Source organism: Fusarium tjaetaba, assembly GCF_013396195.1.
Source record: "Fusarium tjaetaba strain NRRL 66243 chromosome Unknown NRRL66243_c0000109, whole genome shotgun sequence".
Lineage (NCBI taxonomy): Eukaryota > Fungi > Ascomycota > Sordariomycetes > Hypocreales > Nectriaceae > Fusarium > Fusarium tjaetaba.
In genome coordinates, this window is record NW_023501305.1 from 1 (window position 1) to 544,482 (window position 544,482).

The window sequence follows — 544,482 nt, forward strand, 5'->3', positions numbered from 1 at the left end:
GTCCTATCCCCGCTGGCGGTTCAAGCCGAGCCCCCCCAAAACCAACGTCACTCGCTCAATCATACCCTTATCCGTCACTGGGTCAGTGGAGGATCATCCTTTACTATCCCAGTCGGGCAGAGTGTGAAACACAGAGACCGTTGCTCTCGAGCACGCCAAGTTGGACCCTCCAACTCCTCGGTCCTTGGATTTTTAAACGGAGTAAACGGATCTGCCAAGACAAGGACAAGGGTTTTGGTCATTCATTCGCAGAAGGGGACGCGCATATCGAGCAGCCGAGCCACAGACCAGACGCAACTGTTAGCCACCTGCAGACTTTTTTGTTCGCTCTCCTCTCTCTCTCTCGCTCCCTTCGCATCTTGCAGTTGGAGGTTTAGTCTAGCTAGCGCCTGATCCGATCCCTGTCATCTGCTCTGCTTCTGCGGCTGCAGTCAGACATCGACACCGGACTGACATTGGTTTTCGTCAGCTTTGAAACCGAACCAAAATCTTTTTTCTTTCTCATGCAACCATCTCTTTATTTTTGTTCTCTCTCCTCTTTGTCTACTACTGTGCATTCGTTTCACAGTATCATTCGTTGGCGCATTTATAACCGCTTCTCCTGCGTCTGTGCATCGTCGCATAACGTCACTCAGGCCTCACAAACACTGGACTTATCGCCCGCCCGCGGTTCCTTGGTCTTTAGAGAGTGGGAACCGAAACCCGGGGCAACCACCAGCGCAACAGCAACAGCAACAGCGACATTCAACCATAAACCATCTTTTGCGCAACTGTAACCGCCAACCAAATAATACCTACACACTTCAAAATCTTTATGTGTATAGCGCCTCTCGTGCGCATAAACAACCGCAATCATGTCGTATAATCGCCTAGGCAAGTACATACAACCACCTTTATCCCTTCCCATTAGGTTCCTTTGATCATCGTCATCTGCCCCTTTCTCTCCCTCAATATGAGACAGTCGAGACATACCCCTCCCTCCCTCTTAGACACCCCTGGCCCGTTAGAATTGCATTGCATTACATTGCGATTCGGCATCTGTTCGCCTTTTCGCTCTTGATACTCGGCAAAGTTCAGACCTGACAAAGTGGCTATAATCTTATCATCATCACCTGCTACAAACTTTCCTCGTGGTGATAATAAGGTTCATTGCTGCTGCGTCTCTTTGCGAATCACCGAGGCCCCCATTCGCAAGTTTATTTACCTTCGCCCACTCACGTCGCCTTTCACTCCAGTTGCCAACCCAATCAACAACAAGCATACTCTTGAACATATAAGTCTAACTCCAATTGCCTTTAGACGACGATTACTATAACAACGAAATGGATCCTCGTTACGGGGCACAGCCTCAGCAACATCCACACCCTCACCGGACGCCTTCGCCAGGCCAGCCGCTCCAGCAAGGCTACCAGCTCGACGACAATCCCTTCGACGATGGCCGATATGGACAGTATGGCCCTTCCCAACAGCACCTTCATATGCCCTCGGGCCCCGACCAGCACCGGTTACCTACTCCAAGCGATCATCTGAACCTCAATGCAGCTGTAAGTCTTGGTGCACGTGTGTCAAGAATTGAACTGACTTTGTCGCAGCAATCTGTCGACAATTTGTCAGGCTACGGACCTCCTGGTGATTACGCTGTAAACCCTGAAGCGCATCACGATGCCTACTACAACCAACCTTACGAGCCTCGTCCTCAGCAGCAACCCTACGAGCAGGGCTACGACCAAGAGTACGACCAACCCTACGATGACCACAGGCCTATGCTGCAGCACCAACCATCAGATGCGCCAAGCGAACCATACCAAGATCAACCGCAACAAGGTGGTGGAATCAAGCGCTGGAAAACCGTCAAGCAAGTTCTCTTGTACCGCGGTAACCTGGTCCTGGATTGTCCTGTTCCTCCAGTTCTGCTGCAACAGAACCCCCACGGAGAGCGTGATGAGTTCACGCACATGCGATATTCCGCTGCGACTTGCGATCCCAATGACTTCTATGACCACGACTTCACACTGCGACAGAGGCTCTTCACAAAGCCCCGCCATACCGAGCTGTTCATTGTCGTGACAATGTATAACGAGGACGATATTTTGTTTGCCCGAACCATGACCGGTGTTTTCAAGAACATCGAGTATATGTGTAACCGTCCCAACAGTAAGACATGGGGTAAAGACGCGTGGAAGAAGATCGTCGTCTGTGTCGTCAGTGATGGTCGTTCCAAGATCAACCCCAGAACCAAGGCTCTTTTGGCCGGTATGGGTGTGTACCAAGAGGGTATCGCCAAGCAGCAGGTCAACGGAAAGGATGTCACAGCCCATATTTACGAATACACCACGCAAACGCACCTTCAGATCAAGAATGACGTTGTTCAGCTCGTCCACAGACGACAGCCAGTTCAAATGCTGTTCTGTTTAAAGGAGAAGAACGCCAAGAAGATTAATTCACACAGATGGTTTTTTACAGCCTTTGGTAGAGTCCTGGACCCTAACATTTGTGTGCTTCTCGATGCGGGTACTCGACCTGGTGGAAGTTCAATTTACCATCTCTGGAAGGCCTTTGATCTCGAGCCCATGTGTGGTGGTGCTTGCGGTGAGATCAAGGCTATGTTGGGTACTGGTGGAAAATACCTTCTCAACCCGCTCGTCGCTGCTCAAAATTTTGAGTACAAGATGAGCAACATTCTCGATAAGCCATTGGAGTCTGCTTTCGGTTTCATCTCTGTGTTGCCCGGTGCTTTCTCAGCCTACCGCTATGTCGCTCTTCAAAACGACAAGAACGGAAAGGGACCTCTTGAGAAGTACTTCTTGGGCGAGACGCTCCACGGTGGAAGCGATGCTGGTCTTTTCGAGTCCAACATGTATCTCGCCGAAGATCGTATTCTTTGTTTCGAGCTGGTCACTAAGCGCAACTGCCATTGGATTCTGCAGTATGTCAAGTCAGCTACTGGCGAGACCGATGTTCCCGATACAGTTACTGAGCTTGTTCTCCAACGTCGCCGTTGGCTCAATGGTTCTTTCTTCGCTGCTATCTACGCTATTGTTCACTTCCTCGACTTCCTCCGATCTGATCACACTTTCTTGCGAAAGTTTGCCTTCTTCATCGAATTCATCTTCAACACTATCAACATGATCTTCGCTTGGTTTGCTATTGGTAACTTCTTCCTCGTTTTCAAGATTCTCACAACAAGTTTGGGAGATGATTCGTTACTGGGGCGGACAGGAGAAATTCTGGGTGTCGTATTTACCTGGCTCTACGGTGTATTCCTGATTACTTGCTTCGTCTTATCTCTGGGCAATCGACCAGCAGGTTCTGGTAGGCTCTATACCGCCATGTGCTGGTTCTGGGCTATGATCATGATGTAAGTTCACTGACATGCTTTTGCTGCCTGACACTAACAACCGACCAGCTATCTATTGTTCGCTGCTATTTTCATCGCTGTCAAATCTATCATTGCCGACGTTAACGACTCAAACGGCTTTAATTTTTCAGAGATCTTCAAGAACAAGGTCTTTTACATGCTTATCATCTCGGTCATGTCCACGTTTGGTATTTGGCTGATCGCTTCGCTGATCATGTTGGATCCCTGGCACATGGCTACCTCTTTGGTTCAGTACATGCTTCTTACGCCCACCTTTACAAATGTCCTCAACGTCTACGCCTTTTGCAACACGCACGATGTTTCTTGGGGTACCAAGGGTGACGACAAGGTTGAGAAGCTACCTTCGGTCAACACCAAGGATGGTACTGGAAAAACGGATCTGCCCGACGAAGGAGATTTGAACGCACAATATCAGCGAGAACTTGCTGTCTTTTCACAGAAGCATGTTGAAGTCAAGACTACTCCTACTCCCAGCCAGCTTCAGGAAAAGCAAATGGACTACTACAGAGGTGTTCGTACTGGCGTCGTTCTCATCTGGATGGTGTCAAACTTTGGTCTAGCAGCGCTTGTTCTGAGCTCTGCAGGTCTGGATCGAATCAGCCCCAACAAGGATAAGGACCATGAAGCGGAACAGCTGAGCCGATCCAACATCTACATGTCTATCGTCCTTTGGAGTGTGGCAGGTCTGAGCGCGTTCAAGTTTATCGGTGCCATGTGGTTCTTGGTGGTGCGCATGTTCAGAGGTGTCTAAGCTGAGAGGCGCAGCGCAACTTAGGCTCGAACTTTTAGCGTGCAGGGAACGAGAAAGTTCGTTTAGCTTTCACATTATACCCATTTATGACGAGGAGTCCCTGGGGATTTGAGGGGCTCGGTGTTGTTGAATAACGTACGTGTATGTAAACAACCTTTGATGTTGGTCATGTCATGATGTTTTGACTCGGCTGCGGAGAATACGATACATACCAGGAAGGCGTTTGGTTTGCTTAGGCTAGGTTTATATCCTTAGATGTGCACGTATGAGGATGAATTTTACGTTGACTACTTTTTATACCATTTTGTTTCTCTTTTGCCGTGATGTGGTTGTGTTTTTCATCGGATCCATAAAAGTCCGACGGTGATATCATGAATCTCCTCACTAACATCTCTCCAACACCACCATATACCATCATGTCACGAACACCTTCACTCTTCAACTGTCTAATCCGTACCCACCATATAACATCCCGTAAAAAGCTTTCCCGCGTACGTCGTGCAGCACAGCAACTAAACGTGGATTGGTTGTATGTACGCAGTGGCGGATCACCAGGGATAATGTTTGCTGAGGGGCGCGATGAGGCTGGTTTGACAGAGTGGGTATCTACAGTACAAGCGCTGCGGTACAAAGACTTCAAATGTGTTGCGAAACCTGCGAGGGCTGAGGGCGAAGTAGGAAAGACGGGGTTTGATGAGACCGAGTCGGTGAGGGACTTTGGGAGGGTCATGGACGAGAAGGGCCTGGGGGGTTGGTGGAAGAGGGCGATGGGGTACGAGGGGGAGTGATTGACGCAGTTCATCGTGGCCATACCAGGACATGAGAGAGGAGAAGAGAACATCATCCGTTGGGCAATTGAGGGCGGTGAGAGACGCGTCGTACGCGCGGCCTTGAGGATCGTGAAGGAGGCTAAGATGGTGAGTTGAGGTAACTGATTGGTAATTGACTGATACTAATGCTTGTTCAGCTGAATTTGGTTCATGACAAGGCATTGATTGTTGATATCATCTTGGACTTCACTGAAATCACATCTGCAACGCTGAAGTACACGCCTCAACCGGCAGTTCGATCATGAGTCTCTTGATAGACACGGTATCCATGTATTACATGTACTACCAGACTGAAGCCTCAGGCCATCCACCTTTCCGGGAATCGATGGCAGTTACCATGCCATCTTCTCATGAACGACCACTCTTCCACAACTCAGCAGGATACACAGCCAAGCAGTCCGTACACTCTCCGCAACCTTCACAATCCGGCCCCCATTCCCCAGACTGCAAACTCAACCTCCACGATGCGGGCCTTTCGCCATACCAAGGACCAGTCTTCAGGTCAAACCTGTCCGGCCTGGCAGGAAAGTTCTTCCAATAACCACCATCATCCCTATTCATCACCGTGCACACATGCACACCAGTTTTGAGTCCTGCAGCGACAGACTTTGGCAGAAGCAGCTCCTTTAGCCCTGCGTCCATGGATCCCCTAGAAGGGGAATCTGTATCATTCTGAGCTTGTCGTTTTTCGACATCTGTGAGGTAAACAACCTTGAGGTTCTCAAGGACGCCAGATTCGATGAGTGCCGCAAGTGTTGAGTCGAGGATATCTGATGGAATATCGTTAGATATAGAGTCGCTCACATGCTCGTCAGATCGCCCCCAGATATAAAGAACTTCGGTACTAGCAGGGAAAGAGTCAGAGACGTATTCCGCAAGTTGCTCTGCATTGGGAGAACTATGCATCTGGTAAAGCTCTCCAAGCATCATATCGGACACTGCCAACGTGAACAGCTTCAAGTTTCCAAAGCCTTCAACTTCGAGCAGCTGATAGTCGGCGTACATACCGCACGGATTGTAAAGGATAAGTTTTTGCAGTGTCTTCCCATTACTGAAAGAAAGCGAGTCCACGAACGTGTCCACGCCGTGAAGATCTTGCCGGCGTTCGCTCGCAATCCTCAGAACGACAGATTCTAAATTCTTCGACGCATTTGCTATGGCTTGGTAATAGTCGGCAGAAAAGCCTGAAGCGCCATCTATGAACAGATGCTTGACGCTCGAAGTGCCGCGTGGAAAGTGATACTGGTCAACCACATCGCAGTGCAAGTAAGGTTCGTCGCCATCTGCAATGTAGTGCAAATCGTTGAAGTAGAGGCTTTCAAGGTTTGGTATGTAGAAAAGGGCTGCAAAGTCGCGGGCATCGCGGTGGAGACTTTTGTCATTCAACAAAGATTGATCTGTCTCAATACCAACTGCGATATGTCGCAGGGATTCAAAACCACGCAGCTCGAGTGGTCCATTCCGTGCACGACGGCATTCGTTGATGACTTTTCTCATCCACTTGAGAGTCGTGTGGCGATCGATATCGTTTTTGGCGAATCGCAGACTGTGAAGACGAGGACATGTTGCAATGAGGATGAGTTTGAGGAACCCGTCCTGGCCATCCTTTAGACGATACTCAATTGCCTCAGTGTCGAATCTTGGATACGTCCATAAGTCCATTGAAGTTTCGATGTATCTCTCTATGTCTTGCAAATCCAGCCCATACCTTGTAGGGGAACCGTCAGCAAGATCGCAAGTCCCAGGAAGTTTTGGAACCCAAGATCGCCAATCCTCCCAATCATATCGGCTACCCCAGATCTCCAGCTCACGAACATGCCATCTCTCGATTCTGGCTTTGGTAGTGTCTTTGAGTAGATCAATCACCGTTTCTGGTGACAGGTCTGATGTGATTCTGTACTTCGAGTAAGCTTCACGGTGAAGATCTAAAAGGCCCAGGCATTGAGAGTGTAGGGTAGCGCAGGTGAGTGCCACATCAAAGCATGTAGTTGGAGGGCTATACTCCAAGATCTGGTAAATGAGTTCCGTTGAGAGACGCAAGAGGCGGCATTCATCTTGTGCCATGGCGCTGGGTTGTGTTGTATATGGAGTGGTGAATGGAGTTGTAAGAAGGCGGAGGGGCTCGCGGGGGCCTTGCATAAAAACAATTGGGCCCCCAACGGAAGGCACCAAGACATGGAGAGAATGTCGCCGGAAGGAAGCACTGAGAAATAGGATCGTCCAATGAAAGCAAACACCTATAATCGAAGGAGCACTTGCCGAACTGTCAGTGAATCAGCGGCTTGAATATTGTCAGGCAGGTGCTAGGTAGGTAGGCAGGTTATGGAAACCAGGAAGTTGAGCCAACATATTGCTTCAAAGAAAGACACCTCCATTTCACACAAGCATCGAGCAAGTCAGCGAGAGCACAGTTTAAAGAAATATTCTATAACCATTAAATATATAATTTAAAGTAAAGTGCAGCATTCTGCACGGGATATCATACAGAAGCCAATCCGTTCTACCATCATCTAAACATGACAATTCCATAAGGTGATATTAATCCATTAAGCACCGACCCGTCCATTAGTGCCCGAATCAAAGGCCTTAAGCAGCAATCATGAAACCAGCGACACCAACAGCAGCAACAGCAGCGAACAAGTTGGCGCCACGAGGAGCAGCAGCGTTGGCCTGATCATTGTCATCAGAGCCGCCAGAGCCACCAGCGCTGCCAGTAGAAGAAGCACCAGGGGTGGCAAATGTCTCGAGAACAGTCTTGAGCTGGACAGTCTGTGTGGTGGTAGCAGCAGTAAAGATGACGGTTCCAGGAGTAGGGCAAGCGGCCAGGTTGGCATCGTTGGCGTCCTCCCCATCAAGGCACTTGTCAACAAGCTCCTGCATATCATCGGCCTTCTCGTTAGACCACTCAACCACGGCGGTCATGTAGCTCAAGAGTTCGGAAGACAGCGAAGAGGGAGCAGTGAGAGTGCAAGGGTCGGTGGTCTCAGCGGTAAGAGCCCAGGACTCGAGGTCCCTGTTGGCAGTGGGTGCGCTTCGGAGGATAGAGAGGGCAGAGCTCTGGCACTCCTCCTTGTCGTCACGCTCAAAGATGACGTTGACGGAGCGCTTGTTGGGGGTGAAGCTGGGGATGTGCTTGCCGACGTGGAGAGTCTCGAAGATGTGAACGACGTCAACGCGCTTGACTTGAGTGGCAGAGACGGTGGTAGCAGCCGCAGCGGCGAGTAGGGAGATGTACTTGGTCTGCATATTGGTGGTTGGTTTGTTATAAGCGAGTGAGATTATTCAAGAGTGAACAAGAGAGATACTTTGAGAGAGATGCTTTGTGAATTATGATCCTGAAAACGTGTGAGGACACAGGCTACTTATAGTTGACGCCCACGATGTGATGAGTTGGGACATGGCCGCTACAACATGCCATTTCCGCCTGGGCAAAGAGTCACCGGCCAGACCAAGGGAAATTTTGGGAGGCACAGTTAATGGGAACCGCGGAAGCATCCAATGAGGAAAATGGGATTGATCTTGGCGGAGGATTTAGAAGATCACCCCTGGCAAGGCTGAGTGGGCGCTCCAGGTTGATCGCGCCGCAGAAGCGAAGCGAGGATCCAGAGCATCTCCACTGAGTTTGTTGGTTCATTGCGGTTTAGGTCAATGCGTTGTCTAGCCTAAAGATGAAGAAGAGGTTAAATGCTTACACTTATGACTCTTCCATTGTATGCAACGTTCCTCGTGATTGCATAGTCTGGGCTCATATCTCACCGGCGCATTCATCAATCAATACACCGCTCGTCACCTCAAACAGGAGACAGAATGCTAAAATTAACCTTGTGTGCAGCACTCTTGTTAGGCTCTAGGCTAGCTCTAGCTGCCTGGCCTAGCCTGGCAAGGCTAATGTGGCGTATGGGACCTCGCTGTAGCCAATCGCTTAAGGCGGGAAACCTGCAACTCTATTCGTATCCTTTCCTCATCCGTCGGCCGTTTCCTTTCTCAGAAGGTGGCTGAGTTTTCTCTGATGCTGCTTATATCCGCTTCATTAACATCACAGCCATCGGATCTGCTTTTGATGGCCCATACACGTGCCTTAAGGGACATGCTCTTTAACTTCATTCTGGGGATTGGCGATTTTTGCCTCGCAAGGTGGGCGAAGCAAAAGCCTTGGCAAGGCAGGAACTGTCGATTTGCAACAGCACTGCTGCCACTGGGCCCTTGGCAGAATCTCGGCCAGCGAAGCACAAAGCCAAGCCTGAGGAACCAGTCAAAACCAACATCACAACACCACCAAAAATGATAAATACGATACATACCAAAAGCTGAAAACCTCAACAAGATGAAATCGAATGCGTAATCTGGGAATCGAACCCAGGGCTCCCCGACGCTGCTCGAATGGCAACGGAGAATTTTACCACTAAACCAATTACGCTGTTGAATTGTTGAAAACTCAATTGCCAACGTGATACTATGTTCGTTGCGTGAGAACCATAGCTAAGCTGTTGAGCGTGGAAACACTTGTGCAGAGATGAAGCAGACCAAAGAGAGGATAATTGTGCGGGAAAGAATCAAGTTACCTCATTTTTAATAGAGTTGACATTGGCTTCTCGATATTTCTTAGTTACGTCATTTTTTCTCACGCTCTTTTTATATCTCTCATTAATATAGTCCCGGCCTGACCTCCGCCGTGGCTTGCCAATCACAGTCCAAGCCGCCCTCTTCAACATCACTCGTCCTAACGAGTTGTCTAATCACAAGCCCCGGAGCTCTGAGATCGACATATGTGGTGTAACGCTTAGAGTCCTGAAGGCTTGTCTTAAGTATGCGGCCATTTCCCCATCTTATGGGCACGGGTCACACACCATTTATATAAATCACCCCCTCTTGAGCTCTAGTTTCCTGATTCTCTCCATCATCCAGCGAGACTTGTGGACCTCAAGCTACAACAACCCATAAACTCAGTACCGTTTTATTCTTGATTCAATCGTGCTGCCTTTACTGCATCGTCGAGCCGAGTCACGAAAAGCCTTCCAGGTGGACTTATCATTCAGAGCAAGGAATCTGACGCAAGTAAGACAAACGCCTCTTAAATGCCCCGTCCATGAACACCGCCATCCCAAATCAGGGAAGACAGTATTGGTGTTGGGAGAGCAGATATTAAGTTGACATTCTTTATTCCTGTGCTCACCACCTAATAGCATAACTCTCCGGGCCGATAGTAAATTCAATATGAATTATCAAAATGTTGACATAGAGGATCTGGACGTTCCTATCGAGGTCGCGATAGCTGCGCTTGTGGAGGGTATCAACAATGCGGAACGGGAGATAGCAATGTATTATTGCATCACAGACTTCATGTATGCTGCAGAATGGGATGACGCTATTGCTATCCTGGGGCTTATTAGAGCCGGCCATAGCAAGGAGGCAGTATTTCTTGCTGTTTGTGAACAACAAGACAAGATAGCAAACAGAAAGTAGCTGCCTGACTCAATCTATGCTAGAAGTTGTAGCAAATATCAAATCATGGACTTTGTAATACAGCGAACCGTGGAGCTAGCAGTAGAAATTTACACAGTAAACAATCTGTGGACAGTCCAAAGACATGCCGGATAGACTGGCCCATGATCAGTTGTTTGGAGCAGAGACTTGCCGATAACTAATGATAGCATCATTCAAGCTGTACAGTTGTGACGGTTTTCAAAAGTTTGTGTACCGTGACAGAAAGATAAGTGGATAGACATACCGACAAGTGACCTTGTATGATTTGTGGGTTTCTTTGACACCTACTTAGTGAATAGTGACACAATCTGTCAAAGATTTGCAATCACCAAAGCTCTCCCTTCAGCAGTTTTGTTTTACATTCTTAGTATAAATATCTTCATTTCAAAAACTTCAATAGAAACCTCTATCCCCTTTTTACGCAACTCTGGAGTCTGAGAAGTCATAGAACCCTTTGTATGAGGATACCACTTATTTCTAAAGACCAAGGTAGGCTCTTCTTCGATATTCCTTATAGCTAGGTAGTCACTTATCTGTCTTTATATACAGGTGTATATTCGAACAATCCGATCTCAGAATCTTCTATTCCCTTGACAGCAGATAGCAATGCCTTTCCGCTTGGTCAAAGCCAACGATAATTGGGATCGGGTACAGCATCACCCATATACCCATAACGGGGAAAAGCTCTAGCCTTTCGATATTTATCTTGGCCGCCGCCTTACTACATTTAAAGAAATGGGACCCTTCAACGCGGACATCCTCCGCCATGTCACTAGGACGCCCGCGCGCCAGTCAGTGTTGAGAGACGCTCACGAAATCTTCAAGGCTGCCATTATGGTACAAGATTGCTCTTGGGAAGAGAAATTTCTGCGAAACATCGAGTTCAACACTCTTGGTATTAGCGAGGCGCACGTACTGAAGAACACAAAACACAAGTACATGAGAGCATTTGTAACAGAAACAGAGTCAACAAATCGGGTTCGAAACCTGAGATCCCAACCCGAGTTAATCTACGGATGGATTCCCCAACGACATGGTATCGACGATGATAAAGTACCAGCTTGTCCCAAGCCAGAAGCAGAGGCTGTCGACGGAACAAAGATGCCCTATCCTTTTTTATTGGTCAACTTTGCCCCTGATAGCGAGCGATACAGAAATCGAGGTGGCATTGTTAGTGAGTCAGCATTTGACTGCCTTCAAGGCGCTTCCATCAGCGTCAGGATGGTTGATAGACTGCGACACCGCTTCGAAGTGTGCGGGAAGGCTGACGCAGGACTCAATAGCTCTGTGTTCAGTCTCGTGCTGAATCGGTACACAGCCTACATATATTTCAGTTATGCATGGGACGAGACAAGTGAGCATGTTCATCGGGTACCACATTATAATATGTAAAATGAGCTCCACCAACGGGAATTCGAAAAGGTTATTGGGAATATTCTTTCCTGGGGCACGACAACCCGACTTGGGAGCATTGAGAGAGCTATCGACATCATTCGCAGTAATAACCCAAGTTGGTATCCACGACATCAACAGGCGAACTGAGTCTTGTCGGAATATCGACTATCTTGTTCATGTTGACAATCAGTTGACCCTTCATCAGATCAAGCTAAAGTGGTTGGATAGGACACATGTGGTAACAGATATAGGCTGACATGGCGAAGAGACTTGTAATTTTTTTTTTTTTTTTTTGCAGCTAGGAGATGCAGAAAGAATTCAAGACCTGTCAGAGGCCATAAGGCATCTTAGATACGGAGCCTGCTATAGATTTCGTGATGAGGTGTAGGAGTGAGCACACGTATCGGTGCCGGAGTGGTATTGTATCTACTTGATTTTGATTGCACTTCTGCGGTGCCAAAGTGAAAATAAACTACTGGTTGTTTATCTAGTGGCAGGCAACTCTTTTATTGCACCCAGATTGATTACATGATGTGATTCTTATCAAGCTGGGGCTCTCTGAGAGTGAGTGCTTCAAGGATCAAGCGGTCAGCCCGTGCACATGCACTTTATACAGCCTGCTTTCCCTCTCCCAATGAGATGATGAGCTGTAAGCCTCATTGCTTTTTCTGGCATGGATGATATGATTTGGAGTCACGACAGCCAATGCTTTGTGCAGGGTTTCTCAATTCAAAAAAACGTCCAAGACACAGGCAAAAAAATCGACAAATTTTGAATTCAGTTTACCATAAGAAGCCGAACTGTCGCGCAATGAATTCCACATCTCCTACCCTTCTAATTATGTTTTTACCTGGATTTCCTTCATTCATAGTACCTTGAACCTCCATTACTGAGGTGCCTACAATATGTCTGACTCAGTGGATTCCACCAACCCCGGCGGTGCTGCTGCTGGGGATGCACCCCCAACAAAGCTTTCGTTAAGAGTGAGTTGCTTCCAAATGGACCATATCTCCATACAGAAACTCAGGGATACTGATACATTGAGCTTAGGAGGGTGATTCGGTCGTCACTGGTGTGTCTACTCGTGAGGAAGACTTGGCCCATGGCCCTTTACTGTTGGGAGTAGGGGGCGGACAAGAGCATCCGTCTATTGATCCAACCTGGGGAACGACTGAGAACTACGCTCCGCAAGCAGAAGTACTGCCGTTATTTCCATTTAGAGCGCCTCAGCCAGACCTTACAGAGGTCGTGTCAGCTTCTGAGCCTTCGCACTCAGGGCCTTCCTTCGCTGTTCCAACCCAGAGCGTCTCACACGCAAGCAATTCACGCCACGAGGAGGTGATACAGGGCCTGATTGATGAACCAATGCCCAATCGCTCATTGTATTGGATCCCGGAATTCTCATGGCAGGACGCCCGCCTGTGTTTTGATGATCAGCCACTGGAGCTGCCAGCAACACGCGGTGGCCAGTTCTCGAGAGGTGGCCCTGTCTCGGAGCATGAATTCTCCATATCTCAGAGGTCCTTTCCTCGTATAGGAGTGCCCAATGTTGAACATGACGAGTTTCAGATATCTGATATCACTGGCGTTGGAGGTTTCTTCAGTTCAAACGAACGCCAGGATGAAAGAAACTTTGATCAAATTTTGGAAATCAAACGCGCAGCAAGCTCCAGTTCCAGCGATACTTCTCACTCTGAAGCCGCCTTTCGAGGAGAATTCATTGACACAAGTCAGCCTGTTCAGGACGAGATCGCCATACAGGAGATTATCAAGAACATAGTGGAAATACTTGCCGACGACTACTACAGATCATATGCGCCACAGAGACGGACTCTTGCAGCCAAGCGTAAACAAGTTGATCGAAGCTCTACCAGTTCGACCAAGAACACCCGAGCAACAATTGGACGGAAAGGCGCCAAGCCAACAGGTCGCAGAGGCCAGACTATTGATGGAGATGAAGGTAGTGAGGATGAAGAGTCCGGCGGTAATGGACAAAACCCTCCCCTGCTGGCACGTCCCCCGAAAATAGCCTCCTTTGGGCCTGTCCTTTCATGAAGTGGAATCCCATAAAGTACAGAGGAAGTTGTGTCAAGAAACTCAGGGACATATATCGTCTCAAGAAGCACCTTCAAGAGAAGCACTTCTCCCATCATTGCTATATCTGCTTCAATGAGTTTCGGCCAGAGGATTTGACTCAGCATGAGAAAGTGTGCGAAAAACTATTCGGCCATCCGACAAGCCCACCCCCAGTTGGACTTATCACAAGGGATATGGCAACTGCGATAAATGAGAGGTCCAACACCAGGCTGACTTCAAAAGAGCAATGGGAGAGGCTGTTCAAGATTATCTTTCCACACGAACCGATTCCTTTGAGCCCCTATCTCGACGATGAGTGGAAAGTGGCCCACTGCTGCGACTACTTCGAGCAGCCATATGTGCAGTGTCAGACTCGTAAAATGATGCACGAGTCTGGGCTTGGCGATATACGGCAAGCAATGCCGAGGTTGTTTGAACAATTAGTAGTCTACTTGTGGGACTCTCTCGATATCGAACATGAGATCAGACCTTATGTAGCCTCCGAAGAAGAAACAGTTGATCAGGCACAACACATTTCGACTACGGAAGACTACATACCTGAAGAATCACAAACACCTGCATTGAGGGGCTTTGAGTATGATCAGGATCGACTCTACGCCATTCAGTATAGTGGGTTGATGGAAGTCGACAACACTACGACTCCGGCCCCAGAACCATTTGCTGACCAGTCAGAAACTGGAGTTGGGGAAGATCTTGATCGTCCTGGATTCATTGACAACTATGGATCTTCCTATTTAGATATCGCTTCAAACATGAACCTGGAAGAGGTTTGGAGTGATCCCTTTTCGAGGCCTGGAGCAGGGGATACTCCTTGGTACGGTGGACAAGAGGTGTTTGAGACGGGGCTCGATCAAATGAGAGGCGATGAGACTCTTTTCCAGTGATCTTAGCGTATAGTTTACTGCTCTCGATTTCGTTGATGCACTGGGTACTTGTTCTATTCTTATATTACTATTCTCGATTCGTTGGAATTAGAAGCTTTTAACGATGCGTGCCACCCACTTATAGACATGTTGATATTAATCCAACCATGGAAAAGCAAAGTTACAATCGAGACTCTGAGATGGCTCAGACAGACTCTCACTTGAACACGAGTCCTCTGAATCTATGTCGTCGCTTTCTTGGGCTCTGAGCCTTAGCCCCCAAAGTCTTGACTCCTCCGACTCGAGCCGGAATGCCCTTTGTTCTATATTAACCATGTCGTCCAGTAATCTCTTTAGAGTCTGTTGTGTTTCTATCGTCGACGAGCAGAACTCCATGTCTCTGACGCCTTCTAGTAAGCTTTTTGATAGGGACCGCCGTTGAAGGTATAATTGTTGTTTCTCATGTAATAGTTGATGGACTGCCATTGCTGTTAGAAGAGTTACAAGAGACCTGGTGTGGCAACTCACGGTTCTGTTGCGCATTGGGCCAGTGGCAAGTCTGACATAGAGCTGTGCATTCAGAGCACTGTGCTTGTCCGTTTAGTCGTACGCATTTTCTGCGGTTTCTCAGGCAGAATAGACATGATGATAGCGCTGTGGTCTTCGGCTTTAGCTGCTTTGTTGTTGTGCTTCTTGACTTGCGAACTCGAGGCTTGCTCGGTTGCTTTTTTGTTTGGGAAGTCATGGCGATGTGTGTGTATGTGATAGTAGACTGATTCTGGAAGAATGACTTGGACTTCCCCGCGATGTTGTTAACTAGTTAGAGCAGGTAGGTTAAAATGGTCGAAGGCGTATGAAGAATAGTGACTTGGGGTAAGAATCTATAGGTATATCAATTACCGAGCATCAGTTGCCGTATGATGTAAGAGCCGAGGCCTCTGCTACGGGTTTTGGTCTCAAGATTAACTGAGACTGTTTTGAGAGCGGCCGGCTTTAGCTCCAGACGCCGAAGCAGAGGCCGATGGTTGGCAAAAGGCAAATGCCTCCATAAATAGTCAAGCTTCTTATCGGCATACGAGCACGTGGATTGAAGAATCATTTGCCGTGATATTAATAGAAGTAAAAATATTGAATACAATTTTGTGGCTGTTTTGTCTTCAGATGCCGAGCAGCGCCCCCTTGACGCCGCTGGCTAGCTGAGCTCTCCAAATCTTGTGCTCGTTCAGCATAAACAACTCCCCATTTCGACCAAAGCAAAAGTTCGCAACGCCTCCAGAAATAATAATCTTTCCGAGTAAGACGCCGCCTGGTGACCAGACGTTTACGCCATCGCCACAGCCACTGTAAACGTTACCTTTCGTATCGCATTTGATGCCGTCGGGGATTCCGGTGTCTGCCATGGCGAACACTCTCTTGTTGGTGAGGAATGGCTCGCCGGAGATGGTTGATAGGTCGAAAGCATAGCTGTTAGAGGTAGAAAGTTAGCAAGATATAATTAATGGTCTTGTGCCGTCGGCGACTTGCATGGTCCTTGCTCGGGTGTCATCAGTAGTTCCGTCACCATGAATCCAGTCCGTATCAGTGATATAGACGACCTTCTCATCAGGACTGAATGAGATACCGTTTGGTCTGCCGAATCCATCTGCCACAACTCGTACTGACTCGTCTTTAGGATCATATCGATAGACCTGGTTTCGTAGCTGGGGAGCTGGTCTTATACCCTGCTCGTAGCCATAAATTGGATCTGTAAACCAGAGAGAGCCATCAGAATGAACAACCACGTCATTCAAGGAATTGAAATCTCGCCCGTAGAATGAGGTAACGAGCGCTGCGCATCTGTAAGGCGCGATAGGCTGCATAAATACAAGACCTCCTGGCGCAGTCAGGGATCCTTGCGAGCAGAATAATACGCCGCCATTGTAGTTCACACCACCATTTGCCATGATAACGTCAGGCGCGTTGACTTCTTCGCAGCTAATGAACTTCCCATCGGGGGAGAGTTGGACTTTGCTTATTTGGATCGTCTTCTGGCCGGTCGTAGGGTCTGGGAACTGGTTGCTCGTGATGAACAGGGCATTTTCTTCTGGAATGAAGACGCCAGCTTCGTGGGCAAATGGATATTGGTCATTCTCATGGATCACCTCGACCGTTGAAGAGGCGTCAAAGATGGCATTGGCCCCTTCGTTGTAAATCTTGAAGGACATCGTGCCGAGCGGTAGTCAGGGTTGTATTCCGAGGTTGAAGTGCTGGGGTTACGGGTAGCTAGACAAGCGGGATATGAAGAGAAAGATAGAACAACATAACAAACATCGGGGCATCGGGCTTTGGAATTTGGAGGTTGAGCTGGGTTACCTGCCGTTACCCCTCAGCGGCTAATGCTGGAATTAATTCCATTCCCAATGTGGAAATGTCTGCAGCGGGTGGCTCATATGCCGAAGCCACGCAGCGAGAATACGTAAACTCTGTGCATATCAACGATTATGACACCCAATCAAGCATTATTCAGTAGTAAGCGCTATTCATATACTTTAAAATGACATCATGAAAGATGTTTCAATAACAATGATTACTATTCGCTCCTTTATCCCCTTTGAAGCCGTCAACTAAATCTTCAAGACTATTTTACAACTCGTGAATAGTACATCCTCAATCCCCAGCTCTCAAGAGTAATTCTGAGTAAATTAAGCAGCAGTCTTGTTGCCAACAGTCTCCATCATGACAACAGCAGCATTGGTCTTCTCATCAACCTGGCTGATGATGTCCTCTCCACCAAAGAGGTGGTCAACATCCTCCAACTCGAGACCCTTGGTCTCAGGGAAGAAAAGGAAGATGATAGGAACCCAGAGACTGTTCAGGACGGCAAAGATGATGTATGTCCTCCAGCCAATGTTATCAATAGAGATGGGAGTAATTTGAACAATCATCTAGACAACAGTTAGCAGAGCTATGTGTTTGAGAAAGGTGTGACATACGTAGTTGAAGATCCAGTTAGCAGCGGTAGATATAGATGAACCACGCTGTCTAAGGCGAAGAGGAAGGATCTCAGAGCTGCAATATGTCAGTAGTGAAACATAAAACGTGGTATGGGCAGATCTTACGGATAGACCCAGACTGTGGCCTGGAAACCGATGGTAAAGGCACCCTGGAAGACAAACAGCATAGCTGCAGCTGCAATACCTGCGGCATGTGCCGTGGCAGTGTTGTTTTCAACCTGGTAGATCAGACCTGCCTGGACAGCCATAGTGGCAGCCATGACGCTGATCATAGATAGGAGCTTTTCAAGTCAGCTTAGTATACAAGGAGAGCATTTGGCTGTACTTACAAGAGGTCTTCGTCCAATGCGATCAATCAGGACCCAAGGAATGAAAGAGGCAACAAAGAACCATGTCTGAAGGAAACCTGACATGAGGGCTGACATGTGAGCAGAGAAACCGACGCTCTTCTCAAAAAGGGTGCTTGAGTAGTCTACAGATGATCAACACAGCTCATTAACATGATAAATAAGGACATAAACTTACAAATTATAGCATTTATGCCCCCTAATTGCTGGGCGCTTTGCAGGAAACAACTCAAAATAAGTCGTCTGCGAGACTTGATGCTATCTTCTTTGAGAAGATCCTTCCAGGAACCTGCACCAACAGATGTCTCGTAGGCGACAGTCTGGGTAATGACACTATGAAGAACCTGGACTTGAGGATCATCAGTAGAAGTGCCCTGGATTCGAGCAAGGACTTTGAGGCAGTCCTCAGGTCTGTCGTGTGCTGCCAGCCAACGTGGTGTCTCAGGGATAACAAACAGGAGACCCATAATCGCCAGGATGGGAACACATTGAAGAATGACGGGAACACGCCAAGCATAGCTGCCGGTGTGAGATGACAGGGCGTAATCGATCCAGTAAACGAGGAAGATACCAAAGTTGAGAGTCGAAAGCTGAGCGCAGACAACTATATAACATTAGGTGGTGATTTCTCATGAGCGAGGACCACAACTCACAGATACCACGACTTGACTTAGGACTAAACTCAGCCTGCATGACAGGAACAGTAGAGTTGACAGTACCCATGCCAACGCCTGCAACGATACGGCCAACGATCATCATAGCTCGTGTATAAGAGGCGGCTTGGAGAACGGCACCAATGATCAAGAATACGCAGCCGATGAAAACAGAGCGTCGACGGCCGAGCTTCTCACCCCAGATGGAAGAGAAGACAGCACCAAAGAAACATCCAACTAACAACTGTGAGTGACCAACATAGTCCATTGGGGAGGTAGAACGTACTCTCGTAAATGGCGACAATAACGCCGATCATGTCAGAATCGGGACTATCAAAGGTGTCTTTGAAAGCCGTAGTATTGACGAGACCTCCCATGAGGCCATTGTCATAGCCGATGAGCATAAAACCCAAAGATGTCAAGACACTGACGGTCAAGATGAGACTCTGGCCTTGCAACTCCATGATGAACAGTTGATCGAGTAAACAAACAATGAAATAGAGTGTTTGATATGCCTTGGATCGTGGAGAACGAAAATTAAATTCAAAAAGTAGAGACGGAGGATGGGTTAATAAAGACCAGCCCACATTCCCAAGCTTAATACGACTCTACTCCATGGGGACCCCATGTTTGCGGGGGAGGTTACTCTTTCTCCAGGATCCATTAGTTAGTGAGAGCTAATTTCAATTGCCGTCGGTGTTTGAAAAAAAGGAGTTGCCGATGGTAAATGGCTTCGGAATAGCGGCAGAGCTAAGCTTTTAGCTTCTCGCCCTTTATAAGATGAGCAAGTAAAGTCAATAACTAGCACTTGCATGATTTGCATAAACAAGTTTGGAATCGTACAAGGATGACGCTTCGATTGCAGACGATAGACAACAACCTCAAAGGCCGATTGGCTTTGGTGACGGGTTCAAGGTGAGTTGAGTATTTTGTTGGAGGTGTATTGTCAGCCAGACTAACGATTTTGTAGTGGCGGAATAGGTTCCGCTGTTGCGAGAGCCTTTGCTGCTCAAGGTTGTGATGTTGGTCTGCATTATGCTTCTAGTAAAGAAAAGGCAGACAAGCTTGCACAAGAGTTGAGTGAGACATATCCGTCTCAGCTGTTTGTGCCTGTGCATGCAGATCTTTCACAAAGAGAGTCTACAAGAGCTTTGGTCTCAAGCTTATTGAGCCAAGATATTGTATCATCCAAGCACAAAGCAGTTTCTATCTTGGTGGCAAACGCTGGTCTCGGAAGAAGGATCCGCGATGTTGCGGAGATTGGAGAGGATGATTGGGATGAGATGATGGAGGTCAACAGCCGAAGTCAGTTTGTCGTCACCAAAGCTTGTCTTGCAGGTATGAGACAGCAAGGCTGGGGGCGAGTTATACTGGTTGGAAGTATTGCTGCTCGTGGAAGTGGCCTCAATGGATGCCATTATGCTGCTTCAAAGGGTGCTCTGACGTGAGTAACACGGAAACTCTCGTGTGATTTCGCTGACAAGCCATAGTTCGATGGGTCAGAATTTGGCCACTTTGTTGGCACCCGAAGGTGTTACAGTCAATATTGTAAGTTCTTGGATGTGTCTATCAAACTCTATGAAACTAACGGTTTGTGTAGGTCTCGCCAGCTATGATTGGCTCCACGGGCATGATCCCACCGCCCATCTCAGAGTAAGATCTTCCCTTTGGTCCACTATGAACGTGGCTGATATTTGATTGCAGAACCTGGGATAAAGGGTGTGATTTGGAAGAGCTGAAAAATACTGATCCTGGTCTCGCTATCGCCGCATCCATTCCAGTTCATCGTCTCGGCTCACCCAATGAGGTTTGTGAAGCGATCATCATGTAAGTCCCGCTGAACTCACTGATTTTCATAGTCTAATACTTGCCATAGGTTGGCAAGAAATGGATACATGACTGGACAGGATATTCTACTTAGTGGTGGTTTGAAATAGATGACTAGACTCTGGCTTCGTGGGCAACTGGATCAACTATAAAATTAAGTAGAATTTAAAATAGATATTTCTCACAGTGTAACTCCTATAGATTAGAACCAAAGATTTTGGCTGCCAGTATGTCCTCTTGTTCCCGATCCCTCGTTAATATCAGATGCTTAAAGTCGGAGCACGAGGAATATCCACAAATTATTTTCTTAGGCGACCCATTCCCTTGAAGAAGCGAGCTCTCTAGTGCTTCAGTGTGATACGATTCAAAGGCCGGGGTTTTCAGCTTCAATAGCCATCACCAATAATTCTCAGCTTCCATGTCATTTCTAGAATCTAGATCCCCTAGTCACTTTCTGTAGCGGACTATTCCGTCTAGCTCAGTATCTTCAAGTCCTGTGACATCGGTACATGTCCATAGCTCAAAGCTTAACCCAAGCCATACCATTCTAGGCCTCGTAGGCCGATGTCGTCGTATGATTAGTTAACCAAGACCCTCATCATATTCAAATGCCGCGTTCCCCCCTTCTCCTCTCTTCTCGGTGTTTGAAATCCCTCCACTCCAACGCATGATGACACCGCCGACGGGACCAGAGACCGAGAAGAGGGTTTCGAGAGCCTGCGTGAGCTGCAGATCTCGCAAGACCCGATGTGACCTGTAAGTCATGCCAATTGCCGACTCTGGCTAGAGAAATCAATTGACGTGTGAGAAGTGATTCGACTGGCGTGCCTGGGGACCCTCCGTGTCGGCGATGCATCGAGAAGAATCAAGAATGTATCCTCGCTACTTCTCGACGCGGTGGTCGTCGTATCAAGGGACAACGTCTCGGTTACTCTAGATCAACAAATGATTCCCACCAAGCTTCGCCAAGCAGACCAATCAACCGGATGAATTCAGTGCCAGCACAAGGTCAAGAACCCCGTGAACCAGACCAACATAGTGAATGGCTGTCATCAAATCTTGGGTCACCTCTAGACCAACAGTCAGAGGATGATGAAGAGCCTACAGGTGATGCGGTGCGACTCAAGGGTCACTTCACATCGTCGGATCTCTTGAATCCTTCTGATGCTTTGGATCTGCTGGCTCATGTGGCTGATATGGAGCCCGAGGGACATGCACAAACGCAAGATACTGAAGGGGATCCCGAAAATTCGACAAGGATGGCAAACATATCCCAGGGTGTTTGTGACTATCCACCTGTTACCTCGGGAGCATTGACCCTTTCCGAGGCATCCTTTCTCATTGAACAGTCAGTTTATCTACACACATACTTTCTGATGTAGACTAACAAGAAAGCTACCATGACAACTTTCACATCTTCTTCCCTATCGCTTACAGCGCAGCCTTCGACTCCAGCCGTATCCTAGAACTCATCGAGCACGAACCATACCTCATCACAGCAATCCTCACCGTCGCCACAAAAGATGATCCCTCGTGGTCCAGGGCCCATAATGCCTGTGCAAGACACATGGAGACTCAAATCTCTAAGCTGATATACACCGGCTCTACTACAGTCGGTGCTGTAGAAGCATTGTTGATACTCGCTGAATGGGCACCTCAGCCACTGGAAGAGAACCTCATGATCGGGTGCGGCAAAGAGGACCAGGGATCTTGGATGCTTGTTGGTGTTGCTATTCGTCTTGCATATCTTCAGAACCTTGAGCAGACTGGTCTTGTACAGAGAGTCGAAGGTGCACCGGATCATCTCAGTAGAAAAAGGATAGCTTGGGCTGGTAAGAAATTTCATCTCCCTCACGCGGCGCTCTTCAGTCACTAACGGGAAGACAGCTTGCTATATGAGCGATCGTCAAGTTTCAATACGACTTGGAAAAGGATTCTGGTCTCGTGGACCAGGTCCATCCGTGAATCTCCGAGCCGCCGACTTTCCATATCTTCAAACACAAAAGCTGGGCAACGATAACCTCGCTCTACTTTTTCAAGCACATCTTGAAATTACTCAGTTATTCAGTAACGCACATGATATCTTATACTCGTCATCAAGTCATAGAGAGCAGCTATACATAGGAGGAGAGTACGTGAGATATATAGTAAGTAAACGTCGTCGACATTCTATTGCATCGTATAGCTGACTTTGTAGGACGACTTCTCCTCAGTCCTTCGCAGATGGAAACTCTCTTGGGGTGGTCTCAGCTTCATCCCCCGCGTCAAAGCGTCTCTTATGTTATCGTATGATTTTCTTCGTCTATATATCAATGCATTTGCTTTCCAGGCAAACCTAAATCGCATTGTCCGACGATCAAAGAAGAGACCATCGGGTCCTTTATTCTCGGAACTCGCCGCTGCCCCAGATGCAAGGTTCATTTACGAGTCTATCGACGCAGCAAATTCTATCTTATGCACGCTCAACAGCTTCATAGACCCCACTGAAGCTTTTAAGTATATGCCGCTCAAGTTTTATCTTTATGTTATCTATGCTGCAGTATTTCTATTCAAGGTAAGCATTTCTTAACCCAATTCCCGGATACCTCGGACAATAATCATCCACAGGCCATTTTTGCTGGAGCTATCAAACCGTCAGAAGCTCGAGGCGTGCGCCGTGCTATCTACGAGACTATTTCTCGTCTACAGAAAACTTCAAATAACCAACAGGGTCTTGGTCAGCGCTACGCCAGGTCTCTTAGACTTCTGTGGCTGAAGATGCTCGGAAAGTCGAGATCACGGAACCCCGAAGTTGAAGGACGATCAGACTCGTTGGCCTTGACCAGCAACGGAGCTTTACAGTCACAAGCGGAATCAAGCGAAGGACATATGAACTCTGATCCATTCAACAGCTTCTCTTGGAAGGATCTGCATTCTTTGGGGGAGTTTATATCAAATGATGGGACCTCACTTTTCAATGATAATTTCATCATAAGTCCAGAACAGGACTCGGTACAAGGGGCTGAGGGGCCTGAACATTTCAGCGGGAACTTTTATTCTGGCTCGCTGGGTGAGATCGATATCATATTCTAATAAACTACCCACGAGCATGCAAATGCAAGGGAACATAATCAAAAGTTTTGTGGCATTGTGAACTTTACGGCCTCGGTCATTGGGTTCACATCTCACATCACCAGCGGGAAATCTCTCCTATTCTCGTTCTTCTCGCTTTGCTCGGCTTATTGCATGGCAATGAGTCCTAGTGCTTATTCCATCTGCTGTCATGACTCCACCGAAGGCTCTTTCACCCCTCAACCTCACGGAGCCATTCTTGGTATAAAAGGGCTTCCAACGTCAGCTTACGGTGATCTCAAGCCATAACTCGACAGCTCAATAAACCAAACTCTTCAAAATGGCGGCGTCTCAGAGCAAAGACCTCCCTTCTTCCTCATACTTTTCAGCATTCGCGGCAAACTATCTTCAGCAAACCGGAAGAAGCACATACCGTGTCCTTGACCTGGCTTTCGATAGTATTCAAACCACAAAGCCTATCACCAAAGACTCGGTGGTTCATGATAATGCTGCCGGTCCGGGAATTGCAGCCTTAGTTCTGGTTGACAGACTCGCGGCTGATGAGCTGCCTCAGATTCTGGTGACGGATAATGTGCCCCCAATGGTCCAAGCCGCCAAAGATTCTTTTACTTCGCTCCCACATATCGAGGCGAAGGTTCTTGACTCTCAGAATCTGGAGGGAATTCCCGACGAGCACTTCACACACAGCATCCTCAATTTCAGTGTTTACACGCTGGCCGACCCCGTCAAAGGCGTCAAAGAGATATACCGTACGCTCCAGCCTGGTGGTCTAGCCGTCATCTCCTGCTGGAAACGCTTTGGTGTTGGTGAACTCATCCACGCTGCCCAAGCCATTGTCCGACCAGACCTTGCGCCTCTGAAAATGCCCCATCCTGAATTTTTTGAACCTGGTGTTCTGGAAAAGACGACAGTCGAAGCTGGGTTTGATTCTTCCAAGTTTAACCTTGTGGAGGATAGTATTGTCGTCAATGGACCTGAACTGGAAAATGGACTGAAGAAGTTTATGCTGGGAGATCTGATGCGTCCTGCTCGAGCGGGATATACTGTTGAAGAGGAGAAGAAATGGCCAGAAGCGGTTGAAGAGGGACTCAAGAAGGAAGTTGAAAGTCATGGAGGGATCAAATTTGAGAGCTGGGTTCTTCTAGCTCAGAAGTAGAGAGACTGGGTCTTTTAGTTACCAGACCTTAGTTTTTGAGGATTATCTGATCATGAAGAGCTATCATAGCCACCATTTCACCATCACGAATATGATAGGTCGACTGGGGATATATCTTGACTATCCCTGATCGAATACCATTCTCCCAAAGAGTATTGGGTCGATATAAATCATTCTTCTCCTTAAGAATGGCAAGATGAGATTTGATACCTTCTATATCATCCTTCCTGACTATCCATCCAATAGTCAACGGAGACGAACCTTTTAAGTTTGGCTTGCATTGGAATGCAAGTCTGGCATAAAAAAGATCATCCTTAGAGGGGAGAAACGTGAATGATTCTGAATCCCAGCTCTTGGACCCTGATGCTTCAAGGACTGTCAATGACATCGTCTCCATAGCGCAACCCAGAACAACCGTGGAGGGTTTGTTTCTGCCATATAGTGGAGAGTTGTGGCGAATGAAATGCTGAATATAAATATGTGTTGGCTTTATTGAGAGCGTACGTGTCGTTTCGACCTCGCGAACTAGTTGTTCTCCCGTGTTGATTCGAGCGTATTGGCCACAGCTATCCAACCGTCCAAGTCTGATGCCATACCATATATCTTTCCTCGGATTTGACTGATGAGTGATATCCAGGATGGCGTAGAATTCATCAGATCCTGCATCATACTCCACCAAGCGAACCTGCAAGTGCAAGCCTTTATTCGTCATTTCATATGGTATGTCAACTTGCTTTGGTAATATACCACGGCAGTGATCGCTGTCAAAGTTCCATGGCGAAGGAGCAAGAAGACCACTGAATGTTGGCGCTGGCGAAGTTGGCTCTGAGCGCCATGCGAACAGTGTATGGTCTGGCTGTTTCCTGATGATCTCCTCTTGTAGTCGTATGAAAGCATGCTTACCTTCACCGTACAGCAGGGGCATATGAACGTCGAAGATTCCCAGTAAGCAGTATGCCTGATCTTCCATACGAGTTGTTCGTCGCCTTGCTGCCCATGACATTCTCGTAGCAGCTGAGAAGGATCCAAGATCGCCGACATAAAGGACCTTCCTGGGAATACCAGTGATCTGGGCTACTTGGCTCGCTAGACTCGTGCCCTCAAGCTCTTGAGGATCTCCTTCTTCATCGGCAGTTGTATCCATACGAAAGAAGCCATTGACGAGGTGTTCTCTGTAGCGATTCTTCGATATCTCTCCGATCATGGTCCAGTTTGCATCGAAGAACTGGCGAGCTCGAGGAGCCAAGAGTTCTTGTAGTGTCCAACCCCGTGTAAACCACCGGGCTTCTGCAAGAGACTCGCCAACTCGAGCCGAGTGTTCCTTGTGGACCACGTCTTCAAGGTATATATAGCAGACAGCCGAGTTTCGATACCAAGAGAACATGGAGTTGATGGCTTCTGAGAGTTCTGCGCTGCTAGACTTGTCAATGCAACAGGTATCGACCCAGCAGTAGCCGAGCCCATCTTTCTGAGCTTGCTTGGCGCATAATTCGATCTTCTTATAACCCTTCTTAAGCTTCACGTCGGATGAGTTGGTGAGCATCTCTTGAAAGAGGACCTCCTCATTAGCTTGACCCCATGTATGCGATAAGATTGCATATTCGGGGACATTGCTATAGAACTCTTCCAGCCTTAACGTCGAAACGTTGATGAGATACATATCGTTGCTTCTTCTGGTTTGTATGTAAAAGAAAGGTAAAGGTAGAAAATCATGGGAGTCAGCTTGAAGAGCTGGTTAACGTTGCAAAAAATAGACGCATGGTATGCAAGATAGCTATTGGCTATACCACGTATAAGCGAGCAGGGTAATTCTCCGCATCCAAGCTAGAAAGGACTCGTGTACCATTAATCAGACTTAGTCTGTCCTTATAGAAGATATTTTCGAGTTCTTCTTGCGTTAATAGAGGCTGATGATCATTTCACCTTATCATGCTTGTTACGATATCTCGCGTAAGGTAGTTCTTAGCGCACACACTTATGAGCGATACTCCGCGAGAGTGGGGAGATGGTCTAATGGATCTGCATCACACCCATATATCTTGGGCCTAATGATCAATCAGATTCATCAGGCTAAACGGCTCGCTTTTGGTCTGTTGGTAACGTAAAACAGCAATCCTTGCGGGGTCGGAGTATAAGTTCTTGCAGTAGCCAACCTGTATCCTCACTTCAGGTTTTTTGAATTTCGAGTCTGCAGAAGCACCAAGATGCCTCCCATTCGGAATCCTATCCTGCCCGGATTCAATCCGGATCCTTCGATTATCAGAGTCGGTACTGATTACTATATCGCCACGTCCACGTTCGAATGGTTTCCCGGCGTCCAGATTCATCATTCTACTGATCTTGCAAACTGGAAGCTCATCACTCGTCCGCTGGATCGCAAAAGCCTTTTGGATATGAGGGGAGATCCAGATAGTGGCGGTATCTGGGCACCTTGTCTTTCACACGACGGCCAGAAGTTTTGGCTCGTATATACCGATGTTAAGAGAAAGGACGGGACATTCTGGGACTTGAAGAATTATATCACGTCCTCTGAATCCATCTACGGCCCCTGGGCAGACCCCATTCATGCCAACTCTTCAGGTATCGATCCTTCACTATTCCACGACGATGACGGTAGAAAGTGGTTTGTCAATCAAAGAAGAGACCACCGTTATCCAAAAAGAGATCATTTCTGTGGCATCATGCTACAGGAGTTTGACCCAGAAGCTGGAAAGCTTATTGGCACATTGAAGAATATCTTTGATGGGACTGAAATTGGTATAACGGAGGGACCACACATTTATAAGCGGAATGGGTGGTACTATCTTCTCACAGCCGAAGGTGGAACTTCATACGATCACTCATGCACTCTTGCTCGATCTCGTAGTATCTGGGGTCCTTACGAGCTGCATCCGGATAAGTACATTCTTTCCTCAAGAGAGTCTCCATCAGCAGAACTTCAACGCGCAGGGCATGGCGATCTTGTCGAGACACCAGACGGAAGAACATATCTGGTTCATCTTCTCAGTCGGCCGATAACAGAGAAAAGCCGGAGCGTTCTTGGACGGGAGACAGCTATTCAAGAAGCATTTTGGAAAGATGATGACTGGTTATATGTCAAGAATGGACCAGTTCCTTCGACACTAGTCGATGTGCCGGGTACACGAAATGAAGATTACCACTGGCGAGAAATTCGATACACTTTCGACAGTTGTTTACCTATCGATTTTCAGTGGCTTCGCACGCCAGAGCCAGAGAACATCTTCTCTACAAATGGAAAGCTGGTTCTTCACGGGCGTGATGCTATCGGTTCCTGGTTCGAACAAGCCCTCGTAGCTCGTCGCCAGACTCATTTCTCTTACGACGCGGAGACACTTATTGACTTCCAACCTGAGAATGAACGCGAGTTTGCAGGTCTCACTGCTTATTACAGCCGTTTCAACTTTTTCTATCTTCACATCACAGCTAATGAAGATGGCGAGAGACTCTTATCCATTATGAGCTCGGAAGAATCATGGCCTACGGGGTCACTCCAGATTCACCATCTTGATTCGATTAGTCTCCCACCAGCAGGAAAGGTCAAATTGGCGCTCACTATAAGGGAAGCAGAGTTGCAGTTCTATTACTCTACTGAGGATAAGGCACTTAAGAAGTACGGACCCGTCTTGGACGCTTCTCAACTTTCAGACGAGTGCAGCTGTGGCCCACGAGGTTCCGGGGGCTCTTTTACTGGTGCGTTCGTTGGTATGGCTTGCTCGGACTTGAACGGGAATGGCAAGTCGGCAGAATTTGACTATTTCGTGTATCATCCTGTAAAGGCATGAGAATAGGGTGTTTAGGGTTGAGGTTCTATAATAGCTAACAATGGTGAATACAGCAACCATCAACGTGATGGTTGTACTCGACCTAAAGTATGTGTCGAATGACGCAATTCCTAAAACTGCCGAGAGTAACAATCATCTTGACTTTGATCTCCATCAATTAGTGAAATCTAAATTCCCCGGAAACTCAAACATCGACGGATTCTTCCGCGGAGCAACTGACAAAAAGTCGGATCGCCGCGGTCGAAGCCGTTGCCCAGAACAGCAACTACTCTCGATGGAGCTCATTGCGGCGCGTCTTACGCACTATCAGGAGAGTGTCAGCCTTATCGGGATTCCGCAGCACACCAATTCGATACGCGTGTTGAAGGGATAAGCCTCACTCGCACTTTGCGATTGGCGAGCTCGCGAGTGGTGAAGGGGCGGATAAGCCGGAATCGGGAATATTGGGCGAGCTAAGCCACGACGACTAACATCGAGGCTACGTAGAGGATGATGCCGATCAGTCGAGACAACGACACCAAAAATAACGGATTTGTCTTATATAAAGTCTCAGTCTCCAATTAGGAAGACGATAATTCGAATAGACCATTCCATTGTATTCGTCACTACTACTGTATCATTGGCATCACCGCTTCCCTTCTCATCATCTCACAAACCCTGCTCAAATCTGACTTTGCAACCATCTCGATCGTCATGAACCATATCAAGAGCTTCCTATCAGGAAACTCAATGACAAACTCATCGAACCAATACTACTCAACATCCGAAAAGAACGCAAACTCCTACCAATTGCAAACTGCATCACACAATGATCCCATTCCCCCGCCCCCATACTCTTCAGGACCTACCTGTGATCAGCACACGCCAAGGCCAGTGATCCTAGAATTCCAGCGGCCGTCGCAGGAAGGCTACCGGGTATCTCGGCCAGAGGGCAGGAATGGCCAGCGATTTCTATATCGTCATGATTGAAACATTCTTTTATCACTAGGAGCGATGATACCCTACCAACCATTCTTTTTGTCTCTGGACGGTTCAAAGCTCTCTTGAAATTGCTTTCGGAGCCTTTTCGTGGATATCATGCATTTATAGCGACATACCCCGCTGTGGGTACTGCTTCAGGCACCCTCATCACTAAATCGGCGGAAAGACAGTGGGGTCCAGGGCCAACATGAAAACGGAAGGAAAAATCTGAAACTCGAAGGAATAGGAATAGACAGACCATCTCAATCTCGGTCCAGGATTGATCCGCATATAGGGTCGATGCTACAGGGTGCGGGACCCTAACAAGGCTATAAATTAGAGTGTAACTGTAACGTCGAAACAGGGCTGAAGTTTCGTATCAATTGAACTCTCGTCATACCCGTCCACTTTTAAAAAACTGCTCTGGAGAGAGAGAGAGAGAGAGAGAGGATCTCTTTGGCTCAGACACGATCATCATCACGTGAAATGCTTAAAGACCCTGTACCTGTAACGGCTGCACTTAAAAAAAACACGCCAACGGGCGTGCTAAGGACGCCATGGCACGCTGACAAGACCCCAAAGACCGCTGCACAGCGAATCTTAGAGCTTACATCAGATCTGAAATTGGACAAGTGGGGTATTGTACGCCATCCCCCTTACTACGTAGTGTACTATCGATTTCTCTCCCTGATCAAGTTTAACACGCAGCCCCTATCTTTATCTATATTTACCTGGGGAGATCCTTACTTAACACAATGTTTTAAGTCTCCCTGGGTCGCTCGTTTCCTGCATCAGTCAGTCATTCATTCATTCGCTTCTTGTGTGTTGAGAATAAAAAAAGATGGCCATCGCTGCCATGTCGGAAAAAACATCGCCTTACCGCCGAACGGCGATGGTGGCTGCATGCGTATTGGTCTTTTTTATCCTTTTTGAGACTTATTATCTTTATTCAGATGCCGTGGGTTCCGTTCAGGCCTCGCCCTCATTTGCTGCCTCGTAAAAAACTGACACTTGCCGCAGTGGACACCTTCACATGGGTTATCGTCTGGATCCAAATCGACCGGGGCTTCACCATCGGTCCATGCGCCCTCGAAGCCAAAGAAGAAGGTCATCAAGACGTCGCAGCTGCATTTCCTGCTGCCCGCCTCGAATCCGAATGATATGTTCTGCGCCATCGTCACCTCCGCCCTTGTAAACCGATATCCCGCCCCGTACATGGTTGGCTGGAAGGGCGAGGGTAAATACAACGCTTCCGCCGCGCATACGGCCAAGCTGTACTCGATCAAGAAGTACCTCGACGAACTCCCCCAGGGCGGAGACGACGACGACCTCGTATTCTTCGGCGATGGATACGATGTCATGGCCCAGCTGCCTGTTGAGGTTGTGATTGAGCGCTACTTCAAGGTTGCTGCTGATGCCGACCGCCGGTTGGCTGACCGTTTTGGCATAACCGTTGAAGAAGCCCACAAACGCGGACTGAAGCAAACTCTATTCTGGGGTGCCGACAAGATGTGTTGGCCAGCCCTACACGAGGCCCAGTGCACCAAGATCCCCGGATCCCATCTCCCTGGTAATGTCTATGGTCCCAAGACCGGCGGCGGTGATGTCACATATCGCGACGCCAAGTACTTCAATTCAGGAAGTGTCATTGGACCTGTCGGAGACTTGCGCAACTTTATCAACGCTGGTATTGCCAGTTTGGAGGAGACTTTTGACCCCAACTTTAAATACAAGACGTCGGATCAGATCTACCTCGCTAGACTCTATGCGCGACAGGAGCTCTCGCGCGCTGAGCAGCTTGAGAATGACTACATGATGGCCAGCATGGGCGACAATGCCACCGTTATCGAAACAAAGAACATCACTGAGTACCATGCCGCCATCGATTTCGAGTCGGATTTTGTGCAGACTGGATGTTTCGCCCATAGATGGATGAACAAGCTCAACTACAACAACTCGGACAACACAGCGACCATGTTCAAGGATGTTTACGATGTAGGCAAGAACTTCAAGCCCTATCGCATCCAGATGCCATCGAACGTGTACCACTCTCTCATCAAGGTCTTCAAATCTCTCCCCGCCGAGCTAGCCACAATGTCCGCCCGTGACTGGGTAGGCAGCCTAGACCTCGACACAAACGTCGCTACACGCAGCATTTTCGGCTTCTACCACGCCACATGCAGCAAGCGAAACCTCATCTCTGACTTCAAGAAGTACTGGTTCCACCCCTACGCCATGCCTCTGTTGCAGGCCGGCTTCAAAGCTACGAGGCAAGATGCGCCCATCACTGAGAAGCTCATTGACGGACGCAAGTGGGTTTACAAGACAGTATATCCCGATTCGGGAGCACCAGAGGATCAACTCGGCGGCGTCTTGACAGACTTCAAGAACGAGACATACATTTCCTTTTCGACCCTATGCGGCGACTATTTAGACATTCTTGAGCCTCGACACTAAAATATGAAATTGTAATGACGTTGGTTAACGGAGTAAAGGTGTATTGGCATAAAGGATCGGGGCAAATTGGGATTACCTACTGTATAAAAAGACTACACGGCTTCAATGTTTTTTATTATATCTTTAAGGAGTCAGGAAATCTGGTTAAGAATATACCACTAGTGACTTGACGAATCTCAGTATCGTATTTCGTGACTCAAAACTCGCCATGTGCTTCTGAGTGTACACAAGTGGGTGGCTCTTTAGCATGCCTGTCTCTGGTCAGATACCTTTACATCTCTCCCGGAGTCTATCGCTGGGTGCTGCTTTGTACATAGTAACTAATATCTCTTCAGAAAGTTAACGTCAAACCTAATTGTCTAATTACTGGAGCGGATGTCTGATCTCCGACTTGGCCATGTAAGTCAGCTCACCGGCCGATATCTGTGACAGCTTACGCCTCGGTCTGGAAGCTATGATGCAACAGCTCGATCATAATGGTTGGCAGATATCATAACACCTATATTATATGTTCTATAGGAGACGCGGGGGCGGATACGAAAACCGCAAAGAGGTATGTATGTAACATTGTGACCGACCCATGACCAGTCCGTTGGTACCGGTATAGGGCTCTCTAGGAGATTACATATTGGATGGCAACATATGACCATGGTTCATGGAAATAGACTTCTTGCGGGAGTAAGCAAGAGGGATACATCATGGAGAGAGCGATAACCAGCCATTGCTCAATCTTACGAGAGCCGCCCCGGAACGAGGACGGGAAGTGGGAGCGGACAAGGGCCGCTCGAGTCTGCTCATGTCAACGTCACCCGCAGTGAGATAAGCAACTCACAGGCGCTACAATTTCAAGGCTATCCAATTAATTAATTAATTAATTGATAATTATCTCTTATTCTAAATTACGGATCAATGGCGCGGGCTGTCTATTACCCGACCCATATCCATCTTCGCTCTAAATCAAGAAGCGGCTTGGACCAGGTGCTCATCACCCTTCAAGACGCCCTCCTCCTGCAGATCCTTCTTCAAGTCTTCCGGCGCCTCCTTATTCATTTCAACTACATAATTCCCCTCTTTCTTCTCGCATACCCATGTCCAGGCGCCGAATTTGTCGCAGAGAGCTTTGTAGAACTCTTGTTCATTCTTTACCAGCTCTTGGGGAATTTTATGGGTTGTGAAGGGAAGAGTGCGGCTAAAGGTTGTTTCGTACTCGGGGGCCATGGCGATCGATAATCTTTGTTTTCACTTTGGCGGTTTAGCTTAGTGGTTTGGTTAAGGTTGGTAAGGTAGAAGGTTGTATATATACAGTCGACGCGATATTTATACTCGATTCAAGACACTGAATCTCGCATGATACGCTCGCTATGTGATCAAGATACAGTCTTTCCTAGGTACCAATCACTTCACTATATGCTTTTATAGTAATCAAATTCACTGCTGCACTGCACTGCTGAATCAAGCGACTTTATTCCATCTTCTCACTATTAACAAGGCTAGTCTTGCTCCAGAGCTTCCTTCTCCTGCAGTTTTTTCTTCAAGTCCATCGACCTATCATCATTTGTTTCGATTGTGATCATTTCCTTTGTTGCGTCATAGCGATTGACGAATTTAAAGTCCCAAGCTCCGAAGATGTCAATGAGTGCTTCGTCAAGCTTGGTATTGTCTTTCACCAACTTCTTTGGGATATCGTGCTTGTAGATTGGAAGTGTGGGGTCAAAGGCCATGATGTGACTTGTTTTGCTGTTTGGCGGGAGTAGTTTATTTATAATAGTCTTTTCTTCTAGTGGTTGAGTTAGCTTTATTTAATTGAATAACTGTAATGTTGAATTTTCTGTTGTTTTGTTACTGGGAAGTTGGCTATTGCGGTCCTTTTTATATCCAACTTCAACAGACAGTGATTAACCATTGCACACTGCTCTACTCACTCATCTGGACCATCAAGCCCAATAGTGACAGAGTCTATCGGCTAGATCTGTGAATGCCTTCGATCAGGCAAACATCACTTCAGACAATCACTCTCCATATCAACCACAGTAAATCGCCCACGAAAAAGAATTGGAGAGTCGGGGGTCAATTGCTCCGTCATTCGAAAACGATAATGCAGACGATAATGAGATTGAGATTATTACGCCGGCTCCGGACCCACACTCGGAGCGGCAGAGCGGACAATTATGGGTCCAAGAGCGGCATCCGCTGCCAGCAACTTCAATAACGGCTTGACAATCGATGGCGACAGCAAGAGACTCTATAATGCTGATAAAGCATAACTGCAGATTGTTCATCACAAATATGTAGCCATTGCCATGAGATTGGCTATATAAGGAGGTCTTCCCTCGACCCAGACAGCACTCATCAACTTCACTCAACAGCTATCTATTGTATTCTTGACTTCAACTCCCTCAACTCCCTATCCCAACTTCAACAATGTCTTCAAAGCTCATCGCCATTCTCGGAGCCACAGGCAATCAAGGCGGTTCCGTCGCCGAAGTCTTCCTCTCCGAACCAGGCTGGAAGGTCCGCGCCCTCACCCGCAACACCTCCAGCGCCAAAGCCAAAGCTCTATCCTCCAAGGGCGCTGAAGTCGTCCAGGCAGATCTCGATGACCCTTCTACTTTAGAGGCAGCATTCAAGGGGGCTCACGCCATCTTTGCTGTCAGCGACTTCTGGGGTCTTTACTATAACGAGTCCAACAGATCCAAGACTAAGCCTGGTCAGGCCCTCAATGACTGGGCCGCTCAGCATGAAGAACAGCAGCTGAAGAATGTCATTGACATTGCTGCGAAAGTTCCTACGCTCGAGCGCTTTATTCTCTCGTCTCTTTCTCATTCGGAGAAGTGGTCAAAGGGTAAATATACTCGTGTTTACCACTTTGATGGCAAGGCTCGTGCTACGGAGTATGCTCAAAAGGAGCACCCTGATCTGTGGGCCAAGACAAGTGTCTACCAAGCTGGCCTTTTTCTAAGTAACTTTGTTCTTTTACCGCCGAACCAGCCTTTCAAGGTCAGTCCATGATTTATTCACTGTAAGCGAACCCAGCTGATGTAGGTCTAGAATGCGGACGGAGTCGCACAGTTTGTCTCAACTCTTGACGTAGACACAAAATTCCCCTACATCGCTCCTGAAGAAGACACCGGTCCCTTCGTCAAGGCACTCATCGTTGATGAACCTGCAGGCCACAATCTCATCGCCTACAGAGAGTGGCTATCCGCCAATGACATCGCTGCTGCCTTCACAAAGGCCACTGGTATCCTGTCAAAGGCCATCAAGGACGATAATTCTATCCCTCCCGGTGTGTCTGATGAGTTGCTGGGCGAAATGATTGACTGTTTTTCCTACTTTAATGAGTTTGGCTACGAGGGTCGAGATGACCCAACTGTGGTTCATCCTCGCGATGTCAGTTCATAAATTGCTTTCCTTTTCACACAATCACTAACTACAGTTTAGCTCAAGTCTGTACCAAAGCTTAGTACTGCTGAGGAATACTTCAAGAAGCAGGACTGGTCCAAGGTCTTTGGATCTTAAGGCATTAGCTGAATACTATTACATTCGCTGCAGAAGATGTAATATGGACATAGTTGTCGCAGAAATGTTCTTGTTGCCTATGTTATATCTCTAAGAGATTAGCTAGAATCGAATCATGTATACGCCTTGACCTCCTCTTGTACATTGTAATCACCCCACATCAGTGCCTTAGAGCATATCGCTACAATCACTCTCTACTTCCGGTCACTCCTTGAACAATCAGCCATCCTTCTTGGGAACCAGCTCTTCCTAGGTAGCAATTTTCTTCAACTTGTCAAATCGCGGGGTTCCGAAGCCAGTGGCGGGATCCCATCCTTTGACGGCGTCCCATCCCGCGTTGGGAATTTCGGGAGAAGGGAACCCTTCCAGACTAACACCGGGGCAGCCTGACGTCTTTCCTTCCAAGATGCTAGGGGCTGGGTTAGCAACTTTTCAACGACGCCAACTATTCGGATACTTACTCGGCAAACCCTGCCTGGCCAGTTTTGTAGAGCCATGGGTTCAGGAATCCCATCGCAGATTTGCCCTTCTTGAACCTTTCGTTGTTGAGCAAAGCAATTATCGCACCGACTGTAGGGGCGGCCGCACTATAGCCATTATGTCAGGTACGCTGGTTAGGCACGTTTGCGCGTACACACAACTTACCTGGTTCCACCTGCAGTGAACTGTTGACCGTTGACCATAACTTGATGGCCACTTGCGAGAGCAGAAACATCGGGGAATGCTCTTCCTTCCTTGTTGATATAGTTCTTCCATTGCTTCCATTTCTTCTCATTCTTCTTCAGATAGTCTTTTACGACCTTATCCTGGTACGCAAGGCGGGAGAAGAGATCTGAGAAGCCACCGCCACCAGATTGATCGTACTCAGTATCCAACCAAGCCTTTTCGGGGCTATTGCTCTCTGTGCCGCCAACGGATGTCACATATGGGCAGACGCTGGGCCAAGTCGGGAGGAACTTCGTAATGTTCTTTCCATCGTTTGACTGGCACGAGACACCAACGCCGAAATTGCCAGCTGCAACTAGGATTGAGACACCACGTGTGCCGATCTGACCGAATTTGTTGCAAACCTGTCGGGCATATGCCTTGGGGATATGTTGCTCGTAATTACCCCACGAAATTGAGACAACTTGTGGGAGCTTCTTGTCTGGCAGGTTCAAGAGGTACTCCGCCAATCCGAGCCAATTCTCAATGGACCGAGTGAAGTCTCCTGGCACCTTCTGCAAGCTGTGATATGAGTTAGTGGCGGCTATTTAGATGATCCCTAGGATACTCACTCCAAATCTGGATTGAAGTCGTAATTGAAGCCTCCAACAGTAAGGTGTTCTACAGGGACTTGGTGTGCCAAGGAGATGGCATACTGGGTGTTCAAATTCCCTTCGTTGCTTCTAATTCTGGCACTCTGTGGGTTTTCTCCACCTGCTGCAGATGCATTGCGGAAAGTAACGCCCTCGAGGTCAGGGGCAAAGCGTCGGAAGAACTCTTGGAGCTGGGCGTTTTGAGCAGTCATCTAACATACATCAGTAAACAGCCTACCAGGGCACCCAGTATACTTACGTTGAGGAAGCTGACGACTGTGTATAAGGAGCCCTTCTCCGCCTTTGGATAGTTCTTTGGCATCTTGTAGATTTCTCGAATACAGGCAGGCGTCAGTTCCGTCTTGCACTTCTCCAAGTTGATGGGTCCCGGGCCGCCATTATTACCGTCCTTTGGTGGCTTCTTTCCGTACTTGTCGTCTCGTTTCGTGAGTCTGAGCCCAGAGCCATCGATATTTCCTTCTTTATCGAAGATAGGAAAGAATGTGGTGGGCTGGATAGTTGCAATATGGTGGACGATCTCATGAGGAACTGAGTACTCTCTGGTTCTGACAATTCGTTCATTGTCGCGAGCAAAGACGGAGAAGCGGGTGCTCAACATGCCTTCGGCTTGGCTGACAGTCGTGCGCACATGGAGCCATTCGCCCTCGTCACGAACATGGTGCTCAGGGATTCCGGCATCTGTAAGCCAACGCTTGACGGACTGAGTAGCTTCTCCAGATGGATTGAGCAGTGCTTTGGCAGATTCCCGTGAGAGATATTTGCCGTAATTGGGATGGTCGGGATCTGAGACTCCATAGAGAGCAGTATCAAGCAGCTGGCTATCTTCAGGCTGGAGGCCAATAGAGAAGTCAATGATCTGATCAGGGTCTGGTGAGTCGGATTCCTGCCAGTCGGCAGGGGTCTCATCCAGAGATTCGAGGACAATTGGGCTTGCCAGAACAGAGGTTACACTAAAGAGTAGGCCCCAGACCTTGAGAGAATTGGTCACCAACATGGTGAGAGAAATTGAACTGTAAAGAAGTATCGATATGAAGATTCCAGGTCTGCTCGTCAAGTTGAGGTTGAGCTTGCTGAGATGATCAACTACCTATCGGAGGGAACTGGCTGTTTTTGTACCGAATTTGGATATTATATTATGACATCAACTTCAAGATATCAGTCATATATCACAGCTTCAATTGTGAGCATGTTGGTTTTGGGAGTTGTGGCTATTCTTCACGTTCCCATTCTGGAGCTGGGCGCTGAAGAACAATACTAAGCCACTTCATATTGTTCATGGCAGGTACCACCAACCAGCAGCACCACGATCCTTCCCAACCGTTCCGACAGAGCGGGTCCTGGTATTACTCCTTCCCAAACAGCGCTTTAATTTCTGAAAGGGGTGTTTCTCTTTCTTCATGCTGAATATCATTTGCCATATCAGGAAGCACGGAGCTTAAGGTGTTGACAACCCTCAGCCATCGAACTGGTGAACCATTGCTTCTAGAAGCGCGGGAGAAGCCTATACTACAGACAAACATTTAGGCATTCACATACAGTGGGATTTACGCTGGCAAATTTGCATCCCTTATCAAAAGGTAATGACTTCTAGCGAAGTAAGTTCCACAGGTTGCATCGAAGGTTGTGCGAACATGTGAACCAATCTTGACCTCGTGTCTTTCATTCCTTACATGAGGTGCTCACAAGCAAAACCGTTGGTCGTTGCGCCTCTCCTTGCGTTTCTCTGGTCGAATATTGCCCAAGCTTTGACTTGTTAGTCGACCACTTGGTGTCTTCCAGCTTGAACGAGACCATCACTCGACCAACGCTTCGCCTGTTGGTCCTTCAGTGCTTGACATTTTCTTGGCAAGGGGTTGGGCGTTGCTCGTCTATATCTTACGGGGGAGGGATTCATGCTTTCGTCAAAGCTAGACCATTAGCTGAGGGCAAACGCCAATGATGCCGTCCAAATATTGGAATGCGTTGGTTGATCACTTTTAGAGCTAACGGTGTCTCAGGCCAGAAACCCACCTTCGGGCCGCATCGGGAGTCTTCAGACCATCCGTTTCGAGAACGCATGAAGTATCTAGGGGAGGAAAGAAAACTCAGGACTGCCATTCAACCCTAAGTGATGGAGATAATTAGGTAAATCTAGCCTAAGCTTAGGGGACTCTTTGCTCAGTTTATTTTAACACCCAAAAGCAAGGTCCGGCGTTTTCTTGCTCCCTGAGGAGTATGTATAGCAGATAGTATTTGATCTCAGAGGCTATTGGGAAAGCTGAGAATGCATGTATCGGACTGGCCGGTTTTCTCATGAGAAGTTCTCGAAACGGCGCAACACACCATGGGCATTCCATAAGCACCACCAACAATCGGCGTTGAAGCTTGGCGAGCATTGGAACTCGGAGTACATTTAGACCTTTGTCAAGGCTGCATATCGTGAACTTGAAAGTCGTCTTTAGTGGTCAGGATGTGAATCTTGGTTGGCGTGGAGGAAGCATAGCTCGAAGCTTTGGGCAAGCAAGCTGCATCAGGGGGCAACATCTCTAGAGGTGAAGTTCGCATCGACGGAATGAGCTTCGCCTTGGTTAGAAAATTGGGTTCGATATGAGGCGACATTTGTGGATTCTTGTTGGGAGAACGAGGTCGTGAAATGCGATACTTCATTGTCAAACTTTTGGTTTTTATCTCTGCTCTTCATAGGTACTTCTATTCTGAGGTGGCTTGCAATGATTATACTTCGAAAGCGCTTGCTCACGTTTGTGTACGCCAATACACGTAGATAAGCGGCTGTCTCAGCTTCACAGAAACCTTCTTCTGGTGTCACCATGCAATTCGCTTCTGAGGCATCAATCCGCAAAGCATATGCAGCCTCAGGCCTTCACATGAAGCTTTTTTCTCTGCGCTCTCTTCCTCAGTGGAGCGCTCCTACCCACTGTGAATCAACAGGCAGCACCCTCAGCCTGCTGAAGTCCCGTTTTTTCATTGGCCCAAATTCTGCCACTCTCCAGATCACTCTGCCTCTCACCGCCTTCAGATCCAGTATATAATCTCGCCCTGCCCCTCCAAGCTACGCTTTTCCTTTCTTCTTTTCTCCTTAGCTCTCTTTGCCTTTTGGCTTAGATCAAGTGTAGTATCTGTTCTTTTCAGTTTAATCTCTGAAAGATGTCTAAGGACATCAATCGTGATTATTCCTATTTTTGAAACTCGGGTGGTCTCCTCTGTGCTTGCACATGATTCCACCCACAGTGTCCCTGGTATTACACTGTCTCCAGGTGACGCGAATGCACTTTTTGAGCTCCATGTTTTTCGTTGCTTGCTCGGGCTTGCCTGGGCAGTGAGGAAGAACTCTCCATCTTCGTGATCTTGTTGTCTTGTGATCTGTGATGTCGGTGACTGAAATCAAATTTATTGTACCTAGTCCAAGTAAACATGCCTTGACACCTCCATTTCTTCGCTGTAGATTCCTTTCGTGATAATCGCAACCTCGTGCTAGGCAAATACCCATCGCCCGTCATCTGAATAAACAAACGACTAGCGTAGCTCCAACCTCCATCTTCTCCAGAGCCTCACCCGCAGAGCCTCATTCACCCTCCATCAAACCGCCATCATGTCCTCCGACACTCCTCTGCTCGATCCCTCCATCTTCTCCCACCTCCAGGAGAAGCTCGATGAAGAGACCGCCGTTCGTGATAACCTCACCCAGATTATCCAGCGTCTCGAGCGCGCCGTTGCCACTGCTCAAGGTCTTCTCTCTCGCGTCCACTCTACACCCCGCGCTCGCTGTCAGTTTTTTCTTCGTGTCCCAGCTTGGAATGCGCAAAGCTGATTAAAGAAAATGCAGACCCAGCGCTTGTATCACAGGTTGAGGATGCTATCAAGGAAGAGGTCACTATTGTGAAGGAGCTGAATGAGGTAGCTAGCAAGCACCCATACTACAAGTACGTTCTCCCAGCCATGTCAACGAGCGTCAAAATCTGATTCGGCGATAGATACAACAGCAAGTGGGCGAGAACCGTTCAAAATGCCATCGGCACCGCTGTCTACACTGCCTGGCTCGGCGGTCTAGGCTCTGACGCCCAGCCTGCTTCACTCGGTCGCCTTCTCACTCTCGAGCAAGTTGGCGAGGTCTTCCAAGGTCCGCGAGCCATCTCCAAACTTAACTAGAAACCTTAACGCTAACGTGCCCCCAGTCCCCACAAACCTCAAGGACCGAGATGCCTTCCACTTTACCATCGAGGAGTATCTCCTATCTCTGACGGACCTCACCAACGAGCTTGCTCGTCTTGCTCCCAACGCTGTCACCCTCGGAGACTTTGAGCTTCCTCTCGTTATTAGCGGGTTCATCAAGGATCTCTTCGCCGGGTTCCAGCTTCTCAACCTCAAGAACGACATTCTCCGCAAGCGAGCTGATGCTGTCAAGTATGACGTCAAGAGAGTCGAGGATGTTGTCTATGATCTGAGCCTGCGTGGACTGGTCAAAAGGGCTGGAGAGGGTGACACAGAGATGGCTGCTGTCGAGTAGGTTATCGATATAGTTGAATATCCGAAATCTAAAAGTTGAGAACATAAATCAATGATTAAAATTGGCCGCAGTTATCGGGCTCGTCCATATACAGATGAGATTGTAATCACAGTTATGCAAACGACGTGAAATATGAAATGTTTTTATTTCCTTGTAGTGGCGCATATCACGCCCTCGGGTACATGCTGTAGGAAATTCAAATGTCTTGACCCCCGATTGGCCTTGGCTGATGCTGATTTTTTGGTTACATTAATAATACACCATGATATATCCCACTTCTTAAAAACTCCAAGCCAAGTTCAATATAGTAAACAAGCTTTATATAGCTCATCGTTAGTCGTGTCGAAATGTACACTTGTCTCCTCTAGCACACTTGCCCTGCTGCCAGAAAGTACAAGGCTTGGTGCCAATGAGTGCTTTGTTAGCAGGCTTGTGTGGCGGCAGAGTAGGCTTCTTTTTCCTTCCGTCTTTTCCATCCCGGTCTCCTCTACCACCGTGATGATCATCACGTTCGCGGTCATACGTCCGTTCACGGTCCCAACCTCGGTCTTGGTCTCTATCTCGGCTGTATCCTCTGTCTCTATCCCATTCTCGTTCCGCTGCGGGTGGTGGAGGCGGAGGCGGGACTTGCTGCCCTTGTGCCATTTGGGTGAGCATCATGTACTGCTGATATGATGGATCGTTGGGGTTGAGATATGAAGCAGCGTTGGGGGTCGCGGTCGAGGCTTGGCCTGAAGCCTGCAGCGGCTGGTTGATAGCGGCCAGGATAGACTGGAGCTGGGTATCGGGAATCTGGGGCTGCTGCTGCTGCGCAGGTGCAGTCGTCGTCTGTGGCTGAGGCTGCATTTGCTGCAACAAAGCCATGTAAGGCGCATAAGCCTGTTGTTGCTGAGCATAATAGGCCGCCCAGTCCTGAGGATTGGCTGGGGCTTGGCCAGACGAAGCACCGACAGCTGCTGCTTGCAAGGCGTTGGCCTCTGCTTCTGCGCGCGCACGTTCTTCGTCTGCTCTTTTTTGTCGGGATACCAGTTCTTTGTTGTGCCCCATTTGCCACTCGCGGACCTTCTCTTGATCATGAAGAATCCATTCTGGAGGCGAGTTGCTGGGAAATGGCATGCCTGAGAGAGACTTGGCCACACCTTCAATGGCACCTCCGCAAAGGCGAGTAGGCATGTCGGAGTAATGGAAAGCACGCCAGACATCGTTCATGACTGGGTTCAAGTCTCGCCAGCTCTTGACCTTGTCGGATTTGAGCAGGGCAATGACCTGATCCAACACGGCACGGCCAGCGATAAGAGGTAGAGTATCATTAGCTAGGGCCGGATGGGGCTGTGATTGAGAAGCATGTTGAGGGGATGTGCGAGCCACCGAAGAGACGCCTCGGAGGTTGCCCAGAATCGAATCGAGACGAGTCGCTGGATTATTCTTCGCCTCGATGCGTTGTAAGGCCGTGTAGAGTGCTCCGTCAGGTCCCATTTGCTGCTCATCACGCCATCGATGCTGGATCTCTTGGAACTTTGAATCATCAGGCAGATATTGTGCCTTCTGTTGATCAGTTCCAGAAGCCTCGAGTATCGGTGACTTGGGTGAGGGTGGGATGTCATCAGGGTCGGCATAGATAGCCATGAGCTCCCGTTGCTCCCTATCCGCAATGCGCTGCTGTTCGTCTGTTGTAAAGGTGACATTTCCGCCTCGAGTAACGAAGTTCTTATTTCGGACGTCTGTTGGCAGCCTAGAGAAGTCGATCGCGACTGGTCCCATCCAAGGTTGATAAGGAACGTCTTCATCATCCTCTTCTTCCTTTTGGTTCGCACGCTGTTTGAGTACCATTCCTTCAGATCGATCGTCAGCGGCATCTCGGGTCATGTTCGACTCTCGTCCTTCGTCCTCGGCTTCTTCCTTCTGGAAGACCCTAATCTGAACAAGCTCGGTTTCAGGCTTCCAGCTGACTCGAAGCTTGCGGCGAGCTTCTTTTCGGAGACGCTTGGCCTTCTCTTCAGGCGATTCCGAGGTTTCAGACCCATTTGTCTCCTTCGGTGCAACAGGAGCCTCGGCTTTTGGTGCATTGATTGAGTCCAGTAACGAAGCAATACCGGACAAGGCGCTCGCTGAGCTTGAGGTCGGAGCGGTTGTAGACCCATTTCGAGGTGCCGGTGGTTTCGTCTCAGTTCGTGATGGCTTCGCTTCGGCTTTTATCTTGTCGTCACTTATGACCTTCACGTCTGCTTTGGTTTCAGGCTTCGGTGCAGGTTTGGCTACTGGTCTGGGTTTGCCAGGCAGAATAGATGCTGCTGCTGCCTTTGCTGCACTGGTTTTGGATGCTGATTGAAGTTGAATCTTGGGCTGGGCAAGTTTCCTGCTAAGAGCATTGCCGCTAGATTCTACTGCAATCTTTTTAACCGTCCTTGTTTCAGCCTCCTCGTCTCGTCCACGCTTGGCTGAAGGCTCCGTCCCCGGTTTAGCCTTCGCTCTGCTTGACGCAGAAGTGCCTTGATAGCCTGTGCTTTCGGGCTCACTGGCCTTGAGCTTCTTGACTTTGACTGTTATCTCTGATACAAGCTCTTTGACCTCCGAGTCTCCCTTATCGGCAAACCGTTTCCTCACTGATTCAAAGTTTGTTGTCTCAGCGATCTTTTTCGTCATAGGAAAATGTGTAAACATCTCAAGGACAATCTTGGGGAGTTTCCCCGAGAAGTCACTCGCTTTGATACACATGATCAGCGCATTCACCAAACTTAAAACTAGCTTTTGGTGGCCGCCGAGGTTGTCCAATACCGCATCATCTGCATGCTCGATAGCGGCATCCAAAGCTCGGTAGAGTATTTCTTTCTTTTGTTCAAAGTCCTGTCGAACCTTTGCAATCACATCTTCCGGCTTCTTTTCCTTGATAGCTTGATCGAGTTCCTGCTTGGCACGGTTCATTTCGCTGCGAAGTTTGATGAAATACTCGCCTGCTTGTTGAACGCGGGATGCAATTAGGGCATTGGTACGCGCAACAGACTGCTCGATGTGCACCATCCCGATGGCATCCCAGGCAGCAGCTTCAGCAGGGTCGGCTGGGCGGGTAGCTGCGCGGATCTGGACATGGTTAGACATAGAACCTACGAAAGACTGTACCGAATAACTTACGGGTTTACCACGCTCTTCCTCAAGCTCTTTTTTTGCCTTTTTCTCAGCTTTGTTCTTCGAGGCCTCATCAGATTTAAGTTGCTCTTTGAAAGCATGCGGGTACTCCGTGTATTTGGGACGCCGTTTGCCTAAGCCCTTCATGGAACGATCAAAGTCATCCAAAAGCATCTTGGCCTCCATGCGCCTCTCGTCAAGCCCGCCTTTATCTGGAGAGGGGCGGTATTGGCTGGTGAAACGCCCCTGGACTTCACAAGGAAGACTGTAACCAAGTTCGGGGACCATCTGCCTTCCGCTACGGGGTGGCAGTGCTACAAGAGGGGCAAGCTTATCATAGCTCTTAGGTGCGGGAAGCTTAATTGTTCCCTCATGAACCAAATGAGGAAGCCCTTTGATAGCAGGAAATTTGGCTTGGGCGGCCTTGGTGCGCTTATTGAACTGGTAGATTAACTGGGCTTCTTCGGGCGTGGGAGTCGGAGCTGAGAGGCCATCGAGATCATCAATCTTTTTCACAGCAGGAGACCCAACAGGCGAGTCGACATATGCTGTAGTGGGCTCTGGAGTGGGGGTAGGAGTGTTGACTTCAGTCTTCACTGCCCGCTTCCTCTTCTTGGGAGGCGGTTCGTTCGTCACGGGTTGAAGGGTCCCGGGGGTGTCTTGATTCGTGCTTGGTTGTGACAGAATGTATTGCGTGTTGGCTGTGGGTGGTGATGTGGCGTTATTGATGAAGTGAGGTGGCTGCTGATGATGTATCGGCTGCTGGAAGTTCTGACCAGGCAGAGGCTGCGAGGTCGTGGGATAGGCCACAGGTTGCTTAGGGGTAAACTGAGGCTGTGGTGGTGGTGGTGGTGGTTGTTGCGGTTGGTTTTGTTGCATCTGCTGTTGAGGCTTAGGAGGTTGCTGTTGAGGCTGAGGTTGCTGTCGTGCTTGCGGATGGCTATGTTGGAAGTTCAGTTGTTCAGTCGGTCGTGGTTGAGGCGTCTGGCCGTTGACTGGAGGTGAAAAAGCAGCTTGGTTGTACTGTTGCTGATTCTGGACCGGGGATGGCTGGGGCGGTCGACTGAAGTTATGACCTGGGGTATAAGTAGACGGGATGCCGTCAAACTGCTGCACTGGTGTATGGCTCTGCTGCCTACTTGTTTGTGGCATTACATGCTGCTGAGAAAACTGCTGGATAGAAGGTTCGAAGGATGACTCATTTTGTGGCGCCATAGAATATGGGAAATTGGTAGAATGACTTGATAGTTGTCCAATGCCAGCCATGGCGTTATCCAGGTTCATTTTGCTGTGTTGACCGTAAATATCAGGGTGAATTCCACTGAAATCTGTGTCCATTACATCTTGTGACTGTTGTGGATATTGTTGGTTCATGGAGAGAGAGTCATGGCTTGGGTGGTAGCTTGCTTGGTCCTGTTGAGAGCCATGCAGAGTGCTTGAGAGGAAGGGGTGACTTTGATCAGAGTCGAAAAAGTTTGATGGGGAAGCCTCTTGAGGATTAAGTTGCGAGTAAGCTGCCTGCTCACTCACAGGCTGTGACCAAGGCTGATGAGGGTCAAATTGGCCGTTTTGGCCTGCAAAGGCATAGTTATTGTGCCATTGATGCTGTGTCTCATCGGCGCCGCTTTGGCCATTGTTTGACCAAGACTGCATCTTGTGATAGATGCTGTGTTTAGAAGAGGCAGCTGCTACAACAGCAATACGACCACAGAGACCAAGGGTCAATTATCCTGAACAGCTTTAAGAGCTATTGCATGGTATTAGCAATCATTGCTACCTTAAGATGGGGTGCGAGTGTGTAAACGCGAAGGACGTGATGAAGGAAATGAGTAAGGGCAGTCAGTTGAGCCTCGTGCAACAGAGCGAGGGTGTGGCTGGGGGTTGACGTAGCCTTATCTGAAAAGCGAGAAATAATGTACTGACATATGGAAATTAACCTGGCAAGTGACTTTATGCAAGTGTCTTGCTGTTAGGGAGAGGCTTTCGGCTATCGCATATGCAGGTGGCCCACCATAGAAATACGCTAGTCGATAAACGGACGGACTGACAAGGGTCGAAGTCTTGGAGAAAGGGACAAGGTGAATGAATCTGAAAGTCTAGAGAACGCAAAAACAACCATCAGCAAAGTCTGCAACAAGAACTAGAAGGTCAGTAGTGAAGTAAGTGATGTGAAAATAGTATAAGAGGATTCTCGTGAGTTTTCTGCAGGATTAAGGCGTAGAGAGCGTTGATAAAGAGCATCCATCCATCTTCCATTAAGAGGCCGTTAGGTGGTTTAGCAAAAGGGTGTATGTATGGCTGGTTGATCAAAGGTTGGACAAGAATTGAGTGCGACAGGCTCGTCGACAAAGAAACTCGAGGGGGAAAAATCGAGAATGATAAACTCGAACCAAAGTTATTAAAAAAAAAATTGGCTTTGTCGAAATAATGTGATCTCTGAAGCAATTCAGATTGCTTTGTTGGAAAATAGGTAGTAGGTAGTGGCATTCTGGAATGACTTTGGTGGTGGAGCCACTGTTTCCTTTAGATGCGTGTGCACCCGCATTTTAGTGTAGCGTAGTCCCTGTGATGTTGCTGTCTTGGGGTGCCGCTGAGCAGAAGTTGGAGCTGAAGACAGCGTTATTTCCAGCCCCTGTACCCAAGCAAGCGCCTGAAAAGACAGGCGCCTGCAACGTCGCAAAGACGATGATCAACAGCCATGACGCCCTTTTTGACTTTGACTCTGAATGAATGAATGAATGCTCTTTATATCATCAAATACTCGTGCCGCAGCTTTTTTAGGTGCGCGTTCGCCTGCAAACTGGCCAGATCGTAGATGCCTGGTTTTCGTCACCTGGACCTCTCTGGGTTACCCAGCCGCCACAGCGCTTCGCCCCTAGAAGACGATGCTGAGGAGCTTTTATCTCCAAGCAAGTCTCCACGACGGTAACCATCTCTTCATCTCGCAATTTAAATGCTGCAGAGAGTCCAAGTGGTGGTTGGTTCCATTGTTATAGAGAAATCACAGATACAATGCTGCTGCTTTGGTTCATGATGGTGGGCAGTATGACCGAGCCATGCAGAATGACGCGACAGAGGTAAAGTGGTTGATTGGTGCAGGGTAGAAAAGGGAATGGGGTCAAGTTTGGGCATACCCTTAGATTCAGATAAGGCTCCGTCAGTGCAGTAAATCTGTCCGTCTTCCTACCAAAAGATGCGGAGCAACTCTATTGCCATCTGTATATTGAGCAAGTCGCGTGGTGTTTACAGCATTATCGAACGGAGGTGTGACCTGTCGGAGAGGCAAAGAGAGCAGCACAAGGTTGACCCGTTGTTCGCCAGGACAAGGCGACTGACGCGGGCGCAGATCCGAAGGATGAGCACAAAGATGGGAATTAAAATACCAAGCGCAGCTTATATATAAACGCGTTTGACCTGCTGAACGCCAGTCAGCGTTTGTCGCGATGGTTGATGGTGGTTGATGAAGTGTCGTCGGATCGAAGAGAATGAAGAGAAGTCCCTGGCGATTTCGCATGGAGCTCAGAGAACGGACCTGGACGTGTTTGTCTATGATGTGGCCCCATATTTCAGGCACAAACACGATCATGACGGTGGGCAACTGAACTGGCAAGTGCCCCTTTGAGAAATCAGCGGGCCCAGCACCGTGGCACTTTCCATGTCCAATCGTATCGGCGCTTGAATCGGTCCGTGCTTCCAGCTTGCGCGCCATCGGGGAAGCTTTCCAGCAACCGTAGTATTGGATCGTGGCCTCAAGCTGCCATCAACCTAATTGATACGTTTTCTTGACTTGAAGATTGGTTTGAAGTTCTATACCTAGGATCCTCTCTCTAAGGCTACAATAACTTGTTTCGACTTACGTTGCCTCCTACAGTCGAGCCCTCTGTGAACAAGCGACCTGGCCATTCTCCTGAATTACATCCCACTATCACCCACCACCTAAAGCTCTCGACGTCCCGACGTCATCTGCCAGTATGGCAACCAAGGGAAACTCTCTGCGCGATCGCCAAATAGGTTTGCGATGCTCAATACTCAGTGCGCCCCTCGTTCTTTGACTGATTTTTTCCCAGCGTCGCTAAAGAAAATCCTCAACTTGAACGAGAGTGTCGAATCCTCCGAGACTGACGAAGCCCATGCCAATGGTTTACTCGCTCCTGTTGCGCCTATCCTCGATGCAGATGGCAACCCTATCTGGAAGGTACTGGTCTTTGATGATCTCGGTCGGGATGTTATCAGCAGTGTTATGCGCGTCAGCGACTTGCGGTCAATGGGCGTAACCATGCACATGTAAGTCGACGAGCCTCACGAAGATATACAATGTTTAACATGAGCTGCGCAGGCACATTGGCGGCGCAAGGCACCCTATCCCCGATGTCCCAGTCATCTACCTCCTCGAACCGAATGCGCAAAACCTCCAAGCCATCACATCCGACTTGCAGAAGGGGCTTTACACTCCCGCTTACATCAACTTCCTATCCTCCCTCCCTCGTGTCCTACTCGAGGAGTTCGCTACACAAACTGCTGCTGCTGGAACATCCGAACACATTGCTCAGCTTTTTGACCAATATTTAAATTTCATTGTCGCTGAACCAGATCTATTCAGTCTGGGCATGCAAAAAGAGCATACATATTGGGCATTGAACAGTGCAAACACCAGCGACGAGGAGCTTGATCGCGTAGTGGATAAAATCGTTAGCGGTCTATTCAGTGTGATTGCTACTATGGGTATGCCAGACATTATGTGTTCAACTCGACATGCTAATAAATCTTACAGGAGTCATTCCTATTATCCGATGCCCCAAGAACGGTCCTGCAGATATGGTCGCCGCGCGACTCGACCGAAAACTCCGAGATCATATCCTCAACTCAAAGGACAACCTCTTCTCTGGACCGCGAACGAACGCTTCATCCAATACTCACTCTTCCCGACCCGTACTCATTCTTCTCGATCGAAACGTTGACTTGGTGCCAATGCTTTCTCATTCTTGGACATATCAAAGTCTGGTTCACGATGTTCTCAACATGAAGCTCAACCGCATCACCATCGAAAGCCCTGCGGAAGAAGGAAACCCTGCCAAGGGTCCCACGAAGAAGGGTTACGATTTGACTACAAACGACTTCTTCTGGGCCAAGAACGCTGGCAGCCCTTTCCCTCAAGTAGCGGAGGATATCGATGCTGAATTGACCAAGTACAAAGAAGAAACAGCTGCGATTACGAAAAGGACTGGTGTTACAAATTTTGAGGACTTGCAGGCCGACACCAGCGCTAGCGCTCAGCATCTCAAGGAGGCGATAACGTTGCTTCCTGAAATGAGAGAACGTAAAGGCATCCTCGACATGCATATGAACATCCTGGCGGCTTTGTTGACAGGAATCAAGGACCGCCAGCTTGACAACTATTTCCAACTGGAGGAGAATGTTGTGAAGCAGACCAAACCTCAGATTATGGAAATTATTAGTGACAGTACCAAGGGTTCTGAACCCGCTGATAAGCTGCGATTGTTCATCATCTGGTACTTGAGTACAGAACAAGAAGTGAACCGACAAGAATTCGAGGGTTTCGGAAAGGCGCTCTCAGAAGCTGGCGCGGATGTGTCATGTCTGCCCTACGTTCGACAGTAAGTTTTTTTAAAAGCATTGATTTGTCTCGCGTATACTGATCAAGACAGGGTTCGCGCTACAACCAAGATGACACAACTCACTACCATCAACAACAACACTGCTCAGCCTGCTCAAACTTCAGACCTCTTCGGCCGCTTCTCATCTATGTCATCTCGTCTCACCGACCGCCTCAAAGAATCAGGCGTGCCCACTGGTTTGTCATCAAACTTTGAGAGCCTCATCAGCGGTGTGAAAAACTTCCTCCCTGTCGATCGCGATTTCACAGTTACGAAGATCGTCGAATCGATCATGGATCCTTCGTCAGCCTCCTCTTCAGCTATAGCCAAGACAGAGGACTACAAGTACTACGATCCTAGATCCGCCAATGCCCGAGGCAGCATGCCTGCACCAAGTGCCATGCGGTCTGGGGCTGGAGCTACTCCAGGTGGCATGCCTGGTTCCCAAGTGTCCGGACAGACAGCTAGCTTTGGTCAAAGAAGACAAGGATTCAGTGAAGCTGTCGTTTTCACAGTTGGTGGCGGTAGCATTGATGAATATGGTAACTTGCAGGAGTGGGTGAGTCGAACAGGGGGCGATAGGGCTAAGAAGAGGGTTGTATATGGCAGCACAGAGATGATGAATGCTGCCGAGTTCATCAAGGAGGAACTAGACACACTAGGAAAGGAGGTGTCACCATGATGCGTTGGCTTTACAGAATAGATAATGAGATTTCCGGATCATAAAGGCACAATAAAAGCTTGCAACTTGGCTCCAAACTATTCCTTGCAAGGTACTCTAAGACACCTCGTCGAGTAGTGAGATGGTGTGCTGTTGATGGATGTGTTCATGAATCACTGAAGACATTGTTGCTGAATCTATGTGTGATGGCTAGAATAAGGACGAGTAGCTAACAGAAGCAAGTAGCCAAAAGAAGACATTGCTTTAATCATCTTCTTTCATCAATCTCACGCCTCTTCTGACATCCTCAAAGTTGCATTTTACTGTCGCGTGCTACCCTAAACCTCTCCGAGTCGTTAAGCGGAACATTTTAGAACCGGGCTTGGAGAAGCTGATCTGGGGGCAACCTTGAACCTAACCGCCAAGGGTGCCTGAGCTACTGTAAGGTACGTACCGATCTAATGTGAGAACAACACCACCTGAATGGAAGAGACCCGTAGGTCCCGTCACAGCCTGGTTTGGTTTGGTTTGGTTCGACCTGGCCTGGCCCTGAACAGAACTGAATGCGCCAAAACATCAAATCTTATTGGCACTCTCTACTTGTCCCATTGTTTCCTTCAGCATCGGCAAACATCGCCAACTCGTATCATCAACAAAACACCACGCGATTGATCATTTCGTATCTCGATTATATTCGCAAGCCGCCCCCCCCCAGCGCGTTTCATTCGTTGACGATATCTCTCGCCCGATCGCGCGTCCATCACAGCCTCCCTCGCAATGGACGAGTCCCCCGTTAAGACAGAGGGCGCCACTCGTCATCGCGCTGGGTACAAATCATGGAAGAAGAAGTATAGAAAGATGCGCATCGTTTTCGATCACAAGATGCATGATGGCGAGGAGTTGCACAAGCAAGAAGACAAGGCTGCTGCATTGGTCAAGCGCTTGGCTGTTGAGAACGAGTAGGCCATCTCCAGTCCATCAACCATTTACCAGCAGACACGATACTAACCTACTATCAATAGCCGCTTATTGGATCTATTACTCGAAATCAACAATTCGCCTCAAATTCCTCCCGAGAAACAAGTCGATGTATCCCTCGAGCCTCCAACCCAAGCCGATGCGCTTGTCCATCCCCTGGATGAAGAACATGAGCTACATAAAGACACACCCAAGAAGAAGCTTGAGGACCTCGTCAAGAGTGTGCCTCATTCATCATACAGCAGCGCCAAGGAGACATTACCACAAATCGTAAACGATCTTAAGGCTGTCGACGGCGAAACTTATCCTGCCGATTTCTTATCTGCCGATGACATCGACAACTACATCTACGAAATCGACATGGCCCTCGACCCTGAGAACATGCTTCCTACACTCGCTCCCCGCGCTCATCCTGGCAACCACCATCAATCACATCCTCATCTCAAGAATCCTACAAGTGTGACAAATTGGCTGCGCAAACATGCCCCCAAGATTTTCCTCCAGGACGGAGAAGCACATGGAGACGCAGACGATGCTGAAGGTGGCCATACCGGCGGGCGTAAGACGCGTGGATCACGAGGTGAGCGCGGTGGAAGAGCCAGCACAAGGGGTAAGCGCGTCAGTGCTGCAGCTCGCTCAGCCGCAGCCGCAGATCGTGATGTGGACGCCAGCATGGATGAGGATCAGGAGCTTGCCTCAACACCTGCTGTGAGGGGCAAGCGCAAGAGAAACGCAGAAGATGACACGGGATACAAGCCTCGTGGCTCATCAACGAGACCAACGAAGAAGAAGCGCAAGAGCGAAGCAGCAGAAGGAACACCAAGCGCACGCAAGTCCAAGAAGGATAAGGAGGCGCCTCTAGCTTCTGCTGAATAGGCCCGGCATAGGGCTGATCAGATACGTCTGTGTCCAGACACGCAACGCACCCTTGCAATCAAAGGTGCTATTGTTAGAGCGAGAGTAGCCGCTCTCGACTGTATGGTCAAAACTTGCAAAATTGTATTACTACATATCGAAATCGAATAACGGAGCCCTACGGACAGAATCCGTATGTATGCGAAAATCCCCGGCATCAGAATAGCATGCCTCGACAACCGCGGTTTTCCTTCCGGCCAACCGAGGCCATCTCGATCGGGTCAACCCGGGCCTACGGGTGTGTTTATCCTCTGTACTTGTCAGTCTTTGATGTCAGCCTTTTTATACGATCCTTTTCATTTTTATATACACGTGCGGGCTTAAGCCGAGGCATTCCCCGCCACGGGGCTGCATACAGACGCTGAAGCTAGGAACACGCACATCTGTTTTCTTTGGAACGGGGGAAAAGGGAAACAGGGAGTTGGTTGCTATTGTTGCTTTTCTGAAACAGGGAATTATTTTGGAGATTGGGTGTCGGTTACGCTAGCTACGGACAACTACCGAGGTTTGACAGCAAGCAGGATGACAAAAAGAGGCGTCTGAAGCGGCATCTACCAAGAGCAGCTGTGCATTGATGTATCGTACATGTGAGAAGAGGTCCAGGGACATGTTTCGAGGTCCAATAGATTTGCTTTAAGCTCAATTTGAGCACATCTTATGACTCTTAACACCCTTTGATCCGCGACTAAAGGAGGACTAGGAGGAATGCACTATGGGGAACGAGTGGTCACAATGCGAATGGCCGGGGAAGATCTAGGTGAAGAAAACTATAAAGCTGGGTATCCCATCTTGTCTATATGCTAAGAACAAGCTTGCTTTCTACATGGCATCTGCTTTCCAATACTTGGCGGCATGATACATGCTGTCTCCTCCTCAAATCTTTGCTTTTACATATTCAGAAAACCCAACATCCTATCCAACCACAATGACGATGGAGGAATGCTTTTCATAAGTCGTTAGCCCACTGCATGTGTCTATGCAGAAGGTTCCGGTTCATGATTACTCTTGACGACGCCAACTTCCTCTCTTCTTAGGAAGTGAGTGGCCAAGAGATCGCAAGAGGTGACGCTCTTGTGGTTCTCAAGACTGTGAGATGCTATTCAGGTTGTGACAACATATTCGACGCCGATCTTTAAGAGTTCATGAAATAGCGGCTACTCTTTGCGGAGGCATAAGAGGCCAGGAAGGTGGAAGCGGAATTAGAGGCTAAAGGGAGGCTGTGAAAAACGACAGATGGCAATGTGTTTACAGCTTCTCCTTGAGGGTTCGCTTGAGGCGGCGCTCAACGGCATCCATGTACTCGTTGGTGGTGACATAGTCCTTGCGCTCAGACTTGCCAGTGGCAAGGGCAAGATCCTTAGTCATGATACCGTCAATATCGACAGTGTCAATGCAAGCCTGCTCGAGGCTCTCGGCAAAGGCAACAACCTCGGGGGTGTCATCGAGCTTGCCACGCTGGATGAGACCACGGGTCCAGGCGAAGATGGAGGCAATGGGGTTGGTCGAGGTCTCGTTGCCCTTCTGGTGCTCACGGTAGTGGCGAGTGACAGTACCGTGGGCAGCCTCAGACTCGAAAGTCTTGCCATCAGGGGTGATGAGAACGGAGGTCATGAGACCGAGAGAGCCGAAGCCCTGAGCGACAATGTCGGACTGGACATCACCGTCGTAGTCTGTAAATGTTAGCTTTCATGCGTCTCAAGTAGAAAGAGCCTGAACAAGCGTTCAAACCACGAGGATGGACTTACTCTTGAGGGCCATGATGTAACCGCCAGAGCTCTTGATCATCTGGGCGACCATGTCGTCAATGAGACGGTGCTCGTACCAGATCTTCTTGGCCTCGAAGTCCTTCTTGTAGGTGGACTCGTAGATCTCCTGGAAGATATCCTTGAATCGACCATCGTACTTCTTGAGGATGGTGTTCTTGGTGCTCATGTAGAGAGGGAGCTCCTTGTCAAGAGCCAGCTTGAAGGAAGCGTGAGCGAAACCAGTGATAGACTCGTCGGTGTTGTACTGGGTCTGAGCGACACCACCGCCGTTCTTGAACTGGAAGACCTCAATCTCTTGAGGCTGGCCACCCTCGGGGGTGTAAACCATGGAGAGCTTGCCAGGGCCGGGCAGGACAGCATCTTTGGCGCGGTACTGGTCACCAAAGGCGTGACGGCCAATGATGATGGGCTTCTTCCATCCAGGAACAAGACGGGGAATGCGGGGGATGACAATGGGCTCACGGAAGACGGTACCACCAAGGGCATTTCGGATGGTTCCGTTGGGGGAAAGCCACACTGGACATGCAAGTTAGCCGAATTCAATTTTGTTAAGCTGACTACTGCAGGTTTCATTCGCTTTTGCTGCTGCTTGTTTCCCCTCATGTTGCTTTTCCTGCATGCCTCATGTATGCGGGGTTGCGATTGGCGGGGTGAACATCGAGGTGCAACGCGAACTAAGACAGGGTCGGACTGGAAATGAACTTACTCTGCTTCAGCTTGAACTCCTCGACACGAGCCTCATCGGGGGTGATGGTAGCACACTTGACACCGACGGAGTACTTCTTGATAGCCTCGGCGGCATCGATGGTGACCTGATCGTTGGTCTCATCACGGTACTCAAGACCAAGATCATAGTACTTGAGGTCGATGTCGAGGTAGGGAAGGATGAGCTTATCCTTGATGACCTGCCAGATGATGCGGGTCATCTCATCACCGTCGAGCTCGACGACGGGGTTCTTGACCTTGATCTTATGGTGGGAAGCCATTGTGCGGACGGCGAAGGGAGAGATGGTTTGGATGGCACCGAAGGAAGCTCGGACAGGGCGGATGGCGGATGAACTAACAACGACACGGCGCAGCGAAGACGAGAGAAGAGATCGCTGAACTGAAGAGGCGAAGACAGCGGCGGGCATGATGGGCGAAAAAAAAAGAAGAGGAAGAAGTTGGGAGTTTATAAAAGAGGTATAAAAAGGGTCTGGGTACGGTAAGGCAGCCAGGTACGGGAACTGGACTCGGGAATCGTCGCCGGAAGTTTGGCTCGACTTGGGACTTTCCTTTCCTTGAGTCGCTAGTCTAGTCGTTACAAACTGTAAGTGCAAGTGCCCAGCGCGGGGTGTAACTGCAACACGGACGGGCAAGCGGTTGGTTTGGGGTCGGAAGTGGAGCGTGGAGGTCGGAGGTCGGGTTCAGGAAGGTGCTTTGGGTGTGGTTTTGCACCTTCTAAACTTTCAACCGAGGATAGGTTTTCGGTTGATGTGCGGCGTCCGAGAGGAAAACCGACGATGCGACGGGGGAAGGAGAATATGGGGTAAGTGTTGGGTAGGCAGGTGTGATGGATGCGTGGTTTCCCCCCCAATGAGACGGGGTGAATTTGATCAAGAGGCGCCGCTAGTCGAATTGGAAGCTGGGGAATTTCGTCAGGTGTTAGTTACAGATGCGCGCGTAAGCAGGAATGGGAAGAGGGGAAATGGTTTATGAGGCGATTCATGTTTTGAGTGTTTTCTTTTGCCTCTGGGCTCTGGGCCTTGAGGGGTGTGAGTTTTAGGACATGTATGTCCTGACGGGACCACGGCGACATCGATAGTGCATCTTTAATTCAGCAGAAATATGTATGATCCAATCCGAGATCAGATCTGTAGTATGTAGCTGCTGGAACTCTCAGATGAGGCGATTCTAGAAAAGGCATTGCGGCCTTCTAAAGTGCTCATGAAGAATATCGTTGGTCAATGACGATACAACCGTATCATGACACCTGTTGTGGCTGACAATTGACCACTGACAACGAGCGAAGCTAGCAACGACATGACATATAAAAGCTGCACTTACAAGACTCGATTCGATCGAAACGTCGTTTTCTCCTGGTGCTGAAGCTGTTGACGAGAAACAATGTTGATGATGTAGAGATGGGATTTCAGCCAAAATCGAGAGAGAGAAATAGGAAGGACAAAGGAACATTCAAATTCAATTCTTCCGACAACGGACTGTTCTCTTTTCCTTTTAGCCTCGTAGGGTCCAAGGCCGAAGACGGATGATGCGGTGCGGGATATCAAACGTGGCTGACATGATCTTTTTAGACAATCGCATGCTGTGATATGACAGGGGTCGAGTCTCTCTATCTAAAGTGTCTACATATGACGTTCTCGTCCAACATGAAGCTCAACTTGACCTCAATTGACCATCTCATGATGATTTTCGAGAGTCTCTAGACCCCTGATGGCCTCAATTACGTCCCCCCAACTCTCAGGGTGTGTCTCGAGTATTCCTTTTTCTCTTCCTGCCAGGTTCTTTTGGGGATGAGGCTCGGTACCTGACCGAGCTGGGGCGCCGCATCAAAAGCTGCAAGCAGACTACGCAGAGAGAAAAAATGCCCAGCCAGTCCCAGCCTCGACGGTTAACACTAGTGTCGATGGGTTCCGCACTTGGTCCCCCGCTCAGTGGGGGACGACGACTACCGCCGGACGCTATGGCTGCTTGGCTTTAAATTAGGCGCTACATCTCGTGCATGACAGCTGCTGTCGTTTTTTGCCTCATCTCGGTGTTACTGTCGCCGAGTGCGGAAGCTTCTCAGTTGCATTTTGATACGATTACAGGTGGTCGACCTCAAAACATGAGCCGGAAGTAAGCGGGTCCGATGCAAGCCTCAGATCTTCGATCTGGTGTAGGTAGCATGATGATGCTCTGAGCTTCATATTGAATGATTTATATGACCCTTTTGGCACACTCGATCGGGAATAACACCTCCCGGCCTCTTGTATCTCGGCGCGGAGCGCATCTCCGTTCTCCAACTCGGATCTCCGGTCAGGGTATCCACTCTCCGCGCCGTCATCGGGGGACGATATTCGGTTGATGTCCGAGCAAAGGGAATGAGATACCGACATTCGATGCCGGGTTTTAGAGTCGGGATATGTTGTGATTGCGAGCTTTCGAATATAGTTCCAACTCAAGGATTGCCTCTGGGTAAGCATATTTCCAACACGCTTCCTAACAGCTATGTGTCTGGTATATGTGCCGTTGTTGGAGTCGGATACGTACTTGTCCCTCGGGAATCCAGAGCCCAGTTCACGGGCCCTCCGACAGTGAAGGAATGAACTGGCATTTAAATACCTCATTCAGTCGAAACCAATGGGTACTACAGCAGCACTGAAATGCCCCTTCGTTCTGTCGTGCCTATCAAGCTCAGGGTAGGAGACTATCAACTCATATTTCATCAAGTCTCGGAAACAAAACCGGAAACAGGTATGCCACAGTGGCTGAAAATAATCATCAATATCCTTTCCGTTTATCATCCCGGAACCACTTTCTATTCTAATATACATTCCTTGGTTGGGCATCGTCCATCCAGCAACACTGCAAACATCCTGTATCAGCTCAAACGTCAAAGATCTCACCAACGCCCTCGTTTCCTCCCCTCCTGTTCTCGACAATATCCAACCTCCATCCTTCCCAATGCTTAAGTGATCTCTTAATCTCCTTGATCCGCTCGATCCGTCTCTTTGACTCCTCCTCTTGCGCCTTGCGGAATGCATCCTCGTCAAAGTCCATATCGTCGTCCTCAAGGAAATCATCATCATTACCACCTGCCAAGGCGTTGAGACCACTCGTAAAGAAATCACCAATGCCTCCTCCTCCAGGTCCTGATTTCCTACGCTGCGTTGGAGACATCGCATGACCAGGAGAGAGGTCGACATCATGGAAGCCTGGGCTAGTTGCCTCCAGTTCGCGACGTTTCTCAATCCATGCTCCACTTCGAAGCTCATGCACTTCGCTCTCCAGCGCTCGGATCTTTCTCTCAAGCTTCTGGCGTTCCTCGTCCTCAAGTTCATCAACACCTTCATCGTCTAATCCGCCGCCACCCTCCATAGACTTCCTGCTTCGGAGTTTTGCATTTTCGCTCTCAAGCTTCTCAACCTGTGCCCTCAACTCTGTGACATCGTGTTCTGCCTTCTCCTTCTCCTTCTTGATCGCCTGTAAGCGGGAATCTTGCTCCTTATGTAATGTAGTCAGGGTCGTCGCCTTCTTACCCAATGCTTCGACCTTCTTCTCCAGCTCATCGCGAGCGCTCTTTACCTCTTCGAGCTCGTGCTCGAGAGTCTTGATCTTGGTCTCAGCACTTGTTCGTTCGCTACCTTCGCGGACTGCTTTCTCTGCTGTCCTCTCGAGGTTGTGCTTGAGGTCCTGTAGTTCGCGCTGAGCCTTACCCGCTGCAGCCTCAGCACGGGCTAGTTTGTCCTCCAGAGCAGTAACTTGTTCCTTTTCGGACGATGATCCACTGGCGTGTCTTTCTGCCTGTGCTCTGAGCTTCGAGATTTCAATTTCCATAGATTCAATGGTTGCTGTCTTGGCCTCGAGCTCAACTTTCAGATCTGCCGGAGGTGAGGCCACAGACATGGAAGGACGGTGGCCATGACCAGGTCCTCGCGATACCTGTTGTTGGAGCTGGGTGTTTTGACGTTGAAGCGAGGCGACTTGGCTCTTCTGTGAAAAGGTTAGCGGATTGAGCGCCGCTGTGGTTGCACGCGTTAATACCTACCAAGCTATCCAAAAGCCCATCTTCTTTTCCACCTGCTTTTTCTGAATCTTCACCATCGGCCTCTCGTATGTCGGCCAATTCGTTTTCGGCCTTCTGCCATCGCTTCTCCGAGTCTGCTGCTTCTTTAGATAGGCGTTTGTTCTCCTTTTCTAATTCTTCAATCCTCGCCATGTGCTTTCTGTAGATATCTGGGGCAGTTTCGCCATCGGGACTGAAAGGGCTGGCAGGCGCAGCACCTCCTGAGGTAACGGAGCCGGCACGAAATGATGTAGATCTCAGTTTCGACTGTTGGGCGAGAGAGGGGGTAGCGGAAGCCGAGGTCTCTTCGTCACTGCTGCTGTCCTCATCGCTATCGTCGTCTTCGTCGCTGCTCTCCTGGGTTTCCACTTTAAGTGGCTGCGCGGGTTCCTTAGCAGGTAGCTTCTCTTGAGCCTTCTTCTTGGGTTCCTCAGTGGTTTTCTCTTCGCTTGCTGGGGCGGCTTCAGCCTTTTCAGCAACGGGTTCAGGCGCGGCGGTTTCGGCTGGTTCTGGTTTTGTTTGCTTTGCTGCTGGAGTGGCCTTCTTATTGTTCTTCTTCTTCAACTGCTCGACCTGCGTCGCAATGTTAGCGAAAGCAGCCAGGATAAGAAGGGAGGGGTAACCGAACACGCTTCTTGGCCGCAGCGATCTTCTCCTTGCGGGCCTTCTCTTCTGCGTCGGCCATGATGAGGTGTTATTTGGCTGAAGTGTATATTGTTCAATTCTGTATGGATTGTGTTGTCGTTCTTGTTGAAATGTGTCGTCTTGGCGCTAGATGCTAATGGAGATGTAGCTCCACGTTCAGGGACTCGATACAAAGGGAGCTCCCCGCCGTCATCACGTTGAAGCTTAGCTGGCCTGTGCATGCACCGTGTGCACGTGTCTTGGGCCACCAATTAGCACTGTATAGATGATCGTGTAAGTTCGCGAAAGACATTTCCTAGCATGAGATTGATAGTACCATGATATATTATGTAGGATCAATAATTCTGAGAGGGCTCTTGATATAGAAATGCTTAGAGTCTTATTGTACTGAACCTATATAATTCGCCCACGGATACCGCACGATGGCTTCGTGATGACAATCGATTGTATTTGCTCAATGAGTCCAACAATGTTACACTCGCCTCTCTCGAGCTGTGATTAACCCGAAAGATCAATCTTCTTAGACTTGTTTTGGATTGATTGAGGCTATGGATTCTCTGTCAACCAAAAGATACTCAATATTCGGACGCTTCCATACTGTGCAATCCAAAGTTGGCAAGTAAGCTTCCAATGCCAGAGATGGCAGGTACGATGTTGTTGATAACTGCCATATTGCATCACCTTTTCACGTGCCCCCATAAAATAATTAATCAAGGACGCATCTTCAGTAGCTAAGCACCAAAACTTGAACACACACTCAAGGGCTGATCCCATAACCCACGATGAACTGGACTGAAGGCGCTCTCGCCCGCCATTCTCGTCGAAAAGGCTGGGATAAAGACGCTGCCCGACAAAAACAATACTTTGCTAAAGCCAGAGCGAGAAAGAATGCACCAGCTACAAGCAAGGGCCTTGATATTTCATCCTTCGTACCTGATTATATTCCACAGCCACCGTCATCTCAAGGTCGTCAGTCGAACTCTTCGACCCCTCGCCGGAAGCAAAGAACACCAAGAGGAAAGCTTATACATAGACAGTCTGAGACAGAAAACTCTCACAAGGAAAGAAGCGGAAGAGAGAGAGAGCCACACATCGGAAATCAGGGGCCAGAAGCCGAGAGCTCTCTGACGAGTCCGCAAGACAAAGACAAGCAAGAGTTGGACATAGCAACCAAAAGACGCAGGCTATTAGAGAAGGCTGACTGGACCGGCGTCATTACTCAAAAGCCTGTAACGGTTGACTTCTCTCAACAAAGGGATCGATCCACAAAGTTGCTTACGAAACCAACCTCCAGGAGTGGCCACCGATCGATATACAGTCCTGACCCGAAGGATCAACTCAGCAAGAGAACCTTAGGTCGACTTTCAGAGAACGACATTGAGATTAATATTGGGAGTCAAAACCTGCGATGGAGTAGGGATAGCAACTCAGTTCGAAGCTATGCAACACGACAAGATTTTATATCCCGTCTCGATATCCCACAATCCGATAATGCAACGAGCCAAGCGTCTCTATCTTCCCACCAACAACCTCGCGGTCTTCATCATCAACGGGAGAGGTCCCCAAGAGCCCACGACTTTCAAGTATCTCAAACCCATAATGAACGAAGTAATCCACTCACGAGCCTTTCATCTGTAGCGCGATCCCTGGGTCAGGAGGAATGGCTAGCAAGACAAAATGATGAACGAAGATACGTTGTGCAAACTCATGCGCCTATCATCCATCAACCACAGCCAACTCGGCGACGACACCAGGTGATTGAAGCTAAGTCACCCGAGCTGGATGAAGGTGCAAGTACCATAGCTGTTTTTGGTACTCCAAGGCCTTCTGATAGGCCCACAGTCGAAGACATGCGATGGAACATGTGGTTGGCATCAACTACCAAAGGGAGACAGCAGCAGCCCGTTCAGTCAAGTCGAGATGAGGGGCCCCAAAGACCCATCAGCCCGAGTCTAAGCAACTATATGAACACCTTCAATGATAAGTCGCATTCAGAAGATCTGATAAGCAGCGAAAACCAAGGACAGAACTCATTACATGCGAACGAGGAGCCACAACCAAGGTCTTCGGAAACGTACCCATCTAGCATACCTGCATCTGAGAGCCAACACGAGCCATTGGATGACGAACAAGAGCTACCCGAGCTTCAAGCAAGAGAGCAATTTGCTGATAACCCGCCAGCAACAAGTCCTTGCGCTCTACCTAGAAGCTCGAGCTACGAAAGAAGTGAGAATAGTCTCAAAACGAGAAGCGACCTGGTTCTTCCAATGGGCTCCGTCATGCCCGTGACTCCCAATGTTCAAGACCTACTGGATCTCTTGGCTGCTAGCGAGGAACAGCAGGAGCCAAATATTGAGGACCCAACCCAACAAGAAACAACACCAAATGCTGACGAGGAAGACGAAATTTGGAAGAAGTTTGTTCTCGATAACGATAGCGCCGAGACCAGCCGAAAGGCTCGAGAGGAGGCACATGAACAGACCAAATGCGCACTGGGTTTCAAGAAGCCAAATGTTCCCCGAATGTTTGCAGAATTACCTTTGCCTTCAGAGCCGAGCGCACCGCCAAGCGATATCGCAGAACCCCCTTCAGCATCCCGAGGAGAAACACCGACAATGGAAGGACGTAACTTTATTTTGGCAGATGACCATTTTCAAGATATACCGGGCGCAGAGCTGGAAGCCCCGTCATCGGAGACCGCCGCAAGGGTAGATATCGCGGACGCGACCGACTCTATCATTGCTCAACCCTCCTCGCCTCAACCGCTGCATGCCGAGTTCAAGTTCCATCAACCGCAGCTCTTTGTTGGTCGATTGGCTAGTGACGTCCCCTCCACCAAATCGCCAGTTTACTTGGATGCGTCACGGAGCAAGGGAAGACGGCAACGATCTAGAAGGCGCAGGGATAAGGGGCGGCCTGATTTCCGCACCATGCCAAACTACAATGACGATCCACTCGAGGAGGATTAACTTTGGGGATTCGGAGATAAGATGATTAATGGAGAGTTAGCTGGAACCCTCAAATCAGCCACTTTCTCCAAAATCAGATCTATGTTTTTCGAAAGATGTATATAAACAGACCAAATCGACAAGACTCGTTCACTTCCCCCAACCATACTTCTTCCTACGCTTTAAGCTGATTTGGAACCTTGTTCATCGGGCTGGGTAAGCAGTTGCAACCTTGAAGATTCAGGGCATTCTAGCGCATCAATACAAAGTGAGTCAGAGGACATCCAGGGACTCCAGACGAGAAAAGCCGCAAACTACGTATGTGGTCACGAGCTGGAAATATAGTGCGCCATATGGCGCAATGTTACCTGGGGAAGACATCCGGCTGCTGCTGTGGAAGCCATCCACTACATTTGAGCTATGGCGGGGAACACGGTACAACATCCAGGTACCTTGGACAGGGGTCCTTTAGGATGGATCAGCCTTCAGATTGCAACTCGTCTCTTGTCTCGTCACACATGCTCAAGCCAGGGGAATTACCACATTAGATGTGTGTCACATTGAAGGGTAAAGAGATAACAACAATTCTAACATTTCCGAGGTAGGACACTGTAGGTATCATGGGATCATAGGTACATGTAAAATACAACAAGGGTGTATACAGAAAAAGAGATCCTCTAAATGCGCCAGAAACCAAGACTGTACAGAGCGAACAAAACTCCCACCGTCTATGTAAATAACACCAGCCTCTAATAAATAGGATCGACCTCATATATCATCATAAACGTCACTGCGTGATCATCCGTCCAATAACCAAGACGTCTTATCTCCGTGCCTTCAGTTGGTCCTGGACCCCAGTAAGACCCCAGAAACCTTAGCCAAGAAAGGAAACTCGAAAGAAGGAATGGAAGCATGACAGAAGCATCGTGCATGACACACACAGCCACGCTGAAATAATCCCCGCAAACAGCCCCGCTTCTAGAACAATTCTCTCAAGTCAGCCTCAGCGTGATGCAACCCCCCAGTGGGGATAAGATCTGCGGCGCATAGGCGTTTTTGCTGATCTTGAGGACGTCTTAGAGAGTGTGAGTGTGGATGGCAGGAATGAGGAAGGGAAAAAGGCCAAGGCTGAGAAAGCCTGGCTTCGAAGACTGTTGCAGAAAATGATTTCCTCCCTGCATGTCTTTGCCAAAGAAAAGAAAAAGATGCCTTGCGTAGGTTGATTTGCCGTCCTTGATGTAACAATATGTATACAAGAGCTGCTGGCTGCTCAGCTGGGCTGATGGCGAGATGGTGCCGAGTGTCGGTGAGCTGGCCAAAGCAATAATGCAGAGCTGGCGATCAGTACTATGCCAATGGTTTGTCTGTGTAAGCTTGGTCATAGAAGAAGCCCTGAGTGAAACAGAACTGTAGTTTCAAGCCATCCGATGCGATACTTGGTGCGTCGTGGTTGGCTGATTGTATGGGCAAGGCCGTATCTCTGCTCACACACCTCAAGATCGACTGCGGCGCTTCTCTTTGCGCTTAGACTCGCACGATGTCTTACACCCGGGGCATTCGTAGCCGTGCTTTGAGATGTTGACTCTGACAAGGCATCGGGGGCAGCGCCACCAAGTAGAAGGAGTGTAGCGACCTTCGAGCCACTCTTCGTTGATAGTGGCGCCTCGCTTCATGATGTCTTCACAGTGGTACTCGCGGAGATGGTCTCGGAAGTGGTCGCGACGGTGGAAGGGCTCACGAAAACGAGTGCATCGAGGATAGTCACATAGATAGACATCCTTGCTCGATTCGGGAGCATGCGTGTTCTTGTAGTGACGAATGAGGTCGGCAGTACGCTTGAAAGGGCGAGCAGTACAACCAGGGTGAAGGCAAGAGACTGGCCAGTCATTTTCACTTGAGAAACACAAGAGTTAGCAATGTACTATCTTACAATAGGAACTGGACTTACGATTCGCCCCGTGGCACAGAAGATTCTCCAGCCCTTGTCTGACCAGAGGCGTAATGCTGTTGGTAGCTATGGCTTTGCTGATAAACAGCATCGTCCATAGTTGGTGAGCCATGCAGAGTGTAGTAGCTATCTGTTGGTGACTCGGGGCCCCTGGTCGAAGCCTGGGAGTTACTGCCAGAACTACCATATCTGACCAAAGGCTGTGACTGATAATAGTCGAAGGAGTATCCAGTTGGTGACGAGGCCTGGTCCTGTGGTGACGAGGCATCATACCAGCCGTTGTTCCAGTAGTTGGATCCCATTGTGTATAATGAAAACTTGTCTCGTACTTGAGCAAAGAAGCTGATATAGTGTAAGTCGATCAGGGAGAAGGTAGCAAGCACGGGTGTTTAAGAGGACGAGCCGAGGGCTTGTAAATAAGGTTACGGAGGGAAGTAGATGATGTAAAGATAGAACAAGTATAGGCCGCAACCAAAGTAATATCTTGATGGCGGTCCTGGAAGGGAAGAGAAGAAGTTTGGTGCATGAGACTTGATGTAATGATGGTGGTTTAACAATCGAAGCAATGGAAGGGACCAGAGAGGTGGTTATATGCTTGAGAGAGTAAAGGAGTGAAGGGGGGGAAGACAACTAGTGCAGTCCGGGATGATATTGGCCAAGGTGAGGCTCAAATCGCACATTGATTAGTGAGGCGAAGGTCGGAGTCATCTGTGTAATACACAAAGCTAAAGGGCAATATGGACTTGAAACTGTAAGAGACGCCGATTTCCAGAAACAGCCGCGGTCGGAATTGGAAGAGAGTGCCAGCTTGTACTGCTAGAGCTCCAGAGTAGTGTTCAAGGATCAATGACATGGCCAGGGTAGCTGTCGGGGAACACAGCGGACTCCACCCGGGCCAACCTTCGAACAGATAGAAACATAGTTAGGTAACTTGATAGAAGGACAGCCATGATAACCAGTTCTAAGACCGATGACTGGAGAAAGGTAGGGGTGGCAGTACACAGGGCAGGCATGGGTCTAAGGCGAAGCAGCATCTGGCGCAAGCTGGCTCGTGATGCGTGAATCGACACTTGTCGTTTGGGTGGGAGACTAGGGTAAAGTCAAGCTGTACGGAGATAACAACAACAAGCATGGAGAAGCGAGTCAAGACTGGAGACACCCTATCAAGTGTGGTGTGCTCCTGGCCGGTGTCCCAAGGGGGAAAGGGGACTTAGATGGCGATGCAACAGTAGCAAATGTAGGTAGCCAGGATAGCTCACTCTGAGGTCAGCTAGAGGTCCCCCAGGAACAGCAATAGTTGGCTTGCATAAAAAGCTACGAGGTGGTGGTGCCCTATAGAACACCGGCTCAATCGGAATCTGCGAATGTCGCAGTAGCATGGAGGTACAAGCCCGGGACAAATCCAATGGAAGGTGTGTAATGAGTGCATTTGTCGGTCCAGGATATGTATCCATAAGCCGTGGAACGAAGCTTTCAAACTGCAAGCTTCAGATTAGAAACTAACCAGAAAGCCAGCCTTGACTACTTCTGTGAAACTAGGAAACTGGCCGAGTGCCTGTTTCGGTAAGAGAGAGAACGATGAGTCTAAGTGGTTGCGCCCAGCAATTGACAGCTAAAAGTGCTCAAGGGGGCAGGAAAACTTCAGACGTTTAGCCAGGGCGCAAAAATAAACCAGTCTAAAGGCTTGCTCAGGAATACTAAGCTTGCCCAAGTCTTTTCAGCGCTTAGAAAAGGGGACCTAGGTTTTCTTGTCTCCTCTGGTCATCACACTTAGTTCTGGGTGGGCAAGTTCCAACAGGGCGTGGCGATGCTCTGGGGCTGAAGATCATGGAACAAATGATTCTGGCACGGGCTGGCGGCAGTGGATGCGGGAATGATTTGACATGATGCGCATCCCTAACAAGGAGCTGTGCTTGACGACAGATAACCGAGAAACCGCACAAAGGCAGGACTAGGATAGGGGCTGTGCCAGGCCAGCTCAGCAGATTTCGGTCACTACCAGAGGAAAAGTTGGCTTGGCCAGTGCGCTTTTGCGTGCATGTGCCGTTGGAAGCTCACTTGAAGGGTCGTCGACAACAGCGGGACGGGACAAATTTGGTGCTCGGTAACGGGAGGATTGAGTGAGGTATTCGATCGACACGGCAAGGAATTCGTCCATACCGTTTCATCGGTAATCGGTCAATGATATTGGGTTGAAAGATGGATGGAACAAAGGTCTTCAGGACTCTTGACGAGGCAGAATCCAATGCAATATGCAATGGGCTTCCATCACCTAAGGTAAGGGAGGTAGGCGCCTTAGGTACACAGGAAAGGCACTGTAGAGTGGAGGTAGAATTCCATCCCAGTGGAGGGTAGCGGGCAGTACCTGCCTCCAGCTGTCACATCTATCGCTCGCACTCCTTACCCCTCCTGCTCCTGCCTCGTCGATGGCCCCTGCTACGGTAGTGGAAACCCCAGCCCAGGGTTGCTTGCTCCTTCTAAACGTCGGCCTTGTATTGGTCAAAGTGCCATCTGCCATCCTGACTTTGCCTGTCTTATCCATACCTAAAATCATCAAACATGCACTTTTATGCGGTGGCCTAAATCTAATGCTTCGCATTAGCACCAAGACAACCGCTGGGTATGGATAATAGCCTGTCGATCTCGGCGGCGCAAGCATCAAACAACTTCTCGATGCTCACGAGCACAAGCACAAGCACGAGCACGAGCCTCAACGCTATGGAGAAGTCAACAGATGCACCAATAACGCAGCGACCCCTTTGCCATTTGTTGATCAATTAACTCAATCAACAACGATATTTTGCTGCCTGGGCCCGGACCAGCTAAGGAATTCTGATTTTTGATCCTGGCACCTGTGAGCCAGTCCCAGTGCTCAATTGGCAACATGGGGCAAACTGCCAGCAACAGTAACCTTCGAGGTCTCCAGCAGAACAGAGCACAGACAAAAATAAACCCAGCATCGTCATTCTAGCATCTGCCACACATCTTTCTGATCCCACTTATCTGCTTGCGATACAAGGTTGGTGGTGGTCTGGGTTGTGTAATTCGCTGCGCCTATCAGAGCCAGGCGTATCATGGCCAATCTGACATGTCTTAAATGATTGACAAGGCGGTTCGATAGAACACCCAAAGTGATCAGCAAAAACAACAAGCGCCTGAACGAAAATCACCCTGGACGCCCTAAAAGGCCTTGTCTCTCCTGAAGTCCTACCGGATCCCTACCCGGAATCTGCAAGACAACGCTGGGGAAATCCCCGAGATACAAGTGTTAAACTTACCAATGTATCGTACCTGGCAAGTCAACACACCGAATAGTGTAGTTGAGCCCTCATGGAAAAGCTCAAGGAGTCTTAATAGTGAGGCTGACTGGAGTAGCAAGTGTCAGATGCAAGAGGAGCAGTTGAAAATGGTTCGCCCGCTATGAGATCATGATCGTTTTCGACAAGGTCATCAGACTCACTATGACCCTTTCCCCATTCGTGACAAGCTCGCCGGGAAGCCAATCCATGCCACCCGAGCCACGGAATTGACACTCGCTTGCCAGGGATCTCGTATCCGAAGCTTTGCGAAGTAAGTTGACAACCATGGAAGCATTCTAGAAACCTTCCTGTTGTATCCTGCATTGGTTTCGTTTCAAATCCCAGTCGACTTGTACGGTGACGCCGACGCAGTTGGGGGCCACAATCTTGTTACCCAAATGGCCACCCTTAACTTTGAGTCTTTGACGATATAGCAGCAAGCGCAGAGCTGTGCCGCAAGCTTGTCATTCGAAAGAGGGTATGGGTCACCGACAAGAGCACTGGATGGCGGACGCTGCTGAAAGTCGCCTCGGCAGAGTCTGATAGGCATAATGACGATGGCACAGAAAAGGCGCCCGCGTCACAGGCGACAAGGCAATCATTCCGCCAGCCCTGAACAACTGACGACGCAATTTGGGCAACCTTATCGTTGAGGAAGTGTGTCATCAATGATCAAGTCATACACATGTCAGCTCAGGTTTGACAATCCAAAGGAATTGCTAAGAGGAGAAACGAAACTGCAACTGTGTCGCCTGGGGCGGCAAGGGTCCTCATCTTGTGCTTTGTCCACTCGACTATTTTCCCATATCCGAAAGCCACGTTGTCTGCGATGACTTGAAATGTGCTACAGGTGTAGCATCGCCTCGATGGCGGTTATGCGACCAGCCCACGCCGGTTGTGTATAAATCGTCGAGACAACAAGAAGAGGAAACTTGATGAACCCAAAGAGTGTCTCACCGTCTTCCTATGGAGACCGGGTCTACCTACATTCAAGTAGTCGCGAAATCCAATGCTCTTAACTCATTCCTCGACTTTTGGGCAGCAATGCAGCAGCCCTCAGATATTGGGTTGTTCACCCAACTTGACCTCAAATTTCACCAGTCTGAACGCTTCACCTTGGCTACGGCTCAGGACGTGCCACGTCGATGCAGGCACCGTGCGGTCAGTCACGGAGGAATGAAACACCTCACATAATTGTACGTCACTAAGAGAGCCTTGCCCTAACGCCTACCGAGTCCGAGGCTGCGCTGGCTGAAAGAGAGGCTGTCGAGCTGCAGAGGGTCTAGACCATTCAGGGAACCAGTTCCTCTCGGGAAGACATTGATCACGGGTATAACGAGGCAAACGAGCCACACACATTTGACCATATACTTCGGCAGAATAGTAGTTCAGGGCGACAGCCCTGCACTCGAAAGGTTCGTATTCATATCTCAAACAATGAGGTTGATAACGCCCCGCATAGCATGTTGCATATTTACCTGTGCCAGAAAGCACATCAAAAGCTGATGATGAAAGCAAGATGAGGTTGCCGCCTAAGTCCTTTCTTACTCTCTGTGCTCTTAATACGCCCTCTCCAGGAGTTCACAAAACCAAGGTGCGTCCAACCAAAACCGATAGCTCCGTCCCATATTTCTCATACACGGCCAATGGACTTAAATCTCCATTGAAGAAGCACCTTCGATCAGACCTCATCTTCAAGGAACTTGTAGACAAACTTGAAGTCAGCCTTGCGTCGATTCATCCTGCGCATTTATGTCAGCACGCCTCCATTTGGCATTTCGTCAGTCCACTTACCATGTGCTCTCATAGTCGAAAAATCGATATGTGCCTTGCTCAAAGTCTTCGGTGATGTTCTTAGGCTCCTCATGTCTTTGAAACCAAGTCTGATACTGCTTATGGAATCGCCAACTTTGATCTTTCAGAGCCTTGGCTGCCATGTACTGTTGGGCAGTACCCTGCTTATAGTAGAATACATAAAACAGAGTGTCAGGGTCCATACGGGAGTACAACCGCGGGTCATCGAAGATAGCAAGTGGCTCGCGGGGAAATCCTGACCCTGTTGGGGGTACCGGTTGGTCGGGTCGGTATGACCGTGGAACATCGGCATCCACAATATCGGGGCAGCTGGCCTGGCTGGCAGTCATCATGCGCAGAGCGGATGGCGCAGATGGGGGATACGGCCGCTTTCTCGACGTCTCATATGTGTCAACAAGATCTTGTAACGATGCTGGTAAGTGGTAGATGCATTCTTCCTCTTCCTCGGTCTGCTTGACACCATTGGCTGTACCATTTGTCCTGGGAGCTACATCAAAGTCAGTTATTCGAGTCATACAAAACTGTCTCACACACGTACCCTTCGAAGATGGAGCGGCCTCGGGAACTGCTGCTTGCTTGCCAGCAGCCTTTGATCGCTTGGACTGTTTTATGGCGACAGGTACAGGGGCTGGCGCAGGTACAGGTTCTGGCTCGGCAGCAGCAGGAGCTGGAGTGGGCTGCTTTGACTCTGGTTGTTGAGAAGCGGGCTGGGCAGAGGATGTAGCAGGAGAGTTGGTCGCGCTGCTTCGGGCTTGCGGCAATGGGGATATGCTTGATGATGCGGCACCAGGGGGCGGAGGTAGCGGAGAGATACCAACGTTGTTCTTATCGCTCGCGGCGGCGGCAGCGGCCGCTGAAGCGTACTTGAGTCCTTCTCCGGCGGGCCTTGTAGGTACTGATGCTGGCTTCATAGCCGGCGTACCGGAATTGCTATTGCTGATAGTCGGTAACGGAGCATGGAGTGTCGCGAGTGCAGGTAAAGGTGACTTTGTCTGAGAAGATGTCCTCCGTACTGGGTCAACCTCCTTCTGCGCCTTTCTCGTCAGTGTCTTTGGCAAGTCATTGTCGGTCGTCAGGTCCTCTTGCACAGATTGCGCATCCAGAGAAGAGTTCTTCTCGTTGTCCGCGGCCATGCCGTAGGTACCTTCCTCGTCCTCAAGGTCGAGCTCCTCATACATCTCCTCATCCTCCATAAAGTCTTCGTTCATGCCATCCGACACATAATATCGAATGCTCTCTTCTAGGTCGGTCACTTGCTCGGGCTCAACTCCGCCGTTCTCCAAGGATCTCCTGATAAGTTCCAGCTTCCCCTGGTGCCACTTATGTCGTTCGATAATGCGTTCGATTTCGGCGATGCGTTCGGCCTTGGCGGTGTTGTTTTTGCCCTTCTTCATGGTCGCTTGTATCGACTCGCCCTCTGCTTCGAGTGTCTCGATTTGCTGTTCCAGCTCGTCGACCATGCCACTTAAGAATTCGCTGGCCTCAACCTTTGCCTGCTCCTTGGGATCGAGCTTGGCGGCAGCTGATAGACCTTCCTTGGAGTATGCTTTCGTCTTCATGGCCTTCTCCACGGCCTTGAACTTTTCCATTTGCTAAAAACCGGATAAAACCGTCAATAAAAATACTGGATGGCATTCCGTTGTCAGTGGCGGGGACCAACCGTCTCGATCAGCTTGCGATGCTCCAGCAAGGGAGCCTTGTCCTTGATGTCGTTACTGGCGGCCCATGTTTTGATTTGATCCCTCAGTCGCTGGAGCTTCTTGATCTCGCGTTTCAGGTTATCTTCTAGCTTGTCCTTCTGGGCAGGATTACTCGATTGTTCGATCTTTTCGTAAATAGCTTCGAATTCAGCCACACCCTCGGAGACCTTTTTGAAGCACTTGTCGACCTCTTGGGCCAGTTTCCTCGCCGCCATTATGAGTAGAAAAATGCAGCCACTCGGGCGCAACGTCTAGTCGCTCGTATAGATCTTGTCGCCCGACTGTTGTTGTCGATTCGGTTTGTTGTGCGTCTCTGCCAGCACCGTTCGGGAAGATGTGGCAGCGCAGGGAAGGGTTATTATGATATAACGGCGCGTCGCGGGGGGCGATCCGATGGTCGTCGTTAACTATAATAGGGTGACAATACAGTGTCCGTCGTCCTGAGCATCAATGCCGGGAGCCGATGGTAGATGAGATGTGGTTGTTGGAGAGTAAGGCTGGCCAGCACTGATTTGGTGGTTAAGGTTAGTTCAAGGTGGGAGGTGCAGCCATCCAATGAGACTAAAGAGCCGCGATGTCGTGATTGGCTGAGGGGCCGCGATTCACTGGGGCGAGGCGCGGTTAGCTACTGAAACGTGTTGCAGTGGAAATTGAGGGTTGAACAAGCATTTACAGGCTTGAAAAGGCTGTAATAGTGGAAGATGGTTAGTCAATCTGTAAGCATGACATGTCTGTGTAATATTGAATCGGCAAGCCAAACAGTGGGTGCAAATAGAGGCCAATATTGCAAGATGCACTCAATGACGTGGTTTTTTCGCTAAGCGTCTACCTTAGTACTACTGAGATACGGAGTACCTTGCTGGCAATTAAAAGTGCCCTCCACTGCCTCAGTGCTTTGCGTAAGCTAGAGCTTGCAGTCTGAAACTCTATGAATATTGAAAACTTTGGCGAAAATTCTAAACTTGGTGGCTTATATAAACCTATTGGCTTGAGATAATTTATGTTTTATCATTAAAATTAATCTTGATTGTTCTTTCTCTGCTGTGATACACGGTAAATCGGGACCGATGCCGATCCGACTACGGAGTAACATCTAGATACAAAGAGCTTGACTCAAGCCAGTCAAAACAGTCTGATATCTTACTCACTTTGCATCTCTCAGTCACAAAAAAACTCACACATCACGAGTATGAAGGGTACGTGCAGTACAGTGTAATCACCGAGATACATACATACACACACACACACAAAAGACAAATGAAACATAAGCTCACCAACAACTCAAATAGTCATATTGCAGCGTGTCCTGTCGGCGTCCGTCACCGTCGACAAGGAGATGATCTCTTCCATCGGCAAGGGAGTCCTGGCCTTTGCTGCCGTGGCCCCCGGGGACACGGAGAAAGAGGCTGACCTGATGGCTGCCAAGGTGCTCAGGATGAAGCTGTGGGATGACGAAGAGGGCGGCAAGGTAAGGGAGATCAAAACAGGCTGACTGGGCCGTTAATTTCGGTTTGTGGTTTCAAATCTGACGGGCTTTTGCAAAAGTGGAAGAAGAGTGTCGGCGATATTGGCGGCGAGGTTCTCTGCGGTGAGTCTTCTTCTCCTCTCCGGTCGTGTGAGGGTAGCAGCAGTGGCTGAGACCTTGATACAGTGTCGCAGTTTACGCTGCTGGCTAGCACAAAGAAGGGAGCCAAGCCTGACTTTCACGGTGCTGCCAACCCGGAGGAGGCACGTCGGCTATACCACTACTTTGTGCAGAAGGTCAGGGCGGGTTACATGGAGGAGAGGGTCAAGGATGGGCAGTTCCAGGCCATGATGGAGGTTGCTCTCGTCAACGACGGGCCGGTAAGTTTTGTGAAATACCGCCTTCTTTTCCTTGCATTTGGGGGTGTCTGTGCTAACCGTGGGGGATGCATCATAGGTTACTCTGGAGTTGAAGAATGGTGCCAAGACGGAGTGAGTGGCTTGCTATAGAAATGTGAAATATAGGGAGATAGGCTATTGAAGATACCTTAGACGGGACTGGACGGGTAGACAAAAGAGAAAGCGAAGATTTTACATCAGTTGCATTGACGGATCTGCTAGTCTACAGGTTCGGTATAGAGGCATGTTTTGGAATCAGCCCTGGCGTCTATAACCAACATGATATGATTCTTGAAGAGTTCAGTTCAGCTTGCCTGGGCTGGCACATGTTGGATATGTGTGTTACAGCATACAACCTGATAGGGTCAATTGTCGACGGGACTGTATCCGAAAGTGCAAGTATCTTACAGCAAACAACAGCCAACACAGCCATTTTTCATGTATTGTCAGTTTCTAATTGGATGCGTTAGCGGAAGGGCTGCATCATGTGCTGTGCAACCGAGAGCGGCTGAAGTTCCGTGTTTGTGGTTTTGAAAAGAAGCAATTCAAAGATGGTCAAAGCGACAAAAGTGTCTCTCCCTGAGGGGGCAAGAAAACACCAAACCTCGATACAAGGTGCCAAAATAAACTTGGCAAAGTTATCCTAAGCTTAGGCTATATTGCCTAAGTCTTTTTGTCATTTAGGATTAAGGTCCTGAGTTTTCTTTCCTCCCCTAGCTCTCCTCTGTAACGGACGGGATGGATCCAATATAGACAGGCCAGGGTTCTGGGACGGGGGAGTTTGGTCCGGGCGATTAAATCGGATTGGCCGTTGATTTCTTGCATCGGGATATCCCCAGTAGACGCTACAATGGATGTTGTGCGTTGGTTGGTGGAGGCGGGCAATAGTTGAGTGGGATATAGGCGAGAAAAGGTGAGATTTGATCAGTAACAAGACCTGTAAGTAAGCGGTTCTATAGGTATTTTGTGTAACCATATTTCGTCAGCCATGATTCACTCTCCTTTTGATATTGGGCCTTGTTGACTCGGATTACAATGCAATCAATGCCCTGAAGGCGTTATTGCAAGGAGGCTTAAGCCTCTTTGACCCCTGTTCTCTTTCATGAAATACTCCCCCTCCCCTCCCCCGCCTTGATGAGACCATTAAAGAGAGAGTTTTCTCTTTTCTCACTTTTTTACTGAGTGGAATTGGATTGCAAGAGAGAGAGAGACAGAGAGAGAGACAGCTTGGTCGAGGCCATCCAGTTGTCGTTACACAGATTGTTATGTGTCCTCTTTAATTGAAACACATTTCCAATGGCTGCATGACAGGTCATGTAATGTATCTGACCTTGAACTGCAGGGCGAGGTTGAGCCTCACTACAGAGAGAGTCTGTTTGGGCTTCAAAGTTCTCGGCTGAACCTGTCTCGTTTCAGTTGATGATATTTGTTGTTTTTATTAGCATCAGCTGATCGAATTAGTTGTCCCGTCTCATCTCCTTTGCTCATCACCGCTGTAGGAAAAAGAAAAGACACCCGCATACACAAATTGTCTTCTTGGTTATGATATTCACATCCCGTCCGTCCATCCATGCTTGGCTTAGTCTGAGGGATATCGGAGCTGGACCTTGACCTTGTCCTTGTTTGCGAGTGATTGTGATTCATGAGACATGATCTGATGGAGTCGATTGCATGAACGATAGCCTATCTATTACAGCTGTTGTAGAGATATATAGTGATGTTCCCGGTGATAAAGAGTTGAATTGAACCTTCAGTTGTAGCTGTCAAGTCAATTAATCACTGGGCTACCTACGGATATATACCCACTTATAAGCGGCACGATCTTCGGGCTCACTTGCATCGCGACTTTTCCTCAATTGGCAGGGTAGCTCCCCTCTTCTGTTACCTTCTGTTTGCTTCTGCTCTCAGCACCCAAATACTAAGATTAAACCCCCACGTTGTGATCCCCTCGTCTTACTCTTCAATCCTCTCAAACTCAATCTCAAGCATCTCTTCTCTCTTTCGGCGCCTTGATTTAATTCATTTATATTTCCCTTCTCTCTATTCACCCAATTCCTTCTCACAAACTATTCGCAATGGCTACCGAAGGCGACTCCCCCGCGCGACCCCGCGTCTTCTTCGATATCTCGCTCGGCGGCAAGCCCGTCGGCCGTATCACCATGGAACTCTATGCCGACCTTGTCCCCAAGACCGCTGAGAACTTCCGTGCTCTCTGCACCGGCGAGAAGGGCATCGGCAAGTCAGGAAAGCCCCTGCACTACAAGGGCTCCATCTTCCATCGCGTCATCAAGCAGTTCATGATCCAAGGTGGTGACTTTACTGCTGGTGATGGCACCGGCGGAGAGTCCATCTACGGCAACAAGTTTGACGATGAAGCTTTCCCCATGAAGCATGAGAAGCCGTTCCTCTTGTCCATGGCCAATGCTGGTCCCAGTAAGTTCCATGATGCCCCTCATTCTGGGCCATGACCATGACGCTGACGAATTACCCCGCCAGACACCAACGGCTCCCAGTTCTTCATAACCACCGTTCCTACCCCTCACCTCGACGGCAAGCACGTCGTTTTCGGCGAGGTACTTAACGGCAAGTCCGTCGTTCGACAGATCGAGAACCTTACCACCCAGTCCGGCGACCGTCCCGCAAAGGAGGCTCTCATTGCCGACTGCGGCGAGCTCAAGGGTGACGCCGCCGTCGCTGCCGACGTAAAGCAGCCCGACGCCCTCGGCGACCCATACGAGGACTTCCCCGAAGATTGCACGGACACTCTCGATGCCGTCGCCATCGTCAAGATCGCTACGGCCTGCAAGGAGTATGGCAACACTGCCTTTAAGTCAGGCAACTATTCTCTTGGCCTCGACAAGTACCAGAAGGGTCTGCGCTACCTTAACGAGGACCCTGATCTTGAGAACCAACCGCAATCAATCAAGGATGACCTCAAGGCTCTGCGCTTCTCCCTCAACAACAACTCGGCGCTCCTGAACATCAAGCTAGAGGCTTGGGACGACGCTTCTCGCTCCGCTTCGGCTGCCCTGGACGTCGAAGGCGTTAAGGACGCCGACCGTGCAAAGGCTCTCTATCGCCGTGGCCTTGCCAACATCCGCCTCAAGGACGAGGAGGCTGCTCTGCGTGACCTGAGCGAGGCTAACACCCTTGCGCCCAACGATAGCGCCATCACCCGGGAGCTCAACGCCGTCCGAACCAAGGCTGCTGCTCGCGCTGCCAAGGAGAAGGCTGCCTACAAGAAGTTCTTCGCCTAAGCGGCTGCAGAGAAGGCATACCGCAAAATAGAGAGCGTCATTTTACTCACTGAGAGCGGGATAGAACGCCAGATGTATTTGAAAATTATAGCCATGTTTCATATGGAATGAGGACGGAGGACATGATCAAACTTTCTGTAACATAACCCATGCGAGGAAAAAGCGGGTTACTTAGGAGTCGGCGCTGAATGAGAGATACCATCGAATTGCAAATATTGCAATACTCTATAACGAGATGACACATCATGCACACACGCTTTGTGATTGACGTTGTACATTTGCCAATTCCCATATTCATGCTTCGTAAGTCAGGCAAGGCGTCCACGCATCGATCATATATGGTTTCAGTGAAGAGGGGATCATCGTAATTGTGATTTGAGATTATGAGGGGAATCCAAATATCATATGTCTTTTTCTCCTCCAAAGTTTATATAAGGTATATATCAATCATGCCAAGCACGAAAGGTACATTGGAGTGAAGCCTTCTAACTCTACATCAAGATAAACCTAAATAAAACAAGTAACCAAGCAAATCCAGATCCATATAATACAACAACGAAGCGATCCCAACCGTCTGCTATGTGAGTATGAAGAAATGGCCCGCCATATCCAAGATCCGTAGTAGTAGTAGTAGTAGTAGTAGTAGTAGTAGTAGTAGTAGTAGTAGTAGTAGTAGTAGTGACAAAAGAAAGGACAAGTACAAATGAGAGGAGTATAAGAAAATATGAAAATGGTATTTAAAAAAAAGTTGTATTTGGTCATTCAGTCATGAATAACTAGCTCTCCCATCTAGTCATGAAAAGGTATATAATATGTGTATATGTATATGTATAGATGGATATAAATGGCTTTTTTCTTTTTTTACTTGAAATGCTTCGAGGAATCTTTTCCCTCAGGACTCTCACCACGGCCCACTATGCGAGTGATGCCGCTGAGGATCGTACGCCCTACACGTCCATTCTTAGACTTGATAGTGTTGCTTGCACTGGCACTCGCACTTCCGCCTGTGCTTGCATGCCGTTGCTTTCGTTGCTCCCAGCCTTCTTTGGGGTGATGATGGTGACGGCGGCGCTCTTTGCTTCGTCTGCGGTTGCGTATTGTGTTGTCATCGTTGACTTCGCTGCCTGAGCTACCGGGCGTGGGTTCGTAGACGTCGTTCCATGCTGTTGAGGAGCCGCCGTAGGAAATGGAGAGCGATTCAATCAAGGATGCTTGTTCGATGGATTCGGCGACGTCCTCTGTGGTAGCGCAGGTTGCTGTTTCAATAGAACGCTCAGTTTCGACCTTAGCGAGACAAGCGTCGGCGCGTTGTTGTAGAGCGAAGCACACGTCGTTGAAAGCGAGAAGTTCTTGATCTACCTCCTCTTTCTTGTCGTCAACCGGTTTAGCATCCACCCATAACTTGACAAGACTAGCCAAGTTTCTCGTGTCGTCAATCAAGTATGGAAGGCTGGGGAATCCCTCCTTAGAAGTAGGACTTAGACGGCCGAGAATAGTGACTGGTGTGCTGTAGCCAGCAGGAACAAAATTGGCATTGCGGTCGGCTGGGATACTGCACACTTGGTCGATATAATCACGAACAGATTGTCTCTGCACATTGAGGAATCGGTTCATCGGCTCCATCCACTCCTCTCGCTTTCCAAAGTTGGACAAGTTCGCTAGCTTTTGTAGTGCCTTTGCGATGAGTGTGAATGTTCGTTGGGCATGAGGTCGAGGGTGGTCGCGTAGAAGGTTGAATAGCTTTGGCGATAGAATAGCTGGACAGATGAAGCGAAGGAACAGAAAGCCAGAGACAGATGTGTATGTGACAGTGCGCAAGAAGTCTCCATAGCGATCTTCAGCAACGGCTCGAATGTACTTGAGTATATGTCGTAGCTCCGGAGGTAGTCGGTTGGCTGAGTTAGCAATGCACTTCCACACTTCAGTCGTGTAGTGGATGAGCACAGTCCAATGTTGCTCGAGATCAGATTCGTGGGGTATCTTGCTGGGGTCGACTTCGCAGTCTGGGTTGATCTCATTTATCTCAAACAGCTTCTCCTGTAAGATCTCCTCCAAATACTCCTTGCCCAAGCGGCGCATATGAAATTCAAGCGACTGGGTGAGGAGAGAGTTGCCTCGAAACAGCAGGTTCGCTTCTCCGGCAAGTGACTTGCTCATATCTCGTACGATGAGCTCACGATCAGTTGCAGCATCGATAGAATCGTTGGACTTCAGCCGGCTACTGAATCGATATTTCTTCATGGTGGTCTGGTTGCCAATGCCATCGATCTCATCCTCAACCAATGCCATGAGCCATTCGCTGGCGGAACCTGACACTTGGAAGATATTGAGGAATAACTCAGCCAATCGACGTAGCTGTCCCGGGAGAACCGCCGATACCTGATTCGTCAATCCGGCTGGGAATCGGTGTAACAAGTCCGTGAGAGGTTGGTATTCCTTCGACAAAAGCACGACATGCTCATCGTGATTCACTTTGACTAGCATCTGTCCAACCGATTGGTGCTTCTCGTCAAATATCTGAAGCCATTGCTCGCTATCCTTTCCGCGGTCTAGTTGGTCGAGCGAAATATCAACGGCACCTACCACAAACTCCTGCAGATTGCGTGTTCGAGGCAGTCCAACGGATGCTTGGAGAAGATTACTCGAGCTGTCCAGGTTTCCTTCCACTTTCTTTAAGACGATGGATAATAATGGCGTGGTTGGTGGTAGATCGGTGAACTCGCACTCCTCTCTCCAAAAGGGATTCTTGGTGGCTGTCTTTGTTGTTGTTCGTGCCCTCACTTCGCCATCTAAGATAACTTCTGCAAGGTAGTTTCCAATCAAGGGATCGGGTTCCGTTCGTCCGGGTCGTTCTGGAATTGTCGGCTCAGTCCCTCCGCCACCGCTGGGTCTAGCCTTGATCTTTGCTTCTGTAACCCTGACGCTGATTGTCTTTTCAAGCCTGAAAACTTCGCCCTCATACTCTGATTCAATATCCTCAAGTTCCACAATTTGCGATGTGTTAGGGTCGTCAAGCCGATATATGTCGGGTACGGCAAATGCTCGTAGTAGACAAAGCCAAACTTCGAAATGAACCCTGCTGTCGAGGGCTAGGTAAACAGGTCGGAAAATTGAGAGGTGAGTAGATGTAGAAGAGTAAATTGGAAATATGGCGATGCAATATTCTTCGTCGAGTACTGTGCGGTCAAGTTGTTGAACAGCACACCGGGAAAGCTGTGAAAGGTCGATGATGGAAAGAACGGTAACATCATTCTCTGTCATGAGCTTGAACTCGCCGCTGTCCTGTAGAATGCAGGAAACTCTCCTCCAGGATGTCGTGGGTGATCGAAGGTCTCTCGTTGAGGGTCGCTTGACAATCGCCCTTGGTGAAACGGCCAAACCCTTGTCCCAAAGCATCACCTTGCCAACCTTGATGATATTCGTAGGCTTGTTCTTTTCTTGTGACCAACCATGTCTCTTCAATTCCGGCCTCATGGGCGTCACCTGGTTGGCTGGTTTCCCATTGGCAAGCTTAATACCCGTTGGACGTAATTGCTGCCAGCATAGTAAAGCTGCAAGCCACAAGTCGAACTCTTCTGTCACCAAAGGACATATTAGAATTTCCACTGGAGGTGACAGGCAAACCAGCTCCAAGCATTCCTTGGTTAGTTCGGGATAATCGACAGGGAGGACCCTGCAGCCGCGCAGATCAGAAACAAGAGGGATATGAAAGGGTCCATTCTGCCCTGAGTCAAACATGAGACAGCCCTTCTCCTCTTCAATATAAGCTACGCCACTATGCCAAGGACCGCCTGTTTCGCCTTGATATTCGATCTCGCCGCGCATTCGACCGCATAGACTTCTCATAAGAAGCAGGACCTTGTTTGCGTCATCGGTGGCTATGGGTAATGGGAGTGAGTCGACGGTAGGTGGGGGAGAAATGAGAGGTGAGGTAGGCCTGGAAGACTGTCGCTTCATAAGTCTTCTTGACTTTTTGTCTTTTGTTGGTACTAATGATTCTCGCCCCGTTATCACAGCGTGATGTAGCGAGTCTAATGAACTGAGCTGTGGCCTTAGCTCGTCTGAAGGGTGTAATGACCCCGATGAGCTCACACTGCCAACCCGGTGTCGTTCTGATGTCGGCGGTGGTACACTTCTTTGTGCCAGCATAGAGGTATCCATAGTGCGTGTCCTTGGCCGCAGGCTACCGCTCGTATGCCGTAAATGCTGTCTGGGAGGGCTAGATTCGCTGCTCTCGTACGACTCGCTGAAAACTTCGTTGAAAACCATGCCTTGTCTTCTTGTAGGGCCCGGAGGTATAGTCCGGGGCGAACTCTGCTGTGAAGAAGCACCTCTCTGGGACTGTTGAGACTCAGCAGTGACACTGACAGTTGGAGGCTCGACGGGATCGGGTGTGACAGCGCGAACGGTGGAGGTGGCATTTATCAGCGTATGGCGAAAGGCTGACCGCAGGTTGGATGCGCTGGAGCGCTCCATCTTTGGGTCCCGGGGTAGGTTGAGGTCGGAGGTGGAGGCCTGGTTCCAGGATGTGGCATCACTGGAGGTGCCAGATCGTGAGTGGTCTTGTTCGTCCATGTTTGGCGGTCGCAATCCTAAGCCATTGTGTGTCCACGTCCACATACAAGCGCCCGTTCCGCATTGAGGAGAGAGAAAGCAATAGCAGTTGTGTTTTTTTGTGTGGATAGGTAGGTCGGTGCTTTTGGTGGTTGATTGATTGACTGACGGGTGGAGGTGTCGAGGGCTTTCTTTGTTGCTAGACAAGGGAGGGGATTTTAATTGATGTGATGAGTTCGAGTGCGTTGACCTCGGTAATTAATGGCTTGAATATGGCCGTCGATTGTAGCAAGATAGTGCGACTATCTTGGTTATCGTCAGATGCAGTATCTGATTGTTGAGATGAGGGATCTCTCGCAAATCAGTCAATGACTGGTTGCGGGGAGAGGGCTTGTTAGTCTAGAGTCTGGGCGAGAATGGCAATGGAAGCTGGGAGGGGAACACACCTAGCACACCTCTAGTCTACCTTACACAGCAGCTGTCCCAGTACCAATCCACTACAAATGAATTGGATATGCACTAATCGACCCGATAAAAAATGAAGAAGAAGCCAAGAGTAGGAATGATCCAATGAAGGAACAAGTAGAATAATAGGTAAGATGTGTGTAAATAGATGAGGATAAGTGCGGGTGCGCTCAGACAATGAATGAACGGGTTCGTTCTACTCTCTCTCGTCGGTTGTTTTAGAACAAGAATCGAATTGCGGTGAGTTCGATTACCTATGCTGCTTATAGAAGCAAGACAAGATATGACAAGGTCAAGGTCGAGTCGTCTCAGACAATGGGGGGAATTGGGGAGAGATTAACAAGGCTAAATTCGAGTTAAACGTCGCCACACACGCAACGCACTTCAGCGACACACTCACTTTAAGTTAGTGAACGCCTCTCCTCTGTCCTGTCTTCTGTAATAAATCCAAGCACCTCCACAGAGGAACCAATGACTGTGCCTGTCCTTAAGCTCAGGCTTAAGCGCAACTGGCTGGCCCTTGTATCTCCAACCACCCTTGAACGCTGTCTGTCCCAGAACTTGGCTTGACTTGACTTTGACTTGTAGGGGTCTTGAAAGGGAAGGGCTTTTGACAGGATGAAAACAACCCGGGTCTGCCTTGCTTGGGCGACATTAGACAGGAATACGTATTCTGCAACTGCCGGAAGTTTAAACCATAATATCGTGAGATAACCTCAGGGTTGTGCTCTTTTTTTTTCTTCCCTTTCTCTCCGGTTTGCATATGGCCAGGTACATTTTGTAATCAGGTCGACTGACCTGCTTCTTCTGTCTTGGATCCGGCTTCGAGAAGCGGGTGATAACTAGGGACGGTTTTCGCTGCCGATCACAGCGCAGAATGGAACGCCATGCAGCCTTTTCGGCTTTAGTTTTCGGGCGAGGAATCATGTCCAATCGTTTACTTGAAGAGAGATGCCGAGACAAGACGGGCCGTGACGATACCTAACAAGTACCTAAGCTATCGTACCTAATTCCGTCAAGTCACTATCAAGTATCTCAGCTGCTGACGAGTCTCTCTGTGACTTGTCTCAACTACGCTATGTACACCCAGTCCTCTTCAACTTCATCTCATTCCCTTTCCTTCCAGAATCTCAGACTCAGACCCGACGCAGTGGGGGAAAAGCAGAAGCAGCAGGGTCTCCCTGACAGATGTGCCCTGCAAGTCGGATCCCACTCTAAGACCTGGCCTTGTCCCGGGCACGCAACGCAGCACGCAACAGTGGAGGACAAGGACAAAGTGTGGAGTTGATTAATGGAAGAGAGCGGATCTTCTTTGATAGAGAGTTACAATGCTAAATTAGGAAGTGGCCTAATTCCTTTACCGTGATTGTATGATTACAATATCAGCACATATGATGTATGTAGACTACGTATGAAGGCAATAGTCAACTGAGATATTACTAGTATTGAGGCCGCCTTCTAGTGATCCAGTTCTCATTTCAGAAACGAAACCTTGCTGTCCTCAAGGCTTCTCTGTATCATGCACTGAGACTCTGTCCGACATGAGAATGGAACCATGGACCCGTCAGACTGGTTATGAGTTGTCCACCTGATTGATAAACCAACACCGACAGCAACACTAACAGCATCACATCTCACAGCGTCACATCAAATCCCCTGCTCCCAAGTTTCATCCCAAGTCGTCCAGCGTTTCCAGTGTTTCCATCAAATCCCGGGCTTTCACCCTGTCCCGCCGAGCCAGGATCTTCGGATGCTTTCCTCCCTCCCCAAAAGAGGACATTTTTCGGATGAGCTTTTCCAGTAAAGGTTCTTGTTGCGATTGTGCAAGTAGGTAACCCGACCCTTATCCTGGCTGCAGACCCGCTAGCTAGGGACAGGCCTTCAGATGATTAATGATGGTCGATCCAATCTCAACGTTCGTTAGGTTTTCGTGGAGAGAGCTGAGCTGACTGTCAATGACTCGAGTTGATGATGATTCTCGGTGTCAAGATGTAGAAATGAGTGCCTCAGTGGCACGCGGGACAGGGAATCTGAGTTCCTAGCATGACAAGGCGCAAGCCATAAGACGGTCATAACATGGGAATAGTCAGAATGTCACACGGCAAGTATCAGTCTTCGCCCGCAACGACGGGCTGATATCCCACGCATCTAGCTTCTAGCATCAGTAAAACTCAAACTTGAGCGCCGCTAGTTCAAGAGCTCTCTCGGAACGAGCTTCCTAGCACCAGACTTGATCACATTTCCCATCAAAGACTATCTCTGAGTGGTTCATGGTACGAGATCTGCAATCAAAAGCATGCCGGGGTTAATGACAGCCAAGAAGCAAGATCAAGCTGACAAAACCATCAGCCCAACGGGTCAAATCCAATGAGATGATGGGAATCCGTGTTCCTGGCATTATCGTAGAGAAACTAAGATTTGAGGCCTGCCCTGCCCACATAGATATCTTCTCTTGTGACCAACAGTTCTTGGCAAGGCTAATAAGGAACCCCCAAGGGCCCAAAGGTCTCCTCAAAAGCAAATAGGGCCGTCAAAGCGTTCTCCGTGGTCTATCTCCGATATTCACGATACTGGCTAGCTACCTGTGTGCTTACTCCTCTTTTCTCCTGAAAATCTTATCCGGATAATGTCTATGGTTACGGGAATAAGTCGACGCTGAATTGCCGTTCAAACCCCTGAGCTTATGATCCAACGCCCGCAGCTGATATCGAGCACACATACATATGCAAGAAAGATGTGCATAGAATATGAGGCTGTTGGTTCCAACAACACTGGGTTGGCTGTCCCGTCCCGCTGGCGTGGGACGATCCACGTGTGGCATCTAGAAAAACTCTCATCTCCATATTCTTTGCTTTTGTTAATGCCTGAGTTCTGAGATGAATCTTACGTGTCATCGGGGAAGCCCTGTCTTTTGAGTCTGTGCTATCCGTATTGCTTCTCCATGAGTCACCAATGTTACCATGTATCTGATCCATTGATGCAATCCTTGCTTACACCAAAGTCGCATCTTGCCTCCAAAGCAATTGTTTCTTTTTTCAGCATCAGTCAGGGGTCAAGACCATCGTCGACGTGTTCCAGCGTGAGAGAACCATTTTCGAATGCCGGGGACCAATCATTCGAGAATATCACGGTTTTCAACTTTAAAACTTACCTGACATTTCCCCATTTGTGACCTCCTTCGACCCCGGGTAATCAAGCACAGTCCATCTCTTGACCTAACCCAAGAGTCTTTCGAAACATCAGCTCACAAAGTGCAACAATTCAGGCAACACAAGTTTCCGAATCACACCGCTTCTATTAACGAGCGTCTATTCGATGAGCCTAATTGTGTTTCCATGCATAGCCTCTTATGGCTTCGTCATGATATTACATCCTTGTATCGTGTCGTGCCACGCAATCGGTCCAAGTGATTTATACGTATCAAAAAAGGAAACCTTGTTAATCCTCCAAGATATACGACTGTCAATCAGGGCATAGAATCCACATGTTGCTTCTTGAGGCCAGCAACAAGGTTACATCTCATATTCTAGAAACTTGTATACCATTGCTCATGAGACGAAAGCCCCACTGACCAGACCATGCTGAAGACTACCTATGATTTCACCAAGAGAGCCACAGACTCCTTCATCATGGTCCACAACAGCTGCAGTCACCGTTTCAGAACTTCCTCATGCCAAGAAAGGTCATATTCGTGCTTATCTTGTGCAGAAAGACTTCCATTGATCGACAACAAACGCGGTATTGGTTACACATAAAATGCTAACATGCCATCTCCCTTGTCTCAACGTCTGATGCTCAAACTTTTCATGGATATGACACAAAATCATGATTCACCGTGTCCCTTACCCGCAAGAAATCACCCAGGCGAAAGTAAAAGCAAACAAGATATGTTGAATACGTAACTACCAATTTGGGTAGTTTCTTTGTATTTTCTCGCGTCAGAAAAGAAGATGAAAAAAGACCAAGAAAGCATGATATATGCATGGTGCTTGTATCGCGCAAAGTCTCGACGCCTGGTAAAAACTCTCTCTTCCAACTCCCATTGCCAGATCCCAGTATCCTCATTCTCAATCCCTCCCAAAAAATGTCGATCCCCGTACGGTATCGAAGTCGAATAGAATAAAAGATAACTAAAGTCACCAAATTGTATAAATATTGCATTTGCTTTGTGGATATCATCGTTTCTCCTTCTCGAATAGCGTACTCCTGTCGTGCTGAAAATGCAATTAACGAAGGTGAGTTGCCTCAATTGGGCTTGCAGGACCGCTGCGAACATGGCTCAGATCACTGCTACCGGTTCGTCGTAGGGCCTGGCTCATTGTCTCGATGTTCAGATCACCCCCTGAAGGGTTGAGCTTGAGGTTGTTTGTGCTTGTTGGGCTACCAAGGGGTCTTCGAGTCGGACTCAACTCGATACCCTTCATACTGCCAGGGTTGCTTGTGGGAGGGCTTGTCTCGGGTCCTTGGCTCGACACGGGTGATCGAATGGGCGAAGGCGAACGGTTGACCGCCGCTGGGAGAGACGTAAGTCCTGCGAGGTGGATGCTGTCGCGGGAGCCCGCAACACCCGAAAGAGGGTTGTGTTCAGCCTGTACAACGTCGGCAAACGAAATGAATGAGAGCCGGCGGACATCGGAAGAGTCCAGGGAACCGTAGTTGGAAGCGTTGTCGGCCGAGACAGCCTCTCGGTCAGCAAAGGAAGCGAGCTCGGCTGCCCACTCGCTGGCTCCAAGGTCGTACGAGGGAAGAACATTGCTGGCTCCTGTAACTGTCACGGCGGCGGGTTGATGCGAGCTGTGGGTAACAATCTCGACTGTATCGGGGTCAAGCTTTTCGTTCGTGATGGCCTCGGACGCATCGTCAAGGACGGGAGGAATGTAATTTTCGGTCTGAATATGTGTAGGAATGGCTGGAGAGTTGGGCTTGAGCACAGTGCTATCCTGAACATCACGCTCAAAGATCTGTGATGTGGCTGGCGAAGAAAGTCGTGGAGAACCGGTGAAGCCGCGACCTGGAGACGAGGGAAGAGCAAAGCTCTGCTCGCTAGCAGGAGGCCATGACGGCTGTTTCGAGGACAACTTGGAAGCATCTCGAGATAGAGATGGGGTGGCAGGGTTGGAGTTCGCGTTGGAAGGAGTTTGTGACTCAGAACGAGACTCCGGTTGGGATTCAGACTTGGAGTTGGTTGTGTCGGGTTTGGAGTCAGACTTGGTAAGCACAGAGGACTTCTTCTTGCCGAGGCCGAACAAGCTACGCATCTTGCTCTTCCCGTCCTTCTTTGTATCTTCTCTGTGATCGGCCTCGTTGTTGAAATCGCTGGCTCGCGGGGTTGAGTCACCTAATCGTTGATCATCAACAGACTCAGTGTTGGCGAAACGGTCATCGCGGGTGATGGGGGCTGCTTCAGCAAGACTCATGTTGACAGATGAGCCCAGATGTTAACCGTTGGAGGTTAAGCGTCGTCAACGGTTTCGGTGATAAACTATGTACGGGAGAACGTTTGCAACAGCAAAAGATTGTATGAGACTGCCCAATAAGGTCGAGTCAGTAACGAGAGTCGTGGAATGCAAGTCTAGATCGGCAAGTGGGAGAGCAACGACAGATGACAGTCAGGCAGGCAGGCGGGCAAAAGAGATATTTAAGTAGCGGGCGTGAAGTATCGGAAGAGCAAATCGGGAAAAGCAGAAAAAAACAAAATCAGATGTGATGTGACCTTGTGTAACTGAGACTTTTTGACTTTTGAGTTTGGCGTCGGTGCTGCCCTTTGGACGGGATGGGAGAAACATTGAATATTGGATTAGATAGCACCTCATGGAACTTACCTAGGTATATCTGCCCTGTAAAACAGTCCGTAGCTCCCGGTACAATACTGGGGACTCCGTAAACAAAGACCCGCAACGGCCAGCGCTAGCTCTTAGAGACCTGCTAATCGCGGCAATGCCGTTGTCCGCTTGGCGCCGTCTCGGTCTGAGGGTCTGCGTGATGCACTTGAGTTTTTGTGGCTGATGCTCTAGAGATTGGCCGAGACAATGATTCCAAGATTTGGTCGATGAGTTGAAGAGACAGAGACAGAGAGAGTCGGAGATAGATAGATTGTGGGTGAGTTAGGTACAATGCTCGGCAGGGCAGAGCGGGCTGAGACTTTGGGCGCGCTATGGCTACGGCTGTAGCGTATTCGTAGGTGCCAAGGGAGGGAGAGAGAGAGAAAAAGGTCTGGAGGCGCAAGCAAGCGTAAGGTACTGTACTGTAGGTGCAGGTGGGTGCAGGTACGAAGACGATAAACTAAAATAAGTTTATTGCTTTTGTCGGATGTCGCTCGCCTCGTTGCCCGTTGTTGGTAAATTGCAAGGATCTTTCGAGATGGATCTTCTATTTATTGTTTGCCGAAATGAACAATGAAAGGGAGACAAAAGTCAGAACTCGAGAAGAGGGGGATGATGCATTAATGGATGAGACGAGCTTCAAAAGGCTAAAGAAAAAGGTATGTGAATGGAATTGATAATGACTGGGGGGGCTGACGGGCGGCGTAGGTGGCTTTACAATTCGTTTTGGAGGTCTAGTCAAGCTTCAACTTTTCCCAAAGATCAGCGCACTTTGATCAAGGCACGGGACCAACTGAAGGCGGGATGATTGCACTATCCAGGGCATTTATGGGGCAATTTATGTGAGTCGCACAGATGAAAGCCTCCACCGTCTGCAGGGACGAGAGATTTAATTCCATGGATCCAATGTAAACGATGGATGCTGGCCATGGGAAAGGGTTTTGAACCACGGGACCTTTGCCTGCCAACTTGGCCAACGGACGATGGACGATGGACGATGAGCAAGAGAGGCATTATTAGCAAAACCTGCTTTAAAACGGTAGACATCGAGATGCCATGCCGTAAAGGCGATACAAGGCCACAGACTGTGACCACGTTTTAGCATCTCGTCCTCCCAGATGCTCTTCTCTTTCTGTTGGGTCTCCATGTTGTGATCCTACGTTTGATGTTACGCCTGTCTGGTATCGTGCAGCGCCAATGCATGCACTCGACATGGGACTCTCGTCAATGCAAGTCAGGCCTGTATCAAAGGGACTTTCTCCCAATAGTACCAAGGTCAGCCCTGGGCTGCCTATCTCAGATGCTGAGGGACTGATCCGATGGGTTCAAAACATCCCTTCTCACCTTGAAATGACATGATATTGCTTTCGCTCTCTCCCTCGTACATACAGTCACAGCCTTGATAACATGTGATGCTATATCAGTCTTTATCACTCCATTTCCCCTTCAGCCTGCATATTCTCGCTCTGCCTTGGAACGAGTCGGTTGGGTGTCCATGGTCACCAAGTTGGTCACCTCTTATCACATCCCATTACTGTCAATCACCAACCCGGCTACAGCCCCGCTACCAACATGGACCTCGTGACGACTCCTTCAGGGCACTTTCTTCATCTTGCCCTGGCGGAACAGGCTAATAAGGGATAAAGATCCGCGCGTATCTGCATCAGAGTAATGACCAACGAGGAGGGAGAGGGGAAAAGTCTGCCCTGCTTTACCCACCGTTGATTGCTTTTTTGGTCCTAAACATCAACAACACCAAAAACCCAATCTGAGATGCATCATTGGGCTTCCAATCCAGCCCCGTTTTGGCTACTCCAAGCTTTGACAGGCCCCATGTGCCGACCCCGTTGACCCCTTTTCCCCTGCTATAATTTGCCACTGATAAGGGTGACTGATTGATCTTCCACAATTTCTCCAGTTTCTCTGGAATTTTCTGCAGATCTCCACGGCCTTGGAGAAATGAAACATGGGACTCGTCAGCATGAAGTTTCATCTCATTGCACTGGCTGCATGTAAGCGGGAGTTAATAGCCACGAGGGGTCAATGTCGAGGGGCATTCCTCCTGGTGAAGAGTCGACGTCATCAGCTTGCAAGTTTGGAGCTAAGAAGAGAGCCCGACAAGATGATCATGGGTCAGTCCATGCCATGTGACTTTGGAGCTGAGCCATACACGTGACTCGAGTCATTAGGTAAGGTGCCTTAGGTAAGCGTAGCTGTGCATGGCAGAAACTTCAGATCTCCGACTTCAGGTGGTTTGCAGGGTCCAGCGGTAACCACACGATACGCCAATTACCGTGGCCAATCGCTCTCAGCCCGGTCTTTGAGGTCCATACAAAGTCAAATCACTTATCCAGTCACTTGTGCAACTATTTTCTCGCCACGGGACCCTCGACGACAGTCCATCAAGTCACAATGGAGTTTCGAAGCCTCGTCCGACCAGCGGCCAGGCTATTCAGCCCTCGTGCTGCCCTTCCTACCGTTCCTTGCCGTGGCCACAAGACAACAAGCCGAACAAAACGATCATTAAAGATTGCTCCTCATGAATCCTTTCTCCCCGACCGAAAGGGAACATTCCCCGCGTCCGACTCTATCATCTACAACCCTCCTTCTTCCGAGGCCTCTCCTCTTCACACACCTTTCATTTTCCTCCCACATAGCGACCCTCGCCGTGCCGCTCTCACACGAATGCGACACACTCCCGGCTCCCCTCTAGAACCCATCGCACCCGGAAAACTTGCCCCAAAGATGGACTATCCTCGCCGCAATCCTGTATACAATCTCAAGGCTGAGGATATCCGGGAGATGAAGCGACTAAGGGCAGACGACCCCATCACATGGAGTGTGAATAAGCTGGCTGAAAAGTTTGGCTGCTCGCCTGTTTTCGTCAAGATGGCTGCTCCTGCACCCAAATCATATCTTGAGGGTCTTAAGCGCAAGCAGGAGAGGAGGGAATCACGATGGGGTGCTATTCGAACCGCCGCGAGAGAGGACCGCAAGAGGAGAACAGACATGCTGTACCGTGGCGAGTTGTAAGGAGTTTATTCTTCGATGTGTCGGTGTGGCACAGTCTACCAGACTTGTATAAACATGGAAAACCGTCTGAGTTGATGTAAGATTATGGTCACGGAGAATGAAGTGAAATGCGAATAGTGTTGATCCCGGCCCAACAGGAGGGTAAAAATCTGTATAATTGCCAAATACCAAAAACTCCTCGAATACAATAGCCTCTTGTATTTTCCCCTTGTCTCCCTATCTCGTTTATCATGAATGGCGTATGCCGGCGAGTTTTATGACATTCAATGCCCAACAATTCTCCAATTGTGTTCCATATGTACCCCTTGTTCCCAAATAGCAAACAATTAAAGCCAATCCAAGACGTCGATACACACCTTTATACGAGCATTTGTAGAACCAACCAAAACTATACGAAGCAACTTTTGTTTTAATCCAACTTCATCTCAGTCGATCTAGTGGTCGACGTCGATGTGCGACGGCTTCCTCCAGCACTTGAAGATGAGGAAGACGGTGGCTCATTCAAGAGATCCTTTTCACCAGGAATCACACGGTTACACCAACCGCACCACGAACGGCGTTCTCCTCTAACCTCTCGGCCGAGGATACGACTACCGCTGGTGCGCTCATCATCCCACTCAGGGACACAATGTCCAACACGCACCATACGAACACGTTTGCGCTTCACAACACCGCCAATGCCCTCGATCTCGTGGCGAAGGTAGCCAGGACCGAGGGACGGTGACGGTGTGCGCTCATATGTAAGACGGAGCTGGTCGATCAGAGCGTCAACCGGAGCTTGTTGCGGGGCCGGAGTCGGAGCCACATTGCCGTCCCGGGCGTCCTCGGCGTCACAATCTACCTGATGCTCAACTTCTTTGGCGGCACAGCAATCTGCTTCGCGGCCACATACGACGCCACGAACGCCCTCGCCAATGCCTGTTCCAAGACCGCCGAGGACCTCACCGTACTGGTTTCGCCAGCGCCATATACTAATCCCATCGGTCAGTAAAAGAGTAAGGTTACTTGAAATGTTAATGCATACCGCTGATAGTCATGATCTGCGGCACGAATGCTTCGCCCACACGGTTGGCAAAGCCAAACGCCCTCGTCGGCGCACTTACAAACGTCTCGCGACACCAACTCAGATGACAGTGGTACATCTGAATCTACTGGCGCCTTGATAAGAGTGGCTATAGGTGCGTGAACACAAGGTTTGCAGAGTCTCCTATGCCTCTCCTTGAGGGCGACGGAAGCCGGTGGCTTGATGGCGCAGTTCTGCAGAGTTCATGGTCAGTAACACGCGATTGGGCCAAAACTCGGCAGCTCGCAGATCGCTGTACATACCCGGCATATCACATCACCGCAACGACGGCACTCGCCAACCATATCGCGAGCGCAATCGCCTGATTTGCCATTGTAACTGCGCCCGTCTTCCATGTAGAACCAATTACCAGCGCGAGCGCGGTAGCGAAAGGTTTCGGAGCCATCAACGGGGACTTCTTCGTTTTGGCAGTGGAGGGTAGAGTTGATCAGAGTAGTACGGTACTGAATGAGGCCATGATGGATGAGTCGACAGGTACGCGAAAGAGCATCGAGGGTATTAAGGTCGATAGAAGCTGCGATGGCTTCGACAACACTATTTGGAGGGTTAGTGGGAGTTGTCATGACATGTCGAATTTGGTGTTAAACGAAGCAGCAGATATCATGATAGAGGTCAACAGCTTCAACCACGAATCAATCAAAGAAATTGGACAGAAAATTGATTGAACAAGGGATCGCACTCACGGATAACACTGAAAGGCGTTGGTAATAGGCGCCTGGAAGGTAGAAGAATCCATGGTGCCTAACGGCTCTGGGTTATACAATGAATGAGGCCAAGGTCCATTCCGGCTGTTGGCAGACAAAAACTGAAGTTTCCTGAGAAGAAGAAGATGCTGATCTTTTTGAGAAAGCTCACTCAGCTGGGGGTCGTCATGATGAAGAGGACCAGGAGGCGGAATGGGCGGCACGACCTCATGATGAGGTGCAGAAGCGGCACGAGGATCGTTGACGGTAAAGCCGCCAGGGCCCGCTCCAACATCCTCGTCCTCCTCCAAATCCACAAAACGCGCCATGGCTTGTTTTGGGGGTGTTTCTTTTGTTTCTTTTACTAGCGACTTGCGTCTTGGCACATGGAAAAAACAGTAGGTACAGTGTGAGTCCACGATCCCCAGGATCTGATAAGCAGAGGGGATAGGATGGGATGGGTAGGGGGGCGTCCGAGAATGATAGAACCGGATGTCGAAGGCCGGAAGAGGGCCCGGGATGCGGAACTTTGTCTGATCGGGGCTAGACACGGCAGAGAAAGGTATGCAAGAAGATAGAGAGAAAGATGGAGAGTAGGTATGAAAAGAGAAGGTGATGTTAAGTTACAGAATGGGACTAATGATGTCTGCAGGGGAATGAACTGGAACTTGAATTGGAGCTGGAACTGGAAATGGAACTGGGGCTATGTATGATGAGTGAGAAAGAAGTGGGTTTTGTTATGTTATCAATGTCACCAACGGAGGCCGGGAGTTGATGAAGCGGGGAGACGGAGCGGGACGAAAGAATCACGGAGGTAGAAAGGAAGAGTGAGTTATGATATGAGCTTGGAAGCAGCCATTGAAGCTGCAGAACAGAGTCGTTCTCAGTGGATCTGCGTAGAAAGATTGTGAGTGAGATTGAGGAAATGGGATGGAATGTGAGTGAGTGAGCAAACGAATGAGTGAGTGAATAGTGGCAGTGAGATGGATTGCATCAATGAGATTCATCAATGATGCGTCAGTCACTTGATACCAGCCACAGCTCGACCCAGACTCGAATCAAGTTAGATAACGACCACTAGTATATCTACGGTAAAGTCCAGGACCAATTCCTGAAGCTTGTCAGAATTGCCAAGAATAGCATAAACCCTCGAGTTCAAGGGCCCGATTCAAACCTATCATGGAAGCGAGTCTTGTCGTGTCTCGTCTGCCCCTCTTTGTTCCCGAAAGCTCAAGTGGATCTAGTGCTGTCAACTTTTTAACATCCATGTACAGTACAGACAATGCGTATGGTATAATCCGGCGGTGACGGCTATGTCGTGCTCGAGCTGCAATGTAATACTATTACACCGAATAAACAAAACAGTACAAAAATACCACACTCTCTTTTACGGGCTTGTGCAATGTCACGAGGATACCCCACGTGTTTTTTTTACCCGTCATGAGACGAGAAGAATTCACTTGTTTGCATCATGCCAATCATGCAGGGGGTTCACCGTTCAGTTCCCAACAACGCATCTCGTTACGTACAACAACGCTGTATTCTAGAAAAAATACCCAGGTCTAGCTTGGATTGCATCGCAATGTGCGAGCAGAAAATTGCGACACGGCTGTTTAGATCGTTCCGGTGTCGGGGCCCATGACAATCTCATCTTATCAATCTAATCTCTCTTGCAGCCTACCCCATACCATCATGACTTAGAGACCTATTAGGAATAGTTGGGCGGAGTTGTTTGACAAAGAGATATTCGGAAATAAAGGAGAGCTATTCTCTGCTCTATCTGAGTTATTTATTTTGCTTTGTATGTGTAAGTGGAAGGTAACGGCGTCATATACCCCGTGTAATGGAAACATGCCTATTTCTCTACCTGTCATCAGCAGCACACATCTCTCGTTGTATTGTTTTCGCTCTTTTTGTATAAATGGTTCTAAACATGGAATATTGCCGTCTATAAAACCTGCTTCAATACATTCCCTTAAAGGCAAGAATATTGTGGAATTTTGCAGGTCCTTTGATAGGTGCTCACTAAGATGTCATTGTAACCCTCAACCAACAGACTGTTGGAAATGTACTTTTGTATGATCCAGCCGCCAAACAATCCAACAGCCGTGAAATGACACCTCCTATATCCGCAAACGTCTCCCACGATAATATTTTGGGAAACGAAAGATGGAGTGCCCACCAGCGAGCAGGCTTCGGGCCATGGATGTACGAGGACCCCGAACATGTCTCAACATTCGAAATCTGGCGTCGGACAACGACCAGATTATCGGAGACTGTCTATCAAGCATAAACCGGAATTTCTCAAATACCCTGAAATTCCTAAAGGTATCAAAATCGACAACGTCTTTCCCAATATTGCCCTAATTCGAGGAAGATCAGCCTGGGCTGCTACAACGGATACGAATCATGTACCTCCATTTGTTCAAGAAGCAATATTTCAAGTCGCTTGGGACAACCGGCACAAAAAAATGCGACTTCAAAGCCCCTCGAGTGAGCATTGGCGACAGAGGCTAAGACAATATCCCAATATTGATCTATGCGTCAGCGTACGTCTATCAACACCATGGACAGAGTTGATCCATGAGGCACAACTATCTAAGTCTTGGCTATGCAATTTCAGCCAGGGCTCCGAAACACCCTTGAGCACTGGTTGTTCTTCTACAGAGGTTTATATTGGCGAAGTAGAAGAGGACGCTGCTCAATTGTGCAGTGCTGTTCTGTCAAACGATGGCGGCTGGGACCTCAACTATTCAAGGCTCGAATGGCAAGCCCCTGTATTCTCCTTGGTCCATTCGACCAGTACTGAACGGATCATTTACCATCGCTCAGAAGATTATGACACGAAGCTGTGGAGTAGTGCGAACTCCTACATCATCCATCGCCGCCCGTGGTTACTTGTCTGACTATTGTTATCTTTATGACATTAAAGATCAGAAGCTAGTAGCCTTGATGGCCGCTCTACTAATACCATTTGCCAAACATGATGGCAGGCATATTGACGATCGGTATTCGTTTTTCGTATGGTAGAGGCGGGAAGGAATTCAGATGCAGCAAGCCGTATCTTACGGATGAGTCTCAGTTAGACAAACTCCTTACCCTCAGCTGCAAGCCAAGAGGGACGAAAGCACTCTTGTGCCGCGTCTTCTGCGAACCTGATTTTGAGTACAACATATATGGCATCTGGTTACAAGGTTTCTTTGCATTCTTGAGCCGATTAAACAATAACAGTGCCCTTTTACGAACCCTCATCAGACGCGATCGGACACTGGTGCCCTTGTGGTTGGTGCCTTTATGACGGGTGCCCACCAAAATATGCTTAGGGCTCAAGTAGCTTGATAGAATATGGACCTCTATGTAGCATGGACAGGCATTCTATGCCTTCATTTCAAGAATCAATGCCGGTCTTTTCAAGCCTGGAAGGTCAAGTTTCTCGTGCAGACGAATGACGGTTACTATACCTAACTCATGGCAGTTCCTATACCAACCATCCCATTGTTGCCTTTCAACCATTTGAACTCACCAGGCTGACTGATACTAACTTTGGATGTCGGAGAGAATGTCCTTTGCTGAAGGGATCATTGTCTTGTGTACCTCGGATCTGCGTGGATATGCAGGGACTAAGCAACGAGGAAGCAACGCTCCGAATTGCGTCATCGTTCTGCTTCAAGGGTAGCTCAACGACTGAGCGTTGCGGGACTGCTGATATTGACTCGGAGGATGAGGACTCGGAGATGGTAACACGGAACATATCATGTGGATACGGGGACAGGGTGGCTCCAGGGAGCAAGAATACATCAGACCTTGACATACTTCCTGGATAGCAGGATATAAAACTAAATTCAGCAAAAGTATCCTCAATTTATCCTAAGCTACTCAAGTCCTTTTTATTTTTAGGATCGAGGCCCTGAGTCTTCTTTCTTCCCCCAGGATTGGTTCCCTGTTACTGAAAGGGAAACTCGAGAGCAGCCTTGGATGGGTAATTTTGGAGATGACGACGACGATAACGTTCCAAAGGGCAGCTACTGGTTCTATCGCAGGGATTACAGGCGTTGATAGATGGTTGTTGAGAGCATCAACTCAGAGATCAAACTCAACATGGGCAGACGTAGGATTCAAACAAAAACAAACTCCAATGATGCACGGCCCATATAGTGACGCAATTTCCGAGATATCCGCATTCAAGGCAAAGGGTATCACAATCTCAAGTTTCCGTAATTCGAACAATATCGAGCCGCGTCAAGAGCAGAAATCATGTTGATATTGATTACGAAGGATCATGAACCCCCATCCCGTTTCATGAAACAGAAACAAGCCGACCCAGGGAAATAGCAAACAGGATGAGAGGCTGCAGCTACGTAAATTAAAAATGTGGCGATCCGGCCGTGCAGTATCATAGCGGCATCTAATGACTGGCTCTCGCAAGGTAAATGAGCTCTCAAGCGTGGTGAGTAGCGCTGATACATTGATGCAATCCTGGGCTCGAATCAATTTATATGAAAAAGTCATCTCATCACCAACCGAAGTGCATCCATCCGCGTAAGTGTATGGTATGCGTGTGCCGTTATGAGCCTCAGAGGATTTACAGTCCAAGAAAGTTAGCTATAATCCCTGTTGACGGAAACACACAGGCCATGCTACTAAAATAACACTCTTTTGATACAAACACTCGGAACATGCCTATGACTACACCATGTCCCCCAGGGGGGCTGTGTTTGTTTGGAGGGAAAAGGGAAAAGGGTGAGGCGCAATTGCAGCATCTTCAGGAAGAGATTATGCTTGTTTTGAGTGTAGACGAAAGAGCGCCATTCGTGTGAAAACAGAGACAAAGTGCATGAACTCGAGAGCTCTTTTCGGGTCGTGGAGTCGTTTCTGAAACAAGGGCGAGGCAAGGTTGGGGAGTCATGAAACTTGGTTTTGATTCATCTACAGTAAGAGACGAAGCGCTTGGACCAGGGTCTCTCTCAGCATCACCAATCTCTTGATCTGTCATCCAAGGCTTTGGTCTCTAAAGAGGAAATATTTGCGGACGGTCTCTCCGATCTGTTACTTGGCATTGTTTTGTGTGAGAAGAGAAGTTGGGAAGAGGCTGAGTATCGTGTAAGTGGTTCAGGTTGAGATCGTCAAAACAACGATGCAACTGAACCGAGATCCGAAAGTAATAGTATCGATAACTATCATCATGATTTAGTGTAACACAATGTTTACTCGTATTTCTGATATTCCCGTCATATGGAAAAGCAAACGATAAACCCTTGTCTCCCCCATGTCTCTCGGAGTCTGGTGCGACGTTATAACCTCGCCCCCTTGCAACCTCCACTTTATGCATATTCCCATGCCTCGCATCCCTGCATACGATCCTTTCTAGCCTTGACAATTATTCCGTTAACCTCACCTCACCTCACCTCACCTCACCTCACCTGGATCTCATCACATTGTCACATCACAAACAACCGAATCTGTTTGAACGGCAAATTAAATTACTAGGAGGATCGGCACTGGACCGAATAAACAACTTCAAACTTAGCTCTTCTCTATTCACCATGGCCTGTCTCATCCATATTGTTTACCAGCAAGTGCTGGCCCGTCCTATTTTTGGATCTGGCGGGAATAGTTTCACCGTTATACAGTCGGCCGTATACCAACAAACGGTGAACGCCTGTTGATTCCAAGAGTACCGAGGCAACCGAATGGAACCATCAACAAGTCCCCATCATGGGACAACTATTTGGCTTGGCTACCATTGGCTCCCGGATAATTCATCATGAACAGATGGACGGTGACAGGGGCAGGCCAATCCCTCCACTATCTGCTGAGGACGCGAGCCTTGCATCTGGGGCCCATGCTATTCTGCGTCTATCATCCAGTCCACAAGGCAACTCGTCCTAGGCCCTCGAGCCTAATATGGTAATGTCTGTCCATGCTCAGCTTATCCACTTGCTTCCAAACCACGTCTCGTCTATACTGATCCTAGAATCTCGCTGAATCAAGGCACATGAGGGGGCGCCTACATATCCATCACGTCTCATGTTGAGACCACTTTAATTAAGTCCTGATCGATGTCAAGGATGTCCCGTTTGCTCAGCCACCCGTCAGAGTTTGACGCTGAGTGTGGACTTTGATACTAGGTATACTGCCAGGCGAGATGCCTTCTTAAAGACGAAGCTGTCGCTGCTTCTTTGGAGTCCAATTCTTCTTCATACTCAACTCTCATTCAGTCTCTTTCCGTTTTGTTCCCAGGTTTGGGCTTCTTTTCTCAGTCGTTCCCTTTGACAGGTGCTTTGGTCGCCTTTTTCCAAGTTAACAACAACTTTGCTCTTTGATAGAGTATTTACACTCATTGCCAAATCAACAAAACACGAAACCAATCTACGCCTTTCCGATTTACTTCCTTCACCATGTTTATGCGCAACGTTCTTATCGCGGCTGTCAGCCTGCAGGCTCTCGTGGAGGGTGTCATTGCCCAGGAGAAGGTCACACTCACCAGGACCGTTACTCGCCAGAAGCCCAAGACTTCTGCTGGCAACCCTTATGAGGTGCCAGATGTTCCTGAGGTGACAGTTGTTCCCACCTCTTACATCACCGACGGAACTACCATCTTCGTCGACGAGACTGTCACAATTCCTTGCTCTCGATGCACAGCTTCCACTGCTGGTGATGCTGACGCCGAGGTCACTTCTGAGGTTATCACTACTGTCATCACTAGCGATGCTGGCAGTGTTTCTGACCAGACTGCTGAAGTGACTGTCATTCCTACTTCTTACATCACTGACGGTACCACTATCTTCGTTGACGAGACCGTCACCATCCCTTGCTCTAAGTGCACTGCTTCTTCTACCGCTGATGCTGGTGCTGAGGGTACTTCCGAGGCTGCCTCTGAGACCGTCTCCGAGTCCGAGGCTCTCTCCACTGCTGATGCTACTACTTCTGGTGAGGCCGCAGCTGCTGGTACTTCCGAGGCTGTCTCTGAGGTTTCCAGCGAAACCGTTTCCGAGGCTGCCACTACTGAGGCCGAGACTCTTTCCACTGCCGAGGCCACTGACTCTGGTTCCATCACTGAGCAGACTGCTGATGTGACCACTGTTGTCCCTACCTCTTTCATCACCCGTGGTACTACTCGCTTCGTCAACCAGACCATCACCATTCCTTGCACCAAGTGTGCTGGCGGTAAGACCAAGACTGCTGCCACTGGAGTTGTTGGCGAGACCACCCTCGACACCTCTGCTGCTCTTGAGACTACCGGAGCTACCCAGGACGCCGCTGAGACCTCTGCCGAGACCTCCGCCCCCGTTGAGGAGGAGACAACTGATGTCGACAACGCTACTCAGACTGCCAACACTGCCACTAATGAGGCTGATGCCAGTACTGAGACTGAGACTCCTATTCCTACCACCATCATCCTCACCACTGGTAAGGGACAGAGCACTGTTTCCACTCAGCCCGGACCTTTCGCCAACACCACTGTTGCCGCTGGCGCCGAGACCACTGGTTCTGATGAACTCCCCGGTGCTGTTTCTTCTGAGGCCGCTACCAGCAGCGCTGTTGTCAGCAAGGTGAATAAGCCCGTCATCGTTGTCATCCGTGAGGTTACCATCTTCCACCGCACTGTTGTTATTGGTGCCGCCTGCCCTCCTGTCAAGCGTGGTAACAAGGGTGACTTCGTTGTCGGTACCGGTTCTGATGAGAAGACCTTCCCTGAGCTCGGCGAGGCTCTCACTGATGCTTGTGACAAGCAGTTCAAGGACTGCTCCGAGAACGCTGGAAAGAACTTCGAGGTCTCTGATTGCCAGAAGCAGCGTGAGATTTGCCGTGCCGATGCCTCCTCTACTGCCAAGGCCCCTACTCCCATCACCAAGGAGTCCACTGAGACCGCTTCCATCATTCTCCCCTCTGACGCCGAGGTTACTGGCAAGACCAAGCCTGGTGTTGGCGGCCATGTTGTCATCTCTACCCGAACTCTCACTGTCTCCGAGTCTTGTGCTATCTCTGATGGTACCCCTGTCATCGAGGGCCCTACATCCACTGGCGCTGTCAAGACCACCGAGACTGCCGCCGCTGAGACTACCTCCGATGCCGAGGCCGCTGGCTCTACCGCTCTCGGCGCCGAGACCTCTGAGGCTGCTACCGAGACTGCCCCCGGTGCTGTTGAGAGCTCTGAGGCTGTCACCGTTGTCACCATGACCAAGTCCGACGGCGAGATTAGCACCATTGCTATCACTCTCACCAACGGTGTCCCCACTGGCACTGGTGTCGTCCCTCCTGAGACTCAGGTCAACTCCTCTGCTGAGGCTGCTGAGACCACTGCTGCTGCTGAGACTTCTGGTGACTCCGAGGCCGTTGGTTCTACTGCCCTTGGCGCTGAGACCTCCGAGGTTGACGAGACTGTCACGGCTACTTCCACCGGTGTAGTTATCATCACCATGACCAAGTCTGACGGCGAGATCAGCACCACTGCTATCACTGTCTCCAACGGTGTCCCTACCGGCACCGGTGTCGTCACCGTTCCTGGCGAGGGTGAGAAGACCACCGTTGTCGTTCCTCCTGCTGAGACTTCCATTGTTCCTCCCGCTGAGACTTCCGAGGGCGCCATTGGCCAGGAGACTACCGTCCCTGCTGCCGGTGAGACTGTCATCACCAAGACTGTTACCAACCAAGTCACCTCCTACGTCACCGTCGGTGTCAACACCATGACCGTTGGCGTCGAGACTGTCACCCTTACCAACCAGGTCACTGAGACCGTCACCGTCCCCTGTGGTGCCGGCAAGGAGACCGCCAAGGTCATCACCTCCGTTGTTACAGCCTGCCCTGCCTCTACCACTCTGGCTACTACCCGTGCCCCCGAGCCCGAGACAGTCTACGTGACCGCGACCGTCGAGGCCGCCCGTCTTCACAGCGACGTGCCCGCTCCTGAGCGATTCCGCCGCATGCTCGGCTTCTGGTAAACAAGCGCAGCTTGGCCACAGTTTCCTTTTTTCAATTCAACTTCAGACAACTTTGGGATAAAAACAACACACAAGGGTTTTAGAGTGTAGGATATTTGGGAGGAGGAGTTCTTTTCAAAGGGTGGCGACTGTCATCCTCCCACGGTCACACTTCCGTCTGTGACTGGATATTCTGTGATTAGGGGAGGATGATGGTACGCAGAGGAATGAGAAATATTGAGATTTGGAGTTGAACTTTTTGTCCCTTTTGTTATCTTCATGTGCTTATGATTTTGCCTGCGGGCGTGTAACACGATGTATGTACCGCCCGGATTAGAGAATACAGAACCTCATTTCATAAGATTATGTGTCTTGGTCAGTAAAAGCATGGACCTGTTGTGTGACCTGTGTACTTCATAGTCTGAATGTATAGAAGGAGGTTTGATGATAGTCTCACCAGTATCCCGATATGTCCCCTTTCCCATACAAGTAATGAATAGTCACCGAGTCCAGTGGATGAACAAAGCGGGAGAGCATAGCTTGTTTATTTCATATGCTAATCAAGACTATATGATAAAGATCGGATTCTATGCCCTCACGGCAACCAAGCTCAAAGAGCCATATACAACCATTCCCACCTAAAAAGAAACACAAAACGCCCACAGAACTCGCCAAACGATAGCGTAATAAGCATTGTCGCCGCGAGCTCTGGTTCAACACACTATCCGCAAAGCGATGGCGTAGAAGCACTTTCGCTGCCGAGGGAAATGGGTAAACTCGTAGGACAGCGTGTACAAACGCTGATGGGGTATCATAATAAAGAGCAAAACAATGCGTAAATGTCAAAGTAAAAAGAGCAAAATAGTCCGAGGGGGGAATGCTCGGAGGGTCTGGGCTTGCAAGGGGAGCAGGGTGATAGCGCTGAAGCATTGTCACAAAGCTGTTTGAAAGACCAGGGGGTCCTCTGAGCATAAATCGTTGTCGAGGCCGTCATATTAGTGATATGTATACCAGATGGAAATCTTGGCGACGCCTCGGGGCGTAACGATCGGTCCCTAACGGATGAGTATGAGAAGTGAATGTCGTCAAGGCGCATCGTGAGTGAATTGCCATGTTGATACAGGCAGCTGAATCAGCAGGTTGGGCTGCTGCCAGCTGCTCAATTAAGAGACGTCAGCCAAGGCGATTGTTGAAGATGCAGCCCAGGCGGACGAGTCCAGGGAGTCCGGTAGACTTAAGCACGGTTCGACTTCTTCCAAGGAAGAGACCCAAAACCGCGCTCCTGGCCCTCTCGCCGGGCTGCACCATCCTCAAACTCACTAGACGAGTCTGACTGAAGCTTGCTGCTGGGTGGGTTTCCGAAATATGTGAGAAGAGCCTTCATCGCGAATGAGCTGAGAATGCTCATGCACAGAATTCCGATCATGGTGTAGTTGCTCTTGCGGTATTGGTGAGGGCCAGGGGCGGCGTCCTCAGGCCAGCCTGTGTAGAGGGCATAAGTTGTCATGACACTACCCAGATTACCGAGACCAGAGACCAGCGCAGTCGCAGCAGCAACTCCGACTTCGCCATGGCGCTTCTGGAAGATCTCAGAGCTCCAAGCCATGCAGATAGGGACAGTGGGACCAAGACCGAAACCGACCATAAGAAGACCTCCATATCGAGCCCAGCCGTTGTTGGTCGCCAGAGTAGTGGTAAGCAGACCGGCGATCTGGATGCAGACAGCAGCGGAGAAGAAGTATGGGCGAGATCGGTGGAAGCGGTCCGAGATAGGGGTGACGATGAGAATGGCGATGAGATCCATGATCCAGATTGGCGCAAACAGAAGACTCACTTCGACGCCGCTGGCCTCAGGTCGGATGGAGGCGATGATTACGGATCCGTACATCTGAGTGCCGATGCCGACGCCAACGACACCAAAGTACATCAAAGTCAGGGGCCAGAGACGCCAATCAATCAGAACAAGGCCTAGGTCCCTAAAGTTCCAAGGTCGAGCGTGATAAACACGTCGAAGGTCGTGGTAGTGAATAACTGCGTCTTGGCCCTTGAGAACCTCAGGGGTAGCGGGGAGCCACTTGAAGATACCAGTCTTGGGTCGGGTCTGGCCAGGTGCAAGAGGACGGTCGGGGAGCCACCACAGGAGGATAACGCTCAGAACAACACCAACAAGGCCATAAACCATAAACATCCAACGGAAGCCCACAATGCCTCTCTCCCCATCCATGAGTTGGAATCCTGCAGACACGAGACCAACAACGGCAGCAGACACTTGAGACGCAGTGAAGTAGTAGCCAATTCGCTGGCCGGTACGCGAAGGAGGGTAGAACAGGGTGAGGTAGAAAGCTATACCAGGCCACATGCCAGCAATGACGAGTCCAAGCAAGAATCGAAGTAGCTTCACACTCCAAGGATCATTGACAGCAGCGAAGCAAGTTCCAATGACACTAGTAGCAAAGACAATGCGTGCCATCCAGAGACGAGGGCTAAGCTTGCTCATGATGAGGTTGGAGGGACAGTCAAAGATGACATATGCAACGTAGAAGAGAGCGAGAGCAGTCGAGACATCCTTTGGAGTCATTCCAAGGACAGTCATGAGATCGTGTCCCTTGTCCTTGTTCATAGTTTGAGCAATACCAATGTTGGATCTGATGGCTGAGCAGAGGAAGTATAAGACCCAGAAAGCTACAAGATGATGAGTGAATGGTTTCACAGGTGGTACAAAGCAAACTTACCAGGAATGATACGACGATCAATCTTTCTGTAAGTTGATAGGTAAGTATAAATCAATTTGAGAAGAGATTGGTCACAAACCTGTAGATACGCTCTACCGTCTCAACATCATAATCACCCTCTCGGGCATTTCCCTCTTCCTGATTCTCAAGCCCAGTAGAAGCAAAATGAGGCTTGGACGCGGGGTCATCATGCTGGCCACCACTGGCGAGCGAGCTATGAGCTGACTCTGCCATTGGAAGCACGAGACTTGAAAGCAATGGAGGAGCGTGCTATAAGTCTGATTCAGATATTGCAAGTGACGACAGCAGATTTGAATAGGAAGAGAGGCAATGCCAGTCGAGAGGGTTTTAAAAGTAAAGATGAAAGAAGAAACTGATGTTGGGGGGAAGAGGGAATAGGAAGAGGGTGGAGGGGATTTATTTAATGGAAGAAAAAAAGTTGAGGGACCGAATCGATAATTGGATGAGATCCGTGGTTTGTGAGCCGATCTAGGCCGCTAAAACCGATGCAGATTTACTCTTGGGGGATACTATAGCCCACTAAATGCGGCTACTTGGAGCTAATTATCAACCCTTAACCCAACCCTTCTTGTCTTGTGTGTCTGTAGACTCTGTCAACGTGATCGGCCAGGTTTTTAGTCACTCCGGAGCTGAATGTGGAAGAGACGTGGACAATGTTGTATCAATTGAGTGATTGGTCACCTATAGAAACCAGATTAAAAGGTTTTTAGTTTAAAGAGGAGAGCTATATCTCAACAATTGAAGATATACAGCTCCAAAGCTCCGGATGCGACACGGCCCGGTAAGAGCCGCCTCGGTACTACCGCCGTATAAGAGCTTATTCGGCAATCTACCGAGTCCAACACCGACGATCGGAACAGCAATAGTCATTCAAACTTGTATAAAACGACAGCGTGATCTCTGTTAGCCTATCCTCGGCTTAAAGGCAGTGTCTGGTATTCTAGATATGCTCGGTGCAGTCCGGAGTACTCTCGGCTTTGCAGCCGTTGATCTGATGTCTAGGGGAAGGCAAAGTGCCTGCAGCTAGGATCTAATGACTCTTGTGACGACAGTCTAGTTCAATAATAGGCTCAATCCTGAAGACTCTCCAAATCATAACATCGCCTTATATGGATACTATGATAGACACCACAGCTAGGATTAGGGTACATACAATCCCCAACTGACAGCTTCGCCTCGTGTACATCAACCCTTGTACGCCTTCTCCAACTCAGCAATATCAAACTTCTTCATCTTCATCATGGCCATGGTCGCTCTTCCAGCTGCAGCTTTATCCTCAGATCCCATCATCTCCTTGAGCGCTGAAGGCACGACTTGCCAAGCAACTCCGAACTTGTCGGCCAACCATCCACACTGCTGGCGGGCCTCATCACCGCCTTCGCTGAGCTTCTCCCAGAAGTGATCAACTTCAGCCTGATCCTTGCAGTCGATCATGAGAGAAATGGCTTCGCTGAATTTCCATTTCGCAGGACCGCCATTGAGGGCGACAAAGGAACGGCCTCGGAGCTCGAATTCGACTACCATGACCCTTCCGGGTTCCTGGCCGTGTGTGTCTTGACCGGCGGGAGTGTATCGTTGGATGTTGTTGATCTTGGAATCAGGGGCAAAGATTGAGACGTAGTGGTTTGCTGCCTCTTCGCCTTGGTCCTCGAGCCAGAGACAAGTAGTGAGTTTTCCGAAAGACATGGTGTTTAGTGATGATGGAGTGTTTGATAGAGTATTGAATTGTGTGTGAGTATGGTAGGACGAGAGAGAGAGATTACATCTTCTTTATAGGCCTATGTCGTTGATTGAACCAACACCGTGAACTCTGGTGGCTTATGCCAGGAGTATTGTTCACATATTGAGGCGTAAGACTTGGGTCAATAATCACCAGGGGTTGGCAAATGGGGGAAATGCACAGATGAAGGCTTTCACATTGCAACACAGCAAACCGTCGGAGCACCGTGAACAAAGATATTTGCCGAAAGCCACTTCATCTAGAGGCGTTAGCTATCGCATTGTCGAACCAATTGTCTCTGTTGGGTCTGAGGACTGAGAGTGGGGAATGCTTCAGGTTCAGTAACACCAAACATAAGACGGAAGACAAATGTCCGACATGAGATTTTGCTGTTATCCATATTGATAACACTCCGTCTGCTTGGGCCTCAACTCCTCGAATTGTTCTGTGGGTAGAAGAAGAAGATGTTGGCATTGCTCATGGGCTAAGGTAAAAAGAAACCTTCAAATACGGTCCCTTTTATTTCTTCAATTGATAAGCTTTGCGTGGTTCTTGAGATCAGCTCTGATCATCACAATAAACCAATAACGATACGCATAATTCGTGTGGCTCATGGCCATGGTTCATCCTCGCAACCTCAGCATTAGCTGCTTTAGGCCTGGCCCTTGTCAGGTCAGGTCTGGTCAGGTCGCATTCTGTTGAATGGTTCAACCTGAGGTTCAACCTCATATTTCTGGTGTAAATGCACAAATGCCTTAGAACTCAGATCGTACCTTCCCGTCCCGTCCCCTAATCTATCTAAACCACAAAGGCGTCCGAATCTCCAAATACTCACCTAATTTCAATTTCCCCTCTCTCAACACCCAAAACCGTCACCACCAGGGACCATCTACGACTCAAATGCTATTCAATCCGCAGAATCCCTACTCGTTACTCGTTGCAAACTCACCCTCTCATATTTGGCGAGCTCATCGATCTTCGGTAGTCTCGCCAATGCCTCACTTGGGATTATCGTCGTCACCCCCAGCGTCATCTGCTTGTGCCACCCACATGCTGGTGCTCTGATACATACGCAACAACTCCACGCCAAAGTCTGCGATACGCTGGTAGTCGCAAGCCTGTCGCAAGCTAGCATTGATTTGGACCATCAATCTAGCAAGCCGCGACATGTCCCGCTCAAGACTCAGTGGTCTAGACGTTGATACATCAATCCCGTTTGATATTGTTCTCGTTGGACAAAGCTGCCCACTTTATGTTCGACCGTTGCCACCTGGAAAATAAGGTTGTGAGGCCTCACAACCAAAGGACCAACGCCAACCTGGCACGATGAGTCAGGCACCTATGGGATACCAACTTGGACGAGGCCGACCAGTCATCGTATGCTTCATCCATTTTTGGAAGCTGCCTTGATTTATCTGATCTCACGCCCAATAAGTGCACACTATTCGGAAACAGAAATCGTTCACTGGACTGTTAGCGACTTGAACGGTAGCAGCCTGACGCCTGTTGAGTCCTAAGAGCCAGGGTCTGCCAAGTCACTGCTCTGTGCACGTCGCGGACTTGAACGTGGAAAATCCTGGCAGATGATACGGAGCCTCCAATAAGCAAAGTTGGCTTATAATCCAGAGACTGTGAACAAGATCACGAGATCCTATCGGAATGCATCTGCAAAGGATCCATAGACGCGGCCCGCACAGCCTCATGCCTAACTATACTATCTTCAAGCGAAGATCAGAAAAGGCAACGAATACGATTAATGGGCGGACACACAAGGAAGTCTACTTGCGTGCTGTTAGTCGTCGTCGTAGCCTTGCACTTCCCCACGCCTCCATTATGCGACGCCACCCAAAGAGGCACGGCGCGTGAGTCACGATTTTTAACGCTTCCGCATAAGTCCAAGGACTTTGCTTATTATGGGACCTGCCGTATCGAGTCATCGTTACCCGTTGTCTGCCTGGAGTAACAGTCAAATACTAATAAAGTCGTGTTCGCAACAAACTTTCGCCCAACAATTCGGATCTGTCGGCGCCACAATACTTGCTTTTGCTGAGCCACGCACACGCGATGTCACGTGCTGCTTCTGACTAATCCTAGATTTCCAGTACTCCACCTTGTTCTACCCGTTGCCTTCCGCTTTTTCATACCAGAATTTTCAGGCCTCCAACCTACAAGCTTCATTCATCATAACCAGCCCGAACCGAGCGAGCAGCCATCGGCATAGCGATTTGCAATTACGCCTCCTCTACCACTCAACACCAACTCTCGCCTACGAGCCTCTATAAAGCGCACTCTCGCCCCCCGACCATAAGCACCGCTTTTAATTCACGCGCCTCTCGATTACAAACTCCTGCGACCGCGATTGTTGCGTCGCCTCCCGATTGTCGCAAAGCAGTATCAGTCACTCACAGGCACCATGAGTGTCGCATTCGAGCCTCGTAATTTTATTCATGATGGGAGCTATCCTCCCATCGGCGACGATCACGATCATGGTGCGGATCAAAGATTTACAGACAGCGATGTCGCCGAGCAACTCAGTCACTACACAACCGAGGCATCCATGCTCCCAGATACCACAGGCGTTCTTGGAGATGATAGAGGGATGATGACGGAGGATGCTGCTGCTGTTCAGGAAGCAACCCGGCTCGATCTAGGGCCCCACGCGTTCCCATCCCCGATTGAGGACCCTATGCAAGCACCATCACTCGACCCTCTACCCGACGACAAAGATCTTTCCCCGAGTATCGAATCTCCTCCTCCTTCGTCTTCTCGAGTGAAGTCCATCCCAAAACCCGAGAGAGATGCCGTCAAGGGCGCCGACGGCAAGTTTCACTGTACCTTGGATGATTGCAAGGAAGAAGTCCGAGTATTTTCGCGCAAATGCGAGTGGAAGTAAGTTCCCATCCAGATTTCGCACTCAGTAACGCTTGGCTAACTGTTTTATAGCAAGCACATGGACAAGCATGAACGGCCGTACCGATGCCCTGCCGAGGGGTGCGAAAATCTCCCTGGTTTCACATACTCGGGCGGTTTGCTTCGGCATGAACGAGAGGTTCATGGCAAACATGGAGGACCCAAGAATACGGTCAACTGTCCTCATCCTAATTGTAAGCGACACACCGGCAAGGGATTCTCAAGACAAGAGAACCTGAACGAGCACCTACGTCGGGTTCATACCAATCCTGATGGATCTACTCCTACCGAAATCGTTCAATCACCCGGCGACAACGACAGCGAAAAGACGGGCATGAAGCGCAAACGCCACTCGAGCGAGCAGGCCACGGAGGAATTGACCGAACTCAGGGAAGAAGTCAAACGCCTGAAGGAGGAGAATGAGAAGCTGAGGGCTGAGATGAACCAAAACTCCCAACATTCTCTGTCTATGATGGCCCAGATCGCCGAGTTGCAGGACGCTCTGCGTGAAGGTCTCGGACATACCCTGGTAGCTCCCACTGCACAGATGATCTAGGATCCAATCTTGCCTTTGGCAGTCCCCAATTTCAGTGGACCATAAGCAGGAGATCAAGGTCTGATGAGGATCACCACAAGCGGTCTGGACCAGGCAAAGTTCTGGTACCCTCAGGTTTCATTCCTTGACAGCTTCATCTACTTTCACTCAACATATACACACTCCACTCGGCGTTCGGCTTTATGCATGGGGTTCATGTCTCACATCAAGTATGAGTCCTGGCATGACTCTTTACACTTTTACTCTCAAATTTTTGGCACGGCGTTTATTCCAAGGTACTGGAATTGAAAGAAATGATATCCCCCTCCTGTTTGATACACAAATACAATGCACACGCACACTTTACATGATCAATGAAAGAATGGCAGATGGATTAGGGGCTATGAGACGGGACCGTATACCAAGCAGTATACATGAGATATGAACCAAAGGTGTCTGACGGTTGAGCTTTTTTATCTGTAATACCCCCTGTAATACACTAGATGGATGTTATTCGCATCCCTTTTCTTCTCAGATGAGTGCTATTAGAGTTCTCATGTTTCAAAACCAAGCTCTTCGTCCTCTAAACTTTCCCTATGGACTTTTTTCTGTGCTTGTGATGTTATGACTCTTAGTTTCCGGAAACTTCGGTAGAGTGGCAAAGACACCACAAATTGCTTCGTAAGCTCATACCGACGCGTTGCGGCTCAGCATGTCTTCCATTTTGAACCCCGAGTTCATGCACTATGTACCTCTACCCCATCAATGCATCCCTAACCCAAAATATACACAACTCCTGTCTTGCCTTATCTTCTCCTTCTCTTGGGTAGAAGTTTGAAACAGAATCCCAATCATGCAGCTCCGCTCTGCCCTCTTGATATATACATTCGAACCAGTTTTCATGCTGAGAAACCAAATGAGTACGAGGTAAAATTGGAACTTCTTTCAAGGCGACTTCATTGTGCGCCGACAAAACCCGCATCTGCAACCCCTGCTCGTTCTCTAGACGGCCTGCACGTAACTCGCAGGCACACTTCCCGTGACGCCCGCCTTCTCGACCTCGACCCAGCCATCGCCCGGGTCATCCTGCACAAGGACAAATCGTTCACCTTCGGCCATGGAGTGCTCTGACTCAGCCTGTGCCGTGTATTCGTATAGTGCTTCTACGTAGCGGAGCTTCTTTGCGCCGCGTTTGGGCGCTACTGCGGGACCCTTCTTCTTGGTTGATGGTGCTAGGGAGGATGTTGTGGAGGTGGAATAGGTAGATGATGGTCGGGCTGCGGGAGCGGGAGCAGCGGGTATAGTAACGGTGGTGATTTCAACATATGATGATGGTACGAGACCTTCCTTGTAGCCTGCGCGGACCTTGACCCAGCCGGAGCCGTCTATAACACAATTAGATATCGTCACTAAGTATCAGGGGCTCAGACTTACCATCAGGTTCCAACAGTACCACATCTCGACCATCTTGTACTGTAAGTTCACCCTCACCACTAGCTTCGAATGCATACAACATCTTGCCCTTCTTTTCCTCTTTTGCACCACCATTTGTCTCGCCGCCAGACCCTGTGATGTAAGCTGCTGGCGGAGGTGCCATGATTCTGTTCTTGCGCATAGTACCAGATGACTTGGCCGAAGACATGCTTGGCCTTCCTGCGTCTGGTGGTGTTTCCTCCGATGGGCTGAGCTGCCCAGATATGGATCCCGATAGAGATGGGCGTGCCGAGTGAGAGCTTAGAGACGTCATGGTATTGGAACGGGTGAGTTCGGGTCCATCTGAAGCATTAGAATGTACCGAAGTCATCGTGGCACTGGGCTTGAGCAGCTTGTTCGCGGCATCCTGGCGTTCGGCCTTGAGCTTCTTGCGCTCGTCCTTGGTCTGTTCGCCAGGGCAGTCAGGGGGTACCTTCATCTCACACTTGCTATGGCATGTGTAGCCGCAGTCTCGACAATCGAAGCCCTTTGCGCTCAGTCCCCAGATTCTCTCTCCACACAAATCACAATTCGTGGGTATCTTGAATGTTTGACTCTTGAAGTTGTGGTTCTTTGCACCCAACGTCACATCACCCACCACAGATGTGATTGTGGATGTTTCGACTTCGGCCGTCAGTCTTTGACGGTCAATAGAATGCAGATCTTCCTGCATTGAGAAGAGTATGCGAACAACTTCCACCTCGTCCTTCTTCTCTTTTCCTTCCCTTACTCGCTGCTTGAGTTGTTTGAGACTCTCAACCTCTCGTCGCTTCTTATCAACCTCCCTCCGTAATTCTCCTAGTTGCGACTTGGACTTGCCCAAGACATTGCGCAAGAAGACCTTTGCGGTCTCGTCAACTACCATCGTGCCATCATCATGCCAAACAGGACTGGCCTCGAAATGCTTGTCGGGGGGTTCGTTAAAAACTCCCATATTGTGTTGGATGTACATCATGGAGTCAAGATGGGGCAAGTTCCTCAGAATCTCGGTGCCTTGGTGCTGAACCATGCCATTGCTTTGTTGCAGCATGTCTGACTCGAGGTTTGTCGCAACAGTCCAGAGACTGTTCAGCTTGGTCGTTCGAAACTCGCTAAGATCCTGTAGACTATCCATAACCTCGGGGACATATTCGTGGTAATATTTCTCCTTCTGCTTATTGGTAACATTGATCGCAATGATATAGGTGTTCTTGGCGTTGTTCATCTCGAATAGCTGTTGTGTGTAGGCATTCTGAGCCTTGGCCTTGTCATAATGCGACTCGGTCTTCTTACGCTTAGACTCGACCTCTTGGCAGACAGTGTCGTATTTACCCTTTGTCTTGGCGAGTGAGGCATATGAAGCATCGCGCTCCTGCTCGAGCTTGGTAGCATAATCGGAGTGCCGTTTGCGCAATTCTTCAAAACGGCCGCCAAAGAACTTGAGCGGCTCGGCGACCTGAGAAATTAGATTATTGGCGTATCGGTCATGTTCGTTGGCGCGGGATTCGAGCGTCGTAAGCTGGGTTGTCCATGTGGTCAAAGAAGCACTGTAGTGGTCGCACAGTGATCAGCGTGTGCTTTCAAGCCAACTCATGAGAGACTGCGTCCGTACCTTTCGAGCGAGCCGGGCGTCATAGCAGGAGTGTCTCCTACACTGAGCTGAGCTGTCTTTTTGTTCTTCTTGTCAAAGTACTTCTTGGCAAGTGCTGTAAGCTTTGCGCTATATTCCTTCTCGATGGCTGCGCGCTCGCGGTAGAATTGCTGTATATCTTCAAGCCAGGCGATGCCGTGACCGAGCCATGCGTTCGCGGGTTTGAAGCCATCCTAGAACGCTTCCTGTTAGCCATGCGAATGGTGAGGGAGCATATGAAAGGAGCTTCGAATGCAGGCGCAAGACAAAAAGGAGACCACAATGATGCATTATCAACAGCAGGCTATCTTCAGTAAAGTAGGCAACTAACCTTGAGCTCTGAGCCAAAGGTGGGCATCGCGTCCACCTCAGCCATGATGGGCAACGTGTGTATTCAAATCGATCTCAGGAGCGAGGGGTAATCGGTCGGCGCGGATGAGACGGAGACATGTACGAGATCGCAGATTCGAGGCCGCAGGTGTGTCGAGAGAAAATGGCCTGAGTTATGGAAATAAGTTTGGAATTGAAAGTTATTTGTTAAAGTGAGGTTATAATGGACAATGACAGCCAACGATGGCGGGGGAAGATGAGGCGCAGCTTATGAGGATACAGTATAAGGCAACTAAATGGAAGGTAACTTCAACTGAAGAGTAGAACTAGACTAACGAAGAAGGAAGAAGGCGCCGCCGCACCGCGCCGCGTGGGCAGCCGATAGAGCATGCCCGTCCAACCCTGCAGGTATGGAGAGGGTGCAGGTGGTCAGTTTAGGCTCTAGCGTCCCTAATTTACAGCGTCGAGAGCCTAAAACCCCGCCAATGAAGAAATATTGGGGGCGCCCACATCATACGCCCCAGCTAGGAATTGATGGGCGGGAGAGACTTTTGGTGCAGGGCAAGCTCTGGACGAGATCCCTTTCAATTTAGGCTTGGGAAGGCTTTGCCGATTTCCGGTCTGAGCCGCATAAACCTTTGTCAGAGTCGCATTCATGTAGGTACAGACAGATTTGACGTCTTGACTCTCGACATTGTTCTAAAAATGTGTCATGATGGGTATGTCAGGGGTCGAATTGGGCATCACCATGTCCAATTTACATCAATGCAACAGACTACAAACAACATATATCCATGCTAGATATACTAGTGCTCTTGTCTGACAGCTTCGACACCGCAAGATTAATGCCCAGCAGCCAAGAAGTAATCAGACTCAGGGGCTAGTTATGATGACACAGGCGACGGGTCCTCTGCGACAATCTGCTTCAGAATATTTCGCCGATGCATCTCCAAGGGCAACACTGACCTCGAGGACCCAAAACCAAGAAAAGAGAGACGCGTAAAACTGGCTGATAATCCACTTGGCAGTGGACATAGTTCGGCGGGTGGTCGGCTCGGATGGAAGCCGAGTGACCCCCGGGGACAAGGTCCAGCAGTAACAGTAGCAGTAGCAGTAACAGTCGTAGCACGTCATGTAAACTATTCCTAAGAATTCCCCTATGCGAAACTAAGTTGCTACTATCTAAAACCGTTCTCTCAACTCTACTTCTTCATCATCAGTTGCTGTCCTTTCCAGTTATTGTCTGTTCTTCTTCTTATCAGCGATACCCCTGCCAAGACCAAAGCCTCAAATCTCTCTCTCTCTCTCTCACTCACCTAATCAACCATGGCACTCACACTCCAAACAGCCATTGACAAGAGCAATCCGCTCGCAGAGGCCATTATCGTGCCATCGAAGCCCAAGGCTCTCACCATCAGCTACTCCAACCTTGAGGCCGACGTGTCCGCCTTCCAGCGCAAGCTCGCCGATCTCGGCATCACAAAAGCCGCGCCTGTTTCTATCGCGCTCGTCAACTCGTACGAGTTCATCGTCTCCTTCCTCGCTGCTTCGTGGCAGCGCGGTATCGCGGCGCCTCTCAACCCGGCTTATAAGCAGGATGAGTTTGAGTTCTACATCGAAGATGTCAAGAGCGCCATCGTGCTTGTTCCCAAGGGAGCTTGGGCTGCTGGCGCGGCCAGTGTGAAGGCTGCTAAGAAGTTTAACGCTGCTGTTGCTGAGTGTTATTGGGATGCTGCCAAGGGCGAAGTTGCGCTCGATGTCAAGGACTATGGTCTTCTCCAGGGGAAGAAGGGGAAGATTCTCACCGCTGAGCCTGATGATGTTGCTCTCATCCTTCACACCAGGTCAGTTCTCATGATAGCTATGTTAAGCTCATAACTAATAAATTGACAGCGGCACTACTTCGCGACCCAAGGTGGTGAGTAGATTTACTTCTGATTCTCATTGACAGCTCATACTCACATCGACAGGTCCCTCTCACTCACCGCAACCTGACCCGAACCATGAGTATGCTATACTACACCCCATTTCACTTCATTTACTGACCCTGCCATAGACAACATCAAGAACACATACCAACTCACATCCAAGGACCGAACCATGCTGGTCATGCCTCTGTTCCACGTCCACGGCCTTCTCTGCGGTCTCCTCGCTCCTCTCTTCACCGGTGGTTCTATGGTCGTTCCCACCAAGTTCTCCGCCTCCGAGTTCTGGGTCGACTTCAACACCCACAAGGCCAACTGGTACACTGCCGTGCCTACGATCCACCAGATTCTGCTCAAGAATCCTCCTCCCAGCCCCAAGCCCGAGATTCGTTTCATCCGATCATGCTCCAGCCCTCTGTCACCCACCGTCTTCCAGCAACTTGAGGAGACTTACAACGCCCCCGTTCTCGAGGCTTATGCCATGACTGAGGCTGCTCATCAGATGACATCTAACCCTCTCCCTCCCGCCAAGAGAAAGGCTGGAACTGTTGGTATTGGTCAGGGCGTTGAGGTAAGGATTCTCAATGAGCAGGGCGAGGAGGTTCCCCAAGGCTCTGAGGGTGAGATCTGCATCATTGGTGAGAACGTCACCAAGGGATACCTCAACAACCCTTCCGCCAATGCTTCTTCCTACCACAAGAACGGCTTCTTCCGAACAGGCGATCAGGGCAAGAAGGATGAGGACGGATACATCATCATCACCGGCCGTATCAAGGAGCTTATCAACAAGGGCGGTGAGAAGATCAGCCCTATTGAGCTGGACAATGTCTTGACCCGTCACCCTAAGATTGGTGAGGCTGTCAGCTTTGCTATCCCTGACGAGGTATACGGTCAGGATATCGGTGTTGCTGTTGTTCTCAAGAACGGCGAGAAGTTGACTGCCGAGGAGCTCAAGGCTTGGGTCGCTGAGCGATCTGCCAAGTTCAAGGTGCCCAAGAAGGTGAGTTTTCCTTGCAATATGCTTAACATGTAGGGATGGAAGTGCTAACAGTGACTTAGATCTACTTCACCGAGATCATGCCCAAGACGGCAACTGGTAAGATCCAGCGAAGAATTGTTGCCGAGACCATGATGAGCGCTCCCAAGGCGAAGCTGTAAATGTTGTATTTGTTTCGCAGTGGCATTAGATTTCACATTTAGAAGATTACAGGAAGAGGGTTCTAGAAGAAGTTGGATAGAAATTGTTTCCAAAATTGATGAAGCATCGCTACTTTAAATGCGGCTAAAATCTATTTATCCCACGCTGTCTAGGATGTTTATTCCCTGGCCATGATCGTGACCAATGACCTCCGCCGTATCCCCCTCGTTTTATATCCCGTCCCGTAAGATACCGACCAACTCCTCCACATTAATCGCATAATATTCAGCATCTTTTTCCTTAATCGTAGTGTCCATCATGGTCCGCGACCTCGATGATATCATCGTCGTCGTTGATGTACAACCGACTATCATTCCTCTTCAGCCCGGGCTTCTCAGCACCCGGCGCCTGAACCTTTCTGTTGGTCACGGTGTGTCGCTCAACCCAAGCTGCTGTGCCATCGGCTGCCTCCCATCGCAGCGGTGACTTGGTGAGCGAGTCCTTGGCTTCTCCGTCTGCGGGCTTGGCGCTCGCAGGGTCAACGCCAGCTTCTTGTGCTGTGTGGAGTAGAGCAGCGTTGGCGTCTTGAAGATCGAGGAATACAGAGGTGACTGTGGTGTTGGACTCTGTGTCGCGCTGGAGGAGTATGTAGACTGAGGGAGCCATGATGGGTTGGTTCCGCAGTTTGTATGGGGATGGGAGGTAAGTGTGGTTTTCAGTTAGAATGTATGGCATAGGTTATTGTGTGATTTTGTGTGTAATTGTTTAGGTAAGTAGTGATATGTTTGTTCAGTTGTGTGAGTATGGTTGGGAAAAGAAAGAGAGAGGGTGAAGCTGAGATATTATATCACATTTAGATCCCACCTCATATGCACGAGCCTCCACCGACACAATCCAATTGCCAGGTGACCTAACTACCTTTAGCTCTACGGAGTACGGAGTATAGATGTCTAAACTGGACCCCTCCCCCGCCAACAATTGCGCGACTTCTGGCTTGTCATGAGTGGTGTGACTTCTCATAAGGCGAGAGGAGGGCCAAAATTAGCAAGCAAGACATATTACCTATTCAGTTCCTGTCGAGCCGAATTCACTCGCTTCATCTCGAGACCTGAGATCCCCGTGGGGGGCGAATTGCGCAGTACGGAGAACCAACGCCGAAGCCTTCGGAGCTGAAGCGGAGCCAGCCCGGGTTTAACATGTCCGGCCCGTCCGGTAGTCGCCGATCAAAACAAGTTATGATGTAAATTCTGAACCCATGATATGAAAATTTCTGTGTCATAATGTTGAGGACTGAAGGAAAGATACAATTTCTGCTTTTACTGTGGTCTTGATCCCCAGATACTGTGACCCCAGAAATCTATCATGGCACGATATATCCACCATGTCCATCTTACTAGCAAGGATATCGCATAGCATGATGACATACGATACAAGCAGACCTCAACAAACCGAAGAGAGGTCCCATCATAAACCCCAAACCATAAAACGGAAAGTATTACAAGTCAACTCTAGTGGCGTTGAGTTTTCGGAAAGTTTTTCAGTCTCGGGAACAAGACAGAATCAGGTTCGCCGAGTTTCCCGATGGCATCGGACTGCGTTGCTAAAAAACAGGGTCTCGTTGTTAGGTCAGGGTCCAAGCAGGTATTCGCTCGCTTAGCAGAGCTACCCCTGGAAACAAATACATCATCATTTGACCTCATCGATGGGGCACGGCTTCAGCTTTGTCTCCATCCTCCGTATATCGGCCATCTTTTGCTTTTTCATCATGAGTCAATTTGCTCATGAGAACAGAGCCATGGAATATCTATTTCTAATGAGAGGTATCGGAGCAGTCGGACATCTGAAAAGGGCAACGGTTTATATCGACAAAATGAACTGCTATTCTAGCAAATAATAAACTCTACACAAGTATACAAAAATAACCTCCCATTTACACCAACATCGTTGGCTGATGTCTCTAGCCCTGGGTTTCCCTTACAGACAAGTCTATCAACATACCAAACCCTGATCAATATATAGACAATGCGCCCATCACCTATGCCTCTACTAGTCACCTTTGGATCTCGTACTCATCGCCAACTGGAAGAGCAGAGTCGAGTTTCTTGATCTCATGCTTCAAATTTCGAGTCATAACTCCAACCAAGAGGAAGATCGTCGTAATCAGCATTTCTGGTACAACACTTAGACAGACTTGAACTGCTTTCGAGGTCAAGAAACCTGAAGTTGGGTGCGATATCTTGAGCTGGAGGTATGCGATACCATAGGCAAGGCGCAGTCCAAGGAGAGGAAGGTTGATAAAGACTGCATACATGAGCTTGGAAGTGTCAGTATCCACGTCTCGGTATTGGTGATGATAGGTATTCAACTTACTAGCTTCCCGCCGCGAAAGGAAGATACACGGTTGTGCGTGGATAATCTTTGACACTTTCCGAGGGACCACAAAGCCCAAATCGCGAGGAGACCCCATGCTAATGCGGTGAGTGCAGAAGCAACCTTGAGCAATGTCTTGTTGGTGGAAACAGAGTCGCCATTTTGCAACCCGATGACAGATACGATGATGAGGGCCATAGCTGCTGCAACAAGACCATGATACTTGATCTCGAGAATGATGTCAAGTTTTCTGTTCAGTCTAGGGTTTGTTCCACGACGGCTAAATGACTTTTAGTAAAAACAGGGACGTCAAGAAAATAGGAGTACTTACGCCTCGTGCAAGATCCCAGAAGCGGCCAGCAACAAAGGAGAGAGGCCAATACTGTTGAGTATAATCGATCCAGTTGAGCTGTTGGTTTCATGAAGACCAATGCCACCAGTCACAATTCTGAGTACGCAGAATATCTGGACGTAGAGCCATCCTATGAATCCAGTCTTTCCATGCTTGAAGAGGCAGTACAGAGCAGGTTGGAGGAGAATAATGTAAATGGCTAGTTTAGCCGCTGAGATGGAGTCTGTCATTTCGAGAGGATGATCGTTGGTTGTAAGTGAGCTGTGATGTCTGTATCGATCAAAACTACTACCAAGAGAACGAATATTGCTACATTATTATACTATTGCCGCAACTCCATTTCTGGCTGCCTCTTCAACACTGCCTTTCTTCATTATGGAAGCCAATTTCGACGTCGAATCCCAATAAGGAAATGAATTCGACGAGATCGTCTTTCGACCAATCATATGTAGCCTGGAGCAGATGTAAGCGATGATGATAAGTGTAGTGGCGGAGTTGCACTGGTTTCGACGATCTCGACTAACAACTTAATAAGGTTCTCACGTAATTTCATATCTCCTATACCATATCCCCCAAAACATTTATGTAGCAGCATATAGGAGACTACGGGTTTACGGCAAAGGCTCCTCGCGCCATGTTTCCTGCGCCTCGTAGTCTCCCATATTCCACCCAATAAACCCAATACTCCGGCAAAGGCAGCTTCTGTGTCGGAAAACTAGGACTACACCAACTCGTGAGGTTTCTCACAACTAGTGACTTGTACATACAGTAAAGTAGAACATCAAATTTGAGAGCTAGATGACCTAGAACCGTCACCCAGAGGCGAACAGATTGTGGCTGTAAGTGACGATCCTACCCTAAAGCGTAGGATCTTTACTTCGTCTTATTTTCGAGCAGGCCATACCAATATCAAATTAGTTATTTGTTCAGTTGGAATCCTCTTCCGAATCAGTTGCTTTTGAGAGGAGGGCCAATCGAGGCTTGGGAATGGGAATGGCGATGGGAATGACCTTCGTTGCTGCTTCATAGGTAGGTACCGTGGTGTACCACGACACTGTAGAAACAAAGCCGCAGAGAGAGCATTTCCGTAACAATCAGAAACGTTTGTATTCCTCACTTTCCTGCTATGCATATATAGGTGCCCCAGCGGAAACTACGAACCTGACACGCATATACGTTTACAAGTATTTCTGCTTACTATTCTCGTGATGTTTTAAACCTTGGTGTAGATCTCCGAGTACCTCACAATTAGTCCTTGAGTTCATCACTCATGCCAATTCAAGTAATTCCACTGAAAAGAACAAACCCCAGCATTGGAATTATAAGCCAAGACACGATAACCCACTCCTTCACCCCAAAGGCGCACTATCGTCGTCAACTCCTACGCCCTTCAAACTTACCCCGCCAATCACGGCAAACACCACCCCGCAACTCGGAGCCCATCTCCATATCACCTCATCCCTCGTTCGTTACATAAATACAACATCACCATAACCCAAAAAACATGAACTCTCGTTTTGCATTCTCACTCTCTAGAGCTAGAATCACACCTCGCTTCACTACATTTCGCACAATGGCTTCCTCATCTGTTACCGTCCCTCCCGGAAAGTACGAGTTTCTCGTTGTCGTCCATGACAAGCCCAATGTTCGAGAGAAGAGACTCGAGGTTCGAGGGTGAGCTTTGTTCTGACACTGTATTATATGCAGCTTGAGCTAACAGGCCGAAGAACCCACTTCAAGAACATGGTTCCTAACGTTGAGAATGGAAGCTGGAAGATGGGAGGTGTGTATTCTTCATCCAAACAGGCCTAGATGTTGGACCCTGACAAGGAGACTAATGTTGTGTCTAGGTGCCATTCTAAACAGTGTCCCCAAAGATGACAGTGTCGATAGCCTCGACTTTGCTGGCAGTACCCTTGTCTGCATCGCTGAATCCGTAGAAGAGGTCAGAGAGCAACTCAGCAAAGACATCTATGCTACATCAGGCGTCTGGGACATGGACAAGGTAAATAGAACGCGGATCCATTCCAAGGCAATTTGCTAATATGATATACAGGTCCAGATCTACCCCTTCAAGGCCGCCTTCAGAATGAACTAATGCACAAAGCCAATACCATTCCCGTAGAGCCACGATAGTGACCCTTCTCAAAACAGTGAACTGATACTATTCATGCTAGTTATCATGATCCGTTACCATGATGTCCCTGTTGTCCATCCGTCGATTGCTGACCTCGAATCTTTGTGATCATTCGTTCCCTACCGCTTTGCTAACAATACCAGCCCTCAACAACCCCTGCATACCGATGTCATTACCAGCCCGATGAAAGCGAGCCAAAGCTATTACCAAAAACCGTGAGGAAGAGCTATCTGACCTACAAAATTCCAATTCCAATTCAAGTGATAGTAAACGCCATCGTACACTGACATATCCGTGCTGCTTTGGTATGGCCTGCCACCAAAATCATACCTGGTCTAAGCTTCGTTGTCATTCGAGCGACTCTCGGCTGCTTCTTCGGCTGCAACTCTCAGTTCGTAGTTGAGATCAAAGCATTCGGCCAACAGTCCAGTAACACTGCCTTGTCCTTCGGGGATGTCGCCATTAACCACAAACTTGCCGTCAACTTTCATGTTATCTAAGGAGTTAAGCTGTTTCATGTTAGAGATACCCAGGTTATGCCACTATGTATCAACATACCTTCATGCTGTAGGGGTAAAGCTCCCGCACAGAGGATACACCCCCGTTCTTCTTAACCTCAACGAGGCAACGTTTCAGTGTCTGCAGTTGGTTGTAAACAGGCAACAGGGCTTCAGACACTGGTTCGGATGCCAGCATAAACGAGTAGATGTACGCATACGATCTTCGGATCAGATAGAGCAAAGTTCGCTGCGTCCAGAGATCAGCTGGTCGCCCCCGATCGTCCACCCAGTTTCCATTCTGTCGGCTCTCATCAATTCTGTCAAGTTGCCGTTGGAAATCGTACAAATCCGTCTCCCGAAGCGACCATGCTTGCGTAAGAGAAAGTTTCTCGAGGTCGTTGCGAATTTGGATGAGCTGGTCATAGATTGGTCGCCATTGCTCAGCTACTTCTCCTTGTCTTTGAAGTGTCAGTGTATATTCATGTAAAAATGTTGGTCATCTCACCTCTCAAGAACCATGTCCGACCAGCGGACGCAGCGAAGGTACAAGTCTTTTAGCACTTCACCTCCCTCCTCCAAAGTTCCATCCTCTGCGGTAAATGTGCCGTTGTTATGCTTTTCGCCAATTTCCAAGATTTGGTTCTTTAGCTTCTTGACCTCGGATGTGGAGAACTAGGCAACGTTAGCACATCTCGGAACATTCCATTCCATTCCAGCCTCGCTTACCTTGGACTTGGTGTTGGCCAGCGAGATCGATCGCAGGATCGAAATGAGCTTCTCATGAGCCTCCAGTAAGTAATCTGGCAGCCGCTCTAATCTCTTCTGAAGTCGCGACAAGGTTGAGTTGCAGAGCGCAACGCGGTTCTCGAGTAGTGCAAGCATGTATGGAGGGTGTCGCTTGTCGGGCGATGGGTCAGTGGCGGCATCTTTGATGCTTTTAGACAGATCTTCAAGTGTAGACTGAATGCTTCCGAGGTCCTTGGCTGAGTAGAGCTCAGCCTCAGTGAGGTGGTCGAGTAATCGTTTGACAGTTGAAGTCATAGCGTATGTTGCTGGTGCCTCATTGTTTCGTCCGATCGTCAGATAGAATAGGGATAGCAGCTGGAAGCAGCTCTCCAAAACCTTGTCCACTGGAAATAAACTTGTAAGTATACTGGGATTTGGATGCGACAAAGATGGTGACATACATCTGTTCTCCTCCTTATCGCCTGTTTCGGCGCGCACAATCGCCAGCTCCTTGACCTGATCCATGGTCTCATCAAACAATGGCATGACATCTTGAGTTCGAATGTAGTTTGTGCGATCCTGTTTCAGGAGCAGTAGGCGATCGCGGACCAGCTGTAGCTTCTCGAGAATAGCTTGCTCCCGGGGGTCCCGCGGCATTGGGATCGCTGGAGTCTCCATGTCAACAGATGCCGGTTCCGAGCTTCTTATGGGGGTGTCGTAGAGATTTGTGTGATGTAAAGGGATGAAAGAATGGTAGTTTGTCACTATTGAGCTTGGAAGTGTATTGGCTTGTTGATTGTGCTTTGCGCAGGTCTCCGAGACTCCGACGAGTGACGAAAGTCGACGAGTGGCGGCGGGGCTCGAGATCCAGGGAAGTTGAGTCGGCTTTTGGTGGGGAGGTCGTGATAAACTAACTCACGTAGGCGCGATACAGGTCACAAGATAGGTATTGATTAAGCAGTGGATGAAGAATGATACCAAGTTTGGAGAGAGAATGCGGAGACGAGAATACAATGGAAGACGAAATAGTTGATGATGGAAGAAGTTGACTAGCGGATTGTAGATCGTGGAGAAACGATATCACGGTTACACTTCAGTTCAGTTCAGTTCAGTTCAGTTCAGTTCAGCTGGACCTGCCTGCCCTTCCCGTCTTTGCCTCGACCAAGAACGGATGCTGTTACTTTTAATCAAGGCAACTGGTAGGAAGGCCTAGACCGACCCCTCCATCAGGTCCTGCAGTCACTTCACCTATTACCGTACGCGGTGCGCCCTACGTCTTCGCTACGGCATTGAGCCAGACGACAACGGCTAAGCTGGGCTGCTTGCTAGTGGGGGGGGGTTCCCAACAAGCGATGGTGGGCAAGGGAGGGAGAGTAAGAGAAGAAGGAGTTGATAGGGGATTGGTCTTGATCAGTGATAATCAATCAGACGTCAGTGAGGTTGGTAATTATCTTATTAACTCAAACAATCATAGGCCTGGAAAACATAGTGTTTATGGTATTAACATTGTAATGCTCTTATCATCATATCTTCACAAACAATGCTCTTATGATGTCTGTGTTTTCCAAAGGTGGGGTAAAAAGCGCCGCATTTCATTGCATTCTTGGAAACACATCTCATTGGTTCGTTCCCTCGCACCCAATCAAAGGCGTAACTCACTCTCTTGCACCCACGGAGCGGATTAATTTACATCGATCGCTCCTGCCTCCACTTTTCCTTTAGGTCTTGAAGCCCTCCAGCCGAATTTCGACCAGATTTTCTGTGGTAAGCCCATTTGGTGATATCCCGACTTCAAACTACAACCGACTCGACTTCGTGCAGACTTTACAATCTCCCACCCGCACGTCAAAATCATTCACAATGTCTCACGCCGAGCTCGCTTCGTCCTACGCGGCCCTGATCCTCGCCGACGACGGTGTTGAGATCACCGTACGTTTTAACCCCGCGATTCCGTCGACGCTTTTGTGTGTGTGCGTGTTTGAGGTTATTGATCGCTAACATCGTCATCACGACTTTTCAGGCCGACAAGCTCCAGACCCTCATCAAGGCCGCCAAGGTCGAGGAGGTTGAGCCCATCTGGACCTCCATCTTCGCCAAGGTACGAACCGAATAATTCCAGCGATTTTTATGCGCCCATCCATATCTCCAGGACTTCGATTTTCTGACGGATTTTATCTGAATAGGCTCTCGAGGGCAAGGATGTCAAGGACCTCCTCGTGAACGTCGGCTCCGGTGGCGGTGCTGCCCCTGCCGCCGGTGGTGCCGCCGCTGCTGGTGGTGCCGCTGAGGAGGCTGCTCCTGAGGAGGCCAAGGAGGAGGGTATGTCTACCCACGACGCTCGACGACTGACTGCGGATTGCTGACAACCACTACAGAGAAGGAGGAGTCTGACGAGGACATGGGCTTCGGTCTCTTCGACTAAGAAGTTACGCCGCTACGACTGTTTCCTTGTTCTTTGTACTTCGACTGCATGGCTTCGGGGTTATCAATCGATCGATCATACAGGATGGAGAGCGGGCACTGTAACCTGCGCCCTGGACAGAGGAGCTTCTTACATACGATGCTATGAGGAACGCACTCAACGGAGTTTCGCGGAGGGAGAATTGGTCAATTCACACGGCTCTGATAAAAAAAAGTCCCGCCATGGGTGGTTTGAGTTCAACTGGGTTTTCTTCAAAGTGTGACTATCTCGCCAGAGTGTTTGCGATTGTGATTGTGATCAAGACGAATCTTTTCGTGCTCTTGTCTGCTCTAACTCTACTTAAAGGACTTTTTCTGTTTTTTGTAGTACTACAGATTCATCTTCCCTTTCCCCTACCAACGCCGCGCCATGCACAATCTTTCATGTCTACGTCAGAAATTATTTGACGATCAGGACCGATGATGGAACCAATCCCGCTTCCTTCAAGGTCTTGGAGAAATCGATGTCACCCTCAAATGTCTTGCGAGGGAACGTAGTCGTAAAGCTAGACACAGCATTCCCCGTCTCGCTCTGTAGCTGTTGCGCTAGCTCGAACAATGTCGTCTCAGCGGGCAAGGTCTTGGTGATGTTTCCGCCATCGGTCTGTAGTCGAAGTCGGGCTTCGTTGTGGTTGCTCTTGGGCTTAGATGCGGCTGCGACAGCAGCAGCGCCACCAGGAGTAGCAGCTTCGACTTGAGGAGCTCGACCCTCGCGGGCTGCCTTGGCCTCCTCTGCCTTTCGACGTCGCTCAGCTTTGTCGGCCTCGATCTTTGCCTTGATGCGCCTCTTGGCTTCCTGGTCCTCGAGCTTCTCTTGTCGCTTCTGGGCCGCTTCCTTGACTGCTTGCTTGCGGGCCAGCTCTTCCTTTGCTTCCTGGCTCTCCTTGGTTGACTTTTGGCGAATTTGCTATGAGAATGTTAGGTTAAGTGAATGGTGTGACTGGATGGATTCTGTTACCTCGTTGCGCTTGTGATCTTCCTTGTCCTTGACAGATTGAAGAGCTCTCTTGGCGGCGAGACGCTCACGAAGTTGCTCAAGCTTGACCTTCTTCTCGTCCTCAGTCAGGGGTGCAATCTCCTCTGTTGACTCCGAGAAGTCAGTGTGCTCGCTGTAGTCTCAGTCAGCCAAGCATTCCCCAGAAGATGGTAGGGTCAGGTTGACATACGTCTTGGTCGCGTGATAGGTAGCCAGATCATGGTTCTTGAATCTCTTTCCACAATCATTGCAGATCAATGACTTGGCAGTGCCAGTCTCGAGCTCTGCAATCTTGGCTTCCGTATCCTCCTCGTCGTCATCCTCTTCCTTAGCAGCAGCAGCAGCCTTGATCTCATCAATAGGCTTGTCCTGGTTATCCTCAAGCCACTGAAGAGCGCCCTGGACTACCAAAGTTAGCCTTGAACGAGTCATTCGAAAAGTCTAACTTACGGCCTCCAGTCTTCTTGACGGCAATCTCAGCACGCTCCTTGTCAAAGCCCATATCGAGCAGGGTATCGAGATCAGAAGGCATATTGGCGGTGTTGTTTGGTAACAGTTGGTGATAGTGGGGTTGGATGAGGGGCAACTGTTAATGAGTTGAGTAGAGGAAGATGGAGAGAATGAAGGGACGGAGTTTTATTTAAGTATCAGAGAATTGGTGGGACAGGCAAAAAAATCCCAGTCGTGAATAAATTCAAAGTGGAATATGCCTTTGCACTGAGTTGTCCTTTGATGCTGAAACCAAAGCTTAGGTAAAGCCTGAGAACGTCATTCAAGCCGCTGCCTCAGTGACGTCGCCGGGATTACTACGGTTAAGCACGGGCGTAATCATGACTGATATTCCGATACAGGCAGTAATTTCTCTCTCTTCTCATGATGAATAGTAAAACTGAAGACATTATTTCCTACAGTTCAACATGCTCGAAAACTGGAAACCCTATGCTTGTTCAAACACGAACATCTACGAGAGACAAGCTTCCCAGAATCATCGCCTTACAAACTTTAAATATCCAAACGCATCTACCGATTCAAACAAGTATTATCATTAAGTGCGCTCGCTAATGAGCTGGGTATCATCATAAGTTCATGCCATCTATATCTAACATCTAACATCCAAACAAATCCTTAATACTCCTGCAGCCGGCTTCACCACTGAAGCGGCCAGCTACCGTGCTTTCGAGCATACGCCTCTCCAAGACGATTCAGCACATCTCGCGAAACATCTTGATGGTACTTCCTGCACCAATCGTTGACTTGGTTCCCATTGAGAGACTCTTGACGAGTAAGAGTCAGATATCGATGTAGGTATGCAACTGCATCCTCCATATCGTCGGCTCGGATGTTGTCGCAGAGACTGTTGAGTTTGCTGCACAACGCATAGTCCCACGGGGCGGCGTAAACTGCCAGACCACCGTAGTTACCGCGATGCTCGAAGATGACTTCATGCTGGTCCTTGGCCCATTGAAGAATATCGACCTGGATATTTCGAGGCACAAAGAATTGCATCGAGTTGTTGAACCACTGCTCTCCGAGAGTTCCCTGAGCCTTCTTGTTGGCGAAACTAGCAGCGTTGCTGAGTGTGATGTACTCTTTCGAGGCAGGATCGTGAAGAAGGAACTCGACGTCGGGAGTTGTCTCTCTGTGACGCAGATAAAGTGCGTTTACAGCACCACCAACGACAGCACAGTTCACGTATGTGCCACATTCGTTCAGGTACTTGGCCATGTGTTGAAAGGCGTCGATGATCTGCTGTCGACTCAACTCTGAGGTTTCAGGGAAGTCTTGGAAGATGGACGAGGGAGCCATGACAGAGCCAACTGAATGGCTTGAGATGGTCACAGGACGGATAGGTCGAGACTCCATCTCGAGGATGTGGCGAGAGTTGTTGCAGCCCATGATGAAGGTGGTGAGAGTTGTGCAAGGATAAGTTGAAACAATACTGGGGTTAATATCGAGTATTATACTGCAAGAGATACGAGAGATCTATCTAGATATCGTATAAAGAGGTGATCTTCTCGGATTCAGTCCACATGACTCTGGAGATCTGTTCGTATAAATACCAAAGCCAAGTGCCGAATAGCCCTACTGCAACCTTTTGAGACAGGAGCAGCACACACACACACACACACATTTGCGCCATAAGCGGTTGTTCCAGAAGAATTCAGTCAGCCGCAGAATGATTCTCTACTCCTACTGTAACGTAGGAGCACAGAAATGGAGTAGCCGCCCATGGCACCGCCTCGTGTCGATCAAATACGAGGGTCCTACCCGCAGATGGCCGTTCCTGTGAGCCTAGCAATCCACCTTTCTGTTGGATTTGGAGGACTGTGGTAGGCTGAGTCTGACTTATCCGTAGCGTCGGAATTCAATGTTTAGGATATTTTTAGACGTCTTATTCTCCCTCGAGTAGTTGCTAGGCTAAGGTAGTTTTGAGTGCGATCGATTGGTTAACATGTCGTGATATTTAGTCAAGTCGTCCATCGCGCCAGCCGCGAAAGTTCATCAATAGGACATTCCCGTGCCTGAGTTGAGCAACGGTTGGTGATGTTTGTAACACAGCCCAAGCCATATAACTACCGACTGTCACCACCCACGAGCTGACCACGTTCTTGTCAGCATTTAGAGTCAATAAACTGCACTGTAGGTTTCACCAATTTGAAGGATTTTTTTCGTTCTGGAGTTGCACAGCCTGTCGAGTCTCAAATGTTCAAGAAAATGCAGCGAACCTTGGGCAGCAAATTCCGAATTCCGAGGAACAACTCTCTGGTACTCAGATTCTCTGATACTCAGATACTATCCATGGCTGTTGCGCTGGAGGGAACCTCTTCAGCTTAGAAGAGAATGTGGGAAAACTCGAGACCTCGATTACGATTGACGAGAGTGCTGAGACAAGTCTTTTCAAAAAAAAAAAAAAAAACATGGAACGTTTTCTGAACAGTTCTTATGGTCCTCAGGTCAAATGGTCTCGAGTGTCTTTGGTTCAAGAGTTACAGATAACGACACACTCTCCCAACTCATTCGGCGAATATTGCAAAAGTCATCTTCGTTTGATGGCCCCAAACCATCAATGCAACTTACTCTCCACACGAGAGATCACTCTGCTCATCCCTTGTCTGTTAATGTTTCAATGAATATGGAGGTGGGTATCAAAACTGTTCGAGATTGTTTGTCGATGCTCAACAAAGAATAGAGAGTTCTGAGTTCATGACGGCTGCGCTAACGAATCTGCCAAGCTCTGACGCTACCTTCCGTTACCTCGAGTTTGCCTATCGTGCCCTTCGCTTTTGAAATAACTATTTCTCTAGAAAAAGAAAGAAGTAATCCATTTAATGGCTTGTCCCAGAACTATCCCAGCAATTGGCAACCATTGGCTGAAGTCCTGCTCTAGATATTAGTACTTACTTGAGTTTGTCTGAATGGGAACTTACATGAATACTACCGATAGCGCCTCGAAACTTGAGAATCTAATCGAGAGAACGAGAGAACAATCGAAAGAAATGTGTCCTTTTTGGTACCAGGAGAGCTAAAGAAATTAGAAAATTTAGTTAATAATTATTTAGGTGTTCTTAGCAGCTTTTTCCAGCTCTTTCTTTTTTTGACGCTCCTCCTTCATCCATTTCCACATTTGAGCAATCTGTTTGTCTCTTTGTGCTATAGTTTGACGAGTACATTGGCATGGTTGGTGTCGTCTAGTACGGATGTTCCTTGCAGGACATCGTTGAACTAGTGGTTGAATTACAGAGCGAATCGTATATGGTTGGAGTGCTGCTGCTCGGATAACTCCAAAAATAGCCATGATAATGGAAATGAAAGCGAAAGATTTATTTTAGTGATGTGTATGCGAATGATTGATGTTGCTGATGACCGGGATGATGAAGAAGAAAAGAAAGTGGAGAGCTGGCAGACTGATGGCGGAGTTTAAGCCCCCTGATGGCTCGTGCGCCCTGTAGCAACCACCTGAAGTTGAGCCGGCTCAACTGGGAATAGGGCGCGCCATAGCAGAAGCAATTACGTCGTAGGAGATCCCCAAGACACAAACCAACGTCAACCTGCCTTCCATTCCCCTTCCAGGTATCCAATACCTTAATCAACTCAACTCACCACACTCCACTGCTACTAATCTTTCATTTCGTCACCAATTTCTTCCTTCTCCCACGCGACCAACTTCCTCAAATCTTATCGACTCGCTGCAGCCTCGTGTTGCTATACTTTTAACTTACCTTTAATCAAACTCCCCCCCTTTGCTAATCAACCAACGACATTTCATACTGTACTCTACCTCCCGTTGCCACGTTTCCACTTGGTTACCGCCGAGGAACCATCGCGCGATACCACAAATCATAACAACCTCAGCATTTTATTACCGCTACCACGATAGCAAGCCAGAATGTCGGTCGATATCGAGCCATTTGAGCTGTCCTTTAGACGTGCGTGATCTGCGATGGATGATGACGGACTTCCGAGGATTGACATGATTGCTAGGCCCCTTCACCACCGAGGTCTCCCAGACCTTGACTCTAAAGAACCCCAACCCTACCCCCGTGGCTTTCAAGGTCAGTAGATCAGCGATTCTCATGCGACGGATTTACTGATAAAAAGAACAGGTCAAGACCACTGCTCCCAAACAGTATGCTTGCCCCTCAAACCAAGCCATTCCGATCGCATACCTGACGTCTCCTCACTAGATACTGTGTTCGACCAAATGCAGGCCGCATCGAGGCCGGCCAGAGCTTCGATGTCTCTGGTGAGTCTGCTCCTAAAAGCGCATGCCGGCAGCCGTTAACGATCACCTAGTCCTTCTCCAGGCTATGAAGCAGGATCCCGCTCCTGACGCTAAGTGCCGTGACAAGTTCCTTGTCCAGTCCGCCCCGATCACCGCCGATAAGGAGTTTGCCAGCGTTGCCAATGTCGTGCGTAGCAAATCGATCCCGAAATCCGGACTTTAAACTAACTCAATCACCAGCTTGAAACGACCGACAAAGCCCACCTTGTCGAGCGCAAGATTCGAGTCAACTGGCTCGCGGCTGGTGACGCCGACCAAGCTCCTAACCGGCCTATCTCCACGCCTAACAAGCAAGCTATTGCCAACGGTGTAAGTTTCGCCGACTCTGATCTAGAGGTTGACAACTAATGGTATAATCTAGATCAACGACACTCCCGACGTTTCGCGTACATTTTCTTCACCTGGAATTCGAGACGAGTCGCCCTCATCCTCGGCAGCACCCCCTCCCTACCAATCGCCCAAAGAATCCACCTATGAGGATGAGAAACCCAAGTCTACCTACGAGGACTCCGATGTGAAGAGCACTATCGCTCAAGCTACAACGGCCATCAAAGAGACTGCAGAGCTGACCTATGAGGAGCTTAAGGCTAAGCTTGCCCAGGCCGAACAGCAGCTTGTAGCTCTCAAGGATAGCGGTCTTCGACAGCGCAATGTCAAGTCCGCCTCCGGCGATGATGACAAACGACCTCTCGCCCAGACCGCCCAAGCTGTCACCCAAACCGTCGAAGGTGTTCCTGTGCAAATGGCGGCCATTCTTTGCTTGGTCAGCTTCTTGCTTGCCTACTTCTTCTTCTAGAATTAAGGAGAAGGTGACAGCCCTTGTATCTTTTCGACAAACGAAACTAATAGACAGGCTTGACGACGCTCATGAGAACTCAGCCGGAGACTTGGGATCCCCGGATGCATAAATCTTCAACGTACGGCGAGGCTAAAGCATAGGATCAGGAAGCATATCATACGATCGGCGTAACACTGCAGGATTCGCAGCTCAGTACGAATCGAAACCCACTTGGAAGGGTACCTTGGGGACAGTGGACCATGTCTCTGGGCCAGCGTGGTTTCGGTCAGCAGGGCTTTGAACGCATTGCAGCTGGGGATGAAAGCTTCGTCGAGGAGTTTAAAAGCGATGGGAGGAGGATGTGGCTTCCGAGGCGGGAGCTTTGACTGTACACTCTTACCTTGAGCCTCTCGCGGCTCTCGTATTTTCTTGTGTCGTATTATTCTGTTTGCGTTAACTGATAAATTCGGAGTTCTAACTTGTATCTCTCATCGACTCTCCTTTTCATCTTTCGTGTTTTCCGGCCATCTGCAAGCTTAGCCGCTCGATTATTTACATTTTACGGACTGAACGTCTGGAGTCGTTGCACATAAACCAAATCGTGATAGCTCGTTACGTCACAGAGTCGGTCTCTAAGCTTTGTGATCGCTCAAAAGATTGTATTTGTATTTTTGTCCATACCCTAACGCCATGCAATATCTGTGTCCTATGGTCTATTTGCCTGAATCTATGTTGCCTAGCTCAGACAAAAATCTACCAAAAGCGGCCGGTTTTCGAGTTGATCATGGCCTTGATAAGCCTTACCCCGTATCACAAGATGAATAAAAACAGCTGCATTACAACGAATTATATGTACTTTTGCCTTGCTTCTAAATCGACTCGATCTCGGACTGCTTCCAGTCGGCAACAGCACCGCCACCGACAAGGCGTCCACCCTGCTTACGCTTGACACGGCAACTCATGCCAACGTTCTCATCGAAGATGAAGCGCCAGATGGCATAGCACCAGCTCTCGTGGCGGGGCAAGTCATCATAGAATTCGTGAGCAATTTCGCGCACCTTATGAAGACGAGTCCAGGGCACTGCGGGGAAGTCATGGTGTTCGTTGTGAAGTCCGACGTTGTAGGTGAACCAGTTGAGGGGTCCATAGTAAGAGAAGGTCTCGGGAACGGGGATCTTGTTCTCCGGGTCACGAGCGGAGGGAGCAACGGTCTCGTACACGTAGTGCTCGGCGATGAAGTGACCAGCCAGGGGGTGAAGACTCCCGGCCAAAAAGGAGGAGAGCAGCAGGTAGAGGAGAGAGTTGACAGAGGCGTACTTCAGGAGAACGAGATCGAAGGCGACCTGGACAGCGATGTTGAGGGCGTGGACTCCAGTCAAAGGAACGCGGTAGACAGCCATGGGTCGCAGGGCGTAGAAGAAGATCTGGAAAGTGCAGAAGAAGGCCTTTCCGAGAATCGAATCCAGAACGAAGGCCTCGAAGGCAGTGGGAAGATCGGTATCAAGGCCATCGACACCGAGGGACTTGTGGTGGGTAAGGTGGTATGGCTGTAGAGTGTTAGCATTATTTCAGATATCGAAATGCGATCTAGGTCACATACTCGAAACGAAGCGCTATAAGGAATACCGATGGGAAGGTTGGCAAAGATGGCGATCAGACGGTTGAGACGGGCGCTTCGGAAAGCCAGGTTATGGGAGATCTCGTGAATGGCGAGGAAAAGGTTCTGGTTGGCAGTGGCTCCGAAGACGTAGGCGACAGCCCAGAACTTCCATGAGAAGAAAGGAGTCGACTGGAGCATCCATGCGAGGAAGACCTGGAGAGAGACGACACCGAGGACGACCCATTTCGTGAGAGGCTCAGGACCGCAAAGCTTGGTGATCTGTGGATGGAGGCAAGATTAGCGACATGTCATGACACAGCGGGGCCAATCAGCAGAGCACGAACCTCGGGGTGAGCCTTGATAATAGCGAGACGGCGAGTTCGATGAGGCTCCTCCGTGTATGTCCAGAAGAAATCGTGGCTCTTATCAGCACCTTCGGCTGGCGCAGGAGCTGGGCTTGGGCTATCGCCCTTTGCCCTCGAAGTGACCGTAGATGAATTTGTCGCAGGCATCTTTCCTTCGATGGTTTAGGAAAAAGTGAAAGAAAGTCTAAACCCGCGAAGAACGAAAAAGTGCAAGGACGGTTGAATGAAAAAAGAATGTGATACATTTGCCTCCTTGGTAGCTGCGGCGCGGGAAACAGGGGCCAGAGAAAGCTACGTGGAAGGCGGTGAAAATCCAGGTCCAAATGTTAATTGGTATTCTGACCAATGATGGGTTGGTTAGGGGCTAGATTTGGCGGGTGGGGGAGAAATTCAGGGGACCAGGCGGATGGTTTTTGAGGGGTTCAAGAAGGCGGGGCATGGTTGGGCAAGCCATTCAGAGAGGCGAATTGTATGGCGTGGCACTTGAGATGAGTTTATTTGTGTGTATCATGAGCGACTGAGCAGCATTGCCCAGCAGTGATAGCTCAGATAGCTTTATTTTACACTGCGCTCAGTTGGCTGTGCCACTGTTGCTTCTGACCTCAATTATAGCTAAGTAAATATCTAGGTAACTAAAAACCTCTTCATCCTTTGAACAAAGTTGTCGAACGACAAGAGGGGAAATGGTTCGAGTGGTGCCATTCGGGACCGTCAATTTCCGTTGATAAACACCAGGACCATACGATTATTCGGTATTTCTTGGAAACTCCCTAGCTCTATCTCTCGATCCTGTTGGCAAGATGCGTAATTGCGGCAATCTGGTAGGGCTTTTGCCTTGATAGGTGGACCATCACATTGAGGATGCAACAGAATGCGATTCTTGAGCCCCATGGAGTGCGAATACGAATACTATATTGCCAACGTGTCTTTTCCAAATACTCAACTTGCGTTTAAATATATATTGAATATACAAGGAAGGCTTCTTCAGCGTCACTACTGGTCAATGTTCGGGATGGCTTAGGAACGAAGGTTCCATCTGAATACAACAGATGCCAAGGTAGGCCAATGCTGTCAAATGCCTAGAATCGACATCTAGACTATACGTTGGAGTCAACAACAACTTTGCCTCACTAATTTTGATTCAACTCGAGCTGGGTTAGCAACGTATGATATGAATATGCTTGAAAGAAAAGTGCAACATTGGGAAAGCGCATGTGACAACAGGTTCTGGGCGTTCTTGGCAAGAACTGGTTGGTGTGGGCGTCGAGCTAAGGTTCAGCTCAGGCAGAGCCTCAGCCTCCACTTCAACTTTACTTCAACATCTACGACATGTCAATTTCTATCTCAATGATTCATCATGAGGCATCCAATTCTACAATGTTGTGTACTCCGTAACGGGATCGATCGTGGCTGAAAGCAGCTCACCATCGTCTCGATCAAGAAAGACCAACTCCGCGTGTATTGTTCCAGCTCGGGTATCATTGCATAACGTGTTTCTCTACAACTTCTCCCTTCTCTCCTCTCATTTAAAGACCGTTGGACGCACACGAGAATACGCCAGCCACGGTGCCAGCCTCGTACTGATCGATAATGCCCTGTACACTGGCATATGTACCAACAGTAAGGAACATAATACCAATCGCAATCAAGATGAGGTTGACAATGTTTCCGGTAAGGTCAGCGATCTTGCCATGTCGTCGCCCAATCTCCTTATCGGCTTTGCGCATTCTGAAATAAGCAACTCCCCAGAAAATGAAGCCAAACCAACTATCGAAGAGAGACGACATAACGGAAAGCACTGGAAGGTAGTGGTTAGCAATGACCGATGCAATAGCTCTTCTTCGGGTACTTACAAGAGTTAAAGAAGGGGATGATCATGGCGATGATAAAAGCAAAGATCCAGGTGACAAGAAGAATTCCACTCCAAGATCCCCAACCAACAAGAGTGTGGCTGTTCAAGTGCTTGGAGTTGCGGAAGAGTCGGAAAAAGACGAAGCGGGCCGATACTGAGGCATAGAGGGTGCCAAGGAAGATGATTGTAGGAATCATGAACGAGAAGGCCGCCTTCTTGTACACATTTTCAAGCGAACCAAAAGCCGGCGCGGTCACATACTGGTTGCCAGTATAAGCATATACGATGGCTCCAACGAGACTGAAAACGATGATCTCAGCAATCGTGCACGCCCACAGAGCCTTGGGGAAGTCCCGGGGATCTCGCATCTCTGCAATGAAGCTGGGAAGGGTAATCTGGCCGATGAAGGTGTAGCTGATGTTGAGAAAAGCGGACATTCCGTTGACAAAAGTCGTGCCCTTGACAGGGATAGCTGTCACGATAGGCTCGCCCAGCTTTGCAGGATCGTATCCAAATGGGTGGTCCTGAATACCAGCAAAGATGGCAGCGAGCAGCACGGAAATGAATGTGAAGAAAGCCGATGCTGTTCCGAGCTTGGCCATCATGTCGAACGTCCTGGGCAGAGAACAAACCCAGCTGATAAGAGCAACAATAACCGAAAACATAACGGTTCGGCAGCTACCAACATCATCGGCTTCGGTCATGGTGTTGAGGTACTTGGCACCAACCAAAACGTGAAGGCCTTGAATGAAGGTGTTGTTAAGAATGAAGCACACAGCAGTTGCCCACCAAGCCCACTTCTTGTCCCAAAATAGCATCTGTCCAATATCGCAAACATCGCGCATCTCCGGGTGGCGGAGGCAGAATTCCCAGAGAACAAGACTGGTGTAGAGAACGATGAGAGCAACAATAATCGTCAGGATAATACCAGGCACCAATCCGAGAACACTGTAGGACCAAGGGAAACTCATGATGGCAAGACAAATGTACTCGCTGAAAAGCAGACCAGCAGTTTTCTGCCATGAGCAAGTGCGGTACTGGATCTGCTCTCCCTGCTCCGCAGCCAGCTGTTTGTTGAGAATGGCAGAGCTTGAATCCTCAGAGTCTGAAAGATCACGCCTCACAAATTCGGGCAATTGGGCAATTCGAGGACCGGCAGTGACACCCTCGCCACCAAACAGAGACGCCCATCGTGACGAAGGAGTTTGGAGTTCAGATTGACGACGTTCTGGGTCAGGGCTTCCGCCTCCAGAACCGAGAGATGTCTTTTCAGCCATGATGACAGCGTAGGAGGAGAGTGTGAGCTTGTCAAGACTGAAGGTGTGTTGTGAAGTATTGAATTCAACCACGGCTGACCAAGTTCAAGATGTTACGGTATCGCAACAAGAACAAAAGAAGAAAGGTGGGCAGGCACAAATCACAAACTAGGCGACTGCTAGGTGTGAGCGAAAGAAAATGCTGGGAAACGAAATACCACACCAAGGTTGCGATCCTACGATCCCTACCAACTTGGTTGTTGGTCGCACAAACAAGGTTCAGAGCCTGCTTCCATCCTCGGCGTAGAAGCTCACTACTGAACCAGATATGGGGTCTTTAGTCGTCAGTCTCTTCATCGAGCCCCTCGGACGTCGCCCATATCGATCCTCTTTGGCCCTCTCATCTATCAAAGCTCACGCTAGGATAGCAATTGAGCACAAACTGCAACACAGCACACCACTCACGATGGATCAGATGTTCCACACACCGGAGTGTCGCCAAATGCCTACCAACGTTAGGTATGAACAGACAAATGAAGTGAAGCCATAGGCCGCAAATCTATCCGGAGCGGCGAACGGGGCCCCCACCCGGTCCACGCCATGTGCCGAACATCCGTACCAGACCTCTAACAACCCCGACGACCCAGACTGAAGCTGCACGTCAGCCAGTAAAGGCCCATTTTGGTCGCATCATCGCCCAAGGTGCAAATCCACCGGAATCTCCGTCAGGTCGATCCCAGATGTATTCCCTGCTGCCTGGCAGGGGCTCAAAACAAGGTGATTTCAACATTCCTGACTGGAGCACTGTCTTCCAACGCGTGGGGTCTTTGGCTGTGGTGCATGCGTAACGTAGCTTTTACGTACATGAGCGATGGAGGCGAGTCCGACTTTGCAAGCCTGTTCCTGCAAGCTGATACTGATAGATCGCACGCAATTCGGCCGCATAGTGAGCAACAATCAACTATTGATGAGGCGTTGACCAGGTGGATGATCGGATGTGATTGTGGTCAGCTGTGATAACATTGATCTGAGCTCAAAAGCGAAGGATGCTTGAGCCAAACCAACAACAAGCAATTGAGGTTCTGATCTTCGCTGCAGGCGTATGCAGGCCCAACGTCACATCAATGTCAATTCATCAGAATGTTTACTTGTGAACCCTTTTCTTGGTGAAGACTTCCTGAATGTTTCAATCGGTCTCTCTTTCGATAGCCGTTAAGCCTTGTTCTTAATCGCCGTTGCTCACGGGGAGATGATCAAGAATGGCCCGAGTCTCCAGGAATGATGCAATCGCTAGTGTCCAAGGAAACCAAAAATGGCAACAGGCTTGAAGTTTGCCTTGACCAACGAATTGCATCCCGAGGGTCCGAGCGTTTCACCCCTCTCCATGGAAATAAGAGTGGTACCATTCCCGTCTTGGTCGTTTACTTTAGACCCTGCTGTCACATCATCGAATCCCTAAAAGGCGTCATTAGGCTAGGAGAAATGAATTGCGGCTCGTCGGGCTTTCCTTGGGGTCGCGAAGTTAATGCCATATCTCCTTGAGCTCCCGAAGGCTTGTGGGTCCCGCGCTAGACGAATAGCAGGCTGCAAATCCAATCGCTTAGCTAATACAAGCAGATATACTGGTTGGCTGTCACGTCACTGGGACCCACAAGCCTTAGGGAGCTCAAGGAGATCGTATCGCCTTGTCATTCTCTCACGTAAGAGCGTTCCACCATTTACGCATTGCTCTGTTTTCATTTCATTTTGCAAATCTCGGGGAGTTCGGGGATTCTTCTCCACGACGCGAGAGCGCAATGTCCTGTGCGCATGTGGGGTTTTTAAGCTTATTTCGCGAAGCAATTCATGAGCGTCTGTGGTGTTTGTCTGATGTGATTGATATCCACAGCCAGCGAGGTTATCGCCAAGCTAGTGCCAAGGGCTAGGCGATCTCTGGGCGATCGACTGCCCAGCCAATAATGAAGCATCGCATTCAACATCAATCAATCGTTCTCATTGTCATATACAGAGAGAAGCATCCACGAGCTGATGTTTCACATCAATTCAATTGCTCAGCATATCTTTTCACAGATTGCAATACATACCATGTCATGTCGCCTGTATCATTCCACACAGCATACTTATACAGCGCAGCACCAACATACATCATTCACTCCAGCTTAGATTGCAATTTCATTTCAAGATAGGGATATCTAATACATAAGTCATTTCAATTCAATAGTCATATTTCATTCTATCTCTAAGGCTTGCAAAAAGAAAACATTACATACAATACACATTTACCTTATATAAAAATAAAATGTGCCAAATTGGCAAAAGAGTTCGGAGGCTGGTGTTAAGCCTCCTACATCTCTTTGTCGTCGGGGTTTGTCGTCGAGCCATTTCCTTCGGCCGGAACAGTTTGACCTGACCAGTTGCGCTGGCGCCTCCTGTTCCTCCACCACCTAGGGATTTTTCGGTTTTTTTTTGTCGTCGGGTATGTCGTCGGGGTTCGAACTCGGGGTGTCGTCGGATTTTCGAATTCCTTATCCACCAGGCGAGAGCAGTTTGTCCTGACCGGTTACCCCGGCGCCTCCTGCTCCCCCTTGGAGAATAGGTGAATTAGATCAGACTATATCCCTTCCTCCTCTCATGCCCTCCCTAGTGTGAGTGCGAGCGGTGGTGCTGTGAGCTCTGGTGAGGCAAGCGGGGTTGCCAGTAGCAGCCAGCGTGCTGCTGGGCGGCGGGTGCTTTGCCAGCTGGTGGGCAGCCTTCAGCGGCATTGTGAAGCTTCAGCGACGTGAAGCTCTTGATACCCCGCCCAACACAGCGCCGTGATGATTCCAAGGTGTTTTGAAGTCATCGCGATCATCCCCCACTCCCAAGTCATTTCTCAAAATGTGTTGAGGCCATCGCCACCACTCAATATGGTCACGACCATAGTGACCACCACAACCATAGGGACAGCACAATGCACAACAACGAACATGGGAATGGAATAGTTCTCAAGCTATTGAGAAATAGGAGTGTAAATGAAATGCACTTGCATCATACTGGTAAATCTTATAGCATCGCAACATTTGTACAGCTGTATGCCCCAACAACATCGTGAGACCTATTGACTTGATACAGCAGGCACCATGAGTTCGCGTTGGCCAAGATTACTCTCCCTCGCGTCAGGTCCACGCTGCAGTTTCCTCCTCATTACAATGGCAACACTTGGTACAATTGTTCTGAATATTATATCGACATCGCGTCGGGTTTTCGGTCGGGAGGGGGCAAGTCAACGTTTGATTTCAGATCATTTGGCACGAGGGAGTGCGATAGAAGGAAGACCATACTGCCTCACTGGAGCAGTGTTTTTAATTTCATTTCAAATCATAGGCAGGCAGGGCAAGGCAATTAATGGATGGAAACAGATGTCGTGTTGGATTTGGAAGAGAGTAACAAGACACGAGAATCTGCGCACTAGCGCAAGAACACAAAAATGCCACGGTCACCAAAATTCAAAGGGATCAAAAAGGACATTGTTGGGGTCGGTGATGGGAGGAAAAGGGTGACTTTCGACAGGTGGGTGGTTGTGATGATGAAGGAGTAAGAATGAGGAGGCTCTAACACGACGTGGAGACAAACTGTTACCTAAAGTGGATGCGTAGGGCTTTGGCGAGGTGGGGTCGGTTATAGACATATACGGATAAGTACAAGACGCGCCTTATAGTAAGCTACGCCTGATATGGAAGGCAAACAAGCTAAGCTGAATGAGCCTTATCTTGAGGTTGTGAATAATTAACTTGTTCATCAGTTGAGCTTGGTTTCATGACCTGGGTTTTGTTGAATCAAGAATTTGTATGCACGGTGATGCATCATCCTTAAGGCCTTGCAGGTTTCTGTGATTGATAACACTTAGACCGGAAGATTTGTCAGTGCTGAGGCTACCCTCTGATGCTGTCATTATCCCAGATCTTGCTTGCCCTGCTTTATGTAGGTACTGATCGACTCTTGATTGCGAGATGTGCTGCGAACCTATCATGTTGATGTGACGCTATGCTCCAGCCAACCCAGGTCATCCCAGCAGCATCTGTTTGGTCGATCAGTAAAAAAAACACGATGCATAAACCTGCCTTTCTTGAAACTTGAAACTTGGTCCGTTAAATTAACCAAAAAACAAGAGAATATCAAGATCATTAGCACGTGCCAATAATCAAACTTTACTTGATTTTAGCGGCGCGGGTGACTACTTTAGACCTGAGCTGCCTCTGCCACGTGAAGATAGCAGACGATAAGCAAAATTTGGCCGCTACCTCGATTAGCCACATTGCATTGCTGTGTGCGCAAGTCACACTCAAACATCAAGCAACAGCCGAACCCAGATTTGACAGACGGGAGCTCCAAATCACTACGTACCATTACCCTACCGCCGTGAATTTTAGACCGGCCAACCGCCAACTTTGGGGAACTGGCCGTTTATCTTGATCGTGATCTTGAACTTCTCAACCTCAAAACTGCTTCATCTTGTCCCGCTCGAGCTCTGCCGCTTGTCACCGACCTTCGATATATTGCACGCATTTTGACGAAATCGAGACGAACGAGCCTTATCGATGGGTGAATTCTCCCCTTGAAACTACCTACTCCGCACACCGGGCGACATCTTAGGCTGTCACGATATTCTTCGCTATCGCCTGACGTATCGCACTTGGATGCCCACCTGCTGAACGCAACCCACGACCTCGATACCCTCCCCTCGGCGCGGCCTACGCCTGCCATCTCTTCGCTCCGATGTGGTGGTTCTTCAGGGCGATATTCAGCTCTATCTTCCTGCTCAGCATCGTCCTCTCCATCCCCGTCGCTTTCGATGTCGGCGGTCGCGATAGTGGACTGGCCTACAGTCTAGCCCTGTTCCTTTTCTACTTTACATATTCCAGCCTCGAGCTTTTGACGCCAGAAAAGTCACGCTCGCGGTATTTCCTTTCTGGATTTCTACGGTTGTCGCAGTGGATCATCATCCCCGCCCTCCTCATCTGGGCGCTGGGACAGTTCGCTGTCGATGCCGACAACACAAATTGGGTGGAGCGAACAGTGGGTGGTCTGTTCAACTCCAAGAGCACAAGTTGGAGGGAATGGATGTTTGGCAAGGACGGCTTGGTTGAGACGATCACGCTGGGTGGATGGGATAATGTGCTACGGTATTCGGGGCCCGTGTTCCAGCTTCTGGAGGGCTTCTGCACCTTGCTGGTCATCCAGGCAGCGGGACAGCTCACAAGATGGCTTGTCAACCGTGGAAGAAGCGATACTTGGTTGGTAAGTTTTATCTCAAATCTTGAAATCTGACACATGCTAACCCTGGCGCGGATCGTTCTTCTGGTGCTCTCCAGCTCCATCATGGCTAGCGCCGTGTACTTCCTCTGGAGGGTAGCACAATTCCCTCAAATCGGTAACCTGGATGCCACTCTTATTGGAATCGCGATGACAACTGCCGTGTTCCTGTGCGCTTTTGGTATCGGCAGTGGTCGCGGCAATCCTATTGAGTCGTCGCTTCTGTTTGCCTATATTGTGCTCTGCATCTACCAGATCTTCACCGATTATCTGCCATCAGAAAATGCAGACCATACACAAGGTCAAGATGGCTCAGAGTCTGATATTCCACCTTTACCGCCTGTCATCATGGCATCTTACTCGACTTTCCTCCATATGCTGGGCTCATTGCCGTCCGCTGTCCACTCGTCATTGGCGCTACTATATGCTGCCTTCCAGACTATCACGCCATCAGTCATCATTTCGCTAACATACCGCTCTTTGGTATTCTACTGCGCTACCCGTATCATCCCCTCAATCCGCGAGTCGGGTGCGCGAGCCATGATGCAAGAACCAGATTGGGAGGACTCTGAGACTGCAAGTAAATTCTTGGGATTTCTCAGCTGGTTCTCGCCGTCAATTTTAATAGCAGTCTACACCAGTCTGCTCCTACAGCATTTCTCCACCAGCGATGGTCCAGATGGCTGGACTCTTCGAGGTGGTGATGTTGAGGGCAGCAACTGGCAGTGGGCCAACATCGGCCTAACCATGGTTTTGTACGGTGTCGAGCTCTACCTAGGCTCTGACGAGCATGACCACTGGAAGGTTGATTAAAAGTCACGGACTCTAGAGTTACAAAACTTCAGGTGTCTGCTCGGCAGACCATTACACAAGGGTTCGATGTACTTCTCAAGGAGTACTGAACCGTAGAAAGGACTTAGAAGACGGATGAAATGAATTTTCTTTTTTCGAATCAGCACACATTATTTTTTCGCAGGCAGCATAAGGAACTGGACTGGGCTGGACTGGGATAAGGCAGTGGACAACGGGACAGGCACGATACCGCACACGGCGTTGAGGAAGGGCTTGGCAGGTTTTTGTTTCTTTGTTTTCTGCTTTACAGCAGCATGGCGATGGATGATGATGTTGGTTTATTTAACCCCTTTTTTTATATACGTTAGTTTGCGTGAGGCAATAGCAGCACGACGTGAAGTAATAATTCTTTTGAAATTATGAGAGATGCAGCATTTAAATGTGAATACATGTTGTCAATCTTATGGTCACTGCATCAAAATGCCTGAGTTAGGTCTTGAGCTTGGTGACTTTCGTCAAGCGTTCCTTGTACTTATTGTTTAGCTTCAACCTCAAATGAGAGGTCTTCACAGGTTTACCACGCACAACCTTCCCACAACCGCACAATGCACCCTTTGAGACAGAAATGTCGATGAGATATATCCTGAATACGAATAGCCACTTACATCTTAGTGACTTTTAATCCTTGTCTATGATATGATGCTTCTCCAAATCATGGGGCCGACACCGGCTCGCTACCCTAGACCCACCGGCGATCCTGGGGAAGATCGGATATAGTGAATATCCATGGACATCACTTCAAAACAGCAACTTCAATCTCTACTCATTCTGCTCATACGAAGAAATTTCTCTCTGTTTTCGCCATGTCTGTAAAGTACGTCACCCAAGGCCTCCCGGCCGCTCCAGAAATTTCCCTCAAGACCATTCATATGGCGGGTTTGCGTGTCGATGTCTATGGTCTTGATGAACTTCCTCCCAATGTCCCCGTTTCATGCCTATGGCTTCTGCACCCTCGTACCAGATCACGAGACACTATGAATGATATTGCGAGACGCACCATAGGAGCTTGGGGCGCGCATGCTGGTAGCAACTCCAAGCGCGGCCTCATCGCCCTAGCATTTGATATGCCCAACCACGGAACTAGAAAGGTGAGCGAATCAGCGAACCATCCTTGGAAAAAAGGAAATCCGACCCATGCGCTTGACATGTTTTCCATGGTCAAGGGAGGCGTGTCAGATATGAGCGGTCTTATGGACCTAGTTTCCGGGTACCTTGGCCTTGAAATTGATGGCCATGTGTGCCTTGGCTGGAGTCTGGGTGGACATGGTGCCTGGCAGGCATTCTTTGGGGAGAAGAGGATTGATGCTGCTGTTGTGATTATCGGATGCCCTGATTTCGCAGGTGAGTTATCCTAACTAAATGTGAGGAACGTAAGCTGACAAGATAGGACTCATGTCTGGTCGCGCTGCTGGATCAAATCTCGACTGTGGCGCCGATTTTATCGGAAGCAAATATTTCCCCAAGGATCTCATCGAACTCTGTAGCAAACACGATCCCAAGGCTATTTGCTTCGGTACTTCGCCCATCCCATCTGCATTATCCTCTGCCGAACAGACTCGCCTGAGGGCTATTCTAGATGAGCGCATCAAAGGCAAGAAGCTACTTCTTTGCTCGGGCGGTGACGATGAGTTGGTTCCATACGCCAACACCAAGGAATTTTCGACGTTATTGAAGGAGGCTGTGGGCGAAAAGGGCTGGTATCGAGATGGTGGGTTGGAGGTGGATGATAGAGTATACGAGGGTATTGGACATAAGTTCAGTCCCAAGATGGTGGACGATGCTGTGCAGTTCTTGGTTAAAGCCGTGGAAAGGGGACCGAGGGGCAAGTTACATCTCAGAGAAGGGGAGAAAAGTGTTCTGTAGATTTGCGGTATAGACATAGATGTGATAGAGATCACCAAGGCCGCGCTGCCTCCTCGTCTATAACTTCGCTTCCGTTCTCCATCTTGATGATCAAACCACCGCGGTCGTCATCTCCACTTGGAAATAAACCCTGCCATACACTCCAAGGGTTCCTCTTCACCCTTTTCCCAGCAAGACTCTCCCCTCGTCCATGAGGATCATCCCTCCACTCACCCATGGCCAACGTAGCACCCTTCATCGCCTCTTCTTTATCTTGATCTTTCAAAGATGCTGCCATACCGGGAGGATCTATACCAATGAAGGTAACTTTGTTGAGAGGGAAGCCGATAGCTGTGCAGTGCCCATCGACAAGTCTCTCTTTCTTGAACCCATGACTTACAATGGTGATGTGAGCTGGCCATATTTTGTAGTGGGAATAGAAGAGTGTTAGGGAGAAGAGGACGTTGTGGTACGAATCAAGCGCGCGCTCTTCCAACCATACTGCATCGTTGATGTGTTCATCCTGTAGCAGTTCCCAATAGTTATTCTTGGCTGCAATGCTCTTGTAGCCAGCTGCCTCGGAAATTCTCGACTCTTTGCGCGTCGGCCCTCTATCGTGGTCAGAATATCCACAGTAATATCAGCCAGGTTACATACCCAGAAAACACCAAAACAGAGCCAGGGCGATTCTGAGCGAGGGCATCTATGCCAGCTTTTATATGCTGAACAAAAGTCGGAGTTTCGCCACGCTGAAAGTCTGCGATTAGCCATTCGCTTTCATCCTGGCCGAGGGTTGGGCCGCCGAGCCAAACTCCGTGGCAGCAGACGATGATAAGATGTGACGGTGACATGGCGGTGAGATAGAAGATGAGGGGATTCAGAAGTTGGGAACGTTGGATGTGAAGTGAGGGTCTGATCATGTGATATCTACTTCGTAAGCAAATCAAGCAGATACCGAATTGTGATTGCCAAAGCGTGAGGTAGAACATATGAAGTGGGTTACGGTGTTCACATTAGAAGACTGGAGCTTCATGATAGATTGAGATAGACTTTACCCCTCTACCTGGTATTGTACATATATATCCTACCAAATCTCCCCATTCCATTTCCCCTTCCGATGCGTAAATCGCTTTGTGATAGTACATTCGTGTTATAGATATTCAAACATTCCAAGTCATCATAAGTTCCACTACATTTTCCTGTCAGCAGCCACCTTTGCTTCAAAAGAATCGCCGCTTTCCCTCATCTTGGCCTGTTTTATCTCCAGTGCCCTTTGCTTCTCTGCCGCAGCAAGTTGATCCTTGAAGCTCTCCTTGTTGTCCTTCTCTGACCCCTTAGATTTGCCTTTGCGCTTCTTTGACTTGGGTTCGAAAGGGGACTTGGTTGGGGCCTTGGGGGTCGCTGGATACCCAAACACTTGTCGGTGACTCTTGTACTTCATGTGCGGTAGTGCACGATATCCCCTGATCTTGAACATGGCATCATCGTATGCCGCCTTGTGCTTGGCAGCCTGTGCCTCCAAATCTTCAAGACGGGAGGCAATATTTTCCACGGCCTTTTCAGGCTTATCTGTATCCTTCGTTTGGCGTTCCATATCCCTCTTGATGGCGGCGATAGACATCCGATATCCCTCTCCCTGCTTCTGATGAAACGCAGCCATCCTTTGTAGCTCTCTTGTCTTGACGGGTACGTTGAGTGGTTGTATAGGGCCGCCTTCGGGTACTAGGGCAAAGACATCACTTCGAATTGGTGATAGACGGTGGTGTCGTCTCGCCTGTTTGAACTCCCGACTCTCCTCGTATGTCAGATTTCTCTCTCGAGCAATCCTGGAATATCGGTAGAGTTGAGATCTACCCGGTCTTCTCGTACCTATGTGTCTTCTTCGACGAATGCCTTTGAGGCTCAATAATTGTCGAATCAGGTAAAGACTTCCAGTGACCACCAAAGGACCACCATCGCTCTTCTTGCAAGCCCATGGAAGAGCACCCGCAATATCAGGCTTTCCTGAATATACATTGCCAGGATCGAGTTGTTTCATCTTGGCGTATTCGGCACCGAACGAGGCAGGCAAAGGCTGAGGATCGTTAGGGCCTTGAGTAAATTCAACCATAGCAAAGTTGTCCTGGGGCTCGACAAGCCTTTCCATCATCTTGAAGAAAGGCTTGTCCTTGCTCTGGGACATACCCATAACCCAAGTCACTGGTTGGTCATCTCTTCGTAGGCGTTTGTTGACATGTTTGCGTAATTCTGTGATTCCCAGCATGTTGTGAGCACCGTCGACCAGGATTTCCCGTGGCTCAAGACCAGAAAGTGACGCGTCGACTTCAACTGTTTCTAATCGGCCTGGTAAGAAAGGCTCGGTTTCCATGAGCCTGTCCAAGTTGATCTCCTGCAATGGGAAGAGATGACGGAAAGCCATGGCTGCACACAACAGGTTCTGAACTTGATAGCTCTCAAGCATCCATCTTGAGTTGTCGAGAGTTAACAGTAAAGGCTCGCCCTTCCATGTGAGGATGATGTCTGTTCCTACTTCTCGAGCATGTTTTCGTAGTACATGGATGACAGAAGGCTTGTTAGTGTGGTCAACAATACAAGGAACACCCTTTTGCATAATGCCAGCTTTGACCTTGGCAATGTTTTCGATGGTATTGCCGAGGTACTCCTGGTGGTCGAGGCCGATCTTGGAGATGATTGTGACAGACTTTTGCTTCATAGCATTGGTTGCATCGGTAGCACCGCCCATACCGACTTCGACGATACCATAGGGGACACGCATTTTGTTGAATACTCGGAATGCTGTTGCTGTTTCGACCTCGAATGGTGTTAGACTCGGAGGGTCTTCTCCGTGCTTGTATCTCCAACCAGCAGAAATTCGACTGTACTTTTCCTCAACATGCTTCGTTTCCATATCGTACATTCGCGGATTCACATAAAGGCCATTTATTATGATTCCGTTGTGCTTCTCTGGAAAGGCAGGCGATGTGAAGCTCCCATAGCCGAGACCAGCGAGCTTGAACAGACCAGCAAGAAAGGTGCATATTGAGCCTTTGCCATTGGTGCCAGCAACATGAATGCCCTTCCAGTCTTGGTTCTCTGGTACGACACGGTTGATACGATCGAGGCCTAGTCGAATATCTCTGTAGCCTGGTGTTCTTTTGCTGGCCAAGACCCGATTGATACGGCTAAGGGCGAACTGGATTTCCTGAATGGAAGACATGATGAAGACTTAGGTGAGACGGCATCTCATCGGAGCCCGGCGCTGGGGAGGAGAAATGCCGTGTGAGGCTCCTGAGATGCTGATTGAGTCAGACCCAGGGCGAATTGGCGTATTTGGTGATGATTATGAGTCGAGTTTCGTTATAGACGTCACGACATGAGTGAGGCTCCAACGTCCATCATTTTTCACTTTGGGGCAATTCATGTCGACATGGGGTGGGGTGTTGAAAGCCACACTCACCCGCTCTCCGAACGCCGATGAAAAGTGGTCTGATGTGGCTCTGTGGCTGTGTAGTCTTTAATTGTTCGGTGGAAGACCAGATGCGGTCTGTTAGTGTCGATTGGCTGAAGCTAGTCTTTCACTAACAGTCCTTATCGCGACACGTTAGAAAGCACTATCAGACGCGCACGCGAACTGAACGCCCTGGGCTCTCAGCCTCAAGAGCTCTGGCCCCTCTGATTGGTCAAATAATTTCATCGCAGTCTCCCTGCCCTGGAGCTGCATCTTGAACCCCCCGCACCCCCTTTGCCTGTCGCCCACTCCGTTCTTTCATCCTCTCCACTGGTTAATTACCCGCTTCACGCTTCACGCATTTGTCGTCTGGCTTTTATCAACCTTGCTACTCTAGGCAGCATCGTCATCACTGTTCATCGCCTTTTCATCAATGATAACAATTTCTGGTCTTTGCAATCATTACGACTTAATTCTTTGATTCCTCATTTCGCAGTTTTCGCTCGTTTTCGTCACTGACTTTCCACTAAATCAGCCATGGGCCTCCCGTAAGCGCATCCTTGTGTTTTTCCCTACCCGTCCGTTACCTTCGTTGCCATCGCGCCAGCGTAGTGATGCCCCGGTCGATCGATCTTGTCGTTGTCGCCATCGCTTCACTATATCAACGCAAAGGCATGCTGCAAATGTCGCGAATGCGCACTTCCGTTGCTTGATAATGCGCGCTTCGTGCTTTGCATATTCGTCGCAGTAGTGACGGCCTCTTTCTCTCAACACCGTGCACTTGTTAACCTTGTCTTGCAGATTATTTGTTGCCCCCGTTGAGTCAGATCTCCCTTCCAAAGCTGCAGAGAAGAGCAGTGCGACGTCGCCACCCCGCTCCGCCATTCGTCGCAATATACGCACAGAACGAATTGAACGCCGCGCCGCGCATCGCCGTATCTTCTCAATTCGCGACCGCTTAAATGATGCCTCACTACAACAATCAAGTACTCTGACCGGCCGAGATGGTCGCTCTGTTCCATGGGCTGAAGCTGGATTTCCACCTGATTTAGAGACTACGAGAGGTCCTGATGGGCTGCGCCGAGCGAGACCATTTCGCGATGTGCTTAGAGAGATGGCCAGATCGGATGATCGTAGAAGGGGCATGCTTGAAGAGCGCATAAACTCTCTGTTTAGGGATGGCAGCAACACACAAGACCGAAACAACACCAATTCACAGCCTCCATACGACGATTGGGATCTGGGTTGGAATGAGGATCCTCGACCTCGTCCTGCAGTGGTAAGTTCTACCACCGATGACGTTTTGTCCCAATTGTGCAAGTCATATGGTTCTTACTAACAACTAACTCAGATTGTACCGTTGGCTGCGCATCCCGGACGAGCTTCTGAAGAGAATAGAGCTCAACCGCAAAGACTTCCTTCTGCTGTAATGCACCCCGTGCTTACCACAGATGACTCTGAAGAAATGAACCAGCGCCGAGCTCACCGCTCCGCAATGCGTGAAGCTCTCCGTGCGTCAAACAGGGTTACGCGATTCGCACCTATGCAGCGTGTCGACGGACTTGGCGACCGTGATAGGAGCCTTAGTCCAGAGGTCTGGGATACTCTTCTATCCACACTTACCCCTGACCCTGAACCACCTAGCGCAGGTTCCTCTTTTGCATCAAATGTTGCATCTCAGAGCGCCGGTGCTACATCAGGCACCTCTTTCACCACGCCCGACCAAGACACTGACGCACTGGCTGACCAGGCCTGTGAGTCGGGTTGCGAAGGCTCCGAAACTGAAGACATTGACCAGACTCTAAGCGTCCTGGATCAAATTAGAAGACGCCGGGCAGAGAGGCGACGTGTTCACGTAAGACTGCCTGAAGCTGGCCAAGACGCCCCAATTGATGGAGGCGCCCTTCGGGATGAAGGGGCAGTTGGTTCTGATTCCAGACAACGAAGATCCCCGGATGGACTAGTGCCCAGTAATAATTCCCAGAGGCTCAGGGCCTTGCGCCGAGAGCGCTCCCTCCGATCACGTTCTGCTTGGGTGGGACACTTGTCCGTGGGCAATTCAGACGATGAGCAAGGACCGGAACGAAACAGACAGAACCGAGAGAGCTCAACAGCATCAGGCAGCAACGCAAACGTCGAAGATGACTGGATGGGAATGCAGCGCATCGTGCGTAGCCTAGCACGACGTGAAGATATTCCCGATGAATGGTGGGCTGAGGCTGGCCTCAGTCGAACCCTGCCAGGGGACGGGGCAGAATAAAGAGGGCGCAATGTACCAGTTTGCATTCGATTTGAAGCGGGATATAAAATACCGGGATTACTTGCTATTTGGTCGGACGGCGTTAAAACGGAAAACCGAGCAGTGTCGGCAGGATTGTATCATAATTGTACGGTTGATAACATTTTTGGCTCGACAATGAGCAGGGAGAAGATCTAATGAAAGTTGACGTTGAATGAGCACATACTTCTGGACCGTTGCTTGTGCTACCACATACTGATATGATGGATAACTGCCGGGATTGCTGGTCCATAAAGCGGCCACGATTAGACGCACATCATCGTGAGATCCTGGTCGATCTATCTTGATGTGGCTTGAAGGACCTTGTCTTCGGGACGGCTACGTGCTGCCAACTTGCGATATGTACAGCTACGGTGAAGCAATACGAGAACCTAAGGTATCAAGTTGATATGGTTTCCTTTCGTCGTCCAATACTTGCTCCCAGTTAATGAAAGCACACTCCATTTGCGGGCATAAGCCTCTCCTGAGACTGTATAAGGGATTTGTTGAGCACGGCTGCCGACATGATGTATCAAACTCAAAGACAACCCTGCGGACAAACTATTGATCAAGGGGGAAATCGAATGTCATAACTCATAAATTGACATATATGGTATCCGTATTGGTGAATGTCTCAACTCCAATGTCTGTAGAGGGCGTGAAGTATCGTCATGGCAGCGTCACGTAATGCCGAGCCAAGCGGAGGCGCTCTGAACAAGAAATGAGATTGCAATCTCAGTTTAGTCTGCGGTTCAGCTTAAGAAGGAAAACAAGAAAAGATAGTCTCCGTGCACGATATCGATCGACGGTGAGATACGATATCTTTCCCAGCTTGGCATTGACGCCTTGTAACTTAACTCTATCAAGCAAGTCAAGCAAAGTCAAGTCAAGCTGAGTAACTTGCTGGGATGATATGAGACGCATTAACTAGTGGCCTCGAGGGTTGGATCGGCGTGGTCCTCGAGAGCAAGGTATTTCGATTGGGCTGTTGGTTGTTGCTGACAGGGAAAGACATACGTTAACTAAACTACTTAGTATTTGAGGCGTCGGAGGAGCTGGCTGAAAGAGAATAACCCGGACGGCTATAGAGTTTGTGCGACGGATGAGTTTCCAAGTTGATCGTTGACGGTGAGGCTTGTTTTGAAAGTGTGGTAAGCATATTCAGCCGTTGTTGGAGTTTATTAGAGGACGTACCTTGAGTTATGAAGTCGGTACTTTTGTTTAATGATAAGCGGAGATGAGATATGTAGTTGACTTGGAAGAGAATACCAGCCAGTATTGGTTGCGTGTGCCTGTGTATGAATGCATCCCACTGCCTTGGCTTACATGGCATGAACATGAACTGTTTCAAAAGGTGGAGCGTTCCTTGCAAATGAAGAATTCCAAAACATGCTAAGAACTTTGTCTCTTGAAACTGGTGCTGAGAATCGAAGTTGACATCATCATCGAGTCCTAACAATGAAATTGTTTTTATAAGTCAATCGTGTTGTTGCTTGCTTGCTTGTGTCGAGGGTGGAGAATTGAATACCTAGCGAGCTAGTGGGGGATGGCCCTGCAAGCCGAAGCTGGGCGTTGAAGAGCGCTGGACTTGCAGGCGGCACGGGCCCCCCGGGCACCCCGTCACGTACCTTAGTAGCCAGCATTGGATGGACAGCTCAAGGTAGGTACCTTAACCGACCATCGCATCACCTTACGGGGCTGCCCCAGGCCCTGGCCGATTCGGGTTGGGTTGCGAGCCTCCACTGCCTGATGAGAGTCTAGTCTAGTGAGATGGAGGTGAATCTGAGACGAGAAACAACACCTTCAGTCGAGTCCAGTCCAGCGCATGATTGATTGGAGATCAGTGGCTTTTTGGTCCAGCTCCGAATTTCCACCCAGTTTCTTACCTTACCTTCCTTTTTTTTTCTGGCTTTCTCCAAGTTTACTTCATTTTATTTTTTTTACTCACGACCCTTCCACTCCCTCTCTCTCTTCTCTCTCCCTCTCTTAACAACAAACTCTCACGCAATTCAATCCCTTGCCCTCCCGGGTTATTTCATCCTGTCCCTCCTTTAACCCTGGGCTGTTCTGTTAGCGACCGCACGAAACGAAACGACCGAACGGACGGACCTTGTCCATCCGCTGACGACGTCAACCAAGCTTTCAACGAGCTCAAATACATTCGCCAGACTCGACGACAACAGCTCTATACCGAATCCGATCTCGTATGTAGAAACGAATTACACTGCGCCGCTCCGCTCCCTTGCTTCGATATTCGCCGGGAATGATATCTCCGTCTTGGTCTGAACCTTGTCCTCCCTCCGCCGAACTGCCTCTGCTTTCACCGAGGAGGCATAGCCCAGCTTGTCCCGACCAAACCAGAGCATCGTTGAGTTAGAGAGCGCCTGAGAGATAATGCCCGAGCGGCAGTACCACGCCAATGGCCGCGCCGCCGTGGCCTCCCGCGAACGACCCTATACACCAGGAACGCCCTCACGAAAAGACAAGATACGAGAAAGCTCTGCCCTTCAAGATCCAGGGCTCAAGGACTACGTGCGTATATCCAACTACCGATATCACTGGCGCTTGATCCCGATCCCTGGAAAGTCGGATATCATGATAAGCGAGAGTAGCAGCAGGGTTTAGTAGAAAGTTGTCGCTAACGTTTACCTTTTCTGCTTTTAGCGTTTAGGTGAATGCCTCGGAAAAGGTGCTTTCGGATCTGTGTACAAGGCCTTCAACTGGGGAAATGGCGAGGCGGTTGCTGTGAAGCAGATCAAGCTTGCAGATCTTCCCAAGAGCGAATTGCGCATGATCGAGGTGGGTTGTTTCTGAGCTCTACCCTGAAGCTCAATGGTTTGTGATTCGGACGAACTGACATGAGTGAGTGCTGTTTAGAGTGAAATCGATCTGCTCAAGAACCTTCATGTAGGAATCCTGGTCTGAAATGGTACCATATCTGAAGACTAACAACAGTAGCATGACAATATTGTCAAGTACATTGGCTTTGTGAAGTCCGTTGACGCCCTCAACATTATCCTAGAGTATGCGATTCGATTCTCGTTCTGAAGCTCTGGAACTAACAAACTCAGATATTGTGAGAATGGTTCTCTGCACTCAATATGCAAGGCATATGGCAAGTTCCCCGAGAATCTGGTTGGGGTCTACATGACGCAGGTCCTGCAGGGACTACAATACCTGCACGACCAGGGTGTAATACATAGAGATATCAAAGGCGCCAACATCCTCACCACAAAGGACGGCACCGTCAAACTCGCAGACTTCGGCGTTTCAACCAGCACCCTCGCTGGTGGTCAAGATAAGGAGGCACAGGTTGTCGGCACACCATATTGGATGGCCCCTGAGATCATTCAGCTTTCCGGAGCGAGTTCTGCGTCTGACATCTGGAGTGTTGGATGTACGGTTATCGAGCTTCTTCAAGGCAAGCCGCCATATCACAACTTGGCTGCTATGCCTGCTCTATTCGCAATTGTCAACGACGATCACCCCCCACTGCCTGAAGGCATCTCTGCTGTGAGTCTCCCCCGTTCTATTTGGGTGTGTTTTTGCTGATCTTTGCCAGGCTGCTCGTGATTTTCTCATGCAATGCTTCCAAAAAGACCCTAATCTACGTGTAACTGCCCGAAAATTACTTCGCCATGCCTGGATCACAGGCTGTCGCCGAACTGAAGCACCTGTATCAAAAACACCGGCCAATTTCAGCGATGCTGTGGAGGAAGTGAAGCAATGGAACAAAGCTCTAAAATCCTCCGGACCAAGACTTCGACAATCGACTGGTTCTGATGCCGGGCCTTCGTCGAGATTTCTTGGTGGAACTCCAGCCAAGGGAGGTCTATCACTTGCAAAACTACGTCCTGGCGCAGGGGCTTTCAGTAAGCCTGAACTAGCTGGTGTGTTAAAGTCTCGCTGTCTGAGTATTCTGCCCAAACCTAACCGTATCGCAGATGATGACAACTGGGACGATGATTTTGCGACAGCTATTTCACCAAGCGCACTACAACTGCCTCATCTCAAGCCACAAGACAACTTCGGTGGTCTACTCTCGAGTGATCGTCTCAAAGCCTTTGCCTCAGTGAATGATGGAAGAAATGATAGTAATTCGTACGATGACGACTTTGAGGGCGAGTTGATGACAATAAAGGGGCCAGGCCACTGGCAAGACATTGATCCCCAGGAGCAGACAATCAGACCGTTACCGAAGAAGCCCACGAAGTCTTCGGAGCCTACGAAAACGCACAGTCGGAATAAGTCAAGCTCAAGCAAGGTCGCTGGTGCAAGCAGGACCAGATCGCCGACGAAATCAAATCTAAATACCAAGTTTGAACTTCCACCAAGGCCAGATATCATCTATCGGGAGCAAAGTATGGAAGACTTCTCTGATCTATTCGTGGATAATGATAATGTCTTCACTCACAATGCGAATCAAGCTGTCAGACGAGTAAGTTACATGTGTTTGTACCATGCGATCAAAGCTCACATAGCTACAGAACTCACGACAGACCGATGCACCACAACTCTTTCACCCATCTGATCTTACATCATTACCGAGGTCAATGCAGGAATCTAGCTCAGGTAGTATGAAGAAGAAACCTTTGTCTCGACCATCAGTTCTCCCTGACAGGCCAATGCGACGAACGCGATCTTCAATAGAAATCCAGAAGTTCGCAGAAGATGACGACGAAGATTTTAGCGACGTTTTCGGACCTGAATCATCAATAGCGGAGAAGGAGGAGAGTGAGAAGGGATCCGAGGATGGCGGCTTGATGCTTATGTCTCGCGTATCGAGCAATTCCTGGTTAGGGGACGACGAAGACGAAGACGATCCCTTCGCATCGATGGACCCAGGATGGGATGAGATGGATCTGGAGGCCAACATTGCAAGAGATCGACATGCCAGGTTAGCAGAGAGAGTTGAGGACTTGGTGAGGTCTCTCAAAACGACTGAGGGTGAGGATGCCCTGGCTGAGTTCTCGGAAGATTTGGTAAGTTCTTGTCGTCCTTCACATTCAGAGCCCAGTCACTGACATAACATAGCTTGCTTTGCTTTGGGAGAACAACGAGGTGAAAAATCTGATTATTAGCGCTCACGGGTTGTTACCGATTCTCGAAATTTTGGAGCCTTGTACCGTCAAAAGCAGGCAGTACATGATCCTGCAGCTCCTCAAGGTCGTCAATGCAGTAAGTTTTGGCATCTGCATTATACTTGTGACCAGCTAACTCTTCAGATCATCCTGGACGACGTGGAAATTCAAGAGAACTTGTGCTTCGTGGGTGGCATTCCCATTATTACCAAGTTTGCTGCGCGCCAATACTCAGATGAGATTCGTCTTGAGGCGGCTGCTTTTGTCCGTCAGATGTATCAAACGTCAACATTGACCCTCCAGATGTTTGTATCTGCAGGTGGTCTGAACGTGCTGGTCGAGTTTCTTGATGAGGATTACGACGTTACGCGAGACCTTGTTCTTATTGGGGTCAACGGTATCTGGAACGTGTTTGAGCTTCAAGGACCAACCCCCAAAAACGACTTTTGCAGAATCTTCTCACGAAGCAAGATTTTATATCCGTTGGCGCTTGTCTTACACCGAGTCCTTGATGAAGAGGGCGAGGACGAGCTTGGTGAACTCGTCGAAGGACGAATCGTCAACATTTTCTATCTCTTCAGCCAAGCCGAGAACTACGTCAAGGAGGTCGTAGCAGATCGGCAAGTTCTGAAGAGTGTACTAAAAGATCTACGGCGCATGACGCCGATACATCAGATCACAATGCTCAAGTTCATCAAGAACCTCTCGATGCTCTCCACAACGATTGAGTCGCTGCACTCAGCCGATGCTATCGAATTCTTGATTGATCTTCTGAGCTACAGCATGAAGAAGGGCCAGACACATTTCCGCGAAATATCTAATCAGGTTCTCAACACACTATTTAACCTCTGTCGCCTGAGCAAAGAGCGGCAGGAGGATGCCGCTGTTGGTGGTATTATTCCTCTACTCTTGAGAATCATGCAGACCGACCGGCCACCGAAGGAATTTGCGCTACCAATACTCTGCGACATGGCACACTCAGGGTCCAAGGGCCGCAGATACTTGTGGCAGAACAAGGGTCTCAACTTTTACGTATCATTACTCACAGACCAGTACTGGCAGGTTACTGCGCTCGATGCCATCTTGGTCTGGCTACAGGAGGAAACTGCTAATGTAGAGACTCACCTTGCTGATGGTAATTTCACACGAGCGATCATCAGCTGCTTCAGCACCAACAGGGTCAACGCTTTTGATTCCAACTTATTGGAACCACTGCTCAAACTTCTGCGCCTTAGCCCGTCAGTCGCGGCCTCGCTGGCGAAGCCCGAGATGTTTGCGGGCATTGCGCAACGTTTGACTCACAAGAAGGCGGTTGTGCGACTTAATCTCCTGAGACTGGTGAGGACTATCATGGATGCTTGTGAACCTGGCTTGGGCAGTGGTGATGGAACGAGATCCCTCAACAGCTCCCAAGTGCGATCTCTCATGGCTGCCATTCAGACTCTATCAGAGAAGGACTCGGCTGTCCTTGTACGAAACCTCGCTTCGGAGTTGGTGCGGTCCAACATCGAGCCAAGTGGAAGATCCGGCGAGGGAGCGTCCAGTGCTGTGCCAAGTTCATCATCATCGAGAAGGCCAGGATCCCGACGGGGTGCAAGCTATACGCCCCCTGGCTTACATTCGTCGGCATCAGTTCCGCAGACACCTACGCATAGGAGCCGTGGTAGTCTTGCGAGTAATACTTATATCGAGGTGGCGGCGAGTCCAAGGCGAACAGCTGCGGTCGAGCGAGAACGAGAGGGAGCACTATACAGGCCCCGAAGTAGGGATGGGCCAACAGGTATCCCCCGGCGTGTCAGCGGCGAATTCGTGTCTGCAAAGAGTCGCCTCCCTCGCACTTCACTAGCTACGTCGAGTAGCTCCAGAGCAGCTATTGGGATCAGTGCCAACGGCAACAGTCCGGCCCTGAGCTCCCGCAGCGATATTACCATGAGCGCCCGAAGCGATAGCAGCTTGAGCAATAAGGAGAACGTAGGCCGCGCGCCGAGCAGTCGCGATGGACTCAGAAGCAGAGATGGGCTGAGCAGTAGAGATGGCAGCATGGCATCTCCAGGGCTTCCAGAGGTAGCAGAACGAGTGGGCATAAGTAAGAGACGGAGTCGAATGCCTGGAGAGCCCAAATGGACATGACGAATTGAAAGGAAAGGAAATGAAAGGATGAAGACGAGAGATGAGCGGAATGCATGATATGAAGAGCATGATTGATAATTCAGGGGCTGTACATGATAGACATGAGGATGGGTAAAGAAGCAGCGAAACTGCGATTGCATGAACAAATAAGACAAAGACTAAAGAAAACAAATAAATGAAAGAACAAAAAGATACGAAGCAAGTCGCTTTGTCAATCAATCAATACTGACTGCCTTCTTAGCGACATGTTTCATTCTATTCATTCCCTTTTCGCTCCTCCCTCCAAGCACTCAACAACACGACGCAAGTTCACGATATCACACACAACACAACGCAAAAAAGCATCACACTATCGCCAGAAACAGCAAAAAAAGAATCTGGAGGGCCGTTGGGATTGCTCCCGCCAGGGCTTGAACCTGAGACCTTCGCATTACCGAACACTCGGATTGAAGTATTAGTACGACGCTCTAACCAACTGAGCTACGGAAGCCGTCCAGATGTGTTGTTGAAGACCGAGGTCGGATTGGGGATCTTGAGCCATTTCAGCATAGGCGGAAGGAGAAGTGATAAATCACGACTACTCACCACAAGAATATCCTATACTTAGGATGAGTCTGGCAAATGTTTAGACTAAGTGTGACGAGTATAGACCAGGCTTCCTTAGACTTATGTACATCTCCGAATCCGATCATTTATCGGAGAGGCATATGGTTGATTCTTATATCCATAATATGGCAACCCATCCTCACAAAGACATGTCATTATATGAACAACCAAACATCAAGTGGCTTTCAAATTGTGATTGTGCCATTGTAAAACTAATCTATGAATATGTCCTTCCCATGCCAGCTCACATAATGGTCCATGATAGCATACCAGGTTTCCTGGCTGCCTGCAGAGTATGTACCCCTTCACATGAAATGAACCAAGTCTCCTGGGACCCAGACCATGACCAGCAGAGAAAGACAGTATGTAGTACCTTAACGAATGCAAGAAAGCAAATGTCAAATTTGCCGAAACATTGTCCCCTTAGGAACGCCGGCCGTAAATCACATCAGGGGCTGGCTGATTGCCTCACAGAGGCCGCCAGTCCAGACTTTGTTCCCCGGTGATGGTTTCTCATCCTCATTGGTATAAAGATTCCTCATCAAACCCCCCCAAATAACCCATTCGTCCATCTAGGCTGAGACAAGATTATCCCCGGGCGATCCCCCCAATGTCGTGACGAAGAAGAAGAAAAGTCTGAAGGAGAGACTGTGAAATGAATTATAAAACTTCTGTAATGGTAAATTTCGCGGAAATGGGTAAGGAAAACGTGTTTCATCCACCCCATGCAGATGGTAACAGGACTCCCAGCGTGATCAGAAAAGACTAAACGACAACCATCAAAATGCAGTCCGCCAGTCCAAGCAGTCGTGTGAACAGAAAGAAAAAGTCCGGGCGCGTAAGTCGTGACAGTGATAAGGGTTCCGGCCGAAGCGTCACCTTTTAAGCAGCGGGGTTGCTCTTGGTGAGCACCAGTCTAGGCGCCTTACGCTGGCTATCAGCCGAGTCTTGTGCCTTGGCAGCTCGCAGAGCGCCGTTCTTGAACACATTAGCAAAAGAGCTGTTCTCGCTCTCCGTGTTTGAGGCAACGCTGTCCACACTGTCCACGCTCTTGCGAGCCTTCTGTCGCGAGCTGGGACGATCAGAGCCAATAGCTCCCCAGCTACCACTAGCAGAAGTACGCGAGCTAGGGCACTCCATGTCACCAGCTAGGCTGCCGGAACCACTGCGGCCGGAATCGGACTCGTTATCGGTGATAGGTGTCGACGACTCCTCGGCAGTCTCGGAAACGGGGCTCATGCTCCCGCAAGAACTACCAGTTCCTTTGCGGCGCTCAAGGCCAGCACGGACAAGGTTGTGCACAGCGGAACGACGAGTGCGAGCAGAGAAGTTCTTGCTCCCCTCGTGCTTAGCAGTGGGCTTGGCCTTGAGCTCGTCCAGGGAAGGAGGTCCACGTGGCTGACGGATAGGATGCTCTCCAGCACGGGCCTGACCAGGTCCGTATCCACCAGTCAGGGGAGTGATTGGGAAAGTGGAAGTCTTGGGCCCAGCAGACTTGGGAGCGTCAGAAGACAAAGAAGCAGCCAGAACACTGTTGACGGGAGCCAGAGATGAGGCCTTCTTGTGTCCACGGCGAAAGGCATTAGCAGAAGGTGGGGGAAGAGGGGCAACCTCAGTGGGGGACTCGTAGCGCTTGGGAGGCGAGTTGCTGCGGAACGAGAAAGGCTGAGACTCAACGGGAGGAGAAACCTGAACCGAGGGCGTGTTCTGCTGATGGTGGAAGCCACCAAAGCCGGGGGTCGAGGGTTGCTCGTTGTAGGGCGAGGTGACCTGAACAGCAGGCTGAGGATCTCCAACAAAATACTGGCCAGTCATAGGGTTGTAGTAAATCTGCTGTTGCTGCTGCTGTTGAACTTGCTGCTGAGCCTGTTGCTGGGCTTGCTGCTGTTGGTTGAAGGCAGCCTGGACGTTAAGTTGCAGGTTCTGGAGGTGCTGCTGCTGCTCATATAGAGCAATCTGAGTTTGTGTGATCTGGGGGTTGTTAAGATTCAGCTGCTGGAATTGCTGAGCAGCTGCCTGGACAGTCCTAAGCTGCTGCTGAAGGCGCTGCTGTTGCTGAGCCAGGTACATGTTGGTAGCGAGAAGCTGGGCATACAGGCCAGGATCGTCATGGTTCTGCTCATCCATAGCGAGCTCAGGGGGCGCCAGAACCTGTTCAACAGTGTACTGCTGGCCTACCATTGAGTTGTAGTTGTTCTGAGTACCGTATTGGGGATAGGCCGTTTTGGGGGCGCTGTAGGCGTTGTCCTGGCCCATGCCATAGGCATTTCCAGCCATAGGGTTCCGGGCATACTGCTGCGTGGGACCGGCGGTCGTGGGAGATTGAGGGCCGAAGGAAGCAGCAGTAGCGGACTTGGGAGCCGTTCTAAGGCCAGCAAGGAGGTGTGAGCGACTGGTGCGAGGGGTGGGAGCGCCAGGGTCCTGATCCTTTGTCTGGTTGATGAGGTCAACCGAGAGGGGCTTGGGGTTTTGGCCGCCGCGACGGGCAGCAAGGCCTCCAGTGGGCATGGAGAGGCCGTTAGCGAAACCGTTGGAAGACATTTTGAGCGAGACCGCCTGCGTCCTTGGCTCAAAGCGGGATTCGTAGATCTAAAGATTCGAGAGATAAGAAAATAGACAGAGAATGTGGTTCGACTAGTTCTTGCGTTGAAGTAGCCGTTTGAATTAGAAAGTAGCGTTTGTATAAATCAAGGTGAACAAAATTAAGCGATGTGGGTATATCGATAAAATCGACAAATGTTGGATTCCGATGAATTGTCGATGCAGAACGTATGCCGAGGAAGCGTCACGAGAAGCCAAAAGAGGCAAATCCAAGAAGCCGGGTGATCGAACAGAACAAAGTTGAGAGAGAGTCAAAGATTAAATCCAGAGTAGTCGATGGAGTAAACAAGTAAAAATTGATGAATGAAAGGGCGATGCGAATGAGCGATCGGTGAAAGGATATCGAAATGTCGAGCGGTAGATCCTCAGCGAAGAGCCGTTGAAAGGGATCGAGAGAAGCAAGCTTCAACGAGGTTGAGTACTTGCTCAGACCGTAATCAGGTGACAAAGGGGCCTGGAATGTGGTCGGTTTGAAGGGTATTCACGCTCAAGCGGCGAGTCGGGTGATTAACACACGACCTAAAACGCGAGCACCAGCTGGTTGTCTTTCCAAGACAGTTTCAGCAGACAACGTCCTCCAAACGATGCCTACCCAGATGTGAATAGTCCAGGTATTACCTTCTGTCGAACCTCCTCTTGTGGAATTGTGATAAAAACTTTTTGATGGTTTCGATTATTCTGTGAGTGGAAATTCTGTTGGCAGTCTGATTTCGATGACGGTGTGTCGAGATTAAGCTGTGGTGGTGACGATGATGTATCCGAATACCGAAGGCGGAATAGGCGATAAGGCAAAGAATCGACGAAAGAATAATACAGAGATTAAAATGTGAGTTTTGAGGTATCAATCACCAGTAGATGGATGCGCCTTCCAGAGCCTCAGGGTGTTTGGTCTTGTTCCTACAAATTTCCGTTGCGTTCCGTCTTGTCGTTGTGGTTTTTCCTTTTTTTCTCTTTGTGATGTGCAGAGCGGGCAAACGGACTGACTAATGGGCGAGAGCGCGAGCGAATGCGTGCGGGCAAATTGAGTGGGAATGGAGTTGACTTTGTCTCGCAAACGCGGAAGCGTGAAGCTTGCTTTGGGGAATTGCGATGTAGCCGAAGCGACGCGGGAAAGAGGGAGGAGGGAAAGAGGAGAGAGATGGAAATGAAGGAAGGGGCGCAAAATAGTAGGCGAAGGGGAGAGGAAGGAAGGAGGAAAAAAGGAAGTAAGTGGTGGAGTTTAAGTCTAATACGGATACTAGAGGAGAGGAAGGAAGGAAGGAGTGGAGATGGAGAGGATGAGCGAGAAGACGAGAAGGCGCGAGTGCCAAATGGAGAACGAGCGAGTGGGAAGTGTGGAGACCACTGAAGCCCTTTGCTTGGCGGGCGGGTGTGCTTGGGCGTGCTGTGCTGGGGACGAAGGAAGGAACGGAGGCGATACTGTATGTTCACTGTGCGATGACCCGATGAAGCTGCCACGATACAGTAGATCTTTAGGATCCTACTGTACTTCCCAGGAGGGCAGGCGAACCTTCCTGCCTTCCCACCGCCTTGAGCGATGTTCGTTTCAAAGACTGTGAATGGACAGAAAGCATACAGTGCATCACACGCAGATTAGAGGCTATCTTGGCCAGTGAGAATACGTGCCAGCCCCTTGGGCCAATTTTGGATATTCCCTATTCCATCATTTCTAACCCTCCATCTTCAGAGTCGACACGACGGTAGAAACGCCCGGCAGCAGTCTAAAGGATGCTGTTGGATGGATGGAATGAAAGCTACAGGGCTAAGGCACGTTCACTTAGCGGCCAACGCGCTACTGAGAGCCCAGTTGCTCACTAACAAACCAGGCAAGGGGGTCATGGCCTGTATCGACAGTGCCTGAACACAGTACGAGATCGATCACCTCATTTATGCCTGGGGGACATGGATTTATTCTGATGTTCGCTCGCTCGGCTGAGTTTAATCCATGTATTTGGTTTCGGGCACTGACTCACAAAAAAAGATATATTGATGACGAGGTTGACCCCATCAAAACATTCGCTTGACCGCAGCCCAGGGGGAAAAGTTAGGGTACGTATGCACACAAAAGCAAGAGTTTTATGAGAATACGAGTAGCTAAACGGAGCAGCTCATTTGAAATACCAAAATGGAAAGCTTCCACAGCAGTCAAAACCTCCCACCTTCCGGTGGTGGCCAATCGTGGCTCGAAATAACACCTGAAGATGCTAACTTGGTCGCGCAGTAGTCTCTGACGAGATAGCGCGTGACAATCCAGTCAGGACCTTAGAAGGACCTCCTTCTGGTGGGTATGGACTGGACAGCTCATCCACAAAGACGCCCCCCTGGAGCTTACATGCAAGTGACAAGGGGTCCTCGAAGGCTCATCATCTCCAATCAGAGGAGGCTGCGGGCGCCGCGACCGACATGAGGCAGCCTCCAAGGGGTAGACGACAGGGGGCACAGTCTCAAGGCGGCGTTTTGGCGTCCGATGCCGCCAATCATACGAGGCCCTTCAGGGGATTGAAGCATCGGATGTGATGGGAGAATGGATCCTTGCCGCTTTTTGTAACGGCCTGATCGGCATCCATCCATTCTTTTCGAGGGCCAGTCTCTTTGAAGCTGTGCCTCTTTGTTGGTTTGATTGTTGCTATATCTGGCTGGCAAGATCAAAGAGATCACGACACGTTGATGAAGGATTCGTGAATTGTCATGGTAGCATACCGACACGCAAGCACGCGCAAAAAGGTCTGAGCGTCGCTTCTTTACTCCGTAAACGAAACATGATGGGAAGCGAGACATCGGAGATGACAGCAGCCACAGGTTGATATATTCAGCGCCTTGAGGAATGAACCGAGTCCCGAGGAACATAATCCTCAATAGCCAAGAACGAGTGCCAGACTGATTGCCAGTCGCAATTAAGAATCCCGGTGGGCGACAGGGAAATACCTGGCGTGTTGGGAATCTCTTTGCTGTGAGTGTCAAAATCAATGTCAAATTGAAACCCTGTCACGGATCGCCCGCGGCGGGCTTCGTCCATGCAAAGCATGTCTACTTGCTTTTGTCGTCGTGACCGGACTCATCCAACAGGGCGGCTGTTGTTTATTATCGTCGGTTTGCTTATAGCAGGGTCTTACTATTATTCTTTGACGCCTGGCCTGCCTCAGCTTGCCCAGAGTCCGTATTTCGCAGGCAGTCGCTCTACCGGAGTGACCGTTAGCTCTGCCGTAGCACTGACAGCTGTTGCTCAATTCATCCACACGACGCCTACAGCACAGCACAGGGCCTACGGCCACCTATACCTGAATCTTGGGGAACGGACCATCCCGTCTTGCTTGAAAAAGCATAAACGTGAGTATCAGTGTTGTAGCACATCCGTTCTCCTTGTTTGGGCTATCAGTTCGGCAGGTTTATGCCCATCGCGGTCAGCATCGCCCGAGGCCCCTTGTCGGCGTCCAACTCGATTCGTATTTTCCCCACGTCTCGAGATGTTTCATCACCGCAGAACTCCTTGTCCATTTCCCATTTCGATCCATCGTCCTGCCCTACCTTACCCTGTCCGCTTTGGGGGCTAAGTTCGATGTTAGGCCCAGTACTAAGCAGACCCTGGCTCAACGCGACACGTGCCGTGAAAAGGTGACGCGCTGCCTATCTCAGGCGAACCGAGGTGATGGATTTTTTCTGTTTATTTGCTACTAAATTAGTGTCTGCATCTTCAACGGATGCAAGTGTTTGTTGTTGTTATGAATAGCTCAGTGGCTTTCTCCATTGTTTCTTCATTCTGGCCGAGCTGCAGCTTGAGAGACATGGCGCAAGTTTTGGAATGAGCTTTGATGCACCGTGGACTGGACCCTTGTCTTGAGCCATTGAGAAACGAAACACTACGGCACCGTAGCCACCGAATAAGTCGATGGGACAAGCGAGGGTACTGCCTGCAGCGGTGCAGCCTGTCCAAACGCAGGTACATGCAACCGTACGCACACGCACAAACACACACCGAGAAACTTTTTGGGTTTGTGTCAGTGTAGGTTAACTTGAACCCTATGCGATATGTGGTCGTGTTCGTCTCAATCTTATGCAGGGGTTTTGATGATAGGAGATGCGATCACGAAGAAGACAATAACCCAAAAATGAACTAGGTTATTTACCCGCTCCATGTCTTGAGCCTAGCTGGGGTTTACTAGAGGCATAGACATGTCTTGATCTCCCTTATTCTAAGCGGGGAGATACCCAAACTCATCCGTCATTCTTGACTGGCGCCGACATAGGAATGTGTGTGTTGGTTCTGTGCTGTTTCGGTGGTATAAGCTGCTGGTCAAATATGCAGTTTCGAGCTATAGGCCACCGTCGGCTCTCTTGGTTCTCTGCATATTTTTGACAAATACCATGCTCATAGTATGTATCTAGTATGCATTTTGGCGCCTGACCGCAACCAACACTGGCATCAATTATGATAATTTGGTCTCCCAGCCCACATCACGAACCATTCATTTATTGCCGCATATGCATCCCTCATCCTCGCGCTTACGTGCAGGCGTCCCTCTTCATATAGTACAGCTATACCAAGTAGGTATACAGTCGGTATTTCTTGCAGATCGCGTCTAACAACCAATATCATAACCTCCCAACCGCCCTTTACGCGCTTGCCAACGGCTCAGCACCAATAAATCAGCACCAAGAGACGCAAGACGCACAACATCACAATGTGCAACCGCATGCAGCAGATATGCAGCCATCATGTACGGATTACTGCTCACGGCGCTTACAAAAGGGGCTTCTGCACTGTTTACGTACCGTATGTATCTAGTATTTTAGCGTCAAGTGCGTGTAACCGAAGGTCTAGAGCTTTTTGGTTGTTGTGATTTGCTTGTCTGAGACCTTGCAGCCGCCGTCGCGGTTAAACCCGAGTCGTTGAATCGATAGCGTGGAAGCTATCGAATGAACCCAATTATTTTCATAATTAGAGGAGAATCTTTAATTACAAGGGTTAATTATGCTTTTGGCCGTTGAGATGGTGAAATTACTCCGTCTTCTCTCTGATCTGTCACAGGGACAGTTGCGGCACATCACCCCAACTCAACCAACCTACCCTGCATCAGAAGAGCTCTGAGTCTGAGATGTGTCGCGACTTCAACACAAACTTTTATTTGGGAGACATATTGAGTTCAAATTACCAATTCTCGTTCGACTCTGTGACATTAGCTGCTTCGCATTGCTCGTACGCCAGCGACTTGCAGAAGTTGTGTCGTAACTGCGCCAGACGTATGCAAGTTACACGTCCCTAGTAAACTCTATATAAATTGGCATGGAGCCTCACTCGGTAGATCGGATGGACACGTTGTCACCAGTTAAACTCTCGTCAACCGGTACTTGAATCAAACGAAGCGGATACCGGCAGTTCGGTAGAGTTTAGGCCAGATCGTCGGGAACGTCTTTCAGATGTGAATGAGGTGAGTTTCGACTGGGCTTACTGAGGCTGGGTTCGTGGAAGGATGAGAGGCTATCGAGACCACTTAAAGAAGACATGTGAAATGCAATTGAATAATCGTGTTATACAATGCTGAGTCCCGCTCAAGCCATGACTGTTATTCTGTGTTGCTGTGAACTGATACTTGGCTATGGTCTACGTGAACGGAGTGTTAATGAACTTCGACTCACCCACATGATGCGAGTCACGATCTCGAAATAGAGTCGACCGGTAATTAGCTGATACCGCTATCACTGATTGGACAAAAGAACAATAGTCGTGATCGTCCTCTTCATATTGTGATAGACTCTGCAAGTTGCCCTGTGTCGTATCAAATCAACCGCCTGATGTGCAACACTGAAGAATGAACAACATCATTGTGATCTGTAGCTCATAAGAACCCAGAAAGCTCAGGAAAAGAGCGAGCAAGTGTAAGAACGGGCCATAATTATGTTAGAGTCGAGTCTTGGGTGAATAAGAACCCAGCTAACGTTGGCTATTGAAGTCACCGAGACTAAGCACGTACCCTATATCTATCGTGAGGCCTCAACTGTCCGCTCTGTGAAGCGGAATCAGTAAAACATGGTCTCCAATCGCCATCAAGTTCACAGACCTTGGTTCGATATCCTGCAAAATATGCTCTGGAGCGTTGTTAATTTGGGCTTCGGTCGTTCCAACGACTTCTAGTAACGTTTCTCGAGGAAGACCATAGAGAGTCTCAGAATATACTAACAATGCCAATTGATATAACATCAGATTACTATTCGAACGGATAACTTGAGGAAACCTGTGAAAGGAAATGTCGAGACGGGGTTTGCGATTTGTGAATCTGAAAACATCAGCGCTGCAAGAGGACTTCAGATCGGAATTCTAGTGACTGCGTTCCGAATTCGTGAGGAAGGACATATAGACATCAGCGGGATCTTCACTTGGTGAGTGGGATAATTGACTAAGTGGCAAACTATAAACGCCAACATACTCATACTTGGCTGCCCACGATCTTCATTACTGTGTTGTGTTGCTGAGTTTGAGGCGACAAGTCCAACACATTCATATTATTCGGGTCAGAATATCTCTTGGAGAGAGGCAATAAAGACAAGAGAACAAAGTAGCATGAAGCCTACGTGTGCCATCTAGCACAATTCAAAAGTGGCATAATAGCCAGCATCAAAGTGGCATAATAGACGGAGAAGGATCTTGTTATCCTGGAGTATTACCACAGAATGAGAACCACGTGATGGCCAAAGTTCCCTTCGACACATAGTTTGTATCTGTACATACAGTACTTACTAGAATGTAATGGCCTTGCCTAGTCACCTCATACTGGTTCGCTTGCTCTTAGATAGCTACCCCCAGTTCAGCCCTAGGCCGCCAAGCATGACTAGAACCTTGGCGAGATCGACCTTGACCATTTCAAGTTCCATCTTGAACTGGATGATGAACAAGTAAGCCTCCCTCACCTAGTATCACACTCTTCAACAATGACGACAAGTCTACGAATGTCTTGATGGGAGTTACACTAGGAATAAGACACTGAGTCCCCGTTTCGCTGTTCCTGCTCATCACCACGTGGCTTGCTATCAAGGTAGTAACCAAGTCACATCATAAACTCCGTGTCAACTCGGACCGAACGTTGCTCTTCGGAGAGAAATGCATTCTGCAGAACCTCAAAGAGATGCACTACAACGCACCCTAAACAGATACACAAGCTGCAATGCGTCTCGACCAATAAGATCCTCTCACAAAACAAGGAAAGGAACACAAAGTGGCCATAGGTAATGTATACAAGCTGCAAGCTGTCAGTGACACCACAGCAGCCATGCCCGACCTCTCACGACGTTCCCCAATGACACTTGCCCCCTCGAATCTGCAAACAACTAAAGCATACGCGCTAGAAGCATCCAAAAGGGGCATCATCTTTCGATCATCCCAGCCGTCCACTTACAAAGCCAGGCCGAATCTGCGACCATATCAAAAAGAGTGTTTCAATATCCCAGGTCCTATAGCATATGCAGATGCACGAAACACGTCATGCGGACATGGTACAAAAGTCCCACAGCCGGGCTTTGTTATACATAAATCTTTCTATCCTAGACCAAGCGTATTCTCTCCCCACAAAAGCCATCAGCAAGGGGCTAGTTGTTTCTGACAGATGTTTCTGACAGAGCCAACTCCGCAGACTAGGACTTCGATTCAGTTTGGTCGTATCCCGTACCTAGCTCTCACTCCATGTGACAACTCAATCTCTCAATATCAGCCCTATAAACCCCCTCCCTCCCCTCTTCTCACGAGCACATGTCCTCTTTGCCCGTGATCACCCGCTCACCGCACACGACCTTGGAGGTAATTTCATCTCATCTGACGTGAGATCTCTAACTTGTTCCCAGCCGCCTTTATACTATCCTATCCTGAGCAGAAAGAAGCCACCCCTATTCCCTCAAGAGCTTACCGTGCCGGAGCATCATAGGCCAAGAGAACTCGGCACACATCGCCGATCATGGACGCAAGGTAAGCTTAGGGGCGGGCGGGTAAATCACCTGAATTCGGTGAAAGGTGTATAAGTCGTTGGTTTGATCTTCGGTCCTAGACCTGCATAGGCTGCATGACGCGCGAGTGTTCCCCTCCCGCACGAGGCTTTGCAACGGCTCTTAGTCTTTGATGATCTTCTAGGTTGTTTCTGCATTTGGTGATCCATTCGGGCGTCGGGTATCTTGTCTGGGATACGTCCGAGGCTTAGTCCTACGATAAGCACTTGCAAGGTATGGGCTGTGGCAGACTCCTCTGTAAGGCTGACGCGAGCTTCATGGTACAAATCCCGTGATATACCCTCGAGGCTGCTTACTTTTACGAGGACTTGAAGACGTGTTCGAATGGCGACCCGAGCAGTCCGAGTCGAAGTGTCCGTCAATTATGGGGCTTTGTTGAGGGCATTCGCGAGTGGCTTTGGGTATAAGATGAATGTGGGGCTTTGCATGAGTAGATGATGAGAACGATTCAGTCATCAAGCTACGATGCCTGTCTTTGCCAGAGAAATCAATAATAAGATAAGGTCGTTAACAGAAAACAGGTCGTTATATCATCATGAGCCAAGATCTAAACCTCGACATAAAAAACTTTATGAAATACATCTTCAGTTCCATGCGCCCTTAGCCTAATAGCCATCAAAGTAGGTGAGTACCTTAAGGGGTATATTATACTGAGCAGTGTAAAACAAAGATCCAACCCACATCCAAACCGAAAACAAGTGAGACAATGCATCGCTTCAAAACAGCGGCGCAGTCCGCGAGTCATTGAAGTAGGACATGAGAAAAGAAAAGTTTTGCCCAGAAGCGCAGCTGTTGCACCACGTCCACCTCTAACATAAGTCGTAAACGGTCGTTACACATGGGCCCCTATACCGAACCAAAAGTGCCAATCACATTTGGTCGGAAAAAGTCATCCGACAGTAGTACACATGGTCGTTACGAAACTGTCGACTCGTCATCGCATCTCCTCAGGCCGGACAGTTGCTCCGTAGAAACCGCCCCCGTGGTTGCCACCGGAGGCCGCACATGCAAGGCAGACTCCGCCGCCATAGACACGCGTATGTCTTGTCCACCCGGCGCCCTCGGAGTCGAGAACACCAATGATCTCGCCCTGGACGCCGATCTCCACGGTTCCTGCGTTGGGTGGGGCCGGTGGAAGCAACGGGCTTGCAGGTGGGTAGGAACTGGGCGAAAAGGTCAGATCGGCAGCATCCGACATCCCTTGGGATGACTGAGACACGGGAACTCCGATAGGAAGAGTCTTGTTGTAAGAGCGCCGACGGGTGACCGATGTTGAGGGTGAGTTGTCAGGCAGAACAGCGTTGGCTGTCGACGACATGTAATCAGGGTTAGGCTGACGAATAAAACTATCCTCGCCTGGTCGTGGACGGTCATCAAAAGTGAAGACGGCAGTGCTCAGCTCAGGCGGCGTCAGAGGTGGTGCAGGAGGTGGTCGTGACATGAGATGTCTGGACATGAGATTGTCTGGACTCTGCCAGTTGGGGTCGATGACCAGTTTCTTGTCTGTTTGCCGGGTGTGCAACATATCCTCAGGGGCCATATCCTCCTGGTTAGCAGGCGGCGTCATAGTCTTCTCATTCATAGCCCAAAAGGGTTGCGACTGAAGCCGTCGAGTATGCGACAACGATGAGATGGGTAGGGTTTGCTGATCCGAGCCGCGCATCTGTCGCAACCATAGGTAGAGTCGCAAAACGCAAAAGCGTGCGATGACAGCAACAGCAAAGATTGCGAGGCCAGCTTGAAGAGTCTGAAAGGAGGAAGACGTCTTGTTCAAGTAGTTACTGTGAGTTGACGTTGAGGTGGTGGTGTCAGGTGTAAGTTGTGTTACACCTCGATTAGTTACGGGCATGGTGCGTCGTTTATGTCAGTGATTGATTGATATATTCGCGGAAACTTAATTTTGGCGCCGTCGGTCACTTGGCGGGGCCAAAGGTCACTCTACTTTCTGCGGTCAGACGGTGACTTTCTGGGGGTATGCTTGCCCGTTGCGTTGACAATCCTCGTCTGGGTTGGTTGGGCGGAGTCGACTCTGTAGACAAGAAGGCTGGGCTGGGTTGAATAGACAGGGTTGTTGGTGGTCTTGAATCCGGTCGATCCAAGGCTATGCTTCAAACACCCGCGGTTAAGGGCGCTTGGTCAGAATGAGAAAACGAGTTTTGTTTGGAGAAAAGCGGCGCCCGAGTAAGCCTTGTGAGTCTCCGGACTTTGGTAGTGGCTTGTATCAGATAAATTATCTGGTTGATGACTCGATCACGAAGTGACTTCCGTCGCAAATCTCAACACTCAGTAATGCTGGAGCCAATTATGTCGATTTATACCAGGCGATCGCCGTCGAATTATTTCCCAGCAGTGCGAATATGGTAGATGACCTCTTGGTCGTCTTTCGATCACCAAAGTGATACTCGAGTTGTGATTGAATAGACAGGGCGTGGTGTGAAGCCTGTTATATGAGATGCATATAAGAGAAGTCAAAGGATCAAAGTGCAAAAGCAATACCGGCTATTTGTGTAAGGTTACGTAGCTGGGGGACTGAGTCTTATATGATGGCTGTTCATGAACTGATGGAAACTCTCGAGTAAGGTCAATGTAGCAAGCCAAGCCAAGAGCATCACTTGATGAACTTCGGGCCCAATGTCAAAGGATAGTACGACACCCCTCTTGGACCACACCCTGCTCTTCAAGGGTCTGAGCTAGGAATATGGAGAAAATGAACATGGATTCTCTTTGCAAAGGAGCGGAAAGAAATGCTTCAGACAGCCTCTTTCAAAGGGGCTACTAATCGAGACTAGCTGTGGCTTCGGTCCCGGGACGTGGGTACAACGTTTGACTTGTAGGGGTGGCTTTGACAAGTGGAGTATTGATTTCTGGAGGTGTTGGGAGGATTTGAAAATGACCGAGTAAGTGTGGCTCTGGTTAAGGTTGCCCGAGTTCTAAGAAGCTGTCACTGAAGACTTGGACAAGAGCTGCCAGTGGGACGAGCCCTTTGTCGATCGCTCCTTGCGACATTTTTGGCATGATCTCATGTGTAATTCAGAAAGGACCGGGGTTTTCATGATGAAACATTAATCGGGGGCAGGGAATGAGATCCTAGAAGCAAGCGTGAGATTGCAATGTCATCGCAAGCTGAGCCGGGCTGGATCGTGTCAATCAAAGTTGATCAAGGAAACTCGATGAACCGCGTGCTCCAAAAAAGTCTCCAACCATTAACAGCTGGGCATGGGGTCGTCGAATAAAGTCAGAGCAAATTGGTAAATGGGTCGTACTGGACCCCGAGGGCGTGTTGTAAGAGTCGTTTCCTGCAGTCTGCAGTCTGCAAAAGATTGGCATCCCTGTTTTCAGCCCGAGATTTCCAACGAAGGCGTCAGAGGCACAAAAGTCGCTTGGCCAAGCCGGGCGTCCCTGGGCCATGATGCTCCACGATCGCACTGCAATCTGCTTCGAGCCCCCAGGGCCCAAGCCCTGCAGATTAGTTTACTGACCAAACCCAAATCTGACCAGTTTGGCGAGGGAGTGACGCCAGAAGATGGGCTAAATTGAGCATTTCAGCTGAGGTGAGCCCTACTTGTAGCGACGCCATGGGCTAGAGACAGACCCTTGCGGCGAGCTTGTTCCAGGCCAGGGGTGTATCTAAGCGGCTATTGGTCGAGCCTTTGGCCTTTTGGGCAAGACAAGGCTACGTTAGTGGCATGGGAATCGGGCAAGTCTCAAGCCTCTGTAGAGAAGGAATCCCTACTGCATCTATCGAACCGTTTTCGAACGATCTAAGGCGGCAGCAATTGGCTTGGTCCGACACATATTGGCGCACGAGATCGACGAGAGAGTCCACATCGCGATAGGGCTTCTCAAGAAGCTTTGCGAATCTGGATCGTCAGGCCGAGCGGTGTGGTACATTTTTTCAATACTGGTGTAATGGCGCCGACTATGTCCCTGCATGAGGCGCTTCCAATGCAACCTTGGACAAACGATATCCGGAGAGTAGCAGTAACGGTCGCGGTCATAAAAGGTTATTGTGAATTCTTTTGCTTCTTGGGCACTTTCCGGGTCCACTGTCGGTGTAGGGCGCCTGACGAAACTGAACTGTCTCTCCCTGATGAGAGACAAGCAAGCCCGCCTCCGCGTACTGTAATCGATACTCCAGCAGCCAAGCCCAGTAGAAGTTATCATAGGAGAATCAATGGCGGGGCTCTTGTCATTACTCGACTGCCTATGCATCTGGTAGAAAAGGTGTAAGTGATATTGCATGTGGAGCTAACCACGATGGTTGCCATGAACTTTTGTTGGGCTGGAAGAGTCTATGCAACTCGAATTCCTTTTGACTGGTGAAGCGCCTCATCATGGGTTTCTGCGTCATTTCGGGGGTTGCTTTGCAGGCTGAAAGGGTCTCGTGTTGGTTGTGATATCTGTTAGTTTGATAGGGTTCTTGGTTTGAGAATACCTGTGCTGAATGATGATGATTAATGAGCATTTCTCCCCGATTTGATGCATCAAAAGACGTGTCGCGTGGCTGTATACCACCCATGCCACGCGGAGAGGAGATCGATGCCTGCTGCTGTGCAAGACACGGCACGACGCGGGACAGCATGTCATTGCAGCTGGAAGTGCTTGCTTCCGAACTAGAAGGTTGAGTTTTGGTCAATGCATCGCATCCATCGATGGAGATCCCCGTCCTCCCGATATCGTTGCCCTTGGGCTGGGCTGGGCTGGGCTGTGGTGGCAGTGGATGCTCTGGTCTCGGGGATCGTCCAGTGCAGTCTCGATTGTGACACTGAAAAGAACCGACTCAGCTGAAACGATGGAATTACGACACGTGATTGGATGCAAGAATGGAAGGAACGGGGCCGCCTTTCCTTGTTTGGCGCTGGGCTTGCAAGGGGCGCCTGAAACTTGACGTTCACACCCAACCACGGAAGAAAGGCGACGCTCACATCCAACATCCCATCCCATCCCCCATCCATTCTAATAGTACAAGCAAGTTAAAGGTTGCCGCTTAGATCTTGCTTTATCGAAAAACTCAACCAAGGACGTGACTCTGTTCGTCAATGTATTGCATGATGCATGATGCATCCGCTCTGTACTATCATGACAGGGATTCGCAATTATGATATCGCCGCGCATTATTGCCTGCCAAGCGTCACATTGCATTACAAGCGACGGTTGGCTGTGTCTGTCTCCGAATACCCTCTCTCAACCCGGCTAGGTTCTAACATTCATTCGAACCAGTTCGAACCATGTTTGATTACCTATTTCCAATACCGAACGGGCCATCGTGTGCTCCTTAGTTCATGATATCTAACAGGCCACACAGACGCATGGTTCAGGTTGACCGTCAATATAATATTGTCTACCACAATTCATCAGTCTCGGCCAAGCCAATGTCTCTCTTTTCCCCTGCTGGCGCTTTAGACCTTCTCCAGCGTTTCGGTAGCCAATCACAGACCCAGAACCGGCGACGGCGGTAACCTTGCCCAGCTGGACTGATTGTCAATACGATGGGGTCTGGGCTTCTGTCAAGGGCCATGGCAGTGAACTGTCAGTTGCCATCAAAGAATGTCGCGGGTAAATCGCTTACAAATAAATTTTATCAGGCTCTCTTTACCCTCCGCAGAAACTCGGATTCTTCAGCTTCCTGCCGAGTCAGTCGTGACTACGACGTGAACCCACCCCAGGGTAAACCGATACCCTACTGCCTTCTAGAAGCCACATTAGGGTGTCTCGTCGCATTGCAAGAGATGCGGCTGCGCCGCATGCAACGCAATCTCTTTTGCTACCAAAGCTCAGGCCGAATAGAAAAAAAGGTTCACCTTGAGGCCAGTGAAATACGAGGGTGAACCCCGTCTTTACAAACATCAATAAGATAACCCCGCGCGTTCCGAGTGCCCCATTCATCCAGAGAGTTGCATGCAATCCTACTCTGAATGGGTTTTCAGCCGTGATGGGATTCGTTTCCTACATCATCATGCTTGCTTGGCCATGGTGCACATCAAGCAACGATCTTCAGACACGCATCAGTAGCGTTTCCATTAGGCTATCTGGGGTGGTGGCCGGTATTTCCAACGTTCTTATACGATGATGACAAGACAAGGATGTAATGCGAGTCCCATGCTTTCTCTCCATGTGGGTGGTTGTCTTGCGTTCTTGCAGTATGTTTGTGGCTGTCTTACTACATAGCTGCGGATGCAACATACGCCGCATCTCAACACAACGTCGATTTTCGCAAAGTGTAATAGTCAGTATTCCTCTCATACAACCCTGGTCTCGGCAGGTACCTCTAGCAGAAATATCGGCCGCTCTGCAACTTAATTAGGCGGAATCCTTTCCTCCGTGGATCCACGCCGACATTCTGACACGGGGATGCAAACTCCGCCATTTTGTCCTGGCCAGCTCTGGGACTAACAAGAACTCCTAACCACTCTTGGTCAGTGTTCAAAAATAGCACCCTGTTCAGCCTTACGAGCCAGTCCCCACCACCTTGGTCAATATCCTTGTCAATGTCACATTCAAGTCCAGTCAATCCTCGCCAACCCTGCAAAACAATCAACTACTGGCGGAGAACCTCCCACGGATAGGGAAAGCTCCTTCAAATCATATCGAGCATCACAGATATATACCTTGTCTAGGACTTTTCTCTCTCTTTTCTTTCGAACCAATGCTTTATGCGTACAGGGTATAATACCTGTATTATTCCACTTCTTGGCCTCGAGTCATCCATCGTCATCGCTCAAATTGCCTTTTTGAGAGTTGGCAAATTGTTGCCTTCAGCCTCGTGTTTCGACGTGGGCCTTGCTGACAAGGGAATGACTTACACAAGTCTGACTGGCGCAGCACAACAAATAACACTCACGGAGAACAAGCTCGGCGCAATTCGACAGCAACGGATTGCTCGGCCTCATTGATTGCGCAAGATACGCGACGACTCTTGCCACTCTCAGAAGTCAATTACTCGCGTTCGTGTCCAGTTTCAGATACTGCGGGCGCGTCTATCCGTAGCAGCATCCCAATCATCATCGTCACAAGCGTTGGTTCGCGATGAACAATGACATTCGCTCCACCTGGGATGCCCAACCATGAACCAGCCATTACATCTCACCGCTTGGCCTAGGCGCGGATCTAACCAGCCTCTTGACATCCCATACCACTAAAGCCCAGATATCAAGCTTCATCATTGACTCCGCAACGCCCGATCATCATGGCCGTTAATTATGCTTACTTCAGAAAAACTCAAACTTGGCTGGATTCGAACCCACCTTGGTTATGTGTTGATTTCACATGAATTGATGTACTCACATGATTTAGACTCATGCGGTCAGCTACATTAGCCGAATCTCTTGTCTAAGGAAAAGCAAATAAATCTCAAGATCCTTGTCCTGAAGAGAGAGACGTAAGTACGGAGTAGAGCGACGACGACCGAGATCCGCTCGGGCGGAATATGAGGCCCAGCAACAGTGTACCAGACATCGAAAATCACAGCGTAATTGGTTTAGTGGTAAAATTCTCCGTTGCCATTCGAGCAGCGTCGGGGAGCCCTGGGTTCGATTCCCAGATTACGCATTGCAACAGTCACTCCAATGAGTGATCACATCTTTTGCTTGTTGACATACAATCCCTTTTTGCTGGTCTATGGGCAACTTGTTGTGTGCAAGAACTGAAGATACTGGCAAGACTGGTCTGTTGGTGATCTGGCTGGCCCAAAATTTTCCCATCATAGGTGGCCCCCCTCTGATTCGAGGAAGTTTTGTGCCGCAGGATATTTCTTTCAGGTGGAACGAAGAAGATGGCTTGCGCATGACCAAGCCTCTTTGAGAATATAACTCATGGATCACCGCTCCTGGAAACCAATATCAGCCGCATTATCGGTGCTGGAGCCCCTCCTGTTGGTGTACTATGGTCAAGTTGAGCAAATCGGTAAGGCACAGAAGCATGAGGCTGGCTGACAAGCCTCGGCGCTATCCTCACAACTTGGAAGTTAGTGAGGGCCTCGGTCCCGATAACTTGGAATTCCCCTCTATCGAATGCCTTGGCGTCAAGCCGTCTCCGGCAGTGCATCTTAGTTTGATTGACTAACTCTGACCGTTGACCTGGTGGTTGGTTCTCAAGTGTCACTGACCGACTTCCCCGGAAAAAGCTAGTTCTGAGTTCAAGAGCAAGTGTATTTCATAGGCAACTATCAACTCGCTTGCGCTCAGGTCTATCGTGCAAAATTGCATACACCCATCGCCCATTCCCTCGTAGAAAGTCTGCTTCTGCTAGATCCTCCCAATACTAACCAGCAGAGGATTAACCAACCCCGTAACTATGCGCGCCCCTAACCAATAAGGATATATATAAGTACCTTCGTCAAAACAAAAGAGCATGAGAATAGAGGAGCTAGATCCGCAACGGAGAGCCCAATGATGTTCCCTAGATGCCACCTGACAGCTCCATTGGTTCGGGCTCCATAACGCCGACCATACCATCCTCGTCCCGCTCTTCCTCCATCATCTCGATCAGGCTGTCGAGATTCGTGTCCAGGCTATCGCCCTCCTTCGGATCGAGACACCTCTTGAGAAGTTTCCTATACTTTTCAATCTTCTCACCCGTGCCCACCATGCTCAACGCCTCGACATAATCCGTCTCAGCTGTCCGCTGCTCAGCAAGCAATGTGCTTAGTTGGCGGGCGAGACTCAGCCTCTCTTCGTATGACTCTTCCTGCACGCCTCCATCGCCATTGATGCGGCTGAGCTCACTGTCCACTGACCGCTGAATATGTAAGCGGTTTTGGTGTGTGATGAGTGAAAGCACCTGATGCTTGGCTAGATTGGCTTCTTGGTTGTTTTTGGACGCTGCTTCTTCTGACTCGAGCTGCCCCTCAGCGTCTGTTATGTTTTGCCGGAGAACATTCAGATCTGCCTGGGTGTTGGCCAAGATCCGCTTCGCCTCTGCCTCTGCTACATCCTTCTCCCGCCATTCCTCTTCGTAGCTCTTAGCTAGATCCTGGAACTTCTCCATAATCAGGGGCGTGATCCGTGACTGGACAGTGTTTGCTGCCGCGGACTGAAAAGCCACCGGAGGTTGCCGATTCGCCTTCTCGAGCAGCGCATCCTTGAAAGAAGCATGCCGTTGAGATTCAGGGGCAAAAGGAGACGACGATCGTTGAGGTCCACGCTCTTTTTTCGTCGCGTTCAAATCCATAATGAGATCCTCTGCCCTGACTCCGTCGTTATTCGTAAGATCCGATGAAGCGTTGCGTCCTAACAGTGCTCTTATGCACTTCCTAGCATTCCGCTGCGCCGCAAGGTGTAATGCTGTATTTCCGTCGTTATCTTGAACATCCAGCAATTTCTGAAAAGCGCTTGGTTCTAGACCCTCCTGAAGTTTGTTGAGAATGTTGTCCAAATAGTATCTTGAGCATGATGAGTTGAATACTCTGCCGTTCTTCATAACAGCCGCATGATGTATCACTGTACAGCCCATATTGTCACGAGCATCGAATGTTTCGAATAGCTCTTTCATCACGACGGGAAAGCTCTGCTTCTCGTAACAGTTCGTAAAGTTTACTGAGTGCATGAACGGTGTCTCGCCGCGTATGTTTCTGACGGTGGAAGATGCGTTAAATCGCTTGAGTTGCTTGACAACATCAACGTCTCCCATCGCAGACGCCCAGTGAAGTGCCGTATGATCCTCCGCATCGATCGGCCAGTTAGGTTGAAAGTTGGCGGGTGGATCAGGCTTCACTGCTGGTTGGTCTGTCTTGCTGAGGAGGAAGTAGTCGAGAAGCTCGTCGCCGTATAGCGCATGCTGTTGCTCGGTAAGGTCTTGCAAATTGCTATCGTCTCTTCTACGCTTCCGTCCTGTGCCTGGCACTTGAGGCATCTCGAAACGTTCGTCTTCGGCCATGTAAGATGCTGATGCCACTGTGAGGTTATCTGGTGTATCTTCGTCGCCCATTACCGTATCGGGATCATCGTGAATTACAGGCGCAGGAGCAGGAGCTGGAGGGGGATCTGATAACTGTCAGTTGGCTCCTATCTGGTATTACACTCGACATACTGTTCCACTTCGGTAGCGGAGGCTTAGACTTTGGTCCCTTGGGTTTACTAGCATGCCTGGGAGCAGGAGGTGGGCTCTCCGCACCAGCGACATATTCAAAGATGGGTCGTAATCGATCGATCACACTGTGCCGCTCTGCTAATGCTTGTCCGCTCTCGAGCGGTATCCAAGTACCTGTACATTGGCGTTAGAGTTTAGATGGCGTGTCTGAGGAGTTGGCGAACCTTGGTATTTTCCATAACCACCTTGGATTTTCTCGTGTACGTCTTTTTGCACATCTCGCTCGAGAATTCTGGTTCGAGCTGGCTTGTCGAACCCAGCAGCCTTCAGGATATGTGTTGCATTGATCCAGTTATCGTGTCTCCTTCGCATGACATGTTCTTTGAGGTCACCACCAAACTGGAATTCGTATACAGGAATCTGAAAGAGAATTGATTAGTAAAGGCATTGGATGGATAGTACTAGTGGGGGATGGTAGTATCAGGGGCAAGCTCCATCAAAGACATTTGGTGCTCACGACACTCCAGCTTCAAACGAAGCTGTTGAGAAGAATGCACCAATAAAGTGACATAAAAGAGATGGCAGGCAGCAAAGACTTACACCACTGTATACAGCGCTGTAGACGCCAGGTCCAGAAGCAGCAGCTGCTGCTGCGTTAGCATTGGCCTTGACCATGTGGGCGGCTAAGATGAAGCAATTCTGGGATCATGCGCGATGGTGACGGGACGAGGGCGAAGAGGATTAATCGAGAGGGTTAGCAGGGCAAGATAGAACTCGTAACAATCATCAGCGGCGAAGGAGAGGTCGAATTGAACGTTGCAAATGGGCTTTGCAGTATCGTCAAAAGCTCTTCCCAAGGTCCAAGTTGCCTAGGTAATATGAATTCACGTCAAAGACGCGGTCCACGGTTGAGAAGACGCGCTTTCACGCGAAGCACTTAAAGTGCTGCTGCCTGAGGCGTTGAGATGGTCCCTCGGACTCACGTGACTCGAGTACTGCCACGGGGCGCCTCCTGAAGCTGGCAGATTGCTAGTGGGCGAGGCATTGGCCTCGACGGGATTGATTGGCAGGGGTACAACAAACAAAATAGACAATACCAACCAACACTCGGAACTTTCTTGAAAGACACTTTATGGATACGACGAGCTGGAGACGCACTGTGGGATTCTTTGTTTGTTAGCTAATGCGCGAAGCCTCGAGGCTATTACTTGCTGTGAGCTCAAAGGACGAACACTGGGGAGCTCAGAACAGGGACTCGTATGGTAACAACAAAGGAGTCCGCAACGATATATTATAGGGACGACATACAACACTCAGGGACAAACTCTAAAACCAACACAATATGGCAGACTCCTTACATAATGCGCCTATAGTCCTCGACAACGGATCTGGCACTATTCGAGCTGGTTTCGCCGGCGATGATCTACCAAAATGTTACTTTCCCTCGTGGGTTGGTCGACCGAAGCATCTGAGAGTTCTCGCGGGTGCCCTCGAGGGCGAGGTATTCATAGGACAAAAGGCCTCCACTGAATTGAGAGGGCTACTCAAAATTCGATATCCCCTCGAGCATGGTATTGTCACCGACTGGGACGATATGGAGAGGATCTGGGAGTATGTTTACGGTGAAGGATTGAAGACTCTCAGCGAAGAGGTTTGTTGCTAAAGTGCTTAGCTGTGCAATTGTACTGACATCTTATAGCATCCCGTTTTATTGACGGAACCTCCTTTGAATCCCCGAAGCAATCGCGACACGGCCGCCCAGATCCTCTTCGAGACATTCAACGTCCCCGCACTCCACACATCTATCCAAGCCGTGCTATCACTATACGCCAGTGGCCGAACGACTGGTATTGTTCTCGACTCTGGTGACGGTGTTTCTCATGCTGTACCTGTCTACGAGGGTTTCGCCATGCCCAGCAGTATTCGCCGAATTGACGTTGCAGGCCGAGACGTGACCGAGTACATGCAGACATTGCTACGGAAGAGTGGATATGTCTTTCACACGAGTGCCGAGAAGGAAGTTGTGAGGTTAATCAAGGAGAGCGTCTCTTATGTTGCTCATGATCCACGGAAAGAGGAGAGGGATTGGGTTGGCGTGAAGCCCAATGAGAGCAAGTTTGCCGAATACGTGCTTCCAGACGGCTTCAAGCTCAAGGTGAGACTCTTTATTCTCTACTTAATGTTGAGATATGCTAACATATTGAAGATTGGCGCCGAACGCTTCAGAGCACCCGAAATTCTCTTTGACCCCGAGATTATCGGCCTCGAATATCCTGGTGTACATCAGATTGTCGTTGATGCTATCAACCGAACAGATCTCGACCTGCGGAAATCTCTCTACAGCAACATTGTGCTCTCCGGAGGTAGCACGTTGACAAAGGGCTTCGGTGACCGTCTTTTGACAGAGCTGCAAAAACTGGCCGTCAAGGATATGAGGATCAAGATCTTTGCGCCACCGGAGAGAAAGTACTCTACCTGGATCGGAGGCAGTATTCTCGCTGGATTGAGTACATTCCGAAAGGTCAGTGATGTTGCCATGTTTTCTTTAAGTACTATACTAACGTGTGACAGATGTGGGTGAGCATTGACGACTGGCACGAGAACCCCGACATTATCCATACCAAGTTCACGTAAGAATGGCGTATGCGTGTCACCCTTTGACTTTGCATCTTTGTGATGCAGCCATAAAGACGAAACAATCAGACATGAACATGCATGCCTGAACTCATCGACACTGATTCTTTTTCGCCGCCTGGACCTTTATGATCGAGATGACCTTGACCTTTTGTGAACGCAAGCCCTCACAACCCGAACCAACCCCCTTTGACGCGCTGCTGTTGTTGATAGAGCGAAGCAGAAGCCTTGCATGGAAATGGAAGATATAGTGCTGTTTGGTGTGTAGAGACACCAGTGCAGTTGTAGACAACCTTTGCCAGATAGAGGAAGCCTAATGATACCCTGATGTGTTGAGATTGTGTTTAGTTTTGTGAAGTTGTTCTGTTAAACAAGGAGTCTCTGTCTCTGAGCATCATGCTATAAACAAGGGGACGCAAGAGATTTAGGACTTCTGGTCCGAGTGATGAAAAGACTTGGGTAAGCTTAGTATATCTTCATAAGCCTTTAATTCATCAAAGGCAGCAGTTTTCTTGCTCAGTGAGGACATATCCAGTCACGAGATTAAGGAGTAGGAGTAATAGTAATAAGTAGTAATGCTTTTATAATAGAATAGAGCTGCGCTCGGGGTATATAAATCTTCACCAGAAACAAACATCATACAGGCAAAGCCAAGAGTAGAAGGGCAGTTTCATATCGCCCCTCTCAATTGTCAGTGCCAACCGTACATCCGGGGTATAATCGTCAACCCATTTGCTCTGAGGTCCCCATTATATTTTCGTCCAAATGCCAAATCCCAACAACGCCAGTCGCTAATTCATATCTTTTCGTACAGACGCCCTCAATCATTCTTTTATTTTTCTTATATTTTGTCTTGTTGTTCAGTCTCGGCTGAAAGTGCTGCTGACACGAGCCCAAAGCTTGGACTTGGAGCTCATGGAGCTGCTGTCGCTAGCATCAGAGCCAGCATCGCTATCCTTGCGATGGAAGACATTGCCGGCGCCGCCGATGCCGACATGTCCAGCAGCCATTTGGTCACGGGCAGCAATGCGGTCGTACTCGTCGTCAAGAGACACAGAGGGTTGCTCGCTTGCGCGGTGGACGTTGCCAGCTCCGCCGATGCCGCTGAAGAAGCGGCGAGAGGGGGTGGTAGTGGTTGTGCTGGGGGTGACGACGGTGCGGTTTGATGAGGATGATGTGGTGTCCTTTGAGGCACGAGAGATGTTGCCGTAACCGCCGCGGCCGGAACGTACGAAGACGTTTGTGGAGGGGGAGGGCTCAGTGAGGATGTAGCTGGGCATTTTGATTGTGGTTGTGGTTGTGGATGTGTGCGTGTAAGTGAGGTGGGTTGTAGGTTGTGATGATATCTCAATGTTGAGGACGAGAAGAGGACATAGATGATTCAATGTCAAGTTGTAGATTGGATTGTCAAGAGTAAGTAGAGCTTGAGAAGAGAAAGAGAGGTTGTCATGATGGGAAGAGCTTGGGTAGTTATACGACGACTCAAGCTTATTCAAGGGGGCCACAACACAACACAACCTTACCTTGACCTACCTTCAGCCAAGCCCAAGCCAAACAAACCAAACACGGCATAACAAACGCAATTGCAGATACTTTTTCGAGCTCACCCCACAAATGGACCCATCTTTAGAATTTTTTTCTTGTTCCTTTTCTCTCTTGTTCCTTCGCTTCTCCCCGCATTTTAGATCGTCATGTTCAATAACCGTACCCGCCACTCACTCCCTTTGATCCCATAGCCGCCAGCCAGGAGACACCGTGATCATCAGTGACCAGTCTATGGAGCCTGAAGGCAAAAGAGTCAGAGCTTTTTTCTCGTCTCCTGACATTCTTGGTCAATTGCGCTTTGCAGTTAACGGCAAGCACTGTGCGTGTGATCCAGAGGCTGTTCCTTGCCCAGAGAAATGGCGCTGTCACGCGGTCCCCCAGATTTTCAACCAAATTGTGTTCCTGGATCGTCTAGAGTTTTTAGTATGTAAGAATTACCCCATAGAAATGCACTACCCCCGAGCTATTGGTCAATGCAGGGATGCGAGGATCCACGACTAGGACGTCTTGGAGTTAGCGTCATCTTGGAAGACGACGACGTGCTTTGGATATTGAGTCCCAGACCCAGATAATTCCTTGCAATTTTGCCTTGTGATGTCGTCGTCATGAGGGGGAAGCGTGAGTCCAAGTGTAACAGAACACGTTGTCGATGGGACTCTGTAATTGAATGGGGCTGTTGGTGGTGAGACCATCAACAGACTCCAAGCCATGCATCGTGAGTTTGGAGTACAGAACAGTTGGCTGTAACAACTCTCCACCTCAGAAACACAAACATGACCTCAGTCTGATGTACAAACACCCAAGGAAACTTACCACATCTTCATTCAAACATCTCTAGAGACAACCAGGCTAGCAACGGACACTCCCGCCCTAGATCTAGGTTGTTGTCCCTCAAATCTTAACCCAACAATGGTCTTTCTCGTTTTCGAGATCCAATTCCCATCTTTTACGAGATAGAAACGTTGATATCCTATCGTCTCACCAACTTGTGCTATGGATGCTCTGACCGAGATCTCAAAGCTCCTCCCCAGGTTATCAGATCCGAGCCCTGCTTGGCCTACGTCTCTTCCCCAGATCTTGTTCCAAAACGGATATGCTCCATCTGAATAGACTATTCTGCAGGTAAAAATAGACATAGTGAGTAACGGAGAGGTTCACCGACACCGAACTTTCCGACTTTCCGAGTATTCCGAAAATGTCGCTTATACTGTCCGATTTCGAGGTGTTCCGTAAGTGTAAAGTGTCTTCGTTCACCTTGCGCCATTCTGTATTTCAACGTGAAATGGACGTGATCTTGATGTGGCATGTTGCTGTCGTTCCCAAGTGGCACTAGAGATCGTATACTTGGTCATGTGCCAGTTTGTCAACGCCTCCGGGAGATTTTCGAGAAAGAAAGTTTCACACCACTGAGACCTTACGAATGCTTTCCAACGACAGTTGGCATTGAATTTGTAGTTGCAGTCATCATTCTTTCGAGGCTTCTCCTCGGTGTTATAAGACCTGTTGAGAGAGAGACAGTTCGTCTCAGTCCCACAACGGCACGACCCCGTTACCAATGATACCAAGCCTGGACCATTGACGTTTCAAGATGAACGTTGAAGCATCAAGTCCTCTTTCCATACCGCCTCCGTTTCATGCCAGTGTTCGAATTGCCGAGTATCCAGAAGCGAGATATTCTATGGAGATTATCAGGATCTGCGCAAGCACGGTGCAAAACATACCGACTTTTGTCAAACTCTATTGTGCTGTAATATCAGTATGACACAGTTTCTCCTGACGAATCCATCAACATTTCAGTAGATGCTCAATTCGGTCAACTAGACCTTGTTATTGATGTGCTTGTATCGGTCGTAGTTGTATAGCAAAGTGTTTGGGCCTTGGAGCATTAGTCAAATTGTGTGAATGCTCTCACTAGTTGCAAGACACAGAGTAAATGGCAAACATTATAACATTTAGAGAATAGATATCCAGCCTACCAGGCTATTTAGGTCAAGTTATACTCCATCCAACGCCCCAGAGATCATTTCTTCAGATTCCAAATACAAGGCTGCAAAAGAAGCACAATTGTGCATGCCGGACTTCGTCTTTCGGCATATTCAGAATTCGAGAAAGATCCTCTATTTGCCCATGCTCATCCAGCCAAAGATGCCGCATGCAAAGGACAGAACCAGGAATGTGATGATACCGGCACCAGCCCTGTCTGCAGTGGTCAAAGGCTTGTAGGTCCTATCAATCTTGCCATCTCCGACGTTGCCGGCGTTGGGGTTACCCTTGGAGGTACCTCCGGACTTGGCCGTGACAGGAGGAGGTGTGTTCTCCATGAGCAGAGACGAGACGGCAGCGAGGACGTTCATCTGCTGACCGGCACCTGTCTTGCCATCATAGACACCGCTGGCCCACTTAAAGCCGCAAGCACGCTTTGTGTCTCCTCCAGTGCATTGCTTGATGGCAGCTTCGGTTGATGTCTGGAGAACAGGAAGAATCTTTGGCTTGATGAAGGGAGCGAGATGTGTTGCCTGAGACATCCATCGGTGGACGTAGCCCTTGAATGAGTACATATCGGTGGTGCAGGTGCCATGGTTCTCGCAGGCAATCTCGACAGCGATATCCTTGGGGAAGAAGTTGCTGATAGTAGCGTCGACTAATTTGTCTACTCGGTCCTTCCATTTCTGCTCACCATTGGTCTGAAGAAGTCAGTAAATTGTCAGTAGTACCATGTTTAGGCCGACTTACATAATTGTACATGAAAGCAGCGCCTTGGAGGAAGACGCCAGAGTTATAAGAGAACTGAGCCTTGTTGATATCGGTACAGTTTGTTCCAACATGAGCACCGTCATAAATCTTATAAGTGTCGGGGTCAAGGAAACCAACGCCCTCCATCCAGTCCCAGGTCTTCTCAGCCCAGTCGGAATAAGTCGTGTTGCCGGTGTAGCGAGCAAGTCGGGCCCCCAGGTTGAAGAAGCATCCATTAGCAATACCTTTGAAAAGTTAGTACAAAATCGATCAAGGTATATGTCTCAAGAGAAGCGCTGACTGTTCTTATAATCGTAACCGTTGTTAGTTCGAGGAATTTGCCATCGAAGACCACCGTTGCAAGTGCTGTCGTGTCGATCGGGATTGGCCTGAGTGTTAAAAACGGCCTGAGCGAGGGCAAGCCATCCAGGCTGGTCTGAAGCAGGGTTGGGGAAGTCCAGCTCAGCAGCCAACATGGCAGACATTCCCCAGAAACCTTGATCGTCGTTTCCGAGGGACAGAGTAACGTTGGCGGGTTGGTAGTCCTGATCATCGCCGACTTGGAACTGCATAGCCTGCATCACCACCTTGTTGTAGGTAGAATCGCCGGTGCACTTCCAGTAATCCATATACGTCCCCCACATAGCACCGCCTTCCCACCAGTAGTAGTCACCATTGGGGGGAGGGCCAGGCAGAATACCAGGGATACCTCCAGGGTCGTCTCCGTGGTAGTATGTGAGCAAGTCAGCGGCGAGTTGCTTGGCTGACTTCTTGATGGCGTCTGTTGCTAAAGTCAATGTCTGTTTACCTACGAGCCAACCGTTGGGAGAGCCGCACCTGTGGAATCAATGCTATAGGGCGACTGGGCGTTAACGAAACCCGTTGAGGCCAAAAGCGCAACGGCGCCGGTTGAAAAAATGGACTTCATCGTGGGCGAATGCGAGTGAAATGAAGCGAGCGAGATAAGAGCGAGCGATGGAAATGGACGGGAACGAGCGGTAGACGCGCCCAGCGAGGGCTTGGTCGGAATATCGATAAAGCTGTAGAAATTTATCGTAAAACAGACCGAGCAGTCAAAGAGTGTGAGTCGGTCGATCTGACGGATTAAAAGGGACAAACGGTCGACGTAAAGTCTGCGATGAATCGATGTTGTTGAAGAAGTCAAAGTGCCAAGGAAAAGAAATGGAAACGGGCGACGGGGGTTAATGCGTGCGTTACAGTATTGCCGCAAGGTCAGGTAAGGTAAGGTACATGCAGAAGCGTGCAATGCAAATTAAAAGGGAGCGAGAGAGGGAGGGAGAAACAGAGGCTACAACCAATGAGATTGACGGTGGATCGCGAAGAAGGAGGGTGACACGAGCTGGTGAGTGGCTCAAACGGAGTGAGCGAGACCCGGGAACCGTCACATTAGCGGCGTCAGGTACCTATTTTTGCTGCGATGGGTGGGCGGGCAGCATGATTACGCATTGATACGAAGTGATCAGGGGCTGGGGAATGGCTCGAGCTGGTGGTTCGTTCTTGTTTTTGATCTTGCACTGTAGCTCCTTCCAGTACAGATCAGATGCTCGACCGTATTCCCTCTCCTTACGCTGTAATACGAATACTGTAAATTCTCAGTTGCTGCATTTAACAGTCAACAGATGACCGTTGGGTTCTGGAAGGTTTACGCCGTTGCAAAGAATGGTCTCCATTACAACCAAACGTACGACGCCAGCTCTGGCTGGAATCCAGACTTGCCGTGCCTTGCCTGAATGGAGGAGCCCGCCCTGCAAGCTTATTCCGCCCCGAATCACCCGATTCTTTCGCTTCTGCCGAAAACCTAATTGACATTGTTATTTGTCTTTGCTAGATGCCCATCTCCATGCTATTTTCCTCTTTCTTGAGCGCGCTTTTGGTGTCGTTAATGCTTCAAACACAAACCATGTCGTCGATATCTTTGTTCAATGCCAAGGCGCTTATCGGCACACTTTTCCGATTCGCGACCCAGGGTCTGGTATGCCAAGATGCCCAGCTGCCAAGTTTACCTTGTCCCGTTGTCGTTCGCGTGGTCTCCCGTCTCGGCGCCGAGATGATTGCCTTCAGGTAGAGTGACCACGTGATCCGTATTCCCGTTGATCGGGTTTTAACAGGCTTCAATTACAGTTGAAACCGTAGACATATAAACATGTGAGCTTGATTTAAGCAATCTACATCCATGCGCACCAACGCTCGACCCATCTACTACTTCTCCATATTCTCCATTTACTTTATCTCGGAGGATCGAGATGGTGGGGGGAACTGGTCCGAACCAACATTGCCCTTGAAAATCCCCCAGAAAATGGACGACGGACCCAGTATTCATTCAACAGTGCTGAGATGATCGACTTTGTCGAGATACAGTCGGACCGAGCAGGTTTCTGTCAGTGGCGCTCCTTGGAATGCTTTACCTCCCTCAATTGATACACATGGTGATCGTGACGAACCATTACGGCATTTTCGCCTCTAAAATCTCTATCGAATTATCCCTCTGCAGGCTACAAGCTTTGTCGTAAATGGGACAATTTGGAGATTAATAAATCTCAAGTACCGTCAACATTATAGTTCACAGTTGACTACTCGAATTTCCTATATCCGTATCGTAACCTTCCCAAAGACTCGCCAAAGCCAAGAGAGTGCAGTCCAGTCACTGACCAATTTCTTATGAAGTACAGGATGGATATAAGCTTGATTCTTGGATATAAGAGTTCTCGTGTTAAAATGGTACTTGACGCAATTTCAAGCACTGTTTCTCGTTCTACAAATGACTGAGAAAGAGGATATTGGGTCAGCGCTTGTAGCTCTGTACCGTGTCTAGTATTTGTCTCTCCGAACCATTATGGTCTGAGAGATCTCACAGTTGAGCGGCATGAAATCTCACAATGCTTTTCTTCGAAATACCCCAACATTGACCTACCATGAAAGCTGGCTCTATTGATTCGAAGGCCAGTTTGGTACGACTTCCACTTCCTCCAATCGACATATCATGAGCCCTTCGCCCGAAAACACACATTTGATAGATACTTCCACCCGTGACCCGATATCTGCTGTTGAACTACCTTCAAGTAATCAAAGGTAAGTATTATCTAAAGTTAATTCATTCCAAGTTCAAGGACTGGTCTCAGTTCCGACCATAGCAATAATGATTCATAAGCATTCACGAGAGAGATATCTGTTCAACCGGAGAAGCCATCATGTCCCTTATCCAACGCAGTTTAGAAACAATCTCATGGTAAATTCGGAGAAAATATCAATTTCTCAAGTATGAGTCCCGGGCCTATGTCATCTCTTGTTTGTTTGAAATTTCATACTTGCAGCCACGAAATCCAGGTGCGGTCTGTCATGTTGCCTGATGCAGCCGCTATCCTAGCTGATGTCGATAAATCTTCTACCAGTCTCATGATAGTTGATTACCTATCATGTGGTATCATGAGAACTGACGATCTCGAGCTAGAAGGCTTTGAATAGGTAGACGCAGTGATGTCGCCATTTGTGCTTGAAGTGGAACCGCTACTCGAGTAATTCCGCTCTAAAGCCGACCTCGATTCAGGAACAAGCTCGGTTCGGCGACACTTTATCCCATCTTGGCTTTACCCACCAATCAGCGACTGGACCCTGACGACGCTGCTTTAGGGGGGACGAGTTTAGTTACAGATAGCTGTCCTTTCTGATTGCGGCTGTCAGCGCAACGAAGCGACGACATAGAGAACTCCCAATTTCGTTCACGACAAATTCCCGGTCGATTTTCGAGCGAATCTTCCAAGACCACTGAAGCCGGTTCCAATTGGTTTCCAGTCCTTCGACCGTTATTTCACCGAGGCATGCGGCAATAGGCTCAAACTCTCTGCGCATTTGCTGTCGACCAAGCGGCTCTCGACCATAATTTGCGACGGGACCGATTTCGCGACCTCAACACATCGAAACAGCTTTTATTGTATATATTCGACCTAGCGGGACTAGAAGACTTTTGCAAAGATGATGAACGGAATGGAAAAGTCGGATTATGACGAGGACAGGTTTGGTCCTAAGGAGGGAAGCTTGGTCAGCGCTTTCGATGCATTCCGTACGTCTCTCATCGCTGCCGGGCTTATGTGCGCTAACTCTCGACAGCCAAATCGAAACCGCAATACATCCAAAGAACATCGGGAGGTGGAAAGTGGACAGTCGCCGTGTCCATCATCTCAATTGTCCTCATCTGGGGCGAACTCGGTCGCTGGTGGCGCGGCGCAGAGTCTCACAACTTCGAGGTCGAGGCTGGTGTTTCGCGAGAGCTCCAGATCAACATGGACATCGTGGTGAAGATGAACTGCGATGATATCCATGTCAATGTCCAGGATGCGTCTGGCGATCATATCCTAGCTGCTAAGCGTCTCAAGGCTGACAGGACACTCTGGAGTCAATGGGTCGACAACAAGGGCATGCACAAGCTCGGGCGGGATAGCCATGGCCGCGTCAACACTGGTTCTGGCTACGACGAGTTGGGATACGAGGATGAGGGTTTCGGCGAGGAGCACGTTCACGATATTGTTGCGCTTGGCAAGAAGAGGGCCAAGTGGGCAAAGACACCCAAGTTCAGGGGCAATGCCGATAGTTGTCGTATCTATGGAAGTTTGGACTTGAACAAGGTGCAAGGTGATTTCCATATCACTGCGCGAGGCCATGGTTATAGGGGCAATGGCGAGCATCTCGACCACAGCAGTAAGCCTAACGAATTGTGTTCCGTATCGTGTGCTGACCAGTCACAGAGTTCAACTTCTCGCATATCATTTCGGAGCTTTCATACGGCCCATTTTACCCTTCGCTGGTCAACCCTCTCGACGGCACCGTCAACACAGCTCCCGGCAACTTCCACAAGTTCCAATACTACCTCTCTGTTGTGCCTACTGTGTATAGCGTCAACTCGAAGTCCATCCTTACCAACCAATATGCTGTTACCGAACAGAGCAAGGCGGTCGACGAGCGATATATCCCTGGTATTTTTTTCAAGTACGATATCGAGCCAATCCTGTTGACCGTTCACGAGAGCCGCGACGGTATCATCAGCCTGCTGGTCAAGATCATCAACATCATGAGCGGTGTCCTCGTCGCAGGACACTGGGGTTTCACTATCAGTGATTGGATCCACGAGGTTATTGGTCGGCGGCGACGCAGCAACGGTGGTGTTGGTGTGTTGGGAACCAAGGAGGGCTTTGATGAGTAGATAGATGGATAAGGAATACAAGCATGTAGCATACAGCGCTGCTGGAGAGCCAAGCAGAAGGAGTTATGGCTTGGGGTTATATACAACTGATTTATGGAGTTTAGGTCAAAACATGGGATTTCGATTTTAGCATAAGAGAATTGATAACAGATTTGCATAAAGCAGTAGCCAATGTTTGTGAATTTGCCAAGATGGTCAGGTTGACTACCCTGTAAAGCACTCAGTGATAATTCGTCTGCTCGTAGCAAGGATGCATTAGTGAATGTGGCTTAGAGAGCGCAAAGCCAAACGCCTCTTCTCTACAACAAAGAACCAATCCTTTTATTTCCCATCCCTGGAGTTAAAGTGCTTTTGCCCGATCTCATAAGTCGGCCGTATTGAAAACGCCTCCATGCTGGTATGGGAAAAGGCAGAAGCATGGAACATTCCAGTCATGAGAACACGACGGAACTACGGAAAAGGCCATCAAACGGAGACCCTTCTCGACGATGGTCTGTCAGCATCTGATTGTGCATGTGGTCTTGACAAAGAGAGTCTGGTGACTCAAACCTCAAGAGACCGCGTAATCAATTGACCTTGAAAAGCGGAGCCTGATGACTCTGGAAATGTCTCTCCTGATGATTTGTTTTTTCATTGCTTTCTTTTTTTATTACTGTTAATAATATGATGGATCTAGGCTGAGGTGAGGTGACTCCGCTGGCAACTGAGAATAATAAGAACCAAGATGTTGATCGTTGATGGGTCAAGGGTTTTAAGAGGTGGGGTTCTTCCATTAAAAGCCTATGACGACACCGGCGACAGCCCAGTCTGAGTGGAGACAGCCCGAGACCTGTAGCTTGCTCACGATGATGCACGCTCTTATTGATTCGCACGAGATCGACCAAGGTTCACGGTTCGGCACTCCAGTCTCTAGGTCGAGAAGATGGAAAGCTTCGTCGCCTCATTCCTTTCGTTCCTCGAGTTCTAGGAAATGTCCCTGTCGATGAATGAAGAACTGGGCCTTGGTTTGAGGTGGGCTCTTTAGATCCCGACCGAGAGGGAGGGTGACCCCGTGCGAGTTTGGTCCTTCTTTTGTCTTTTGACTTTTCAAGTTTGTTGGGGTTTTTAATTGCGACAGGAGACAGGGCGGGATAGGCCTGGATCTGTCTAACTCGAGACGGGCGTTTACATGAACCGTTTGGTGTAACAAGGGTTGAAAGAGACGGGACAAAGAGTGCATTCAGCTATTGGGTACTACTATAGATATTGAATGCTTGTTTGCCGTTTGAGTCAATGCGTTTGGTGAGGCTCTGTGCCCAACTCGACTGGAGTTCGACTGGACTGGATGGACTCGATATTCTTGGTATCGTCTGTGGATCTTGGAATCATATTTCGGGCATAAACGATCCCTGACAGTTGATCAAGAAAAACTGCCCGCCCGAGATAACCCAGAAAAGAACGATTCTCTTCTCCCCATGACTACAGATTCTATCTGAGGTTGCATTGAAGTTGACTCTACCAAAGACCTGATTGGCTTCGGTCTCAGGACGCCCAGCATCAGCCGGGCAGAACAAGAGACCTTCTGCCACCCATCACGATATCTCGCCCAATCCCGTGCCATGCTCTACTGCATAAGCAGCATCATCTTCCATCATAGCCACAGCAGGCTTTCTCTCCCAACCCCTGCCAGAAAAGTTGTCCACTGAAGTTTAAGGGCTCCACGCACACTCACACGCTGGAGCCGGGCACTGATGTCCATGCCCATGCCCATGCCCTGTCCACGCTAACTGCGCCTGGATGAATCAGAATCAAAGCCCAGCCCAGCCATTCACTCATTCATTCCGGGTGCCCAGTTCTCTTTCTTCTCGCTCTCAGCAGGTTCCGTCATAGCTCATCTTGGTTACTTCCCAGCTTTTTCCCCCTCCACCAAACCACTTCTCTCCCGTCCCGTTCTTCCTCATACAAGCATACAAACAAGTAAACGAACCTAGATTTCGCTGTTGATTTCTCGTTAGGCGTTTTCTATACTAAATCTTTGGATTTACTTCCATTTTTTGACGAACTTCCCTCTTTTGGATCCTCATAACTCTATCGCACAGCCTTATACCCCCCCTGTCACATCCCGCGATGGGTGACGTCTACAGAGAGTCCCGCGTCTATCGTGAGAGGGACTGGGAGCGAGACGATGGCTCTTCAGACGACGAGCGCTATCGCAAAACCACGATCAGACGATACAAGGTCGCACCAAGCAGATCTGATCGCTTCGAACGAGGTTCCGAATTTGATGATGGACGCTCCCATTTCTCCCGCTATGGTCGCTCTTCTGGCGACTTAGCTGAACACGACCGACGCTCTTTCGTCCCGGATCGCCCTCGCTCTGCTTTTGAAGGAGCTCCCTCTCATGCTAGTTTTCACGAGGACCGTGGTCGAGACACGGCTCCTCGATCTTACGTTTACGAAAAGGAGACTGAACGAGAGACTTATCCTCCTCCACCCCCACCTATGCCAATGCCTGCGCCTTCTCAGGTTGGAGATCGATCTCGTGCGCCAGCTTTCGTAGAGACCAAGGAAGTTGAGCGTGACTGGGACCGACGATCTCGCTTTGACGCTTTGTTTGACGAGGACGTCAAGGTTGAGAATCAAATGGTTAGGACTGAACGCCGAGATAACGGCGATTACCGTGTTGAGAAGCGTGTTGAGGAACATATCGACGACACCCATGGATGCGACGTTGAGCGATACCGCAAGGAGACGGAATACTACACCCCTTACGACCCACCGCCTCCTCCAGCTCCTGTAATCATTCGACAGCGTGCGCCTGAACCACAGAAGATCATTGTTCAAGAAGCTCCTCCCCCGGCTCCAGTCATTGTTTCTCCTCGCCAGCAACAGCAGCCTGGCGTAGTTGTCATTCGTGAGAGAGAGCCTGAAAGACAACAAGTTGTAGTTAGAAGGGAGCATCGAGAGCACCGACACGAGCACCGACATCGCCCTTCGGAGGAGGAGTATTACTATCGCCACGAACACCGCGACTCTCGTGGAGACCGTGACTACGCCATTGAGCGATATGACCGCAGACGTCGTGATCACGGCTACCACAGTGATGACGATGATTATTACGTCCGACGCAAAGTTATTCGTCGCCGCGAAGGCAGCGAAAGTCCCCACCACAAGCGACATTTGGCTGAAGGCGCTCTTGCTGGTGCGGGTGTCACAGCTCTTCTCAACAGTCGCCGCGACAGCTACGGTGAACTGCCTGAAAACCGCGGCCGCAAGGTCATTGCTGGAGCTGCTCTTGGCGCTCTTGGCACTGAGGCTTTGCGCCGAGCTCGTAGCGCTTATGGCGATCGCTGGCATGGTGACGATGAGTCTCCCGACCGCTCCTCTCGACTTAAGCAGGGTCTCGGAATCGCTGCTGTTGCTCTAGCTGCTGCTGGTGCCGCCAAATACTACCAGTCCAATAAGATTGAAAAGGAGGAGGCGATTCGAGGCAGAAGCCGTCGCCGTGGTTATTACTCTGATGACTACTCGCGTTCTCGTTCGCGATCCATCATTCGAAAGACCACGACGACAAAGAGCACTAGCCGCGGTAGCCGGCGTCGTAGTTTGTCGACGGCAGCCAAGGCAGCTCTGGGAACTGTTGCTGCTGCAGGCATTGCCAAGCACATTCGCAACAGGTCCAAGTCATCTCGAGGTCGCAGCAGCAGTAGGTCAAGTAGCTCGCGCAGCCGCAGCCGATCAAGGAGCCGCAGCAAGTCTAGACTTCGCCGCGGTGCCGAGATCGCTGGTGCCGCTGTAGCAGCCAAGGCTGCGCACCACGTTTGGAAGAAGCGCAAGGAAAAGAAGGATGGCAGTGACGATAGCAGCGATGATGAGTACTACCGCCGAGGCCCCTCGAGAAGCCGGAGCAGGAGCAGGTCCAAGGCCAGATCCATTCGTTCAGAGCGCGGGACTGATCCTGAGCTAGGCCCCGTAGTTGAATACGGCACCGATCCCCTCGCGACGCAACCGCCGGCCTCAACGTCGCGAGGCTACGAATCCGAAGCGGAGGCAAGACGTCGACGCCGTAGACGACGCGACCGAAGTCGATCCGCGTCGTCTGCGGGATCCGACAATAACCGTAAACGCAGCAGAAGCCGACTCGGGGCCGCCGCAGCCGCAGGAGCTGCAGCCCTTGGTATCAAGGAATACAAGGACAAGAAGGACAGGGAGAAGAGAGAGCAGCGCTCTAGGGAACGAAGACTTGAACTTGAAAGAGAACGCGAGCGAGAAGATGAGCGAGACCGTCGTGGTCGAGCCACCAGATCTCCTTCGCGAACCCGATCCCGAAGTCGTTCCAGGAAACGTGAGCAGTCCTTGAGTGACCGTGACTGTGTTGACTGACCACTATGAAATAGGATATGACGACTATGATGATCGTCGACCTCGCTCACGTTCACCACCCATGGCTTCTGGTGGCGCTGGCTTCCCACCTTATCCTATGGACCCGACTCCTCCACCTGGAAATCCTTACACCAATATTCCGGACCGTGCTGCTGACTTCCAGCCGTACGTTCCTCAAGACTATACTGGCTACCCCCCGCCGCCTCCTGGACCTCCTCGAGGACTTTCCACAGGACCCGCCACCTACCCACCGCCAGGACCTCCTGGGCCACCACCGCCCCCTCCAGGACCTCCGGGACCTCCACCGGCTGGCGGTCCAAGAGCGCCTGACAATGTGAGTAATCCTGTCCACAACCTTGGCTCCAGAAGCCTTGATGAGGGTGCGTCCGACCGTACTGGGAGGGTTGTTGGCACAGGTGAAGAAACGGAAGCTGACTCCGCAACAGATAGTCTAGACTCGTCTGATGAGGGCCAACCGGCCAAGTCGGTAGTGTTTGGTCCTTTGTCACCGAAGAGCTCTATGACAATGAGGCGACACCGTGAGGAAACAGCAGCCAAGGAAGAAAAGGAGAGACAGGAGCAAGAGGCTCATGACCTACTTCAAGGCCTTGTACCCACTAGGCCACGTTCGAAGTCCACTCCTCCTGCTATGGAAATGGATGACTACTTTGGACGGAGACGTCGTCATCGAGATGATGACTCCAGCTCGGATGAGTCTGTCGAAGAACTACCCGATCGATTTGACAGACAGGGTAGGCCCCTGGATGGACGATCGAGTAGGAGCCGTAGTTGGACACGCAGACAAGGTGATTTTCAGTATAAACCCAGACATCGGGATGATTGGGACATCAAAGGAGCTTGGCAAGTAGCAGGAACGGATAGTCAAGCTGTGGACCAGATTGTTCGTGGAGTCACTGGAGCACTTGAAGGTAAAAGCGGATGGCTTGGTCTAATTGGGAATATTCTTGGAGGACTTCAAGAACCAGAACAACGAGAAGCTATTGAAGATGGAGGTCACGAAAGAAGAAGACGCAGAAGGAGACACAGAGACTAACGACTTGACGACTGTGATTTTGGGATGATTTCTTTGGAAGGATATGATTAATGGTCTGCTTTTCCAGTTGAACCTGAGCTTTATGATATGATGTTATGACTATTATACATTACGGCCGATATAGAGAAACACGGTTTGATGTCTTTTCGTATATGATGTCCCCATTCCGTCTATGTGTGTTTTGTCTCTAACCTTTCCAAATTGTAACCCTCTATATGCCCTGTGAAAGGTGATGCTTTTATAACAAGACGTGATGATGGAGCCGCACTGCAGCTGTGTAGCAATGTTGATTGAGTATTGCTTGTGGCTGAAGTGTGAGTCTTTGATGTATTATTTTGAGTGGAGTTTGTAGGAGAGCTGAAGCTCGATCCTTTGTATTACCTCGTTTGAACTGGGACGAATGGTAGAGGAGGCAAGCATCTTGTTTTGAAAGTAACGTATGTATATGCATATCGCTTCTTGCGACTGTCTTTGGTAGAATCGTATAAACCAATCAAGCAGCGCGAGCAGCATCAGAACCATGCTCGCACATGCAGCTGTATTTAGCGACGTTCAAGACGCCGCCACATTTCCCGCAGAGGATAACGTACTTGTCCGTGTCATAGTCCGTGTCTTTGACTGTGACAAGGTCCGAGCGGGAAACTTCTATCACGTCTGGCGTCGACGTGGTAGGGGTGTTGTTTCCAGGAGTGTTTGTGGTGGTTGAGTCTGAACTTGACATGTTATGTTCTAAGGAGTGGTCACTGTCATGATTGTCAAGGACAGAAGAAGGAAAAAAAGGAAGGGAAAGAGAGGAAAAGGAAGAAAAAGGCGAGATATGATTGATTGCATTGAATTTATATAGTTATCTGATGGGCGCTGCTGTTAGGCTGTGATGGCTTCATTTATGGAGAGGTCTAAGCCACATTAGTTAGAGCAAGGGTCCAATGTTGTAGAAGTTTCGCTTAAGCTTTGAGATGTAGTCGATGGAGGATTAGTTCCTTTAGGTATGCGATTGTATGATATGAGGTTCTGAAATACTGTGAGAGTGTTGGATTGTTCTGGGTGATTCCTTGTAAGTCGATGTTACATTCTGTGGGGCACATCTTTACCGTTGTCAGTAACTGGAGGTTTTGTTCCGGTTCCTGGACCTCACAACAACACCAACAGACCCTTAAGCATCTTGTACTTGTAACATGGACATTTCCATAACGTCTATAATATTCTGAAACATGCCGTTGGTATCCTTTCGTATCGACACTAATATATATATAAGCCCCCCTTCTTATAAATCATACAACTAACTCCTCATCCTCGACGCCGATCACCTTTTTCTCATTATAACTCATCTCTAGCGTGCGCTGCAGGTTCTGGTCGTCCGCTGTCTTTATGTAGATCGACGCCGCTCTTGAGTCGCCACTTCTCCCAGAGGCTCCAGAAATCGCTTTCCATGTTGGTGTCCATCTGATCGGGTAGTACGATTGCGTACTCGACGTATAGGTTTCCGAACTCGGTCTTGTGGTACACGCTGTCGCCATCCTCGTGCCAGATGGGCATACCCTCTCCAGCCACAGTCTCGACGTGGCCGGGCTGGACAACCTTACCACGGGGTCGACTTAACCGCACGACGTGGTTATCGAGATGAGTGAGGTTGCGAGTCCAGCCGCCCATCCAAGCTTCTCGAAGAGAGAGAACTTCGGTCCAGTACAGATCGTCACCCTTGCGACGGAAGAATGCGCCATCGGTCTTATCGGGATTGTTGTCATATGATGGAGCCCTCTCAGATAATGTCACCAACAAGTCGCCAGGAACCCAATCAGGACTCTCATCAGCTTCGTTTTCGTAGACAACACGAGAGTCGCGGGCGGCTCCACGCTGGACGTTGAGTTGAACAGTCGTCGCCTTCCTCTCAACCCGTTCACCCTGGCAGACCTTGCACTTGTGCTTGATGTTCTTGCCCCTACCGCCACAAGCATCGCATCTTTGCTGAAATTGCTGAAACATTCCGGGAGCGAGCTGACGCTTGACGATGCGTACACCATGACCGCCGCAAGTATGACAGGTATCGACTTGCCCATCTGCACTTCCGGTGCCTTCGCAGGCTTCACAGATATGTTGCTTCTGCCAGGAGAACTCGGTGGTGGCGCCGTTATAAAAGTCGCGGAGGGAGATTTCTACACGGACTTCGACATTGTGGCCTCGGGGCTCGCTGGATGCTCGTCCGAAGTGGCCGTGCCCACCGAAGAAGCGGCTGAAGAGATCGAAGGGATCATGGCCACCACCACCTCCTCCTCCTTGGCGGCGCTGTTGAACACCTTCGTGGCCGTATTGGTCGTAAACTTTGCGCATTTCCTCATCGCTCAAGACATCGTAAGCTTCGGAAACTTCGACGAACTTATCGTGTGCTGTGTCATCGCCACTGGAAAAGGTCAGTATTAGAAATCAAGCAGGGGGGTGGATCGGAGGGGCATACGGATTCTTGTCTGGATGGAACTTCTTCGACAATTGACGATATGCCTGCTTTAATTCCTTCTTCCCTGCTTGCCTGCTTACACCGAGAACCTGCAAAACTGTCAGAATCTGCATATTTATGGGCACATGGGAATTGTTATACCTTGTAATAGTCCTGGGCGCATACAGCTAGCTGGACCAGAGCTAGAAGGACCACGAGGGCCGCTGTATGGAACAACATCTTGTTCTTCTTCCTGCAGATATAAAAAAGAAAAAGAAAAGATGGAAAGAGAATTTATATAAACAAACTGAAACTTCCGACCTTGAGTGGTAAAGAAGGACAGACTTCGAGATGTTGCAAGGAGCTAAGGAGGGTGAGTTGAACTCGATGAAGAACGAACAAAGAAAGTCGCCTGAACCTCGAAACACCAGCGTGTTATCAAGTGCTATGCTACACTTTTTGGGACAGCAGCAAGCTTATCAGTAGACCCCTGCCAAGGGGACTCTTATCGAGGGTGTGTGACTGGCCAAGAGGCTTGACTCACTGTCGGATTATGCTTTCTCCGCTGTCAGGCATAATGCCACCCTCAGCTCTGTGCCCCACACAAGAGCATTCACTCACTCACTTGGAGATCAAGAAGCATCCTAGGGGAGGAAAAAGAAAAGTCAGGACCTGAATCCTGAAAGATAAAAATATTTAGTTAATTTAGCCTAAGCTTAGGAAACTCTTTAGTTAGTTTATTTTGACACCCTCTTCTAAACTCTTATTATTTCTTGCTTCCTGAGGGTATCCTCCTATGGTCGGTCTATAACTCAACTCAACTGTTAGTTTCCAGCATGGTTTTGTACTAAGCTTGAACTGGCTGCAAGACCCCCAGTTAAGAAGCCATACCTAAATCTAAATAAGCTACTCATCAACGTAGTCCTAAATCTATCCTAATGTTTGAATATCGACACTGGATGTTGATGCTTCGCCATCGACCTTGCTCGCTGCCTGTTACAGTAAACAACCAGTGAGTGCGAGACTCGACCTTTGGTGACACAGATCTTTAGCCGCCCCACGGGACCGGAGGTAAATAGGGAATGACTTTTGCATACCTTACTGCCTATGCTGCCTTCAAGGGGCAAGAAAACACCAGACAGATGAGGAGTCAAAATAAACTCAGCAAAAGGTATACTAAGACTATCCTAAACTTATACCAAGTTACCTAAGTCTTTTATTATTTAGGATTCAATGCAACCAAACTCAATACGAATTTATGTATATAAGGCAAGCCCTTGATTGACAGCGATTCAAGCTCCGAAGCGTCACGTGATCAATATTTCCATCGTCTAAGTTCCCCGGACCCACCTATTATTTCCACTTCAACTCGACAACACACACATCATGAGCGCCAAACGCTATGCATTCCTCCCTATGGAGGAAGAGGCGGGAGAGGAAAGGGGGGAGTCATCGAAGAAGTCCTCGAAAAAGAGGAAGACCGAAGATGACGCGGCACGGAATAAGGCGGCGCTGCCCGATATTCGAGAACGATCGCGACAAGAATATCTCAAGAAAAGAGAAGCCGAACGACTTGCTCTCTTGCGAAAACAGGTTGCAGAGGAGACGGATGAGTTGAGGAGCGGTGTGCGACTGTCGGAAAAAGAGAAAGCCGAATTTGCCAAGAACAGAGAGATCCTGCGACTGGCCGAAGAGCGACTTAACATTGATGATCATCGAGATGGATACTACATGCCCGAGGACTACATCACCGAGAAGGGAAGACTCGATCGCAAGAAGAAGGAAGAGGTACTATATAAGAAGCACATTGAAAGAGATCAGTTCGGGCGGGAGAAATTCGTCACAGAGCATGAAGAATGGGAACGGGAACAAACCACAAAGGTGAAAGCGCAAATCCAGCGCGCCGAAAGAGAGAACGACGATTACGACCTTGTTATGGACGAATCGCAGTATATTCAGTGGAAGTCGGACGCGAGAATGCCTGGCGACCGTCAAAAATTGACCCAAGAACAACAAGCCCTGATGGCGCGGATCGATGAAGCCGAGAAGAAGGCACTATCAATACAGGAGACACGAAAGAGCCTGCCCATTTACCAATATCGAGACGAGTTCCTCGCTGCGCTGGAGAAGTTTCAAGTTCTCGTCATTGTCGGAGAGACTGGCAGTGGAAAGACGACTCAGCTACCACAATATCTCCACGAGGCGGGTTATACCAAGAACGGCATGAAAGTGGGATGTACACAACCTCGTCGAGTGGCCGCCATGAGTGTAGCAGCTCGTGTGGCTGATGAAGTAGGTGTCAAAGTCGGTAGAGAGGTCGGATATACGATCCGATTCGAGGACTGCACCAGCGACAAGACCATCCTCAAGTACATGACTGATGGAATGTTATTACGAGAAATCATGACAGACCCTGAACTCTCGTCGTATTCAGCGCTGATGATCGACGAAGCTCACGAACGCACAGTACACACTGATATCCTCCTGGCGCTACTCAAGGATCTCTCGAGATCGCGACCTGATTTGAAGCTGCTGATTTCATCAGCTACCATGAACGCTGAGAGATTCTCAGAGTATTTCGACAACGCCCCTATCTTCAATATTCCTGGTCGAAAATACCCAGTCGACATTTACTACACACCCGCTCCCGAAGCGAATTATCTGACCGCGGCCATTGTAACAACATTCCAGATTCACACAACACAGCCCAAGGGTGATATTCTAATTTTCTTGACCGGACAAGATGAGATTGAAGCCGCCGAGCTTGAGCTTACTCAAACAGCAAAGAAGCTCGGCAACCGCATCAAGGAACTTATCATCTGCCCCATTTACGCAAACCTACCGTCCGATTTACAGGCGAAGATCTTCGAACCAACACCAGAAGGAGCTCGTAAAGTCATTTTGGCCACCAACATCGCCGAAACCAGTTTAACCATCGATGGAATTGTCTACGTTATTGATATTGGTTATGTCAAGGAAAACGTCTACAACCCCGCCACCCGTGCGTCGAACTTGGTTGTTGTTCCTTGCTCGAGAGCATCTGCAAACCAGCGAAGTGGTCGAGCCGGTCGTGTTGGACCAGGAAAGTGTTTCCGTCTATATACAAAATTCGCATACATGAACGAAATGGACGAATCAACTACACCAGAGATTCAGCGAACAAACCTGAATGGTGTTGTGCTTCAACTGAAGTCCCTAGGCATCAATGAACTGCTTGATTTCGACTTCATGGATCCTCCTTCTAAAGACTCTCTCATTGGTGCGCTGAATCAGTTATACGCTCTGCAGGCGTTGAATCATCGTGGCGAGTTGACCAAAATTGGCCGACAAATGGCCGAATTCCCTACAGACCCTTTGCTAGCCAAAGCAGTGTTGGCTGCCGGCAAGGAAGGCTGCGTCGAAGAGGTTCTATCCATTGTATCGATGCTTGGTGAAGCTTCTACGCTGTTCTTCCGACCCAAGGACAAGAAGATTGAAGCAGACAGCGCCAGGAACCGATTCACCATCAAGGATGGAGGTGACCACGTCACACTTCTGAACATCTGGACCCAATGGGTTGACAGCGGCTTCTCCCCCATCTGGGCGAAGGAGAATTTTCTTCAACAACGGTCTCTCACAAGGGCACGCGACGTTCGTGACCAACTAGCAAAGCTATGCGAAAGGGTCGAAGTCGAGTTGTCTACGTGTGGTGTCTCCAACCTTCTGCCTATCAAACGTGCCATCACATCGGGATTCTTCCTCAACGCTGCACGGCTGCAGAAGAGTGGTGACGGTTACAGGATGGTGAAGAGCAATACAGCCATGTGGATCCACCCAAGCAGTGTCATGATGTCCGTTGACCCCCCAGCGAAGACGGTAATTTATTTTGAGCTTGTCCAGACAACCAAGGATTATATGCGCAGTGTGATGCCTATTGAGCCAAAATGGCTCGGGGAATTAGCACCGCATGTATATAAAAAGGAGGATATGGAGGAATTGGTGGCGAAGAAGATGCCGAAGGAACGGAAATATAGGTAATAGGTAGCGGCGGCACATCCATAGCTTAGAGTAGCCTTATGACAACCTTAGGATTGTTGCTCTAAACAATAAACATAATACCCATAACTTTAGAGGAGTCTATGGCAAACTTGGGATTGTTACTCTAACTTGAGTAGTCTTATGGCAAACTTAGGATTGCTCTAGATAATGAATGCAATTAGGCAAATCCACACTAAAGATAGTCTAAAAAGATGACAGTCAGCATCAGGCTCTGGTTGTCCACACCAAGATCGAGGTCCCGAGTTTTTTTGCCCCTCTTAGTTGGCCTCTTCCGTTTCCTTATCAGGCACCCATTCGTAGAGAATATCTGTCCTCATGGTGTATTTGATCCCCTTGCGCACCGTTGCTCCTTCATGGAAAAGCCCTCTGTGTTGGAAGATGAGAACGCTTCCAGTTTTGGGGTTCACGTCGACTCTCTTCTCTCCCTTTCTGTCAAGGAATGAAGTTGCGCCACCCTCAAGTTCCGATGCTGGATCATTCTCAACAGAGTCATTGAGGTACAGGTGAACAGTGTAGAAAGTCTCAAACTCTTTTCCTGGACCTTCGGTATAGTAGAAAGGACCGTCGCAGTGAGCTGGGAGATATGTTAGCTGTGGACATGAGAGATGGCTGGTTACACTGACGTTTAAAGAATTGTCCCGGTGAATACTTCAAGAACCTCATCCTCTCGTTGAACCGACTAAATACCCATTTCCCACCCTTCATATAGGGCTGCGGCGGCACCACGGCCAGAAGCTCCCGCAGCCCCTTGGAGAGCATGCAGCGCTCCCATAGGCGATCAACAACAGTCTGCTGATTCCATATAATCCTATCACTCTCCCTGTACCCGGGCGCTGGGGCCTCCCATCCAGGACCGGCGCTTATCAAAGCAGGTTTCCAAGCCGGAGCACTCTCATCCGGTCTTGGAACAGACGCTTCAGCTAGAGAGAGAAGTTGGTTGCATTCTTCTGGTGAGAGGACATTGTCTAGCACGATAGCCGTGTGGCCATCGTACTGAGGAAGAGGAGAGTTTGCAAAGTCGATGGGATGAGTCGTTATTGGGGTTTCAGGCGGAGAAGAGAGGAAATCATCAGGGATGGGAATGTCGTTTGATGTGTAGTCTACTTTGGTGAGCATGTTCTTGGAAGGGTCGCGTGGTTTGAGGAAGGATTGGGATGCGGGTTTGGAGGTGAGACCTAGTTTTGAGGCGAGGTTGGATAACATTTTATAAGCACTATAACAGGGGTATCTTGAGAGGATGAGACATGGAATAAAATTAATGCTACTATGAGAAGAGGAATATTGATGCCTATTAAGTAGATCTTTCCAAAAAGGACAGTTTTATGGCAAGATATTGGTGGTTTTATTGTTGGTGTTGCTGCCTATGAGCTGGGCTGGGCTGGGAGGGAGTGGCTGTGTGGAGATGCAGCCACCACAAGTCCTACGCCAGTGACAGTTAGGCCTTCACTATAAGTCAAGGCAGATTAAGCAAGTTACTGTTAGTAGACTATTAAATTGAGGACAGATTGGTGATGGCGATGCTTGGGTAGGGCTATGATTAATTTGGTAGCCTTGAAGAATCATAGCACAGCAGACTGGGTCCAGTCTAAGTTGGGAGCCTGTTACAGCCGACAAGACCAAAACTGAGTCTGCCAAGGCCAAATATCTAGAAGACACAATTAACGGATTGTTAGTTACAGCCAGGTCCGTTGAGATACGGATATGTGGCCATTGCTTGGCTCTAGGATCATATTAGGCAGAGTCTCGGAGTCATATGTGCTATGAACTGACTGTAAGAACACATTGCATAAAAAGACGCGCATTGGCTGAATATCGTCAACAGTTCTGGGTGCATTTTCAGTCGAGCAGATGTTTCAGTCTATCCAAGATCTCATGCTACGTGGAAATGAGATCCATGCAAATGAACAGTCTGTATAAAAATGTTTATGCGAGCAAAGTAACTGTCTGTGGGTAAGCTCGTGAGAATGGTTATGATGACTATGAAGTGACATTTTCAGTGTTGAATACAGCAACAAAGACATTAATAGGTGAGAGGGTCACTGAGTGGCGAGATAGGCAGAGTCATGGAGTGATAGAGAGACAATCACACGGGAATAAGTTGCATGATCTCGGAGCTGAGCTGCTTTGCCTTTTGCTTATTAACCCAAGCAAGCTTCTAGAAGAGGACGAAAGCGAAAAAAGAGATCTTGGCGATTCTTGGCTCAGATGTTAATTCCCGGCTTGGCCAGACTAGGTAGACTAGACTTGACCCATGTCGAACATCATGAGAGCTGTGTAACGTCTCGTGAGTAGCAGTATTGAATATGAGAAGAGGTAGACATGGGCAGTGTTGTCATTGAGGAAAGAATTGCGTGCGACATTCAAGTTCATATACAACATGTCAGATGTAATCACAGGCCACTGAACCATGAGGTTGGAATCCTTCTAAGCAGAGATTTTCTGGAAAACTCGGCGAGGTAACCCAACTTGTGTATAAGCCGCCATCCGGCCGAGAGTGACCCTCTAAATCGCCGTAGTGACTTTTTTGGTGGGTGACTTTGTAATTTGATATCCGTATTCTCGTCCAATATAGTTAGATATGAACTCGAGAATACGTGAAAGTATTGGAGAAAAAGTCAAGAGTATAGATATACAATAGATATAATCATATCTTGTTATTAACTACGTGAACAGGCTGAATTCACTGGAGAAGTGGGCTCATGCGACGTTACCACAGAATTTTAGCGCTTAGCGACCTTACATAGATCCGAACCTAGCGACCTTCCCTTAGCGGGTTCAAGTTTGTCACTCTGAAGATCCCATTGACATGGTTCAGCAAGGAAGGGGATAGTAATAAAATACCACCCAAATACACTTTGCTCGTACGTAACTGCAACTCTCTTGACATTGGAGAGTGGATTTGCCTCTGAGCACGCAATTCCTCGTGCCTCGTTTTTGCGGATCTCCAAGTCAAATACATCCATCTACTCAAGAGATGAACTTGTATCTCTATAGATTCCAACTTACATGTCTTTACTCACTCTTCATTCACAGCTGTGATTGAGATACAGTCATAATGAACTTCTCACCAGAAAAAGAACATGGCAAGTCTCCTGACAATGACGTCGAGAACCTACCGCACAGCGACGCCCCGCGACCCACGCAACAGGATCTTCTGCAGCGCTCGCTCTCAGCGCGCCAGGTGCAGATGATTGCTATTGGCGGCACCATCGGTACTGGTCTGTTTCTCGGCACTGGAAAGTCCCTGGCCACGGGTGGGCCAGCGTCGATATTGATCGCCTATGCCATTGTGGGTGCTATCGTGTTTACGACCATGTTGGCTTTGGGGGAGATGGCGGCGTTTATACCCGTTGCTGGGAGTTTTTGTACTTTTGCAGGGTGAGTTGTCTTACGTCCCCATAGGAGGGTCAGTTGCTAATGAGGTAGACGTTTTGTTGATGATGCGTTTGGCTTCGCTCTCACTTGGAATTACTGGTTCAACGACGCTGTATCCACTGCCTCAGATCTCGTCGCCCTGCAGCTCGTTCTTCAGTACTGGACCGACAACTTCCCCGGCTGGGCCCTCAGTCTGATTTTCTGGGTTGTTCTCATCGGCGTCAACATTATTTCCGTCAAAGCATATGGCGAACTCGAGTACTGGCTCAGTCTGCTAAAAGTCATCACCATTGTTGTCTTCATCGTCATGGGCATTGTTGTTAATTGTGGTGGAAATGAGACGGGAGAGTACATCGGTGGTAAATATTGGCATATCCCTGGTGCGCCTTTTGTTGGAGGAATTGGCGGCTTTGCCTCTGTTTTTGTCACGGCTTCTTTTGCTTGTAAGTTTGTAATGTGAATCTCATTGGTATGAGATGCAGCTAACTGACTGGCGTAGATGGAGGAACTGAGAGCATTGCCATCACCGCTGGTGAGACCAAGGATCCTACGAGAAACCTCCCCAAGGTCGTCAAGAATGTCTTTTGGCGAATTATCCTCTTCTAGTACGTCCCATTCACCCACGCCCACTCACTCATCTCACTAACAGAACCAGTCTCCTTTCAATTCTTCTCATCGGTCTCAACGTCCCTTACAACTATCCTGACCTCAACTCCAAGGAGACCCGAACTTCTCCTTTCACCATCGTTTTTGAAATGACGGGCGCCAAAGCGGCTGGAAGTGTCATCAACGCCGTCATTCTCACTAGTGTCCTGTCTGCTGGAAACCACGCTCTCTTTGCTGGAGTGAGATTGATGTACACTCTTGCTATCGAGGGCCATGCCCCCAAGGTCCTTGGAAAGCTCAACAGGAACAGGGTGCCTTGGGTTGCTGTCCTTGTGACAGGATTCGTGGCTGGTCTTTGCTTTGGCTCGAGTTTCATCGGAGCAGGAGATCTATGGAATTGGCTCCAGAAGTAAGTCGACCACCAGAACGTAAAGCTCGATCATAGCTAACATGCACAGTATCGTCGGTGTATCTAACCAACTCAGCTGGATCTCTATCGGCATCACGTCAATCCGCTTCCGCCAAGCCCTCGCACTCCAGGGCAAAACCCATCTTCTCCCCTTCAAGAACTGGACGTATCCCTACGGCCCCTGGATCTGCGTCATTCTCAACAGTTTCCTCGTTCTCGTTCAGGGCTGGAGCTGCTTCAGTCCCAAATTCGACGGTGTCAGCTTCGTCAGCTTTTACATCGAGCTCCCCGTCATGCTGCTCATGTTTGTGGTGTGGAAGCTTGTCAAGAAGACCAAGTTTGTGGGATTGAGCGAGATGGATCTTGAGACGGATGTTTATACGATTGAGGAGAAGGTCACAGAGGAGACGGGGTGGAAGACCAAGGTGAAGAATGTGGTTACTTGGTTGTTTTAATGTGGCGGGATGTAATATGATTTGCAATTTCTTTTAGGATACCATGATGCATTGCAATTTGATGAATTTCTTGATCACTCTTCCATCTGGCGATTCAACATATCCGATTGAACATATGTGAAAGGTGTTTATTAACAAACAATAGTCGAATGGTGAGACCTAGTCTCGATGAGAAGTCAAAAGATCGCTCGCTCCATATGCGCCTTCACCAACACTTCACTCTCCATCACCACCCTCAGCATACTCCTCAGGAACTTCCGGCCATGCATCAACACCATCCTGTATAACCATCATCATACCACCGACCATGTGATTATTAATATGACAGTGCAGCAACCAAGGTCCAGGATCAGCAGCATGATATCGAACTACCACCCAGCTCGGCTCCTTATCCGCCGGCGCCGAAAGAAACGCATCTCTTCGAGGCGGATTAACAAGATTGAATTGGTCGGGAATTTCTTTGGCAGCTTCTTCGACAGAACTCCACCTGAAAGGGCCAGTTCCTGTGCCCAGCATGTACATCTTTGAACCGTGCTTGTGAATCGGGTGAGGAGGTTGGGGAAACATGGCTGCCACGAAGACGAGATCTACCCACTGTCCCAGTTTTGTCGAGATTGTAACGTTGTTGTGGATGTAAGGCTGGGGGTTGAAGAGTGTAGGTCTCTGCTCATCGAGATCCTTGGACATGAGACCTGTGCTGTTCAAAGCCCAGAGATACGAAGCACCTTTGATCTCCATGGTCAGATTAAAGGTGACATCAGCAGTTGGCGAAATCGACACTGGGGGATAAGGAAATGCCACCACCTGGTTAAATACCACGACATCCTCTGACACAGGGATGCCCACGAGGTTGATCCACGGTTCAGCCTCTTGTGCATAACCGAAGCCCTCGACTGAGAGGATAGCATGGCCGCTGATGATCTGCGGCGCACTATTCGAATTGAACCTCATTTTGAAGTCTCCGGACTTTTCAACCTTGACAAGAACGGAATATCGATCTCCGTTTGTGGCGGCGATGGCTTGGACTTTCTGAGGTTGAATGTAGGAGCCGTCCATGGCGTATACCCACATGTCGTGACCGTCAATGGAGAAGACGCCGTTGACAAAGTTGACTGCAGCAACAATGTCGAAAGCGACCCATTTTGAGGAAGAATAGTGTTTGTTAGAGACTCTGATGACTTCGATTTGGCCTTCTGTTTCTTTACATCCGGAGAATGTTCCTGGGAGCAGAGCATCTTCGTTGCCTAGGCCACCAGCGAGGGCATTAAGAGCAGACGCAGGGAGGCAGCTGCAAGTGTCAGTAATCAACAGTAAAATCTGCCTTGAGACTTACGATTTGTCAGTAAACTCAGCACCGCCTGGCACCAACTCAAGGTAGCCCTTCTGAATCTCATTGAGATTGGCTGCCACGACATTCTTCGGCAGACACTCGACTCTTCCCTTTCCATTAAAGAGGATCGAATCATAGCATGAATCTTCAATTCCAGCTGCCACAGTCATATCCCACTTCTCAGTAGAAGTAAGGTGCACAAAGTCAGAAATAACAACCGGCTTAACACGCCTCGTCGCCTTTTGGATCTCATACAAAGTCTCTTTATCATCGGAGATCAAGTGAAACGGGTTCGGTTCGTGGGGTCGTGGGTGGATGATGATAGCCCCGTAGAGACCATCTTCGATTTGGCCCCGATGATGAGAGTGATACCAGAAACTTCCGTATTGTGTAGCGTGAAACTTGTAAGTGAAGCTGCATCCAGGCTTGATGGGATGCTGTGTAACGCCGGGAACACCGTCAGTCCATGGTGTGCCTTTCATTTCCAGTCCTAGTCTGTCAGTATTTCGAAGTATATGTTACATGAGAGATATACCGTGGTAGTGAATGGTGAGTTCCTCTGGGGACTGATTGTGGACTTTGACTACCACCAAATCATCCTGGTTGATCTCAAGCACAGGCCCAGGAGACTGCCCATTCACGAGCAGCATCTTTCGTGAGAAGCCATCTGGGGCGTAGTCGTCCCATGTTATAGTGAGGTCAAATTTCTTGGTGTTGTTCCAGTATGTAGCTGATACTGAAGTGATGAACGATTGAAGGAGTAAGGGGAGAAATATAAGAGAAGTGAGTGAGAAGTACATATTGCAAGTACTGAGGCGGGATCTACGCCCAATTTAGGAACGACAGGATAGGTATCAAGTATGTGTCTTCATATTGACAAAGGTCCTCGGGTTCCGGTGCTGTAATATACTGAACTCGGAGACTTCCTATTCTCACAACATCCACCCGATGGTGAATGCACACTACGACAACATCATCTTACATGACAAGACCCTCTGCGCCACGAAGTTACATTTTGACTTCACTAATATCACGATTCAAACCAATCAACAGAATCAATTGTTGACTTTACCTGGAATTGTACAAGATTGGGGGCCATACCAAGACGGACACTCCCAGCTCAGTGGCATACCACGGAGTTGGCACCAGAATAAGCATATTTTCGCAAATTCGGTCAGCGCTAGGTCCAACACTTGGGACGAGTCTAGAAAATCTGTCAAGATATGGTTGGGTAGCGTGCGATGTACGTTGGCTGAGATAAGCGGGTGTGAGTGCTGTCAAGTTGTTGATGTTGGTTCATTCAATGCTGTATAAGAGGGCATACTGCCTGGTCAACATGACTTACGAAGTGTTGTTTTACTGAGAATAGTTAGATAGAAAACCTATGGAAATTCAGTAGAAATGGTGACTGAGTGCAAGTTTGTTCGTTGAGCTTGAAATAGTTCACCGATACTTTAGTAGGGCTGACACGGTTTGAGGCCTTGATTTTAGCTACTAATAAGCTTGGCTGTCAGCATCTACAGATGACTTGGTCTTGATCAACAGCCAATACCCAGCATTATTTCAAGAGGCTAGCTTCAACATTGCCAAGTGATTGGCCCAATGCTTGAAGGGCCAGGATAAGACTGACCAAAGTTTATATGGCCCCCAATTAAGAGATTTCGATAACTTGTTTTGGGCCCATGAGGACGCTGAGAAGCATACGTAGTGACCTGTTTATCCAGGGTTTTTCTCGGAAAAGAGAGAGACTCGGTAACCGCTGTTTTAGTTTATTGATTATGGTTTGGGCATGAGATATGATCTCTGTGCTCTTTGCTAGTCGTTGTATCAGCTCAGACTAATCCTACATGCATGTCATAGTATAGTAAACCTCTAGATTTGCCTGAGAGCTGACCCTAATTTTCGTCTCAATCTTCCATTGGCACGCAGGCCAGCCTTATATGCACAGCTTACTACTAGTCATCAAGGCCTAAAAGCTTCTTCATCGGATCCGACGGTTGTACAGTCATCTCCTTGTCGGGCTTAGACGACCATATCAGTCCGAACCACAAGCCCAGATCTGATCTTCCATGTCTCACCCCGTAGGACCGACTGAATAAGGCGTCGACTTGACATGTGCATGCTTCGGTTATCTTAGGGTCATTTTGCTCTTCGACGGTAGCATTTGAAGGCTCCCACTAACTAAGCATTACAAACCTGATTGAAGGCCACGGGTATCCAGAGAGGAAGATATGATGGGCTGCTGGGTTCTCGAAATCTTCTTGATGTTAAATATGGGGAGGCCGAGAAAACTCGCCATCATACACAACGAGCCATGGATCACTGTCTGCGGCTGGCCACTGCCCAGCTTCAACAGACGTACAGTAGACGAAGCCATACTCCGACCACATCTATAATTCACACTGATTTTTCAGTACACGGCGAGCACAGGCACGTTTTTCCATTCTCATCCCCTCTGGAGTACCGTAGCTGTCGATGGATGTCTGGGGACCTGAGCTTAGTGGTATTATCGTTGGTCCAGCCTCTAAAACTGTAATAGTGGAGGCTCTGCATCCTTTTCTGTCTGCTCCTGTGCATTTGCGTTCGTGCTGGTGTAGTCATGAATTCACTATATCGTGTCAGTGTAACTGTCGAATGTGAGCTTCTTCGAGGCGACCCTAATGCTAAGAAAAAGATTTCAGAGTTCTGAGTAACTGTACTATACGGCCTGGCCATTGCACATGCTGTTGATTGCTGTGCATCGTGATGGTTGAAGCTTAGACAATGCTTATGATCATGATCGAATAGTGAGCCAGTTGATGTGTTTGTTAGTTTGACCTGTATGAGTCTGCGGACAAGTCGGTAACTTGACGGGAGACAAGAAGCTTTCGGGTTCACAGCATGACCTTTTCCACGGAATCCGATCAAATTCCGCCATCGACAGATTCTCGTTCCCGGATAACTAATACAGCCCCTGGTCGTGAACTTCTCATTTTCCCAAATAGGAAAATAAGCAACCAAGCTAAAGGTGGATCATTGCAACCTTAATATGAACCTCACGACTCGTCGATTCGTTCAGACTCCTTGAAAAACAGGACCGAAAACCCATAAGCTCATACAAGATCGTTCATCTTTCATTGCCGTGTGAGTCACGGTGCAACGATCCATGCATTTCATGAAACACTTGTACATTGGCATTCGGATAGATTGCGGACTTTATCTCAAGTCCGGGTCGGATCATCGCTGGGAAACGCCACGGACGTGAGGGGGGTTCACGCTGAGGAGGGGAAATGTGCAGTTAGACCGTGAACTAGAATATGTAAGAAATAAGTATATAATAGCTGAAAAGTCCTCCTATAATTCATCAAATCATACCATCAGAAACAACAGTCACTCTCAAAGAATAGTCAAATCACTTCATCATGCCTTTCAGTCACGTTGCCCTCCCTGTTGGTGAACACTACGCCGAGATGCGAGACTTCTACAAGGCCGTCCTCGCTCCTCTTGGCTATGAACTCAAGTTTGAAGGCACAGGTGCCAAGGGAGCTCAGTACTGTAGTTTTGGCCTCAAGAACGGCGTTCCAGACTTTTGGCTCGGCGGCGGTGGCCCTGCGTTGAAGAAATATGACGGCAATCTTGAGAACAGAACTGCGCCGGTTCATGTCGCTTTTGATGGAGAGAATCAAAAGCATGTTGATGAGTGGTATGATATCGCCATGTAAGTCAAATACTAACCTGAAGATGCGATCAAGATGCTAATCGGGTTTGTGTAGTAAAGCTGGAGCTGCTGATAATGGAAAGCCTGGGCTGAGGGAGTATAGACCTGGATACTATGCGGCGTTTGTTCTTGATCCTGTTGGGAACAATATTGAGGTTCTTCACATGTCTTAAGCGGTGTATTAGATGTGAAAGGGCTGGCGTTGGTGTGTGGGATGAAGAATTGAATGAGTGATAGTATAGTTATAAAAGTGTTGTCTTCGTCAATTTCCCTATCCGTGTCCTTCCTTAATTACAGTGCCTAAGATTTAAATCGCTGAACCTGCGGGTTCTCCTGTGTCTCAGGGATGCCGTCCCTTATCAACCACCAGCCGATCACCTCAAGCGGATAATGTCCCGCACTTTCTCGCTCAGGATCCTCTTCGATACCCTTTTCAATATCCTTCTTGACCTCTCCCCAAGTCACCATGAGCGGTGTCGTATTTCTGTTACCATGTGACGCATTGAACAAAAACTCACTCAGCATCGCCGCCCGATCATTTCCCCGATTCCGGGTTGTCTCCCACGGGATCTTGACCCTCTCTGGCAGCGGCAGAAGCACAGCCGTGTAGCTCTGCGCCTGAAACGGCTCACGTCCCCAGACCATACCGCCCTTGTGTCGCAGCTCAGGAAGAATGTAGTTCAGAGTGCGCATGCCCGGCATGAAATCGTACAGCGACTCTATAGAAGATCTCCAGTATTCCGCCATTGTCTCACCAGCAGCTGGGCGGGGAACATCGCGAAAGAAAGCGCGCCATTCAATCCCGACGTTGAGGACTTTGTCATAGCCATGAATTGTGACTATTGAATTGTGTGGTTTGGCCTTGAGTGTGACACGCTGGTTCCGGTCAAAGTAGAGGATGTCTGTTTCTGGCCTGAACCACACGCCTGGGTTGTCTCCGTGGGGTGAGAGGAAGAAACCCTCACGCTGTGCAACAGCACGAGATTCTCGACATATTTGAAGAGCTACCGGGGGCGCATAATGGATGTGGAAGCGGAAGAACAGTTGATCGACTGTAGGATTGGTAGAAGGCTCTTGGGTTGAAGTCTTCTTTATGTGAAATAGACGACAGTCGGGGAGAGTGAACTTCCAGATGAGATCTCTCAGCTCAGGCGGTAGACCTTCGAGTCGAAACTGACTTGAGGTCGAATCCTCAGTAGAAGCCATGTTGATTTGAATTGCACTTTGGGGGCAGAACACGAAATGCTGATGTCTCGGAATAGTTGTTGTTGGTGAAAGGAGCACGTTTTATAAACGGGCGTCAGGCACCCGAATTCGGTGATACGAGAATGCGAGTCTGCCTTAAGCTACCTCAATTAGTCCAATCGGCTTCGTCAGCATTATCGTCACCTCGACAGGCACCAAAATACCAGCACGACCCCTCAAGTTAGGTTACACAATTAGTTCATATCATTATTCTATCTAATAGGTATCACTCAAGGCTGGGCTTCGTAAATGTATAAAGTGCTGTTATGCTGATCAGGCAGTAGGTAGAGCCTCAGCTTACCATCCTTGACGCTAACATCCATTGGATTCTGCGTCAGTCTCACCCCAAGCTTACTCTCCAGCTGAATTGGCACTTCAGCTAGAGGGACCATCGTTTTGACGTCAACGAGGGCAATGCCGCCAAGGTTGTAGCCGCCAATTGTCGCGACGCCTGAACACAGCATGATACTCTTTCCGCCATAGAAACCGCTGTGGCCTAGCCATTTGCAGTCTTGGTAGTCGATGAAATAACTTGGATTTCGTACGACTCTTTCGGGTTTCGGTGCTGCGTCACATCCTGTTTTGGCGCTCTTCAGATCCCATGTTGCAGCGTCTCGTGCGCCCCAATTCAGGGCCGTAATAAGATTGTCGCGCGTGTCGTGGACAATGCCGCCGAGGTGGTCTTTATAATTGAGTACACGCTCTGGCACCAAGGTTGCTGGGTCTGTCCGATATACATACGCAGTACTGTTAGGTCGGTACTGCGCAATAGTACCCCAGATATACTGCCCATCATAGTCAATTCCTCCATTATGATACTCATCATCCCCTTCTTTCGTGATGGTCGCATCAGCAAGTAACTTTCCCTCACCGTTGTACACCATCAGATGAGCTAGTCCTGCACCAGCTGTTCGGTCTGTTCCATTGATGATCTTGCCGTACTTTTCAGTCGGCATGGTCCAATGCCCTGAACTGACCACGTAACGGTCATCGCCTAAGCGTACCATCCCCTCAGGCTCAAATGTGTCGCCCTCAAAAGTGATGTTTGCAATGCTTTTCCACACAGTTGTGCGACTCAAAGACTGAAAGGCGTGTATAATATCCGGCCCATCTGAAGCTGCATGAGCTGGAGGTAGTGGAGTTGGAGCCAGGGCATCATCCGTATAAAAGGTGATGTTCCTTGCCATAGCCAACGCCGGACAAACCGCAATTGAACTCGTAAGCTTCATATCCGTCGATCCAAGATTAAAGAGAAAATGAATTTGAGGTGCAAGCATAACGATCGTCAGAACCAAAATGAGCGGAAGGATCAGTTTAAAAGCGATGCTGGCACACCACGGCTTCCCCGGAAGGCGATCGCGATGAGGATCTGGTTCTCCATCTTCACGCATGCTCGACGAATGTGAGGAGAGATAATGATGATTTGATGCTGTTGATGGTGCAGGAAATAAATAGAAACTCCTTAAATTAGACCAACCCGATGGCTCGGCGCCGTCACGTGGAGCTTCGCCGATCCTCCGCCGGCAGTTGGAGTCTTCGGGGCCCGGGGCATTTAGTGAGGGTCCACCTCCACTTCCGGGGGACTAAACTTTAACTTGAGTGACCTAGAGCAGTCAGAGACAGAAAGCATCCAAAGGTGTTAAAATATCTGGTCTAAGACACACTAAACTCATAAACAAGCTGTTCTAAATTTACCTAACTCGTTTTGTTCCTTAGGATAGATGTCCCAGGGTTCACGGAAAAAGTAGCCACTTAAAAGATATTCTTATTCTGTGATCGGCTCAGGGCCTTGACTATCAAAAACATCATCGATGCACATCTGAGATTGAGCGTCCAAAATCAGTCTCTGCACTCCTGGGATCTCCTGTCTTGGGCCAGAAAGGTTCACACGCAGAGAAGACGTCATCTAGGGCAGGAAAACTCGGGACGGCCATTATAGGCCACTTGAACTTCAAAAGCCTGGAGAGGAAACGAACATGTTCAAAGAGAAAACAACGGGGGCCGTCACATGCGGACCCAAGGATCTCCACCACCATCTAATGAATCTCTCGCCAATCATGCATGCAGCCAACACGTGTTGGCCCGTTATACCAGCCCGCGAGGCGTGTTTCGCATTGGGAGATTGGTCGATATCGATGATGAAATGGCCGGCCCCCAGGTTGAAAGCGAGACTATGGTTGGGCGGTGATAAGATCTCTGTACTAAACATCGCAGGGCTGATTGATGGAGTACCTACCTAGGCGCGGGTATTTAACTACACTCAGTCGCGCGCGTTGCAATTTCTCAACGGAGTCAGTTCTCATTGCTTCGCTTGATATTATCTGTCAGAAGCAATCACCGCTGTGGTAGTCTCGTCAGGCTGCGATTCTTATGCCGGCGTTTTGAATTAGCGATTCATACCATATTCACGATGGGGCTCTTCAACGACATTGACATTGAGCGAGACTTTCCGGACCATGGTAAGAGTTCTCTTTACTCTCTCAGTCACTTGAAAAGAAGCTAACTTGATACCAGAGGTCAAGTCAATGGTGAAGCGTTCTGAGTGGGCAGTTCAACAACCTCAAGGCTTCGTCCATCTCCAATACCCAGCCCAAGAACACAACACTATTGTGCCCTACAATCCAACTTACTACGGCAACGAGCAAACTTCAGCCAACACTTCCTACAGCACTCCCAGGCCTCAGATCTAGTCTGGGAATCATGCACGTATTTATGGCTTTGATCCACACGTCAGTGGACTGGCCGATCTACAAGCGGGATTGTCGTTGGATAGTAGTGGCTCTGAGGATGATAGGTCCGAGAGTAGGAGTGAAGACGAACACGCAACAGGCAAGTCATATCTCTTTTATAGTCATATCGTCAACGTCAACTAATTAATATCAGACACGATGGAGGTAGTGTGTTGCGGAAGATCTTGGAAGCAAGGAGCCAACTACAGGTCAGTTCATCTCCTCCCTTAGTACACCCCCAGGTTTTCTAACTTCTTCTTATCAGGAAACACTACAACCGTAAACACAACCGTCGTCTGAATTGCGTCTTCCAAAACAGCTGCGACTATCTCGGGGCAGACAAGAAGGAGCTTCATCGTCACTACTGGGTATCGCACAAGGAATATGCTCGAGCGAACAAGATCCCTGATCCGAGTGGAACTTGCGAAGCTTGTGGGAAATATTTTAGTCGGAAGGATCGTATCCCTCGTCATCTTTCACGGTCGCTTTCATGCCGTGTTAAGTTAGGGCTCAAGAAATAGTTGTAGCTTACTGTGGCATGGAGGAACGGTGCAGGGTGATGAGGGATACAGCTTCGGACTTTACTAGGGACATCACTGCGGTTGGGATACATGTTTCGTGTTTTTGTTGTTTTGTATTTTGTTTTACTATACCATTCGCTTCGAGAACTCCCGGCGCCTTACATGTGCTACTGCTTCATAACCAGCTCTAGATCAACTCCATCAATCTACACAAGACACTGTCGCCAATTCCTGCGAATTCCCTTAGTACAAATACATCAGTCACCGTGTTTACCAAACAATCTTTTCCCACTCCTTCTTCGCAGCATCTTCCTTCGACTCAGTGGCAGGCTTTGTAGGCGGAGGAAGCTCCTTCAGGTACTCAACCAAAAGCTTCGGGTGTAGTGCGATACCCTTCAGCTTCTCCTCCCATTCCTCCTGAGGCGAGCTCTCAATGATCTCTCGAATCTTAGTCGAGCTAGGCGCATCCTGAGGTCGTCGGTCCAGATCACATGGTATGAATCGGATAGTCCCCTTGGGCCGGGTTCGGTTCTGGCGACAAATTGAGATCTTGTTATCAAACCGAGCTCGACCATCCTCCAGACTGATCCAGGGCTCGCAGCCCGACAGTTGTCGGAGACTGTTGGGGTAGCGAAAGTCAACAGGGCGAGAGATGTCACTGGTGATAGCATCACCGCAGTTCCAACATTCAGGGTTATATCCGCCATCTGCAGTGATGGCATCTGGACCAAAGAGAAGAACGAACTTGAGGTCTACCCCGTCCCTTTTCAATGCATTGACAAGCTTAGCACGGAACCCTGGCCAGCTGGCTACAGAGTTGTCGTAGACCCATGCCCAGTCAACAGGAATGCCATCTCCACGCCAGAGGTTCTGTCGCTTCTCACGAGAAAGAACAATACCAGTCTCTCTCCTTTCCATCTTCATCTTTAGTCGCTCATCATCAGTGGTAACGATGATAGCTGCGATGATATTGAGGTCTGCGCCAGCATTATGGAAAACATGCTTGAGAAGATTAAGATGGCCCTGGTGAGGGGGGTTGAAGGATCCAGGGAAGAGGAGGATACGATTAACTCGGCCTCTGATAAGGGGAGGTTGTGTCGCTGTGCCGTTGTTGAATGGGCGAGCGGTAGTCTGCGATGAAGTCTTGTCAGCCACCTTGATGCGCTCGATGTAGTCAGCAAGACGACGTGGAGCCATTGTTGCGTCTTGAGAGCTTGGCTGGGGACTTGTGGAAGAGGAAGAACTCATGTTGAAGAGAATCAATGTGAGATACCTTGGTATAGGGGTATAGTCGGCTGTTCAAACGAACGCGCTGTGATTCACAGATGTGGCCTGCGTACAGAGTACGGAGCGTGACGGCTGAATTGGATAACTCTTGATATAGACACTGGCAATGAACGAACGTTTTTGGATCAGAACTTTGTGTCGTTTTTTCTTTGCTGTCTTAACCAATTCGAGGTGATCTTGTTGATGTTAGTAATGTATTTCGCGATTTATGAGTGCTGGTGAGAAGTCGTGATAACTATCGTAAAAAGCGATATCGGCAGATGAGTCGATGTATTGCTATTCAGTCTATTCGACAATTTATATACATGTTGGTGCGAGCTATTGCTGGCGGTAACTGAACAACAGTTCCAAAACGTCCTCTCTCAACACACTGTTGTTCAGAAAGGAGGATTCTTATACACACTAGGATGATTAAGAGAACGCTACGAGAATACAGGTAACAACCGGGCGTTGGCGTATACAATCTGAAATGTTAGATTTAAGCAATCATTTGCTCCTCTGAACAAGCACAGCATAATAAACGAAGATTATAAGTCGCGAGTGCTTGGCTTTTGAGTGTTGCGATGTTCTCTAGGGTAACCCATTGAGATGGCAGGACCATGATGTTGAACAGGGATATTCACCGATCAAGCTAAATATAGAAGATCGAGCTATGACACATGATCAATGAATTTTGCATCTGAGACTGACGAAAACATTCGCTTGTGCATAATCATAAACGAACAATGATTTATTTGTTCGTACGCGACCCAACAGAGCCAAACTGACAAGATGAGCAATCATTTTGTTTCCAATAGTCACAGAACGCCTCGGCTGATCAACAAACAACCAGGTCGCGAAACCCTGTCAGCATCTGAATCAAGCACGGTCGGTCATGGTTCGTCAATCAGAATCAGAACGGGATAGCCGCAGGCACAGCTGCATGGGATCGACACCGCACAAACACCACATACATTCACGCAAGCAAGCGCACAGCATGAAAATAAATACGATACGATGAAGGAAAAGGAGTCGGGCAGATGCATGAGAACTGAGATTTCCGCTGGAAAGAAAGGAAAGAAAAAAGAAAGATTTGCTGATCTTGTTCCTGAGTAAGAATCTTGCATGGGCGGAACAACGGGGATGATGCCGCGAATCGTAATCATCGTAAGGCGGTGAAAAAGGAAAAACAAAAAGAAAGAAACAGACAGAAAGAAAGGGTTTTGCTCCGCTCATAAATGGAAACAGGCCAGGGGTGATTGGATGCCGACATGCCAGCTCTCAACCAAAAGATATGGGGTAACGTCACTACAAGTCATGGCATGACAAGACGAGAACAAGACCAGCCCTGTATTTATGTACTGTCTTACAGTGCAGTAACACTAACTAACACCCAGGCATTAATGATCTGACGGGGGCATCTCACCCGGTCAAAGCCAACACATACGTCTTTATCGATTAATTACTGCAAGACCAGTCTCGGGAACGGGAGGATAAAACAGACGAGACGAACAAGACCAAACAGCGGAACACATGACCCCTGTCATGCTGCGAGGGAGGGTATTTCAGATGTCGTCTCATTCGTCAGATGGACCGCGGCCACGGCAGACAAGGCTTGGGGCGAACTGGGACTAGTGCTAGCTTGAAAGCTTTTTGTTGGAGATTTTCATTCTCTGGCGTCATGAGCATGATGAGATGGTTTGATCATGAAGAGGGACTCGAGAGTTGAGCTAGTAGACTAGAGTTGCAAGCTGAGCTGTGCACTCCAAGGCACTCTCATTGAGCGCCATATTGAGGGATAGAGTATGGAGCGGGATATTCCCTGAGCTTAAAATATACGTGAGACTCGAGTTTGCTTGCTTGTGATAATGAGAGAGAGCTCCAACCTCCAGCTCCCAGCTCCGAGTCAGCTGTCGCTGGGTTCAGTGTCGCATCACATCAAGCTCCCTGTCTGCCGTTACTTACTCACCTCACTGTGCATAGGTAGCCTTTCTGACAAACAGCTCTCCCCTTCCCCTCCCCTCTTGACCTTGACTCTCAAGTATGTACCCAGCCATCGGATTGAACCTGATTCAAGCACAAAAAGACCACCAACAGGGTCTTTTGCCCATCTTGTGTGTGCTGTGTGTGTCACTCGCCCATCCATGTCTCACTGTCCACTTAGCGCCCACCGCTTTCCCAAGATGGCCCCCTCCCCCTGGCGCATTCTCTCCCATGCCCCGATCCCTGTCCATCTTTTTCGGCGCGGGTCCTGGGCGTTCAAGCCATGATGAGCTAGACACGGTATTTATACAGTACGGTATCATTGTGCAGAAGAGGTGAGCGTGATGATATCTCTGGTTTTGCGACAGATGGTGAGATTATAGATAAGAGAATAATGAGGCCTGAGCTCATACTTGTCATGACATCGACTTATAACCCTGCTATTGCTTCTCTGTTAGTCTCGATCTTAGTACAAAATCGGACTCTTATTACACCCCAGCCGGGGCACAGCAGTGTAACAACAAAGTCGATCTATTGGGTGATGTGATTGTTTCTGATCACGCCTCTGTCCTGCTTTGAGCCAGCCAGCACAACACCTCAGTTTCAACTGTGTGTGGTTGACATGAAGAGTGGACTTTACTGTCACCTCGTGGAGCCATCTACTTTTACTCCTCCAACAAGATAGACATCGATATCTTCAACATTTGCACCATTTCTTGTGTCTCGTCGTCAGTATCACGTTGTTCTCGCATCTGGCACGTGTCGTCCCTTGCTTTTTGCGTGTTCGTGTGTGGTAACCGTATTGTATGTATGTCTGTACATCTCTTTTTTTGCTTACCGCTCGCATTTTCTGTCGCATAATCACAGCCGTTTTGCTTTTTCGCTTCTGAACTTTGCGCGCGCGCTCTTATAGCGATCTGATTCACTGCGGATACATGACATATCAGTTGCGCATTTTTACTTTTACTTTTACCTCACAACGTCTTTCTGTTTGTCTGTTTGTTTTTCACTCCCGCGCAAACTAAACCCGATTATCGCAGACACGACTGACAACTCAAAACGTTGAATACAATTTGTTAACCTGACTAGGTACTAGAGTTAGTGGATTCGACTCGACCTGACCTCTCTCCACTGACTGACTGGCATTTTTTTTTCTTTGGAGATTTCCTGGGGTGGGAACAGGATTGGGTGGACTCAGGGCCAAAGAGGAAAAGCGCCTTGTTAAAGCGAAAGGGAATTTTGGAGCTAAAAAATTGGCGCCATGGATCCACGGCATCCGCCCAAGCTTCCCTTTTCGCCGTCGCCGTACGCTATTGTTTCTCCTTTCCCTCAAGTTCCAGTTCCAGTTCCAGTTCCGTTTCCCGCTTCTCCAACAACAACAACAAAACAACCATCACCAACGCCAACACCTAACGGCGTCTTCACGATCCCTTCTGCAGGCAGCGCCTCGGCCACCGCGACTGCGGCTGTATTCTATCCCATCGCCTCACCTCCTCCGCATTCTTATCGAATCGCGCGCGCCGAATCTTATCATCATCCTCCTCCTCATGCTGAGAATTTGAGCCCCGATCAAAACCTTGCGTATGCCGCTCCTCACAGTCTGGCCCAACGACGACCCTCCGATACCTCCATTTACGCCCCAACGATCCGTCATACAAGCCACGAATCAAATCACGCGCGTTTCCAAAACTCTGCCGCCATCAACCCTCTTGGAACTCTCAATCGCGAAATGCCCCCTCCGACGTCGCCTCCACAACCGGGGGCGAAACCGCCGCAAAATCAACCTCAACAGGCGCACAGCATGAGGGGCTACGGGCCTCCTCCTCCACACCCTGGTCCTCCTGTTGCCGTCGGCCCCCCGATGTCTTTTCCTTCAGGTCGCGAACTTCCTGCCCTCGGCGCGCTGGCGAGATCAGGCAGCAGTAACAGCTCCATGTCGATATCGTCAATGTTGGGTGGTCCACCTCCAGCCATGCGCGAATCGCAACCTCAGCCATCGCATTATCCTCCTCATTCTGGGCCACCCGTCTCTGGTCCTGGCTTCGCGACTGCAGTGCATGCTTCACCGCGAATGCACTCTGCAACTTCCAACTACCCGCCATTCCGTCGACCTCATACTCCCGATCATCAGCGACCTTACGAGCCCAGGAACTCACCGCCTGGGCACTACCCCACACCTGAAGTCCCACGCTACAGCACACCGTCTGCCTATTCAAGACACCCCTCGGGCTCTGCAGATCATGCAAGGGAACCTGGCAGGCTACCACCAGGACCTCCTCCACGGCCGAGCAGCCAGCCTAAGTATCCGGGAATGCCTCGACCGATGGAGATGGGACGACCGCCAGGACCAGAAGAGGCATACGGACGACGAGATGAGATGGGCCGACCTCCGCCTGGCATGGAATACAACCCCGAAAGAGTTGGATTGCGACCTAACCCGTACGAGGACCGGTATAGGGCAGAGCGCGAGCGAATGGGTGAGGCAGAGCAACGCGAACGCGAGAGAAGAGAACGCGCATACTCTGGCAGCGATTCAGGAAGGCACTCGATACATCCTGGCGACTATGGGCACCGCGAACCACCTCGGAATCCTCTACCGTATAGCCGACCGCCAGATCGTGACCCGAGGGACATCAGAGATCCCCGCGACCCTCGTGATCCCCAAAACCGCGATCCTAGAGACATGCGAGAACGGGATCCTAGAGATGCACAATGGGGTCGCCCAGGCCCTGACGCTAGCTACCGAGCACCCATGGATCATCAGCGACATCCCGATTATCCCCCAGGCGCGCCGTATCCGCCTCATGGCCACTCTTATCAAGGGCCCCCACCTGATCGATACGCGCCATCCTCACATCCGCCAGCTCAGAATATGCCACCTGGACCGGCACCATACGAGTCCCCAGATCGAGCGCGTATGAATTTAATTCCTACACAACAACCACAACACCCCCATCGACGGCCAGAGGAAGGGCCGCCACCACCAACAATTGCGTACAACGGAGCTCATGGCCCTGGGCCATATGACTCTCCACGACATAGGAATAGTGACGATGCCTCAGCCCCGAACGGACAGCGTAACTTGTTAGCCATCCAGGAGATGAATCGAAAGGGTAGAATCTCGCCACTCCCACAAGCTGTACAAGGCGCGCAACTACAGCAACCTGGACCAACTGGCGAGCCTGGGATCAAGAGCGAATTCGGCCGCATGTTTGCGGGTATTGGCAACGGAGTCATGGGCGTCTCAAGTCCCATCGCATCTACAGCCATGCCCTTCACGAATGCAAGTCTCGCTAAGCGCGAGGACTCGGAGAACATAACACCCGATTCAGGTACAGAGGCAGGAACCAAGACCACCAAAGGCAGAAGGAGAAAGCTGAAGGACGATGACGGAAAGGGCGATGATGACAGCTCAGGACGAGCGACTCCAGCAAACAGGGGGGCTAAGCGTCCCAAGACTCACCAGCATCACCATCATCATCAGTACGTTGGCTTGCCGTTTTCTCTTGATTTCGCTGACCGTAATAGTTATCCGCATCACCACCATCATCATCCAGCCGACTCCGCACCATTAACTGGTACTATGCCTTTCAAAAACTTCAAGACTGGTGCTCCTCCTGGCGAAAAAGGCCTACCTGTTCCTCATCACCATCACCCTCCTCGACCTGTACACACACACCAGCACCAGCCAACGAAACAAGCCGCGACGAACTCGACCCCGGTCATTCCCCCGAAATCGAAAACAATTATATCATCAAAGGCTGTGTTGGAATCTGTCTCAGACCGACCCAGGCACCATCTTGGAGACTTCATCTACGATCCGGGGCTGAAACCAGGGCGATTAGTGCCAAGTACCTCTACACATCGAGCTTTTGCTTCCAACCCGAAACCATTGCCATGGGATATGATTAAGAACAAGGAGAATTGTATCCTGACAGTCAAGGTTGCAAGGATTCATCTCTCTTCCATTGCAAGAGAAGAGATAACTTCACGAGGATATCTATGGGGTACTGACGTCTATACCGACGATTCTGATGTTGTTGCGGCGTGCATCCACAGTGGTTGGATCAAGGGAGAATGGGCCGAGGACGTTGACAACGCGGTTTTGGACATTGATCAAGGAGTCACCGATAAGCGACGTAAGAAGCCAGCGAACTCGACCGTCGACCTCGACTCCGAAGACCTCATCACGGCCCCTCCCCCCAGCGGCCCCATGCCGATCCCCGCGCACCGGGATCTGCACGTCAAAGTTCTGATCCTTCCTCGATTGGTCAAATACTATTCTTCTACGCGACATGGGATCTCTAGCCGAGAATTTGGTGGAGACTACGGCCATCGCCACTCGGTGCACGACGGCATCAGTTATATGATCAAGGCTATACGATGGGTTGAGAACGGTGCACAACCACAGGCTCGACTTCGGGGCAAAGCTCGACGTGAGCGCATGCGTAAAGCTATGCGAGAGGTGAAAGGAAGTCTCGGCAATATCAACGGCATTGATCTCGACAAAGACAAAGAGGGACAGCTAAGAGGAGGAATATCTGCCACATGGAGAAAAAAGGAGCCCGAGTCATCCGCATCGAAGAATAATGACACCGTAGCAGAAGGCGACAAGGGGAATCAGTCATCTGCAGACGACGAAGAAGGCAAAGAAAAGAGCGACGAAAAGGCCCAGGACGTGGATATGGACGATGCCGACGAAACTCCAGCCACAGAGGAGAAGACGGATCAATGACCTGGTCGTCACGATTTGTCACATGTTGATTAAAGGCGTTGGTTAGTGTCATTGCATTGCAGGGCAGAGAAACCAGGGTCTTGTAGCATTAGAATACCCCTCTTATGATAATAACAAGTTTAATCAGAAGGCGTTGGCCTTTTGAGTCTAAGTCGCCTCGTCTCGTTTTGATACAATTTTATACAGTTGCCACCACGTTGTGAACCCAATTCCCCTTTTATAGGTACAGCTTTCGATGACCTTTAGAAATCCGTGACCCGTCCATTGTAAGACCAATCGCCCTCTCCGCCCCATCTCAAGGGCTCGTTCTTTGGGCCTCCAACCTCTCCAGTCTTGGGATTCGTATCACCCTCAAACTCGGGCGGTGCACCACGGAACAAGCCAACATTCACATCATCCGTCTTTTCGGGTGTGGTCGTGTGACGGACCTGCGACGTAGCAGGCGTAGTGGCAGCGGATGATACTTCTTCGGGCTGGAAAGCCGATGACACGGAGGCTGCGCGCTGGAGACGCTCGAATTCGGCTTGTTGGTCGGCGGGGAGTTTTGGTGGTGAGGGGCGGGTCTGGAAGGTTGAGGAGAGGCGGGATGTGCGGAGGGGAGTTAGGAGGATGCGTCGGGGGAGAAGGCGTGACATATTTGCTTGTGTTTGTTTGTGAAGTGGTTTGGTTTGGTGGGATTGAGTTGGTATGGCTTGGATATTGAGAATGCGATGGATGGCGAATTGATAGTGGAAGTGACGCAGATGGGATCGGGGAAGAGACGGACCGAGGTTAGATTGACATGATTGATCGGTCATAAAGTGGAGAATGATCGGAATGAAGAGGTACGTATCTTTGAAGTGGTGATGGCTTCATTTACGATTTAGACGCCTTGATCGAACACCTGGAACAGCTCATATGATGAGAATGGTTTAATGCAAGTACTTCTAGAAACTTAAAATTCCGTTTCCATCAGGGCAATGTTAATTGACCCCCCCTTGAATCGAAAGACATTACGAGATCTTGGCCATCAACACATTCGCTTCTTTTCCTTACGACCTTGATAGACTTTACACTGCTGCAGTCACGAGTTTCGAAAGAGGCATCGACCAAGCCAAAAGCTGCCTTGACCTCTGACACATCGTCTCATGATGTCGGCCACTTCGGTCGCCCGATCGGGTGGCTTCAATGACACGTGGGATTAAGGCTGTTCCTGGAGCCTCAAGACAAGGGGTTCTGCAGACACAGAAGTAGCCGAGACGCTAAGATACTATCGACGGTGTCAATATGTAGATGTGGCGTTGTTAGTTTGATGTCTGATGAGCTCGGTCTAGGATATCGAAGTGATGTGGTATCTTTCTTCGATTGTTGTCTTGGTAGGGACCGCAGTGAGATCTTTGACTCATTTCATAGACATGCTTATTCGTGGAGGTGCTGGCTGTTGTGCCTTGTCGCGGTGGTGATGAAATGGCTTCACTCAAACCAGGCGAAGATGAAGTCATGATATACGAGCCACAACGACACAGGAAAGCTTTGAATATCCGTTGATTCCGTTGAAATAACCTTCTCGCTAGCTCCTAAACCGCCAAGTCTCTTGAATTGTATCATCCTTCATTAGTATCGCCTCAACACGCGTCTCTCATCAACCTCGTGCTCCATCCTAATCCTATCATTGGCTCATCAACATCTTGACCCCCAAAATCACGACAACATCTTTAACAAGTCTCGCTCGGTCCTCAATTCGATCAATTTCACCCCTTGCATCGCCCGTTTCTTCACCAGAAAAAGCCAAGATCGTATTTGACATCTCGCCTATCGAATCATAGCTTTGCAAGGACGCACACTTTTTGCGGGAGCGCGGATAGTTTAACCGTTGCTTTGGGTGTTTAAAGGGAGCTTGGGACCCACGATCATCCGTCGACTGCAGCTTGTGTATGCTTTGACCAGTGCTTATCGACCTTTGCTGATGGTTGTCTTGTTTGATCATGGATTGAGAACATCGCTGTCGTGGAGACAGCAGCTAAAGTCTTGATACTCTATTATTGTTTATTACCTGAATGAGATGGCGGTGCTTCATCAGTATGATTACATCTTTGCTCTTACTGTTATCTTTGCCTGCCTCGATGCCTGGAACATTGGTGAGTCTTTTGACTGTCTTGCTGAATAACGCTGACATTGTAGGCGCCAATGATGTCGCCAATTCGTTTGGCACGTCGGTCTCTTCAAGATCACTAACCATGAAGCAAGCAATGCTCGTAGCCGCAGTTTGCGAGTTCAGTGGCAGTGTATCAGTCGGGTCTCGAGTAGCAGATACCATCCGAACAAAGATCGTCGACCCTCATCACTACGACAGTTCACCTGGCGTTCTACTTCTAGTCATGATGTGCACTATCATGTCATCCTCGCTCTTCCTGACATTTGCGACTCGACAAGGATTACCCGTTTCGACAACACATTCACTTATCGGAGGACTCGTTGGAGCAGCTACGGCCTCGATAGGCATCACGAAGATCAATTGGGGATGGCATGGCGTGTCGCAGATCTTTGCGGCGTGGATCATTGCGCCGTTGATCGCGGGCTGTATGGGGTTCGTGCTGTTCATGTTTACCAAGAAGTTCATCTTGACGAAACAGACAGCTGTTAGGAGGGCATTCTACTCCATTCCGTTCTATACCTACCTGACAGTAGGTGCACTCACGATGCTTCTCGTCTGGAAAGGGATTCATACTATCAACTTGTCTACTCAAGATATCTTCATCTCAGTCTTTGCTACAGCTACCGGAATGACTCTCCTCCAGATCTTCTTTCTTCTCCCCTTTCTATGGACGAGAATCATGCACGAGGATTGGACTCTCAAATGGTATCATGTCTTTCAAGGACCACTTCTCCTCTGGCGATCACCACCTCCGCCGACTCCAGCTGGATTCACCAAGCCTCGCATCAGAGACTACTACCAGGGACATCTCACGCAGGAGGAACTCAACCATTTACGTACCTCGGAGACTCTTCTTCAATCGATTCAGACGCCGGACGGCCAGTTACCCGACCTGGATCGCGACGATGAATGGATTCTCCCACCGCCAGCTCAAACACCCCCCAAAACACCCCCAGACCGCTTTGAACCTCGTGCTTCATCAGAATTCATACCTCCCCGACCCGACGGCTCATGGAACAGTCCTAAAGTAATGGCATGGAAAGTGAACCGGGTACTACTCCGCGGACTGGAGAAGGACGTCGTGGCCATGCAGAAGCGGAACAACATTCTCAACTGGGACTTGGAAGACATGCACGCTCGATCAGCGCACTACGACAACCGTGCAGAGTACATGTATTCCGCTCTACAGATCCTCACCGCCGCAACAGCGTCTTTCGTCCACGGGGCAAACGACGTCAGCAACGCAGTCGCCCCGTTCACAACAGCATACCAAGTGTGGTCCAGCGGAGAAATCCCCGAATTCGTCGCCATACCGATCTGGATCCTCGTCGTAGGCGGCGCATGCATCGTGGTAGGGCTATTGACCTACGGCTACCACGTCATGCGGACGCTAGGCAATCGTTTGACACTCATCTCGCCAAGTCGTGGTTTCTGCATGGAGCTTGCGAGTGCCATCACTGTGCTCATGGCGACGAGGCTGTCTTTACCCGTGTCTACTACGCAGTGCATCACGGGAGCTACGGTGGGTGTTGGGCTGGCGAATGGGGATTGGAGATGCATTAATCCGAAGCTTGTGCTTTGGATTTACATGGGTTGGTTGATTACATTGCCTGTGACGGGAGTCATGTCGGGCTGTTTGATGGCGCTGATCATCAATGCGCCGAGGTGGGACGGGTGATTACATCAAAGTGTTTGTATTTCTGGGCTTAGCGAGAATACCTATTCTATATGCTTGTTTGCGCTCATGATAAAATGACTATATTTAGAAGTATATACTGGAAACCTTGAATGTTTGAGACTCAAGCAACTCGCTCGTGATGGCTTCAGCATTGTTTGCTCATGTCCGTGCTAACGGCTAGCTTCCTGCAACAACCCTCGCGCATGGCACCTATTCCGTTCCAACATCTCTTCAAGTTGATTCCACAATTTAAAAACATCAGACTCGTCAAGTTCCGGATCGTGATCGCCCACAGTGTCCCACTCCTCAACGGGTGCGATGTCGTGCTTCGCCAGTCCAACCACGAATCTCCTCATTTTGACATCCGACCCGTCTGAGTGATCGGCAAAAGGGTCCCCGATGCGTTTATGCACTGGAAGCGCTGTGGTCGTAAATTCAAGTAGTTGTTTGGGCTGTGTGTTGAGGAAGAGGTTGATGATGTTGATCCAGATTTGCTTGGCGGGGGCTATGCAGTTCCGCAGACTGATTCTCTCAAGTTTCTCTGTATGTTTGGAAAGAAAGATAACGAGCTGGCTCGATATCTGAGAGTACTCCAGCTCTAATGTTGTCAGACACGGTAGATCGATAGACAGGCATGCCCAGTTTATGGGTTCTATGAGTTGCTCATTTCCCATGACTGCATTTGCCTTCCCAGTGAGTCGCAAGACCTGAACATTATGCAGATTCTTCAGAAACATCTCTGGGAAGAGAGTTATGAACGCCTGGTGTGCTGAAGTCATCTTTCCATACATGTAGCTCCCGCCATGCCCCATGTGTCCAACACCAGCAAGTGTCATCTCGAACGACGTTAGGCTTCTGAGAAGATCTTTCCACGTTTGTGACTCGCATGCACGATATGTTTCTCGTCCAGTTGGCGGAAGACTATCGATCTCAAGTTGAGAAAAAGAACTGGCACTTTTGCTTAGCGCCAATAGACTCTCTTCGATGAGAACTCTCCAAGGTTCTGTATCGTGTTTTCCATGCCATAGATGAAATTCCCAACGGTTCAGAGATTGTGGTGACAGTGCCCATTCTGATAACTCCCAGTGACTCAGGTCAAATTTAAACTTTTCCAAGGACGGGAAAGAGTTGAGAGATTGTAGTGCTGTTCGAGTCTCATCACTGAGCTTGATATCGGGCTTGTGCCTCCTGTCCCGAGCTGGCCACGGATGATGAGGTCTGTATCGAATTTCACGAACAATATCCCTTCGAGGACCAGATGCGAGAGCCAACAAGGCACTTCCAGAGTCTGAAGATTCGTTTAATTCAATGGTAGAGTAGATTCGATGTTCAAATGTTGACATTAGACGATGAGATACGGCGCAAAGTTTTCGCAGATCTCCATGATCGACGTGATTAGCGATTTCGAGAAGAATCTCGGGCGTAACTCGATTGAGTGTCATTTTGACAGTGTGTTTTAGCGAAATACCATGGAGAAGATGAGCGAGAGATGAGAAGAGTCTTAAGTGAGTGAGAAGTCAAATAATAAGCTTAGGGTAAACTGTTATCAAAATCTGACGTTGGATCGTGGCTCTTGGCGTATGAGGCTTGAGATGTGATGACACTAAAAGATAAGAATCTCTCTGACGACGACACGAGTCATGCTGTGGGTGCCATCCGAAATGACATCAATAAAAATTTGTTGAGAATCTTTCTAGTAAAGCCAGCGCATTAAACTTGATATCTGTGATGAAGTAGTCTGAGTCGTGGACGAGTTGCTCATTTGCTGTTGAGCCCAAGCCTTATAGGCCGGATGTTCGTGTTGTTGGTCTCTGGACAGACTAAGGTACTTTGCCATCACAGAGTGGACTTTCATATCACAATCTTGTAAATTGGCTACTGACTACCTATTGCCCTAAAATAAATGGCACTTGTATGTGTGAAGGCATGTATTTGAACAAGATCACACTGTCTTACACTGGCCTCCGACTAACCTGTACCATTCAACAAGCCCGTAAGTGTGGCCTGGTTCAGCTAGCGGCTGCCTTTGCCATCACTGCTAGATATGGTCATCCCTATCAAGGGACAAAGCCAGTCTTTCTCATTATATAAATCCTGATTTATCAGATCCCTCCGTCTTCAACTTTATTTACCCAGTCTACATATTTTATTTTATTTTATTTTCTTTGCACAATTTACAGCTCAGATAACCTCGTCACACTAAGATGTGATGAGATGTGATTGGAGTGCAGATTATTGGGACCAGGGTGAACCAAACTGTCGGGTCACTCGAGTGCCATCATGCTCACCCATCACCAAGGTGAACGTCTATTGCAGCCTTCATTACCGAAACCGCAATCAATCCGCTGTGATTTCTAGATCAGGAAAACTCATAATAAATCAACTCGCCCGATTGTTGTCGTTCACAAATATCTAAGAACGATGTACGCCGAGTTCACGAGTTGAGTTCGGCATTACTTTAAGCCCAGCAATAATGACTTTTTACGGTGTTCACGATGACCAAACCAGGCTTCAGGTGTTTAATTTTAAGTTTTCAATGAAAATCTTAAAAAGAATAGATAAGATCACCGACTTGCAAGTCATCGCGTTGTCTCATTGTCATCGATAAAATTACAGTATTCACAAACTCCAGAAATTACCACTCAGAACCCATCGTCATATCTCATCTCTCATATCGCATTAACGCTTTAATAATGCCGACTGCAATCAAAGCACCCGTGGTCTGGATAAACGGCTTCCCAGGTACGGGCAAGAAAACCATCGCCGACGCTATGAAGCAACTCGACCCTAGCATCACGGTGCTAGACAACCACAAGTTGATCGATCCCGTAGATGCAGTACTCTCCAGAGACCACCTAGACTACAATGTCCGACGCAAACAGTTACGTCAGGCTATCTTACAAATATTCGTACGCCATACTTCCAGCCACGACCGTCTCGTCGTCTTCACAGGTACACCCCCCTTCATGCCATGATCTAGCTGATACTCACACTCCCTAGACTTTCAATCAGACAACGAGCTGGGTCAAAGTGTGGCACAAGAATACGCAAGTGCCGCGAGGCATGCAGACCGCCCATTTCTTCCCGTGTACTTGACTTGTGGTCTTGAGGCAAACATTGAACGGGTAGACAACGCGGAGAGGGTGGTGGGCAGCACGACAAAGTTAGTCGACCAGGAGCTTCTGCGAGACATGAGGAGGCGATGTGAGATGTTTAGGTTTCAAGGGTATCCGGGTTTGATGATTGATTCAACGGAGAAAACGGCATTGGAGAATGCCAAGAAGATTCTCGATACAGTGGAGGGATGGCGAGATGTAGAGTAACCACAAGGGATAACGCCGAGGGAATATCATGTGTTGGTACGGCTACGAATGACTTCCCCGACTCGAGAAAATTAATCAAACAATGGGAAAGACGTTTGGTATCGGGAGTGAGTCTAGACTCGGTACGCTCAGACACTTTGATGTTTGGTGGTCGGGGCGTGGATAGATATGCAGACTCCCGCACAGGGGAGGCCAACACCCGACGGATACATCACAAAAATGATGACGCAGCATCAAACAATGGTGTTATCTAATAGTATTCTGTGCAGTAAATTGGTGAATGCAGTCCTCGGTGGCATTGGGTCACACGTTTCTTCCCCGGGATTGGGAGGCTGGATGCCCTCCCGCCTGGATGTTGAGTATCATATTGGTGACGACAACCGCGGGATCCAACAGATATGACTTCACAGAAATCATTACGAAATCTCATTTTCTCCGGAGACAATCTGATCACGTGTGAGAGTACTGCTCCTCCCTATCTGAAATACTCATTCTCTCCCTCCATTTCCTTCTTCTCTTCCTTTCTCCAGAGTTCACCACTCCCCCTATCTGTCACTATGTCTTGCCCTCTCGTCACCTTGGTGCTTGCCCAAGTCTTCTTGGTTGAGTACAAAGTCCACCTCAAGTGCCGGCAGTACTGGCATCGAAGCACCATCCCCTTTCATGATATCTTCTCCTCCATCACCCCCTCACTCCCTTATGACTTGGAGTACCTGTTATCCCTCAATGTACGAGTGGACTCATGGTATCGTCAAATGCCCAAGTCTATCTCTGTACGGCATGATGTTCTTCCTGAGGAACCATGGCCTCCATGGTAGCCAAAGGCAAGACATCAGACACGAGGACAACGAGTATATTGCCCACTTTGTTAGTTTGTCTTCTTTACCTCTGTATTGGGGCCGAAGACTCTTCGAACATATCAACCTACTCACTCCTTTCCCATCGACTGGACACTACCGTTCTATCGCATGACGACCCCCCCTCTGATCTAGGTAGTCAGACTTTGTTTCCTGCCCCTTTACCAACTCCGCCTACATTCTCCCGATTGCCCAATTTTGTACTTCGTCAAACCAGTGGTCGGGATGATAACAATGACGGCTCGTCTGACTGGGTGTCCCTGACGAGACGTCCATATTGTCCGACTTCGAGTCTGAGCTGCGGCATCCATTTTGCATTTCCCCTGGCGTCCGTGCGATAGAACACCAACCATGACAGCTTTGTTGCTCCAGCCAACATGCAACAAGACGACCACCAGGGCAATCTTATTGCTCCTCCCAAGCATTATAGTCCAGCTGGACAGCATGACTCTGCCTCCGCACCAGAACACACCTTAGTACCAACCGCATGCACTGTGCCAATGGGAACTATCCTTATGCCCTGAACCATGCCCTCTCACATAGAATGATTCCATTCGATACTGTAATGCGAAGGCCAACTTCCCAGACACTTTGCGTCTACCAGCACGAAGCCGATGCTGTTATTTCTGGAACCAAAGTTGTGGCACGGCAAGTTGTGCCCCGACGAGCCAAGCTGCCGTTAAGGAACAGAAAGGTGTGTCTCGGCTTCGGTTACATCCTGACAGACAAGGACTTCAACCGGCCTGCATGAAGAGGAGGCCACTCAAGTCGCATCCGTCCGTCATCTTGGAGCGTTCCTCGACGGATTACTTCCCCCCCGACACGCTTTCCAAACAACGAACCTTCCATGACCTAATTAGTGTCACGTCACAAGGGAAGTCGCTCAAAGACAGTGAAGCCGGAGGCGTGAGTAAACCTATTGAATGTGATTCATTCTTCCTCTGGCTTTGCCATTTACGAAAGATGTACAGAGACTTCCTTATTAATATCTGGAAGAAGAACTGCCATGTTGTTCCGGAGTTCAATGAATTGAATAAGGATGAAGAAGCGGTTCGCGCACTTCTCGGCGGTTTGCCCTACATCTTGACCGTCCGGGAAATACTTACATCCTAGCCTGCATAAGAGCTTTGAAAACAAGCTGGTGTGCGAGCTGCCACGCACTCCTCCGGCTTTTGTGAGGACGGACATAGTCCTTAAGTCATCATCTTACCACGGAAGTCACTTGACATGAGCTTTGACCAGTCGACATGACTTCAGTTCAATTGAATCATATGGGAGATATGATTGGACTGGTTTGAGATATTGCTCTACCGGCTGCTGAACCTATCAGAGGTCTGCATCTTTGGTACTGTTAACTTTGTGTGGTATTCTCCTCAACTGCCTCCTACCCAACTCAAGCCAGACGCTCGCTCATCTTTTACTCTGTTACCCCATGAACAAGATTCGGCTCTCTAGGGCATATCTCAAGCGCGTGATACTCGCTACTTATGGAAGGGCCCCTTCTGACTCGGACATCTTAGACGCTTCTATCAACGTTTTGAGGACCTCAGGGGGCAGAGACTTTATGATGAACAAGCGGCTCAAGAGAGCTACAAAAATGCCCTGGAACTCATCAAGCTTCAATTGGTCAAGATCATCAAGTTTGATGAAGCTTTCAACAAAGAAAAGGAGCCAACATACACTTCTCCCATCGCCAACCTGCACAATGGGTCCACTCTACCGCCCAGCAATCAAGACCAAACCTCAATGTTGATACCCAACTCCGAGTCTTTCCATCAGTTTCTTTCGAATCATATCGGAAAATGCACGGAGATATCTTCGAAGATTTTTATTAGCATCGTGCGGCCAAGGTGATCAACTGGAAGAAGCTCCAACTGCGACCAGCTCGAAGCTGTCGCAACAAACATGAATTTCATATACTTATAGTACTTTATTCTTGACATTCATCACCCTTAAGGCTATGTACAACCGCCTCAAGACTCTTTAGCCACCAACTATCCTCAAAGACAGCCATGACTCACCCGTCTGCCACCATCTCGTTGTTATTAGCACAATGGTCTGCCATAGGGACAGCATCAGGTGTAGGCCAGTATTGCGGGGATAGCGGGAGATGTGAATGAGCAGCATAGACAGGAGTACGGTGCTAGAGTTGCAGGGGCTAAGAGGCAGGGGGCTGCCTACTCCCATAACGCAGTATCGATATATTTGTCGTCATACACACTGCACCGCACCCGGCAGAACTTCCATGCTGAGAACTCCAAAGTATGTCCAACGCATCTTACCTCCAAGAGCACGCGTCTGCGCTCGCTGGACTTGAGGTGCTGGCTGCATACCTCCGAGACAATCTACCAGACGTGGTCCGTGGCGAAATGGAATCACGCTTTGAGGACATGAACAACTACCTCGCCGGGGGGCGCGGCTGACACCCGCCGCAAATGACAAGTGTACCAAATGGTACTACTTCCGTTTACTGGAGACCAACGGTTTTATCCCAAAGGGTGTGACCAAATCTATTGGGACACCCACCACAGGTCTCGGTCTCTTCGACAAGCTACCCAGCGACACCAATCACTCAGCGAAAGACCGATTTCAACACTTCCCATCTACTATGTGCGGGAAGAAGATGGAGATAAAGTCAATACCTCGCATTTATGTACGGGAACGAGACGAGATCACTACGGGTGTTCTTCAGCATGACACCAGCTCAGAGCCACCTCAACCAGCCAGAAGGCCTCGCAGCTCAGGCGGCATGGAGCTTGAAAGCATTCAGGAGCAGATATTAAAAAATGACCCTGAGGCCCTTCAGAAAACATATGAAGTCGTGAAACTTCTGCGTGACGCCAGCAAGACTCTGTCTTGACATTTCTGTCTTGACATCTCTCTCACGCCGGAGCCGAAAGGACGAGACAGAACTCCATTGACTATTGACGGTCTTTTTATGCTATGGGAAACTCTCAGAATCGCCAATATCTGAGACGTTCAACCAATATTGTCAGCTGGCATATATTGCTCATGACTTGGGCAAGTGGATGGAGAACCTATTCAGCAGAACCCGAACAGTGTCGAGGCGCAGAGACAAATGACAGAATCGTCTCAAAGGCGGCAGAAGCTGGAGTTTATCCTTGCAATAAGAACTTGATTCGTTGATCAGGTAGCTATATGACGTTCACCGCGTAAGTAATAAGTGCTTGTTCATTTTCCCTTCTTTCATCTTTACACCAAATTTGCCAGTTGAGGTAGCTGACGAATGCTCTAGAGACGAGATCAACGGCATGTTTGATCTTGTTATTGACCAAGTCATCAGTTTGGTAAACAGAAAACAAGATTATGCTGCGGCCGATATCGACCGGAAAGCGATGCTCAGTCGTCGCGGTAATATGTTGCTGGAGGAGCTCATGCCGACGACGTGGTGCTCTGTCGCATTGGCACAAGCACAAGAAGTAGGGATGCAAACAGCGACAGGAGTAATTGCAGCCAACGGCTGAAGAGGGACTGCCAAAGACAGCAAGAGAACCTCGCACAACGGTGTCAAGAATGTCAGAGACACCACTCCGAAGATGGTGACATAGAGTCTCTGTCGGCCACTCCTAACTCCTCGAAGTTACTAGTGTGGCACCGATGGTTCCGAGTGACAGAACTATCGAGCTTATGCTACTCAGCGAAGGTGGAAACGGCACGGTATCCCATGTTGATGATTTCCCCCGAGATACTTTTCACATGCGTGCCTGTGGGTACGATGAGACCCCAGGTGTCAACATCACTCGGTCTGGTATATCACCCAGCATCCAGTCCATCAGCTCAGGCCGCAAGCGGATCCGAAGGCGCAAGTCAATGCTGAGCGTAAAGCAAGATCTAAGCCTATATCTAGTCCAGCTAAAAAGCGCTGTCTCTCCACCACGTTCGAGTCTATTGCACTCTAGAAACAAGCCGAACCTGCCAGACGCCAGCCAGAGAAGAATAACCCCGAAGAGTTTCGTGGTAGATGCCAGGCTTGCGTTGTCGACGGTGTGCCCTGCATCAAAATAATGGGGGGCAGACGTTCATCGCCAGATGACAAAAGCTGAACAGACTTCTCTTTTCAATCCAGCACTTCACGTTAGACAACTCACTGAGCTTCTTTCAAGAGAGACAAGACTTATTACATGGCCGCGATAAGGTCTACTCACAATGTCTCTGCGGAATGACCTCTCGTGAGGCTCAAGATAACGCCAACTCTCAACCTACGCCGAAAACACGAAAGATCATTGCGTGTATACACTCATCGGTTCTCTTTCCACAGTACGATAGTATCAAATCCAACTTGGGATCTAGAAGTGTAACATACTGGGGTCAGTTGTGTATTATCAGGCCTCCCGATATTCGACAGTTGGCAACGAGTCAGATCTGCCTTTACACAGGTGGAGAAGATGGCTGTCAAGATTGAAAAGCATATGAGCGAGGAGAGGGTTGATATCAAGGCCCTTAAAGAAATGGGTGCAAAGGCACAGGAAAAGAATGCATCGACTTCACGCACGAGAAGGACGGCACGTGCAAAAAGTGTGGGCAAACAGTTACAGACCTGAAAAACCACACCCGCCGATATTGTCTCGGATGTGCCGCGCAGACGCCCAATCGGCCTGTAAAAGGAAAAACAGACACGGGAACACATCGCCAATCAGCACATGGCCCGAGATAATACTCAGCTGTGATGGTTCAGCACTACAACAGAGTCCTCTGACATCATCACGTTCAAGCATCACGCATCGAAAACAGTCTGATACATCAAACACTCAAGGCACCTGGCTACGAGTTGGTGATACCAGCGGACCCAGCTTTCTTCGCTATAGTGTCAATTATAATACGTCCGATAGAAGAGACCATAATCTCGAAACCGGACCGCATCTTCCACACCGCGACTTTCAGTGTGCAATCTTTTACTTCCGCCGGCAAGGCAGACGACAAGTGGAACGCGTACTCGCCACATCCCCAGGCTGAGATTGATGCATTTGTGCTATCGCGACCGGAAAAGTCTTCCAAGGAAAATACTGAGCTCATCGCAAGTATTTCGATCTTGAGAATTTGCCAAAATCTTTACTGCCTCGCTGATGCTGCCGGGGGAGGGTCTTTGTATAACAGAACCTAGGGTCGAATCGGTAAGCACAATCATGACTACGGTCAACTTTGCCGATGAGGACGAACGGAGCAACTGAGGCAATACATGGAGTTGCTCACAAGAAGTGCTATCTGAAGTTCTCTCGGAAAGATGGTCGATAAAAAGAACAACACCAGAGAGCGCAAGCGTAGCGCCACGACTGCTACACCAATAATCCCCGTCATCCAAGTTTGCTGTCTCCTCCAAGTAGAAGGATCCAAAGACACCCAACGCCCTTAAACCCCTGTGTGACTTGATCCAAGCATGCGTTTATGAAGGGATCGTTAACATCATCAGCAGTGGGACATGGCAGGGTTGTATAACATTGCCGGTCCTGCTGTGGCCATTCCGCTCCGGCTGCTGTCGCGGATTGGGAGGCTCGCGAAGCAGCCCGCCAAGCAAGGGTAGCAGCTCGGAAGGCAGGAAACAAGTAAGAGACTGATGAAGACACTTCAGCGGTGAACCCTTAGGCGATCAGTTGAGAGCGACGCCGTTTCTGGCAATAGGCAACTGTCGGTCGACCGCACGAACAACACCCCGTATATGGGAGAATCCAAACTCAGAGGCCTCTCAGGACAAGGAGGCTCAAACCAAGATTATGGAAGTTCGGAAAACTGACTAGCTCAGCAATCACAGACGGAACGTCTCACCAACCGCTGAGTGTTTGCTCAAGAACACATGTTATGCACTGTCCCTTGTCAGATGCTCATAATCACCAGCTGAGTAGCATCAATGGGCAGCAACCAACCATTCTTCCAAACAAGCACAAACACTTCTCTACAACGTCTTTGCCACTTCTCTACTACCTGAAATGTGGGCAATGATTCATAGATGGATGGATCTCTGGTGCCATCTGGGGAATCTCATCACCACATCGGTTTTATATATTGGAGAAAGGGTTCACACGGAGACGCCATCTATCTGACTTCAAGCAGGAAGCTTTTCTGAAGTAGAACCAGCGTAAGCCCCAAGTTATGTAATCAGACTAAAACAAGCTGGTCCCAAGTCAAGAGCTACTTCGATCACTGATTCAGAGAACTCATAGACACAGAGTTCGTGTGCGAGTACTTGGACGAAGAATCTTTCCGGATTCATTGGGTGTATGAAGTTTCCTCATACCCTGGAGTGACAATGCCATTGGCAACAGTGTCTCAGCATGACTCCAGATGCATCCGGCCCTATTCCACAGCTACCAAAGCTCATCCCACCTGCTGGCAGATATCACGTGCTGTGTTTATGTCGGAAACCAGAAGGTCTGATGGCAAGATGGCGAAAGCAAGTTCTTGCTAAGCTTAACCGCCAACTGGTCAGAGAGAGACAGCATCATGAGTTCGCATCTGGCCAAATACCGGCTCCATAAAGGCGACCTGAAACAGGTCAAGATTCGTGAAATCTTGGGTCGCTATCTCGGAGCCAGAAGCTCTCCATCCGCATGTTGATCGGCATGCCACCTTCATCCGTCCTCTAGGCTGCCTGCTGCGATGAGCCCCAAGGTACTCCTGGAGTTCTCCTACAGAACGAGCAGCTACCCGGAAACATAACTGCCTGGTGGCAACCCATGCATTAATCTCAACTAGGACAAAGAATGATCTCCACGACATGATGACTCTCAAGTGGCAATTTGTGAGAGAGTGTACCGCGATTCGAAGAGGCCAGAGCCTTGAAGCGCAACCTCTTGACTTTTTGACAGTACCATTTTGCTGATTGATGGAAAACGCGAACACGGCCAAAGGATTCGCCAGAGCCACGGGGATTCGCGCCACATCAAAGTCCCTCAACTTTGTAATGAAGAACCCACCAGAAAAAGGAAACAAGTTCCTCGGCGCGGAAATAGTTGTCAACGACAGCGCAAGCTGTGGTACCGTTGTACTTGCTACAAGCCACCAGAAACTCAGCAAAAGTCTTCCGGCTGTCTGAAAGCAAGTGCCAGAAAGAAACCAAGCACAAGGCCTCTAGCAGTAAGAAATAACCTTGTCTCCTTGTTGATTCCACCTTTGACGAAGCGCCGGCTGATGAAGTGAGCCCTGAGCTCATCGCTTGTGCATCTGGACTTGCCAGACGACACGAAGTTGCTTGTCGTGAGTGTATCAACGAATGGCGGATCAACCCTTCATGGGTTTGTGAGATGACCGAGTCTGGCAGTAAGTCTTGGCTCCATTGATACATCCAGCCCAGCTAAAAGTACACCGTTGCCATCAGACTTTGTACCCGGACAAATCATAATGCGGCCCAAAGGAAGCCTGCTGAGCCAGTTCTCATGACCGATAACAACTCATACAGCTGGGGTCGTGTAGGAGATCATAATATTGTCATTGCCTCAATCCCAGATGACAAGGGTACCATATCTGCAGCAATCGCGGTATCTGAATTGCTCGGCTTACTACCTTATATTCGGATTGGGTTGTTGGTTGGAATAGGGGGAGGTATCCCAAAGTCTGAGAATCATCCGGATATTCGACTTGAACCCAGCCTACATCAGTCTGGAGTGCAAGTGGGCCAAGTCCTTCATGGCTGGCTGCTGTCCGCGAGTTCACGCACTTAGGATTCCTTACCTCTGGCCAACAACGCCTCTTCCCTTGGCTTACCGACGCCATTTCTCTGCTCCGCGATGGATCAGATGACGCTACCATCCCCTGCACCCACACACAATGAGCGTGAAGAGGCAGCGCAGATCCTGACCGACATGTCAGACCAGGGCTCTCCTCAGCATCCGCAGGCACCTTATTCCTGCCTCTATCTACAGCAACCCCAAAAGACAATGCTCGCCCTATTCAGTAACCGAAGGAGGCAAACTGCCATAAGCGCAATCAAAGCAGAGAACTCAATATTAACCAGCAACTCTCAGAGCGATCATATCTATAATGACACCCAAATATCTATCTATCACACACAACTCACCGAACTAGCCTAGGCATGGACTGGACGGTCAGCCAGCAGGGAGATTTTGTTTCCTATCCTCTGGGCAACCGGTTCAAAGCAAGGATCCAAAAGCTTTCAACTGAGAACTCAGAGAGGGGTGAGATTGACGCGCGGGTAGTTATCAAAGACTCTGTTCACAGAGGTCGATGTGCTCATACGAGAACTAGGTCATGATTATCCAGTGAAAAGTTAGGCAATGCGATAGCGCTATCAGCCATCTGCAGATCTTTGCCTTGGAGATATCCTCCTTATACACGACCTTGCATCACATCTGGAGTCGGTAATCACACGCCCTCACAGATGGCATTGCTTCTATGGTCGACCCAGAAGTCGTAGATACACGTTTACGTGAAATCGTAGACGCAAAAAATGTCTATCTTGATGAACGGGATCATCGAGCGAACCATGCCCTCGCCTCGATCATGCCAGGTAGCAATCTTACTATCTGGCATGATGGTATGCACACCGACACAATTTAGCGAGCGACCCAAATGGCACTCGGGCAAAGGAACACGATCAAACACAGAAACATGCCAGCGCGTCAGAGAGACAGAGAGTGAGGCCAAAAAGCAAGAGCACACTCGATAGAAGAAGGGGAGTTCCATGGATAGAATGATCCAACAAGTCGGGGTTCTTCTAAGATGACACTGGGCCGCACAGAGATTTGGAAAAGGACCGGAGGGAAAAGTCGAGACTCAAGATCTCGAACGACGAAAAGCTCGACGAAAATGCGATTTATCACCTGGGTAAAAACATCATCACAGGACGCGACATTACGGTCATAGCCCCTTTTACCATCAATGCCAAGTTAACCCCAACTTAAGCAATCATCTCTAAATATAGAGATAGAGAGAGGGAAAGAAGCAGAAAGCGATGTGAGAAATCAAACAAACAAAGGAATCTTTCAGCTGTTGGATTCTAGCACGATTGGTATTTTGACGAAGCCTTCCATCATACAGTCGGAAAATCAGGAGTATATGAGCAAGACATACCCCTCCCAACTCGACAATGCCTGGTAAGATACAATTTGTAACCATGATGCCACTTCCATTAACTTTTTCTTACAGGGCTATACTTTGGTTTCAGTCAATCTAGATCTATGCGATCCAAAGTCAGCACCAGGCATACCTGATAAAGCAATCTCTTCGACGATCGGTAGAGAGTTTATACGTGGAGCAAGAACCTGCTCTTCTGACAGCGTTTAACGAATTACCCGATACTCGCTGAGATTTACCTTTCAATTGAGTCTACGAACATAAGCAACTCAACATTTCCAAGGCAGCATCGCACTTCACCTGGAAGAATCCACCAAGCATGCCCAGATAGTGTCACCAACGAAACGGACAAGAAGGTGAATCACCAGCCCCAGACCGCCAAGTCTATATCACCCACTGTTATCTCGAGCCAGAGTCTTTCGACAGGACACATACGCATTGCGACCTCCTATCGCCGTCACCATCATCAATTGCCTCCAATGGGGACGATGAATCTCGTTCGCGAGATGAGATTTATTGAAACCAGGACAGGAATTCCAGAGGTGCTTATACTATTCCTCGAGAATGTAAACCAATCTCGTACCAGGGGCATGGGAAAAGCCTGCGGGTAAGGATTCCAGGAGTATATCTTGTATAAAATTTACACCACACCAAAGCACAGGTCGTAGACCCGACGCTGGCAAATGAAACCATGGCGAGACTGTTTCTGCCCAAGACGAAGAGTCTCCTCCGGCAGTGGGAGGTAGACGTTGCCGGCCCTACCAAAAGGCTTTGGCTCCGAGCCCTGTGCTTTCAAAGACATGTCCAAACATATGAAGTGACCGTCACGATCGTCAACTTTATGAGCATCCAATCTTTCTGTCCGAGCCCACTCCTTCGTAACATGCCACGGGCTCGGAGACATTCTTGTCTCCGCTGCCATCGAAAGATATCTGCCCTACTCGCCGGTCGACGTTGCAGTTGGACTTCGACGCCGCCCGCCTCGCCTTGGACGAAGACGCAGATGATTTGTGGATATACACTGCATTTGGATGCAGGAGGAGCCACACGTCCTGCGCCGAAATGCACGCCAAGCTGGAATCGGATGAGGGAATCAAATTCGACGACTTATACCTGGCGTCGGGTACCATGCCACCAACCATCTGAGTGACTGTTTCGGGTACATCAAGCTGATGCGGCGTCCAGGGCTGCCACTGAACTATAACCTGGCCACCCACTTCAACGGGAACGTTCCATTGTTTCTAGCTATACTCAAACACAGTATTTCACTGAGGGCCATGCTTCATAAGGCTGACAACCTCGACGAAGAGGGTGACGAAGATGGCTGGATCAACGTGGAAGAACTAGACAATGCAGTTCTCAGCTGAGAGAAGTAGTCTACATCAGCCCAATCTCCCAGACCAGAATGGACACTTCAAGAACAAATTCACGCGGAACAGGAATATTTTGAATGTGCCTGACAGTGGAAAGAAGCACTGGACATTCTAAGCACTGCCGAAATCCAGATGCGAGCTGCAGAGGCCAGAGTGGCGACGCTCGAGGTGGTCCCTTGTGCTGCAGAAAACTCCAAGAGAGGGAGTCCTCGACCTTCAGGGCAAAGGTGCTGGGCAGGACGACCAATCCCTCTACGAAGTCCTTGAGGATCATCTTGACCTCATTCTTGGAGAGACTGTCAGCGCCCACATGCGCCCAACTGACCAGAGGCGAAAATTCAACGAATTCGGGCCTGGAACTATTATATTGGCTCCTCTCATTACCAAATCGCTTACATTTCACCATGTCATCCCTACTGCACTACTGATTCTTCAACTGCGGACAGCGCAAAACGCTACATATCCTACCTGGCACCAGAGCCAAGTCTTGCCATGCCCTTATCACGAAAAGGGTCGGAACAGGTCACTTCTGACGCCGGTCAGCCCCAAGCTCGGCATAGTTGTGGCAAGAAATACATAGAAAACTCCCAGTGCCTCGAAGACTGACGCACCGGATCAAGTGACAACAGCGTACTTCGCTGTAGGGCATAAATCAACCTCCCAGCACTATCTGTACTCTGGAAGAGCCAGTGCAAGCCGATCAACAAGCTGATAGTCATTAGCAAGATTCTGAGGCCCAGCACTGCATGCCTAACCATCGGCAGCTCATTCCTGAACGGAACTTCGAGATGGACGATGCTCAAAAGCTTGATTTCAAATTAGAAAAGTGATTTTTCTGTACAATTAAGCACCAAGCCAGGGCAATGTACCCAGGCAGCCTTGCCTACTCAAGGCCAGAGGGGCCAGAGAAAGTTCGACGGTGTTGGGTCATCCAATCACACTACACCCATCCCAAGACAAAGCATGTATGAGTGGATATCAAAAAAAGAACGCGAAGCGTTAGATTTCATTGCCATAGACACCGCAGCTATGTACTTCAAAGGTCTCAGATGATCGATTCTTGCCCAGCGACGCATGCATGTCCAGCAAACTCTGCGAACATGTCGACTGGCTCGAGGCTCTCCAGTCTTGCGAACAGCACTTTGATGAACTCCTCTCCGAAAACGTCGTTGAACTCTTCATTCCCTTTGCTAATAATTGTTCTCGTCGCTCGATTTTAATCGCAACCATCAAAAGTGTGCTGGCAATCTTGGTCAGCTTGGTCAGGACCTATAGAACCTTCCGCTGGCTACCTCGTTTCAGCCCCCTTCACGACTTTGTCAAGTATCCACCAATTCTTTCTCACGATTGATCTGTTTCGCCAGATAGACTGGATGAATGAGCGGCTACCTGGAGCGACGCATGTCCCAAAATCGAGAATGATGATCTGCACGCCTAGTAAGTCAGTTAGCTCGCGGAAAATCCAATTCTGACATCTCACTTAGCCGTCACCAAGATCTGCACCTACAGTGAGCATACCTCAGGAAACCAACCCATGGCAGGATGCACGAACTGGTGTGACTCAATCAAGCGAACCTTTACCTCATGTGCCCCTGCGCAACAACAGCAATGCGCTCTAAAAGCGACAACTATGACTTCGAGCACTACTGGAGAGGCCTTTCTTGACGACGGGTTCCTGGAGCTGGTCAAGGTCCAGGCTACCAAGACCGATATTGGTTTTCTTTTCACTCCATCAAATCTTCCTCGTCTTCTTCACCGGGGCCGACGACAGGAGCGATCCCTCCTGTAGGGTCAAATGGCTTGCACCAGAGAGTTTCGAGAAGACTAGTCATACTACAGACCAAGATGCTAACACTATTAGCCAAGGACACTAGAATGTTGTCTTCAGCAGACTGGTATCATCCCTACAAAATACACCTCTAGCGGCTAGACCTCGCCACTTGTTTCTGTGAGACTCCCCGCTGGGTGAGGGAGAACAAATGATGCACCTAACTTTGTCCCTGAAGAAGATAAACGTCAGCCCTTAGAGAAAAGACTGTGATATTAGCAGGCTAAGCTAAAGGGACATTTGAAGACAGCTGAGGTCGAGGTCAAAAAGCATCGTTAAGCTACTTGGAACTTGGAACTTAGTGGGAGAGCAACTATCGGTCAAGATTGAGTGGATGGATGAGGTCTTCCGGGGAGAGAAGCTTCATCGGTCGACAAGCTTAAAGGAATCTGCCGTATGTGATCTTGTCATCGTTCCTCAGGCAAAACCAAAATGAATCCCTTGTCGCCAGGATCCATAATCTGCGACCTGTACCTGCAGAAGCTCTCTCGACCGACGAGCCCACCAACTGCAACGTTTTCGGTATTACATCCTCCGACAGAACAAATCACATTGGAGGCACTGGGAAGAAGTTCTGTCACAAACGAAAGATCATAGAGGAAAGGCGTCGATCGCTGCCTCACGAACTGGAGCAAATGGAACGCCGCCGCCGAGAACACCACGACAGAAGAAGCACACCAGAAAGAAGCTGAGCTTCGATATGCTATCGTCCCTCTTGACTTGAAAGAGAAAAATAAGTCAAGAGACGCTCCATGAAGCCCATCACAAGCAGCCTCAGGGACATATTGGGCCCGCTGATACTATCCGTAGCCAACAACCCACATGTTGGCGCATTCAAGGCAGCCATCAACTATGACCTTGGGGCCAACCCATTGCTGTACAGCGACTCATACGAGCCACATCTTGAAATCTGTTCCCTAGGTCTCAAGACCGGCAGCTTTCCCCGACCAACAGCTGAGGAAACTCGCATTAGCTCTGTCTGGCGAGGGATCCAGCGTCCCGGATGATGTCACCAAATGTGCCTCTATCTCAAGTCGACCATAAAGACGAAAAAGTAGTTATCACCGAGATGATGAAGAGAATTGCAGAGATCCTCAGATGGTGCAACTGTAATCGAGGAGAAGAATTTCCCAGCATTATCGGACGTATCCGTGGCTACTATCTCGCTTTGAAAGAAGCAAAAGAGAAAATAAGGGTAGACTCTATCGTTGCTCATGTGGTAGATGACTAACTGCAGTTTGATCTCAAATTGATATTCGAGACGAACTGAGACGGACGACATAAGCTACTGTCATGAATGGGTCTGTTAAGGCAATCCTAGTTCCGGCAATGGGCCGAAACGATCAGGTCGTCGGCTACGAGTTTTATCCCTTGTCTCAAAAATGGCCCGGCTCATCGACAATTGGCAATTCATCTACCAAGGTCTTGACGATTCACGAATCTATACGAGAACTAGGGAATGAATTCTGCAATGGGCGTGATGAAGTGCTCAATATAAAAACAGAGGTTTCCACAAAGCTATCCGCAAGGGAGGACGAATCAATGACGAAAACACGACGAGATCCGAAGAAGATGACACAGACAGCCATATAATGCTTGTTCTGTCGGCTATTCAGATGTTCAACCGTGGTCCTGCACATTTTACGGTCTCGGAGGAGGGGCTATGCACTAATCTACGAGAGATTTCGGCGACCAACATCCATCACTCTCACCTTCGCTAATGAAAAAACGAAATATATCATGCTCGGCGGTTATATATAAGCTGAAACCGCAACTACAGGTAAAAAGCGGCCCAACATCCTACGTTAAATTCCCACTTTACAGTTGTCAACAATCCTAACGGACCATGCCTCTTGCTTACTGCCAATCTTCCATACCTAGCCTATTATTTCATGGCAGCCTTCTCCCGTACAGCTATCAAAACCGCGCATCAGATTCATGAAGAGCTTCCTGGGGGAAACCCCAAACGGCATATAGCCTCCAACAAATTATCTCCCAAAGGACTATCAAATGTGATCTGCCGTGGAAGAATACCTTTCTCGAAGGCCTTCTCAACCGATGGCCAGCTCCGAAGGTACAATCATCGATCTCGATACCGCCAATGGCCCAGAGTACGAGAACATTGCAGCCTGATCTGTTTATGCTAGCTGCAAGTCTGTCTTGCATCTGGGACGGACCAGTCTTTTCGGTCAGTGGCAAGGTTATCAGCGACATAGCCAAGGTACCAGACAATAGAACCGTTAAAGGGAGCGATTTCAGATTAAACGGGGCTTTACTGCTGCATTTCAGCCTGGGAGCTGGTGAGGTGATGTGCAGTGTACCCACGGATCTATGGAAACTGGGCTCAAAAAATGAAACCCCAAAGGCTGTCCAGACCCATTTCCTGACAGTAAAGGACCTATGGCGACAAATGCTAAGCCCGTGCGGCCATCTATATATCGAGCGTGGCAAACCAGTGCCACGAATGGATGCATGACTGCAAGAAGACCTTACAATCACGAGTGCTGGAGTCGCAACTAGAGGAACTGCTACGAGAAGTTGGAGAACTTGAACAGCATCTACCGAGACGGCCGTAAAGACGGAGGCAACAAGAAGTGACGAGCCGAGGAAGAAAGCCTATTCATCCATGAAAAGATGGCATTTGCTAGCCGCGGTGGCCATTTTCATCCCCATTTTCCGGCTCTCATGTGGACAAAATGATTCTTATCTACAAGACTTTCGTGACAAGAAAGTTGCGCTCGCAAACAAAGTCATTGATGGCTTCGTGAAGACACTAAACGCTCGCATTCCGAGAGAGGAACGATGGCCTAAACATTGAGAGGCCATGTGCTCCCCATGATCAAGGATTTGGAGAGAGAGGCGATGGCACTGAGAGAAGCGATAGAGGAGTAACAGGAGTAGAAGAGTGTTTCGTGGCCTTGACAAACCAGGGTCTACATGGACATGGGAATACAGCATTTCCGCAAGCCGATCTCTTCGCGTCTGTATACGGAAAACTCACTCTCAATGGCCAATTGACGCTCCAGCAGTGTCGGGGCCTCAGGCTGGTCTTTCCCCCTCTACGCAGTTCTCGCCATTTGGGATGGTACTTTCTTTTAAGAACTTCGGAACAGGCAGAGCAGCATGAAGAGTCACCTTGGTTAATTTCCCAACGAGTTGAGAATGCGATAAGACGAGGAGGCAAAAGAAACAGACGAACAAAAGATTTCTTGGGATCATGCACCGACTATGCAGCAGAGGCTCGCTTGGTGAAGAGCATTTAAAGGACCATGTGTCTCCTTCTCACAATGTGTCGTCACTATCATCAGGACAGCAGTAAGGTAACTACACTTGGTGTCGATACATATGTCTTCCGAGTGGCATATGCATAATATGAACTCCAGAAGAGGCAATCGCCCATGCAATTGGTTTCGGCGGGTTGCTCTCTGGCAGTGCCCATCCAATCTGGGTGGTATGCTATGGAGTGTTCTTGAGAACAAACAGAACAGGGTTTAATGCTTCTGTTCGTTGAATCATCAAACTACGACTCTTTCAAATTATTTCCACTTACACTCGGCATCATACACACGCAGACGGCGGACACGGACGCAGATCACGACCCTATCTCCTCTTGGCGCCCAGTTACTCACTTTTACAACGCCATGCGACAGCTGTGGATGCCCAAGGTACCTTAGGTGGACATGGAGAACATTTCAAAAATGCTTTGAAGTTCACGATCTATTTTTCGCTCGATCTGTTCTTGGCAAGTACATGCAAGAAGCAACACGTGGCTAAGCATACTCGAAAAGGCATCGAAACACGGACTCAAGTACCACTTCTTGAGGACTGAAAAGCCACACCTTGGATGCCAACCTTCCATCCATCATTCTCAACATCGGCACCCCTTCCGCTAATGTTTAACATGACCTTCTCTACATTATCTTTCCATACATCAACCCCAAGACGAGCGCCTATTCTACCAAGATCAAGTGAGAGATAACGGGGAACAGCCAAGTATGCCGACAAGGCGCAATCGATCCCCGACGAACTCAACAAATGGGGCATTTTTGTTTACGTGGCGCTAGAAGCTATGTATACCATTAGGATACAACCGTTGTTCAAAACCATTTCAAGTCAGAACATGATGTGAAGCGCTGGATTGAGTCTACCCAAATGACTACACGACAAGCTTCAATACAAAGTTGAGAACCTCGAACAACGTCCTATCCTTATTCTCAATACCATCACTATCACCTAGATCTCTCGATCACTCCACCTTTCCTACAATACCTCTTAAGTCAACAAGACTTAAGGGACAACAGTCTCGACGGTCTGAGATCTAATTTGGATGAGTCGGAGACAGATGACAGGAATATCGATATCAAGTTGTGGAAAGCCTCGATTGCCGGCATTGGAGAGTTTCTTGGGACGGGAGATTACTTCACTTAACACCAGGAAGACACTCAGCTGTGCCCGACAAGACCGGCAGTGGCATGTTGTTTGAAACGCTAGGCACTATCCCTAAGATATGTCAAGGTTCACAGCCACACAACTAGTAGCACAACCCATAAATATCTCCTATACTCCCAAGTCAGTATAAACTCTATGCCGCCTTTTGCGGTGTGAGAGCCCCATGCTACAAGACAATCCTATGCTTAAGGAAGCATGTCGGAAGAAGATCGGAGAGACAAGGGATGAATACCGCAAGACATATCTTATATCTTGTCAGTCTTGGGCTAAGAGATCCGGTTTAAGAGCAATGGAGACTCCAACGTACTGTGATTCCGCAACAAGCTCCGTACTGACGAACTTATCTACACAGAATCTCGTGATGAAATTGAAGATCAGCTTGAGCATGAATGCGATGGCTCTTGGAGACACATTAATCATATAAAGGAGAGCGGCCGTGGGGAGTGAGGCGACGTCGAGAGAGGTTGAAAAGATGGAAAGGGGGAGAGTGGGTAGTGAGTTTGACAATTCCCAGCACGAGAGATCCTCTCGACAAACATGAATTCGGAAACCCCCTGGAGAAGGCTGAGGACGAAATTTTGGTCAATGCACACGCCTGACAAATATCTGTCTCAGGCGTGTATTTCAGGTGCATTAGGTGCCAGGTCGACTGCAAGTCGGAGCTATATTACAGCATCTACATCTTGGCCTTCAACAAGTTCACGACCCTACGATACATCATCTCGATATCTATTTCATCTCTTATTTACTCGACCCCATTATCATCCTATTCAGATATAACCTTCAACTACTCATCCCGATCACACTTTCGCCGCCATCAACCATATACGTCGAGCCTCAAGGTCGACGATGACGATGAGGCACACGTTGAAATCTTCAAGGAGTGAAGTAATATCGGCTGCCTGCCCGTCAACCAGCTGAAGCTGGCAGGGCTGAAGTGAAAAGGATCAATAAAGACTTCTTGACGTCTTTGTATGGCGAACTTAGCACCAAGCGGTTCACACCAGCTTTGCTGGGAGGAAAACTTTCGAAGAGGCCGAGGTACTTTTCATCCAAACCTCCCAGGGCGCTTTGATATTCATTCTGGTGAGATAGGGCCTGTGTTGCTGGAGGATGTGGTGAGGGAGTTTAAGGGTGATGAGACAACAGTTATTGATCTCACTGCTGATGACGACGAAGGCGAAGGGAGTCTTTTCTCTTCACTGACCCAGCCAAGGCAGCGATCAAAAACTATACCGGTGCCCGATCGGTCGGACTGCCAATATCCCTCTTCATCAGAAGCTCGACTTGGCAACAGAAATAAGCTTGACTTCTTATTACGCGCTGGAGTACACATGCCTAGCATGCACAACAAGGATCTCGGCCCCCTGGGAGGGGTATTGAAGGACCCAGATCATACTATTAACTCCGCGATTGCAACATCCATTGCAATATACATTACAGCGACCTAGCCGTATGGGTGTTGGCCACTTCCATTTCTATACATAGATAAGTGTGGCTTACTTCCGAGCCTATTATCAGTGAGGCTGGTCTCCCGACACCAGAGCCTCAAGATGAACAACCAGGCGAGGCTTTTCCCCCACTATCAGTACATTAACCTAGTAGTCCACCAGAATTGTTGGTTCAAAACACGATTGGTCGAGTATGCAGTTGATATCGATCAAAGCAAAGGTTCTTTCACGCCATCAAAGATCATAACGACTCAGAACTGCATCTGAGCTTGCAGATCGATATGGCCCGTTTCAGTTGGCGACTTGCTGTGTGGTTAGAAGGATATGCATACACACGGTGGGGAGTCATCGAATTCCTCTCATTCGGCGAAGAGGCAGACAAGTCGCAAGAAGATAAGACATGCGACGAATTTGGAGATGCGCTGGAGTAAACAGTCATTTCTAGAGGTGGCATTTGCTCCTATCGACAACGACACGGAACGGGTCTTTTTCCAAGAATGTGATCACAACGAAAAATAGGTTCTGTGGTGCTTCTGCACAAGGGGTGGCTCTTTGCACCCCAGCCATACAATACTCTAGCAATTTGTCCGGGTAGTCTCTCGAATCGCTCAAGCGAGCTGGTGGCAAATGTGGGAGAGACGTTCACAAGTACAAGCTCGAACAAGCCCTGAAATTATGTGCCGCCCAGACAAGCTCAATCTACCTGGTACTCTCAGTGGTGCCTACTCTTGAAGATATCCTTTCTGCCGGGTAACGAGTTTAGAAGACTTGTGAGCCAGATCTACCTGGTTAGCCAGGTTTTCCACTCAACAGTCAACAAAATTGACATGAGATAGCTTTCTCCAGCCTTTGAGATCTAGTGCTTCACCATTGCCTTGCAATCTGACCAAGATACACGTCTCTTCCGCCGCCAATATGGCATATACCGATCTAGTATTTCATCTACAGTCCCTAAGTGCTGTTGGACAAGGTCTCGATAACCTAACCACGCCTTGGATTGACCTCTGCTGTAGTAGTGCAACAGAAGGTCTCAGAGATTGTGAGCAAATAATGAAATCTTGGTGTTGGTCTCAACGCTCCGATTATCCTTCACCCTCCAGCAGATAATAGAGGAAGATGAGGAAGAAGACAAGGAGGAAGATAAAGTCTATCCTAATATCAGTGTCAAGCTCGCCCCAATCCACCCCTCATGCTTTTTGAACGGTAAAGCGCTGAGTTTGAGAATCACAAAGAACTTGTAGCTCTACACAAGAAAGTTCCAAATCTGTTGCGCTATCGGGCATCGCCGAAGCCAAGGACGACTTACTGAACCCTTCGGAGACTATGGTGGTCACCAAGACTACGTCAGCTACGCACAAATAGGTACTAGGAGAAACGCTCTAACGGCTATCAACTATCGTCCTTCTAGCTCATTACAAGAGAACACCTTGCTACCTAGATTGAAGCTTGACCTTCATCTACCATCCTCAATACAACCGCCATTTTTGCCAAGATTTAACCAATCATGGCTAGGTAGAAAGAAACCCGATGTAATGAGCCCTTTGACTGTTGATCGGTCTGTCGGGGGATAGATAGCACTCTTCGATGGGAGCTCAAAGCTCGGTGCCCTTGAACCCTTGCCTTTTACCCAGGGTCTGTCAACATGAAGCGACCTTGAGAGCCATATGAGCTCCTATTCAGTCACAAGCTCAGACGACTCGTTTCTTCGAAAAGAAGAAGCAACAAGGTTCTGATACAACGGAGTATCAGAATTCCAGAAAGATATATACTTGTTCTATTTTTCATGGCAACAGCGAAACTGCATTTGAGAAGGAGAGTTTCTTATTTCAAATACCCAGATCCAGATCCAAACAGATCCAAAAACATGTTGAGTATTGGCGTCTGGGATCACCAGGCAGCAGTCATTGCAATCTGCTTTGCTCGACAGCGAATGGAAAGAAATGATGTCGTCGGGAGCTCACCTGTCGGCAATAATGTTGACGCGGGTGTTCTTAATGACTACCCGTATACGCCCACCACCATGTCATCTTGATGACCTTGTACTGACACCCTTCGCCAATGAGCCCTACTTGTCACTTCTCAGATCATATAAAGGATACACTGTCGTCAAAACTGACTGCGCTTTTTACCATTTTGTTGGGGGAGAGTTGACTTTTCGCTGGTTGAAGTTCTGCACGACAAGAACAAGGAAAATGTCGACTTGACTCGCAACGACAGCCAAGTTTCCATACGGATATCTGCGGAAAATCCTTATAGGATCACAAGAGATTACAGAGTTTGCATTCGTTAAGTGGTTCAACCTGAGAAATGTGTCTACTACAGGACAGGTATTGCGGGCACTTTCCACAACATCACCGCCACATTTCATTTGGTCATGTCTAGATCCCCCGGCAACATGAGCGCTTCTCGTTGCCTCATTCAACGTTCACAACAATGCAGCAAGAGCATCCGATGCTGGAGGAAGCGATTTAAAGGTAACTTGGTGAGGCAAGAACTTCCAACGAGAAGATTACCAACATGTTATCACCCGGCCATTTCCAAGTCGATTGCAAGAAGCCAGTCAGCCTCATCTACGTGCCATGGCAAAGTTCATTTTATATACTCATCTAGCTCAAGATTAGTCTCGTGACTGAGGTTGCTGCTACATCTGCAATACGTGTCAAGACTCTCGGGACATGCTGCACCTGGTCATAGGAAGACCAGGCAATTCTGGTGGCATGAGTCTCTTGCCACACACGAGTCTGACGCATGAACTTGGGCGACCGAATCTGTCTTCCGGCGCCGCTGGGCAAGGATACGACATGGGGGAGGCTTGTATGACCAGGAGCTCCGAATTCCAACATCATCAAGCTTATATGTCAAGTACACTGATCAAGAGCTGCGGGACGATTTCAACAAGCTCCCACACCTGTCATGAACCCATGCTTCAAGACGCGTGCCAGAGGCTTTGAGAGAGCTGAGATACGTTCTGTTTTCCATCGATATGGAACCCAATTGCAAAGTGCCTCACATTCACATATCTTCCTGAAGCCGCATAACTCTCGCCAGCCGAGTAACTCGCTCAGAAAGTCGTTCTTTTCCACCACAAAATACACATCTATCAACTTACCAGACAATGAACCTTTTTTATATCAACGGGCGTTTACTACAACGCCGAGAGCAGCGATTCTTTTGTATCTGACGTCGAGTCAACACTCTCGAGCCTTTCAAATACAAGAAGCCTGAAATAATAGTTTTGCCTTCTTAGTCTCTACACCAGACAAGCAGAAGACTTTCCCAACCCAAAAGGGAGCTTTGGGAAGCCAACGACACGATCTCCTTATGTCTCCGAGATCACACAGGATAAGACAATTTCGTGGGTCAGCCTGACTAAACTCCTCACATCGATCCCCTCAATGCCTAAAGATCTGGATTCACACGACGTTTAGGCAGCCGTCTCTTCAACAGCCTCGGATGAGCCGCCATTGGTGTGGAAGAAAGCTGAAGCTTGCCTCCTTCATGGCAATATTGAAAATCCCAGGACAAGTCCAAAAACCTTCTTCTGTCGCACAGAGAGAGAACTTGCCTCTTGGCAACGACCTTGAGCGCATTCTACCATTTCGAAGAGACCAGGGTTTTATTCCTTTTCAGCGTGCCTGCCCTATGGGACCCGGCTGATGTCTTTCGTGAACTCAGTATTGCGCCAACCCCAGTGCAAGCCTGTTGATCTACGAAAGGCATATTCTCACGAGTCAGTCTAGGATCTCTCGAAAGGATGGCCATCAAATCACAGTAAAATGGCCTGGTGGGATGATGGAGATCTTTCCCCAGGCTCCACACTTTCCGTATAGTCCATCTAAGGACGACTCACCAGGCCAATACTATCGGTATGTGAACTACGTCAGCGAACTGTACGCAAAAGTCAAAGAGCCAGGGGATAATTGAAGAACGCCAATTCCCAGGAATTTGACAATAGTGCTGTTCCAAGTACTCTATCCAAGTCGAAATGTTGCCAATAGATGAACGCTTTGCGCCTCGGAAGAAGATCCGCAGCAAAACAAGCATTGGAATATGCATGTCATGGCGATTTTGAGTCGACTGCTATACACAGCTTTACACAATACAAAGCCTTTTGGAACCAGAAGTTAAACTGTATATGACGTTACAAATCGTATGCTCTCTGAAGCGTAGTCAAAGTGAGGGTGTTTCTTCGTTGTCTTCTTCAGTTCCTGTTGTGTTCGAGTAATCCTGGTGTTCTGTTCATGAGGATACGGCCACTTTACTGCATGTTCAGTATCTACGGCTCACTCGTCTCAAGAATCAAGTACACTGAAGTGTCGGATGTCGACACAGGCGGAGACGGAGACGAGGAGAAAGATTTGCAAGCCAAAAAGCATTCTCAATGAAGAAAGCGATTTTCACGGCGAAGTGTCACTTCTGACGCAAGGCTTCACCGTGTTCAACGCCTCCTCAAAATATTTATTTTACTTGTGAGAATATAATGGCCATACCTAGAATCTGGATGATTTGAGTAAGAAGGGGCGAGGTCTTTCCATCAAGCCCAATCTCATATCTGATGCGATTCTTTCACCAGCTCCGAAAAGTTCTTTGGGGTAACTGAGGCCTTTGTATCGACCGACTTTCATGACTTTTGCCCTCTATCGCATCGATCCAGACAGTCTACGACATTGCACGATAAATTCTGCAGCAGAGTGCTCCTTCAATGCTAGAGGTTACACCACGAAGGAAGCGAAGTGCTGCCATGCAGTATCTAACCTCGATCCTTAATACACCAGGAAATACCACAACCGCTGATGGCGGACAACAAGAACCGAGTTGAGTACAGTCATGCACCACGAATATTCCAGGAGCAATTTTGTATCTAGATGAACGGAGGGCTGGCCTGCTAAATGTGGGGTGAGGATGAACAATGGTTTATTGAAGAGAAACGTGATCTCAAACCGGAGCTGTTATGTTGATTAGTCTCAGAAAGCCCCGATAATTTTATATGTGGCACTCTACGACAGTTTCTAAGTATAACCTACAAGGTCTCCCTAATTTCTTTGTACAAATTCCTTCCAATTACCGATGTTCAAGAATCAAGTCTAGACACCTTTTCCGTTCACAAGGATATGGTCAGTATCCACATGACGGAAGAGCAGTCCGTTCGAAAGTTTCCTGAGATTTCTATGCTATCAATTGTTCTACTCGCTTCCAAACCTACAATACAAAGCACAGATACGAGATGTTATAAGCACACTGCACTGTTCGCCAGAATGCCTGCCCGTTGACACCCAGAGAACCTTACCGAACAGTTGAGTTTCCGTCGACAGCACGTTGTCAATAGTGTGTTCGTCGAAGAGAAAAGTGTATAAGAATACTGAGATACTCCAAACTATAACTGCGATAACCAACGACTCTTCCAGGTCCTAAAGCTAATCAGATACAAGCAGATACAACACAAAATGTTTCAGCTCGTCAAGAAACTCTTCAAACGACAGAGTCCCAACACTGGCAATGACTCTGACAATGAACCCAAGGCAGCATTTCATAGATTCGGTCAATTGCCTCAGGAAATCCAAAACTTGATCTGGGCTTATGCTATATGTGTTGATGCTCCACGGGCCTACTTCGTGGATGTCAGGAAATTGCCCGACAACCCTCGAACACTAGAAATGGTACACTCTATCCCAGCAAATCTTGGTTGGTTTCCTCCTCCGCCGGCTTCAAACCCAAAAGGTGATTATGACCTGATGCGAGTTTGCCGTGCATCATACCAAGAGATCACCCGCTGCTGGAACTTTTATCGGCCGCAAGTCCCTGCCCGCATGATACTCGACAACTCGCATGACAATGCTCTGAGGAAGAAGAAATTAAGTAGCATTAACATCGATGCAGCCAGCGACCTGGTCATTGTCGAGAGATGGTGTCACAGTAGTGACCGTGTAAGTGGGATCCAAGGCGCCAGAAATTACTTGCCGCTTTGGATGTCCCTGATGTTCGACGGTCTAAGAGGCATCCAAAGTGTAGCTATACCGGTCGACAAAAATCTTAATTTCAACGACCATTCTCCGTATCTGGCATACGTGAAAGCCGCATTTCCTGATATCAAAACACTATATTTCTGCGTGCGGCCAGCTCAACTAGTTCGTTACAAGTGGAGCCACGTAGAGATGCCCGCCTTCCTGAGAACTCAACCACGGCCAGGTAAAGAAGTCTTCAGGGCTCGCGGCCGCATATTCTACGAGATCAGTGCTCAGGACATGAAGGACGCTGGAATCTACCCGGAAGACTTGGTTGAACTGTGGCTGACGAAGGAGTGGAGGTGGCAGCGGAATGGCATGCCTCGTATCAAGTTCATGACTTGGCAATGGATCCGGTGATTGATTCATTGAAACTTATGGACTTTGGTCATTTGAGGTGGTTCACAACATTTAGGTAGAGACTGGACAGGTTGTCGTTTGAGTCTGATGATGTTTTCGGAGTTACTACGGTCTTGGGCTTTTTATGGGGGGATGACGATGGTTCAAACATAGAATTAAATAATGATTCATAACTATACTTCCACTTCTCTCATAATATATCTTTTGCTTCAAAATAGTGACTCTTGTTATGTTCCGAGATAAATGTGTTCACCACTAAGTTACCAGCTCTTGTAAGTGATGCACGTGATGCGGCACCCGAACCGCAGAACAGCACCCCACGTGATCGCATGGAAGCTGCTCGGCAGTCCAGCAGCACCCTCTTTACGTACGTACCTCCCCTCCATCGCTCAAGTACACGGCGAAACCGGAGCCATTAACTTTCGCTTCGTCGCAACACATACAATTTCTCGAAATCAATTCCTCTCTATTACTCTCTTTCTAAACTAGATCCTCGGTTTAGGATCCCTCATAAAATAATACTCGAAACGCCAGTTCCTTTACATCCGAGGCATCGAGAGCCATCATGATATCGACCCCGCCACCCCGCTCCTTGCGCGACAAGTGTCTCGAGCTGCAGCAAAAGGTCGAAGCGTTCATTGCTGAGGAGGCTGAGACACAGACATTGCGCGATGTACAGGATCAGGTCCGCAAGTCGATAGAGGTCGTCGATGAAGCGTTGCAGAAATATCGGTGCGTCTGTCGGATGGGAAGGTCGGATAAGGGCTGACGGAATCAGACCGGAACAAATATCGTTATCATATAATGGCGGAAAGGACTGTAAGTCGCATAACGAGGGCCTGGGGCTTTATCAAAGTCCTTTTTACGGTCTTGCATGTATCAGCGACAGATACTAATCATCCCAGGCCTCGTTCTTCTGATCATCCTCCTCGCTCGCATGGGCCGACACTACTATTCTACATCCGACACCACCAACGGCACTTCCGAACTCACACCCCCCGAAAAGCTCCAATGCGTATACATCGTCGCGGCGCATCCCTTTCCCGAAGTCGACACATTCGTCGAGACGTCCAGCGAAGAATACGGCCTTGAGGTTGCGCGCTACGTGCTACCGATGAAGAAGGGGCTGGAGATATATCTTGAGGAACGACCGAGTATCAAGGCTGTCTTTGTGGGAACGAGAAGAACGGATCCCCATGGTGAGAACCTGACGTTCTTTGATCCGACGGACGCTGGCTGGCCGTCGTTTATGAGAATACATCCTGTTATTGACTGGCATTATGGTACGACCCTCTCCATGGCCCTGGGCTCTACTTTGCAAGTTTACACTGAATAATTGCTAACTCACTTTCTTACAGTTCAAATCTGGGCTGTAAGTCCCCACTACCGTCATGCGCCGAATGAACTAACATGTCCAGTTTATCCGACACCTCGGCATTGAGTACTGTCCTCTATACGACCAAGGCTACACGAGTCTAGGCGGTATAAAGGATACACATCCGAACCCCCATCTGAAGAAGCAGGGTCAAAATGGGCAAGGTTTCCGGCCCGCATATGAACTAACTCAAGATGACGAAGAGCGACTGGGCCGTGATTCATGAGGTGACTGTATTTGTAAGGCATGTTGATGTTGCATAGGAAGGCATTTTATAGAGCATAGACTCGTGGCGTTTTGGGTAAATCGTCTCAATATCTCATCACATTTAGCTACCATATTGCTTCTGTGCCTGTCAACCATGCGCATGCTAGACCTCGTCTACAGGCACCTGGTCCACATACTCCTCCAGCCTCTTATATGTCTCCTTCCTTATCTTTTCCGCTTCAGCTACATGTCCTTCTTTTTGCAGAAAGGCTTCTAGCTGCCACATATCATGTATAACCTGCGGCGAAGTGCTCGAGTAGCCAAACTCGCGCAACGCGATCTTGTTCCGCATTCTGTCCGCCACATTGACATCCAACCCGAGTTCTCTATCAACGTCCATAAGCACCTTCATCAAATAGGCCATAACCCTTGCTTGAAACCGCGTGTGGGACTGCGGTATCTCATCGCTTGATTGTTCGTCAATCTCGTCAAGAACACGACTCTTGAGTAGACCCAAACGCACGAGGCTTGCCATGTTTGACTCTCCAAAGGTCATTGTGCAGCGATGCTGTATTGCCGAGACGCAAAGCGCTTTTGTGATCTCGTAGTCTCTCGGCGGTTCAGCATCCTCTGTCGAGTTGGGATCGGTGAATAGAACAGCCTGTCGGAAATAGGAATCCTCGTGCGGAATCTTGCTTTTCACGGCTGAGAACCATTTATCAAGACCATCCAGTTGATCCTCGCCAAGCTTGATACAGGAGGATTCCCAGACTAGGCGGTAGTACATGGCCAACAGTCTCGAGTCGTAGTTGCTGAATATTATATCAGCATTCAAACCCCAAGCCTGCTCAAGAAGGTGCATTTTCTCAAGTGTCGCATGCTTCTCCCAAAGATACACCGCTCTTTGCAAGCTCTTCAGCATCTTGATGACCGGATACTGCATCTCATGGGTATTACTCGCCAGCTCGACTAGTTGCATAAGAAGCATGCCAAGAAGCTGTGTCTGACCAAGACGAACCATGTGATACATGATTTCCAAAACATTCCAGATGAACAGCGGTGCCTCGACCTGTAGCATATTCTCGATGTCTAGAAAGGCTTTTCGGGTCAAGCGGCCTGCTAGAACGCCTTTTCCGCGTTGAATGAGCTCAACGATGGTCCGAAAGGCGAAACTCAAGCCCTCGGGATCGTAACGGTTGATTTTGGCAGTTCGCGGTGAGGAATGGATGTTTTGTGCGTGTAATCCATCGATATAGAGAGATTCATAGAATGAATTACTCCAGTCGTGTATACTTGTGAGAAACTCAAGACTGCTTGTCTCCAAAGGATCTGGGCTTGGGGAGAGAACGAGGGACTGGCTATGGCACAGCGCAGCGTCTGGCCACTTTTGAGTCTCTGGTGTATTTCTTGGAGTCGGCATGTTGTTCTTGCAAGTGTTCTTCACATTTCTTGGTTTTGATTTATAGAACCCCCATTTTGTGAAGCGTCTCTTATACATCTGAACTCTGGTTCCGGTATGAGCTTGCGATATGTCAGACAGGTGGGTGATCTCACGATGCCTTGAAATTATGCTTCTCCTCCATGATCTGCATGATATGTCGAAGCTTTCTCCGATCTTTCATGTACAGTCTCTCGATAATGGGATAAACAGCTGTCCATTCTGCCTCTCCGTGATGTAATGAGATGGTCGGCTTGTTCGGAGGTGATGGCGGATCAGAGGGAGGTTTGGCTGCGAGCAAAGTAGTCTTGAGCACCATTTTTTAAGCATTAACTTGGAGCCCTGTAATCTCGAATGACGGCGGATGAGAGATGATGTATGTGTTTGAGATGTTATGCTGAACGGGATGAGAGGCATGATGAAAGCGGCGCATCTCACATGAGGAAGTTAACATGGCTGACTAAACGCGCGTAAACCAATAGGGTAGGTTCAAGCTGCAACCGATAAGATTCGGCAAACATTCTTCAAACACGGTAAGATTTTAGAACATGGTCCAAAATCATGTCGATCTCTTATTTATTTCAATAATTCATAGCGTCTTCTCAGTTTACTGAAGTGGCAATGAGCTACGTTATAGTGGTTTAACTAATTGATCTTAGCAAAATGGCTATGGACTTGGTGTAAGCCGCCATATGCATGCTTTTGGAGTATAATTATGATCGAAGCCGGATATGTCGAGCTGATATCAACACACGAATGCCAATAGACTCTTTTTAAATGCCAGAGAGACTCTATAGAGAAGGCCAATAGTCGACAATCAAGCTTTTTTTAGTTGTGTTCATTGCAAAACTCCCAGGTCTTGTCGTGCACGATTTCAGGTCAACATTATCCCTTCTCTATTATGAGTCGAACGAGTCTCATACGAGAAGTGGAAAGCCTAATAAACACGGTATCGACACTTCTGCTACCTTGTTGACAGGTAGACAGTGGATAGAAGCAGACAGTCTCTTCATCCTACAACGGTACTTACATAGAAAGGAGAACCAAGGGACAGGCTGTACGGAGTATGGGGACCGAGAAATTCGCCCGCAAGTTGGATGATGCTTACTATATGATTGCTAACAAGACCAGGTATCCTTTGCTTATATGTACCGAGTCAGGGCAGAAGATTAAGGTGACTTTATCCGTATGGAACAAAGGTTTTGAAGAACTCGAGATTACAGCGACTCTTGGCAGGGCAGACAGCCAGTTTTAAATGTCCACTTGATGGAGTACTTGTACGAAAGAGGTACTGTACAAGGCTTGATCGTGTAGACTGATCAGTTAGCTGAGATTTAGCCGGAGTTAATGATATGATACTTGACAGATTCACTCCCCAGCCGTGCTGTAATAGCCAAGGTCATTAAGCGAAATCATAGACGTGCCATTGAATACCCCACCGATAACCCCATCATCACGTTGAGATGAGACGAAAAATAAGCTATCACCAACGGCTTCTAGCGCCGGGTATCTGAAACATCAAAGAGTGGATCAGGATCATCTTATCTTGTCGGCATATCGTGGTACAACACAAGAAGCTGAGCCTTTTGCTTGTTCCAGTCATTCACATCACAGTTTATCTATCTACGATGTACACCAAAGATCAAGAAGACGCTGGAATAAAGATAAGAATGGTACCCAAACGATTGTGTCTGTGCTGGTGATCATCTGCATATTTAACCGCCATCCTCAGATTTTATCCGCCCTGTTCCTGAACTAATACTCTGTTCCTGGATCCCTCCTTTCATGGATAATTAATTGGTCAACAGCAGGGCAATATGCAAGGAACCAACAAGTTTGACATTGCCGAACACCCAATGCCAATTTACCCGGGTAATCAGCACAACCTGGGTCGATCTCTTGTCACGATACGCTATCTCCATTGCTAGTTTCGGTCCCTGGCCCGACAAAATATGCATCCCTGTCACAGACCTGAGACGAAGCGGGACGTGCCAGGGGACTTACACCACAAATGACTGACGGAAGATATTTTACCGTAAGGTTAAAGGACACAAGGCTCTCGTATGCAGATGGGACGATCTACATGGGCTTTAATGATATTGCAGCGGCTAAGCTGGAGGTCGGTCTGTCTACGTGGTTAAGCTAGCGAATGGATATATATCATGACCTCGGGTCCCGCATCTATACTCGCTTCTTCTTTATTAACAAACGCGAGTCGTTTATTAACATTCCTTCCTTCTTTTTTCCCTTCTTTCAGTAGTTCAAGAAAAAGCAAAATACACTCATTTGTTTGCCTTTTTTCAACCTACTATACACATTCCTTTTCCCAACAAAAATGCACAAGACTACACTCCTTGGACTTTTGGCCTCGAGCCCTGTCTCGGCCCAGCTTCACAGCCTGGCGCAGGCCGCTGGACTCAAGTACTTCGGCTCAGCTGTCGATAACGGATATCTCAGCGATGCGCCCTACAGCAAGCTAGCTGACGACGTTGAGGAGTTTGGACAGCTCGTTCCTGAGAACGGACAGAAGTGGGAGACTGTTGAGCCCAAGCAGGGTGATTTCGTTTATACGACTGCTGATGTTGTTCCGGATCTTGCGAAGAAGAATGGTCAGATTTTGAGATGCCATGCTTTGACTTGGCACAGCCAGCTTCCTAAGTGGGGTGAGTGATACTACATGTTTGGGTTGGGGTGATGTGCTAATGGATATAGTTTCTGATGGTGCTTTCTCTGCTGAGGAGCTCACTGAGGTTATCGAGGCTCACATTGCCAACGTTGTTGAGCACTACAAGGGTGACTGCTACGCTTGGGACGTGGTCAACGAGGCTATCGATGACAACGCTGAGTGGCGAGACAGTGTCTTCTCCCGCACTCTGGGAACTGACTTCCTTGGCATCTCCTTCAAGGCTGCCCGCAAGGCCGATCCTGCTGCCAAGCTGTAAGTATCCCTCTTCTCATGCTATAGATGTGTCTGACCGTTTAGGTACTACAACGACTACAACCTTGAGCAGAACGGTGCCAAGACTGACAAGGCCGTCGAGCTTGTCAAGCTTCTCCAGAAGGAGGGCGCTCCTATCGACGGTGTTGGTTTCCAGGGCCATCTGATCGTCGGCGAGACTCCCTCTCGCTCTGAGCTCGCTGCCACTTTCAAGCGCTTCACTGATCTCAACGTTGAGGTCGCCATCACTGAGCTTGACATCCGCCACGAGTCTGTTCCCGCTACCGCCGCTCAGCTCAAGACACAGGGTGATGAGTACGCCGATGTTGTTGGCGCCTGTCTCGACACCAAGGGCTGTGTTGGTGTAACCGTCTGGGGTATCACCGACAAGTACAGCTGGATCCCTGGTGTCTTCGAGGGTAACGGCGAGGCTCTTCTTTACACCGATGACTACGAGAAGAAGCCCGCCTGGACCAGCGTCTCCAGCCTTCTCGCCGCCGCTGCCACTGGAGCCCCTACCGCTAGCTCCGCTGCCCCCGTTGAGACTACTGCCCCTGCTACCACCCTTGAGACCAAGACCAAGCCTGTCTACACTGTCCCTGGCACCACGAACTACATGAACACCACCGCTCCTCAGACCGAGCAGACTCGTACTGCTCTTGCTACTGAGACTGATGATAATGATGACGACTGTGCCGAAACCGAAGCCCCTTTCCCTACCTATGCTATCCCCACCAACGGAACTCAGGTTTACCCCACCAAGGCTCCCGTCGACGATGACTCCGATGATGACTGCGCCGAGACAGAGGCTCCCGTCCCCACTCAAGCCCCCGTTCCCACCGGCGACTGTGACGAAGAAGATGGCGAGTTCGAGCCCACCGTCGCTGCCGTCGAGTCCACTGCTCGCGTCCCCGTCATCCGCAGCAGCTCAGCCTACACCTACAAGTGGAACACCGAGACAGCTGCTCCTCAAGTTCCCGCTCCCACAGGCACTGCCCCCGCTTATCCCGTTGGAACTGGCTCCGGCGGTGTTGTCAAGCACTACTACCAGTGTGGTGGTAAGAACTACAAGGGACCTACTGAGTGTGAGAAGCCCTACAAGTGCGTTGAGCACAACGAGTACTACTTCCAGTGTGTTTAAGGGGCATAATTAGATGGGATTTGGTTGCTCTATTCTTCATTACTACATGTACATAGTTATCTCTACATAATTTACTGTTCCTTGCTAGAAGCAGGAACTATTGCAAACTTCGCCTCATACTTGTAGTGAATTTGGTGACATGCAAGATCTCGCAAGCTTAGACACAGACCAAGATTCTGGATTCACTTCTAAGAAGGCGAGACGACGGGTATCCGATGCCATGGCACACGTAGGTCTTTGGTCGCACGACAGCTCCTTTCCGCATAGCAGCACCATTTTCATCCTTGGCAGATCACAGACTTCTACCTACAATATACCATGATTGTATCAAGCTGGATTGGCTCGTCAACACAATCTCCAACCTTGATGCGATACAACAGCACTCAATCCTCATTAATATTTCACGGAATCTAAATCCATTCGTCTGTTTTGGGGTCTTGATTTAGCGAGAAGTGAGCCCCCCTCTCTATTAGACCCTCAGAAATCCATCCGCGACCTAACGTTGAGAGTCAGTACCTTTCGTTGATCTTGGGCATTCGACTTACCTGTCGGGCCCAAAGCTTGACTGCGCCCATCACACGATGATGAGGGAACCCTGGCCTGATCCTCAAGACTTGGGATAAGAACTTGTTAAAGTTCGTGTCTTCCATATACACAGAGAAGTCCTCGTCGTCCATACTTTCGAGCTTTGCAAGGTGAGTATCCGTCACCTTCCTGGTCGAGAGCTCAAGCATATCCTCGGTAGTGAGATTCCCTATATCCGATTTCGGTTCCTATTTCCTATCATTAGCATTCTAGTCTCTTCCACTCAAGAATGACATAAATGAACTTACACCGTAGACCTTCTCGCGTACTTCTGCAACCATATTCTTCATGAGCCAATACTCGAGCATTATTGGAGTACCAGGTCGGATCCCCACAACCTCTTTCATGAACTTGTAGAATGATGGGTCGCGTTGAACCAAAGCATAGAACTTACGCAAGCCTATTTCATCGAGCTTGTCGAGGCAGGCTTTGCTTGGGTTGAAATGGTATAGACTCAATAATTCTGCGTCGCCGAGAATCCATGGGCTCGGTATGTAGAAATTACGATTCTATAAGTCTGGAATTAGATATTATGTCTAAGGAGCTTGGGGGACTCATACCATGGTATCCAGTTGTGCTCGTGTTACGCGGGGCCGCATCTTGACCGAAGGATGGAACTTGTGTTATAGAAATTGCGTAAAAATATTTTACAGAATCAGAATTTACGGGGAAATGCAAAAGTGTTGGACTGATATGTCAAGTCGTATACCTCGATATGGTTTCTCTTAAGGTTCTGTATACTTATTATATGTTTTGTGTGTAGGCCGGACACTTTAAAATATATGAGGAAGCTCTAGGCCTCCCTTCTCCCTCTGTTCTGTTACATCGGTTCGGGTTTCTGTCTTGACGCAAAAATAAATGTTCCAAGAAATGTCCCCAGAGATAACTCTCAGTTCTATAGTTCACTATTATCAGCTTCATGCTAAGGCTGATGATTCGTTCACGAGCATACACAAAACACTCACATTTCTAGATGGCATTTTATTGAAGTTTATTGTTTTCAATGAACTTAAACCCCGCAAGGCCCCTAAAGAGTGAAGTCTAATAGGCAGGGGGTGTGAGAGTGTTTGGATGTCATCTATAACGATCTAACACAGCCAATCTGTTATTTCCTAGTTCTTGTCATCGACTAGATACCTAGAACTGATAGAGAAGACATTAATTTTGAGTGATCAAGTAAAATAAGCCTCAGATTTCCAGTCAGTCATGGGATGAGATGAACCTTATATCTCTCGTTGACCTTCTAGAAGGTTCCCAAGGCTTAACTTTTAGGCACACCATGTCACTATGGGTCATGAATCGTCAGCTCTAGAAAGTTCTTTTCTTTAAATCTGCGCTAAACTGAAGCTTCTGGAAAGAATCATATCGCATAGTTTCGCCATGACTCATCGTGTCATAGTATTTGAGTCTAAAGTTTCTTACCATCCTAGGGCAGTGGGAGGATATTTCCCAGTTTCATTGACCTTGAAGGTTGGAATCAGGAGTGGCCATTGATAGCTCCATCAGTCCGCAAATAATGACACAAAAGATTTCAACCTTCAGCTACAAAGTCTCGAGTCTCTTCTCCAGGATCTCAAGTCTGTCAAACGAGTTCGTCGCCGCCGACCACTTCAGTAGACAAGTAATTTCTAAACGCATAGATAGAGTCTTAGACATTCAGCAGTTGGAATCATCTCTCAGATTAGTCGGTCAAATACTCAAATAGAATTTTACAGCGTTATTCAACTACAATTATATTGGATAAATGCATTATACTTTACATTCTGAGTCATCCTATGGCAGTGTCTTCTATCTACAGTTGAGACTTGTGCCCTGGTGGCTGAAGCCTCTTTTAAAACCCTGCCCTTACGCCAGTTTCTGATTCTTATATAACTCCCTCTCTTCCCACTATTCCCCATCCCTTCTTCTTCCTTCTTACCATTCTCCAAACTCCGCCTCCCGAGCCTTTTCTGTTCATATACACCCATTCCACATATACACTTCCACATATACACCATCCCACATATACACCCATCCCACATATACATCTATCCCACGTATCACCTACCACTACCAGAACAAGACACCACCTTTATAAACAAATAACAATGACTTTATCAAAGCAAGACATGAAGTACCTTGCCAACGGCAAGGTCATTGCCGAAGAGGCCCTTATCGCCATCGCGGCAGCTAAACGCGATGCCTTTGAGAAGTGGTGCGGGACACGCCAGTTCCAGCACTTTTTGATGAGAGCTCGGCTCGGGAGCCCATCAGACCCAATGACCCTCCTACGTCTTCAAAAGTGGGCAGCTGATGAGATGTTTCATCTCAGGGCTAGTTCTTCAGAAGAGAGCCTGACACATACTGGCGGGAACCTTGGTCAAGATACGACTTCCAAGGTTCCCACAAATAATAAGAACAGGGCAGATGTTGAAGAAGGCCCTCACTTTATTGGCGATGACCTTATCGCCTTTGTTTAAGAGTCTGGGCACGTCTGTCTTTCGTTTTTCTCTCGTTCTTTTAGCAGGAGTTCAAGTCTGGTGGTTTTAATCCCTCAATGGGATTCATTATGATTCACGAAACTATACCAGTGTTATCAATCTCTCGCATAATCTTCATGGATATTTACGTATTCCAATACATTTGAACACAAGTTCAGTCGTTGCGAACCATCAAGTTCTTTATTGAAAGGGTGCATTGACGTTATGATGGGACGGGTATAGGCGAACCCCACAACCTTAATTCTGGCGTAACAATGGATTCGTAGAGTCTCAAGTGCGACATGTTAGACGAATGATGAAGACATCATTGGCGATAGATGCATTGAAATGAGATGAATACTTCAGAGGACGACAGCGAAAATTCCAACATTTGTAAAACGTCAAGGGCAGTCAGTTCAGAGAAGAACAAGCTCACTAACACCGGGATTGCGGATCTCACCCGGCGATTTTCCCCAGTCAAACACGACAAAAAAAGGCTAGTGCTGGCATCTTTACTGGTCAGAGCATAAGAGGGAAAGAAAAAAAAAAAAAAACATGCGACGGAGACAGGATTCGAACCTGCGCGGCCGAAACCAAAGCATATCGTCATTTCGAGTGCTTCACCTTAACCACTCGGTCACTCCGCCGTCATCTTTGAACTTTACAGTAACTATTTGTATGATGAAGGGAATCTCTGTAACTGACCACAACAGAATATCTAGAATCATGAGCCAGAATTCCAAAACATCCAATCACTTCTTCATCAAAACTACCAAAGTGATTACACTTACGGCACTTGTCGTACAAAACATGATAGAGCAGCAAGGTATATTACCAAGAATCACCATACTAGCTAAATACACAGTTGGATTTGCTTCCCGATACCAGCTAATCTAGAGATCCCGGGCAGCATCGTCATCCTCGCAGCACAGGGCCTTGCTGCCAGTCCAACAGCAGCTACCATCACCACATTGACTACGTCCCCTCTCACTCCAGCCAGATTCACACTCGCCTGCGCAGTAAGGAGCTGTGCCCTCCCACCGACAGCCAGAAGCGCCAACTTTGTCCTGCTGCTTTACCAACTTCTGGACGGCATCCTCGTCTTCACAGCACAGGGCTTTGCTGCCTGTCCAACAGCAGCTGCCGTCACCGCATTGACTGCGTCCTCTCTCGCTCCAGCCAGATTCGCATTCGCCTTCACAGTAAGGAGCTGTGCCCTCCCACCGACAGCCAGAAGCACCAACTGGCTTGTCTGGCACTAATTAGTGGAGAGTGTTGCTGGGTTGTGCATGTAGCTTACCGAGTGCTGATGCTGTGACTGCAACGGCAGCTGTGATGGAAACAAGGATCTTGAGAAGCATTGTAGCTACTGACACTGAGTTGGGCGAGGTATGTAGGTGACACTTGTGTGACTTTAGATTTAACAGAGACAGACACAGAGGCAAGACTGCTTCGAAATTGCAGTGTATCTTTTCCCTTCTTATACCTTTCACTCTCCCTTCTCAACATCGAGGATCAAGACTTCATTGTCGATCATATCAAAGCGTATAAAAGTGGCTGGCTGAGTATGACAGTTCTGTGCATGTATCAGTTGCTTGGACCTCAATTGAGGCCAGCCCCGCATCGGTGAGGATCGCTCAGCGAATGGATCTCAATTGAAGATGAGAAAAAAAGCTGGAATGGTATGTGATCAGCTCTTGGACTTCCTGAAGTGTTGCTCATGCCTTGTTTGGGTCGATTGAGCTGAGAGCTGAAGACTATCGTGACGTTAGCCTTACCAGATTGTGATAGCGACGACCCGGCAGAGGGAGACTATTGATGAACTAGTGGGCGATCTGCCACGTCACACGGGCCGTCGGCAAGGGCCTTGGACGCGAGCTTAGGACCATAACTTATACCATATACATATTAGACGCTGCCGTATTATTTATTCACTTTATTCCTCCTCGACATATCTCGATGCAATATTTGTGGTGTTGACTTTTACCCCGCAACTTTGGCTGAAGCACGTGGGACAGCCAGCCACATCACTCGCTGGAATTACCCAATGAGATGACTCAATTAACACAAGCCATCAAAGACCAATTACTACTCTTCCATGGGAGAATAACCAAGTCAAGATGATATCTTCTGATGGAGTTATTGGTGTTCATGTCAACTTGGCCTGCAGTAGCTCAAGCTCAATAAAATTACCCATCCTCATCATCCCCACGTGTACCCCCAAAACCACCAACGGACTTACACCAAAAGCCCCTCCAAGATCTACACTCCAACTCCACGTGCATCGAATCCGCATCGTCGTTGGATCTATAAACCTCCCGATCCGATCCGCGTCGATAACGATCTTCCATTTTTGGACACCGAGGAGCCGCAAAAGCACTCACGCGAGTTATATCCGTCTTGGCTTTATTTGAATCAAGCTTAAAAGGAACCCAATGTAACTTTAAACCTTTTTTCTCCGGGCACTCGAGCATCTCTCATAATGATAGCTACGTCTTTTATTGTTCAGTTGGCTTTGTTGCCTTGTCTGGCTCTCGGTTCTTCGCTTGCGTCGAGGGCGAAGGCGTTTGACTATGATTCCTTGACGCTTCGTGAAGTTGGTGCTCGTAACACTCTTGTAAGTCGTCTTTAATGGTTAATGGGGAGGGTTGCTGAATTATGCAGGACTGGCGTGTTTGGCTGGAGAAAGATGGCCAGCCTATTTCTTTCTGGCATGATATTCCGTTGTACCCTGAGAAGGGCAACAATCGCATCGTGAGCTACGTTGTTGAGATTCCTCGATGGACAGACGGCAAGATCGAGACTCGCCGCGATGAGCCTCTGAGTACGGCCTAACACCACGAATCATGTTTCCTTACTGACCGATTAAAGACCCTATCTTCCATGATGACAAGAAAAAGGCCCCCCGTTTCGTTGAGAGTGTCTGGCCTCACAAGTCTTATCCATTTCACTATGGGTCAATTCCCCAGACCTGGGAGAGTCCGAACTTTGACCACGATTTCACTGGATACCCTGGTGACAACGATCCCATTGATCTGTTCGATATCACTGAGGCGTGAGTGCTGTTTCCCGAATGACATGGCAAAGACTGACTTTTATATAGCCCTGCCCACGTTGGACAGGTCAAGTCTGTCAAAGTCCTAGGAGGTCTGGCTCTGAATGATGTAAGTCCTGCCCACGGCTAATATAGACCGATTGCTAATTGATGCGTAAAGGGTGGTGAGACTGACTGGAAGGTCATTGCCATTGACACCAAGGACCCTCTCGCTGCTCTGGTCGACTGTAAGTACCATCATCTCTCCGATCAACCCAACCTAACAGTTTTAGCCGTCGAGGATCTCGAAAAGTATCGCCCAGGTCTAGCCAAGACCTTCTACAACTGGTTCACCGTAAGCTCCCCACCCCTTCTCCCCAAAATCTCACTAACACCATCAGTACTACAAAGTTGCCCGCGGCGACAGTGTTCTTGAGATCGTTGGAGGAGACTACCAAAATGCCAAGTTCATGGCCAAGACCATCAAGAGCAGCCACGGCGACTGGCAGGACCTCGTGCGCGGAAAGGTTGACTCCAATGAGATCAACTACAACCAGACCAGCACCAAGAGCTACAAGAGCTATGTTAAGAGTAAGGATGCTACTAAGAAGTTCGGTATTCCTGCCATGTCCAATGTCCTTCCCGCTGCGGAGAGACCGGCGAAGTACGATTTGTGGTACTACCTTGATAAGGACTACAAGTTGATTCAGCTTCCTAAGAACTGAGATAATGCGGCATGACTTGGTGCTGATGACTTTTATTAGAGTATTATAATTCTATAGAACATATTGAAACACATTTCTCATATCTTAATGCCTCTATCTCAATTGAACTTGACTGTCTCATAGGCGCTCTTGGCCCTGATCTTAGGGCCATACTTGAATAACACCCACGGGACTGGCAGCAAGGCCAATGCCACGAAGGCCAAAAGGCTGCTAGCCCAGTCAATACCCAGCTTCTCGTACACTATGTTCGTTAGCGACTGTTCTAATAGAGATGGACGTGGAAACTTACTCTGAATCGTGAACAGGGGAAATACTCCTGCAAATCCATACCGCGCCAGACTGTTGGCACTAGCAGCGCTTGCGACAACACTCCCGTGATATGTATCGGTGATATACTGCATAGTACTAACAAAGACACACAGATTTCCCCAAGCAAAGATGATCATTGAGGCTGCGGGGCTTGCCCAAGAAACACCAGGTCGTGCTGTCCAAGCAAACCAGAACAATCCGATTGGCAATCCGATACTTCCAATCATGGAGGGATAAAGACGATGCTCAGGTGGGATCTGATGAGGAGGATACTTCGGCGCTTGTTTCCGATATAGAAACACGTCGCAGAGGATAACGGTGATGAGTCCGAGAAAGCAGCCGATGACGATGGAGAGGAATACGAGACCTGACTCTTCGATGGAGAACTGATATACTCTTCCAAACGTATACGGCACGGCGGCGAAGAAACTGAAGAGTGTTCCAAACTCTGCTGCGACGTATAGACAAATAAACCCAGTGATCGGTTCGAGGAGAAGCATGCGAATAGGTCGAACAACTGCCACAAGGGCAAACATCTTGAGTCGAGAGGCCATTGGCGGCGGAGGATCAACCTTCATTCCCTTCTTCTTCATAAGTCGCCGCTTGATAACCGGATGAAACGTCTCGTGCGAGAAGGCAGTGATGATCATGGCCAGTATTGAAAAGAAGACCAACGTCCACTGTGTCCATCTCCATCCTTTTCGATTCACTACAAAAGAGCCTATAACCGGTCTAAGTAGAAAGTCAGTCAGATCCTCAACACTTCCTTTTCATAACTCACCCTAAGCCCGGACCCAAAAATGGCATGAGGATAAAAACCGCTGAAACAGGTCCTCTGTTCTTGGGCGTGAACGTCTCGGACAACGTCCCAGGCGCAACAGCCAATACAGGCGCCCAGCATAAACCCGCCATGAATCTCAGGAATCCCAGTCCTCCGATATTATGCACGAAGCCCGCACCCATAGTGAATAGTGCACCAAGAGGAACACTCGCTGCGTAGATAGGGTAACGACCTATAGTTTCTGATAACGGACCGCCGATCACAGGCCCAAAGCCGAGGGCGAGGACGTAGAGTGTTAGAGGTAGGAGGGCGACTGTGCTGCTGACGTTGAATTCGATCATGAGTTCTTTGCGAGCAGGACTCATTATTGATGTCCCGATTGATCTGAGATGTTAGTCTGGATAGGTACTCTTGGGATGTGGTGGACGTACGCTAGAAGACCTGCTGAGGATAGCATCACGACTTGAAGAGCCTTCTTCCACGCCGGCCAATTGAAAGGATTATGAGGACTATTATCCCAATCCAACTCATCAGTCTCACCCTGCTCCTTCGGTCTCGCAGCCTCAATCTCGCCCTCGGTCGCAGAGTCGTTCCCAAGCGACGCATCGCCCATAATACCAGTATCGTCAATTTTCTCCATGATGTTCAGTATGACTTGATCCAACACCTCAATTCCATTCTTTTCGCTTTCCTTTATCCCCCAGCCAAAACCCCGACGGATTTGTAAATACGGATGGCATTATAAATTGCGGAAATGGTGCCGCGTTGGGGATTTATGTGATTTCCCCGTCTTGTTTGTATGATTACTGATCGGCTTCTCGACGCCCGTTGGTCGCGCGCACCCTGTCGCTGCGAATAGCTCGGCTTTGGGATTAATGATCATAGTCGCGTCAGTAAGCTTGACCTATTAATTGTGTTGATTCGCCCGATTATAAAGCTTTTGGGGGTAGTATTTGATGTTGTATGCCTCGGTTATCCATCATGGGAAGTATGGCATCATTGTATTTGCGATATAACCAGCAGCCAAACACTATTCCCGTCGGTTAATGGTCTCTCCCAAGGGCGTATACGACATTTCATCATCTTTCTTCTCTACAGAGCTTAGAAATCACCTCCGTGCTATCATGTAAGAGTTAGTGTTGACTAGGATAGTCGCATTCGCATCCACGCAAGTCGCAAAGGCCTGAAAGTCCAATAGTTCATTAGCAAACCATGAATAGGCTTTGGAAACCCCGACGGAGAATAAGCAGCTCAAGCTTCGATTTCCCCGCATTGGCCTTGACTCGATGTAGAACTGCTCGGCAGTTGGTCATTGTTGGAGTTAGGAAGCACTATCTGACAGTCACGGGTAACAAACTCGACGGAAGAATATCTTCCTAGGAAGAGCACGCATCCATACACTTACCGAACAAGCTTTCTCGTGCAGTAGCTAAATAGGGCATGATAATAATGAAGAGCGAAGACAAAAAAAAATACGATCGATAGTCAGGTTTGTCTCCGAACGAAGATTTCTGAGGGTGAATGCGTATCAGCCCCCAGAAGTGTCTATGGCTTGAACGGATAGTTCAGATACCTCATCCAACCATTTTAATTGCCACTTACAAATAGATCGTCTCATCTGTCGTTTGTTGGGTCCCAATCTCACTACTCACTTAATGATTTGACTTGGAGAAGAGCTCTGGCTGGTTGCTGGCCTTTGGCAACATACTGAACCTCTGCTCAGTCTATGGCAGAAACATACCCTATATAGGTCCGAGAGAATCACATTTCATTTTCGATCACTTGGAACGAACTTTATTCTCTTCCTGACCCTAAACTCAATTGCGTCACGTTCAAGAGCTGATTTGTTTACACAGGGTAGCATCACCAGAATTATCACGCGACCTGAAATTTATGATCAACGTCAAAACTCATGCTATCCCTATTGTTCATAACGACATCATGACTAGCTTTTCTTTCTCATGCACATTGAACATACAAAAAAATTGTTTCCGATTTCAGGCCATTTGTTTAAAAAACCCCTTAACACTCCCATAAACACCCATTTCAAGTAACCCCAATTTCAGAGGGAGGAGAGGAGGTATTTGCCTACACCTCTCTCTCCTGGATGGTATAAGTTTTACAGTAAAATTATTAAAAAAAAAGATGATTTCAAAAGCCGTCCGTATCATGTCCGCCTTTTCTAGTACTCGGTCTCATTAAAGCATTTTCATTACTTATTTAATCCTTCTGGGCCATCAGGTCTCGCTCAGAGATGAAGAACTTTGGCTTCTCGTCCATGAACTGTTTGTGGAACATCTCTAGCAGCGCACCGGGGACCTGCTGGCCGATGACCACCTTGATGTGGTCCTTCTTGCCGGTCCAGAGATGCTTGATGAACTTTCCGTCGCAGCCAGATCGGCTCTCGGGGAAACCGTTGGCCTCAGTGCAGGGGAGATCCTTGATGTCCTTGGGGTAGTCGTAGCGGATGTAGGTACCGAAGCCACCCTGGTCGGTGGGCTTTCCGGGGCGGTTCTTTCGGAACTCGACACAGTCGGGGTGCTTGCCACCCTCGTTGGGGCAGTCCTCCCACTCCTTGAGGATCTCAAAGGTCTTCTCGTTGTTCTGGAGAACGATGAAGCCGGTGTTGAGGTAGACCTTGTCGAACTTGTCCATGTTGTTCTTGTGGTGAGGGTCGTAGGCAAGGGCGAGAGAGTTGGTATCGGGGTGGAGCTGCCAGTAGTTCATGAGCCACTCAAAGGGCAGGTCGAGGTGGTGGAAGACGGCATCGGAGTCAAGGAAGATGCAGGCCTTGTGCTTCTTGAGGATCTTGGACAGAATCGGGGGCTTCTTCCACGAGTTGCGGCGATCCTCAAAGGGATCGGTGATGTCAACGTAGTAGTACTTGTAACCGTGGTTCTTGGCTATTGAGGGGTTAGTGACACAGAAAGGTGACTCGGGTAGGATTTGTACGCACCATAGAGCCAGTGGTTCAGGACACCGAGGGACAGACCGTGGGTCTCGTCAGCGCGGTCCCAGCTCATCAGACCGGGGGAGAAGATCTGACCGGGCTCGTCAAAAGGTCGGTTGTCAAGATCGATAATGCAGAGATCCTCGCCAATCATCTCAGTCCACTTGGGCTCGGCGGGGAGCTCCATGGGGAAAGCGCCATAAGGAGCGTACTTCTTGTCGGCAGGGCTGATGCGGGCCTTCATAATGTAGTTGAAGTAGTAGTCGCCGAGCTCGGTGGAGGCGTTGGAAGGGTGGTCGGGTTTCGACATGGCGCCGTGCTGCTCGGGTTGCTCGGGCTCAGTCTTCTTGGGCTCGTCGTGGTGAGGCTCATCGTGGGTATCACCAATGATGGATGTCTCGGTGTCGGTAGCGCTATAGCGAATTCGTCAGTTTTTCGGTCTTCGCGGAGATTAGATTACGCAAGTCAACTTACACGTCAGCGGGAGGCTCCCACTTGTCGAGATGGTTATAGGCCAGGCTAACAAAAGCGACCAGGAAAATAACGGTGCCGGCCATAAGGACCGTCGACCGGTTTGTGCGCACTTGTCCAAACATTGTGGGCAAGCTTCAACGCTCTCGACGCGTTTATCTCAACGGGTGCCGAAATATAAAAGTCCAAAGGACGTTTAGGTTCAGGGAGAATTGAGTTGAGTGAGTGAAAGGTGCCGACAAGGACACAAGAAAGCAGAAACCCAGAACCAGAATCTCGAACCTCTCAGCGCACGCGACGTAAAATAAAAGAATTACGGGAGGTTGAAGAAGAAAGAAAGACGAACGTTGAAGAAGGAAGAAAGGCGAGGAGAGGAAGGGGAAGAGAAAGAGAGAAGCTGAGTAAAAAAGAGGAACCTGGTTTCTGATAAGGCCAGAAAATGAGCAGGGGGGAAACAGTGAGAGAGAGAATGGCCTTTAGGTGGGATTAAATTAAATAAAAAGCGGACAGGGGTGGATTGGGGGGATGGACGAGAAGGAGGAGGAGCTGGAGGTGAGGGAAGCGAGTTATGGAGGCGGGAAGATGAAGGCCCGGGCGTAGGTAGGTTGCAGGTTACAGGGGGTGACAATTAGCGTGTGTTTGCGCTAATGGATGGATCATGGCGGCTTTAAACGTGTTTTCGGGGAGGGGCTGAGTCCAAGTGGCGGGACACCCTCAAAAGGATCAACTCACTTTTTGCGGGAGCCAATCCAATGCCAAGTGAATCAGGGGGGCTTGGGACTCGAAAATTGTCTCCTTTTTTTCTTTCTTGTCTGTTACTGTCAAGGTTGGAGAAGTCATCTTGGTCAATTCATGCCAGCCCCTTTAAACAGTACCTTATAGTCAGCCACTAGGCTCTGTTCCTATGGCTGTTAGTGAGGTAAGCTTAGATCTGGTTCACTGCACAGAGTCCCCCTTTATTCTCTGCTAGAGTGCGTCATTACGTTGTCCAATCCAATGTAACAAGCCAGTTGGTTAACCTCCTAAGGTTGGAGAATTGAGTTTATAAGGCTTGCATCTCGCTGCTAAGGGATCAGCACTATCAAAACTGCCAACCACTGTTAACAAAAGTGCAACACAGCAAAATAACCAACAATAATCGACAACTCCCATATTCTTTGCCCCCCTGCAGAATACATCTCGATCAACTCATTGAATGGCATTCCCCCGTCGAGGAGCCGCTTGCATGGTCATCCATGTCGTGATCTAACCAATCAAACAATAGCTTACCTGCAACGTCTCGCTAGGCGGAAATTTGGCTTGGCTTGTAATTTTGAATAGAGGCCATAAAAAATCGCCCCTCGCATTGAATTCCTCCAAGGACAATGCCCGAGGTCATGGTTTGTTCAGCGGAGAACCCTTACCGTTAGAGAGGAATGAGGTTATACCCCCTTGCAAAGATTATCGATGTTTGGCGGCGCTGGGAGGTATTTAGGCTTGTTCTCCCTGCTGAAGGGCTGAGACAGAGGATTTACATGAGAGACAAGTCACAAGACAGTCCCTTGAATATGCATGTCTTGGAGGATCGTGGGTACTTTCTACGACTGTTGAGTTTTGTAGATAAACGAGGTATGTATTGTATATCGACTTGGGTTCATACAAACAAACGAACAAACGGATGCACGGCTGGCAGAATGAACCTGAACCTGAACCTGGACAAACGACCTGTCACTGATAACATTCATGGATTTTACTTTTATCTCCAGACTCCACCGACTCGGCCCTCCTCCGCCGCAATCCTCCTCAGCCCCAACCTGGAACGATTCCCGACGGGAATTAACAGCATTTGAACGGCCATGTTTGGTCTCATCCTCCCTCATGGATCTATCTGTCTTTGAGTCAGTGAACCCTTCAGCCATCAACTATCTACCACGTAGCATGTACTGCACTGCACAGCATTATTTTGATCAACGCCCTCATAAGGATGAAACTTGCCAAGCCGGTCAGCACTAGGCCGTTATCCGTTGATGTGCTTATCCTTCTCTTGGCGAGGTCGTATCTCTGCACCTCAACTTCGTATAAAGGAGCAGCGAGCAACGTAGCAGACATCGCGTGATATTTCTTGACCTGAGCAAGATAATGCCCTATTCTCCGGTGACACTCAAGTCTCGCGCCGGTCTTCCCGTCAGCCCATCTGCCGGGCCACGATCTAAACATGGAAACTCTTAGCCCGCCCGATGCATTAATTCCAATCAGATCTAATGTAACTCATGCAGACGCCTATCATTGGTGAATTATATAACCTTTTTACGAAACGTAACTTTTTCTTATTTTAAATATTAACCTTCTTCAAAAAGTCTATCTCTGAACTGCGCCGTGACCGCTAGACAGAGAAAATGCCCCGCCCCGTCGTGACAAAAGATCCAGATTTTTAATTTGCCCATCTTTCGCAATTTAACGTCGCCTTGCAAGGGACGCCCCGGGACTGTTTCCGATTTATTGGTCATGGCTCCCTGTATCTTGCCCACTTTCTGTTGTAGGATGTCGCTGCTGTAAGCTGACAGTGACAGTATTACTGGGGGAGCTCTTTTAGTATAAAAACTTATCTTGAAGCCCCTGAATCGTTCGAGAACAGAGTCTGTTGAGAACTCTGTCTCCTCGCACGGGGTCAAGTGGGATATCGCTTATCGGCAGTGACCATGACATGGATGGAGAAAAATGTATTCGCTTATTACGCATGTTTCTCCAGGTTACGCGTCGAGCTCACGTCAACGAGGCGATGAACGTCGCGAGACACGTAATGAATGTAACAGAATTTCTATACCAAATGCCGACCGATATCTACAAACTCGCTCTACCCAACGCTCAATACGCCTGACGAACCCAACAATCAATGACCCTGTGCAGAAATACGACGGCACCAATCCCTTCCGTGCGCCACTTGATAATTACAAAGCTTCGTCTCCATCACGATACTAATAAGTCCGGCGATAGAGATTCCACCACTGTCGCTGACAGTCGTTGCCCCAAGACTAAATTCTCTATCCTCAGGTGGCACGTTCTCCATGATCTCGGCGAAGCAGTTGACGTAGACACCTCCCCCTAGCAAGCCTTCCCAGAATATTATGATAAAGACGATGTAGACTGATGGGAGGAAGAAGTATACGGCGTGGAATGTGAGAAGAACAAGGTTTGCGACTTGCAGCATCGAGGGGAGGTATAAATGGTGGATACGTATAAATGGCGTAGATGATCGGGAGATAAAGACGCCGAGTTGATAGAGGAACCCGTACATGGGGTAGAAATCCCGAAAGTCGTCGAATGGCGATTCGTCCAGGGGGAACAGCAATGTTGGAGCAACGCCTTGGTTGATTGTGTACTCAGCCACGTACACCAGTAGCAGCGGGAGCATGTATGGGACAAACAACACCTTCACTTTCTTCAACCTGTCTCGCATCGTGAGTGTGTCTTGCGTGTTATGTGCAGAGTATGCAGTCGATGCGACTCCAGGCCCAGGAGCCAAGAGCGCCGACGAAGCAGTGCCTTGATCCATGTGGTTCACGTCCTCATCCTCGAGATCCGGGATCGCATCGTAGTCTTTCCGAATCGTGCCGTCCCTCAGAGGTCCAAGCGGCAAGATCACAAAGAAGCTGATGAACATAATCGCAGGGAAACACGCCGAGATTAGCAAACTGCTACGCACGCTCAATCCCCACCAATCCGTAAACATCACGTAGAGACCTGCACCGACCAAACCCGCAGCACCAGTCCCAGATCCCCAGCCCGCGAGACTCATCGGGCCGTAGAAGTGCGTCAAGCCAAGGAAGCTCAACTCACCGCCGCCAGCGCTTATACTGGCGAGGACTACACCGACGAGCTTGATGGCGACGGACTGCGTGCGTGGTGTTAGGGCTACCATGAGCATGCCAACCACGGACAGCACTATAAAGATGAGGACTCGCATGCGATACGGTATTCGGTGGATGAAGTACGGTGCGATCAACTTGGTGAGGAACGAGGGAACGACATCGGCGAGGAGGACGACGCCTTTGGGGATGGAACCGACGAGGTCTTGGGCAGCGGAGAGGATGATCACGTAGAGGACATTATTGATGAGGCCTGAAGCAATTGTTAGCTACAAGCCGAGGAGATTTGGGAGAAAGATTGTACCAAAAAGCCAAAAGGCTACAATCACCTTCGTGTCATGATGGCCCATGATAGCTGCAGCTCTCGCTTTGTACGCAGCCCAAGATGACGAAGGCGCGCCTGGCATAGGGAGTAATCCAGAGGCAGACGGTGAGATACCGGACATGGCGGCGACAATCAGCACTCTTGTATCAGCCTTGAGAGCACACACGACATCACGTTTTGCGAGGAAAGGTTGAGGTTGTAATTGCAATGTTGCTGATAGGAAGTCGTAAAAGTTTCACATTTAGCGGCGGTCACGAGATAAGGCCAAGGCCTCATGACGTTGATCATGCTTTAAATGATAGCGGCTCTAGCGGGAACCACAGTGGGGGCTATTTTATTCACCGAAGCTTCACCTCAACTTATAAAAACATCACGATGCGACAGCAGCACAAATATTAAGGTCGTAAATCATGGCGGTTCATATTATGAACATATCATATCGTACAAGCGCCCGCTATCAACCCATCCGTACCATTCATTCCATTTCCATTCCATTTTTTAAGTGTCGCTCAAGGTCGCTCGGCTTCTCGGCTAGACTCAATCACACTGTCGGGAGCAATGTTACCCTCAGCAGAGATGCTGTCAGGAACACTCTCAGGCTGGTAGTAGTCCTCGCCCTTGAATTGAGAGCCACCTGGGCCGGGAGGGTTGCGACCTACGTTTGCGCGCTGAGCTTCCTGGCCCTTGGAGGCGAGATCGTCAGCGGCTCCGAGGCCGGAAGTCTTCGTGACGTTGGCGCCGACAACATCGTTGTCGTTGTGGCCGCCGCGCTCGTCGTTGGCCTTGGCGAGCTTGTCGAGAGGACCGCCCTCACCCTCGTAGTGCTGACCACGGGCTTGTCTGGAAAAGTTAGAAATTGAAAGTGATCGTTTGGGTGGATGATGCTTACCGGCCCTTGTCGTCGACGATGCCACCCTCGCTGGGGGGAATGCGCTTGTTGTAGCCAGCGTTTGTGCTCAGCTCATCGCCAAACTCAACCTGAGCGCTCTCAAACTTGTTCTCAGCGTGGGGGTTAACACCAGCGCCCTCAACGTCCTGAGGACGAGCGTTGCCGGTCTTGGCCTGGTAGGTGTTAAGGTCCATCTCGGCCTCCTTGGCGATCTGCTCGTAGTTGGTCATTTTGAGGTGTGAATTTGTTTGTGACGAAGTAGAAGAAGAGTTTGTGTAGTTTGTTATGATGAGGTCGTAGTCAAGATTGCAATGCAGACAAATATTTGTTCCTAGAAGGTCCCTTATTTGTAGTGGTGAAGAGGTAACTGTGATGTCATTCATATGAAATCATATCCTTCACTCGATGATTTCATCGCGACGATTGAATTGTGGGAACTGAGCGAGCACAAGCCGCCTCTGACCCATTTCGATGGAGACGAAGGAATCTTTTGCCTTGAAAAGAGTGAGTTTTGCCTATAAATCGAGATCTATCGTGAAGGGGCCTCACACCACATCGCCTCGGCGGACAGTGCTTATCCAGGTGCTTCCCAGGAACCCGAGCGATCTCCGGAGAAGAAATGTAACTTGACTTATTAATCTCGAGCAGTAGATTTGTTCAATACCACACTATCATGTTCCTAAAAACTTTGTCGTATAACAAATGAAGCTTGTTATAAATCCATATATAAAGTTGTAAGAGAGATCGGCTGATAGTTCCTTCGCAGAGAAAGTGGACACCACCTCTGAAGCACATGAGGATATTAAGATACATGCTCGTACATATTCATAGTTTTAGTATTCTTTACATGCTGCCCGTGCTAACTAGACACTCGTGAACATCTCCCGCGTAATGCCATTGCTATCACACATAGCCCTGAAAATGCCCCCTTGCTCCCATAACTCCAACGGCGGCCCCAGCTCAACAATCCTACCCTTATCCATAACACACACTCGGTCGTACTGAATCACAGTACGAAGGCGATGCGCAATGGCAATCAGCGTCTTCCCTTCTAGACCAGTCGCCAGTGTCTCTTGCACGAGTGCATCAGTCTCAGGATCAACACTGCTCGTCCCTTCGTCCACCAGCACGATACGCGTGTTACGAAGGAGTGCTCGAGCAAGCGCAATCAGTTGCCGCTGTCCAAGAGAGAAGTTGAGGCCTTCGGTTTCGACGGCCGTGTCAAGTGTCACGCGCGTCTCTCGAGGTTTTCCAGAGTCTGGATCCTCCCTCTCCAAGACACTGCTTGTCAGGGCTTCTCCCTCGGGCGTGGCGAATGTCTTTTCGCTGTCTGGGAGGAGATGCGCCTTGCGGAGAGCATGCCATAGCTCAGTATCTGTGTGTTTGTTGAAAGGGTCTAGATTCGAGCGGATAGTGCCCTGGAAGAGAGTAGGATCTTGTGGAATGATCGCCAAAGCGCTTCGGAGCCGGTGAAGACCAATCTGGCCTATATCGATACCATCGATGGTAATACGCCCGCCAGAAATCTCTGTCAGCCTGAAGAGAGTTGATAAAATGGTGCTTTTACCAGCACCGGTGCGGCCAACGATCCCGAGTCTCTCGCCCCCAGCAATCCTCAGGCAAAAGTTGTCGACCACCAGTGGAAGACCAGGACGGTAGCGCATCTGCACAGCCTCGTACTCTATGGCTCCGTGCTCCGGCCAAGAAGGACGCACGCTGGCGCCGTCGAGGGGAGCTTCCTGGTGCAGAGAGTTTGTGTACTGGAATAAGCGTTCTGTATTCGACATGGAATTATTGACCTCGATCAGATACTTCACCACGACCTGCATCATGCCAACCATGGACATGCTGTAAGTCAGCAACAAACCCGAGATGCTGAGAGCAACAGGTAGTGCGTTGGTGACCACGAGAACGCCAGTGACCAAGTTCAGCAAGATGCCAATGTTGTCAAGCCGAACAGACAGCCAATTGTGGCTGGCGAACGTCAGAAAGTTGGCACTGTCCATGTCATCGATGGCTTCATGGACCAATTTGACGAACTGAAGCTCCCGATCATAGGCGCGAATACAAGCAGCCCCAATAAGAGCTTCATTAAGACGAGCAAAGACCACGCCGTCGAGTATCAGTTGGTGTCGCCTCAGCTCTCGCGCACTGCTCCTGTAGTAGGAGATACACCACCAGAGTGCTGTCGCGCCAAACACCAGGGCGATGGCAAACTAATATTTTTCAGTATGATGGTATTACAAGGGAGTAGTGAATGGTAACTTACGTAGTAGAAGTAGGCAACTATAAGAACATAGGAGCCTAAAAGCGCTGCTACGTTGATTAGCAGTTGCTGAACAGCTACGACTAGGTTGTTATCCAGAGCATCAATGTCTCTTGTGAAGCGATATATGATACGACCAAGAGGGGTCGTGTCGAAGAAAGACATGGGGGCCCTAAGAGTCTGCCAGAGCGCATTGTTCGACATTACCTGGCTCGATTTGATACATACCAAGCAGGTGATGAGAGAAGACGAGAACACTAGTACGCATTGAGCGAGACTCAGGCCAGCGTATATACCGATCTGTTCCGTAATCGTTAGTGAACCGACTCAAGCTTGTAGCAAAGGAAGAACTCCTACATTCTGACCGCGGGTAAGGCCGTACTTGTTGTCCACCCACCACGAAAGCCACAAGCCTCCCAAAATGCTTGAGGCTCGGAAAAGGAGCTGTCCAACCACCATTGCAAGGCCATTCCACAGCGATCCAGAAGCCCGCAACCACGAAACATATACAGAGAAGGGAACGCTATCAACAATCTTGGCCTCTTCCTGCATCAAAACTTCGGCTTTCGTCGTTGTGTTGTTGGGGCCCACGGAATCACCCTTCTTGTCTTCAGTGCTATCGGCCTCCTTTTGCTGATGTCCTCCAACGGCGACCAGGCTGGCGAAGGCAGGGTGAGATTTCATCAATTCCTCATAGGTGCCTATAGCCTCGATATGTCCGTCGACCATCCAGATGATCCTGTCAAGCCGGGATAGTAGATGCAAGTGGTGTGTTGCTAGGAAGCAGCATTTATCCTTGAGCAAACCGCAGATGGCCTCGTTAAATATATGTGTACCTACATGCGCATCAACAGCTGAAAGCGGATCGTCGAGTATTACGATTCCAGCGTCAGAGTATATCGCGCGGGCGATGTTGATGCGTTGCTTTTGACCCCCTGACAGGGTTACTCCTCTCTCACCAATTTCTGTCATATCACCATGTGGAAGGAGTTCAAAATCTGGTAATAAAGCACAGGCTTGTACCACATCAGAGTAAAGCTTCTGATCGAAAGGCTTCCCAAAGGTGATGTTGTCTCGCACGCTAGCGTTTTGGATCCAAGCATACTGTGGGCAGTACGCCCTGTCAGCGGCAAACTGCAAAATGCCACCCGTCTGCCTCATATCTCCCGCGAGAGCGCTAAGAAGGGACGTCTTGCCGGATCCAACGCTTCCGATGATGCCGATGAGCTCGCCTCTCTCACATTCTAAGGAAATATCGTTCAGCGAGAACGGCACGTCGCTATCCCGGACTGGGCGGACTTCTGTATCTGAAGTTTCGACTCCCTTCTTTTCATGCCCTGCTCGATGCCTTCTTATAGCTCTCGACAGCCGGTTTTTGTTCTCTTTAGCCTCACCCTCCTCGTTTGCTGGTGGGCTCTCCCACGTGAAAGATGCATTGCTGAGTTTGACAGCTGGAGCAAGGCTGGCGTCTGGAACGGTATGCGCTTGTACTTCTTCAGCAAGTAAGAAGTCCTCGATCCTCTTGATCGATTGGACTGCATCAGCAGCAAGGCTCAAGGATACGGGCAGCCAGTTGGTCGGAACACGCAGTAGGTACAGCATCGCCAAGGATGAGAAGACAACCGCTGGATCAAGGCTGCCATTCACCACCGCGTACACAATGAACGTGATCATGATGGCGAGTACAGGCAAAAACTGAGCGAGGGTTCCTACAGCGCACCTGATCAGGTGCATGATGCGCAAGGCTCGGGTTTCAGACGCTCTGATGTTTCCCAATCGGCTTTGAAAGAATCCCTCCCAGCCAAAGTACTTTACGAAACGAATACTCTGGAGGATCTCTTGCGTAAGTGTGACTCTCTGGTCAGTGACTATGTTGATGCGGTTCCGGCTTGCCACCAGCGGTCTCGTCGCGTATGTCACTGCGGCGAGACCAAAGATGAGAGTGGCTGCTCCTGGAAGAGCTGTCCAGCCCAGGTTGTAAACCAAGAGTGCGACTGTTAATATGAGCTGATAGAGGGAAAGCCATGAAAGGTGGAAAGCTGCCAACGCCTGCTCAATGCGAGCGGTGTCGTTGGAGACCAGGCTCATCACACGTCCGTTAGACCAGCCTTTCTCATCTACCCGACAGGGAATGTCATCGTATGGACTCGCGCCCTCACTCCCTGTTTGACCTCCAGCCTTGGCTCTATTGGACAGTTTCAGTGACTTATTAAACGCCATGGCTATCAAAGCACTGCGTGTCTGTCCACCGAGTAACATGCCCCGATAGTAAAACTGACTCGAGGCGAAAGTCTGAAGCATTTGCAAGATTACGATACCGATAACATATCCTATGCCAACTGCTACCGGCTTAGAGCCGCGTGTGTCGTGTCCGTCGGGGTAGGCATGCTGAACCCACTCAATAAGGAATCGCAGCGTGAAAGGAGTCATCACTTGTAGAGTCGACACGACGAATTGGCTGATAGCGCCGAGCCAAAAGTCAAACTTGAAGACGTCGTAGAGCGCCCATAGGAGAGGAAGGCGATTGCGAGCCAATACTCGTTTTCGAAAAGCGGTGTCAAGACTGGGCTGGAGCGTATCCATCAGCCTTGCGTCTGACACTGTCCAGATATCATTGCGTTCCAGGTGACGCCGGTATCCGATCTACAACACAAGTTCTAACTGTCAGCACGTAGAAACATTACAAGAGCAACATAGATAGACAGGTGGGTATAGCCTCACGGTCATGAGCGGACTGAGCCAAGCAAACCAAAGTTTGCTCAAGAAACCTGCATCTTGTTCCGCAGTCACCTTCCTCTTCTCAGGAATGTCAGGGACATGGTGTTGGCCGAATGGCCTCGGCCACTGAGAGCGCATCTGCCAGACTGATGCTGATGCCCCCAACGCCTATAGATATCACGTCCACAGGGAACGGTCGCAATGGATGGGAGAATAGGTGGCAGTGACAATACCCGCAAGACCTCAGATTGAGACCGACTTTGGCGCTTTACCTATATGGCACGGCACAATGCCATCATCACGTCACATATGTTTGCGACCACGTATTTCACGTGCCCGTCTCCCCAACAAGACATCGCTCATAAGTTCCATTGTTGGTTGTACGCTCGCACCGAATCGGAGGTCATGCTCCGGAAAAGTTGTTGGTTGTTGACAAGCACCTCTTCTGTTCCCTCATGAGAGGTCGTAGCTTGGAGCCCCCCCCCCCCTGCAAGGTCAACATCCCAGTCAATGCAAGGTCATCGTGCTAATGCACAGTCACTGATAACGGACCGAGCCGTCTTGGCCTTACAACCTACCCTGAACCTTTGTCAATATGCACGTCTATAATGCGTTTGAACCAAAATGATCTGTTAGTAGAGTTTGAATCCCGTGTCAGTAAGTACTTTAGGCATGTGCTTCAAAGGTCTTTGTAGTTGAGCTCCATTCATGTGATGAAGCTGGTGGATCAAAGCAGCTGCATTACCCATAATATCTGGATCAATTGTTTACCACTGGTGCAATGACAGTAGACGAACCGTTTCCATCACCTATCACGTCAAGCAGTACGTCAAGCAGCCCTCTAATTACATGCAATCACTGATTCGATGGCAAGGCGGTCAACATGCAATGCAGGACCAGCTGCCAACGCAGCTATACACGACGATTGACAGGTTCACGCTTGAGTCAGGAGAAGTCCTGACCAACGCGACGGTGGCCTTCACTGTAAAGGGTCGACTTAACACTCAGAAAACCAATGCCGTCGTCATCTGCCACGCACTTTCCGGCAGTGCTGATGCTGCGGACTGGTGGTCACCGTTTCTATCATGTCCTGAGAACCCAGTCCTTGATCCCAACAGGTTCTGCACCATTTGCTGCAATTCCTTAGGAAGTCCCTATGGCTCATCGAGCCCGCTATCTGTAAGACCAGACAGTGCATCTTATTATGGACACACGTTCCCGAAAACAACTATTCGTGACGATGTACGGTGAGTATACGCTCGAGTCTAGGCGTAGCTAAAGGCTGACTCGCTTTCCCGAATAGAATCCAAAAGATAGCCGTTGAATTGCTCGGGGTGCGATCGATATATTGCGTTATAGGAGGCAGCATGGGCGGCATGATGGCGCTGGAGTGGGCATTGCTTGGCCAGCATTTCGTACGATCTATGGTTCTCATTGCGACCGCGGCCAGGCAAAGCCCTTGGGCCATAGCGTGGAGCGAGAACCAGCGGGCAACCATAAAGTCTGACCCCAAGTTCCGCAGTGGGCGCTATGGTGACAATCCTCCTCGAGATGGCCTCGCGGCTGCCCGCATGGCAGCCATGATATCGTACCGAACGCACTCATCTTTCGAAAAGCGATTTGGCAGACGCAGGTTGGAGACTTACGCGGCGCCCAACAAGATGCTCTCGAAAGTCGACGGCAACCGGGTGCCATTCGCAGTCGATGTGCAGTGCGCGGCGCGAGATGATGGGCATTATGACAAGTCGGGCATATTCTTGGCGCAAAGCTATCTGCGTTACCAGGGAGAAAAGTTCAATGCTCGCTTCGATGCCAACTGCTATCTGCATATCTTGGACAAGATTGACTCCCATGACATCGCCCGTGGCCGGTACCCTGGTCTTTCAGACGAGGAGGCTATGATCAAAGTCCTCGGTCAGATTCGACAGCACACATTGGTTGTCGGTGTCCCTACAGATGGCCTCTACCCACTCTCTGAGCAAATGTTTCTGTCCCAGGGCTTGAAGAATGCAACCTTTGCAACGCTTGAGAGTGATGATGGGCATGATGCGTTTCTCATCGAAGGCGAACAGCTCAATGGATTGTTGCGATCATTCTTCGGTTCGGATCCTGACCTATAAGCATCCATAAAATAGATATTCCGCTTGTAATAATAGATCAGACTTCGTACCGCAGTCCTCTCGATTACCAGACACTGCGTTGGCATTGGCGATGGTGCATATTGTGACCGTGGTGATAAAAGCAATCCTCTCTATAGGTAATTTCCAAGTTTAAATCCGAAAGGTGCCATAAATCTATTCGAATAAAGTCGTCCCAAGATCCCGTTATCTAAATCTTGACGCTGAATACAATTGTCGAGACCAAAGCGAAGAGAAAAGCAGCAAACCCAAAGGGCAGTCCGAGCCAGACTTGGCCCCAACTCATGCCCACGCGGAAAGCCAAAGCCATCCCGGGACCTGCCACCAAGCTTCCTATTCCTTCTGCGACCGAGATGAGCGCATATAGCCGCCCAATGTCGCTTGTCGCGTTGGGGTGCCGAGACTCTACAAGGCTGGTTGCTAGACTGCGCATGGTTGGCGCAAAGCCTGAGCCCAAGGTAGATATGACGAGTCCTAAAAGGATGCTTAGCTTTCTAAACATGGCATGCTTCTGCAATTTTTGGCTTACCGATTATCATGCCCACTGAGGTCTCTGAGAAGAATATGATCAAACTGCCTAGAACCAAGAGGATGATGCTTGTCTTGCCGATCCAAAGGTCTCGAGAGGTTGCGCTCCAGCTTACGAGTGCGTATGTAGCAATGAGAGGCAGTATGACTGTGAACAGCGCAATGTTTACGCCTGCCCGTAGTGATATGAGAAATCCTGCCTAGATGTCGAAATGTGTTAAAAGGTCATTCGCGCCAATGGGTCTAGAGAGTATGAACTCACCTGCGCTAAAGTCCATCCATATCGCTTCGACACATATTGGAAGAGTATATTAGTAGCTTGGCGCCCGACCTTGGAGATGAGGAAAGTAAAGACAAGGGCGAACAGGACTCTGTCCTTTAGGACGAAGTCGAACGAGTCTTTGTTCTGAGTAAGCCAGCTTCCCAATCTGCCGTCACTCTTGGATGGTATCTCTGCTTGTTCATTGATTGTGTAATCCGAAGAGATGCCATTGGAGTCCTCACGAGATCTTTTAGATTCAACCACTGGCAGTGTTTCCGGTAAGCCAAGTGCCAAAATGACACTAAGTCCTTGGAAGGCCACTGCCAGCAGGAGAGGGATCCATGTGTTCTTGTGCATCAAGATCGAGGTGATTGGGGGGACAATCAGATCTGCGACAAGGTCAGTGCAGAAGCGATAAAAGAACACGGTACTCCTGACCTCTGCCGGCACAACATCAGCAACCACTGTAGTGAGTAAGGTTGTGCCCGTTGTTGGGCCACCTCCAATGATGAAGAAGAGTGATGATAGCCAGACTGCGTTCAAAGGTAAATGCAGGACCCCGACCTTTGAATTATGGTCAATACTATTAGAATGTGGATATAAGCTTGGCGGTACTCACAAAGAACAGCGTCGACGCCCAGGACAAGGTATACCCAGTCAAGGCTAATACCAGGATCCATTTACGTCCACGCAAGTCTGCTACATAACCATAAGGTATTGGAAGCAGGATTGCGGGAATGGCATCGAAAAAGTACTGCCAGCCCACCACCGAAGCAACCTTGTCCTGCACTGGGTCGATCTTGCAGAGACGCTCAGGGACGGACCCGTCACGGTCCACTAACGATGGATCGTGCCGCAGATAGTGGCGGGTACAGGCAACGGACTCAAAGAGCCTCACTCTTGGCGCAGCGTAGAGAGATTCGCCAACGTCTGAAATGACTGCGAGGACGATGCAGAGGAGGACGACATAGATCCACGGCCATGAGCAGCGAGTGCGGTGCGTATTCAAGCTCTCAATTGGCCTGGGCTCGCTGTCGGGTGTTTCGGACTGTGGTGAGAGGAGGGCTGTCCTTTCATTGACCTGGGTTTCGTGCCCATTTTCGCGATGGTGATCCATGTTTTACTTGATGAAAGTCATGAGGATGTAGGAAAAGAGAGGAGAAAAAGAAAGACGTGCTGTTGAATGAGAGCGCATGGCGACTAATGCCTTGACTAGGGCGGTGACTGAGACGGGAGATAAGACAAGCATGGGTGCAATTGAAGTGACATCACAGCCAACAGCGAGAACTTTTGTGGGTGTGTCAAGGGTGAAGTTGATTACAGCCCGGATACGTATCATCAACCCGCGGTCTTATGAGAAGTGTCACAGAGGTCACGTGCTGTCTTGCATACTCAACAGTTTCCCTTATTTGGATAACGCAATTGATACTTCTTCAACTACCTGGTACCTATTGTACTTATATCCTATCATTCCCTGTTTGCCACTATTGAGTAGATTTGGCGATACACCGACCAACGCTGGTATTGGCTGATGCTCCCCTTCCGCAATTGACGGGCTAGTACGGGGACCGACATGACTGAGTACACCAAGGCAGTCATCCATTCAGACCCCCAAAGGAAATTCCTACACACATGATACCCCAAATGGATAGCCTTCAAGAGAAATCCATACTAAACTACCCTAGAAATGATAAAACTCGCATTCGCGTTCTTCCCAGGCTCACCATTCAGCTGGCATGTGAGAACTGGTCGCAATCTCTTCACAAGACGCTGAGTCTGGATCTTGGCTGGCTGTATCAATGGTTAGCCACTGCTCGCTTAGTTCAACTTGTGTAACCCAACTTACAGGATATGCCATGGTCTTGATAGAATGGGTGCTTCGGGTCAGCACAAATGCCCCCGACCGCATGCGAGACACCACGCTCAGGAGAATATTCTCCTTCTCCAGCGTCGTCGATCCAACTGCCGCGTTGAAGTAAACAACATCATGCTCGCGGAGGTCCTGAGGAGCGTCTTTGATATCGCCCGCCTCGAATGTGCAGTGCTGCGTGTCCTCGCAAAGTCTGTCCAGGACCTTGATGCTCTTCTCTAGACGATCGGGGAGAAGCTCCAGACTGTGGATTCGTACAGTTTTGGCTTGTTTCTTGGCCCATTTAGTCACCCAGACAGCTGTCTCTGGCATTGCACCAGATCCCAGAATGGCTATGGACTCGGGAGCCTTGTCCATGACGGATAGGAGGCCAGACCACTCGGCTTTGAGCACATATTCATAGAATTCATGGATTGGGGTGGAGTTGAAGATCTGCCAGGCTAGGTGTCGCACGCAAGTCAGCGAGTGATGAATAGTCAAGTACTCAGATTCATACCATCAGTCGCGTTATGAGCAGCTGCAACCCTATCCGCCCACGTCACTTCCAAGGCGCCCTCGCACCCTCCCATGACATATCTAATATCTGGCATGAGGCCCAAGATGTCTGGATGAGCGAGAACCGCTGTCTCCAGCTCAAGATCGAGGGTCGTGAAGCCTATGACTTTGTAAAACCGTTCCCAGAATGGGACGACCTGGTCGGTCTTTTCGGGCGTGTCCAAGGGGCATAAGGCTTTTGCAGCCTTGATGTTTTCTACCATGGTCTTTACATAGACTTGAGCTTCGGCTTCCAGGTCTCGGCCCGGGCTTATTGAGTCAGTGGTCATCGTTGAGGAGGGTAAGAATTAGACAAGGTAAAACGATAGCTTGAGTGTGATGAAAGTTTACAGTTAATCGTTTGTAGACAGTCTGTAGATTGCGAAAAATGGTCGTTCTGTCTTCTTCTGCTTGTGTCTTCAACATCACAATTCCAGAGAGCTGATTTTTAGTCATAAGATATTCGTCTAGTCAGAGACTCAGTCTGCCTGCGATTGGCAGAGCTGCACAGTCATATACTCTCGGGGATCCTGCAGGGTCTTTGACCAGCAGTAGATCGCGGTCAGGAAGCTTACCATCATACCATATACAGACACGAATCTGCAGGGTCATTCGCCACATCAACGCCTCATCCTGCATAGAACCTTTGAACAGGCCGGTCGATTTATGGCTCTGATACTGCTCAAGTCGTCTGTCTAGGTGACTGCGTATTCTGGCCAAGTCTATATCGGTAAATCCATCAACATGAGTCCCTCGAGTACCTTAGACGAGGCCGCAAGAGCACACACAGGCAGTCACAGCACTAAGAATGGCAAGCACAACTCCAACGGGTCATCTACGCCAAAAGTAGTGTCAAAGGCTACACGCAAGTGGCATTTTGATACTCTTCAGGTCCATTCTGGTCTCGAGAATGAAACAGCCCATGGGCAATGCTCCCTGCCAATCTACAACTCAGCATCATTCCGCTTCAAGTCATCCAAGAGCATCGAGGATGCCTACAGCTTTTCAGATGGCCCGAGGAGCCAGTTTTACATGTACAGCCGACTTTCCAATGTGAGTACTCTCATCCCAACCCCGGTAAGATGGTGGCTGATGAATGTGAAGCCAAGTAATGTCGGCTTCGAAAAGCGCATGGCAGCTCTGGAGCTCGGGCAAGACGCTCTTAGCTTCGCAAGCGGCGCTGCTGCAATTCTGACAGTCGCGCAATCCTTGGTGACTGTTGGTGATAATGCTGTTGTGAGCGGTTCTGTTCATGGTGGAACATATCATCAATTCGAAGTCATCCTCCCTGCCATGGGTCTAGAGTGTCGCATCATGGACACAAATGACCTAGAAAAGGTTGAAGCGGCGATTGATGAGAGGACAAAGTTCGTCTTCACTGAGACCATCAGCAACCCCAAGTTCGCAGTAGCAGACTTGGAGGGTCTTTCAGCCATTACACGACGTGCAAAGATTCCTCTAATCGTCGATGCCACCTTTTCAGCTGCTGGCTTCTTCTGCCAGCCAGCCAGATTCGGTGTCGACATTATCATCCACTCAGCTACCAAATGGATCGGTGGTCATGGAACCACGTTGGGCGGAGTTGTCATAGAGACTGGTGTTTCTGACTGGCAGTCCAATGCAGCTCGCTATCCTCATCTTCACGCAAAGAGAGGCCGCGAAGGCACCGACACCAGCCTCTACGACCAGTTTGGTAATGAAGCATACATGAGCTTCCTGCGATGGGAGTTCATGCGCGATACAGGAGCTTGTCTCGGTGCGCAGGCCGCTCAGCAGCTCTTCATCGGCGTCGAGACCCTTTCGCTTCGCTGTGAGCGCCAGCACCGGAATGCTCTGTTCATATCGTCTTGGCTGCGCAACCACCCGCGCATCGCTTGGGTCAAGTACTTGGGCTTTGAAGACCACCCGTATCACCAGCTCGCCTTAAAGTACCTCAAGGGATTTGGAACTGTCATGACCTTTGGTTTCAAAGGGACAGTGGACATGGCATTTGATGTTGTTGATTCGTTTGAGATTATCTCGAATACGCCCAATGTTGGAGATGCAAAGACTACTGTAGGGCATCATTGGTCGACGACGCATAAGGGGTGTTCTGTTGAGCAGAACGAGGCAATGGGTGTGCATGAGGACCTATTCCGGTTGTCACTTGGTATTGAAAAGGTGGACGATCTCATTGCTGATTTCCAGCAAGCCTTTGACGCAGTGCCACTCAGAACCTAACTGATTCATTTTGTATTCATCATTCAATTCAATTGTTGTCATGAACTTGGGAAGCACAAAGGCAGAAGAGATATAAGATAGCCGTGTTCCTTTGAATAACAAGGTAGTAGAGAATCAAGAGTATCACACGTGGATGGAAAAACTACAAGTCCTGAAAGCTACTGCAGCGTACTGTACCGGGGAGAGCACGACTGTTGATTTCTGTAGAAAATGTGCCTTAGGTGACGAATTCAGGCATGTGTCATTAGAATGCTCACGGAATGGTATTTCGTAGGTGAATAGTCATAAACGCAACGACGGGCTAGTCAGAGGCTGACTGCCCCCGGAAGTCCTCTGGACGAATGCTGTTGGTGCTGCTGTTGGTTGTGAACAAGTCAACGTGTAGCATGACCATGCAGTGTCAGAATGCCCCGCATGGACAGAGCCCCCTTGGCCATTAACCAGCATCTTCGCTGCAGTGCAACATGATACGTACTTGCGGTGCAGGGATGGACATCAAACATAAGGTCTCCGGGAACAACTATCTGAATATCGATATGCAGACACACGTTTCTCACTTACCTACGACTTTTAGCAATGGCCGAACAAACACGACTCCACATCTGGCTGAACCTGCCAGACAATCAAGGTCAGTTTATCGGATCAGAGCACAGATACCCTTGCTAACAGGTTTGGTTTCTGTCAGTCTCACTTGAGTGTGAGTGGCGATATGTACAACAAAACGGGAACGAGGCTCAGCAATTCCATAATTTGTACCTTGCGCCCAAAGTTCGCAACTCAGAACCACTGGAGACCTCCCTTGGTCCCGGAGTGTGGATCTCGAACAATGATACTCAGTCGAATGCTTCTCAGCTTAGAAAGAGTCAAGATTCAGCCATAGCCGCGCTTCTCCAGGAATGCATCGCGCAAGAAGAAGGCATGTGTGTCTTCCAGGTTCCTAGAGTGAGCGGCTTTACAGGGCATGCCGACCCTTGGGCCTTTCGTGTGGCAGACTGTGCCCTTGTTTCCTCGACCAAGTCATTTCTCTCACCACTTCAGGAGATAATAGCTCCTTCCGACGCCACCACCAACAACATTGTTGGCGTATTCAAGGCCTTGGAAGCATCGATAGGGGCTATTATATCCCCTCTGGAACTGTGCAATGAGACTATCGACAAACTTGAGTTTGAAGTCACACGAAGGCTTTCCTTTCCTTTTATCTCGCCAGAGCCTATCCGCAAACGGCGCATATGCTTCCTGATATGGAGTCGCATAGCGGCCAAGAGAGCGGCATGGGCTAATGCGAAGGCGCTGGGTATCGAAGTCGTAGTCATGAGTTCTGGCCCGTGGTCCAAGGATGATAAGCCACCACAGGAGTATCTGATGGATGGCTATATCAATATGGACATGACGACCGACGATGGCTTCTGGAAAAGAATCGTCGATGCGGTCAAGGCATACCCAGATCCAATAGATGGTCTCATAGGGCCGTGGGATATGTTCATGGTGCCGACGGCCAAAGCAGCGAGAGAGCTCGGACTCTATACACCAGGACCAGAGGCTTACTCGATTTCAACAAACAAGTATCGCACGCGCCAGATGCTCGATCCCGAAGAGAAAGACTTTTTCACGGTGCAGAATCTCAAAGAGCTGGATTCGAGACTGCAGTCTCCTAAATCCGTCAACTTCCCGGTTGTATGCAAACCAGTCGCCGGACTGAGCAGCTGGGGAGTCTACCGCGCAAACAACGCCCCACAACTGCGTGAAGCCGTCGAGAAATCCCTCATCGTCAGCCAAGAGCTTCCCGATCTGAGGGTTGTGGTCGAACCATACATCGATGGGCCTGAAGTGGACTGCAACATCGTCCTCTTCAAGGGCCGGGTTCTGTATACTGAGATTGTAGACGACTTTCCTTGCTCCGCAGACCTCGCGGAGGATCCGACAGGAAAGCTCTTCACAGAGTCACAAGCGGCTGTGCCATCGAGGCTCCCTGAGAATGAACAGCGGGCCATCACAGACGAGGTTGTCTCGGCAGTTCGTAAAATGGGCTTCGACACTGGCGTGTTTCACTGTGAGGCGAGAATTTGCAACTCGTCCATGAAATACACTTTCACCAAAGGTGCAACGATTCCAGACCTTGAGCCTATAGCAGAGCCCAGAAGTTCCGAGGACACTCCAGTATATCTCCACGAGGTTAATGCCAGGATGCCAGGACCAATGAGTTCAGCCTCCAGCGTCATTTCACGCGGAATCGACTTTTGGATGCTGGGCGTTCTCTGCGCCGTTGGTGAATGGTCTCGATACGAAGCGTTTTCAGTTCCATTTCTGAATCCAGAGGTCACCGACCACACATGGCTCATCAACTGCATCGTGCCCGTCAGCCTGGAGCGCATCAAACCCCTGTTCCCCGATCATCCGGCAGATCAGCTTGGACATCAGGCGGTGGACAGCAGTCACAGCCCTATATTGGAACTGGCCAAGACCCACCCCCATTTGACGAAGCATGTGGCACGGCACCATGTGTATATAGAGCCTGCGACGAGATTGGGAGGCAAGGAGGGTGATTGGTTGTGGACTATGTGTATGGTGTTTCACACTCCGCATAGTCGGGAGCACGCATTCCAACTAGCTCAGGAATTCCCAGAGGTTTACGAGGCTTTTGTAAGGGACAGGTATGGCCATGGCTAGAATGATACAGCTGCACTGAGAAGTCAAGTTCCATGAGAGGTGGGTGGTGGGAGAAGCCGGCCTAGTAGGCATCTGAGATACATGGGGTTGGTGATGTGAGTAACGGTGTCCGTGAAGGATAGGGCTAGGAGGTTCAGCATTCGCTTAAAAGGTGTACATGAGTAGACTTTTAAAGCTCTTTGTAGGTGCCTGTATCTACACTGTCCCGACTGTATAGATTACTGGGCATCCCTACATCGACGTCATTTGATCAAGCTGATTCATCCGCCTCACTCTGGCTGCCTTGACGGTATCGGACTAACCGTTTCGCCGAAGCCGAGCCTCTCCCTCCAGCCTCCTGTTCGCAGTCCAACATTCACGCTCACCACCATCATTCAATCTCTCTCAACCTCCGCCATAATTATCGCCGCACCCGAATCCTTCGCTTTCTTTCCACTTTAATCCTCACGCACTTCACCCATCAGCATTTCACCCATTTTTCTTCCCGCCTCGCCTCGACCCGATCGAACCCTTTCTCAACAATGCTCACCGAGAGAAGCCCGTGAATCGCGCTACAGCCGTTGTAAAATTCCGGATTATACCCACCCAGCAAGCGCGTTCTGCCTCGCTTCGTGGAATAACCGGGGCTCGTAGAAGGGACCTGCTCAAATCTCGCAGTTCATCTGGAGTTTGGGGCGACCTAGCAGTTTCATCTGGAGGTCACAGGTAGCCTGGCAGCGAAGCCGGCTTCTCTTTGGTGTGCGTTGTCGAGTTTGGGGGCTGCAGGTAAGTTCCCGACATTTTTTGTACTGACCATTTAGTATCCTGGCAGTCAGCGGTATGTGATTCACTGCACGAACTATGGCGACTCCATCATGCGTCGATATTGAACAGACACCCGCCGTCGTTGAGTGGGAATGGGAGGGCGCGACGCGTTCCTTGGCCACTCCAGATCCAGACAATGTCCCGATACGATTCACAATACACATCGATTCGACCCACGACAAGTATCGCGCTCATTTCGAGATAGTTGTTCCTGTCAAATTTAAAGACAAGCCGAGTAGTGCGGCAGTTTTCTTACGAATTAGTCCTTTATTCATCACTTGTTTCCGCTTCTCTACAAATATTGCCGCTTTGGACTCTTTGAAAAAGCAACGGTTTAGCTCCGCCGCATGTCTGGAGTTTGAACTGAGCAACTTTATCGCCGTACTTGTCCCCAGCTACGTCAAAGAACCAGTATCAGCCTCCCGGCCACGCTCTGGCAAAGTTCTCGACTCTCTCTACGAGCTATCCCATGTCACTTCTCTCCGAATATATATCAAAGATGCTCTATTATCCCTCGACCAACTCAATTCCATCAGCGACGCAGTAACGAAAGCCCAGCTCGAGCCCTTTTCTGGCCCCGAATATGATATCTCTCGCATGTTCAGTGGCAGCGGCGCAAAGGCTACAAAACTCTCACCACCCAAACCTCCATCATATGAGAAGGCAACGAGCTCACAACCGCCGAGCGCTCCCTCATATCAACGTAAACGACCTCGACAGGACAGTCCCCAGCGGCCCGATAGCATCAGCCAAGTATGGGACAAGCTACAGAAGCTAGAGTCCTTATTTCACAGCAAGGTTGAAGAGCCAACAGCTGAGAATGCTAAGCTCCGGGACCAAAAGCCAAAACCTGACGAGACGCAAACTGAGACCACCCAGCCTACAGACCAGTCACAGGTGGTTGTAGAGCTGAGAGCTGAGAACGCTCAGCTTCGTGAAGAGGTCGAGCGTTTGAAGAAGAGGCAGGAGGGTCTTGAGGCAGAGGTCGCATCACTACAAAACGCGCAAAGAAGCGAGAAGGATACAGATGAGGTTGCAATAATAGAGATTCGAGACGACATAGAGTCACTGGAGCGTAGACTGTCTTGGGTTGAGAATGGAAAAGATGAATACTTGATGAAGCAAATAAAGCAAGAAATCTTTGACGAGTTAGCAACGCGTGTCTCGGGCGGCTAGGGCTTGCACCGAGGTACAAAATCAATCCAAAAGATCAAGACACTTTACTGATACTCATCAGAAGTGAACAATTAGCGGGATGCCAGGGTGATGTTACGATCACTGGTTTTTCAAAATCACATAAATGACAGGACGAACAACCTGCGAACATTTGTGTATGACATACGGCGTGACCAATCGTGCTCCATCGCAAGCGTAAACGACACGACCCAAAGGCAACAGCGAAGGGAAACCAGACGTTCAGGAGTACGAGCCATATACCATCAGGTTCAAAAGATTCATTGCTCGTTTATTGCCATGTCCTCCTCTAGTTAGGTTGCCAACCCGGATACTAAAAAAATTATCTATCTCAAAAAGTGACTGTTTTAGTTGCTCGATTAATGAAGCTCAGCTCCACCAGAGAGGAGAACATTGACGAGCTCTTCGTCCTGAGCCCTGACTGCTACTTCGAGGGCCGTCATGTTGGCCGAGTCGCGGGCATTGATATTTGCTCCGTGATTGACCAGCAGCTCAAGAGCACTCGCACGTCGGAAGCGTACAGCGATATGGAGGGGAGTTGTGCCGGAGCAGTCGCGCGAGTTCACGTCTGCGCCAGCCTTGATTAGCGAGAGGAGAATCCCCGTCGTTCCATTGCGGGCAGCGATGTGGAGTAGCCTAGATGGTCTACTGTTGAGATCGCTGGAGTTGGAGTCGGAGGTGAGTGAACTTGACGACGCAGGCGGTGCTCGCGGCTCTGGGTTAGATATCCCTGGGACTGGGACTGAGACTGAGAGCTGACGGGGGCTAAGCGTGTCCACTAGTGAACCACTAAAACCAGGCCAGTCCTCATCGAGAGAAGAGGGCCAGGGCAGGGCTGTAGGGTCATCCAGGGGGCCGTCTAGTGCCCAGACGCCAAGGTCTTCCGACGCTTCGGCCCGTAGACAGGCGGAGTCAGAACCAGAACCAGGACCAGAGCCAGAGCCCGAACCCGAACCTAGACCAGGACCAGGGTGTTGTGGCGGGTGCAATTGCGACGCCAAGTCCTGCGAAGTTGCTCCTGCAGTTGGCGTTGGCTGTACTGCGACGTCCGCAGTAGTGTCGCTATGCTGCTCACGTTGCCGTTGGCGTGCTCCTAAGGCTTGTGAGCACAAGGTAGTTGCAATAAGGTCGCAGTAACATACTCGATGCCCTCTTGGCGATTCTGTTGCGTTCGCGGAGACGCTGCGTTTCCTGCTGCTTGGGCGATGGGAAGAGGACGCAGGCTTCAAGCTCTTCCATTTCAATTGAGAGCCAAGAGATGGATGTTCACCCTGCTAGCGGCATAGAGCTTGGCTTTGGTGCACGCACGCACAGGACAGTAGAAATTCAGCTTCCAAGACCGCCAGACTAAAGTTAGAAACCAACCGCCGAGCCTCAAGAGTGGCGGTCCATACTAATAAACGACGGTGATGGCGTATAATACGGCTTCACGGCACAATCCTTGGCGCTCAGGAACGGGCAAAACACGACTCTGAACGTGCCGACGGAGGAGGTTTGCGCATTTTGGACCCCAAACACTCCAGGCGACAACATAAGAGAGCAAGGTTCTTGGCGGAAGTTGGCTACGGGTATGTTTGTTGCAGGCGTATAATATACCGAATGAGGCAACTGGAGTGGCTCATTAGATCATAGAGGTATCATAATCGCGTTTGTCTGCCGTGCCGTAGACATATACAGACTAGACGGATTCCTTCTATATCCCAAAACAACAAGAGGCCGAGACGCCTTATATCAGAAGCTCCACTGATAAGAGATGAGGCATGGGAATTAACAGGGCATAACTTGACATCTGCGATCCTACGCTAAACTACATCGAATCTAGCTGGTCGATCTTATGGAGTTCTCAGCGAATATATTCTCCGTAGCACGACAGGTCCCGACTTGGCTTCACAGTACCCCAAGGTGAAGTAGTGTGAGATCGAGAACCTGGCCTGATTGCCAAGAGAGCAAGCTTAAACAATAACTATATGTAAGCTTATGTTCAGTTGTATCAGTGAACGATATTGCTGGATACAGGTCCAGGTCGAGTCACAGACACACTTTTGTCCTGGAAATGAAGCACGTTGATGACCAATGGGATGACTGCCTGTGTCAGGACCTTTTGTTTACGCCGTTGCAGTTGGTGATGCAAGGTCAGAACAGCGGGCGCAACAGCGTATTATGACTGCGCGCCTCGCCTGTAGTAGGCATGCACTGTTTGCTTATGCAACCGAGATCAGCTTGTCATTTTTCTTTTTTGCCACAGGTACCTGAAGATTTTGATCCTGCTTACTGAACCGAGAAGTGATGACCATCAAGAGCACACTGAATTGAGCCAACGGTTCTGAAATTAGTCTTCGTTAGCACTATGGCGTGATTGATGATCCTTGGAGGCTCGTATGTAGCTCGAGGGATTGACACAGGCGGCAAATCACTACATTTCTGACACGGCTGCAGGGTGAGAGGATGGCAATAACTTGAGACTTCGACGTGGTGTGACCAAGGCACTACACGAGGCACCTGGATGATAGATGCCGCTTGAGACAGAGTATCAGGTCTCTTTACACCTTGAGGCATGGTCAATGTGGCATGAAGGTTACCAGAATGGCTCTGACCTGGTGTGTATATCATGAGCTAGTGTCATGAGTGTAGATGCCTCCCCATCATCGAGCTGTTGAATATCACCATTAGTCACTTCAGGCGACCACTCTCATATCCATCATCATGTCTCATTATGCATCCGAGGTCAAAGAAACCTCCCCAACAGATCAGCCGCAAATAATAGCCACTATCAAGTATCAGATCGATGATGGCGTGCGACATACCTCAGAACAAGCTTGGAACAGGGGCTACACCAACAACCCCAATGTAAAGCAGATTCCTGTACCATATCCTCTCCATGATCTACGCGCAGTAGCTTTCACCAACGGTGCAGACTGGTCTTGGTCGCATTCTGCAGAAATCCTGAAGGACTTTGGCTTCACCGCTATCAAGTTTGACCCAAAATGGGCCAAAGTCGACGACGAGGTGCAGGCTGGAGACTACGATGATTTGCAGACTTTAGAGGAGACCTACTTCCCTGAAGTCAAAGAATCGGTGCTCAAATTGACAGGGGCGAAGCATGTCTTCATCACAAACAGTATCGTTCGAAGAGGTGATGCGCCGGTTAAGAAACCTGCGAATGGAACCGGTAGCTCAGCGGTCGTCAATGGCAAAGACCAGAAGAGTGTACCTGATAATTACAAGGCATCAGATGAGACTCGACCAACACATCTTGCATCCTCTGACAACTCGAGGCCTGCGAGAGGAGCACATGTAGACTATACGCCAGTTGGTGCTCGGCGCTCTATCCGTCGCTGGCGGCCAGACATTTACAAAGCCGCGCTTGAAGCTGGGATCATTGATACCGAGGACAAGATCTGTGCATCAGCGAAACTTGACGCCCAAGACAAGGCGAGCAACGATATCATCGAGGCCAAATACAACGCGGACGGCAAGCTGGGACCGCGATACGCAGCCTACAGCGTCTGGCGGCCCATGCGTACAGTAACGCGGGATCCGTTAGCAATGGCTCCTCGATGGTCTTTTCCCCAGGACGGAGCATTAGGATTTCTGGGGTACGAGTCTAGAATGTTAGCTGCGCCTTCTATGGGTGGTGACTTTCTACGAGAGCTGGAGTCTGTGGTTATCAGCGAAGCAGATGCGAGAGCATACGAGGACTCGGGGGTGGTTGCGCGTGGAATGGAGAGTCCGAAGTGGTACTATCTCCCAGAGCAGAAGCCAGACGAGGTCATTGTGCTCAAGTTCTTTGATAGTGCTGCTCTTGGGGGAGGTTTGGTGTCTGGCGATGTTGGGGGTGCGCCTCATGCGAGTCCTGATCTTGGCGATGCTGCTTATGGGCCAGCTCGTTGGAGTATTGAAGTTAGATGTATCGCAATATGGTGAGGGTTTGTAGCCCGGCGGTATCTTAAGGGGTTCATGTAGTTCAGAGGTCACAATTGTTTTGTATCCCTATTAGGAGATGTTCAATTGACCTGGGTGTATTCAAAAAGACGCCTTGAAAACACATGTATCGTGCAAAGTTCAGGCTATGTGCGGTTATTAGGCCATAGATGTCAAAGTGATATCAGAATCATATCACTATCCAGTATCCAATGCTCACCCTCATACTCTCATGCTGCAGTATGGCGAAATAACACCAAGTCAACTCCGACCAATCCAAGTAAAACGTAGCCTGTATCCTGTTTACCTTACCCTTGGAGATTAGCTTATGCATGTAATACTTACCTAAGGAAAGGCTTGAAAGGGCAAAGACCTGCGTATGACCCTGCAGAGTCAGAGGCAACGGTACCAAAGTGGACGTGCTCCCTCGTATCTAGCCATACTCCCAGCAGACTTCTCTTTCCTATGCAGTCCATCTATCTTGCTATTCTTCATTTCTAAGACCACACTCGCCAGCTCTATCTCTCCACAGCCCAGCATGAAAGAGCATAACACAAATGGACACACCAACGGGACCTCAGAGAAGAAGCCATCACGGCCCTCAACTAATGGAATTGTCAAGAACAGGCCAAAATGGAGATTCGACACCATACAGATTCATGCAGGGCTGGAAGAAGACCCGAAGTATGGTCACTGCACCCTACCCATCTATAACACCGCCTCGTTCAAATTCGGCTCTTCAGCTGCTCTGAACGTAGCATTGAGTGACATATCAAGCTCTCAAAACCATTTGTATACCCGTGTATCTAACGTGAGTCTTTCTGCCAATGGGAATTCAACACTGTGTCTAATGCGGATATGTAGCCAACTCACGATGGACTTGAGAAACGCATCGCAGCCCTCGAGGACGGTAGAGATGCCTTAACTTTCTCATCGGGCAGTGCGGCTGTTTTGGGCGTCATCGCGTCGCTAGCAGGAATGGGCGATAATGTCATCGTATCTACGAGCATTCATAGTGGAACGTACCGCCAGTTCCGCAAGGCTCAGGCCCAGCTGTAAGTCTTTTGCTTGTTAGCATTAGGGGAAACCTGTAGGCTAAATCGAGCTCACAGCGGTATCGAATCACGGTTGTGTGATGTAAACGATCTTGAGCACGTCAAATCTCTTCTTGACGGCAAGACCAAATTCATCTTCACCGAGTCTCTCGGTAACCCCATGTTCTCCGTCCCGGACTTTGAAGCTCTCGCCGCAATCGCGCATTCAGAACATGTCAAGATCCCCCTCGTGGTTGATGCAACACTCACCGCAGCTGGTTACTTCTGTCAGCCTGCTAAATGGGGCGCCGATATCCTCATCCACTCCGCGACCAAGTGGATAGGAGGCCATGGCACTACACTCGGCGGTCTTGTTATTGAGACTGGGCGTTCAGACTGGCAGACTAATAAGATTCGCTTCCCAGGTCTCTATGGAGAGCTTCCGGGACTGAAGGGTGAGCAGGATGATTGGTATGCGGCTGCTGGTGATAGGGCATATATGCAGTATCTCAAGACTGAGTATATGCGTGATACTGGGCCATGTCTCGGTCCCTTTGCAGCACAGCAGCTATTCATTGGTAAGAATCAAACCTACATCTTCACATGAAGATGGTCTTACTCACTGTGACCAGGGGTAGAAACACTTTCAGTCCGCTGCGAGCGTCAGTCCAAGAACGCAGAGACCTTGGCCCTCTGGCTCCAGGACCATCCCCGAGTTGCCTGGGTGCGCTATCTAGGCTTCCAAAATCACCCTCATCACCAACTTGCCCTCAAGTATTTCCAGCGGGGCTTCGGCACGGTCATCACGTTCGGGCTCAAAGGCGGCGCGGCGGAGGCTATCTCCTTGATCGACTCCTTTGAGATGATCATCAACACAACGAATGTGGGCGACTCCAAGACGCTGGTTGGGCACCACTGGTCAACTACGCATAAGCACTTCACCGAGGAGGAGAATCTGTCTATGGGAGTGGATGAGGACCTTGTGAGGTTGTCACTTGGGATAGAGGATGCGAGGGATATCATAGCGGACTTTGAGCAGGCTTTTGAAAGAACTAGAGGTAAAGTTTAGATAGAACTGAAGCTTTAGTACTTGGTAGGGGATCAAAGGTAGCAGGAATATCTGTATTTGCTGGAGTGCCGTTCATGTGTACAAAGGTTTTATAGTGTCCTTATATACAATCATACATCAGCCAATATCTACTCCTTTGTCAACCGGATCCCCCTTCCAGCCAAGATGTCATTTCTCTCTGACTTCAGCCTATCCTCAGATGTCTTGAACAAAGACGGCATCCCAGTCTTCTCGTACACCAGCCCCTGAGTCATGGCTGCAATACCCTCCGCGGCCAAGAAGATAACAGGCATACCATGCCCGTGGAACCCAGCAATCACGAATACACCATCTCTACCAGGAACCTCTCCTACATGAGGAAGAGAATCAGTACTATACCCCATAATCCCCGTCCAGACACGATCGACACGCGCGCACGACTCCTCCCACCCGAGAAACGTCCGCTGCATGTAGTCCTCTTCAAAGTATCGCTGCACGGGCTCAATGGGCTGCATGTCATCAACGTTGTTGTACCAGCTCCCTGGGTCATTCTCATCGTACTTGTGGTGAGCGCCACCAACCACTATGCTATTGTCATCTAGCTGTACCATATAGCTGTACCCGGTCTTGTTGGAGATGGGGTCCTGTTCCATTATAGCGTAACTTGCGGCGCGGAGTTTCGGTAGTGGCTTGCCCTGGGGGCCTGTGATGTGGCATGCAAGTCCCTTGCAGGGCACGATAGAACTCGCGTATTCGGGGAGAAGTGCTGGGGTATAGGCGTTGGTCGCGATGACGACCTTTTGAGCTGTCATAGTTTCTCCCGAGCTCATTCTGAGGATATGGCCGTTTGATCCAGAGTGCTCAACTGACACAACCGTAGTCTGGGTCCTGAGTGAGAGCCCCATGGCGACACAGCGCTCTAAAAGGGCTGTGAGAAGCTTGTAGGGTGATACCCTAGCTGCAGGCGTGGAGAAATAGCCCTTTGCATCTCGGAATCCTGTGCGGTGAGGCGCATCGTCACCCTCGTAGAACTCCACCACATCCAGCAGGGTATCACTGAAAGGCGATACTTGCGTCAAGCCCTCATATGCCTCACGAACCATGGAGACTTGCCCGGGGGTTGTGAGAACAGCGAGACTCTCCGTCTCCGCAAAGTCGCAGTCTATAGCTTCCGACTTGATAAGGGCCCTTATCACATCGAGATGACGGGCTTCAAATTGCACAATCTCAGCCGCTGCAGAGGCGCTGTACCTCTTGGAGTTGCTCGCAGCTCCCATTAAATAGTCAGGGCGCAGGTGCCCTCCATTCCGTCCTGTAGCTCCAGAACACGGATCCTTTGCCTCGAGGAGGAGCACACTGGGTGGTGCAGAGGTCGTCTTCAGTATGTGATATGCCGTAGCGATGCCTGCATAACCACCGCCCACAATAGCCACATCACATGAGCTTGGGAGAGGTTCGCTTGGTGCAGGTACTTGATGCTTCTGGGCTTCATGCTGCCAGTAAGATGGCGGTGATCCCTCCACGGGGAGGCCTGGGATACTCATTGTGATGTGTGCCGCAATACCATAGACTAAGGATTAGAGCTGGGTACGAACATGAGAAGGCCAGGGTCAGTAGGCGATTACCTATACCGATGTCAGCTTATGACAGAATGGTGTAATGTAGTGTCAGAACCGATCTTTGACAGGAGTGACTTGCATAAAATGGCCAAGAGACAGGGCCAATGACCCTGCAGGATGTCGACTTATACCGACTTACACCAATAATGGTGCTGATTGGCGAACCCTGCATGAATGACACTGCATGCATATTCAAAGCGCAACCTATGTCCAAGGCGATGTATTCTTCGCTTACAGGGCATAGACTAATTCGGGGGACTTTAACGACATTCCAGCCCAACCGTTGGATAGGTAGCATGTTATATCAGAGGCTCAGAGGCACTAAAGTTCTATTCAAACCCTTGCCTCAGGAACTACTCGCCTATCTAAGTCGCCCAAAATGTCAACCACAGCCACAATCACCAAAACAACTAGAGTCCTCTCACCCGAGTCCGCTGACTTTACAACCATCTCGTATACAAGGATCAAACAAGGAAACGCCAATGAGTTGGCTGCTCTCCTAAGAGCATGTGAAAAGGACGGATTCTTGTACCTGGATCTCCGGAATACTGACGCGGAGGCTATACCAGTCATCAAAGAGGTACCATTGTTATATAAGGGCGTAAATAATTTCTTCCAGCTGGATGAGGATGAGAAGATGAAGTATGATGTCGACACAATCGGCCCCTGGAAGCTCAATGGGTTCATTCATCCTCGACTCTGCGGCATTCGTGCATTCGCTGACTTGTTGAGTGTAGTTACACCCCTTTCGGGAGGAACGCCGGCCTGGCTGGAGATGGGAAGAAGCATGGCGTTGAGGGATACACAGTAGGTTCTCTAACAAATTCGTTCATCTGTAAACAGTGGGTAGCCTAACACTATCAGTTTCCCCGAGATGGCATATGCAACCCCGTCGTAGACGATCATCCTCTTTCCCTACCACAGATACTGCAAGATGAAGCCCCCCTTTTGGCCAGCGTCATGGATAAGCTCCATGAGATTGGTCTAGGACTGCTAGATGCCCTAGACCAGATCAGTCACGAAGCAGGCACACCACTTGCACCCAAACACCTCCCCACAGACCCTTCAACCTCATGCATGACAGTCCAGCGATACCCCTCCCTCTCAATCGAAGGTCCCAACGCAGGCCTCAGCGCCCACACCGACGTCGGCAGCCTCACCATCCTTTTCTGCGGCGATCGCGGCCTGCAGACATTCAACCAGGACACGCAGGAGTGGCATTCCGTGGAGCCCCGCGACGGCTGCGCGGTCGTCAACGTAGGAGACTCGCTTCGCTTCCTCTCGGGGAGGAAGTTCCGGTCTGTGGTGCACCGCGTGGCTCCGTACCCGGGGGAGACGATCGAGAATAGGTTCTCGTGCGCGTACTTTATGAGGCCGAGAATGGATGTTGAGTTTGAGGATGAGAAGGGTGAGCGGTGGAAGAGCATTGATTGGCATATGAGGAAGTATAAGAGTTACCGCGAGGCGGGCAAAACGGCTTGAACTCGAGATATGCCATGTAGGATGGCTGATTTGCATATTTGCCCCTATCTATCACTAGTCTTTTCCAGCTAGAATACAGCTATTCATGATATCCGGCGATAGCACATTGGATGCTTTGTAGTTTCCCCAACAGTCTGCTGACGGTCATGAGGCTAAACAAGTGCTGGCAATGCTGAGTGGTTAACTGCTACGTATATATTATAACTCAAAGTCTTATGCCAGGTTCAAAGAAGTAAAGTCTTGACTTTATAATACTTGTAAACGTCTCAAGAATCTTCTGCCAAGCTTTGACTCTTCTTGTAAACATATCCATCCAGTCTGTAGGTAATTTACAGTGCCCAAGGTACCTGCTAAGGGAGGAGAGAACTCAGGGCGTGAATCTTACCTAGATGATAAACAGATTTAGTCAACTTAGACCCAGCTAGGTAAGGAGACTCTTTGCTACCTGTAGTACCTAAGCCTCTGGGAGCAAGAAAACACGAGACCCAAGTTTAGGGTGATAAAATAAACTCTATAAAAGGTATCCTAAACTTATCCTAAATTTATACTAAGTTACCTAAGTCTTTTTATCAGTTAGGTTCAAGGTCCCGAGTTTTATTTCCTCCCCTAGCTAAGGTACCTAGGTAAGTTTGGGATGTCTTCTCTTCCATGTCTTGATCCCTGGGGCTTCAATAGTAACAGTAAGGCACGTAGCACTTGCCGGTGACGTCCACTTTCCCATCAACATTTTAATTGCCACTGCCTTCATCTCAACTATGTACACAACAACATCACCATCATCATCATCATCATCATCACCACAATCGTTATATGAAGGATCTGCCAACTCATCATGTCTTTCACGAAGTTCCCCGACCTTCCTCCTGAACTTCGGGACGAGATTTAGGACATCGCCGCGCGTAGTCACTTGGACGAGCCAACCGCCCACTTCGCTGACTTCTTGAACGGATTCCTCCCAGTTCGGCAACTGCAGCTTAAAGCCACTTCGAACAAAGGCCTTTGGGGGCCTCTGAACCCGCCTGGAATACTTACAGCATTGATGAGCACCTGTAAGGCCTCAAAAGACAGAACGGAGAAAATTGTAAAGAGGTGGTGGCCCCAAAGATCCCTGTGGCTTCCTTATATGCAGATCTATACGAACCGCAGCTATACTGGTTTGCACTTCACTATTCCACCCAATGCATGGGCAGGACCAGGGGGCGAGTTAGTTGATGTCTCCAATGACCTTATCATTGTCCACCGACTTCCCGCCCCCGCGACTCTGAATACATTCCCCACAGTCGAGTCTATCGGCGGTCTTTACGAACATGATCCTTCCAGCAACCTTTATCCCTGGTCTTCAGCAGGCATCAACGCCTTCGACGCTAGATTTCCTCTTGGGTATCAGGCGGAATTCCTACAACCATTCCCCCGACTTCGAGTTCTGTACATCATCGTCAAGCCCGAGGATATCATTGAGCAGGCTGTCAACCGACAACAGTCCACCATGACGAACTATCATCGGGATTACACACAAACTGTACATCAGTTCCCTCCCAAGACATTCAACGCCCGTCGGAGAATTTACTATGAGATGCCAGAAATGACGTGTAATGGCTTGCAATGGCTCTACCAGACGATAAAGGATACTTCTGCTGAGGCGCGCCCAGAATTGCCCCCGCTTGTCATCCGGGTCATGACGTGGAGACATGCTCCAGGAGTCCGAGGGCGCTTCGATCCCAATTAATAGCAATTCATAATAAGCGTCTTCAAGGCAAGAAAATAGCGAGATAATAGAATATTCATGCTCCAAGATTGCAAAAGTTTAGAAAAGTTTTATAAGAGTAATCATAAATCCTAAGGCTATTCTAAGAGATTTAATAAGTAAGGTCTAAACTTTACAAACTTATGATTAATTCAAGAAACCTCTTCTAAAATTGGATAATTTGATACAAACGTTAATGCAGTGAAGTCGGCGATGTAGGTTAATAAACCTCCGGCCCGTGCGGGAAAAACGCGGACCTGACCCGACCCATAATATTTTTCTTCGCAAACCTCCACTCCAAACCAATCCGTTCCGGCGCATTTACGATCCGATTACCCATGATCAATTACGCCATTTTCTGAATCCTTGCCATTGAATCTCTCGAACCGTCACCCAACTCCTCCCGGCGATACCACCGCACATCATCTTCGTCATGGCAGACAAAGACGCTTGTCCCGTCGATCACAAATCCCGCGAAGCATGGCTCGCCCAAGCCCGTGAAGCCGAAGCCGCAAAAGCAAAAGCAGCTGGATGTCCAGTCGACCACACAGCGCAAGCACAGTCCAAGTCATGGTCTCAAACATTCTCGTCATATCTCCCTTGGTCCTCGAGCACACCTGTACCGCCGCCTACGCAAACTCCTCCGAACAATGGTCTTGATACTGATCGCGTTGTATCCACGATTCCACGAACCTCTGGCGGACCTGCGGCGTGTCCGGTAGATCATGGGAAAGAACCTGCAAAGCCTGCGAACCACGAAATGGAGACGGGTGTAGATCCCTCTGGAAACTGGGTGTATCCGTCGGAGAAGATGTTTTTCGATGCGATGAAGCGAAAGGGTTATGATGCGAGGGTAGCAGACATGAAGACCGTTGTGCCAATCCACAATGCTGTTAATGAAAGAGCTTGGAAGGAGATCAAGGAGTGGGAAGCGCCGTATCTCAAGGGCACAAAGTAAGGCTACAGCATCTATATTGGTGGGAAGGGAACTAATCGTGTTAGGTGTGATGGCCCCAAGCTCGAATCTTTTGCCAACAAGATGGATCGCATGACTCCCACCGCTCGCTTTAATACTATACTCGGCTACACGGCGCCGTTCGACCGACACGATTGGGTTATCGATCGATGCGGTACGAGGGTTGACTACGTTATTGACTTTTACGCTGGACGACCAGATGGAAAGGGCGGGCCTAGCTTCTATCTCGATGTGCGGCCGAAGCTGAATACATGGGAGGGTGTTAAGATGCGAGCCAAGAGATGGGCATTCCTTGCATAACGACGAACTGCTGTATAAAACTGTATGACGATGTATGAGTGATTCATTGGAGGCGTTTTGGAAAATGTACAATATGGGCAAAAAGCATAGACTTGGATGACTAGCATAAATCTCCATCGACTCAATTTTCATGTTCTAGGGTATTATTCCCTTTCGCCTTACGCCAATGACTTCCGATCTCACAACCTTACTGATCCTTCTTCCCCTCCAGCTGAGCAAGCAGACGAACAGGCGCACCTGTCTCAAAGGACTGCGCCTCGATGTTCCACCCCTTGGCAAGCATCTCATCCCAGAGCTCGCGCTTGTCGTACTTCTGTTCGTAGCCATCAACGGTTTCCTTTACGCGGAAGATCTTATCCAGCTTGTCGGTGTAGCCCTGGCTCTTCTCCAGAAGCCAGGCCATCTCCATGGCCATGAACCAAGCACTAATGGCGTGGACGGCACTGGCGTCCTGCCAGAGCATGATCTTGATGGGTGTGTAGCTGCGCTTCGAGTGATACCAGACAAAGAGTGAGTTGCGGGCCCCGTCGATGATGACGATGTTGCTGTTGGGGGCTTTGGCGCCCATGGCGTCCCAGTAGCTTTTGGCCATTTCGATACGTGCGATTTTCTGTCCATGCTGGTTTCGGACGGCGGGTCGCCAAAGAAGAATGTTCTCACGGCGGGCGACTTGTTCGGGAGAAAGTACAATTCCGGTCTTGAGATACTCTTCAAACAGGATGGTTGCGCGCTGCTGGTTCAGGTTGTCCATGCATACAGCCCGAACTCCAAGGTAATTCATCCAGAGATGAGCCAAGACGAGAACAGTCATCAAGAACAGAACGCTATGATGGTCCTCGACATACTTGACCACAATAGTTCCAAAAAGAAGGCCGATAAGACCTACGGCGGTCTCTTGGCTGGCCTCTTTGGCATTGAGTTCAGAGAGGTTGTCATGCTTTGCAAAGTGTACACTAAGAGCAGCTTTGCTCGCACCAGCAGCCACGCCACACAACGCCCGCAACGTCTCTCCAGAAGTCAAAGCAAGAATCTTTCCATAGGGCCCAAAGTACGGGCTGTACAGCTCCAGAAAGAAGGCAGTGTCGTTGAACAGATCAGCCAGGAAGCGGAAGCGCTTGGCGTCGGGCTCAATACGAAGACCGAATTGCTGGGCAAAAACGATAGTGGCGATGCGAGACATGGCGTCCTTGAGGACTGTGAGCAGCATGGCGAAGGTGGCGGATGAGTTGGCATCTCCGACGCCGAGACCTTGGAGGAGAGCTCGGTTTGCGAGGAGGGAAGTGATGGTTGAGAAGAAAGCTTGGAGGGAGTCGAAGAATTGGTAGTTCAGGTAGTCGGATGATACAGAGTGAGGATATCCGACTGGCATGAAGGCCTCGCGAAGAGAGGGAATGAGTGGGATACTAGGCTTCGACTTGGCAACGACCTGAAGCTAAGTTAGCCATGATACTCATATTCTCAAAGCGAAGGTAAAACGTACACGGTTGTCGACAGTGTGATTCCAGGTTCGGGAGACATTTCCTGATTTATCCAGCTCCACGATCTCAACGGGTTCGCCGCGACCCAGGAGGCTCGTTAGACCATCCATCGTGATGGTGTTGATGAGGTTGTAAGGATGAGAGAGAGTTGGAGGACGGTGAGCTATAGGCAGCTCACAGTGGTGTTACGGCACATGTTGCAGTGACACAAGCAGTGCCCCGCAGGGCGAAGACGTGTCAGTGCGACCGGCAGGTACAATGCGCGCTTAGAACTGCGGCGAGACTAGGATATATAAAACTCAAAGATGTCTCTTTGTAGGTCAGGTAAGCATTGATCCTACGGTGGAGACATATGTAGTCCCCGGAGCCGATTGAAGGCGTGGAGGTGAGTTTGGACGGCCCCACACGACGATGTGGAGGATCAACAACGGTTCAACTCATGATCATGATCGGCAGTGTTGGAATAATGATGAACAAGATCACTTTCAGAACGTAACAAGTAACAATGTTTCTTGTTTCGGCTTCAAACCTCTCTGTATATCATTCCAACATGCTATTTACTTCACTAGATCTTTTATATTCCCATCTATCGTCGAACAGCCTGGCCATCCTCTCCAACAAGAAACTCATCAGTCTTGATAGGTCCCTCACCAACACCAGTGGAAATAACTCTGCTCACGCCCTCCTTCAAAGTAGAAGCAAGACCACTCTCAAGCTCGACGCTAGACTTGGCGCTAGCAGCACCCTCCTTGAAACCGCCAACACCCTGGAGCGCTTGGTAGAAAGTACCAACCACGGTATCAGTGTCCTTCTCCTCGTAGTAGACAACACAGTTGGGACCAGCGTCAAAGGTGTAAGCGGCAATAGTCCTGCCAGCCTTCTCGTTGATGTACTCAACAGCACGAATGGCAGCGCGGGAGACGTCGTTCATGTAGAAGATGGGAGGGTATGTGTCGGCGCAAGTAGCGTGGAAAGAGTTGGAGTCGCGCATGGTGACCTCGGCGAACTTGGGAAAGTCCTTGTTCTTGATGGCCTCCTCCATGGCGGCCATGTTGGCGGGAACAACGTTTGCTATTCTCTCCTTGAAGAGGCCGGATGTAGCGACGGTCTGTTGCATGCCAGAGGTGGAAGAGACACCCTTCTTGGCGGCGCTGACAACGAGGATCAGAGCGCGCATGTCAGGCCAGTGTGAAGCGGGAGCGACAAGGTCGGCCTTGGAGTCGCTACCATCCTCCTTCTCGCCCATTCTCCACGCAACATATCCACCGAAGAGACTGCGGCAGGCAGATCCAGAGCCTTGTCTAGCGACGAGCGAAAGATCAGAAGGGGAGTCGGGAAGTTCGTACAGAAGAGCGATAGCTTGAACAAGCGCGGCGAAACCAGCAGCTGAAGAAGCAAGGCCAGCAGCAGTGGGGAAGTTGTTCTCGGACACGAGCTTCAGGGGGTATGTGGACAGCTTGGGGAGCGAAGAGTCGGCGGCCTCCAGAGCGGCGCGGCGGGATCGAAGCTCACGGAAGCAAGCTTGGGTTCGGGCGCCAGAGATGTCAGAGGACTCCCCGTTGAGAGTGAGGCTGTCGCCATCGGTGAAGGTGCTCGAGCACGAGGCTGTTGTGAGGGTTCGGAGATCGGCTTGCGAGAGGGTTACGGAGAGGGAGCTGTTGGTAGGGAGGTTGAGCTTAGCATCGCGCTTTCCCCAGTATCTGTACCATGTTAGTGACTGTCTTCAAGATGCGATGAGGGTGTAGTGTTTACTTGACAACGGCGATGTTGACGGGCGCAGTGGTGCTGGCGCGGTAGACCTTGGTATCGGACATTATGAAGCGGGGTATAAGGTAGACGGAGGAAGGTTTTGGAGAAAGTTTGAAACAAAGATTGGAGTGAAACAAAGCAGACGCTCAATTGATACGAGAGACGCAGGATTCAGGACTTGACGAAGAAGGAAAATTGACTTCACCGACTTGTTGTACCTATGGGGAAATGAGCCGTGGGACGGGTTGCTCAGAGAATTGGTCGGATTGTAACCTCATGGAGTCTAGTGCGGGGTCCAAACCCCTCTGGACCCCTGAAGCCCCTCAACACCAAGGGGAGCTCTTGGGGATCAGCCAATCCACTTTGAGCTTCCATTGGGTTTGGGAACTCAGCAGGATTCGATTTGAACTGGAGGATATCTATTAAGAATAGACTTTAGAACAGTTATTATAGGAACATTGAGCTAAGATACCAATTGACTTTGTTATGTTGTCTGATGCAATATCCGTAGAGAAAGGTAATTTGTTAGGCGAGATTGCAGATGATAGCGGCTTAACGTAAGGATAAGAGCCTTGGCAATGTATGTGAACTTGATCATGAGTGAAGACACAATAGTTGGATAGATGTATAAAAGAAAGCATTATGAAGATTCGTCACGTACCCGCGACAGAACTGTGATAGCATGGCTGCTTAGGACTGGATGAAAGAGTCGAGTCTCTGATGTTCAACTCGACTTAGAACTGGAGCAGGCTCGAGGCTCCAGGGTAGGCGACTCCATTTCACAACTCACAGAGTTAACATGATGCAATAATTATATATCAGGTCACATACCACAAGAAATGAAGTTCGAGTGTGCGAAAACAGGTTCCCTTCGTTTTATCTTTTGTTCGTTTAAAACGCTATTCGGCGTAGCTCTCAGTGTTAGAAGTGTAACTCTACACGGTAAATGCTTCAAGAACTATAACCAGCTTTTGAAGTCATGATCCACTCATTCCAGTTCATAAAGGTCAATTCGATTACTATGAAGTATTGAAACTTGTTATAATAAGCTTACCAAGTGGCTCGACTTTCCAACGTATTTCTTGTTTTCACCTCTTCAACATTGCATTGCCTGTAACGTTCTCGACAAGAAGCTCTGTGTAACTTGGAGGCGCACGTGGCAATGCATAAGAGGCTTGAAACCAGGAAGTTAACCTCCGGAACGAATCATAGTATGCCTCATAGAGCGCCATGTCTCTGATATCTGTGTTCTTGGCTGAGCTGAGAATTGTGGCAGTGATACTGCGTCAACGGTGAGCAGTGGGTTCTCAACCAATCAGAAACCGAGTGGATGAAGCTTCCAGGGACAGATTAAGCTTGGCTGGGGTCCTGACGTCACAAGCCGCAGCTGATCGATTGATCGATGAGATAGTGGTGACCGCACCGGGCAATGAATTCCAAAACAAGCAAGGCAAATCTTGGCTGTAAATGAATGACACGACCTTATTTCCACGTCTCATCCTCTGTGTCCCCCCTGTGCATGTGCCTCCCGCCTTGGCTAGAAAGCTTACTTGGACCTTCAACTGCTGCTCCCTCGACATACGATCTCTACCTTAACACTCTAAAGGTGCAGTCATGAATCACGCTTTGAGGCGCGCTGCGCTTGGAGTTTCTCCTGCTTTACGAGCAACACAATCACATATACAATTTGCTTCTCATCAATTACCAGCGTTGTACAGATGCGAGACGAAACAAACAGCTTTTAGACGCGCCTTCACAACGACGAGATGTTTCAGCCAAGAAGCTGCTGCTGCTGAGTCGCAGGAGGAGACAGCGCGAAAAGAAGAGCTGAGTGAGCAGGCGCGCAAGAGAGATATGAAAAAGGTGACATCTGGTGCCAGCGCTCAGACCTTGGAGAATGACCGACCATGGCATAGAGTGGACTCGGAAGCTGAGAAAGATTCCGATATACCTGACAAGACGGAAATGAAAAAGGGTAAGCTTGCTACAATCAATCCACAAGATGTATACTGACCCGCACAGGACGTCTATTGACTACCCCAACGCGTCTATTGAAGCTCATTCTGCCAATGCCCTTTCATCCTGAACAAGAACACGTCAACAGACCAGTACAGCAAGACGTCGAAGACAAGGGCGAAACAGTTGAGCCATTGGCTCTTCTCGTGCACCCGCACCAACCTCTTTCTTACCTCGAGCGATTGATACAAGCCGAAATCCCTCCGGTCCAGTACAAGGGCCGTGAGAAGCTACCCGACATCGTCTTCCGAGCCGAAGCAGACCAAGAAGAACAGCATGGAAAGAAGAATGACAAAAAGAACGGCAGCGGTAATGTTGCATCATATTCTGGTCTTGGCCATGAAGGTCCTTCCCGCAAAGAGGCGAACTGGGTGCGCTGGAGTGGCAGCACCGAGATCGGAGACTTTATTCGAGACGCTGCTCGCGGTCGTGAGTTTGCGATTGACGTTGAGGGCTTTGACAAGGAACTTCGAGTTGCGGTACCCAGCTTCAGAGACCGAACCTACTACATGCGCATGAACCTGAGACGCATGTCACGCGACATTGAAGAAATGTCAAAGGTCAAGAACGAATGCGACGCACTCGCGCACAAGGGAGCGCATCGATTGGCACAAGGTGGCTTTGCTGCTCTGGCTGGATGGTGGGGAGTTGTCTACTATGTCACTTTCCACACACAATGGGGCTGGGATCTTGTCGAGCCCGTCACGTATCTCGCTGGCCTGACAACTGTCATGGGCGCCTACCTCTGGTTCCTCTACATCAGCCGTGACCTAAGCTACAAGGCGGCCATGAAGGTGACAGTGTCAAAGCGACAAGCTGCACTTTACCAAGAGCGAGGATTTGATCAGAACCGATGGGAGCAACTGGTTCACGAGGCTAACCAACTTCGAAAAGAGATCAAGATCGTGGCTAGTGAGTACGATGTTGATTGGGATGAGAAGAAGGACTTGGGAGGCGAGCAAGTACGAAAGGTTCTCGAGGAGGAGAAGAAGGGCCGAGACGGTACCAAGATGACTGAGGGCAAAGACGATGACGAGGGACCCGGATCTGCCGAAGAGGTCAAGAAGAAGAAGCAGTAAACGATGAGATCTAGAAGTGAGTAGATGCGAAGTTTGTACACTAAACATCAGATCATGGCGAATGGCTTAGCATTGGGGGCTTAGAAACACGCGACAATTATTGATGGTGGGTGTGGTGACACCTTCAGAGGGAGACTGCTGTAAATTGAACTGGCTGCGATTTCGGATGGATTATGGAGTATGCATAGCGATAGGCAACAAACAATTGATTTAATGTTAGATTTATGACTTGCATAAATGATCTGTAACATGGAGATTCTGATAAACGAAAACCTCGAGATAACAATTTCGTATTGGGATTAAAGCCGCCGAGATAGAGTCAAGCATTCCAGTTCATGGCGGGGTATGATATGATGGATGGACTTATCATGACGTACAAGACTGAGTGTATGTCCATATTAATACTGTGTCAGACATAGCACTTAGGTACCTAGGCGCCAGGGGGCAAGAAAACACCGAACCTTGATGCAGAGTGTCAAAATAAATTCAGCAAAAAGCCCACTAAATTTAGACTGGATTTACCTAAGCATTTTTATCACTTGGGCCTAAGGTCCTGAGTTTTCTTTCCTCCCCTAGCTAGGGTACAGTGCCCATATTTACTGTCCCTCACCTCCAACCACGCCTATATAACATCTCTCCACCACCTCCATCAGAGCATCCAACCATCGCCTCGGCGTTTGTCACGATCGCCTCTTCAAAGGTCAGCATGTGACCCGAAAGAGGCAGTCTTCTGGAACTCTTCTCCAGGAGCTTTAGCACCGACCTAAAACCAATTCAAACATAAGTCAACTTTTCCCCTCCCGTCTCCAGCCGATCCCCCGCAAGCGCAAACACTACAGCGCCCACCATCCACCCCCCGATTAGTCTGCGGATAAGCCCCCGAAAAAGGAAGAAGCGCGCGATTATGGCTCCCCAGGTCATTCGCCTGCCAGACGGGCAGACCTTTACCGTCACACCTGTCTTTGCAGGTCTCGGCTTCAAGAGCCATGAGTTGAATACGCATCATAATGCGTTTCCTGTGGGGTGGACTGTTGTGCTGAACACGGAGAGCGATGATGGGTCTGATGATGATATAGAGAAGCAGGATGGCGAGAATAGAGAGAATGGTGTTGCGCTGGATGGAAAGGCGAAGAGGCAGATTCACTCTTTCGCTCAACCGACGCTGCAGGGCGATAACCTCTTCATCTCGTCCATCGCGAACCCTTCGAGCTCCGAGTTCAAACCCGCTGCGAGTCCCACACGACAGATTGCCATGATGCTGTGGATTACACTATACTGGTACTTTCACCAGCCCGAGCCTGCGCCGCAAGTTCCTGCTCAGGCGGCGGAGAAGACGCCTCAAGCTGCGAAACCTCGTGGTGAATGGCGGATCAATATTAAACGCGATGGAGTGCTCCGAGGTCGGAACTTGATCCCCAAGCTTGAGCGCATGGGACTTATAACGTCGGGGAGCAGTGCTGTTGGAACGAGTTTGGATGATAATGGGGAGGATTGGTCTGATATGTTTGTGTCGAGACGCATGTTTTGGCAACTTCCCGGGCGGCTTTTTCTCTTTTCTTTACAGCCTAACAGAGCTGGTGCGAATTACGATTCTGTCCCTGGATCACCCATTGGGAGTCGCCCGAATTCACCTTTACCTATGGAGCCGCCTTCGCCGTTCCACAAGACTTTCCAGCGCCATTCACCGCATTCATCTATGAATAGAATAGATCATGATCTTCCTGGTGGACCAACTCCAACATCGATGGCGAACCCGCCGAGTTTCCCTATTGGACCTTTCTTTTCGAGCTCTCATCTCCCGACTTACTACCCGCCGGCCCCCCTTCAATATATCTTTACGAATAATATCCGTCATCCGATGAGACCAAAGCCACCTAGGATGGGCGAAGTCTTTTACACGAGATTTGTCCCGAGCGTTAACCAGTACCTTTCATTCCGAGTTGCTTCCAGTTCACCAAATCCTGTCCCTTACCTTGGGCCCGTTGGGCCAAAACCGCCCGAGCAGTCTCATCTTTCTACTATGAATGATGCAGCTCTATTGGAGATGTGGATGAAGAAGCCTCGAGTGAGCGCCTTCTGGGGCGAGTATGATGAACAGTTTCTTACCAAGTCACTGAACCAACCTAACTCGTTCCCTGTGATTGGACAATGGGATGGCGTACCATTTGGATACTTTGAGATCTACTGGGTCAAAGAAGACATTCTCGGCCAGCATCTCGGTAGCGATGCGGCGGATTGGGACAGAGGTCTTCACGTGTTCATCGGAGAAGAGTGGGCAAGAGGACGAGTTCCAATCTGGCTGACGGGATTGGTGCATTGGTGCTTAACATCGGATTACCGAACAATGAGTATATGCCTTGAGCCAAGAGTGGACAATGCGAGGTGAGTTTGTTCCTTGAAGCATGGATGTTCGGCGCTGACAATGAGTAGGTTTCTGCAGGGTCTAGAGTTTACTGGGTTTTCGCGTGAGAAGCAGATTTCGTTCCCACACAAACAGTCTTGGCTTGTTAGACTGCGTCGTGAGCAGTGGGAGGGACCTGCGCTTTGAACATATGGATGTGGTGATGAGAATACGAGAGACGATTCATGATGGGGATATTGGGTACTAGGATGAATACATGAGACAACTTTGGGAATTGAACACGATTGTTATGACCGATGGCTGAACATTTTCTCTATTGGTGAACGTAAGATTTCTGTGGTCTGTCCTTGTTAGCTTGCTTGTCGGTACGGAACGCAAGTGCTTTGTGTTGAGGGAACATAGTACGCTTGAGGAACAAAGCATGTCGCGTCCCCATTGAACAGAACCTTGGTTCACTTACACACTCAAGAACAGCCAGGCTGAAGACCAACACCATATTTTCTATAAGATAAACTGGCTCTTCATGTGAAAGATCTCGACGTCTGGCGGCAGTTTCAACATCAACGCTTTCAACACAACCGCTTCAAGAAACTCACCACTGATCAAGTCAAAATGTCTCAACAAGGTAACACTCCCCAATCGCCCGTCACAATGACTGATGAGAACGCATCATTTATCCGCCAATCCTTCCTCCGCGGCGATCTAGCACCAGCCTTCAACCCTCCAATCCGCAGCTGTCCCCGTTGCCACGCATCATTCACCGGCTCCAAGACAATGTGTCTCCGGTGCCTCAAAGACATATACATAGAACAAGCCGCCTGCAAGAGCGAGATCGAAAGAGATACGTTTCTCTCCCGTTGCGGCAACGCAAAATGCAATGAGACTACTCATCACCTCGGCCCGGGGTGGTGTGTTCCCTGTAATGCAGAGGGGAAGAACGTGTATCAGGTTATTTGTCTGGAGTGTGAGCTTGTGATGGATGTGCCGTATGTCGTTAGGGATGATCAGGGGGGATTTGTGGATATGCTCAAGGTGAGGAGTTTGTGGTGTGTTAAGTGTAGCGGTTTGGCGGATTCGTGGGTTAGGATGGATGATTAGTTGTGCTGGCGCGACTCGAACCTGGCATGGAGGAATGAATATGTGAGTAATTAGCGCTTGGGATAATACCGCTGATGTGATATCGAGATATTATACGGCTTAGAAGACGGGTATCTCGGAAGTGAGCATGTCAGATATCTATGGAAAGGTAAGCACTAGATCCATCAACTTGGCGGACAGGCTATAAGAACGGATCTGCGTCCGATAAATAACAACAAATAATAATCCATCTTACTATCTTTAATTGTATTCGTGAATATGTCTACTGAAATCAAGAGTCTTGAGTCGCTTCAATGCGAATATCTGGTCCCCGACAATGATACATCACAACTCCCTCGTTGGTCCGACACACACATTAACCGTCCAGCTCTTATAGTCACCCCGAAGACTGAGCAAGATGTAAAAGATGCCATTCGTGTCGCGAAAGAGAACAAGCTTACAATCGTTGCTGCTGGTGGAGGCCATGGAACGTTTGTCAGCGTGGACTCAGCATCGTTGTACCTCGACATGAAGCTCTTCAAGAAGATTGAACTGAACAAGGATGAAGGAACAGTGAAAGTTGGCGGTGGAGTCCTCGTTGGAGAGGTGCTGAAGACTTTGGCAGACGCGGGTTACTACACTCCCATTCCCAATTCTGATGCCGTTGGCTTCGTGGGAAGTATGCTTGGAGGTGGGAACAGTGCTCAGATTGGCCGTCATGGATGGATGGCCGATAACATGGTTTCGTTCCGACTTGTTACTGCTTCAGGCGATGTTGTCGAACTAGATTCTTCGTCAAAAGACAAGGAACAAGCTCTCTTCAACGTTCTTTGCGGCGCGGGTCATGGACTCGGTGTCGCCACGGAGCTGACAGTCTCTGCGTTTCCACTTTCAAGTCTCAACATGAAGGAGAACAAGATCTGGACGCGGTCACTCATATTTACTGCTCCAGCACTAGACGTTGCTATCAAGACTTTTCTGGATTTGAGTCAACCCCCAGCAGAAGGATACATGAGCTTGGCCTTTGCACGAAGTCCTCCTGGTACTCCAGCAGCTGGATCTCCAATCATCTTTCTTGGGTATCAGTATTTTGGTCCCGCTGCGCAGGCCGACAAAGCAACAGCGTTACTCTTCGATGAGAATATTGTCAGCAAGGCCGTCGTGGCAAACACAGAGCTATTACCGTTCGAGAACGTCAATGCCAAAATGAACATCTACAACTCTCACCACGGCCACAAAACCATAGCTTCCTGCCGTCTTCACAAGACCACCGCCGAAGCTATTAAAGCAGGCTTCGAGAAATGGCGCATCGCAACAGAGGACTACCCAGATGCTCAACAATCAGGGCTTATAGTCTCAGCATACAACATTGACAAAACTTCAGCGATAAAGAATGAGAAGTTTGTGGAGGGCAGGGATAGAAACATCAATGCGTTTATGGTGATGGTGGCCAAGGAGGACAAGACACGAGAGGCATTTGGGCCAATTCTTGATGATGTGGTTGCGGGATTCAGGAAGAGTGACGTGGGGATGGTGCCGAGAAGTTTTCCGAATAATCTGAGGCCTGGGAAGGACTTGAATGATATGTTTGATATAGAGAGGTTGGAGGTTTTGAGGGATGTGAAGAGGACTTGGGATGGTGATGGCGTGTTTTGGTCGCCTTACTTCAAGACTGTTTAATTAGCATGACCCAATCTATGCCTTGGGAATTTATGGTTACCGTAATTAGAAGCATGTAACTAATTAGAAGCTATTCATGCTAGAAATGCTGAAGCCTGATGAAGGAGTTCTTGGTGCTGCCCTGGGATGATGGTGACTTCTGATTGGCCTCGTATTCCGTATTCTCGTATCGCGTATCCCGCGTGTAAGCCTTGATCCACTATATAACATGAACCTGAGATCTCATAACCACAAGACTTCTCTACTTACTCTCTCATTATTCCATTAATTGAATGCTCAAAATGTCAGTCCAGGCGGTTCGAAACCGTTCAACATCCTCAACACAACGCTTACTCTCTACATCCTCACGAACCCACCAAACCTTTCGCCTCTCAGATGGTCGAACACTAGGTTTTGCAGAATTCGGAAAACAAGATGGAAAACCTGTGTTTTACTTCCATGGATATCCATCCTGCAGACTTGAAGCTAAGCCCATTCACGAGATTGCTCAAAAATGTGGTGTTCGTCTCATAGCTCTCGATAGACCTGGGTTTGGACTATCGACGTTTAAAACTGGGTATCAGATCTTGGATTGGCCAACTGATGTGATGGAATTTGCCCAAGCACATGAAATCCCCCAGTTTTCTGTTTTCGGTCTCTCCGGTGGCGGTCCTTTTGCTCTAGCTTGTGCTTACGCGTTGCCGAAGCGTACGGTGACCAGCGTGGGACTCTTTGCAACTGCACCGCATTGGGCGGCTGGTACGAAACACGTTGAATATTACCGCCGAGTCTTCAAAGTCTGGGCGGAATATTCTCCATCAACTCTTCGGGGAGCATTATACATGCTATACCTATCTATCAGATGGGTTGTCCAATCCGGTCCTGTGTCCAGAAGACTCAACAAATGGCTCGAAGCTGAACACAAGAAAGAAGAAGCTGAGAGCGAGGAGTCAAAATCAAAATCCATGAGCTTAGAAGAGTTGGTAGACATGGTTCTCGACGAGCCATTTCGCCAGGGGGCTGATGCTGCAGTACACGAGATGAATCTTCTCACGTCGAAGGACTGGGGGTTTGAGCTTGAGAAGGTTCAGTATGATGGTATCCAGATGTGGCATGGGAAGAAGGATAGCAATGCGCCTATACAGATGATTCGGTATATGGCGGAGCGGATACGGGGGAGTGAACTGCATGAGTTTGAACATGAGACGCATTATACTATGTATAAGCACTTTGAGACGGCGTTGCGGAAATTGGTAGAATAAGGATCTGCTCAAAGACCTAGAGTGTTGGCCGAGAAGGAGATGAGACTGAGTTGGGATTGAGGTGATAGAGTGGAATAACTAGATTTTGTACAATAGAATGGATGAAGATTTCATCTCAGATGGCTTCCATACCTCTCTCATACATCACTATTAGAGTCCCCGTTCCAAGATGTTTGATAGTGTTCTTTCAAAGATTTATGAACCTGCGAAATATCAAACACTCTAACCCTCTGGTTCTTGTCCATCTTCTGCCCACAAGTCTGGCACATCAATTTTACGCCTGGCCGACCAATATCATTAATAACCGTTCTTCTCGCAGACTCTTGTGGGCTCTTTAATATGAATACTTCATCGGCTCCAAGCATTCGCTCTTCAATCATGTTTGTTGTGTTGGTTGTCTTTGCGATAGCCTCGCCGGCCATGATCGCTAGAACTGGTAGGCTTCTCATAAGAGGTGGCAGACCGCCTTGAATATTGGATAACCTGGCTAGTTTGGAAACTTCTGTTCGAAGAGCTTGTGATGATTTATTTGAAGACATTTTAGGAGTGTGAGGAGACGTTATGAAAGAGATGGATTCAGCTCGGCTTTGGGTAAAGAGGAACAAAAAGTGACAGTGGAAGGCGTATAGGTGCCTGGAAATAAATTCAAGAGAATATTCTCGACCGACAACCTGATTATGGGGGTCTAGCTACACCCTTTTGATGCTTGGGAGCCAAATCCATGTCCTGCCGTGGAGTAGTCTAGTCTTATACGGAATACGCAACCAATAGCAGAGTCAGCATTACGCCGGGTTTCAGAAGAAAGCAGCGACAGTCTTGGCTGTAGATAATAATAATGGAACTCGTTTCTTGTGTTTTGGTCTACCTCTGAAATATGCTTATTGGCTCGTCTTCAAATCAACCACCAGCTTCCCTCCACTAATCTCCCCCTTCCTCATCCTATCCAGCCCCCTGTTCACGTTATGCAGACCATCCTCGACATCGATAATTCTGGGCGGCACAAGCGCACGACTTGACAATAATCTCTCCAGCCAACTTGATAGCACCTCCCCGACTTCTGGTACTTCGTGGTAAAGCTTGAAAGGGATAGTATGGAAGATAACACCCGCTGACTGGCCTGTTTTCGGGAGGCCACTCATACCGACGAGATGAGCGGGGACTATAGGCTCAGCGGGCGGAGTGCTAGGCGGTGAAGTGACATTAGCTGCGCTTCGATGGAGCTCTTCAGGTCCAAGAGCGCGGAGCAAAACTTCAGCTGTATCTTTGCCTCTTGTGTCGATACCGAAACGGAGTTTGCCTCTAGTGTTGGCGCGAAGAACAGCAACAGCTCGCTCGGGATCATGGCTATCAACTAGTAGATCCGGTCGAAGAACAGGATTCTCGGAAATTCGAACTCCATGCTTTGCGTTATCAACGACCAAAGCGACCTTCAGTCCAACAAGACGAGCTAGTTGAACAGCGAGAACGGCCGAGGTTGAAGATCCGCCCCAGATAGCGATCCAATCCCCAGCCTTAGCACCCTCATTCGGCAAGATACTATTCAAGCACTCTCCCCTGATATCTTCCGGGAGTGCTTCTTCTGGTACCTCTCTCACGAGGCTAAGAATGTTAGGACCATCCTGAACCGATGTGAAATCAACACCAAGACAAATTCCTAGCGACAGAGCTGCCGCTACGTATGCGACTCCAAGTGTAGCGCCTTGCTTGATTGTGATCTCCTTTGGAATTCTGACAACGTTGAAGTCTGAGGCGACCACGTATTGTTGATATGTTGCTTTGCGGAGATCGCGGTAGTCTGTTGATATGACGATTACTTTGTCGCCTGATTTGATTCTTGAGGGGGTTTGGGGGGCGAGGACGACGGTGCCTGATGCTTCGCGGCCGGAGATGTATGGTAACTCTGGGATGGCAAAACCGTAGTCACTGAAACTTGTAAGTAGGCTATATTTATATCATAAACCCGGATTGGACTTACGGCGACTTCCAGTCAATAGGATTCAACCCGATTGTATCAGTTCGAACTAGAAGCTCGTGATCATGCTTCGTACTGGGGACGGGGTGTCCGTCGGTGATCTGATATGGTTGCCGTAATCCATGTAATAACAAAACTGTCTGAGAAGATGGTATAGGGTGTTGAATCTCAGAGTCGCTTGCTTGGTTTTGTGTCGTCAAATCGGTAGGTGGTGTATATCGAGGCTGAGAGTCTGATGTTGCCTGAGACACGGGATGTTCTTGCGACGAATCCGTAACGAATGAGAGTGGTATCCGCGCTCCGAAAGCCGGTTCGGCCGAAAGGGAGAGATATGCGCTCATGATGCTGATATCTATCCGTATGTATACACGCAATATCCGACTGATTAGGCGGCGCAAATCAACAAACACAACACGCCCTTATTCAAATAACAGCACTTCTTTCAACAAAGAAAATTTTAAATCCAAACCTTACGAGGGGTAACGAGCCTTTTCAATAATCTACCGTCCATTCGACAAAACAGGCAATCCGATCCTTTTCAACGGATGCAAGTAACCTAACAGACTCCCGAAGAGCATAGCGCATGGCGTCATGTAGGGTCCGTCGAATCACGCTTGGATATGTTATCCCATGCCCGCAATTCTTCCAATGACGTGACGAGCTTTTTACTCAAAGGGACGTCGTGGGAGAGACCGGTGTCGGGGTGAGATCCCCACACGGGGCGATGGTGTTATTTGGACTATCAATCACTCAACTCCAGGGATGTAACGTGCGGAATTAACGCGACAGTGAGTGATGGGAGAGAATTTATAATTAGAGATTATGATTGGAGGTATTGAAGGATTATTGATTGGTTTATTCTGTGCTTGATCGGGTGTATCCCGGTTCACTGTATGGCAGACGGGAGACAATGCAAGATGGCCAAGCATCAGACAGATTCAACGGAAACTTCTAATATTGATCATCCATTTCAAACAATCACATTGAAGAGGTCCGAACTCTCAAAGTGGTAGCCATTTGCTCCCTTTCCCATATTATTCGGCACTGTCTCTTAGTGATCACCAAACCACGCACTCACAAGTGAAACTCAACATTGCCGAGATACCGGCAAGAATCCGTGTTTAGCACTCAAAGTCTGCGGGGGATATCCATACAGATCGCCTCGTGGGTTATGCTCGGTTATAAAAAGGTTCCAGGTAACCGGCTTGTCGATGGTGCAACCCCTATCAGAATCACGCAATCCCAAGATTCGCCTATCTCGCAACTTTTGTTTTGGATACCCCGCGATGGCAGTAGATAACAAAAATGACTTTTAACTTAATAGTATCAATAAATCTGAGTTTTGAATGATTCTTTGGCTATGTTACTCGCTGCCATTGGATTTCGACTTTGGAGAGGCTGAGAATGGTGTGGTGATAGATCACGATTGGGACGGCTGAAGCTTCATCTGGATAGAAAAAAATCTATAATTAATTGAAAACTACCGAAATACATATAGGATATATTAGAGAATAACGCCAGGCGGCAATCTCTACAAGAGGGAACTCAAAGATAGTCCAAAATATCTACATAGCAAGAATTCTGACCAGAAGGATGACCAGAGTTGATACGAACTTCATCTGACCAAGTTGATATAAAGATCAGAGAATACTATATAAAGATGAGATCACTTCTGAAAGAATAAGCTGGGTTTCACGAGAATTGAAACTCTTGACTATGCGTATGTCTACCAGCATAATCTAAAAAAACGATAACACTCACTCTTAACTCTCACTTAGCAGAAGATACTATCGCGTTGCTAGAGGACTGAGCTGGAAACAACTCAATTATTAAAAAAAAAAATAACGGTTGTCAATCTAAAAATCCAGTATTCGCTACTAGGTTCTCTCTGCCTGAATAAGCTCACAGCCACAAGTCTCAACTGCAAATAACACTTCTTAGTATTCATTACACTCCAGGAGCGGCTATTATTTAAGAACGCTACCTGCTAGAATACTCTCCGTACTCACATAGTGATATGGTCTTCAGTTACTAAAGACAACCGGGGATGATTGCCTGTAAAACTTAATCTAAGATGTTGTTGAAGCTTATGTGCTGAATATTCAATAGCCATTGGAACTCGACGTATATCTATTAGCGCATCTAACTGAGGACACGAATATTTCTAAGAACAGATTCATAACTCATATCTAGCTAGATTACATATCGGACTCGCAAGTTTCAATCTGATAATGTGAGAGACAGGGTTTCACATTCGATCAAGAAAACGAATATTATATGGTTGTTATTGTGACTATCGATAAGTATTTCATATATCTCTACTGAACAAAAGGCTTCACAAGTTCCTTGACCTGCTCATCGGTAACACCCTTGACACCAAGCAGCTCATTATCAAGCTTGGGGAACTTGGGAACACTAGTGGGGTCCAAGATAGCCCTGTACAGATAAGCAGCAAGAGTGGGCCAGTCAAAGATACCCTTTGCGACATTGGCATCAGAAGCAGCAGTAGCATCGTCGATCTTGGCCTCCTTGACAGTCCACTGCTTGCTGGGGTTGAGCTCTTTGGCAATGTCGAGGAGCTTCTTCAGAGAGACGACGGTGTCCTGGATATAAACAACGCGATCCTTGGTCTCGGCAGGGTGTGTCAGAACACCAACGACAGCTTGGCCAACACTAGCGAGAGTGGTTGCGCTGAACTCAGTGTTACCGCCATCCCAGAGAGTAGCCTCTGCCTTGTTGAAATCAAGGAACAAGCCATGGCTCAAGCCCCAGTCAAGGAAAACAGAGTTATAAACAAAAGTATAGCTAATCTTGCCCTCAGCCGCAAGAGCAGTAAGCTTATCCTCGATATCAACCTTTGTCTTGAAGACAGGAAGCTTGCGAACGCTGGGGATGGCAAGGTTGGAGCCAAACTCAGAAGGGAGGAAGCGCTTGACGCCAGCGGCTACTGCGGCGTCGATGAGGAGTGTTTGGCTGGGGATGGCGAGACTGCCGAGGGTTGAGACGACGGCATCTTGGCCTTGGAGGGCGGATGTGAGAGAGTCGAGGTTATCGTAGTCGACTTGGATGACTTTGATGTCGGAGGGGAATTTGGAAGTTGAGCCGGCGCGGGTTAGGACTGTGAGGTTGAATTTGTTGGAGTCGATGAGGGCCTTGAAGACTGCGGAGCCGAGATCACCTGCGGCACCAGCGACAGCGATGTTTTTGTAGGCAGACATTTTATGTGAGTGTAATATGTGATTGGTTGATTGGAATTGCTGATGGAGTCAAAATGATAGTTGTTTAAGTGGATGATTGATTGATTGATGGATGGAATGGATGGTAATGGAAGAGAGATGGCTCTATCTATATATGTTTTTGAAATCAACAATTGTCGCCATGTTTGGCGTCATTTACACAGTTGCAATGCTTAATCATACCATTAGTCGTGCTGCAGACGCCATCGAAGCTCCGCTTAGTTAAACATAGAAGGTTCGGAAGTTTGGCGATCATAAGGCTGCCTGACCTGTCAAGCTAAAATGGATGCATCCCACTTCATTACATGAGCAATGGATTGCCCCAGAAATGTCTCCGGCACTTTAATCTTTGGCCCCCAACTTACAGAGCTGTTCTTCTGTATTCTAAGCCGCCACAGATGGCTGTGCTGTCTGTGTCTGTGCTGTGGTTGTGGCTGGATGGGATGGGATGGGATGGGGAGAATTGGAGGTGGGATGGACTTGAAGTGGGATGAGAGAGATGAACCGAGTGGGATAATGGATCTATCCGCGGGCTCCATTGAAACCTTAATTGTGCATATGACACTCTGACTGGTCGAATCTCATCGGATCACCCCAATTTTCTATCCCATCCGCGGAGGCCGAGCTGAGATATCCCACTTGAACCATCGGCAATCCCACTCACGATTACCAAGTCGACCTTCAAGGGATGGCCCCCAATGCAAGGCATACGTAACAGTGCGTCGGCTTCAGTTTTTTTTCCAGTCAAACTATTCGATAAATAATACACCGAGTTTTTGGCTTGCGATCCGACCCAATCCAATCCCACTCGGTTCGATACCCTCATATCAAATCAAAGTCTCTCATAATCCACCATCATGGAGATATCCCACAGTGATCGTGATAGAAGGTATGTAACGGCCAGCCACAGGTGGGATCACCGAGTGGATTTTGTATTCTGTATGTAATTGTACCATGACTAACAAGATCGAAATGATGTATCAGATCCTCCGCTGACAGTGCTGAGCCTACGCCCAGTCGACATACATGCCACTGTGGGAAGAGCTTTATCAGAAAGGAACATCTGAGACGCCATCAAGCGACCCATGGAGAGCGCAATTTCGTTTGCCCGATTTGTCAACGATCCTTCACACGCAAGTTAGTACATGTCTCGTATTCTCCCAGTTTACAGTGTTAATTAGTTTTTCTTTTTCTATAGTGACTTGTTACGACGCCACCTGACACGGCATGATATGCCTACAGCTCCAGATCCAAGAAGAGGAAGAGCTTGCGATGCGTGTCATGCGAACAAGACAAAGTGCGACGGTGGTACAAAGTGTACTCTCTGCGTCAAGAGGGGGATTAACTGCACTTATAAACATGCGTCCAAGAGTAGCAGCGGGAGTAAGAGTCCCAGCGAGGATATCGCCGCAGATCCTAGAACGGTGGCCAATGGTTTTACGTCGCCGGCCCTGATACAGAATCTCACACCAGGAACACCGCAAATCTCACCAAATGACGAGATCAAAGCGGGTTTCAAGCGAATCGCTAATCATGTTCGATCTGGAGAGATTCCGATTGGTGAAGACACTCCGGTACCTGCACTTGACAAAAATTGGATCGAGGGGAATTCAAAAGAGTACTTTGGGAGGTTTCATGATACATGGCCTATTCTCCATGGACCTTCTTATGTCACTATGGATACATCACTGCTAGTATCTGTGTCAATAGCCATGATCAGCTGTTGGCTCAGAAGTCCGGATGAGTTTGAGGATGTAGTTTTACAACTGCATGAGTCGTTGATGAGCGCGTTCTCTGATTGGATCGTGAGTAATTTAGCCTGACAGACGTTCCTAGATTAACATGGACTTTAGGCGAACCCCAGATCTCGACATGAATATGATGAACCATGGCCTTTTGAAACATATCAGGCTATTCTCATGAACATTATCTTTGCTTTTTATCATGGTGTACGTACTCTTTGTACCGTCACTGCGTATCCGCTGACCTCAATTTCAGAATGAGAAATTGGTGTCTAAAGCATCCTTATTACGAGGCACATTTGTTGTAGCTCTTAGAGAAGCAGAGTTCTTCAACAGCGACAACGCAGCCGAGCAACAACGCGTTCACTATCCCGGAACATTTGTCCCATGGCTCATGACTATCAGAGATCGTTGGAAGCGGTAAGTCTCTTGTCTCTCCCTCATTCATACAGTACTGATGTTTGTAGACTCATCGTTTCCCTCTTCAAAATCGACACGTACCTCTCAATAGCCCGCTTTCAAGCCCCAACCCTCTTCCGAGAAGAAATCGATCTCACAATGCCAGCAACTTACTCCCTCTGGAACGCCTACGGCCTCAACATCTTTTTCAAACGCATCACCCTCGAACCAACAGACCGCTCAAATTTCAAACTCTCAGAAGTCATCGCCAACCCCAACACCCCAGCAAAACCCCTACTCCTCTTTGAAGATATCCACCTCGCCCTCTGCGGGTTGCTGCCTGCAATTTGGAATCAGACTCAGATTGTTCGTCGTAGTACAGAAGCTGGCCGATCAACTCAGAATTCCACTTCCTCTCTTGCCTGGCAGCTTGAGGCGTGGAAAGCTGACATTGAAAGAGTGAAGCATCAATGTTGTCATGCTGCTGAGGTTGGAGAGTTTCCTTTTACTGCTTACATTGGAGACTATGATGAGGATCCGGCGAGGGCGAAAGCGTTGGCGATATCGAATATTAAATGCTTGATTTCTGAGTGTTTGATGACGTATCATCTTCAAGGTCTTCAGCTTTACGCCGATCCTCGGATGATTAACTCAGTAGCCATGGCCTCGATTGTATCTCCGGACCACGAAGCTGGTGTACGTCCGAGATTGCAAAAGCTTCATACCCAGCTAAACATCTGGGCCAAAACACCAGAAAGTCGAAGAGCTTTACTCCACGCCCTCGCCGTTCTTCGTCAATGCGAGTCTGATCTCCAAGCAAATGAGCCCCAAACCCAATCCATCGATCCAACATCTTATCTAGCCATCTCTATGAGCGCCTTGGTAGTATGGGCGTGGCTCATGTTCTCCGAAGCAGCATGTTCCTGCGTTCCGACGCTGAACCATATAAACATCGGTGATGATCCTTTGGATTTACAGAATACTGCGAGGTTGGAGACTTGGATTCAGGCAGAGGGTACAGCGGGTATGAATAATATTCCGCTGTGTAGATGTGTTTCCGAGGGGTGGATGGCGAGGTTTAACGCGCTTTTGCCGTTGGGAAGACGGAGATGGGAGATGAGTGATGAAGTTGCGCCGATTTTGAATTCTCTAAGCGCTGGACGCTAGAGATTATTGATACCCTTGCATTTTGCATTTTGGAAATAGACTTCAATAGATTTTTGATTTGGAATTTACTTTGGCTGACGCTGCTGGTGAAAAGGCGAGTTTGTGTATAGGCTCTAAGTTCTCTCTGCCGGAATAAGCTCTTAGCTACAAGTCTCGACTGTAAATAACACTCCTAGTCGATACCATGATAACTGCCCAACTGCTAAAGCATAAAGCGAATAAGATGAAAAACTAGATGAGGACTATTTGGCCGGCATTGGAGGCGTATAAGATGGTCCAATCCTAATGGGCTCATAAATGTGTAGAGGTAAAGGCACCAGATTTGAAAATCGGCCAAAGGAAGAAAACGGAACGTTTGAGAAGGAAGATTAATTTACATGGGAACTGATCCTGCAGATATTGGCATTTGTCAGCTCGTCTTGGTATTGACCCGAAGGGCGTTGCTATGACGTTGAAAGGACAGATTCCCAAGTTGCGTAACGTCAGCCGCCATGATGTATATAAGGTTCTGCAAGGTAAGAGCTTATATTGGGCAAAAGAAAGTATCGTGTTCTCATTCATCACCTGTGTTCGCAGCCTAAAGCTTAACCTTATGGGCGGCAAGTCGTCCTATAAATATGGCTCCGCAAGACGACACTACAGGCAGCATACTTGAACCATACCCTGTCCCATGCGATCAAGAAGTAAATATGGGGTCTACCACAAAATCCATCGAGTTCCGCAACTTAACACTCTACCGAGCAAATGGAACCTGCTCTCTTATTCCTCACGCGATTCTCCGTCACTACAAGATCCCCTTCATCGCAATCGAACTAGAGTTCGGACCTAACGGACTCGAGAGAGTTGATGGAAGCTCTAGCAATGCTGAACATCGATCTCTCCACCCAAGAATATATGTACCCGCTCTGCTTATTGACAAAGAATTCATCACCGAGATGCCGGCCGTTCTGAGCTTTATATCCTCACTTATCCCAGAAGAGAACCTATTTGGTATAGGCCCCATTCAACAAGCCAAGGTTTTGGAGTGGCTTGTATTCCTGTCTGGTAGGCTGCACGGCCTTGGATATGGAGCTTGGCTGCGTCCTGGGAGGTTCAGCGATGACGTTACTGCCCACGACAAGATTCGTGCGAACGGAAGGGATGTTATACATGAATCCTTCAAGAGGATAGATGAGGGGCTGGAGAATCGGGATTTTATTGTCGGAGATGCTTTGACTGTCGTGGACTTTAATGTCTACATCTTTGCTCGATGGGCGCATGAGGTTGGGATTGATCTGGAGAAAGAGTACAGTCATTACTATGAGCATGTCAGGAAGATCGAGAGGATGGAGGGTGTTAGGAAAGCTGTTGGAAGTGAGGAACTCGAGTTTGCATTTCCTTGACTTCACCCGTCACTGATGAGAAACTTGACGGCTACATAGGGTCTTACTTATGCCCCCGATACAGCGAGCTTCCAATTGAAGACATCTGGCATCTTGAGAAGGAGAGGAAATGTTTTAGCAAAGGGAGACATATGCAGGCTGTTGTCTATATCAATTGAAATTTAACTCTAAAACCTTACGGAGCATTCGCCTTAAAATCCTTTCGCATGCCGTCTCTTATGCTTCTTCAAAAACGCCAAAGCAGAAGACTTGTTAATATACAGATTCATCCTCGCCAAACCACCACAGTACGCCAGATTGTTTCCAGGACAGCCAATATTACAATCCGTCATGGAGACATTCTTGCCCTGACCGAAAGAAGGGAGAAGACCTTGCCAATTGATGTTGTTGCCGCACCAACATTCTCGGCCGTTCTCTACACCAGCATATTTGTACATCCAGCACTTCTCGAGACATGTATCGATCGTCATGGAGTTACTGTCGCTCATGACAAGTTGAGGCAGTAAACGACCGAGGAAAGGCTCAGAGACACATGAGTAGCTTGTGAAGTTCTTGTTGCCCTGGTCCACAGATGGAGTTGCAATAGTCTTGGCACCAGCCTTGTAAAGCTGTAAGCGAAGTGTGCCACCGCAATAATCTGTCTTGTCTCCTGCACAGGTAGCAGAGCAATCCTTCTGATTGAGGGCTTGATAACTTCCGAAGTTGAGCTGATTGCCACAGTAACACTCCCGACTGTTCTCAGTACCGAAGTAAGTGTAGCCGCTGCAGAAGCTGGCGCAGCTTTCGAGGGTCATGTCGTCGCTGGCGGTGGCCTTGGAGTTGAGGGCGCGGATGAGGAAACCTTCTGTCCAGCAGCCTTGGAAAGCCCATGTTCCGACGGTGTTGGAGATTGAGGGGCCTGTCGCTGTTGGATTAATTGATGTTGAAGTGGTGGAGGACGCTCTTGAGGTAGTGGAGCTGCTGGTGGTTGAAGTACTAGAGCTGGTCGTAGTCGTAGAAATGGCCCGCGATGTTGTGCTAGTGGACGAGCTTGTAGTCGAAGACGTTGACGAAGGTGCAATGGAAGTTGAACGAGAGGTTGTGGTAGCAGATGTGACGCTAGAAACACCAGCTGGGCCTCCCGCAACCAGAGAGCTCAGTGACGAGACCACTGAGGGACTTGAGGATACTGTAGCTGATGAGGAGCGACTGACGATTGAAGACGCCGCCGATGATGATATCCCACTGAGAGACAGTGCGCTTGGGGCACCTAACAAGTTTGAAGGCAGTGTGTTTGATGATACGGCACTCGAGAGCGACGAACTGAAAATTGACGAAGTTGTGCTGGTGGTTATAGTGGAGGCACGGGAGCTAGTTGAGGAGAATGTAGCGAAGGTTGTCCATGTTGTTGAACTTGTGCTAGAAGATGTCGACGAAGACATAGTGGCTGACGAGGTCGCCGTTGTTGAAGTCGAGGTCGTAGCCCGCGAAGCAGAGCTGGCGCTACTGGTGCTGGCAGCTGAAGAAGCACTCGTTGTAACGCTTGTCGAGGTTGAGCTCCCAGCAGAGGATGCTGGTACAGAGCTGGAGGCGGAAGAAGAAGCGCTGTTGAGGCCGCCGGCGATGTTCCCAAAAACGCTCAGCGAAGTGCTGAAAGAGCTCGTGGAACTTGCCGACATACTACCTGAGACACCAGTCGAGATCGAGCTGCTGACTGAGCCTGTGCTAGTAGAAGCACCGCTCGAGGTTGTGCTGGATCCTCCACTGGAGGAAGAGCTCACACTGGCCGAAGCCAACGACGACGAGAGGGAGGCGCTTGAGACACCGGACGTAGCCCCGATGCTGGTCGACGCAATTGAACCAGAGCTCGAAACAGAGAGAGCAGCATTTGAAGAGGCAGTTACTGAGGAACTCACGCCACTAGCTGACGACAAAGCTCCTATTGATGTGGGCAATGAACTACTGTAGAGTGCATTGAGTTCATAGACGTTCAGTCGGCTAGGGCCACCACAGTATTCGCTCGAGTTGCCTAGTCACGTCAGTACTAGGCAGACGCACCCAAGAATGAGACCTTACCGTTGCAGAGCATGGCACAATCAGTGATCGGAGCGGGCACTGATCCATCCGAGAAACTATTTCCGCAGTAGCACTAAGCTCGTCAGTACTTATTCATTCTCAAAGCCAAGGACTAAACTTACCTCCCCACCATACTCGACACCAGCATAAACGAAGTTCTCATTACTACAAGCCTGCACACAGTTCGCAACGGTTGGCGGATTATTCCCCCTCCCGTTGGTTAGTGCTCGAGCGTTGGTCGCCTCAGTGTAGCACCCAATGCTCGTGTAACCGCCAACACCAGGGTTGACAGATGGTCCTTGAGGTGTCGCAACGCTGGCACTGCTACTTGTAGTGACACTCGCATACGACCCGTCCCACTGAAGAGTATCAGCGAAAAGACTGATGTAAGCTCCACTGCCATCAATGCCATTTCCACCGCAGATCTGGTTCAGACTACCTGCACAGTCGAAGTTGCAGTTCTTATCGTCGACTTTCTGTGTGGGGATCTTGTTGCCTGCCCAGCATTCACTTCGGTATTGCGTTCCGCAAAACGCCAGACCTTCAGAACCACAGGCGTTGATGCACATCTCATTGGTGTTGGAGCTATTAGCATAAAGCTGGTTGGAGAGCTGACGGCCGGGATTGTTCTCCTTGAAGCACCCGACGTATTGGTACCGTCCTTGGCCGTTGGGCAGAAGAGGAGCTGCTTGCTCAGAGACGGCGTTGCAGAAGAATTGCACTGTGCGCTTTTCGAAAGACCATGTTGGATCGTTGGTGTTCATAGTCCACTGGGCGGTGCCGTTGTATGACGGGAGGTTCCATTGGCTTTTGGGGACGGTGCAGGTCAACGTTGCTGTTTGACTTTGACCTGGAGCGATGAGTGTTCCTTCAGCGAGATCAATCTGGTTTGCGGATTTGATGATGCCTGGAACACCGAAGGGTGGTTTAGAGACCGTGAGACCAAGCTTGACACCACCGGGAGCAGCGGTGTTTGAGACGCGGAATTTGAGAGAGCGAGATGTGTTTTCTGTGACGTTTCCGAAGGTGAAGGGGTTGTTGGGATCGTACTTGACCCAGCCGCTTCCATCTGGTGTTTGGAACTCGAGAAGAGCGGTTGGAGGATCGCCAGCGGCAGCAGACAAAGACACAGTAGCATTGCCTCCGGTAGTGACGAACTTGACCCAAGCTGTGTAATTGCCAGTAACAGAAGTGTCGGGCTTGACAGAGATGGCAGTGTCGTTTCCTCCAGGGACTGTGCTTGGGATACCAGTCAATGTGAACTGCCCAACGGTGAGACTACCTGTGCCTGACCAGGTGGTGAATGGCCCGGAGGAAGAAGTATTGGAGTACAGAACTGAAGAGACCTGCAGATCGCTAGATCCATCGTTGCCGATAAGAACGCTCTGAGCTTCAGCTTGTGTGCCGGTGACGAGACCGGTGAACACAACAGACTTGGGACTGACATCCAACAAAGCATTCGAACTCTTGCCAACGCCCGTGAGCCTGACCTTGACAGACTTGCTGTACGATGCATCCGAAACACCTGACGTCGGAATATTGATGGTAGTGCCCAACCTCCCAACACTCTTGGGAACAAACTGCGCCGCGAATTGGAACGTATCCCCCGCAGACATTGACAACGGCAGACTCGGCGTCTGGCTGATGTTGTAATTCGTCCCATCCGCAAGCGCAACACCCGTAACGCTCAGATCAAAGCCTGCTGTACAATTAACGAGCTGCACACCACTCCCCTGAAAGTCCACAGTCCCAAAGTCAATCGAACTTGTGCAATTAAGCGGAAACTTATTCGTCGACCCCAGACCGTAAAAGTATCCCACCGTCGTGCCGATATACGCCATACCATCACCAAACACAGGTCTGCTGAACTTGGTGATCCCCACGATGGTGAAGTTTCGAATGACGTTGAGGTACCCGTTTTGAGGGACGGCGTCGTAGATCTTGAAGTTTGTGTTTTGGACGTCGGATACCCATAGGAGACCTGTGCCTTCTTGGTTGTTTAGGGATGTTGTTGTGCCGTGGCTTACGCCGAGGATGTAGGCGTTGTTGGTGGGTGAGTCGGCGACTTTGGTGAAATAGGGTGTGTTGTTGAGACAGGAGAATTTGAAGACGTGCGTTGGGTATTGAATCACTAAAACAGTCAGTACGAATCGCAGAGGTAGAGTTGGGGTGCGTACCGTTGATGTAGATGTAGCCTCCTTCGAGAGGATAAACACCAGCACCAGCATACACAGAATTCTCATTCTGAAAAGTCTGGATAACTCTATCCTTCGAGTTAGGACCATTGCGATAACCACCAAGATCATCAAAATTAAGCCAATAAGTCTTGCCAGACTTGCCCGTAACAATCCCCATCCTCTTGACATCACCACACGAGAATTGACTCGGCAGAATCTCAAGCGGACTCGTCCCCAGATCCTTATCCGCCCCATCAAGCTCCTGCTTCTCAAACGGCATGAAGAAATCCACAATCGAGAGTGTACCGTCGCTGTTGATGGACATGTGAACGGCCGCTTGTTCCATCGCAGTCGGGGGCGTGAAGCCATTAACAGGAATGGTGGACAGTTGAGAAGCGTACCCGTTTCCTGTGGCGAAGAACATTGATCCTGCGTCGTCGGAGGCAAGTCCACCGCCGGATTGCCATATTCCTGCGCCGGAGATGTTGTTGCTTACGCCGAGACCCTCGGATGCCCAGTGTTCGACGATTTGGCCGGTGGTTTTGTCCCAGCCCATTATCCAGCCTGTGAAGTTGTACTGTACACAGTGTGATGCGAAGCCGGCGTAGACATATTGTCCTGTGTGAAGCAGTCCGGGTCGTTGGTGATGAATACCACCGGTGAACATCCTCTCTGGATTGTTCCTCGCAATCGTTCCCTCGAGATCAACGGGGAAGTTTTGTCTCTCTGAAAGATCGTTTACGTTGATAGCATGGATCTTGTACCTTCCCGCCGCTCTGCCTTGGGGAACCTGACCCGCATTCTGATTAACATACGTCTTTGACGTTAAATACCACGTATCGGTATCAGGATCAATAACACCAGTCGCAGTGACGCCAACAGTAGGGTTGACATCAACACAACCGTCCAAATCAGCAGTAAGGAATGGAATGCCGATGTTGCGCGATGCAAGGATAACACCCGTCTTTGCATCAAGTTTATAAATATTATTCTGAGTCGTCGCGAGATAAACGTATTGCGTCGTCCCGCCTGAAGGAGTGTAGACGAGCGGTTGGGAGAAGATCTGTTCTGCGGCGCCGACGTATTTTCCTGGGAGGGCTGTTTTGAAGACAATGTCGAATTGGGGACTTCCTACTATTGCGGGATCCATGTTATGGTTACTGAGATGTCAGTTAGTCTAAGTGAGGGTGAGAAACTGGGGATGGTACGTTTGGTAGCCTGTTCGGGAGTTGTCGCCTCCCCAGGTGATGGTATCTGTCGATGCAAGACCGCATGTTAGGCCAACCAGGGCCGATAGAATGAACGTGAGTAGCAGCTTCATGTTGAAAGGAGTGATGAAGCGCAAAGAACGAGTGAATGAATGAATAACGATGTCAGAAACGCTCCCCTAGGGACGCTGCGCGATGGCAAGGCTCATTCTATATACCCTCTCCTCCACCACCACTCTTCCAAGGCCATCCCGAAGTCCAGATCTTCACTTCAAACGTCTTGGCTCGTTCACGCCGACATTTCGGATGACTTCACGGTTTGGCCATGCCGATGCGCCGTTAACCTTTCGGCAGGCCGTCCAGACAGATGATGGGACGTCGCGCCACGAGTCGAATGCATTCCAGGCATGATGCAAACTCTTACAATCAATGGTCTGTGGCTTTAAGATGTAGTGTTAGGGTGAAGCCACAGGGGAACGAGGCTGTTGGTGATGCCATTTCTGGTGCGTCTAGGCTATTTGCGGTGGTGGTTGTGGCGACAATGGCTTTGTTCCTGATCGCCGTGTGGGGAATGGTGCCTTTCCATATCCGATTGTACTAGACCCTGAGATGGATCGGCCTGGAAGGAGTGTCGAGATTCGAGGTGTCTGGAATGTTGGAGGTTCTAGTGTTTTGCTACAATGTTAGCGGCCTTGTGCCTGACCGAGCAGTGTACAGTACTGCATTAATGCACTCCATCCTGTTCACAAAATGGGGTCCATGCATGTTGAAGGTGTTTGGGGCACCCACCTCGTCCTACTCTCAACCAGTTTCCCGGGATCTCTTCACTGCAATTTTAGCACTCTCAGGGGTCCGTTAGTGACTAAACACACAAAACGTACCGATTTGCAGGCTGCTTGTGCTCTGCCGAAAGAGTCATCATGCAGTTATGAATTGCTCGAGGGTGTTTCTCATGCGAAATTGGGAGATGTGCTCAAAGGGCAGCTTTTAGAGGTTTCGAATTTTTATAGAGTTGTCAAAAGCCGTTTATTAGGATCAGGTCAAGTGCCGCTGTCTGATGGGTCTTGCAAAGGTAAGTTCGTCCTTCACTGCAATTTTAGTCAAGCCTAACCCGTCTTTGTCTCGGCTAATAAATCGCGATTGGCTTATCTCATTCGGGGCACCTCGCTCTCGATCTTGCACCGGAGCCCGCGAATAAGTACTTTCACTGCATTTTTAACCCATCCCAAAGCCTTCCTTTCCTGATCAGTTGAGACAAGCGCGAATTTAATTGAGAGCTTGGCTAAGGCTTCAACATTGTCCAGTTCACCCCACGTCCCTGTAGCCCCGACTGCGAAAATTACAAACATGAACGTTTCACTGCGTTTGCTAACTTGTCGCGAGATGATATAATAGGAAGTAACCGTGCTTATTTTGCCGGTGTTCCGCCTGAATTATCTAGCTGTATCTCTCTCTAGTGATATTCATCAGGACAATTTATCGTGTTTCATCAACAGCGACACTTCATATCCAGCGACTAATCCAGGTTTCAGGTAACTTATAATAGTGAGGTAGAATCTAAAAGATTTGCAACTGGGTCTGCATAAAGCGTCTCAGTCAGCGCGCTCGCCGTCTGACCTTTTACTCGTTAGCAAATTTATCAACCTACAAAGGTGAACTTATTTGTATGTTTAGTGAAAGCTGGGCTGTTATTTAGGTGATATTCTTATACTCATACTCCTTTGCATTAAACTATCTCCTTTCTTTTTTTCTTTTGCGTATATTTATTACATATGAATAACTAACTATCTCTACCGCGCATTGAGCTGCTAGCTGATAATTAATTCACCACGATCTTGTTCTTATTCCATAGAATCACGGTTGGTCGAAGGCCCGCCTCGATATCTCGTAATTTTTCGGGCCTCAAATAAGCCAGCCTATAGTCAACACGTTCACTGCAATTTTAAAACATCTCGACACCCCCGGTCCCATGGGTGTCAGTAGAGTGTGGTAGTAGAACCAATGTGCTTCACACCTAGCCCCCGCATCTCCTTCAATTTGGCCAGGGTATCCCCTGTACTGTGCGCTTGCATCTCATCAAGATTGTGCCAGCACCAATTTCTTCACTGCAATTTTAACACGCTCTGGAACCATTACAGTCCAGGGTCCACGACGCTTTGAATGTCAGCTGGCCTGTAACAGTCCGATTATAGAAGACTTGGATATCTGCAATTTCTTTTCGTCTTATATAACCAATAATTTTGTTTAAGAAACAAGTATTGTCAATTTTAGAAAGGAAAAAAGAACCCTTCCTCAGGTCATCATATATACCATATATCTAATCGATCACTTCTTCAAAACCCAGTGCTGCAATATGCTTCTTGTACTCCTGTTGTTTCCGTATGTCCTGAACCTGTTAGTCATGCTCCATATCTACCAATCAAACTTCGTACCTCTTCCACGGTGTTGTTGATGATATATCTTGTCACTCGAACTTCACTCTGTTGCCCGAGGCGAATGGCTCTCGAAATCGCTTGGCTCTCGACGCTGGGATTCCATTGTAGCTCTGCGATGAAGATTCGGTTTGCACAAGTCAAATTCAGTCTGTAATCATATCAGTCTACCAATACAACTAGAAGGAAGAAAACCTACCCAAATGCCCCGGTTCCTGTCGTCATGATGAGAACAGGCGTCTCATCCTCGTTCTCAAATTTGAGGAGCGTCGCCTGTCGTTGGTGCAACGGGCTTTCACCGTCGAGTTGAAGGTATGGAATCTTAGCCTGTTCCAAGTGTCTCGATATCAAATACAGCGTCCGCGTCCAGCAGGAGAATATAATACTGCTTCTTGTTAGAAGAAACGGGATTTTTAGGATTGACATACCTTTTTGTGGTCCAGAGATCTTTCTGCACATCCTCAACCAGAGTTTGTATTTTTGTTGAAAGGCCTTGTTCATTGAAGTAGCTCCCGTGGTCATCCTTTGCTGCTGCTGTCTTTCGCCGCTTTCGTGGTCTGTCGCTGTGTCCCAAAGTTCCCTCATCTCTAGAAATAGAAGGTTTTTTGTACCATCTAACGCAGATCGGACAACGATTTCGATTTTCGGGCAGGGACATGCTCGACTCTTCAATGCACTTCGAACATAGAACATGTGAGCATTCGTCGTCAAACATTCCTTTCGTCAAGTCGCATCCCAACACGGGCATTGGCTGCTCACATCCCACGCAGGTGATTTCGCCGAATTGACCGGCTGTTCCAACTATTGCCTCTCGTTCTTCCATGAGGCTTCTCCGATGCCATGAGAAGAGCTTCTGATACGTTCCGTGGTTACAGACTATTCGAAGCTGGAGCCACATTTGAAACATGCCGAACTGGGAGCTTTTTTTGACCTCACCGAGGCGATGCTCCATGTTGCGTAGAATGACAGCCTTTGTTTTGTCGTACTGGTCCCTCTCTTGCGGACTGAACTCTAGATGTCGAACAAACTGCCGCGTTCTGGGCAAGTGCAAGACCTCTCTCGTTCGACGTAAGCACAATGCTTGGAGGAGCATGACTAGGCGATTCTTTACGAGCTCAGGGTCATCGAATGAGTTGTCAAATGGTGTTTCTATCCACTTCCTAAAGTCTGATGCCTTGTCGAATGGTTCAGCGCGAATGAAGCGGAACAGCGAGCCTATGTCAGCAAGCTTGTTTTGGATGGGTGTTCCAGAAAGACACCATCGAGAGTTGGCATGGAGATATTCGCATGCCTGGAAGAACTTTGTGGATGGACGGCGGATAACATGGGCTAAAGGCCTCACAGTAAGCTTTCTGGATAAGCGCTGCAGATTTGCTACTCACCTTCGTCAAGGACTATCCGATACCAACCCAACTTGTACAACGGCGAAGTCTTCCCTTTCCCTATCAGGTACTCAGCAGTAAGTGTGTGATATGTTGTCACTACAATATCAGAGTCCTCAATGACGGAAAGCTCCCCTGGAGTCTTCGGTCTGTTCTCACCATGGTACTTGACCACTTTGAAGCCTGTCTGCAGGTGCCTGTACAACGTCAGAAACTACCTCTAATGAGTCTTTTACTTACTTTCTAACCTCATTTTCCCACTCATCGACCAGTACTATCTACCGTTAGCATTAAAGGGGTCGTTGTCGAGGAGAAACTCACAAGCTGCTGAGACCACAATGAGAGTAGAACGAGAGAACTTGAGAGACCTCTTGCTCTTGTGCTCTGCATTTTTGCCCTCCGCCCACTCTTTGCCCTTGTCCAGAGTCTTCATAATCAAAGCTAGGATAGAAAGCGACTTTCCCATTCCCATGTCATCAGCAAGAATGCCGCCACCCCTCTCATCGGGCCGTATATCTTTGCGTCTCTTGGTTATTCTGTGTCGATATTGAAACCTTCCGTTCTCATGTTGGATCTCTTCCCAAAGCCTGTACTTTTCGTTTATATGCCCAGACTCTCTCTCGAGCATGAAACCTAGTGCTTCCTTCTGATGTCTATATCTTTGTTAGTGCTACAGCTAAGTGGCTGGTGAGTTCTGATAGATCACCTTAAAAGCTGACGGGTGACTCTCTCGCCACCTTCAACCATCTCAATTTCGCGGTTGTTCTCGACTGTCTTGTAAACTTCATCTACCATCTTCCGAAGTTGATCCTCCTTGCTCATTCTTTTCTGGACGCCATCAGTAGTAGCATGTTGCGTATCCTGAACTTCATCGGCTGCAGTATCTTGGATGCTAATACTTAGGAAGTGCGGATTCTCGTAAGTGATACCATGTCTTCCGTGGCTAGACCTCTGAAGCCACAGCTTTGCATTCGAGAGCATTTTGCCAATATCCAAAGCTTTAGATCGTAGACCATAGATATTGATATCAACTTTGACCCTAGCGTCGGCGGGTTTGTTTGCGCGACTTATGACTTCTCTCAGGTCACATTTCAGGGCCAATGGTTGAATATCGACTGACGGCTGGGTCATCAGGAACAAGAGAGTCTGACCTGCCGCTGAAGGTAGATGGCCGAAGTGCTTCTCTTCACCAGGAAAACAAAGCATTAGTTGGCTCTGGTACTCCGTTGGTGTGAAATATTGATAAGCTGAGCCTTCTGTTGCCAGTCGTTCATCTATGAACGACATGTCATCAGGTACCAGTTTCACTTCCATGTTGTGGAGCTATGATAAATGAGTATTCACTATGGATTTTCAAATGTAATTCAAGGTGTATGTGCTTACCATGCCATAATGAACGACAATGTCGTCTTCTCCGGGCAATGTTATAGGTGTTTCATTTGACCGACTTGGCGCAGAAAGTTCTTGTGTCATAGCTGACCCTTCACGAGAGCTTTCGATAGGCAATTGAAGGAATTGGAAGTTTTCGAGTGTAGCAGACGTATCCGAGGGGGCGTTTTCTTCTTCGTCGGGCCGAGGCGCTATTTGAATATCGTTCATGTCCAACTCGATGTCAAAATTCACCATTCCAAGTTGTGGATCAACGTCCCAGTCGTTGTTTTGAGTATGGTAGTGTGCAAGGGCACCATTTTGAGGAAATAGAGGATCGCTATTTTCCTTCTTTAGCCTTAGTTTGGATTGATACATAAAGCTACCTACACTAGAGTGTTTACAAGACTGAACTGGAGGTTGTCGCCAGCCTCAGTGATGTCTCCATTTAGAGCACACCAAGAGGCTTGTGACGTCTCATCAACCGACTCATTGATGCCGAATTCCTGAAGACTAGGCACATCGCCCATGTAATGATCTTCGTCCTGGTCTACTCCTAGCCAGTTGCTGAAAGAGTGAGACACATGGTGTTTGTCGTCGTCTACGGGATTGAGGAGATCCCGCAAGTCAGCCATATTGTCGATATCATGAATTCTTCGAATGCAATGGAAATCTTCTGGCTGTGAGCCACGCGTTGTTGAAGTATGAGAGCTTTGGTAGCCAAGTTCTGGCTGACACACGGAAAATACAAGAATCAGGCTGTGCAAGCGCGTGTCTTATGCAGGAGATCCCTGGAGTCGGTGACCCAACGTCGAATCAGAACCTCTATTTTCAGCCAACTGCAGGTCGCTTGGCCTATAAGGCAGGCCCGAATCATCATATTGTTCGCTCTGCGTTGATGTTACCCAGCGATTGGATAGAAACGCTTGAAAATCCAACACCGCCATTAAAGGCTTTCGGCAAGGCGATTTTGAGGCTCTCCTCACTGCAGCTGAATTGCCTCTCCAGCCCTTCACCGCCAGCTGGTCTTGTGAAGCCGATTAATTTCTAGTCAATATCGGCTACCCCATCCTTCTCATTACCACAGTGGTCTATGAATTATCGCCAAGGGCCTTAGCCAGTATCACTCAATTGCTCATCACGATGGACCGGCTTCATGAATTGGCTGAAGGCTTCAGAAGATCTCTAAAACCCCACCATGAAGAAGAGTTTGGAAACACGACTATGGAGGACATGCTAAAGGAGATCAATGATATTCAATTGTTAAGAGACCGAACCAACAGCATGATGGATATGAATCGACTGCGAATGTTCCTTGACGGTCTGAAAGAACTCGAGAAAATACTTTTACAACTCGAGTTCCCTGGCACGAAAGGCGTAATGTCAATCGTCTGGGGCTCGGTGAGGTTTTTCCTCAGGGTAACCATTGGCCTTTTGTTCATGCATGAGGCTCGGCTAAAGGTTTGCAGAGTACCAACACTACCGATAGGGCATTTGACGGACTACTCAATGTTTATGGACTCCTCGGAGCCCAACTCTTACCCTTGACCAAGTTCGAGGAATTCTTCCGAAGATTTCCGTTGGCCATAGAGTGTATCGCCAATATCTATCAGGATATCCAGCGATTCCATTCTGCAGCATACAGGCTTTTCTCACTTACAGCGACGCGTAAGATATTCTTTCCAGAGTCAAATCTCACGCCGCTGACTTATCGAAGTATGGCAGCGTCTCCAGAAGTCTGTGTGGGATGACGCAAGTGACTTCTTTTCAAGTCTATCCGATTCTCTAGGTTCACACGCCAAGTTTATCAAAGAACGCAGTTTTTCTACAGAAGGTAAGTCTCCAAGTAACAGTAGCTCCAGAGAAAATACTAAATCCAAAGACTATCGCGCCCTTCATGCGGCCTTCCAGCAGTATTCGTATGGCCTTCAGTCAGATTGGAAGAAGTTCGAGGCCGATGAGAAGGCCAGACGTCGTGGAAGGAAAATCGAAGTCACTGAGTGGATTGCTTCTTCCGTGAAGATGCCACGGTTACAAGAGGAGTTTCGTGATATGGCGATCTGCCCTAGGAGTGGTCGCTGGCTTTTCCGAAACTACAGCGAGATCTCGGAGTGGATGGGCGAGGACGACCCTCCTCACTCAGCCATATGGCTACACGGGAACGTGGGATATGGTAAGTATTCCCATAAGATCTTCAATAAGATGCTGATAAATCTAGGTAAAACGGTACTTGCATCGCTGATAGTCGACGAACTGAAATCGTCTAAACTTCAGAGTACGATGCCATCTTTTCCAGAGGACAGTAAAACATGTTACTTTTACTGCCAAGAAGACGACATTGAACACAGGAACCATCTTGATATCTTAAAGGGTATACTCCTGCAGATGGTAGAGGCCGAGGATTATATAGTCCCATATTGCTACCAGGAAAAGGCCACAAGTGGAGGTCCTATCCTGATAGATGCGAAGCTGGCTCAAAAGCTCATCAAGACGTTTATCGAGTTCTCTGCAAGACACTACATTGTGATAGATGGGGTGGATGAATGTCACGGAGCCGAAATTCAACAAACTGCCAAGTTCTTCAAGGATCTAGTGTCGGTATATGACACGCAAATCAGATTGGGGCACCTGAGGGTTCTTTTCATCGGCCGAGAAACAACAGATACCAAGAAACACATATCCGGAGATGATTGCTTCGGCATATTGCTTAGGCCCGAGGACAACCACGATGATATTAGAGCTTTTGTACAGGAGAAACTTCCAGAGTTCTCAAAGTCAAGTCGCGGTATTGGTTTCAGTCTTTCTGAAGCTGATAAATCAGATGTTGAGCGGATAATATGCCGACAAAGTCAAGGTTCATACTAATGAACAACACAATAGTGGAGGTTTAAGGCTGACATAACCATTTAGACTCCTTTCTCTACGCACATCTGGCTATAGAATTCCTTTTAAAGCAAGATACCAAAGGTGACTTGATAACCTTGCTGAGACATGGAATGCTACCAACAAAGCTTAGAGACATGTAAGTCCTCGACTCTAGCACTTGACTTCAACTCACCTTTCTAGGTACGAAAGATTGCTCGACTCGGTTAAGAATAGTCTCATGGCACAAGCAGGAGGTCCCGCAAGGTGGAAGAGATCAAAGCTACTATTTGGATGGCTCATCTGTGCCAAAAGACCACTTAGATGGCACGAGATGCAGGCAATCTTATGCTTTGATCCCGAAAAGCTTCAGATCGACTTCGAGAACAACATGCTACGACAGGATATGGAGAAGTATCTCGGATCCATTGTTCATGTCCTTGACGGGGGCTATATTCGACTAATTCATTCAACTGCACGCAGGCCAGTATTCATTAACAATCAGTGATTGCAAGTGACTGACCCTTAGGGATTTCAGATATATCATAGAGAACAGACATATCAGTGAGAAGCAGGTTCAGTGCCAGCTGACGACTATTTGCCTCAGATACTTGACCCTCCCATGCTTCATCCATAACACCAACTACCCGGCACACCAAAGAAGCGAACATGCCAAATTGGGTTGGTTCTCTTTCCAGGATTACGCGTGTGCTCATTGGCTATATCATACCGACACTTTGATCAGAGAGTGTAGTGAAGTCTTCACAACCGAGACTTTTCAAAGCGTCGCCGAAGACTTCGCATCTGCGTTGAAGCAATTTGTCAATATTCATCGCGCGGACTTGAGTACCACCAAACACGCTGAATTGGTTGAAGAGCATATAGAGAAATTCGTGAACTTGGAACTCTACGAAGACCTTTACTTGCTGTGGAACCACATATACACTCACCAGCGAGGTGATTATGCAACACGAAACACTGTTGGCGTTAAACAGATTGAAAATGGACTTAAAGATAATAGAAAGAAGCTGGAGATTTTCAGACCCGACGAAAAGGCTGGTGATGAGGATACCATCGGGGACTATTATGGCTTGAACCTCTACAAGTGTCATCGCACATTGTGTCGCTTCTTCTATGTCGGCTATAACAACAAACGCGACCGACATGACCACGGAAGGCGACACGAGAGGCCTTTTCAATGCCCCGTCTCCTGCAATGCTGCCCCTCTTGGTTTTGCAAGCAACAAGGATAGGGACCGACACGTCAACATCTACCATCCGGAACTCAGCGAAGGACCCGCCATCTTTGAGGTTTTGAGCCGCCGACAGATCCCAGGTAAATTCGTTTGCAATATGGATGGGTGTAACAAGACATTCACGAGGAAAGAAAACCTAAAGGATCACGCACGGAGTCACTCCGGGGAGAGGCCTTTCGCTTGCACCACTTGCGGGAAAGCTTTTGCCAGAGTTGGTGACTGCCGAAGGCATGAGAAGATACACGCAAGGAGAGGATAGACTGGTGGTATAGAGGCGGGGAGAATAGGTCTTAAGTTCCGCATGGTAATATACGCTATGGGGCAAAGATCTCGACTGAGAACGATACCTATTTATACCGTAATTCCTGAGCTAGCGCCTTTGTGAAGTAGTCAAGCTGGACATACTAAATTTTACCATGCCTATATAAGTACTCTCATCACTAAGGAAAACGGTATCCGATTTTCTTACGTTTTCTGCAGTATAAATTCCGATGAAAAACGAGACGTTGGTAATTGGACCCAAGTTAGAAACGCCAGGTAGATACAACATACTTGAAAAGCTGGCCTACTTTTCCTTCGGCTCAAGATCAACACTCTGGTACTTGACATCAGTCCAGACTGTCATATCATAAAACAAGGCTAAGCCGACTCTTCTATAACTTCCACTAGCCGTTTTGAGCACCATCAGAGCTATACCGGGTTGACGATGAGTATAGCTGATGGGCTTACCCAGGAGAAGATACTCGCACTTTCTCCCTGCAAGTTCAACTTTTGAAGCTGACTTCACAAGATCCAGCATTGGAGACACCGTGTTCCGCTTAGAAGGGCTTATTTCGTGGAACTGGAGTATCCGGCAGTATAGCCTGACCTTGGCTGCAGTGAGAATCTCGATCTTGGCGTCCTCGATGTCCATCGTGGCTGGGAATCCAACAGTGCCATCGACTGAAACCCAAGACCAACTAGGAGCCCTCTTGGTGTGTCTTTCACAGGCTCTTGCTTTATGTGGCTTGCACCATGCCAGAAGTTGAATAAACCATCGTTCCCAATGGCCGTAAATATGAGAGTCTCGCCAGACCTTTTGTAGCTCGGTTGTTATACCCGTGACCGCTGGTAATCTATCCTCGGGGTCTTTCAGTTGTCTCTCCGTATACTGAGATAAGATGGTCTGCCAGAGATAGAGTTTCTCTGAATCATGTGTCCCGAAGGACGGCTCACCCTCCTCATCGAAAGAAGTCCACGGCAGTGACTCAAGACGCTGCTGGTATACTATACCCTCATTATCTCCTGTGACGCTCTGTAGTTCAGTTTCCTGGCACTGCCATAGGAGTTGGTAGTCTGAGAATATGAGCATGCGGGACGACAGCATATACTCCTGAAGCGTCCATCCCCTTTTGTCAAGAGGATGGTGTGGCTGATATGGCTTTTCGGACAGATGGATAGTCCCAGTACGCCCATCCGTCATCGGTATCTCGAACTCTCTGTACGGCAGATACGTTGGATCCTTGAAAGGTAAGCTTCCCAAGAATCCTTCAGATGCGTTTTTGGCAGTCCCGGCAGCTAGCGTGATTGCAGCGTTCTTATATGTCATCGCCATCTTGATGATTTCTCTTGTCTTGTCTTCTGAACAGTCTTGAATGATGCACAGTCTATCCACCCAGAGATAAGTAAAGCCTAGCTCTCGCGTCACGCGTATTGCGTCTTGAACAGATTGTTCCAGCTCTTCGAGTTTGATTTCTTGCACTAGATCTTGCTCGTTGTTCAAGCGTAGTTCTGATAGTCGACTTTGCTTGTTCGGGTCTGGTTCACCCCAGCAGTAGCTCAGGGCGAGATAAGATCCTCGAGTTTCTGTCTGATTGATTTGTAGCTGTGCAGTCTGATCGCTGACTTTTATTACGCGCGTAGGAAGGACGATGTCTCTCGAGTATCGGCATTTTTGATGGCCCTGATCCGGTGCATCTGTTCTCATACAAGTCTCTATCAATAATTTAGCTGATGAATAAACTTCCGGACTCGAAACATCTCTGTGTAGTGGCCGTCGTCTGATCAAGGTGGAGAGGGGGTCATCTGAGAAGATATGTTAGAGTAAGAAGAAGCTTAGAAGAGGGCAGATCCCAAACCTTCTTTCACAAATGGATAGAGCAGGATACGTCCATTTATGCCATTCACTCGACCAACCAAGGCGTTCATATCCGAGCTTTCGTCTCCTGGGTTCAATTTCAAGTCCCAGAAACGTAGGAGTCCATCATCCTTCCAGAGATGCGCTCCAAATTCATTCAGACCAACTTCCAGAATGAACCTGCACAGGTCACAGTTTTGTGACCACCAGATACCCTTTCGGGTTCTATGAACGAAGCCAGAAGATGAGTTCAGATCCTGTAGCGCTTGTTGGGAAAACAAGCGTGTACAAGCATCGCATCGCCGTTCGTATCGTCCTACCTGCGCTCTTTTGCGTGGTGGTGGGCTATCGCCAGGCCACTCCATTGTCTGGGTCAGATTGTGAGTTTCCGATATGCACACTGTAGAGTTCGTATATTAAGTTCAGTCGACCGGGATGATTACTATGTAACGAGCGACAACGTTGGGCATCAGGATCGGGCAAATGAACGGCTTCCAGAAGAAAGTTCACAAGGCCAGAGCGACTCAGCGTTGCTCCCTTGAGGCCTATGTAATTGGTTTAATAGAAGTGGGGCTTGAAAAGTCGGCGGGGCGCGACATGCCGCTGTGTGTTAAAAATGCAGTGAAGAACATGGGGAACGGACAGCGAGACACAACGGTGAGCCTGCATCTTGACGAGTGTTTCTGATGATGACCTACGATGGGGACTGGGGCAGCCATTTTATCCCTTAGGGAAAGTATTTAGAGTTCTCTTTATGCATCAGATATGATTATTATTAGATAGGCTTATAAAGCTTATCTTAGGTAGTTATATTAGGTAGATAATATATTACCTAGATTGACTTTAATAAGAGTGTTATTTTAAGTTGGTAGTCCCTACTTGTATAGCTAATGGCTTACATTATGCGCCTTACACACGAGACAGGACGCCGGAGAGTGCGAGTGGGGCTCATGTTAGGTCGGATCCCCGGTGTTGCACGGTGAAAACCTATTCGTTTACAACTGCTGCGGAAATGGGGCTCTGAATGCAGTGGATGTCGAGATGCGCTAAAAATGCAGTGAAGGGACTCTTTACATGGGTTTATTAGCCAATGGAGTCCGGGGGCTGAATGGGGAATATCAAAGGCCGAGCACTGATCCTATCATTCTAGGAGCCAAGTATGCTAAAGTGTCTGATAATAAGCTATGCTGGAGATCTTCTGTCGTTTAAATTATAGACTTTGGGTCGTTTGACTAGAAAGAGCTTTCAGGACCTTGCATACCTAGTGTAACAGGGATGATGACCTGTAAAGATATTACGGTAGGGATCCCTAGGATTTAGATTTTTAGACACGAAGATTCAATTATTAACAGAACAAGTAGAAGGACGAAGAATAAAGTCTTCAATCTAATATAGAAATTATAGTTGAATGTAAGTTCCAGTATCATCATGATACCTGAAAGGTATTCGAGTACTTTTGAAGGTAGCCGAGCGTGTTAAAATTGAAGTGAAAACATCACTAAGAACGGGCGCAGTTTATGCTCTCATTTTACCCTCTTGTTCTGGTTTAGCACATTTCCCAACCTGGATTAGCGTTTCTAGAGCCAACTCCAGCCGATGCCCCGCAACGTCGGCCATAGATTCCCGGGTCCTCATCGACTTGATGCTTGCAAAATTCTAAAGACAGAGGAATTTTCCCCTTGATTCTTCCCCAGCCACGCAAGTACCAGCTGTTATCTCCCCTGAAATACCGAGTTTCAGGCGCCGAGCGTCGATCAGCTTAGCTCATCTCGGCTCTATCCGATGCCTGCGATGCCGCCCAAGAAACGTGCATACGTACCAAAGACAAAGGGTCAGTACAGCCTCAGTTCTTCTTGGCAGTGCCTAACAGGTGATTAGGCTGTCACGAATGCTCAAAGCGACGCATTCATTGTGATAGGAATGAACCGAGCTGTAATAAGTGTACTTCCAGAGGCTTGAATTGCAGTGGCCTTGGTATTCGACATCGATTCAACAAGGGAGTTGCTGCGCGAGGAAAGTGGGCTGGCAAGACTATCGACAGGGTTTATGAAGAGTATGCACAATCTTATCTTCATGTATCGAAGTGAGATACTGACTTCATCGCAGGAATGAATGGAAGGTTTCTTCAACCGATAAAGACGCATCAGCATCGTCGGCATCAAGTTCAACCGCAGATACAAACCTGGAAACCACGGAATCTCATCATGATGACAACGATGATCAACAAGACGACGATATCGAGTATATCACATCGGATACTGGAACCTATGACCTTGCGCTAGCAAATTCCCAATCACCCGCAGACCGCGAGGTTTTCATGACACTCTTTTTAAAAGGAGTTCCAGATAACATGCCCGCGTGGAAGAGAAATCTATTCATGACTTGTAAGTCCAGTCTTCACTCCATTGCTCAAGGTACTTACACTCCTAGTCTCACGCTGCATATCAACGGAGATGGTAGCCATAGACGGCCTTCACAATGACTGGCGCCACCTCCTTCTTCCCCTAGCTCAACAAGACGAACTGGTCATGGATGCCGTCCTCACTGTCTCGTCCTTTCACTTCCACATCAACAAACTCAATAATGATTTCAAGAAGAACCAGAAGCAGTACTCTGCCTTCGGAACAAATACATACGATACTTACGTCCCGGATCCATATCACCTTTTGGGTCGAACGCTTAAAGGCCTACGACAACGTCAGGAACTCATATGCAACAACCAAACTACCCAACACTCGGTGCTCATCAGCCTTTTGCTACTGATGACTTCTGTGCTCGTCACTGGAGGCTCAGACTTCCCTGTCCTTCTCCGAATGCTGGAGTCAGCGCTGGACGCTATTGGAGGAAAGGAGGGCCTTGGTACGGGTATCTTGGCAGGTTTTATCATGCGTGAGCTTCACAAGTGAGTACACGCAATTTATCCTGAGCCGAATGATGGGTATTCTAACAAGATAATAGGATCCGAGTTTATGCTGCCCCGCATCTTGGGGAAGAAACAGGTCTCCAGATGATCTCGTCCCAAGCCCGAACCGACCAACTCTTCGGCTGTCTCAACCACTGCCTCCAACTCTACCCAGAACACACACCACTCTTCTCCCAAGTCACAAGTCTCGTCTACCAAGCTCGAGATATCTATCTCCAACAAGTCCTCTCCGACCATACCTCCAACTTCTTCGACCTAGATCCCATACCCACCAATCCCGAGTCGGTAGCACGTGTGCAGCGCTTCATCGAAGCCCTCGAACAATTTCCCGAGACTTCTCCCGTAGCTCATATGTTGGTCTGGACGACATTTGTGGCGGCGTCGGATGCGCAGCTTGAGGAGCACAAGGTCTATTTTGAAAATGTTTTGAGAAGACACCATGCGAGGAGTGGATTTGGGAATTTGTTAAAGGGTATTGAGGCGTTGAAGAGGATGTGGAGTAGAAAGCCTGGGGAGAGATGGACGACTCTTTTACCGCAGACAAAGGTTCTTGTTGCTTGAAATGGAAAGATTGAGACCACGTAAAATGGCGATTGGAAGACTTGGTTTTTGATAATACCCTAATTTCAGAGTCTCCAGTTTGATATAATTTAAGTCACAGTCGCTAAGACGATAAATATTACTGCTCCCAATGAAAGACCTGACTCATTTCCTCTGTGAGTCGTGAATGATCGAATCTCGTTAAATCCGAAAACACCATTCATGAATTCGCTTTACCGCCTCGACTTCCGCTGAACATAGATGTCTCCGTTAAAAGTCCTCCACTCGATAGACCTGATACGGACATTCCTCATACGGATGCGCTCTAATATATCAGTTATGATCCTCTCCATAAACGCCTAAACTCACTCTTTCAACGCCGCAACAGCCTTCCGCACCGTCTCCTCCCCAACAATCAACGTCTCAACCCTAACCTCCGGCGTCTCCTCCAACTCCCCAACCTTGCCAATAGCCGGATTCGCCGCATCTCCCGGCCTAAACTGTCCAATCCCCGACGTCTGCCACGCGCACTCAGTGTACCCGCCAGGACCGGGATAGCGGCCCGCGCCGGCTTTGAAAATTGCGGCTTTGCATGCGGAGGCGCTGGCGGGTGGGACGTAGAAGACGAGGCTGAAACGGCGTAGTGATGCCATGGTGTTGCGAGATGTTCCGGGACCGGGAAGAAAAGTTGCTTCTGGTGATGGTTCGAGAATGTTTGGTGAGTGGGGTTCGGTTGAGGATGATGTGTATCATGTGACGCTGTGAAACGGAAAATAATCTCGCAGGCTGATCTGATATCTGCATCTCGGACACCGCCGATGTGAGATATTACACGAAAACATTGACGTCAGAACCGGAACTGTTGCCGGTCAACATCAAACACTCTCAATACCACACCGGAAGATAGAATAAGAATTATGATATTATCTCTATGAAAGGACTTTTGAGCTGCTTTCGTCCATTAGAGCAGACCACGCAATTTCCACCTCGTTTGGAATGCCAATAGGTGACTTGGCCTTGATAACTCCACCTTGCTCGCCGATGATCCGGTCTAGAAAACGATCCATAGACCAAAGTTCCCTTCGGCCATCTTTCTCGGGTTGCGCCTTTTCTTGTTGGATCTCTCTTGTTTGCTTTAGCCGTGGCCAGCAAGAAATCTGGACAGAAACGTTCTCGTAGACTTTTTCAAATGAAGACATTGTCCGGCTACTCATGGCTGGGTCCTGTACAACAACCATAGATCTTGGGGTGTGAATGCCGTTCTCTTCCAGAACCACTTTTGCCTCTGATGCATCTGCTCCGCAGTTGTTTGAACGATCGGAGACGATGATCCGAAAGCCATGATTTTGGCTTCCAGTTTCGTTGATCTTGAGCTTGTAGAATCGCTCTGCCATGACCCTCAACAGCTCGCCTTCAGGCTTGCCGTTTATCGTGTCAAATATCGTGCAATATTTCTTGCTCGCTCTGCAAGCGTCGTAAACAAATGGTGTACAAGGTCCAATGCCTCCGCATAACACCAGTACTGTGTTTTGTCTTTCCCCGTATTCCCTCTGCCGTTGCACCGCCCACTCAAAGACGGCTTCGGGAATAGCTAGGATCGCTGATGCGCAAAGAACGATGACATCAGTTGATTGATCTTCAGAATCTGATTTGCCCTCTCCGATATGTCGCAGCGACTGGAGATATGAGTCGAGTTCCTTGGCGCTGTAAATCTGCTGTAAGGCTAGGAATCGTGAGATGATATCCGCCGAGTCGGACCACTCATTTGGCGTGTCAGTTGTTCTAGAAGGCATTATAATGAATCGAAGGTAATAGGAGGAATATCATACCAGACCGAGTAGACCTGAGAGGGATCGGGGAGGTTGATATATCTCGGTGTGTAATAGCCCGATTGTTTAGCCTCCATCTCCGCCTAGAAACTCAACGCCAGATTTCCCCGCCCCAGTACCCATTAAAAGCGAGCTAATAGATGAACTCTAATAATAGTATTAGCCAGTGGGAAAATTCCATTTACACATAATTCAGGCACTAATCTTATCACTGCGGGAGTTACTAACACGAACCGTACGTAACGTGGATCCTCCAGGCCTATTTAGGAATACCACAAACATGGACACCTCAACGTTACGTCAAATGATTCATTTTTGGGCACTCTGTAGTAATCAGATTATCAGTCATCGCTAAACCTCTTCAATAATGATGGCTTTTTACTTTGCCATGTTTCGGCAGCTTGTGATAGCAAGTAGACCAACTTTCATGACTTCGTAGGCAGGTTAACACCGCTAAGATGATCGGTAGGACTTGGAGAAAGAATCAATCTTCATGAAATAGAACAGTTTAAATTTGTGTGTGAGCATTGAAGGCAATGGCTACTATCAATTTCAGTCAGTATTACTAACGAAAACTATCATAACAGTTGTGTAACTACCTCTAAAGTTAGTACTCCCTCAAGCCAAAGGAGAGGAGACTCACGTTGCTCCAGCTACAGCCAACTCAACCGTCTTGGCATTCGTCAACAGAGACATGCAACAAACAAATGCAGCTGTCGATAATATCATGATGGCCAATCTAGCCGGTTGGCTACCAATCATATTGCAAATGACCACTGGCGCCAGTAGTAAAAACACAATAAGTGGGCTCAAGATCGCTCGAGCTACTCTCATCGTCGATGAACGAGAGAAGATTTCAACGTGAGGATCGTTGGAAATATTCTCAGAACTCTGGAGTCGTATTAGTCTGGCACAGTTGATACGGGATCTGCTTACCTTGCTAAATCGACGGACAATCTTATCGCAGACATTTCTTTCTAGCCATGCTACGATCCCGTCTTCTCTGGGACATAGAGATAGTAGATCATCGCTGTTGTTGAGGAACCTTCTTTCGCCTCTGGCAATGCAGCTATTCCCGGATAGCCACCGCTGGAGACTAGAGACATACTTCTCATGAGGTGACTCATACTTCAGTGATCGCTGAGTTCCATCGAGAAGCTCGTCTTTGTCAAGTTAGCTATTTGATTCATTGAGGGATCAAGCGATACTAGTACCGTAGGCTGAAAGAGCAGAACGTAGTTTGGTGGTTACAGCAGATCGGTCTGGGTTCCTATCATCACGGCGAGATGCCAAGAACAGAGGACTCTTTTCCGTCTTATCTATATGATTTAATTGTTCTTCAAGCTCGACTATCTCATCTTGAGTGAGAAGTAAGAGGCGCGTTCGAAGATCTGAGAAACGCCGGTATATCTGAAAGGAACTATGTCCGGCCATCAAGGCGGAGAATCGTGGGTATCCTTTTCGGCGGTCTTCAACTAGAGTGATAGCTGTCAGACATGATACTTCAATGAAGCAATTATGTATCAGCACATTAAAAAAAAAAAAAAACTTACTGGTAATTCTTTCATTATTGCTACCCACGGCCGATGCTTGGCTTTTGTGAGGTTTTAGGCTGAAAGCTCCTGGGACCCGCCAGGAAGAAGCCCATGTCAATACCGACCTAGCAAATGTCGGCCTGATTGTGATCTCCGAAGAGCCTTGTTCGATATCATTAGTCATTCTATATCAATATTCGAAATACATGAATTTTTCACGTAACGTGTTGATATATCTTATCAATGTTTATAGAAATGCATTTATAGCCGCTGATTGATGCCTGATCACACCCTGGATTACCTGACTGCAGCGACGTGCAGCGCTTTGTGTCAGCCCACATGCAGCAAAGTATTCATCGCCTCACTTCCAAGACGTACCTATCCATCATTGGTATAAAGCTTCCGCCCTATCTGCAACTGTCTTGCAATTTCACCACTTTCACAAACTCAGCCACATTGCGACATGCCATTTTGTAGTTGAAAATGAGCGCCAACGACGATTCGTAGGTTGTTTCTCCAAAAATGTTGAGAATACCCGCTAACAAAAAGAAAGCCCAAATGACACTAGTTTTGTTGTCTCTGATAACAAAAGACCAGGGGTCAACGCATACGGCGTCAACTACAAGTTCTCCCCTGGCGATAAGGTCTATATCATTGATGCTGGAGGAAAGGCAGGCCCATACAAAGTAGAATCTGCCGACGGCGGGAAATACGTTTTATGTGATGACTACGGTATCACTGCAAATGGTGGGCAGTCGTATCTGGAAGATGAGCTTGAGCTATACGATCCTTTTGCGTAAACACGCGCAAAGATCTACAGATATGTACGAATTAGATAATTCCGCGTGGTCCATTCACACTTCTCATCGCCTCTGTTGCCCGGAAGATCGCCATTTAGTCCCTGCAATAAACAATCCAAGGGGTCTGCCGCCTCTCGATTTCTTCCGTGCTGAAGTTTTGGAAGAACCATACCCGGAAACACGAATGGTCGACTAGTAATAAACAATTTGACTATATATTCAGTGCCAGATAATCCTTGGTCAGAAGCCCGCTTTGGTACTGTCATCGTGAAAGGGAGTTCCTGGGTTCCTGACTCTTTGTGACCCTTTGGCTTTATCGTGAGGTATGCATCCTCTCCGCTCTCAGACATCAGGTTACGAATCTCCCAGAATTCAGTAAACAGGTATACACCCAGATACAAGGTTCTGTTTGAGAGATTCTTCATTATTATGCTCAGAGTTTGTTCATGCTTGATGTGAAAAGACCCGTCAGGACTTGGACGTTCTGAGTAGTGTAAGGAGAAAGATCTTTCTAGGGCAGAACTTGAAATTCTATTCTCGAGGCCTTCAAAGAACTTGAACCTAGATATGTGATCCAAAGCATCGAAAAGAGGGCCACTGCTTTTGGGATCGTATGGGACCTTGGCCACAACACACGCATGCTTGGCCGTAAGGTCTCTGATCTCATAATCTTTCAGCGTTCTCTTGACGACATATGATACTGGTGTTTTCATTCTGTCAGTTGTGGATTTGTGGCATAATCCAAGGTAAGTAGTTGCTGATGCTGCTTGGATGAGAGCCGCGCAGACACTCTTGTCCAAGTCAAGGCAAATTTGAATCTTTCGGCGTGAAAACGATGTTAAGAGAGTGGCCTCCCACGTTGAACCTCTTGCGATGCCAGCTTTGTTTACCGGGTCGACGGTCTCCATCTTGGATGAGAGGCAGTCGACTTCGTAGACTCTACTCCGGACTGAATCTCTATCCCTCGGGTTTGTGCTTCTGTCAAAAGGCGCCAAAGCATATTCATCATTCTTGTGAACTCCATGAGCTTGTCCCGCATGGAGAATAAGACAGCCATCTTCCATGCTCCGATGCATTGATACCGTAGGGGCAACGACCTGCCTAATGTCGTCTGAGAAGTCTCCAAAAAATGCAAACCCACGACGACCATAGAGCATTGGAGTCTGGTCTGGAAGCCGGGCATGGAATTGTGCTCGAAGATGCTGATGAAGCATCTCGTTAGACACTTTTGTGCCGCGTCTTGACAACAGAACGAGTGAGTTTATGAGAAAATAGGTCAACGCTCCGCTTGTAGCTCCGCCTTCAAACTTTAACTCTGAGGCAACTTCGTGAGGGCCGCAAGCGGTAATAATCGTATATCCTTGAGGATCCAGAAGCCTTGAGAAAGTAACCACTCCATCTCTCAGTTCCTCTGGGTCGGTGTCCCCAAAAGGATTGTCGAATGAAGTATCGAAGTCTGTATGGTGCTCTGTGTATCGGATATTGCCAACATCTGGTCTATCATCGCGAAGTACACTTCCCGAAAAGCAACAATCGAGAACAAGAGTCACAGTGAGACCCTTCTCTATCATCTTGTTGATTGCGCTTCGTAGGACGGTTCCATACAAGTACTCGGTCTCAAGGGTCAGGGGGTTGACAAGTTCGAGCGCAATTGCACCGTCCATCGCCCGACAAGAGCCATGACCAGAATAATGGATATATACATGGTCATTTTGTTTGGAAGTCTTGAGAACTTTCTTTAAAGCTGAAACCACATTGTCGAGTGTCGGTAATTGATCAAAGCTTTCAGCCGACTTGAGAGGACTGTCCTTTGATTTGGTGGCTGTCAGACGTGTTGTATTTACTGCGAATGGTCTTGACTCAAGGTACTTTTCCATGGACTGGATATCATTAACGGCTCCTTGTAGTGACCTATCTGAGACACGAGCCTCGGAGTCTTTGCTCTTTCTTGAGATAGTCACGCCGACTCCAATAAGGATGGCCCATCGTGTAGGGTCTGAGCCGGGAGGATCCATTGAGATTGGGCAACCAAAGACTTTGTGATTGCTGGTTCAACGATCAAAGAATGCGTTTTTAGTTTGAAAATTTATGCCAGAAAACGTAGGAAGCCTCATTCTGAGTCTGTGATTTCAAGTCACATCTGCACCCCCGTATCTCAGTGCAGTTGGGCTGCGCATTGCCTTGTTTGTCATTTCAACTCCTGCAGGTTGTTCGATATTTAGGCAGCAATCTGACAGCTGAAATGGACGACTTCTTGGCATTAAATATGTGACAGACGCAGGAATCTGTGATTGGCTTTGACGGTGACACAGCATAAGCAGGCTGTCGTTTAAGCAGGCAAATGATACAACATTGGTGGAAAAAGACATGCAACCCCGCAGGCAAGAAAATGATTCTATAGGTGACGCAGTCATAGTAAGCCCCAGGGTTCTCCAGTTTATCAGATACTAACTTGTGGCCCTGAGGCTCAAGTCAATGCAGTCATGTAATTTCACTCGACTGATTCTTCGAAGCCGACTTTCTTATCATACCAATCAAATTCCTGGGGGTACGCAAGATGGATAACAGTTTTCCTGTCCTCAGTCTTGGAAGCGATGATCCGGAGTCAATTCTAAACGTTGATTTTGGGAGACTGAACCCATTGTTCGGTCGCATCAAAGAGCTCGATCAAGAATATCGTACATCTGGTAATCTAACACACCTCGAAGCAGCGATTGAAAAGTCATGGGAAGTCGTCAACTCAAGTCGCGATGAAGAGCCTGGGGTCCGTACCAGCTGCTTATTATATCTCTCTTATCTGCTCAAGGACAGGTATAGAGCGACAAACAACGCTGAGGATCTCGACAAGTCCATCGACCTAGCGGAAGAGGCAAACAGCATAGCCAACGCGCTCGAGGAGGTTCATCCCCAACATCCCCTCGTCCTCAAAGCGCTTCGGGCCCGCCTCATAGACCGCTATGCTTTGACAGGGTCAGAGTCAGATCTTGATAGAGCCGTTGATACGGCTCGCCAGTCGATCAACATCACCAACGACGGCACATCGGATGTATCCCATCAATACGCTGATTTATCAGCCCTGCTTGGGAGACGGTATCTCGCCACTGGCACTGTGGAGAATGTTGATGAAGCTATATCCATGGGCTGGAAGGCTATAGAGAAAGAGATATCTAACAATAAATCCATGCGACTGCACCTGCTAGCGCACATTGGCAGTTTGCTAGGGCAAAAATCACTCAGAACAGGCTCGCTGGCTGATATGGATGAGGGCGTTCGATTAGCTCGACAGGCAGTTGAGGAGGCTTCAGAAGAGGAACAAGCCTTGGCGGAATCACTAATCTCATTGGCGACACTCTTGGGGCAGCGATATTCTTTGACGAGTGCCTTGATAGACATCGACGAAGCCATCGCTTTGGCCAGAAGAAGTCTAAAGATACCAAGTTACAACTCGACGATGCTAGCTACGAGTTTAGGCAATCTCGCTGTTTTTCTGCAACTAAGATATCAAAGGTCTCGTGAGCTGCCCGATCTTGAAGAATCGGCCCAGCTATCGCAGCGGGCTTTGAATACTATGCCTGATAACCATCCCGATCGATCAAGACACCAGCATGATATTGGGATCAAGCTGGCTCGAAAATTCACCACCACCAACAACATGAAAGATCTCGATGACGGAATTCAGTCACTGAGAGAAGCGGTCGACAGCACGCCGAAGTCACATCCTTATAGAGCTATCTTTTTACATAGCCTTGCAAATGCGCTGATACAAAAAGGCTCTGAAACTTTTGATGGCGATGGTGTTGATGAGTGGATATCCGTTGCGAAGGAAGCACTGGAGGCTACACCGGAATCTCACCCAGATCGAGGAGAGTTACTCTACGGTTTAGGTCTTGGTCTTCTGGCAGCTCACGCAACGGGCAAGACTACAACTGGCATCGACGAAGCCATACCTTGTTTCGAAGCAGCTATCAAGCAGTCGAACGCCCCACCACTTTGCCGTATACAGGCCTGCATGTGTCTGCTGCCAATATGTCACGATAGACAACGAAGTCTAGATGCTGCGAAACTCGTGGTGGGGCTCATTCCACGTATCATACCACGGCAGCAAGACAACTCCGATCGTCAGAGTTCTCTCTCTGAACTGGCTGGTTTTACATCAGATGCGGTTGCTGTCGCTATACAGGCTGGACAAGTGGTAGATGCCCTGGAGCTCCTCGAACAGGGTCAAGGTTTACTCGGAGCATCCGCAGAGCAACTGCAGACGGATATAGTGGACCTAGAAAAGGCTCATCCAGAATATGCAGCTGAATTCGATCGTCTTCGCAAGGAGATTAATCGCCCAGTTGACCCGGACATCTCTGCCACGCAGAGTACTGCGCTAAGAGAAGGACTGGCGCTACGCTTGTATGATGCGGGAAAGGAGTTTGATGAATTAGTCGACAAGATTCGCAAACAACCGAACTTCGACACCTTTTTGCAGACACCGGGACTTGATGAAATGCAGGACATAACAGATCGTGGGCCGATTGTCATCATCAACATCAGCGTTATATGTTGCGATGCGATAATCATCACGATCGACAGAATTTATACAGTGCCATTGGTTGACTTGAGCCGAGCCGACATCGAGGAGAAAGTCTTGAGCGGAGAAAAAGGCAGTCCAGATGTCCTCGAATGGCTTTGGGACACTATTGTCTGTCCTGTATTAAACAGAATTGGCTTTTCAGAGGCTCCAACAGGTGACAACTGGCCGCATGTTTGGTGGATCCCTACTGGTCTTCTGAAACAATTCCCATTACATGCAGCTGGGTATCATAGGAAGAGAACAAAGGGGACGACGCTGGATAGGGTTGTTTCATCGTATGCTTCGTCGGTCAAGGCTATGATACAAGCTCGAAAGCGACGAAAGCCAACACGAGAAACAAACAAAGCAGTACTTGTGGCTATGGAGACTACACCAACGCTATCACGTTTGGCGTTCGCCAACCAGGAAGTTGAAGCCGTCAAAGATATTTGTTCGTCGATTGGACTGGAGGTTGTTGAGCCTGAGCGACGAAAAGCAGCACTCATCGACCAACTTCGCCAGTGCAAGTTCTTTCATTTTGCAGGTCATGGATGTACTGATCCCCAAGACCCCCTGAGGAGTTATTTATGTCTTGAAGATGTCGTGACGAATCCGTTGCGGGTTGGCGGTCTACTGGACTTGAATCTAAAGGATCAGCCACCCTTTCTAGCGTATCTGTCAGCTTGTGGAACGGGCCGTATTCAACAGGAGCAATTCATGGACGAGAGCGTCCATCTCATCAGTGCTTTTCAACTCGCCGGCTTCCAGCATGTTATAGGTACCCTGTGGGAGGTCAATGATAGTGTTTGCGTTGATATAGCCAAGGTAGTGTATGAAGGCATCAAGGATGGTCAGATGTCTGATCGGTCTGTGGCTTGGGGGCTTCATGAGGCGAGTCGGCGGCTGAGGGATCAATGGCTGGAGAAAAGGGAGCAAGAAGGGTCTAGCAGAGGGGTAGATGATGATATTCTCAACAATTTGATTATCAGAGAGCCTGTGGTCCATGGAGTTAGATGGGAAAGAAGACGAGTTCGGAAAACAGCAAAGGCTAAAGGCATGTCGAGATCTTTGGGGACAAGGTGGAGGAAAGTCTCGACCAAAGCATCCAGAAGTGTACGGGTAGGCAAGAACATCATGTCCTGGGTCGAGAACAGGTGGCAGAGATGGTCTAGAGAGGCTTCCTTAGCTATCCTCCTGCGGCACAAGATCGAGCCATCACCAACTTGGGTTCCGTTTATTCACTATGGTATCTAGACAGCAGGTAAACTGGAGTCACTTTCGTATTCCGTACTTTGAAGTATCTGGACCAAGTTTGATGTCAACTTTACCTCTCTATAGAATAACTCCAGTCTACCCCAACATCGAAAGCTTGTTTCGTGGAAAGCAGGGGTGGTTCGATAAGCGGTATTTAACAACCCACATTATAGAGCTGTCATTGTCAAATCTTTGTTGACCTGCCTAAATGGAAGGGAATAGAAAGGTCGATCGGGTGATCTGAGGCGACCCTGGTAAAAGCCGGATGCTTAATCGACAGTCCGACACGTCGAGTATCTTGGTCCGAGCGGCTTAGATTTGATATCTGACCACTGCACAGGCTCGGAACCCGTCGGACTCAGCCTGCTACGCCATTTTTGCGGTACATAAATATACCCTCCGCGAGTGAGCTGTTATCTAACAGCGGTGCTTTCTATCGACATGCCTTTTCAGGGTGAAATTTTCGTCGTTCTAGCAACGAAAACCAATAGTGTTGGCACTTGCAAGCCTCTCAACCTCCAGATGAATTCTAAGACATGGATCTCGAGGGAGGATGGTGAGATAAGCCAGGCTACATTTGTCTATGGCTTGCATAATCATCCCGTAAGATTCCTTGGCTATACCAGCTCACAACCGTGACGCTAATACGCGGGGTGCACCCCATGTCCCCCGTCACTAAGATTATTCTCGAATCTTCAACATCCAGCTGCGAGATTTTTCAACCGCCATGTACAACATGTGCATCTAGACCGCCGGGACTCTGTAGAGGACTTCAACCGGGCCGATGATAGCCTTTCAGTCCCGCAGTGATTGCGTGCCAATCGACCATGAACCTCAAACAGGCTCGTCACTTTTGAAAGAGCATCATCTTCGGCTTTATTCAGTAGAAATGAAAGAGGGGATATACACTAGTACAGGACATAGAGCACCATTGAGACACCACTATAAAGAAAAAGCGTCTTGGCTATCACAGATATAGTGATACGGTGTTATGCCGGGATCTACGCGGTGACATAGTCATTTTACCCCAGATCTTCCCAACCACTAACAACCCGCCTAGTAAAGCCAAGCATCATAGCCAGCAAACACACACCCTTGGCAAATTCACTAGTCATGGCGCCTTTCCTTGGAACTCCGAAAGACTTTCTTTTTCCAGTCGTAGATCGAGGTCAAGTGAGCTATCGCCGAGCCATTATGGTGCCATGGCATGCAATAGCCTGCTTCTTAATGGCTGCCACATCCGGTCCGTGGGTGTACCTGACAGCACAGGTAACATTTCTTTTTATGGCATGATCTGTCAACACCATGTGCAGAATCTCAGACAATATTACTGCAGAAAAAAGTGTGTGTGCGGGGATTTATCTCTGGGTCGGAGGGCGCCGCTGTTTGGGGATGACGGTCCGGACGGGCCAGCTGGGTTGGTCTTGTGAAACGGAGGGTTTTATTATATTGGTGCGGCCTCGAGGATAAGAAGTCGTGCATGGAACGCAAGAATTGGCATTCTCTTGGCTCTTGGCTTTATTCTTTACTTAACAGACAAGACCCTCTTTGATAAACAAGCTTTTACATCTCCATCCGCACATCTTCTCTCAATGGCCTTCTTCAAGACCAAGATGCCTGCACTTGACACTTCGCCCGTGTCCTCACCTGTCCTCTATCCCTCAGTCACATCTGACTTTGAAGCTGCGAATCGTAGATATGCAGCAAAGTTTACCCAGTCCCACTTACCATCTCCGCCCCGTCGGTAAGTGATCTCATACCCGCGCCCTAGGATCGAGGGCCTAACATTTACCCAGAAAGGTAGCAGTGGTAGCGTGCATGGACAGCAGATTGGACGTTGAGAAAGTCCTGGGTCTAGACCTTGGCGATGCCCATGTCATCCGAAATGGTACGTACCTAATTTTCTTGTCTCACCTGCAAAGCTGACAGTTACAGCTGGCGGTCGTGCTGTAGAAGCGCTTCGATCAATCTTGATTTCTCAGCAAATGCTGGGCACGCGTGAGATTATTGTGATGCACCATGTAAGACCATCCCATCTCATTTTTTCGATATTTTCCATTCCCACGGCAATATCATAAGGCCATATTTTCAGCTGCCCCCCATGGAGATAGTGACCGGCCCGGCTGACACCCCACGCTTCTAGACCGGCTGCGGCATGCAGAGCTTCTCCGACACAGATTTCCGGTCCAAGATCAGACGAGAGCTAAAGGAGGACGTGGACCACATGGCGTTTCTTCCCTTTTCTGATTTGCGGCAGAGTGTTCTTGATGACGTTGCCTTTCTGCGCAAGAGTCCGTTGATTTTGGATGTACCTATTACCGGATATGTTTATGATGTCAAGACGGGCCGGATTGAGCAGGTTGATGAGAGGGCTGACTCTGAATGTTCCAGCCCTTGAAGCTTTTTCAGATATATATTTATGGCGCTGTAGGGGTTTATTTAGCTGTGGAAAAGGATAGCGAGCGAGCAATTGAAATTATTTAACAGCCCGGTATTGCCATGCTGTACGGGCGATGCCGAGGAAGCGAGTGGAGGGCTCTAGGGCTAAGCCTCGAATGCAATGGAAGATGAGTTTATTAACACAGGGATAAAGTCGGTTATTGCATAGATAATACATGTACGAACAGAGACGGCAGTACAATATACAGTCTTAAAGTTTGTATAGTGTCTTATCATTTGTGTTTGATCGAAAAGCAAAGGTTATTTATGATAGTAAAAGGTTGTACATGAAATATATACATTCTGTGCAAGCCTACGCTTGCGCATCTGCGGGGTACTCCCAAGCCACCCATGCAATATATCAATACATAATCACAATTACAACGTAATTGTCGCGCGTATAAGAGAAACGCTTCGGGGACTCTAACTTGTATTTTGGATTAGGAAGTTCCTGGTCTCTTTGATCACGTAAATTTATCAGCCGATTGCGACTAAACCGGCCCACTTGCCACCAAAATGACTCAGAGACGAGAGCTATATCTAGAGAGCCTTCCTGGCGTTTGCTTCGTGGAAAAAGCAACCAGCTTCCTTGCATTATGGCTGTAAGTTCCATGACGTTGTCTCGAGCGATGGGCGACTGACAGCCGACAGACAGCTTACCCACAAATAGTACTCTTGGGGGACTCTTTACTCCAGAACTCGGTCGATGTTCAAGATGGATTCTCATTCCAAGCTGAACTCCAAGCTCGTATGTGCAACGTTTGAGAGTACAAACAAAGCTGCTAACGCGTCTTGCAGAGTTGATCCGACGGCTTGACGTAGTCAATAGGGGATTTGCGGGTTGGAACACCGAATACGTCCTGCGGTACTTGCCTAAGATAATTCCAAAACCTACAGACTCGTCTCCAAATTTGGAGTATCTGGTCAGGATTGCGATCGTAGTTCACGAAAGAGACAAAGCTGATTATCCAAGGTGGTCCTGCTAGGTGCTAACGATGCTATTGTGCCTCATCCGGAAGCGACAAGGAACGTCCCAGTGGACCAGTACAAAGAGAACTTGACGCAAATCATCAATCACGAACACGTCAAAGCTCATAGCCCCAAGATAGTTCTCGTCACCCCACCTCCTGTTGATGAAGATAGACTCAGAAGTCTTGGAAATGAGCCACGCACGGTGGCTCATTCTGCTTTATACGCCGAGGCCGTTCGTCAGGTTTCTGGGGAGCATCCCGAGGTGATCCTTATTGATTTGTGGAATGCCATCATAAATGCTCCTTCTGGCTTATCTGGAAGTAACTTCAATCACTTATTTACTGATGGCTTGCACCTGAGTGGAGAAGGATACCGGCTTTTTTATCACCTCATTCATCCCTGCATCTTAGAGCGCACATTACCTCGATATATTTATCCGGATTGGACAGAATTAGTATAATATTTTGAGGCATTTTTTAAATAGCTTAGTATTATATATTATTTAATTATAAAACGACTATAATAAAAAGGTTTTATTAATAGCTCGCCGCACTAGTCGGTGAGGCTGATAGTAAAAGCCGGCTGACCAACAACATATGCTGTGGTGCATTTGTCAACGAATCCCGAAACTTTTACACATTGAAGGCCTGCGAATACTTGACTTACACGCGTAATTACACTATTTGGATATAACGAGACTTGATTCGAACCCCCGGTCGCTAGCAAGTGATCTGTAAAACACAAAGCAGAAAACAGGCAAGCTTCATTTTGTTTCACCCTCGCAATCGAGAGCTTCAATTTAATTTTTATTACTTTTTTCTCCGTGCACATGTCATATTGACTATCGAGGCTATCCATATCTAGGTAGACCCTGTTGCACGCCAGCTTGTTGTCCTTGATTCCATCCTTGCTTCTGCCGTAACGTTTCGCTATGCCAGTAATCATGAACAGCTTGATTCTTATCCGCCATCCTAGGCCATATCGACTCTGGTAACACTGCTCCCGATGGTGGTTGATGTCCTTCTAGTGGTGCACTCTTGTCGGTCATTCTGTTCTGAGATCTCTCGGCAGCTCGCTTTCGCTTAGATTTTCGTCGTCGGTCACATAGAATGATGCTCATGATGAGAAGCAATACGCCAGCTGTAACAGTTAGATATGTACTTATACATGAGATGTGTCTTACCTAGCACACCAAGAGCAATGATAATCTCAAGTGCTCCAAAGATCTTGGTTCCAGGCTGACCAGGCGAGCCATTGTCTGAGTTGCTTTCCTGTGTAACTGTAACAACAGGTGAATCTGCAGTTGTCGTACCCTCTGATTGGGCAGTTGGCTTGGGTACAATGGTAGTGAATATCGTGGTCTGTTCGACGGCGGAAATGATTCGCGAGAGCTGTAGATCCAAGGCGGCATCATCCATATTCATTGAAGCCATTCGATATGAGACAAGAACCGAGATATGTTTAGCCAAGAGACGTTTTGCGAGACTTTTTATCGAAGGGAATGCTACCAGAGCTGAACTGTCTGAATTAAAATTAAAGAATTAATAAAAAAGACCGTAAGAATGGAATTATTCGAAATGAAAGTCGTGTCGCTTCGTGATGCCAGATCAACGTGCGCAAGAAAAGAAAAAGGAACCAAAAGTGAAAAAGTCTCGCGGATATGGAGTTATATTCCTCTCGTATAGTTTTTTTCTGTTAATAAACACAGCCATAATAGCAGGTTGAGGCGAAACCGGGTGGTGCCTGAGGTGGCATTGTGAGACGGGAGATCAAACACGCCCGTTGAACGACCCCTGGTCACAGGCGGTTTCAGTGGGATTTTGGTAGAGAACCAAGCCGGCTGTGCTCTCTTCCGGCGGGCTGCGTCTGTACAGCTGACGCCCTGGTTTCAGAAATGTCAGCTTGGCTGGACTGTTTTTACGAGCGCCAAAACATGAGGTCCCTTATTCTTCACCGTATGTATATGATGGTGCTGAGATCTGAGTGAAACCCCGCCATGGCTTGTGCTTGACAGCGGTTATCGGTTGCTCGGATCGCACTGTTTCCATGGTCGATTGATGGGCGGTGCAGGTGTCAACTGCGTCAGCTGTTTCATTTCCATCTCTATTTTAAGGTGTCATTGGAAGATATTTGAGTGCTCAGAACGGGTAGAGTAGCACGCGATTTTTAGGTGAGGGACTGTAAACAGGGCCAAGATGGTCGTGTTTCTGCTTGAGGCGGGGCATCAACTTGGCAGAGATCTAGCCCTGTGAGCCTCGGATGAAGAGTTTTGGAGCTGTTGCTGTACGGAGTAGGATTGTGCGAAATAAGGGCAGGCATTTGTTTTCAATTGCGTAATCGGAACTTGGACGAGATTTGAACACTTTGAGGGTTACAGAGATAAGAAACATGGAAACCTACAATACATGATATCACGCCGGAAGCATAATGGGCCTCTCACTACAAAACCTTGTTTATTTACTAATCCACCATTCCAATACAACAGAGCGTGATAAATTCATACCGCAGTATTATCTATATACATAGACTCTACAAGATCTTGAATTACACTCAGAGCGCATCCAATTCATGGTGTTTCGTCAATATTCATCAATCTTACCACCGATATAGGGTAATTTCACGATCACGAACCCACATTGACCACCCAACGCTCTTTGCACTCTAGCTCATTGAATGCAACAGGGTATCAGGATATCGGCACTTTCGGCGCCCGATAACAAAACCCATAACCTTGACTAAGTTTAAATTGTAGAGACGTCATTGGATCCCGGGTAAGCTTTCGTAAATATCCCCCATCTTCAATCAACTACCGATCCAGACAAGCCGAACGAGATGCGGGGGCGAGCGGAGGTTTAGCTAGCCCAGAACGCGGAAGTTTGGAGTTGTGTGACTTCATTCTTCCGTCCGCGGGGTGATTCAATTGCTTAAATACTGCTCTACGACTCGTGTTGATCGGGCGACTGTTGCGCTGTCTTCAAACACTTGCGCTTCAAAGGTGAGCTTGCGCGACAGTCAAGAAGAACAGAGCTAACCATCAGCAGCATCACAATCGTCGTCATGGCTGTCGTCGACATCCTCTTCACCTGGTGGTCAATCCCCATCGCCGCAGGTGTCCTCATCGCGACGTATCTCTACTCATACTTTGTGACCTACGGCCATCTGAGAGATATCCCAGCGCCTTTCCCCGCGCAGTTCACGAATCTGTGGCTGCTCTACGTCTGCAGACGTGGTGAACGATATCGCGTCGTGGATGAGATTCACAAGAGATTGGGCCCCGTCGTACGAATCCAGCCTAACCACACTTCCATCGCGGATCCTGATGCAATCGCCACCATCTACGGCCATGGAAACGGCTTCTTGAAGTCGTGAGTATCCTGCTACTTCACGTCTTCTCAGAACTAATGAGCGTAGTGATTTCTACGATGCTTTTGTCTCAATTCGACGAGGTCTCTTTAATACACGCGATCGCGCTGAGCACACACGAAAGCGCAAGCTCATCTCTCACGTCTTCTCCGCCAAGTCAATCAGCCAATTTGAGCCGTACATCCACGCAAACCTCGAGCTCTTTGTCAAACAGCTCGATAAACTTGTCGCATCAGGTCAGACGACCGACAAAAATGGAAAGCGACAAGCGCTTATGGATTGTCTCCCGTGGTTCAACTACCTCGCATTCGATGTCATCGGCGATCTCGCGTTTGGTGTACCCTTTGGCATGCTCTCAAATGGCGCCGACGTAGCCGAAGTTCGAGCGACGCCTGACAGCCCGCCTATTTATGCTTCCGCTATTGAGATTCTGAACAGGCGAGGTGAAGTCAGCGCGACGTTGGGATGTTGGCCGCAATTGAAGCCGTATGCGCAATGGTTGCCCGACCCGTTCTTCAGCAATGGCCTCAACGCAGTCAAGAACCTCGCTGGAATTGCGATCGCGCGTGTAAAGGCCAGATTGGATAACCCGCCATCCGTTGAGCGAAAAGATCTCCTCGCGCGACTCATGGAAGGCAGAGACGAGAAGGGTGAGCCGTTGGGTCGCGAGGAATTGACCGCCGAAGCCTTGACGCAGCTCATCGCCGGCAGCGACACCACGTCCAATTCATCATGCGCTTTACTATACCACGTCACACGCACACCCGGCGTTCTCGAGAAACTACAGGCCGAGCTCGACGAGGCGATCCCCACTGATGTCTCGGTCCCTACGTACGACATGGTCCGCGACCTAACCTACCTCAACAACGTAATCAGCGAAACCCTGCGCTACCATTCAACATCCGGCATCGGCCTCCCGCGCCAAATCCCCGACAACTCACCCGGCGTCACGATAAAGGGCCATTATTTCCCGCCCGGCAGCGTGCTCAGCGTGCCGACGTACACGCTGCATCACTCAAAGGAGATCTGGGGCCCTGACGCAGATGACTTTAAGCCGGAGCGCTGGGATAATCTGAATGAGCTGCAAAAGACTGCGTTTAATCCGTTTAGTCATGGACCTAGGGCGTGTGTGGGTAGGAATGTCGCGGAGATGGAGATGAAGTTGATTGCGGCGACTTGGGCGAGGAGATACACGCCTGAGCTGAAGCAGGAGGTTATGGAGACGCGGGAGGGGTTCTTGAGGAAGCCGTTGGGGTTGGATATTGCTTTGAAGATGAGGTAGACTGGCTCTTGCTTGCTATGAAGACTGTACGATGTAATGATCTTTAGTCAAAGTCAATGGTATTTTTGCCCCTTTGCGTACATCGCAGATCTGATGGCTGTCGTGCCTTAAGCTCCCAATTGCACCTCCGTGAGTCACTGGCTTCCTTCATGAAAAGTGGGGACCGCATTGGCTCGCGCCATAACTTCTTTTCTCATTCCGTGATGCTCAAAATACCATCACCAACGTCAACACTAAACCACTACACACCAACACCATCATGGATGCCAACATTCGCCCGCCTCCCGACATCAAAAAACTTCTTGTTATCGTGAAACGGCTATGGGCATCTGATGATGCACCCCTTCCCGGAGGAACAGCGACCCAGGCCGAAATCGACGAAGCGCAGAAGGGCTCCGTTGACAAAGGAGAGCCGCTCAAATCTGGGCTTTGGCCGACCACCAAGGAGGCCTTCTCCTCCTCCTCAACCGCCTCCAAGGGCTAAGCACTCTCGCCGCCGCAGTCTCAGACGGCGGTATTATTCTTGGTGCCTCATTCATTCTTTTTTTCTTCTCTTTTGGAGAGCGAACTGGTGTCTTGGCTTCGCCTCTCCTTTGATAGCTCTCCCGGGAGCTGCGGCGGCCGTCTTGCCCTCGCCGAGGAAACACCAAAAGCTCAAGGTATGTAATCTAACTTACCTGAGAAGCAATGGCGACACTGGGTCGGCTAACATTTCGCAGACCACGCACGGTTTACGTACGGCATATGTCACCTGACAACCTCCCCCTCAGGCCATGACCTAAGAGCTCTTCTGCAACACTGATAACTCCGCTAGCAACCATGAGAACCTCACAATGATCAAGCCGTCAACCTGTAAATCATGAGCATGGCGCTGCCTCTGGAAAGCAGGTTAGTCATTCATTGAGCCTCAGATATGAGTACGTGACTGATCAGTCCAATCCCCAGGCCCCCATTAATTGAGGGTGCGCAACGTCAACAGCTGCCGGCTACCCAAACTCTCAGTTTGAGCAAAGATTTTCTTTCTTCTCCCCGACAACAGTCACCGGCTTCGTCTCTCCTTTGAGGGCCTTTCCCGGCCCAACTTCCTCTTGAGTTCATGGCCAGCGACAGGCCCGAGAATCAACATCATTATGCCCACTCACGAACGAACGACGTCGAGTGACTACCCTCAGTGACATTGGAGTCGCCTGAGACTTGAGATGGATCGCTATTGGTGGTTCTAGGATGGGTTGGACGAGCTGGACTGGAAATATGAACAGATGTTGCTCATGCTAGTGATGACAATATGGGAAATAATTACGCCGTGCACGTAGTAGCCACTAGTTGTAGCAAGAGAAACTATCATTCTGGTCGTCATTTCAGTGCTGGAAATGGGTTTTGTGAGAGTGCGTCTAACCAATACTGAAGTAAACAAGAGCCAGGCTCCTAACAATGGCCGAACCGATTGCCAGCAGTCCCCGTGGCGACACTCATGATAGCTGAATGATTTTAACCTGATCTTTCTCGACGAACTTCGGTTAATGGTAGTAAAATGTACTGAACCGGAGAGGCTGGAGTGTGATGTTGTTCCGTGGATTGCTTTCTTGCGGTTTATGCTTCGCTCATTACCCTTTACCATTCTTTTGCAATATTTTTGGGAGAGGATGCTCCTCATTTTTGAATCATCGGCAACCTTCAATATCCACTTTACTCTTATTAATCCTGGTAGATGGCCAACTTGACTTGAAAAACTTTTCAAACTCGGAATCTGATGTGAAGGAACACGAGTTGCATGGGAGCAATAGTGGCATTATCTGGACCTTCGATGAGGACCCAGATGCGGAGTTGAGGTAGTCATGTCTCAAATTCAGCAAAAATTAAGTGTGTGTATCTTAGAAACTCTCTCTGTAACGTCATAATCGAGTAAAAAACCAGTTTGCGTGAACCGTTGACCAGACCGAAGCAGCAGTGAAGGGAGACCCGTGAGGGTGCTGATAGATCACTGAGGAAGCCATCGGTGCTGTATTGCTGTGAAAATGGGGTAGAAAGTAAGCCAGTCACACCTGAGGTAGATACATTTCCAAGAGAATCTGGTGCAACAAACAGTTCAGCCCCATTGTCAATGAAAGTTCGTGGTAGGTCAGCAGATCAAGTTTTTGTCAAACTCTGTAAAGAATGGCTCCACAAAATGTGAGTCATATAGGCTAGGATACGAGCTTGGCCCTCCAACAACAAGTAAAATTAGCCCCTATGGCCTAATGGTTAAGGCGTCTGACTTCTATGTGTAGACTTCACAAACGAGGAGACTATGCCGGTTGCTCATCAGAAGATTGCCAGTTCGAGCCTGGCTAGGGGCTCATTTGAGAAACAGAAACCTGCAACAGCAGGTGCAGGAGTAATTTTTGGAATTTTCGTGTCTTGGTTGAGGTTTTCACCATGTTTTCCATTTTTTTTGGCCGCACGTACGCGTAACAGGCCGTGGATACACCTGCAGATCACGTGACTCTTCACATCTGACTGCCATTCAACTTTGGAAATTGGTCTTTTCTCTTAATATCGTATCCCCATCGTTTTGTTATTCTTGTGATGCGTTCTTGTTGACTTTTAGCTCTGGTCGCACAGCTCGGATCGTGGGGAGAACGGGAGGCCCACATCTTTAATTCTCAGCCTTGCGCTTTCATTGGACACAGAAAAACTTGACTGCGATACCACGTGATGCATCGGCCCAATCGCAGCCTTGTCTGTCTCCTTCCGTTTCTTTATGCACTGCCTTTGCATGAACCACCGAATTATGGAGATCACGGGAAAACAAGTCTATTGTTCTAATTAAGCTTAAGCACCGGGAACTATTCTTGCAAACGTGAGGCTCCACCAAACCGTCCAGCGCGGCCTTGGGATATCCTATATCGAGAGAAATCAACAACTCCAAAGTGCGATTGCCCTTACTTTCCAATCGACTGCAGTTGATTCCTGTACCATGTCTGAGAAGTATTAGCTTTATCGCCTGATTATCTTAAGAATGACTCACAATTTCAACACCAGATCCAACACTCTTAGGTCCAATCTGCTTCAGAATCCAAGGCGTATGAATCCTCTTCGCATAGAGTTTCGCATCCTCAGTCTTGACCTCCTTGTTCAAAATGATACTTGCCGGTAGAGAAGGGTTGATGATCGAAGGCCTGCCAATTCCAATAAGATCGCAAGCACCTTGACTCAAGGCGTCTTCTATACCCGCTCGCGTGCGGAATCCACCAGTGACCATCAGAAGCACCTTTGGAAACTTGGCGCGCACCTCATGGGCGAATTCCAGGAAGAACGACTCTCGCGCAGCTGTGCTTGCAGCCTTCTTCTCACCAGTTCCGGTAAACATCTTCACATGTTAGAAAGGGATCGCAGAATGCGTAGTCTGACTCACGGTTGGGTTTTCATAGCTTCCGCCGCTGACTTCCAAAAAGTCCAAGCCGACCTCTGTGATCAGAGCAATCTGCTCCAGACACTCCTGAAGTTCAGTGGGAGACTGGTGGTCTGCAGAGTTCATTTTGAGACCGACACAAAAGTTCGCTGGCGTTGCTGCTCGGATCGCCTTCACAACATCGACGATAATCTTTGCTCTGGCTGCTGCTGATCCTCCATATGCATCTGTTCGCTTGTTAGACTTTGCAGACAGGAACTGAGACAAGAGATATCCGTGAGCGGCGTGAATCTCAACTCCATCGAAACCGGCTGCCGCTGCAATTCGGGCTGTATTGGCGAATCGCTTCACAACATCATCAATGTCCTCGAGGGTCATCTCCTTTGGACACCCAAAGACAAAAGTCGTCACGATCTTTGAAATAAGATCGTTGCCCATATCAAGCGGAACAGCACTCGGGGCGATATTCTTAGCCAAGAATGATTTGCTACCAGCTCCAATGGGCGATTGTCGGCCGGGGTGGTTGATTTGCATGATCGTCGGCGTCCCCTTTCTTCGACAAACACCAACGAATTTCTTATACGCCTCAAGGACCTTTTCTTCTGGCAGCTTTCCGTTGATGGAGCAATCAGAGAATCCACCGAGGTAGCGATCGTCAATCTGAACATTTCCAGTCAAGATCATGCCCCAGCCTCCATCGGCCCAGGCACCGTATGTACGCTCCATCTGCTCTGTCGTAGGGAGGTTTTGGCGATCAGCCATTTCCTCAGCGAGGGCGGCCTTGACGAGGCGGTTGGGCAGCGTGAGGCCGCATGGCAGCTCAAGAGGTTTTGAAACGATTAAGTCTGTCATGATGTCGGTTTGTGTCTATGGATTGTGAGGTGAAGTTCGCGTGAACTTGAGTTGTTAAATATGAAAATCTCGCCATGTTGTATTAGTCGTTGAGCCGAGGCCCGTGTCCGCGGCCAGAGTGGACTATTGCCCAAAGGAGAAATATCTCCAGTGGACTCGGCGAGTCTTTGCTCCGATTCCATTTCCTTTGGCGATTGAATTGATCCGCTCATGGTTTGAATCGGAATTATTGAAAACTCTTTAGCTGATGATATGTAAACTTGGAGAAGTTTCTGATATTGTTATGGTGTTGATATAATTAAGTGCTTACGCTTACATGACAGCCTGCGCTGAACCATATCGAGACCCGCTTCAGCTGCCAGCTGGAGAGCTGAATTAACTATCGTTGTAGACTTACAATAAACAATTAATCTTAGAATATCTATAACGTATGAAGAATATTAAATTTGTTGGCAAAGGACTTCAAAGTCGCGATTCAATATCTTGCTGCTTTTGCTGGGTGCTGAAAGATGATGAGGCGCAAAGTCTTGATTGGCAGCTCGGAAGCTAAACTTGATCTGATCGCTTCGTAATGTTAATCATTCGATTCAAGTTGCTCGATAGTCTGATCATTTTTTCAATTGGCTAGAAAAAGTTTCTAAATTAATTTGATGCGGCGGGTCTTTGTTCCGACTCCTTTTCCTCTCGATAACTACACCATTTAGGCATCCCATAGTACACGAATAATATACGTCATTGAATTCATGGGAACTGTGATATGATTTCCACATGCTAAGTTGATGATGATTGAGAGAGCTTCACTCCCATATACTCTCAGAAGCCTTGAATTTACACTCAGAAAGGGAATGACATCTTGTGAACATAGAGCTCTTCAAGATACTTCATCTCCTCATCGCTTAGGGTTACTGAAGTGCTCCCACTGCCTGATCAATTCTCTCTTCGCTCTCCAGACCGCAGATAGGCATACATCCCTTTGCAATCAGCCAAGATTGCGCGATCTGGGCCATAGCGACACCCTTCTTCTGAGCCAACTCCTCAACACGTTCAACAATGGCTCGATCGGTATCTTGGTCTCCACCGCGAAATAGAAGCTTGAGGAAGGGATCCTTCTGCTCTCGAGCATCTGTTCTGTTTGTCCAAGAATGTGCAAGAACTCCTGCCGAAAGGGGAGACCAGGGGAACAGACCGACGCCGGTGTAGTTACAGTAAGGATTCATTTCTCTCTCTTTTTCGCGATAGAGAAGGTTATATAGACCTTGTATAGAGATGAATTTATGCCATCCGTTTTGCTCCGTGACGTTCTGGAGCATTTGAAACTCCCAAGCTGCCATCTTCTGCCATTAGCTTTTTGAAATGAGAATATGGCCGAGGTCAACATACCGAGCTGGCACCGATGTAGCGAACCTTTCCACTTTCAATGACATCGTTGAGTGCTCTCACTCCTTCTCCGCAGGAACATCACGATCCATCCTGTGAATCTGCAAGACATCGATGCAGGTTCCCAGTCGCTCGACGCTCTGGTCCACCGCGTCAAGAATTTGCTTTTGAGAGAGGCCAACTCTGTTGACGCGAGGACCATCGTTACTGGTAAGAGTTACAGGATCTATAGCGCCCTTGTCCTCGTAGACAAACTGGAAGCACTTGGACATGATGACCAACTTGGAACGGGGACTGTTATCGTGCTTGATAGCAGCGCCGAGAATCCTCTCCGACTCTCCATTCGAGTATGTATCGGCTACGTCCTAGGTACTGATGCCCTTGCCGAAGGCATACTTGAGGATGGGGAGAGCGTCGTCTTTGTTGAGAAGCCAGGGTTGCCAGTTTTTGTCGCCGAAACTCATGCATCTTGGGATGATCTGTGAGACTTTGAGACCGGACTTGCCAACTCCGAGAGCTGGATGTTAAGGAAGAGAGGGGTATCGTGCGATGCTCATCGGACATATTTCATTTCGGTTGTCATGCCGATAGAAATGAATTGATCAACTACTCTTAAATGGTTATTGGTGAAAGATACTGTGTGACAACCTGAAGATGGCAATAAATGCCACTGTTTATATAGTTCTTCATTTTACGATCCCACGAGGCAAGTGATACATTTCATGATTTTAGCTGGAAGTCGAGGACTAGCACAACAAGCCAAGTGCATGTATCGCTGCTGGTTGAACTCTCATATCTTAATCCGCGTATAGAGCAGAAAGGATAAGAGCCGATCCGATCCGATCTGTATGGCGCTAATGTAACTGGCTTATCCCCCACTCACATCCACGGATTTGAGAGACAACAGCCTTTCCCAGAATCAGATCTTTGAACCTTATGCAACTGGCTTATTCCGAGGACCGAAGGCCCCACTACGCTTCTGAATGGTGATAGCGTCATTGTGGATTGCTTCGTTTATCTCCTGATGGAGTCTACTGTTAAGTCCGTAGCCTCATTGAAGATGGGACATTTTACTACTGTCCGATGAGTATTAATAGAGAGGAAACGCCCTCGAAGAATTTTCAATTGAAGCAGCAATCGAATCAACCGTATCCTGACAGCAAATACTGATATCTCACTTTGCAAACTCCTGCTATTTCATTCACAATGGTCAAGACTATTCCTTTCGGCGACATCACTGTTCCATCGCCTGGCTTTGGAGCAATGGGCATGAGCTTTGGTCTCGGCTCTAACTTGAGTCTCGAGGAAGCCGAACCAGTCTTGCTCAAAGCTATTGAGCTAGGCTGCATCTTTTGGGATACAGCTGTATGTTCAAGCAGAGGACTACCAGATGGCACGGATATACTGACTCACCGAACAGGTAGTATATCAGGCTGGAGTCAACGAAAAGCTTCTTGGGGACTTTATCAGGAAACATAACGTTCGAGACAAGGTCTTTAGTAAGTCGATACCAAGTTCGCAAAAACTTGAACTCAGAATTTGGGTTGACGTGAACCTTTGCTGACTTGATATGAAAATCATAGTCGCTTCAAAGTGTGGTTTTGATGTCTTTGGTAAGGGCGGAGTGACCAATTCTGCCTCTCACATCAAGGAATATATCGAGGGAACCATCGAAAGACTCGGCTTCGCTCCTGATCTGTACTACCTGCACCGAATTGATCCCAGTATGTGATACCTGAGCATATGATTCTACAAGTAGGGTTATTCTGACCTTTGAACTCTAGACACTCCGCTCGAAGAGTCCATTCCTGCTCTGGATGAGATCCGAAAGCAGGGAAAGACAAGGTACATTGGCCTCTCTGAATGTTCCGCCAACACCTTGCGCAAGGCCAATTCCAGTAAGTTTGTTGCTTCTCCCAGTGGTCTTGACTTACAAGTATTAGTTGCCAAGATCGATGCTGTTCAAGCTGAATACTCGGCTTTTGAAACACTGCACGAGACCGACGGTCTTATTGATACGGCGAAAGAGCTTCGCATCGCCTACGTTGCCTACAGCCCACTCGGCCACGGCTGGCTCGTCGATGACTTTCCTTACAAGAGTCCAGATGATTTCGCACCCGACGACTTTCGACGAACAGGTACGTTTCCTTACCTTCAACCCACCGCCTCTCACATTGACTGACATGTAACTCAGTACCCAAGTTTCAAGGCGAAAACTTCTACAAGAACAAGGCTATAGTAGAGGAAATCAAGAAACTCGCTGTTCGCAAGGGATGCACTTTGACACAGATCGCATTGGCCTGGGTCGCATCCCAAGCAATGATTGCTATCCCTGGTACAACCAAGGCGCACCGTTTGGAGGAGAACTGGGCATCTAGGGATGTTGACTTGACTGAGGAAGAAAATGCTCAGATGAGGAAGATTATCGATTCGGCAAAGCCGCAGGGAAACAGGTATAGTGCTACTCATCAGGCTCTGGTTGGTCATTAGATTGGTTCATCAATAGAGTCAAAGTAGCAATCGCAACTTATTGAAGGGACGCTCCTCAGATAGTGGATATAGACCCATGGTTCTAGTGAATGGTGACGCCATTACTAACCAACTCCACTGCATCCGCGCTAAAATTTACTTATCATCCACTGAAGGTTATGCCTGTGCCCTTCCTTGATCAACCCCGCCTATTCAGCATTCGGCCGAGTGAGTGAACATCACCAAGGCCTGTCATCAATTGTACTTAGTTAGGGGATCATACCTACTGAACTTATCCACTAGTTCAAAATGGACTCAAGTTCAGGAGTCAAGAGTCAAGATGTGCTCGCAGGGCTTGATCGATTCAAGCCTCTCCCCGACCTCCGCACGCACGCAGACGACTGGACTGGTGTGACTTCAAGGCGCGAGAGAAAGCGAAGACAGAATAGGCTCAATCAAAGAGCATGGCGTGAGTATAGCCCATGAAATGGCGGTATAGCATGGCTGATAAATAGACCATCGGTAGGCCGGAGAAAGGCTGCTCAGGATACATCAGATGGACAGACTACTTGCACATCTCATAATGGTTCGGTGGTGTTGAGCGACACTTGCTCTTCGAAGTTCTATGGGGCACCGACCATTGGCGATGGGATCTTACTCATACCCGATACATACGAGGCGGAGAGACTTCGAAACTTGATACGGCAGTCTCTTCAAGACTATTCACTACAAACCCCGCGCCCATCCAACTTACACATAATCATTCGCCTAAATGTTCTCAACGCCATAGCCGATAACGCCACTGCAATCGGGTTCCCAAAAGAAAGTCTATGCCGCGATGAGTTCATATCGCCCTTCTACCAGACCGGCCCAATACTGCTCCCCTCACCCACCTGTCCCACGAGCCTACAGCCAACGCCGCTACAGCGCTCGACGGTACATCATCCCTGGATAGACCTGTTTCCTTTCCCAAAGTTCCGCGACAATGTCCTCGATGGTATGCAGAAAGGATTGTTTGATGAAGATGAGCTGTGCGGTGATCTGTTGGGCGTTGAGGGAGCGGGAGTGGGAGAGCAGCCGTCGCTTTTGGTATGGACTGTGGCATGGGATGCAAAAGGCTGGGAAGTAAATGCGGCGTTCGTGAAGAAATGGGGGAGGTTGATTGAAGATTGTCCTGAAATTATGGAACCGACGAATTATTGGCGGAGAAAGAGGGGACAAGCTGCGTTGACGTTTGGTATTGATGCCCAAGCCGGCCCATGAAATAGCAAAGGCCGATCGTAATGCATCTTAACAATATTCGGTACGAACCCTGAGGAGAATGCGAAACGAGACATATATGGAGACCGTTATTGTCTCGTACAAGAATCCACCTGCTGCGAGCCATCGCTCTTGGTTTCCGAAGGCACAGTTGGAGCAATTGCTGAGCAGCTGATCGGACGGTCTCCTCTCGCACCTCCCTGAGCGGCATCACCCTTCAGCACGATATCATCTACCAAGAAACTGGCCAGCAGACATATAGCCATGAGAGGTATCGTGGTGATGAAGATCACTCGAAAGCCTTGCATGCGCGCATCGATGACGGCGCTTTCGAACTCTGCAATGGCGGAGTCCCCAATAGCCCAAGTACCATCCAAGACTCGGTCACGTAGCCATTCCGGCACCGCGTTGGGTTGTGAAAGAGCTTTGTTCAGAGTAGCATAGTATGCAGCTGTGGACACGGCGATACCAACAACGCCACCGAGGGAACGAAAGACGTTGCGGGTTCCTGTTGCCACAGCACGGTCTTCGTCCGCAGAGTTGGCTTGCAACGCAACAAGGCCTGGGAGGAAGTTAGTCAATCGGGCCAACTGCTAATACAACGTCGGAAAAGCGCTCAACATACCTGGCTGATGAACCCATCCTATCCCTGCTCCTTCAACAGCTAGAACCACGACATAGACAGCGACATGGGTGTGCTCATTGAATAGAAGCTTGAGACCGGCACCAATTGTCCAGATCATGAAACCAGTCCGCAAGATTGGCATATATCTATAGACTAGTCAGAAAACTATTGGTGCTTCAATCACGGACCTACTCACCTCGCATAACGAGCCATGATGGGCCCCGAAGCAGCGCCAGCAAGTCCTTGCGCAAGCAGAAACGGTACAATGAGCGTCGCGCTCTTCAGAGGCGTGAAGCCGCGAACGGTTTGGTAGTACAGAGGGACAAAGTACTGTGTAGATTGCCAAGCAAAGTCATGCAAGAATCCTGTGAGGATGAGTACAGCTGGAGATCTCTGCCTGAAAAGTCGCAAGGGAATGATGGGGATTCTGGCAAAGAAAGCCTCAATGATAATGAAGACTAGCAGCATGATGACCCCGATAGTGAGTATAGAGATGGTCTTCGCATTCGCCCAGGCCCATATGCTGCCTCCAGAGTTGATGGCCATCTGTGTCAACCATTAGCAAGGTTCCACTGTCGGATCGCTCGAGTTACTTACAACCGTCAACACGATACCTGCAATCGAAGCCGTCACCCCCATCCAGTCAATCTTACGAGCCTTTTCCTTGAAGCTCCCAGAAACGGGCTTCAGAGGCAAAAGGAGGAGAAGAAGCACGAAGCATATGGCTCCCATTATCGACGGGACCCAGAACGCCCATCGCCATCCGTCGGTGGTCTGTTGAATCAGCCCAGCGGCTACAAATGGACCAGAAGCAGCTCCAATGCCAATGGCGAGACTAATAAATCCTTGGTATTTCCCACGAGATCGCAGGCTGACGAGATCACTGACGATGATGGCCACTGAAGAGCTTATGCCACCGCCGCCAATGCCGCTGATCGTGCGACAGACGTACAGCCAGACGGGTGTACGGGCGAAGCCACAAAGGAGACCGCCTACCACGATGCACCCCATAGAGAACAACAAGACAGGTTTTCGTCCAGTGATATCGGATACTCTACCATAAAGTGGCTGGAATGAGAGTTGGCCGAGAAGGTATGAAGTTCCGACCCAAGTAACAGTCGGACCAGCATCCAATGCCTCGGAAATGGTGGGCAACGATGTCGCGACAGAGTTCATGTCGAGATATGAGATGAAATAACAGAAACATAGACAGAGGTAGGCAAGAATGAGGCGGAAGAATGGTAGACGCTGTGACTGATCTTGGAGCTCTAGATTTCCGCTGTTGCTTTCGGTGTCGGGACAAACTGGTTGGTCTAATGAGCCAGTAATGGAAGCGGCAGTTGTCGCTTTCTCATCACTTTCGGGAGTTTGCTGATGAGGCTGAACTGGCGCAGGTTCAATCGCGTCTATTTGAGGTGGTGAGGTCATGATGCAAATGGTCCCGAAGTCGAAGAAGATGTTTGGAAGACAAGCGGATCTTAGATGGAAAGCGGCTTCTCATTGCTATAAGCTGAGTTTCAGTCGGAAGGCCAAGGCATTTCACGTTGGTTGTTGGAAATGGAAGTGGGCCATTTCTCGTCACAAACGAAGATTTAGGTGATCGCTCATCGAATCAGTTGGCTTGGAGATGTGTTTCTGAGCTGCCAAGATGATCCTTCGGAAACCCCTCACGAGATATCATATCAGCACCCTGCGATGTCGGCAACGGATTGGCATAAACTGAGTCCCGTGAAATGCGGATAATTGAATACTGGGAGGTAATGACGGCTTTTTTGAGGTCATTTTCGATCAACCTTGTATTACAAGTGCCGCTTAAACGACCATTCTCCATATCCGACGACTTCAACGTCAGAGTCACCATTCCCAAGTACGACCTCCATTTCGGTAAATGGTGGTACAGTCACGTCAATTTTTACTTCTCCTCCGTCGATCGCTTTCCAAGAGACTGAGACCTTCCCATGCGGTGTCAAATGCGACGCCCTCGCAGATGTGATACCGCCACCAACGCAAGGATCTACGCGACATCGCGTCCACGCGGGAGTCAATTGCTTCAGACCTGCAACGCGCTCGACCATGAATTTAGCCACAGCGCCATAGGCGTAGTGATTGAAACTGGTCATGTCTCCTGGATTGATCGATCCATCGGGCATCATACTATCCCAGCGCTCCCAAATCGTTGTCGCGCCCATTGTCACTGGGTAAAGCCAAGAAGGACATTTCTTATTCAGAAGCATACCGTATGCAACGTCCATGTGGCTTGCCTGGGCTAAAGCTTCACACACGAATGGGGTTCCTGCGAAACCGGTACCGACGCGGTACTCATTGGCGCGTACAATCTCAGCGAGACGGTCGCCTGCCCACTTCAGCTGAGAAGGTTCGGCGAATAGGTTGAAGCAAATGGCTAAAGCGTAAGCTGTCTGCGAATCTGAGGTCAAGCGACCAGTCTCTGAGATGTACTGCTTAGCGTATTGCTCTCGGGCAGTGGCTGCTTTTGCTTTGTAGACAGACGTGTCCTCATTACCGAGGATCTCTGCGATTTGAACCATTATATCGTAAGAGTGTATCAGAAATGCGTTGGCGACGAGCATCATGTCAGTCGCTGACTTTTGAGGAGCATCTGGAGGAGCACTAGGGTCAAGCCAGTCCTGAGATCATGTCAGCACAGAGTCATCAACGAAGAGTCGATCGAGCAGGGGACTTACTGCGAGCTGGAACACGCTTGGGTCCCATAGGTGGTCTTTATCAGCGTCCTTGCCCATCGGCACAGCATTCAGCCATGCCACCATCGAGTCAAACTGCTGAGCCAAAATCTCGGAGTCTCCATGTTCCTCCCACAACGCCCAAGGGGCTAGTACAGTGACATCATGCCAAATTGCAAAGGGGTGAACTTGCGCAAAGAGGCCGTCCACGATGGTATTAGGGGATACCATTGGTGGAATGCCATTGCGCTTCTTCTGTTCGTAGTAGAGGCCCTTGAGCCAATCGTTCAAGATGCCGTGACATCCATAGAGGAATGTCGCTGTCGGAGCAAAGAGGGCGAGGTCGCCCGTCCAGCCGAGACGTTCGTCTCTTTGAGGGCAATCTGTAGGTATAGAGAGGAAGTTGCCCTTGGTTGACCACCGAACATTGCTCCATAGTTTATTGAGCATGCCATCTGAGCAAGAGAATTCACCGGTTTCTTCCATATCCGTGTGACAAACAACGGCTTCAACTTTCTCCAAGATATCGTCTTGAGACCCAGGCCAATTGTCGATTTGGGCGTATCTGAAGCCATGGAATGTGAACCTAGGTTCATAGACTTCTTCACCTTCGCCACGAAGAGTATATGTATCTCTAGCTTCACAATGCCGCAATGGCCTGGTTCCAAGTTCGCCGTGTTCAAGGACCTCGGCGTGATAGAGTGTGACCTTGTGGCCTCTCGAGCCGTTCACACGGATGCGCAGATAGCCAACTAGGTTCTGCCCAAAGTCGAGCACCAACTTCCCCGAAGGCGTGTCAATCTTAGAGATTGGCTTGATGACCTCAATCCTTCGAGTCGGCTCCGCTGATCCAGCTATGAGTTCTGTTTCTTCAGACAAAGGTGGTAGAACATGGACTTTCTGCCAATCTCCTGACACAGACCCTGCCTTTGACCAGCCTTCTATTTGAGCAGTGGCATCGTACTTCTCGCCGTCATAGATTTCAGCCATTCGGATCGGCCCTTGCGTTGTAGTCCATGTCTCATCTGTAGATATCGTCAAGATAGTCCCATCTTTTGCCGTAATCTCAAGCCGAGCCAGCAGCGCTGTCCGCGTCCCATGAATATTTCGCTTTCCGCCCTCAAATCCCAAACGCCCTTTGAACCACCCTTCAGAAACGCGAGCTCCAATGCAATTCTCGCCTTCGGAAAGAAGTTCCGTGACATCAAACGTCTGATATCTCAGACGATGCTCATATACTGTCCATCCAGGAGCAAGAAAGTGATCACCGACTCTCTCCCCGTTAATCTCAGCTTCGTAGACTCCATGAGATGTGATATACAGTCTTGCAGATTGGATACCGCCATTGATGCTGAATTCCTTGCGAAATAAGTCTTCGGGCAAGGGTTTGTCCTGTTCGTCTGACCACGGTGCGGAGATGAGCTGAGTACCTGACCAATCTTGCCTATTTAAAAGGCCAGCTTCGACAAATTCAGCTTCGCTCCAGGACGTTGGCTCAGACTCGTTGGCAAGGTATGCTCTTACTCGAACCGTGTAGCGCTGACGAGAACTGAGTGGCTCCTCTCTGGGCCACGGTACAAGATATGCCTGCGATGACTCGACTTTGTAGGCCTTTGTCTCCTGGGGCTGTCGCGACGTTGTGTCGATTTTTGTGAGTTCAATCTCATACGCATCCTGATTAAGTTTTGAACTACTCCCCTCAAAGCGCCATGAGATTCTAGGTTTTGTCTCATCGATTCCAAGAGCATTTCCAGGCCTGTAATGTTCGAATCTGACGTCGACGACTTTGACGTGTGCCATTGTGTGGTGGTTGGAATGAGACAACCCTGACAAGCTGTCAGTCCATCATAAGACTCACGAAACGAGAGCTCTTTAATGATACCATATTATCATCAGCTCCAATTTTCTGTCATTTGTTACCGTCGGGTCAATGACAACCGATGAAGCTCTTGGCTAGGCTTGGCTTCCTCCACATCCCGATGAGGAGATGTTAAACAAGACGCGGTTTACGGTTGAACTTCGCTTCATTATGTACGCATCTGGTGAAACTATTTCCAATTTTGGAGTTGGTAACCGATTTGGAGCGGTCTAGAGTTTTACAAGTGCATCGACAGCTCCAAACTATGAGGGATCTGGTGGTCTGATGATCGACTTTGATCCCTAGTGAGTGAATGCATGGGTAAAGCCCGGTTCATCCTGGCTTTGTGAGTCTCACACACGAGTCTGCGGATGCCACCTGGACATCACTACGGGATGGAATTCTATCCTTGGGATCGGCATAATAAATATGTGATGACTTTGTGAAGCCCAAGGGATTGTGACCCATACCATCACGAGAGACTGTTGGGAAGCAAGAAAATGCCTGAAATTAATCTACAGTGCTCAAGATTAATTGGTTCAAAGATTTTCTTATATACTCAGCATGCCAAAAATCTTATCATTACCTTAGTTAAAGTAAATGTCCCGAACCCAAGCTACCATTCTCTAAAGATCACTAAAGGTTAGGAGCATCACTTCACAGCAATCATCAGCGCATCTATAGAGTATGTTTGATTCAAATTGAGCTATCAAGGCAGACAGTCATAAACCCTATATCGAGATGAAATAAGGGCGACCCCATGCTAAATTACCAGAGATATTCATCAGCACCATCGGCACTCCAAGTTCCCTATCCTTGCCAAAATCGTTGAATTTGGATCATGCCTCCTCAGTAATCGCAGTAGCAGACCTCTCTTTGAACTTTGCCGCCGGAGTCTTGGTCTGGAAGAGATAATCAATCTGGGCATAAGTAATGTTCTTGGTCTCGGGAATCTCGATCCAGCTAAGAACAAATCCAATGACACAGAAACCAAAGAAGACGAAGCCGATCTTGCCTCCCAGGTTGCCCTGATCAGCATTAAACATGTATGGAACACATAGAGAGAAAGCCCACGTCATGAAGGCGTTAACAAAGAAACCGATACCAAGAGTCTTGGCTCGGAGGACGGTTGAGGGGACTTCGGCTGCCACAATGGGATACGCTGAGCCTGTGCCCAAGTTACCAGTGCAAGCAGCTAGAAGGAGAGATACGCCGATGAATCTGTAACATTTGTTAGTCAGGTATGGTGATAGAGTTGTTCGGAGAGACGTACCTCAAGGCTGTCTGGTTTTGGGGCCAGAAACCAGCAATACCCATTCCAATAAAAATGGTGCCAGCGGCAGCGAAGCTTGCGAGGATAGCAAATCTTCGGCCAACCTTGGACATGATGACCCAAGAGACAAGAGTACACGCCATACTCAACCCGACACCGATTTGATTCAGTGTAAGAGAGAATGTCGGAGTCATGCCAGCCATGATGAAGAAGTAGGTAGAGTTTGAGACCAATGTTATTCCCATAAACTGCTGAAGAGTGTTGAGCAGAGCAACGATACGAGTCCGTCGCAGGTTGGTCCCCTTGAAGCACTCCGAGAACGAAGGCTGCTCGGTATTCATTCTCTGCTCTTGTTGGATTGTAGCTTCGATGATGGCAATTCGTTCGTCGATGTTATCGCAGCCGAGGGTAGTCAGAGCCTTTCTAGCTTGGTCAATTCTATTCTTGCCGGCGAAATATACAGGGCTTTCGGGGACGACGAGGGATGCGATGACGGAGTAGGCGGAGAAAGCCCACTGGGAAGCGAAGGGGATCTTGAAGGCCCAGTGTGTCATTGTAGCGACTTCCTTGAACACGACAGTAATGGCAATCATCTGGCCAACAGTCTAGTAACCATTGTTAGTTTCATAGGTCTGTCGGTAGATAGTGACACTCACGATCATGAAGGGGTAAAAGCCGAGAAGTATAGTTCGAAGCTTGGGTGGTGAAATCTCAGATACGTATGTTTGGCAAGTCGACATGCTAATACCCATGGCCAGACCAATGAAGAACTTTCCAACCAAGAGAACACCGCGTCTTTGTTCGACAGTCTCGGGGTTGCCGGACACAAAAATAATTGCCGTTCCTAGAGAAGTCCAAGTTAGATCAGATCAAGCTGCAAGCATTCCTATCTTGACTTACCAACAGCAGAGATGAGACCTCCAACTCCAAACATGATCTTTCGGCCAAATCGATCCTGAAGAAAGCCGTTGCTTGCTGCGCCAATCATAATTCCCATTGCGCTAAAGGCTTGCCAGAGACCTTGCCATAGAGCTGGAAGGATAAAAGTCTCGCCAAAGGGGGAACCAAAGGTGATTCTCCCTGATCAGCCATTTGTATCAGATATTAGTTTGGAGTTCTGCGACTTACGAGAACATGGGGAGGGCATTGATGGCTCCCTGAACAAGAACATCGTATCCAAAAAGGAATGCACCGCAATTAGCGAACCAAGTGAAGATAATCACACGAACGTTCTCTCTAAGAAGTTTCCAAACAGTTGTGTTGCTTTCCTCCGCAACCTCAACAGCCAGGATAGTCTCCTTGTGGTCAACTCCCATGGAGTCGGCTTTGCTCTTAGTTCTTTCAATGTTCGACATTCTTGAGAAGTCCAATGATGCTGAGCGTAAAGATCCACGATCAAGCCTGGTATCAAGAGTTACTTATAGGGAGAGTATCATGGTTAATTGTCTGATTCAGTGCCGTGGTTCAACCGACACGATACCATTTAAGCTCATGGCGCATCTGGGGCCCCGGACATTTGACTGATCTCCCCGCATTAGCTGGGGTGGTTTTCGGATCCGTGGAGGAGGAAGAGAACGAGGCTTGATCTAGAGCGCCCTTGGTCGGGAAAGTGGAGGGAGTTCGGTGCATCTATACCCGAGAGATATTGGATGATGGACCATGCGGACAATAGGATGCCGCAACAAAGTCATTTCATATTTGAGACATCTTCAAGATCGTTGTGTGATTTTTCGAAAAGAGATGTGGCGGAATGTTGGTGGCAATGCTTCGTCCAGACGATTTGATTCATTAGCATATAAAGCCTCCCAAACTCAGAAACACCATATAAAGTATCCATCATCGAATTCGTTCAATTTCATCTCAAGCTGCTCTGTCTACGGTGCCTCATGAAGTCCATATATCGTTCGTATCTTGTTCTCATCCCCAAGCTCCCCCGGCCTTTGCGTATCCCAAAGTTCAGCTGCATCCCTCGTACTATCCAGCTCTGAACTTCCTATTTGCAATATTTGCGTATTGCCCAGCTCAGACTTTTCAAAATCGGACTTCTCGATGCTATCCACTCGTTCCGTTGTCCTTCTACGCGTGAAGCGTCTCCATAGACATAAGCCTACGCCTCCAGAAATTAGTAACCCCGCGACTGTGACACCGACTGAAATTCCCACCAATGCTGCCGTCGATAATCCCGGGCTCTTTTCTGACTTGGCCGCCGAATGGTGAGTCGTTTCAGCGGAACTCGTCGAGGTTTCTGATGCTTGAGATGATGTAGAAGCTGGTGTTGAATTCGATGCCGATGTTGCTTTGAGCTTTTTGGAATTTGTGCCTGAGATGTTGAAGGATCCAGAATTTGCGAGCGGGATATCCTTGTCTGAAGAGTATAGAGCAAAGTGAAAGACAGTATCTTCGGAGTCTTGAGAGAAACTACTAGAACTTGCGTTCCAAACGTGTGAATTCTCAGTTGTGTTTTCTACCTTTTATTAGCCACTGGGGGATCAAAAAAGGGTCAGCCATGTTTACCTAGCAATCTGCTATACCATTCTACCGCCAATTTTGGATAGTCCTGCCATAGGAAGAGATTGCAACCCTCATGATCCGTTTTCCATTTTATTTCAATCTCGTCGTTGATTCCATACACTGGATTCTCGGACCACGGATCACTCGATAATTCGGGTGTGATAAAATCGGAACTACATAGCCCACGGCCCGCAAACGTGACAACTGCAACACAAGCTGGTAAAAGACCAAGCATCGTAACAGCAGCTAAGCTTGAGACTCAAAAGATTCGGGAAAATCTTTCAAGAGGGGAAAGGCAAAGATAAAAATTCGATGCTGCGCCTCATGCACTTCTCAACAGAACCTCTATGTTTGTCAGATTTTAGACCCTTGTCCCGCTAACCAGCCTCCCTAGACACCACGATACCACGATTTTAGGCCCAGAACTCGATGCGAGGTGAAAACGGATGAGTAAGCAGCGAACAAGCCAATTAACAACCATGATAGTTTATGGACGTTGGATTTAGGTGCAGGTAATGACGCACTTGACTTTTGATAAACCGTTGAAAGCCAATACGGAGTTGAAGGCTCAACGTTTGAACGTGTTCGGGGACTTATTCCCCCATTTTGACGCAGTGAGTTGGGTTTAAGCTTCAGAAGGATCAGAGGCTAGCAAGCATATCTTGAGCGGTCAATGTTTTCCAAAAGCGTCAGTACTACTTCCCTGCACGTAGAAAGAGAAGCCACGGCATATCTAAAGCTATTGACTCTATTATTCCATTGAAATACAGATAAGGGTGATACTAAGGCGGGTTAATCGCAAGAGAGATGAACAAGCCAAAAACAACGATATAGTTGCAAAGAAGAGGATTAAAAAACCAAGAGAGCCGCCATTCGACCTTCAGTATCCATTTTCATAGGCTGGACCGCCCTTGGGGCAAGGGATTTTCTAGATCAGATTCCTCCGAAGATGTAGAGACTGGACCCCCTGTGAGAAGATGCTGCATCTCGCGATGTAGTTCTTTGTCTGTCAGGTTTTCCCAATTTATGCCAACAGAGGCCATTTGTTGTTTGATGTTATCCGTCAGCTCAAGAAGGCCCTTCCAGGCTTCAGAAGATGCTGCGATGTTATTTTGTATCAGCGTCAATTGTGTGGTTATCCATAACACAAAAAGAATGTTGCTCCACAAGTAAAGGAGGATAACCATGACAAACAACTGGAAAAATGAAAACCCCCATTGATATTCGATAGATTCCTATAGATATTAGCATTCGTTCTGATCACTCTTAGTATGAACATACTCCACTCTTTATTGGTTGACAGACTCCTCTAGCTTGGACATCTTTGAAATTGTATATCTCGTCCTCAACAATAAATGCCGATTTTGAATAATTTGAATGAGAAATGAGATCTTCTTTCGAAAACTTATCAGTGCCATATAACGTCCAGTTCCAGTAAAAAGGGGTAGGGAGAGAGAACGCTTTTATGTTGAGGGGTGGCCAGTTCAGCGTCTGGTTACGAAAATATGTCTTGTCCTGCTTGTTTCGATTCTTACCGTCGCCTTTTCCGTCGAAACCGTAGAGTTGAACATCTAGCGGAAAGTCAATATTTGAATGGCCAGCCAGATCTAGGAGTACATACACTCAGCTACATCCCTCTGTAGCTGGCACTCAACGCCCGTGTCATTTATGTCCATCACATCGCAACGGTCATTAAATTTGTCAACAGCAGTTAAGTCTAATAAGTTTATCAGCTTTATGCTTTGCATTTTTCACCTGGTAAATCGTCTTACTGCCTCTCCATAATACAGGATACCCCTTGCTCAGACCATTGACTCTATCCCCATCTTTGATCAAGTAAGCGACGCGGGAGACTTCTGAAAATTGCACTAGCTTTCCACTGGTGCTGTTAACATAAGCCTTGTTGTAAGGCGTATATCCAGTCATCGAACTGGCGAAGGTCGGAAAACCAAGAATGAATAATGCAGTCCAGATCATGAAGCACATGACCTTTTTGGATGCGAGGCCAACCTTGAAGAATCCCGAAACAAGTTTCCATGTTGCGAGAGCAGAGTTATCTTGTTGAATTTTGATAAGCCACACTGTGCTGTAAGACGCCGGCTTCGTAACGAGTGAGAGTTGGAGATATTGGACAAACACTCGCCATGATACAAAAGCCATGACTGTTTGGCCCCCTCGACCAACAACCTAGCACTTGTCTTAGTTTAATAATAATTTTCGTCATTGACACTTACCAAGTCCCAAACAACATCAACGAGCTTCGCAGTGCCAAAGCTGAATCGACCCCAGCCAAGCGTGATCTGAAAGAAACCACTAGGTGCCAACAAGTTAAACGCAGCAGCTCCAATTATGACATTGAGACGGAATTCCCCATCTGGCTGGCACGGTTTCTGTTCATCGCTGAAGCCCAGCGGTGCCAGACCTAAATAGATCATCAAGCCTAGAATAGACAGTTGCCAGCAGCTGACCCACAAGATTCGCCGTGTGGTATTCCAATCAAGTGGTCGGCCATCTTGGCATTTTTTACTAATGCGCTTCAGATCATCGAAGGTGTCTCTGGGCGCCCTGGTCACCGGAGAATCGCTTGATGGCTTGAGTCCGAATATTCCTCGCGGGCTCGAGACTTCCTGCGATGAAGCTTGTTTGGATAATTCCTGCTCTGTATCGCAATCCAGTAGCAACGGGTTCGTTGGAGCAGACATTTCAGGATCTTGCTTCGGGTCAACGTGTTGAGAGTTAGGAAATCGAAAACCATTACCAAAGGTGCGAGAGCCTGATTTAATACTGAAGGACCATCGGTCTATTTTTATCTCCCTGGAGCTCAGCAGTTCTGGTTCCTTGTCTAATTTTTCAGAGGGCAAGCCCAGCTGAATGCTGCGGTCTTAAAGTGGCTGACAAAGTGGATTTATGCAGTCCCCCAAACCAATGACGCACCTTCGACGCTGATCAGGCTGTGATATTGAACCCGTCATTGGATGTTGAATACCGTTTCATCTGCACAATCAAGCCTATGATGTATGCGGAGGCTAAGCATTGGCAAGTGAAACACAACCCCTGACTGTTTTTTTGGGCTGTGGCCTTGCGCGGCCTGACTACCTACGTATCTTCAACACAAAGTACAGAATTCTAAAGATAGAGCAGGTGGCTACCCGACTCGAACTGGGGATTCAACTAAGCAAGCTCAACGGGGTGGGCAACGAAATAGAGTTTAAGATGGAAGAAATACAAATCTAGTAGGCTCTTACATATATATACGTAAATCTATTTTTATAATAACTTTCGAAAGATAAATTTTGATTGAACGCATTCGATGAAGGTCCCCTGCCATATCATGATAAACTCGTAAACAGTGAAGGGGGCATTGTGTGAAACTTAATGTCGGCGTTATACAGCAAGATAACACCATAGTATCACGCCTATGCCTTGTACGATTTAGATATGTTCATTATATCATGACTATACTCTTAAGTAACTGTATATAACTCCCACTATATATTGAAAGCCAACAGACTATTCAGTGTTTTTCAAACACTGGACACAAGAAACGTAGCCAATAAATAACGTTCGTTCAAAATATTACAACTCCTCATCCAGACTCCTCATGATTGAGTGACTCATCGGGGTCCGGGGAAGAGTTCCTTATCCTGAGTGCCTCCAACAGCATTGGTACCCTCGATGTGGCTGGTATCAGGCTTCTCATGAGGATAATTTCCGTCATTGCCGGCAAACTCATACAGAGGAGGGAAAGGAGCAACATCCTGGCGCAGGATGTACTTCTTAAGGTACCAGGGCAGCTTCCTCCAGTAGTATGAGGCATGCTCTCTGTTAGAGACACCGAAAACGTTGTCGAGTTCCTCAAGGGTCAAATTCTTGGTTTCAGGGAGGAGGAAGTAGCAGAAGATCCAGCCAAAGATATTCCAAGCACCATACCAGCCGAAGGCACCAGTGTTAGAGAAGGCCTCCCGTAGAGCTGGCCACGTAAGGCTGATGATGAAGTTGAAGCCCCAAGTGATAGCTGTACTGGAAGCCATACCAATATCTCTGATATGGAGAGGAAAGGCTTCAGCGCTGTAGGTGAAAGGCACGGGTCCAAGGCCGGGAGAATAGACTGCCATGAAGAGATAGAGGCCCAAAGTGATAGTGCCGATCTTGGGGTCACGAGGTTGGTCAGGAAGTTGGAACACTCCACCAGTGAAGAAGAGGCACGCTGCCATGAGAGGGAAGGTCACCAGAAGAAGGTTTCTGCGTCCAAATGTATCAATGGTGTAGATTGCAGGGATGGCGAAGAGGAAGTTGATGATGCCGCCACCCATAGAGACGAGGAGGGCCTCAGAAAGGCTGTAGTTGGCATCCTCGAAAATTGAAGTAGAGTAATATGCAATCACATTTACGCCGCAGAACTGCTGCATGAACTTGTGTCATCTGTTAGTGTTTGTGGCGCATGTTGGGACTGGATATCTTACCATGCAGAACCAGGCACTTTGAGCAGCACGTCTGTTACGGCGTACAGTGAAAAACTCCTTGAGCAGATTCCGACCTTCCCGTTCCCCACGCTCGATTTCCAGTAGTTTGGAAGCATAATACATATCGCGAGTAGCTTGGACAGGGGAGAAGCGAAGCTTCTTGACGGATCGGAAAGCCTTGTCAAATCGACCGCGTTCCATGTACCAGCGGGGAGATTCAGGACAAAAGTACACTTGAAGCATGACAATCAGCGGGGGAATAGAGGTCGAAGCCATCATCCATCGCCATGGAGAGTTGGGGCCGCCGATGATAGTGACCTTTTGGAAGGCAACGCAAACGACAAAGCCCAGGGCGATGCCGAAAGCAGTCCACATCTAAAATTTTGATTAGCCCATGATCTTCAATCACTATTGAGTCTTCTCACCTGCCACATCATGGTCAGAGCACCACGGATATTCTTCGGTGTAGATTCGGCAGAGTAGACAGGCGTTGTGCTAGACTTGGCACCAACAGCGAAACCAAGCATGAAACGAGCAGCCAGGAAGTTACCGAGACTATCAAATGTCAGCAAGATCTCAGCTCTTAAGATATCAAGCTCATACTTACGAGGTAGTGCAAGCCATCCAGAAACCAGTGACCGTAGAGATAGCGCAAGAGATGAAGATGGTTCCGCGGCGGCCGGTGTACTTGTTGAGAATCGGACTGGTCCAGCAACCGATGACGGCAGAGCAAAGGTAAGGAGCACCATTGGTCAGACCCTTCATCCATACGTTCTCGATTTCGAATTCTCTGAAGTAAAATTCCTGCAAGCGTTAGATACTTTCAGAGATCTCATTGGTTCAGCATACCTGTGCACCATTTACGGTGGTCTGATCCATACCCTGAACAATGGCCGATCCGGCACAGAGAGTACATAGGAAGTACAGGGCAAAGGGCTGATGCCATCGAGACGTCTCTTCCTTTCTCAGAATCGCCTTGTCATCTTCGGACAACATCTCGATTTTCTCAAAGCCACCGGGAGTGTTGTTGACTTGAGCGACGAGAGCCCCCTTTCGGAAGTCCTCACGGTGCTCGGTAAGGCCCTTGGACTCGACAAAAGCGTCAACATCAGCAAGTACCTCTTCTCGAGTCATGCCAGCCAAAGGGTTGCGCAGGAGAGTTGCCTTGGAGACTCTTCGCTGGCCGAAACCGGCGCCCTCATTATCATTCACGAAAGTGCCATTGCTGCTGGAGTTGCGGTAACTGTCATTGTTGGGGCCAATGTGATCCGTGTCGTAGGCAGGCGGAGCCTCAGTGTCGGCTCTTGGCAGAGGCATGGTGTTTATCTCGAAGAAGCAAGACAGCAGATGAGAAGACCACTTAAGACGGTAATGTCACTGGCGACTGAGTCTGGGGAGAAGTTGGGGCCCCGGATTCTGTCGAGGAATACTTTGGAAGCAACAGGATCGTAGAAGCTGGGGACGGCCCAATTATTATATGTCTTTTTGGAAGGTATTCGAGAAGGCTCACTCCACATGATGAGCAAACGTTCAAAGAGGTTTGAGGATGGAGGAGTGGAGGCTGCCAAGATGATCGTCGGATTCTTTGGCTGTGTGCGGCTCAAAGCTCGGTGTATCCCTGTCTCGGCAGCACATTTTATGACGTTGTCCAAGAGGTGAGATGAAGTGAGAAGACTCTTTGCTGCTGCCTCTCGAATCCTTCAAGGGGAGACTGTGTGATGATGACGCGTTGGATGTAACGGGAGTTGAAGTTATAATCTGACCGCATACGAATTCTCGCGTGGACCCAGATGAAGACTGCTTCGATGCATCAATCTTGTCATTCTTTGACGAGCAGGGATGCCCTCGTCCGTATTGTGACCGTGGTCAGAAGTCGGAGAATTGTCGATTGAGTTCTACTCAAAGTCAATCAGCGCTTATCCTCCACAAACTCGAAAAAACGAAGCCAAAAGAGCCTCACACAAACCTGCTCCAAGCCGTCGACGTTAAATCGTCCGCCAAGCCCGTTATGTCTCCTCCAAGAACGATCATCAGCGTAAAGACCCTGGTAAGCCATCTCGATTAAGCTTAAATGGGCGACCCTCCCACGACAAGGATGACTTGGCGCTAGTCTGGGCGTGCGTCACAGTCTGCCGACCAAACATTGCACTTGACGTCAAGTCTTGAACTGTCGCAAGAGCAAGTTTTTGATGGTAGCTGTGATGTTTTGGGTTTTTTTTGCTTACCCCGGATATTGAGCACGTGGATTTGAGCCAGAGTTGGTGGTTTGCTAAAGACGAGCTTATCTTGACCTCCGCTTAGTTCCAGGTGAGCTTGATAGGCGGGGTCGAGATTGACCGACCACATACGTCGGAGTTACCAAGCATTGGCAACTTGATTGCTCAACTTCGGATACTTGGTGACATGTGTACCACTCGGTACCCAATGTGGTCGAAATAAACTCAACCGATCATCAAATGCCGTGACTAGCTGACCGGTACTAGGGGAGGAAAGAAAACTCAGAACCTTGACCCTAGGCGATGAAAAGATGAGGCAAATTTAGCCTAAGCCTAGAGTGCTCTTTGCTAAGTTTATTTTGACACCCTAGAATACATCAAGGCTCGGTGTTTTCTTGCCCCCTGAGGGCCGGAGTTGAGATATGTGGAGCTGGCCCGAACTGCAAGACATGTTCCACAAGAGCTTCTTGGTATGGAGAAGACCCAATCTTTAATTCTGTTGCCTGTTGACTTGGCCGGGCTTGTCGTTGAGCCAAGGTCTGAGCCTTTGATCAGATGAAAGGCAAATCTTTCAGTCTGCATGTTGTTTGCTTGGCTTTCGGGAAAGTTGTGGACATTGATCGAGAATCCTTTGAGGGGCAGTTTGGAAACGGAAGTGTTCCTGGCACTTGGCCAAGCTCTGACTTTCTGAGCGATTCGTACATATGGAGTTGTATCACTGAGGTTGCAGCGCAAGTGTTTCGTGGGCCGTGGCTAAGGGTCGGTTCTTGGTCGATGAAAAAAGTAACGATGCCGGCAACAGGCGTCTCGGCTATCTAGACTGTTAGCTCTGCATCAAGGGTCCCTCTGAGGTGAGATGACTTGCTTTTTATGCCTGCGGCTCGGAGAAGGATGGCGAAACCCAATGACAAAGAGAAGTTTGCCGCGATTGTAAAAGAGCCATCGTGCAGTAAGTGACACTGAGTACCATCCGTGAATCTTGAATATTTCTGTGTCTCTCCTGAAAATCCTAATTTCTTTGAATAGTCAGACTTGCTTTTCTTGTCGTAGCAAAAGCAAAGGGTGAAAGGTCGTCGAGTGTCACCGTGTGATGCTTTGCAAACACACAAATAAATTCCTTTCATTGGGTGCCTTTTCCACGACCGTGGAAGCGGGGCTGTTTGCGGACTGTTGCATTGGTAATGCATGTAGGGCAATCAAAAGTGGAAAACATCGATTTTCCTTCTAGAATTTCAAAGGCGTTAACCATGTACTCGACAACACTCGACGATGAGCACAACCAATATGAGCCTGCATGAATCCGAGTCATTGACTTTTGTAGCATACATGTATTACATCTCTTTGGTCTCATTAGGGTAGTTAGGCGTGGAGTTGGAGAGTGCATAGGACCAAATGTACATATCAGATTGCTATCAATCTCAACGCACAGATACAGTATCAAACAAATAACACCTTCGAGATCTGACATTCACTTGGGCATTGGGCGAATTTATAATGGCACTTGACTCGGGCATTGGAGCTCCACCTGCATCTCCTTACCCTAAAATATCAAGAGCAAATAAGGAGTTCCTTAGGAGCTGCACCACCGCCTCGTCTTTGTGATTTACATCCCGCCTTCACCTGAGATGCACATGCATGGCATATGAGCACTCAAAGCTCACTCATAGCTCCCTCCCTTCCTTGCTTCGTCCCATCTGCATCTCTGCTTCAGTGGTCTTAGGCCTCGAGTCACCGGATAACCCCCTATCGCCCACTGTAACTTCTATGAATTGCAGCTGTTGCCTCGTCAGTGCCTGCACTCCCACGAGCGCCTTCTCTCTCCTTCCTCCTCCTTCCTCATCCTTCTTTTTTGTGAATTCATCCTCACTTCTGCCTGATCTTTAGGGCCCACAACTGAGGCACCTCACAGAGCCTTTCTCCCCTTCCCCCCTCTTCTCTCTTCTCCCTCTTCTCTCCTCCCTCCTTCCTTCCTTCTCCTCTCCACCGTACTCAAGGCACAAGAGATCTTGAGCTTTTCCCTTTTTGCACCGACGGTAAGTATCCCTTCCACCTCTCCTTCATCTTCCCTCTCTCATATCCTGTCTCTGCAGGTCATCCTCACACGTCTTTCGCTTTCCCTCGCTTGTTCTCGTCTCGTCGTCAACATGTGCCGCGAGACCATTACCATCGCCCAGTGCGCTCCTAAGGAGTCCCCCGTTCTCGCCTTCTACTGCGCCAAGCTCCATCTTGTTGCAAAGGACCGCATTGTCTGTGAGGCTGCTAAAGGAAAATGCATTTGCTTCTTTGGCTCTTGTGGTTCCATTGAACGCGAAATTCCCACCAAGGGAATCGATCTCGGCGAGGTCGTCAAGGCGCGTTGTGCTGAGTGCACTCCCCGCGAGCACCGAGTTCGCGACATCCCCGCTCAGGAGATCCTCGAGTCTGCTCTTCTTCGCTCTACTGACGGCCAGAATGGCTGGGAAGAGCGATCCAAGATCCTTTCTGAGCTTTGGCTCAACAAGACCGCATGTCCCTACCACGACGACACCTCCTCTGAACCTACTGCTCCTATTTCTGAGGTCATCAGCATCACGGATGGCGTCCATCTCGACGCCGAAGTCAGTCACTCTGGTGCCGGTCTGAGCGCTGAGCCTGTTGAGCCTGCCAACTCCACTCCTGAATCTTCTATTGAGCTCAAGCCAGGCTTCGAAGCTGCTGTCGGAAAGCACTTTGGTGAATCCTCCAGCCCTGAAAACACTGCCATGAAGGATGCCACTTCCTCCCCGGCCGGTACTGTCTTCACCGAGCCTATCTACACCGATTCCTTTGTGGCTGAGCCCGCCTCTACTCTCGCCGACGAGTGGACTACCAACGCGGACACCGCTGGCGCCGCTGATCAGGATGAGTGGACGACCAACACTGCCCCCGTTCGTGAGCAAGGTGACAACGCCGACGATCACGTTTCCGAATCCGGTAAGTAGAGTCCTTCTTTAGTCTTAACGGTCACTGACATCAAGCTACAGGAGCCAAGGACATTCTTGACCCCGACGAGGTTGGCATTTCCACCAGCCGCTGGGCCCCTGGCAATTCTCCCGTCAACTCCAAGCCAGCTGTTGACTCCAAGGATCCTGAGAGTGAACTGGAACAGGCCCAGCCTCCTGTCGTCGCTCCCTCTCGACGTGCTGTCAACTTCTCATACAATCCTAACAATGCTGAGAAACTTAACGAGGCCGTCGAGATCTTTGCCAGCTTGAAGAAGGGCTTTCTCTGCGGTAAGGCTTAAGCATCAGTTCGGGTGACGACGAGTTGTGGGGAGGATGAAGAGTATTATGGGTAGTCTTGGTCTTTCCGGAGGGATGATTGGAGTGTAATTGAATGAAAAGTAGTGAGCCGTATTTTGACTCAACAGATAAGACAGAATACCGTACCCAAGTATCCTACGTATTGAGGGCAGACAGTGACGTGAGCAAATTATTCTTCATTTCTAATGTGACTTATATATGACTCAGTCATGCAAAATGCGAAAGTCATAAGCTAAAGAAGTCCTGATTGTGCTTGACATATCCCAGTGAAGTCTGCGTTAGTCCCTCACCGGAAATACCAGGGTTTACGAGCACTAATGTGAAGCTTCAGCGGGCGAGCAGGGGTCTCCCCCAGAATGTTTCATCATCTCACAGCCAGTCTCCATTGACATTTTCGATTCAGCAGAGATATCACCGATGAAGCACTCCATCTTCTCAAAATTGAGCTCTATAGGCCAATCATGTCTACGTCAGAATTTTCGCTACTCAATGCGTTTCATGACAAAAGCAAAAACAACAACGAAAATGCCACTTGGGCTAGGATTAACGCGGCAGTCTGACACCTTGGCGATGTTTTGGGCCAATCATTCCCTCATCAGCGTCTCAAGCTGAAAGCCCCTGCATCGCCTTCTGACGCGCCTTTCCGGCCTCGTACGAGGAGAGCGGTATGAAGAAATCACACATCTTGGCCGCTGATAAACATACAGATCTGGCGGTCGTCTCCCCCGCTTGTCCTTGCTTCTCTCCGCGTCAATCTACTTACGATAGCTTTGGGGTGTAGGCTCCGCTGGGCCGCGCATAAAGATGTCCACTGATACCTCCCAGCCCGGGCCGGGTCAGCGCACGGCTCAGGATCTGGTGAAGGAGATTGCGAAAGAGCGCGGGTATCTTGGCGAGGAGCAGCTTGCGCGGATAGGAGAGATCAACCCTCAGCTTAGACGCGAGGTGGAAGAAGCTCTTCTTCGGAAGGATGAGATGATAGGCTCGGCTGTCTTGGCGTATGTACTTTATCTCAAACACAGGCTTTTATTGATGATGTTGCAGGCTGGCACGAAATCTCTACACAAGCAATGCCCGATTTGTCTTTGAGTTGCTCCAGAATGCAGACGACAATAACTACAGCACTGCTCTCTCTAGCGGGCAAGATCCATATGTATCTTTTGAAGTTCGCCCAGATAAGGTCTCCATTGAGTGCAATGAGAATGGCTTCACACATGAGAACCTCAAGGCCATCTGCGCAATCGGGAAAAGTTCAAAGGTTGGGGCAGCAGGTTACATTGGTGAGAAGGGCATTGGCTTCAAGTCTGTGTTCATGGCAGCTTGGAAAGTTCACATTCAGTCAAACAACTTTTCCTTCTCGTTCACACATCGCAAGGGGGACTCCGGACTCGGCATGGTTACACCAGTATGGGAAGATGCAGATGAGTTGCTGGGAGGTTCTTCGACTCGCATTACGCTGTTTCTACACACGAGTGATGATCCTGAGGAGGATTCGAGGCAGCGCGAGACGATCCGACTTCAGTTCCAAGACTTGCAGCATACGATTCTACTTTTCCTTCGTAAGCTGCGAAAGGTGCAGGTCTCATTCTTCGATGAGAATGACACTCGGACGTCGAGCACGACATACTCGCTCCATGGAAGCAACCCGGTTACTGTGAAGAAGGAGACTTCTGAAGGGGTGGAGGAGAGGCAGTATCATGTTACGAAGCATGTTGCGGACAATATTCCCAGGAGCGAGAACAGAACATACTCCGATGAGCAGGACCGCGCCGACTCGTCTACGGAGGTTGTGTTGGCATTCCCGTTATCGGATTCAGGCGCTCCAGTCGTTGAGAACCAAGATGTCTTCGCATTTCTTCCAATGCGGCCGATGGGCTTCAAGGTAGGTGAAATTTTCATCGCGGCCATCACAGAAGCTTTGCCAGCAGCTAACGAATGCGTCCACGCAGTTCCTCATACATACCGATTTCGTCACCGAAGCCAGTCGGCAAGGAATAGTTACTGGATCCCTCCGAAATCTCGGTCTCTTGAGCGGCATCGCAGACTGTTTCATCAAAGCCATCGAGGAGTTCTGTCAGCACCCGATACTCCAATACCAATGGATGCGCTGGCTACCCCAACGAGACTCTTATCCTTGGGACAGCTTCTGGTCAGGTCTCTTCGACAGGATCGAAGCGCGCATACAAGAAGTTAGAGTGCTTCGGACGCTTGGCACCGGGAGGTTGGATTACATACACAAGCTTTGCCGTCTTCAGCCGTGGCTGCGAGATAAGAAAGGTGATCCCCTTTTCACTGATCTTGACGAGGAGATTTATCTTGCGAAGGAGTATTCACGTGATGATCTAAAGCTGTTGGAACCGTATGGGCTGGAAAGTATGTCGCCCTCGGATGCAATCACTCGTGTTGAGAAGGACCTCGAAAAGAACACCGAAGCTTCAAGGATGAAGAGCCCCGCTACAGATAACGAATGGCACTCACTTGCAGCACGAGCGCTCATCCTGTTGAAGAACCCCGCGACAGTAGGTCCAGCCCAAGACCGCCTCAAGCAACTTCGATTCATTCCCCTCGAGAATGGGACCTGGGTTTCTTCAAGCAGAGGGCCACTTTACTATTCGCATGCATCGGGCAGCCTCGCAATCCCCGATGACCTCGATTTGAGCCTGGTCGACTCGGAAGCAGCCAGCAACCCTGATCGGCGTGCTCTGTTTGACAAGTTTGGCGTCATTGAAGCTCTTGTGAAGGATGTGCGAGCTCTGATCCTCAAGAAGCCAATCAAGGCGATCGCCGATGAGGTCGCGCTCGCAGCATCCATCGCCCACCTGAAGTTCTTGTACCTTTCCGAGGTACTACTCGAGGAGAATGAGGATCAAGCGAAGTTACGTGGCTATCATATTTATGACCAAAATATGAGAGCACGGTCCCCAACTAAACACAATGTCTATCTCGCAACAGACGACGAGTATGGCCCCAGTGAATTGTTCAAACCTCAAGGAGATGCACCGGGCTTTGCAGCGCCTTTCCTCCATCACGACTACCTCCAAGAAAATCCAACTACGCCAGCAGGTTACTCGTGGGGATGGGACGAATGGCTCCAGTTGCGCCTCCAGCTTCGACTTCAACTTCGGCTTACCCAGAAGGGCCCAGACCGGAAATTAGAACTATCTTCAGCCTTTCGCTACATCGAGCAGCACCGACCAGAATGTCTCTTGGGGGCGCTCCAGCGAGTCTGGGGTGTTGAGAGAACAAAGGTCATGGAATCTTCTGATATCATAAAAGAGTTACGTCAAGTCGAGGTCGTGTGCAAAGGAGGAGATGAGTTTGCTTTGTCTGAGCCGCTATCAACTACTTATTTACCTTTACCCGAGCTTGAAGGGAAGCACTCACGCTATGCTGAGAATGAAGGTTTTGTGTTCCTGGATTTGGGTGAATCGATCACTTCGAGCACGTATCGTGCGAAATGGGGCTTCTTGGTGGATGATCTCGGGGTCGGGTGTACTGATGACCTCCAGTTCTATCTGGCTATTCTGAGAACTATTCGGTACAGTAATGCTGCTGCTGGAGTGCGTCGGAATACCAGAGTGTTAGATCTCTATGAAGTCATTCACGCCCGCTGTCGGGAAGCTGATAGCTTCCTCGATGCGCAGGCGGAAGCAAGGTTCGTTTCATTGGCGGAAGACTTAGATCTATGAATCTACGACTGACTGACGCGCACAGGCAAGCGATTAATGACGGAAACCTCATATACATCCCCGCGCACGATTCGAGCCCAGCGACATGGACATCACCCGAGAAATGTTTGTGGAACGCCCGAGAAGATATGCAGACGGCATACCCTCTCACCCACCTCTACCGATCCGTTTTCCATCGCTCAGAGGAGGATCTCGATGTCTTACGACAATTCTTCAAGGCGGCACTCGGAGTCAAAGACTGTTCGTGGGAAGATTATCTAAATGAGATACGGAGATTGAAGGACTTGAAGAGTGAGGACTTTGATTGGGTTAATGACCTGTACAGTTCCTTGGACTCCGAGAGGTTTGGCATGATGGAGGTTGATGCTACAAAGCTTAAGTATGTGACCTCTATCCTTTCCACACTTTTAGCTAACAGATATCAGGAAAACTTTCGCTGAAGAGCCATTGATCTACTTCAATGTCGGCAACGTAAGCCGCTGGTACACAGTTGGCGAATGCCTATGGTCGAGTGCTACACAAATCCGAGGCAGAGTAGCGCTCAACGACCTCTACCCCGATCTGGAAGATTTCTTCGTCGGTTTCCTCGGTGTACAACAACTCACGCTGGGCATGGCCTATGACAAACTCAAGGAGATGGGTAGTAGAGTGCTGCCACCATCAGTCGCTGCTGTCAAGGAAACCATCTGGGCGCTCAACTCTCTGCTCGACACGACAGCTGATCCACCAGATGAAGAACCTATCTTTATAGGAACGGTTTTTCCTGTGAGGTATCCAAATAAGTCTGTGAAGTTGCAGTCTGGTAAGACGCAATTCGCCATTGCCGACCGAAAAGCCCTGGGCGATATCTTCGCTCCTCAAGCCAAGATGCTTGACTTTACTTTGGATGAGGTTCGCCGGTTACGGCCATTTCTTTCATGGCTCGACCTGGAGTCTCGATACTTGTCTACTTCTGTGCGGGAGATCTCTACTGTGGCGGGTGGGCGAATGGACGAGCTTCAGTGCCCGGACAGGGAGATCAGACAAAAGGCAGCTGGACTGTTCCGGTGAGTTGTATGCTGAAGGCGCCACAGATAGCTACTAAGTGCTTCTACAGAATCGCGGTGCATTTCAACAGTCCGCGGACCTCAGAAGACAGCTCGGGTCTCTACTGGACCCTCATGTGTGCAGAGGTCTACGAAACGGATGGCATCTCCTCCGAACTTCATTTGTCACAGGATGGCCATGGTTTAGTGCATGTACAAGACAGGAGTGAGCTTCACATACGCGAAGACGACAGCGGCCTTAAGATTTACGTGCCACGTGATCCCAAGACACAAGGATTCTGTTACTTTTCGACTCTCCCAAGACGGTTCCTAGAATGGATGATGACAGATCCTGTTACTTTACAAGTCAAGCATGCTGGCTCCAAGGCTGTCCAGATCGTGAGTGCGGTCTTGAATGCACCTCTCATCAACATGGCGCAGATTCTGGAGGCGGAGGGTGTCGTCGAGGTGGGCATTCCTCAAGGCTGGTGTCGCCAAGCGAATGGGGAGGAGGCTGTAAGAGAGCATGTTGATGTCGAAGAGGAGGGCGTACATGATACCACTGTGTATCATGAAGCGCTGGAGGAAAACGATGAAAATGACTCTCACGAAACGGAGGAAGACCCTATTGCTCGATATCTGGCACATCCAGAGATTCATGAAGGCGATATCTCAAGTGACGAAGACTCTATGCTTCAAACGTTCGACAATCTGAGATCTCCCCCGAGGCTATCTGATCTCCCTGTTCGGCAGCGAAGTCCAGCGACTTCAAATTCATCTGTCACTGGGCGACGACTGTTCACCCCAACTTCGTCTACGGCTGAATACTTCCGCCAAAATAGGCGAACATCATCAAATGTTCATCGGAACACAGGCAGATCTTTACAGTCGACACCAAGATCAGCGAGTCAGCCAGCATTTATCTTTGGCTCCTCCCCTACGGCACAGCCCAGTTCAGCGTTCCTGTTTCAGAGTTTTGGCGAAGCATCACAGCATCCTACCATCGAAGATGAAGAAGAGTATCTGAGGCTAGTCAACAATGTCATTTCTGCGGCAAACAGTGCGGTACTACCTAGTAAAGGTGCTTACGATATGTCGGGACTCTTTGGTGCGTTGCCAGAAGTAGATGAAGAAGAAATTGAGTTATCGCGACAATTCCGATCACATGGTCTCCCCGAACGAGACATGCGAATCGGAGCTCTGGGTGAACTATTCGTAAGTTGCAGATACCTATTGTTTATCAGAACAATACTCACAAGATCACAGGTCTTTGAACTTCTTCACAACATGGATCCCCCTCTCCCTCGCTTCACTCGCGACAATTGGCAAAGCCAAATGCGAAAATTCATCACAATCCATCCCGACTACTCAGATATGCTCCCCTGGACCGCCTCAGAAACAGCCGACATTGTATACTATGACCGAAAACGCGTATTAACGAATCACCTGGCTGACAAAGGGTACCTCGACAAAACAGCCTGGCAGAACAAAAAACCACTGTTCTTAATTGAGGTCAAGTCTACAACGGGACATAGCCGAACACCGTTTTATATGAGTAAGCGGCAGTATCAACGGGTAAGTGTTCACAGCTTTTGTTCTGCGCCTGTTCCTTTTTTTTTTCCTCCTCTTATTTTCCGATGTTAACTGATGGGCTGTGCAGATGCAGGAGAATTCTAATACAACCCTTTCGCCGGCAACGTCGCCTACGATTTATTTGATTGCGAGAGTATCGAATGTCGATGAGCCTAATGTTGAGGTGAAGATTTATCTTGATCCGGAGAAATTGAGACAAGATGGGTCGTTGGTGTTTACGGGTGAGACGTGGTCGATCGTCCCAGGACCTGGATCAACTTGACGATGTTGACTTCCAGGTCATCAATATTCTATCTATCTCAGTAAGAGATATCATATCACTCAATTTACTTCATACTCTTTGGTTCTTCCTAGTTCTTTTCCATGTTCAGCTGGTTTCGAGTCCACTCGCTACACTAACCTCGACGGCCTGCCACTGCAAGCATCAACGCGATCGTGTTCGATGAATGTCAACAAACAGTATGTTCTTCCTACTTGAGGGGCCCGATGAGTGGAAAGCGATATATCTGCCACTGCCAGATATATGTGATACAAATTTAGGCTTCCGCCTGAACAGAAAGGATAGCACTGGCATCGGTTCCAATGTGATGCATTTCCCCCTTTTACTGCCACCGAGTCGCTCTGACAGTGGTACTCGAGCATCTCGAGGACTTCCAGTGGATAGCAAATCCATCCTTTATAATCCAACTTTCGGTCCTTGATCCGAATATTTCTCTTCTTCCCTCCTCACAAGCTTCTGAGCAATTCACATCTCATCCCATACCCTCTTCATCCTTCTATCATCTTGACAACTATCCACCAACACTACACCAACCCTCATTAACAACCCTACCATACTATCCCAACTCTCATCGACATCCTTATCATACTCATACGAAACAACCCACAACTCCTCGAGACTCGTGTCTACTTTCACCATGTCTGACCGTGTGTCTATCATCGAGGGTGACGACCTTGTTCCCACCAACGACATTTTCTCTGAGATTAGTCTTCCCAAGACTAACCCTCTTGAGCACCAGACAGTCACTGCCCCTTTGCTTCCATCTTCTCAGTCAGGAGATATTAACATGGGCCCCAACTATGGCAACCTCTCCTTGGGTCTCCAACCCTCCGTTATTGTCCCTCCTGGAAATGTCCGCCTTCTTGGTGGATTCATGTGTCCTACTGACGCTAATATTGTCCCTACTGAACCCAAGGAGGAACCTAAGGGGGATGATGACACTGAGACTAGTGTCTATCACTGCCCAAGCGGTATCCTCGAGTCCGGGGACGATGATGAGTTTCCCGGTGAGCACTTTCCAGATGACGAGCATTCCCTGGATGTCCTTTCTCCCATCGGTCCCAAGCGACCTCAACTCTACCTTCGGGACAACAGCCTCCCTGTGGCCCCAGTTGGACCGACATCTTCGCCCTTCGAGGAGTACAACACCCTGTACCAGGGCATCGGCTCTGCTTTCCCTCAGCCTGTCGGCCCTGAGTATCTCAACCCCATTGATCCAGCGACTCGTCTCCGTATGACACCTCATCATGCGATCAATGTCCCAACCCCTGGCTTTATTCAGCCCGTTCAACCTTATCACCCCGAGCCAATTGTGCCTGTTTTCCCTGAGCCTATTGGTCCACCCCCATCTCAGCCTATGGTCTACTATTATGCTGAGCGTATCTTTGACCCTCATGGCGAGGCTCTTGGCTCTGCCCCTATTCAGCAGATTGTCTCTCCCCAGACTGATCCCAACAATTCCGACTTTGCTCAGTCTCCCATCCCCCATGGCCAGCAGGCTATTGCTGCCGATGAGCCCCAGCCCCAGCGCATCGGCTCCCTGGGCGAGATGCTCAGCGGTCCTGAGGAGGTTCCCGTCTCGGCTCCTCGCCGACGTTCTACCATTACTTTCAATCCCAATGCGATTGTTTTCACACCTAGTCCCACTGCTGCTGGATTGGCCAACCCTGGAGCGACTGAGTCCGTACCCATCCCTACCGACGCTGGAATGGCTCCCTATGAAGCCAGTGAGCTCACTCATAACCCTGCCGATCTTGGTATGTTTCCCTACGAGGAAACTGGCGTTGAGGGTTTCGTTGCCCCAAATGCTGAGGCTGAAGCTACTATGGCCGAGGCCGTCCAGGACACCTACAAGAAGATTCTGGCCATCGAGGATGAGCGTGATCGCGAGGATGCCCTTAACGATTTTTATTACAAGCAGGCTAAGCCCTGGACTGATGAGATGACTCGTCTTGAGAAGGAGGAGCAGGAGCTCGAGGAGCGCAAGCGCCGATTCGCCCGCAAGAAGTAGACTTGTGAGAAACTAGATCTCGAGTTTTGCAGTTTTGCAATTTGGAGTTTGGGATTTGTATTGGACAAGAGTATCCTGGAATAGGTACGTCGGACCAGATGCGACACGTTGTTGGATGACTATTGGTAGAGGATTGTGGCTGTTGAGAATTTCTTGCCACGGGCAGATTTCTTGTGATAGTGGAGTAGACACCTCCCATAGTCAGTTGTTTTAGACTAGATCAATGATTTGACGTCTAAGAATAATTGCCTCGTTCCCCCCCGTTGATACAAATATGATCTCAAAGTTCTGACAAAGGTCGGCATCTTATGAATTGAACCTCACTCTAACAGAAACACAAAAATCCAATACTCCAAGAAGTGAATCTAATAATGCTTTATTAATCTCGGGTTCTAACATGTTTGTACTGACGAGAAAGAGAAAGACGTCGCGATCTCGTCACAGCTTCAGGGTAACCTCCGGTCGCCGAACTAGCCCCCACAAAGGCCGTCCCCGAGAAAGTGGATCATTCGGCGCCGAGCCTCTATCGGAAGGTCATCTCGTCATACTGACGCTTCAAACAATGAGCCTCCAAGGATCTCATACTTACGTACCGCAAGATCTTCCAATGAAACATGTTTTGTATCAGACAAACTTGCATCAGTCTATGACGTAATCTTGATCAGGCTATATTTAGAGGCACCAGCCGTTAACCGTCACACTCAGATCTGACGATCGCAAAATCTTAACTTGACGACATTCGAGATGGCTGAAGAAAAGAAAATTCCTGTTACGAATGAGGGCATGGGAAAGCCTCTTTCGGCGAAGAATCAGGTCCTCACTGCTGGTGCTGCTGTGACGCAGGTAAGTTGTCTCTAGAGCGGTGCAAGAGCTGCAGCTCATTTGATGGCAGGAGTTTCGGCCCGTGAAGCATATCTGCGCTCATCTCAATGCCTTTCACGCATACGCCGATGATCCCTCTCGCTTCGTTGAAACAAACCACTACTGCGCCCACCTAAGTATGTCCCATACCAAACGCTCAACTCAATCACTAACCCCATCAGACGAGGACGTCCGTCAATGCCTCCTCTACGACTCCGACGAGCCTAATGCGCGCCTCATCGGCATCGAGTACATGATAACTCCCAAACTCTACGAAACCCTCGACAAAGAAGAGCGCAAACTCTGGCACTCACACGTCTACGAAGTAAAGTCCGGCATGCTCATAATGCCGAACCGCGCGGTGCCCGAGAGCGCATGGCAGGTCGCTGAGAACTACGAGATGGACCAGGTTGTGCAGTTGTATGGAAAGGTGTATCATTTGTGGCAGACGGATCGCGGTGATACGCTGCCGTTGGGGGAGCCGAAGCTCATGACGAGTTTTACGGCGGATGGACAGTTTGACTTTGAGAAGCATGTTGGGGAGAGGGATAGGAAGTTTGGGACTGATTGGAGGGTTAAGAAGGAGGCGAGGAAGGATATTCCTAGTCCGGTTGTTCATGAGGGTGAGTATGGATTGAGTTGATGAGGGATTGTGCTAACATTGTGTAGATGCGGATCAGGCGTGGAAGAACAAATGAAGCGTGTAGTTCACAAAATGGGGCTGAGTGAATGAGAGACGGTCACGACATGATGAATTGAGGGTTTCAGAGCACGAAAACATAGCCGGCGGAGCGGTTTGATATGACCAGAAGGTAGTGATAGTTAGGCGACTGAACGTCTATCATACCGGGTATCGTCTATTGATTGAATGTAACATCATTGTATGCTACGTCCCCCATGTCTCCGCCCCAAGTACCCTCAGTACCCCATCAAGCGGGAAGTGGGCAGTCCTCAATGCCACCCGCGCGGCCTCTTCTGCTTGTGGACATTCTACTTCCCAACCGTAACCTTCTGCGGCAACTGCTGAACCCCCTGCATCTGCTGCATAACCCTGGTATCGTGAACCTTGCGATCAATACCCCGGAACTCGAAAACCCCATCGAGCTCTCTACGCACAGCAAGCAGTTGTTCCTGGGCCTTGCGAATCTCATCCGGTTTATTATCCTGGACGACGTGCGCCTTGACCTGGAGGAACCATCGCTTCTGCTGATCGACGGGTGTGAGGGACTCCCAGGGCGGTAGAGTGTCCATTGGGATGGTTGCTTGCTGTTTTGATTCCATAGGGGTGTAGTGTTCTAGAGGTTGGAGGAAGTAGTGGCGTGTTAGACAGAACTCAATGTCATCTCTGTAGAAGCGGTAGACTTCCTCGATTGTTTCCGTCTTGAATCTGGGCTGTGTCAGTGACAATTGAGCTCAGTGAGTAGGTCTTCTTACATGTGGTTGTTGTTTCGCATAATTGAAGGCAACTTCTTCTGATCCCAAAGCTCAACCTTCTTCCTCTGCGTAAGCAAAGGCTGTCCACGCGGCGGGTCAGGAAAATCCGTCCATCTCAAGATACCCTGCGTCGCATCAAGATCCATCGGTGACGCATTGGCTCCCATGTCGCGATCTTTGAGCACATCATACCGCGTTTGCAATATGAAGGATTGTCGGGTCAAGTTCTGATGAAGCTCTTTCCAAAGGAACCCGGTGTTATTCCGTATGGGCTTTTCGATAGAGCTCTGGTTGGAGATTCCCATGGGGCGCTGGGGACCTTGGAAGTAAAGAACGCGCTGGATTGATTCCCATGGGTCCATGTTAGTGAGACCGCCGAGGACTGCGCATGCTGAGGTGAAGTCTTTGTCCTCGATGAGGGCTGTGAGGAAGATCTCGTGCATTTTGGCGGCAGCGATGAAACCCTTTCGTCGCCAGTTGTATTGGGTATGCCTTATGTGTTGTCTTCTTAGCTTATGTTGGTATTGCGATGATGATCGTGGTCAGAAGTTGATGCTTGAGAGAAGTTGGCTCATGAAGCGGGTGAGGGGATATGTCTTTGACTACTTGTCAATTGACGCCAGTTGGTCCGTTAAGTCCAAGAGTTCGCTTTATGGTCTGTTCGAAATATTACACAAAGGCTAGTATGTTATTGAGATGATGCCATGTGATGTGTTCAGGCGGAATGTAACTTGAACTGTTGATGAACATTGCATTCAAAATACCCCACCAGAGCTTGAAGCTCAAGCTCAACTTTGATCGTGAGCACGTGACTCCGCGACTCCTCACGCGTCGGCACCAAATCGAAGCTAATTGCGCGCCTGAATTCAGGGTCCAACCTTTATTTGTAGCAAGATATGATGCATCACCAGACGGATATAGAGTGGTGAACCTTCAGAGTTGCGAAAGATGTAGTGAAATAAATTTGTTTTATATGTTTTTGGGTTTAATTGCCCAAAATTGTGAGTGCTGCTTCTTGTGTTCCGTGTCAACTGCAAGACTGTAGGTTAAGTGCTTGCATTTAGCTGGCTTGGCGTGGCTTGTGTGGTTGGCTGCTGAACCCGACTAACGCCTCGGCATTTCAACGTCCCTCAACAACAACGACATATCACGACACGACCAGATGCACCCGCTTTGGCCAGCGCAAAGATGCCTTCAAGCGACGTACCCAAGCGCAAAGCCTCTGATGCTCCTGTTTCTCCGCCGCCCCTCAAGCGCAAACTCCAGAGCGGCACAACCAGTGAGTGCGCAATCCCAGAAGCAGCGTTATTTCTATCCGGCAGCATGTTATCATTGGACAATTAGCTAAAACGACCTGCCTAGAGACTGCTGTAGCAAACTTCTTTAAGCCAGCATCGCAGAAACCGAAGGATCCTACTGTCTGGTCGGAGCGAAGCCCCAATGACGATACCCCCGCGACGCTCCTGGTCGGTCGATTCGATGGAGTCAAGGAAGATAGAACAATAAAGAGGAGGAAGATTGCGGCTTTTGATCTAGACTCGACACTCATCTCCACAGCCTCAGGCAAGAAACATGCAAGCAGCGGAACAGATTGGAAATGGTGGGACAACTCGGTCCCCGCCAAACTTCGAGAGCTGTATCAAGATGGATATCGAGTCGTCATCTTGTCGAACCAGGCAGGGTTGACGCTACACTTCGACCCCAAGTCCAAGGCCCCCAAAGCCACTGCGCAGAAACGAGTTTCCGAATTTAAACAGAAATGCAGCGCCGTCCTCAATAGTTTGAACCTTCCGACATGCGTCTACGCGGCGACCGAGCACGATATATATCGAAAACCGAGAACAGGCATGTGGAAGGAGCTCTGCGACGACTACGACATCTCGGAAACCGAGATCGATCTGGGGAACAGCGTATTCGTCGGCGATGCAGGGGGTCGCACCGCGACGTTGGGGAAAGGCCCAGACGGCGTAGCGGCCGCAGCCAAAGACTTTAGCTGCTCGGACAGAAACTTTGCGCACAACGTAGGAATACGGTATCAGACGCCGGAGGAGTTCTTTCTCGGGCAGAAGCCTCGGAGTTTCGCTCGTGAATTCGACTTGTCCGAGCATCCCTTCGTCGACGATGCTGAATCGGGGAACTCCGTGGTGACCTTTGACAGGACCAACGACAGGGACATCATCTTATTCTGTGGGCCACCCGGGGCTGGCAAGTCGACGTTTTACTGGAAATCCCTCAAGCCTCTGGGGTACGAGCGCATCAACCAGGACCAGCTCAAGACACGCGACAAGTGCGTGCAGGCGGCGAGGGAGCATCTCCAAGCGGGTAAATCCATTGCCATAGGTGCGTTTTTCTCCAAATCCTACTTACCCCAGGACTACCCCATTACCCACCCACACCACAACCACAACCACCCCCTCACGCGCTAACGTGGGTTCCCTTTGCAGATAATACCAATGCCGATCCAGACACCAGGACTGTTTGGGTAGAGCTTGCCAAGAAATTCGGCATCTCTATCCGTTGCGTGTGGTTCAAAACTCCTCTCCAAGTCTGCGAACACAACAATGCTGTGCGGGCGCTAAACACGACATTGAACCCCGAGTCAAGACAGATCTTACCCAAGATGGCCTTTACAGGTTTCGCGAGCAGGTTTAAACCGCCGCAGATGAAGGAGGGTTTCCAGGACATTACGGAGGTGCAGTTCCAGTTCCGTGGTTCGCAGGATGAGTACAAGATCTGGGGTCGATACTGGACGTGAGAACACAACCGCATGAAGAGAGAAAAGGATTCATTCCCCAATTTATTCATCTTGGCATCATGTCATCAGCAGCTCCAAATCCTCATGGGGCAGTTGAGGTTCAAATCGCCTCCGCATAGCCATATTGGGGAAGGCGAAGCGAAAGACGAGACGAGTTGACACCGCAAGCGAGGACAAAGTTATGGGGAATCGCTCACCGTATTAGACGGGGCTCCTGGGGTATACAGGGAGTTTATCTGGCAGCCTGGAGGTAGTGGCCTAGAGTGGGTATCACTCCGGCCATCTAGAATGCAGTGAATGTCATCCTTACTCGATAGATTACTCGACCAACAACCGCCCAACCCACATGAGCGAGTCTGAATAGAGCAACATGCTCCTTGCCAGTGGAGTCTATCGGTCGTAGAAAAAGAACCGGTCCGAATCTTTTACTAAAGACAACCCAAACGAACTTAGATGATCCCTGGGATCTAGGGGGGTCCCGGCCTCTAGGCTTTATTTGCTTTAAGCTAAATTTTACACTTTGTTTGTATGCTTATTCTGAAGATCTCACTGTGAGCAAAAAACCTGCGGGGGAATGCGGAGGGATCGTCTCTGCTTTGTGTCTGTGGGCGCGTGGCATGATTGCGGAGAGAGATTCTGGACCTGGCCCATTCTTTAAGCAATGTCGCTAAGAGCTTCCAATGCAACGGCAGTTTATTCCAACAAAGTGTCACTGTAGTTGGAAGAATTCTCTTGGTATTGGGAACAAGACGTCGCTGCTATTCCCGCCTCCAATTGAAGTCCTTTGCCCAGCCGGGACGATTTGCATTGGCAAAGCCTTGGCCCTTGGCCCTTGGCGAAAAACGTGGTAAACTTGCCGGTAGCGGCTGGGCATCCCACGCCCTACAATACAAACCTCCAAGCCTGTGCTAGTAACAAAAGCCATTGCCGTGATAAATTGATGTCAGACTTTCCCTTTTCTGAACGTGAGGGGGGGAACTCGGCGGACAGAAGATGGTTGCTAGCGTCATTGCTAACAACCCACATTTCTTTCTTCTGTTTTTCCCTGTGAGAGGTTTCTCCACGGCCGCTGTAACGTTCTAGTGCCCCCAAACGATGGAGACTCCGCTATTGGATGACATTTTCGAGGACGGTTAGTGATCATCATGTACTTTATTTGAGGAATGGGGAATTAGTTTAGTGCTTGGGTTCGGTGTAACGAAGTCCGGAGAGAAGAGCGGGGGATGAACCAGATCATCTCGTGGGGAAACTGGCATTACAATTTTGTATAAAAGGATCCCCAGATTCCTCTTGTCCCTCCCCTCTCCTACACCAGGCCACTTTCTGTCCATCTTTTCATCCCTATACCCTTATATCTTTTTACCAAGGGGGCATTTCATCATGGCTGGAGGCGTCAAGAAACCCGTCAATATCTTCAAGCTGAAGGACCTGGGTGAACCAGAGGGCGCTTTCAACTGGCGTCTTTGGTTTGCTGTTGTGTCGTTTGCTCTGCTCGGTGCGGCGCGAGGTATTGACGAAGGTCTTATTTCTGGCTCGTTCAACAGCAAGGATTTTCAGGAGACTATTCACTATGATTCTTATTCTTCTGTTGAGCAGGCTAATATCAAGGCCAATGTCTCTGCTATGGTTCAAATCGGTTCTGTCGGTGGTGCTCTGATGTAAGTTACCCTCTACTATGATGAGAATGTTGGGTGCTGACTGGTGGTAGTGCTTTCATGATCTGTGATCGTATTGGTCGTATCTGGGCTACTCGTGTGCTTTGCACCCTTTGGGCTGTTGGTATTGTCATCTTCATGATTGGTGGTGTCAACGGAAACCTTGGTGCTATCTATGCTGGTCGCTTCATCTGTGGTCTTGGTGTTGGCCAGACTCCTGTCGTCGGTCCCGTCTACATTGCTGAGATTGCCCCCGCTGCTGTTCGAGGTCTCTGCTCTTGCATGTTCACTGTAAGTCTACTCCCCTCACCTCTCACATATACATCACCTAACAGATCAGGGCGCTGTTTACATCGGTATCGTTCTCGCTTACTTCACAAACTACGGCTGCCATCTCAACCTCCCTGACGACTCTCACAACCAATGGCTCGTCCCCACCAGTCTTCACATCATGATGTCCGGCATCATCTTCATCCTCAGCTTCTTCCAATCCGAGTCCCCCCGATATCTCGTCAAGGAAGGCCGTCCCGACGAAGCTGCCCGTGTCTTGGGCCGTCTCCGACAGCAGCCCGCTGACGGAGAATACATTGTTCACCAGATCACTGAGATCCAGGCTGCTCTTGACCACGAGCTCGAGGCTACCAAGGGTGTTGGCTTCCTCGGCAAGGTCAAGGAGCTTATCCTTGTTCCCAGCAACTTGTACCGTCTCTACATGTCCTCTATGGTTCAGTTCCTCTCTCAGTGGTCCGGCGCTGGTTCCATCACCCTTTATGCTCCCGACCTGTTCAAGATCATGGGCATTGTCGGAAAGCAGGAGGGTCTTCTCGTCACCGCTGTCTTTGGTATCGTCAAGCTCATCGCCGCTGTTATCTGCGCTCTCTTCCTCGTCGATGTCATCGGCCGAAAGCGCGCTCTTCTCATCGGCATCACTCTCCAGACCATTGCCATGATCTACGTCGCTGCTTTCCTCACCAAGATCCCCCAGCTCGGCGTCGTCGAGGACTTTGTTCTCCCCGAGAGTGACAAGGGTGCTTCTCGTGGCGCCATCGCCATGATCTACGTCTCTGGTTTCGGTTGGGCTCTCGGCTGGAACTCCATGCAGTACCTCCTGACTGCCGAGCTGTTCCCTCTGCGCATTCGTGCCCTCGCTACATCTTGGGCTATGACTCTCCACTTCGCCAACCAGTACGGAAACTCCCGCGCTGTGCCCAACATGCTTCTGGCTGTTTCTGAGGGTGGTATCTCCCCTAAGGGAACCTTCTGGTGCTTTGCCGCTGTCACCTTCGTCGGTGGTGTCTGGGTCTGGTTCTCTGTTCCTGAGACCAGTGGACGAAGCCTTGAGAGCATGGATGAGCTCTTTGAGCTTCCCTGGTACAAGATTGGTCTTCACGGTAACAAGAACGCTGAGGAGCTTGACCAGGCTCGTGATGAGAAGCAGCGATATGCTGAGGAGAGCCATACCACTGGCATTGAGCTCGAGCACCAGCGAAAGCAGGAAGCTTAAATGAATTGAATATGAAATATGAAATGGTTTAGCTGTGTCGTAAATGGCACTTATATATAGTCATGAAATCTATGAAGCATTTTGAGTATCGTGTTACTCACTCTTACATCCTGAATCCTTTCTTGTCTTGCTGTGACATCATTGGTTGGACCAACCATTTGTCTCATCCACCTCTTTCTTTGTCCCTTCATCCAAAATTGATGACTTGCGTTCCACCACTTGAATGGAACCCAGTGAAAATGTTACACTTCGATACGTCGGCATAGAATATCGGCGCATCCCGGCTCACTTCACCACTTTCTTCGCTCTCAGCTCTGCTGCCATCATCAATTTGCTTCCTGGGTTTATCAGTCTTGGGATACTCTTCGATGAGCGCCTTCGTTACCGCTGCCGCCGTTGCAGCCGCGAAGTTTTGCCATCCCTTGTTCTTATGGCTGTCGGCGTAGTCACATACGCCCTTGACGATAATACAAGGGACCTCGTCCCAGACGCCAGCACCCTCCATCTCGAATGCAACGATATCATGCGTTCGTGCAAGCCTATCGCGTTCTTCGCCTGATTTGAGGACAGTGTCCCCCGAACCGAAATGGCCGACAAAGACAAATGGGGCTTGAGCCTCTTTCTCGCGACCTGCATTTTGGAGTTTCCAATTCTTGTCGAGACGCTTTCGGAAGAGGAGCTGTTTCTCATCACATCCAAGCTCGGAGCAAGAAATCTTGCGACTTGCGTCGCATACCTCTTCAGAGTCTGACATGCAAATACCACAGTCCCATTGATGCCTGTGTCGATATGAGGGAATGTATAGACAGTCCTTATCTGCCCCGGGATATTGGTAGATTGAAGCTTGGCCCTTCACTTCGGCCCGTGATTGAAGCTCTTCCAAGATGATAGCTGATCTGTCTTCAAGAGCGTCGCAAAGTCTGTCTGTCTCGAAACGCGCAACAAAACCGCGCACATGTCTCGTCGGTCTCGCTAACCGATCATCGATGGTACTTTTGCTCCTAACTTTGTTCGGGAAAAGGTCGTATTCAACGACAGCCTTGCTGATTACAACATCGCCCAGCAAAAGCTCTGCACTCGAATCAGACGTCGGAACACCACCGCAAATCCCAGTTACCAGAACAAGTTCGAGGTTGGGAAAACTGATGTGAAGGCTCGCCGCCGTGCTCGCAGCATTGGCCTTGCCCATGCCTGACATGACAAGAACAACATTGTCATCTCCGATGCGGCCGAATGAGTATGAGTTTGTGTCACCGACCGCTCTTCCAAGCTTGATATCCCAGAACTCATCGATAACATGGCCAACTGCTTCATACTCAAGAGGAAGGGCACATATGATGCCAATTAGGAAGTCATTGCGGCTTTTTGGTGGAGCGATCATTGGATCTCAAAACCACGGATTTGCATACCGAAAAAAAGTACAAGGTCTCTGTCGAGTTGAGAAGAAAAGAAGCTTTAAGCGCCTGCGAAATGGACACGATAGAGAAACATGATAGTGTTTCATCCAGGCTCGATTTACGGATCCTGACCAGGGCCTTGGGCGGCAAGGTGATCACGTCCATTGGCCGCAACCTGATCTGATCGTCCTTGAGAAACATGAGACTCGAGACGCAAATTCATCTCACCATATGTTTCAGTAAAAACATCTTGATCATCTCAGACATCATATTATTCTTCATAAAATGGCTGGCCCAAGATTTGACGATCCTGTTTACGGCAGTAATGTTGTGACAGGGATCAGTGCTACAGGCAACGCTCACCAAACCTTCAACTTCAATCAACGCTTCGAGGCGAGACCATTCTTTTTGTTTCCTTACGAGAAGAACGATGATTTTGTTCCGCGACCTGAGATATCATCAAAACTTGGCGAGCTTTTGCCAAATAATTCCGACGACTTTCGAAGCGCCGCTCTTTGGGGCCTTGGAGGATCTGGGTAAGCCCACTAAGACCACTGAGCACCATCGCAAGCATGTCACTTACATTGAATGACCAGAAAGACCCAAATCGCTCTAGATTTTGCATACAGTCGATATGGTAAAAGACAATGCTCCGTATTTTGGGTCCATGCGGATAGCGAGGCGACATTTGCACAAGATTATGGCTCAATCGCGAGTGTGCTGGGCACCAACACTCAATGTTCTGAGCATGAGCTTTTACAAAACGCACGGCATAAAATTGAGTCATTGCCTAGATGGCTACTTATAATCGATAACGCGGACGACCTATCTCTATTTGGCGTCGGCTCGACAGTAAGAAACACCAGAAGGATCATGCATTACATCCCCAAAGGCCCAAATGGCACTATCTTATGGATCAGCCGCGATGAAGCAATTGTTGGGAGTCTCGTGGGCATGCGGAGAGGTATAGCTGTACCAAGGATGACTTCAGAAGGAAGCAAAGCATTACTTGAGTCGACAATGCCTCGGTCGATAGGCGCAGATGAGTTAGATGATGCTATTTTGCTGCTTAAAGAGCTGCAGTTCCTGCCTCTCGCTATTTCGCAAGCTGGGGCCTACATGCGAAGAACAGAGACGTCAGTCAACAAGTATCTTAATGACTTCAAAGAAGAAACAACGCGTCGGCGCATGCTCATGCTCAAAGAACACGAGTTCGACAGATACAGGTTACACAACGGTTCAAACAGCATTATTGAGACTTGGAGTCCTTCGATTCACCACATGCACCAAGAGAACGAGCTGGCATACAAGATTCTGCACATATTGGCCTACGTGGATAAACAGGCCATCACTGAGCAGGTTCTGGAAGCTGCCGTCTCGTACGGGGAAACAAAACAGAAGGGAGACATGCTTGAGAGTAAGAAGAGAGAAGCGATACGCCGACTCAAGAACTTCTCTGTCCTAATAGAGCACAAATTTGGCGATAATGAACGCACTTATGAGATACACAAGCTTGTTAAAGATGCCATACGGCACAATCTACGAAATGCAAGCATACTAGACGGACACGCGAACAACACGAAGAAAGACTCCCATTGTTTAGGAGCGTGTATCAAGAGACAGTTTAGGAATAATGGAAGCTGCAAAGCAGTTAGGAGGAAGGGAGAGGAGTACTTTGCCAGTGCAGCAGCAGCAGTTGTTGCAAGTGCTTATCCACACAAGACTCGTCTCAAACCAGCATAAATACTCTAGGCTAATAGGGAGAGATTGCCTTTGTGACGATGTATCAATGAGATGGGCTGGATAGTGGAAGTATACAATGCAACCTCTGGGAGGGAAGAAAACTGAGGACCTAAACCCTAAGTGATAAAAAAATCCTGATAAATTTAGCCATGCCTGGGATGCTAAGAGGAAGCTTCTCGTTATTAGCATAGAGATCTATCGTTTTCACATTGGTCAAGGCAAGCATGTTAGGCGCAACAAGGTTCTAATTATTATATTTACTTGAGCTACTCATGGTAATCTAAAGCTATCGTAGAGTATTTCTCATAGAGCAACATGAGGAAATACCATTTCCTGCGAGTGTATGAGCACTTGCGAAGGATCTTGGCCTCGTCTTCAGGTGTATTGCCCCACCCGCTGAGCAGCCTCTTTACCATAACTGATTATTCTTTCCAACTCGTCGTTGTCATCGCAACCTGACGTGTCTATCTTCGCAAGGTCTGACCGACTGGTAAATGGGCATTAGTACACGCGGTGCTTGATATGAAACGGATTCACTCACGCATAGCAGGGCGCAAATGCGCCGCCTTGGTTCCTGTCGATAAGGTCCTTCATCTCCTTAACGTTAGTAGGCTGATTGGGGTAGCCATACGTGAATCTTGGAGGAAGGCCCTCGTCTCCCATCGCACACCGCTTTCCACCAACTCTATAGTAGTCATCCCAATGAGTCTGTCCCATTTGGTCCAAAGTATTCCGTGATACTCTTGTGATTGACTGCTGGCGTAGAACTCAAGCAGTCACTCTCTGGCGCCTGGTGTGCTGGGTGGAAGAAACAGAAGCCAGTCTCCCACTGACTAGCATCAATCACCCGCTCTTTGTGGTCGACTTGCTGTTCGGTAGTCACCGGTCTGGTTATATATATATATGTTTCTCCCTTGAGTTAGAGCACTTTCTGGCGATTCGTGCTCTGATGCTGTATATCAATCTTTCCGAGGATTCGCCCAGGTGACTTCTTCCACCTGGAGTTGAGATCGGGTCTTGTTGCGAGAGTAGGTGTATAATTACTATAGTTCGAATAGATTTAATGAGTTGAAAACGAAGAATCCTTTGAGAGTCTGAACGTGTTGGTGGGTAGAAAGGCCAGAAACATGCTTGCATAGTCTTGAGACCAGGACTTGATAATTCAGGGCCGTTCGTCCAGGCACGGCCTGGCGCTCCTTCTCTTGAGTTGCTGAACTTCCTGTTAGCTCATGTAAGGAGAGATGGGTGATCAAAGTATCCCTAGGTCAGTTACATGGCTACGCATACCAGCTTTAGATGGGAAGATTCGTCGAGTTTTACGGCAAGGTAGGTAAAACCTTTCCAGTCTTGAACCTTGGGGAATTTGTCCTGAATCTCTGCTGGTACTGGTAGATGACTGCAGGAAACACTGCCGCGCGCAAACCTTACATAATGGTAAAGTGTATGATATTGGTCGCTTATGGCGGCCGCCATGGAGGTTTGGTCCGATGTGAAGAATCAGTTGTCGCCTGTGAGCCCCCCTCACATTTTGCGCTGCTTGGGTGCTCTTGGCTTTATATATAACAAGTCGCCTTTTCCCAATCAAACCCCATCGTATCGTGACTTAAGGGTAGCTGGGTCATTGGCAAGTCATTGCTGTGCTCGTATATCACGCCCAGACGTAAGTCTCTTTGGCTGCCTCGATGCAAGACTTCCAGACGATGATCCGGACAAATACGCTTATGGTGACGGTAGGCAATGTTGCCATGGCTTTGGGGTCAGTCAGAATTGTTTAGAGTTGAGGAAACCAATGCCGGCTTTGAGGCTTGCTTTCGTTAAAGATTCCATGTCCCTGATCTTAGCCTCGCTTTGTTGCGAAAGAAGTGCATTCGTATCCCTGATTCTATGGCCTTAGAGGCGAGTTGACTCGCTCCTCATTCGGAGCCCGTTCCAAGTTAAAGTTTGGATCCCATTTGACGATCTTTGCCTGCATTGCCTTTATCGGCTTGCCAGTATAATTAACCTGAAAGTCAAGAATAAAAACCCTCAGATCCTGATAGGCGTGGATAAGGAACTGCTCCTTGATATCAACGGCTGTCTCCTGGTGAGCTGCAGGGTCATGGACGAACTCTAAAACCACAGTTCCCCGAAACAGTAAAAGGTATGTCATATATAGTATTTTCTCCGCCCACGTGTCAATTCGAGGTTCAAGGAATTGCATTGCGCCTTTTCCAACTGCCCCCAGGTGTTCTACGCTCGGATATATGCGTTGTACCAAGGAATTGAAATACCTCTCCTGACTTCGGCCGCGGTTGAAAACCCAGGAGGTGGTATCTTGCGGTTGGAACACGAAAACGAGCAACATGAAATTGTTTGTTGCTGTTTGCGAAGTTGAAAAGAGCAGACAGTCCCCCGGAAACGAAGGGAACAGCCATATATCGGCCGCCGCTCTCTAGTCCTTGTGACAGTGTTTTCATTTGTTGTCACATGGTGTTGCTTTGCTTATGTGACCTAGTATATAGTAGTCGAAACATCATAAAAACCTGTGACCCATTCGCTTTCTAGCCAGGCAAGCCCAGAGATCTTTCGAGTGACCCTGTAATGGACGACAATGATTTGCGACACAGTCTGTTCGCCGGTAGATCTTGTCGTCTGAAACACTATAAGAATGCGTTTCTTATAGATCGGAGTGTCGCAAGAATGAGATATAGTTTGAGAAGGAATCTGAAGTAAGGGGAAGAAAAGCAGAATACGGGGGACGGCCCAGCAAGAGGAAACAGAATTTTGATCACACCCCGGACAGGCCGTCCCAGGAGTTGGACAAGATGAGTTACACCCTAAGTTCTTCTTTATTCCATGGATGAGTGCAATATGTATTTGATGGTAGATGTCGTCCGCAATTCTGTTCTCTAGCTAGGTGGCGAACCCGTTTTTCGGATCTCTTCCGTGATCAGCTGAGTTATCATTTCCCGGCTTGTAATAGACGACTTCGAAGACTTGATCCCGGGCTTTCCTGTTTCGACACGCAAGGATACCCTCACCGTGGGTTTTGGTCAGAATCCACCACTGCTTGCCCTTGTTGTGCAGTGCATCAATGCTGTCGCTTGCCCAAGAGCCCTTGGCAAACATGGCGAGACCCATAGCTGCCTCAATTGCCCCAGTCTTGATGTATGAGCCAATACTCGAGGTGTCATAAATGGAGTCGCGAAGATACAATTTGCATGCTTCAGCCAAGGTAGCAATATTCCTGGTTTCCACAATGAATCCGGGCGCGTAGCGGAAAAGGTTTGTTTCCCAGACCGCTGGTTGTCGCTGGTAGCTTCTATTCTGCCATTATTAGAATAAGTCCTTGATGTAGTGAGACACATTAACCATTCGGAGTGACTCACATATATATCCTACACAAGAAATCATGAAAAACCTGAATATGGTCTTACTTCATAAGATCCAAGTTAGACGTTCACAGCATATTGGCTGCCGAAAATTTGGTTCTCGTTCTCCTTTTGTTAATAGCTTCTGTTTTTGCATCTCTAATATAGTGCTTAGTTATCCTGACTGCCTCGCTTGATTTAGAAGCTTGCTTTCGCTGATCATCCCCTTTGACATAGGGGCAATGTGGTCGAGCTCTTATTTCAAGCTATCAACGTCAGGGATGCCATTAAGTTGTGGTGAGCCTCAGTCAAGTCGAAGCCGCACATTATGCCTCAGTTATGGCTTCGATCAAGTCATCATATTTGAACTGCAGTGATGCCCCCCAGGGATCCAAGTTCTATTCGGTTGGTCATGTTGGCCTCTGTGAGTCATCCTTTTATAAATCACTCCAGGATCTAAGTTGAGAGGGACGATATCTCCCCAAGCGTTTAATCGGGTATCTCAACACCTCCAGATTCCTGAAATATCGGAGGGTTAAAGGCGGTGGAACTCGGCCTTACCCAGGTTTTCTAAAGGAATGATATAATATATATTCATAGGGAGAGAGCTTGCCCCTGAACCCTTTGTCCAGGTTCTTGGCTATCGCCGGCTGACTCAAACAGCGTAGAACAGACCTTTAGTCGAAGTTCAGTATATCGTTTCAAAAAAGTTCTATAAAATGCTACCACACAACAATCTAGACATTGATTGAAGTGCTGGGATATTCTGCTTCAAGCACAAGCTTGTGTCGGATGAGTACCCAGGGTGTAAGCACAGCTATTCAATGGGTTTGCACGGTTGGCAGGCGTGAAGGGTTTGGATGTACCGCTGGCAGAAAACGTTCGTATTGTAGTAAAAGTCGTTAATCGCTTGGAACGGAGGCCTTGCGTTTCAGCGATGACTGACTTCCATTGAGTGTACTGCTCCTGAGAGAGCTCTGAGGAACAGGAAGATTTGTCGTAGTCTTGCAGCCACAAACAATGGCAGATGAATGCAACTAATAAACGAAGTGTCGATGCTTGGTGCGGCGGAGTACACCACTAGCATTATGTGCATTGGTTGACACCTGAGGGGGGAAAGGCTTTTTGCTTGGGGTTAGGGTAAGTTTTATAGATCTGCCTGGACTATCCCTACCGCGCTGTATGTTATCGGATGGTTAGAGTCGTATGCTAGTTCCGCTGGGAGTGCAGCGGAAGACTTGTGTTGCAGTGACCAGTCAAGTCATCAACATCCAGTACCATCGTGAACTTAACTTTCCCACCACCCACTGAAATGGCCGTGATGTAGTGAATCGCTTCAACTACTTGCTTGAAGTCCTTGGACACCAGCTTGAGGTTACGTACGGCGATATAGTAGTAGGGGGGACTGTTAGCTTTACTTGGAGCCTTCCTGCTCTTTAGGTGCCTCTACCTTCGCTGACTTAAGCTCCTTCTTTAGCTCATCGTTCAGCTCAAGTTGTTTGGTAAGTTCCTCCTCAGTGGAGCGCCAGAAGTCAAAGTACTTCTGCGCCCGCTCCTCAGCCAAAGCGAGCTTTTTCTTCAAGTCTTCATTATCAATGGCAAGGTGGCCATTGCTTTTAATCAGCTCGTCATTCTGATCGTTGACATATTTGTAAACCCCTCATCCCTTGTTGTGACTTGCATGGGACTATCAGGTCCTTTTGCGGCCCATAAGGCTCCGCCTTCGTCAATATCTTCTTCTGCGGACTTGGTAGCCGGGAAGAGTACAGGACCAGTGCCTTAAAGTTAACAAATGGGAGAGAGGTGGGATGCAGCACTAATGACGGGAAGAACAGTATTGACTCCTATAAAAGGATATACATGGAAGTCATGGAGTCGAAGGCCATGGGGAGTATTTATGTTAAGGTCACCTAATCAAAGTAAGGTGATCAGCAAGACGTCGACGCTCTGCAGGCCTTCCAAAGATTAGCATCCCTCATGTACGCGGATCTGTTTGCGCATCTGACAAGCCCGTGGGTATTGTGCGAGGTCTGGAAATCGGAATGAAAGTTCGAAGCTTCATCCTCGTCGGGATACTTTTCAATCATGAATGGGATAGCTATCTTCTGTAAGGTATATAGTAGGTATAGGCTGGTCTTAATCATCGGTTTTGGAGCGTACCATACCGGACCTCTGGGCGACTTTGCCGAGTAGAACGTGGACCCCCCACCTGGTGAGGTGATTCATTGATGATGCGTAAACTAGGGGACTGCGCTGCGTTGAATCCCTGGAGAGTCATACTCTCTACGGGTCTGATGCCGTTGGGCTGAGTTTCTGGACTGGCTTGCTCGCAGCGCGGTTGAGAGCGGCGAAACCTGGGATACGTGGATGCGGCCTCTCGTAGCTCTCATTATACAGTCATCCGACGCTGGTCTCTATAATATAAAGGCAACTTCCTAGGGGTTCCTGAGGCTTGGCCTCCAGCACCCAGGCAGTTGGTTGCTCTTGATGCACCTGACATGCAACTTCTCGAGGATGGGCTGGAGGACGGGGGGCAAGAAGTTAAATGACTAGACCAAAGCGCAGCCACCTTTGCGATACAGGGTGTTGGACAGTAACCAGAAACTATCGCCGTTGACTTCCCTTAGAAAATCTCGAATATCGTCCGGCCATTCCTATCCGTAGCGGCCTCCTCGACATCGATGGGGACCCTGTCATGAATAACCCTGTAGGTCCAATGTTTCGGGGCAGTAGGCGATGTCTGGAAGTCAGGATGAAGGGCTCACATTTCCATTGGCGCCTTTGTTGGGGGGGCATTCATCCAATTCGAGGGGGTCAAGGTCGCTGTTCTGAGTACTGCGCCAAAGCTTCAGTCGGAAGTGCGAGGAAATGACCTCCCTCGACTCTTGGCATGCCTTCCAAAGACCAGCCCAATCCAAGACATTCAAGTGTTTGGAACTGATCACTTATGGTGTGCGACTCGGTTATAGCCAATTGTACGTTTTGAACTTCATTCTGATAGGATGCAAAGGCTGTGGCCCGAGAATCGTAGCTGCTCCCATGCCGCTGAGTGTGTAAATTCGCCTACCAAGGTAACCCGTCTCTGGCGATATGAGGCCTTCAAAGGACGCCTTGGCCTGGACTGTACTGGTCTGGAATTATGCTCTCGAGGAGCTTTGGGATTCTGGACTCGTCAGGCCTGGAAGCGACTACCTTGCCGTAGTTGATAGAGGGGATTAGAGCTATCTTTGGCCTCGATAGGACTATGGACGACGTTGTGGAGTAAAGCGTTGGACAATCTCCCGTAGCTGTCAATAGACTGTGACTCCACGGTGGTCTCTACAGTATAACTGCAATTTCCCAAAGGTTTCTAGGGCCTGGCCTCCAGCTTTCAGGCATGTCCATAATGACAAGCCGGGGCGCCTGATACTCAACTTCTTGGGGATAGTCTGAACGACAGGAAGCGAGAAACTGGACGAGTACCCCAATGGATAGCCAGATTTATGGTACAGCGTATCAGTCAGGAACCAGAGTGTCTCGCAGCCCCTCTACTAGCAAGAAGTCTCGGATACAATGAGACCTCCTTGACATCGATGGGGACCCTGTCATGAATAGCCCACGAAGTTGTTGTATTGTCTACACTGCGCCGTGTGTAACATATGATCCCCCCCTAATCATCCATACACGGGCCATGAACTGTGAATCAGGTTTTCCGGGAAGTTGTGGAGAGACCGCATAATGATTGTAGCTTAGCTGATGAATGATAGGCTTTACTCTGTTGCGTGAGGTTGTTGTAAACCCCCTCAGCCCTTGTTGCGACTTGCATATCGCAACAAGCAAGGCATCTTTAGTATAGTTTCTGTCGTGTTGAGAAGTGTGTGTGAGACAACATTGGTGAAGCCGATCCTAGGGTCATATATCCATTCCATTCTATTGCATTCGGCGAGTGTTCCCTGAGGTGGCCAGCAAAGCCTCGTGCTCTCGTGCATGACAAAATGGATCTGGCCTCCAGGTATTTCCTGAAAGTCGAGAACTTCTGTATAATATACGCGCCAATTCTGTGGTTGTGCGCAGCTAAATGCGACATCCCATCGCCAGTTCGTACTCACTGAAATAGCGGCTCCTTGGTGTCTTGGATGTGCCTGGGATACTCTTCAGCGGCTGCGATCAACTTGGGGTCTGCCGGGGGCGCATATGCGGATGCGTTGTGGAGCGGTATATGCGTTCAGCGTCGATGTCTCCGGTGGCGTGGCCTTCAGTAAGTATCGTAAGGCCCCCTCAGAATAATAGTCGTGTCACGAAGGACCTTTCCCGGAGAGCTGGAAGAGCTAGCCACTTCGTTGCAGTGTTGTGGTCCAGCGGTCCGGGAAAACTGTGTTCGTCGTTTATAGCAGCTCAAAAGCCTTTCCTGGGAGCGTCCTATTACTTTGATCCAAGCCACAAGATAAGGAGGCACCTTGACCCATGTCATCTGTGGTGGTGCCTCCGACGTCCCAAAGGCATTCTAGGCTCGAGCCTGCTCATTTTGAGCTTCATATACCGCGACATCTTCAGGATGTCATCGGAGATCTCTGAGGTTGCATTTTTCATGATCAAGAGTAGTCGTGTACTCCTGGATCTACCCTGGAAGGTACACTTGTTGGGTGCGAGTCCAACAAACGCGAGGAGGCAGGATGCCATATAATTATATTGCTCTTCTTCTTCTGTGGTTTATTCATAATGATGACCTCGAGTGAGTGCCATTTGAAGGACAGAGGGTTCAGGAGGTCACACGCCGAGTTCATCAAGGGAGTTCCAGTGTTGTGACACTGCGAAGGGCTAAATTCTCAACAAGAGCAACTCCTCTGTTTTCAGGCTCGGGGCGGGTTTCTCGGTTGGTGTCTTGGTTGGCACGCTTAAGAGCGGCGAAATTGAACCAGAGGAGAAATTCCAACTTGAGCTGGCGGAGCAGGTTGTCTATGACCTCGGACACCCTCTTCGCGTTGCGGCCCTGCACAGTCAGAATCAGATGAAGCGCCGAGACGCAGTCGGGCTAAAGCGGAGGTATCGTGCCGATGTACATCAACCGCATCCTGGCATGATCGAGTCGAGCACGGGGAGCCGTGGCGGGAACCTCCTTGGGAGAACCGCTGAGCATCTCGCCCCACTAATGATCAATGAGAGTTTAGATCAAATAATTAATAGTAGAATGAAACTGCACGCCGCCAACGCTGGACATGACGAGGCCCCAGTATAGTCCAAGCTTTCAGGCATCAGACGAGGGAAGCGACGTCGGCGTTTGTTTCAAAAAGTGCCTTGATGGCCTGCTCTTCGGAGTAATTGTGTACCCAGGCAATGTTCAAATGCAGGTACCGAAACGGTTCCTGATTATAAGATGTATCTATTTGTGGTTAAGTGGTGTTTTGCATTGTTTCTTATGAGATACCCTTGCAGGAACGATGCCTCTCAGAGGATCAACTATTAAACGGCTTGAGCCACTTGCCCTCCCCTTGCTCCTCCAAAAAGCGTTGTGCTTGGATGATCTCCAAGATTATCAAGAGCACGGCGGTGTGAATAAACATAACCTTGTTTAATCTCCTCTAGTATTGACCTGCGCAAAGCACCCCATAGTCAGGATGGTGGGCCGCCTGCTGAGGGGGTCGAGACAAATAGAGCCCTGAAACAATTGAGTCAGTAATTGAAGTTCCTGGCCCATAATGTTATGCATTCTTGCTAATGTGTCTTCTTCAGATGTAACTACCCACAAATGATTCATTCCCCGCCTTATAAGAGATTAACTTACCGTTAGACTGTAGTGTTGTTGATATCGAGCCCAGGGAGCCTCTGCCTCGCACTAGATCAAGATGAATCCGATTGATAACATACCCGGCGATGATAACCTTGGATACTTCGCCGGTTCCAAGCTGCAGAAGGATGTATGGTTGGAAGACGCATGTCAACAACCTGGAAAATGTCATGCATAGGGTCGATTCGGAAGGGCACGCCCCCAAGCCTCTTCAACTAGTCCCCCCAAAACTGGGCGTAAGATCGATGGCGAGGTGACCATTTTTCTCCACAAGCTCGTCGTTCTGGTCGTTGAGATACTTGTTCTCTTCAGCCATGGCCTCAATCTTCTCCTTGAGGGCGAAAATTTTAAGATGTTGAGCCATCATGTATTGTTGGACAACTTGGTTTTGTGACAGCCATATTGCGAAGTTTTCTCTAGGATTTCCTTGCCGTCAGCGAGGCTCATAGAGCCCAATCCATCCCACTTATCACTTCTGGGCTTGTCGAGAGAAGCGATAGGTATATTTGCGTCTGTCTTCTGCTGGCATGGCTGTGTTGTATCTTGCGGCTACCGCTCGTGGTCTCTCTCCAGAGGCTCAAGATGGATGTCTGAGCATAGAATAGTATAGTATAGTATAGTATGTATGATCTCAGAGTAGACCTAGATTGGTGTTCTGATCTTCGACTATATCCAGGTGTTTTGGAAGGGCTCGTCTTGGAACTCGACACATGCCAGCTAGACATAACTGTTGAAGGCTTGATTCCATTGCGCCTTCGGACATTCGCACAGAAAGATCTCCAGCAACTCGTGCTTGAGACAATCTACTAGGCTGACTCGGTTGCAGTTCCGGTCGTCATCAATTTCCACCCAATAGAGACTCAGATTAAGATTGCGTTTCTAGGATGCTCCAGGTCAAAGCGCAGATAGTCATCGTTCCGAATGAAAGCTCATCTTGTCTACCTAGCCACAGCTAGTCAGTCTCTATTCTGCGACCATGACCCGAATTCATGAGGTGCATACTTAGCATTACCCAGAAGGCTTACTAAGAGGAAAAGATCGTTCACAAAATGTGTATAGCTTTTCCTCATGCCCGAACGTAGGGACCCGGGGGCTCAGATACTCTGCTAGATGTCAGACCAGCAACGAGAGAGATGGCTCCGTTGAAACCACGAGACACAACTTACAGAGAAGTGGACTTGCCCAGCATTTCGAAATGCTGTTCCATGTCATCCGACGCCATCGTAGGCAAGAACTGGGGCTCCTGGCCATATTCTCCCAGGCCCTATGGCTTCAGAACTTCTTGGTGTTAAAGAAAGGGGCCAACAGCACCATGTTGAAAGAACTCTCAGGGAGTGATTCCAGATTGGAGGCGCCGATACAGAAAATGTCACTACATGCCTTCATTAACGGGCACTAATTTTCGTTCTTGTTCTGAGTAACAATAGCCGAGGTATATCGATAGGTGATTGAATGGGGTCCCTGTTAGAGAGGAAGATTTCGACTTAGCGTGCTCAAGCCAAAGTTATATGTCATAAGTCCACGTTAAGTGAGGCTGCTCTTGCCTTGCGTCGAACCATGCGATGTACCATGACTTTTGGCTTCAAGGTCTCTGATTCCCTAAACGTTTCTGGTTCGATTGAGGGAGGGCATTTGTGCTTAGAGGGAGGAAAGTTTGAACAGAGTAAAGTTGGTGAAGGTTGGGGAAAGAATATCAGCACAGGATAACATTCTGGCTTCGGGGACCCTAATTGCCTTACCGCCGAAGCTTATATGACCCAATATCTTAGTGGTCTCGGCGGGACTGGGATCCTCTTGTGCATGTTTTGTAGATGGCGAAGTATATAAGTTGAGTTTCAAGGCACCGAAAACAGGGAGTGAGGGCAATTCGCTCACTTGTCTTTGTGGGCTTTCTGGTAGACTCAGTCGACTATAGATGCATCTACACAATCCCGTCTCATTTGACTTCCATTTGGTGGATTGATAGCTATACCTGCTATGATATGATGTGCCTTGACGTCTGGTGTGTCTCACAGTCGTACATCTTCATCTCGAGTACTCGCTGTGTATCTATAGATCGAATTTGCGAATTGCAGTTGACAACAGCAAAAGAGCGAGGCCAAATTCGTCGATCATTTAATATAGAAGCTTGCATTGGGTGGGGGTGCTGATCAACAATCCGGTAACAGAATGCTTTAGATTTCGGAAGGCTTGCACTTTCAGATGAATAGTATATAATAGTGCAGCTCCCGCTTATAGTCGTAAACCCAGATTGTGAACTTCTGGGTCTTCTTTTCTTAGGTCCGTGTCAGAAGATGTTGAGGAAGGGGCAGAGTGGTTCGGGTCCTGGTTGAGAGATATCAGGTCAGCGCGGCCTTAAGATAAGAGGAAGCTTAGACACATACATTACAAGGAGCCTGAACCATAAGCTCGTCATTCTCATCCGAGTTGATAGCAACAAACTTGCTCTTGCGAGCGGCGCGGGAAGGCTGGAGTGGCAAGTCAGCACAAGAAGAGGGGATGCAGAGTGTACAACTGCTCGGCCGCCAGCGAGAGGAAGGGTGAGACTTACCATTTGTCGTGTATTGAGGTTGAAGAAGAAGAGGGAGAGAAACAATGGGTAGGTAGTGGGGTGGGATGGTGGATTTATATATTGGGTGGCTACGCCGAAAATCCTAAAGCTTTGGCAAGCTCGTGTACGCAATAGTGAGGATAATATAGTGAAGTTAGAAGATGTCATGAGCTTGATCGCAACGCCTCCACAATTACCACAGAGTTTTTCGGCTATGATAACAAGTTAGCAAGCAAACTATGCCCATGATCAGACCCCCGTCCGTTGGCAGGGTGTGATCGAATAATGTCCTCGGGTTAGATGCCTGTTCCTCTGGCTTGTACAGCTCCAATCCACCTATTCTGGGCACAATCACAAAGTCGTCCTCTTGGAACACCTTTGTTCGTAGTACTCGCCCCGGGTCTGCGTGAATAGCTGGACGCAGATCCATCCTCAAAACAACGGGAGTCTGGGTGAGGCTCAGTAGGGTCAACAGGACACATGCCGCTCAAAGGGCGTTCCAGCTAGTTTTTAGTATATTTATCGAATTTCTCTGCGTTTTCCTGGTTTATGACTCTGGATTGAATCTGCTGTGTCGTCTCCGCTCTTCTTGTCCGGTGTGAAGCCAAGGAGGCCGGCCATTCCAGGCGGCCAAACTCCGTCAACATATCGGTCCTATTAGACACGAAGCCAGCCTCTCTCGCACGGCCACCAACATTTGTTGAAGCTTGTCGTCGGAATGTCATCGTCAGTCGTCGCAGGAATGGTGCACACTGCCTGGCGGCTTGTAACTCAAGCTCGCCGGATGTATGTTTCCTGGACGGTCTCGACCAGCGTCTTTATAATATAAAAGAATATACCCCATTTTGCATACTACCGACCGAAGTCTCTCATACATCATGTGTTGTCGAAGATATATGGGAAATAGAATCATGATCGGTAGGAAGTCTTTGGTATACCTTGGAGGTACATGGTGAAGAATCTTTCTAGTGATCTACAAGATATGGACGGCCTTGCCTTCTCGGACCGCACAGTTCGGGGACCCAAAGTACCCGAGGAGTCATTCTTCGGCGATCTCTGGTTATATAAGCCCCTATCAAGGTTGATTCAATGATGTATTAGTGACCTTCAATATCTGGGTCATCGGTGACAGGATGCTTGAAACCTGTCTTCCAGGAGCGCATAATGCTTGCTGAGTTCGCCGTAATATATTTGAGGCCTTTGTCGAAACTTAAGCAAGTCAGGCTGCCTTTCCAAATCTTCAGTCGAAACTCTGGGTTCGCTCATGTTCTTTTCGAAGTTGTTCTCCGACTCGAGAGCAAGTAGCACAACCGTCTAACAGCGTGGTGCTGGCTATGCAGACCTGGGCGTGGTGAAGCAGTGTGCTTCACCAATGTTGCCTACATCAGATGGTCGAGAGATGGCGCAGTACTTGTCGACAAAGTCTTGCCACATGCCGTTGAGTCCGGGTGCATTGCGACTCTTTTCTTCGGGGTCGCCCGCAGGCATGATTGTCTTTGATGATTCCCAAGACCATGAACAGCACAACATCTGTGTTGTTTTGCTCCGAGAAAAAAGCCTGAAGCTGGGGAAGTGCTTCGTTGAAAAGCTTGCCAATGCCCGTGAATCTCTCTATGGGGTCTACCTTCGACGAAGTCAACATCGTCTTGAAAGGTCTGCGTCTCAGGTCAATTAGGGAGCTTCAGGTTAGGGTTATTGTCGAGTAGCATAAACCCACGCAGCCTGGGTTGAACATCCGTAATTGTGCAAGTATCGAGAATAGATCAGATTCCATCGTAGAAGTAGACATTACAGGCAACGCATACGTGCTCATCGATACCGGGGTTCCGATGAGATGGATCACATCAAGCTGGACTTGCAAGTGCCAGTGTAAGACAGGTTCTTGCGGTAATGACAAGCTTCGTATACATATCCTGAGAACTTGTCCATAGGTCCGTATACCTCTCGTTTAGCGATACGTACCAGTGATGCGTTCCAAAATTGGGCTGCCATCAGCTGGTCTACCGAGAACACCACTTGAAACGGCATCTTGTGTTGCCGGCTCGCTCCATATGCCATAGGCGTAGAGAGTTGAACTTTTGGACTTCATGGAATGACTGCCTATTAACTTTGCTCGTTAGCTTCGATGATGGCGTGATATGAAGGCCTGAGCCTCATTACTTCTCTGACTTACCTAATCTCTTATATGTGTATCTTATGGGAGTATGACGGTCACGGAGATCTTTGCCTCCCAGTTCTCATTTGGTCGCCATGACAGCGGCCATCGGATGAGGGAATGAACTTCATAAGCTCCTGGTGAAAACACATTCTCTGTGTATATAAACGGCTTGAGACACCATTCGGCTCATGGACTTCCGCAGCATGTGGTTTTCTCAGAAGCTGTTTTAGGAGAACAGGAAGACCAGCGGGATGCATTGTGTATCTGCATCGACAGCCGTCGCCTCATAAGGGTCCATGTCGGAAGCGTAGTGCATTTGGACCCTGTCTTCTTATAATTCCCCATGGAGGTTCCAGTACGCACAAAGAAGACGTAACATGAGTTTCGTGTATTCTTCGCTTCTCTCAGCGCTTGACACTCGTCAACGTGATGCTGTTAGGACCACAGTTGGTGACACGCTCAGCACATTCTCAATACTCAATAGGTAGAGAATGTCGACAGTGACCTTGATCTTGTCAGGTGTTTGGTGTATGAGTTGGATTGTGTTTTGTGAGTGAAGGCAACGACATAGAATCTAGGTATAGACTGCGTTTACGTTTTGGGCCTGTGACCCAGATGAGGCCTCCCTTATTAGAGGGAAATTACTGAGGAGGCAGGATAGTGAATTTATATACGTCTTATGCCCTGGTCAGCTTAGTTGATGTATATTGATAGTATTATCACTCTCATACCTTGCGATTCAATCTCTTCGTATGAGCTAAGAGTCAAAATAGTCATAACACATCGATTCTCGTGACGCGTGGGAGATGTTTCTTTGTTGACGTGAGAAGTTCAGGCAGCAAGTCTTTGCATCCGTCAAAGGGGTTGTTATCTTCTGGTCGCACCTCGAGGCGAAGGTAGCTGTAAACGAGTCAGTAAATATCATGCGAGATATATTTTCTGAATTTCCTACCGGCATGCTCTGCCCATACCTTGGCTAGTTCAGGAGAGCTGCGATACCGCGGCTTGATTCTTGGGATAATGGGACAGAAGTATTTTCTGTATTTAATAATATATATGATAAGAAAGAATATTGGTGCTGATGTTGGATAATGATGAAGAACGAGAGTTGAAGCGTGGGAGAAGGAGCAGCTTTTATAGCCAGCCAAATACATGTTTGCTTTTCCATGGTCTTCTGAGGCATTCTCAGTTTTCAATAGTTTTGTGTGATTTATTTCTCTAGGCTTCGATTTGTGAAGGTCAAGCATGTTGTAATACATCAACGTGCTTGATTGTGGTACAACAGCTTACGTGTCCAGCTTTGGCGAATGCAGCTTGGCAATTAATACCATAGCAAAGAGGCAACAAGCTCGCTTGTATATAGCAGTGCCTTTTACTACTGCGTAATCACTTAGTGTATCAGGTATGAGATGGTTGCCCTTTGTTTCCAGAGCGAGCTGCACTCCAATCAAACTCATCCTCGTCTTGTTTTCTCCCTGATCTAGGTAGTTTTGCGAGAAGCTTAAGCATCAATCACAACTTGTGTTTAAGGTTGAATGAATGTTAAGGATTGCTGGTTAGCAAATATGTATCCTTAAAACGGGTTACGCTGAATGTCAACGCAAACAAACCGACTCCAGCTTGGGCAATTACCACCTCTCGGATATCGTAAGATGGTAACAAACTAAGGCCAAATAAGTTTGATTAATACAATTAGCCATCCTTTTTGATGGCCTATCTTTTGTTCTCTATGCTTGTTGGTTGCTACAGCTTGTTCAGTTCGTCATGTGACATCTTCTGTGATATACCATGAACCCGGTTAAACTTGTTCAGCACCTTGTCTTTACATTTCTTTTGCTCCGTTTCATGAAATTTTCCTCTCATTTTTAATCCCAACATGCGCTTAGCACTTCTTTTTGGCCTGGTTGGCAGTGTAAAAGCTTCTGGTGACTACTTTGAGCCCTTTCCCACTTGCGCAGATTGTCTACCTGCGATTGTTCACCATGCCCCTGGGATTGGCTTCAGTCTTTCGTTAAGTTCAGGGTACGATGCCCTTTGCTTCTGGTCTGGCCAGCAATAATATTAATACCAATTGGTAAATCTCCAGTGCCGCTGCTGTGCACTTCTACAATGGCACTGTTCAAAACATTGCGTCTATTCCTGCAACCCCGGAATATGCAGCACTTATGAAGCGTCTGGCCAATTCTCCCCCACCTCCACCACCATCCAGATGGGAGAAGTTGCGGCGATCTTTCAACAAAAAGATTGGGAGGCCAGCTACACCCGATGTCGACATCATCGCCTCCATGCTTGTGCCGCTACGCGACGTGACTTCTGCCGCAGTCGCGAGTCCCTTGGATAGAGTCGCTGTGTCGCACTCCCGAATCCAAGGCTTGGCAGAACCTGACCTCTGGGACGCGCTCGAATATGCACGTATTCGACCGTGGGTGGCCGCTGGTCTTCCTCGTCCAAAAGTTGTGCTTCCTTTGCCCGCTGCGGGCGGTTACCCAAGCCGGCTTCTCGAGTCATATGCTGTTTTCGCAGGACATGGGAAGGGCCTGTGTAAACACTACAAGAACTTCTGGCAATGTGAGGAGGAGCAGGATAATGTTCCTCTGGAGGCGACTCTAGTTGTGGGTATCAGTCCTACCGATTTACGTGGAGATATTATCAGGACTTCGTCTGCATTTACGGATCTCCAGCCCAGACGCGGTGACCGGGCGTTTGTAGACCTTGAACTAGGTCTAGCTGCCTCGGAGGACAAACCGGACTTCTGGGCTCTCGTGACAGAAAGATTGCAGGGTTTCTATGGCACAGTTCCTCAAGGATTCCGCCTCGACACGATCTTACTGACAGGAGAGAACGCAACACATCCGGCTTTTCTTCAAGCCTTGCGAAGCGCGCTCGTAGGTAACGGGTACCTGCAGAAAGAAAGCGACAGCCGGGGGAAACCTTTAATTCATGAGGGAGTGGCAGGAATTGAACCTGTCTTTGCTAGTGCTAGAGGCGCAGCTCAATATGCAAGATGGAGACAGGAGGCGCCAATCGGGTGTGAAGAACAGGACAGGTGCGAGGAAGAAAGGAGGAGGCAATGCAAGCATGCCGAGCTGAGGTAACCAACAGTAACGTATTAGTGACAGTCGGCCAGGATCGATGGATGTCAACGGCGATCGCCATGATGGTCTCCTGACCATATACGGGGAGGGCGCTGTGAACGCCTACAACAACACTGGAACATCCCCAATGCCAACCGGGACTTTATGGGTACTATTGCTGGCGGAGTCACACCCCAGGAATGTTTTGCCTGTGCTGGCATCAACGTAAATGGCAAGGATGACTACTTGATCGTTTTTGAAGATGGCAAGATCAACGCCCGTCAACGTGCAACTAGAAGCCCATTCCATGTATCGGGAGTGATGGGGGCGATAGCGACAAGTCAGAGATCCATGACGCCTCATTGGGTTTTTATATGGAATGATGCACTTCCGGTCAGCAAAGGCTTGTTGCTGAAGCACGGGAGGATGCTGGGGATGTTGCAGAGGGTCATCACCAGTGGACTCAAAGGAGAAGTGGCAAAACGGTATATCTACAAAAGAGGTACTCGGGGAGCAACAAAACACTGAATCTTAATATAACGTATCAAAATAAATTATGTAAAGGATATCCTAAATTGAGTAAAGATATACTAAATTTAGGCAAGTTTACCTAAGTCTTTTCGTCATTTAGGATCATGTCTTCGATGAGAGGAAGCAACCGCCTCAACTCTTCGTCCTCCGAGATCTTGAGAATGGTGACCCGCTGTGAGGTACACCCAAATGCAACAGTGAGATCTGAATTTGTCGCTGATATGGCAGTCGGAATACCTCGAAGATCACGTGGCAGTTGGATTAAATCGTTCCCCTTCCACTGGATACAATGATTTCTGAGTCTGAACGTTGGTGTGAGGTGTTGGCATGAGAGAGTTCCAAGATTCATTGGAATAACTCCATAGTTGGTGTGGATTCCAGAGTTGTCTGGTAAGAAGGCATCGATCTTCCAATCATTTTCGGAAAGTTTGATGTCAGCGAGCATCTCCCCAGTCGTCCAATTCCAGATTCTGACGTTCTTGTTAGACTGACCGGCCAAAAAAGCTCCCGTGGAAGACAGGATCAAGTTGGAATCCGGTTCAGCTTGCCACTGTTTAGTACACACCATTGACTCAAGGTTCCATATTTGAATTTCGGATGGAAGTCCAAGAGCAAGGGTGGAAGAATCCTCGGCAATTGCCATCGAAAGCGCAGTGATCTCCTGTTCATTAAATGGTATCTCTTGGAGCACTTCGCCTGTGTCACAATTGAGAATTCTTATCCCTTTCCCGTACTTAGTGAACAATAGGCTGCCATTCGGAGAAAACAAAAAGTCAAATGCCCGCAACCCCATCCAGGTGTGTTCGAGATCAAATGTACCATTATTCCGCTTCCAGACCTCAATGCAAGGCCCACCCCTACCCAAGTAGAAGTTGATACATACTGCGATGCGGCGAGAGTCTGGTGAGAAATTCGCGATGGTCCTTTCGTAGTGCTGGCTGAATTGCCACACACAATGACCATCACGTGCATCCCATATTGCCACTTCATCCCATCTGTCTGTTACTATAAACGCAGAATCCGGGGAAAACCTGTAAGACCGTATCTCGGAGCCTTTGCGCTTAGTGGGTATCTCATAGAGCATCTCGTCTGTCGCGGCATCCCATGCTCTCAGTTCGTTCTTTTCGTATGACGCTACTACTGTCGATGCATCATGCGACAGAATGAGGGATGTCGTTTCCTTTGAGTCCTCTGGAGGCTCTTTGAGGAGGCCTGGCCAGTCCCATAACTGTATTTTACCGCCACCTTTTCGCACAGAAGCAAATGTCTGCCCATCCGGGGAAAATAAAATATGGTCTATATCATCGTCCTCATGGCATTGCATCATTGTTACACAGGCTTCTGCGATCAAGTCCCACACTTCAATGTTGCTGCGTAACCAACCCTCTCCCTTACTTCTGAGAAGGAGAAAGTTCATGTCGGGTGAGAATGAAATACTAGGGAGGGAGAGGTGGCGCCCGATGTTGAGTCTCGCTGAGGACTTGCCACTCTGAATATCCCAGACCAATATTGAATTGTTGCCATGGGCTATCGCCAGGAGGCGCGAGTCTGGAGAAAAGACAAAGTCCATTATCTGACAGCCATTCTTCTCCTCCAGCTTCAGCTCCCATACACATTGGCTTGTCTGGAGATCCCAGATCTTCATTACTGCACCTCGTTCTGAAGGTACAGCTAATACTTTCCCATCTGGTGAGAAGCCACTGGGCATATGCCAGTCATTGCTTGATGGCGCTATGTTAAAGGACTTCTCTTCCTTACCACGTTCAAGAAACCAAACATGCGCATAAAAATAGCCTGAAACAAGTAGAGAGGCGAAGTGGTCCAATGAGAAGTTAAACTGGCACTCGTAGTCTTTATGAGATTCGGGGTCATCTTCCATGACCCACGGGCATTTGAGATCTCTTACGCAATCCCCCGTTGCCACATCCCAGGCTTTCACCTGTCCCTTGATTGAGCATGCCCATAGTAATGTGGAGTCTCGTGAGAAGGCTAAATCACCCAAAGCTGTGTCTAGTGTTGGCTCTAGAAAATGTGCTGTCGTATCCGAGGATAGGCTTATCTTGTGCTCGGGGGTAGTCACTGCTAGGTATTTTCCATCGGGAGAAAGAGCCATCAAAGAGCTGTTTCCTATCTCGAGCTCCTCGATGCATTCGCCTGTCTCGCATCTCCAGGCTCTGACATATTTTCCACTGGAGACAGAATACAATACTTCGGAGTCGGGTGAGAACACGGTAGAGCGCCTATCTCCGTAGTGCCACTTTCTAGGCTTAGAGTTCTGGAACGAACGTAGGCGTGGATCCCAGTCGGCTCTTCTGCCTGCCACGCCTCTCAAATAAGCTGGTATTTCGGCGACAAAGGTCTTTCGGACGATGCTGTTCGTAGGCGCAAACACTAAAGCCGAGTGATATATCTGCAAGGGTGCTATGTTGATCATTTCGGTATCTTTGTCAACGATTCTTATTGCATCGTCAAGGAAATCGATCAACTTTACGTCAACAGCAGACTAACAAATGAAGTCTTAGCAATCTGGAAATTCTTAACCAATTCATTTCCTACCTTTCTTTCCAGCACAGATTTGAGACTCCTGATTAGGCCGGTGATCAAATAGACCTTGCCTAGTAAGATCATGGCTTCAAACCAGTGAAGCAGATGCTTCTCCAAAAAGCTGAGGATGGCAGCTGCATCTCCGGGGGCAATTCCTGCAACCTTTTGGTGGTCTATCCAGTAGACGCATGCGTATTGAACCTCCGAGGGTAGACATTGGTTGATAACCTCGGGCCGTAGTGTCGAACGGAGCATAGCGGGCACCCCCAGGTGACAGACATCGGTTTTAAGGCTCTCCATCGCTTGGAAACAGTCTCCAACTAAATCTCTTGAGAGGTTCCTTTTATCAATCTGAAAGGGATTCCCATCTATATCTGGGTCCATCAGGTAGTCACGAAAGGATGAATGAAACACTCGAATTGGTTCATATGAAGAGGAAGGGATGCTGAGAACCGAATGGAGAAAGTCCAGCCTGACATCGATCGTATTCTGTTCAATTCTTATGAGTCTCGACAGTGCGGAAGATGATAGAGGGATGGCGAGGTTGATGATGGTACCGACGATTCGCTTGACTTCGTGAATGATCGTCTCCTTCTTGTGTTTGGAACAACGCGAACCAAACAGCTGACCAAGGACTGGTCCGTAAGTAAGCTCCATCCGAGACGAGGTGTCCTCAGTCGAAGATTCCAGGAACCTTTGGAGCTGCTCGTCGGGGCTTCCGTGCCTCCGGTCAGTTATGAAACGGCATACAGTTGCGGCGAAGATGAAGAGGGGCGCTGCCCTTTTTGCGAGGAGCTGGATGGTGGCGTTTCCAGGCCAGTCGTCAGGCAGTCTACGTCCCTCAGCAATCGAAGAATCCCATCTTCTTTTAATCAGATTTGTTTCGTGGGCCAAGAATGTCGATATGTCGTGTTCTATTACTTGAGCGGGTATCTCGTGGAGGACTAGGTCTTGATAAGTTCCCTGCACATCGTTGAAGCCTAGACGAACCGGAAGATCAGGGCGGCTCGTCACAAATATTCTAGTTCGCGGTTGCTTTATGTCCCTTGTGCGAGAAACCAGGTTAATGATGAGATGAATATCATCATCAGACTCGCATTCATCCAGCGCGTCGACGACAATAGTGATGGGTTTTGTATCCTGAGTCTCAGTTGAACTTTGAGAGAGGGGCTCCAGAATAAGTCTTTCGAATTGAACCCTGACGGCTTTGCTCGCAATAGTTGGATCATGCAGGACCGCGTTATAGATATAAGGCTCGAGCGCCGGCCGGTTCGTCGCAAGTTGGCGTGCAATGGTAGGGACGAATTGGGATATTTTCTCTCGGTTCAGTTCGCCACGTTTGAAGAAAAATGATGCGCCTAATCTCCCAGTCTCTGATAGGGAGCGGGCAATTGTGCGTGAGATAGTGGACTTTCCAGTGCCCGCCATGCCGTTCAGCCAGAATACCGTCTTCGACTGGTCAGTTTTGTCTTCGGCCCATTCTTTGATCTCCCGTAGAATATCCTTGCGGGTGTTTTCCAGACAGGTCGCATTATGTTCCTCGGCATGTGAGTCCCAAACTGCATCACCAACGTAGGGCAACTGATCGATTACTGCTCTTCGCTGGCCAGCTTCTGTCCTGTCATCAATATCAAGGATAATGCCTCTATACAGCAGTTAGTGATCAGAATTATTATTCTTAAAAGTGCAGCTATTCACAGATCAGCCGGCTGGCTGATCGAAAGAAGGTCCTTCTGAAGCTGTAGGCGACGGATTGGTTTGCCCTTCGCTTGAGATGCCCCCGGCAGGATTCCGAAGGGTGCTGCAGGACCATGGGAAGGTAGTCATGGAAAGTCCCCTCTATGAATATCGAAGAAAATCTTCTCTTGAGATAAAAGAACCCTATTGGGGCACTGATGGTAGCAAAAAAAAAATAAGTAAAAAAGCCAAAGAGGCATAAGGGGAAGGAAAACCTCGGGGTCAAGCTATGCGAAGGCAGTTGCCTCGCCTAGGATGACAGCATGTCGGCATCAGGGTTTTGTATCTTCCTGAGTGTGTTTCAAATGAATAAGCGAGAGACAGAAAACACTTACGCCGTATCAATCTGAAGGACCTCTAATAGGGTCTTTGTTGCATTCTCAATGTTTCGAATCGCGCTTTCGACCTTTTCCTTCCGCAGCGGCCATATAAGGCCTGAACAGTTGGTCTTGTCAGATAATAGACCTTCGAGCTCACGTAACTGAACCTCGCTGCTTCCCATGGCATGTGCAAGCTTCTGGGAACCTTTTAGCTTGCTGCCATTTTTGCCGTTGAGAAGATCACGAATCTTCTCAGACTCATAATGCAAGGTAATGGTTGCCTGCAGCAGTCGAGCGCGGCCGTCGCTGGAGTTTTTGACGTCCTGGGCGTACTTGGAACACCATGAGATAACTTTGAGGGACAGGTCGACTACGGCAATGACGTTTGCAACGATGCCTAGGCCTTCCAGTCCAGACATGATTCCTCCTCAGGGAGCAAGAAAACACCGGACCTTGATATAGGGTGTCAAAATAAACTTAGCAAAAGATATCCTAAACTTAGTAAAGGTATCCTAAGCTTAGGTACCTAGGCTAGACTTACCTAAACCCTTTTTGTAATTTAGGATTGAAGTCCTAAGATTTCTTTCCTCCGTTGACTCCTCTCGTGATGTTGAAGGAAGTGCGGGGAATAGAATCAGGCTGCGGATGAAGAATGAGAGTGAGTGTTGGTTCAACCTGCAGCTGCCCGCGTCTATCACATGGTGTGTTGGATTCTATTGGTAGATCAGTGCCGTGCACAGGCACCAAATTTGGTGTAGGACCCTACCCTGTTAATGCAGTTAGCGACTGGATGGTTTGTGCATATTCGTTTGAGGGAGTGTAAGAGAGAAGTTTGAACGACGAAGGTAATGGGTTTGGAAAGGGTCACTTCCACTTGACAATATATCCTCCCGCCGAGGAATGGAAGCGGCACCCACAGACGCATGTTTCGTGCCTGCTTTCTCAACAAGAAAATCTCGGGACTCTCGATCCTTCTTAGGTAGGTTCATTGCACTTCTTCTATTTCTCAACATCCATACTTTATCAAGTTTTCAAGTTTTCTTGTTCCCAAGGAACACACATTCGCAATCCCCATAGCCCACGTATTTTACGGTGGTTCCAGGGTTCAGGCTAGTTACCCTTCTCGATTCTTACCAAGTTTTACGGTGCCTGGGTAAGTATTCCAAGATAAATGTATCAATTTTATACTAATTTGTTATTCAGCTTGCGACATACTAGGTATATGGATTGCTGCCACCATTAATCGCTAAAGCCTGGAAGATAATATGCGACCTCATCTGAAGATCCATCGACACTACTCCACTCAATAGCGATTGTTTTACAACTGCCTACCCAGCTACAGATCAAACACAGCGGAACTGCGCCGCTTCAACATCAAACATCGGAGACAACAACGGCAACTAAAAACGCCCTCACCCCAAATCTGCCTCGAGCTTATCCCCAAAAAGAAAGATGCATCTCATAGCGCGCCACGAAGCCGACCAAGCTGTCTTGTGAATGGTTGCATATCTGCGGCTGAGAGACCCTTGCACATACCAGATAGAGGGGTAGAAAGAAAAGAAGAGGCACAACCAGATACAAAGTATTCTTTCAGGTCTCGATTGTTAAAGTCCTGTGATGGACAGGGGGAATAAAAGCAATAAATAGAATGCATTGCCAAGCGGGGTTCCCGTTTATCTCCCGTCTTGTCATTTCTTGTCCTTGACCTTGTGTTTTGCTGGTGTAAGTCAAGTCGAGATGGCGTCTCCACAGCCTCAGAGCAATGTTGTACAAACGACGCCTCAGCCTTTGATGCATCAGAGGTCTGTGGCTAGGAAACCTGTTGGGAAACCGGTTGGAACGCCAGGCCAGAGCATTTCACTACCGCATAGACCTGCTCCTCAGCAGCAGCATCCGCAAGCTGGGTATCCTCCTCACAATCAGCAGCAGCAACATGTTCAACAACAGAGGCCTCAGTCTTATCATCCTGGACAACAGGTTCAACCTGTTTACCAGCAACAAATTCCACAGCAGACTCACCAAGCTCAGTCGATACCACACCCGGGCCAACCACTTCACCACCAGCAAGCACAACCTGCTCAGTACCCTCCCCAGCAACAACAGCAAAGCAACCCTCATCCTCAACATCCTCCAACTCTCCAACAACCGATTCAGTATCAGCAAGCGCACCAGCAAGCGCCGCAGCCACAATATCAGCAACAGCAACAGCAACAGCTCCCACAGCAGCATGTCCAAGCGCAGTACCCTCAACAGCAACCCTTCAGCCCGACAAATCCATCACCAAATCCCGCTCCTCAAACGACTCTGCCAAACGCTCACCAAGCGCAACCACGGCAATCCCCTGCAAGCCCAACTCCGCAAATCCATCGTGTCGATACTGCCAACAGCAACATCGGTTCATTTGTGGCCGATCACGGCAGACCTGGAAGCATCAGCGGTAGCAGCGCCGGTATCGCAACGCCTGCTACCACTGTCGCTACACCAAGCGTCGCGGGCACACCACAATGGGGGCCGAATGGAGCTCCTAACGCGGCTCAGCAACCTCCTGTGAGCCAGCAAGCCCCGGCAGTTCAACATGTTCCTGTCCAGCAAAGTCCAGCGATACAGCATGCTCCAGGCGCACAACAACCTCACCAGCAACCTCACCCGGCTCAGTATGCCCCGGCAGCTCAACAAATCCCGGGGGTTCAGCAGAATATTCCAGCTCAGCATACGCAAGCGCCTCTGCATAATCCTCCTGCTCAACATAACCCAGCAGTTCAGCCGATTCAAGCTGTTCAAGCTACTCCTGCTGCAGACCTGAGACGCACATCTACTGGGCAACCTCAGTTGTGTAACCATTGTCGAAAGGGTAAGATGGTCGTTTGGATGAACCAATACTGTCGCTGACACTCCCAGGAATACCTCTCAACGTGTCGGTCTACACCTGTCTCATCTGCAGCACAGCGCATATCACAACGAACTTCTGTGTGTGGTGCTTCACCTCCAACGCAGTCAACACTTCCCACAGCCACGATAAATCCTACTACGCCACTGAATCCGACCCGCGAGTTCAGTCTTCCGTCCAAGACGCGACAACCCAAATGTGGACTATTCGAAAGAACGTCTCGGGTCGACTCTGGTACACTCATAACTCGACTGGCCTGAAGACACACCTGAAGCCCACAGCAGCGGCCTTGTTTGGATTCTCTGGATTGCCACCTGGCTGGGATGAGCGCAAGACACCTGATGGTCGAACATTTTACTTCAACAAGAGATTGGGGACCAGTTCTTGGGTTAAGCCTGCCAACTCTCTGCCTGATGGTTGGAGGGAATTGAGAACGCCAGACATGACGCCGTTTTACATCAATGAACAGCTTGGTTTATCGACGTGGGATCGGCCGGGACAGCAGCCACGAGCGACGAAGCAAGGAAAGCAGGTCATTGTGAGAAAAGCACGACCTGGTCAACCGAATCAGCCGCAAAACGTCGGCGATAGCATCCTTTCAGCGACGGTCAATGCAGCAAGACTCACTGGCCAAGGTGTTGAGATGGCAAGTCGACAGGTTGGAAAGCTTGGCAAGAAGAAGAATTGGAGAAAGATGGGTCGCATGTTGAACACAGTCAACAGCTTCGGTGGTGTTGGCTCAGGAAGCGATGGCGAGTACGACGACAATTACAACGATGATGGGGACTTTGGATTTGGAGGTGATGACTCGAGCGGGTTCCAAGACCAGCAGCAGCAGGGACAGTTCCAGCAAAGCTTCGACTATCAGCAATCGTCTTTCTCGCAACCTCAGCAGTCTTTCTCATTTGAAGACAACCAGCAGTCAATGTTTCAGCAACCAGCTTATGAGCAACAGTCGACATTCGAGTATTCAGTACAAACTGAGCAGCCAGCTTTCGAACAACCTGTATTTGATCAACAGACTTCCTTTGGCCAGCAGCCTGAGCAGTTCAGCGTTACAACTGAGGTTTCTTACACGATGAATGAGGGTCAGCCAGCCTTCGAGCAGGAAGTTCAGTACACTCAAACATACGAGCAGCAACCCGGCTTTGAAGTCCAGCAGCAGACTACGTTCGAAACTACTTCCACTCAAGAGCCAATCTTGACTCAGCAGACAACATCTTACGAGACAGTCATTACTTCCGAGCAGACCGCCGTTGAGCCTCCCCTTCAGTCAAACGAACAGCCTGTATATCAGGTTACTGCACAAGAGACATATCCTACCCAGCCGTATATTTACGATCCGACCCAAATGCCTCAGCAACAGGTCACCATCTCGTACACAGTACCCGACTATGCCGCCGAACCAGCACCGCTGTTCACATCCCAAACCCAAGTGCAGCAACCTGCGTATCCGGTGTTTATGCAGAACAATCAGCCTGAGATCATCACCAGCGACGTTCCTCTAGTCGAAGTCCCGGGTACACCAGACAACACCACACTCATTGTCAGCAGCGGATACGGTAGTAACGACATCTTGGCTGGTACTAGCCTAGCAACTGAGAACAATACGGCCCCTGTCCCTCAGGTCTCAACACCAGCGCCACAGGATAGTATTGTGGTTGAAGTGGCGGTTCAGTCGACCCCGACGCCTGGATTGGAGACAACTGCATCGCCAGCACCGGTCGTTGTGCAAGAGTATGACACTTCAGTAAAGCCTGCTTCTATCGTGACCGTGGATCCTGTTCAGCCTGTTGACTATGATGTTGGAGCCAGGTGCAATGCACTTATTTAATGGATAGTAAGCGTCTTTGGTTATTGAGATTTTGAGGTAACATGTGATGGTGGTTTGAGATTTTAGCACTTGAATTATAGCAATGTATAGTGGAATGAGAAACGACACACAAGCACAATTGATATTAGCACGCAATACAATTTGACCTCGAATTTGATAGCAACACACGCTAGAACATCGCTTATATGCATCTCAAAATGTGAAGCCATCCAAGTCGCAATCCCACTATCTAACCATATCATCCGACCCATCCCTTCAATAACTTCCCAGCTCAAGAGATCTGGTATTCCTCATCAGTCCCACCCCGTTTCACGAACCCAATCAAGTCCCCAAACTTCTTCACAGGCTTCTCCTCCTCCCCAATCTTAACCGGTCTATAAAACCACTGCCACGACAACCACAACCCCCATGTGAACAGTGTAGCTGGAACCGCAAACACCCAATACACCCAGAACTTCTCATTCACACTCCATACTCCCGTGTCATCATCAACCTTGAAGAACGACATGCTGAACAACGCTGATATAAAAGTCGCAGGTAAGAATGTGAGTGTCACGAAAGCTATGGTCTTCATAGCTGCGCTGTCGGATTGAGTGGCCTGACCGATCTTGACAGAGATTCGAGAATCGTACTGCGCTACTGAGTTGAACGCGAGTTGGATCTCGTTAAGAAGCCGCTCTTTGTTCGCGGATGCTCTGCAGCGTAGACTTTGTAGAATGTGGATATACCACAGTAATCGTTCACCTACATGTCGAAACTTTGCTTTTGCAGGTCTACTCCCCCCAGCGGCCTCTGCCTCAAACGTACTATGCTGCTGGATGATCGCCGTGATAGTCTTCTCCGCAACTTCGAGCGTCTCCGAGACGTGAATAGCATGTCTAGCCGTATCATGCATAGCTCGATATTTCGGTTCAGGCTTTTGTGTAAGATCTGTTTTCTCAATTCTTCGAACGTGATCGCGAACTGCCCAGACGGAGTTATCTTGGAGAAGAGAGAGATCTTCGAATAGACGGGGATAGAACCAGAAGGGATCGCTGAGAGTATCGTTGTGAGAGTTTTGGAGCAGTGGATTGGGGAATCTATCGCGTAGACGGAGTTGCTTGGGTGCTTCGAACACAAGAAGGATTGTTTGTTGGGGATCTTTTATCCAGCGTGTTAGGATGTTGAATTTATGCCATTGATGGCTTGTTTCGTTCAATTGCTTGACGAGGAACCGTGACCACGTATCTACCTCTGTCAGTACTAGGCATGAAGTTCGATGGTAGAGGAAGACTGACTTAATGCAGTGATCATTCCGTTGTTATCGCGAAATGTCTCACTTCCAAAATAGCCGTTTGATCGACGACTGTAGCTTGACCACCAGAGCTCAGGCATACAGAAGACATCGGTGAAGCGTTTCCTACACGATGAGCATTCGCGTACTTTATCTGCATCCGCGAATCTACCCATAATCAGCATTATTCTTGACCCAAATGAGAATAAACTTACACGACTATAACATGCGACTCACTCCACAGCGCAGGTATATCTCCCTCATAAAAGTCCCCCGGTCGGACATCCTCACGAAGCCACTTCTCATTCCCTAAACCCATCAGCAACGCTCTCACACTCAGATTCAGTTACTCACCTTCATCCCATGTTATCACCCTGAAATCAACGCATTTCTCATGAATTCTAGCCGGCATTTTCAAGGTAGTGAAGAAGTGGAAGAATTAACCGCCGAGAGAAGCTGAGGTTCCATTTTCATACTGCGGCTGAACCAGGGTTGGGCGGCAAAGAGGCGGAGTGTGTGCATAAACCTGCATGATTCTATTGAAGCTTGAAAATGAGTTGGTGGTACAGAGCTGAGCCTCATTTGTGAGAAATGACCAATTGTTGTTTTTGGGCGTTGGGTGAAAGCGCCCGGCTGGAGTGGTGGTCTCTGGGGTGCATGAGGTTTTAGGCAGCGTTTGTCGCTCGCTGTGCGATTTTGCGCAGACAGAAGATGTCGCATGTTGTTCGATCACGAGGGGAGGGTAAATCCATCAAGATCAATGTATCGTGGTGTTGGTGTTGGTGTTGGTGTTGGTGTTGGTTGGAGGCCTGTTGATGCTGATGCCTGTTCGGGATGATACCCTGGAGCGCTTCGGATCAGATCATGTCTGGCAACATTTGCATGCTCTACACCTGCAGGTCTCAAGGCATCAGTGAAGAAGAGAGGGGAGAATTGAAGAGACTTCCATTCAATGATTCAGAAGTGAGTTCTAATCGATACAGTATCTAGGGCTTGGAATACAGCAAGAAGGCGACAACAAATGCTGTAAACTTCATTCCTCAACCGTTTCCTTTCTTACACACCATCAACCTCGCAGGTCTAGCTTAGGAATCCAGCTGCCCAAAATATCTTAATAAACACTCCCACTGTATCAGACAGCTCAACTTCTCTCTCACTTCCTTGAAAATTGTCTTTGAAATGACTCCCATATCTTGGCGGCCTTTTCGGAGCCTTGGAGCGGATGCCAGTTAGCACTTGCAGCAAGCCCTGAGACAACTGCCAGGTCTTCATGCCTTCATATTCGCACTGAAATGGAATACAGAAGATCTCACAGCAACGTCTTCTTTTAAGGATCTTGTGACTGAAATTGACCGAGCGAGCTGGTTAGCAGCCGAGATGAAACGGAGGAGAAAGATCTGGCTACAAGCACAGAGGCCGGCCAGCCTGTCGCAGAGACGTAAACATCCTTATTGCATGATAGATTATGCTCATTGAGAGGCCTTTTGCTACGAAGCTCCTACCGAAGCTCCTACGCCACGATCATCTTATACGGTTACTTTGAAGTCCGTTTCTCATACGACTGTGGTCCCGCGACACTATGCAAACCATCGCCTGAAAGGAACTACAGCAAGGGAAAGTGAGGAATTGTACGCGCTTGCTTGTTGTTCCCATTGAATCGCCATATCGGTAAAATGTTCCCTATATCCCAGGCTGAATATTTAGCTATTGACACCAACATCTGTCGCGGCCATCTCAAGAGATAACCACCAGCCTAGGTCACTGTAGACTACGATATTTCACTTGATAAATAACCAATGACTGTCTATTTTGGGCATATGAGTTCCCCGGGCCTCATGTGGCTCTCATTACAATGAGCCCTTAGCTCGAATATGACCGACCGTGTGGCACTGACTCAAGATCGATAGCGATGCCCTTGGGAGGCTCTCCAAACACTCCAACTCCTATCGCCTGTACACAGTCATACATACTGGTTTTCAAGTGAATAGAAGACTGGGATGCAGCAGAATTCTAAAGTTAGCCATGTATATGCTCTTCAAACTTCCTCGCCTGCACAACTCAGCGAGACTGCTGTCTGCTACATTAACACTCATCGTCAACGTCGCAGACACTTGCCGTTACCATTTCTTCAAAGTACCGAAGCCTTTGCGCCAAATCATTCATCGCTCAACTCTCGGAAGGGCTACCAGTATCGTGAAACACGGCTAAAGGATCGGCACAATGCAGCATTCTCTAGCGACCGGGGATCATCGCGCAACCCGTTCCACCAAGCAGATTTAGGTCAGCTTTACCGAGTGCTCGGGTCAGACATGGCCAGTACATACCAAATTTAGTGATCTGGCAGGTCTAGATCCAGTGCTGTGAGGGATCAGCGTAGGTCGATGTGGTCTAGAACGAGAGGGAGTTGATGAGGAGAAGACGATGGGGCTTGCCGATCAACAACAAGAACATAACGGCCACGAGCGGACATTCAACTACGAATACCCTCACTTCTGATGACGGCAAGGTAAAAATGTTTGTTCTGTAGTAACATAGGCCGTTTCATACTTCAACAACTCTTCAGTGACGATGACACAAAAGTCCAGCAACACATCGCCTGCCTGACACAGCGTGGCGAGCTACATAATGTACAGACTGTAGACTGGGTATATTGAAGAGAAACACGACCAGATTATCGTCTATTGGGAATCTGCCATTATTAAGCACCTCAAAATGGCATCATCGAAACTGTGCCTCCAACAGTCGTGATCATACAAAACGTACAGCCACGCTCGCCACATAATCTCCAACTGCCAAGCCGATCTCATGTCTGCCTCTGAACGACTCAAAACCCACGGAGTCCATCCGTTGTAGACAAGAATAAAAGCGGGAGAGCAACCATGCCTCGTCATGCAACAGAGAGTGGCAAACCTATCAAAAATCGATCTTTTCCCACATCGACTTTTGGGCATTTCCCCTCACTCTCTGATCATCAACTGTTGGAGAACTGTAGACCTCGGCATGAAACATGCTTTGTCGCTGGGACAAGATCGACTTGACAAGATCAACAACGACGTCATTCAACGAGCATGGGATTCTTTTGACACAAAAAAACCTGAATCGTAATGAAACGTCGACTTTTTGTTTAGGCCTTGATGCACAAAAGTGAATCGGGGGTTTTGATAGGATTTGCACGTGGCATGACTGTGTGCGTGACCTCATGTGGAGATCATCTGCCATAGAGGGCATGATGCGAACGCCCTTTGAGCCGTTGCAGACGATGAAGCACTGCAACGTTGTAAAACATGACGCGAGTCAAATGCCACTTGTTATCTGTCATGTCAATTTAACACGATAAGTGCGCTGAGCGCGGTATCTGTTAGCTGATCATCACATTCACATCACATTCACTTGGACAATCAAGACACAATGTAGGATATTGTTAAGTTATGGTATTTCTGCCATTCAGTGTGGGTGCTACCTCTTATCGGTCTCACCACCAGTCCCGCGTTCAAATCGACTCTCCTTTATCCCACAAGGAGATGTGCCCGTAAAAGCCAAGTCCCGCTCTAAACCACGTTATACGTTATATTGGCTTACCAGCCAAGTGATCCAACATGGGGGGGTATTCCCAAATGCAGAAGGGAGGTACTAAGGATAATAAAACAAAAACGCCTAAATCAAAATGTCCATGGGAGTTGAGGGTTGGTTCCCCCCCTAAAAAATCTAAATACGCTTCCCGGTCGTGATGCTGAATGCTATGCCAAAGAATATGTCGGGTTGGGAGAGCGAAAAGAGGTGGTACAGGTTTGGTGATATGAGTGTCTATAGTTTCGTTTCATGCGGACATGTCGAGTGGTTCATTGAGTTCGTTGTGATGGCGAGATGTATCCTGAGGAAGTAATGGCGATGAGAGCAAGGTGTTTGTCGCGGCGGTGAGTAAAAAAGTTCAGGTGTCGGTTGTCTAAAGGGGTATCATAGTGTCGAGAACCGCATTCGCTTCCTTGCTTCTATAGGAGGGAGCAGAAGAAATGTGATTACTTCTTGTGCGACTTGCCGGAGCGCGAGTAGTTTCTTCGCACACGCTCACGACCGCGTCGCTCCTCCTCATCGCTGCCACTGCTGTGACGACGACGATCCTCCTCGTACCAGGCACTCAAAGCCTTTCCGCCAAAAGTAAGATCCTCATCCTCGATGATTGTGGGCTGCACCCAGGCGTAAGCTGAAGGGTCGACTTCGCGAGCTGTAGGGTCGAGGGCCTGAAGATTGGGGACGTAATAGTAGTAGGTTTCGGTTGTGTGAGCCATGATGACAAGATTTGATGTGATTTGTTTTGCCAGGAGAATTTGTTGTTAATTCACTTTGGGTGTGTGAAGAGTTATATGTTATTGTTTTGTTGTTGTTGTTGTGGTTTGCTGATGGTGGTTCCTTTGTTTTTGTGTCTGGAATGAGATGGCGCCTTGGTAAATAAAGCAGGTGTCACTCTTTCAAAGGGATGGGAGATTTGTGTGTGAGATGGTTTGATTGCGTCAAGCAAAATAGTTTGATGAGGTCCAGCTCGTGAACGAAAAAGCAAACAAACGCTAATAAGCTGTGACGGGATGAATATGAATCTCTTGATATAAAGTAACTATCAAGAGAGAGAGAAGAGAAAGCCGGGGAAGGGGATTTCGGGGGGAAGGCTGATGGATATAGACACAGGCAGAGGCTGTACCCGACCTGTAAGTGGAGAGTGAATAAGATGGAGCCTCAGGTGAAGCCAGGCAAGCGAAAGGAGGTGGGGAGTGTGGCGGGCTCTGTTTTTTCCAAGGGGAGGGGGGGTGGCAAAGACCCCCTGCAGCAAGATGAGCCGCACTGTGCCGTCAGTGGAAGATAGTGAGCCTCACTGGCACAGTATCAAAGGATCATAGGTAATCCACAGTGGCAATCAGGTCTTGTCTCGCGGTACCGAACAAGGCATCCCGCGCACAGTGAAAAGCGACTTTGGGGGTGGGTTTAGCCAAGCAAGGCCCGGAATCTCGTCGTGGGCTCTAGTTCCTTTTTCTACATTTTGAGGCCTGGGGCCGCCTGGCACCAGAAGGCTGGATCCATTCCTACAGCGTATTTTGCGGGGATGAGCGAGGGCCTGGATAAGAGATGCCCTAGCAGCCTGCATTCCACCAAAATGCTGCTTTCACCTTATCTCTCAAAGTGTAGACTAAGCTACTATTTAGTAGAAATGACTAGATTGAAGCTTCGCTCGGGAGCACCGAATTCATCTGTCACACACGCGCCGAAAGTCGGCTTCGCGGGATCGTGAGGGAATTTTCCAAGGTGTTGTTGAGCGCGATACAGTACAGTATACACACAAAGTTTGAGGGGATAAGTCGGGTTGGGGTGTTGAATCCGCCAAGTTAGAGTCAAGATGGATGGACGGTCTCGAAGACTACTGGACAGGATAGAATGAGTTTTTTACTGCCTATTTGTTCTTTTGTGTTTCTCTGCCTCTAGTAGGAGAGGATCAGTGCCTACTCGAACGTACAAGTCATTCTCGGCCGAACTAGTTCTCATAGTACCGTAATGATCCTACAGTGTCATGTTTATTTACGCTGATTTGTGACTTGATACGATGTCAAGTAAGACAGGTTCAGAAAAAGGGCCGTAATGTTGGACGATCGGGGCTTGGCTGATATTGCCAAATCAGGGAACTGCACTCAACTCAACTTAACTGTCGTGACTTGACTCGACTTGACTTTGGGTATCAAGATTGTAATTTGGTTTGAATCAAAAAGGTGATTTTTACATTTTTGCTGGTGACTTGTCTTTACACTTTTGGTGGATCCCGCGGGTCCGCGTCGGTGAACTGATCGATATCATGATGGGAACCGGCCGAAAGAAGAAGAAAAGTGAGGCTGGGCCCTCTCTCGCCTAAGGGAGCCAAAAACGACTTAGAACCTTGATTCAAAGTGATGAAAATATTTAGGTACCTAATTTAGCATAAGATTGAGGCAGCCTTTGCTGGGTTTATTTTGACACCCTTTATCAAGGTCTCATATTTTCTTGCTCCCTAGGCCCCTTATCGTCGTTCGTGTCTAAAAAAAAGAAGACGCTCGGGCCCGGCCATGAGTCGATGGTACGATGTTCATTACGCTTACCGAGAGATTGTTCTGGCCCCATGTAGAAAGTAGAAAAGAGAAAGAAAGGATGATGTTATCGTATATGCCATGCTTATGGGGGATTGCAATTGCGACACACTGTGCATGCGTAAAGATGATGGTGATGATCGATTTTTGTGGTTGAAAATGGAACACTGCGTTGCCTAACACGTATGTTTCAGCCAGCCAGGCCCAGCCCAGCCCCAGCCCTGCGGTGAGAGTCCTGGGCTGCCTTGCGTGAGACTATCGAACGGATAAGCCTGGTCTCGCGGGCCTCAGTGACAAAGCATAACTTATCGCATGAAATAGAGATATCCTTGGCGAGAAATGTGATGTTAATACAGGTGTCGTCCGCAATAATCAATTCGTCCTTATCCTCGGTATACCATGCGCCGTCCACTTGGCCAAGGCCAGCAAACAAAATAAACCACGTCGCGATTTGCGGGGGAGCAGGCATCTTTGGTGGAGATGTTGTTGTTGACAGGGGATCAAAAAAAAGGGGGGAGTGTGGATAATGGGCATGGATGCTTAATCGAGCTACCTGTTCGAGCAACACAGCTGCCAGATGCAAACCATCCCATCTGAATTTCCCCGCGCGCCCAAAGATGCCACATGGGAGACAAGATTACGATTGATTGTACTAGACTAATCAGTCAAACAGTATAAGAGCGCCTGCTGACTTTGAAACCAGACCGCAAGAACTACCTCGTACGGAACGGAACGAAGCAGAAATGTGCAGCTGACAGTGAGCGCAATACGCACCGGGCTCAGCCATACGCGCAACACAGAGTAAGAAGTATTGATTGCGCCGCAGCTCTGGACCCTGATTTTCCACATGGTGTGAGGGACAAAGGTCTTTGTGTGCAGGACAAAAGGAACAGTCTACCTCTTGTTTCTTTGATCAAAGCATCAAGATAGCATGTCGCTAGGACTGAGGCTCAAAGAATCACCTGCATCGAACAAAGATAACATCTGAGACAATACAAATGCTAGCTTGACCAAACCCCATGATTCGATACCGGCGCATGTGCCGCATCTTTTGATACCAACCTTGAATTCTTCCCCTATCGTCAAAAGGGCGGGGGGGAAAGGGTTAAAGCTGGGGTTTGCGCGCCGGCCGTCACATGTTTGAGTTTGGGGGGATACGATAGCTTCGCGCCACAGGGAGCCGAGGGCTGAAACGGCGTAGAAGGTAGATACAATCATGATTCAATGCCAAGTGCTTGGGAAGTTTGGAGCACGTTATCCTTTTTCGCGCCCGGAGCACAGATTGCAAGGCCGAGGATATCTTGTCTGGAAAGGGGAATCTGGGGTCAGAAGGATTACGGTAGGAACAGGGATCCTTGTCGCCGAACTCCCGGAGCCGCGAAATCCTTCTGCATCCGGACCATTCTTGTTACTTGTATTAGCACAAATGTACCTCCGTATAGAATTGGAGTAATGAGATACGTTGGAGTTTTTTTTTTTTTTTTTGTCTCCGAGTCTATTGAAAAGTTTATCAATAAAGTCCGAGACATGCGCGAGGCTATTGAATTAAGCTGAAAGCTGAAGGTTACCGAAACAGACAGAGTTTTTTCTTTTTACTTTTCTTCTCCGTCTTTTGCTTGTCAGACTTGACTCATTTGTCGTGAGTTGTCCGCCACTGAGCAAACCTTTGAGTCAGTCATGGGTCACCGTCGTGTTCGGGACACGCACGTACAGTACAGTGTGCGATGCGATGTCTTGAATCATTCCCAACACACCCACCCTCTCTCCTTTGGAGCTTCGTTCTTATTTTCTAGTCTGAGCCTTGTCCGGCTCTCGTAAGCCACGAGGCGAACATGATTGATTGCTGACTAGAAGAACACGAACGACACCGCCTTTAGATGTAACACAAATATTGATCGCTCTCACCGATATCTTATCTCGATCATGATATGATATGATAACAATTGGAGAATGAAATGTAACTAGTGAATGACTCTATCGTTATCAACCCCGCCAAAAGCAAAGCACCGGCCTTTCCCCCGCTGGCTCCGGCTTCGGCCCGGTCTTGTGAAAAACAGTGGGCTACCGTTCCCCGGCCGGCTCTTGGGGATGCACGGTTCTGTTTAAAAAATTCGTCTTTTTTTAAGTGTCCTCGGCCCGTGAAAATTTGTTTCGTGGTTGCATCCTCAATCAATCGCACGGTGCTTTACTCCGTAGAATTCTGGGGAAACGCAATTGAGGCCAACAGAAACGGGTCCGTTCGGAAGCCTGCAGAACCGTTAAACAGCTAAAAAGTGTAAAGCGTAAAGTCAACGCTGCCGGTCGGCATGTTCCTGTTTCTTCTCGGGCCTGTCTGTCGTGGATGGATGGATGGATGATCTACAATGTCAAATTCAGGCAAGGCGTCCAGTCACACAACAGATGCAGCATCTGCCTTGCTCGGCAGCCGTGGGGTCCGGATCGTAGAGCGACGGGCTTTGCCTCAGACGACGTCACTTTTGCTTGCAAGCCCATGCTTTCCGAGATATCCACCCCCTGTAAAGTAGCAGAAGAGAAGAGAAGAGACCGTCATCGCGGGGGAAATAAACAGAAATTGAAAGAGTAGCCTGTAAACGAGTCGTAACCTGTTTTTCTGCGTCGCGGACAGAAAGCGCCGGCTTTAAGAGTCTGTTGGACGAAAATGCTATGATGTCACTATTTGGTATTGCCCTGGCCTGAAATCTCTTGATCTGTTCCGAGATCTTGGATAGCACAGCTGCTACTGGCTGCATCGAAGCTGTTCGTTCCTTTTTCCCCAGGGGCGTGTAATTCTTGATAGTTCTGTTCGATTGACAATGCTACAGTATGAATCTTCGAGACCGCAAGTGAGGCGTTTCCCCTTGGCAGCTTACAACGACGTAATTCTGGTATCAACACCTGAAGCCTGTAGACCAGCATGTTTGGTGATCTTTATGCAAAGCTTACAACTTGCCACTACGGGCCGGTCGGTCATGGATTGTTCGGAGGTTATGACTCTCTCAGCTCCGAAGGGACTCTGATCAGCGTATATGGTCCGCTGCGGTAGATATGATGTTCAATATTGACAAGCAGTGCTGTCAGCCTGGTTATTCTATCTTTATTTCCATTCTTGGTTTAGCTACTGCTTGACTGCAGATTTCCATTGCCAATTGGGGAGTCTCTAATGCCTTAACTGACATGGTTGGTTGGTAGAAACAAGGGCTGTTTTGACCAGCGTATCAAGTTGTCGACTGAACCACTTCGCTTTAGTCTAATTGAATCAAAGACTATGTTTCTACTACAATAGCTTTATATCTTATCTCAACGACTTCATCTGTAGACATGCCCTGACACTCGATGACATTCTCATCCCGATGCTTCCAATCATTCACACGTAACGCGTAGTCACCTGACATGACACCCCGCAGGTGACAATCCTCCACTCCCGCCCGTCCCGTCGTGAGAAAGACTGGGTGCAGTATCAAACAAAGCCTAACGTGACGTGGATCAGCCGCGGCATCTCATCCCTCCCCGAAAACTCCTTAAAAAATCCGAAAACGAACAATGCGCTGCATGACATTGGCTGCAGAACCATCTCTAAACGACGTCATCATCCAACGTTAAGGCCAAGCCCAAGCAAAAATGGCAATGCAGAGGCTCCCCAATCTCGCTCCAGCTCCCCATAAGCCCGAACCCCCAGCACCACCACAGCCTCAGCAACCTCAGACCGCACGCCCGCGGGCAGCCCGGGCCTCATCGTCCCGCAAGTACGCGACGAACCACGCGTGCGTGCCGTGCTGCAAGACAAAGACCAAGTGCGATGGGAGACATCCCTGCGCGAGGTGTCAGTTCAGCAGCAATGTCTGCACGTACGATACCAAGGTGTTGTCGGGGGAGACGCTGAATAGACTTACCAATACCGTGAATGAGCAGAAGGGGAGGCTGCATCAGCTTGAGACCATACTCGCGGCTATGAGGAAAGGTACGGATTCTGAAGCTGCTGAGGTTATGTCTTGGATAAGAATAGGTGAATCCGTTGAGTCTATCGTTTCGTACATTGAGTCGAGGTCTAGGGCTGTAGTTGTGACTCAGAGGTATGTTTGTGCTCTTATAAGTCATTCGTGGGATGTTATATGTGATAGCATATGTGAGATGTCATTCCTACGTCTCATATGAGACAGCCTCAGCCACGTATCTCAAGTGAGATGCAGTCTTTCTTACATTATTCTCATGCAATCCTCATTTGCTTCACTTCATATGAGAGAAAATATTCTGTTGTATAGAGAAAATGTCTTTTTATCCGATTCGAATGAGTTCCTGGCCATTGAGATGAGTTTCATACTAACTAACCACCAGACTCGTCGGTGTAAACCACCAAGCCAAAAGCAAATTCATCGAAACACTCTTCGACAGGGCAGAATGGCTCGACGGCACAACCTTTGAAGCCGACGACATGAACATCGACCTAGGTTCCCGCACAAAGAGCTACTTCTCCTCCTACCACTTCGGCAACCTCCCCTTCTCCAGCGGTATAAAAGCAAACCACTACCCCGCCGTCGCCCAGCAGAGCCAATTGCAGAACTACTACGCCAAGCACAACTGGGCCATGATGACAGCCAACGACGGGCACGGTGTTGATTCTGTGACCAAGGCTTGGGCGGACACGCTCAAGAAGGCGAGGCAGCTGGTTACGGAGGGTGCGAATCCTGATGACCTGACGGGGACGTTTCCGTGTGTGGCAGCGCTGTTTGATAAGGATGAGTATGAGAATGCGCCGATGATAAGTAAATGGGCTGTTCAGTTCATTTATAGTGCTAGGAGGCAGGATTACGCTTTCACGTCCATGGCGGCGGTGTGGGTTGTTTGGGTTGTGATGAGATGGCAGATCAATCCGACTCCACAGACATATGCTGTAAGTTCACATGCCCATCTCAATTCTGGCAACATGGGATATGGTGTGCTGTACATATTGAGGACATGAAGTTGGGCAACGGGGGTTGACTAATGCTCTTCAGGACCTCCCTGACTGGATCCGGCCGACTGAACTCCAAGTCTTTGTCCCCCACATCGACATGCTGGATTGTATATCATGGCCATACTTCCGAGACTACGTAATCCAACATCCTGAAATGCAACACGGCGAATTACAATGGCTCGCGGCATGTACTTCAGGCGTACAAGTGAACTGGGACGGTACAATAGAGGACGCGCTCTGTATTGACGGTCCGACGGGACGGAAGCGGTTCACAGCGGAAGCTGAGGTGAGGCACCAAGGGATTGCTTGCTTTGTTTAAGAACTGATACCTTGTAGGCGACGATTAGGGATCTGCAGAAATGGTCACTTGCTGCATCGTATCGCGCCTTTATGCCTGGTATCGATGGGCAGATTCCTATCAGAACGGCAGAGGACGCTGGCGTTAAACAGGTGTAAGAGATTTTAAAGCGTCATCATGTGTAGCAATTTTACTTGAAGCAACACCAGCGATTCAGACTCTTCATTTCATGTCAGCGGGGTTGTTGTTGGACATTCTTTTGCACCCGCGGAGTTCTTTATAGATCCTTAGGTCTAGGTGCAATCGGCCATACATGAATTGTAATAGAAGGGTTGGCCATACCTTGAAAAGTATCTTCTGGTTCACAAACGATGAATTGCTTGGATATCGAATCACATCGGTGACTCGGCTTCCCTCGCCCCGTCTCATTCCGACCATCACAGCGTAATCTAAGGCTTCAGTTTCTGGTAACGCCTTCATCGAATAATCTCTTCATATCCGATGGCGGTATCAATCAGTTCTCAAAACATGACAACTCCCCTGGTCCAGATGAGGCAGCCCAGGACAGCCTCCAACTGGGCCAGGCTGCGGTGTCCGCTTTGGCGAATGGTAAATTGGAAATGGGGATACCCTTGGCCACAATTTCTCACTGCTAGTACTCCAACACGTCAATGGCTGCGATTATGTGGAACTTTGCGGGAGGCATTGATCTTGGGAAGTGGTAGGAGGTTCAGGTACCCTGAATTGTGGTACTGGTTTTTGACTCTGAGCTGAGCTTTGCACTTGGGACTGCCATAGTCATTCACCTTCGGCTTTTCAGTGGACTCTGGCCTTTCAAGTACGGACTAGTGTCTTCACTACCTATGCTGTCTATGTCTTTATACACCATACTTTGTGATGTTCACTTAAGGCATCCTTGGGGCCAAGACTCTGCTGCTCCGCCCTCCATCTCCTCTCACGAAGACGTCCGGTATAGACAATTACAGCGCCCCAGAGAATTTCTATCTTTTTATTTACTGTTGCGGTCAGAGTGGAAAGGCATTTTTCTGACAATCATGGATCAGTGCGCTGAAGTAGGAACAGTCGACGAATACGGCGCAGGCAGATTTCATGAACTGCCGCCTGCTGCGGTATAGATCTTGACATTTAATTTCAACAAAGACTCCTTACCACTGATAGAACATTATTGAGATGCTATTTCGAGCGCTATATGCCTTTGGACTCCTTATTGTGAGTGAGATCCGTCACTTGAATGTGTTGAGGACAGCAGGGTGGAATAGCTTCTACTCGGTGGTACCTTGGGAGTTCTGTATTTATCAAGGGCGAAATTAGTTGCAAGGCACATCGAAATCATATACATGCTTTCTGGTACAAACTGTCGGGGCAACTATGAACGTGTGCATGCTTCAGATGTAGCGACGGTTATGTGCCCTAAACAGTTCACGCAAGACCTGCAATGTGCCCGAATAGACATACAAAATTCTACAACATTCAGCGATGACTATAGCTGGAGACACTATATTCCCTTATGATTCTTCCGTATCTCGGAATACCAGATTCGTTCAACGTGAAGCTAGTTTGGTGATGTTTTAGTGCTGAGGCAAGAGAGGTAGAGCTGCTATGAGAAACACTCTGTAACAAAATCAGACTTTGGCGCCCCCATCTTTAGTTAGGGATGGCATTGCTCTTATCTCAAGCGTAGATACAAGCTGATTACAAGTTCTCGTCCTCCATAAGGGCCCATTCGTTTCGCACGGCTGCTATGCCTGGAAATCGTAGCCATCCGTCATAACCTACTCGTGACACTTCATTGTGGGAACGAGGTGGCCAGTCTGTGAAATCCGTCAAGTGTCCACAAGTAACACTTCGGAAAGAGCTTTAACCTCACTAGTACACGGGCCGGACTCAACGACCCGAGCATCGCTGAATATGTCTGCTGCCACGTTCCTCGGCCGTCAGAGGATCTGTGCCTGTACGATGTACTTTAGTTAGAGTTACCATCCAGTTCTCCTTTCCAGCAGCATATCTAGCAGTCCGTGGTACTAAATGGGCGGCTTTGGAGACTGTACTGATCGAACAGCCTGGTGAGCACCCCAGCCGGCGATCCAAGTACGTGAATATAGGCACAAGATAAAGGCTTTTACCTATGAATCTTCTTTATATAATCCTATTTCTAATCAGACTGTTTCAATTCGGCAAATGATGGCTACTGTTCATTGTTATACCGCTGACAGACCTGTTCAAGAAGCTTGTGTACCGAGGCAGTCCAACTGAGGTGTTGGGACGATCAAATCTGTAAGCTCAGCACTGGTGAATATGGTGGCAATATACTACACTTTTGGGCGTTGCAATCATTTATTCGAGCGGATAATCCGTCAATTCGTCTCCGGGGGGTTATCCCATCGTCTCCAAGAGCAAGAGAGTTGCTTTCAGCTCTCAAAGCCAATCGAATCAACAGGACGACGTCCCTCAGGTAAGTCGTTTTAACTCAAGGGCAGCTGAAATTCGTTCAAAAGCACAGGCTTCTGATATAACTTTAAGCACAGGATGCTGTAGAGTTCGAGATTGGTCGGTACGGGGAAGAGGCACGTAGATAATGTTCCGTACTGATTCGGATCGAGGTGTTGGGGACCGGTTAGGGGTAAGTTGTATGGCTATGTCAGTTTTGGAGGAGTCCGAGTACTATCACAAGAGCTGGCATAGTCTGGTGTCGTCGATCATGTTCGTGAGAGGATATGCTCCCTGTTACCGCTTTTTGAAGCTGCTTTGCTTTTCTAGGTCCTACCAGACCGATGCCTCTTTGGATCATTGCCCGGTGAGCTTTTCTCTACATGCGCGCCATTGCGAGGTCAGCATCGCTTTTATTGTTCGTTCGCATCCAGATGAAGATGTAGTCTCGGAACATGCCCGATATCGAGTTGAGTTCATGCCTCTCGCGATCAGAAAACTTTTCCATCGTTGTGGTCTCGGAGTTCCTTCTTATCGCCGTGTCGTCAGTCAGTCAGTCATTCTCAACCAGTCATCACCATCGTCGGTTGCTCTTGATCGCTTCTCCTGCACAACTTATCAGCAAGTTTGGCATGGGCAGGAGTTAAATCATTCTCCTTTCAGCAAAGGCTTGGCGTTGTGAGTCATCGGCGAGTGGTCATCTTCTTGAAGCTCATCCCCACGCATCTCAACGCCCGTTCATAGCAACGCAACCCCTCACCGTCAGAATTTAGCAAAACAAACAAACTTCATTCAGTTGACGTCAAAATCGGATGCTTCCAAAAGTTACTGTTTAAAGTGCTAACAGGCAGCAACGTTAACATTCATTGACTTTCACTAACTCAAGCTGCAAACATCCGGTGGTGCCGGCTAGTGAGCTGACTGCATGAAGCTCGAGACCCAACAACCCGGAATACGCAACCTTATCCTAACAAGCTACGAAGGTTTAGGGCTGAGGTGACAACGGGTCTGGAACGTTGGATCGACGAGCCGAGGACGCCGTGGCTGGGAAGCTCCGAGATGTGACGACACAGGGTCTTCAGCTATAAGCCACAAATCATCGTAGCTATTCATTTTGTCTTCTAACTTAGATGTGGTCTGCTCGGGATCTACTTCCATAATCATGTGTTGCTTCGTCTGGCCTTGAGTTCAACAGGATGCTGGCTCTCATCGGTATTCACAGCAGACCCGATACCGAGATAAATCCCATTGAAGGCTCCCCTATAGTAATAGAACTGATCGTACGTCCCCGGAAGTTCGGAGCAAATGGTGTTCTCCCCATCGCTAATGCACTGCCCAGCTTGAGCTTCACATGCAATCTTCCGATCCTCCGTCTGCTCACACGGAAGAGCGCCAAATGCAGGATTTTCAAGGGACTCGGCGCTGCAAAGCTTGACACCGTTTGGTGAAGTACCGTCTCCGTATGCGACGCAGAGGTAGAATCCACCGCTTGTTTGGAGATAACTCGTCGTGGAGTCGATGGAGATGGTCAAGGGGCCGCTGGCGATGAAGCGTGGGGTTGGCCATACTACTGGTGAACCATCGCGGTCTGCGCCTGAGAGCTCGTCGCTGACGGTACCTTCGACTTTGGCGGCGAGAACGAATGTTTCTAAGGGCCCGGCGACATCGCTTGAGGTGGTTTCGGCGACTGTGAGTGTTGAAGCAGCTGTCTCGCTGCTTGTCTCTGCAGTTGTTGCGACTTCGGTAGTGGTTACATCTTCCACTGTCGACGTCGCGATGCTGGTGGATGACTCGATCGAAGCTGTCGTCGTAGTCTCTATCTCAGCTGTGCCTGTTGACAATTAGGTTCTGAATTCCACCAGACATTTATTTGCAGAAGTACTTACTTGAACCACCTGACTGGCGAGGTTTACATACGCTGGCGACCACAGCATCCGCCGCAAGCAGCGACCATAGAAGCGCGAAACGCATATTGACGATGGAATAACGAGCGATGACTGCCAAAGCAGATGAAAGAGTGAAGTCAACCCATCATCAATTCTGAAGACTTTTTTACTATGGATTAGGAGACCAGACTATTGAGTTCTAGATGTTGACAATCATCCGGGTGCAAGAAAGTCTCTAACACTTAATACTGGTGTCAAAATAAGCTGGCTCAAAGTACTGACAAATTGCCAGATATTTACCTAAGTATTTTTATCACTTAGCTAAGAAGCCGTAAGATTTCTCGCCTCCTATTGACAGGGGAGATTGCAGCTGAGGCTGAATGGCGAACTAGCAAGCGCTAGTTTGTGACTATTGACGGAGATTATTACGATCGACTCGGTTATCAGTGAAAACATTTATGCTTCAAGTTTGAAGATCGATCTGTTTAGTGTGAAGCGTTTGAGGATTCTCAGGTAAAGGCTAGATTTCTGCCTGCTCAGGTGTTGTTTGGTATATAGACGAGAGTCAATCATTCGGAAGCATCCTTGGGAGCAGCTAGCTTACAAGCCATTCAAAGCCAATTGAACAAACACACATGCATCAATTTCACTCTCTTTGCTTCAGTGACAAACTCACCTCTCAATTGTTCATGATAGATCAGTATACAAGAGTCTGATGCAACATGCCATCTGCCAATACCATGTGGAGATCTCATTCATTCACTCACACTGGCCAAACCTTTTCTCCAACAACAGACCACAAACTAACATTGAGCTTCCACGCGAAGTAACAATAGCTCTCGATCGCTAAGAACCTTCTTTCGCCAAGTCCAAGCTTAACTTCACGATCTGGAACAATAAGATCCAAGGTGGCATCCGGGGAGAGTACGCCACAGCCAAGATCAAACGCCACAAGAGTATTAATAAAATACCAACTACCCGGAGATGTCCATGCAAGGTATGCTGTTTGTTATATCGAAAAGGCACGTGTTTGTTTCTAGGCGCAGTCTTGTTCATGATTGTGGTTGAGTTTGTACTATACGCCACGTAATTGTGAATACGCTGTCTTGGCGGTGAAATACCTATCCCTTGCATTGGGATTTAAGCCGTTGAGAAAAACACTGCCTCAACTGCAAAGTCTTGACCGCTTCAACGAATACACTCAACGTCTGAGTTATCCGTGAACACCGGCGGTACTTTCAATTTTTAGAGAGGTCAGTCAACTAAAAAGGATTCCTCCGCCAGTGGAACCCAGGGTCCTCCCGTACTATTTGTACCTATTTTATGGGGCGGGGCAACCGGATGTTTCCTCCCTTCAGCCTTAAACCAGTCTTGGCTCTGAATGCAACTGTAACTGTGACTGAGAGAAGAGTCAATGATGCCCGGCTACAGCGGCTTTCACGGGTACAGTAGCAGTCCGCTACTTATCCGTCAAACCGTAGCATGCTTCTGCTATCTTCCATCCCGTCGTCATGGTTTCTATCATGCCATACCACTGCTCTTAGACAAAAGCTTATCGAAACCCGCCCTGTCTTGTCGTTATCACAAGCCTGTCCTTGTGACCCCCCCTATCTTGATTCTTGGTCTTGGGCATCAGATCAGGCTTGCAAGCCTCAATCCATCCATAGTCTCCGCAGATCACACACTAACTTGGCATTCAGTCACAGGCCCAGTATGGAGAGTACGTACTCAAACTGCCGAAAGGATTTTCTCTGTCTCCCGTTCTCCCGTGTCTTTTCGTATGCAAAGTCGATCACTTGTGATGTCTACCTCATTCCGTCAGGCAATGTTCCGATGATGACACCCACCCACCCTCATACTAACAATCGGAGCAAAAACTCACTGACTACACGGAATTAAGCATGGTTTATTCCCACATGTGACTCACTGACGCCTTTTCTTGGCTCTACCATCAAGAAGCAAGCTGTCTCAGACCCTCCAACGTGGCGCTCTCCCGCTGACTGCGCAAAGCTTCCCACCCTCCTGTTTGCTTGTGCTGCGGTACTCACCGTAGGACAGGTTCGTTAGTATAACTTAATCGGGTTCGCCCTGGTTTTTTGGTGTTTTTCGTTTTTTGTTTTGTTTGAGCTACGCTTTGATATAAATAAGCAGGGTTCTGCCTGTCATATTGGGCCAGAAAGTACAAAACCCCACTACAGCAGAGACAACTCACGAGCCTGAAATCAAGAAAAAGGGCGAAAGAAAGAAAAAAGAAAGGAGAGAATTTTGAGGCTGTTTATATAAGACCTCGACTTCCTTCTTCTCAACATTCATCAACTTCATTACCCTCACCAACATTTCCTCATCATCACCAAAATGTATCGCGAGAATCATCCTGGTCCTCTCTCCCTCCCCGCCATGTGGAGTTCCCCCAGCGACGAGGCAATCCCTCTGCCAAAGCAATCCCACCACGATAACCATCGATCCCGCCAAGCAAGCACATGCTCTGAACGCAGCTGCGAAGGCATGAGCCTTGATGAGACGAGAGAGCTGTGGAGATGTATGCTTGAGCTGCAACTTCGATATGGATGCTATAACTCCACGAGGATCGATATGGCTGTTGATGCTGGAGAATGCGGCATTGACTTGATGCGTAAGTTCCTTTTTTCTCGTCTCGGTGTTGAATTGTTGCTAATTCTTTACAGCGAACCGCTTCATTATCGACACGCTCAATGAATCTGTTATCGATCTTCCTGATGAGGGTCGAGAGCTCCTGAACCGTTATCTATGTCCATCGTCGCCGACGAAGCAAAAGTGGAAGTTCTGGAAGAAGGACTGAGCTTTGTATACTTGTGTTGAGATTTATGGCGTTGATGGATAGAAAGACTGAGATGCATGAGTAGGAGTTGGATGCATGAGTAGGAGTTGGATGCATGAGTAGGAGTTGGATGCATGTTAAAAACTTGATCGATACCCAGATATCAGAATGGCCCTGATTTATTTATTTATATATTTTTAATTCAACAACATCATTATCATCTCTCATCTCTCGTCCCTCGTCCCTCGTCTCTCATCTCTCATCTCTCATCTCAAGCTTCATATCCAACAAAAGAAAAGCAATCGATACACTTACAGCTTCTCCTCAAACTCCTTGTCCCCAATAAACCCAGCCTGTATCTTCATACTCTCCAAAACCCTCCCCTTGACATCCTCACTCTCAATATCCATCCCCATAAACCCACCATGCGTAGCCCCAAACTCATACCCCTTCAACACCCCCCACATCCTCGCCATCTCCCCTACCCCGAGAGGAATGAAGTTCGGAATGCTCCACAGGAACGAGAACGAGTTCAGCCCAGCCGGTCGGGTCCGCGATGCCCCCGTGGCGTCTACACTCCAGTTCCCGACGCCCGACGCCGTCGTCATGAGCGTGTCGGCTATGAACAGCCGCGAGTTGTAGTGCAGCACCATGGAGCCCGGGAAGTGTCCGCCTAGCTTTATGGCCTTGGCCGTGGAGAGAATGGGCGTTTCGAGGGCTGTGAGGAAGATTTGGTGCGTGGAGGAGAGGGTTGTCCAGATTTTGTCTTCGGCGGCGAGATAGACTGGACAATTGAATGCGCGGGCCCATTGGACGTGGGTGCTGTAGAAATGCGGATGGCTTATAACAATCGCCTTCAACCCTCCCTCGCTCTTGATCCTCTCAACAGTCTCTTCATCCAGCAACGTGATGCAATCCCAGAGAATATTACCCTCGGGCGTTTTGATAAGAATAGCACGCTGTCCAATCGCCAATTTCGGCTGCGACGAAATGAACGTGATGTTCTCATCAGAAGGACATTTTGTCCATTCATTCGTATGCTTCTTCTTCAACTCCCCCAATGTCGAGAACGACTGACCAGACGCCGGAACGAATTGGCGTGGGTCATCGCAGATGTGACATGTCTTGAGGGCGCTGCGATCAGACGTTGGGAATTGAGTCCCGCAGGTATCACAGACGAGCCATGAGTCGGCGGTGCTGGGGTCGTACGGCTCTGGGGTGAAGCTCATGATGGGCTTAGCTTGCGATTTGGGGACGATCTTGTACAGAAATAGGGAATTGGGGGAGGACATTCTTGTTTTCTCGTGTCACTATCGCCCTTTTTATCCCCCACCTTTGAGCGACCTCGGCCGAGTTGTCGCTGCAGATGTGATTTGATCTGTAAGCTCTGCTCTCTATTCAATTGACGTCACCCTGTCAAGTTGTCCCACTTTCCCCACGTTTGGCTTAATTGTTTGGAGGATTTAAGGTATTGAGGGCCTCAGTGGACTCACGAGATTACAAAGCAGGACCTTTTGTTCACGAAATGCTTCAACTAGCGAGGTCTAGACTTATAATTCAATTGATTCCAAACATTGATTCCACATCCTACTTCGTGTTCCTGGTATCAAAGAGTATCATGATTCCATCACCAAACTCCAGACACCTACCAAATCAAGCCAAGACTACTCCCAAAGGGCGTATCTACCACGCCTCCCACATCTGGTTTCCCATGGAGATCAACCTGTTGAACAACTGATCCCGCATGGAGACCGCCGTGAGATGATGTTCCTGTCCGTCCTTTGTCCTAATCATCAAACCATCCACAATCTCGCTCCCCATAGCCCAGCCAACAATGATCTTGCTCTTCCACCCGAGACCGCCCATCTTCTTCAGCTCATCGATGTCGCCAATAGTCACAGTCCAAGCGGGCTTTAGATCTCCGAGTTCGGTCGTCCAACTGACAGCCGGTGTCGTAGCTGTAGCTGTAATGTATGCGTGGCCCTTCTTTCCCTTGTATCGTGCTGGGAAACGAATTGGTCCTGTTAGGGGATATGGCTCTTGACCTTTGACTACACCAAGACGATTCTTTGCGTGATGAGCGCCTGCTTTGGCTTTCGCTTTGTCAGCAGCTAGAGCTGTAGTAACACCACCTTTTGCTGTGCCGCGGATGAAGTTCATGATGCGATGGGACTTCTTGTGCTTCGTCTTTTCTTCCTCATCTCCGTGCTCATCTTCATGAATAATGTTTGGATCAGGCTGCACAGCCTCGGCGATTTCGCTCTGCGATACTCCTTCTGGTGGTGTTAGCATGAGTTGAACTGCAGTGAATGATTGTTACACACCTAGATGCTCCAAACCCTCTCCGGCAGTCTCGTGGGGAACAGTAGGGGGAGGCACGTCGGAAGAAGGAGGCGGTGGAAGAGGAGCCTTGTTCTTTTCACCTATGCGAAGAAGAGTGATAGCCAACTGCGCATTTGTAGGGACGCCTCGAAGAATAGTGTTTCGCAACTCGACATACTTCTCCCAGCGGGGATACGTCCGGTTGATGAAGTTGATAGCGGGTGTGATGATGGGATCACCGAAGAATCCGAATCCAGCAGCAAATCCCATGCCCTTCATGGCCATGTGTGGAGTCGTGAACCAAGCGCCGAGTAGCATGGGTACAAGAACACCAATGAGTATGAACTTGGGCCGATGGCGATGGAAAGGCGCCGCTGGACTCAAAGCATTACCGAATCGTTCCCAGGTATCAACAAAGTCAGCAATCAGATGCATCGTCGGACGCGCCTTATCCCAAACGGCGTTCGACACTGGCTTCTTGGCCCTGTTATGTTCAGCATGAGGATTCTCTCCCACAGACTTCTGTCTAGCCTCGGTAGCTTCTTCAGTAAGTTTCGTCGGATCAGGCGCAGCGCTATCATCGTCGGGATCCGTCTGGGGATGTTTACCCGCAGCCGTGCTAACAACAATCTACAAATCACTCAGTATCCTGCACCCCAAGAAACCAAAAAGCAAATCTTACACCAGAACATACCGTAGACAAGCTCGTCACAAAGCTATGGGCCTCCTGCTCGACTGCTTCACCCTTGTGCTTCTCTGGCGCACCAGTGACGGAATCGTCAGACGCTAGAACACCAGCTGCTGGTTTCTTGACACCTCCTGTCTTGGAGTCGATTATCGATGGTGGTGCGCCTGGGAAGCAGATATCGCGGGCCTCGTGGGACCAGATGAGTACCATGAGAAATACAATGATCGTGGGGCCGAGAATATCGAGAAGCCATGCGAGTGTGTATACAGCGAGGAACGCAGAAGTTCGCTGATACTCCCTCCAAGAACGAAGACGCACGATATGCTTCCAGAACGAAAACAACTGCGCAAACACAGAAACGTAGAGCCGCTCAATCTGCGCCCTAAGCTTCTCAGGCGAAAACTCTTCCTCGTCCGCGATGTTCATATCCAGCATTCCCAGGGGCGGCTCCTCGATACTCCTGACATAAAAGACCTGCTTATCGAAGCGTCGTATCAAAGCCCAGACATCTTCGTTCTTCAAGCCTCCCACCAGCGGGGGCACGACGCGGGGAGGTTCGTTCCATCCTAGATTCTTGACCTCGACGTCGCCGTGCTCAAGCTGCGCTGCGCCTTTTTCCTCAAAGTTTTGGGATTCTTCGGCGAGGGCGTGGCTGACGGTTGGGGCTTCTTCTTGGTGCCCTTCTATTATTTCTGGTTCGCTTCCTGTGTTGCTTGCTGTGAAGCTACGGTTTGGATCGTCTGTTGTAGCCATGATATCTACTGTCGGTCAACTATAGATTCCAACGTAGGTGGGTATGATTAATGGGAGACTAGAGTTATTATGCCCATCATATCTCTTGAGCTGGAATTTGATGCCCCGCCTCCTACGTCAAAATGCCAGGGAATCAGTATCATGACATCTGCCCTCCCTCCGTGACGTCATAAGATCTTAGATTAACGAGCGACAGCTGCAACCAACAAAATCCATTATTCCCAATCACAGCAACCAAAGCAAAGCACAGTGTATGTATCACCCAAAGCGTAAAATTCAGTGGATATGATACGATATTGATAGCTGTCGTAAGCTCTATTCAGCTCGTGCTGGATGCAACCTCCACGTCACGGTTCCGCAAATGACACAAACGGGCCTTGGTTAGCGTCCTGATCTGAATATCGCAACCTTGTTTGGTGAGATGCTCGTACCCTGTTTTGACCTTTGACGTGCATATTTGCTTGGATGATGAGGCTCGGTCATGGATTCTGTCGATCCCGGGTGTAACCTCCGTCGTGGGGCCGATTACCGATATCGCGGAGGACATCGTCCGGAGGTTGTCAGCTCCAGAGATGGTGATTTGTTGGGATTTGGAGATGAACGACAGCTGAAGAGTGAATGCTACCCTGGATCAAGCCTCGTCGTCACTGTTGATGTCGGATGAGACTCTTTTGGACGACAGCTGATGAGTGTAGGTGATTCCTAGTTTCAAGACATCGTGAGCAGATTCACTGCCTCTGTATTCACTTCCGCATATACGGCATTTTCTGCTTGACCCTTTTCTAACGATATCAATTGGAACACCTTGCTTCCTGTGTCGCTTATCATCACGACTGGCCCATGTCTACTCTCTCAAGTGGGTTGATAGACAAGTGTGACTGGACACAGCTATCGAGATTGGGCTGTGTCATCTCTCCCCTCCCTCAAGAGAACAGGCAAAGAGAATGCCAATTGACTGCAGTACATGCGAGCCAGTTTGAGAGGAGACTTAGTTGATGCTGTCTCTTCTTCACAGCGACGTATCAGGATACCAATGGTTCAGGTGAGTATTGCGCGTTTGTCTTGAGCGATATCCACGATGGAGGTTCTTGATACACCACTACCAGTCAACTCCACGATGTGCCATTCCTCTACCATCAACTCAAGATTACAAACTCGGTGATCTTCTAATATGAAGTTCTTGTCCGTGCTTTTCAGATACTTTTCTAGTGAAGCGATGGTTTCAGTTTGTCAACTCGACTACCCGGTAGCTCCAAGAACTGACGACACATTTTATCACGAACGGATCCTTGAAGCGAGGATTTTACTCGGAGATTTGTTCTATATGTAAAAAGCGGTTTTCAGGTTTATCACATTCATTTTGCTGTGGCTCGTGAATTGAATATCACCCAGGCTCAAGTTCTTCAAAACGTGATCGTCATGGAATCATCATCGCACAGCAGACTTTACGAACAACATTCGCAACCAGTTTTCTAGGACTTTATATCATTTATCGATGTTATTCACAACACCTGAGACTAATACAGCATCTACAGCACGAAAGCATGATGAGAAAACGCACAGCATCATACTCAAAAAGACAGGCAGCGAATCTTGGCTACCCTAAACCTTACATGTCGCGGACATGCAACACTTAAACTCAGCCACTTCAATCACATCAGTTCGACTGGATCAGACACTCGGAGCACACATTCTTGCCTTCATGGGAATTGAATTAATGGGACTCACATCTGTATCTCTAATATTCTCCGAGTTTGAACGGCTTGAGAGCTTGGAGGCTCACCCGCATATGGGCATACAACCTACGATAACCTCAACAAAACTTACGAATAATCCGCCTACAGCCCAAGCCAGTACATACTTCCGGATACATCCATTGAGCCATATTGAATCCTCTCTTCCGAAAAACACCGATAGCCATCTCTGTCCTGCAACGCGCCATCTCCCGGTCCGGCGTCTTGATACCGGGTACAACAGCCAACATCACAACACCTCTGCATACCCTCAATGATCAACAACACATTAATTGAGGCATAATAGACACGTCGACTTACCTCCCCATTCCCTCTCGCCACAATAAGGCCTCGTTCTACTGTACCCCAGGCGGTAACCAATTCCGCATACTCATCCCGCGAAACTGATTGGACGAACCAAGTGTGATATCTCCTACACCAGCGAGGCCAGAACGACTCTACCCCAGAAACCGGTGAGGCCTAGCTACAAAGCGGCCCCAAGGCCAACGCAGCATTGGATTACCATTGAACTTGGCAGCCTCGTGGGGAAAATGCGGTATCGTGGCTAAATGAGAGGAGACAGTTTCCTCCCCCACACGCGCGCGCGATACAACTCATTGATTGTGACAGCCTCGACCACGGGATCAGGATCTGGGCGAATGAGCTTCCGCCACACGGCGCGTTAAATTGAATGGTGAACAGGGCGGGGGAGAAAGATCCTTTCTTTTTGGATGAACCAGCAAGGTACTGTACAGTACTGTAAAGCAAGGGAAAGAAAAGGCAAAAAAGCAACAATGCATCGGCGGTGAGGTGAGCTGCAATGGCAGGGATTTATCAGCGCCTCTCATTCCGACAACACAGCGACAACGATACCTGGAGCGAAGGATTGAAGCCCGGATCTTTCGATTATTGCAGCGTGTCAGCCTTGCATTGTGGATGAATTTGGCTTGTCACTATTGCAGACATTTCCAAGTCCTCTTCCACCGTAGACATTTTGGCTGATATACCCTATAGCGTGCAGATCGCGAATGGCCCTCTCAAGCTCCGACCAGAGCGCATGATTGCCTCGCTCAACCCTTTCCCCCTTGCGACCGCCATCGCAGACGCTTGAGTGAAGATTGGCTTTATGTTCATTTGAGTTGGCAAATAAAATAAAGCCAAGCAAGGGTAAGTGAAGAGAAATTATAGGATCGTTAATGGTGTGAGCCATGAAGTTGAGCCAGAGTCATAGGCCCAGATTGGCATCTGTAAGCTCCTTAACCTATACTCAACGACAGCTCAACACAGAGCAGCAAGAACTCAGCCTTGGAAACGAAAATGGACTTGGTACCCTTGAGTTCCGCCCCAGAGCAATGCGGTATCCATGCCATTTCACCCAGCAGGGCCCGCGACACCACGTGCCTTACCGAGGCGAAGTTGTTTCACCCAAATGACAGAAACATGTCACCAAGTAACTAGTTCGGACGATTTGATGGCGGGATGAAGTGGTATCCCGCTGGCGCGAGGAACGACTGACTGACTGCGTTGTACAAGTCAGTTCTGCGTCATCACAGGCACTGCAAAGATCAGACGATTCGGCAGTCAGCACAAGCCAAACTGTAACTGCAACTACATTGAGTTCAGGGCAGGCAAAAAAGTGCCTTGAGGAAGTGCCCAATGGTTTTGCGCAGGATCCTGAGAGCAAGTCAATGACAACCTCATGCATTCAGACCTGAAATGCCGAATGTCCCGAGCATCAAATTTCCGTGCTTACTTGTATGAGCAGAATTCTTGCTAAGCAGAAGCAGAGACCGACATGTGCATCGCGTCGGCGCCGCAGTAGGATTGGTCGTGCCTCAATGCCATGTCCCAGTCCAAAAAAGTCAGCCGCACGAGAAGCACGCACACACGAACCCTTGTCGCGATCGTCAGGAACGAGACACACCAAAAGCTTCCGGACCCCCATGCCCGCTGGCCGCGTCCCTTCTTTAGGCATAGCCAGGGTAAATTCGAGAGGCATACCTACTGTAATTCGCGGGTAAGCCAGGTGAAGGGTGAGAAGAAGAACAGTCAAACAGCCACCGTTGAAAGCCTTTTCATCAGAGTTGAGACATTATTGCTCTTCCCTGCGGCCGCTCAAATCAACTGGGTTCTTCTTGCGTGTTCCGTTGCAACCCATTCAGTGAACCATAACAGCTGGAGTTAATATGCAATAAGCAATTCAAAAGCTTACAACCTGCAGTCGAGTCTGCTTCCATCCAACTTCCAGCCGCCGCGTGTGGATGCAAGGGAGTCCCTTCCATCGGCCTGCATATCGACCGTATTTCCCTTCCCGCTGACGTTCCCCCACGATACATCGCAGATTACCATCACATTATCAGTTCTCTTCTCAGCGATGCACTTTCTCACGGAGACACTCGGAGCCGCTTCTCGGAGAGCAGCCAAGAGGGACAAACAGGACGCGGCGTGGGGCCGGTGGAAGACTCTGCTCTCTTTCATGATGGCGGAAAAAGAAAAGGCAAGACTGAAAATTCTGATCCTGTAAGCCCGGTGGGGATGGCATGTGGGAATCTTCTGGTCAAGCACCCAAGGCACACAAACTGTCGTCAGCGTTGGTCTCCTCTGTTCCTGAGAAGCCCCAGCATCTGGTCTTAGTTGATCCAATTGTGGTTCAGCTTGACGCCAATCTATTCCACATTCTGTCTGAGGCCGAGTTGGCGATGATGTTTTGGCGTTCCTGCAGATGGATGCTTCACGAGCCGGCCGACTTCAAGCACATGGCTTCTAAGCATACACTGCGCTTGATGTAACAGTCAAGCCTTTCGGGGGAACAACCCAAGTATCCCGCTTGCATCGTGACGTGCATCTTACGAGCCGAAATAGACTCAACGACGTTACCTCAAAGTTGTAAGCGATAGAGTCGCGATTGGCTGCAGTAGACGAAGCCTTCAACAATTCCATGAGGCTCTTACACATTTCCCAGCATTTTGGGGGGTCTCGCAGGGCCTGAGTGGCAGAATTTGTGCTGTAAACTCGCAGATGTGCCTTTTGTGGGTGACATCGCGATTAACGACGTTGACGGACGATGTAACCCACACTGAAAGAATTTGAGGCCATTGCCCAATCGAGTTTTTCTTGGGAAGAGCACTAGTATCGCCACCAGGAACAGATGTGAGCGATCTTGGTGGCTTGAGACCTGGCTACATCGAGAGATCGTTGCATACTCACATGCTTCAACAAATCTTAATTGTCAATGATATCGGAGGACATGTTGAGTGTTACACAGTGTGCAGTTGCTCGGCTCTGTTCTCATACGATTTCATTCAGCATCTTCATGAATTGGCAATCACATATGCAGTCGCATTATGCTGTTGTGAAAGTAGCATTGAGTTAAATGGAATGCAAGCCATTGCAGCCTCAGCCGTTGGAGTGCCGTGAGACACAACGGTATAGGCGGCCCGTGTGTCATTCCCGATGCTGATTCTTACACCATGGCTGAACTCTGTTCTCAACAAAGAGGCCACAAAGTCATAACGTCCACGTTAAGGTCAAGGTAATTCGTGGGCTTGCTTCCACATTGAAGCCCGTGCTTCAAATTCAATTGCTATCTTGATCAGAATCTCGTCATAACCGCGGCGTCTTGACGGTTAGTAAAGAGCGTGCAGGTGTAGTGTGGCGCCCACAAGTTCAATTGGAGGGTCCGACACCAATAAGCGTCGCAAACTCCTGCCATTTCATCCTGGCCACGAGTTTTGGACCAATTTGTAAAAAGCCCCGCGAAATGTTCAATTTGGCAAAGAGACTAAATTCCAAGAGATGATGTTGATCATGATGACAATGACGGCATCTGGTGGATTCTTGCTGAAACTCTTTGCACTCAGGCACCCGCACCCGCAGCCTTGGTTAAGCTTCTTTCCTTGTTGGTGAGGGATCGTCGCAATCATCAAGATGGGGGTTCTGCCTTGCGACCAAGGCATCAACATCCTGCGGCGGGTCAAAGTAAAGGTTCTGCTGCAAGGGGCCTAAACGGGAGTGGTCAACCAATCAACAAGCCCTAGCTAACGAAGACTTTTATCAGCCATGAGAGTAGAAGTAAGTAACTTCGGCGCAATTAATTGTGCCTCGGATGGGACTCTCAAGCCCTAGCAGTTGAAAGATGGTGGAGGGGTCGGAATCTCTCTCTGCTGAATTGAGTTCGTGCGAACATGGATCGAGAAACTTTGAAGATTCCGAGTTGCATCCGGGGTGTGATAGAGTTGTTGACTTCAACTCGGGGACATTGACCGTCAAGATAGAGCTCGCCATTGGCGGAAAGAGTGCCTCAATGGTGTGCCTCAAAAGATCCTCAGAATGAACTTGTTTCTTCATCAAGGCCCTCAGCCACATGAACGGCTTTGGAATAGCAACGAGATATGCAACTCCGGCACCGGACGAGCAACTAGCTCTTCAAAGGAGGTTCTGTGAAGCCGAACTTCCTGTCTCCTCTCATCATAGACCCTTCCGTCTTCCTGCGTATCTGACAGCTCAACGGACTTCCAAGTGTAAACTCAAACAGACACTTCTAAGCGATGTCTTCTGGAGTTCAATAAGACTCAATAGTAGCGCCACTGGGACGGGGACTGGGGCATCACAGCAATTCGCGCATTATAGCGCCCATGCCCATACCGAGAAGCTAGAGTCTCGGTGTTGGATTTGTAACTTTGTTCACCATGGCGCAATCGTTATCAATGTCAAAATGCAAGCGAGCAAAACCGGCAGGTCTGAAACCATCTGCCCATCAAGAATGGAAGTCATTGTGTGACTGTTGTAAAGCCTTGAAATGGAGTCTCTCATCACCCATGTCCATCAAGATTAAAAGGTCCCAACGACAAGGAACACAAGCGCAAGGGCGGAATCCTTGAGAGCTTCCGCGGGTAAAACGGTCAGCCTCCAAAAGACTTCCTTCCAATGTCGGCCCAGGTACCGTGGTGAGGCTAATGCAACAGGGCTTCAACCCGGGGCTCAGGGTCATCGTGGCTGCTGGAGGATGGCTAAGGGTCTGGCAACACACGCCGACAACTGGCAGTACGTATCACTAGTCGCATCTTGCGTGCTGGTCGGTAAAGTAAAAGAGGATGCAATCGGTGTATTCATCCGAGAACGGTGATGCTTTCAGGACGTGTAAATTCATGCTGATGGGGCATGTCGTTGCTTGAACACGAGCAGATTTGTAATTCTCCGACGCTCTCCACGAATTGCTTGCCTATTCCCCAGGCGATCAACACCTGGGGATCGCGATGTTGACCGATGAAAGACGACTGGTTAGGGACCTGGTAGATCGACACAGTCACAGACTCACAGACAAATGACTGGAGACAAGTAAAATGAGCAGTTGAGGGTTAAGCTTTCATCAAACAACTGTTCCCGGAGCGTTGGACGCCGGTGCATGTTGGCGTGGCTTTGGCAGCCTCTCGGTGTCAAGCTTTGCAGCCACGCAGACCCGCCGGCGAGGCTAGAGAGGACTTCCATGTTCTTCCATGGGATCCCGGCGCACCATCGGCGTCGCTTCCCTTCCGCTGGGAGGCTTGGACTGCGGACGCTATGCCGTGATGGGTAGGCGTGCCCCGTTGGCCACGAGTCTGTCGCGCGACAAGATGCAGAGGCCCTTCGAAGACATGACATGACATGACAAAGCAGAGAAATGAGAGACATGGAAGGCCTTGTTTGTCAATGACAAGGTTGAATAATCGCGGGTTGAGACTGTATTGTCTAGATTGTGTCGATGTATCTCGATGCATTCCCTCGATGTGTCACTCCATCTTGAATGCCGTCAAGGGTCTTGAAGGAAGACGAGGACCAACCAGTAGGCGAGAGCGCGGTCTTTTGGAGGGGCGCGGAACGACTCAATGGCCTCGAACAAGGCGACTGTGAATGACTCTCTGTCATCCATTGAAAAGAAGCAAATCAATTGAATCGGAAACATCCGTCCTCGCTCTGACGAAAGTGGCCCGCCGTTGAAACTTGACCGGTAGTTGACTTGTAGGCGGTCAACTCAGCCAAACGGTCAGTTGAGGCCCAAGACATGAGTTGGAAAACACAGCGAGCGAGCGAGCACGGGCACGGGGAAACGGGAAGACCCAGTTGTCTCGCGGAAACAAGACCAACACTCAGTCTCTATCTCAAAGGGAAGTGATCGACAAGAATGGCTTCTTCCATTGAAGCTGTGAACAACGACGTAATATTGCATAGCCAGAGAGACAGAGCTCAACAAGTTTACTCAGCCGGTGCCATGGAAAAATAGACAGAGAGCCTTGCTTTTTTCGCGCATACTGTAGAGTTGAGTTGTGCCGTCAGCGGCTTCGGTCAACGATTTGGCACAATTCGGTTGCTGGTTCTGGTTTGAGTTTATTGGTGGCGGGATCAAAGACCGAAAATTGGAAGCTCAGTAGAGAAATGCTCGGGCTGGATTTCCGCTTGCAATGGATGGATAGAAGCCGCGGGGTTCCCACAACAGACAGCGCAAGTCGCCGTCTAGCGAGAGAGCCTAGAGTCAGAGATAACGGTGAAGTCCAAAGCCAACTGGAATTACCATACCGCAAGTCCGGTCTTCCCAAAACTCACTGATCCCATGAGAATCCGGGGCAAGGATGGAATGGCCATGGCAGAATCGAGGCCGACCCAGAGAGGCGGTGCCAGCCCAGCCGAGCCCAGATACGATGCTTCAGTGCAAGGCTACGTACCCCCTGCTGACTCCTCCAAACCTTTCCCATCTGAGCTGTTAACCCCATGTCACCGGCTTCTTGATTCCCATCGCCTATTGAGAGCCCTGGCTGACAGGGAACCAGACTTTGGAAGAGCTGGGTCCAGGCCTAACTAAAGCGGTACGAGAGCTTCAATGAGGAAATTCGGGAGAGAATGAGAACAATATGGAGTTCAAAGTTTGAGCTTTCGAATTATAAATTGCTGGCAAAAAACAAAAAAGAAACGTGATCGGCAGAAATGATGAGGTCAATGATTTGGAATGCGGGTAAAACAAACAAACCCAAAAAACCTCGGAGAGTGATGATCTTTACGTCCAATGGCAGGAGGGGGAAGCTAGAGCTATCGCTTCCATGTGAAAGCAAAGCTGGGAGCTTCGCTTGGCTTTCAGGGAATGCATTCCTGTTCTTGCCAATTCGGGAGTTACACAAAACGGTTTTCCAACGTTTGAGCCACAGAAGCATAAAAACTGATTGTCATTGTGCGTTGCATAAATAGCAATAGAAAAAATATGTTTGTGTATAAAGTGCTTATGAACAAACACAAACTCTGAATTGACTTTTGCACCGTCATCGATTAGCAATTGTTCGAAGGGAAGACCCCTGTAACTAACTCAAAGTCTCTCGGTCATGGATGGATGGATACTGGCTGTTTGGCTGGCTCTGCTCTGGTTTGTTGTCGCTTTCAGGGTCCATGCGGTTCCCCCCAATCGAATATCGTTCGTACGGGCCTGCTATTGCAGTTTGCGTTTGTGTTTGACTCAAGGTTAGGTCAAGGTTAGGCTCTTTGTGCCCCGTGCATGCTCTGCAGCCATCCATATTGTTTCGTCTGTCTATAACGTCAATATCAATGTGATTGTTTCGGGTTGCCGTTTGGTGTCTGTCGATCATGTAAACAACACACACAGACAGCCTCATTATTCCCCCTGCGCATCGTGACTCTTTCATTCTGAATAACCCCCAGCCACTGTAAGCCCTTACTGTTTCATTGAACCTCTTTGCTCAGGCTTTTGACCCAACCTCCTCCCCCACTGGAAGTCCACCGCGGAAAGATGGCCCCACTTCCCTGAAGCCCTCTGTAAGAAAAAATCACTGTAAAATCCTGTACGTGCTGTAAGTGTCCACTGTAAGCTGCTGTGCGGTCTCACAGCAGGACAAGCAGGTTTCTGAACAGCTGCCAGGCCTCTGAACCAGTGAATTCCCTGTATTCATTTCCTCATCACCTTATTTTTTCCCACGTCACAGACCGAACCCTTGTCAAGGGTTGCAGCAGAAGAAACAATTAACCACCAGCCGCGAGAAGAGAAGAGGAAGCACAGCAGCGTTTCGTCAGGGCTCTCTCTCCCTCTCTTCCCCCGCTTCGTGCCCCAGAGCCTGAACGTCAGCCAACCCTTTCATCCCTGCAGTCAGTCGGACAAGAAGTATACGACCGCACTGCATGTTGAGAACGCAACGTCGGGTAGAGTTAATTCATCACCGCCTGTCATTACAGACTGCAGTTGGAGAGGGATTGTTGAAGGAGAGGGCACAACGGAACGAGTCTGTACCGAAGATGAGAGCCACCTCACCGGTCATCAAGTCCACCGCACGGCATCACCTCACCCTCCACCACCTGTAGACACATTACATTACATACGCATATTTTATTATACATAGAGTGCGACACCGCGATAACACCTTATCACATTAAAGATACATACAGCCGCGGTTGTGAGTAGACGGACAGCCAACACTTGATATGTAGTCGCGCCCAATCCTCGATTCAATAACACGTGGACGACCGAGCGCTTGTTCTCAATTACATCCACTGACTTCACCCGCAAGGCCCTGTCATTGCTCTGTGCTGTGCTCTGCTGTGCTGTGCTCTACCCGCGAAGTGGTCCCAGCCCTGCCCAGCCGCCGCCCAGACAAGTCAAGAGTCGCTCGCATACACAGAGAGAGAAACGTCCGAGAACTCATCAGCAGTCAATCACCCCATGCATAAACCTCCTCCCACCTTTTTTGATAGATACTAAATAAACAATTCGTCATGCCCGGATAATTTCTTCTTTTTTTTTTCCCCTCGTCGACTCCTTGTTTGATCCAAACAAATAACATTTGGCCGACTCGTCTGTCGTCATTGAATACAATCTGATACAGTACAGCCAAACATCGATATCACTTGTTGCGAGTCACATACCCGCCCTCACGAGGACAGCCAACCAGGACGTCTGAAACGACGAGCTAAAGCCAAAAAAGCAACCGGCAACCAGAGTTGGTTTGTTTTTTCAACCACCCCAAACATCAACGAGAAAACAAGAGTCAGAGGGTCAACCACCCGAGAGAGAGAGTCAGTCCCCGCCCTAGAGCTAGAGAAAGGTAGTCCAGTCTCTGCCGGACACAGCCCACTTGGAGCAGGAAAAAAATCCACCGTCGGGAACCGTCTCCTCGTTGACTCCTACCCAACGGTACCCCACCATTTTTTGGACACAAGAGAAGAGAAAAAAGCTGTGAGAGGAGAACTGGAGAGAGAGACAGAGAGAGACAGTGGAGGCCAAGAGAGTCTGTTCAGGCTTGGGCTTGATCAAGACCCGCCTTGCTTTGGCTTTCTACACCCTTGTCTCTGCCCGCCCACTTTCACCCATCCACATCCATACCCTCCCTCCTTCACCCCGGTCTCAGTTCTCAGTGGGAACCTAAGGGAAAAAAAAGACAAGCCCGAGAGAAGCACCCCCGGTCCCCGGATCCGCCGCCACTTGGCCCGACAGAACAGACAGCGACCTACCTAGCCACTACCACTAATTACCACTACCTTAGCTCCCAAAAAGACTACACCAGGCTAACCCAACTTGGCTGCTGTGTCACTGCCTCTATCAACATCCACCTCCCGAGGCATCCCTCCAACTTTCTTGTTTTCCTTCTTCTTCTTCTGTTTTTCTTTCCCCTCCCAACACCAAAACAAAAAACAACAACAATATCGATAGACAGGAAACGCAGTCGTTCGTCTTTAACGACAACTTCGCAATCATTACGGCCTCGACCGTCCAGGCCGACATCATGTCGCCAAGGCTCAAGCCGCTGCTTCTCCCGCAGTTGGTAGAGGAGCGCCGTAAGTGGGAGGTACAACAAGTTAGCCCCGAGACCGACCTCTCCTACATCTACTACACAACGAACTCGTCCTCCTCCGACATCACCTCTCCAATCACCCCGACTTTCTCCCCTGGAAAGGGTCACTTTCGAATGTCGAGCTCGACTTCTTCTCTCGATCTGCCACCGCAATTGAACGACACTCCTGTATCGCCCACTCAATCGGTCCACACAAAACCCCCAATGCGGTCATTGCCCGACGTTCAAGAAGAGCCTCTAGAACCCGAACACAGCACCACAGACAACACAGAGAGCACCAACCGTTATAGTCTCGCCCCTTCGGACCAGTTTAGTCTCTACGACTGTTTGTGTATGTCTTGTCCGCCTGGCCAGGCTGTCGTATCTTCCGGGAATTCGTGCTTGGCCTGCCGTCTTCGTCTTGGTGATCGTCGAGTTACTGACCCATACCCTTCCCGTGTAGGCGACAACCTGTGTGAGCCCCGAAATAGTTCCGAAGATGCCATGTTCCATGGAGACATCGTCCGCGACTATGATATCGACTACGACATGGGTTTCTTGAGTGACGGTGACACCCCCGTGGACGAGCGATCCCGCAAGAAGCGATCCGGCAGCGAGTCACCCTTTGCTGGGCTAACGTCACGAATTGGTGCCCGCTTCCCTAGTCTCACGCGCTGGAACCCAAACACCCGCAGGGGCAACCCGATGCTCTCACCTAGCACTGAACTCAGCTTGGAGAGCGTTGTGCTATCTGGAGGTCCCTCTAGTCGATCGTCGTCCATGTCTGCACCCAGCCGACCTGGACAGGAGCGCATGTTGGAAAACACTGGACTTCCCACCCCGGCAGTATCCTACTACGGCAGCACCGAGAGCATCAACCTTCCTGCGCCTATCGACATTGAGAAAGCCCAAGCTCTTGTTGAGCAAGCCGACCTTGAGCGAGAACGAGGACTGGCCACCACCCCTCTACTACCTCCTCTGATGACCAGCCCACTGAGCGGCCCACCGCCTGAGTCGCCACTACAATCGCCAACCATTGCACCACCATCTGCGACTACCGAAGTACCATCACCGGTCCCTTCTGCGACACAGTTCCCTAGACCTTCTCTGAGCACAAAGCCTTCAATATCGTCCTTCCGATTTGGTTCCAACAGTCCTGAGGTACCAATCCCTCTCCCTTCGATCCTGCAGGAGCACGATGAGTGGTCGGATCGCCTTGGTCACGCCAACTTCACCATCACACCGCAGCCTTATCAACCCGAGACTGTGAACATGGAGGCCCTTCAGCAGTTGCGCAACGACTGGGACGCCGCACGATGTAACTACACTAAGCACTTGGTGCGCACTGGCGAGAACTACGGCGAAACCAGCAAGATCTACGCTCTTACTGAGGCCAAATGGGCCGACATTGAGAGGCGGTGGAGGTCAACCCATGACGGACTCATGTCGGAGATTGTGCAAGCTACCAGCTCTGCTCCTGGTTCGACAAGCGCCTCACGAAGCCGCAGCCGTGGCCGCGGACGATCACGAGCCAATAGCGGCGGTTCTATCCTCGGTCGACCACCTCCCATGGACGATGTCTTTGCTGGTATGCAATGGAAGCGCCTTGAGGATGGACTTCCCAGCGCAATTCCCCGACTGGTGGACGCGGATGGCAAGTTCCCCTCCCGAGGCGACGAAGACATTGTAGGACCCATGCAACGAGACGAGGTGATGCTACGGACGCACAGCGAAGAGCGCAAGGGAGCACGATTCTGGAAGAACCTCGCAGGCAAAGTCGGCCTGCGAAAATAATGGTCCCCTCCAGCAAACACGAACTGGACGACGGGATCAACGACCAATTTAATGACTGCCACGACGATGACGACTAGAGTAAACTAGAAGTCGTTGGATGATAAAGCCAGCCATCATGGAGTTGCTGGCGTTTCTACTTCTTTCATGTCCTATTTTGCACTATTTATTACAGAGATACCCCGACTCATGTCATTCCTTTTTCATTTTTTGGGACACCGATCCCGATATAGCCACGACGGCACACAACATACGACCTTGGCCTTCTCCGTGGGGGAGGAGGCTTGCACATTATTGTTTATTGTTTAGAAGTGTACATAATGGGAAGTGCAGGGCGTTGAACAGAGGGAAACCTGGATATTCGAAAAGCAAAGCGAATCGAGAAGAACGAAAAAGTTTAGACGGGACCTGGATTTGGACCTGGGGTACAAAAACAAAGAACAGTGTGCAGAGCAGAGCAGGACAGGACGATGTACCGCAGCTCTAGCTTGCAGGAGTTGGATTTGCCTTTTTTTACTTTTTACATTTTTGCTTTCCCCGCCATGAAACTGGAGTGCACGACATTGGCAACCTGACACAAGGATGCAATGCACAAACACAAGACAACACAGCACAGCACAAGACAGCACAGCGCACATTACAACCATTTATCCCCGGACATTGCAGACGCAAGCAAGCAAGTAATGGGTTGATTCGATGGATTTGAAATCAAGGGAGAACATGTCACAAGAGGGGATGAGTGTGTACAATCACGTGTATGTATGTATCATGGAGGGATTGCATTACTTATTTGGCGTATCTGGTATGGAAACTGGCGGAGGGTGAGGGGACGATATTAATGGCTGTCAAAACTTGGACAGCTCTCCGGCCTTGGTATGAAAACCTTGGTGACGAGGAGATGAGAGTGAAGCAAAGCAAAAAGAATAATAAAAAAGAATTAAAATATCCATACCATCCATCTTGCGTGAGTGTGTGTCTCAACTGTGACTGACAGGCCATGTCGTGGAATATGCCTTGGAGCTGTGGTCCAAACACGGGTCGTCCAAGCGAAGAGGCACAAACAAATGCATCAATCGAATCGTCTCTTTTCAGTCGGGTAAGCACTCTACTCTACTCTAGACTGCTTCCAGAGACGTCGTGATACCACAGCGCGGCACGACGCGACCCTCCACAAGCTGTTCCCCCCCCTCTCATCCAGCAAAACACGAGTTTAGCCAAAAAAGAAACACGATTCCCTCGCATTTCTTATTGGATGGTTTGGTTTGGAGTGATGACGACACCATATGCAGCTTTTTTTATTCCTATCAATTTATTTGGCAAAAAAAGGCGTGTTTGAACGCCAGAGTTGTACGGAGGGTGTTACGCAAGAGGGGGGCTTTTTGTTTCGTTTCATGGCGTCGGGGAAGGGAAGGATGAGCCGTGGTTTTGACAGCAGATCTGGCGTTTCACTATGATGCGGGTTTCCGTGAGGGGTTTTATTCATTGTTTGTAAGTATGTGTCTTGGTGGTGAGGTTGTGTGAGATTGAAGACGGGTATGTGCATTCATCATCGGGGATGTGTGCTTTATTTAGACTGGACGCGTGGAGGATGGGATGGATGGATCCTTGTTGGGGAGTGAGAGGGTTTGACAACCTTTTTGGAGTTTGGGGCGGTTTGGGAAGATGAGGTTTGGATGGTGATGTATGCTTGGTGGTGATGGTCATATTTGGAGTTTGGCGATGTTGGAGTTTGGTGGTGATGTCAATGATGTGATGATGAGAGATTGTAGAGAAGCTGCCTGTGGCAAACTGGGCTGGGAAAAGTATAAATAGGGCTCTTGAGAACGCTCAAGACTTGAACTTTCAACTATCTTACTCAACTGTATAGTAGGTAGAACACCTACAGTGCAACTCATTTCTATTCCCTTTTATATATTATATTATACTTCTCTGTCCATTCGATTCTTCTCCAAGAAGACAGGTCTTTCGCTGTGGGGAGGTCATCACCCTCACGACCTAAGGTACTTTCCCATCGTGACTTACAGCCAACCTACTGACTGAAGAATACAGATGTCTTCTGGTTACATCAATATCGCGGACTTTCAATCTGGGTCACCTTCAACCCCTGGCCAATACCATCACTATGTAAGCACATCAGACTCTTCCCTGCTCCAAACACCAAGTCTAACACATTGACAGATAAGGAAAGCCTGCAAGTCGCCGTCCCCTAATGATTTCCCAGGTGAGCACTGGTACTGGTGGAAAGACAAGACAAGACAATAGAAGCTACTAATGACTAATTGACTTACTTAGTGATCGGCACCTTTTGCACAGAACTGGCCAAGGCGCGAGAGATCCTGTTCGGAAATGCCACCCTCTGTGGTGACCTATTCATGGCCCTTTGGCGAAACAAAGCTTGTAAAAAGCATAAAGGGCATGGCTCAAAAAGCTTTGTAGTCATATCTCGGAGCAATGCGGTATGGAACAGAACAGACAGACGTCAACGGAAACTTCAAACGCCCAGGTTTTGGCATCTAGACTCGTCAATTCCCATAACCATCTGAACGGTACCCTGTCCGGAGCGCTGAGTAGGTAGTTGCTGTTCGACCATCGGGGGCATCCAGTTAAAGTCCAGCGAGCTGTTGGGACTTTCCATCTCTGCGTGGTTGCAGAGAACGAATTTCTCATCATGTTTAACGCATACGTAGTGTTCAAATCAAGCAGTAAGCTCCCCCAAGTCTTCCATTTCTACGTGTGATACTTAATATAGAACGTCTAGGGATGAGGAAATACAGGGACGCACTGAGTGAATTGCAAAGCAGTTACGAGGCTGCAGGGCAACGATGCATTCTTCGCTGCCCAAGCCATAGTGTATCAGTACGACAGGCCTCGTACAGAGTTCAACATTATTATATGTAAGTCTGCAGAAGATTTCAGCGATCTGAACTAACAATGGGCGTCAGATATTTCCTTCCAAAAGGCAGTGAGAGACGGCTATATTGCTGGTCTGGTCTTGCACCTAATGCTCTTCGCTCAGAAACACCGCCAGCACGTCAGTGGGATGGCGCTGACGAAGATCCCCGGTATCCCCCTCGGGAGAAACGTGCTGTCGGGCACTACCTTTGTCAAGGAGACTCTAAGGACAATTACTTCGCCCTACCCCAAGCCCTGCTATTCCACTGTAAGGAGTGTATCAGTCACCAAATCCACCAATTGCAATTCAAGACCATATCCCCTACCTTGATGAGCACCTTGTGGACTTCATAGTTGTCCTGAAAGACAAGACGGTAGTGATCAAAGCCGAGTTTTGCGTGCAGGTACATGCCCCTGAGCTTGTCTATGCCTATTGGGATCAGCAGAATGGCCGGGATACTGCCAGTGGTTTCTCTCTGTATCACGTCTTTATGATCCTGGCCTCCGGGATATAGGAACCTGAGGTCAGTATTAAGGTCAGGGTGCAGCGGGTTGGGTACTCAAAGCCCTGGACAATTTCAGCTGGGAGTACAGCCGGCCTCCTAAGTGTATCCAGGGTTCTCGAAGTGCTTGTAAGCACTGCTCCAAGGCGAAGTCAAGTTACATCTAGTTGGACAACCTGTTTGCAACCTCACCGGGCTTTCGCCGCCTCATTCGAGAGATCAAGAAGAGCCATGACTCATATGGGAACAACCTTGAGTCACATCTTTGAAAAGATTGGCTGCCCTGAAGTGCAAAGATACATGGATCGCTGTGGCCGCCATCTTGCGACTTTGTTGTATGAGTGAGAATGGATCAAAGCTGCACCCAAGCAACTCACGGATACATCGGAATATACGGCAGCACTTATACATACCGTGCAGCGCGAAGGTCTTAGACCTCATACCCACAAGTTTGTTTACTACTTGGGCGAACTTGCTTGACAACTTGCAGTCTTGGCCTCCAGTAACAAGACCGAAATACCCCTATCAAGTACCAAGTTGAAATCGCGTTTCAAGAACGTCCAGACATGACATTGGGCCTCAACCCTCAGGCAAAGCGGGAGAGACTCGCCCCTCTCGCTAGTGCCATGAAAGGCGCGCGATTTCAAGCAGCCGCGATCAGCGACCACTTCCTGATCCTCCTCGAGCTGCTGCCAGGGCTGAACAATAGCCTTGTAACACGCCGGACAGGCTCTCTTGAAACTATAGATCTTGGAGATTCTCTCCTCCATGTTTCTGCCGTGAGATGGGCAGATATGACGGCCTGGTTCGCCATAATCTATTCCAGAAGCGGAAGGCATGATATTCGCTTTGACGATGCTGCCTACTAGGATGGTAGATTAACATACTATGCTAGGGGTACGTCGGCGCAGATGGACTTCACTCCCCCGGTCTTTGAACTACGCGAGTGTCTCATGCTTTACAGAGAAATGCGGGAATCGTCTTTACGACAATCTTGGAAATTGTCAAGCTCCAGCAGATCGTCGAGGACAATGGGGAAACGCTGTTGTGAAGATTGTGATGAGTTCAGGAATCACTCAGTCACCGCAGGCATTCATACCAAGATTCCCGCCATAGAAATCACCCATCGCCAGATGATCCCAAGAGTCTCGGATTGCACACATACATGCAGACCAAAGCCAACAAGGACTGGAGTCAACAGCAGTTCGAAGCAGACATCCCTCATATTTGGGCGACGCCCCTCCTCTGGGCCTTTTGCAGATTAAGACCGCGTACGACGATCACGGAGTCCGCGTCTGGATGATGCACCCAGAGGAGGGTAATGAGATACATGGGTAAAGGTCAATGGCGGCGTTCGACTAGAAATTGTCAAGTTACAACAACCTATCTTGAACACTCGCCACTTCTACCGAGGAAAGCGATGCTAAATCCAAGTTTAGAGGAAGAGGCGGCCCAGGCCAGCGAGATCCAGTTCAACATCAAGGGAGTTGATCTGGAAATGTGAAGCCATTGCTGTGTCTATTTCCCAATCTCGTTGAAAACAGAGCTCGGTGATGCTACTACTCTTATAAATTACCTTATCTCTTACATCGAAGCTTCGTCGTCTGAAGGATTGGAAATCCACTAGACACCCTTATGGTGTCTGCTTTGCAATCGCTCTAAAGACAGAGCTTGGTGACGCAACGGCTATCACAAAATACCTTCACTTTGGCCGCGAAAGAGATTACATCTCCTATGTCGATGGCCCCTGTGAGTTATCCTTTACTATCCTCTCACTTAACCTAATCTGAATCCTGCCCGATTCTCCTATCCTGAGAATCCCGCCTGATTTACTTCCTGTTAATCACCTAGTACTAATTTTAGCTCAGTGGCGGACATCATCGGTGCATTCGGACGCGTTATGCACGATGAAGGGTTAAAGTTAGGGTGACACCACCGACACTGAGCCCGTGCCTCGTAGACGACGAGAGTGTGCTGCTGAAGAGGGCAGCGAGACCTTCCCAGAGCCAACTTATGTGACCACCAGCTTCAGAAAGATAAGAAAGACTCTCAGGATCTCGATTGGGCTGCCCGTAGGGGTGAGTTCGTCGAGCAAAGCCATTGGAGACTGCATCTTTGTAGAGAATTAGACCTCAGGGCAACAACGAAACTTCAGCCCATATCGGCGCCAAGTGGCCGTTCAACTACTACCGCTGCCACAGAATTCGGGATCTCCACAACGAAGTATCACAGGGATGCTTGATGGGTGTTCCCTTTGACCTACAGGGGTTTAGTAGTCCTGCAATCGAACGCTGTACTACCGCTCCCCGCAGACACCAAGTCAGACTTGGTGAAGCTCCAGGCTGACATCAACACACAACCCATCTGCAGCTCTTATTCAATCCGTCTGGGCGAGGGTTCTCGTACAGTATCCTACCGCTATGCTGGCTGACTTGCTCAGAATCAATGATCCCATCACTTTCAAAAGTCAGGAGTATTATATATTAGATCTCACCTTTGCTATTCGCGACTCTGGAGTCAGCCAAACATGTCACCAACACCGATTCAATTAATAGGGTGATATACTTGACGTATAAGTGTTGTGGGCTCACAGGCACTGGCAAAACCAATCGCCAGCGAGAGTAAGTCTTGTCTACGAAGAAAAGTACAATACTAACACAAGATACAGATACATCGCCATCAAGAAGTATCTGGCTGCCCACCTTGAGGATCTCACGCCAGGTTGGCTCCCCCATCACTTGTTGCCAGCCCCTTAAGGGTCTAGTAAACATCCTGCAAAGACTCTCACCACGTCCAACCCTCTTGTACCCCTTCTCTTCCTTCTTTACGCGTACCTTCAGCACAAGCGCACTGCAGTACCAGCTCCGCAGGCAGCTGTCCGGGTCGACAAGCTACTAGGTTCCAATCCTAACGTGCTTATCAAGAGCTCATGGCCCAACGCCTAGAGATAGACGTCCTCCGGGACAAGGTAGCGGTCATGGCGGATGACAGTCAACTATCAACAAAGCCAAGCAGGCAACCATCTCGATGATCAGGGGCTTGTAAGCTATATAATATAACAGTCAAACATGAAAGGAAGGCAAACTCTGAGAATGTCGCTCAGCCAGGGACGGCACTCAGTTTCAGTGTTCATCACATAGGATGGCTCAATCACGACAAAGGGAAAATAAGCTACAAAGCTACCCATCCACCCGGCTTGGTACAATGCTTTCGCCGAGGGGTATTCCATTTCGAAAATGCGACGATCAGTATCCCTAGCACTTTCATCACAAACACTGGAAACCTCCGTTCACTCTTTAAGGAAATGGATGAGAACAAGATGAAAGATGTAGTGGGTATTCAATACATTCGGCCTCTGCAACGAAGGGCCTCGAATCCTCGGAGGCCCTAGTAGCCTTCACGCGGCTGCTTAGCGATATGACTCAATCACCTTCGCCCCCAGTATTCAGTGTGATTGAGGATAGCTATCGCCAGCAAGCGTTGTTAGGTCTTTGGTACATCTCTTCCCCTCTTCACGAAGATGAGATGGGCTAGAGTTTCACTGCCAAGTCTGGATCCTTAGCTCACTCATAGTCTTCTCCATTTGGAAATTTTGTTTTGCTCAACCCAAGCCTTGGAGCTTATTCGGATAAATAAACGTTGTCTCACTCTGATTCAGAGATAAGACTATATATATATCAGGCAATGATCAAACTCATACTATTTGAGTACCGCAGTAACTGCAATCTTTATACTATCAAGTAAGCCATATCTACTAAAGATAGTATTCTGCTAATATGAGATCTAGACACATAACCATCGAAATTGAGGACGACACACCCTCTCCCGGTCCGAATGTTTCGTTGGTGCTCCCGTGCCATATTTCCAGCCCCTTGGTGGTCTTATAGGATATGCCGGTGCTTCAAGACATTTGCCATAATAGACTCCAGCAGCCATGAAGGCGCTGTAGTCGTACCTCCAGGGGTTCCAACAAGCCCTATGTGGTTTTTCCAGACCTCCGGCGACAGGAGCTGCGCGCTGTCTATAATGTCTTTATTCCACATGAACAAACTCCTCAGGGTTTTGTCGATGGTCTCGACGAGCAGTCTTATACTTGCTAGATATACTACCACCATCAAGGCTCACACTCGCCATTGAAATATACAAAGGAGGCTTCCCATCCCAGCGAACTCAGATTTCAGGGGCAACTTGAGCCATATCCTCACTTTGTCAGAGAAAAGAGTGAGGAGGCCGCACTCGGTCGTCAGCGAGCCAGTGTCATAAGGTTGCTCAAACTCATTGAACATCCCTGATGCATGTTGGAACCACACCTTTCGTCACGCTTAGTGTAGACAATGTTGAGCCTATCCTCCACCGACAGAGCAAACAGCCTTAGCATGGACGACAGCTTCCACACAACCAGGACCCGGAGTTTGTGTCCCGAGTTTAAATTGTTCGAGACCAGAATGAGCTTTCCGAGGTTGCATTACTCCTCATCACTTGGGAAACATCTCCCCCCTTTCAGGAGTTTAGCAAAGGCTCTCCTGTCCCAGGATGTGGAACAAGAAAAGCGGATCACGTCACCAAAGAGCCAGAAGAGGCTTTGCCGCACGGCGGGATTCTGCTCCATTTGTCTCCGGTGAAGCTGGAGCAGACAACACGCAGCCAGTTGGGCTATCTGAGCCATCGACAAGTCAATCATGGCATCAGATCAAGGCATGAGCCAGTTATATATTACTAAGGATGGCAGTCACACTCTGCGGAGTTCGTTATACTCTGCATCTTTTACGGTCCTTACGAGAGCGAAGAAGAATTAATGCAACAGGGCCCTCCCAAAGAGTCTGTGCTTTATCAGCTGAACAATAACGTAGGGCTGGAGACGTTCTTGGAAGAGCACGCCGAAGACGAATGCGTTGCCAGCCACAGGAGTTAACTCATTCCACAGCTTCATCGTCGAGAATCCAGGCTTTGGCGTGAGTCCAAAGCACTGGACCCAGCAGCATCTGGCTATCTAAGACTGCTTTCTTTAACATATTCATCTAACTATGCACCGGGCCCGACTGGTCGTACCATTCCGTCTTCCTGCTTCGAGAAACGTTGGTGGCCGTGCCAGAGAGGCCGGTTCTGTGTCCAACCTGACTCCTGTCCTGACCCAGTTTGGATGGCTTGAATGGTTGGTCCTGGCACCTACCCAGGTTAAGCCAGGTGCGATTGGCGTGATCCGCGAGGATCCCAAAGGTTTTGGGACACAAATTGCGAAGCGCCACCTATGAAGCTCAGAACGATTTCCTTGGCCGTGGTATTCGTGCCGATAAGAGAACACCATAGAGATTTGTTAACGGCTCGGACTATTCCAGTGATCCTGGCGATGTCTCCAACTACTCGCCCGGAGATGCGTGATACTCACCCCTCAACATTGGTTTCTATGGATACAGCCGCTTAGAGAGACTTGTCATCGAGGACACATCTTCAGAGAACCTTTCTCACGAGCAAGGAGACGTCTACTTTAACAACTCCTTAACCGCCAATGACGAATATATTATACATACGATGAGAGGAAAAGAAAGACGATTACATAAGATCAACAAGAAAGCTTCGAGTCATATCCTCCCTGTGTCGCCTTCCCCCAAGTCCTATATATAACGACATACGAGCTGGTGAAAAGCCCTCAATGGGGACTTTGCCCGTTTGTCACACTCGACCCAGAAGTTCACCAGCTGACTAGGCAATTTGAGATCAATGGGGACCTTGAGACTGTAAGTCGGAACTTTGCTAGTGCGAAATAAGGCTCAAAGTGAGAAATCAGAGGATGTCAGAGACCCACGGGGTGATCTCGAGAGACCAGCACTGTGAAGCCCTGGGCCACATTCCACCCTACTGGGAATGTATCGGCTGTGGAAGCGGCTTTGCCAATCAATCCTCTAGCCCCTCAGTTGTAATGGCAGTCAACCATGGCGATTACACAGGTACCAACCGTCTGCACAGGTGGCCCCCCGGGCAGGCATATCATCCATCCAGGGTCAAAAAAAAAAGGCTCGAATATACGGAGCACTTTGCACTGGTCCATATAAATGTCCTTGGATACAGGGCAGGGATCTATCCTATCTCGTCCCGGCAGACCGTCGCTGTGGACTGGCATCTTCGACATGGTGCTGACCCTGATGATACGTTCGCGGAGGCTTTTCTGATGAGTATGCGTGACGCGCCGCTTGCTCTTGCGTTTCGTCATGGCCATGGGCGGTTCCAGAATTGGATCACTTGCCGATCTATTTTCTTTGCTCTCCTCGAGGCCGATCGTTTTAGAGAATGTTCCGTCTGTTTCTAGAACGGATTGATGAAATTCAGTATATACCCATCATCCCTGGAGCCCGAGGTGCAGCCTTTCCCTCTTCGCTCTTGTCTTTATAAGCTATTGATACATTCTCCCAGCCGGGGCAGCTTCGTAGCTCATCTATACCGATATCTCCTGGACGAAGGACGACGGGGGGGTCACACAGTAGCTCTGTTACTGCGGGCTGATATTTGCTTGGTACTGAGGATGATATGATTGTTCCATCGTCTAGGATGAGACTGGTGCCTGCTGTCCTGTATTTTTGTTGTTTTCCGAGGAGATGAGGAGTTTTATACACAAAGGGCCAGCATGGACTCTCTAGGAGGAGTTCCTGCAGCAAAACGCTCTACAGTTACTGGGAAGAACGCGGCGGCCGAGACCAAGTAACACGACTTCAAGAGTTCCACGTCTACAAGTTCAAATCAAAGGGCTGGAAGAAAGGCGAATGGGCTTACAACAAAGGATGATACGTGGGTTATCGTCATGCTCGTCAAAGCCTGACTACATTTTAGATTACAGCGACCCCGACGTATTCACCGACGACACCGGCGAGGGGGGAGGTCGGGCCCAGCACAGTGGTAGAGCAGCGTCCCAGCGAGGAGGCAGATGATGAGGTCTTGATCAATCCGGGGGATCTCCATGCCGAGCTGGCCGGAGACCTGGTTCGACAACGAGGGAGAGCTCATCAACGACCCAAGACCCTTCGACAAATGGCAAAGTAGCTCTTGCAACAGTAGATATGAGATGTAGCTGGTCAGATCTATAACACATACTACTATCCTCCAACATGGCCACAAAGAATTCGATTAAGCTATAACACGAAATCGACTACCTTGTCCGACACAGAGTCAACCGCCAAAGAAAGACGTGGTGTTTTATGCCCAAGGGGTGATGATGCTCCGAGTCATCGAGTGGCTCGCACCAAAACGAAACCGATCCGATCTGGCGAAAGATCTGGACTCACCGAGCCCTTGCCCAAATAATTCGTGGATCAAGTTCATGAAGGTGACATATATGTAATAAATGCCCATATGGGAGTACCCGCCGCAATGCTTCTTGATGAAGCCAACATTTGGTGTAGCCCTGCCGATCCTTCTTTCAGTAGTACCTCACAATTTTCATCCGCATCATGGGAGGATGTTTCTTTTTATAGTTATAGTATACAGACCATATACAGAGACGATATAGCACCTAGGTCTGCCAATGTTTGGTTCACACTCGCCCACCAAGCCCTTCAGGCGTTTCTGGACATGAAGAGATCATCAACACCACTTCAAGTCGAACCCGACTGGATTTTCATTATCACTCCTTATATAATAGCCTTGGATAAACCAAAGCATCCAAATTGTCAAAACCATGGCCTGCCTGGCCTGAAACAAGAGTGCCCCTAAGGCTTGAGAAACAAGTCATTGGGCGCGCTGATCGAATGCCGCAGGCCAAAGACCGATATCGATATGACAAACACAGATGTCCTTTCCTGTGCCGAGTCATTCACCACAACTCCCAGAAATAAGACATGGCTGCAACCGACAGCACACATTGTCGCAGGCATGGGATACCAGTACGACAGCTTCCCATCCTTTTATGCCTCTTATGGCTTCGCTGCGCTCAAGAATGCCATGGTTTGGTAGATGACATCTGCCATCAGATGTATCTGGTGCTAATTCAGAGATTGAAGTTCCGTCGGAAGATAGACCGAATTGACATGCAGATGGAGTCTGCCCGCCTTGGAGACATCATGTATCCGCACATCATTCCCACTGAGGCTCTGGGAGATATATACTAGTAGCAGAGGCGTGCAAACGGCCTGTTCGATAAGGGCCCCCCACTGGAAGCACAGGAAAACAAGCTTGCTCTTCAAGAGCAAGGAAATCATATACCGCGACCTTCCAACCTGAAGGGAGAGAATGTGATCAAAACTATCCTGGTTGACATCGTCAGTCTTTAACAAGCAATTCATTCGATCTTACGATTGGGAACAGGAATGTATATATGCTCTTCGACCACACCAAAGCAAGACCTCGTCTGCCTTACCAGGGCAGCATGCAGCACGATATTTTGAGACTCTGCTGGCTCAAGGACAACTCATTAACAATATATTAACAGTTTTCAATGGAACGCATCAACAACGCTTCACATTAGCAACGCTGGACATGATATCGACTTCTCTGCAAAATTTGGCTGAACAATTGTCGTTCGTCGTCGCATGAAACCTCATCATCGCCCCTCTGAACTTTAACACCAAGGATGAGTTTATCACTCAAGCCATAGCCGACTGCCTCTTTACCGACAGTTGAAAATCTCCCGCTCAAGTTTCAATTCTGGCAGAACGCCAGGTTCATTGAGCCGAAACATGATGATACGAGGCGTGGCGAGTCATCCACAAACGCTTCCACCAGGAAAGCTTTACTAGATACTGTGTGCTAAACCTGACGTTACCGACTTCATGACCTCATGGACACCGAGGATAGCAACAACTCGGCTGCAGCTAAGAAGTAATTCGTCTATACTCCAGTTCCGACACCACTCTCACTCGCACTACCCGAAACGCTGCGTTCAACGTTTATAAAGCCTACTGGGGTGGCGGCACGACCGCAACCCAGAGCTGATCTCCCTACCGTCGGGTTTTTGAAGCAATTTCCACGTCAAGAATGGTATTCGGCAACGCCTTAGAGTGGTTGCTGGGCCAATGTTCAGCTGAGAGTACCTACTCACACTTCTCACGAAGCCTCGCAAACTTGTTTCGTTTTCGGAAGAACTGTCGTTCCTCACATCACTGGCGGGAGAAGCATGCTTGATGCGTGAGAATCACAGCTCTCCCGAATAGCGGGTCATAGTTGATCCGGGTCTTGGTGTTTTCCCACAACACCAAGGCCCACTCTCAGAATTGACCCGTCATACCCTTCTGAATACCTTCATTTGCCTTACGAGCTGTGATTCGGTATCAATGTTATATATATACATATGAACGAGTCCGAACAGCTGACCGCCAAATTCACTTGCCAACAGATTCTTCATAATTCTTTCTCTAATCTCTCAAAGTAACGAAGACTATATCGCCCAACACTCTTCCGTCTCTCACTTCCCATTACCCAACACTTTCTGACAGCCTATCTCACCACACACTGCTGCAGAAGGGATCACCGACGACTTCTGGTCAAGGTTTTCATTTGTACCATCACATCTCGGAGGTCCTTGAACTGAGCATGGAGGTCAAGCATTTTACTGCTCAAAGCACAACCAAGAGAATCGCAAATCTCTAAAGCACGCAAAGCCGACTCATAGGACCAAGGATAGACATCGAGACATGTCCATCAAATCCCGAATGCAACAATGCGAAATTACTATATTATCTAGCGAGCGTACCACTATAATTCCTTCGCTATCGATGCCTATGGGGGAATTGACGGTCCTAACCGTAATGCCTATATCAAGAAGCTGCATGCAAAACAACAATCTTCTCGCGTGCCAATGATGAGGCCACGTCATGATTCTAACTTCTCCCTGGGCATTAGAGGTGGAGAACTTGAAGAAATGAAAGTACATGAGTATCTCATCTCTTAAGTCTCCCATATGGATTCTGACATGCACATCAACTGACGAATGCGAATGTCAACATCTTGAAGCGATGCCCACCGGCCTGTCGCCCCAGGCATGTTCAGGAGCAATGACAGTTTGCCCTTCGACCTGGAGCATCCTAGAAAGGCAGACTCAGCCTGAGTCTCAGATATGTTTGAGATTCACAGTCCGAAAAGGATTTACATTCTTGCCCGCTCCTATACCTATATAGTTACATATATATAGCACTGACTCCTCTCCCGATGATGATTCTGCAATCTCCGAAGACTCTGATGAGGTTCACTTCATCAGTCAGTCCAAGGCCTCTCGGAAGCAGAGGCACAACCGACGCAGACCAGCCGCTAAATCCGGCAGTTCCATTCGTTGAGGACCTTGGGAACAGCGGCACTGCATACACGAATACCAAGGCTACAATGTTGACGAGGAGAAGTCAATTGCCGCCAATCATCACCATAACAATGTAGCTGAGCTGAGCACAACCAATGATGTTCATCCGCCACAAAACTGGGGAATACTTCTCTTATATAGAACTCTAGATGGTCCGTCAAAGTCACGATATCGAAGAAGGCCAAGCGAAAGGTGGATTGTGATGCAGACGAGGAATCTCCCGCAAAGAAGTCCAAGATCGACAACGCGGCAAGTGAGGCAAGAGGGTCGATCCGTCAGGTCGCTCGAAAGGCCTCTCCTCTCCTACGGGTCAGTCACACCAAGGGCCAGGCGAGAACTCTGCCTCGCTGATGTTACAGCGCGTAATCCTCATGATGTTGAAAAGATTCTTCTTTCACTTCTTGGGAAGATCAACGCCAGCAGACCGTTTTAATCGGTTCGTTCGGGGTTCGCAATCCCAAGATGTGCCGCAATTGCACCATTGCCTACCTCTCAACTACTAGCTGGAATGATGAGCACTACCTTTGGCCCTTTCATTCCCCGAACTCAGATGATGGAGACCAGACCTTGATCATGGAGAAACACCTGCTTGGATAAGATGATGATATCATCCCTCCACTGCAATCAAGCATTACGGCTTCCCTGTGTTGAAATGGCCCGTGAGATATAGCAATAATATCTGATCAGGCCATCCTCTCCAACGAACTTAGCCCCGATAATTTTAACATTATACAGACTAACACTGTCTCTATCATAAATAAAGAGTTGGGTTTACCACTTAGATAGACATAAACAATAAACTATTCCCACTTGACTATGGACTTCGTACTGTTCACTCGTAGATACTTACTTCTCAAAGTCCAACCCGTGACTTAATACACACATTCCTACGTATTGTTGCAAGACCAAGGCTCTTAAAACAACAACCATAACGAAAAGCGACAGATTACTCTTCAGCAAGTTATCCAATAAATCACATCTGGCAAATCACAAAGCAAGGCAATATCATGAGTGAATCAAGTCTTATTCTCGTACAACAGCCCATCCGGGGCATCTATGTTTTCCAGCCTCATCCCGAGGACTTTAAACCCGTACACCGACCTGCGTCGTCCGCCGAAAAAAGGTCCCAAAAACTTCCAAAATGTGGTATCTTTGCGCAACCACCAACGCCTCGCAATGCATCATGCCCTCGTGAAAAAAGACGTCGGGAGCCCCCCCTCCCGAACGCCGCCAAAAAAAAGAAGTCATCGTCGTCCTTGTTCTTGTGCACCAACTGGTGCCAGCGATGTCGAAAGCAAAAAATCGTCAAAATAAACGCAAAGCCGCCAACCACCAAGGCAGCCGTCTCCATTTGTCGGGAGACTTCTGGGTGCTCAAACCCCAGAGCGTGCGCTGGAGCGCGTCACGCGCTGAGGTTTGGCGGGTGTGCCGTTGGCCACCATGCCCAGATCCGATGCCACCTTGGTGGCCCGCTTCGCCTTGGGCTTAGAGATGCCCGTCTGTCCTTGTGTGGCCTTGCCCTTGGCCCGCCCCTTCTTGGGCTCCTCTCCTTGCACCTTCTCCAGGGGCTGGTTCCACCCCACGCGTCGACCAGTTGCTGGCCTCTCCGACTCCTCACCCTCACCCTGGTCAGAGTTCTTCTCTGCCTCGTCCGCAATTCTAACGAGGACCTCGGCAGGGAACTCGGCCTTACCCATGTTCCGCTTGGTGTTGGCCCGCGTCTTGCGAGCCAACTCGTCTTCCTCGCTGCGAGCCTTCTTTGGGAGGCTGCGGCCCGCACCGGCCCGGCCGAGCTTGATGGGAGTAGGCAGCGACGACTTGGGAGCGCTGCTCGGGTTCTCCTGGCTTCGGAGCCGAGACGATCGGCGGGTGGATGTGTTGGGCGCAAGCTCGTCAACCTGCTTGCCGTTGGGAGTGTCGGTGGAGGGGGAGGCAGAGGGAAGATCCGTCATGTCAATGGCCAGCTCTGCCCTCTGGCGCTTAGCCTTGGTCTTCCGAGTGACCTGGCGGATCGACCCTCTGGCCTCACTCGCCGCATTGTCCATCTTGGACTTCTTTGCGGGAGAATCCTCATCCGCATCACAATCCGCCTTTCGCTTGGCCTTCACGGGACTACCCCTGTTAGGGCTTCGAGCTCCGAGAGGCTGGCGCTTGGCTGCTGGTGCGATTGGGGATCCAGCTTCTGTCGTAGTGACGGCAGGGATGATTTCTGCTGCGAGTGTGAGAGCGGTGGTGTCTGTGGCAGCGGTAGTTGAGGATTCTTTGGTGGTAGCAGTAGCAGTAGCGGAAGCGGTAGTTCGGCGATTCTGGCTGATGAACGCGCGTAAGTAATCTCGACCTGGGCTGTCCAAGTCTTGGCCACCATTGTTGGCAGCAGGAGCGGCTTCTACCTCCTGGATAGGGGGAGCTGCTGGAGTCTCGACCTGCTGAGCAGGTGTTTCATCGTCCCGCTTAGCGGGCGTTTCTTCCATGACCAAGGTGTGGTCGCCATTATCGGCTGCTGGAGTAGAGAATTTGGGTGTGGCGGGCCCCTGGGAGATGCCCATTGCGTTTCTTGTAGCACGCTTTAAGGGAGTCATCTCGCTCTGACGGCGGGTAGCACGTCGAATAGAACAAGGTCGGTCGACTGTTGTAGGTTCGCCGAAGACAAGAGTGTTGTCGTGCTGAGAAAGTTCAGGTGTATCAAATTCACCGGGGGAGGAGCGGTCGATAACACCGACACCGTTGATATCAGGTGTCTTGAGGAGCGATTCAGTAGATTGAGGCTCGGGGGTCTGCATTACGCTGGGAGATGGGCTGGTAACGTCACCGAAACTGCTGAGATCAGGAGTCTGTGTAGTGGGGTTGACGGGTCGGGGCCTTGGTGTAGAAATGTCGACGGATGGAGAGAACGAGAGAGAATCGTTGAACCCTTGGCTTGCGGGGAACATGTGGGCATATCTGGCCGACAGCTTAAATCGGACAAAGAGTCTACCGTTTTCCTCAGTGACCACGACCTTAGCGTGGCCATTGCAGGCGTCATCGGCCATGCGAGAAAGGTTCTGGATGGGAGTAGGGGCAGGGGGTGAAGAAATCTGGGTCCCGAAAATGTCAGGGTTCTCTCGGACATCAATGTTCACAACACTTTCAGAAGAAGTGGGAGCTTTGGTGACAGGTGTCTCGGTAACGGTAGTGGGTGGCTGCACGGAACTGTGCTGCTCGTCCTGGCGGTTGGTGGGAGCTAAGGTGGGTGAAGAATTCAGGTCTCGCATCCAGAGGTTCTCAGTGAGAACACTGGCATAGCCCAAGTTGGACTCGCCTTCGGTAGGCTTGGCTGCCTCAATGGGATCAGCCTCGGTGGCAACACTCTCCTCCATAATTGTGTCAAGAGGCAGGTTATGCTCGGCCGCGCTTTCAGCTGCAGGCTCGTTGGAGGAAGAAGTAATAGAAGCAACACTCTCCTCCATAGGTGTGTCAAGAGAAAGAGTGTGTTCGGCCGCGCTACCAGCTGCAGGCTCATCGGAAGGAGAAATAGTAGATTCGAGAACAGAAGTCTCGTTGGCTGCCTCGGTGGGATCAGCTTCAGTCGCAACACTCTCCTCCATAATAGTGTCAAGAGGGATAGTGTGCTCGGCCGCGCTTGGAGCTGCAGGCTCTTTGGAGGGAGAAGTAATAGAATCGAGAACAGTAGTCTCGTCAGCTGCATCGATGGCAGCGGCCTTCGCAGGTGACTCATAAGTGATGTCGAACAGCGAGGCAATAGAAATGTCATCGCTGAAGATCGCTTCCTGTTGGAATTGGACCTTTTGGGGAGATGACGAGAGACGACGGGCTCGGGTGTCGAGGAACTTGCGGAGCAGAGGTTCGCTGCGACGACGACGCGCCTGGTTACCGGCCTTGATACGGATGGGCTCGGTGGGCTGAGGAGAAGAAAACATCCACGAGTTGGAGCTACCGAAGGAAGTTGTTTTCCCGAAGTCGAAAGTCTCACTAGGCTCAAGGACTTCAAGTGTGCAACCGTGTGGCTTGGGAGTAGCGGGAGGGAGGATGGCAGGAAGAAGGGCAGCGAGACCGATGGGACTGTCGGTCTGGTGGGGGGTAACGGGGAGGGGAGCGCTCTGGGCAGCAGGAGTAGCAGGAGTTGAGGGCTCAACTCGGTTCCACTGGGAGGGAGTGGGAGCGATGGGTCGCGAGTAGTTCATGACAGGCGACGAGGATTTGTTGGGGGTCTCTGGGAGACCAGTATCTTCGAAAGAAGATGAATCGCACTCAGATGGCACTCGGAAAGTTCGGCCAGGGCGGGCGGGAGAGTCAGCGACGGATTCAGTGGACATATTGTCCTTGCCAGCAGCAGATCCATAGACAGGGCTGGAACGCTGGGCGAGAGGTGAGGAAGCATGCTTCGACTTGGAAGGAGAAGATTTAGGAGGTGACGATTTCGAAGGGGATGACTTGGAAGGAGAACCCTGGATGCGTTTGGCAAGCTTCGAAAGTCGGCGGACACTCTTCTTGATGGTGTCGCTGGTGATGAGACGAGTAAGTCGCTTCGAGGGAGAAGGGGTCCCAGCGAAGAGAACAGACTCCTCAACAGGCTCCTGAACAGCGATGGGGCTCTCTGGCTCTTCCTCGTCCAAGATAGTGGAGAGTTCGGGCTCGCCGACAGCAGCGAGGCGCTTTCGAGGATCCCGACGACTGTTTTGCAGTGCGGTAGTGACCTCTGTGATGGACGCGTCCCTGAGATTGACGGACTGTTTTCCGGACTCGTTGGCATCTTGGATCTTGCGAAGCACATCGTCGTAGGTTAGGAATCGGTTACCTCTGGCGGGCGCCAGGGTAATAGGAGAGCCGTCTGTATCGACAACGTCGGTGCTGATGATGCTAGCAGCTCGCTTGACCGGAACGATTTGTCGGGCTCCTTGTTCGATAGCCTTCACGTCTTCGCGTGTATGGCCAGAGTAAGTTTCGAGAAGGCCGTTGGCAATATGAACTAGATTAAACGTCAGTCAAAGTTCGGCACAGTTCTGAGGAGCTGCTTACCCTTAGCTCTCATGAGATTGTGCATGTGCTGTGCATGCGAGAACATCAAGAAATCCTCAAACACTAGTTCTCTATCCACAGGTTCGTAGGATTCTAGTCGTTGGACTTTGCGAGGAAGAGTAAGGTCGAAACCGAGCTCTTCACGAGTAGGGACGGGAATGGCGGATACGTTTGGGAAGATGACGAAGGGTGTGTCGAGCTGGAGACTGTTGGAAACTGTGACTCGGCGCATGATCTGTCGGTTCGAGCTGGGAGCAGCAAGCGACTGTGTAGGAACCCGTTCCCACGCGGGCGGTCGGGTCAGTGGCTTCTTGAACGCAAAGTTTCCAAAGTTGAGGAAGCTGTTTGGACCGTTAGTGAGGCTGTTTTGAGTTCAACGGCCGAGAAAACCTACGTCTTGCTGGCGTCGACCCGAGTGTCGCCAGTGGTCGCGAAATGCGGGATGAAGTCTGGTGCAACGGGTTTGCTACAGTAAAATGTCAGTATTCTCAAGAGACGACACGATACTATTCACGATCAGGATAAATACTCACATTTGCATGGGCTCTTGCCCAAAGCCCCATTTGGGGACATCCTTCGCCGCCATCGCAAAGATGCAGCGCGGAAGAGAAGGTTTCTAAAGTAAACAAACCTCCCGCGATACCGGGGTAACGAAGCGAAGAGGATGCGAAAAGTGTGAAAGTAAAGCTTGCAGAAGCTGAAGACTGTGAAGAGAGTGTTTGCGAAGTAGCAGTTGAGTTCGTGACGAGATGGTTGGTGAAGTCAAGTGCTGGTGCGCAAAGAAGTTGGAGAGATTGTTTTGTTTTGCGGAATGAATTTCGATGTGGGCTGCGAAGATGGAGGCGCTTTGGGCTTGGAGCTCCAGACGCGTCTGTGGGCACCAGATAATTGTGGGGCGTGGATGGTCACCGCTTTCAGGGTCCACTGCTGGCAGCTGGCGAGCAGTGACGGCCTGTCAATGGGAAGTAAAAGTAAACAATTGAGACTTTACTTGCTGTGAGGCCAGCGATTCTTGTTGCTGTAGGCTATTGTTGTTTAATTGTGAATTCACTGGTGCTGGTGACATTTACGTTTGGTCCGAGTGATCATTGTCGAACCACAGACCACCACGATCTACCTCCAGTAAATGAGAGTGCCAAGGATCAATAGGGTCTAAAATGAGATTGATTTTACTCCATTATCACCAGTATTCATTATTTGACAGCGATTCCGCTATTATTGTGTATCAAGTCTCCCAATATCATCTCAAGACGTTGGAACATGCTTAAAGATGTAGATCAGAGTTAGACACTGACACAGTCGAGAGACCAATCACATTTCATGAATGACACTGAAGTGCCGTACCGCCTTGCCCTGAGCTTAGCTGTTATAATCTAATGAACTTCTCCCGTGCCGAGTAAAAGTATGTCTCTCTCTCCCGAGCCAGAGATGGTTCCCGTCTTTGCTCAAGCCATATGTTCGTTTCGAGTACCACAAACTAAACAATAGCATTAAATTTGACATCCGTGATCAAAATCCCTGGACTATAAGCGGGAACCAGCGGTTGTGCTAAACCAGGTCAGGGTCTTTTCTGCTTGACAGGAATGTTTGTTTACTTTCTGCGGGTCCTTTCAATGCAGAATGCGACAATTGTAGCAACCCAACACGAATGGGCTGGGACAGCCTTGGAAGACTACTGCATTGTTGCAAAAGTATATCTAGATATTTCGAATGCATCTTGCTATTAGTTACTCACTTAAAGTGTTCGAAATTGTGCCCCAAACTCTGAATCTTGGGTTTTCGCGCTCTAGCTCTAGGGTAGCTCGATTTGAGTCTCAGATCCGGCGGGGTGTGCGTCCCGCCCCGCCGCTCGCTCCATGCCACTCCATCCATTTGAGCCGCGTGCGCAGTGAACGTCATCCCTCCAGGCCACCATCTCCAACCCTTACAATCACCACCTCGACGACACCCATCGCGAATCTGCCCTCTACAACCTCCCACCACGGGCAAACCCTCTTCTTTTCAATCATCGACCTCTACAAACGTCAAGATGAACCGCCTCTTCGGCTCCAAGCCCGCGGGCCCCAAACCCACACTCAACGGCGCCATAACCAACCTCGACACCCGCATATCATCCCTCGACACCAAACTCAAAGCCCTCAACGCCGAGCTCGGCGCCTACCAAGAAAAGCTGTCCCGCATGCGCGACGGCCCCGGCAAGCAGGCGATGAAGCAAAAGGCCCTCAAGGTGCTGCAGCGCCGCAAGGCGTACGAGGCGGAGAAGGACAAGCTCGAGAGCCAGGTGTGGAACATGGAGCAGGCGAACAACATGCAGGACAACCTCAAGAACGTGATGACGCAGGTAGATGCGATGAAGACGACGAATAAAGAGCTGAAGAAGCAGTACGGCAAGATTGACATCGATAAGATTGAGAGGTTGCAGGATGAGATGGCGGATCTGATGGATGTGGGTAATGAGATTCAGGAGAGTTTGGCGAGGAGTTATGATATCCCTGAGGATGTGGAGGAGGATGAGCTGGATGCTGAGCTGGAGGCGTTGGGGATGGAGGTGGAGATGGAGCATGAGATGGGTGGTGCTGTGCCGGGTTTCTTGCAGGACGAGGTCGTGCCAGAGTTTGTGGACGAGCCTCCTCAGACTGAGGATAAGGTGAAGCAGGTTGCTGGTTAACGAACGGCGTTGCTGGATCATGGTGGACGTCTCGGAGAATTCTACATGGATTTTGCTTGTCACGGCGTTGGTTAGGTTTGTAGGGTCACCCAAGCACATTATTTTACTCTTCCATTATTGTTATGAATGCATTAAACGTGTATTTTCTACTATCGATCCCGAGTATACACAGGTGTCTACACGCACTTGAACACATAAAGCATCCAACAGCACTATCGCCAGTGGAACTCCTGGATCATGCAGTTATTCTCGATAAGACTCTGCCAAGCCGATATAACCCAACTCCCTCGCTCAAAAGAATGCTTTCTGATTTATACATTTATGCTTCAGAATTACAGATCTAGTCCACTGTTGCAAAGAATCGAACAGCTTCTTCTAATGCGGGATCCTTATTACAGAAATCCCATCCAACAATTGTTGGAGTTTGACTACAGCAAATAATTTTATGCGCGTCAAATTGTAGTTTGAAGACTCGTGCTGACGTGTTCTCGGCCGCGGCGATATGAGGATGATGGCCTGCATGATGGCCATTGTGGATTGGAGGTTGAGCTGGCTGTCCGGGAGGCGCACCTTGTGCATGAACAGCCGGAGGTTGCGTAGCTGGTCCTCCTGGAACGGGCACCGCATGAGGCGTTTGACCGGATCTCGGGTTGGTACGGCCGCTGTCGCTGGACATGTGAGAACTACCTGAACTCGACTGCTGTCGCATCGGCATCTGACGAATCTGGAGGTGAGCCAAAGCATCCGTTACCACCCCTCTAAGCTGGGCTCGGATCAAAGGCGACGTCTCGCGTTCGATGGCGGTTTGTAGGTAGGAATGGTGAGCCAGCGCAATCGGGTATGTTGCAAGCACATGTTGCAACGAGGTGGGCCCAAGGGGTACCGCTTGGTCGATTAGCACTTGATATGAGCTTGTCGTTCGCTGGGAGTCCCCGTGGTGATCGCGCAGCATTAAAGGCCCGAGAGGAGTGCCGCTCGTAGGCGGAGATCGAGGCGCGATTGTGGATGTATGTGAAGACCTACTAGCCAGAGATCCTGCAACCGCGACGTTCGACGTTGCGCTCGACAAGCTGGCCGCAGCCTCACGCTGGGCAGCAGCAGCAGCCTCTTCCTGTCGGAGATGAATTGCGGGCTTCCAAACCCCTTCCTTGTCGCGTCGCCAGATAATAATGCTCTGATCATAGGAACCAGATACAATGCGACCATACTTTCTGCCTCCACCACCTCCCGGGGGAACCTTGGCACCGTATGCCTGAACATCCTGAGGTCGAGAGCTTCCAGCATTTGCCCGACGGTCTCTCCTATGTCTTCGGTCCATGGCATTGTCAATCTCACCAGCCTCAAGCGCGCGCATGTACTCAGCATCAACCGCCTTGGCCTCCGCCCAGTCTTCTGCTGTGCTGTACGGCAGATCACCGAAACCCGCCTGGACAGTACGCACCAGGTGGGCGTGTCCTCGCAACTGAGCAACCTTAAGGCCAGTAGGTGCATCAAAAATGCAGACTTCCCAATCACTGCTGCCACTAACGATTCTGCGCCCATCAAACTCCACGCACGCGATTCCCTTGTCGTGTGCTGGAATCGTCCGGGTACAGGCCTGATCTGGCCAACTCCATATCTTGATATGCCTATCTCCCGATACGGAAACAATGGTCTCGTCACGAACTTGAATCGCGTTTACGGCAGCACTATGTCCATCTAGACGACCGATCATGGTGAACGGAGGCTTGACGGGAAGTTCATTGGAAAGGTCCGGCTCATAACCGTACCTTCGCAGGTGAACAGGTACTGGACCGACTAGATCACCGCCGTTGTAGCCCAAATCGCCATGTCTCAAAGGGCGCCTGTTGAAGATCTTGATCGTCTTATCCTTGGAAGATGTAACCAGGATTCTTTTATCAAAACGCACATTGAGAACGGACTCGTGATGAGCTCTTGTTAGTTTCTGCACCAGCTCACCAGTCGAGAACTTCCAGATGAAGACGTTGGAATCACTGCTTCCAGAAACAAGGAGATCTTCTTCAGGGTCAGCATCGAACTGGAGACACAGGACGGAGCCCATGTGTCCCGTCAGAGGTGGTCGGACAAGTCGGCGGGTGCGAACATTCCAGATACGCATGGTCTGATCCCTGCTACCGCTCACCAAGTAGTCTTTGTCGAACTGTAGAGCATAAACGCACTCTTGATGTCCTTCCTCGGGAAAATTGGGATGGGGAAATTGGAAAGTGGTGTATTTTCCAAGCTCCCAGTTCGCCTCCAACTTCCGTCGCATGCCGTACAGATAGCGCCAGTTGATACGATATCGTGATCGACCCACATCCCAAATGTACAATGATGAAGGTGGTAATGTGTTGGCTGCATCGGCTAGTGACATTGAAGCGAGAGAGGACTCGGTATCGTCGCTGGGTTCTTTACGCTTTCCTCTGCTGTCGAACGATGATGAAAGTGTTCGATCCAAGCTCGGATTTCTACTCGACAACCCATCAAGGTCCACCTCGCCCATGGGCACGATCGCAGGTCGACTCGACGAGAATGAGGAAGAAGGGCTACCGAACATGCTTCCACCGGCCAAGGTCTCGCTAGGTCCAGGCGTGCGGTCACCATCTGTCATCTCGAGGTCCTCATCCGAATTGACAACGGCACGAATCTTGTTGGGGTGGGCGTCCTGCATCGACTGAAGTCGGTTAAGGTGACGAATTGAGTGATCGAGGCCGTTGTTAACCTTAGTCTCGCAGGCTTCGATCTCGCTCATGATGGTCTTCCACCCCTCCATATAGTATAAACGCTCCCATAGCTTTCGGTCAAGTGCCAACTCGTACCAGGCGCGGCATGTCTGCGTGACGCTCACGAGGGAAACAGGATCGAGGAAACCTAGAATCTTAAGACAAATCTCGGCGGGAAGGTATTGAATAAAATCGATGTAAAGTCTTGGATTCAATCGGTGAACGATCTCGGCGATTACGGACGTGGGCAAGTTGTCGAGTAACGCCATGGTCAGTTCTATCAACAGTAAGCAAATAGACCCCAGCAATCTGATCAACACAACGTACCTGTTCTGACCTCGAGGGGCAGAAGCGACGAGTTCGCGACAAGCCATGTGCTCAAGTCGGAGGGAGAGCGCAGCGTAGCAAGAGCAGTCGATAGAGCGGTCGATAACTCTTGATTGACAGTTGGAGTGAGAGGATCTTCGGAGTAACCCTCGTCGGGTTGATGTGCAGGTGAGAAGGGATCCATCGAGGACAAGGCCTCGTTCTTATTCGACATTGGGAACTTCGAGGCCTCGGGCCCCTGTTGATGTAGCAATTCGCGATGATCTAGCGGCAAGACAGTTGAGCGCAAGACAGCGGTCAGAGATGGAAATGGGATGTGATGCGTATGCGTGGGCGGCGTAAGCTTGGCGGTTAAAAACGCTGAGATGATAGTGTCACAACAGAACGTGCACAGCAGGCAACAAGGAGACGTCGAGATGTCGTGACGCAATCGAAGGAAGGGGGTTTGAGTTAAGGTGCTAATACAAGAAGTAACAAGTTTATCGGCAAGAACAAAGACTCGAACAAAAGCGGGTGACGATATGTGACCAAAACAAGTAAAGAGACGGAGACATTCAAGGATGGTAAATGGGCGGGCGGGATGGAGTGCTCGGGGCGGGAAGATTAGAGAGAGCCCAGTGGAGGTGGAGGCTCCGAATCAAGGTCCAGGCCACGACCAGACCAAACAAGTCCCCGCTCATCTGAGATCTGGCATTGGCTGTTGCCCTGGAATGGCCTGGGCTTGCACTCGCTCTGCCGAGAGGGGACGGCAGCCACAAAAGGGAACCCTTCCCAACTGGCTCTAGCGGTGGAGGAATGGCTGAGCGCTTATGCAACTGAAGCAGCCCTACAGATTTATTTGAAAACATTCGTGAAAATGAGGCGATATTAAAACATCGTTTATACCAGTATCTGACTAATTCTGAACATCAGACGCTTTCTTACAGTAAAAACCTCTGCCAATGTGCCATCATCTCGATGTGCCAAAATCTACAGGGCAGTCTAAACTGTATCTCGATTTACCCACTCATATACGGGAGGCGTCGACGATAAACTTCGGGTAGGGCGGTCTAAACATCGACACCAATATCAGCATCTGTCAGCATTACATCAATACTCTCAATCGCCTTAGTCAGGCACCAGCCGGCATTCCTTACAACTGAGTTGTTCTATTGCTGAACATCATTGCCAGAATCTTTTGTGAACAGTGAATAGGGTACTGCGTGCTTCTTGATGTCGCGTGACCAATTCTGCCTTGCAGCTTTATAACTTTGGCACATCATCACCATATGTACGAGACTGACCAATCATCTTGTGTGATAACTCGTCTAGCTTGACTTGAAACTTCAGCTTTCAATTCGACCGATACTCGCGTTTGTAGTAATGGACTTCAAGTTTCCCTTGTAACTTGGAAAAACTACCCTAATCGAATACCGGCCGGTGCGCCCCATTTCATCAGCTGAATATAGACCCTAATCTCCTCAGCCTTTCTATATTCCTTCTTCTTCTTATATATACGAACCAGGTTTCCTGCAGTTTGTAATGTAAGGGGATGTTTATCCCCAAGTATTTTCTTCCGCACCTCTAGCACTTGCTCTCCTGTCTCTTTGGCTTTCTCCAATTGTCCTAGACCTTCATATATAGTGGCCAACTCTCCTTTGACGAACAGCGTGTCGGGGTGTTCTTCGCCTACTTCTCTCATCTTTATGTTGAAAAGTTGCATTGCAACCACCTCTGCCTGTCGCCAATCGCTCAGTCGTACATATATAGTTAGCAGGCTGTGCATGATGTGCAGCGGAGCAACATACTCATCCCCCCTGTGGTTCTTGCTTGATTTGAGGGCCTGTTCTATCAGCTGCTTGCTCTCTTTTAATCGGCCCCCAAGCATGTATGCAAGCCCCAGGTTCGCCATGATTTCCGGCGCACTGTAGTAGGTTTCACCCCATACCCTCTCTCTTATTTCTAGCGCTCGCTGAGAAAGTAAAGCCGCCTTGCCCCACTGGTAATGACTCAAATACTCCTTTGATAGAAGAACCATGCAGGACAGGGTGGACCGATGCTCGTGACCAAGAGCCACCGTTTTGGTCTCAAGTAATTCTTCTAGGAGTTTTAAGGCTTGAAGACGGAACCCCTGACACCTGAGAACTTGCCCTAGGAGTTCCAAAGCATCGAGAGTGCGAATATTGTCACCCCCTACTGTCTTTTGATAGCCTGCAACCACTCTGCGAATCATGTCTTCGGCGGATTTAAATCTCCCTTGTTGGAGAAGAACTTCACTTAGCGCTGTCAATATATGAAGGGTTAGACCATCCTCGGAGCCGAACACGGTCTCTGCCGCATAGAGTTCTGATCGTAGACGATCTTCATCAGATTTTCCGTGGCAATACTCCTGTGGGGCTAATATAGAGCTTGAGGGTGGATGAGCCGGGCTTATTGCTGATGTATCAGAAGCCGGGAGCTGAGCTGGAAGAGCTCGATGGAAAGGCGCTGCTGGACTTTGTTCAGTGAAAGTACTGCCGCGGCCTAAAATCGCCCCTCGTACGGAAAGCGCGGGACTAGATGCCATTGGACTCTGAGCTACTGGTGTGATGCCACCGGAAGAGAGGGCAAGACTCATGTCTGATAAGGCTGGACTGTGAGCGAGGGAACCTCTTTCAGAAACGGTTCTGCAATCGATTGCGGATGGGGTAGCTTCGCATCTAAAGTCAGCTGAATTGACTCTATGGCTTTGCGGATTTGACTTACATGCTGCAGGACTCGGAGCATACAGATCATTTCGTGGGACATTATTTCTGTCCATCCACCGGTCGATTTTGTTCGCTTCAACCTCTCTGCCCCTGACTGTGAAACGAAGCTTCCTCTTGTCAGTCTCGAGAATCTCTCTCTGCTGATGCTTCCGGACAATGGCTGCCATCTCGACTTTCTTGATATTCTTGTCTCTGCCCCATTTGGTTATACGGCTTTGATACTGCCGTGTTCTGACACATACCAGTCAGTCCTGAGGCTGACTTATCAATCTAAGAATGAAATCACGTACTGAGCGGTGAAGCCGAACTCCTCCTCGATCATTGTTTTCACTTTCTCAAGTGGCAACTTATATGTCTCATAGAGTTCGAGGATTCGGTCTTTAAATGGTTCCCAGTCCCCATCACGTAGAGTCGGGGCCTTTTTCTTTCTACTTCTTCGAGGAGGGCCCATTGAAGGAGCAGGAGTAATTTGGGTAGCCCTCAAATCTTCCATGTTGTCAATAGTGGAGGTATCTTGGGGTCTGTGAATGAAGGAGTCACAAGCAGGATCGACTGGAGCACGTGAATGGCTCTGATCTACGACGACTTGTCCATCAAGAGCCTGTTCGTGCAGTGCCAGGATATTACGACTAGGAGGTGGGTGAATGCCAGGAAACTGCTGACCAATATTGTCGAATTCACGCAAGGCGTTTACTTTGAACCGCTCCATGGTGAGTATTGGTAACACTTCGCAACAGCCTTATCAGCCGTCGAATCGACCAGAGCTGTCCGAAAAGATGTTAAATAAAAGATAGGTAGAATGAATAGAAAATCAGGAGCGAGAGTGGTGTGGTGGATAATTTTAAAGAAGGAAAGGCGAGAAAAAGGCAACAGCCTGGGGAGCCCAGCATGGATGGAATAGTCAGCCTCATCACATTTTACAAAACTACTATTTTGCGGTGAAGTGGGGGGGAAACAAAACAACAATTCTTGAAATCCTTGTACGCTACAGGACTTTCATCCAATCGTCGAGGAGAATGCAAAACTACAATTTTGAGCTGGGACATGGGTGCCATGCAGGCAACCAACAGCCACTAATAACCACGGTCAGCAAGCAGGAAAGCCCAGAACCTTTGTCCTAAGTGATAGAAAAGATTAGGCAAGTTTACTGAGCCTCGAGGTCGGTTTATTTTGACACCTTGATGTAATGCCGTGGTCATCATGCAAGGAAGTCATATTCACTTTCACGGCTGCAAAACTACTATTCTTTGAAGTGTTATTAAAGGGCTACATTTTCTTTGCTTCATCAAAAAATTTGTAAAATTTCACTTCGCATTGTTCTCAATCACAAGTTCAAGGAACCTAAATCATTCTATTTATTTTAGCAAGCCTGTACAAAACCAAACCACCTCTCACAGCGAAACAAACAGGATTTTGCGCCATGACTCAACCAATGCTTCCCGCTGAAGTCGTAATCACCATCATATTCGGCGTCCTTCAATTGATTGTGGGACTTGTGTCACTCTGGCAGCAGCACTACTTTCGTTGGACCGCACGTAAGTCGTATATCACGTTGTAGAATTACAAAACGCTGACGAGATAGGAACTCGCAGACGTGGGAGAAGAAGAAATACTTTCTGAGATTTTGACAAGGGCGAAATCCTGAAGGCTTGGCCAAGTTCTGGCATGGCAGTATCTGGGTATGAGATGAAGAAACCAAATCTAAATGAAGGGCACTGGTGATGGTAGAGTAGACCATCTTCACCTGTGATGATGGGCAAATCAGTCATTTTTTAGGATCTTACAGTATGAGCTTTTTGCTGTAGCAACTTTTCAGCAATCTTGAGTTAATGTGCAAGTTATGAGCTAGGTGTGTAGTTTGCAATTAGTTTGCAATTGAGACTATGGCTGATAGCTTAAATCAGCACAGAGAACTTCATAGACCATCTTCAAGACTACATATGCTGGCGTTACTTAATATCGAATATAGTATTTTAAGTTGTGATTATCTATTTGAATCAGGTCATATCACGTCATCTAATCGTACAAGTGTCCGCCTTACTCCTCAGAAAATCAACGAAAAGTCTTCCATGTCTAATGGAAACTCCTCCAAAATCATATTCCAATCCGGAACAGCAACCTCACTCCCACTCTGCATCCCCTGCCCATTCTCCCCCTGCATTTCCATCCGCTGACTCTCATTCCACTGCACACCCGCACCCTCCCTCTCAACCCGCTGCATCAACAAAAACGCCCTCTCCCTCAACGTCGTGAGCACCGTCCACTTCAGCCCACTCAGCGGCTTATTCTCCTTCGATTTGAAATTCTCATGCTGCAGCTCCACGGCTGCAAAGGCTCGCTTTGCTAGTTCTCCGCGCGGACAAACGCACAGGTGGCGCAGGATGAAGAGCATTATGTGGTATTGCGGATACGAGCGGGCGAGCCACTGGTAGGCGACTAGGTCGTCGTCTTGCCACATGAGGTTGGAGAGCTCGAGGAGTTCGACTGCTTCGGTGAGTTCGGCTTCTGTGGCCATTGGGGGTTGGTCATCGGGGGAGCGGAGGATCTGCCATTGACGACGAGACACTACGTCGACTTTGCAGAGAATGAGACGTGCGGTTCGGATCGTCATTCTTTGTTCTGGTATCACGGGGTTGCAACGCTGCAGAATTCCTTCAACCTTATCAACGGCATCTTTGATGACTCGTCTTCGTACATCTTCATCTGGTATGCCATCCGCAGAGCAACTCATATGGAAGAGGTGAGCCCAAGCTTGAGATGATTGGTTGCAGCACAGCTGTAACGTCATCCGTGTCCAATCCGGCCTCGACGGTGGAAGCTCTTTCATCCCCGGAGAAAGATCGCTATCGTGTAAGTTTCGCGGTAGCTCAACACTGGGAACGGTAGTAGCGGCTGGGTTCTGTAGTCCATAGTCCTCAGCGCCTCTTCCATCTCGCTCTTGGAAATACCACCATATTCGACGTCGCAATTCTGACTCAAAGGGTGAAAGACCAAGCTTGCTGCCGTCTCTGTGCAAACCTATTGACTGAGCGGCTCGAAGTGCGAGGCCATTCATGATCCAGACAGCTCGACATGAGTTATGGACCCGCATGGCGGCCTGCGTACGGTCAGTGAAAGCTTTTGATTTTCATTAACGAACTCACCCCATAAATAGCCATTGCCTGGAGAGAAGCGATTGTAGGATTCTCGAGGAAGTCTGACTGGGCCATTGATTGCTCTAGACACATCCTGTACCGAAGGAGAGCTTGTTTTTTGTCTTCACCAGTAATGTCGAGCGCGTCATCGGAGGGCGTGGCCGTGACAGCAGCGAAATAGATGGCAAAGCAAAGAGCCAAGTTTTCGTTCGAGGCTTTGGTCGGGTCACCTATGACTGTGTAGAGTGTTGTCTCGGCGGTAGGGATGTGCAGAACCTTGACGTAAGGATCAACACCATCGACAAAGACTTTCCATAGTCGAATGGCCACACGTCTTTGAGGATGGTAAATGGCGGTAGATACTGATGCTATTCCGGCCGATAGCCATCCCATGGGATTCAAGTGACATATAGGAGAGTCAACTTCATGAGGCGGCTCCTCTCTGGGGGTTGCCAAGGCCATTCGCACATCATGTTCCTGGGCGTGTGTTAGTGCAAGATCCATAAACTTCTGGAACGTCTTTACCTGCTCGATGACTCGGGAGAAGAGAACTTCATTTACATAGTGACTACTTGTCCCTTTATTCAGCAACAGACCCTCACGAGAACCTCTGACCCTCTCTCTGGTCTCAGCATCCGTAGCTGTACTAGCTGGTGTTGGAACACTATTCGCAGACGTCACTGAACCTGCAGACACCGTCGGTTGCGGCGACACATCTTGTCCAGCCTTGAACGCCTCAATCGTCTTCTCCATCTGCGAAATCCGACTTGCAACATCATTAATCGTCGTCTTCTTGGCCCGTCTCGCAGGCAGGCCAGCAGGTGGATACGAGCACTCAAAGCCAGACCGAACGCACTGCGAACAAGGGAAATTCTTGTCACAGCGAACTTTTCGGCGGTGACATACGGCGCACGACCGAGTCCGGGGCCGAGAAGACATGATGTGGTATTACACCGACCGATTGATTGACAGGCCGAGAGCTGTGGTATTTTACGGAGGAGGATTCGGTCTTTGTAAGCTGAGATCACCGGGGATTAACTCCGCGACCGGGATATTCGAGATGGTGAGATCAATGACGAGCTCTCATTCGCTGTTGTCGATCTTATCGACAAACTAGCGCCGGCTTCGGTGGAGATAGAAGATCCGAGGCCGAAGGAGCGAATCAGAGACTTGAGCTCGGCTGCAAACAGTCCACCATTTTCGGCCTTTGGAAGTCTCGCGTCGCGAAATTAAGTGACTTGAACGAAGGACCGTGAATATGGAGCTCCATAAGGCGTGCTATGGACCCCTTTTAGGCTCAGATCTGCCGTTGCATCTGGGACTTATAAACCTCGACGCCCATGTCAACCTAACCAGAGCCTCAAACTCAAAGCAACCCTCGATCAGATAAAACAGCATCTCTCATCATGGCTGCTCAGCAAACCACCGCGCCTTCGTCGCCTCGCAATTCGGAGCTCACGCTTCAGAACCAGGTTGGTTACAACAACGAAAAGTCTGATCTTGAGGAGGGTACCACACAGCCTGAGCCTGCGGCTGCACCAGCTGGAAGTGGCGCTCCTGATGGTGGTCTCACAGCCTGGCTTGTTGTTCTTGGCGCATGGTGTACCTCGTTTTGCAGTTTTGGCTGGATCAACAGTAAGTATCATGTTGCGTATTTTTGTGGCGTCGATTAAATTATTCTAGGTGTTGGCGCTTTTCAGGAATACTACCAGAATGATCTTTTGAAGCAGTACTCGTCGAGTACTATCGCATGGATCCCTTCGCTGCAGATCTTCTTCATCATGGGAATGGGCCCGATTATCGGAAAGCTTTACGATAGCTATGGACCTCGGTGGTTGATTTTTGTTGGAAGTTTCATGCATGTCTTTGGTATCATGATGGCGTCGATTAGTACCGAGTACTACCAGATTCTTCTGTCTCAGGGTGTATGCTCTGCCATCGGTGTCTCAGCAATCTTCCAGCCAGGTAAGCCTCATCCTTACCCTTACATTGAAACACACTAACATACTCAGCCCTATCGACGATTCACGGATGGTTTGACAGCAATAGAGGAGCTGCCTTTGGCATCCTGTCAACCGGCTCGAGTATCGGTGGCGTCATCTTCCCCATCATGGTAACCCGCCTCATCAAGCAAGTCGGATTCGGATGGTCCATGCGAATCTGCGCCTTTATGATCCTCGGACTCCTCATCATCGCCAACCTCACAGTCAGATCGATTCACCCTCCCAACCCTCAGAAGATCAGCCGCGCCCAGTTGGCCAGGCCATTCCATGAGCCAGAATTCATCTTCTGTATGCTTGGATTCTTCTTTTTCACCTTCGGAATCTTCATTCCTATCGACTACCTGCCCGTTCAGGCCCTTCATGCTGGCGTGGACCCCAACCTTGTTCAGTATTTGATTCCCATCCTCAACGCAGCCAGTCTTTTTGGCCGGATTGGTTCAGGAATTCTTGGTGATAAGATGGGTCGTTACAACATCTTTATTATTGTTGGTTTCCTTTCTGGCCTCTGGATTCTTGCCCTTTGGATCCCATGCAACTCTCAGAACGGCATCATTGCCTTTGCCGCGCTGTTTGGTTTCTGCTCTGGCGCATACGTCTCTTTGATTGCACCGCTCGTTGCTCAGATCTCACCTCTTGCAGAGATTGGATTCCGTAGCGGAATAGTCTTCTTTGTCTCCTCGATCGGTGGACTCACCACCAACCCTATCAACGGCGCCATCCTCGAGAAGCCAACAGGCTGGCTTGGAGTCAAGATTTTTGCTGGTGTCTTTTGCCTGACTGGCACGGTTTTCATCCTTGCTGCGAGAATCCATCGTGTTGGATGGAAGATCACAGCTACCTTTTAAAAGTGTATTGGACGTTGTTTTGATTTTTGGGGATATACCAGGATGCATTGCATTGTTTCATGAAAAAATGAAAGCCGAGAGCTTTACATGTCACCACTCAACCGCCTTAGACTTCTTATGATAGACAGACAAGAAATAATAACCTGACTGCCTTTGCAGCTTTTGAACAACCCAAGCCTATATCACGAATGCAACGCATGATATTTACCTTTTGATACGTCGAGGTTTCTCCTCAAGCGAGAGACATCATAGCCAAGGCCCTCATCATTTAGTCTAGGCCTCCACTATCAGTTTCGTCTGACGTCTTTCATCAATTCTTAGCTTACTTTATGACGAGGTCTGTCATCTAACTACTGTTTAACAAATTGGGTGACTCCAATCAAGGGTTTGTTATTAGGCTATAGCAAGTCTGAGTAAGATACACGCAGCCTCGATAACTCCAAAGGAGATGACTCGTCGTTAGATCCAACACTTGGCGCATGATATTCAATCCTGACGCATGCCAAGGCTGATCTGTGCATCTTTATTCCTAGTCTCTAAAATCTGCGCTGGCAAGTGGATCAATGTTGCACCGTCTCTCAATTGCAGTTCCATTCATCTTTGTAAACGCAATCGAACTCACATGAATACATGTACACGTCACTCATAATATTATATAAAACTCCCAGACGTCATCTTCAAATTTATAATAAAACTCTCCCTGAACCTCGGCTTTCATATTGTTGGGCTGAAGGATTGTTTTGCTGGGACCGCTCCAATACCCAAAAGCAGCAATTCTTCCGCATAAACGTCCGACGGACTTTATACGCGGTCCCCAACATAGAATATGACAGGCCAAAAATCCATGTCAGCAATTGACACCAATTGACACATTACTCGATTCTTTAAACTAAAAAACTTAGTTTATTTTAAGGAGATATATAAAATGTCCTTGCCTCCCTCTTATGGATCTCTCCCTTGTCAATTCCTCGTCAGCACAATCGATACACTTTGTATTTCTAAGAATTCTTTTATAATATAGAAAATGTCGGGCAAAAAACTTCCTGAGCTTGCGGGCTTCAAAACCATCAACGCCAAACTTCTCGTCAGCGAGGAGACTGGAGAGAAAGCACCCGCGGATCATCCAGCTGCTGTTGTCATCTACGGCTGGGGCGATGGACTTGCCAGACATGTTGGGAAATACGCTGAGGGCTATCGCGCTCTCTTCCCTCACTCTAAGATTCTTATCATTTTGAGTCCTATTTCCGACGCCATGTTCACAGGTCTTGAGACGCGAACACGCGCTATGCAACATGTTATCGATAACCTCGATGGCCTTCTCGATGAAAAGACAGCGCCTATTCTTATTCACAGCATGTCCAACACCGGTGCCATCAGCTACGCCACTACGCTCAAGGCTTTCAGGGATCAGAACGGTAGACAGATGCCTCATCAGCTTCTTGTTCTTGACTCAACGCCTGGAAACCCTTTTTGGTCGTGGGAGAGACTAGGCCAATGGTCGCACGCCATGGCCCTCGGCACCGCCAAGTTCTTCCCCTGGCCTTTTGTCATCACCAAGGGCATCTGGGGTTTTGTTCTTACTCTGGACGTTGTTATCAAGAAGCTCACAGGCGGAGAACCTTCTGGTGCTTTCGCCCTGCGAGTTGTGGATGATACAAACTACGAGACGCTAGACTCCAAGCGATTGTATCTGTATAGCAAGGAGGATCAGATTATTTCTCATATGGATATTGAGGGCTATATTGCTGAGTCTCAGCAGAGAGGCTATGAGACGAGACAGGAACTGTTTGTGGATACTGACCATGTTGGACACATGCGTGAGCATCCTGAGCAGTACTGGAAGGCTATCTCGGAAGCTTGGAAGTGGAGTAATGACGAGTAAAAGGGTTATTGGGTTTGATTTTGTATGATTTGTTGTCATGACTAGCGTTGTTATACCACCAGAATAGATCTTGGTAATTCCAGTTTCAGTATTTAACGTCTTTTATAACAAGAATATCTAATGCTTCCACTTCCGGCTGGAACTTTCACGGATCAAAGCTCGACAGTAGCCGTATAGCCTTGGAACGCACCCGGAGGGCTTCGATGACCAGCAATTTCAGCCTTCTCAACTTCATCCCTGATTTGTTGAACCTCCTCCTTAGAGAGCTTCACATCCAGGGAACCCACATTCTCCTCCATATACTTAATCTTCTTCGTTCCAGGAATCGGGATAATATCCTCGCCCTGCGCCGACAACCAGGCGAGCACCAACTGACCCGACGTGCAGCCCTTCTTATCTGCAAGTGTCTTAAGGCGTTCAACGAGAACTAGGTTCTTTGGAAAGTTCTCAGGGCTAAAGCGAGGCAGCATGCGGCGGAGGTCGTTGGGCGCAAAGTCATCACTGCTCTTGATCTGACCTGTCAAGAAGCCACGACCTAGAGGCGAGTATGCGAAGATGGTGATTCCGAGCTCGCGGCATGTGGAGAGTATGTCGTGTTTCTCGATATCCAATGTGAAAGGGTTGTACTCAACCTGGATGGCGTCGACCGGGGTGACAGTGTAGGCTCGGCGGATGTCACTGGCGGCGCATTCGGAGATGCCAATGGCTTTGATTTTGCCGTCTCTGATACGCATACATCAGCATGTCCGAAGATATGAAGGACTTTGGGTAGTGTGGCTTACTTCTTAGCCTTGGCCATCAGCTCCATCGTCTTTTCGACAGGAACCTTTCTGTCAAGACGATGAACATAGTAAAGGTCAACGTAATCAACACCCATCTTCTGTAAACTGCCCTCGAGGCACTCATTGAAGAACTCAGGGCTATTGTCAGCCCAGAAGGTCCATTCACCTTTGTCATTGACTCCAGTTTTTATGGCAAACTTTGTGGCAAGGAATATGTCAGCACGACGCTCCGGGTGCAGCTTGAACCACTTTCCGATCAGGACCTCGCTGTCGCCGTAGGCATTGGCCGTGTCCCAATTCGTATAGCCGAGCTCCCAGGCGCGGTCCAGAACTGCAAGCCGTTCCTCATCATTTCTGAGGGAGTGAGTGTCAGTACGAAGGCTATCCAGTTATGGGATAGGGAGTTTACTCAATGGGTCCATAGGCTACACTCAGACCCATCAATCCGAAACCAAGAGCAGGTATTTGTCGTCCAATCTTGCTGAAAGGTTTAGTGGGAAGAGTTGCTGGAGGCGCCATGATGATGGAGGAAAATACTACGTAATTAGTGAGTCAGGAAAGGAGAGTTGGTAATTAGGAAAAGAGTCGTGAACCAGGTACCAGCAGAATTTATATCCCCTCCGTCTCTGTCGATCTCGAAACTGGTGCTTCAGGGCATTGATTTGATTTCCTTCACCGACTTACATATAAGATGGTCCCTATCACCGAGAATTAACCCCGAATATATGCAATGCATAGTGGTAGTCTGGGGAGGGGAGCTGTGTCTTAAGTCCGAACAATCAAGCTTAACTCCAGCTTGTAAGTGAGGATCTTGCAACATCCAATGCTTTCCAAGCCAAGCCAAGCAAATTCCTCTTCGAGCTCCGCTGACTTCCGCATAAGAGTGACGATTTGTATCTCAGAGGTTAAATAGTTTAGACCATCCTTAGCTTCTTCGACGGCCAAAGTTTCTAGATCTCGGAAACGTGACATTTTAGTAAAGACTTTAGTGCTAACAGGGCCAACATCTCGGAATTTCATTCTCTTTAGCCTTCTAATTGGCAGTGATCGTTTAACGTCACACAGAGTCACGCCAAGCACCATAAGGCTATCGGGATATCTCTGTCAGGTGACCGAAAACCTTGCTTTTGGTGTTTGTGGCAAGGCTGTCACTCAGCAAGCTGTGATATGGTTGAGGGTTTAAAAGAGGCTCCAGCCCGAAGGCACAAAGGTAGATAACACCAATAAATACTTTTTGCCTTCACTGTTACCTAAGATCTTGCTTTTGTCTGAAAAGCTAGATATCCTGACGACAATGATGTGCAAATATCAGAGATGCCAATGTGGCTGCGCAAGGTGAATATGTATTGATACGCGGCACTACTGTATTGGCCTCTGTAGCATTTTCTAATAGTGGTGGTGTTAGCATGGTATCAGCATAAAGGCGCCTTTCTTATCATCCAGTCTAGACAGCAACAGGGAGCCTTCTGGCCTATTCTTTGTGATCTTTATGCATTTCAAATCGATCTCCCAATTCTTGAAAATCTTGCAGTCTTCCAACAGATTTAGTTGTGGTGTGCTGTCTTGACATGGATAAGCTGCAGCCACAGCTGATATGACCTTCACAGATCCGTCCTATTGGTAGTAGAGGGTGGTTGCCTATCATGAGACTTATGCACTTCTTCATTCAGCCGCTCTTTCTCTTACCCCTCATCTGGAACCTGACGACTTCCTTGAAATCTTCCAGCTCCCAGCTCTTCCCAAGCCAATGTTTTGTCATCTTCTTTCCCCTCCTCAAAACGATGCTTCGCATACCTAAGTCACAGGCCATTAGACTTTGACATAGGACGTCAAAATAAACTCAGCAAAGGTCTTTTAAGCTTGGTAAAGGCTATCCTAAACTTAGGAAAGTGCACCCCAAACTTATGCTAATTTACCTTAGCCTTTTTGTCATTCAGGATCAAGGGTCCTGCGTTTTCTTCCCTCCTCAAGGCAGGTCTCAGCAGTTGCTCCACGACGAATTTGATCCTGCACACCATGGACGACACAAATATTCCTACGATTTCAGGTGACGATGAGATTTCGGGTCATTACAGCCTTGAGGACTCCACGGACCTTGCGGACCGTTTGAGATTTTCTTTTGTCGAAGGCGCAGATGATCATCAGATATTCCTACCGTTCTTAAGCTTGTCGCGAATCTTGACCAAGACGCGCATTGAGGCCCATCTAAAGAAACAGTACGGAGATCTTGCATCACAATATGCAGATCAAATTGGGCCGCTATATGCTGACGAGGCTGACGTACCCAAGGATAGGCCTTTTCCAATGTCTTTAGGTGAACACACGTACCTGAGGATTTTTGCAATTCTGGTCATGATTGAAAAAGAGGGGGAAGTTCACAGATTTCTCCAGCATCGAGTCTGTGACGGTGACCTTCCCCTTACTTTGGATATAAGAAAGAATGCTGTATTTCGAAAGGGAGGTGATGAAGATCCCCTTGGCTGCTTCAGAAGATTCCGTCCCTATCAATTGGAGTCTTTTGACCTGTTGCAATGGAGGTTCACAACCCCTTTCTTTCATGCTCCTACAGACAATAACCGGATATTTTATCACGATTTCCACCGGAGAACAATCTTGCCTTGGTGTCGTCTCGATGAGTCTGGGGTTGGGCTGGAGAAACTTGGCCGAAATATAATCCAAGGTGCTTATGCAACAATTAAACCTATCGTGATCGACAAATCGTCTCACGATTTTGACAAGGTCCTCCAAGGGGTGGTGAGTTGGTCAAAATTCTAGCGACGTGCGAAATTGAGATGAGCTGACAGGTCACTGCTAGAAATCTGCCGCAAAAAGTGTTTTTGCACTCAAGACACTTAGAGTTGAGGACCGTTATGAATACGACAACGAAGTTGAGGGACTTCAACGATTCAACGGTGTAGGCCATCGGCATATCATTCAACTAATGGCGACCTTTGAGCTACATGATAGATATCACATGATATTACCGTGGGCTTCTTGCAATCTCTACGATTTCTGGAAATCTGACCCTTTTCCAAAGACTGGAAAACGAGATCTCGACGTCATCCGTTGGATGTCTACACAAACTCTCGGTTTGCTTTCGGCCTTGGATGCTATTCACAATCCCCAAGGCGCACAGTTTTATGGCCGGCATGGGGACATTAAGCCCGAGAACATCCTTTGGTTCGAAATGGATGATGAACCTCATGGCTTACTTGTTCTGGCAGATCTTGGGCTTACCAGATTTCACCGGGAGCGTAGCAGGTCTTGGACAAGAAACACTAACGTCATGGGTTACACGGTCACCTATGCGCCTCCGGAGTTGGATATTCAGGATGGATTTATGTCGAGATCTTCTGATACATGGTCTTTCGGTTGTGTTCTACTTGAGATGGTCTGCTGGCTCGTAGGGGGCTGGGACCTTTGTGAGGTATTCTCATATGCTCGACTGACAGAGGACGCTTCGGGTCTCCTGAAAACTGATAAGTTTTTTGCAATTACCAAAGGAGAGGACGATGTGTTGCACCGGTTTACAGTCAAGCCACAAGTATTAGATGTAAGTCAGTGTGGAGAGGGACACCAGGAGCTCCAGAAAGATTTAGACGAGCAGCTGACACGCTTCGTTAGTTCATCCAAAGGCTTGATCATCACGAGTCATGCACAAACTACGTTCATGATATTCTGGACATCATCGAGAAATACATGGTTGTTGTACAAACGAATGATGTGAAAAGAGCCTCCACAAGCGAGCTGCTCGAGAAATTTAAAGCTGTCGACCAGAGAGTCCAGGATGATGCGAAGAGGGACTACATCGCGAAGCCTACGCCTGGCCCCCGCAAAACACAAACCAAAGCGCTTGCCATAGTCGAGGCACATGTGGTCGAGAGAAAATACACATATTCACGCGATAGTCGGTTAAGACTTACGCAAAGGTTCGCAGACCGTAGCCGCCAGAGTCAGCGTCAATCTATACGAATCCGGCAGATTGACGACGCTGGCCTGGTCAACAGAGAGCCGCATTTGATGATGGGCAGAAAGAAGGAATTCCCACCTGAAAGGCTCTTAAATGCTGACAAGAATAGTGACTTAGCGGCTGCACAGATGATTGAAGCGAAGGTCTTGGACGTCTTGGACGATATTTTTGATGACACCTTGGTCAAGTTTCTGGTTCGATGGCAGGTTCCAGTTTGCGTACAGGAAGAACTCGACGGCAGCACCGATCTTGGCCCAATCCTCACTATAACAGGAACTTCTTCAAATTCCTTGGCGATTTGCTGCCGGGAATATGTTTCAGAAACCTGGAAAGATAACGGTACAGTCTTTCTGGAAGATCTAGAAACATTTCTCGCCCAAAAACTTCCTTCGATAGGTGTGTTCAATCTCTCCTCGTTGACAGTAGTGATGCTGACGACGTCAAGCCACCCAAGTTCCGAAAGAACCTACAGTCAACCGGCCATTGTTCATGAGCGGGGACTCTGAAGATACTGCAGTAGTGCTCTTCAAAGGATCTCGCACTCAGATATCAATTTTCTCACAGTTTCTTTGCTGGATCGTAGCGACCTTCCGACTGCCCGAGCCGAAAATGACTACCAGTTCTTCGGTCAGCTTCCTACATGTACCAAGTGTCAAGTATAACGTCTACGAGTTTCATATTTCACTGGAAGAGCTGAAACCTCTAGATCACGGCACATCCGGGACGTGTTGGACCCCTCTATTTCCTTCCACGGTCATGGCCGAGGGTTTTGAGGTTCCAGTTCACCCAGGGGTCTTTGGCTTGCAGATGCCCTTTGATGCGATGCTTGAACTGGCTGAGATAGTTTGTGATGTCAGCCTAGAGGATGATAAGGGCACTGCAACTGGTATCTACCTCTATGGCATCTCCTTTTTCCTCTACCCAACCTCTTACAAAACGCATCCCGGTCATCAGCCGGTCATCCAATGGCATTTGAAAGAGAAGACCTTGGATGACGATGGAGATCGAGACCCAGCCATCCCCCCCGACAGAGATGGCGGTCCGCTGTGGATCAGAATTCCGGTCTATGAGACTCTGAGAACATCAATTACAGTTTTGGGATACTGTGATAAGGCTCTGGTGCAGTTGGGTACCGAGTCCCGCCGAAAATATCACAACGAGCCACAATACTCACATGCAGAGGTCGAAAGACCCAACATTGAGGCATCTTTGAACTCACTTACTCTAGGCTCTAGCGCAGGAGGTGCTAAAGCCGAGGGCACCATAGGTTTCAAAATGAGGAAAGGCCATTGGCGCGAGCTTGAAGAGAAGAAGGAATTAAGCTACAAACAAGTCCTGCGGATCTCACAGAATAAGCCAGTCATCATCTATGACACTCAGCGTCAGAACGAACGCGCCTGGATGGTCTCCGAATTATCGATGATCCTCGAGTTGTTCAACATTTGGGCCCAGCAGGAAGGCTTACGAGGCATTCAGTATGCTACTGCGAGTGCTGACGGAGGCGCTGCTGCATTTAACGTCCTCGCCAACCGAAGTTATTCGGAGCGTACTGCTATTGAGAAGATGGCTGCTGAGGATACTTCAGACATCAAAATCTCAGGTATTATCAAGAGGCTATATGGCCGAATCCACAAGACGAGGATCATCAATACGGGCAGTGACGAAGGTGCCCCTGGAACGTTGTCGCTAGGTCGGTGCACCATCAAAGGGTGGGACTGGCTTGAACTTGTCGATGGGTTTGAAAGGGCTACGAGCCAGCGGAGAGAAGTGTATGCTTCCCGGATATTCGGCTCTCAGCCCTGTTGGCTGCCCTTCACAAAGTTCATCCCCGTCTTCTTCGCAAACGAGGTTGGGGACCTGATTGTCCCGGAGCAGCCTGGCCAGGTGTGCCGGCAATGGTCTCCTCTTCCTGGGGGGCGCAACAGTCTCTACCTTGCTGTGAGTCTGCGATGCATCAGAGGATTTTCGGCCTCCGGATGCTATGAGGGTCTGGTTTGGTCGTGTGAGAAGGATACTACTCATTTGTTTGAGCCCTGTCAGAATTGCAAGAATGTGCCTAAGCTGTGCCCGAAGAGGCCACAGAGAGTGGAAAAGAGTAGTATTAAGGCAAGAAAAGGTCCAGCACAGATATTGCCTAGAGGGATAAGTGATGGTGTCGTCATATTCGGCACCAGTCGCAAGAAGCAGCTCTCTTGAATCATAGCGACAAGAGGTTTCTCCCCTTGCTGATAGCGGAAAAGCCGACGGCCTTGATCCTAAGGGACAAAAAGGCTTAGGTAAATTAGCATAAGCTTAGGATAGTTTTAGGATACCTTTGCTGAGTTTATGATCCCTTTTGCTAAGTTATTTTGATATCTATCTTGGGTCTGGTGTTTTCATGCTCCCCGAGGCCTATAGATGAAGTGCCTCATTCTGATCGGTGAGGCGCTTTGCCTGCTTTACTCGGAGCCTCAAAGCCTACACGCCAGGGTTACAGGCTACTAGGTGAGCTTGGAGTGGATGCAGAGATAATTACATACCGGACTGTAGAAAGATTGCTAAGTCGCAGGGCATCTCGAGCCCACCGGTGACTCTATGAAGAACGTGACGTTTGGGAGAGATGCTCTGCTGTTGCAAGTTTCTAACAGACTCTCACATCAATTGTCGCCAGTTGGACTGGGGAATCACAGAGCCCCCAAGTTCATCCTGATGCGCATCGTCATCGTGAAATGGAGAAAATAGTGTGATTGCATCCATACTTCTTCCGTAGCTGAAGAACCTCCTTGACCTGGGGGTAGAAGAACCCCCACGTCTATCCCATGTCAGCATGATCAATCCAAGACAACAATGACGATCAGTGTCCTCCAGTGCAAAGAACCCCAACCCTCTCTTTGCTTTTTCTCACTTATCGCAGCTCTAGTGTCATATCGCTGAAGATTCTCTAGAGAAAGAGGTTAAGTGATCAGCTATTGCCTTCGGCACTTCTGTGCCGTTTCCAGCTGTTACAGCTGTACGCGACCGGATACCTTACGCGGTTACCCTTTGTCTTTTGTAAGTTCGAATAAGCTTAGGGATACACTAGAACGTGGGCGATATTGTGAATGGCCTAGTGCGCAATTTGGTCCTCCTCGGTTCGGTGTTGTATTGTGTAAATGATCACCAGTCAATCAACACAGCCGTATGTTGTCTCATGAACCCACAGCCTACATACTCGGGCGGCATATGAGCCCAGGCTTGGCGATCCTGTGTTCATTACAGTTACAGGTAATATCTATGCACCAAAATGACTGTTTGCGTAATGCATGATTAAGCTGTGGTCTCAACGCTCAAGCGAACTCCAGCTGGTAAAGGTTGCTGGGCTAAATGCTTCGACAGGCTAATGCTGAAGAACGCCGATTTATTTGCATGGTTTAACAGTCTTTACATGACATCAAAGGCTTCAATTAAGCTACGTCGGTTGAATGTGCGCCATGATTCTGTTCAAGATGGGAATGGCCAAGAATCATGACAGCGTCCGATTTTGTGTTGAGTGAGGGTAGTGACCAATTCTGAACAGAGTCAATCCGGCAATCTACACGAAACCGAGTAAGAGACCTATCATCCAGACACTGAGCTATGCAGATTTATTACACTCTGAGAATATACCAGCATACGCAAAGATGAGTCAGGAAGTGTCGGTTGTGAGAGCAGATGTCTTGGTTCATTGTAGGGTAAGTGGATTCGACAACAGACATCGACTCGCGAGCTTATCAAGAGCAAACTCAACAGGCATTCATCAAGCACTGAGAGTGAGCAAAAGTCGTGTGTTTCAGTCTGGCTCTGCTCTTTTTGCTGTCTTCTTCGGTGCTGGCGCTTACTTCCACATCAGACCGGAAAAAGTACTCGATCGGCGTAATGCTCCCCGCATCACGACGAAAGTCGCCGATGAGCTGACGGGATCAAAGAGAGATGTATAATCCGCAATGAATAAGATGAACAGAAACAAACAGGGACGTGTTACACGCAAATTCTCACCTGAATCTACTGGATTTATAGCAGCTCATCATGACCCGTACAGTCACACGAAACCAGGACAAGCTCTTCATCCCACCTGGAGGCATCGACTTCTCATCTCAAGTAAACAAGCCGGGAGTCGTTGACATCTACTTGAGAGCCGGCGACAACACACCAGGCACAGGTCTTCACTGGCACGAGACTCACACAGAGTACCTCCAAGTCGTCCAAGGCTATGCTCTTGTGACCGTCGGAAACCGCACAGCTGTCTTCTCAAAAGATGACGGGATCATCACCATACCGCGGTACACAATCCACCAATACATGCGCGCTGACAAGACGGACGAAGGGAAAGCGGGAAAGAACGTCGACCTCGTTGTGAGGGAATGGACTGAGCCTGGTGATGGGGACAAAGAGGTGTTCTTTCGCAACATGATCAGCTTGATCATAGACAAGAAGGATGGCGCATTGGGCACAATGGGGATGCTTCTCTCTGTTATGACAGTTTGTTGGTCTCACGACAACTATCCTGTCTTTTGGAAAGGACCAGAGGTCTTTGGGGAGGCTGTGCAACAAAGAGTGAGAAGAGCTGTGACATTTTCTTTGGTGGGATGTCTTGTTCTCCTTGGCCGACTTGTCGGATACAAGCCGCAATATCCAGAATACACACCGTAGAAAGTTTATTCTCAACTCGGAATCTATACCCTTTGCGCAAGTCTCAAGTCTTCACCTGAAGTTTGCATATACCAGGTTAACAAACTCAACCCCGCGTTCAGTCCCTTTCAAGATCATCCTAGTCTTCACGGCTTTCAACCTCGGCGAGGCATATCCATGTGCTGTTGACAGCTTCACCAAAGCATTAGCGGGATCGACAGTGCCAAAAACGAACATCGTCAAGCCATAGCCCAAAGCTTATCGACGGGCAAAGAAAGCCACGAGAACCCACTCACAAGGCTGTAACAAGAAAAATGTGGAGGCGGTTCGAATTCCTGAAACAAGAGCGTCGAGGTCTAACCGTCTAACTAATTCATCTTGGCACCCGACTTTGAACGGGAGTATTTCCACTTCTGGTCTCCGCATGAACACTATCCACATACAAAGTCGGGATGGCACCTTGTTTCAGGATCGACTAAGAGTAAAAAGTCAAAATGTATACATACAGTGGTGAAGTATCACGGGAATAATACGAGGCGGTCTTGATGTAGGCTGCCTATTGAGCTGAGGTTCAAGTTTCACAGCATTCGGGCGATGGCCGATACGATATGCGGAAAGAGATTTGCAAAGTTCCAAGGTCTCGGATATTAAACAAGACCAGCTCTGGGTGATTGCGGAGGAGAGGTGATGATCATGGACAGAATGTGGTTAATCCCCGAGTGGTTTTGTGGAAAGATCGTCGATAGTTGCAGCTGAGGCATAAACAGACACACAGTAGCGCACAAGCAGGTCGAGCCAAAAGCGGGCAGTTCTATGTTTCAAGCTACGTTTTAGCCTCAATATCCCAAGCACCAAGTTCTTTCTGGCCGATTCTAGCATTCTACTTGCGAGCCCGAAGCCTTCTTTGTCCACGTTCCTCGATTTGGCTATCACATGATGCTTTGACACAGACAGTGGGATTCTTCTTTCTGCACAGAAGCTTCCTTTGCTGGCCTGTGCATTAAGCCACGCGTTTCAGATTCGCATACGCTGTAATGCATGCCCTTTGACTATTCCCGAATGGGGAGCGGAAATGTGCAGCAAACCAACAGAGAAAACTGCCAAAAGCCGGCTTCGAAAGGTTCCATGAAACCTTCTCTCAGAGAAGCTAGCGAGCGCCTCCCCTGAGCTTGGAGAGATTGGAGAGCTTTGGGACCCATGATGTCAGGCAGGGGTCATTGGCAGTTGAAGTGTGTAGGATGCGTGCGTGCTTGCTTTTTGCTTGAAGGGTTCATCGAGAGATTTGTGGTAAAATCTCATGATGAGAAGAGAATACTTCGGATAGCTGCGTTTCTTACCTGCAAAGATCTGCTGAGAAAATATCTTGTCGTCGAATCCCATGATACAAGATACCGGTGATTGGGTATGTGGGAAGGTGACTAGCCGCCGTGGGCCGTGGGCAGATGGCGTCGATTTGAACTGTAGATTGAGCCCAGAGATAAGTCAGTGACTGAGATACAAGATAGATCTATCAGTAAACATAAGTCATGATTGCCGATAACGTGTGTTGAAGCTTCTCCTCGGATGTGTCAAACTGATGCAGCTTCCTATATCGAAGTAGACAGCAAGAACGGGATGCCTGTACGGAGTAAAGTTCAAAAGCTTCCTTGCACACTCATGCAATGTCCTTCTGGAAGAGGAGGGGAACCACAGCACCACACCACCCGTTCTGGCGGATTCAGGGGCTTATCCATGTCAAGTCAATCGTCTTTCTCGAGACCCCTGCATCTTTCCCCCCCTCCCCTCTTTGGGCGTCAAGTCAAAATTCTTGCCATGTGACGGTGACAGCAAATGCTGCTTTTTCCTTTCTCTGATAGCGACGGTAGTATCGTTGAACCCCTGTTGATCCCTGAATCAGAGAAAGAGGACATTGTGGGACTGGAAGTGGTTAGCGACAATGCTTGGTAACACTTTACTGTTACCATTGGATTTTGGTGTTTTATTGGACTAGGTATCTTGTAGATCAGGGTCTTGGCCCAGCATCTCGCGACTCATGTGCACATTGACCTCCCTTCCAGAAAGCTTCTTTTCTTGTGCAAAACGTAATTAGTTGGTGACTTGCTGATGACGATTAAAAAGGCCCGAGGAGGAAGAACAAGTGCCTTTGGGTTAATTTGAAACATAATGGATAAGGATGGATGGAGATAGGATGGGAGACGATGTGCACCCGGGGAAGACTTGTTAATGCCCAAGGAAATGCACGTCCCTCGAACTCTTCGCACGGACTCCATCGGTTACAGTTGCGCCCTGTGGTACAGTGTCGATTGTGTCATATTGCGCACAGTCCTATCCATTTGCACAAGGGTCTGGTCTGGTCTGATCCCCTTTTTCCCCCTCCAGATCATGGGAGAATTTTCTTGTACCTTACTCAAGCGATTGTCGTACAGAGAGAGACAGAGAGAGTATCACCTGAAATGTAATCACTCGAGTCATAGCAAGCCCATCAAATCATCTGCTCCGGAGTGATAATGTCAGCGCGTAGAGTATCACTCACCTAAACCGAGACCGATACCGTCCACTGACTGGCTGCTCCAGCGCCAACCAGCCTCCAGCCTCTGAAATGGCCACCCCCACTAAATCATAAATCACTAACTGGACCTCCACTAACAGCCCAGCCCAGTAGCCTTCCTTAGCCCTTAGGTACCGCTAAATTGCCAACCGCCCGCTTCCGTTCCGCCTCCTCTCTCCAGCTGCTGCTGCTTGTGCTTGTGCTTGCTCCTGTCCTGCACTCGCTGCCCGCTTTTGGTCTTCCCTCCTTTAAACGACTTTCTCCATCTGCCGTCCGCTTCAACCTTACCTTAAACCTACGCCCAGCCTCGTCGAAATCCTTCCTTTGACCAAAACTGCGGCAACAACGGTTTGTTCTGGCTCTAATTTCATTCCACTGTCCTCACCCACAAAAAGTCAAAAACTCTCACATCGGAATACTTGGCCCGCCTGCCAGATCAGACAAGAATCTACTCCCATCGTTTCAAAAACTGTCCAGCTTCCATTTCGGCATCGTCGATCCGCTTCACTAAACCCCCCCTTCGATCGCTCCACCGCCTGACCCCCCGAGACCACCACCTCTACACTCTCGACCAGCCATCACCAGGCCCGCTGCCGATACTGTATACGTTCAAAGAGGGACTGCCGCCGCGATCAATTCTTTGTCGCTCCAACCTGCGAATTACTCCCTTAGACAGCCGCTTCGCTTCGACGCTTCTTCCTCAGCACCCCCTTACCCCGCCTGTCGTGTCTTGCAGCTGCGAAAACTCAACGTTGGAATCTCACGCTGATTCACCGCCGAATGACGTCGAGCCGCTCGTTGAAACGTTCCTGAGTCCAACGCCAAGTGACATCCCTAGACATTTCACACCCAAGACAATCCCCACGGCGCTTCCATACGAACCGATCTCCCTCGACATCCTTTACCTCGCTGCAACGTCCCTCTCGCCCTCCCTGCTGTCGGCTTCGTCTCTCTATCTCAACTCTCTCCCAAGTCGCTCCTCTCGACGGATGGCGTAGAAGGCTATGGCCCATGCCCCGTTGCTACGAAATAATACTGCCCCGGTCTTTCAGCCAAACTCCAACGGATTCATTGGCTTCTCGCAGAGCAGTATGAACCATGCGCCGCGCGCCAGTCAACTCTCGGGCTCGACAGCCTTTGCTGGCTCCTCGGCTTCGTTGAGTTCTCTGTCGACGGCTACCACTGCCACACCACAGAACGGCGGCCCCGTGCTAGCCACAGCGAACATTATCAACCAAAAGGCCGACGCTTCACGATCGCTTTACCAGATTTGCATCTCGCTCAAGCAGCGCTTGGCTCAGGTTCCTGGCTTCGACCCTTACCTGGATCAGCTTGACCCTAATGATCCTGTTGATCCTCTATGGAACCTATTCCGAACAGGATACCCCTTACTCCTCATTTACAATGCCCTGCGACCTAATGAAGAGCTCAAGGTCGAGGACCCTAGCGCTAATGAAGCTAAGAAGTCCAAGATCGCCATCTTCAAATTCGTCCAGGCCTGCATGAAAGACCTAGATATTCCATCTTCCCATAGTTTTGTGATAACTGACTTGATGGGCAACGACACCAGCGGCTTTGTAAAGGTTGGTAGATGCCGCCTATGATGTGTAGACTGAGCTAAAGTGATGAAATAGGTGACTCAAGTTGTTAATTACGTCTTGGATCGAGCAGAGGAGCGCGGTTATCTCCTTCAACCTTTACCAGAATCCGGGGATGGAAACAACGAGCCCACGGGCGCACAGATGACATACCGAGACCACATCATCCGTGAACTTGTCGACACCGAGCGAAAATACGTTCAAGATCTCGAGAACCTGCACGACTTGAAGAAGACACTCGAACAACAAGGCGAGATTCCCGGTGATACTCTTCATCAGATCTTCCTCAACATCAACGCCATTCTCGATTTCCAGCGCCGCTTTTTGATTCGAGTAGAGACGACAAACTCCATGTCCGCTGACGCCCAACGATGGGGGGCTCCCTTCATTATGTACGAGGATGCGTTCGACATTTACCAGCCTTTTATCGCCAACCAGCGTAAGGCGGCCATGGTTGCGAATCAGGTTTTCGACAAAATTCAACGCTCCTCGCACCCCGTGGCAGCCGATTTCAACACCCTGGATGGTTTCCTGCTAAAGCCCATGCAAAGACTAGTGAAATATCCACTGTTGCTGAAGGTAGGTTAATTGCGCCTTTTCGATGTTCGATAGCTAATGCATGGCAGGATTTGAACAAGAAGACAGAGGATGATGAGATCAAGATGGACTTGACTAGCGGTTGTGAAGCCGCTGAGCGAGTGCTGAAGAAGGCTAACGAAGCCGTTAACCGCGACTTGCTTGATGAGGCTCTCGAGGACCTTACAAACCGAGTTGAGGACTGGAAGAGCCACAAGGTGGAGCAATTTGGCAAGCTTCTCCTTCATGGCGTGTATGGTGTGATCACCGGAAAGACAGATCAAGAGAAGGATGTAAGTCTGCTGGCCAGATTCCAAGGGGCCGACACTAACCTTGAAAAGTACGAAATCTACCTTTTCGAGTCTATTCTCCTGTGCTGCAAGGAGATCTCATCAAGCAAGAGCAAGGATAAGAAGGACAAGCTGCGGTCATCGGGAACCAAGACACGGAACAAGAGTGCCAAGCTTCAATTGAAGGGCAGGATCTTCATGACTAATGTGACTGACATTGTGTCCTTCTCTAAGCCAGGTGAGTTATGAACCTCGGAGTAATTGACATAACTAACTCTCGAAAGGCAACCACAGTGTGCAGATTTGGTGGAAGGGAGACCCCGGTGTTGAGAACTTTGTTATCAAGTTCCTAAACGAGGAGACTTTAAGGAAATGGGTGATGACTCTGGAGACCCAGAGGAAGCATAACGTGCCGCGCCAATCTTCGAACTCAGACTCGCTTTCAACCGACTTTGCTTGGACACGTGAGCATGGAGCTGGACTGGAGAATCCATACCTGCAGGAAGACGACGATGATGAAGACCTCGGACCAGCAACAGCACCCGCTGGGTACCACACTGGACCACCTGCGGGCATCGTGCCTCGAACAGCTTCAACCAGTAACCTTCGAGCTCGAGCTGGAACCGGAGAGAGCTCTGCTTCACTGGCCGGTATGGTGAGAGCGCCTCCGCCTCGATTCCCTCTACCAGCGCCTCCCGCACCTCTCAGCCTTCAGACAGCAGCGAATGGTGCCCATTCACCCGGCGCCTGGGCGGGCGATAGTTACTTCTCTCCTGTCGCCGAGTCGCCAGCATCATCAAGAACCAGCACCACCAGCGGAATGTTTACAACACCTCACTATGGCCTCCCCAAGAGTGCTACTCCTCAGCCAACATGGGAGGATGGTAACGGCAACCGCTACACCGCACCCGCCATGCCACGCGCTCCCTCTCGCGACGGCCCTTCACCGAACCCTCATGGACGTAACCCTCGTGGACCCTCTCTGCCAGCAATGGCCTCAAACAACCAGGCGGCTCTCGCCGCTCAACAGAGGAACCGCTCGTACAGCACTCCTGATATTAACGGACCAGGAATGCCACGCACGCGACAGCCTAGCCACGGAAACATCCCAGCAGTCCCTGGTATTCCTCAACACTTGCATCCTGGCCACAACCCCAGCATTGGCCGGGAACAAACAGGCTCACCAAGAAATGAACAGCCAACTCGGGCTCAAACAAACAGCCCAGGCGCTCAGCGAGAGCGCATGCACAAGCACACCGGAAGCGTGGGCGGCAGCATGAACCACTTCCCTTCACAACCAGTTCATCCACGATCAATGACACCCGGTGCTGGAGGCAATTCTCTTCGTGTTGACGCTGCTGCCGCCAACTCACGAACCGTGTCCCCAGCTCTTGGTACAGCAACATTGCCACCAAACTCGAACCCTCTAAGCCCGGAAATGCCCCTCCCAACACAGCTCAAGGTCCGGGTGAACTGCGAGGCAGGAAACTACGTCACCCTGGTCGTGGCTTTCAACATTACCTATCAGTCTCTTGTTGATCGCATCGACGCCAAGCTCGCCCGCTTCACTACTAGCAGTATCAGCAAGGGCCTGCTCAAGCTTCGATACCGCGACGAAGACGGTGACTTTGTGGCCATCGAAGGCGACGATGATATCCAGATCGCCTTCATGGAGTGGCGCGAAGGTGTCAGGAACATGTACTCAGGAGGCGTAGGAGAGATAGAGCTCTTCTGCGTCGGTGGCACTTCCTAGACACCCTCTCACAGGCGCACACTCATATGTCGATCGACACCCACCACCCGGAGAGGAGGCAGAAATGGTGCATTGTGCTTAGGATACCCACGGATCATTAACCGCATTTTTCGGCGCACGGAAAACAAAACAACATTCATACATTTACTTGAAGAGACCATCCATGATCAAAGGCACGATAACGACCAAGGGCGTCTGAACGACTGGGCAAGGCCGATACATTATCATATAGACGGCAAGCGAACTCGACTTTTCGAAACACATCTCTTTTTTTCTATCGTCACCATCTAACGAAAAAAAAACCACCGCCTACTCAAGCCACTCATTCGTCCCATGGACATTATTTTTCTTGGGTTAAGACTTCTTTTTTGGTTCGGGACGGCTTTTTCTTTTTCTTGCATAGAAATGACTCATTCGCATTGTATGCGTCCTTTCTATTGTGGGATGAAAAAGGCTGTTTTCTGTACCGGGATCATTCATCTTCTCAGTCACTTACAGCACAGTTTCATGGGATCCGGCGCTACTATTAAGAAATGGGGGCGTTTATCATCATTCTCTTGATTTTCTCGTTCTTTGTCATTTAACTTCTTTTTTCTTGTGTCTGATTCGGGTTTGTCGTTCCTTTTTTTTTCTTGTCTTTTGGGTGTGATTCCCCCCTTGCGCAATAGAGGTGGATGTGGGAAACTTGTGGCATTGGGTGTGCGCCTTATGATGGGTAGAGTTGTTGATTTGAGTATTAGGTGTTGTGCAGAGTGAGGTAGTGAAATGCAAACACTTTGAATGAACTGTTCCGTCCGTCTCGTATATCATGCTGTGACTGAGTCCGTAACCACATGCCATTGAATACCAGCTTTTCGTTGATTCAAATTGTCATGACTTGAATTGTACTTGTAACTGTATCGTACAGCGATATTTATACATCTCGCCCTTCTATCCCCTGTGCGGGTATTGTTGTACATGTCTCGAATCCAATCCCATCCCAGCAAAAGCAGCGCTTCCGACGCCCAAAATGCATAACCCTTCTTCTTTACTTTTCTGTGTCCCTTTCTACTTTTGCTTCCTCGGCCCGGTCATGTACTTTTGCATTCGTGCGAGATGGTAGTTAATCGTATTCGTGCCCGCGGGGGGAGGAGGCGGACCGTCCATGCATTTGCGGAGCTGGTTCTCTACTGCTGCGCAGCCCGTTGCGTTGTAACCTGCTGAGGCCCAGCATGCTTGTAACTTGTTAGTGACAGGTTCTCGAAACTGGTACTCATAATTGGGTTTGAGTCGTGGGGGAGGGGGGAGTTTACCGAGAACGCTGGACATGATGGCGATACAGGGATTCTCGACCTGGCGCTTGGGGTTGTGGACGCGCAGGGTCTTGAGGGGTGGAAGACGGATTGCTTTGTGTCGGCCGGTCATTTTGAAGGGATTGTACGGGGGATTGGATTGGATTGATATAGCGATTGAGGTCGTGATGCGGTTATGGAGGAGTGGAAAGTTTGGAAGGGGTCACGTGGTGTGGAGATGGTGATAAGATTGATGATAAGATAAGAGCTTGGAACTTGAAGGCACGTTGATGAGCATCTCGAGATGGAGAGGATGAGACAGTTTCTCTGATTCAAATACTTGAATTGTAATTGATCGTATTGAATTCTCTGGAGATATTGTTTTTTTTTTTTTTTTTGCTGTCTGTGGAGAGTGTGATAGGCCCAGGCACAACTTCAATCAGCAATGCATGTTTCCATCAACAACCCAGTATAGCATCAAACTCCTACGTTAAGAATGAGAGTGTTTACAGCAATAAGCATTGCTTTGTTGAACAAGAATTAACTGCGCATACTAATAACGACAAGATAACACGCAGTTCTTCAATTTGACCGAAGTTTTATTTCGGCGCTGATATTCAACACTGACCGTTCGGCTGTGGCCTTTCTCTTGCAAGCCAAGCTCAAGATGTCGGCCACGATTCGCACTTTCGGTGAACGAGTGATAATTGGGTCATTCATTCATTCCCGACATCACTGACTCTTCACCAAAATGTTGAGGGCCACCTTCCGCACGCTGAACTCTCTTGCCGAGAACAGGAGTGTCCTGCCGTGCTTGGTTCTTTCCTTGATCAGGAGGCTGCGTGACTGACGACCTACTTACCTTACCTTTTACCTTGCGCAGTGGAAAGGAAACTTCTGACTTCATCCTTTCATCCTCATCCTCACCCGTGCCCGTTTACAAGACTTCTTTTGGAAGAACGGGCCAGGTCATCGACACTAAACGACACCAGCTTCAGACCTCTTCCTATCAACAGTGGTACACTACATCAATATTCACAATGGAGACTCCTAGTACGTTTCGCTCCTCGTGTGCATACATGATTATCTTGCTAACGAGGTCCAGCACCCAACCCCGAGCATCATCAACATCATGCACATCACTCCCTCGAGGACGACAACCAGAAGCCTCCAAGCAAAAGGTCTATCGAATTCAGCTCACCGCTCGCCAAGCCACCAGTTACAAGCTCACCTCCTGCACATCTGAAAGGAGATGGCCGCGAAGATCCCCTGGAGCCAGAGCTGAAGGAGAATCTCCCCCGGAGTGTGCGGCTCGGTGAACTGGAACGTTGGAGTGATTACGTCGTTTGCCCAAAGTGTCAAGTCAGGGCCAGGACTATCACAAGGGAAAAAACCGGTAATACGACTCAGTGAGTTTGTCCTTGCCTTCCTTGGGAAAGACCTGTTACTGACACAAATGTTCAGTGCTGCGGCCTTGGCCATAGTCGTCAGCACCATCGGTTTTTGGCTGGCATGGATACCCTACTTCATCAAAAGGCTCAAGAATGTTTACCATCACTGTGGCAATTGTAGAGTACTCCTTGCTGAGTACCACCCAGGTCTATCTGACTACACTGAAGTCCTCGCCTTCCCAATAGTGAGGACAGGCGTTGATGATAATAAGGATGGGCTCAAGGTTGAGGACAAGACTAGCGAAAGTCGCTTGCTTTGAAGTTCCACAACGGAATAATATCCTAGGTCTCCTTACCACCCCCTTTGTTGTCGAGACTTTCTTTTCCCTTTCAGACATCGATAAGATTGTATCAATAACACATTCACATCGACCAGTGTTCGTTTCAGCACCGATGATATTCGTGTTCCTCGACTCCTATGCTGTGCGCACCACCGTTGTTCATATTCCGCCAAGTCTATTGTTACATATGTACATGCCCCTGCATCATCAGACAACATCAAACTTCTCCTCGTCCAAGTCCATACTTTCAGGGGCTGGTGCTCGAGGAACACTTCGTAGTGCTGCCCAGCCTGTCTTCACGGCGGGCTGCTGAACGGGTTGCTTGGTGGGCTTTGGTGGTGGTGGTACAGGTTCTGTTGGCTGAGGGGCAGCTTTCCGGCTTCTTTTGACAGGCTTTGGCTCCTGCTTCACCTCCTCTTGCTCTTCTTCCTCCTCGCCCTCAGCTTGTTCATCGCCGTCTTCGGCTTCTCCTTCTGCATCCTCCTCGTCTTCCTCATCCTCCTCGTCGTCGTCACTGTCGTCATCATCATCAGACTCCCCTGAACCGTCAGAGTCCGCATCACTTCCAGGATCGTAGTCCTCCTCATCCTCATCCTCTTCATCTTGTAGTGCTTGCTCAGCGTCTAACTCCGCCTTTGCAAGTTCAGAAATACCAGTTGCGGCTGGTGCGTCGTCTCCAGCCTCTTCGCCGTTCTTCTTGGGTCCGCGGTTCTCTGCCAGTTCAAGTTTGGCTTTTCGCTGCTCGGCCATACTGCGATCTTGGAGACGGTGCTTCTTGATGTAATCGTCGATTCCGCTGTAGTCCTCCTGGTCCAGCATGGAGAACTCAGCTTCTTCGGTCGCATCACCTCCGCCCGCAAAGACCTCGATCGCAATGTTGAATGTTCGTTGGAGAATGTTGGTGTAGCTCGTCGCGGCGATACGGCTCAGGGGAATGAACATCATGGGCTTCTTGAAACCCCAGAGAATGCCGTTCTCGAGGAAAAAAAGGTATCCGTCCTTGGAGCCCCTGAAGGCCTTGACATGCACGGCTTTCTCGCTCGGTCGATGGGGTTGTCGAACCATGCTCTGGAACTTGCCGGGGTCGGCTGAAGTAATGCTGACGCCATTGGGCTTGAGATGACGGTTCAAAGCCCAGTGGAACAAAGACTTGTAGTTGTCCGAAACTGCCGCGGCACTTCCAGCGTCAGGTCCGCCTATCGTGCCCTGCTTGGGGGGAGTCGCGGGAACTGTAAACACGAGTGGCTCTTCGGTCGGGGGGTTCGTCTTAGAAGGGAGACATGTTCCTCGTGGGAAAATGACATAGTTGTGCTGGACCTGGTTCTTCTCAGGTACGGGGAGGTAGAAAACATATTCTGACGCAAGATTAGCATGTGAACCATAACAACAATGCGATAACGCGTACCAATGTCTGACCACGCGTAGGTTATAGCTGGAATCGGTGCTGTTGTGTTTGGCGCGCGAGCGTAGATGTGGCCGTCGGTAAAACACAACTCAAACTTCTTCCTCTGGGGCACAGAAACCGAAATCTCCTTGATTTCGAGAAGGACAGCCTCATCTGCGGCATTCGTCTCGGTCTTGACAGCCTTTGTACCATTCGCGCCTCCGTTTGTTTGAACATCAACTCTTCTCTTCTTATGCGCGGGCTCGCTACCCCCATTTAATAACTGATCGTAAACATGAGTCGCAATTTCGTTGAACAAAGCGATTCGACCAGGCGTATCTAGACTCTAGAGTTAGTATTTCGCGAATAAACATCTTCAGGGGTATTGTTTACCAGCAGCTCTCTGGATTCCTTCAAGAATATCCGGCCGGGTTCCAAATACCGAACCCAGCTTCTCCGTATCGAGCATTTTGCCCATGACTGAATCCAATCGTCTTGCCGTGAATTGTATCTCTGCTTTTTTTTTAAAAAGAAGATTGGGGGGTTGAAAAATTGGGTGCAAGAGAATTGTTAGGAGTTTGGCTTGTGGCGATCGGATATGCATAGGTCATCATATTTGCTGCAAAGTTGCGATAAGATAACGATTCATGACGGGCGGGCGCTTATTAGTCAGGGACTGGCGCTAGTTTTGGCGGGTTACAGGTGCTGTTTGTCAAACCCTTTCAGGGGATAGTCCGCCCTATCAGGTGCTGACGTCAAAGTCGGACGGGGCGCTTCCCCGCGAAATACCCAACCCAGCCCAGCCTTATTCACCGAAACCTCGTGTGATACGAGCCCGTCAGGAGGCCGTAGTAAACAAAACAGATCTTTTTTGTCTTACAGTATTTGTCGATTTCTGAATCACAATCATGGCGACTACGTTTCCCAACGTTTACACGCTCCGCAAGGTTGCTGATACAGCAGCCAAAGCATGCGATATCTGCTACAAGTCGAGCACATCAGTGCTAATCACACCTGATCAAAAGGTATGCGGGACACTGACATGAGAAAGCAAATACAGTGTAACCTTAAACTTATGTGATTGGCATTGGTAGGATTTCTTCTTTGTTTGTCCGGTTCACCTGAAAGATCGGTACTTTTGCACGCCCAAGATTGATGAAGAGGCTGCGAAGAGGAAGAGGGAGAGAGAGTTAGAGGAGGAGAAGGAGAGGGTTAAGAAGGAGTATGAGGAGAAGCAGAAGAAGAAGAAGGAAAAAGAGGAGAAGGAAAAGAAGGATAAGGAGAAAGATAAGAAGGAAAAGGATGAGGAGAAGGAGAAAGACAAGGAGGAGAAGGATGAGAAGAAGGATGAAGACAAGGTGAGTACATACGCCAGTTTGTCTTTGCGTGACTGACTTTTGTAGGACAAGGAAGACAAAACTCCCCCTGCTGAGGAAGAACCCCGTGTATTTGAGCTGAAAACGTATGTTGTTCGTTTGCTCGGGAGACATCATATTAACAGAAGCAGGGCGTTTTACCAACAAAGATTGCTGAAGAAACGACAAGTTGAAGCGGCGAAAGCTGATCGGGAACGAGCGTCAAAGCCTGGTTATTTTCCCTCTGTGCCCTCTGATGCGCCCAGTCGATGACAGGAGATGACGCTGTTGGTGTTGGTGTTTGTGAGGATATTAGAGGTGTTTTGGTGCAGCGGCTGTGGTGCTGGGATGGTGATGTAGGTTTGAGTTAATACATTCAAAGTTCTTGTGTCAAACTGTTCGTTTCTACGGCAAGTCCTCATGAAGGAATCGTGGACGTTGGGTAGCAGCCCGTTCAAGCTGAGGCAAGCTACCTGAGGCGAGGCAGAGAAGCTTGGGATCTTGACCCCTAAGCGATAAAGATGTCTAGGTAAGTCTAGTCCAGGTTTGTTCTAACATTCTCCAAAAGTCTTGCTACCTGAAGGCAAGGCAAGGCAAGGAGTTCAGGGGCAGGAACAAGTAAATGTCCTTCTCTCGCCATGCTACCTTATGCCTGCCATTTCTTTTCCCTTGGGGAGGAAAGAAAACTCGGGTAGGGACCTTTATCCTCAATGACAAAAGTTCTTGGGTAACTTACCACAAGTTGTTTAGGCAACTCTCTTCTCAGATCATCCATACTCAAACTCGTCCATCAACACAACATCCATCTTTATTCTCATCAATAATGCCCAGCATATTTGGCAACTTTCGGTGCGACGGCTGTCAGACACTTATCGCCGAAACAGAAGCATGGGCGGTTCAATTTCGCTGTCCTGATTATCCCACCGGAGATTGGTTGCATGAGTTTCTTCCCAACCCGAGTCATTGCTTGGGTGTATTTGTTCCAAGACAGAATATTTGGTTGCTCGTGCAGTTTACAAGCTTGGCCCTACATCTCAAATGTTTCAAAACCATGCTGTATAAGCGCGGCAATCAACGGTCGCAAGCCGAAATGAACTGCTTCGGGAGAGCTATGGGATGGCGCCGCTTCGACTTCATGGGTATTTTCCCCAGAGTAATGGACCTTCCTGGACCTCGCCATATCAGCCATAAATCCGTAGAAATGGCAGATCCACGCCTCAAAAAACTTCCTATGGAACTTATTGATATGGTTCGATCTTATTGCCCAGATGCCTATTTTTGGAATGTGGTGCAGCTCCTGTACTTACAAGGTTTTGTTTCTCCGGCCCGACCTGTGATCGAAAAGAATATCTCCCGCATTGCGCGTTGGAAGCGCGGCGACGATGACGATTTACCAGTCGAAGGGGAACCTCTAGGAGATAGCGAATATCTTCTCATCAGTCTTGATCCGGACGGTATACGCGAGATCCAGAAACTTCCCAAACCCAAACATCCTCGTCCAAACCACGATACCCTTTTGACGCCCAGGAAGTACGTTGTCGCCAACAACCAAGACCTTGAATCCGTCAAAGTCTACTTCTAGGTTAGCATTCCCAGCCCTAGCATACTTTTATGGTTCACTGATGATATAGTATGGGCTCTGCTATTTGACGGCGGCACATCTGGAGCACCCTGGCTTCCCGACTTGGGACACTCAGAAACCACCAAAGGTACTCTATCAAGATGACAGGCGCTTCTTGCAACTTGAGGGCTGCAGGATGCTACATGAGACAGTCCCTCGAGCCACTGATATCAGTGTATTAAGCCTCAACAACATCACTCATTTGAATCTCACATTCTTCTGCTCGCAAAACGCAGCTTCTATTCTTGGAGGTCCCTTTGCTTTGGGGCATCATTCAGATGCTAGCGGTTATACACTGCCAGTGAATTTCACCATACTACATCATTTTCCGGCACTTGAAGGAGACTTACTGTGGCTGGAGATCCGATTGAATGGGGACAACTACAGTATACTGCTTAATACCCGATCATCAGGCATTATACATGCGGGACTACAGGCGGATCCGAACAACCTCACGAATGGCAACATATTCTCTTTGAGGTACCGCATCCGCCCACAGCTTTTGTTCCTCTCCAGAGGGAAATACAATATATTTCCGAAACATTGTGTTCCGTTTGCTGCCTATGGAGATGCCCTTACACCGGACCAAGAGTCCCTGATCACTGGACCGCCGATGCCATCTTTCAGACCCCTTTTCTACCCTCACCGACCTGCCTGGTCATGGGCTCCCCTACAGAACGTCAGCGGCATTTTAGTCAAAGAAAACCATGATGATCCTGGGTTTATAGGGATGCATATATATTATGAGGGCGGGGGTAGCAGGTTCATCGGCGACTGCGCGCGGTTCAGAGGCCGTGAGCGTTTGAGAGAAAGCTACATCTTTGCACCAATAACATACATGTTTGTCGAGAGATGGGTCCGGCCTGGTCCTGGTCGTGCCCCCGACCAGTTTATGAATATGCGGGTATACTTTGGTCGAGGCCAGCGTCACAGCAACTATACTGAATATGAAGAATACAAACTTGAGGGTGAATTGCATTTCTGGTATGGGCCATACATTACTCCTGAATTCAGGGTCATGCCGTCGGGTAGTTGGCAGCAGTAGTAGTACCAATAAAATCACCTTTTGCTGAGTTCAATTTAAAACCCATATCAAGGTCTGGTGCCATTTACCTCCCCTAGGGGAGGAAAGAAAACTCTTAAGCTTAGGGTACTCTTTACTTAGTTTATTTTGATACCTTGTATCGAGGTTCGGTGTTTTCTTGCCCCCCAAGGCTCCCATATCTCACATGGGGAGAAACGTTCCATGTGAAGGCGAACGTGTGGTCTTGAAGTAATACCTCGCATCTTTTGACGCTTGTTACATCGACAATCCAGTTGCAACTCAGTGGCAACTCAGTTACTTTGCCGCTCTATAATTAACCTGGATGCATTTCAAGCTCTTTGTAACAACTTAGTCAATCTTCTCATTTCAGAATTCCCGTCCTTTGAGCCCGTATGCCAACACACTACCACCGCCGTCCTCAAGCCACTCTCCACAAACTGCAGAGATTTCGCTATTACATATCACATCAGTTAGTTTAGGTACTTTTTTGATCATAACTGGCTTCCTATTTAGGCAAGTCAAGTCATGTCACGGATTTACCAGTGAACCGTAAACTCCGGCATCACGACGCTAAACCTTTGCAACGTTCGGTTTCGTTACGACGCAAGCCACAAGCGCAGAGAAACATCCAATCTTGGCGTGCCATTATGCCGACGATTATGTCCTTTTATTGAAACAGCTGCATTGGTCTTGCAAGTTTTCCCATGCAGACCAACTACACCATGATTGGCTTCAGCGTAGGGGACTGCACACACACACATCGCCCGATGCTAGTAAACACACGACCATGGGATTCTTGTACTGATCTCGCATTATAAAACGTCTGACAGGATAGGGAAAAGCCATGGGATGTGACCCTCAGGGTGCGGGGGCGTCTGAGCTACTTAGTGCTTACTTTTACATCTTTTAGGCTTAGAAATCAACAGCTAGAAGAGCCGCGACAACTCCCACTCAGAGGACATACAAGTTCAAGACTGTGATTATCATTGTGATGTGATGCTCGCTTGCTCTAAGGTCTGATTGATCAGTTATCGTCGAGTTCCAATTGAGGGGGTATCATGACCACACACCAATGGCTCCAAGTAAAAGACAGGAAAGCCATCGTGAAGCGGTGTCGAGGTTACGATTTCTGGTAGCTTACATCCTTGTAAGAGTCTCCGCAGAATTACGGCATCTAGCTCTTGGGTGTAAGCATATAGACTCGGTGACCTGACGAGCTTCGGATCCGAGAGAAGAGCGAGTCAAAGGATTCATCACGTCGAGAATAAGAATTTAGAATCATGCTATTGTTTGTAATACAACAGTGGAGAGAGGAATGGGCTTTTCTTTTCTCTCTAGGTGATGACCGCAGATATACATGATGATCGAAAGGTTGAGGGGAGTGACATGCATTGAGAGCACTACTCCTGCAAGGACCTGAATCATCCTAGATGCCGTCGCATGCAATGGCATGATATAGAATAGCGTCATTTATTCATTTTTCCTTGGTGACAAGCCACATATTGTGGTCTTTTTGTTCATGACTTGAAGTCCCCGAGTCCGAGTATACTCCACAGCGTGATTATAGGGCTGACATGAGACATGCAAAACAAGACATGTGACTCTCCAAGAATATTTCTCTCTTTGAAAGAGAGAAGCGGTCTACGCCAAGTACCGACGGCTCGGGCTCGTCACAGTGATCGCGCGACAACAACAACAAGAGCACCCTTCCATACAAAATACAACCACACACATCGGCAACGGAGGGTATGACACCATGCAGTAGCTCAAAATAGAGTTTTCCTCATCGTTTCTATAAACGCTCCCATCAAGTTTCATGCTCTTCCAGGTTTCATGAATCGGGAATGCCGAGGGTTGTTGACAGCGCAAGACCCAAGGAAAAAGACTTCCCGCAGATCTATGAAGGGGTCCAACGGCTACAAATCCTTCCGGTGGGTTGGGGTTGCAGTCAGAGGGAGAAAAAAACGCGTGCCTTTCCCTTCGGGGATAGATAGACGAACTGAGCATGTTGGGTACTTGTATGCTGTCAGACGAGCATGTATCGTTTTCAGGGGTGGGTGTGAGTGGGAATGAAATAGACCACGCCCCTCCTTGTTGAACGAGCCTAGATGAGTGCTACTCTGCCCTTGTTCTAGGGCCTTGCTGGAATAACTTTGTATGAGGCAGGCTACAAGATAGGGCTGACTCTCAAGTGGTCAGTTCATGAACAAGACCGAGGTATCGTTCATATTCCTTCGCTTCGCTAAGTTCGCACCGTTGCATCTCTGAAGGACCGCTCCAAACATTCGTTGTCAACACACACTCTAACCCAAGATGGGAAAAACGTGTCATGCAGTAAGATGCACCCGTCGATGAGGTACGCTGCGGGTAGATAGTTGCTAACTAGTTAGCTCCCAGCAAACCAACTAGTTAGTCCATACTATTCACTCCCCCATGATCAAGAACATCGAGGTCAAAAGCGGTATCAAGATGCGAGCAAAGACGTCATGAGAATAGACAAGGGGAGCTATGACCAACATCGAAGCTATGCCCGCTAAGAATGGCGTCTAGATAAATCCAACTTTC

General features: G+C 49.0%; 177 protein-coding genes across 177 annotated transcripts; 86 read left to right on the forward strand and 91 right to left on the reverse strand.

Moving 5' to 3' along the window:
• Positions 1–1,322: 1,322 nt before the first annotated feature.
• On the forward strand, positions 1,323–4,130 carry FTJAE_5612 (chitin synthase 3; the record flags this gene model as incomplete). The annotated part of the gene is made up of 3 exons (XM_037352138.1): positions 1,323–1,544; positions 1,593–3,358; positions 3,407–4,130. The coding sequence occupies 3 exons, from the start codon at positions 1,323–1,325 to the stop codon at positions 4,128–4,130; spliced, it is 2,712 nt and encodes a 903-aa protein (XP_037207105.1).
• Positions 4,131–4,678: 548 nt separating this feature from the next.
• FTJAE_5613 (uncharacterized protein) lies at positions 4,679–7,024 on the reverse strand (the record flags this gene model as incomplete). Its single annotated transcript, XM_037352139.1, has 3 exons — positions 4,679–5,039; positions 5,445–6,599; positions 6,669–7,024. The coding sequence occupies 3 exons, from the start codon at positions 7,022–7,024 to the stop codon at positions 4,679–4,681; spliced, it is 1,872 nt and encodes a 623-aa protein (XP_037207106.1).
• Positions 7,025–7,546: 522 nt separating this feature from the next.
• On the reverse strand, positions 7,547–8,206 carry FTJAE_5614 (infection structure specific; the record flags this gene model as incomplete). The annotated part of the gene is made up of 1 exon (XM_037352140.1): positions 7,547–8,206. The coding sequence occupies one exon, from the start codon at positions 8,204–8,206 to the stop codon at positions 7,547–7,549; it is 660 nt and encodes a 219-aa protein (XP_037207107.1).
• Positions 8,207–11,179: 2,973 nt separating this feature from the next.
• FTJAE_5615 (uncharacterized protein) lies at positions 11,180–11,836 on the forward strand (the record flags this gene model as incomplete). The annotated part of the gene is made up of 1 exon (XM_037352141.1): positions 11,180–11,836. One exon carries the CDS (start codon positions 11,180–11,182, stop codon positions 11,834–11,836), a length of 657 nt encoding a protein of 218 aa, XP_037207108.1.
• Positions 11,837–12,744: 908 nt separating this feature from the next.
• FTJAE_5616 (uncharacterized protein) lies at positions 12,745–14,820 on the forward strand (the record flags this gene model as incomplete). Its single annotated transcript, XM_037352142.1, has 3 exons — positions 12,745–12,822; positions 12,890–13,823; positions 13,919–14,820. 3 exons carry the CDS (start codon positions 12,745–12,747, stop codon positions 14,818–14,820), a joined length of 1,914 nt encoding a protein of 637 aa, XP_037207109.1.
• A 1,136-nt stretch (positions 14,821–15,956) lies between these two features.
• FTJAE_5617 (gluconolactonase) lies at positions 15,957–17,003 on the reverse strand (the record flags this gene model as incomplete). The annotated part of the gene is made up of 2 exons (XM_037352143.1): positions 15,957–16,263; positions 16,462–17,003. 2 exons carry the CDS (start codon positions 17,001–17,003, stop codon positions 15,957–15,959), a joined length of 849 nt encoding a protein of 282 aa, XP_037207110.1.
• Positions 17,004–17,480: 477 nt separating this feature from the next.
• On the reverse strand, positions 17,481–19,256 carry FTJAE_5618 (sugar transporter STL1; the record flags this gene model as incomplete). Its single annotated transcript, XM_037352144.1, has 7 exons — positions 17,481–17,723; positions 17,772–17,847; positions 17,898–18,073; positions 18,122–18,264; positions 18,318–18,743; positions 18,793–19,029; positions 19,079–19,256. 7 exons carry the CDS (start codon positions 19,254–19,256, stop codon positions 17,481–17,483), a joined length of 1,479 nt encoding a protein of 492 aa, XP_037207111.1.
• A 383-nt stretch (positions 19,257–19,639) lies between these two features.
• On the forward strand, positions 19,640–20,729 carry FTJAE_5619 (Nodulation G; the record flags this gene model as incomplete). Its single annotated transcript, XM_037352145.1, has 6 exons — positions 19,640–19,707; positions 19,763–20,236; positions 20,283–20,340; positions 20,393–20,445; positions 20,497–20,619; positions 20,669–20,729. 6 exons carry the CDS (start codon positions 19,640–19,642, stop codon positions 20,727–20,729), a joined length of 837 nt encoding a protein of 278 aa, XP_037207112.1.
• Positions 20,730–21,605: 876 nt separating this feature from the next.
• FTJAE_5620 (uncharacterized protein) lies at positions 21,606–23,691 on the forward strand (the record flags this gene model as incomplete). Its single annotated transcript, XM_037352147.1, has 5 exons — positions 21,606–21,967; positions 22,057–22,451; positions 22,507–22,766; positions 22,817–23,173; positions 23,227–23,691. 5 exons carry the CDS (start codon positions 21,606–21,608, stop codon positions 23,689–23,691), a joined length of 1,839 nt encoding a protein of 612 aa, XP_037207113.1.
• Positions 23,692–24,010: 319 nt separating this feature from the next.
• FTJAE_5621 (methyltransferase type 11) lies at positions 24,011–24,847 on the forward strand (the record flags this gene model as incomplete). Its single annotated transcript, XM_037352148.1, has 1 exon — positions 24,011–24,847. The coding sequence occupies one exon, from the start codon at positions 24,011–24,013 to the stop codon at positions 24,845–24,847; it is 837 nt and encodes a 278-aa protein (XP_037207114.1).
• Positions 24,848–24,875: 28 nt separating this feature from the next.
• Positions 24,876–26,507, reverse strand: FTJAE_5622 (heterokaryon incompatibility protein het-E-1; the record flags this gene model as incomplete). Its single annotated transcript, XM_037352149.1, has 3 exons — positions 24,876–25,078; positions 25,352–25,546; positions 25,595–26,507. 3 exons carry the CDS (start codon positions 26,505–26,507, stop codon positions 24,876–24,878), a joined length of 1,311 nt encoding a protein of 436 aa, XP_037207115.1.
• Positions 26,508–27,051: 544 nt separating this feature from the next.
• Positions 27,052–28,650, forward strand: FTJAE_5623 (xylan 1 4-beta-xylosidase; the record flags this gene model as incomplete). Its single annotated transcript, XM_037352150.1, has 1 exon — positions 27,052–28,650. One exon carries the CDS (start codon positions 27,052–27,054, stop codon positions 28,648–28,650), a length of 1,599 nt encoding a protein of 532 aa, XP_037207116.1.
• Positions 28,651–30,451: 1,801 nt separating this feature from the next.
• On the forward strand, positions 30,452–32,067 carry FTJAE_5624 (uncharacterized protein; the record flags this gene model as incomplete). Its single annotated transcript, XM_037352151.1, has 2 exons — positions 30,452–30,517; positions 30,631–32,067. 2 exons carry the CDS (start codon positions 30,452–30,454, stop codon positions 32,065–32,067), a joined length of 1,503 nt encoding a protein of 500 aa, XP_037207117.1.
• Positions 32,068–33,024: 957 nt separating this feature from the next.
• Positions 33,025–33,285, reverse strand: FTJAE_5625 (uncharacterized protein; the record flags this gene model as incomplete). Its single annotated transcript, XM_037352152.1, has 1 exon — positions 33,025–33,285. One exon carries the CDS (start codon positions 33,283–33,285, stop codon positions 33,025–33,027), a length of 261 nt encoding a protein of 86 aa, XP_037207118.1.
• Positions 33,286–33,557: 272 nt separating this feature from the next.
• FTJAE_5626 (uncharacterized protein) lies at positions 33,558–33,788 on the reverse strand (the record flags this gene model as incomplete). Its single annotated transcript, XM_037352153.1, has 1 exon — positions 33,558–33,788. One exon carries the CDS (start codon positions 33,786–33,788, stop codon positions 33,558–33,560), a length of 231 nt encoding a protein of 76 aa, XP_037207119.1.
• A 700-nt stretch (positions 33,789–34,488) lies between these two features.
• FTJAE_5627 (nitrogen metabolic regulation nmr) lies at positions 34,489–35,586 on the forward strand (the record flags this gene model as incomplete). Its single annotated transcript, XM_037352154.1, has 3 exons — positions 34,489–35,064; positions 35,116–35,457; positions 35,509–35,586. The coding sequence occupies 3 exons, from the start codon at positions 34,489–34,491 to the stop codon at positions 35,584–35,586; spliced, it is 996 nt and encodes a 331-aa protein (XP_037207120.1).
• Positions 35,587–35,835: 249 nt separating this feature from the next.
• Positions 35,836–37,899, reverse strand: FTJAE_5628 (tripeptidyl-peptidase 1 precursor; the record flags this gene model as incomplete). Its single annotated transcript, XM_037352155.1, has 5 exons — positions 35,836–35,995; positions 36,048–36,173; positions 36,232–36,813; positions 36,864–37,096; positions 37,144–37,899. The coding sequence occupies 5 exons, from the start codon at positions 37,897–37,899 to the stop codon at positions 35,836–35,838; spliced, it is 1,857 nt and encodes a 618-aa protein (XP_037207121.1).
• A 2,595-nt stretch (positions 37,900–40,494) lies between these two features.
• FTJAE_5629 (translin) lies at positions 40,495–41,409 on the forward strand (the record flags this gene model as incomplete). The annotated part of the gene is made up of 4 exons (XM_037352156.1): positions 40,495–40,669; positions 40,729–40,825; positions 40,877–41,022; positions 41,078–41,409. The coding sequence occupies 4 exons, from the start codon at positions 40,495–40,497 to the stop codon at positions 41,407–41,409; spliced, it is 750 nt and encodes a 249-aa protein (XP_037207122.1).
• Positions 41,410–41,742: 333 nt separating this feature from the next.
• FTJAE_5630 (uncharacterized protein) lies at positions 41,743–46,185 on the reverse strand (the record flags this gene model as incomplete). Its single annotated transcript, XM_037352158.1, has 2 exons — positions 41,743–44,487; positions 44,539–46,185. The coding sequence occupies 2 exons, from the start codon at positions 46,183–46,185 to the stop codon at positions 41,743–41,745; spliced, it is 4,392 nt and encodes a 1,463-aa protein (XP_037207123.1).
• A 2,318-nt stretch (positions 46,186–48,503) lies between these two features.
• FTJAE_5631 (SLY1) lies at positions 48,504–50,829 on the forward strand (the record flags this gene model as incomplete). The annotated part of the gene is made up of 5 exons (XM_037352159.1): positions 48,504–48,543; positions 48,600–48,816; positions 48,869–49,254; positions 49,304–50,147; positions 50,199–50,829. 5 exons carry the CDS (start codon positions 48,504–48,506, stop codon positions 50,827–50,829), a joined length of 2,118 nt encoding a protein of 705 aa, XP_037207124.1.
• A 756-nt stretch (positions 50,830–51,585) lies between these two features.
• FTJAE_5632 (uncharacterized protein) lies at positions 51,586–52,662 on the forward strand (the record flags this gene model as incomplete). The annotated part of the gene is made up of 2 exons (XM_037352160.1): positions 51,586–51,767; positions 51,831–52,662. 2 exons carry the CDS (start codon positions 51,586–51,588, stop codon positions 52,660–52,662), a joined length of 1,014 nt encoding a protein of 337 aa, XP_037207125.1.
• Positions 52,663–53,946: 1,284 nt separating this feature from the next.
• On the reverse strand, positions 53,947–55,600 carry FTJAE_5633 (isocitrate dehydrogenase; the record flags this gene model as incomplete). The annotated part of the gene is made up of 3 exons (XM_037352161.1): positions 53,947–54,371; positions 54,447–54,983; positions 55,174–55,600. The coding sequence occupies 3 exons, from the start codon at positions 55,598–55,600 to the stop codon at positions 53,947–53,949; spliced, it is 1,389 nt and encodes a 462-aa protein (XP_037207126.1).
• A 2,455-nt stretch (positions 55,601–58,055) lies between these two features.
• FTJAE_5634 (USO1-intracellular transport) lies at positions 58,056–59,920 on the reverse strand (the record flags this gene model as incomplete). Its single annotated transcript, XM_037352162.1, has 3 exons — positions 58,056–59,162; positions 59,218–59,808; positions 59,864–59,920. 3 exons carry the CDS (start codon positions 59,918–59,920, stop codon positions 58,056–58,058), a joined length of 1,755 nt encoding a protein of 584 aa, XP_037207127.1.
• A 742-nt stretch (positions 59,921–60,662) lies between these two features.
• On the forward strand, positions 60,663–62,849 carry FTJAE_5635 (uncharacterized protein; the record flags this gene model as incomplete). Its single annotated transcript, XM_037352163.1, has 1 exon — positions 60,663–62,849. The coding sequence occupies one exon, from the start codon at positions 60,663–60,665 to the stop codon at positions 62,847–62,849; it is 2,187 nt and encodes a 728-aa protein (XP_037207128.1).
• A 1,472-nt stretch (positions 62,850–64,321) lies between these two features.
• FTJAE_5636 (egg shell) lies at positions 64,322–65,078 on the reverse strand (the record flags this gene model as incomplete). The annotated part of the gene is made up of 2 exons (XM_037352164.1): positions 64,322–64,721; positions 64,777–65,078. 2 exons carry the CDS (start codon positions 65,076–65,078, stop codon positions 64,322–64,324), a joined length of 702 nt encoding a protein of 233 aa, XP_037207129.1.
• Positions 65,079–69,756: 4,678 nt separating this feature from the next.
• Positions 69,757–71,805, reverse strand: FTJAE_5637 (NOT3-general negative regulator of transcription subunit 3; the record flags this gene model as incomplete). Its single annotated transcript, XM_037352165.1, has 4 exons — positions 69,757–69,817; positions 69,870–70,377; positions 70,429–71,482; positions 71,551–71,805. 4 exons carry the CDS (start codon positions 71,803–71,805, stop codon positions 69,757–69,759), a joined length of 1,878 nt encoding a protein of 625 aa, XP_037207130.1.
• Positions 71,806–72,779: 974 nt separating this feature from the next.
• FTJAE_5638 (D-tyrosyl-tRNA(Tyr) deacylase) lies at positions 72,780–73,550 on the forward strand (the record flags this gene model as incomplete). The annotated part of the gene is made up of 5 exons (XM_037352166.1): positions 72,780–72,786; positions 72,880–73,058; positions 73,136–73,178; positions 73,242–73,435; positions 73,512–73,550. 5 exons carry the CDS (start codon positions 72,780–72,782, stop codon positions 73,548–73,550), a joined length of 462 nt encoding a protein of 153 aa, XP_037207131.1.
• A 1,978-nt stretch (positions 73,551–75,528) lies between these two features.
• FTJAE_5639 (peptidyl-prolyl cis-trans isomerase D) lies at positions 75,529–76,710 on the forward strand (the record flags this gene model as incomplete). The annotated part of the gene is made up of 2 exons (XM_037352167.1): positions 75,529–75,886; positions 75,950–76,710. The coding sequence occupies 2 exons, from the start codon at positions 75,529–75,531 to the stop codon at positions 76,708–76,710; spliced, it is 1,119 nt and encodes a 372-aa protein (XP_037207132.1).
• Positions 76,711–77,571: 861 nt separating this feature from the next.
• Positions 77,572–81,285, reverse strand: FTJAE_5640 (BUD2-GTPase-activating for Bud1p Rsr1p; the record flags this gene model as incomplete). The annotated part of the gene is made up of 1 exon (XM_037352169.1): positions 77,572–81,285. One exon carries the CDS (start codon positions 81,283–81,285, stop codon positions 77,572–77,574), a length of 3,714 nt encoding a protein of 1,237 aa, XP_037207133.1.
• Positions 81,286–85,955: 4,670 nt separating this feature from the next.
• Positions 85,956–87,146, reverse strand: FTJAE_5641 (uncharacterized protein; the record flags this gene model as incomplete). The annotated part of the gene is made up of 1 exon (XM_037352170.1): positions 85,956–87,146. One exon carries the CDS (start codon positions 87,144–87,146, stop codon positions 85,956–85,958), a length of 1,191 nt encoding a protein of 396 aa, XP_037207134.1.
• Positions 87,147–89,963: 2,817 nt separating this feature from the next.
• FTJAE_5642 (ribosomal 20 precursor mitochondrial) lies at positions 89,964–90,584 on the forward strand (the record flags this gene model as incomplete). Its single annotated transcript, XM_037352171.1, has 1 exon — positions 89,964–90,584. The coding sequence occupies one exon, from the start codon at positions 89,964–89,966 to the stop codon at positions 90,582–90,584; it is 621 nt and encodes a 206-aa protein (XP_037207135.1).
• A 409-nt stretch (positions 90,585–90,993) lies between these two features.
• On the reverse strand, positions 90,994–92,680 carry FTJAE_5643 (uncharacterized protein; the record flags this gene model as incomplete). Its single annotated transcript, XM_037352172.1, has 5 exons — positions 90,994–91,555; positions 91,609–91,624; positions 91,688–91,841; positions 91,911–92,202; positions 92,352–92,680. The coding sequence occupies 5 exons, from the start codon at positions 92,678–92,680 to the stop codon at positions 90,994–90,996; spliced, it is 1,353 nt and encodes a 450-aa protein (XP_037207136.1).
• A 6,069-nt stretch (positions 92,681–98,749) lies between these two features.
• On the forward strand, positions 98,750–101,293 carry FTJAE_5644 (uncharacterized protein; the record flags this gene model as incomplete). Its single annotated transcript, XM_037352173.1, has 1 exon — positions 98,750–101,293. One exon carries the CDS (start codon positions 98,750–98,752, stop codon positions 101,291–101,293), a length of 2,544 nt encoding a protein of 847 aa, XP_037207137.1.
• A 1,213-nt stretch (positions 101,294–102,506) lies between these two features.
• On the reverse strand, positions 102,507–104,238 carry FTJAE_5645 (major facilitator superfamily transporter; the record flags this gene model as incomplete). The annotated part of the gene is made up of 3 exons (XM_037352174.1): positions 102,507–103,954; positions 104,005–104,030; positions 104,084–104,238. The coding sequence occupies 3 exons, from the start codon at positions 104,236–104,238 to the stop codon at positions 102,507–102,509; spliced, it is 1,629 nt and encodes a 542-aa protein (XP_037207138.1).
• A 972-nt stretch (positions 104,239–105,210) lies between these two features.
• FTJAE_5646 (3-demethylubiquinone-9 3-methyltransferase) lies at positions 105,211–105,711 on the reverse strand (the record flags this gene model as incomplete). Its single annotated transcript, XM_037352175.1, has 1 exon — positions 105,211–105,711. The coding sequence occupies one exon, from the start codon at positions 105,709–105,711 to the stop codon at positions 105,211–105,213; it is 501 nt and encodes a 166-aa protein (XP_037207139.1).
• A 2,447-nt stretch (positions 105,712–108,158) lies between these two features.
• Positions 108,159–109,211, forward strand: FTJAE_5647 (fungal specific transcription factor factor; the record flags this gene model as incomplete). The annotated part of the gene is made up of 2 exons (XM_037352176.1): positions 108,159–108,634; positions 108,689–109,211. 2 exons carry the CDS (start codon positions 108,159–108,161, stop codon positions 109,209–109,211), a joined length of 999 nt encoding a protein of 332 aa, XP_037207140.1.
• A 981-nt stretch (positions 109,212–110,192) lies between these two features.
• On the reverse strand, positions 110,193–112,648 carry FTJAE_5648 (BZZ1-Myo3 5p-Bee1p-Vrp1p actin assembly complex component; the record flags this gene model as incomplete). The annotated part of the gene is made up of 4 exons (XM_037352177.1): positions 110,193–110,575; positions 110,625–112,189; positions 112,255–112,466; positions 112,604–112,648. The coding sequence occupies 4 exons, from the start codon at positions 112,646–112,648 to the stop codon at positions 110,193–110,195; spliced, it is 2,205 nt and encodes a 734-aa protein (XP_037207141.1).
• A 1,280-nt stretch (positions 112,649–113,928) lies between these two features.
• FTJAE_5649 (fatty acid transporter FAT2) lies at positions 113,929–115,685 on the forward strand (the record flags this gene model as incomplete). The annotated part of the gene is made up of 5 exons (XM_037352178.1): positions 113,929–114,446; positions 114,496–114,520; positions 114,573–114,609; positions 114,659–115,527; positions 115,587–115,685. 5 exons carry the CDS (start codon positions 113,929–113,931, stop codon positions 115,683–115,685), a joined length of 1,548 nt encoding a protein of 515 aa, XP_037207142.1.
• Positions 115,686–115,965: 280 nt separating this feature from the next.
• On the reverse strand, positions 115,966–116,331 carry FTJAE_5650 (actin polymerization; the record flags this gene model as incomplete). The annotated part of the gene is made up of 1 exon (XM_037352180.1): positions 115,966–116,331. The coding sequence occupies one exon, from the start codon at positions 116,329–116,331 to the stop codon at positions 115,966–115,968; it is 366 nt and encodes a 121-aa protein (XP_037207143.1).
• A 1,384-nt stretch (positions 116,332–117,715) lies between these two features.
• FTJAE_5651 (uncharacterized protein) lies at positions 117,716–118,617 on the reverse strand (the record flags this gene model as incomplete). The annotated part of the gene is made up of 3 exons (XM_037352181.1): positions 117,716–117,979; positions 118,036–118,315; positions 118,367–118,617. The coding sequence occupies 3 exons, from the start codon at positions 118,615–118,617 to the stop codon at positions 117,716–117,718; spliced, it is 795 nt and encodes a 264-aa protein (XP_037207144.1).
• Positions 118,618–119,960: 1,343 nt separating this feature from the next.
• FTJAE_5652 (uncharacterized protein) lies at positions 119,961–120,485 on the forward strand (the record flags this gene model as incomplete). The annotated part of the gene is made up of 4 exons (XM_037352182.1): positions 119,961–120,061; positions 120,115–120,170; positions 120,238–120,392; positions 120,444–120,485. 4 exons carry the CDS (start codon positions 119,961–119,963, stop codon positions 120,483–120,485), a joined length of 354 nt encoding a protein of 117 aa, XP_037207145.1.
• A 374-nt stretch (positions 120,486–120,859) lies between these two features.
• On the reverse strand, positions 120,860–122,428 carry FTJAE_5653 (uncharacterized protein; the record flags this gene model as incomplete). The annotated part of the gene is made up of 5 exons (XM_037352183.1): positions 120,860–121,033; positions 121,083–121,482; positions 121,530–121,696; positions 121,751–122,154; positions 122,212–122,428. The coding sequence occupies 5 exons, from the start codon at positions 122,426–122,428 to the stop codon at positions 120,860–120,862; spliced, it is 1,362 nt and encodes a 453-aa protein (XP_037207146.1).
• A 1,182-nt stretch (positions 122,429–123,610) lies between these two features.
• FTJAE_5654 (60s acidic ribosomal p1) lies at positions 123,611–124,172 on the forward strand (the record flags this gene model as incomplete). Its single annotated transcript, XM_037352184.1, has 4 exons — positions 123,611–123,679; positions 123,771–123,848; positions 123,934–124,069; positions 124,126–124,172. 4 exons carry the CDS (start codon positions 123,611–123,613, stop codon positions 124,170–124,172), a joined length of 330 nt encoding a protein of 109 aa, XP_037207147.1.
• Positions 124,173–124,610: 438 nt separating this feature from the next.
• On the reverse strand, positions 124,611–125,718 carry FTJAE_5655 (h-caldesmon; the record flags this gene model as incomplete). The annotated part of the gene is made up of 4 exons (XM_037352185.1): positions 124,611–125,117; positions 125,169–125,319; positions 125,377–125,590; positions 125,637–125,718. The coding sequence occupies 4 exons, from the start codon at positions 125,716–125,718 to the stop codon at positions 124,611–124,613; spliced, it is 954 nt and encodes a 317-aa protein (XP_037207148.1).
• A 614-nt stretch (positions 125,719–126,332) lies between these two features.
• FTJAE_5656 (uncharacterized protein) lies at positions 126,333–127,082 on the reverse strand (the record flags this gene model as incomplete). The annotated part of the gene is made up of 1 exon (XM_037352186.1): positions 126,333–127,082. One exon carries the CDS (start codon positions 127,080–127,082, stop codon positions 126,333–126,335), a length of 750 nt encoding a protein of 249 aa, XP_037207149.1.
• Positions 127,083–129,573: 2,491 nt separating this feature from the next.
• Positions 129,574–130,765, forward strand: FTJAE_5657 (vesicle-associated membrane associated B; the record flags this gene model as incomplete). The annotated part of the gene is made up of 7 exons (XM_037352187.1): positions 129,574–129,613; positions 129,669–129,739; positions 129,791–129,813; positions 129,872–129,930; positions 129,981–130,096; positions 130,150–130,278; positions 130,331–130,765. 7 exons carry the CDS (start codon positions 129,574–129,576, stop codon positions 130,763–130,765), a joined length of 873 nt encoding a protein of 290 aa, XP_037207150.1.
• Positions 130,766–131,616: 851 nt separating this feature from the next.
• FTJAE_5658 (sphingolipid delta-4 desaturase) lies at positions 131,617–132,859 on the reverse strand (the record flags this gene model as incomplete). Its single annotated transcript, XM_037352188.1, has 3 exons — positions 131,617–132,294; positions 132,348–132,626; positions 132,692–132,859. 3 exons carry the CDS (start codon positions 132,857–132,859, stop codon positions 131,617–131,619), a joined length of 1,125 nt encoding a protein of 374 aa, XP_037207151.1.
• Positions 132,860–134,238: 1,379 nt separating this feature from the next.
• FTJAE_5659 (neutral amino acid permease) lies at positions 134,239–135,841 on the reverse strand (the record flags this gene model as incomplete). The annotated part of the gene is made up of 2 exons (XM_037352189.1): positions 134,239–134,510; positions 134,566–135,841. 2 exons carry the CDS (start codon positions 135,839–135,841, stop codon positions 134,239–134,241), a joined length of 1,548 nt encoding a protein of 515 aa, XP_037207152.1.
• Positions 135,842–140,575: 4,734 nt separating this feature from the next.
• On the forward strand, positions 140,576–141,925 carry FTJAE_5660 (er membrane protein; the record flags this gene model as incomplete). Its single annotated transcript, XM_037352191.1, has 2 exons — positions 140,576–141,093; positions 141,172–141,925. 2 exons carry the CDS (start codon positions 140,576–140,578, stop codon positions 141,923–141,925), a joined length of 1,272 nt encoding a protein of 423 aa, XP_037207153.1.
• An 842-nt stretch (positions 141,926–142,767) lies between these two features.
• FTJAE_5661 (uncharacterized protein) lies at positions 142,768–143,827 on the forward strand (the record flags this gene model as incomplete). The annotated part of the gene is made up of 2 exons (XM_037352192.1): positions 142,768–143,305; positions 143,352–143,827. 2 exons carry the CDS (start codon positions 142,768–142,770, stop codon positions 143,825–143,827), a joined length of 1,014 nt encoding a protein of 337 aa, XP_037207154.1.
• Positions 143,828–143,858: 31 nt separating this feature from the next.
• On the reverse strand, positions 143,859–144,657 carry FTJAE_5662 (DUF218 domain protein; the record flags this gene model as incomplete). The annotated part of the gene is made up of 2 exons (XM_037352193.1): positions 143,859–144,417; positions 144,464–144,657. 2 exons carry the CDS (start codon positions 144,655–144,657, stop codon positions 143,859–143,861), a joined length of 753 nt encoding a protein of 250 aa, XP_037207155.1.
• A 338-nt stretch (positions 144,658–144,995) lies between these two features.
• Positions 144,996–147,023, reverse strand: FTJAE_5663 (tetrahydrofolylpolyglutamate synthase; the record flags this gene model as incomplete). The annotated part of the gene is made up of 1 exon (XM_037352194.1): positions 144,996–147,023. One exon carries the CDS (start codon positions 147,021–147,023, stop codon positions 144,996–144,998), a length of 2,028 nt encoding a protein of 675 aa, XP_037207156.1.
• Positions 147,024–147,791: 768 nt separating this feature from the next.
• Positions 147,792–149,514, forward strand: FTJAE_5664 (uncharacterized protein; the record flags this gene model as incomplete). The annotated part of the gene is made up of 3 exons (XM_037352195.1): positions 147,792–147,802; positions 148,056–148,533; positions 148,606–149,514. 3 exons carry the CDS (start codon positions 147,792–147,794, stop codon positions 149,512–149,514), a joined length of 1,398 nt encoding a protein of 465 aa, XP_037207157.1.
• Positions 149,515–151,926: 2,412 nt separating this feature from the next.
• On the forward strand, positions 151,927–156,743 carry FTJAE_5665 (STE STE11 CDC15 kinase; the record flags this gene model as incomplete). The annotated part of the gene is made up of 9 exons (XM_037352196.1): positions 151,927–152,140; positions 152,204–152,331; positions 152,410–152,439; positions 152,491–152,555; positions 152,604–153,045; positions 153,095–153,970; positions 154,020–154,514; positions 154,567–154,710; positions 154,758–156,743. The coding sequence occupies 9 exons, from the start codon at positions 151,927–151,929 to the stop codon at positions 156,741–156,743; spliced, it is 4,380 nt and encodes a 1,459-aa protein (XP_037207158.1).
• Positions 156,744–158,231: 1,488 nt separating this feature from the next.
• On the reverse strand, positions 158,232–159,890 carry FTJAE_5666 (uncharacterized protein; the record flags this gene model as incomplete). The annotated part of the gene is made up of 1 exon (XM_037352197.1): positions 158,232–159,890. The coding sequence occupies one exon, from the start codon at positions 159,888–159,890 to the stop codon at positions 158,232–158,234; it is 1,659 nt and encodes a 552-aa protein (XP_037207159.1).
• Positions 159,891–168,873: 8,983 nt separating this feature from the next.
• FTJAE_5667 (uncharacterized protein) lies at positions 168,874–169,788 on the reverse strand (the record flags this gene model as incomplete). Its single annotated transcript, XM_037352198.1, has 1 exon — positions 168,874–169,788. One exon carries the CDS (start codon positions 169,786–169,788, stop codon positions 168,874–168,876), a length of 915 nt encoding a protein of 304 aa, XP_037207160.1.
• Positions 169,789–176,336: 6,548 nt separating this feature from the next.
• On the reverse strand, positions 176,337–178,640 carry FTJAE_5668 (MBP1-transcription factor subunit of the MBF factor; the record flags this gene model as incomplete). The annotated part of the gene is made up of 4 exons (XM_037352199.1): positions 176,337–177,919; positions 177,966–178,139; positions 178,190–178,364; positions 178,566–178,640. The coding sequence occupies 4 exons, from the start codon at positions 178,638–178,640 to the stop codon at positions 176,337–176,339; spliced, it is 2,007 nt and encodes a 668-aa protein (XP_037207161.1).
• Positions 178,641–179,307: 667 nt separating this feature from the next.
• FTJAE_5669 (actin) lies at positions 179,308–180,599 on the forward strand (the record flags this gene model as incomplete). Its single annotated transcript, XM_037352200.1, has 4 exons — positions 179,308–179,616; positions 179,665–180,120; positions 180,172–180,486; positions 180,537–180,599. 4 exons carry the CDS (start codon positions 179,308–179,310, stop codon positions 180,597–180,599), a joined length of 1,143 nt encoding a protein of 380 aa, XP_037207162.1.
• Positions 180,600–181,459: 860 nt separating this feature from the next.
• Positions 181,460–181,879, reverse strand: FTJAE_5670 (uncharacterized protein; the record flags this gene model as incomplete). The annotated part of the gene is made up of 1 exon (XM_037352202.1): positions 181,460–181,879. One exon carries the CDS (start codon positions 181,877–181,879, stop codon positions 181,460–181,462), a length of 420 nt encoding a protein of 139 aa, XP_037207163.1.
• Positions 181,880–184,261: 2,382 nt separating this feature from the next.
• FTJAE_5671 (mannan endo-1 6-alpha-mannosidase) lies at positions 184,262–185,805 on the reverse strand (the record flags this gene model as incomplete). The annotated part of the gene is made up of 4 exons (XM_037352203.1): positions 184,262–184,828; positions 184,878–185,122; positions 185,179–185,658; positions 185,715–185,805. 4 exons carry the CDS (start codon positions 185,803–185,805, stop codon positions 184,262–184,264), a joined length of 1,383 nt encoding a protein of 460 aa, XP_037207164.1.
• A 3,062-nt stretch (positions 185,806–188,867) lies between these two features.
• Positions 188,868–190,092, forward strand: FTJAE_5672 (COPII-coated vesicle (Erv41); the record flags this gene model as incomplete). The annotated part of the gene is made up of 3 exons (XM_037352204.1): positions 188,868–188,955; positions 189,003–189,590; positions 189,638–190,092. 3 exons carry the CDS (start codon positions 188,868–188,870, stop codon positions 190,090–190,092), a joined length of 1,131 nt encoding a protein of 376 aa, XP_037207165.1.
• Positions 190,093–192,198: 2,106 nt separating this feature from the next.
• FTJAE_5673 (uncharacterized protein) lies at positions 192,199–195,508 on the forward strand (the record flags this gene model as incomplete). Its single annotated transcript, XM_037352205.1, has 2 exons — positions 192,199–194,416; positions 194,469–195,508. The coding sequence occupies 2 exons, from the start codon at positions 192,199–192,201 to the stop codon at positions 195,506–195,508; spliced, it is 3,258 nt and encodes a 1,085-aa protein (XP_037207166.1).
• Positions 195,509–196,825: 1,317 nt separating this feature from the next.
• On the reverse strand, positions 196,826–198,179 carry FTJAE_5674 (SCJ1; the record flags this gene model as incomplete). The annotated part of the gene is made up of 3 exons (XM_037352206.1): positions 196,826–197,906; positions 197,961–198,049; positions 198,102–198,179. The coding sequence occupies 3 exons, from the start codon at positions 198,177–198,179 to the stop codon at positions 196,826–196,828; spliced, it is 1,248 nt and encodes a 415-aa protein (XP_037207167.1).
• Positions 198,180–199,325: 1,146 nt separating this feature from the next.
• On the forward strand, positions 199,326–201,956 carry FTJAE_5675 (pre-mRNA splicing PRP2; the record flags this gene model as incomplete). Its single annotated transcript, XM_037352207.1, has 1 exon — positions 199,326–201,956. The coding sequence occupies one exon, from the start codon at positions 199,326–199,328 to the stop codon at positions 201,954–201,956; it is 2,631 nt and encodes an 876-aa protein (XP_037207168.1).
• A 278-nt stretch (positions 201,957–202,234) lies between these two features.
• On the reverse strand, positions 202,235–203,180 carry FTJAE_5676 (oxidoreductase containing protein; the record flags this gene model as incomplete). Its single annotated transcript, XM_037352208.1, has 2 exons — positions 202,235–202,551; positions 202,601–203,180. The coding sequence occupies 2 exons, from the start codon at positions 203,178–203,180 to the stop codon at positions 202,235–202,237; spliced, it is 897 nt and encodes a 298-aa protein (XP_037207169.1).
• A 1,852-nt stretch (positions 203,181–205,032) lies between these two features.
• FTJAE_5677 (amino acid transporter AAT family) lies at positions 205,033–206,822 on the forward strand (the record flags this gene model as incomplete). The annotated part of the gene is made up of 5 exons (XM_037352209.1): positions 205,033–205,355; positions 205,404–205,795; positions 205,852–205,957; positions 206,008–206,367; positions 206,417–206,822. 5 exons carry the CDS (start codon positions 205,033–205,035, stop codon positions 206,820–206,822), a joined length of 1,587 nt encoding a protein of 528 aa, XP_037207170.1.
• Positions 206,823–207,038: 216 nt separating this feature from the next.
• Positions 207,039–208,952, reverse strand: FTJAE_5678 (laccase precursor; the record flags this gene model as incomplete). Its single annotated transcript, XM_037352210.1, has 3 exons — positions 207,039–208,110; positions 208,156–208,642; positions 208,688–208,952. The coding sequence occupies 3 exons, from the start codon at positions 208,950–208,952 to the stop codon at positions 207,039–207,041; spliced, it is 1,824 nt and encodes a 607-aa protein (XP_037207171.1).
• A 2,601-nt stretch (positions 208,953–211,553) lies between these two features.
• FTJAE_5679 (glyoxalase bleomycin resistance dioxygenase) lies at positions 211,554–212,022 on the forward strand (the record flags this gene model as incomplete). Its single annotated transcript, XM_037352211.1, has 2 exons — positions 211,554–211,849; positions 211,905–212,022. 2 exons carry the CDS (start codon positions 211,554–211,556, stop codon positions 212,020–212,022), a joined length of 414 nt encoding a protein of 137 aa, XP_037207172.1.
• A 127-nt stretch (positions 212,023–212,149) lies between these two features.
• On the reverse strand, positions 212,150–213,055 carry FTJAE_5680 (uncharacterized protein; the record flags this gene model as incomplete). Its single annotated transcript, XM_037352213.1, has 1 exon — positions 212,150–213,055. The coding sequence occupies one exon, from the start codon at positions 213,053–213,055 to the stop codon at positions 212,150–212,152; it is 906 nt and encodes a 301-aa protein (XP_037207173.1).
• A 269-nt stretch (positions 213,056–213,324) lies between these two features.
• Positions 213,325–214,323, reverse strand: FTJAE_5681 (uncharacterized protein; the record flags this gene model as incomplete). The annotated part of the gene is made up of 1 exon (XM_037352214.1): positions 213,325–214,323. One exon carries the CDS (start codon positions 214,321–214,323, stop codon positions 213,325–213,327), a length of 999 nt encoding a protein of 332 aa, XP_037207174.1.
• Positions 214,324–215,504: 1,181 nt separating this feature from the next.
• Positions 215,505–215,784, forward strand: FTJAE_5682 (uncharacterized protein; the record flags this gene model as incomplete). Its single annotated transcript, XM_037352215.1, has 2 exons — positions 215,505–215,553; positions 215,609–215,784. The coding sequence occupies 2 exons, from the start codon at positions 215,505–215,507 to the stop codon at positions 215,782–215,784; spliced, it is 225 nt and encodes a 74-aa protein (XP_037207175.1).
• An 830-nt stretch (positions 215,785–216,614) lies between these two features.
• FTJAE_5683 (uncharacterized protein) lies at positions 216,615–217,592 on the reverse strand (the record flags this gene model as incomplete). Its single annotated transcript, XM_037352216.1, has 1 exon — positions 216,615–217,592. The coding sequence occupies one exon, from the start codon at positions 217,590–217,592 to the stop codon at positions 216,615–216,617; it is 978 nt and encodes a 325-aa protein (XP_037207176.1).
• A 3,262-nt stretch (positions 217,593–220,854) lies between these two features.
• On the forward strand, positions 220,855–224,328 carry FTJAE_5684 (transcriptional regulatory RXT3; the record flags this gene model as incomplete). Its single annotated transcript, XM_037352217.1, has 1 exon — positions 220,855–224,328. The coding sequence occupies one exon, from the start codon at positions 220,855–220,857 to the stop codon at positions 224,326–224,328; it is 3,474 nt and encodes a 1,157-aa protein (XP_037207177.1).
• A 242-nt stretch (positions 224,329–224,570) lies between these two features.
• Positions 224,571–224,963, reverse strand: FTJAE_5685 (FMP21; the record flags this gene model as incomplete). The annotated part of the gene is made up of 1 exon (XM_037352218.1): positions 224,571–224,963. The coding sequence occupies one exon, from the start codon at positions 224,961–224,963 to the stop codon at positions 224,571–224,573; it is 393 nt and encodes a 130-aa protein (XP_037207178.1).
• Positions 224,964–226,544: 1,581 nt separating this feature from the next.
• On the forward strand, positions 226,545–228,140 carry FTJAE_5686 (family inorganic phosphate transporter; the record flags this gene model as incomplete). Its single annotated transcript, XM_037352219.1, has 1 exon — positions 226,545–228,140. The coding sequence occupies one exon, from the start codon at positions 226,545–226,547 to the stop codon at positions 228,138–228,140; it is 1,596 nt and encodes a 531-aa protein (XP_037207179.1).
• Positions 228,141–228,310: 170 nt separating this feature from the next.
• FTJAE_5687 (uncharacterized protein) lies at positions 228,311–229,582 on the reverse strand (the record flags this gene model as incomplete). Its single annotated transcript, XM_037352220.1, has 1 exon — positions 228,311–229,582. One exon carries the CDS (start codon positions 229,580–229,582, stop codon positions 228,311–228,313), a length of 1,272 nt encoding a protein of 423 aa, XP_037207180.1.
• A 1,251-nt stretch (positions 229,583–230,833) lies between these two features.
• Positions 230,834–231,463, forward strand: FTJAE_5688 (uncharacterized protein; the record flags this gene model as incomplete). Its single annotated transcript, XM_037352221.1, has 2 exons — positions 230,834–231,092; positions 231,141–231,463. 2 exons carry the CDS (start codon positions 230,834–230,836, stop codon positions 231,461–231,463), a joined length of 582 nt encoding a protein of 193 aa, XP_037207181.1.
• Positions 231,464–241,347: 9,884 nt separating this feature from the next.
• Positions 241,348–244,527, forward strand: FTJAE_5689 (uncharacterized protein; the record flags this gene model as incomplete). The annotated part of the gene is made up of 6 exons (XM_037352222.1): positions 241,348–241,385; positions 241,649–241,972; positions 242,871–243,276; positions 243,781–243,973; positions 244,041–244,175; positions 244,223–244,527. 6 exons carry the CDS (start codon positions 241,348–241,350, stop codon positions 244,525–244,527), a joined length of 1,401 nt encoding a protein of 466 aa, XP_037207182.1.
• Positions 244,528–255,910: 11,383 nt separating this feature from the next.
• On the forward strand, positions 255,911–256,828 carry FTJAE_5690 (uncharacterized protein; the record flags this gene model as incomplete). The annotated part of the gene is made up of 1 exon (XM_037352224.1): positions 255,911–256,828. The coding sequence occupies one exon, from the start codon at positions 255,911–255,913 to the stop codon at positions 256,826–256,828; it is 918 nt and encodes a 305-aa protein (XP_037207183.1).
• Positions 256,829–257,393: 565 nt separating this feature from the next.
• FTJAE_5691 (FAD synthetase) lies at positions 257,394–258,429 on the forward strand (the record flags this gene model as incomplete). Its single annotated transcript, XM_037352225.1, has 5 exons — positions 257,394–257,560; positions 257,607–257,647; positions 257,734–258,111; positions 258,187–258,200; positions 258,247–258,429. 5 exons carry the CDS (start codon positions 257,394–257,396, stop codon positions 258,427–258,429), a joined length of 783 nt encoding a protein of 260 aa, XP_037207184.1.
• A 144-nt stretch (positions 258,430–258,573) lies between these two features.
• FTJAE_5692 (uncharacterized protein) lies at positions 258,574–259,830 on the reverse strand (the record flags this gene model as incomplete). Its single annotated transcript, XM_037352226.1, has 1 exon — positions 258,574–259,830. One exon carries the CDS (start codon positions 259,828–259,830, stop codon positions 258,574–258,576), a length of 1,257 nt encoding a protein of 418 aa, XP_037207185.1.
• A 2,353-nt stretch (positions 259,831–262,183) lies between these two features.
• On the forward strand, positions 262,184–263,927 carry FTJAE_5693 (endo-1 4-beta-xylanase; the record flags this gene model as incomplete). The annotated part of the gene is made up of 3 exons (XM_037352227.1): positions 262,184–262,511; positions 262,561–262,786; positions 262,832–263,927. The coding sequence occupies 3 exons, from the start codon at positions 262,184–262,186 to the stop codon at positions 263,925–263,927; spliced, it is 1,650 nt and encodes a 549-aa protein (XP_037207186.1).
• A 469-nt stretch (positions 263,928–264,396) lies between these two features.
• FTJAE_5694 (uncharacterized protein) lies at positions 264,397–265,111 on the reverse strand (the record flags this gene model as incomplete). Its single annotated transcript, XM_037352228.1, has 4 exons — positions 264,397–264,423; positions 264,473–264,700; positions 264,761–265,021; positions 265,073–265,111. 4 exons carry the CDS (start codon positions 265,109–265,111, stop codon positions 264,397–264,399), a joined length of 555 nt encoding a protein of 184 aa, XP_037207187.1.
• Positions 265,112–266,599: 1,488 nt separating this feature from the next.
• FTJAE_5695 (uncharacterized protein) lies at positions 266,600–266,971 on the forward strand (the record flags this gene model as incomplete). Its single annotated transcript, XM_037352229.1, has 1 exon — positions 266,600–266,971. One exon carries the CDS (start codon positions 266,600–266,602, stop codon positions 266,969–266,971), a length of 372 nt encoding a protein of 123 aa, XP_037207188.1.
• Positions 266,972–267,864: 893 nt separating this feature from the next.
• FTJAE_5696 (uncharacterized protein) lies at positions 267,865–268,332 on the reverse strand (the record flags this gene model as incomplete). The annotated part of the gene is made up of 2 exons (XM_037352230.1): positions 267,865–268,229; positions 268,272–268,332. 2 exons carry the CDS (start codon positions 268,330–268,332, stop codon positions 267,865–267,867), a joined length of 426 nt encoding a protein of 141 aa, XP_037207189.1.
• Positions 268,333–269,453: 1,121 nt separating this feature from the next.
• On the forward strand, positions 269,454–270,730 carry FTJAE_5697 (inorganic pyrophosphatase; the record flags this gene model as incomplete). The annotated part of the gene is made up of 7 exons (XM_037352231.1): positions 269,454–269,588; positions 269,636–269,795; positions 269,843–270,026; positions 270,075–270,135; positions 270,187–270,253; positions 270,299–270,360; positions 270,407–270,730. The coding sequence occupies 7 exons, from the start codon at positions 269,454–269,456 to the stop codon at positions 270,728–270,730; spliced, it is 993 nt and encodes a 330-aa protein (XP_037207190.1).
• Positions 270,731–270,828: 98 nt separating this feature from the next.
• FTJAE_5698 (polyamine transporter 4) lies at positions 270,829–272,460 on the reverse strand (the record flags this gene model as incomplete). Its single annotated transcript, XM_037352232.1, has 4 exons — positions 270,829–270,971; positions 271,020–271,771; positions 271,821–272,204; positions 272,252–272,460. 4 exons carry the CDS (start codon positions 272,458–272,460, stop codon positions 270,829–270,831), a joined length of 1,488 nt encoding a protein of 495 aa, XP_037207191.1.
• Positions 272,461–274,040: 1,580 nt separating this feature from the next.
• FTJAE_5699 (galactosyl transferase) lies at positions 274,041–275,366 on the reverse strand (the record flags this gene model as incomplete). Its single annotated transcript, XM_037352233.1, has 3 exons — positions 274,041–274,723; positions 274,777–275,183; positions 275,245–275,366. The coding sequence occupies 3 exons, from the start codon at positions 275,364–275,366 to the stop codon at positions 274,041–274,043; spliced, it is 1,212 nt and encodes a 403-aa protein (XP_037207192.1).
• Positions 275,367–278,110: 2,744 nt separating this feature from the next.
• Positions 278,111–280,530, reverse strand: FTJAE_5700 (BTN1; the record flags this gene model as incomplete). The annotated part of the gene is made up of 4 exons (XM_037352236.1): positions 278,111–279,339; positions 279,391–279,624; positions 279,959–280,251; positions 280,301–280,530. The coding sequence occupies 4 exons, from the start codon at positions 280,528–280,530 to the stop codon at positions 278,111–278,113; spliced, it is 1,986 nt and encodes a 661-aa protein (XP_037207193.1).
• Positions 280,531–281,163: 633 nt separating this feature from the next.
• FTJAE_5701 (ABC transporter) lies at positions 281,164–285,340 on the reverse strand (the record flags this gene model as incomplete). The annotated part of the gene is made up of 5 exons (XM_037352237.1): positions 281,164–282,516; positions 282,570–282,746; positions 282,795–282,866; positions 282,924–285,209; positions 285,335–285,340. The coding sequence occupies 5 exons, from the start codon at positions 285,338–285,340 to the stop codon at positions 281,164–281,166; spliced, it is 3,894 nt and encodes a 1,297-aa protein (XP_037207194.1).
• Positions 285,341–286,172: 832 nt separating this feature from the next.
• FTJAE_5702 (homoserine o-acetyltransferase) lies at positions 286,173–287,404 on the forward strand (the record flags this gene model as incomplete). The annotated part of the gene is made up of 2 exons (XM_037352238.1): positions 286,173–286,531; positions 286,588–287,404. The coding sequence occupies 2 exons, from the start codon at positions 286,173–286,175 to the stop codon at positions 287,402–287,404; spliced, it is 1,176 nt and encodes a 391-aa protein (XP_037207195.1).
• A 208-nt stretch (positions 287,405–287,612) lies between these two features.
• FTJAE_5703 (major facilitator superfamily transporter) lies at positions 287,613–289,329 on the reverse strand (the record flags this gene model as incomplete). The annotated part of the gene is made up of 4 exons (XM_037352239.1): positions 287,613–287,896; positions 287,952–288,150; positions 288,213–288,776; positions 288,832–289,329. The coding sequence occupies 4 exons, from the start codon at positions 289,327–289,329 to the stop codon at positions 287,613–287,615; spliced, it is 1,545 nt and encodes a 514-aa protein (XP_037207196.1).
• Positions 289,330–289,883: 554 nt separating this feature from the next.
• FTJAE_5704 (Nicotianamine synthase 3) lies at positions 289,884–290,906 on the reverse strand (the record flags this gene model as incomplete). The annotated part of the gene is made up of 3 exons (XM_037352240.1): positions 289,884–290,003; positions 290,059–290,522; positions 290,579–290,906. 3 exons carry the CDS (start codon positions 290,904–290,906, stop codon positions 289,884–289,886), a joined length of 912 nt encoding a protein of 303 aa, XP_037207197.1.
• A 454-nt stretch (positions 290,907–291,360) lies between these two features.
• FTJAE_5705 (o-acetylhomoserine (thiol)-lyase) lies at positions 291,361–292,836 on the forward strand (the record flags this gene model as incomplete). Its single annotated transcript, XM_037352241.1, has 1 exon — positions 291,361–292,836. The coding sequence occupies one exon, from the start codon at positions 291,361–291,363 to the stop codon at positions 292,834–292,836; it is 1,476 nt and encodes a 491-aa protein (XP_037207198.1).
• Positions 292,837–293,412: 576 nt separating this feature from the next.
• On the forward strand, positions 293,413–295,503 carry FTJAE_5706 (glutathione synthetase ATP-binding protein; the record flags this gene model as incomplete). The annotated part of the gene is made up of 2 exons (XM_037352242.1): positions 293,413–293,464; positions 293,606–295,503. The coding sequence occupies 2 exons, from the start codon at positions 293,413–293,415 to the stop codon at positions 295,501–295,503; spliced, it is 1,950 nt and encodes a 649-aa protein (XP_037207199.1).
• Positions 295,504–296,343: 840 nt separating this feature from the next.
• On the forward strand, positions 296,344–297,483 carry FTJAE_5707 (uncharacterized protein; the record flags this gene model as incomplete). Its single annotated transcript, XM_037352243.1, has 1 exon — positions 296,344–297,483. One exon carries the CDS (start codon positions 296,344–296,346, stop codon positions 297,481–297,483), a length of 1,140 nt encoding a protein of 379 aa, XP_037207200.1.
• A 377-nt stretch (positions 297,484–297,860) lies between these two features.
• FTJAE_5708 (ankyrin repeat domain protein) lies at positions 297,861–298,740 on the reverse strand (the record flags this gene model as incomplete). Its single annotated transcript, XM_037352244.1, has 2 exons — positions 297,861–298,594; positions 298,644–298,740. The coding sequence occupies 2 exons, from the start codon at positions 298,738–298,740 to the stop codon at positions 297,861–297,863; spliced, it is 831 nt and encodes a 276-aa protein (XP_037207201.1).
• A 1,464-nt stretch (positions 298,741–300,204) lies between these two features.
• On the forward strand, positions 300,205–301,425 carry FTJAE_5709 (GA4 desaturase; the record flags this gene model as incomplete). The annotated part of the gene is made up of 1 exon (XM_037352245.1): positions 300,205–301,425. The coding sequence occupies one exon, from the start codon at positions 300,205–300,207 to the stop codon at positions 301,423–301,425; it is 1,221 nt and encodes a 406-aa protein (XP_037207202.1).
• A 535-nt stretch (positions 301,426–301,960) lies between these two features.
• FTJAE_5710 (o-acetylhomoserine (thiol)-lyase) lies at positions 301,961–303,525 on the forward strand (the record flags this gene model as incomplete). Its single annotated transcript, XM_037352247.1, has 4 exons — positions 301,961–302,233; positions 302,287–302,477; positions 302,535–303,034; positions 303,089–303,525. The coding sequence occupies 4 exons, from the start codon at positions 301,961–301,963 to the stop codon at positions 303,523–303,525; spliced, it is 1,401 nt and encodes a 466-aa protein (XP_037207203.1).
• Positions 303,526–303,653: 128 nt separating this feature from the next.
• Positions 303,654–305,048, reverse strand: FTJAE_5711 (FAD NAD(P)-binding protein; the record flags this gene model as incomplete). The annotated part of the gene is made up of 1 exon (XM_037352248.1): positions 303,654–305,048. The coding sequence occupies one exon, from the start codon at positions 305,046–305,048 to the stop codon at positions 303,654–303,656; it is 1,395 nt and encodes a 464-aa protein (XP_037207204.1).
• Positions 305,049–305,502: 454 nt separating this feature from the next.
• Positions 305,503–308,331, forward strand: FTJAE_5712 (Clavaminate synthase; the record flags this gene model as incomplete). The annotated part of the gene is made up of 4 exons (XM_037352249.1): positions 305,503–305,804; positions 305,861–305,930; positions 305,988–306,568; positions 307,752–308,331. 4 exons carry the CDS (start codon positions 305,503–305,505, stop codon positions 308,329–308,331), a joined length of 1,533 nt encoding a protein of 510 aa, XP_037207205.1.
• Positions 308,332–308,782: 451 nt separating this feature from the next.
• FTJAE_5713 (cytochrome c heme-lyase) lies at positions 308,783–309,625 on the forward strand (the record flags this gene model as incomplete). Its single annotated transcript, XM_037352250.1, has 2 exons — positions 308,783–309,303; positions 309,352–309,625. The coding sequence occupies 2 exons, from the start codon at positions 308,783–308,785 to the stop codon at positions 309,623–309,625; spliced, it is 795 nt and encodes a 264-aa protein (XP_037207206.1).
• A 187-nt stretch (positions 309,626–309,812) lies between these two features.
• On the reverse strand, positions 309,813–311,213 carry FTJAE_5714 (UPF0420 protein; the record flags this gene model as incomplete). The annotated part of the gene is made up of 2 exons (XM_037352251.1): positions 309,813–311,051; positions 311,106–311,213. 2 exons carry the CDS (start codon positions 311,211–311,213, stop codon positions 309,813–309,815), a joined length of 1,347 nt encoding a protein of 448 aa, XP_037207207.1.
• Positions 311,214–311,689: 476 nt separating this feature from the next.
• On the reverse strand, positions 311,690–312,917 carry FTJAE_5715 (diphosphomevalonate decarboxylase; the record flags this gene model as incomplete). The annotated part of the gene is made up of 2 exons (XM_037352252.1): positions 311,690–312,803; positions 312,856–312,917. 2 exons carry the CDS (start codon positions 312,915–312,917, stop codon positions 311,690–311,692), a joined length of 1,176 nt encoding a protein of 391 aa, XP_037207208.1.
• Positions 312,918–314,466: 1,549 nt separating this feature from the next.
• Positions 314,467–315,947, forward strand: FTJAE_5716 (COQ2-para-hydroxybenzoate-polyprenyltransferase; the record flags this gene model as incomplete). The annotated part of the gene is made up of 2 exons (XM_037352253.1): positions 314,467–314,827; positions 314,875–315,947. 2 exons carry the CDS (start codon positions 314,467–314,469, stop codon positions 315,945–315,947), a joined length of 1,434 nt encoding a protein of 477 aa, XP_037207209.1.
• Positions 315,948–316,851: 904 nt separating this feature from the next.
• Positions 316,852–318,495, forward strand: FTJAE_5717 (aerobactin siderophore biosynthesis iucB; the record flags this gene model as incomplete). Its single annotated transcript, XM_037352254.1, has 2 exons — positions 316,852–318,329; positions 318,378–318,495. 2 exons carry the CDS (start codon positions 316,852–316,854, stop codon positions 318,493–318,495), a joined length of 1,596 nt encoding a protein of 531 aa, XP_037207210.1.
• A 1,170-nt stretch (positions 318,496–319,665) lies between these two features.
• FTJAE_5718 (6-hydroxy-D-nicotine oxidase) lies at positions 319,666–321,066 on the forward strand (the record flags this gene model as incomplete). The annotated part of the gene is made up of 1 exon (XM_037352255.1): positions 319,666–321,066. One exon carries the CDS (start codon positions 319,666–319,668, stop codon positions 321,064–321,066), a length of 1,401 nt encoding a protein of 466 aa, XP_037207211.1.
• A 281-nt stretch (positions 321,067–321,347) lies between these two features.
• Positions 321,348–322,307, forward strand: FTJAE_5719 (hydrolase or acyltransferase (alpha beta hydrolase superfamily); the record flags this gene model as incomplete). The annotated part of the gene is made up of 1 exon (XM_037352256.1): positions 321,348–322,307. One exon carries the CDS (start codon positions 321,348–321,350, stop codon positions 322,305–322,307), a length of 960 nt encoding a protein of 319 aa, XP_037207212.1.
• An 878-nt stretch (positions 322,308–323,185) lies between these two features.
• On the reverse strand, positions 323,186–324,620 carry FTJAE_5720 (oxidoreductase; the record flags this gene model as incomplete). The annotated part of the gene is made up of 2 exons (XM_037352258.1): positions 323,186–324,230; positions 324,283–324,620. The coding sequence occupies 2 exons, from the start codon at positions 324,618–324,620 to the stop codon at positions 323,186–323,188; spliced, it is 1,383 nt and encodes a 460-aa protein (XP_037207213.1).
• A 1,977-nt stretch (positions 324,621–326,597) lies between these two features.
• Positions 326,598–327,497, reverse strand: FTJAE_5721 (2'-hydroxyisoflavone reductase; the record flags this gene model as incomplete). The annotated part of the gene is made up of 1 exon (XM_037352259.1): positions 326,598–327,497. One exon carries the CDS (start codon positions 327,495–327,497, stop codon positions 326,598–326,600), a length of 900 nt encoding a protein of 299 aa, XP_037207214.1.
• A 1,245-nt stretch (positions 327,498–328,742) lies between these two features.
• Positions 328,743–330,518, forward strand: FTJAE_5722 (transcriptional activator CMR1; the record flags this gene model as incomplete). Its single annotated transcript, XM_037352260.1, has 6 exons — positions 328,743–328,823; positions 328,886–329,320; positions 329,369–329,464; positions 329,514–329,677; positions 329,725–330,352; positions 330,411–330,518. The coding sequence occupies 6 exons, from the start codon at positions 328,743–328,745 to the stop codon at positions 330,516–330,518; spliced, it is 1,512 nt and encodes a 503-aa protein (XP_037207215.1).
• Positions 330,519–331,440: 922 nt separating this feature from the next.
• On the forward strand, positions 331,441–332,205 carry FTJAE_5723 (glutathione S-transferase; the record flags this gene model as incomplete). Its single annotated transcript, XM_037352261.1, has 1 exon — positions 331,441–332,205. One exon carries the CDS (start codon positions 331,441–331,443, stop codon positions 332,203–332,205), a length of 765 nt encoding a protein of 254 aa, XP_037207216.1.
• A 191-nt stretch (positions 332,206–332,396) lies between these two features.
• Positions 332,397–332,999, reverse strand: FTJAE_5724 (WSC domain protein; the record flags this gene model as incomplete). Its single annotated transcript, XM_037352262.1, has 1 exon — positions 332,397–332,999. The coding sequence occupies one exon, from the start codon at positions 332,997–332,999 to the stop codon at positions 332,397–332,399; it is 603 nt and encodes a 200-aa protein (XP_037207217.1).
• A 37-nt stretch (positions 333,000–333,036) lies between these two features.
• FTJAE_5725 (uncharacterized protein) lies at positions 333,037–334,152 on the forward strand (the record flags this gene model as incomplete). Its single annotated transcript, XM_037352263.1, has 1 exon — positions 333,037–334,152. One exon carries the CDS (start codon positions 333,037–333,039, stop codon positions 334,150–334,152), a length of 1,116 nt encoding a protein of 371 aa, XP_037207218.1.
• A 76-nt stretch (positions 334,153–334,228) lies between these two features.
• On the reverse strand, positions 334,229–337,758 carry FTJAE_5726 (WSC domain protein; the record flags this gene model as incomplete). The annotated part of the gene is made up of 4 exons (XM_037352264.1): positions 334,229–334,333; positions 334,383–336,391; positions 336,438–337,597; positions 337,646–337,758. The coding sequence occupies 4 exons, from the start codon at positions 337,756–337,758 to the stop codon at positions 334,229–334,231; spliced, it is 3,387 nt and encodes a 1,128-aa protein (XP_037207219.1).
• A 2,204-nt stretch (positions 337,759–339,962) lies between these two features.
• Positions 339,963–343,462, reverse strand: FTJAE_5727 (helicase-like transcription factor; the record flags this gene model as incomplete). The annotated part of the gene is made up of 10 exons (XM_037352265.1): positions 339,963–340,031; positions 340,078–340,228; positions 340,277–340,462; positions 340,506–341,406; positions 341,460–341,656; positions 341,700–341,733; positions 341,781–342,112; positions 342,166–342,782; positions 342,843–343,167; positions 343,218–343,462. 10 exons carry the CDS (start codon positions 343,460–343,462, stop codon positions 339,963–339,965), a joined length of 3,057 nt encoding a protein of 1,018 aa, XP_037207220.1.
• Positions 343,463–343,970: 508 nt separating this feature from the next.
• On the forward strand, positions 343,971–347,282 carry FTJAE_5728 (early growth response 1-B; the record flags this gene model as incomplete). The annotated part of the gene is made up of 9 exons (XM_037352266.1): positions 343,971–344,246; positions 344,297–344,495; positions 344,545–344,661; positions 344,710–345,000; positions 345,046–345,681; positions 345,738–345,849; positions 345,894–346,103; positions 346,297–347,024; positions 347,272–347,282. The coding sequence occupies 9 exons, from the start codon at positions 343,971–343,973 to the stop codon at positions 347,280–347,282; spliced, it is 2,580 nt and encodes an 859-aa protein (XP_037207221.1).
• A 227-nt stretch (positions 347,283–347,509) lies between these two features.
• FTJAE_5729 (TOL) lies at positions 347,510–349,779 on the reverse strand (the record flags this gene model as incomplete). The annotated part of the gene is made up of 4 exons (XM_037352267.1): positions 347,510–348,793; positions 349,120–349,460; positions 349,522–349,605; positions 349,755–349,779. The coding sequence occupies 4 exons, from the start codon at positions 349,777–349,779 to the stop codon at positions 347,510–347,512; spliced, it is 1,734 nt and encodes a 577-aa protein (XP_037207222.1).
• A 1,072-nt stretch (positions 349,780–350,851) lies between these two features.
• Positions 350,852–352,544, forward strand: FTJAE_5730 (acriflavine sensitivity control acr-2; the record flags this gene model as incomplete). The annotated part of the gene is made up of 5 exons (XM_037352269.1): positions 350,852–350,891; positions 351,014–351,113; positions 351,167–351,444; positions 351,491–351,962; positions 352,019–352,544. The coding sequence occupies 5 exons, from the start codon at positions 350,852–350,854 to the stop codon at positions 352,542–352,544; spliced, it is 1,416 nt and encodes a 471-aa protein (XP_037207223.1).
• Positions 352,545–352,888: 344 nt separating this feature from the next.
• Positions 352,889–353,176, reverse strand: FTJAE_5731 (structural toxin; the record flags this gene model as incomplete). The annotated part of the gene is made up of 1 exon (XM_037352270.1): positions 352,889–353,176. One exon carries the CDS (start codon positions 353,174–353,176, stop codon positions 352,889–352,891), a length of 288 nt encoding a protein of 95 aa, XP_037207224.1.
• A 276-nt stretch (positions 353,177–353,452) lies between these two features.
• On the reverse strand, positions 353,453–354,316 carry FTJAE_5732 (uncharacterized protein; the record flags this gene model as incomplete). Its single annotated transcript, XM_037352271.1, has 1 exon — positions 353,453–354,316. One exon carries the CDS (start codon positions 354,314–354,316, stop codon positions 353,453–353,455), a length of 864 nt encoding a protein of 287 aa, XP_037207225.1.
• Positions 354,317–356,370: 2,054 nt separating this feature from the next.
• FTJAE_5733 (uncharacterized protein) lies at positions 356,371–356,687 on the forward strand (the record flags this gene model as incomplete). Its single annotated transcript, XM_037352272.1, has 2 exons — positions 356,371–356,390; positions 356,441–356,687. The coding sequence occupies 2 exons, from the start codon at positions 356,371–356,373 to the stop codon at positions 356,685–356,687; spliced, it is 267 nt and encodes an 88-aa protein (XP_037207226.1).
• A 14-nt stretch (positions 356,688–356,701) lies between these two features.
• FTJAE_5734 (uncharacterized protein) lies at positions 356,702–358,702 on the reverse strand (the record flags this gene model as incomplete). The annotated part of the gene is made up of 1 exon (XM_037352273.1): positions 356,702–358,702. One exon carries the CDS (start codon positions 358,700–358,702, stop codon positions 356,702–356,704), a length of 2,001 nt encoding a protein of 666 aa, XP_037207227.1.
• Positions 358,703–359,244: 542 nt separating this feature from the next.
• Positions 359,245–362,502, forward strand: FTJAE_5735 (30S ribosomal S17P protein; the record flags this gene model as incomplete). Its single annotated transcript, XM_037352274.1, has 1 exon — positions 359,245–362,502. The coding sequence occupies one exon, from the start codon at positions 359,245–359,247 to the stop codon at positions 362,500–362,502; it is 3,258 nt and encodes a 1,085-aa protein (XP_037207228.1).
• Positions 362,503–364,094: 1,592 nt separating this feature from the next.
• On the forward strand, positions 364,095–364,900 carry FTJAE_5736 (carbonic anhydrase; the record flags this gene model as incomplete). Its single annotated transcript, XM_037352275.1, has 4 exons — positions 364,095–364,246; positions 364,299–364,390; positions 364,438–364,523; positions 364,646–364,900. 4 exons carry the CDS (start codon positions 364,095–364,097, stop codon positions 364,898–364,900), a joined length of 585 nt encoding a protein of 194 aa, XP_037207229.1.
• Positions 364,901–366,763: 1,863 nt separating this feature from the next.
• On the reverse strand, positions 366,764–367,337 carry FTJAE_5737 (uncharacterized protein; the record flags this gene model as incomplete). The annotated part of the gene is made up of 2 exons (XM_037352276.1): positions 366,764–367,053; positions 367,097–367,337. 2 exons carry the CDS (start codon positions 367,335–367,337, stop codon positions 366,764–366,766), a joined length of 531 nt encoding a protein of 176 aa, XP_037207230.1.
• A 1,633-nt stretch (positions 367,338–368,970) lies between these two features.
• Positions 368,971–370,558, forward strand: FTJAE_5738 (benzoate 4-monooxygenase; the record flags this gene model as incomplete). Its single annotated transcript, XM_037352277.1, has 2 exons — positions 368,971–369,278; positions 369,325–370,558. The coding sequence occupies 2 exons, from the start codon at positions 368,971–368,973 to the stop codon at positions 370,556–370,558; spliced, it is 1,542 nt and encodes a 513-aa protein (XP_037207231.1).
• A 259-nt stretch (positions 370,559–370,817) lies between these two features.
• On the forward strand, positions 370,818–371,042 carry FTJAE_5739 (benzoate 4-monooxygenase cytochrome P450; the record flags this gene model as incomplete). Its single annotated transcript, XM_037352278.1, has 1 exon — positions 370,818–371,042. The coding sequence occupies one exon, from the start codon at positions 370,818–370,820 to the stop codon at positions 371,040–371,042; it is 225 nt and encodes a 74-aa protein (XP_037207232.1).
• A 2,437-nt stretch (positions 371,043–373,479) lies between these two features.
• Positions 373,480–374,801, reverse strand: FTJAE_5740 (NADH oxidase; the record flags this gene model as incomplete). Its single annotated transcript, XM_037352280.1, has 3 exons — positions 373,480–373,518; positions 373,566–373,907; positions 373,953–374,801. 3 exons carry the CDS (start codon positions 374,799–374,801, stop codon positions 373,480–373,482), a joined length of 1,230 nt encoding a protein of 409 aa, XP_037207233.1.
• Positions 374,802–375,703: 902 nt separating this feature from the next.
• On the reverse strand, positions 375,704–376,450 carry FTJAE_5741 (alcohol dehydrogenase; the record flags this gene model as incomplete). The annotated part of the gene is made up of 2 exons (XM_037352281.1): positions 375,704–375,929; positions 376,242–376,450. 2 exons carry the CDS (start codon positions 376,448–376,450, stop codon positions 375,704–375,706), a joined length of 435 nt encoding a protein of 144 aa, XP_037207234.1.
• Positions 376,451–377,384: 934 nt separating this feature from the next.
• FTJAE_5742 (alcohol dehydrogenase) lies at positions 377,385–379,910 on the forward strand (the record flags this gene model as incomplete). The annotated part of the gene is made up of 8 exons (XM_037352282.1): positions 377,385–377,543; positions 377,599–377,677; positions 377,762–377,902; positions 377,963–378,076; positions 378,122–378,316; positions 378,373–378,656; positions 378,951–379,116; positions 379,174–379,910. 8 exons carry the CDS (start codon positions 377,385–377,387, stop codon positions 379,908–379,910), a joined length of 1,875 nt encoding a protein of 624 aa, XP_037207235.1.
• An 86-nt stretch (positions 379,911–379,996) lies between these two features.
• Positions 379,997–381,960, reverse strand: FTJAE_5743 (major facilitator superfamily transporter; the record flags this gene model as incomplete). The annotated part of the gene is made up of 4 exons (XM_037352283.1): positions 379,997–380,469; positions 380,533–380,678; positions 380,729–381,078; positions 381,130–381,960. The coding sequence occupies 4 exons, from the start codon at positions 381,958–381,960 to the stop codon at positions 379,997–379,999; spliced, it is 1,800 nt and encodes a 599-aa protein (XP_037207236.1).
• Positions 381,961–382,331: 371 nt separating this feature from the next.
• Positions 382,332–385,031, reverse strand: FTJAE_5744 (bacterial alpha-L-rhamnosidase domain protein; the record flags this gene model as incomplete). The annotated part of the gene is made up of 2 exons (XM_037352284.1): positions 382,332–383,177; positions 383,235–385,031. 2 exons carry the CDS (start codon positions 385,029–385,031, stop codon positions 382,332–382,334), a joined length of 2,643 nt encoding a protein of 880 aa, XP_037207237.1.
• An 897-nt stretch (positions 385,032–385,928) lies between these two features.
• FTJAE_5745 (maltose permease) lies at positions 385,929–387,717 on the reverse strand (the record flags this gene model as incomplete). The annotated part of the gene is made up of 5 exons (XM_037352285.1): positions 385,929–386,310; positions 386,363–386,967; positions 387,019–387,206; positions 387,263–387,438; positions 387,491–387,717. 5 exons carry the CDS (start codon positions 387,715–387,717, stop codon positions 385,929–385,931), a joined length of 1,578 nt encoding a protein of 525 aa, XP_037207238.1.
• Positions 387,718–389,766: 2,049 nt separating this feature from the next.
• FTJAE_5746 (uncharacterized protein) lies at positions 389,767–391,385 on the reverse strand (the record flags this gene model as incomplete). The annotated part of the gene is made up of 6 exons (XM_037352286.1): positions 389,767–390,108; positions 390,155–390,444; positions 390,495–390,590; positions 390,646–391,060; positions 391,108–391,295; positions 391,346–391,385. 6 exons carry the CDS (start codon positions 391,383–391,385, stop codon positions 389,767–389,769), a joined length of 1,371 nt encoding a protein of 456 aa, XP_037207239.1.
• A 1,102-nt stretch (positions 391,386–392,487) lies between these two features.
• Positions 392,488–394,653, reverse strand: FTJAE_5747 (myo-inositol transport ITR1; the record flags this gene model as incomplete). The annotated part of the gene is made up of 5 exons (XM_037352287.1): positions 392,488–393,285; positions 393,337–393,711; positions 393,762–393,891; positions 393,944–394,140; positions 394,186–394,653. The coding sequence occupies 5 exons, from the start codon at positions 394,651–394,653 to the stop codon at positions 392,488–392,490; spliced, it is 1,968 nt and encodes a 655-aa protein (XP_037207240.1).
• Positions 394,654–397,696: 3,043 nt separating this feature from the next.
• FTJAE_5748 (benzoate 4-monooxygenase) lies at positions 397,697–398,814 on the forward strand (the record flags this gene model as incomplete). Its single annotated transcript, XM_037352288.1, has 2 exons — positions 397,697–398,504; positions 398,555–398,814. The coding sequence occupies 2 exons, from the start codon at positions 397,697–397,699 to the stop codon at positions 398,812–398,814; spliced, it is 1,068 nt and encodes a 355-aa protein (XP_037207241.1).
• Positions 398,815–399,637: 823 nt separating this feature from the next.
• On the forward strand, positions 399,638–405,402 carry FTJAE_5749 (uncharacterized protein; the record flags this gene model as incomplete). Its single annotated transcript, XM_037352289.1, has 8 exons — positions 399,638–399,831; positions 399,878–400,715; positions 400,783–402,488; positions 402,548–402,901; positions 402,948–403,568; positions 403,619–404,762; positions 404,814–405,122; positions 405,208–405,402. The coding sequence occupies 8 exons, from the start codon at positions 399,638–399,640 to the stop codon at positions 405,400–405,402; spliced, it is 5,361 nt and encodes a 1,786-aa protein (XP_037207242.1).
• A 655-nt stretch (positions 405,403–406,057) lies between these two features.
• On the forward strand, positions 406,058–407,431 carry FTJAE_5750 (uncharacterized protein; the record flags this gene model as incomplete). The annotated part of the gene is made up of 1 exon (XM_037352291.1): positions 406,058–407,431. The coding sequence occupies one exon, from the start codon at positions 406,058–406,060 to the stop codon at positions 407,429–407,431; it is 1,374 nt and encodes a 457-aa protein (XP_037207243.1).
• Positions 407,432–408,175: 744 nt separating this feature from the next.
• Positions 408,176–408,990, forward strand: FTJAE_5751 (DUF1264 domain protein; the record flags this gene model as incomplete). The annotated part of the gene is made up of 4 exons (XM_037352292.1): positions 408,176–408,274; positions 408,324–408,429; positions 408,475–408,915; positions 408,962–408,990. 4 exons carry the CDS (start codon positions 408,176–408,178, stop codon positions 408,988–408,990), a joined length of 675 nt encoding a protein of 224 aa, XP_037207244.1.
• Positions 408,991–409,282: 292 nt separating this feature from the next.
• Positions 409,283–410,169, reverse strand: FTJAE_5752 (mediator complex subunit Med18; the record flags this gene model as incomplete). The annotated part of the gene is made up of 2 exons (XM_037352293.1): positions 409,283–409,679; positions 409,727–410,169. The coding sequence occupies 2 exons, from the start codon at positions 410,167–410,169 to the stop codon at positions 409,283–409,285; spliced, it is 840 nt and encodes a 279-aa protein (XP_037207245.1).
• Positions 410,170–410,914: 745 nt separating this feature from the next.
• On the forward strand, positions 410,915–412,481 carry FTJAE_5753 (bifunctional polynucleotide phosphatase kinase; the record flags this gene model as incomplete). The annotated part of the gene is made up of 3 exons (XM_037352294.1): positions 410,915–411,005; positions 411,101–412,048; positions 412,099–412,481. The coding sequence occupies 3 exons, from the start codon at positions 410,915–410,917 to the stop codon at positions 412,479–412,481; spliced, it is 1,422 nt and encodes a 473-aa protein (XP_037207246.1).
• A 1,380-nt stretch (positions 412,482–413,861) lies between these two features.
• On the forward strand, positions 413,862–415,640 carry FTJAE_5754 (major facilitator superfamily transporter; the record flags this gene model as incomplete). Its single annotated transcript, XM_037352295.1, has 3 exons — positions 413,862–414,139; positions 414,190–414,427; positions 414,477–415,640. 3 exons carry the CDS (start codon positions 413,862–413,864, stop codon positions 415,638–415,640), a joined length of 1,680 nt encoding a protein of 559 aa, XP_037207247.1.
• A 187-nt stretch (positions 415,641–415,827) lies between these two features.
• FTJAE_5755 (nucleoside phosphorylase) lies at positions 415,828–417,021 on the reverse strand (the record flags this gene model as incomplete). The annotated part of the gene is made up of 1 exon (XM_037352296.1): positions 415,828–417,021. The coding sequence occupies one exon, from the start codon at positions 417,019–417,021 to the stop codon at positions 415,828–415,830; it is 1,194 nt and encodes a 397-aa protein (XP_037207248.1).
• Positions 417,022–417,322: 301 nt separating this feature from the next.
• Positions 417,323–418,780, forward strand: FTJAE_5756 (kinesin light chain; the record flags this gene model as incomplete). The annotated part of the gene is made up of 2 exons (XM_037352297.1): positions 417,323–417,573; positions 417,634–418,780. 2 exons carry the CDS (start codon positions 417,323–417,325, stop codon positions 418,778–418,780), a joined length of 1,398 nt encoding a protein of 465 aa, XP_037207249.1.
• Positions 418,781–421,672: 2,892 nt separating this feature from the next.
• On the reverse strand, positions 421,673–422,457 carry FTJAE_5757 (uncharacterized protein; the record flags this gene model as incomplete). Its single annotated transcript, XM_037352298.1, has 2 exons — positions 421,673–422,081; positions 422,405–422,457. 2 exons carry the CDS (start codon positions 422,455–422,457, stop codon positions 421,673–421,675), a joined length of 462 nt encoding a protein of 153 aa, XP_037207250.1.
• A 1,087-nt stretch (positions 422,458–423,544) lies between these two features.
• FTJAE_5758 (uncharacterized protein) lies at positions 423,545–424,356 on the reverse strand (the record flags this gene model as incomplete). Its single annotated transcript, XM_037352299.1, has 3 exons — positions 423,545–423,763; positions 424,137–424,235; positions 424,291–424,356. The coding sequence occupies 3 exons, from the start codon at positions 424,354–424,356 to the stop codon at positions 423,545–423,547; spliced, it is 384 nt and encodes a 127-aa protein (XP_037207251.1).
• Positions 424,357–426,892: 2,536 nt separating this feature from the next.
• Positions 426,893–428,258, reverse strand: FTJAE_5759 (uncharacterized protein; the record flags this gene model as incomplete). Its single annotated transcript, XM_037352300.1, has 4 exons — positions 426,893–427,141; positions 427,892–427,898; positions 427,975–428,052; positions 428,194–428,258. The coding sequence occupies 4 exons, from the start codon at positions 428,256–428,258 to the stop codon at positions 426,893–426,895; spliced, it is 399 nt and encodes a 132-aa protein (XP_037207252.1).
• Positions 428,259–431,685: 3,427 nt separating this feature from the next.
• On the reverse strand, positions 431,686–431,933 carry FTJAE_5760 (uncharacterized protein; the record flags this gene model as incomplete). The annotated part of the gene is made up of 2 exons (XM_037352302.1): positions 431,686–431,787; positions 431,829–431,933. 2 exons carry the CDS (start codon positions 431,931–431,933, stop codon positions 431,686–431,688), a joined length of 207 nt encoding a protein of 68 aa, XP_037207253.1.
• A 2,546-nt stretch (positions 431,934–434,479) lies between these two features.
• On the forward strand, positions 434,480–435,698 carry FTJAE_5761 (chitinase; the record flags this gene model as incomplete). The annotated part of the gene is made up of 2 exons (XM_037352303.1): positions 434,480–434,625; positions 434,690–435,698. 2 exons carry the CDS (start codon positions 434,480–434,482, stop codon positions 435,696–435,698), a joined length of 1,155 nt encoding a protein of 384 aa, XP_037207254.1.
• Positions 435,699–436,287: 589 nt separating this feature from the next.
• FTJAE_5762 (heterokaryon incompatibility protein het-E-1) lies at positions 436,288–441,228 on the reverse strand (the record flags this gene model as incomplete). Its single annotated transcript, XM_037352304.1, has 3 exons — positions 436,288–438,711; positions 438,765–440,397; positions 440,825–441,228. The coding sequence occupies 3 exons, from the start codon at positions 441,226–441,228 to the stop codon at positions 436,288–436,290; spliced, it is 4,461 nt and encodes a 1,486-aa protein (XP_037207255.1).
• Positions 441,229–442,546: 1,318 nt separating this feature from the next.
• Positions 442,547–445,530, forward strand: FTJAE_5763 (tpa inducible; the record flags this gene model as incomplete). The annotated part of the gene is made up of 2 exons (XM_037352305.1): positions 442,547–443,660; positions 443,708–445,530. The coding sequence occupies 2 exons, from the start codon at positions 442,547–442,549 to the stop codon at positions 445,528–445,530; spliced, it is 2,937 nt and encodes a 978-aa protein (XP_037207256.1).
• Positions 445,531–445,801: 271 nt separating this feature from the next.
• FTJAE_5764 (uncharacterized protein) lies at positions 445,802–447,215 on the reverse strand (the record flags this gene model as incomplete). Its single annotated transcript, XM_037352306.1, has 4 exons — positions 445,802–446,757; positions 446,808–446,971; positions 447,019–447,112; positions 447,158–447,215. The coding sequence occupies 4 exons, from the start codon at positions 447,213–447,215 to the stop codon at positions 445,802–445,804; spliced, it is 1,272 nt and encodes a 423-aa protein (XP_037207257.1).
• A 3,604-nt stretch (positions 447,216–450,819) lies between these two features.
• FTJAE_5765 (uncharacterized protein) lies at positions 450,820–451,089 on the reverse strand (the record flags this gene model as incomplete). The annotated part of the gene is made up of 1 exon (XM_037352307.1): positions 450,820–451,089. The coding sequence occupies one exon, from the start codon at positions 451,087–451,089 to the stop codon at positions 450,820–450,822; it is 270 nt and encodes an 89-aa protein (XP_037207258.1).
• A 2,005-nt stretch (positions 451,090–453,094) lies between these two features.
• On the reverse strand, positions 453,095–453,373 carry FTJAE_5766 (uncharacterized protein; the record flags this gene model as incomplete). Its single annotated transcript, XM_037352308.1, has 1 exon — positions 453,095–453,373. One exon carries the CDS (start codon positions 453,371–453,373, stop codon positions 453,095–453,097), a length of 279 nt encoding a protein of 92 aa, XP_037207259.1.
• A 3,149-nt stretch (positions 453,374–456,522) lies between these two features.
• On the forward strand, positions 456,523–458,311 carry FTJAE_5767 (conidial development fluffy; the record flags this gene model as incomplete). The annotated part of the gene is made up of 4 exons (XM_037352309.1): positions 456,523–456,974; positions 457,237–457,792; positions 457,896–458,141; positions 458,192–458,311. 4 exons carry the CDS (start codon positions 456,523–456,525, stop codon positions 458,309–458,311), a joined length of 1,374 nt encoding a protein of 457 aa, XP_037207260.1.
• Positions 458,312–461,761: 3,450 nt separating this feature from the next.
• On the reverse strand, positions 461,762–462,572 carry FTJAE_5768 (uncharacterized protein; the record flags this gene model as incomplete). Its single annotated transcript, XM_037352310.1, has 2 exons — positions 461,762–462,432; positions 462,488–462,572. The coding sequence occupies 2 exons, from the start codon at positions 462,570–462,572 to the stop codon at positions 461,762–461,764; spliced, it is 756 nt and encodes a 251-aa protein (XP_037207261.1).
• Positions 462,573–464,842: 2,270 nt separating this feature from the next.
• On the forward strand, positions 464,843–465,305 carry FTJAE_5769 (uncharacterized protein; the record flags this gene model as incomplete). The annotated part of the gene is made up of 2 exons (XM_037352311.1): positions 464,843–465,119; positions 465,172–465,305. 2 exons carry the CDS (start codon positions 464,843–464,845, stop codon positions 465,303–465,305), a joined length of 411 nt encoding a protein of 136 aa, XP_037207262.1.
• A 290-nt stretch (positions 465,306–465,595) lies between these two features.
• On the reverse strand, positions 465,596–466,513 carry FTJAE_5770 (metallo beta lactamase; the record flags this gene model as incomplete). Its single annotated transcript, XM_037352313.1, has 1 exon — positions 465,596–466,513. One exon carries the CDS (start codon positions 466,511–466,513, stop codon positions 465,596–465,598), a length of 918 nt encoding a protein of 305 aa, XP_037207263.1.
• Positions 466,514–466,967: 454 nt separating this feature from the next.
• On the reverse strand, positions 466,968–469,047 carry FTJAE_5771 (uncharacterized protein; the record flags this gene model as incomplete). The annotated part of the gene is made up of 3 exons (XM_037352314.1): positions 466,968–467,560; positions 467,609–468,236; positions 468,301–469,047. 3 exons carry the CDS (start codon positions 469,045–469,047, stop codon positions 466,968–466,970), a joined length of 1,968 nt encoding a protein of 655 aa, XP_037207264.1.
• Positions 469,048–480,532: 11,485 nt separating this feature from the next.
• FTJAE_5772 (uncharacterized protein) lies at positions 480,533–482,374 on the forward strand (the record flags this gene model as incomplete). Its single annotated transcript, XM_037352315.1, has 1 exon — positions 480,533–482,374. One exon carries the CDS (start codon positions 480,533–480,535, stop codon positions 482,372–482,374), a length of 1,842 nt encoding a protein of 613 aa, XP_037207265.1.
• Positions 482,375–497,415: 15,041 nt separating this feature from the next.
• FTJAE_5773 (uncharacterized protein) lies at positions 497,416–501,644 on the reverse strand (the record flags this gene model as incomplete). Its single annotated transcript, XM_037352316.1, has 4 exons — positions 497,416–501,008; positions 501,059–501,399; positions 501,453–501,524; positions 501,592–501,644. The coding sequence occupies 4 exons, from the start codon at positions 501,642–501,644 to the stop codon at positions 497,416–497,418; spliced, it is 4,059 nt and encodes a 1,352-aa protein (XP_037207266.1).
• Positions 501,645–503,087: 1,443 nt separating this feature from the next.
• On the forward strand, positions 503,088–503,726 carry FTJAE_5774 (Snf7; the record flags this gene model as incomplete). Its single annotated transcript, XM_037352317.1, has 1 exon — positions 503,088–503,726. One exon carries the CDS (start codon positions 503,088–503,090, stop codon positions 503,724–503,726), a length of 639 nt encoding a protein of 212 aa, XP_037207267.1.
• A 340-nt stretch (positions 503,727–504,066) lies between these two features.
• Positions 504,067–506,990, reverse strand: FTJAE_5775 (putative f-box WD-repeat; the record flags this gene model as incomplete). The annotated part of the gene is made up of 2 exons (XM_037352318.1): positions 504,067–506,726; positions 506,777–506,990. The coding sequence occupies 2 exons, from the start codon at positions 506,988–506,990 to the stop codon at positions 504,067–504,069; spliced, it is 2,874 nt and encodes a 957-aa protein (XP_037207268.1).
• Positions 506,991–508,172: 1,182 nt separating this feature from the next.
• On the reverse strand, positions 508,173–510,211 carry FTJAE_5776 (kinesin light chain 2; the record flags this gene model as incomplete). Its single annotated transcript, XM_037352319.1, has 3 exons — positions 508,173–509,383; positions 509,501–509,733; positions 509,793–510,211. The coding sequence occupies 3 exons, from the start codon at positions 510,209–510,211 to the stop codon at positions 508,173–508,175; spliced, it is 1,863 nt and encodes a 620-aa protein (XP_037207269.1).
• A 1,335-nt stretch (positions 510,212–511,546) lies between these two features.
• FTJAE_5777 (uncharacterized protein) lies at positions 511,547–513,575 on the reverse strand (the record flags this gene model as incomplete). Its single annotated transcript, XM_037352320.1, has 4 exons — positions 511,547–512,599; positions 512,646–513,113; positions 513,162–513,491; positions 513,543–513,575. The coding sequence occupies 4 exons, from the start codon at positions 513,573–513,575 to the stop codon at positions 511,547–511,549; spliced, it is 1,884 nt and encodes a 627-aa protein (XP_037207270.1).
• A 467-nt stretch (positions 513,576–514,042) lies between these two features.
• FTJAE_5778 (monocarboxylate transporter 2) lies at positions 514,043–515,484 on the forward strand (the record flags this gene model as incomplete). The annotated part of the gene is made up of 3 exons (XM_037352321.1): positions 514,043–514,271; positions 514,320–514,601; positions 514,649–515,484. The coding sequence occupies 3 exons, from the start codon at positions 514,043–514,045 to the stop codon at positions 515,482–515,484; spliced, it is 1,347 nt and encodes a 448-aa protein (XP_037207271.1).
• Positions 515,485–516,508: 1,024 nt separating this feature from the next.
• Positions 516,509–517,366, forward strand: FTJAE_5779 (uncharacterized protein; the record flags this gene model as incomplete). The annotated part of the gene is made up of 1 exon (XM_037352322.1): positions 516,509–517,366. One exon carries the CDS (start codon positions 516,509–516,511, stop codon positions 517,364–517,366), a length of 858 nt encoding a protein of 285 aa, XP_037207272.1.
• Positions 517,367–517,518: 152 nt separating this feature from the next.
• On the reverse strand, positions 517,519–518,667 carry FTJAE_5780 (alcohol dehydrogenase; the record flags this gene model as incomplete). Its single annotated transcript, XM_037352324.1, has 3 exons — positions 517,519–518,089; positions 518,149–518,502; positions 518,558–518,667. 3 exons carry the CDS (start codon positions 518,665–518,667, stop codon positions 517,519–517,521), a joined length of 1,035 nt encoding a protein of 344 aa, XP_037207273.1.
• Positions 518,668–520,164: 1,497 nt separating this feature from the next.
• On the forward strand, positions 520,165–524,217 carry FTJAE_5781 (serine threonine kinase; the record flags this gene model as incomplete). Its single annotated transcript, XM_037352325.1, has 5 exons — positions 520,165–520,902; positions 520,964–521,701; positions 521,773–522,514; positions 522,564–524,056; positions 524,194–524,217. The coding sequence occupies 5 exons, from the start codon at positions 520,165–520,167 to the stop codon at positions 524,215–524,217; spliced, it is 3,735 nt and encodes a 1,244-aa protein (XP_037207274.1).
• Positions 524,218–526,141: 1,924 nt separating this feature from the next.
• Positions 526,142–526,765, forward strand: FTJAE_5782 (Dolichyl-phosphate-mannose mannosyltransferase 2; the record flags this gene model as incomplete). Its single annotated transcript, XM_037352326.1, has 1 exon — positions 526,142–526,765. One exon carries the CDS (start codon positions 526,142–526,144, stop codon positions 526,763–526,765), a length of 624 nt encoding a protein of 207 aa, XP_037207275.1.
• Positions 526,766–530,383: 3,618 nt separating this feature from the next.
• Positions 530,384–533,509, forward strand: FTJAE_5783 (Rho guanine nucleotide exchange factor scd1; the record flags this gene model as incomplete). The annotated part of the gene is made up of 5 exons (XM_037352327.1): positions 530,384–530,875; positions 530,927–531,469; positions 531,517–531,759; positions 531,808–531,994; positions 532,041–533,509. 5 exons carry the CDS (start codon positions 530,384–530,386, stop codon positions 533,507–533,509), a joined length of 2,934 nt encoding a protein of 977 aa, XP_037207276.1.
• A 1,047-nt stretch (positions 533,510–534,556) lies between these two features.
• Positions 534,557–534,913, reverse strand: FTJAE_5784 (37s ribosomal mrp10; the record flags this gene model as incomplete). Its single annotated transcript, XM_037352328.1, has 1 exon — positions 534,557–534,913. The coding sequence occupies one exon, from the start codon at positions 534,911–534,913 to the stop codon at positions 534,557–534,559; it is 357 nt and encodes a 118-aa protein (XP_037207277.1).
• Positions 534,914–535,820: 907 nt separating this feature from the next.
• On the forward strand, positions 535,821–536,491 carry FTJAE_5785 (litaf zinc finger; the record flags this gene model as incomplete). The annotated part of the gene is made up of 3 exons (XM_037352329.1): positions 535,821–535,833; positions 535,886–536,189; positions 536,245–536,491. The coding sequence occupies 3 exons, from the start codon at positions 535,821–535,823 to the stop codon at positions 536,489–536,491; spliced, it is 564 nt and encodes a 187-aa protein (XP_037207278.1).
• A 228-nt stretch (positions 536,492–536,719) lies between these two features.
• FTJAE_5786 (structure-specific recognition) lies at positions 536,720–538,365 on the reverse strand (the record flags this gene model as incomplete). Its single annotated transcript, XM_037352330.1, has 3 exons — positions 536,720–537,867; positions 537,918–538,235; positions 538,290–538,365. The coding sequence occupies 3 exons, from the start codon at positions 538,363–538,365 to the stop codon at positions 536,720–536,722; spliced, it is 1,542 nt and encodes a 513-aa protein (XP_037207279.1).
• A 439-nt stretch (positions 538,366–538,804) lies between these two features.
• FTJAE_5787 (AAA-ATPase vps4-associated 1 domain protein) lies at positions 538,805–539,524 on the forward strand (the record flags this gene model as incomplete). Its single annotated transcript, XM_037352331.1, has 4 exons — positions 538,805–538,921; positions 538,991–539,254; positions 539,300–539,358; positions 539,404–539,524. The coding sequence occupies 4 exons, from the start codon at positions 538,805–538,807 to the stop codon at positions 539,522–539,524; spliced, it is 561 nt and encodes a 186-aa protein (XP_037207280.1).
• A 778-nt stretch (positions 539,525–540,302) lies between these two features.
• Positions 540,303–540,833, forward strand: FTJAE_5788 (uncharacterized protein; the record flags this gene model as incomplete). Its single annotated transcript, XM_037352332.1, has 1 exon — positions 540,303–540,833. The coding sequence occupies one exon, from the start codon at positions 540,303–540,305 to the stop codon at positions 540,831–540,833; it is 531 nt and encodes a 176-aa protein (XP_037207281.1).
• Between the last annotated feature and the right edge of the window lie 3,649 nt (positions 540,834–544,482).